General features: G+C 43.6%; 5 protein-coding genes and 2 long non-coding RNA genes across 13 annotated transcripts; 4 read left to right on the forward strand and 3 right to left on the reverse strand.

Moving 5' to 3' along the window:
* Positions 1-1,044: 1,044 nt before the first annotated feature.
* On the forward strand, positions 1,045-62,296 carry NT5DC2 (5'-nucleotidase domain containing 2). 2 transcript variants are annotated; one of them, XM_053297514.1, is made up of 14 exons: positions 1,046-1,751; positions 11,704-11,888; positions 12,752-12,826; positions 16,344-16,399; positions 18,261-18,354; positions 34,388-34,516; positions 42,827-42,887; positions 43,073-43,175; positions 43,933-44,034; positions 45,030-45,111; positions 52,884-52,970; positions 55,558-55,698; positions 56,288-56,352; positions 56,825-62,296. In XM_053297514.1, exons 1-14 carry the CDS (start codon positions 1,370-1,372, stop codon positions 57,084-57,086), a joined length of 1,824 nt encoding a protein of 607 aa, XP_053153489.1. In that variant the 5' UTR covers positions 1,046-1,369; the 3' UTR covers positions 57,087-62,296. The 2 variants fall into 2 exon arrangements, with proteins under 2 accessions (XP_053153490.1, XP_053153489.1); XM_053297515.1 differs by lacking the exon at positions 34,388-34,516 and having other exon boundaries at positions 1,045-1,751.
* Positions 62,297-67,430: 5,134 nt separating this feature from the next.
* Positions 67,431-232,787, reverse strand: STAB1 (stabilin 1). The gene is made up of 69 exons (XM_053300133.1): positions 232,502-232,787; positions 221,228-221,364; positions 216,889-217,004; positions 215,576-215,658; positions 210,818-210,887; positions 209,887-209,982; positions 203,983-204,099; positions 199,278-199,474; positions 197,650-197,783; positions 195,595-195,722; positions 193,314-193,399; positions 191,737-191,859; positions 184,233-184,376; positions 182,313-182,375; positions 179,296-179,409; positions 177,555-177,608; positions 171,936-172,016; positions 171,505-171,663; positions 169,568-169,630; positions 166,683-166,784; positions 164,905-164,991; positions 163,296-163,407; positions 161,135-161,318; positions 159,351-159,444; positions 157,577-157,735; positions 155,495-155,590; positions 152,380-152,472; positions 147,045-147,092; positions 145,882-146,012; positions 144,250-144,361; positions 143,882-143,959; positions 143,481-143,582; positions 141,674-141,781; positions 140,452-140,583; positions 139,521-139,649; positions 134,881-134,937; positions 133,455-133,550; positions 131,840-132,035; positions 131,315-131,410; positions 128,876-128,921; positions 127,893-127,972; positions 123,249-123,374; positions 120,230-120,303; positions 117,617-117,691; positions 116,050-116,166; positions 113,159-113,206; positions 112,752-112,838; positions 111,178-111,324; positions 109,221-109,355; positions 106,856-106,915; positions 105,175-105,351; positions 102,150-102,239; positions 100,217-100,363; positions 97,493-97,552; positions 93,595-93,817; positions 87,510-87,659; positions 86,893-86,997; positions 84,757-84,858; positions 81,836-82,029; positions 81,097-81,241; positions 79,367-79,500; positions 78,416-78,581; positions 77,767-77,873; positions 75,611-75,730; positions 72,628-72,774; positions 72,325-72,438; positions 71,158-71,301; positions 68,679-68,789; positions 67,431-68,343 (listed from the first exon to the last, which is right to left on the reverse strand). Exons 1-69 carry the CDS (start codon positions 232,583-232,585, stop codon positions 68,290-68,292), a joined length of 7,746 nt encoding a protein of 2,581 aa, XP_053156108.1. The 5' UTR covers positions 232,586-232,787; the 3' UTR covers positions 67,431-68,289.
* LOC128346640 (uncharacterized) lies at positions 96,078-117,267 on the forward strand. Its single transcript, XR_008317099.1, has 5 exons — positions 96,078-96,569; positions 97,354-97,397; positions 100,161-100,288; positions 102,169-102,271; positions 116,712-117,267. It is a non-coding gene; the product is annotated as an uncharacterized LOC128346640 (long non-coding RNA).
* A 7,968-nt stretch (positions 232,788-240,755) lies between the features above and the next one.
* On the reverse strand, positions 240,756-300,304 carry NISCH (nischarin). Of its 4 annotated transcripts, none has more exons than XM_053294303.1 (22): positions 299,846-300,260; positions 298,699-298,797; positions 290,836-290,919; positions 289,724-289,906; positions 276,572-276,620; positions 275,874-276,037; positions 273,511-273,606; positions 272,232-272,327; positions 270,398-270,550; positions 269,932-270,000; positions 268,699-268,884; positions 268,085-268,213; positions 266,602-266,715; positions 262,183-262,291; positions 258,911-259,029; positions 257,955-258,010; positions 256,100-257,425; positions 254,425-254,599; positions 251,121-251,274; positions 248,782-248,910; positions 244,520-244,681; positions 240,756-242,173 (listed from the first exon to the last, which is right to left on the reverse strand). In XM_053294303.1, exons 4-22 carry the CDS (start codon positions 289,856-289,858, stop codon positions 241,545-241,547), a joined length of 4,050 nt encoding a protein of 1,349 aa, XP_053150278.1. In that variant the 5' UTR covers positions 289,859-289,906; positions 290,836-290,919; positions 298,699-298,797; positions 299,846-300,260; the 3' UTR covers positions 240,756-241,544. The 4 variants fall into 4 exon arrangements, 2 of the variants coding, with proteins under 2 accessions (XP_053150278.1, XP_053150277.1); XR_008315809.1 differs by lacking the exon at positions 298,699-298,797 and adding an exon at positions 244,165-244,310 and having other exon boundaries at positions 242,035-242,173; positions 299,846-300,273; XM_053294302.1 differs by lacking the exon at positions 298,699-298,797 and having other exon boundaries at positions 299,846-300,261.
* A 4,529-nt stretch (positions 300,305-304,833) lies between these two features.
* TNNC1 (troponin C1, slow skeletal and cardiac type) lies at positions 304,834-338,103 on the forward strand. 2 transcript variants are annotated; one of them, XM_053298350.1, is made up of 6 exons: positions 304,843-304,986; positions 318,897-318,927; positions 322,226-322,372; positions 323,654-323,768; positions 334,601-334,737; positions 337,419-338,103. In XM_053298350.1, exons 1-6 carry the CDS (start codon positions 304,963-304,965, stop codon positions 337,448-337,450), a joined length of 486 nt encoding a protein of 161 aa, XP_053154325.1. In that variant the 5' UTR covers positions 304,843-304,962; the 3' UTR covers positions 337,451-338,103. The 2 variants fall into 2 exon arrangements, with proteins under 2 accessions (XP_053154326.1, XP_053154325.1); XM_053298351.1 differs by lacking the exons at positions 334,601-334,737; positions 337,419-338,103 and adding an exon at positions 324,518-325,524 and having other exon boundaries at positions 304,834-304,986.
* Positions 338,104-341,419: 3,316 nt separating this feature from the next.
* On the forward strand, positions 341,420-353,484 carry LOC128343989 (parapinopsin-like). Its single transcript, XM_053293431.1, has 4 exons — positions 341,420-341,555; positions 343,804-344,132; positions 350,919-351,161; positions 353,263-353,484. The coding sequence occupies exons 1-4, from the start codon at positions 341,420-341,422 to the stop codon at positions 353,482-353,484; spliced, it is 930 nt and encodes a 309-aa protein (XP_053149406.1).
* A 6,564-nt stretch (positions 353,485-360,048) lies between these two features.
* Positions 360,049-363,974, reverse strand: LOC128342195 (uncharacterized). Of its 2 annotated transcripts, none has more exons than XR_008314828.1 (3): positions 363,902-363,974; positions 360,752-360,885; positions 360,049-360,063 (listed from the first exon to the last, which is right to left on the reverse strand). It is a non-coding gene; the product is annotated as an uncharacterized LOC128342195 (long non-coding RNA). The 2 variants fall into 2 exon arrangements; XR_008314827.1 differs by lacking the exon at positions 363,902-363,974 and adding an exon at positions 363,033-363,349.
* Between the last annotated feature and the right edge of the window lie 212,742 nt (positions 363,975-576,716).

The raw sequence follows: 576,716 nt of genomic DNA on the forward strand, positions 1-576,716 counted from the left end.
TTCCCAATCTATAATGCACAGTTGCTCACTAAAGCCCCCAGAAAATGTAACCCTCTTATGTACACCTTATACACACACGTTTGCATCACTTACTTTAGAATTCCATACCACAGCGAGTGCATGGACTATGAATAAATAGTCTGTGTATCATTTTATTTTCTGAGAAGAAATGTTGGAGAGACAGTTCCAGTTTGCACCTTCTCTCTTAGCGACCACTAGGGGCATTAGGAAAAGAGATAGTGATGTATCTTTATTCCCCTTCTTGTTTCCTCTGGCTATTGTAGACGGATACTTTCAGAGATCCCTCGCTTCCTACCTGCATCCTACATTATCCATTCCTTTCGGCTTCTTTCTCTCCCTCTCTGCTCTGCACTATGAAGTTAGAAAGCTCAGGGACACAGGCTTTATTTGTAACTTCCCCAATAAACCTGGCTTGCTTTTGAACCTTGGACGCACGTCTTTTTCAAGATGCTCTTTTGCTCTTCCCCACACCGCACGCACACTTACTCTGCTATAATTGGGGCGAACGAAACTTCTCCCACCCAACCGAAGGCTGCAGTCATATGCACACTTAGCTGCGAGTAAGCCCTACTGTAATAGACATGCTTCCGAGTAATCGTGCATAGGATGGAGCTGCAATTCTTTTTACTCTTTTCTCTTGTTTGTCAGTTTCACCGAGAGGTCTTTTCTAGCCAACAGGCATTCGTTCTTTTCTGAAATACGACTTCTTGGGACAAATGGGGGGAAAGAACAATCAGCTGACACAGTGTAGCTGCGGTCCTTCTTTTACTCACTGTACCGTTTACTGCCAGTGCATGATTACTCGGAAGTAATTCCAGTTGTATTCAATAGGGCTTACTCCCAAGGAACTGTGCCTTTAATTGCAACCTTAGTTTCTGTCTGGGTAACAATAAAGTTCATCTTATGGCATGAACTCCAGCGCGCAAAGCCACCAGAACTGCAGTCTTTGGGTAGAAAACACCAGCACAGCGAACATTTAAAAAACCCTCCAGTGAGGCGGACGAAAAGATTCTTGGGAGTGGTAGTTCTTGGCTGAGACATAAACCGAGGTCGAAAATTTGGGCTTGACTACAAATCCCAGGACTACAGGCAGCATTGGCTGCCTCCTTGGAGGGAGACCCTCGCTAGAGCACCTCCGGGATTGGCGAGGTGGGCTGCTGCTCTTTCATTGGCTGGATTATTTTGTGCGGAGCTGGCCCCTGACGGAGTCAGTCTGCGTTCAAGTCTCCGCACCCGAGAACGGGAGGTGCCTTTGCTGCTGCGGCGGAGAGGGGCTTCGGCGCTGTCTGAAGATGACGGTCTTCTTGTGATCCTCTTGGAAGAGGCGCGCCCGCCTAGGGAGGAGGTCATGGCGGCAGTCGGGCTCAAGGCTGCGAGCAGCGGCATCTGGAAGGGCGGCGGAGCTAGCCTGCAACTCGTGGCAGCCGCCGCCTCCAGCCACAGCCGCTGTTCCAAAGCCAGTTACTGCGGTGAAGGCAGCGGCACCGGAGAAGGGCGCCTTGGCTGCGGCCAGCAAAAGGCCCATCAGCACCAGTCTGCAGGGCATTCCCAGCCTCCGTCGTCTTCTGTCAGCGGCAAAGCCAAGAGAGCCGCGGAGTCTGGTGGCCATGCTGCTGCTGCTGCTGCCGCCACAACAACTCACTTGGGCAATCAGCCCAGCCCCATCGAGGGGATCGATCCCAAGTCTTATCTATGGGCCAGATACCACGAGATGAAAAAGCTGGTTTACGGTAAGAACCACTGGGGTGTGAGCGAGTGCCTTTGATTCTGGTTGGTTGCATTTTCTCGAAACTTAAAATCTGACATGTGGCGCTGCAATAAAAATGTTTCAGTGTGTCCCCAGGCTGGATTCCCCAGATTCCCCAGAATCTGATGGCAATGAAATAAAATGCCCCTTTCCAACCTGTTTAGGAGATAATCCTGGGGGTGGGGAGTGGCCCACAACAAACTAAAACCATGCACTGCCCTCAGGTCGGTGTTGTGAAAGCACATGCAGTAATCATGGTCTAAGTTTACAAGGAGCCATGTGGCCACAATCCCATCTGATTGCTTTTGACTTACTCAGCAGGTTGGATCAGCTACACAAGATCTAGTAAATCCACAGAGGTTAGATTCGTTGGATGTTCTACAGGGGGAAATGACAGAAACCTATGTTGGCTCAAATTTTGATGCTAGACAGATACATCAGGTGTGCAAATGAGTGCATTGGATATAATATACTTCTGATCTAATGTAGTTCTGAAGCAAACTTTTCCAAGCATTAGTAGATTATTATGATGATGATGATGAGATTCCCATTGGCCCACTTAAGGGCCTTCTGTGTCCTTGATGACGTCCTGTTAATTTGCAGAACTGACATGAGTTCATTTGATAAACTTTTAGTGAGGAAGTGGCCAATTGGCAATGCCTTCACCATAACTAACGCTAACTAGTGAGCTGTTTTGCAAGTAATGTGTAACTCTGTTGTGGAAATTAGCTGAAAGAACCAGGCTGAGACAGCAGACAATGGATTCTTGGAATCTAAAAGCACAAATGTAAGGATCATTGCATTACTTTTACACTTCAATTCTTTTTTTGTTTTGCTTGAGGGTTAGAACTAGTCTCTTTGGTACATTAAACGTATTTTGATGATATTGGATTAAGCAACTTAACACTCCTTCAGGTACATTTCACAACTAACAATTCCAGCATTTAACTAACTACGTCCCCCATCACAGGGATCCAGAAACTGGTACTATCCCTTTATGGGGAGGAGAGAAAGTACAGGAACAGCATAGTAGACAGGAGCACTAGAAGGCCTATGGAGACAAGCAAAAGTTTCAGTTTCATCTAAGCCAGATCAGGTGGTAGATTCCTTGTACAGGTGTTTAGAGTTAATGATCAGTTTGATAAGGGCAAACAAACTGAAATTCAGTGTTACATATGTGACACTAATGGGTAATCTGACTGACTTAGGGGAAGGGTGCTTGCTTTTGTGGATGGGGTCATATTTCCATTAAGGAACATGTGTACAGCTTGGTGGTACTTCTGAATACCTAGTGTGGTAGCCGTAGCCAGGAACCTTTACACACATGGCTTTTAATTCACATCTCCTCTGGAATGGAGGGTGTGAGTCCACATATCAGCTGGATTTACTGTAAGGTTGCTGTGGGGCATCAGGGACCAGTTCAGACACGACTCTGTTTCCCCCCAAATTATGGCTGTGCATTCTGTTTTAGCCCAAATTCTGTCCAGGTTTAAAACATCCTCTAACTGTGGCATCTTTTTTTGGGGGGGGGGGATGAAGTTTATGGTATGCTTCTTTGTGATGTGTGGAGGGGTCATTGCTGATAATTCGGCTCCCCCCCCCGAAAAACTCGCACTTGCGTGATTTTTTTTTTTTTTTAATGTTAACTGGGTGGATTTCCGGAATGCCAAGTGTCAGCAGAGGCCACTGCTTGGCAATTTGTCTCTCCCATCTTCTGCAACAGGAGTTTGACAGAATCTTTGCCCTCACTAGCTACCTGCTCTTTTCATGGCTCTGTCTCTGAAGCTGGCTGGGACAACCAGCAGGCAGTGGAGACCAATCTCTTCATGGGGAAAGAGACAGAAAAAGGGTTAGCCAAAGCTTGATTTTGGAGGTCTGGCAAGTGTGACAATGCTGAGATGAATCACCTTATCTAAGAAATACTAAGAAATTAGTATTTCTTGCAAAGAGAATTATGTCCTGGATTGCATGGAAGGAAGTCAGGCTAGAAAGCACTTAAAAAGGGATCAGGACAGGTTGGGTGAAATTCTTAATAGATTTAAATAGGTCATGTCTGGGTCCCAGCTATGGTTCGTTCATGCAATGAGCCCCTCTCCCTTTCCCCTCCCTCCCTTTCTCTCTCACCTGCCTTCCCGCACCCTTTGAGGAATGCAAAATGCAGGCTTCTTCTGCTATTCTGAGCCTTCATGCTTTCCACTCCTCTGATTAAGGGGGTGGGGTGGGGGACATGAGCGGAAGGTTCTTCAGCGCAAACACCCCAACCCCGGACAATACTGAGAGGCTCTATCCAGCCTGAGGAGTGAGGTACTGGTATTGTTGGTAGAGGTATTGTTGGTAGAGGAGGCTGATGAAGCTATCTCTGCAAAACGGCTTATATCCGGAATAGCTGTACGACATATGAAGTTTTGGCATATGAACTTTGCATTCATCTGTTATGGCATGTGGGGGCATAGCCTGTGACTGATTATACCCACATTCTACTGTGGCTACACTGAAGCTACACTCGGCTGGACCTATTTTTGGAATCTGATACCTTCCAACTTCTGCACGGACTGTATTGAGAGCACATCATCCATGATTTCTTTTGGCAGCCGTATTTCAGACATCATCTTCCTGTGCCAGCTGAGAGTCCTACCTACTTCAACTAGGTCTTGAGCTAACCCCTTTTGCCTTGTTTCAGGAATATCTCCTCCAGATGTCTTGACCATCATTATTATTATTTATGTTGCAATTTGAATTATGTTTGGTTCAGTTATCAATTTTCTTACAACTGTAAGAAATAAGAAATTATCTTACTATTTTTCTACTATTTGTGAGCAGATCCCATGTCTGCAGTCCCAAGAAAGATGCATTTGATTGGACCGCTCTTGCAAAACTTCCATTCAGTTTAATGGAGCTTGAGGTGGAGAATTTCTCAGTAGATTGCACCCAAGGTCTAATATTTCTCTTTTTTCCAAGAGGGAGGGAGGGAGGGAAATTAGTATTTCTTGGAAAGAGAACAGAAACCCTTCTCTGGGATCCCGCTGCAATCAAGCCTTGTTGCACAGAGGTCTTACTCTATATTGGACTGATCTCCCCTAGACATGCTATACTGAGTCAAAGCACACACGAATGAGAATGAAAAATGTGGGCTTCCTCTGCTGTTCCGAGCCTAGTCAATCATGCAGAACACTGACTGTCAAACTGACCAAGAAGAAGAAAAATTATCCTGTCTCCTCTGGGATGTGATTGGTTATAGGAAAAAAAACAGAGCAAGCTGTGCACACAGGAGAAAGATCCACAAGGAATGCAGAGAGCAGTATGTGAACAGTTCATCTAATCACCCAAATGAGACAGCTGTGAACCTGCTGCGAAGCAGATTCGCTCTTTGGATACCCTGTGGCATGAAGCCAAGTCTGGATAACCTCCAGGTGTACTCTTTATTGACTGTCTTTGGTTTTCAAGCTGCAGGATCTTTGGGGAATGATGTCTTGGCCCTGTGACACAGACCTTGTAACTTACTCCGTGAGCATTTGGAAACTTAAATAGGCTTGGAATGCAGCCGCCAGATATTGACTGATGTCAGTTGCAAGGATCATGCAACATCTATTTCGAAATAGTGTCAATTAGGTTCTGGGTATTGTTCAAAGTATTGGTACTGATTTTTTTTAAAGCCCTGAATAATTTGGGACTGGGATGCCTTCAGGCAGGGGTGCCATTAGGCATGGACTTGGGAGCCCAAGACCATGTGCCTGCTCTTCTAGAGGGCGCCATGATGTTCTGCAAGGCAAAAGAGGACCCCTTTTATACTTCCAGAGTGGCTTGACCTAGAGTTCTGAAATTTGACACAGATGTAGGACAGATTAGCAGGACCAGTGTTCCTTCTAAGGCATGTGCACATGTGAGTATCACTTTTTAATTATCGGCTCAGTTAATTTTAGATCCCGCTCAGATTGAATCAGGAAGGCCCCACTCTGAATGCATGTGTGCACACACTGCCTTGATATTCCCACCCAGAACAAAACTCATTCCACACAGAGATGAAAACAATTAGAGAACACTGAGCAGGACTCTGTGTATTGATCTTGAAGCAGATTGGTCAATTTGTTGATTTTTTAATGATTTTTTGAATTTTTAAATAAAAATGTCAAAGAAGTCCTATAAGTGGCTTGTTTCATGGTATAGAATTACAAAAACTTCTGGAATTGAAGCCCCTCCCCCAGACCATCATTCCACTCCCATGTGAAGGACTCTGCCTTCGTTAACAAGTGCAGCATGCCCCCCCCCATTTGCCCAACCCTTTACATTTCCAGACTGGCCGGGCTTAGAGTTCTGAAATTGGTCGCACATGTAGCCCAAGGTGGCAGAACTCTGTGTATTTGTATTTCAAGGAAATCGCTCAATCCTGTGATTTTTAATAATTTTTCCCTACTGCAGTAAAGCTACCAGAAAGTTATCCCTATCCATAGAGTACTTCATAGCAAGTGAAAGTTGAACTAACTGTTACATCTGAATAAACAAACTTTTTTTTTACACATGCACTATGCTCAAATTGGTTTGTGATCTAAAAGCTCTGCATGAGAACCGTGAAGCAAAGGGTATATGTTGTGGTTTTAATTCTCCCTTTGCCTTACAAATGCATTATATGTCCAAGTTGGTTTTGTGTTTGAACTGTGGATCAAGAGACACATATTGTGTCACAGTTAGTTTGTGAATGATCAAGAAGCTGTGTGAATCCATTGGGGCTTGTGTATACTTTGGTGGTTCCCCCCCCCCTTTCATTTTTGTTTTTGTCGAATGCACTCTGACCCAGATCAGTGGGTTTGTGGTGGTGAATGATCAAGATGTATAGTTCCTTTGGGGGTTGTATAGTCTTCCCCTCTCTCAATGCACTCTGGCCTAGACCTCTAGGTTTGTGGTGAAATGTATATACAGGGAAAGGATGCTTATTTTGCTGGGAGGGAGCATACACTCATTAGGTCCAGGGTCCAAAATTATCTAGCTGCTCCTCTGCCTTCAGGATTGCCTAACCTTCTCCCATATGAATCTACTTGTATACTCAAGGTTTTCAGAGGGGACTCTGATTCTCCTGCATTTGAAAGTTAGACAGATTGTTTTAAGGAGCAGGGCCTTTGCAGCTGCAATGACTTCCTTATGAATTAAAAAGGCCCCCTTGCTCTCTCTTGCTGGCTTTAGGAGAGTGGTCAGAACCTTATTTTAAAAGGCCCTCAAGGTGCATGTGTTGGCTGTATTTCTGTTGTTTCTCTCTAATGAAGCAGTGGTGCTTTTATAAAATGGCTTTAAACTTTTTATTGTGACTTTAATGTCCTTTAAATCATTTAGAGGGCATCAGTGGGACTATAAGCAGAGATATATATCCAATAAATAAATAGGAAATTATATTTCAATAGATTATTATTATGTTAAGAATTTTGTTGTCTCTGACATGTGAACAAGATTACCCACTGCAGTAATATTATGTGAATAGAAATGTGATTTTATACAATAACCTAAGTCATCTGAGAAGAAAGGAAACAGTACCATGTGACAAAAACAAAGAAGGGTCTTGTCCTTTAAATCAGCTGAAGTTTGACACCTTTTTTTAGACCTTAAAATGACCTCGGCCTTTGTTTCTTGTTGCATCAGACTAACATGGCTACCCTTCTGGGATATCATGCAAACTTATTTATGCCTGCTGCTAATGGCCTAAGTGGCCTAAAAGCTTGGAAATGAGTCCTGAATTCACTAAACACAGATGCTAATTAATAAAATCTGGCAGTTAGCCATAGTTTTCCCTCAGTCTGTTCCAAAACAGAAATATGGAAAAGGATCATAATTCATGAACTATGCATGTCCAGCAGCAACACAGTACATGCTTGTGTTTACACAGTGAACTTCGGAAACAGAGTTTCCCAGTTGTGAACGTCTGAATAAGACAGTGGTGGTGTTCATTCTCCCGCAAATAGCTCGGTCATGCCTTTTGTGTGCAATTCAGATATTTATTTAAACTTTAATTTGCAATTCCAAGCTGTAAAACTATATACTGGTTCTTGTTGACCATCCATTGCCATGCACAACTAGCAATTAATTTTATTTCAGTGAAGATCTTTAGGCTTTCAAGAGCTATTATACAGCTGGTTTGGTCCATGCTGGTTAAATAATGTTTATGAATCTATCTTTTTGTTTTGTTCTTGTTATCTCTTGTTTAATCCTGGGTGTTATAGGTTTTGACATTATTTTGTAATGCCTTTCATGAAATCTGCCTCAAGTTCTTGTGGGGGAAAAACAAATATTTTAAAATCTTACAGAATATAGGAAGGAAAGTTAAGGTACTGTGCTCTAGAGACTAATTGCAAATAAGCAGCAAAGTATTTTGAGGGCTACTTGTTTGATTTTGGCTCCCTTTGGATTCTAGTGGTAGCAACCGCTTTGAAAGAATATTTGCCCTCTTTTAGGAGATATACTCATCAGAAGACTGCTTTAATCTTTGGGGATGAAGCAGTGTTGTTTCTAAATAACACTTGAAAGCAGAGGGTTTTTGAGAACTCTAGGAATGTGGAATTTGAATGTGAAGCTTCTAAAGTAAAGTGTGCCGTCAAGTCAATTTTGACTCCTGGCACCCACAGAGCCCTGTGGTTTTCTTAGGTAGAATGCAGGAGGAGTTTATCATTGCTTGCCTTTCAGCATCTACCTATATCGCTGCTGCCTGATATAGTACCTGCGGGGATTTGAACTGTCAACCTTCTGCTTGTTAGTTAAGCATTTCCTCGCTGCGCCAATTCAGGGGCTCCTGTTCCATGATGTGTGAGTTTTCTGCAGTCACTGATTATTTAGATAATATGGAGAAAGTGTAGCAAAAGTCATCGATCATTCCAACAACATCTGATGTTAGGATCAAAGGATCTCTTAATTACAGCATGTGTGTTACAGGCTGTTGCACTGCAAATTCAGATGTTCTTCTTTTATGGTCAGGCAGGTATTTTATATTCCATTATGGAAAGCTGAGACCCCAGGAAGTAGAAATGTGCTATTGAAACAAAATTGTTAGAAAATTCAATTGTGGAGTAAAGTTATTATGAGTATAAAGTTATCTCTACTATTATGTAGAGATCCTGCAAGCCGGTTCTCCCCCCCCCCCCCGCTTTTTGTTAACATAAAATGAAATCCAGTTTTATAGCAATATGTATAACGATATAATATGAAAGGAGTCTCAGACAATTCTAACAATAAATAAATTCAATAGAATGAAGCTTGCAGTTCCTCCAGCAGTCCTCGCCAATTTCAGCAGTCTCTTAAAGTCTTGAGTAATAATCCCATAACATAGGGCATGAATTAGATTTCCAGTGTTGTGCAGCCTCTGAAAGATTTTGCTGCAGTAGCTTAGTAGAACTATACACAAGCATCTTCAAGCATGTGCAAAACAACTGACATCAGGTTTTAGTCAATTTCCTGTCATCGGATGAATAGCAGATTTGTCTCAATATGCTTTTACTGAAGGGCATCCCCACCAACATAATAAAATTCTGCCTGTAGAGCATGATGGTACATTTGCAGCATCTAAGAGCTGTATAACTGTCTCTCTTTCCTGTAGGTCTGCTTCAGATATTTTTGAAATTTCTCTCTGTGGAGCCTGCCAGAGTCACTGAGAATGTAGTCATGTGGAGGAAGTAGTATTAGGCCACTGCATTCCCATTTCCTGATGGCAGCTACCACTTCCCAGGGCAAATCATGCTCATACAATGGCGTGCTTCTCGGCCATGGCATTCACACAGATCATTGCTGGGAAGTGACAGTTACAGTATGAATGTGCAGAGTCAGACATTCTTTCCTTCAGATGATTGTGTCCCAAGGGGCACTTAGACTCAGAGACATAACTATAATAGGGCAAGGGGAGACAGTTGTCTGGGGGCCCACTGCCTTGGACCCCCCCCCAGAGGCAAGTCACATGACTGACTCCCCCAGCCGCGCACCCGCCTGGGCTTCCTTTGGTGATATTCATCCTCCAAAACGGATGTGAGTGTTAAAGACCTGGAGCTACCAGAACAGCATGTCTTTCTCTAGTATCATTAAATGACTTGCATCATCCACAATTTACAAAACCTTTAAAAAAATAATTTAGGATGATTTTCTATTCCAGCACATAGGTGTGTGTCTGTGTGTGTGTCTGTGTGTGTTTCTTTACTTCATGAGCTGAGCTTCCGTGGAGGGGTGCATTTTAAAATATTGTCTCTGGGCCCACTCCAACCTTGCTAAGCCCCTGCTTAGACTGCTTGGTCTGGAGTCATTCTCAAGTGTCAGGACTTGGGACAATTTAGACTCTTCTTCTCAAGCAAAAACAAGCTAAGCTGTTCTTAGCTTGGAAACAAGCTAAGCTGACTAGTCAGAATTGAAAACGATTGTTGGCTGGTAGGTGAGTGCTGGAAACAGTGCCTCATTTTAGTGTTGCCTGTCTTCCTCTTTGGAAGCCATGAGACTACTGGATGCCGCCTCCTGAAATGGCTCTGTAGAGTGTTCTTAAGCCTGGACTGTAACACCCCCTCAGATTGCCAGCTGCCTTTATCGGAGAGGGGCAAAAGCAGCTGTGCCTATATCATGGTGTCGTAAATCCGTTAGCTTGGCTAACCCAACAGGATTTATAACCCCCTTCGGTACTCCCCCTGTGAGTTAACAGAAAGTAGCAGCGAAGCTACACGAAGGAAAATAAAAGGCTCACAAAGAAAATAGTAAATGAATTAAGTCCCCTGAACTGAACTAGGTACCCCCCTCTAACAATAAGTGAGTAATAACTGAAAAGAAAACACAGAGCAAGGAATGAAAAAAGAACGAAGTACACCATAAGAAGGAATTAATGGAACAAAGCAGGAAAGCACAAACAAGGGCAAACTGGAACTCAGAAAAGTTGGGAATTCAAAATAGCACATGGTCTACGGTCAGCGAAAGTTGCTAACAGCATCTGAGCAATTGATAGACTGCAAAATATATATGGCTCAAGAGAACCAGCAGCCAATCAGGCTTCCCTGAGTCAGCACTTCTGCTTCCTCTCTTGTGATCTCCATCTCCTGCGAGACTCCCACTGAGCTTTTCTCTTGAGACGTCTTCTCAAGACAGGTGAAATCCCAGCCTCCTCCTCATCAGAAATCATGTCTGGCAGCTGTTCCGTATCCTCAGCTCCAGAGTCTGGTCTCCCTGCCAAATCCTGTTGCTGTGCCTCTGATCCCTCACTAGCAGGCGAAACCGCCCATTCCTGCTCTGTCTCTTCTGAGTCAGAAGTCTGAGCCATGACACATGGCTGTGATATGTTGAGAAAACACTGAGCAGTGGGAAATAAGAATTTAAAGGGTTGAATTTAAGGACATGGGAGCATCTTTGAAAAATACAGTGACAAGCACTTTGTAACTCAAGACAGAATGTGTTTGGAATTACATTAGACATTACAGTATTTGATCTGTCTTTAGTTATGTTAAGGCTTTTGGCAAATGGAAGGTGAAATGCTTGTATTGTGTTAAAGATTTATCAGGCTTGAGTACAGAGTAAATATTTATCAGGCATGAGTACATCCATTCCAAAAGAAATATTGATTTCTGTTCACTATTATATGGCTTCTCTTTCACTGAAGGTGAATATTTCTTTTGCAAATGAACAGAATCCCCATCCATGTGGTATCAGATCAAAAACCAAAATGTTGATTTTATTCTTGACTCTTGGGGAAGAAGCTAACCTAACTAATCAGAATCAAGAACGGTTGTTGGCTGGTAGACGAGTGCTAAAAACAGTGTCCCATTTAGTGTCGCCTGTCTTCTTCTTTGGAAGCCATGAGACTACTAGATGCCACCTCCTGAAACAGTTCTGTAGAGTGTTTTTAAGCCTGGACTGTAACATCCCCTGAGTTACTTTAGATTTTATTTTATTTTATAAAATAAATTTGATTTGGTTTTTGGATTTTTTGTTTGTTCCAGATCTCCTTCCTCCAGGGGTCTGCAATCTTCTTAACCCAGCAGCTATCTACGCAAATAATGAGATCAGCCTGGGAGATGTGGAGATCTATGGCTTTGATTATGATTACACATTGGCACAGTATTCTAATCTGTTGCATTCTATGATATTCAACAAAGCCAGAGACATTCTAATTGAGCAGTACAAGGTAATGCGTTACAGTTCATTTTGCTGTTTTTATTTTCCTAATTATAAAATATTGCTTTACCTCTGAATGACACTTTGGCTGTGGCAGGGCAGGACAGCACATGGCAAGTGTGTACATCACTCTCCAAATGTGCCTGGGCTTAAACTACACCCTTTGCATGATGTTGACTCCTATTGTGAATCTGCAGCTTTGTGCAGGTACACTGTTCTTCCCCTTCTTCCATGCAGATTTGCTTTCTCATAGGGGAACTGTGGGTGCACATGAGGTTTGTGGGAATGTCCAGTGGGAATATCCAGTTTTATTTTAAGATGCACAACCTTTAGCTCTTGATTTAAGAAATCTGAAACAAAATTCAATTGGAATGTGTCCTGAAGACTCTAACCTAGCAGAGAGTATGAAATGTAAACTTGTGCTTTCAATAATGAAACCCATCCTGTCTCTGACTGCATGACACATTGTTCATGACCATTTCACATCAACTTCTTGTCCATTCAGAAATTCACTGATGGAGTTGCCATAATTGGCTGCTGTGACTTTAATTTTTACTTGGTTGCCTTTTATCCTGTCTTCCCAGCAAGGAGCTCAGGGTGATTTATGTTATTTCTCCCCACACTCATCTTAGTTGTGTGAGGTGGGCAGCTGAGATGGTAACTGCCCCAAGGTCACAGAGTGAGCTTCATGGCTCTTCACAAAAACTGATACTCTGTCCATCACACCACTCTACACTGGCTCTCTGGTCCTCTGTTAGTCTTCTGGGGTGTAACTAATCTTGGGATCAACTGAAATACAGTAGCAGCTTATAACATGAACACCTGTATGACAGGCTGTACTGATTTGCTTTCTGGTGGAATTATTTCTCTTAGTACCCGGAGGGACTCAGAAAATATGAATATATTCCTGGGTTTGCCATAAGAGGCCTTCACTATGATGTGCACAAGGTAAGCTATGGAGATCCAACTCATGTTCTTGTGATGTTTCACAGTAATTTGTGAGCTATATGTTTCTACTGGTATTATTTATGGGCCTGGTGAGTTTAGTTTCGCAGAAATTATGACTACTTTTGGAAGAAAAATGTAACTAGGATGCACTGTGGAAAGCTTTTCCATTACTGCTGCACATGCACAGCAGGGAAGAGCAAATATTGACTACTTGTATTGGTTCCGGAAGTGCCCTGTGTCACCCAAAAATGTGTCCCCGAGGGTTGTGCAGCCTCCAGGGACATATTTTTGAGTGGCATAAGGCACTTCCAAAGGGCATACAAATAGTTGAAATTCACTCTTCTCCCTCGCCCCTACTGACTGCATGCCTAGTATGATATAGCTAGAAAAGCTTCCTGCAGAGCAGATACATCTTCCTACTGCATCCACAGAGCACTGCTTTGGATGCCAGCCCATATTAGCATATTTCAATCATAAAGCATAGGTTTAGTATCGGGAGCTTCTTGCCTACAAGCTGCAGAGAAAGTCATCCTAGAAAGCAGATAACACCTCCAGAAGGCCAAAGCAGAAAGTGGCTTCAGATGGCCAAAGCAGAATGATATGCACAGCCTCCCTGGTACCGTGCTGAGGCACATAGAGTGGTTCTGTGCACTGAGAGTGGTTCTGTGCACTGAACTGGAAAAGTTGCAGCAGTGTCTGGGATGGTGCACATGGAGCACTAGGATGCATAATCCTTCCCAGCACTTTCCCAGAAGAGCTATGTATGTATTTTTTAAAATCTCAGCACTTTTGATTGAGGGAGGAGAGGCTAAAGAGGGCAGTGATACCCAAGCCACATAGGAGATGCAAAAACAAAAAAGGGAGTTGTGGAATAGATCACTTAAAATTACTTTGTGAGAAGTATGAAATAGGGATTCGGTTGTGTTAACAGAGATCTATAACTGTATTAAATTGCTAGCTAGATTTTTTTGCGTTGTACACAGCGCTGGTTGTTAGTATTATGTTGGGACACTACGGTGACTTAAGAAATCAACTTTAATATTTGCCTGCTGTATAAATATTCTCAAAGTAAGCTTCTGTTGAAGGTGGAAACAGGGTGGGGAGAAACAGGAGTGCAGATAAATGGAGCGCCAGTGCATATGTTACACTCATGTTGACCATGGGGAGGTGGTGTTTCTGGTGTAGGGGATGTAAACCTTCTATGGGTGGCAACAATTCACATGGTCAGAAAAAGCTGAATGTGTTACTAATCAGGGAAGTTTTTCTTTTCTTCCAAATGTAACCATTGTGTATAAATATCAATCATGTTAAAGTATCATTTAACAGAAGTATGTCACACTAAAGATGACAGTGAACAAACATGACTCTTTCAATAGGGCATCTGATAGCAACACATTGAGAATCCTCCCCGAAGATGTTTATGATGCAAAGAATAAATTTTTATCTTTAGTCTAGTGCGATGTGAAGCATGCATATATGTAAACAGTGAGAGACGAAAACTGTATTGTTAAACATATAGAAGAATAGGATTTGCTGAAGGAGATCCAGCATGGCTTCTTCAAGTCTTGCCTCACTAACCTTTTGGAGTTCTTTCAGAGTGTCAACAGGCATGTGGATAAAGGTGATCTGGTTGACATAGTATACTTGGACTTCCAAAAAGCTTTTGACAAAGTTCCCCACCAAAGGCTTATGAGTAAACTTATTAGACATGGGATAAGGGGACATGTTCATTTGTGGCTATAGGCCATCTCCTGCCTCAGAGGCAAGATGCCTCTCAATACCAGAAGTAAGGGAGCAACAGCAAGAGAGAGAACATGCCCTCACCTCTAGGAGTGTGCATGGTTCGGTCCGGCACAATTCAAAAGACCACCGGACCGGTCCGGATGGGCGGGGGACTGTTGCTTTAAGCGGGGTGGTGGTGGTAGTACTTACCCCCCTCTCTGCTCTTCTCCCTCCGGTGCTGTGTCATTTGAAAAATCTTCTTGGGGCGGCAGAGTTCCTCTGCCGCCCCTGCCCCCATCATTATTTGTAAAGCCTTCAAAGAGACGAGTGCTAGCGGTGCGCATGCACCCTGTGGTGCGCATGTGCCCTGCGCGGCGCGTGCGTGCTGTGACGTATGCGGCGCACGCGAGGCAGCGTCAGAGATGAGCGTGCACCACGCAGGGCGCATGCGTGCCACTAGCGCTCGTCTCTTTGAAGGCTTTACAAACAACAACGGGGGGCAGGGGCGGCAGAGAAACTCTGCTGCCCCAAGAAGATTTTTCAAATGACACAGCGCTGGAGGGGGAAGAGCGGCGCGGGGGGGGGGGAAGTACTACCACCCCCCCACTTAAAGCAACAGTCGTCCCCCCGTGCCAGACCGGGGGTGCACCAGACCATGCACACCCCTACTCACCTCTTGCCTGTGGGCTTCTCAGAGGCATCTGGCGGGCCACTATGTGAAACAGTATGCTGGACTAGGTAGGCCTTGGGCTAGTAGGGCTGTTTTTATGTTCTTAAATCAAGATTCAAAGAACAGGCCCACCCTAAAACATTCATATTTAGAACTGGTTGCCTACAATCCAGCAGTGCTGTCTTAGTTTTTCTCGCAGTGTATGATCACATATCCAGGGTGGGGGGCGATATTTACTTGTTCACACCTAACGAACCCTCCAATGTCCCGGAAACTTCAAAAAACAAAAAAACAAAAAAACACCTAAGTGATTAACAGGCCGACCCTGCAGTCTCACTGTGTTGGGTGACTGCCATACCAGAGCTAACACCAGTGTAACACAATTGCAATCCTCTACACTTTCTAAAGCAACATTTATATGAAATACTCTTTCCTATTTAATACCGGTAAATATAACGTAGCAATGGCAGAGATGCTATGGAAGTATCTGTTGGCATCTTCCGTCATTCATTGCAAGAGGGAGGGAGTGGAACAGTGTGAATAAGGAAGATATGAACTACAGCAGAAAGCCCATAGGAGGCAATAGTGTGGCCTGGTGACTCAGTGGGGAGGAGCAATGCAATCGGAAAGGGGAAATGTGGGCTTAAAGCTTTCCTTGGGGAGATGCACATGCTGCCTGCAGATCCGTTGGAAGGTAAGTTTTATCACAGTAATTATAGACCGAGGAATTTAGAGGCAGCAGGAGTAGAACCCTAAGCCTTCAACACTAGAGAGCAGCACTCCAACCATGTAGCCCCAGAAGAGAAAGTCACGATTGGGCCTTTGTTGTCTCTCAGGGGCCAAGCTGCTGACAATGCAAATATATTATATAAATGTAATAAATATTGCTATGAAGGTCTAATCTCCGCCCCCGCCAGCATAGGGCAGTTCTGTGCTAGTCCCGAAGTTTTTAGTGCAGTCCAATCTTGTTAGTTGGGTGCAATTTGTGGATAGGAGTGCTCCGTAAGTGTAATTTTAAAATATGTTCATGTGAAATTGAAGATTAGCACTGTGTTCTTCTAATGCTGTGTCTGAATAAATTAGCACATTGAGTGTTTTCACCTTAGAAGCATGCTTATCTTTCAGAGTCTTCTGATGAAGATTGATGCTTTCCATTATGTTCAGTTGGGTACGGCATACCAGTGAGTTGAAGCTCATCTCCTTGTTTATGGTTTATGTATTAATTTGATTGTGTTTCTCCCGCAGAGTAGGAGATCAATGAATGTTATGAATATATTGCAGTGAAGTGTTAAGCCCTTAGCTTCAGGAGATTGTCCTGTGCTTTGGGAAAGGCGGGGGGAAGTCTGTCAGCTTTGCAGTTCTTGAACCAGAGTCTAGTAGGGAGTCTTCTTTCTCTGAAGAAGCAATGAGGAGTGCAAATGCACTTATGTTCCTCTAACATACACACTTTATACTTCCTCCTTTCCCTGTTGAGTGGTATTCTATTAATTTACCTGCCTCAACCACACACCCGGCCTTTATCAATGTACACTTTTAAAAGAATAGATCAGAGAATACTGGCTGAACTGAGGGGAGTTCTTCATTCCCCTTTTATCTATAAGCCTTATATTGCCTTTAAACAGGAGTGCCTCCAAACGACTCTTTCACCCATAACCTTGAAGTTCATCCCTTTTCTGACTCTCCAAGCTTGGCAGCTCTCTTTACCTCAGCCTGGGCTTATCAATGTCAATTTGGATAGCACGTAATAAAGTTTTCCACTGAAAGGTTGCTATTGTACTTTCCTTCCGCCACTTGATAATCCTTAAAAGCTACGAGCTCAGTTTAAAGGGGCTTAGGTCAGTGGAACAAGACTGAAGCAGCTAAACTTAAATGAAAAAGGAGTACCTCAATAATTAATGTTACGATTAAGTCAAAATGAGTCATGTCAATCACTTGTCAATCTCTCCCAAAATATTATGGTGCATACCCATTATAATTTCCTTCCATACTTTCCAGTAGGCTTATGAGATCATTGGTCCACAATGCCTGCACCAATATGAACCAAATCGGGTACAGTTGTAGGGACATCTCAATGGCGTAGTTTGTCATCCACCCCTATTCAGGATGGTAGACATGTACACTTTTGAGGCGCAAGTGGGTTAACTTGTGAAACGCCTAACCGATTTGAACCAAATTTGCTAAAGCTGTAGGGACACATAGGGATGCCCCAATGGTGTAGTTTGTCATGTCATTCACCCCTATTCATTCATTCATTCATTCATTCATTCATTCATTCATTCATTCATTCGATTTCTATACTGCCCTTCCAAAAATGGCTTAGGGCGGTTTACACAGATAAGATGGATCCTTGTCCCCAAAGGGCTCACAATCTAAAAAGAAATGTAAGATAGACACCAGCAACAGTCACTGGAGGTACTGTGTTGGGGGTGGATAGGGCCAGTTACTCTTCCCCTGCTAAATAAAGAGAATCACCACGTTAAAAGGTGCCTCTTTGCCAAGTTGGCAGGGGCTAACTTCAATTCAAGATGGTGAATGTGTGAACATTTGAGGCACAAGTGTGCTAACTTGTGGACTGTCTAACCAATTTGAACCAAATGAGGTACAGTTGTAGTGAGTGACACACAGACACCTCAATGGCATAGTTTGATGTCATCTGCCCCAATTCAAGATGGTGGGTGCATTAACATTTGAGGCACAAGAGATCTAACTTGTGGACCTTGATTTGATTTGAACCAATTTAGTCCAGTTGTAGAGATTAGTTCTTACTAAAACAACTTGTTAATTTCATATGATCGCTTGCCAAAAATGATTCTTAGTGAAGTGAGCACAGCCAGCTACCCAATTACAAATGCTCTATGAAAAGTTTGATGTGTTTTCTTTAACAACTCAGAAAATGAAAGGCCATGCTGCATTAGAAATTGACTTGGCACAAGAGCCTTTTAAAAAAAACAACTTAGCTGTTTCCCACCATCTGTCCTTCTACGTCCATGCGATTATCACAGCTAGCATTTACTGAAACAGCTTTTGTAACTTGTTTCATAGAGGGTTGAAACCAGTGCCTGATGAAGAGGTTATCGAGATGTACGGTGGAACCCAACACATCCCATTATATCAGATGAGTGATTTCTATGGCAAGGTACAGTGAGCTGATGATGCTGTCAAAACTCATTATTGGCCAGTTTGTAACCCTGATCTATGGTATTCATATTTCCCATATCTGAGTCCTGACTTGGATGCACTGGAATTCTTACCATGTCTGTTATTAAAATGAGAGCTATTGTGCTTCCACAGGTGTGGTTGCAATGAGTCAGTGACTAGGCAGAGGAAAACTCTGGGAGTTCCACTTGGCACATGCTCAGATGTTGCTGATTTTACTCCTTTTGTTACACTGTGGAATTGAAATCTCTATCTGACTTGCTGAGTCTATGCCTGTTTGTTCAGACATAAATCACTGTCACACTTGTTCAATGTTCTTACTCCTAGGTAACTTTATAAAGGGTTTCAGCCTTCAATTACTTTTAACATCCAAAAATCCAAAGCAGCCCTCATGGGGAAGGAATCACCCTATACATGGAAAACTTAAATGTGTCTGCATAGTCATTTATTCTTTCCAAATCAGCTACAATTGTCCTGTGGGACTGGGAACCAATGTCTTAAAAATTTGTCAAACCAACTATTTTAAGAGTTTGAAGCAAAACTTAAAACAAGCACCAACTGTTGTTAACTTACTAATATTTGGATCTGCCTTAGTCATACCCTTTTTGTGGGCAACAAGCAAGTGAGTATCTGTTGTTCCTTCTCACTTGAATGGACTCTGTGGTGCTGGTGACTAGCGTCTGTTCATCATTAAGGAAGTGGAATGGATTATTGCATCTTGCTTTCCTATGCTGCTATTTAATCTGTTGCATTAATTTTCCTCTGCCTCTTGTTCATTTGGCATATGGTTGGCTTTCGGATGGAGGTAATTTATTCATGCGGGGTGTGTGTGTGTAGGAGTTCAGAGGGGCATACATGGTTGTTTTGCTGCCATTCATTATATTGTCACAACAACTCCTGTGAGATATGTTAGGCAGAATGAGAAACAGTGACTGGCGCAAGGTTACCCGGTGACTTTCATGGCTGGGTCAGGATTTGAATGTGGTTCTTTCCAGTCTTAGTCTGACACTTTAACCATTATGCCACACTGACTCTCACTATATTTGTAGGGCAGGAGAGCACCAGTTTGTTTGCCTTGATTGATTGATTGTTTGCTTACTTGCATGTGCATGTACATGTGCAATTGTGCATAGAGAAGGATATGAGAAGTTTAGAAATGCTTTAAGCAGTTTAGTATGCTTAAGTTTAGAAATGCTTTAAGCAGCAGCTCCTTTGTCTTATATATCTGTTGTGAAAGTCTGAGGCTCTTGAGAATAATTTGGAAGAATCCTTTGGATTTCCTAGAGGATTGAGCTCTTTGTGCTGCTGCAGGGAGGGGTGACTTGAGGAATTTCTATTTGAATTGAGCCACAGGGTGCTTCTTCCCAGCTGGCAGCTGGATTCAGTCCCAGGGTGTTGCTGCTTCTGCTGCCTCTACAACAGCTCTGTGTTTATGTTGGTTGTAAACAAAGGGAGATGCTGGCCAGTGGCTGGCTGATATTATGGGCTGGCAATGGCAGTTGTCACTCACCCATCTGATGCACTCTGGAGACAGGTGTGCACTGAAAACTGATTTGGAAGCTTGGCATACAGGAGAGTATTTTTGCTGTCTATACTCACAAACAACGCACGCTAACTGCAAGGGGGTAAATCTACCCATCACAATAAGTACTCTTATTGACTATCCAAAGAAATCAGGATGTTGGCTTTTTTTAACCAGCCAAGAAATTTAATATAAACTTAATCAAATGTCAGCAACTGCATCCAATTTTTTTTTTTTTTGTGGGGGGGAGTAGCACTTGCCAGTTTAAACATACTGTTTCTCCAGGAGTTTCAGAAAAGTTTATCAAGGAGACAGAGAGTCTGGACAAAGTGCTGTGAAAGACTCTTTAATAGACTGACTGAAGACTTCACTTCCTAGCTAACAGTTTAAATAACAAATCTCCTTAGAAGCATGAGTTATCAATCCATGTTGTTGAATAGTACTTGTTTATCCATTTCTTAATGCTCTCTAGGGATGATGGACTTCTGAATTCTCAGGGGCTGTGCTGTTCTCAGACAGCAGCTTGGGGCCTGGATGTCAGTTTTTCTGTATGATCCAATACCCACGTGGGTAGCTGGGTTCCATAATGTAGTCTCTGAGTAGTTGTTAAACTGGGAATTATACATCCCAAAAAGAAATGACATGAAAGTGTGAAACATTTTTCTCACAACTCTTTACAACTTTCTCTTCTTGGTCAAATTATGTACTCCCACGCCTCACCGCTGCGGAAACTAGAGGGGAACAGATAAGATTGTTTCACTGGTCACCCTTGTTCACTATAATGCATCCCTTGTTAGTCCTTTAACAATCCTTTGATAAAAGGATATATTATTTTCCATGTTGTCTTTTGATACTCTGCCACCCAGAGTAGGATGCTCAAAAATTAGAAAAGGCTTATTCAAAAATGATGTTCTCCTTGAAGCCTATACAGATGTCATTCCTCTCCTAAATATGTGCAGTGACAATATGAGCAGGAGTCATGTATGTTCTTCTTCAAAGTCAGGGAAAGTATTTGAAAACACAGATGCATAATGTTTTTCAATGGTTGCCTTCTCCACATTGACACTTGCTCCTGATCTCACCACTCAAATGTTCAGGCAAAGGAGAAACATCTGAAGTGGTCCCTAGAGCCAATTTATACATTACGTTTTTCCTCTGATCTGGAGACTTACAATACAAAGGTTAGAAAATTGGCAGTATGTGTGTGTGTGTGTGACCCACACATTTCAGTGGAGGCCACTTTTGGAGCAATTCTTTGACTGTAAAATGCAGCATTTGTGCGGACCTCAAGAATGGCTTGATTCACTCTTCTTTATAGTAGATTCTGAAATGCTAAGGGCTGACACCAGAACACCTGTCTTTAAAATGGTTCTGGCCTCTAGGACAAGGAATTATCCTGAGCAAGCATTACATTGATGAGAACTGTTGCCCTCTTTGTTCTTCTAACACTTAGCTGGACATCCCAGCCTCCTTGCTGTAGGATTCTGAAAGGAAGAGGGAGACAGAGCAGATCTGACAACTGAGAATGTGACAGATAAGTCTTCCTGCGAAGGTGTAGTAGATTGTGAGCCAGTGTTTCCTTCAGGTTGGTCTATGGAATTGCTGTTCTTCCTAGAGTAATCCTCCCCCCCCCCGAGCCCTGTTCATGTGTTTGAGGTCCTTTATCATGCTATCTTTTCCTAGACTTAATTCCTCTTGCCCTCATCAGTGGAACAGGGTAGACACAATGCAAGAGAACGTAGGAGAGATCTGCAAGCAATATGTGTCCCTAATTCATCCATTGTAGCCTTTTTCTGTAGGCTTGTGCAGATTAGGCCACAGTTCCATTTGGTTTTATTCCCATCTGTATAGGTGTAACTGAGCATCTGAGCAGGAGCTGCATATATTTTGTGTGATCATACTATAAAAGCAACAAAGGTTTCAAGTACAGAATTCAGCATCCTGTTAACAACACTTTTGTGTTCTGTGTTTCTTTCTGCCTTGGGGGATATGCTTAAAAATGGAGCTCCATAGCCAGAGAGCAGATGTATAGGAGTTTCTGTGTTCTGTATAGCTTTTCTTTCTTCTTCTGTAGTTAAACACTTCTTATTTGTCTTCCACAACACCCTCTGAGATAGGAAAGTTTGAGAAAGAATTACTTGCCCAAGGACTTTGCAGATTAGGACATGGGTTTGCCTGCATCCAAAGAAAACACTCTGGCTCTTACACCATGCAGGCACCGAGAATATTGTCCAAGAAATATAATAATGGAAAGAAAGAGGAACTCTGGCCCATGAGGCTTTTAACCCTTCAAGCTTTCATACTGCTAAACTATGCTGTTTTTTTAAAAGGTCTTTTAATGACACATCTTTTTCACATTTGGCTTGGAATATATAACTCTAAACCAATGTATTCTTTGCCTACGCAGGACATGGTTTGGATATTTTGTTCTAACATCTTTAGGTTTTGTACAAATAGTGCAGAAAATAAGACCAATCTCACTCATTATTTCTCCTTTTCTTATTGAAGATAATTTCAGATGTTTCTTGTAATTCAGCAAAGAGATTTTCGCTTTCATTGCTTCTGTTTCCAGACATCTCCACTTCCTGAAAGAGGAATTGTCTTATAGCAGACATACCTATGTTGCTTTGTACTTATAAATAACTTCAAGGCTGCAACTGTATTCTCTATTACACATATAATACAAGGCCATTTGCTCCTGTGGGACTAAGTGTGTACTTCTGCTCTAGTTAGCAATGCCAGGTTACTTCTGCTGTACAACACTATGCCACCAATTACATAATTCTTATTTCCTGATAGATTTTTTTCTTGCCTGTTTTATTTTTAGACTTTCATGGTCTTCTATGTATTCACACTGTTGGGAGCTGCTGACTACACAGGCACAGCTCCCAACAGTGTGAATGTACAAGGACCACTTGGAGATAATCCATTACAGGTAAGCAATTTGTTTTTCTCCTCCCTGATGGACTTCTCTAGAGTAAGTATTACCCATATAGCTTTCTCTAAAGGGCTGTGCACTGGCTCTGTGCAAGGGAAAAGCAAGAGACAACTGCAAGCATGGGGAAATGGACTGCAATGCCCTGCTTCCAGTTCAGAATTCATCTTCACAGTCTTGCCAGACAAGCCCTTTGTTCAAGAAAAAAACTTATCAGGCTTTACTTAGTTAAGAAATGGGTACCAATTTATTAGCAAGGAATCTAAGCTCATGGCGGGCCACTGCGTACTTTGACTCCTGTTGAAAACAATGATGTTTAAACCTTTAGGATAGGGCAGACTAGCTTAGATTGCTTCTGCTATCCTAGTGGTTTTTCAAGTATTTGATCTTCAGGAGTCCTTTCTGCATTGACTCTTCCTATGCTGAGGAGCCCTGTGGTGCATGACACAGGACTATGGGGAGTGTTCTACACTGCACACAGGCCTCTTGGGCCTCACTGTCAGCCCATGTGACCTGATAGGAGGTCCCAGAATATGTTGAGGGCTCACCTATAACCAGGGAAGCCTACAAGAGGAAACTGGTACTGGTGGGCCAGCTGCCTTTGGGGAAGACTAGCTGCCATTACAGATCTTTTCACTGAGGATTCCTTGATAAGCTTCTCAGGAATCCCAGAGTTCCCTAGAACATAGTTTGATGACCTGTGCTATCCTTCTAGGGGAAATAACATGATGTCAGGAACTTTTTCACACAGGGTTTTTAATTCATAGCTCCTTCAGAATATGAACAGAGGAAGCTGCCATATACCAACTCAGACCATTGGTCCATCTAGCTCAGTATTGTGTTCACAGACTGGCAGTGGCTGCTCCAGGGCTGCAGGCAAGAGTGTCTCTCAGCTAGGGATGTGCACGGAATCGGTCCGGAGGCCCTTTATGAACCTCTGAACCGGTGGTTCCGCCAGTCCGACTGGGGGGGGGCTCTTTAAGGGTGGGGGAGGGTGAACTTACTCCTCCAGCCGCTTTTCCCTACGGGCGCTCCGTTAATTTCCCAAAATCCATGGGGTGGCAGCGTACCTCCCTGCCGCCCTTTTCTCCGTTGTTGGCTGGAAATGAGGAAGTACCGTGTGCATCTGCTATCGTGTGCCCACCTCACATGTCACATGCGTGACATGTGACACGTGCAGCAGGCACACGCATACACGGTACTTCCTCGTTTCCAGCCAACAATGGGGGAAGGGGCGGCAGGGAGGTACGCTGCCACCCCATGGATTTTGAGAAATTAACAGAGCGCCCGTAAGGAAAAGCGGCTGGAGGAGTAAGTGCACCCTCCCCCGTCCTTAAAGAGCCACCCCCCACTGGTGTGACCACAGCTCCGTGGTTCAATGCACATCCCTACTCTCAGCTGTATCTGGAGATGCCAGGGAGGGAACTGGGAACCTTCTACATGCAAGCATGCAAATGCTCTGTTCATTCGCATATGGAGGATGTGCATTCATGTATCCGTCAGATTTACTCCAAAGTCCCTGCAAGCTATCGGGCAGCACTTCACACACGATTTGGTTTTTGCATTATGTGTTAAGAGTATAGCCTGATTTATATCCAGGGTAAAAAACTACACTTTTTGCATTGTTTTATTGGCCAACTTCGAATTCGCAGTAAAGCCTGAAAATGCTGCTGGGTGGGTGGGTTCGTTTGGTAGTATACAAAACTGATCTTTTCCCTGTTTTTTTACATTTTCTGTGCAGTAGGGTTTTCAAATAGTTATCCAGCTCTTGTTTGTACCATAGTACCTCCTGTTTTCCTTAAAAACTTCATATTGAGGAGAAGCTAATAATGCTTGCCCCTTGGTCATATAATAGGTCGTGGCATGCCTGAGCAGAATGGTAAAATGTTAGGAGAGCCAAAGAAAAGAGGACCACCAAGCCCTACTGAGCTTTGCCCCACAGTGAATGCTCTTAAGCAACTATTAGTATTATCTGGATTGTCTCTTGTGATACCAAATAAAATCATCGCTTGTAGCTGGTAAGAACTGGAGACTCCACAAATTCCCGTCCTCACACCAGGTAGGTCCAGAATGTTTAGCTCCCTCATTCAGTTTGAATGTCTCATAGATTTCCAAGCTAAAATGCTTAGTTGCCTTAGTTTGTTACTTTTCTTTCAAAGTTGTTAAAAATATGATGTCACACTGAGTTATTTGTTCTTTAGTACACACAATTTGATAGAGCAACACATGTTCCCCTAATGTCCTTGAGCTTCTTGCAGATACTTAACTTATGGTCGCTTGGTCTATGACCCTGAACTTGGATAGGGCCCAGTATCATCAAAATGACTCCATAGTTTCATTGACTCTCTCCTTTTCTCTCTCATACATAATATTTTAACCTGCCAAGGTTTAGGAGTGTGTGTGTGCGCACGCATGTGCACGATCTAACCTAAAGCCAAAAAACCACTTTATAAATTAAGGTGTTTAAAAAGTCAAACATTCTGGAGGATTAGGGCTGAAAGATCAAGGGAAACGAGTGCACAGTGGTCATATGAGAGAGATATGCAATGTTTACTGCTTACATGGTTTGAAAGTTTAAGCAGGCGGCTTGAATTAAAAGTTCCATGTGTTTTGATGTATTATGAACACCTAACTTGTAAACAGCTCTTAAACAACAACTCTTAAACTGAAGGGTTTGTTTAGCTTGCCTTATGCTCATTGCTAAAACTGGAGACCCACCTTCCCCCACAAATCCAAGTCTGAAAGGACAAGAGAACTTGTACAGCCTTAAATGCCACCCCATCCAGGACTTTGCTTAATCTTTCTGTGCTGGAATCCTTGCCTCATTTACAAGGGACAACTTGTGCCTCAAGCTTTGACAGAATGTAAAAATTCCCCATTAGCAGACTTTTAATGATCAGTGTGTCTGGGACCATATTTCTAGCTTCCTGGATGTTCTGGAAGCACCGTAATCATTTCAGGGTGTACCTGCCCTTTTGTTTTTAGCAACGTACAAATGTCTCCCTTTCAGATTTGCCTTTAGTAAGCAGGGTATCTTGGACTACATGTCTACCGATTTCTAGCTTCTTAGCTAGGATTATTAGAGTGTCTCCCATTTTGAAGGGGAGGTGTACAAATATCCTGTTTTTGGATTTTTCTAGTAATTGGAGTAACGCGGCTGATATGTGCACCAGATTTCAGGGCTCTGTGGCATGGGAAAGTTCACTAAGAATATTGATATCCTGTCAGCCAGTGAGTGAGCCAGAGTGACACACACCACAGTAAATTTAAGTTCGTGTTCTGAAAACACGCAATAAATGTTTCTGAATGCTAATAGACATTCCCTAAAGACATATTCACCACTCCCAAAGACTAATTCAAGTAGATGAAAAGGCGTCCGAATTCCCACAATCTAGCATTCTATTCTAGATGTGGCTTTCCTTGCTTTGGGTAGATGTAATGCCCTAAGAAGTAGTTCAGATGGACCCCTGCCTCCCCACCACACCACCACCTTCCCTCTCTGTGTCTTTGCTGAAAAACTGTGAGGACATGGTGAAAAATAAAACAATACTGGCATGTCCTTTCTCTTGCTCCTGTACAAATATCAGACATTCCTGTGTACTCTCCCTCACATGCACACATTCCCTTGGCTCAACATGTTAAAAAAAATATGCCTACTACAATCCCCTCCTATATTAATGTAGTGTCAACGGCGCTTCTATTTTGCTTGTTCACCCATCCGTGTTTGCTCGCATCCCCCACCAAAGTTTTCCATGAGAAACTTTGTCCCAGATTTTGCAGCAGGATAAAGGGATAAGCTGAAGCCAATTGCTAAGGAATATTGGGGGGTGGGGTGGGGAATAGCTGAGGAAAAGGGTATTATGTTTTATCTTTAAAAAAAAAAATGGGGGCAAGATTCAAAAAGGGTCCCTAATCAATCAAATATCTTTTAATCTCTGTCTCAGCTTCAGGAGGGGATGGGGAGGAGATTCAGGTGGCATCCCTCCCTTATTTCCTTGTGATTGCTCTGATGCTCAGTGACACTTCACTCACTGTTGAGCCTCAGTCAGCCCGAGAGAGGGGTGGGATGAAACAGAACACTAACCAGCCAATCATCATCAATTTTATTACAGCCGTTGGCCAGCAAGAATAGAGGTAGCAAATACGTCCAATGAAACTATCAATAATCAATGCTAAAACACAATAAAACAAAATACAATCATTCATAATAAGTTACTTAAAAACAATAAGCAGCTCCCACAATTAAGAGTTTAATTGAGACCTTAACCTAATGGCTATATAAAAAAAATCTAGCTACAGTTTTTGTAGTCTCAGAGCTTAAATCTGCGAGGCAATAATATGTGTAAAAAGACTCACACCTTCCAGAAAATTTAAGTAACAGAGGGAAAATAAGTTCTTCTCTGCCGTCCCGATACAGAGAACAATATAACAAAACATGGGTGACAGTTTACAAGATGCCAGCATCACAAGGGCAAAAAACCGTTACAGGATGATCTTTAGCAAATCTCTCTTCCCAAAGAGAAGAGGGCGGCAACACATCTAACTGGGTCCGAGCAAATGAAACCCGAAATTTAGAAAAATGCAGTGTTAAATAGTTAGCACCTTTATCTCCCGAAGGTGGCAGAATCCCAAAATGTAAAGGGGATCAAGTCCTATTGGCCGAAGACATCAGTTCCTGCCATTCAATATCATGCAACCGGAGAAATAATGTTTCCTTCACCTTATTATATTCCCAAGTAAGAAGTTCTGAAGGAGAAAGGCCCAGTTGCATAATTTTGTTGATAACATATGTTAGCCAAGGGTTAGGATAAGAATCCACCCATAAATATTGGAAAAAAGAAAATTCCTGAATCTCTGAACAAAGTTTACTCCATCTAGCAAAAGTAAGCTCCCAGGCTTTACAGGCTATAGAGACAGACCCAGATTCCAAACATAGAACAGAATAAGACATGCACCTAGGCACTGCAAAGATAGCTCTTTAAAAAATAGACTGTATTCTCTCCAGTTCAGCTGTTACTCCCTGGATCCATAGCGGGACTCCAAAAAGTAGTTGAGCCACAATCTTAGCACAAAATACCTGGAGTGCCATGGGAACAAACTGACCCCCTTTAGAATAATAAAATCACAAAAAGGCACTGAAGGTATTGCGGGCTATATGAATTGAAGACAGCCTATGGGTATTCCAGTTGAGATTATATTGAAATAATATGCCTAAATATTTATAGTTGTAAACCTGCTCAATGCGGTTCTGATTTATTACCCATTTATATAGTTTCCTGGATTTAGAAAAAACCAGGACCTTTGTTTTTTCCGTAATTAACTTTTAGTTTGTTATCACTACAATAGCCGGCAAAAGCGCGCAACAGTCTTTGCAGACCTAATCTGGACTGAGATAGCACAGCTGCGTCATCGGCATAGAGTAAAACGGGCACTCACCCTCTCCAGAAATGGAGCCAGATCATTAATAAAGAGATGAAACAGTGTTGGGGCCAAGACGCAGCCCTGTCTAACCCCTTGAGTAGAGGAGATTGAGTCAGTTAGGGACCCATTGGTAGCATATCTAACCCGTAATGAGGAATTAGAGTAAAGCTGCATCATCAGAAATAGCAAACTCTTATCTATTGTTGTCTTTCCAGGTTTGGTCCATAATAAATGTCTAACCAGCCAATCAGGAGCAGACTCTGCTCAGCAGAGGGGGAGGGAGGGATGCAGCCTAACAGTCTTCCCTTCCTGGAGAGGACTCATCTCTCTTAAAGCTGATTATGAGTCCTCTGATCAGGAGCCAACAGCATGCCAGGCCAGCTCATCTGAAAATTTCCTAACAATTTCAATATTCAGTTTGTGGGGCCCAGACAATGAATATATAAAATTATATTCCACTCCCACCAAAGGTTGACAAACCTGATTTAAAAACAATGTACGTATGTAAAACCAATTAAAGACGATGGGTTAAATCCCAACTACTACTCATACAAACTGAAGAAGTTCCATTCATACAAGGGGGAGTGATAGTTTTCACCAGTTTGTGCCTTGCTTCTGAAGCCCCCCTCCCCACCCAACGTCTCGAAACATCTGCTGCAGAGAGTATTTCCAATTCTCAAGGATATATTTTCAGGGACGGTGTGGGGGGCTATAGGGAGAAGGGGAGAAGTCTATGGAAATTTCCATTTCCCCCTTGCACAAACAAAACTTCTGTTTGTGGCAGTACTAATTAGGAACCATTAATGTTGGGCCCATTAAAAATGGAGAAAAATGCAATAGGAATAAAAATAGCAACATTTTTTTTAAAAACCCACAAGTTTAGGCAAAGCTGCTTTTGTGTCCTGGCTCTCCTTGAAAGAGACGCTCTGGACAATTTACATGCATTTCTGTATAACCTGTCCTTGAATGGTGGACTTTACATGCCATTTAAGAGCTCCTAGCCACCGAACAACTTCCTTGAAAACTACCAAATGTTATCTCCATATAGTGTAAGGAGCTTATATTGGTTTGTGCCTATGTAGGTGACAAAAGTGAGGTATGACTGAACATATATTTTGGTACAAGTTGGTCTAATTTAAAATCGGTGTGAGGGGAAAAATGCCAAACTATGACAAGTGCAATATAAAAAGAATGGGTGTCGTATCCAATTTTCCCCCCTGACAGTTGGGGCCTGTTCATACTGTAGGACCTTCTAGATCTATGGTAGTCTGTGATGAGCCAGTTATGCATATCCAGCTCCAGATACGTGACTTCCTAATTTGTGCTGAAGCCCATATGCTGATTGTGGTGGTAAATCTACCACAACATGCCAGGACACGTGTGTGTGTGTGTGTGTGTGTGTGTGTGTGTGTTTTCCTCTCAAAGTGCTTGATGCCTATGTGAAGAGGCCCTTCTTGGTTTAGGTTAGTTTGGTGGAGTTTAGTTTAGTTCCTCAGTTTGGTGAAGAGTTTTCTGGGCAAAATCAGTATTGCACTGACTAGTAACTGGTTAATTTATATTTTTGTTGGAGGGGGTTATAATCTGGATTTGACTATTTTGGGAGCATAACTTCTACATTGTTAGTCTAGCAGTATGTGCATTGGCAGTGCAAATAAATCCGTTTCGACTGACTGATCAGAAGTAATTTATTATGTGATTATTGCTGGAAGGTGAGTTGAAATGGGTTTTGACAGTTAGAGGTCACTCAAGATTACATGGCTGTCGTCACTAGTAAAGGTACCAATTTACTGCTCTGGCTATATGGCAATTTGTCTTCTGTGAATAAAAACATTACTTGCCATAATTTGCATTACAATGAATTGTTCCCCTATTCAGATGAAAAGAGAGATAACATTTTGGCGTACTAAGCTATTGCAGGCCGCTTTGTATTTTCAGATTGTTCCTAGTCTGCAGTCCAAGCTTGGTTTGTTTGTTTTTGATTTTCCTACTGCTTGGCTGTTCAAAGAAAATACACAGCTCTAATTATTCAGTGAGATTGTTGACTGTTCTAAGCAATCTCTGCAGACTCTTATTTCATTAAGATTTCTATAATGTTTGAGAAGCACTACTCCTACTATAAGGAAATATTTCTTGAAATCTGGACAATGTAAATGAAATGTAGATGGGCAAACATGGTTTGACAGCCTAAAAGCTGCATAACTTGTGCACAAGTGCACGTAAAACTAACACCTTAAAAATCAAGGGGCTAAAACAGTCCATACAACAATGCTTGTACAATAGATCATACAATAATGCATGAATCTGACCACTGTAGCTACATATGTTGAATAAAATGTATACTCCGTTGTGTTCATGTGGTTATAGTCCCCAAAGGGCTTAGGTCTTCTCATACTTTAAGTAATTCCCAGGATTACTCTGTTCTTTAATCTTTTCCTCATATCTGACTAAACTGAAGTGCTTCAGATGGATTTAGGTTGTAGGTCTTCGGGTGATTTTGAAGAAGGCTGAATTACATTGTGTGCTGTACCATTTAGTGTGTGGATAAATACATTCTTGACCACTTCTAAGCTTTTCCCACAATGTACTTTTATACACAGACCTAGCTAGTTCCCACACAAATCCAGGGCTAAATGACTCACCCAGCTGTAGCTCTCCACAGGGATGTAGCAACTTTCCCCCCCATGTCTGACTGCATTTCTTTCAGATGTCCATCTGTATTCCAACTCGGACATAACGCGGACATAAAGTTAAATGTACCTGAGGCTGGCATTACTTACCATTCAAATGTGGGATTTCTTCCCAACCAGTTAGTGCCTTAATTAGTGCCTTAATCGCCATTTGGACTCCTGGTTTGATGTTGGTTAGGTTGCTGAAACGATGGGTCTGCTGGCCCCATCGTGTTGTTTGAATTCAGTGCCCACTATAACCTGTGCTTAGGTTTAGAAAAAAGGCGACTGATGGGCAACATGATAGTGGTCTATGAAATTATGCATGGTGTGGAGAGAGAGAGACATTTTTCTTCCTCTTGCATAATACTAGAACTAGGGGTCATCCCATGAAACTGATTGCCAAGAAATTTAGCACCGACAAAAGGAAGAACTTAGGAGTAAAACCATATTACTCCTGTGCTGAAGGAACTACACTGGCTGCCAATATGTTTCCAGGCAAAGTACAAGGTGCTGGTTATTGCCTATAAAGCCCTAAACAGCTTAGGCCCTGGGCATTTAAGAGAACATCTTCACCATGAGCCCCACCACCTGTTAAGATCATCTGGAGAGGTTCATCTGTGTTTGCCGCCAACTTGTTTGGCGGCTACTTGGGAATGGGCCTTCTCCATTGCAGCCCCTGGACTTTGGAATGTGCTGCCTGTTGAAATGAGAGCTTCCCCTTCAATGCCTTTTTAAAAGTTGCATCTCTGGCAACTTTTAAAAAGGCGCTGAAGGCACATTTATTCACCCAGGCTTTTAATTAGATTTATAGTTTTAATGTTTTTAATATTATGTTTTAAATGATTTTAATTGTTAATTGATTTGATGTTTTAAATGATTTTAACTGTAAACCACTCATACACACAAGTTTGGGGTGGTATAGAAATATTTTAAATGATATGATTGAAGTTATTCGCACAATGCATAACTAACCTATAGAATTCTCTGCCAGAAGATGTGGTGACAGCCAACAGCCTGGATGGCTTTAAGAAGGGCTTCGATAAGTTCATGGAGGACAAGTCTATCAATGGCTATAGGCCACTTCCAGCCTAAGAGCCAAGATGCCTCTAAATACCAGTTTGAGGGGTGCAAAATCAGGAGGGAGGGCATGCCCTCAGCTCTTGCCTGTGGGCTTCCTAGAGGCATCTGGAATAGAGTTGCCAGATCTAGATGGTGAAAAAAGTTGATATCCACCATCAAAAAAGTGGAAATAGAGGATGCTTTTCACGAAAAATGTCACCATAACATCTCTATTTTACATAAAATTTGCATATGTTTGTTGGTATTATATATGCATATTTTGATAAAGATTGGATAATTTGAGAATAAATACAGCTCACCACTGTGAAGCTGATGACCAGGTGAGCTGTATGTCTGCTCAGTCTGCTCTCTAAGTGCAAAGTTCTCAAGGCCTCTGCTTCTTAATGGTAAATTCATCTGCTGGTTAGGTTTACCACACACACAGTCCTCTGTTGTCCTCCCCCCACCCCCCACTCCCATCACAGGTCACCCAGCCAGGTTGGCAACTTCACCTCTTGGCTAGAGGCAGGGCAGCCAGCTAGCTACTGAATTAATAATAATAATAATAGCCACAGAAATCACCATCAGCCAATTACAAAAAGCAACTTTACTGGGAACAGCCTATATTCTGCGACAATATCTATAACAACAGCAACAACATTGACAATAAAATTCAGCCATCCCAGGTCCTTGGGAAGGACTCGATGTCTGGATAAAACAAACCAGTCAATAACACCTGTCTGACTGTATAAACAAGAAATAATAAATAAATAAAACTTTATTAGCCACCCCATAACAAATTGTTCTCTGGGCAGTTTCTACTGAGCCAGCCTCTTTGCGTGCTGGCTTGCCTTTGAGCTGTTGGCTCGGGGGGTTCGGGTCAAACCAAACCAGGCCTGGTTTGGCTTGAATTGGCTCAAAACCTACTGGTAAAAGGGAATCTGCTAAGGATTCCCCTTTACCAGTAAAGTGGGGGACCGGGGCTTAGTTATAGCAAGTTGGGGCAGGAGGGCAGTGATTTAAAAAAAAAAAAACCCTTAAAGGTGCTTCCACTGGCAGCTGCAGTAGCCTCCCGAGTGGGTGAGGGTGGCAGCAGGGACACCCCACCGGGGCGGGCAGGGCCCATTTTAGGCCTCTGTGTGTGTCAATAAAATGGCCTCCATGCATGCATGGAGCTTGGTTTGAACTGAACCAGGCCTGATTTGAGTGTACACAAGACCAGGCCAGGCTGGTTTGGCTCAAATCCAGTTCTCGGGTTTTCCGATTTTGTACAGATCCCTATGGCACAGTGGTGCATGCCTGGTCTCCCACTTGCTTGCTCTTCTCTATGTCTACAAACATTTTTGATGGCTTTTCAGCAGAGGGTTTCACAGTGGTTTTCAAAGAAAAGTAACAAGATGCTCCCCCTGTCCTAAAGGGCTCACAGTCTAAAAAGAAACCCAAAGCAACATCAGCATCCGCAACAGAAAGAATGCTGTGTTGGGGTTGGATATTGTTGTTCTCTCCATAATAAGTGGAAGAGATGCACCACTTTAAAAGGTGCCACTGCCTTTTTACTCAGTTGCAAGGGTTATTGCTAAATGAGAAAGGCTAACTTCCTGCCACATGAAGGAGCAAGCTGCACCTGCTGGGCCCATCTGTCCTTGTTCCTGCATCACATGGTTCTGCAGCCTGTCACTGAAGCAGACCCTCCCTTCTGGCTTCCCCACTGTATGGATGGTCAGTAGGATGCTGGCAGAGGAAAGGGACAAAGGAAGAGAAGCTGCTCAAGAGAGCAAAGTGTTCTGAATGAACAAAATGTTCCAGCGGCTCCCCAGAACTTCGGACACCACAACAAATGCAAACAAAGTTGTGCAGTCCTCAAAATACTCTCTCTCTCTCTCTCTCTCTCCCCCTCCTAATGCAAAAAAGGTTATTTGGTCCCCAGAATAGTAGCATTTGCTCTCTAAAACTCCCTAGTTGGCAACCCTAATCTGGTGGGCTACTGTGTGAACTAGGATGCTGGACTAATTAGACCTTGGGCCTGATCTAGCAGGGCTGCTGTTATACAGAAGTGCTCAAATTGGCCTCTAAACTATGACTTTGAAGTCAGGACAGGGGAAAAAAAGTTGTGATCCAAACTTGATCTTTAGTATAATTTGTAGAACACAAGTTCATGACTGAGTGAAATCCCTTTTAAAGAGGTAAATAAATATCAAGGAATAAGTATTAAAAAGTCTTATTTCACAAAGATGAATGTTTCTCCATTTGAAACTGCTTTCAGATTTGTAAATCAGATGTTGGTATTATCTATTAAATAGATTCTAAGCCCTTAATGTTTAGAATATAAATGTTGAAAGAAGCAAGAAGTAGGCTCCATTAGTTCTACTTTTTTTGCAACATCTAATATATTTGTTTTTGGGGGCAGGGTCCAGCCATTAAACAGTTTATGGACATCTTCTCCCTTCCTGAAATGACTCTGTTGTCATCAGTGACTGACTATTTCATGACTCATAATATTGAGTATGACCAAGTCCATCTTTACAAGGATATAAGTGTGAGTATAACTATTTCAAGACATCGTTGAAAAGTGTGTATACAATGCAATTGGAATTTATGTCTGTATCCTACATTGAGCTTTGCAGTGAGGATATACAAAATCTAGCAGTCAGTTTCTATGAAAGATAGCATTGTCATTTTCAGTAATGCTCTAAAGCCTCTGTTTACCATCTACATAGTGATAGTGCCTACACAAACCACACTTTACTTGGGCTTTTCCAGATGGCAGTAAAAAGCACTCTGAAAAGAGCTTGCAAATAACCCTATCTTATTAAATCAATGGCGGGTTGTTTTGAAAGTAATGAAGCATGCCTTTTTAGATCTCAAAATGTGGCTAATAGAGCAGAAACATTTATTAGACACCTCCAAGAAGTTTTAATAAGGGAGGGTTACAGACTTCTAGATGTTGGAGATGCAATCTGTATGAGGGTACATTCACGCATATGGTTTGGTCCTGTCTGGTTATTGTGCCATTTGGCTTGAAATTTATAAGGTAGTTAATGACATTGCAGTTATCTTTGCCTGTCAAGTACATTCAAGTTTTGTTGGGGTACATCCCCAGCATATGAAATATAGCATTACATCAAGAATTGCAGACTCTTCACGCTTGGGGTGTTGCCAAAAGGATTGTAATACAACACTGGAAGGACAAATCCACTCCTACACTGCAACTTTGGATCCCTGATATGTGTTCCCTGTCAGCATTTGAACTGCTTTTTTCTGTCGGTGGGATATTTTCAGCTACCTGGTCCAGCTTTAATGAATTGTTTGTGCTTTGAAACACAAAATATATTCTTGAAGAAGGTGCCCCCCTGTTCCCCTTTTTCTTTTCTTTTTTCATTTATATTCACGTGTATCATTACTATCTTTGATCATGTTTATGCACTGTAATCTTATTGCAATAACGAAAAAACAAGTACAAGGCAATAGCTTAGAGAGTATCCAGACTGGATATCAAGGTCAAGTGGGCAGCAGGCTCCTTGGGTGATTTCTTCTGTGCCACCTGCTGGCCAACTCTTGCTTTCTGAGATTCACATGCATTCATCCAAAAAGTAGTTTGAAAAGCAGTGAGTCAATTTTAGAAAGCAAAATTTAGCCAGCAAGTGGCACAGCAGAAATCATGCAAGGAGCCTGCTGCACATGTGACCTCTTCATTAGACCCCAGGAGAAAAGACAAAGAATCTGCGGGAGTGTCTGGATACTTGCACTCTAGTTGTCTACCTCGCCGCTTCAGCTCCTGTAGTTCTTCTGAGTACCACAGGGCTAATTTTGAATCAGGTTGGAGAGGACACTTAGGAGCGATTGTGTCTACTTCTCTAGCGAATTTATTATTCCATGTTTGCACCAGAGCATCGACAGAATCACTAGCAGAGCCAGCTCTAAACTCTTCCAAGGTGTCTTGGAATCCTATTGGATCCAATAACCTTCTCCAATAGACCAGCCTAATAGGTCCACTCCTACAGAGGTGGGTTGTGGCTGCAAGTTCTACCTTGACCAGATGGTGGTCCCTCCATGACAGTAGGGAGATGACAGGAGTCCCCATCCATGAAACACCACCCTGATTGGAGCAAAATACCAAATCGAGTGTGTGACCAGCATCATGAATCGGTCCAGAGAACAATTGGAATAGGCCTATGATCGTCATGGCTGCTATGAACTTGGATGCTCCGGACAATTTGGTCTTGAAATGAACATTGAAGTCCCCCAGCACCAGCAACCTGGGCAACTCCAATAATAACTCTGCAACCAGATCCATAATCTGTTAGGGACCCTGTTGGGCAGTGGGTGATCTGTTGGACACCAACAGAAGTCTGAGTCTATACTTGGTTCCTAGGCTTAGAGACACACTCAGTATTTCTGACAGGGATCCTGGTAAGGGATATGATATTATTATAGACCACAGCTATACCACCTCTCCACCCACATCCTCTCACCTGTTCCACCACAGAATATCCCACCTGGAAAAGCTGGGAATCAGACCACTAGCCTCTTTCGACCAAGTCTCTATAATGCACACCAGGTTGGCTCCTTCATCCATAATTATTAGGAGAGGAGAGTGGGTCTTGTGGTAGCAAGCATGACATGTCCCCTTAGCTAAGCAGGGACTGCCCTGGTTGCATATGAATGGGAGACTTGATGTGTGAGCACCGTAAGATATTCCCCTTAGGGGATGGAGCTGCTGTGGGAAGAGCAGAAGGTTCCAAGTTCCCTTCCTGGCATCTCCAAGATAGGGCTGAGAGAGATTCCTGCCTGCAACCTTAGAGAAGTCTATGAAGACAATACTGAGTGAGATGGACCTATGTTCTGACTCAGTATATGGTAGCTTCCTATGTCATGGATGATCTCAGACTTCTTTTAGACTGACCTGGCATTACAGAATAATGTGGTGAATTTCTGTGGGTGATTGGCACTGTTCTCCAAGATCAAAGAGGTTGTAGGCCTGTTGGAAGGGAAAATGTAATTGTTTCTGAGTTCCCTTCCCTTGTAATGGCTTGCTGACCTACCAGCACCATATCTTTGTTGATTCCCCACCACCACTGGAATAGCCGCCCCAGAGTTGTCTCCCGCTTCCCCATCTCTGGACAACTCGAGACACATAGCTGTACCAGGCTCAACCAATTACTAGGCTACAACAACACTGTAGTCAGCAGGAGTCTTCTTTTTAGGATTACGAAACAATACGCTTGGTCGCCTTTTTATAAGGGCTGAAAATCAAAAAGCCAAACAGGGTGGGTGGGAGCCATGCCTATCAGGCAAACCCAGCCCAGGTGCAAGATGTTACAGCAATTAAAAGTGAGCAAAACAACACAGATAGCAGTCAAAGGGAGGACTGCATAGAAGCCACAGCCAGAGTAACAATCCAGAAGGCGGTAGTGGGGAATAAAATCAGATGAAATAAACTCCTACCCCACAATGTCTTGTCTTTGTAAATACACTGAGAAAACAGAGCAGATAAAATGCTATTGCAGTGATCTAATGATACGAAATGACAGAATGGATATTCATGACCAAGGAGGCAGGCTGATGGACTCTGGCAATCCACTTTGTCCCATGGGATGATGCAGCACTCACTAGCTTGTCAAGATGGGGAGAGGGGGGGAGAAGATCTCTTCTGTATCTTGATGCGATGGGTCCACTAGTCAGCATCTCTTCCCGAGCCTTAGGTTTGTTCTGTGAACCATGGCAAATAGAACTCATTTTTGCTTTTTTTAGTTAATGTTTAGAGCTGCTAACTTGAGCTGTTGGAAGGGAGTCTGTTTACTGGTTGATATTTATGCTGGTATTGCATTTTCTCCAGGGTACCCTCTATGGCATAGGTACCCTCCTCAGTTATAGGTACCTTTCATCTGTGAAATGTACTAGGTGCAGTTGACTCCTAATATTGGACCAGTATAGTAGCTCTTGCACCTAAGTCTGGTTTGTGGGGGAGGGGGGCAGTGCCAAGTGGTGCCTCCATCGTGAACCAAAGGTCCAGGCTTTTACTCTTCCAGAAACAAATGGAGCATTTTGATTGCAAATAGACTTGTGTTTGTTTTCAAAGCTTCTGAAGGTTGGAACTTTTTAAAAGAACTTTTGCAGTACAGAGTCAAATAATATGCCTCACTAGTGAAAGCAGGGAGATAAAGCTCAGATATGAAAATCTGTAATAGCTAACTTTGTTTTTAATCTGTGTTGTTTTATTGTAAACCGTCCAGAGTTGTGAGTTTTGGGTGGCACACAAATATGCCAAATAAATAAAATGAAAAGGACCCCTGAGAATGAATTGTCCCCCAGTAGGACAAGATGTGTTTTCTATCTGCGTATCCACTACTGTGCTTACTGTATCTGTGGTGTTCCTGGTGATTTACAGGCTGATGGAGCGTGTGTTTGTGTTTCTACTGCTTACATTGCTGCTAATCTCTGTAGCTTTCAGCTCTTCTTTGCTTCACTAGCCAATAACTTGTTTCTCACAGAATATCCTGGAGCAAAGTAGGGCAGAACCTGGGAAGGCTCAAATCATAATTAAATTTCTTTTCTCTGTCATACACTTGAAAATGTCTGATCCTATCTAATAGACCTCTCATGTTAGATGCTGATATCAGAAAACACTCTTTGAGATTTAAAGAGCAGTTTTCTATGATCACCACCTGTAGAGAGCCAATAGGCACAGTATATTTGTCTCAACTTATTGTTGAGACTTATTGTTATTGTTTATGCATGTAGTCAGTGGGCACCTACTGGCATTTAAAATGTTTGCAGCGATCCTAAGAGCATTTTATCTCCTTATGCGAGCTCTTTGGATGTGAAGGAGGAAATAGTGTACACTGTGTGCTTGCCAAAAGGTCAAGCAAGCCTAAGTGTTGGGATTTGAGACATGTGAATAAGCTACTTCCTGGGTTCAGTTTGATCAGCTGTCTTGGTGCCAGGGAATAAATTGTTGCATTTATTAGTTTTCTACCCTTCAGCGAGCTTTTTAAAAATGTCATTCAATGCTTTCTTAGGTTTTGGCTGTAGTTCAGCTGGACTGGTCAAAGTTGTGCAAAGTTGTTGACCAGTAAGCCTACCTTTTGACTGTCTACCTGTGGCCCTCGTTAGCCGCAGTCCCAGTACCCACAGTTTCATATATATATGGTCAAGCAATATAGACCTGACCTTATTATCCACAGTTTTTAAAATAGGCAACTTTTGCCTATTGCAAAATCCTTGGTGTCCGGAAATGACTTAGGATGTCATTTCCGGCCAAAATTTTGCATCACAGAGCGATTTTGTAGTGCGTGCTCTCTCTCTCTCTCTCTTTTAAAGCCCTCTTCAAGAAGTCTGGAAAAGATTTTCAGCTCTGCTGTCTCGACTTGTGGCCCTTTCCTTCCTGAATGCCTTCTTATCAACACCTGTGGGCACTAATTATTCCAGCCCTGCCTCGGTGTCTCTCCTGAGAGGAGAGATTCTGGGTGGGGTTTGGTGGGAGGGGTTATAAGCAAGGGGGCTGCGTTGGCAGCATGGCCGATGGTAAGCAGCTGGCCTGCAGGCGCTAGCTGAAGCTGGCTGCCAAAGGGGGCCAGCCTTTGGTGTGTGACTGAGGCACAGTATATTGCTTTGTGGCTGTTGTAGGAGTAGAAACTGCTGTCTAGCTAGTTTTTGTCACTAAGTCTTGGCTGAAGTCCATCTATAATGTGTCTGGGTTTGTCTGGAGATGGGGAGACAGGCAGCATGTGCTTGACTATGGGGTGGCTATTGTGGTGGTAATGGGGAATAGAATTAGAAGTAGTAATGTTGGCATGTCAGCAGACCATTACAGGGGAAGGAAAATCCGAAATATAATACCACCTTCCAGCTGTTCTGCCAGTTCTTTGACCTTGGGGAGTGCTGACAACTACCCACAGAGCCTCACCTTGCTCCTTTGTAATGTTAGGTCAGTCCAGAATAATCCATGGTTTGATTATGGATGAAGGGCTTACCTGGTGTGTATCACAGAGACTTGGCTAGGGGAGACTGATGGTCCAGTCTGATCCTAGCTTCTCCCTTCAGGGTACTCAGCAGGTGAGGGGACATGGGCGAGGAGGTGGTGTGCCTGTGGTCTAGAGTATCATCTTTCTTACCAGGATCCCTGTCAAAGTATCTGACCATATCAGTGTTGCAGGTCACACACTTGATCTGGTCTTTTACTCTGATCAGGGTGGTGTTCCACAGGTGAGGACTCCTGTGATTTCCCCATTGTCATGGATGGACCACCATCTGATTAAGGATGTTCTCACAATCACATCCCACCTCCTCAGGGGTGAGTGGCATAATAGAATGGTCTGGCCAAAAAGGTTATTGGATCCAAGAAGCCTTGGAAGGATTTAGTATTGGCTCTGCCGGTGATTCTGTTGATGCCCTGGTGGAGAACTCAAACAGCCAACTCACCAGGGCAGTAGACATGATCGCTCCTAAACGTCCTCTCTAACCCATTCCGAAGCTGGCCCCTTGGAACACGGAAGATCTATGGGAGATGAAGCAGCAAGGTAGATGACTGGAGCGCAAGTGGAGAAAGATTTTACTTGAATCCAACAGATTACAACATAGAGCACATTTAAAGACCTATGCTCTGGCAATACATGTGGCAAATAAGCAATTCTTTCCTGCTCATATTGCGTCCACAAGCTCACAGTGGAGTTGTTCAGGGTTGTGAGGGGCTAGTACATGCCCCTCCTCCTTTGAAACAGAATTTGGAATACCCACTGTGATGTTTTTAATGAGTTCTATGTGGACAAAATCTCTTGTATTCGGGTCGACTTAGACTCAGTATCTGAATTACAGGTGTCCAGCAACTCCTCTTATGTAGTTAGGCTGGATCAGTTCCATCCCTGAGGATGTGGACAAGCTGCTTGGAGGGGTGCGGCCTACCACTTTTTCTCTTGAGCCTTGTCCACCATGGCTTATACTAACGGAAAGGGAGGTTGTTGAAGGAGGCCTGGTAGAGATTATAAATGCTTCTCTAAGGGAGGGCAGGATGCCTTCCTCTCTTAAGGAGGCAATCATTTGACCTCTTCTGAAGAAGCTTGCATTGGATCCCTGAGAGTTAAGCAACTATAGGCTTGTCTCCAATCTTCCATGTTTGGGCAAGGTAATTGAGAGGGTGGTGGCCTCCTAGCTCCAAGCAGTCTTGGAGGAAACTGATTTATCTAGACCCATTTCAAATGGGTTTTCAGGCAAGCTTTGGGGTGGAGACTGCCTTGGTCGGCCTAATGGATGATTTCCAATTAGAAATTGACAGAGGAAGTGTGACTTGGTCTTTTTTAGATTTTTCTGTGGCTTTCAATACTATCAACCATAGTATCATTCTGGAACACCTCAGAGTATTGGGGTTTGGAGGCCACTGCTTTGCAGTGGTTCCGCTCCTACCTTTTTGGCAGATTCCAGATGGTGTCACTTGGAGATTGTTGCTCTTCAAAATGTGAGTTTTTGTATGGCATCCCCCAGGCCTCCATATTGTCTCCAATTTTTTTTTTTAACAACTACATGAAACCGCTGGGAGAGATCATCTGGAGATTTGGTGCAGGGTGTTATCAATATGCTGATGACACCCAAATCTATTTCTCCATGTCAGCATCATTAGGAGAAGGCATAACCTCCCTAAATGCCTGTCTGGAGGCAGAAAGGGACCTCTGTCTTATCTTGTTATCCCTCGATAACAAACTAAGAATGAACCCAGACAAGACAGAGGTGATACTTGTGCAGGGTCGGAACTCCAGAGACTATTTTGATCTGCCAGTTCTGGATGGGGTCACACTTCCTCAGAAGGAAAGGCAGTCTGGGAGTGCTTCTGGATCCACACCTCTCCCTGGTATCTCAGATTGAGGCGGTGGACGAAAGTGCTTTCTATCAGCTTCAGCTGATACGCCAGTTGTGTCCATTTCTTAAGATGAACAACCTCGGAACAGTGGTACGTTTGCTGGTAACCTCCAGGCTTGACTACTGCAATGTGCTCTATGTGGGGCTACCTTTGTAAATAGTCTGGAAACTGCTGTTGGTAAGAATGTGGTCTCTGGGTCATCTCGACCATATTACTCCTATACTAAAAAAGCTATGCTGGCTGCCAAATAAGTTTCCTGGCAAAATACAAAGTGCTGGTTATAATCCATAAAGCCCTAAACAGCTTAGGCTCTGGGTATTTAAGAGAACGTCTTCTTCATCATGAGGCCCATCACCTATTGAGATAATCCAGAGAGGTTTGTCTACAGTTGCCACCAGATCATCTGACAACTTTTTAAAAATACCCAAAGACTTTTCTCTTCACCCAAGCTCTTTTAATTTGACTGTGAGTTTAAATTGGTTTAAGGTTTTTATTTTCTGTTTTTAAACTTGTTTTATGTTGTAAACTGCCCAGAGACTAAAGTTTGGGGCAGTGTACAATTTAGATAGATAGATAAAATATTTCTGCTTTTTTGGACCATTTTAGGCTCGAGGAACCTACCCCACCAGATTCCCATAGGCTCTCGGTCTCATTATTCATAGTTTCATTATCTGCAATTATAGGCTGGAACAGAACCCCCACAAATAACTAGGGCCACCTGTACTTTGTTTAAATATGCCACTGTGGTGTATTTTAGTACTGTAAGCAAAAACAGCTCATTATTTGTGTTTTTCTTTTGCCTATAGTCCCCCAAGTATGCTGAACAGGTATTTTATGACCTAAGGGGGGAAATGCTGTTATAATACAGATACAAGATTTAATGACCGATCTCACACTGTCAGCTTCTGATGGACTTCTCTTTTTGGTTGTTGATGGTGCTATATAAATGCATAATACCAGATTTGAGACTGATATACAACTGCTTTCCCATTTTAGGATGCCATTAAAGATGTCCATGTGAAAGGAATGATGTACAAATGGATTGAAAAGGACATGGGTCAGTTAAATTCTAAACCTTAATTGAGAGTTTTGAATCGTAATGAACTCTCACATCTTGTAGCTTTAGAGAAATGGTTCAAAGCAGTCAGTTTGAACTTACCTAAGAGTTGTGCTGCTTTTTTTCTTAGTGTAACATTATTGGACATGGTTCTGTATCACACTTAGCTTCATTTATTTTTGCAGAAAAATATATTCTTCATGGAGATGAAACTTATGCTGTCTTAAATCGACTGGTTAATCACAACAAAAAACTCTTTCTTATCACAAACAGTCCCTTTAGTTTTGTGTAAGTATCATTTACTTACACATACTTTGACTAAATAGTTACTCCTGTACAAATATTAAGTGTAGATAAATGCGATAGTAAAATGTTTTTGTAGGTAGATCAACTTTATAGTGTATTTCTTATGTAAAATCCTTTTATTGTTCAAATTATGAGTTTGGGTAAAGCATAGCATTGTAAAGTGTTGTGTGCATGTTTCAAAGCTTTACTAGCAAACTATGTGATGTACTGAGAGGGTTTGATTTTTCTCTTTATCTGTAACTGGCCTGTATTTTGTTAGTGATGTTCTTGCCATTGAACCTGCAGTTCTGCTCAAGTTGGTTAGTTTAGTATAATTGTCTTGGCTATGTCTGGAATTGGGAATAAAAGGAGAGCAAACCACTTGGAAGATCCTACTCTGCAGAATACCAGCAAGCCCCCAAAACATTACATAATTCTTATTGTGCTTTTAGAAAAAAATGAACTGGAAACTGTACCAAACCTCTGCATATAGGTTTTATTTTGGTCCAGGGCCGGGCTGGGAGCACTGAGAGGGTGGTGGAATGTATGTGGGGAGGGTGCCGGGTTTTGAGCAGAATGGGTACTTAAGGGTGCTGAATGCGGCGGGGCGCAGGGGCGCCCTGCGGGTTGGGTGCACCGGGAATATGCCCTGTTGCCCTGTGGGCCAATCTGAGCCTGTTTTGGTCTTATGAAACCTTTTCTCTGGAGTGTCATAGACTGGATGTCTTGCAATAATTTTTTCTCTCTATTGTGCCTGCAGTGATAAAGGAATGAAGCACATGGTTGGCAAGAACTGGCGGGACCTCTTTGATATGGTCATTGTGCAAGCAGATAAGCCCAGTTTCTTCACTGACAGACGCAAGTATGTTTCTTTACTGTATTGCGGTGTTTAAGGCATACCTTATGTTATCTGCATATTGTATTAAACATGCAGCTGCCACTAAAAATGGTTCCTGCATGTTTTGCACTTCTCTGCCCCACAGAACTGGTTACTTCTAAAGGGTAGGGATGTGCTTGAAGCGTTTCCATGTGCCAAAATGCTTCAAGCTGCCTCATCCAAATCATTTTGGCTGGGGGGAAGTGGGCACTTTAAAAGGAGGAAGGCAGATCTTACCTGCCCCTCCGTTGCAGCTCTGCTGCCCCCTGCCACCCCAGGGTGGCGCTGTTTGTATGAACCAGCTGGGCTCTCTGTTAGCTGGCTGCATGTGCTTAGGAACAGGAAGTTCCCTCTTCCTAGCAGGAAATGGTGTTTGAGCATGTGCGGATGCTATCTTGTGTGGTCAGCAACACTGAGCACTCAAGATGGAACCACCTTTTTATTGTGCTGCTGTACCCAGTTTGCCATAAATGTACATAGGCATAGTTTAAGATCTATTTGGCCTTCACACTCTTCTTCCAAGGAGTTCAGAGAAGCATTTTAGCTTTCCAGTAAATTTGAGGATAGGCTAAAATGTGTCTTCATCATCCTAGACCATCAGTGAGCTTCATGGCTATGTGAGGATTTGAACTGAGTATTCCCACATTCAGTCTTCTAGACATGACACCAAATTTGTTAAACATTTTCCAGGGGGAAAACCAGGAGATTTATCTAGAATACTGAAGATAACCTACTGTTAGCAGATAAGGTAGACGTTTAAGCCTTGTGAGCAATCCCACCTTTTGAGAGACATTTACTTAATTGATATAGGACACATGGAATTGCGGAAGAAATTTTCTGGAGTTGAATATTTTCCATTGTATGGAAACATCTGGCATACAAAGATTAAATATGTTTTTTGAGATTAACTCTTGGTTTATATTTAACTTAATAGCTATGTCTGGATGTTGCCTGTAATCTTAGTTATGTGACTTTTGTAGACCTTTCAGAAAAATGGATGAAAAAGGTTCTCTTCACTGGGACAAAATAAGCAAACTGGAAAAAGGGAAAATCTATAAGCAGGTAAAACTATTTAGCAATATCTTATTACTTCACTATTTTAGGAGGCTTAATTTTTCTGGAGTTGCTATGAAGCATGTGAGCAAGCATGATATTAAATAGTCTTGGCTGTTCTCCTTCAATAGCTGTAACATAAGAACAGTCCTGCTGGATCAGGCCCAAGGCCCATCTAGTCCAGCATCCTGTTTCACATAGTGGACCACTAGATGCTGCAGGAAGCCTACAGGCAGGAGTTGAGGACATGCCCTCCCTCCTGCTGTTACTCCCCTGCAACTGATACTCAGAAGCATCCTGCCTTTGAGGCTAGAAGTGGCCTATCACCCTCTGACTAGTAGCCGTTGATAGACCCCTGTCTCCTCCATGAAGTTATCCAAACCCCTCTTAAAGCCATCCAGGCTGTGGGCTGTCACCACATCTTGTGGCAGAGAATTCCACAAGTGGATTATGCGTTTTGTGAAAAAGTACTTCCGTTTGTTGGTCCTAGATTTCCTGGCAATCAATTTCATGGGATAACTCGTGGTTCTAGTGTTATAGGAGAGGGAGAAGAATTTTTCTCTATCCAACGTTCCCCTTTGTCCCATGGGTTCTTTATTTCCAGTTTATTTCTCCCCTTAAAAAAAAAAAAATGTTGTCCCGTACATAAACTTGCTCCTAAAAGGTGTGGCTAGTCTTTCAGCTGAGGTGAATAGCTATCTTGCCTTGTTCTGGTGACATCTTGCCTTTTCTGCACGCACAAGTGAGGGGGAAGGGCCACTTTTGCTCATCTCTTTTCCCTTCTGCAGCTCCCTGCCAAATATGTCTCTGAGGGTTGGGAGACTCTTGGGAGCAAATCTTTGGGGAATGCAGAGGGAGGAAAAGAGTGGTGAAAGGTGTTGACCAGCCAAGCTAGCACTTTTTCTACAACCTGCTAACTCTTGGTCTAGAGGCATATGGGACAGACTCTACCATGACTACTTGTTAACCTAAGGGGAGCATAACAAGGGGCTAAAATCATTTCAAAAGGACAAACAATGAGCAGGTTTGGGGAGCGCATCCTGAGTTGGGCCTGGATTTGAGTGTGTTCAGTGTTTGGGGGTTTGGAGTTATGTTGATGGCAATGGAAGTCTAGTTCTGCTCTTGCCAATTGCTAAGCATCTAAGTGCTTTTGATTATTTTTCGTAATAAGCTCCCTGTGTGCAACAGAGCAGTAGTTCCCAACCTGGGTTCCTCCAGATGTTGCTCCAAGCATCCCCAGCTACAATTTATTGTGCCTGAGGATACTGAGAATTGTATTCAGCAACATCTGGAGGATCCCAGGTTGGGAACCCCTGTAATAGAACTTTTGGGCCTTCTCATTTCCAGAAAGAGTCCCCTGTGGTATCAGACATGCCCCCACCCCACCACAAAAATGTAACAGAATTTGAGAAGAGGGTTCTGGTGCTGGAGAAAGGCCCCCCCCCCATGAATGAATCGTTGGCACTCACCTGAATGGTCATTCTCCTCAGACGTATGGATTGTATCCGAGCATTATGGGTTGTCATGACCTACTGCTCCGAGACAGGGCCAATCAGAAGTTTTCTCTCTCAGCAGAAGGGAGAGACAGCCCCCTCAGCCTTCAGTTGCTAACAAGCACTTCGATGCTCTGGCTAATAAAAGGAAAACACTGCAGAACAGGTAAGATAACAAGAACAGAGAAAGACAGACTGCAGAGCGATCCCTGCGCTTAAAAAGTTAACTCTGAACTGCCCCTTCGAGACAAAAACCCCAGAATCAGAAAACACCACCCCACAGCAATATGGGGTACAGGAAGGAAGGCTAAGAAAAGTGGGGAGCAGAATCAGACACACAGAATGGGCGGGTCGGATACAATCCATATGTCTGAAGAGAATGACCATTCAGGTGAGTGCCAACTATTCATTCTCCCTCAGATGAAGATTGTATCCGAGCATTATGGGACATACCCAAGCTGCTGCAAATAATGGGCGGGATCAAATATAGTGTCGGGTCCTAAGAAGGAACTACCCGCTGCAGAACTCGCCGACCGAAATAAGCGTCAGCAGAGGCCCAATCATGTATTTTGTAATGCCTCAAAAAGGTTGAAAGAGAGGCCCATGTGGCGGCCCTACAGATGTCAGGCAAGGGAGCCATAGTGGCTAGAGCTGCAGAAGCTGCTGCACTCCGAGTTGAGTGAGCTGTAACACGCTCAGGTACGGCCTCCGCTGCCGTCACATAAGCGAGCTGAATGGTCTGGCAAATCCAACGTGCTAAGGAAGATGAGGAAACTTTCTTTCCCAACGAGCTGGCCTGAAAGGAAACAAAGAAGGACTCAGTAATTCTGAATGCCTTAGTGCACCGCAAGTCGATACGAATGGCACGGCGAACTTCCAGCTTGTGCCAATCCCTCTCCTTAGGAGAAGTGGGACTGGGACAGAAAGAGGGAAGCATAAGCTCCTGGGCCCTATGAAACACGGAGTTCACCTTAGGGAGGTACGTAGGGTCCGTGCAGAGCAACACATAGTCTGGAAAAACAAGACATAACTCCTTCCGGACCAACAACGCACCTAAATCAGAGACCCGTCGGGCCAAGGTAATGGCCACCAAAACCTTTAAAATAAGGATGCGCAAGGACACGGTCCGCAGAGGCTCAAAAGGTGTCTTCACCAGGACTCTCAGCACCAAATTCAGATCCCAAGTGGGAAAATGGTGGACTGGGGGAGGCTTCAGGACTGCGGCCCCCCAACCGTTGCACATGAGGATGCCCGGACAGCGACGGAACATCCGGTACCTGCAGCACGGATGCAATTGCAAACATTTGATGCCAGAGGGTATTGGGCCGGAGCCCGTTGTCTAACCCAGCCTGTAAGAAGCCTAAGATTTGCCCAACAGAAAGCGACATGGGGTCCGTCCCCCCATGACTCACACCATAAAGAATACGCCTGCCAGGTAGATTAATAAACACGGACCGTGGACAGTTGCCTGGAGGCCAGAATGGTATCTCGAACCGCGGAAGAGTAGCCACAGGCCACTAGGAGTCCTTTTCAACCTCCAGGCATAAAGGTTGAGCCACGCCGGGTCTGGATGGAAAACTGGACCCTGAAGAAGGAGGTGGGCCTGACTCCCTAGGGGAAAAGGCGGTTCTGTCGTCAGAGCGACCAGGTCTGAAAACCACGGCCGACGTGGCCAATGCGGGGCCACCAGAATGACCTCCACCCTTTGATGACGAATCCTCTGAACTGTCCTGGACAGGATGGCCACAGGCAGAAAGGCGTAAAGAAGGCCCTGAGGCCACGGGAACAGCAGGGCATCCACACCCTCTGCCCCTGGAGACAGGTACCTGGAGAAGAACCTGTCTGCCTTGGCATTGCCTGCCACTGCGAATAGATCCACCAGGGGAGTCCCGTACTGCCTTACGATTATCTGAAAAACCTGATTGTCCAGAGACCACTCCGCCTGGTCCAGCTGTGAGCAGCTCAACCAGTCTGCAACTGTGTTTTCCACCCCGCTGATATGATCAGCTTCCAAAGAGCACAGGTTCTGCTCCGCCCAGTGCAGCAGGACTTCAGCCTCGCACATCAGTGGCCACGACTTTGTCCCCCCCGATGACTGAGATGTGCCTTGGCCATGGCACTGTCAGTGCGGACCATGACGTGGGGTTACAAACCTCGGGGAGAAACTGGATGAGAGCTAGCCGAATGGCCTGGAGCTCCAGCCAATTTATCGTCTGGAGCTGTTCCTCCTCCGACCACTGGCCTTGGGCCACTCGCCGACCGCAATGACCTCCCCAACCTAGAAGACTGGCATCGGTTGTGACCACCATGCGATCGACCAGAAGGAAGCTTACCCCCCTGCATAATGCCTGGGACGTCCACCAATCCACGGACTGTCGAACCCGAAGATGGATCCTGAGATGAGACCTGGAGGTGACTAGGTCCTGGACAGGTAGGAGGAGCCACTGAAGGGGCTGAGAGTGAAAGCACGCCCAAGGCACAACCCCAATCACTGACACCATCAGGCCTTGTAGTTGGGCTAGACTGAGGACGTCCAAGTGAGTAAGACTCTGAAGCCTCTGACACGTGGAGCGCAGCTTCAACCTCCTCTCGGGAGTCAGTGAGACAGTCCCTTGCATTGAATCGATGACAGCCCCCAGGTGTTGAATCTTGTTCTGGGGGATGAGGGAGCTCTTCTTGAAGTTCACAAGGAAGCCATGGGCCTCCAACACGGCGAGGGTCTCCCTGACATCCTCCTGTGCCTTCAGATGGGATGGTGACCTTATCAAAAGGTCGTCCAAATAAGGATAAAGATGAATCCCCCTGGTCCTCAAATGTGCCACGAGTGCCACCATGATTTTGGTAAACACCTGCGGCGCAGTCGAGAGACCGAAGAGGAGTGCATGATACTGGTAATGTGCCCCGGCGTAGGCAAAGCGTAGGAACCTCCTGTCCAGAGGATGGATAGGGATATGGAGGTACGCCTCCTTGAGATCCATGGAGGACAGAAAATCCCCCCGCTGCAGGGCCATCAGGATGGAGCGAAGAGTCTCCATCCGAAAGTCTCCCCTTGAGGAACCGACTGACAAATTTTAGGTCCAGGATGGCCCTCCATTCCCCGTTCTTTTTTGGAACTAAAAAGAGAATAGAATAGACCCCATGGCCCCTCTCTTCTGAGGGGACCGGTTCGACTGCCCTGATGCTGAGCAGGTGTTGGATGGTCTTCAACATCAGGGCATGCTTGGTCTGCTTGTGGGACCGAGGGGAGAGAAGAAAACGATCTTGGGGACGTGAAAGAATCTCCAGACTGTACCCTTGGGAAACAGTCTGGCAAATCCAAGCGTCCGCACATGTCTCTGACCATACCTGTGCGAAGGCCCCCAGCCTGCCTCCCACCTGCATCCCCAGAAACGAGTCATTGGGAGGCGGGGAGCTTGAAACCTGGCTTGGTATACTGGCCGGACTGCTGAAACTTTGCTTGTGGCCAATCTCGAAAGGAACCCTGTGGCTTTGACCAAGTGGACTTGTCTTGTTTCCCCTGGCGGGGATGAAAACTAGACCGTAAACCCCTGGAGGCAAAGTTGCCGGAGGTCCTGACGTTAGGCCGTGGAGGGCATAGCCTTTTTTTCTATCCTTAGTCTCAACCAAAACTGGCTCTAGTGCCTCACCAAACAATTTACCCCATTTGAAGGAGGCATTGGCCAAATTACTCCTAGACTTTTGATCCACCTTCCAATTCTTGAGCCATAAATGGCGTCTCACTATGATATCAGAAGCTATAGTCCTGGCAGACAATTGCACCGTGTCCAGCAAGCTGTCAGCCATGAAAGCGGAAGCTTTATCCAATTTGTTAAGGCCCCGCCAAAGAGCTAACGGTTCCGGTAGGACCAGAGGGAGAAGCTCCTTGACCCAAAGCACTGGCGCACGTGCAGAAATGGAGTTGGCCACAGAGGCTTGCAAAGAAAGCACAGATGCCTCATGAGAACGACGTAGGGCGGCATCACATTTTTTGTCGTCTGTATTGCGCAGCACCTCATCACCATCCTTTGGGAGAACCGTACCCGTGACTAAGGCTGCCACCTCCTTATCCACTGGTGGGACCTTGAACTTGTCCATGACAGCCCTCGTGGTGGTATACAGGCGCCGGACACCAGTGGGAGGACCCTTACACTCCAAGGGATGATCCCACTCACCCTGAATAATATCTAGGAACAGCTGCGGGCAAGGCACCGCGACCTCTGATGCCTTGAGGGATGGCAGCACAGCCGGGTCACCTTCAGTAGTCTCCTGAGGTGTAGGAACAAGCCCCTCCTTGAGTAGTCTCCTGAGGTGTAGGAACAAGACTTGCGGGCCTTGTGCAAAAGCACAGGAAAATCTGGCTGACTGAACAGCCTATAGGGGGCCTGCACTGCTGGCAAGCTATCCCCCTCATCCCCTGACAACTCGCCCTCCTCTCTACCCGAATCAGAGTCAGTGTCTTCAGAGGGCTTCCCTCCCCCACCAGGCTGTAAATCGGGGGCCTGCAGGGGAATCTGAATGGAGGAACGAAGGAGAGCACAGAGAGATAGAGTGGGAAGCCCCAACTCCGCAGGAGCGGCTGTGGGGATGGACAGGTGAGGCAAAGCGGCATCATGCAAGACTTCCCCGCGCGTGCCCAAAATGGCGGCCGCAGGGGCTGTGGCGGGAAGCTGATGGGCGAGGGCGGGAACAAGCTTCCCGAACTCTTCCACCACAATCCTCCTCAAAAGGGGAGCAAAACTTGGGGGGTCTCCTCCTCAAGCCCTGCAGTGGGCGCCACTTCTGCTACCGCCCCAGATGAGTGGAAGCGCTTTGCAGGCGGCTCGGCGGGGGACGGGCCAGCGCGATCTTCCCCTACCTTAGCGGCTTTGCCCTCCTCCAGGTTGTCACTGGCCAACCATCCCTCTTGCAGTGGCAGCGTGAGAAGAACTGATCAGCTCGTCTCCCCCTTGGCTGTGGTGGTTGCTGGTGGCCGGGACTCCAGGGCCGCTTGCGAAATGCTGCGCTTTGCAGTGTGTGCCGCCGCCTTCTGCTCCTTTGTGAGCTTTTTAATCTTCTTTGCCTTGGGGGCCCGAGTTATGGGCTTGGGTGAAGTAGCCACAGCCCACGCAGCATGGCAAATAGCGGGAGCCACGGAGTCCTCAGAGAGGGAGGGAAGGCCTCCTTCTCACAGCGCATCTCCTGGCCTTCCATGGCCCTCAGAACAGAGCCACCGCTGGTTACCAGACGGGCTGCAGGCTATCCCAACAGTCTCCCTGAGACCCTGACTATCTCTCTCTTTTTTCTTATTTCGAAACCACCAAGAAAAAGGAGAAAGAACAAGAAATGAACAAGAAATCAGTGTTGAAATGGAGCAAAGCGAAAGAGCACCTGCTGGAGCGAGACAGGGCAAACAATTGAAGGCTGAGGGGGCTGTTCCTCCCTTCTGCTGAGAGAGAAAACTTCTGATTGGCCCTGTCTCGGAGCAGTAGGTCGTGACAACCCATAATGCTCGGATACAATCCTCGTCTGAGGGAGAATCTGATAATTTGTTGACTCCTCATCATTGGTGTCTGGTTCATTGGGAAGTACAAGTCCCCACAAGAAGTGGGTTCCTGGCACCACCAATAAAACAATAGTGAAGGCAACAATTGTCCTGTTGGGGAATCGTGAGAGGTTCACCTCCTGGTCCAGTGAAAACATTAACAAAAGTTGGGCCAAGAGAAGAGTTCAGGAACAGCCCATATTCTCCATACAAGACATCTGTTCTCACGCTCTCTGAGCTCAGAGGATAATATATTATGACTGAGTACCTGTAAGGTTTCAGTTCAGCCTAAAATTCAGTGTATGGCAAATGACAATCTTTGTTGTAGTTCTTCAGCTGTAAAAAGAGAATAGCAGTGGTCTATTTTTATAAGACTATGGTAAGAGTAAATCAGATGAGAACATAACCCCAAAGGCTTATTGTGGGTAAAGTTGATGTATAAGTCAATAAATCTAACCACAGTTTTTAGTATATACCCAGGAAAGTGTAAAATATGAACTTGTATAAATAATGTGATTATAGTTTGGTTTTCAAAGTTGACAAAGTTCCCATGAGAACTCTTTAAACTTCTCGAATGTCTTATAAGCAGCTTATGAAGAACAAATATTTTTCCTTTGTTCCTTTGGCTCTGTTAAAAAATAAATAAATCAAAGTACTGAGATGCTTATTTTTGATCTCCTCAAGACAGCCATGAAATGTTTTTCCTTGCAGAAAGAAATGAAGTATTTGGTTTATTCTTGTGTTCTTTTCTTCATCCTATGTTTCAGGGCAATCTGTTTGATTTTCTGCGGCTAACAGGTTGGCGTGGGTCCAAGGTCCTGTATTTTGGTGATCACTTGTACAGTGACCTTGCAGTAAGTATTGCAGAAAATTCCATGAGATGTTGCTTCTGTTGGATGAGTGCTGCTAAGGTCCATGGCCTGCTACCAGACTTCAAGGAGGGGTTCACTACTTCTGTTGAATTATTCAATAGATTGGATCTCAACACTTGATGGTGCCAAGTGCAAAGGATCTTCCCTACCCCCTCCCTTCCCTGCCTCAGCCCCTGAAAATCTGCTGCTGAGCATCGGGGACCCCTTGAACAGCTTGGTCGGAGTCCTTAGAAACTGGATGCTGATACTTTTCTTGAGTGTGAAACTGCTGGCAGAAGGTGCTAGTGACCAGTTCCCAAGAATCCTCCCACTCCCTGAAGCCGCCTACAATGTTCCCAAGGGTCTCTTGGCCCTCAGGAGTGGCTCTTCTGGGGGCTTCAGTGGGGAGGAGAGGGCAGGGGAAGCCTCCTGCCATTGTGTGCACACAATTATAGATCTAACCCAATATCTTTTGCCCTATTTTTCTACACACACTTGTGGGGACAGGCCTAGTCCTGTGCCTTTCGTTCTGCAGTCTCTGTGTGATCACATCCCATTGAATAGCCGCTCCTCTTAACTCCTGTTTTAAACCAAGACCAGTGTAGCTCCCTTGGTATGTTTTCCTACAAAAGAGGTCAGATGTTTTCCCATGGCCTGCTGCTTTGGGCACTTTCCCAGACTGGAGCCCACATCCCAGTGCAGAGAAGCAATTTTTAAGAATAAGTTTCCAATTAAAGTTTGGAATTTTTCTTAATGGCATGTTTGTTTTTCAATTCTTTCTGTAAATAAAAATCTCCTAAAATCTCCTTTTTCTAAGGAATATCTGCAAAATATTGAGACTTCCCTCCTCCCCTACTTCAGTGGAAAGCACTCTTGCATCCACACGGAGCGGGGGTGATCTTTCCTTCTGGCAGCACACCTTTGCCTTTTTCTGGGGGCCATTTTAGAGGGCTCCCAGACTGCGGGGGAGGGGTATAGCTAGCCAGGGGATCTGAGAATCCCCCACTTGCACCCCATGGTGTTTTGGATGCTGCCCCCTTTGTGTTCTGTTTTCATAAGTGTAACAGGGTCCTGCAGCACAGTGATTCTTTGGGACATGGAGCCCAATCCAGTGCAAGCTTACTTGGAAGCTAGTCTCATTACATTCTGTGGCATTGGTGCTTCTGCATGTCAGATTAACATCACTCTGCTGTTGCATGGGGTGTGTGTATGTGTGGTTTTCACTGATCTCTTCTGCCCCAAGAAGTGCTCTCTTGACCTGGAAGTGAGTCCCTGAGTGCTGCGTGGCCCTCAGTGACCCACTTCCAGGTTGCAGAGAACGCTTCTGGGGGCAGGGGAGATGAGTGAAAACGCTTCCCTCAACATGTTCCTGTGTGCTGCCTTAGTCTGGAAGGTGGCGGCAGCAGCAGCAATGTACACAAAGCACCAATCACTTCATTAAAAGCACTGGCACTTGGTTAGGATGTCAGCCAGTGGGACGTATCCCCTAGTCAGTAATGCAAAGAAGTGCAGTGTAGAAGGTGGTGTTGACCATGTCAAGCAAGAGTCTTGAGTCTTTCTCCTTGTAAGCAGATGACGGGCTCCGGCTTGCTGCTTGAGACTGCAGGCTGGTGTATTTTATACTCATGCAGCTGCAACAACATCTACTTGCCGTTATTGCTTGAGACTGTATGTACTGAAAAGGAAAGAGGCTGCTGGTGTGTGTGTGTGTGTGTGTGTGTGTGTGTGTGTTTGTGTTTAAATTGGATTTAATGGGTACTCTGTTACCATATCTGTTGCTACAAGTATGAGAATGAGTTTATCTTGCATCCTGTTGCTGTAAGCTGGCTTGAGATTTCAGTGGGGCAAGGTTCCCCTCTGCCCCGCTCTGAAAAAGCAAAACAGTTTGAGTTGGTCACTTGAGACAGCAGGTCAGGACCTGAGCAAACTCACAGAGGCAGGCTGGGAAGCTGCAGCATGGGCTGGGGTGGAAGGAGAATATTCCATATAACTCATGTCCAGTTATCGCAAGAAACATTGTGGGGATTCTAGCATCCCCGTCATGAGAGACTAACCAGACCTGAGGATGAAGCCCTAGTTAGGGCTACTGCCTGGAATAAAGTATCGTCTAGAGCAGGCACAGTCTTGTCCAATTTCACTATCCTCTTTCATTAAAGAGATTGCTAGTTTAAAACAATCAAACAGCCCTTGAGTTTCTCGCCCAGAGGGCAACAGGCAGCATCATTCAGAGGCAGAACATTCCATATGGTCATTTTTTTAAAAGTTGCTAGCCTGAAATGTAAAGTGGGCACAGCTACAGAATCTCAGCTGCATCACAGCAGGTGTGTAAATAGCTAGTTATTACTTGTTCACCTTCTGGTAATGAAAAATTGCTTTCAGGTGTGGAGGCAAGGGTTTTGGTAAACTGGATGAGAAGAGTATGTCTTTTGCTCAGCCTGTTCCTGTGCTACAGTGTGCTTACACTGGGATGCAAGGAAAGATCGGCTAGTCTAGTTGGTTATAACAACTGTAGGCTTTGTTAAGCACAAGGTTTTATTACAGTGTTCTCTACTAGTAAACCAAGTTGCTCCCCCCCCACCCGATTTCTTAGGATCTCATGCTTCGTCATGGTTGGAGAACAGGAGCCATTGTTCCAGAACTGGAAACAGAAATCCGGATCATTAATACAGAACAATACATGCACTCTTTGACTTGGCAGCAGGCCCTTACAGGGCTTCTGGAGAGAATGCAGGTAAAATAGACCTGTTGTTGCTCCTAGATCTCTTAGAATAAAGGTGACTCTCAATCTGCTTACTGAGGGATTAGGTGCAAACAAATGCATCACCTGTCATGATTTTGGTTATCACCCTTACATTAGATAACCGAATGTGCTGGTTATAACAATGATAGGAAATGTCAGGGATAGATGGCACTAGTCAAGCAGCAAACTCCATTTTGGGGAGAATTTTCAGACACAACTAAGTTGGGAAATAACATCATCACACACTCTAGTGGCTTGTTTGTCCAATACTGGTTGTGTGTGGAATGAAGTTAAATCATACTGCAATAAAAGTATGAAAGTCTGTGCAATCTAATTGGGCTAATTATATTCATCACTTTTTCTCATAAAGTACTATGCCAAACGCTGACACCAAAACTCCGAAGACAACCAATGTGATTTTTTCCAGTGCTTGGCCATCTTCAAGCATGTTGCTACCCATAAAAGAGTAATAAGGTCTTCGTGAAGTAATGTCCCCCACAACGATGTACTCATGCTGAAGAAAACTGATCTTTAGAATTATATTCAAAATTAAATCAACTTGACTTTAAATATATTTTAGATGTATCAAGATGCAGAATCTAAGCAGGTGCTGCTAGAGTGGATGAAAGAACGACAGGAAATCAGGTGAGACTTTGATCAGTTTGCTTTCCCTTTCCACTTAATATACAAAATACGTCAGTGCCAATCAAATTACAGAAACAATTTCTTAAACAGACACTTATACCAAGCACTCTCATTTGAAACTAATTTTGACTGGCAAAACATTTTTCATGTAGAAATCCCTTTCCCCACCTCCATATTGCAAACGCTCCCTTTTTGGAGGGGTGCAGTTGATGAAGCTGCCAGGCAAGCAATGTCAACATCTTTCATTGATTCCTCAAAGGGGACAAGACAAGCTCTAACAGGTTTGAGAGGATGCCAGTGACTCCCTTTAAAAATGAGTGAGCCTACTGTACAAACACAGCATAGAAGTTCTGAAAGGGTAAAACAAACCTAAGTTGACTGACTTTCCCCCTAGGATTTCACTTGTCCTTGCATAATATTTATACATCTTCCAGCCAAAACTCACAATTGAATAATACTCCGTTTGTTTCAGATCACTTACAAAGAACCTGTTTAATCCTCAATTTGGAAGCATCTTTCGAACCTTCCACAACCCAACCTACTTTTCTCGAAGACTGATCCGCTTTTCTGACCTCTACATGGCATCCATCAGCTGCCTGCTGAACTATGATGTGAACTTCACCTTTTACCCTCGGCGAACTCCTCTACAGCACGAAGCTCCCCTCTGGATGGATCAGCTTTGTACTGGTTGCATGAAGACACCATTCTTGGAGGAAATGGTACATATCCGGTAAAAAGAGGCAGGATATGCATGTGTGATGTGGTTGAAAACATCCGTGTGATACAGTTCTCATGTATGAGTTGACTGACTGACTGCCCAGCCATGGATTGCTACTTGGCTACTTTCTGAATTATCGTACTTGCCTCCTAGCACTTCCTAATAGATATGAGATGAATGAATAAGGCTATACAAGATATATCCTAGAGAAATCTTTAGCTGATAAGGAATAGCCAAGGCTGGATCAGGAAAGGCACCCACCCTACCCCAAAGGCATTTGTATTTGTTTCCATCAAGTAGTGTCACCTGTAGAGGGATTCTGCATAATTAGTTTCAGAACTGGTACATACTATTTAGCCATGTAAGCCTAGGGCCTATACACAGGTGAATATCAGCTGTGATAATAGTAACAAAATACAACACGTCTGTTCACAGACAATTTATATTTATACAATACCTCCAAAGCAATGAGCTACATTTTCATTGCTATGAAAATAACCGAAATTTCAAATAGTTGTTGTCAACACACAATGGGCTTGATATAAAAATTTAATCTAAATTTGAAGGTACTAACATTTAAAAAAAAATAAAAAAATCAAGTATGGTAAAGAAACAATAAAAACTATATTAGATAACAGACTGTGTGTAAAACTGTAAGCGGACATTAGATTCAGCTTGCTTGACCCTTCTGGGCAATACTGAGTCTTCCATCTTGTATATTTATGGCTGCTGCTCCAAAATTAAAGTGAGATCTCTCTAGGCAACATGCATTTCTGCTAGATTGCACGTCACTTGATTACTTGACGCCCGGTTACTCATAGCGGAATGTGTGGACTTACTTCACTGAAAAGCACTGTATTGTGCCCACGTTAGGGAAAGCTCTCAAACCCCTTATCTACAGGGAGGGAACCTGAGTAGTCTATCCTAAGCACATTTATTTACATGAAGGGTTCAGTTGAAAGAACAACTTTCTTCCCTATTATGAGGTAGCTTACGAAGCTGCTTGTAAGAGTGCTGCTAAAGTGATGCTGCACTAGGCTTTCGTTTAGTTAGAGCAGTTGTTCAGATTCACCCAGAAGAGCCACTTCACTTGATCACACCTGAAAGAAAGATTACTCTGACTACAGGGGAGGAATAGGGGATGGGGGATCCATCAGAGGGTGAGTTGACATTCCCTTGTCACCAAGGCTGACATTCTGTGTCTGCAGTAGGGGTCAGGGATACCTTTGGCAAATCCATGGTAGTTCCATTCTGTCGCATGCCTTCATGAGGCTAGATTACTGTAGTGGGCAAATAGGGGAGTTGCCTCTGGAAAAACTACTCAGAAACTGCAGCAAATACCAAAAAACCTGCCTCCAGAGGAGTGATGAGTCACCAAAACTACCTTAACCAGTGCTAGAGTATGAACTGGCTTCTTACTGTTTCTGGCCCCAACTGAAGATGCTAGTTCACAAAGCATGCAGTGGTAGAGGAGTGCTGTATTCCTGTGGGCACACAAAATTGCATGCCATGAGAGTAAGCCCATTACTTCAATAGGGCTTAGTCTTGCACAACACTCACAGTTGTGCAACTAGCATCCCTGCAAGAGTACTATGCTCCCATATGCCTGTGTGGTATGTGAGCTGCTAGATCTTACCCATATCTTAGGCCTAACGTGCCTTGGATTGCCCTCTTTGCTATGGGTTGACACTAGCTGGGCAGTCCTTGGTGCCTGGCAGACTTTCTGTAACTCCTCTCTCTTGGATACTCAACAAATGCTTGACAGAGCATTTCAGGTGGGCAGAGGGTTTTTATACTTTCAATTTGACTGAATTTTACAATGGGATATTTTTAATGCTGCTTTAGTTATTTATAGACATTAAATCATAAAGAAGGCTGCTCAAATTGATTTCAGCAGTATGAAAAATATTATCAAGCTCTTTCTTATGAATTGAAACAGTATGTCTATGCGGGAGATAGTAAATACATTAAGAAAAGTTTGAATATATTAATATAATGCCAAAGAAGTCATATTGCCAGATTCTATAATTTACTATGATACCAATTTATACTTTGTCAGGGGCACACCAATGCTGCTACTGTAGTAGAATACATGACATGATGCTGTTTAGGACTAAGGTGCCAGGCTCATCTACTATACTTTTATTTCTAATTTCCTAGACTAACTTCTCAGAGTTCTGCCTATTATTATATTCAAAACCACTGACTTAGATAAACTCATTTCCTGAAACAATTTTTAAACTAACTGAAGCAACATAGTGGCTGACCTACTGCACAACAATGTCACCCAAGTACTATTGCGTTTCTGCAATTTGCATAAGCACAAAATGTGCAGAGACTGTATTATACATGAGTAAACTCCTGACATTTCTGCAAGTTGCACAAACAATGTTACTAAGCTGCCGAAGCCTTGTGCAACAGCTCAGCTAGTAGTTCAGAAGTCATAAGACTATGCAGCAGCCACAACAAACACACGTCATTTTATCATTCCAATTCTGCAGATTAAGGCTATGCATATCAAACTGCTGCAGGGCCATTTTAAGTCTTCTATTGCTTAATGGCAGTCACAATAACATTGCCTTGTAGAATGCATGCAGACCATAAGTTCTGTAGGTTGCCAAAAAATGTTGTTTGCCTGCCAGCTAATCTGAGATGGGTACTGAGAAGCAGTGAGTACATGCATGCCTATTTCACAACTGTATGTGTTCCAGAAAGCTACAAGCAAGTGTAAAAATATGCTCATGGTACACAATGACTACATACAAGTGGCTTTCTTACATAAAGTGGTGTGTAGCCTTGGGTAACTTTTTAGGACTACAACTCCCATAATCTCTGGCCTTCAGTCATTCTGGTTGGGGATGATGGGAGATAAAGAGTGCAAAAACCAATTGCTCAAGACTGATATGTAGGATAAAGTCAAATATAGCTACCCTGAGTAGCAGTATGCCTCTGGAACCACTGATGAACACTGCTCTGCACACCCCACACCCTTGGGAGCAGGGTGTGCTCTCCAGTACAAACATCTGCCTTCTGTGGTCCACTTAAGGTATACATACCTGTGAAAGAAGCAGGGAAGCCAAAACCATGAAAGGTACAGCCCTATTACAAAGTTGATCTTGGAAGCAAGTGCTGTAGTGGGTTACAGTATACTACCTACCTGTTCCATGAGATGTGTAAACTGTCTATTGAGTATGATGTCATAAAGGGTCACACTAAGCACTTGGGAGAAGCAACAAGCAATGAAACTGTCCAGCAGTCTCTGCAAATGCTCCTTCTCCACTCCTGCTTTAGTTCTGAGACAGAGTTAGAATTTCACTGTTTAAAGAAAAGCATATTTTGGTGGTGTTTAAGTGCACTTAGCATTTCTGAAACAAGTTAAGGCGGCATGATGTTACATCACTCAATTTCCTTTTGAACTTGCCTCTTAGAATGATATGTCAACTTTATATTCAACAAATGAAATAAAATGTCTGAGCAACCAATATAGTTGTTCCTGTACTATAAAATCAGCCTCTGTTTGGGGGGCTGACGTTAGAACATCAGTTAAATGTTTTAATGTTTTAAGCAGGAAGGTTAGCCAAAGCTGATAGCAAGCCATGTACATGGAAGAACTAATTAATATTTGACCAAATAGTTGCAAGGATTAATTCATTGATTTTCAGTTCTTGTCTGAAATCCCTAGGACAGTGGTTCCCAACCAGGGTCACAATCCTTGGGGCTAATTTTAAGGCTTGGGAGGGGTACATGGAACCCTCCTGTCTCCTCCACTCACTGACTCATGATTAAGATGCAGCTCCGTGGCCAATAGGACTTGGCTATTACAGCCACTGGCTTATATCCAGATTAAGTTATTATGAGTTGTGCTATTGAAGTTAATGGGACAAGTTTACTTGTCCTCTTTCAAGGGGAGTACTCATGAGTAACTTAGTCTGGATGTATGGCAGTGACTAACAGCCTATCTCACAACACATAACATGTATGTGTGTATGTTCGCGCTCTCTTTAAATCCCTATAAGGTACCTGAGCTGAAGATTTCAGACAAAAGGGTTAAAAAAAATAAATTGAAACCCCATAGCCTAAGGGTATCAGTTCACTTGCTAACCTGTTCATTGGATTCCTTGGTTTAAACAGTGATGTTGACAAAAGTTACTACAACTAGTCCATGAGCCAGGCCCACAATCAGTACCATCTCAGGGGACAAAGGCTCATAGTGATTTTTTTTTTATGGCAAAGTCTATCCCCCTAGCGATGGAAAGTAGGTGATAGCATTGTTCTCCTTGCAGCCTTCTGTGCACTACCCCGCCTTCTTTATCCCTACCCCCCAAACAATTAGGGATAGGGATAAAGGGATACATCTCCTCTTTCCTGCAGAGGGAAGGGCTGGGGTAACAATGGACTAATTGTACTCTTTCTAATTTTCATTTCCATCCCTCTGACATCGGTAAAATTTTATAGCAGTTTTCGTGTTAAAAACGTTAAGTTTTAAAAACACGATTGCAAATTTGGCTGCTGCATGCCCGATGGTCAGGGCAATAGAGGTGTGATAGCATTGTAATGCTTTGTATGTTATCACCTATTTTCCATCTCTGGGGGGTGAAGACCTTCTCAAATTGCAGTGAGCATCCATCCCCTGGTGGTACCAACCACCCCAGCTGACTCGTGTACGAAACAGTTCTCTTAGAACATCTCTAAATCTGAAACTAACATTCTGGGTCATAAATTGCTTGGATTATATTAGCTTAGCTCTTCTTTAGGAGTAGGTTACTCTGCACAACTGGCTTGGAAACTGAAAAACCATTTGGATTTTTACAGAAATAGACACAACAGTTAAACCTGGTTCAAAAGTCTGTTCCCCAAACAAACCCTGTGTAGGTTTGCACAATGCCAAAAGTGAATGGATGCACTTTGTTTCCTGTATCCTGGACTAACATGAACATTAAACACACTGGCTTACAAACTGTACATGATGGTTATTTCCAATGGGCTTACTTTCATGTAACATCATTGCACAATTTTCACGTTGTCACAACAGCATCCTTGCAACAGTACTAGGTCCCATACTATTGTGTGGTTATGTGAGCCACTGTGCAGGATTTGTGGTGTTTTGTTCCAAGTGTCACTGAAAGTGTAGAATGTTGTGTCTATTGTTGTGGTTGCTACTGTAGATTACCACTTATTTTTTACAAAAATAAAGTCTCTCAAAATGGAATAATTCTTTCCTCTTAACAGTAATGGTTTGCAGTCTTTCCTTAAGTTCTGTGGGATGTAAACTCACCTAATCAGTAAGGCAGAGCACAGATTTCTAGCATAAGCATTAGGGATGTGCAAATTGATTTGGGTACAAATTGATTTGTACTACACCCCTAAGCTAGAGCTTAACTTTAAAAAGAAAAAAGAAAGCTGGGGATCTGTTTTAGGGTTAGGATATGGCAACTTTGAATCCCTATTGTTTCCTATGGTGGAAATGTTCAAAATCAGTAAAAACTAAAAAAAAAATCATTAAAAATCAACCAGGTGTCCCACTGCCTTGAAATTTGGTTGGTAGTTGGCACCAATGGGGACCTACCCACCACCCAAATTTGGTGCCCCAGGACCTTGTTAAGTGGTCCGAATCGGTCCAAATCTGAATTGAATCAAAGCAAAGCAAATACAAATCTACATAAGAGGTTTAGGGTTTAAGAGCATAGCGGACGGTGCATAGCCAACAGGAATAGCAAACAGGACATAGGAGTTTTGCAGGAGTTTAGTGGGAAGTGTGCAGGGGAGCCTGGAACAAGCCCCGGTGATCACAAGGAGACTGGTGGAGAAGAGAACGTAAGTACAAATCCCTTCCTCCTATTCTTGGGAAAGGCTGCTTGGACAGTAAATACCTGACCATTACAGCTGAGACCTATCCTTCTAATAAGCTATCTCTAAATACTGTAAACAGCCAACAAAAACAGTATGAAGATAGAAGGCCAGCAGGGGAGGGGGCACTTCCCATTGTATTGCACAGAGTGCCACATGTATGACTATTTGCCCCATGGGCAGAAGTCATGGGTGTGTGCTCAGTGCAAGGAGCACCTGGCTCTCCGGGAACAAGTTTGTTCCCTCGAGACCAAGGTGGCAGATCTGGAGAAGCTCAGAGATACAGAGAGGCATGTGGACGAGACCTTCAGGGAAGTGATAGAGACATCCCACTCCAGGGCTGATAGCTCCTCTGCTGTCAGGGAGAATGAAGGTCTCAGGCAAGGAGGACATCGGTCTGAGGAAGAGGGAAATGCTCCTTTAGAAGGGATCCCTTCCATGGATGATAAGCCCATATCCTCTCGGACAGGGGATACTCCTCTGGGGGGTGGGGGCCTCCTTGTAGTAGGTGATTCGGTCATTAGAGGTATAGAGAGATGGGTTTGTGACCTGCGTGTTGACCGCACGGTGACTTGCCTGCCTGGTGCGAAGGTTGCGGACATTACGCAGTGTCTAGACAGGCTCCTAGGCAGTGCTGGGGAGGAGACAGCTGTCGTGGTGCATGTCGGCACCAACGATTTGGGGAAATGTAGGTGGGAGGTCCTGGAAGCCAAATTTAGGCTGATAGGTAGCATATTGAAGTCCAGGACTCACAAGGTAGCATTCTCAGAAATGCTACCTGTTCCACGCACAGGTACAGTGAGACAGGCAGAGCTGAGGGGTTTCAATGCGTGGATGAGATGTTGGTGCCAGGAGGAAGGGTTTAGATTTGTTAGGCACTGGGATACATTTTGGGGCAAGCAAGGCCTGTTCAAAAGGGACGGGCTGCACTTGAACCAAGATGGAACCATACTGCTGGTACTTAAAATCAAAACGTTGCGGAGCAGCTTTTAAAATGACGCCTGGGGAACAGCCGATGGGAGCTAGGCAGTATCCCGTTCAGCAAAAGCCATCCTTTAAAGTGCGAGGGTGCAAAGGATTCAGATAAAACAGAAGGGGACAGAGCAGTACCACATAAAGAGCAGATGGGAGACTGTGCCAGCTGGTCAAAGAGTCAAAAGATAGATAGCGTGCATCAGGTGAGAGATTCAGCGTATAGGTGCTTATATGCCAATGCCAGAAGCCTCCGAGCCAAAATGGGTGAGCTGGAGTGCTTGGTGGCTAACGCAGAAATAGATATAGTGGGCATAACAGAAACATGATGGAACAGTGAGAACCAGTGGGGCACTGTTATCCCTGGGTATAAACTCTATAGAAAGGACAAGGAGGGGCGCCTTGGAGGTGGAGTAGCACTGTATGTTAAAGAAGGGATAGAATCTAACAAGCTAGAAAACCTAGGTGGACTGGAGTCCTCCACAGAAACCCTGTGGGTGACAATACAAGGCCTGAAAGGGAACGTGCTACTGGGGACGTGCTATCGCCCTCCTGATCAGAACGCTGACAGTGACTAGGAGTTGCAGCAAGAAATCAGGGAGGCGTCAAGGAGAGGTAGGGCTGTAATAATGGGTGACTTCAATTACCCACACATAGACTGGGTAAATTCACAGTCAGGTCATGACAAAGAGGTCAGATTTCTAGATACGCTAAATGACTGTGCCCTAGAACAGTTGGTCTTGGAACCGACCAGAGAGAAGGCAACCTTGGACTTAATTCTGAGTGGCACCCAGGACCTGGTGTGTGATGTCAGTGTCATCGACCCTTTAGGGAACAGTGACCATAGTGTGATCAAATTCAGCATACATGTGGGGAGAGAATCACCAAGGAAGTCTAACACAGACATTTTGAATTTCAGAAGAGGAAACTTCTCTAAAATGAGGAGTATCGTGAAAAGAAAGCTGAAAGGGAAAATCAGGAGAGTCACTTTGCTCCAGAGTGCATGGAGTTTACTCAAAACCAGAATATTAGAAGCTCAGTTAGACTGTATACCCAAAAAGAGGAAAGGTACCACTAGGTCCAGGAAGATGCCAGCATGGTTAACGGGTACTGTCAAGGAAGCCATAAAAGGGAAGAAGACTTCCTTCCAAAATTGGAAGGCCTGTCCAAATGAAGAGAACAGAAAGGAACACAAACTCTGGCAAAAGAAATGCAAGGCAACAATAAAAGGAGGCAAAAAGAGAGTTTGAGGAACATTTAGCTAAAAGCATCAAGGGGAATAACAAAAACTTCTTTAAATACATCAGAAGCAGGAAACCTGCCAGGGAGGCAGTTGGACCATTAGACAATGAGGGAGTGAAAACTAACAAATCACCAGGGCCGGATGGCATCCATCCAAGAGTCCTCAAAGAACTCAAATGTCAAATTGCCGACATCCTTGCTAAAACATATAACTTATCTCTGCAATCAGGTTCTGTACTAGAGGACTGGAGAGTAGCAAATGTAACACCGATTTTCAAGAAGGGATCCAGGGGTGATCCGGGAAATTACAGGCCGGTTAGCTTAACATCAGTTCCAGGCAAATTGATGGAAAGCATCCTCAAGAATAAAATTGTAAAGCACCTAGAAGAACAGGCCCTGCTGGGAGTGAACCAGCATGGGTTCCGCAAAGGTAAATCTTGCCTCACCAACCTTTTGGACTTCTTTGAGAGTGTCAACAAGTGTGTGGATCAAGGTGATCCCATTGACATCATATACCTGGACTTCCAAAAAGCTTTTGACAAAATTTCTCATCAAAAACTCCTGAGGAAACTTAGCAGTCATGGGATAAGGGGACAAGTACATGTGTGGATTGCTAACCGGTTGAAAGACAGGGAACAGTGGGTAGGGATAAATGGAGAGTTGTCACAATGGAGGAAAGCAAGAAGTGGGGTCCCCCAGGGATCTGTACTGGGACCAGTGCTTTTTAATTTATTCATAAATGATCTAGAAGTAGGGGTAAGCAGTGAGGTGGCCAAATTTGCAGATGATACCAAACTCTTTCAGGTAGTGAAATCCATAACTGATTGTGAAGAACTCCAAAAGGATCTCTCCAAACTGGGTGAGTGGGCGACAAAGTGGCAAATGCACTTCAATGCTGTCACGTGTAAAGTGATGCACATTGGGATGAAGAACCCCAACTTCAAGTATATGCTGCTGGGATCTGAGCTGTCAGTGACTGACCAAGAGAGGGATCTTGGGGTCATAGTGGACAGCTCGTTGAAAGTGTCGACTCAATGTGCGCCAGCTGTAAAAAAGGCCAATTCCATGCTAGGGATCTTTAGGAAGGGGATTGAAAATAAAACAGCTAATATTATAATGCCCTTATACAAAGCTATGGTGCGGCCACACTTGGAGTACTGCGTACAATTCTGGTCACCACATCTAAAAAAGGACATTGTAGACCTGGAAAGGGTGCAGAAGAGGGAAACCAAGATGATCAAGGGCCTAGAGCACCTTTCTTATGAGGCTAGGCTACAACACCTGGGGCTATTTAGTTTAGAAAAAAGACGACCGCGGGGAGACATGATAGAGATCTATAAAATCATGCATGGCGTGGAGAAAGTGGATAGAGAGAAATTCTTCTCCCTCTCCAATAAAACTAGAATCAGGGGTCATCCCATGAAACTGATTGCCAGGAAATCTAGGACCAGCAAACGTAAGTACTTTTTCACACAACGCATAATCAACTTGTGGAATTCTCTGCCACGAGATGTGGTAACAGCCAACAACATGGATGGCTTAAGAGGGGTTTGGATAACTTCATGGAGGAGAGGTCTATTGACGGCTACTAATCGGAGGGCTCTAGGTCACCTCCAGCCTTGGGGGCGGGGTGCCTCTGGGTACCAGTTGCGAGGGAGTAACAGCAGGAGGGAGGGCATGCCCTCAACTCCTGCCTGTGGCTTCCAGCGGCATCTGGTGGGGCACTGTGCAAAACGGGATGCTGGACTAGATGGGCCTTGGACCTGATCCAGCAGGGCTGTTCTTATGTTCTTAAATCGAATCTGGGGTGATTTGGAGGGGGTAGATTTGGATACAAAACAAATCAGGGGTGATTTGTTTGGGGCACAAATTGAATTTAAAAAAAAATCAATCTGTGCACATCCCTAGCATCTTCACTACTAGCCTCTTGAATGCAGCTGATGTATTTAGCAAACTAAGCATACCCTACTTCTGAGTAACCAGAAGTTTAACTGGGGTAGACAAGAATGATTTGCTCTTAATCATTTGCAGATGTTTGCAGTTCTCAAAATAGTGGCCCACATAATGCACAACATTACAACTCCATACAACTCTACCCTGGGGTTGCTGTGGATGCCGAAGCAGCAAAACAGTTGTGCAGGCAGCACTACCCCAGTTTTCCTGTATTCACCAAATTCAAAGCAGCTTCAGGGCTGCTTAGGTGTCCTCCAGAGCCCTAAGCAGAGCATTATGGAGCTGTAACACTACACATCATGTCAGTGAACACACATAGTTCAGGAGGATTATAAACAATGATTCATTTATAGTTTACAGGTAGTTTTTTATTTCAAACTGTCTTTCGAGTAACATATGGAAGAATATTGACAGTCAATAGTGCAGTTTCAGAGTAAAATTATCCACCTCTGAATTAAGATTTCATTAGACCACTGAACATCCTCCACTGACCAAAAACATTCATGTGTCATAGTATTCCTGAAGTATAAGCTTTAAGCTTTATTGGCAGGATCAAAAGAAACTTGCAGATGCAACAGGACTTTATGGAGGTGGGTGGGGAGGAGGGCCTTTCCACTGGCATCCTCATAGCATCCAAAAAGCTACTCCTGAAGGTTGGAGGACCCTCCAAAGTGGCATCCAACAAAGCATTCAGATGTGAAAACTGGCAAAATCCCCATGTGTGTACCAGTGGAAGGGGCGCTCTGGTTCCTCACATTTGAAACTGCCTGATACAGAGTCAGAGCATTGATCCATCTAAATCAGAATTTTCTGTGCTAGTAGGGACACTCTAGGGTTTGAGAAAAAGGCTCTTTCCTAGCCCTACCTGAAGATGCCAAGTTTTGAACCAGGATGTCTACCTGCAAAGCATGTGCTCTACCATTAAGCTACAGCTCCTTCCCTTGACCCCTGCCCATATCTTTTAGAAAAGGAACAGATGTCTTTAAGCTGATGAATTTTTTAAAATAACCCAAAATGACTTGCCAGTTGGCTTCCATTGGATGGGCATAGACTTCTTAGTAGTCTGGGCATAGACTTCTTAGTAGTCTGGGCATAGACTTCTTAGTAGTCTCTAACAACCAAGAAGGCATCCAGTTCCTCCTGAACAGCAAAGCTTCTGCTAAGTGCTTGTTCCCTGCTTATGTTGCACTTTAGCTCTGCATGTGCTAATCTCCAAGAATTCCATGGCTATCTGAAAAGTCTCCTCCATGGAGGGAATCCTGAAACCGAGACAGATACAAATACACATTAGGACAGTCAATCTGCCAGACTCCTCCAGATAACTAGCTCTACCATCCTACTGTAGTAGATAAGCCAGTGCTTATAATGTACTAATTGTACAAAGTCTGCAGACTAACGCAGCTGCCACCTGGCACGTACAGGACAAGAACATAACATTATGCTCAAAGAACTGGATTCAGGGTAAATAGCTCCTTAATGAGCTTTAATTACATATCAAACAACAAATTAACAAGAGCCCGAAACTGGAAATCTCCTGTAGCTTAATGGAAACCAGTCAAGCTTTTCACAGATGCATCAAGGGCAGATGCCTTACCTCAAACGGATCATACATAGAACTGTCTGCTCCATAGATGGGATTTGGAATGGACACAAAGTGTGGGCTCCTTTCCTCCCAGGAAGCCGGCTCATCATCCTCCAGCTCAGCCTACAGAACAAGTACAAATAGACCAAGCATTTATTTATTTGCCCATTCATTGGAACAGCTGATCAGTCAATCAAACATGGGGCAAATTACTGGCAACCATTCTACCTATCATTTTCATAACCTAATACTTACTTGGGGGTTGTTGGTTTGATGCACATTCTAACAGAGCCATAAGACTCCGTGCAGGGTTGCAGCAAAGCTGTAAAATAAACCCCAATGCTTTTAAAACCTGGGGGCTGTGGAAGCAACATTGCCTTTTTAACCCTTAGAGTCACACATACAGCAATTCCCCTTCCACAGTCATCAGGTTTTTAAAGTGTCGGGGCTTATCTTGTAGCTTCGCTGCAGTCTTATCGCTCTGTTTACAAGCTGAATCATGTCAGCCAGAATTTATACAGTGCTCTTTCCTAAATGGCCCAAGTGCTTCACACAAAATGTCTCAGGAACTTGTGTCCCCATGGGTTTGGGCAGTGGAGGTCTGAGAAAATGTGGCTTGCCCAAGGCCACCCAGTGAGTCTGGCTTATGCAACTGGCCAGTGTGCTATGACCACATACACTGTATGCTGTCCTACTCATGCTCAAGTATCATGTTTAAAGGAAACTGATTTTTTTTCCTTATAGCATTCTAAAAGAATTTAGTAGTTTGTCTCTAAATTCACACCCTAATTCTACTCCTCCCTGCACTTGGCTTGTAAAAAGCCCTGGGGGGAAGGAAGTACATAACCAAACAATGGACCACATAATAGTTGGTGGTAGGAGTGCAATGGGATGAAAATTGATGATCCAATAAAAACTAGGCTCTTGGGGAAAATATTTGCTACTCTGGAGCAATGAACACATGACGTTTCCTTATAGGAAGTCAGACCAGTGGCCCATTTAGATCAGTATTGCCTATGCTGACTGGAAGCAGTTCTCCCAGTTACAGGCCATAGGTTTCCCAGCCTCACCTAGAGAGGAAAGGGGACTGAACCTGCACATACCACTGATCTACAGCCCTTCCTCTGTGCTGGATGATGTCGAAGCATCCCCAGTGTAATTCTATTTTATTGGTTGGTGCAAGCCACCTTGGAGATCCTTCTAAACTGAAAGGCAGGATAGAAATCTAACGAATACGACAAGTATTTATATACTGCTTTTCAACAAAACGATTCCAAAGCGGTTTACATAGATATAAATAGATAAATAAAATGGCTCCCTGTCCCCAAAGGGCTCACAATCTAAAAAAGAAAAATAAGATAGACACCAGCAACAGCCACTGGAGGAATGCTGTGCTGGGGATGGATAGGGCCAGTTGCTCTCCCCCTGCTAAATAAAGAGAATCACAATTTTTAAAAGGTGTCTCTTTGCTCAGTTAGCAGGGGTGGTTAATCCTAACACAAATCATAAGAAATATGACCCAAGCTAGCATCAGTCTTGACTGCTCTTGCTCTCTTTCTAATTATGCAGAAATGCAAACACAAGTTGCTCAGCCATTCAAGCTTTCAAAGGCCTTCCTCTCTTGGATCTGTGTTTTTGATATCATCACCGAAGGAAATTACTAGTCTGTTGGCTGTGGGCCATCTCCAGCCTCAGAGTCACGATGCCTCTCAATACCAGTTGCAGGGGAGCAACAGCAGGAGAGAATGTATACCCATACTTCTTGCCTGTGGGTTTCCCAGAGGCATCTGGTGAGCCACTGTGGGAAATGGGATGCTGGACTAGATGGGCCTTGTGCCTGATCCAGCAGCTGTTCTTATGAAAGATATCAAACCTAAACCAGACTCCAGTACAACTTCCGAGTGTAATTCTTTCAAATGTAATCCCAGCTATGGATACCATGTTGCAAGTTTTATTAGAATATCAGCAATCCCTTGTGACCAAAATGAGATTACAAGACAGCAGACATTTTTCCATAATAACCACATCAAAAGAAGAGAGTCTGCAGGGGTTTGAGAGTAATGAATGAAGTGAGGAGAGGAGACACTTTACAGAAGCACACACAGAATACTGGTTGACATAGCATACAATGCCCCATGGGCAGATTCTGCATTGCCTGTGCTGCTGTGGGCATTTTTTTTTTAAATGGCAGAGTTGTGTAACAGCACATCAGTGTGGCCAGAACCTAAGGGATATACTCGTGAGTCAAATGGGCCGTAACCCAAAATTTGGCTTTTAAAAAGCCAAATCTGGCAACAGAACTGCACATGCCTAAAATTGCACACACAGAGTTGCGTAACACTATGGCGACTGGAAATATTGGCCTTAATGTTGCACAACTGCATTTGTGCACTGGGCTTGGCACAAATCCACCAATTTTCTTTAAATGCCCGCAAACACTGTTTGGTACGTGGGCCACTGTACTTGCCCTGTAAATATTTAATGCAGCTACCTTAAAGTATTGGAACTGGAATCCCTGGTTTCTCCTTTTGAGGTAGTAGAAGGACACTCCAGCAATAGCTATGCAAAGCAGCACTATGACAACCGTGCTCACACTGATGATCATAGAAGCAGATGATTTTACTGCACCAGTAACCTGCAAAAAGCAATGTTTTAAGAACATTCCAAAACATCAAACTAGAGAGCTGAGAGCATTTTAAACCATCTGTTGGCTTTTGACTTAAAGGGACCATTTCCAAGTGTTCAATCTACAATTTCTGTCAGAGTATAACTGTTCTGCCATTGCTTGCCCACTTGCTAGTTGCCTGCTCCTTAAAACAGCTGCCAGCGCAAGAGGAGAGATGGCTGTTCTCTGTCTCTCTTGCTCCACTGTGAGCAGGCCCTGTAACATTCTTTTAATTTTTGTTGTTCAGCCAACATTATGTTGCATCTTAAACACTCATATGGAACTGAGCAAGGGGGTGGGGATGGGCTTGAGACAAAAAATAAAATTAAATAATCAACCAGGATTTGAATTATCATCCCCTCTGATTATGGACTGTTTACTGAAAATAATAAAGTGGGAATAGTTAACCCCGCCCCACCCACCCCACCCCCCCCACCCACCCCCACCCCAAAAAAGGCATACACAAAGAAAGGATAAATCCTCTGTCATTCTGAGTAAGACACCACAGGAACCTGGCTAGGAGGAGACTGCCAATTTGCTTCCACCAGTGCAAGGATCGGTGCAGAAGAAGCCTTTGGATTTGGCTATGAGAAACCAAAAGCCTAAATAAGAAGGCCTTGTTTGGATTATGATCTGAGATTTAGTTTGTTCATTTTAAAATATTTATATAGCCCTTTCCCAAAAATGTTCAATGCAAAAAGCAAAATTTAAAAACAGACACAACAATATTAGTATAACATCCACAAACAAAATAGAAAGTGGTCACAAAAATCAGTCAAATGATGAAAGAGGTCGGCATTAATTAAAAAACGTGAGCTCCACATATCGAGATAACATAGAGCAATACATCTACCACTGATTATTTGCAAATCGCAGTCACTCTTCTCACAGAGCGAGGAATTCAGATCTGATTCCATAAAACAGAGAGGGAGGGGATGCAAAATTGATTCTTTTAGAGCAGGATACAGAAGAGGAATTAAACCGGCAACCAACCTGATCAAGATGCCGTAACGGTACCTTCAAAGGTGTCTCAATAGCATGAATTACCCCATTGGAGGCCAGAATATCCCATTCAACGATCATTGTATTATTAATCACCTTAGAACCCTGGTGCAGTCAAAGCAAAGAAAGCTATATTAAGAGATCATTCACTAAACATGAGTTATGATTCAAAGAATTGTTTATGAATTAAGAAGTGTTGCATACGATCACAAGGTCCAAACAACAGGTTTCATGGATATTAGAAGAATGGATTAAGATAAAACTGATTCTGCCCAATTAACTATAGTTACTTACATGGACCTGGGTGTTGTTCATGGAGTCTGCGATTGAAAGATTGTATCCTGCTTGGGAAGGTATAACTGTACCGGCTGTGAGATTGAAGCTCAGAAGGACCACATCGCTCACTGACACATGAAGCTTCAGGTCATTCAGTGTTAAAGACTGATAAAGCAAATAGATGTTTCAGTTCCAAAGTTATTTTATTGATGAGCAAAGAGGAGAGACAAAATGCCACAAATTACATGCAGCCTTCTGTTCAACCCACAACACTGACCCTGGGTTATACATGCAGAGAAGTGGGCAGGGGACACAGTAGGCCAAACAGATGCATAAAGCCTACCCATTCCACTGGTGGCAGTCTTAAGATCATATTTATGGGCAATAAGGAGTAGGGCTAAATAAGGAAACATTTAAATAAAGTCACCACCTTTAATAAAAAGTCTCATTCAACATCCAAATTTATCTTTGGTCATCGCTGCGGTAAACTTTATAAAGAAAACAAAATAGAAAGATGACAAAAAAACACCCACGCACATGGATGGCAAAACCACGAGTTCCATGGAGGACTGGATGGGTGGTCACAGAAGACCTGCCTAGTTTCTTTTTGCATCCTCCTATAAGTGGAACATGTGGGTTCCTACACAAGTGGGACCTGCCCAGCAGCATGAAGATAGGAACATAGGAAGTTGCCATATACTGAGTCAGACCATTGGTCTATCTAGCTCAGTATTGTCTTCACAGACTGGCAGCAGCTTCTCCAAGGTTGCAGGCAGGAATCTCTCTCAGCCCGATCTTGGAGAAGCCAGGGAGGGAACTTGGAACCTTCTGCTCTTCCCAGAGCGGCTCCATCCCCTGAGGGGAAGATCTCATAGTGCTCACACTTCTAGTCTCCCTTTCATATGCAACCAGGGCAGACCCTGCTTAGGTAAGGGGACAAGTCATGCTTGCTACCACAAGACCAGCTCTCCTCTCAGATGAAGATAAAGCTGACTACCAAGTCCTTTCAATGTATGGGCAATTCTCATGCAAGGCCGGGGTCTTCTTGTACAGTGTTGGCCAGTACTTGCTGAGGCAGTGGCAGTTGGGGTTGGGGGGTGTTGAGGAAGGGAGATTAAGCCTTTAGGAGCTGTCAAAATATCTGCCCGCTGCCACCCAACATCCTGCGCAGTCGTCTGGTCCCTGCCACTCAGTTTGCCAATAAACATGCACAGAAGCTACTTGAAGGAAGTGGAGGAGTAGCTGCTGAAGGTCAGCACTGCATGTGCAGTGGGGGTAGGGTGCGTGGTGGACTGTGGGGCAGGTGGCCGTGTGGTTTGCTAGGCAAACCTGGCAAGAGATGTTACCTACTTTTCAAAGCAGAATCTTCCTTCCTCACCACCCTAATGCCCTGGCAAGCACCAGCCAACCTTGTACTAGCTCAGTGTGTGAATTGAGCTATCAGTCTCCTCCTCTCTCACACACCATATGGAAGGTTTACATTCAATGTTTAAAAAAACAAAACAAAAAGCACTTCAGACCTTTTCTGTGCCTTCTTGAACACATTTTAGTGCTTCCCTTTTCGGATCAAAGGCTTTATTTTTATTTATAATTCTAACATACATGTCTCTAGGCAGTTTGCACTAAAAAAAACCCACACACACCCTAAAATGCAGCAGCAATTAAAAACAGGCAACAATTTAAAATTTAACAAAAAGCATGGGTAATCAGGTGTGTCTTTTTAAAGACAGAAGGCTATTTTACTTTAAAATAGCCTTCTGTAATATATGTACATCATGTAACATATCTTGTAATGTAATTTTTTCAGTGATCACTCAGAATCCTCTTTTGGAGCTCAACCAGGTGCCATTCCTAAGAATGAAGGTCTTCTGCAGCAGACCTAGGATATGGATGGTGCCAGGGTAGGGGACCAAGCTGGCACCACTGCCTAGAGATTTTTATATAAGGCGGTATATAACTTAATTAATTAATTAATTAATTAATTAAATCCTGACAGATGGCCCTGTAATTATACCAAGTTGCCCCTGAAATAGAACACCCACCTTGGAACTACTTTGACTCTACTATCAACACTTTTAGTTTCAAGGGTCATGGCTCCCCACAAAGAGTCCTGGAAATTATAATTTAATGACAGTACTAGGGTTCTGTGCCATAGAAATCTAGTCCTCTGAAATAAGATTTCCGGGATTATCTGGGGAAAGTTCTGTTCTGGAGTTTATTTGGAAAGGAAATTTCTATTATATTATTTCTTGTTTATACAGTCAGACAGCTGTTATTGACTGGTTTGTTTTATCCAGACATCGAGTCCTTCCCAAGGACCTGGGATGCCAGAATTTTATTGTCAATTGTTATAGATATCATCACAGAATATAGGCTGTTCCCAGTAAAGCTGCTTTTTGTAATTGGCTGATGGTGATTTCTGTGGCCCCTATGGTGTTGAGGTGCTCTTCAAGGTCTTTTGGAACTGCACCCAGGGCGCCAATTACCACTGGGATTGTTTTGGTCTTTTTCTGCCACAGCCTTTAAATCATCATCATCATCATCATCATCATCATCATTCCAGGAAATCATCAATTGGAAAGAAAATTTCTTGTTCTATAGCAGTAGCTGCAGCAGTAGCTGTATTTGACTTAAAAGAAGCCAGTTCTGCCTTTGCTGGCTGATGTACTGCACAACGGTACGTGCACACAGTTGTGCAAGAGCGCTCTTACACCAGTGCAAAAATGGCACAAATGGAGTTGTGCGCCATTACAGATACTGGAAATAATGGCCATACTACGTTTGCGTGGTTTTTGCGCTTGCACAAGAGTGCTCTTGCACAGTATGTCACAGCTGGATCAGTTCCCCATTTACATTTTAGTTATTCCTTGTTTTAAACTGAGATGACCACTGCCTATAAGCAATACATTGTTCATTCATGCAGTGAACCAATCGGCATTCAACCAGATTAAGGCTGTAGTGCAGTTACACTCCACTCCACTGTGCATTCCATAGTTCTTACTGTATTGTGCCCAAAGCCAGAGTTGAGAGGTACAAAAAGGGTTTTATAAATGGTGTCCGAGGAGAGAAAGTCAAGAAATTCCCATCCTTCTTGGGTGGCATTGGCATAATCCAGTACCATCTGAAACAGAAAAAGGAACCTGTCTATTAGCCTGAAAGCGGGGCTTTATCTAATGGAATCTGGATCCATCAAAGGGAACATTTCTATGTAATGTTTCAAGGAAAACAAAGCAATTTTTTCCACCAGCTTAAAACATGTATGACAGCCATCCTGCAGACAGAAAAAAGTAACTATTCAGCATTTGCACATGTTAATATACTTAAATGTATGCATACTGTCAAGTATTGAGGTTAAACAAATTCTGCAAACAAAAGACACCTCCCAACAATGGTGTGCAAAACCAGCAGCATTCTAAAAACTGTAGACAACCCTTATGAAATGCAAATTGCTTTCTCTTAATCATTGGTCCTAACATATTGGAAGGAACTGTTTGGTGTGGGGGTGGGGCAGTATCCTATCTCTGAAAGGAGGCGGCAAACTTGTCCAATTTGGACAAGTTTGACCAATTTGGTTAGAGATCCCCCCTTCCCTTTATATTCAGTGGGTTGTTCACTTTTGAAGCGATACAAAGCATTTGCAATGCATGACACTTCCCAGAAGACACAACCATTTGGTTTAATTCTGGAGTGACTGCCTCCCGCCGCCACCACCCACCCACTGATTTTAAGGCTGGGAGTCAGGACACTGTCCTGGAGCACGCAAAGGGATAATGGAGAGTACCTGGGGGCAGGAAAAAAACCCACAAGATTAGTCATGCCACAGCATGGAGAAACCATTTCAAGGAAGAGACCATTTCTAGGTCCCATTGCATGAGACAAAGTGTCTCTGTGTGCATGGGTGGGTGGTGGCGGCGGCGGGAGGCAGGTTTCACTGCCTACCTACCCCCACATGATGCTTTGCACCTGGGCGGTGCACAAGCCGCATGCCCACAATACCAGTGCTGCTGGGAGAAGTGTGGATGACTCTTTATTTTGCCCCCTGGCTGCACTGATAAATCGAGGCCAGGACTCATTGTCCCAGTCTCTGTGAATCCCACAGTGCCCTGCGTGCTGGGCACAGGTCACTGGGAGATTCCCCCAGCGGAAGGGCGCTCCAGGCACCCGTCTCTGTGTCAGCACACAATCCCAGAGCCAGGGGGTTAAGGCAGGGTGCATTTCTGCCTTTAGCCTTGGCTAAGTGCCAGGCACAAGCTTGGCTGCTCATGAGAACAGCCTCATAGACTGACTCAAAATCAATCAAATGACATGATGTATTAGAGGTTACAAAAAGCACAGACTTATTAACAGGGCCATCTGTTAATTTGGAAATAATGCTCTGGAAATTGTTGCCTGGAAACAGTAGGAAGGGCCAGCTGCAGTTCCTAGACCTGGCCTGTCAGAATTCTGTGCCTGCCATCTAATGACCAGAAAAAGGAAATCACTCTCCTTTCCCCAATCTTTTAAGAATAGAAGGACCCTTTCCCACATTTGTCTTTACAAACATTTTGAATAGGCAAGGGGAAGGGTAGGTTCCAGATAATTCAAATTTATGAAGACCCAATAGCAGAAATAATTCCAAAATACAACACTTGTCTATTTGCTTAATCACCGGTAGCATTAACATGGTTCTGCCCAAACAATCACCCTGCGTATTATGAGAGCTTACATCTTCTTGTTCAGACAGAAGCTGCTCCCTGCAAGAGATATCTAATGACTACAGATGGTATACAGAAAGTGTATTATACATTTACTACCGGATGTAGCCATATGCACAAAACCTTCAAACCCACTTGGCTGCCTCATATCCAAAACCTAAGGCAGTGAAGCCCATTTAAATGCTTTTCTTTCTGGAACTACATTTGGATCTAAAAAAATGTTCTTCCTGAAAAAGAACTCTATAGCTCCAAAATGTCTTGGAATTTTGTGACTTTGACAATGTTCAGGGCAGAGTCATATTTTCATCAGGTTTGGGTGGCATCGCCCTCCTCATAATCATCCAATAAAAACCCTCCACTTTCATTTTCTGAGATGCAAATACCAGCAAGGCTGCATGCCACATCCCAGTCTTTCCTGCTCTATACCAACCTGTAGAAGCATGAATGTGGTGCTAGCACTTACAGAATAGTAGATTGAGAAGTTTTCCTTCTGGCCCAGCACAGTTACAAGACTCCCTATGCAAGTATAGCCGTCGCCAATAAATCCATCCCTACAGTCACACTTTACATCTGAAAAGGAGAAATAAGAGTTAGACTTGGCAGCATTTAGGTGGGAGGCAAATCTCATTATTCCATGAGATGTTTCCATGCATTTTGAATTCAGGAAACAGCACATCCATGTATAAGCACCTTCCTTAGATTCACCTTGCTATTCCTCCACTTGTTCAGCTTGGATAATTCAGCTTGCTGACATACTGCACAGTGAAACATGGGCAGTTAGAGCACCACACATTAGTATGTAAACAAACACTGCCAACAGTATTGCAGAACAGGGCTGTTCTGCTCTGTCTTAAATTTGTGCAAATGCAGACAAATGACACAATGCCCATGATTTCTAATGGACATCGTGCAACTGTGCTTGTATAACTTTAAAACAGAGTAGGACCAGCCTGTTCTGCAACACCATTGGCCATGTTTACACATACACACAGAGCAACATGGGCAGTGCTCCGTGTCCACATTTCACTGCACAATATGTCTTTGGCAGTTTCCTTCTAGCAGACATGAAGGCAGCATAATCAATTCCCCTTTATGAAACAGTACTCTCTCACCTTTAGCTCTGTAGCAATAAGCATCCCACTTCTTACTGAGGTCATTCTGAAAGCCATAATTTACAATCCCAACATGGTTAGTGCCACATTTCCCACTTGGATATACAGTTGGGTAACCAGCTGTCCTGTTATAAAGCCAGCCTACTATGCACAGGTGGAAGCCCATCTGGGGAAAGAAAGAAAGACAGACAAGCTCCTCTTAACTCTGCATATTTCAGCCTGTCAGTATTTTGAACAGATTTTCTCTTTGTAATTTATCTTGCTCTCATAATTGTGAATTTACGTCACACAGACGTGGAGGGAGATGATTTTCGTTTGCATGTCATCTGCTATGATGCTCAGATGCCAAATTGTGTTGTCTGCATCATCTGACAGTATGGACATCACATGCTTATTCTCCTATGCAGATTTATTCACCATCTATTCATGGTTCTCATCTCAGAAACAGCTATGACCAACATCAATAGTGGGTTTGAACTTTGAAACAAGGTCCCTAAAGTGAGGCAACTGACCACTGAGCGGGTGCGGTGTCACCCAACTAGAACATTTAGGCACTCTTGAAGCAAAGGAGTGAAAAGTCAACCAATGGAAGCATTCTCTCCATTGGCACTAATGAGAGCTTCTACCCACTTTTGCAAATAGCAGCCACAGGTGTGCATATGTGACCTAGATCAAAATGGGGGGGGGGGGGCGGGAGGGCGGGGGTAGGGCAAAAGCTCCCCAAGCTTTGAGAAGGTCCCAATCTATACGTGGGCAGTGCAGCTGCTACTTACCAAGGAGAACTGAAGCACATTTAAGGTCAGGGATGCATTTAGCTTCATGTGCAGCTTGGTGCATAGCAAAGGCCAAAAGGGGGACCGGTTTTGATCAAGCTAAGCTCCCCCAGACCAACCATGAGGTACAGTGAACTCCAGTGACTGTCCACAAGCAAGGCACTAGCTGCATTGTTACCTGCTGCGCAGCAGAGAGCTGCTGAAGAGTAGCCAAAGTTGCTCCCTCAGCAGCACAGGCAGCTTTCGCATCTTGGTAAGTAAAGTTGTACTTTCCTTTGGGAGACTGGAGGTGGAAGACTCCCATTGTTTTGTCTAGGAGAACAGTTATACAATATTGTATCATTACACATGCATTTTGTAGCCTTTCACATGAAGGCACAAATAAGATTTGGAAGGGTAATGTTTGACACTGTCTGACCCAAACAACTGGGTTCATCTCCGAGGGAAGTGGCTTTGGAATCCTGTACAAATATCCCAACCATCTGCAAGCACACATCCTACACTCCAAATAAGTCATGTAACAGGGATGCAATGTTTGATTGATTTGCAAAAATTCTTCTAATTGTCTTACAAAAGATATTGTGAAACATGAATTACTGTGGCAGAAATGGTAATGGAAAAAGAAGACGTGTGATGGGTTATGTGGTGGGCAACAGGCTTAAGATCAGGGGACAAGTGATGTCCCTACCCTTGGGCTGATACTGTGAGTGGCTTCCTTCTTCTTCTTCTTCCTAGAATGCTTTTAGCTCTCTCGCTCTGAGCACCATGCTTCTATAGGTCGCTCTCTGACCAACATGTAACCAGCAGTTAGATACAGGTCTTTTCCTATTATCATGCACTTCTGAATTATCATGCACTTCTTTTCCTATTATCATGCACGTCTGGACTCAAACAGATGAAGGGAGAGAATTGTTGGGGGTAATTGCTTATATAGCAGATTATTTCAGGAGCTAACTCACTCCCATTACAGCAGAAGTTAACAGGGTCTCAGGGGCAACAACTTGTAAATGATAAGCATGGAGATTCATGTAAAGTTAAAACTAATCTATTTTATTCAGAAGTGCATGATAATAGGAAAATACCTATATCTAACTGCTGGTTACATGTTGCTGAGAGAGCAACCTACAGTGGTCCCTCGACTTACGAAGTTAATCCATTCCGAACGCACGTTTGTAGGTTGAAATTTTCGTAAGTCGAAAAGCGCACCCACGGAGGTCTGGAAACATTCGTAAGTCGAGGAAACCGCATCTAAAAATTCGTAAGTCGAGGAAGCCACATCTAAACCGGCAACGACTTCCGGTCATTTTTGTCGTTCGTAAGTCGAAAACTTCGGATGTCGAGTAGTTCGTAAGTCGAGGGACCACTGTATAGAAGCATGGTACTCAGAGCGAGAGAGCTAAAAGCATTCTAGGAAGAAGAAAAAGGAAGCCACTCCCAGGAAGTTCCCAAGTACTGTCTATCCATAGAGTGGTCATAGAGGCAGATATAAACAGGAAAGAGAAAGAGATCCTAACTATCTATCTCTACTCCCAGTGCCCCTAGTGGTCATTAGGATTACTGGTGCAAAAGGTCGATGCCATCAGGAGCTGGATCTCCAACAAGAATATCAACAGACAGACAAAGAAAGCCACCAGCAAATGTTGGGAGGAACAGAGGAAGAAAACCTATATCCAGGCAGAGGCATTGCACTACTAGAGCAAAAGAGGAAACCCCCACTTGCAGCTGAATGGGTAGGCCTTTCTGTTGCCACACAAGGAGTTCTATTTCTCTAGCTAGGCAATTTTAAGGGATATAGCTCTCCTGCCCCATGAGTAAGAAGCCCCCAAGGATTACTGAGGAGAGGATGTTGTTATAAGGACTGCTCCATGGAACAGCTGAAAGTCATAGGAAAGGAGCAAGCACTTGTACCATGGAAATGTAGGTCAGTGCAAATAGCTTCAAGATGGCATTGCCCATTTTCCTCTAAGCAACGGTCTGTGGGTGGGACAGCTTCCTCCAAGCACTGGACTCCATTTCCAGTGTAACCTCCTTTGCACTCACACCTCCGTGCATTCTGCAAGACAAAGGAACTCAGGCATCAAACAGAAGGGCTGCCCCACAGAACAAAAAGATGCAGAAGGCAGGAACCACTAAGCTCAAAACTGATGCAAAGCCAAGATGAAAAACACATCACATATCAGCAAAACCATCTTTTAACTCTTTAACATCTTAGCACATAATAGTAAGAGAAAATTAAGGAGATGCAGCCCCTTTGATCTTCAGAGATGTACATGCCACCAAAAGGTAACAGAAACCAGAATCACAGAGGTGGCACATAAGGAGAAGCCCCATATCTGCTCATGCATCTCTCTCTCCCCCCTCCCCACCTTCAATCCCACAGTGAACAAGTCCCACAAGAAGCCACTTTGGGGAGGCTTTTCAGGTGGCCGTGATGAGCCCAAATGGCCACCTTATTCTTTCCCCCCCATGTAAACTGCTTTGAGAGCTGTTTTTTTAATTGAAAAGTGGTAGATTATTCTTAATAACAATCTGAAGAAGCTCCAGGGTTTCTCCAGCAGTTGGCTCCCCACCCCCCGCCACACACACACTTCCCTTTACAACAAACTCTGTGTGGCATGGCTCTTTTGCCATGCAGGGCCATACTTACAGGGCCTGTGCTGATGCAAATGGCATGCTCACTGCAGTCTCCATTGTTGCCATCTGCACACCTGTCGATAGGGCTGCAGATGTAGCCATCCCCCTGATAGTCTGAGAAGCAGCTACAGAAAGCATCTGTCCCAGCCTGTGTGCAGTTGGCGTGCTCGCTGCAGCCTCCATTGTCTTCACCACACGGGTCAATCTCTACAGAGAGAAAGGGCATGGCAGTCAAGGGTCACCTATTGTTTTTATGTATTCTTGGTCTGACAAGTCGCTTTGTTCTGTTACACCGAAAACAGGATATAAATAATGGAGACGGAGAAACAAACAAACAAGCCTCTGACCCTGCAGCCAGCGCTTGTGGGAGCAAGGCCTGCTGCTTTGGTCCCAGGAGACTCTGGGTGACATGACGACATCAGCTCTGTCAAGGTTGCTGCCCATATTCAAAGGCAGCCCTGACAGGGTAAGGACAAGGCTGTGGTGAAAGCCTTAAAAGGTGCTCTCACGCAGCCGTAGAGGGCTCCTGCCATTGTTTCCAACAGAAGGCGCACTGCACTGCTGCCCAAAAGCACTCCAAGTCTTTGACTATGGGCAGCAGCCCTGGTGGGTCCCTGACCTCAGTGGAGTGCTGCACCTGATGTTGCCCAGGACTTGAGATGTCTCTGTTAGGTTTGAGTAACTTAAGGATATTGGCCTTTTTATTCTACATTCAATGCAGCCCCCTTGTCACAACACTGCGTTTTATTTATATTTACATAAATATAATGGGCTAAGACCATCCTGGGGTCTTGGGATGAAGGGCGGTATGTAGATATAAATAAAATGCAGAGTTGTGACAATGGGACTGTATTAAATGTGGAATAAAAAGGCCAATATCCATACTCAGTTACTCAACAGAAACCCTATTGAAATTAAGTAGTCTTTTAGAGCAAGTCATGAGGAGTAACTTAGTCTGCCAGTGAACCTCTGAATCCAAGCTTCCGGATTTCTAAAAAAGCACATCCCCACCCCTCAAAAATGCAGGCATTCTTTTGCATTGGGCAGATTTGGAAACATGGTCAGTGGTCTATCGATGGTTTAAATAATCAGGGAATGCACTGGGATATATTTCTTCATGCTCCGACTTGATTCTAGAGTATAACTTCATAAGCCCTCTCAGAAACCATTCCCAACATCAGTTCTCCAACTGTAATTTTGGAGCAATAATTATTTTCAGTGAAGCACGCTTTCCAAGAATGAGAGATTATTATTGGACAACATCCTGACTGATGGCGCATCGGTGTTGCATAAGATGCTCTGGTGCTGTGGATGCAGCTAAGGATGTGCACAAACTGCGGTTCGAGCACATTTCAGGAGCAGGGCCCAGGAGCTTTAAGAAAGAGAAGAGCAGCTGCCACCCCACGCAGCTACCTGCTGGGGCAGTGTGCGTCCCAACACCATGCTGACCACAGAAGTGGCGTGTGTGCATGTATGGATGACATGTGCATGCTGACACGGTGCAGGGCTTCTTGAGATATGCAGCAGGAAGCTGCATGGGGCAGCAGAAAGCAGGTGATAACCGGCTCTCCTCTTTCTTAAAAGCTCCCATGCCCCACTCTTGAAATGTGCTCGAACTGCGGTTCATACACATCCCTAGATGCAGTCGACTTACTTAGTACTGACACTCACAGAAGGGGTGGGTGGGTAAATTTCAGTGGTCTTCCCTCCCCCCAGAAGTGCTGTGTCATTAAAAAAGTGTGTCCCATGGGGCTCTACAGCCATAAGGGATATATTTTTGAGTGAAACAGAAGAATTAAGAATGTAAGAAAAGCCCTGCTGGATGAAGTCTGAGGCCTATCTAGTCCAACATCCTGTTTCACACAGTGTCCCACCAGATGCCCGAGAAGCCCACAAAAAGGAGATGATGAAGACATGCCCCCTCTCCTGCAGCTGCTCCCTTGCAACTGGGATTTAGAAGCATCTTGCCTCTGAGCCTGGAGGCAGTCTACAGCCTTCAAGACTTCTGGGGAAAGGGAAAGTTGCTGACTCCAATGAGCACCAGTGCCACAGAAGTCTGGAACTCATCCACAGAACCAGCATATTTCATTAAGCACTGGTGCTTCCTTAGTCAGGATGTCAGCCATTAGTAGTAGTGTTTATATACTACTTTGGCACAAAAAAGTTCTCAAAGCAGTTTACATAGAAAAAGAATAATAAGAAAATTGCTTCCCTGTCCCCAAAGGGCTTACAATCGAAAAAGAAACACAAGGTAGACACCAGCAACAGAGTGATACTGTGCTGTGACCAAGTAGAGATGGTTACTCTCTCCCAGCTAAATACCGAGTAGAATCACCATTTTGAAAGGTGCCTTTCTTTGACCAGTCAGCTTATGCTGGTCTCAGACTGTAATAAATTTGATTTGACCAGTTACCAAGGAGCCAGTAAGGCCCCATCTCACTACAAACTGGTTAACAGTTTGAGACCCTAGGAGATTTGAAAAGATGCTTATACTTTTATTTTTATTTTTATTATTATTATCATCTACATTTTATATCCCGCTCTTCCTCCAAGGAGCCCAGAGTGGTGTACTACATACTTGAGTTTCTCTTTCACAACAACCCTGTGAAGTAGGTTAGGCTGAGAGAGAAGTGACTGGCCCAGAGTCACCCAGCTAGTTTCATGGCTGAATGGGGATTTGAACTCGGGTCTCCCTGGTCCTAGTCGAGCACTCTAACCACTACACCACGCTGGCTCATATGCTTATGTATGTATGTGCTGGCAACACTTGGTTCCCTCCCAGAACTATAACACTGCAGTCTGTCTGTTATTAATGATCCCCCCGCCCCCGCTTGATGCTAAAGGGTTTTCAAAACCACCTGAACATATCAATTGCCCTAATGATTCAGCACAGCTTCCCAATGCTGGATGTATCCCATGCCGTTTCAGTCATACCTTTGCATGTGCGTCCATCTCCCTCAAAATGTAGTCTGCATTCACAAGTATTATTGATTCGGCAGACAGCGTTAGGATCACAGGCTGGTGAACACTTGGCCACTGCAGCAAGATACAAAACAACTCAGGCATATCAGCTAATTCAATTCCATTTTCAGACACATTCCAGGGATTATGTGAGAAATTGCTATATACAATTCTTCTACTAGAATGCATTTTGAAAAGCCGAACAAAAGAAAACATCCTTCTAGCCAAGAAAACGTTTCCTTAGTAAACTCTTGTTTCCTGCTAAATTTTCTCATGGCAACAAACATTCAGGTGACCACAAACATGAAGATAACACCTCATATAAGAGGATGGTACAGCCTTTACCCAAATCCTTATTTCTTCAAATAAGTTTCATTCATTTCCCCCTCCAACTTCTAATGACAATTCCAATGGATAACAATACATTTTCTTTCAAGGAAAAGCAACTCTCTCATTTAGAAAGAGAGATGGAAACACTTCTCTTCTCTTTCCAGTTTATGCAGGTCAAAGCTTGTTATATGACTACAATGGGGCCAGGATGGCACAGTGGCAGAGTTTCCTGTTGGTGTGGGAGAGGGAGGATTCTTTTGCACTCAGTCACAACACTTCCTGGGCTGCCTTTTTGGGACAAGGAACTTTCCCCTCAGGCTCACCCACTTTAGCCCACTGTCATCATGGGAAAGCTGGGGCAGTACGCAATATTCATCTCTAGTACTTGTGGAAAAAAGAAATGGGAAAGCAGAATTATTGTGGAACACTGTTTGGGATGTAAGTTGAGGAGGCAGAAGGATGGGAAGAGGTGACCTGCCTGGAAACATTTTCAGAGTTTCTGCATCTCAAGACTGGTTTATTACAAGTCATACAGTAAGATCAATTTACTCTCCTATCACCAAAGTCGCACACATGAGAATCTTCATATCTGCTTATTCTTTTTACCTCCCATGCTTGCAAAAGGAAAAGGAAAAATCTGATATTGGGGGCCATATTTCTAGACCGAGCTGAAGGTTGTATGAGATGTTCACTGTTACCTATGGCATAAGGGTGGGGAACCTTGGCACTCCAGCTGTTGTTGAACTACAACTCCCATCATCCCCAGCCACAATTGTGGCTGGGGATGATGGGAGTTGTAGTTCAACAACAGCTGGAGTGCCAAGGTTCCCCACCCCTGGCATATACCAATGCTCTTCATTGTAAGGCCCAGGGCCCAGTGGCAGCCCCCATCAACCCTAAGTGTGGCCCCCAACTCACTGTGTATATGAAATTAGAGTTTCCCTTTCTCGGAATGTTTTTAAGAAGGACCTGAAAACATACCTGTTTAATCTGGCTTTTAGTTTATAGTTTTAAAGCTTCGGTTTTTAGAGTTTTTATTGTATTTTTAAATTGTTTTAATCATGTTAATGTTTTAATGGTTTTTAGATTGTGAACTGCCCAGGTACTTTTTTGCATAGGGTGATATACAAATGTGCTATAAATAAATAAATAAATATAGGGCCTGTGTTAAGCTTTGGCCAAAAGGTGAATACTCTGCACAGTCCCCTGGCACTATGCGGAGATGACATATTTTCACCATGCAGTGTTGCACTTTGCCCAGAACCAGGGGGCTTCTTTATGGGCAGTAGAGCCCCTCTTGTGCTCCTGCACCATCTTGAAAGGCATGCACAGAATGCTGGGAAGTGTAGTCCTTGCCACTGCTCTCCCCACAGAGTTCTTAAGAGAGGACTCTGTCTCTTTTAAAGGGCCCTCCCAACACCGAGAAAAGCACAGTACTGTACTGTTTGAAGCTCAGCACAGTGAGGAATGGCTCTCATCTCATACTGAAGGTTTTTTGCCAAAGTGGCTCCCGCTTGAAAAATAACAAAGACCACTGGCATACACACTCATTTCTTTGGTCTTATTATCATCTCTGCTTAAATAGATTTTGCAAAAAACAAAAAAAACCTTGAAAAACCTGTAAACAGAAATATTAGTGGAAGGAGGACAGCACAAACATTGGGAAAACATACAGGATTATTTCAAAGAAGCCCAACTGTGCAATGTAATCCAGGGGTTCTTTTCCAAGGACACCCACTGAGAGAGTGCCAAGGATGCCACTAGCTGTGGTTTCGTTACCTAGTGGGATTTCACAGCGCTTTCCTGTCCATCCTTCACTGCAGAAGCAGAAGCCATCTCCATGCAACCCTTCATTGCATATTCCTTTCTCTGTGCAACTACACTCTACAGTACAAAGGAAAGAAACATCATCATCTTGAGCTAAATAAGAGGATGCTGATTACTATTAAAGAGCAATTTTGGCAAACACTGACTTGTGGATTATGTGTAGACCAGGGTTGTGTGTCAACTGATTTTGATAAGGTATCTTGTGTTTTACCTTTCATCACATAATTCACCAATTGCTATAAGTGTTTCAAAGGGTATGATGAAGATGTTTAATGAAAGAAACCATCTTTTTCAACAAAACCCATCATAAGGCTGCAGACATCCCCACTGAGAACAAGTGGAAAAATAAGTACCCGCGTATGAGAGATATAAAATACTGTAATGAACAATGATATTTTTGCATTTGTTGGCTACACTCATGTACACCTGTGCAGAAAAAGAAGGTGTAATGCAACCATCTGATACTACATATAGGAGCCCTGCTCATGGCAAATGAACCATGAATTGACTGTGATCAAGTTGGAGTAGGAAGACCCAGTGTTTTATTGTGGTTGAAGACATAGCCATACCTTTGCACTCGGGCCCATAGCGACCTGGGGTGCAGTGCTCGCAAGCTGTCCCAAAGAAAGCCGTGCTACAGTTGCATTGTCCTGAGCCTCTAAACCCATCGTTACATGTCCCACGATTACTGCATGGGGCCTCAAGTCCTCCAGGACACACTGAAATGGCAGAACCATAGCATGTTATCAACCAATCTCTTCAGAAGCACCCTCATTGGAACTGCAGTTGCTCTTGAATAGAAGCCTGATTGCCAAGAAGGTCAGATCAAATGAAGCTCAGAAGCTCTTGAAGAAGCCACCAGGCTAAACAGCTAATGATTATATTTTCTTTAATGTTTTAGAGTTAGAAACCACACTGCTAAGGAACCACATACAGCTGACTCTTCTTCCCTTTCCTTCCAAATGTGGGTGGGGCCTATCTTAATTTAAATGCACAGCAAGGCTAAGCACATGACCGCTGGGGTGGGCAGGTGGTGGGGAGAAGGCTGCACCAAACTTACCTTCTCCCTAGATGATCCCTTTATGGTGGTGGGATGCACAGATTGCACTCCCACATGATCCGCACCGTGGATTTCCGAAGGCCAGGACAATGGATATCCCACAATGCACTGCATGAGGAGCATGGTGCATTGGGGGAATCCCCCAGAAGTCAGGCGCTCAAGGCAGCCAGCTCTGTGCATGCTCAGGCTGCACACAGCCCGAGTACCCTTACAACGCTGGTGGTGGAGCAAGAGGTGAACTCGTGCTCTTAACCCTGGCTAAAGTACGATTAGGCAGGTGGGCAGCACTGAGATTGGCCCTGATCCCTGCGCTGCACATGAGCAGCCTAACCCAGGCAGGGCTTCCATAGACTGGGTTAGGCTGCTTGTGTGAATAGCCTTATCACGTAGCACTTTTAGGCCATTTATAAAGAACTAACAATAATAATTGTGGGTGAATATGAGGTTGTTGACACGACCAGGCGGCTGGGGCAGCAGGCAGGGCGGGGCAGGGGGGAGCTTGTGAAACTCACCTTCCCTCCCAGATGACCAATCCCATGTTTCTGAGAGTGCCAACTGCGCTCCCAGATGATCCATGCTGCATGCCTGCAGCACAGAATTCCCGAGATCCCACAATGTGACTCGCAATGCATCGGGGGGGGGGGGGTTCCCCAAGAGACAGGCACTCTAGGCACCCGTCTCTGTGTACTCTGGGGCCAGACACAGCCCCAGCAGACACATGATCCAGTACTTTTAGAACAAACCAAGGTTGACAGAATAAATTGCAGTTGGTGAACTGTAACAGGTTCAGACAGTAAAACTAATGACAGTTAGATGAAATAAACCATGGCTTCACATTACATCTGAACCCGCCCATCTGTAACCAGTCCTTTTTAATGCGTGACTCATGAGGCTTATAGTCCTGTACTCAGAGCTGTCTTTTGTGTTATTTTTCTTAGGTAACAATACAAACATTGATTTCAACCATTCATGTGGCACAATTCCAATTTTATATATAGTATTATAGAAATCAACCAGAAGCTGTATCTCTTCTTCTTCTTCTTCTATTAGCTTGAGGAGCTCAGCTGGTAACTCATCTGCTTTGCTTTTTTAAGCATTCTTCATTGCGTATTCTACTTCTTAGTATGCTATTTCCAGTTCCTGCTCATTACTACTCACTTGATTTTGTTAATTTATGTTGTCATTAAACAGTTCTTTAATGTATTCTTCCCACTTTTTAAGTACTCTTGGTAAGTCCAATTAAAAATTACCCCATCCTTATCTTTTCTCATACCACGTTGTGTCTTCTTTCCTCTGGTCATTTCCCTAGTTTTCTTGTGTACACCAATCATGCTTCCTTTCCAGATCTTCAATTTCCTTGCATCTTTCTGACATATTTTTTAATTTGGCTTCTCTTATTTTCTGCCTTATTAATTTATGAACTTTGCAATATTTATTCACATCTTTTCCTTTATATTTTCTCCTTTCTTCTATTAAATTGAAGATTTCAGAGGTCATCCACCTTTTCTTAGTACAACTTTATTGCTTCTCGATTTTTCCTTAGTTGCCTTTAATAAAGCTTCTTTTATCCCTTTCCATTTCTCATCTACATCAGGGCATACTCTATCAGTCTTCTTCACATTCTGAAAGTTTCATCTGATCTCTTTCTTGATCTCATCTTTGATTCTATCATTCTTGAAAATTTCAATTTTTCTATTCTGTTCCTTCCATTTCTTCATTATTTTCTTCAGCCTGAACACTCCTGCTAGTGGATTATGGTCAGAACCTGGATACATGTCAGCACCTAGACTGATAGCCCTACATTTCTATACCTTTTGTTTATGTAATCAGTTTGGTTTCTTATATTATCCACAGCAGAATTTACAAGAAGCTGGAGATGGATATAAGTGAGACCCAGTTTGGGTTCAGAAATGGAATGGGAACAAGAGAGGCATTATTTGGAATGAACATTCTCATACAAAGATGCCTTGATATGAACACAGACATCGATATGTTTCATAGATTATGAAAAGGCCTTTGATAAAGTGCACCACGAACAACTCATGGAAATACTGAAGAGCAAAAACATCAATGACACAGACCTTCATATAATAGGGAACCTATATTGGCATCAAAAGGCTGTAGTTGATGAAGAAATGATTGAAGAAATCCACATTCAAAGAGGAATGAGACAGGGATGTGTTCTATCACCTGCATTATTCAACATGTGTTCTGAAGCAATATTTACTGAAGCACTTTTTGAACAATGTAATATTATTATCAATGGCAAAATGGTAAATAATATTTGGCATGCAGACAATACTGTCGTGCTAGCAGACATCATAACCGATCTGCAAAATCTTTGGGAATGCATAAACAAAGTCAGTGTAGAATATGGGTTGAGAATGAATTTGAGAAAAACTAAGTACATGGTCATAGCAAAGGACCTCCCATTGCAACAAACCTAAAAATCAACAACACCCAAATTGAAAGAGTTTTACATTATAAATACTTGGGAACAAGGTTAAATGAACACAATTAAATAAACACCAGGATTGAAATGGCATACGTGGCTTATGTAAAAATAAAACATCTCTCTGTAATAGGGATTTCAGTATAGAACTGAAAATTTGTATGGTGAGGTGTTACATATGTTCAGTCTTGCTTTACGGGATGGAAGCTTGGACACTTAAAAAACAGAATATGAACAAACTAGAATCTTTACAGCTATGGATATATTGACGTATATTAAGAATATCATGGGTAGATAGAATTACCAGTGAGGAAGTTCTGAGAAGAATGGCAAAGGAGAAAGAGTTAATTAACACCATTAAGAGAAGAAAACTTGAATGTCTTCGCCATGTTATTAGAGGGGGAAAATATTCCTTACTGCAGTTAATGATGCAGGGAAAGATTAAAGGAGGAAGAAGTGTCAGAAGACAAAGAACATCCTGGCTGAAAAATTTGCAGGAATGGTTTGGATGCACATCCTTACAATCTTTTAGAGCAGCGGCAACCAAAGTCAGAATAGCGTTAATGATAATTAACCTCCAATAGGAGATAGCACCTGAAGAAGAGAAACCAGCCCTTACGAAACATTCTCTGAGGTGTCCAATAGATATTAAATAAAGGTTTATGTTGTATCAACCTCATTCTTAGATCAAACAAAGCATATTTCATGGCCTTCAAAGTTGTTCACAATTGATTTAAAAGAAAAGGATATTCAAGTCCATTCTTCCAAAGGTCTTAAATATAATTAATGTCATTCTTAATTGTTACTCTGGCCTATTTTTGGACTATGTTAGCTTGTACTGAAAAGGAACAATGTACCCGAAACGGAACCAAATGGAAAATCTAACATTTTGCTGTGTACTATGAAAGACTCGAGCAGAGGCCATACTTAGAAGAGAGGGCTTCTAAGTATGGATGTGTGCACAGCACTTCCAGTCAGTGAAACAATGGGGTGGCAAGGAGGTACACTGCCACCCCGCTAGACTATTTATACACAAAGCACCAGAGGAGGAAGTGCAGTGTGTGTGTGTGTGGGGGGGGTAAGTGCACTCTTCCCTATCCTTAAAGCTGCCCCGCCCCCGCATTCAAACTGTTTCGAACATGGACATTTCGAACCTGTTTGGGATTCTACAAATAGAACACCGAACAGGTTCGTGCACATCTCTAGCGGGTGGGGCAACAGGAGGACAGGGGGAAGGCTTCCCAATCCTTATCTTCCCCCCAGATGCTCTGCACTCCCACATGGTCAGCCCTGCTCTGTGCAGTGCAGAACAGGGCTGATTGCTCTGAGGCTGGGACTTGTCCCAGCTGCCAAGAATATTCACCTTGTTTAAGAGGTTTAAGGTTGTTTAAGCTGCTTTGGCAGGTTTGCCACTGAAGCTCCACCAGGAGCTGGATGGCTCCCATGGGTTCTCACAGGCAGCCAAGCCTGGGCTTAGATGCCCTAGCCCAGTCTTGGCTGCTTGTGAGAACAGCCTCATTCTCGGTGGACCAACTTGCCATAAGAAAAATATTAGTTTATATACAGCCAAAAATATGAAGAAGGTATAAGAATTGGCAGATCCCTTAAAAAGTAAGTCTTGATTTCAAATTAATCTTAATTACATTTATTTTACCCCCCAATACTCAAGGGAATCCTCGACCACCAATCTTCAATTGCATCAAAAACTTCACAAAATTTAAACTAATTGGGAAGGTTTTCTAGAGATTATCATGCAAAGTAAATAAAAGAATCCAGACATCATCTGAAGCACCAAACCCTGTAGTTAACCATGTTCCTAGAACTTAAAGGCATCAAATCATATTTACCCCAATTTACAGACTATCCAGATAAATTGCCAAACCTCTGAAATAATGAAATAAGATTAGGAATTCAAACCTCTGACTTATCAATAAAACATAAGGTGTCATCCACATATAGAACCAACTTATACCCAACTCTTCCTAGTGTAATACCCTTAATATCTTCTCATTTTCTAGTGGCACATGCAAAAGATTCAAGCACTAAATTAGGAGAGGGGAAGAGAGGAGATAAAGGGCATCTTTCACAGGTGCGCTAACCTAACTTGATTAAAGGAAACAATTCCATTAGTAAAGACATGTGAATATGAAGCCATATAGAACATACTAAACCAAAAATCTCTGAGGAAATCCAAACAAGACACACTGCAAGAACCCCAAATGAACTATATAAAACTAGCCGACCCTGCTCAGAACATCTGTGCGCTCTTTGGGGCCGGTGCTTACCTCTCCCCCTGCTTCTGCCCCAGTCTCTGCTTTCGGGCCCAGCCACCTCTCCTCCCCACTGCCACTTCTGCCCCCACCCCACTTTCTTTCCCCCTTCCTGGGCCTTGCCTCTGTGGCAGGCCAGGCCCGCCACCTCTGGCCTCCACGGCCAGGCTGCCACCGCGGCAACCAATCCTCCTGGGTGCGCCTCAGCCAATCAGGCGTGTCCACCGCCCACCCAATGAGCTGGGCTCCGGGACGAACATTCCAAGGCACACCCAGAAGAATTAATATAATAGATGCTTTCTCTGCATCCAAATACAGGTGTACCTTGCCATTCGCAGACCCAACACCTGCAATTCTATATATCCGCGGTTGGGTAATTGACACCCGACCTTGGCATACGTAAGGGAAAAAAGATTTAAAATGGTTAATTAATTAACCCCGTTAATTTCCGGGGTGGCCGGAAATGACCTCTGAGGTCATTTCTGGCCACTATTTTAAGGAAAGGAACCATTTTGTGGCTCATTTGTTTTTTAACCCCCGCCCCCATGAAAAATCATAGGAAAATGGCAGATTTCAGATTTTGGGGGAGCACTGCGGGACAGCTGCAGCCCCAAGAAGCATGATAGGGCAATTTATTTCAATGATTTCTGCCCTTTTTTGCCTTTTGCAGCCTCTAGGAACCTAACCCCCTGCCGCCACCATTCCCATTGACTTAATGCCCTGTTATCCACGGTTCAGTTATCCGTGGTGTAGTGGAGAATGGAACCTCCGCAGATAATGGGGTTCATCTGTAAAGAGATGGAACAATTTGATGTAAGAAGAGCAAAAAGTAGACCCCATCCCCCCACTACAGAGACATCAGGTTTCCTTACCCTGGCAGTCTCTTCCATAGTGATTTGAACAGCATTCAGGTATCCACTTGGTGCTAAGGCATGTTCTCTTGCATCCTTCAGAGGGCACCATAATAGGACCATAATAGGACCATCTGCTCCCCATGCGTGACTGCTGTGGCCAGGACAACCTTCTATCAAAAGAGTCATACCATGGATTTCTGGAAGGTCCATGTTCAAGATAAACACAATTCTGCTTTGCTCCCTATAGGAAAAGCAACAAACTTAGTATATGGGTTTCTAATTTTCTCTTTCCATTTCGAACCGGATGCTTAAGAGGGTACTCCTTGATCTGCCCAAAAGACAGATTAACAGACCTCTCTGGCTGCCTCTCTGCTATAGAACAACAGTAGGAGGGGCAATTTCCAGGGAAGTAGTAGTGCTAAACCCTCCCTGCTACTTCCCCCTTCTGGCTGCCCTTACCCAGTTAATGGGATCACTCGCATGAGCCAGAGGAAATGCAAAGAAGCATCATTGTGTTTCGATTTTTCTATTTAAAATAGCTGCTGAATAGTGGCCAGTCCAGATTGTCAAGGGTTGAGTGGTAAAGTGGTAACGAATGGCTGTGCTTGGGTCCAACAAACTGTGCTAAAATGTCTGTGCTCCCCCAACAAACACGAAGCTAGGCAGGAACCAGACTACAGGAGAACATCCAGGAGGTGGCTGGGTTACTGACATCTCCATTGTTAGAGTGATAGGCCCATTCTTGTGAGAAATCCTGGGACTGGAGGTTTGTGAGAGGAGAAGCAGTTGTGAGATGGAAGTTCCTTCTCCCAGCATAATTGCAGAGCCCTATTGAGTCCTGAGTCGGATTGCCAACTATGGACTTATAGAGGACTTTTGACTATTTTAGGGACCAAACACCATTTTTGCATGTGATGTGGTGTACGAAGTTCTGGGGAGCCGCTGGAATACTATGTTCACTCAGAACGCTTTGCTCTCATGAGCAGCTTCTCTTCCGCTGTCTCCTTCCCCTTCCTACTGACCACCCATCCAATGGGGAAGCCAGAGGGAAGAGTCTGCTACAGTGGCAGGTGGCAGAGCCACGTAATGCAGGAGCACAGATAGGTGGGCTCGGCGGGTGCAGCTTGCTGTTTTCATGGGGTGGCAGTGAGAAGTTAGCAGTTAGCTAACTAACTTTACTCAGTTAACAGCTACCCCTGCTAACTGAGTAAAAAGGCACCTTTTCATGAATCCATCATGCAGAGAACAACTGGCCCTACCCAACCTCAACACAGCATTCCTTCAGTCGCTGATGCTGGTGTTACCTTTTAGACTGTGAGCCCTTTGGGGACAGGGGAGCATCTTATTTCTTTTTCTTTGAAAACCACTGTGAAACCTCCTGTTGACAAGCAATATATAAAGGCTTGTATTTGCAGAGAACAGCAAGCAAGTGGGAGACCGTACATGCACCACTGTGCCAGCCTCCAAAGAGGCTGGCTCAGCAGCTAGCTGGCTGCTCTGCCTCGAGCCAAGATCGTTGGCCTGGCTGGGGAAAGTAGGCTGGGTGACCCGTGGGGGAGAAAGACTAGGTGGGGTTTTTCACACGGCCGCGTGTGTGACTGGGTGGGTGGAGGGGAAGGCAAGGTCCAACCTACCTTCCCCCAGAAAACCTCTCACAGCCTGGGCAGCGCACACACTGGACACCCACACAACCAGCACTGCCAAGAGTTGACCAGATGAACCTGCACACTCCTCCTGGCGGCGCTGGCAAACAGAGGCTGGGAAGTGTTGTCCTGGCCTCCATGAATCCCACAATGCACCACACAACATGCACAAGGCATTGGGGGAATCCCCCAAGAGACAGGTGCCCCCAAGAGACAGAGAGGTACCCATCTCTGTGTGTGGCCAGGCTAGTAGTAGCCCAGCTCACACACAAGCCCATAGCCTGGGTTAAGGGAGAAGTCGCTCCCTTCAGCTTAATTAACAGCCGGGCTAAGAAGTGGGGCTAGGCAGCACTACCCCGCAGAGATAGGGCCCGATCCCACCAGTTCTCATGTGCAGCCTCACCCAGGCTGGGCATCCCTAGCCTGGGTTATGCTGCGCATGAGAACAGCCTCTGAGTGTGGTAAACCTTACCAGGCGAGGAATTTACAGCTAAAAGGCAGGGGCCTTGAGAACTCAGCACCTAGACAGCAGACTGAGCAGACAGACAGCTCACCTGGTCATCAGCTTTACAGTGGTGAGCCGAATTTATTCTCAGATTATCCCATTTTTAATCAAAATATGCCCACAGTATATAATACCAATAAACATGTGCAAATTTTATGCAAAGTGACTTATAAAGTAAAAAGCGTCCTCCATTTCAACATTTTGGGTAATGGATATCGACATTTTTCACCAGCTGGAACTGGCAGCCCCAATCCTGAGGAGGCCATTGATGTGGGGGATGGAGGGCAGAGGCACCCAGAGAAGGGGGAAGCATAAGACCCCACCCCCATCCCACAAAGCAGCACAGAGACTTATACTACTGGCAGGTGGAAGAAGGAGGAAGATTAAGAAGGAAGAAGGCTCAAAAACTTGCCTGCAATCTCCTAGGAGGCACCAGAGGGAGCACAACAGAGAAGAGGGAGAGGTCTCACTCTGATCAAAACCATGGTGTGAGGAGGGCGGGGCGTGTAACAATTTTCTCCCTTGTTACAGTCCTGGCAAAAATCCCTCCTAAAACTGCTGTTTACCTTGGGAGGGGAACTTCCTACTGGAACCAACAGCATCCCCTAGCCCCCAACCCCAGCCAAATAGCAGAAGGGGATTTTTTTGGGAACTGCTACTTGGAGACAAATAACTAGAGCTCCCCTTCTTCCACACCATGGTCTCTATCCAAATTAGGCCCTCCTATGGCTGCAAAGCAAGATGGAAACACAATAACACTTTTAGTGTTGTGTAGTTTGACCTGAACCAACTTTGTCATCTTATTCACTTGTGCAATTTATTCTGCTTATGGGAGTGGAACAACCGTGAGTACATCTAACCTTATCTTGTGAAACTATCTTCCAAATGCACTTGTAAAGTGGTTTAAGATGTTGCTCAGGAAAATCCTAGATTTACCAATGAGATAATCACAGAGCCAGCATTTTTACCTTAAAACCTTGAAGTAAAAACCTTACAATTAGAAATATGGACATCTTTCCCCTTGATATTCATTTATTTTGTCTTAACATGAAGGAATTTAAATTATATGCAAGATGGTATTTACCACCATTAAAGCTACATTACAGTATATATCTAAACAATATTCGAAACTATGCTGAAAGAAATGTGGCAGAACAGCTGGAGAACCTGTCTCAAAATCCAAGGATACTGGCCCGAAATAAACAATACATAAATATCAGGATGTGGTACTCTAGTGGAATTAACCATAATCCTATCAAACAATTTAGACAAAGTGCATTTCTGCAGTGAGAAGAGACCGAATAATTGTATCGATTGCAGCTGCTAAATTCCAAATTACTCTATAATGGATTTAAAAAATAAAAATAAGTGATTAAAGGATGGTATGCAAAAGTATGGGATATTATAACAATGGACAAGATATCTATACAATTAAAAATGTAGATTGAAATATTCTGACAATTTTCTGGAAATATAGTTCCCTTTTAAAAATATGCATAGATATGGTGAAATAGTTTTTCAACAGACTACTAAAATTAAGCTCTGCTCTTCATTGCTGAAAACTCATGATACTCTATTGTTTAAATGTTGAATATCCAGTGGTTATGTGATGAAAACTATTGTTTCCAGGTACAGAACACATCATTTGTAAAAAGAGAAAACAGATTAAGATGGTAATAACCTTTCTCTATTATATTATACTTGTGATAATACAGAGAGAGAAGGGGGGAGGGAGAAGGAGAAGGAGAGGGAAAGGGATTCTAGTTACCGATTCATTTGATCCAAGAGGACAAGGTGGCTCAAAACCACATCTGCCACAGTCAGCATTCTAGGAACAGGAGAAAAAGCATACACAACATGTAACTGATATTGGTCCTGCCAATTCAGACCACAGTTGTATGGGTCTTGCATGCACTCTTGAACACAGTGGCTCTCTTACCCCTGGACTTCTGGAGAACTTCTGTGCCAAAGTCCAGGGCCTCCACACCCCCTGGGGGCCCCCAAATCCTTTTATTCTGTCCCAGGGTGGTGTGGTCATGTTATAAATACTGTGAGTGCGGGTGGGTAGGGGGCCTCCAAAAGTCTATTGGTCCAGGTTCCAAAATTACCTAGGTGCACCTCTGCTTGAACAACACAGAACACAATACAGTACGACTCTGAAAGTAGAACTACACATGGTCTCCGAAAGTATGTGTGCGTCAACCCATGTTTGCTGAGGTACCAAGAATAAAGAGAGGAGGGGCATTTGAAGGGGAACAGAGGAGAATTGGCAGATATCCTTAATCCATTGCATACCTGGCAGTTTTCCCTTCGCCCACAAGACTGTTTCTCCCACCCCACCTCCATCATGGCTTACTTCTGGGCTTGTAGCCCAGCTAAGGATAAATACAATAAAAATGACCAGCATGTCTGTTTTCAAGGGAGAATTAGAAGAAAGGGGAAGAGTGATGGCCCTGCTCCCCATGCACACACTAGTTACAATGAAAATTGTGCGTTGGAAATTCTCTCTTTGCCTTACAAGGTGTAATTCCTGCCTGAGGGCCAGGAGCATGGGGAGATTTATTTCAGTGGTGCTTAGTCAGGACTAAGTCTGGATTCTGCCCAATAAGTATGAAATTCAATGAGAGAAGTTAGTCGTGACTAACTGAAGTCTCACTGGCCAACATGATGTGCAATTTCTCGTTGATGTGGAGGACCCGCCGGGGCAGCTGCGCAACTTCAAAGGCAGCCCTGACAGTGTAGTGACCAGGTAGCTGTGGAAGGACTTTAAACTGTTTCTGGGCAGAAGTGCAATACACCTTCCCTTGGAAACAGTGGCAGGAGCACTGCCCAGCTGAGTTATTCCACAGCAGCCCCATCAGGAGGCTTTACAGACAGGGCTTCTACCCTGAATCTCCTTCAGGAGAGTGTGTGTACATTCACACACCAGCCAAACTTACTCCGAAGTAGGGATGTGCGCAGAACTAGGTGGGGGTGGCTCGAAGGGGTGGGGGTAGGACTTTTAAGGGTGAGGGAGGGTGCACTTACCCCTTCCCCCACTTTCCCCCCGCTGGCGCTGGAGTTAGGTAAAATCCCTCAGGGTGGCAGCGTACCTCCCTGCTGCCCCTTCTACTTCTTTGTCCAGAATTGACCGGAAGTACCGGGCACGCGTGCACACGCTGGCCACAGGCACACAAGCATGTCTGCAATGTGCACATGCAGCCAGCATGCGCATGTGCACCCTGTATTACCGGCCACTTCCGGCCGAAGAAGCAGAAGGGGTAGCAGGGAGGTACGCTGCCGCCCTGAGGGATTTTACCTAACTCCAGTGCCAGCGAAAGCAGGGGGAGGGGTAAGTAACCCTCCCCCACCCTTAAAATGAGACACCCCCCTGCCTTCACACCTCGAACCCACCCAGTGTTCGAACCTGTTTGGAGGCCCATAAAAGGGCCTCCGAACAGGTTCCTGCACATCCCTACCCCAAAGTCCCTTCATGATCCTTGGGTCCACTCCACACACAAGTCGGGATTTGTCTTGCGAATTCTAGCTTATCTCAAGGTATTTCCAGGTTTTTAAAATGCTGATTTTAAGCTACCTTTTCTAAAAAATGCTGGAGTAAATAGTGAGAAGCACTGATGTAGAATCATTAGCATGATAAGAGGGATACTCTCTTTGCAAATGCAGATATAGCTCTTTAGTAATATATCTCTCTCTCTCCCTCCCCCCACCATTGGCTAGAAGGAAAACACGGAGGCATGCCATGTGAACTTGTAAAAACAAAAACTGAGAGCAGAAGGGAGGGGCTGCTTCCCTCAATGCAGCAAGTGTGATTTGATGTGGCTTCGCTCAACATTTACCCTGCAGCATGAAGCAAATAACTCCCAGGACAGCGTCAGGGCTGCCTTTTAAGTTGTGTGGTAGCACCAGTGGGTCCTGAGTGTTGACAGGAGATTGAACATCATTTGGCCATTAATTTTAATGGAACTTAGTCTGGATCCTACCCATCCTATTCGTGCAATATGGTTTTCAACTATGCTATAGATTCTCGGGTGGTGGTTTTATTGTATGTATTTATTTACTTTTGTATTTACATGGATGAGGCTACTGTCTTTGTTATGCTCTGCTTGCTGTGCTCTCCACTGATTAATTGCTCAGGAGCTTATTATTTTAAAGCTGTATCCCTTTCTTTTTAATGCTGGTGAGTAAATTGCATTGAATAGATATTCTTTGCTACCTATAGAAATTATTTATTTGCTACTAGGCAGGGCACTGACGACATCCTTATTGTTTACAGTACAAGTTAGCTAACTATAAGAGTTGATACTTCCTCAGGATACACCTTTGAGGTTTTGTTAATTTCACTCTGTGCATAAATTCTACTCTGTCTGAATTCTAAACTAATCTGGTGGCTTGTGTGCGGGTTGAGTCTCTTAATGAAAGCTGCTTATTAATTAAAGGAGGAAAGTCACACAAAATCAACAAATGGCTGTATTCTAAAACTCTATGCACTCACCAAAACTTCAACATTGCGAAACTCATCACAACGGGATCCCAAGTCTGGAGGCTCAAGCAGCTGATCAATACCGTAAGCAATACCTACATTAAATTCCATATACCTCTGAACAACCTTTGCATTGCCATTGTCCACCAGGATGTCCCCCTGCAAGGCAACAAGGCAGGAGAAAGGTACTGAATCCTAATCAGCCAGTTCTTTGTCTTCAGCCTTCAAGACAAAGAGTTGGCTGGCTGGTTCAACTTCCAATCAGTATGTGAAATTCAGCCCCATCACTCACTGCTTGTTGAACTTTATTGGTCTTTTTGGCTTGTCTGATTAGCATGTGCCAGTGAGCAAAATTCCCTTAAAAAAAAATTAGAAGGTGGGGGCAGCAGCCCCATCTGGCCAAGACCCCCATCCCACTTGGCATGGGCTCACAGCAATCCAAACCTCTCTTGCCAGCTTACCTCTCTCCTGCCTATAACACACAGACCCTCTTGTCTTTGCACGCAAATTTGAGGGTTTGCCCACTTCCTCCCCTATTCCTTTCCTCATGCCCACATCGTTAGCCCCCTGCTTTTCAGCCCCCTGCTTTGCCTCACAACCTCTAGCCGCCCTGCCTTTTGGCCAGTTTCCCAAGCACCTCCATTTTCTTCTGTATAGCATGCAGCACTTTCTGAAGCACTGCAAGCCTCCTTCAGAGTCTCTTCCTCTCATTACTACCTTCTTTTGACAGCTGTAGCTGCTGATATTACTACAAGACTGAAAATGTTTTTTGTTTAAAACATAGCTATAAAAATCCTGAAAGTTCATCCCACCATTAACATGTAATTCATAGCTGAATTCCTTTCCTACATGTCTTTAAAAAATAATACTGAAAAACAGGCTTGGAGGCTGCCATCAAGAGTAGCAGGGTATGTTAAATAATAATAATAATCTCTTTATTTTGGCCAGCGACCAGCATGAGGTTCGTTAAATCTCTATCTGGCATTTATCCTATCAGAACTACTCCATGAAGCAGCTAGTGCACGTGATGGGTGATTCTGAGCAGGCAAAGGACAGATAGGAAGTGGTGAAACAACCTTTCGCCTCCCAATGGCAGCCCCCAAGTCTGATTTCGGTAAACCGAAACACTAGAGCGGAAAGAAACAGGCATCTGCACAACACCTTTGGCGCTACGACTTTTAAAGCCAAATCTTCTTAGCCTCTACGAGCCAAACCGGTGCTTCCTTACCTACTTTTTGAGGGTCTAACAAGATGTGATAGTAGCAGATGTGTGTTGTAGAACATGGATCATCATGAAAGATTTTTAAAGTGGGGGTGGAATGATTTCATGTACAGAAGTGATGGAGGGGTGCAAGAGGGAGAATCCTGCTCATGATCCTCGCCCCACAGCCCTTGTTCCAGATGTTTTTTTACTGGGCAGGCTCCAGAACCAAAAGCCAGCCTAGCTGTAAGAAATATGGCTGCCTGAACTGGAGACCATTTCGGAAGTGGGGAAATGTGGGCAGCACCAGTTTCCTGGCTGCCACCTCTGCTCTTTAACACCCGCCCCCTTGTTTTATACTCATCATTTGGCATGACTGCATTCTAATGCATACCTCCATCACATTTAACTAGATCCTGAGCATAATATTTCCTGGTTTTTGAGAACTGTCCGGGACAACCTTCAGCCCCATGATTAGGAAAGAGTATTGCTAGCCTTTGTTTTGCCGTAATAGCATTTAGGGAGGCTTAAACAGACCGTGTTATGTGTTCATTGTGACAAAATGAGAGATCACTCATTTAGAGGGATGTAGGACCCACCAAAACACTACGGGCACTACAAAGGAGAATCACTTTCCTTTACCAATACTATAAACAGGAACCACTTCCCAGAGAGTTAGCCATATTGAGTCCAACCCTCGCAGCAAAAACAATGTCCATTTGGTTTAGGAAACCTTTTACTTACAGCACTTGTTTTGCTGCAGCTAAAAGAGATGGTCGAGCCATGCAGAGTCCTTACAGAACCACCAAGCTCTGTCAGCTTGGAAGCTGTGACCTGAAAACAGAGAAAAATCAAGCAGCAAGCAGGTAGGCTATTACTGACACCCATAAGCATACCTTACAAGAATTACGTTAAGTGATTTTATGTATGTATGTATAATGAAACATAAATTTATTCTTTTTTTTAATAAAAAAGAGAGGACACGATGGACACATCCTCCTTGCTCCACAAAGGGAGGTTTGAAACTGGACAGTATTTATGCAATACAGTGGTGGTGGTGGTTGGAGGTAGGGGTATGTGATCCCTTCTTTTGCACATACCCAAAGTATCTTTTTACCTTAGAAAAATAGCCAGCCAAAAGCCTCCCAAACTGCACAGTCTCTGGGATCCATGCTGAAGACTGTGACCCTTTGCTCTTCCATCTCTGCACCCCATTTTCTGGGCAGAGAATCTGGCTTCCTCTCCTGCACATCTGACAGGTTGTACAGGGAGAACCTGTCCCCTCCCGCCCCGCCACTTTTAGATCTACCATTCACCAGTATAATCAAGGAGGGTGGTCAACTCCTCCCCTGATTAAAAAAGTAGCCCCCTGCAGGGACCACCGATCCTTTAGGATCTGCCCAAGACAAGTTCTCACTTCATTCAGATGGAAGCTGTAAGTCCCATGTGTGGACAGCACACTCTAAAGAATGCTGTCCCATGGAGGGCAAAGCCTAGAGAAGATAACTCCTAGCTGGGTTTTCCATCCAGGCCATCCAGTGAGTGTCCCATTCAATTCATGTTGACCCAGCTCCAACATCTCACTTCTTCCTTTACCCTCCCACTCAAACCTCAAACACTCTTAAATCCAGTGGCGGCTAGTGAGGGTAGTACTGGGGGAGGCAGTGAGAGGTACCTTCAAAGTCACTGTGACTGGCACCTGCAAGTCACTGTGAGCAGCAGTGCTCTGTGTGGGATCCCGCATGATGGCTGCCACAGCTCCGGCACTCACATGGCTTCTGTGCATGGGCGGAGGCCATTGGTGTGGTCAGTTGCAGCAACACCATGTGCCTACGCAGAGTCCAGGTGAGTGCCAGAGCAGCAGCTGTCATTTCAGGGGATACCATTCAGGGCACCACTGCTCGCGGCGGCTTGAAGATGCCAGTGGTACCACTGGTAATAACTTTTTAAAAGGTACCTCTCACCACATGCCGTCACCAGGAGAGGATACCTGGTCTTGTGGTAGCAAGCATGACTTGTCCCCACAGCTAAGCAGGGTCTGCCTTGGTTGCATATGAATGGGAGACTTGATGTGTGAGCACTGCAAGATATTCCCCTCAGGGGATGAAGCCGCTCTGGGAAGAGCAGAAGGTTTCAAGTTCCCTCCCTGGCTTCTCCAAGATAGAGCTGAGAGAGATTCCTGCCTGCAACCTTGGAGAAGCCACTGCCAGTCTGTGAAGACAATACTGAGCTCGATAGACCAATGGTCTGACTCAGTATATGGCAGTTTCCTATTTTCCTAGCTGCCACAGCCTAAACTGTTCACAATTTTCCTGAAAGTGCTCTTTGGTGGCATGGGGATCTGCTGCTCTCACATTCCACTTCCTGGTTCCCCCAAACCTCTCTGTGTTTGAATAGCTCAGTCCCTAGGTTTACCCTCTCTCCTGAAAGCTGACTACCACTGACCTCCCTCCATAGGAAAATAGCTATTTCCCTTTGACTCCTCTGTTTCTTTGTGCCCGATCTCCTCCAGTCTTCTTTCCTTTACCTCTTGGTCTCCTGCTGGTTCTCCTGACCAGCTCCCTTACCCAAACTCATTTGAGTTTCTTTCCCCCGCCCAATCTTCCACCAGTTTCCCAGATCAACGCCTCCTTCTCTCCTTACCTGAACTCATTTGGGTTCCTTTCTTCCCCCATCCCAGTCTCTTACCGGTTCTCCTGACCAGCTTTGCCTTCCTTCTCTCTGCAAACTCACTCAGCTCTTCTCACCACCCTCCATCTCTGGCTGGTTCTTCTGACCGACTGTCTTCCTTTCCTATGTGAACTCTTTAAGATTCTTTTCTTCTTGGTCTCTGGCCCTCCTACTTGTTTCTTGGCTGACCTTTTCTCTCTAGATTCTCCCTGGGTCCATTGACTGGGTTCTTCCACTACACAGACCACCTAGTACCACTTACCTTTCCCATCTACCTCAGTAAGAAACTCATATTAGTTACAGCAGAGGTAAAGCAATTAGCCCAGACACGTGTACCTCTTGCATGTCTGCATAGTATGGCAATCCTCTTGTTAACATCCTAGTCAACCTTCTTACTCTGTAGTCAATAAAACATACTTTTATTTGGACATTTAAGCCTCTGGTTGGGACTTCCTTGAGAAACTGCCTGTTTTATAACCGTGCTTAAAAGATCCCGCAAGGGGATAAAAGGTTCCCCTTGTACAGTGGGACCAAAGGAAGGCTTCTTCAGAAGAGGGCTAATCTAATGTTATTTTTAGACAAGATGGTACCATACCCCCCTGCTACTAATGTATTAGTCACCTTCTTGGCTATTCCCTCAACCCCGGCAGTTTTGATCAGCCAAGATGGCAACAAGTCAAGCATGCATGTAGACATACACAGTGATCCAAGGATCCTGTCCATATCATTGGTTTGAACAAGCTAAGAAGAATCCAAATAGAAGCCAATGCCATCTTGTTTGCTATGTACCAGATGAGTTTAAAGACCATTTGATGATGATGATAATGAGTACAGATATTCAGCTTTTCATCAACCACCCCCCCCCGAAGTGGTTTACAAAGGAGAATAAATAAGATGGTTCCCTGTCCTGCATGGTCTCACAATCTTAAAAGAGACAAACAACCACTGGAGGAATACTGTGCTGGGGGTTGGATAGGGACAGTTGCTGTCCCCCTGCTAAATATAAGTCATCACGTTTAAAGATGCCTCTTGGGTCAGTTAGCAGGGTTCATTTAGAAAGAATATCAGATGGCTTGTGTATTTTCATTGCTCAGTTTACCTGCATGTCCCTGATCATGTGCCCTTTAAGATAAGCAGCCAGCTTGCTGCGATGCTCTTTGTGATACAGCCACTTTTGCATATTCTCTGGAAGGGAGTTAAAAGCTGCATCCGTAGGCCACAACATGGTCAAGGGCTGATGAATGGTTTCATTAACCAGAGGAAGAAGTCCTGCCTCCTGCAAAAGAGACAGAAAACAAGGTGTTTGTATAGAGATATCTACATTGTAAAATGCCATAACGGTACTAAAGGTAAAGTGTGCCGTTGAGTCGGTGGCGACTCTTGGTGACCACAGAGCCCTGTGGTTGTCTTTGGCAGAATACAGGAGGGGTTTACCATTGCCATCTCCTGCGCAGTATGAGATGATGCCTTTCACCATCTTCCTATATCGCTGCTGCCCGATATAGGTGTTTCCCATCGTCTGGGAGACATACCAGCAGGGATTTGAACCGGCAACCTCAGGCTTGCTAATCAAGTCATTTCCCTGCTGTGCCATTAGGTGGCTGGATAACAGTACTACCCATGACACATTAGTTAAAAATCACATAGGCTCCACTCTAGGGAAATCAAACAAGCAAACACTCCTTATGTAAAAGAAAAGAAAGATAGGCCAAACTACACATGAAATTTAACCATCTTTAGAAGACAAAACTTAACCCAGAAGCGGTCCTTTCCTCTTAAAAAAAATAGCTGCAGGGGACACTGATTCAAACTGGGAGTGTAGTATATAGTCGTCTGTTTGTTTGTTCAAACTTCTTCTCTCCCTACTTCTCACCGTCCACCTCTCACCCCCGCCCCCCCAAAGAGGCAGCTTTTAGGTGTGTTGTGTAGATCCCCTCTTCCTCAGTAAGGCTGTTCACAAGCATAGCCTCGCCCAGGCCAGGAGAGACCAGTCTGGGCTAAGCTGTACATATGAAGCGCCAGGATTGATCCCGGAGCTGCCCCCATGCCAAGCCCGAGTTGCTAACCCATAGTTTAGCAAACCTAACCGATCACCGCCAGTTTAAATGGCTCCCCCTCCCCCCGCCCAGCCTGGCACTATTTCTGGCAGCGAGCTGAGGGGGGGGGGGGAGAAGCGGCCGTGCCAAGCATGGCAGCTGCTCTAACGAGAGCAACCACTGTGCTCGAGCTCCGGGGCACCTTGGGATGCTGGGGGGGGGGGCGTGGAGGGGAGAAGTCCTCCCGCTCTCAACTCCTGCAGTCACCACACCGCCACTCGTGTGGATGCACAGTGCAGCGGAGAGGAGGGTGGCCGCTGCTCATCTGCCAGGGGAGGCCGGCAAGTTCCTGTCTTCTCCCCGGTGCACCCTGCAGTGGCCTCAAGGTCATCTTTACCTTCACCTATAAAAGAAGATTCTGACTTCTTGACATCTGCTACTGCTTACCTGACTCTTGGGGAAGCAGGGACAACTATGAAGTTTGCAAAGCTAGTAAGCCACTGAATGAACTCAGATTTCTAGAACACTTTCCCCACTGTAAACGTAACGGTTGCTCACACTGATAACGTTTGAAGAGGGCTGTTGTAATAAATGTCTTGGTCTCTAGACTGTACAAGTATATGAATGCTGTTTATAGGTTAAGAGCAGCATGGGGCAAATTCTGCTACACTTCAAATTCTCAGCCCTTATCAGAGAGGAACCTTCCATTATAAGCATTGCCGTTGAAAAGGGCAGTTTATTTACCACTAGAAGCTTGCTGTAGATGTTGTACCCATAAGCCTTTGCAACCTCTGTGATGGATTTCTGGAAAGCAATGATAAAAGATGGCATGAGAAACAATTTCTCTGTATCACTAAGGAGAAGCCCAAGTGCATCATCAGTCAGCTGCCACATCCAGAAGGCTTTATGAACACTACAGTTACAAGACTGTACTGAGATGATCCGACACACTGACATTGATACTGCTTAAACAGCAGCATATTAAGCATTCTGCTAACTATCCATGATCATGATCATTTTACCTATTTAAAAGACACACAGGCACAAAACACCACATCCCAATATCTATAATATGAGACTTTCTCCCACCAGCTAAAAGATTTGGACTGTGATGCAAACAAGTGTTTCTGCACTGCAGTACATGGTAACACTAGGAAGAGTCATGAAGCAAGACTAAGGTATAGAAGTGCATGGACCATACAATTATGTGATAAAGAATTTATATTGTGAACTGCCCGAGGAGAGATCTTTATGATGTGGCAGAGATCCATGCTGAAAAGTTATCAGATGAGCTGCATGTCTCTGATGTATGCATGTAATTCAGTTATGCCAAGCCACATTGCACAAGAGAAAAATGTGTCCAAGTTGTTAGGGCTGTGCATCATGTCAGACCCAACACAGATGTCAGAACCAGCATGCCCTCTAATGGGTGTTGTCAGAGAGAGTTCTGCAATGAGAGCAGAGAGTCTCCAACATCAAACTGTTGAAAACCTCCCTGCAGAACTCTGCCAGGGCACTTTCCAGACTAGGTGCTCATTAGCAGCAAAATGCCTCCATTTGGGCAAGTCACATTCAGGCTGTAAACAGCAGGAGGAGCAGTCTCGCAGCAACAAACAACCTGAAAAAACAGCAACTTTTTCACGCCAGATATGCAGCATCCTTGCTCTGTATTGCAGCGATTAAATTCGCAACAAGGCATTGGAAATGTGAATGGTGCCCTGCTGTCCGCATAGGGACTGCGGTGTCATGACACAGGAAGTGTGGAAGCACACTTCCGAGATACGTCCTGACGTATCGAAAGTCTAGTCTCGAAAGTGCCCTGAAATCTGACATGTCTGTTGGACACCCCTCTTGCTACCCTCTCCTCCTCCTAACACTTTACTGGATGGGGGAAGGGAACAGGGCTGAACATTACTTGAATTTTGCTCTGATGGGACTCCATAGCTTCAGTTTAAAATGAGCATTTTTGTCCTTTCATTAAACTAGGTCCTTGAGTGGCATGGGAGTTATTCACACATGGCTTCATGCTTTGGGGTAAATGTTGAGCGAAGCCACTTCGAACTCCACTCGTGGCATTGAGGGAAGCAGCCCCTCCCCTCTGCTCTCGGGTTTTGTTTTGAAACAAGTTCACATGGCATGCTCTGTATTTCTCTTCTAGTCAATTGCAGGGGGAGGGGGCAGAGCTTCCTAAAGACCGATAACTCCATTTCTAAAGAGAACATCCCTCTTATAATGCTAATGATTCTATGCCAGTGCCTCTCCCTATTTGCTCCGGCATTTTCAGAAAAAGTAGCTTAAAAACAGCATTTTAAAAATCCGGAAATACGTCGAGATAAGCTAGAATTCGCATCACAAAGCCCAATTTGTGTGTGGAGTGGATCGAAGAATCTCGAAGGGACATCGGGGTAAGTTTGTCTCGCGTGTGAACGCACACACTCTCTTCTGAAGTAGATTCGGGGTAGAAGCCCTGTGTGTAATGCCTCATGGGGAGCTTCTAGGAAACTGAGTTTTTTTAAGGCTGCAGCAATGGTCAGTTTTAAATTCAAGCCTCAGAAGACATGTCTATGCTCTCTTTGAAGCAGCTCCCTTTCTGGAGCACCAGCTCTGTTCAAATGCTGGCATTCGAGCCGGCTCGACAGACAGCTGTGCAGGGTTCTTTCCTGCAGCCCCAATTGGTGTCAGCACACACATGGCCAGGGCGCAGGTGTGCCGGCCATTTACATGGTCAGCATTGTGTTGCTGACTATGCAAATGGCCGGAGTGCGGGTGCCCTGGCCATGTGTGTGCTGATGCCGATCAGGGCTGCAGGAAATAATGCTGCAGCCCTGCGTGGCTGTTTCTAAAATGAGCGCCAGTGGTGGGGAGGGGGCCAGCAGCTAAGGAGATCCTTGTCTGTTTTTTAAAGGCACCCCTCCCCGCCCCGGAAGGGAGTGCACGAACGGCTTGTGCACATCCCTACTCACAATCAAGTGAAAGGGACTCTATAACTTCATGTTTGTTGTCTGATAAGGTAGGACACTTGACAGGCTGTTACGGAGCCAAAACTTCAACACAGAGCTGACTATAAAAACGAATGAGTTAGTGGAAACATTTATTATTTTAGACATACCTCTGATAGGCTAGATGAAATGTTGCGATTCTGGAGGTCATATGGGACTAAGACCTTGTCAATGAAATGTATGACACCATTCAGTACAATGGCAGATTCAATTATCTTTGCCTCCTCATTTAAATACACACTGTCCTGAAAAAAACAAGTGACATCATACACATGTTCAGTGAGACATATCTTCCAAGAAGCATGTCATTACACATTATTTGCAAAGTGGCTCTATTACAACAATAAGGCTAGTTCCTGAGTAATCACCACTGGAAAAAAGACACAATTCCAAGGAAAGCAAGGAAATTTCATGCAAGAGTTGTACAAAGTAGGTGTCTTTCCTCCAGGAGCTTTCTCAGATGGGCGGCTTTACTGAGGCAGGAAGTGCCTGAAGTGAAGCCATTTTGAGCACTGTACCAAAGGGCTACTTATTTGGAATGCATATAAACTGCAGTAACTGAATTGTGAGGGGGAAAGCTGAATAATGCTATTGGCTGTATGGACAGCAACTTCTGTTGCTGTCCTGGCATTGCTGTAAATGGTTCCCACTCCCCCTGCCCATTCTAAGTATAGTGAAGCTGTGTTAAATCTGTTGGGGTTTGTGATTATTAATTAAAGCACCAAGGAAGCTACCACTCCAGTTACAGAGTGTAGAGTTTAGTTGTTGCAGCTATTTAAGTAACACGCATGGAGATCATTGCATGTTTAGTCTAAGCTAAATTATAGAAATAAAATAAATAAAAATAAAATAAATTGATTTATTTTTGAAGTACATTTGAGATAGGAAAGATCTATCCTATCTATCAGCTACATAATGAATAGGTAGGGGGAGAGAGAGAGAGAGAGATGTTTCCTCTCCAGGAGGAAAGGAAGAGGACTGACTCACTGCAGGAAGTACCTGAGGAGTCAAGGCAGGGATCATAGAGCAGAGCAAAGCAGGGACAGGTAAGGAAACCCTCACTAACTACCTCTGCTCCCAATGGAGCAGTGACTATGACTAGTGGTCATAGTTGGTGCAAAAGGTCGATGCATTGGAACTTCATCTCCAACAAAATCACCATTTGGAAAAGCTCCAGGTTGCATCTTAGTTGTGCTTTTCCCCTTTCAAGCTGTATATGGACAATAACTCTTCAGCAGCTTGGAGATGAGATTGTAGAGCAACCATAAGAACATAACAGCCTAGCTAGATGTGGTCAAAGATATTTAGTCCAGCATCTTGGTTCAGATGCCTCTGGGAAACCCACAAGCAAGATGAAGACATGCCTCCTGTCCTGCCGTTGCTCCCCTACAACTGGTATTCAGAGGCATACAGCTTCCGAACCTGGAAATAGCACAAAGCCATTCTGTCTAGTAGCCACTAATAGACTTGTCCTCCATGAATTTGTCTAACCCTCTTTTAAAGCCATCCCAGCTGGTGGCCATCACCACATCTTGTGGCAACAAATTCCATAGACTAATTATGTGCTGTGTGAAGAACTATTTCTTTTTGTCTCTTCTAAACATCCTGCCAATCATTTTCTTTGGCTGACCTCTGGTTCTAGTGTTGTGAGAGAGGGAGCAAAAAGTTATCTCTCTTCACATCATGTCCTCTTCATTATATTATACATAAAATGTTCTCTCTCTTCACATCATGTCCTCTTCATTATATTTGTTCTGTTAATCTACAGAAGCAGGATTAGGACTAATGTCACTGTAGACATAAGGGAGAGATCACATACACTGGTCCACAGCCTTGGGGGAGGGGTTTGTGGTGGGTTTTTTGTTTGTTTTGCTTTCCCTGACTCATCTTTCTATGAGTTAGAGACTGGTGAAAAGGTTCGCATAGAAGTCAACTGAAAAATATAGATTGGGGAAAGAGGTGGGGTGGGGTGGGGTGGGGTGGAGGCAGGCACTGAATGAAACACTAAAGCAGAAGTAGGTACTGAACACCAAAGAAATGGAAAAGGATCGTAGGAATGGCACGTACCTCTTTCACAGAAATCCTTATTGTGTGTCCAGATAAAGCTGTGATGGAATCAAGGGACTCCAGATCATCTGACTGCAGTGACAGACAGCTGACCATGTGATAGCGAAGCAAATCTTTGATAAGGCCCTTCTTTCTCCATTCTAAATACTACAGAAAACATGGTTGTACAAGTTAGATGTTGGACCAGTGCCTTACAAACTGGGCAAGGAGCATGAAAGGAGTGTACCCCATCACAAAAAAATTAATTAGGTACTCCATCTACTGAAATTGATTTTTTGTTCAAAGAATAGAAGGACTTATGGATCTATTTCTCATGAAACACCACCAAAAATGCCTCATTTAAAGCAAAGAAAAGGTAGCATGGGTACTAGGAAATCACATCAGCCAAATGCATCACAATAACCAGTATATGAAAAATAGTTGGCTGGCATTTTGACTAACAATGCATTTGCGGAAGGATGTTATGCTAGCGTAAAGCTATTATGCTAGTTAATTGCACTAAGTCTGGCACTTGCATTCCAAATTAGTGTTGCAGAACCATATGCATACTTGTGCAACAGTTGCATAACTCACAGTATACCTCATTTGTTTGAAAGGGAACATTTTGCAAAAGAGTGTCACAGTGTAAGAGTGCAAGTCCGCAAGTTCCCGTTTTCAGTGCAACTATGCAACCTTCTTGTACTATCACAACTTTGCTCATTTACTCAAGCACTTTGCCAGTCAGGATGTCAGCCAATACCAATAAATCATCAGTATACCAGATAAAACTGAGCCAAAGTTACACATTTTACAGAAATTCAGATTCATGCAAAACATGCTTAAATGGAACTGGAAGTTGCCTATATTTGAAAGCAAACTCAGGGAAGCTCATATCTATCTAAATAAAGTCTTTGCTTGGGATCTATTTCCCTCTAGAAAAGAGCTGACTTTAATAACCTCATAAAGAACTCTTCCTTTAGTTAAACAGAATCCAAAGAAACAAGAGCCCTATTCACACATTATGTGCAATGTGCATATGCTTCCTGTGTGTATCCTGAATTTGAGATGGGCTATACCCAGGTTTACTTTTATAATGAACACATGTATGATCAAAGGAGGTCTTCACTAGAGGAGTGGTATATGGTTGCCAGACATGCTTCGTCAGTAGAGTCTTCATCAGTAGCACCATTCTAAATTCTCCTTATAGATGTATCCTTGTAATTACCTGACTTAAATGCCAGAAAACAATCTAAGTAAAAATCTCCTTATAACTGTTTCTGTGTAGTAACTTGACTTAATTGTCAGTGGAGAATAAAGTACAGTTATCCTAAGCTCTGTGGAACTCCTGTCTCTGACTAATCACTTTGGACATTTTACAGTTGGTCTTTGGTCAACATCTTCTGACTACCTTATTTATCCTGGAAATGGCAATGCTTAGTATTTGAGATTCCATGTGTATGATCATTCACACAAAATATGGACATCTCTAAGTATATACAATGTAATGTCTGAATAGGGCTAAAATTCAGCTCAAAGAAGAACATCATACAAACTGACTGACATAGGTTTTCATATGAATCAGAGAAGCTGCTTACTGTGCTGGTATCGTTCTGCAGAGAATTGACATGTGGGACGAAAACAGTGTACGATCCAGATCCCTTGATCTCAATAACATTATGGGCCTACACCACAAAAGACATGTCCAGAGATTAGCACAAATACAAACATCAGAAGATTTATACTTTGAAAATAAAACACGTGGGATCTGGATCCAAGAAAGTGTGACTGAAACTCCCTTCATGCAGTGGGGACTTGATGCTCCTCCCTCCTGCTGTAGCCCCTCGCAACCTCCAAAAAGCCACACTTGGGGGCTGGAGGAACCTCTGAAACAGGAGAAATGGAAGAAATCAGGTCTCCCCTCGATGAGTGGAATTGCTTTCCACTCATGAAGAGAACCCCCAGCTTAATTTTTTTTTTAGCATGCAATAATTTTGATACCCACCTGTACATAATGAAAGAATGTGGATGCAGCGTCTTTTTCAGAGAGTTCCTAGAAGAACAATTTCCCCCCAAAATGTCATATTAATTATAAGTAATATTGGTCATATTCTGCTTCTTACATTATAAATTTAAACACAAGAATGACTGTGAAAATTCTTCTATTATATAATGTGTAATAGCCCCAGGTTCAGATTATATGACCATAGAGTGTTTAAAAGAAAACAGTGATTGGTGGATACCAGTCCTGGCAGCCCTTTTTTCTTTTGTTGATCGAACAGCCCAGATCCCTGAGAACTGAGGACTTGCCATCGTTATTCCCATTTATAAGAAGGGTCCCAAAGATCAACCAGCTAATTTTCGTCCTATTAGCCTACTGAGTGTCATCGGAAAGCTGTATGCCAGGCACCTACTGGGGCACTTCACGGAATGGCTTGATGTCAATCAAATCCTGGCAGATGAGCAAAATGGGTTCAGGGCAGGTAGATCCACCATGGACTCAATAATTGTCCTTCAACATCTCGCTGAAAAATATGCAAGGAAATCCCCAGGGGCACTCTATACTGTTTTTATTGACTTCAAACAAGCATTTGATCAGATTTCTAGGAGCAAATTATGGGAGAGGCTCACCCAAACAAATATCGACAGGAGACTTCTCCTGCTGATGGCTAAATTACACGAGAACACCACCCTCAAAGTCAGGCTAAACAGGAAAGGCCAGGCGACTAATCCAATTCCAACCAGGACTGGTGTCAGGCAAGGGTGTATTTTGGCCCCGGCATTATTTAATTTTTAGATTAACCCCCTCGTGGAACGTATGAGGAAATTGGACTTTCACCCACCCAAATTAGCTCAAAAACATATTAATGTGCTATTGTACGCTGATACTGCTGCATTGATTTCTAGGACAAGGGTTAAGTGAATTTTGAAAGAGCTGGCCAATTTTTGCAATGACCACAAACTGTCTTTGAATTATGATAAAACCAAAATCATGGTCTTTGTGGCTAGACCTAGGACGCTTACATGGTTACTTAATGGGCATACTTTAGAGCAGACCAGACAATTTAAATATCTTGGAGTTGTGTTACAGTCCAATAGAAGCACTACAGCACATAGGGATTATGTTATTGCCAATGCCCAGAAAGCCACCTCAGCAATTTAATCCTTGCACATAAAGAAACCAATTCACTCGTTGTAAGTACCTTTAGAGCAGGCCTGCACAACTCAAATGACCTGGCGGGCTGAAACCAATCGTGACTTGGTTCGTGGGGGCCGAGGTCAATTCTTAGGGTGCTGATTATTAGAGTAACACTTAATATCAATCAACCAACCAACCAAATTAAAGTGAAATGAATTAAAAATGAATTAAATCAATATTTAACTTTTGATGTTCTGGCAGGCCAAGATTGATTAAATTAATATGAAATAAGTTGAATTAAAATTCATTCTAATAATATAAATATTATACAATCTGTACAAAATACATAATAAAATGCATTGTTCTTCCTTTCCACCTCTGCCAAATCATCACACATAACATGGAACACTTTTAAGGGGGGGGGGGAATGAGAAGCTCTCATAATTTTGGGAAAGCAGGGAGAAGGGGAAAGAAAGATGGAAAGGATGCAGCAGGAGGCTTGGCAAGACAGAGAGAGAGAGAGCGAGAGAGAGAGAGAGAGAGAATGGAGCAGTCTTGGTGAGAGAGAGAGAGCGAGAGAGAGAATGGAGCAGTCTTGGCAAGAGAGAGAGAGAGAGAGAGAATGGAGCAGTCTTGGCGAGAGAGAGAGAGAGAGAGAGAGCGAGAGAGAGAGAGAATGGAGCAGTCTTGGCGAGAGAGAGAGAGAGAGAGAATGGAGCAGTCTTGGCGAGAGAGAATGGAGCAGTCTTGGAGAGAGAGAGAGAGAGAGAATGAGAATGGAGCAGTCTTGGTGAGAGAGAGAGAATGGAGCAGTCTTGGCGAGAGAGAGTGGGGGGAGAGAGGAGCAGTCTTGGTGGAGGGGGAGAGAGAGAATGGAGCAGTCTTGGTGGGAGAGAGAGAGAGGGAGAATGGAGCTGTCTTAGAGAGAGAGAGAGAGAGACAGAGACAGAGACAGAGACAGAGACTCATTTGTGTTTATTTCCCTTTCTCTCTCTCCAGCCAAATGCTGACTGCAAATGCGATCAGGAGGGCTGGGGTGGGCCCTCTGGCTATCAGGCCATGCCCCAATCATGCATCAGTGATTTGGTCACATCTCTCCTTGCACATGATGCGACGTGCACGGATGTCATGTGTAGAGGCCACCAGTGGAAGACTACAGGCCACCCTTCCACTGACGCCACTGGTGCTTTTATGCCCTGAAATAAACCTAGATTGTCTTTAGCGTGGGCTCAGACAAACAAACCAAGGTTGAGTAAAACTAGGCTCTGCATTGTGTTTGAACCGACTCACTGGTTAAAACAAGCCAGGATTTGCACACTACCTAGTCCTCTTCATGCAAGGGCAGGGGGTACTTGAAACTTCCCAAAGTTTAAAATGTCCTCCCCTTCTGCACAAGGGGAAGAGGGAAATGTGCAAATCCAAGGCTTGTGGATGTTGTGCAAAACCATTTCACATGATGTCTGAACCAGGCCATACAACCTATCATGTTTCCCAAACTGAAAGGCATGTGATCCATACTAGATAATATCTGCATTTTAACAGTGAACTCCCATGACAGCAATTCTGCAGAATTTAGTGATGCTTCATAGTTTGCTGCTTCAGAAAAGGAAGAGATTCTGCAGTATTCCCAGTTTGGGATTATAAATTATATTAATAGGGAAGGTATAGCTGGCTATTTCTAATTGATTGCCACACTGAGACTTTGGGACAAGCTGGGGTAAAATAAATTCTGACAGTTCCCGCAAAATGCCCTTTACCTCCCAAATTGATCTCTTGCATGTATAGCCGTCTCCAACACCCGTCACACAAAGACAGACTCGACTTCCAGAAGAACTGCCAATGCAGAGAGCGAGTGGACTGCAACCTCCATTGTCCTGGGGCGGGGGTGGGGGGGTGGATTAAGAGCAGTACTAGTTAACCAGTAATTTAAAATACTGCCTACTGGGATTTTTCAAATTGTTTTAATGATTTTGTTTCTGGAACTTTTACCCTGCCCTTCTGTATCAAAATACAATCTAACTGGTTTACCAGGGGAAAAAAAAGGAGATCAAATTAAAATATAAAATCAAAACCAGTAACTACTATAGTCTCACTTTAAACAGCAGCAGGTAAAACATTCATAGTATTGTGCTTGAATTTTGTGAAATGCTTGAATATTGTGAGACTCATAATTGACTAAACTCCTAATTGACTAAACGCCAGCGTGGTGTAGTGGTTAGAGTTCTGGACTAGGACTTCATCAGCCTCCGTGCCGGAAAGGACTGTAAGACTGTGTCAAGCTTAAGAAATGGGGTACCGGTACTAATGTTGTTTTGGAAGCTGATGAAGCTTTGTGGGCGAAACGGCACATATCCAGAAGAGCCGCTCGACTTTGATTCATGAATGACATTAATTCATGAAGTTTGTTTTTCTCCACAAGGACAAGCAGTGGGCTTTATCTCTGATCCAGGTCAGCTTATTTATGGAAGCATGCTCGACGGGTTCTCTGCTATCAGCACGTTTGTGATTTCACATCTTCACCTCTGTGCGGACAATATTGAGCATTTCGCCATTGAGGACGTCCACACCCCTTCTGAGACCACGTCTGACACAGTGCTTTTGTCACCTGCCACTTCCATTTTGATTTTGATACTTGACTTTGCCTGTTTCATCCTGCAGTCCAATTTTTGCCTGGCTCAGTTACACCTCCTTCCTTAACTTTTGACTGTCATTGCACATGCCTTTGTTTATGTATTCTGCATTATGAGAAGCCAATTTGTGTACTGTTTATTAATGTTATGGATCATTTATTACTGACTTATCATTTTTGAATATATATTTCCAGTGTTTGTTTATATTTTCATTGTTTGGTCATTATTATCTGCATTTTTTTGGTTTGTAGTCACGGTGGGATTTCCCCGTTCCCCTCTTCATTGTTTCATTCTGTGACTGCCCCTGTCTATTGCTTCAATAAAACAAAGCCAAACTTGAAAGCATAGGAAGACCCACATTTTTAATGTGCTTGCATTTAGCTCAGGAATTTCTCCCTCCCCTCCCCTTCTGGACTCCCTCCAATTCAGGAAGAATATTTCCAAGCTGAAAGCCAATCTAGGGTTGCTAGATAACTGCAATGCATAATTAACATTTCTAAGTCTTCTTTTCTTTCTTTAATCAAAAGCGGACTGAGGAGATCATCAAGGAAAAGCATTTCAGGCCTCCATGATAACATATCATTTGTACAGAAAGTGAATTAGCTAATTCCAAAATGCTTTTTCATTGGATAGAGAGGACATTAATAAAAGTTGTGAGTCCTTTGACTGCTGTATCAACTTTGGGAAAACAAACCTTCTTGCAAGGATCATAGAGCTCACACTCTTTAATACCATCCCCACTGAATGGGGGAAGGCAGACACAGGATGCCTGTGAAAGACAAAAGCAGAAAAATAACCATCATTTGCCATGCTAGCCTGCAAACAAAAGGACCAACAGGAACAGCAGTAGAACAGCGGTGTGCCAAGGTTGGAGACCCCTGCTAACTGGGCAAAGAGGCACCTTTTTAACATGGTGATTCTCTTTATTTAGCAGGGGGGGGAGTAATTGGCCCTATCTACCCCCAGCACAGTAACTCCAGGAACTATTGCTGGTGTCTGTCTTATGGTTTATTTTTAGATTGTGAGCCCTTTGGGGACAGGGAGCCATCTTATCTTATTTATTTATTATTTCTCTATGTAAACCACTTTGGAAACTTTTGATGAAAGCGGTATATAAATATTTGTTGCTATTGTTGTTGTTGGAGAAGGCTATGAGGCAAGATTTGAGAATGGGTTCTCCATCTCTGCCTGCCTGCCTTCAAAGCCCCATCACCATCCCTGCTGCCGGCCTCTTCAGCCCCTGCTCCCTTCACAGCCCCGACCACTGCCTGCCTTCACAGCCCCCTGCCTTTGCTGGAGAGCAGCTGAGCCCGTACAACCTGATGATGTCACAGAGCCAGGGCATCTTGGCTCAGTGACACAGGGCTGCTGAGGCCAAGAAAACAGGCTGCTGTAAAGGGGTTCTCCTGGCCCTGGGGTAGCTCCAGTGATTTTGGTGAGCAGCAGTTGGGGCAGGGGCAGTAGCAGCTGGCGGCCCATGAACACCCCCTGAATGCCCCATCTCCATGGTGGTTGTGCCCTGCAGAAGATTGTCTATTTTGAAAATATAAACCACAGATGCTTTCTCCAGATCTTACTGGCCTCACTCTCTCTCTGACTGTAGCTGTTCTGTGTCAGCATTTGTCCTCTGAAACAGGAGAAGGGAGAGTAAAGACATTGTGAGCACGACTACCACGGTGTACTGTTATGAAAGTATCTTAACAATTCTGATAGTCTTGCGTGTGATATAACAGGTGTGGCATCAGGGGTTAGCCAACCAGCGGGTACAGAGGTCCCAAGGCCACCTGCCTTGTGCTCACACCTTTAAAACAGCTACATGACTCTTGGCTGAAAGAGTCACTCCATCAATGAGGAAGATGGAGAAGGTGTCCTCCATTCTCCAGGGAGGTTCCTTCAGAAGCGTTGTGATGACAGAGAGGGGCCTCTGAAGTAAGCCCATTCACAGATAGAGAAAATGGGAGGAAATGATGGCAGAGCAACTTGTTAGGCTGAACAAGTCACTTTGTCATCACCTAATAGCCCCACTGACCCCTGAACCATGGTGTTGAAAGAGGAGCTGCTGGTCTTGCCTTTTGCTGCTCAGGAAGGCCCCCACATCAGGCCCTGTTAACTCTACTGGAGAGCAGAGAGAAGCAGCAGCAGCTCCTTCCTCAGGTGCCATTTCAGAATTCCCCAATGCCCCGCCCTCCTGAGATAGGCTAGAGGTTGGAGATATCTATGCAGTCCAAAATGGCTCTGCCACTTGACAGTAGTGCAGAAGAAACGTGCTGCTGTTGCTTCACTGCCTAGTAAGCTTTCACCTTACCGTCCACACAGCATTGGGAGAAGCATGTGGGTTGGGCCCCATTAGGGGCCCAGTGGAAAGCTTTGCCTAGGTGTCATCCATAATCTTCTAGCTGCCCATGTGTGAATGAGGCCCAAGCTCAGCTGGAGAAACACAGTAGCACATAAGCATCCTTCACACATTACATTAAATGCATGGTGGAACAATACTGCTTGAACCATCTCTGTTGGCTAACAAGTGTTCAGCTGACCGCCAAGCTGACGTCCACTTGGCAAACTAGTGCTGACCTCCAAGTGTTCAGCTTAATATAAGTATAGATACTATGTATGGAATAACTGAACATGCATAGTTCTCTTTCTCCACAATTGGGAACCCCACAAAGTTCTCAACTGGAGGGGAGGGGAAACCATGCTGACTGCACACCCCAGACATAATCACAGATGCTGAACAAGACACTGGTCTAACTCTGACCAACACTGAGCCAGTTCAAACAATACCAGCCCAGCAAAAATGAAGAAACGGGGGTAGTGCAGGGAGCGCACTACATACTTGTTTAAACAATTATTCGTAGTGCATGTTTAGGGGTAATTCAGATGAACAGGACCCATACACAATCAAGAGATGTACCGAGGGATTGTTGGGATGTTTCTCAAAAATTTAGATTCAGAAATGTGAGGTAAATTCTCACATTTCACCATCATCTTTGAAACTGGAAGTTTCAAATTCGTTACACTAAGCATATATTAAAAAAAAGAAAAAGAAGACCTCTCAACATACATCCACACAGTAAAAGCATGGATATAGGATAACTTCATTTACCAAAATGCGCAAGGAAATCTAATGTGTTCTGATTTTATGAAAAATTGAAGTTAAAAGTAATATTTTTATATAAAGTAAGATTGGTGATCAAACTCTGAATTTGGCTATCAAGAGACAAATATTTATGGGTTCAACTATTTTTCAACCAAAGAGAAATACAATGTTAACAAGTCTCAACAGATAATAAGAAAATGATTTTCTTACCAGACCTAGACCTATTTTAACGCACACTGCATTTTTATGGCATCCTCCATGGTTGTCTAAGCATCCATCAATTTCTGTATGTAGGAGTGGAAATGTACATTACCAAGATGGGACACACAAACATTCTTTCAAAATATCCCCCCTGAAAATTTCACTTAGCATCAAAAACCACCCAACTTGCTAAAAGACACAAAACAGTTGCTTTTGCAATTAGTTCATATATGTGAAGTAAGCTGCTAAGAGAAGCAGTGAACATGAAAGGTTTCTGTCTTTCGAAGGGCGACTAGACACCCACCCACCCCCGAAGCCTACTTTTTCAAGCTTAAAATTAGGGTTGTGTGTTTTGGTGGGTGTTTGTTTTTTTGGCCCGAATCCAAAACACCCCCATTTTGTTCTTCATTCGAAATCAGCCAATCCGAAACACCCCAAATTTGTTCAAAATTGCAAAATCTGAATCAGAAACATTTTGGATTTTTAAAAATGGCCCTGGGGCAAAACTAGTGGGTGGGGATGGTAGTGCCCAATGGGTGGAAGCTATGGCCCAAATTTCAGAGGAAAGGGCTGATTTTTTGTGAATTTTTGAAGTTTAAGGTTTTTCCCATAGGGAATAATGGAGGTTTCAGCAAAAGTATAGCTTCATGTCAGGGGGAAAGGGGTGGCCCAGAGCAGAGTAGGGTGGGTGGTAGTGCCCAGTGGGGGCAAGGAAGCTGCCAGAATTATTTCAAAGGAATTGGGCAGAGGACTGATTTTTAAAGATTTAATGGAGTTTATGCATCTTTAAAGTTCTTCCCCATAGGGAATAATGGAGATTTCAGCAGCCCCATAACTACACTTGCGGGGCACCAGGGTGGCCCAGAGCAAGTGGTGGTGTAGAGCACATAGGGTGCCAACCACCTCCATGGATTGCTAACCCATGGGGTACTGGTTTCTGAGATGTTTTGAGTGTAGATTCTCTGATAGCATATGAGAGTGGATTCATTGTTTGTTGTAGATAATATATGCTACCAGAGAATCTACACTCAGAACACCTCAGAAACAACAGAACCCAGCACCCTATGGGTTAGCAACCCATGTGGGTGGTTGGCACCCTATGTGCATTACACCACCACTCGCTCCTGGCCACCCCAGTACCCCCCAGGTGGAGTTATGGGTCTGCAGAAACCTCCATTATTCCCTATGTGGGAAAATCTTAAAGACGCATAAACTTCAACAATTCCTAAGAAATCAGCCCTTTGCCCTATTCCTTTGGAATCTGGGTTGTGGCAGGCACCCCGTGGGGCACTGCCACCAAACCCACTGTTTTGCCCCTCAGGCCCCCTTTCTGCCCTAAATCTGCCCCAAAGACATGTCAACTTCATAAATTCTTTAAAAATCAGTCCTTTTCCAAATTCCTTTGGAATCTGGGTGGCAGCAGGCACCCATTGGGGAACTACCACCTGACCCACTCTTCTGCCCCCAAAGCCCCCTTTCTGCCCCAAATCCACCAGAAACAACATCAACATCACACAGCAACAACAGCAGAGCTTTGCAAAGAACCAGGCAGATTTCCAAAGGTCATGCATATCCACATCCCACCCCCTCCAGAAATGCAATAGATCTACAGTGTAAAACAACAATAATGAAATGCACACTGCCCCGCTGGCCAATGAGGGTAAATTTTACCCTCAAATTTCCTTAAAAGGAATAAGGGGGCAATTGCCAGCAGATCAGCCCATGCTTTTGCTGGCCAATCTGCAGGCTGGAAGGGCCAGAAATTCAAACAGATGTCAAAACTCAAAATGGAGACCGAAGGAGAAAGACTTTTCCTGACTGCAAAATGGAGTTCCGAAACAGCCAAAACAACAAAACGTTTTGTATCCGAAACAGGGACGTTTTGTTTTGGCTACAAAATTTTCTGTTTCGAGCATTGGGTGTTTTGTTTTGGCTTCAAAACAGCTGAAATGGCCTGTTTTTTGCACAAAACATTTTGTATCCAAAATGAAATGCACATCCCTACCTAAAATGTTTCCAACGAATATTAGGCACAGGCCTGGCCCCGTGAAGGAATGGAAGAACTCTGAAGATTTTCTGAAGTGGAACACTCACACCTGTTACACAATGGGGCTGTTCACATGATCACATGCGCACAGTTGGGTGAACTGGGAGGAAGGCAAGATAGGAACATAGGAACATAGGAAACTGCCATATACTGAGTCAGACCATTGGTCTATCTAGCTCAGTATTGTCTTCACAGACTGGCAGCAGCTTCTCCAAGGTTGCAGGCAGGAATCTCTCTCAGCCCTATCTTGAAGAAGTTAAGGAGGGAACTTGAAACCTTCTGCTCTTCCCAGAGCGGCTTCATCCCCTGGTAGGTAGGTAGATTCAACCTACCTCCCCCCAGATGACCGTTCGCAGCCCTGAGGGCACACAAGCCATGCACCCACACAACCAGCGCTGCCAAGAGCAGCACAGATGAATCTCCCCACTGCTCCCAGCAGCACGGGTAAACCAAGGCCAGGACTCATTGTCCCAGTCTCCAGGAATTTCACAATGCACCCCGTGATATGTGCAATTCATTGGGGGATTCCCCCAAGAGACAGGAGCTGTAGCCGGCCCGCACCCAATCAAGTAGCCCGGGTTAAGGGAGCACTCGCTCCCATAACCTCAGCTAGTAGTTGGGCTATAAATCTGGGCTAGGCGGCATTGGGCTCGATCCCAGCAGTTCTCACACGCAACCTAACCCAAGTTTGGCATCCCTAGCCTGGGTTGGGCTCCGCATGAGAGCAGTCTAAATATTTAAAATAGGGGCCACCCACCTATGGTGGACTATTACAATTGGTTCAAAAAGCAAAGCCTTGTGGGTTGTCTTAGTACCAGGTGAATGAGTAAGCCTCCCCACTGCCCAACCACCACATGACTCTGCCTTTTCACTGCTTCCAAAATGTTCACATACACAACCTCTATAGTTACAGTCTGTTTTCTAAACCAGAGTTGTTCCGTATTTCATCTGCTTGAAACAGGTCATCAGCAAGATACTCACCCCGACAGATGGCCCCATCTCCAGTGTAGCCTTTTTTACAAGTGCAGATTCTCTGACCAGGTGCCTTTTTAGTACAATTGGCATATGTGGAGCAGCCACCGTTACCCACTGCACAGGGATCTATTTCTGGGTTGCAAAATAAAAGAGGTTAGGTCATAGAACATACATTTTACGAGCAGCTGAGCATGTGGTAAATACATGTTGCTTATTCACCATAAATTGCCAGAGGAGCATACAAACTATTCAGGCAAATAGATGTGCTATATATGCATGCTTCCACTGACATGAGCCAACACTGAGACAGGAAGCGGATTTAGATATAAGGAGTTTCCTAGCACCAAAGAACAGAGGCTGATTAATAAACACATTAGTACACAGGATCAGATATAGCTATTTCTTCTTAGACATGAAAATGTATCCTCAAGTGTTTGAGCTTGTTATTCTTGCCACAAAAGATACTTTCAGATTAAAAACGTATTATGAAATAGTATGAAACAAGTAACAAACTATTATGGATCTTCATATGTAAGAGATATGAATATTAGCACAATCATGGAATACGATCAAGGCATGCTTGATGTGTTACAAAACATTACAGCTACAACTATGTATCAATGCTTAAATCATTTTGATTGCAGTTTGTGTCAGCTGGGTCAGAAATCTGGAACTGAACATTATTAGACAAAGCTGGGTATCAGCCTTCATGGCATCTCTTGGATCTAACTTCATTAGCTTGAAGTTACCAACCCAACCAACCAATGTTTTTTGACTGATACCTTTGTTTTAACAGCACACAAAATCCTTATCTAATGTATGATTGCTAACTGTGTTTCTCTTCTATGTGCATCCAGATACTTAGCAAAACTCTACTTATCCTAAAGTTAGAATTCATTACCTGCATCTGATCAGCTTCTTGTTGATTGCTGTGAAATACTTGTTTTCTGATTAGTCGCACATTATACCAAAAAGCCTCAATGATGTCTGATTAAAATAGAACAGTTCTATTTACTGAGATCAATCATGCAGATTCCAAAGAGTTTGATAGCTGAAGAGGAGCTATTTAAGCTATTGTATATCAAGCTGGCATAATAATTTGATTAGCTTAGCACTTACTTGAAGTACTTGCTATCTGCATAATTACAAATCATGCCAGATGGGGGCTGGAAAGCAAATTAATGTTGCTATTTTCATTTGCTATTTGGTCCCTTTTAGCCCTTTTGTGCTTTATGAATTTGTCTCTGCAAGGCCCTGAATTTTCAACATCATTTTAAGTTTCTACATCCAAATGCATTTGGTGTGAAGGCAACAACATTAATAATCATTAATTGTGTGAAAGCTTCTCCAAAGGCACATATCAAAGGTATCACTCTTCCATATACCAGCCCCTCTCCAATAGATCAGGCCTTAACTTTACAGCATCTAGAAAGTACTCATCTAAGCCCAATACTTCCCTATACACTGCCTTTATTGACTTTAAATTTGCCTTCGACCTAATTTCAAGAAACGAATTGTAGGACAAGCTTTTAAATCCATCACTGCACTGCTCACTACTTCTCTTAATTTATAATAGATTGTACAGGAAGTCTCATCTGAAGGTCCGCTGTAGTGCAGCTGGCCATCATGCCAAAGAAAATGTAGCATATAGAGGAGTCAGACAAGGCTGCATTTTGGCTCCCTCATTGTTTAGTTTTAAATTAACCCCATAGTTTCCCACATGAATAATTTGGCTTTTCATTCACCCAAGCTAGCCAATAGACACCTTTATGTGGATGATGCAGTTATTCTATCACAGACCCTGGTGGGCCTTCAAAGAGCTTTTTATGTGCCCTGATGGCATTTTGCCAAGAACAAGCACTTGTGATCAATTTTACTAAAACAAATATACTTACATTTGCAAAGCACCCAGAAGTTCAGAATTGGTCATTGGAGAGCCACAAATTAGAGCAAGTCAAAACTTTTAAATATTTGGGCATTGTTTTTCACGCCTCAGGCAAGCGCAGTATGCACCTTCAATATGTGATCCAAAATGCCCCAAACTATGCATTAGACATTCAATCTTTTTTCTGCTTCAGTGGCACACAATTTCATCCTCGCAGTGGTAAAATTATTCCTGGCAAAATCCCACTCTCAACTCCTTTATGGAGCACAACTCAGTCCATCAGTAACCTCCCTGCACTAGAGGTGGTGCAAACAAAATTTTTGAGAAACATTCTTCAAGTTCCTAGATGTATACCCAATGTAGTCCTCTGCGTAGAAACAGCCACCCACAAGGTAGAATCCAGGGTATGCTTGAGTGTCTTTGATTGCTGGTGAAGGCTAAACTACCATCCTATGGCTTGGCTCCCCCGATACCAGCAGACAATTTTGAATTGCTCAATTTTCATCTTGAAAAAGAACAGTCTGCAAAAGTTAAATCTATATGGCTTCAGCCTGGAGTCTCTATTAAGTATGGGATATGCATAAGCTAAAGCAGCTCTTAAACACTGTGTCTCTGCTATGGATGCACAAATAGAACCTTTGATCCCCAGGGGTGTCTTTCTTAGAAGCCAGTCATTTAATCTCAATCCTGCTAGACATTTATCTCAAATCACAATTCCCAAATACCGCAGGATGTCTACCCTAGCCCATTTTAATGTATTACCTACTGCTGTGCTTGAAGAAAAGTTTAGGAAAATCCCATAGGCCCAAAGACTCTGCCCTTGTGTATCAGGCATGATTGAAATGACAGCACATGTTTTACTGTATTGTGGTCGATATAGTGGTTTTTTTGCCACCATTATATCTCCCTGCTTTTAATCAACTTCCCAAGCCATTCAGATCTCCTTTATGTTGTTGTTTTTTTTAACTTTCTGACCAGAACAATGAGATATCTCTAAATGTCATCAAGGTTTGCTGGACTGCTAGCAAAATCCGGCAACAAACATAAGCCCCCGCACAATGAAAGGGGCATAAATTTACTTTGCATAGGTGGACATCATTGGATACAGTATTGATTGTGCTACTGTACTATGCTTAATTACTCCCCTGCCATATGGAGTATTTGCTGGTCTGTGACCGTATCAATAAAGACTGACTGACCACATTACTCCTATTTTAAAAGAACTACACTGCTGCCAATTAGTTTCTGGGCAAAATACAAAGTGTGGGTTATAGCAATAGCACTTACATTTATATACCGCTCTATAGCTGGAAGCTCTCTAAGCGGTTTACAATGGTTTTAGCATATTGCCCCCCAACATTCTGGATACTCATTCTACCGACCTCGGAAGGATGGAAGGCTGAGTCAACCTTGAGCCCCTGGTCAGGATCGAACTTGTAACCTTCTGGTTACAGGGCGGCAGTTTTACCACTGCGCCTCCAGGGGCTCATTCCTCTATTATCTGTTATTACCTATAAAGCCTTGAATGGATTGGATATTTAAGAGAATGGTATTTAAGAGAATGCCTTCTTCTTCATGAACCCCGCCACCTATTAAGATCATTGGAGGAGGTCCGTTTGCGGTTGCCACTGGCACATTAAGCGATGACCCAAAAACATTGTCTAGGATTGCCCCAGGGTTCTGGAACACACCCCCAAATGAAATCAGAATCTCCCCATCTCTGGTTGTTTTTAAACAACTTTTGAAAACACATCTGTTTTTATCAGGCTTTTAGTTCATGCTATTTTAAAGTTTTATAGTGTTATTTATGGCAATTTCAATCTGTTTGATATAATCTTTAGGTTTCAGTAGCTGTTTGGTTAGATTGTAAACCACCCTGAGATTTTATATAGGGCAGTATATAAATGCGACAAATAAATAATATTCAACCAAAAACCTGTCTGAAGAGATGTGTCTTCAGTTGTTTCCCAAAAGGCATCAGGGATGGAGCAGCTTTAATCTCAACAGGATGAATGCAACTATAGAGGGGGCAACTATAGAGATGGCTAGTCCTTGAGTCACTCCTAGGCAAACTGGCAGCACCCTCAGACAAATCTCCTTTGATGATCTTAGTAGGCAAGAGTGTTCAAATGAAGGGGTTGGTCTCTTAAATACCCTGGGCACAAGCCATTAAGAGTTTTATAGGTAATATCCAGCACTTCATATTAGCAGCCAGTGTAGTTCTTTCAGAACAGGAGTAATATGGTATCTTCAGGACATCCTTGAGACCAACCTGGCAGCAGCATTCTGCACCAATTTGTGTGGCATCACACAATAGCACCCTGCACCAAATCTTCCCTTGATCTCCCCTAGAGGTTTCATGCAGATATTAAAAAGTACTGGAGACAACATGGAGCCCTGAGGAATTTCTCTACACTAATTCCTCTGACTGGTTGCAACTAAACATGTGAGCTGAGTCCACTGAAGAGCTTTACATTTGAGGTTACACTGAAATTGCGTCTGTGATGGCTGATTCTCTCTCTCTCTCTCTCTCTCTCTCTCTCTCACACACACACACACAGCGTCGTCGTCGTCGTCATCAGGTGCTGTTATCAAGTGATGAATGTGTGTGTGAACCAATTCAAACTGGGTGTTACATAACCTTTTAAGAATTGAACAGTGAAGATAATCTGGGAAGCAAGAAAATATAGAACCATTTATTTGTTCAGGTTGTGCTGTTATTTTACTACGTATTAATCAAGTATGGAATGTGTTTCCAGAAATACCTGTACAATGGGTTCCATTCCCAGTGTATCCCGCAGAACACAAGCAAGAAGGTTGAGAAATGTTAGAGCCACTGATGCAACTGAAATGGAACAGGAAAGGAATGACATGGTATGTATGAACCCAAGCAAATGTGTAAATTCAGTATAATATTCAGTACTAAAAGCAGGCCAGGCAGTCTCAACCAGAAGTTCCAGATGTTGTTGTACTACAATTTCCATCATCTCACAGCCAAAAGCCATTGTGGCTGGGGAAGACGGTAGTGAAATCAGTAGTTAGTAGAGATGATCATACTTTTCTTGCTAATTCACATGAAAGGGCATGGAATGACTTATTTCATTTGTTGATGAGAAATTTCCATTTTAAATTAAAGGGGATCTCCATGAGAAGAAGCCACTCTTTCACAGACTGAAGGGCCTTCTCTCACACACAAACTAGTTCTGTGTTGGCCAAGAAAGTTTCATTAAGTTGCAAGGCAACTTAGGGCCGAACTACACATTAGGTGGAATATGTCATTGGCCCTGTATGTTTCTTTTTATCTTTTTAGGTTAAACAGCAATAAGGGGAGAGCCAATCAGAATCAGACCATGGAAAGCAGGTAGGGGTATTTAATCCTTTCCTGCTATACTGCATTGCCAATGGAAGCCTCTCTCTCAGGGTTCATAGAGTAATTTCTCTTAGGACCTCAGCACAAAGGGAAAGAGCTGAGTACCCCTTTTCTGCACCCCATGGTCCTGATCCTGACTGGGTCTCCCACAGCTGCTCTTGAACATAAAATGCCACACAGACGCAGGTCAGAGACTCATTTCCATGTAACATGTACTTTGGCCCTAAAAGGACAAAACAATTAATGATGCTGGTGCTTTACTAAAAGCTTGGCTTTTGGATTTCCAGGCTGTTCTTCCATATTTCAGACAATCATAGGCAAGGCCATGTAAATACTGTCATAATCACGCTTTAAACTCTGCTCTGGAATGGTACTTACTTGGCCTCCACATGGCAAGTGCCATTACAGAAATCAATTCCAATTTCTGCAAGAGAACATTTTGTTAGAATACAAATCTTTCTCAAGCCATAGAAATAAGAATGGAATTAGGACTGAGGTAGTATTGACTGGAGCTTTTCATCAAACCTACTGTATATATAATGCATAACCAACAAACATTCAGGAAACAGGATGCTAATATTTTGCATAACAGTAATGATGATGATGATGAAGAAATAAACACAACAAAAATCCTAGATTGTGATCTACAGATTCACTAAGCAAGATCCATGTGGTCAGCAAGGTTTGTTTTTTACATTCTTAGTTTAACAGTAGCTCCTCTGTCCTGCATCAGAAGCTGCTTCTGAAATTTAGTGCTTCAAAGCAACAGAGTTCTTAAGGAAATGCAGCCATACACAAAAAAGCCACCCACCTACCGACACAGTATTACTTGCTGTGTAATACTTGCCATATCATTGAGTTTTTCCAATATACTGTTGCAATATACTAGAATACAAGTAGATCCCATAACAGGGAGAAATACATTAATATTAAGTTATGGAGGGAGTCATATTTGGTCCATGCACAACTACTTGACTATTCATTTGAGATCTCTCACCCTGGTAGTTCTTTGTGTGCAAAGACCATTGTTTTGTTCCCTATTGTTCTTAGACCATTGACTCCTCTTTATCAAGAGAAATTTACATCTAATTTTTCTGTAAACTATAAAAATAAAGCAAAACTCTGATATCTATGGAAGTGCAGAAAGCAGAAAAAGAACTATAACCTAGAAATTTTCAGCCAGGATGGTACTGAAACAGATGAAAAAAGGGCCACATGTGTGATAAACAACCAAATGCATATATCTATATCTATATCTACACACACATGAAACCTCAAAGCATGGTAAACTAAATATATAATGATGTATTTTTCAAATATAATAAATTATTATTCATATATCCAAACCCAAAAATGTGCTAAAAGTCATATAAACATTCTTATACAATATCCACTATGTAGATGAAATAGCAATTGCTGATCACAAAGGAATCTAGTCTCCTAGAGCCTGAAAATGTCCCCTCCTCCAACATGTGATGAGGTATGAGTATCTTCAACTTCATCTGAAGCTCTTGGAGATTATTCGCAAGTAGTCCTTACTAATAAGTCCTTAAAAAACTGTCTGGATTCCAGTAGTTTTCACAATAGCTTATGAATAATCTCCAAGAGCTTCAGATGAAGTTGAAGATACTCATACCTCATCACATGTTGGAGGAGGGGACATTTTCAGGCTCTAGGAGATTAGATTCCTTTGTGATCAGCAATTGCTATTTCATCTACATAGTGGATATTGTATAAGAATGTTTATGACTTTTGGCACATTTTTAGGTTTTAAGCATTGATATATGAATCATAATTTATTCTATTTGAAAAATACATCATTATATATTTAGTTTACTATGCTTTGAGGTTTTGTGTGTGTGTATAGATATAGATATATAACATTCACATGGTTTTTTTGGTAGGATGGTACTGAAGACAAACCACAAATGCCATTTTAATTTCATTTATTTATTCAACACATTTCGAATCCACCTTTCTAGCAAAATGTTTTATTTGGCACACACCTTACAACTCAACAAGAAGAACCCACCTAGAAAGAGAACTCTGCAGACTTGGAGTCACAACAAAGAAAGCTGTGTTTGAAGCCAATATGTATATACAATACATGTAATTTTTCATAACATACACAATTATATCCAATTTTATGTCAATTTCCTATATTTATCACGTTAATTAGCAGTTGATAGGCACTGTGAGCCTCAGAGTGACAAGAAGTTTCCTGCCCAATGCATCAACACGGACCATGACAATGCCATATTGTCTGTCCCCAAAGTGGACTTAACAGATTGGAAGCAGACTGTGGGAAAGTGTGCTCCCTCCCTCCAAGTCCCCTTTATTCTGGTTCAGCATTATGTCTGACAAACATTAACTCTGGTTAACCCTAACCCAAGTAGTTTTTGGAAGCCAGGCTTCATTTTAGACTACAGGCCATGCACCAGACAATACTTCCACAAATGTGTAGTGTTCATATCGAATATTTCAGCAAATGCTTAGTTCATGCTTATCATGTGGCATTCTAGTTATACTTTATTAGGTTGGCTTATTCTCTAGAATATCTCACTCTACGTGTGCATGACTCTAATATTTCCCACTCCATTTTGTGTGTCCGATTAAGTACATTGTTGGCTATAAACCCCTCAACAGCTAGCATATCACAAAGGTTCTTTTTGCTTTTTTCCAGCCACTAAGACTGATATAGCTGCTCTTCTAGAATTTACCTCTCTCTTTTTTAAACTGCTGGATTTGGCAACATTATAGCTTCCTATCTGAAAAGACTGTACTTGCACTGTACATCCATCTGCTTTATTCACATACCTTTGTCACAATTAGCCCCCTTCCAGCCTGGGTTACATTCGCAGTTTCCATTTCCCAGTAATCCGTCATTGCATATCCCATTCTTGCAACTGCATTCTGTAGATAAAACACAGAACGAGATTTGTGTTCCATTCCAAGCTCATAATGGAATGCAAATTCCCGGAACATTGCATCGGAAGAATCGGCTGTGCCGGTTGTTCCGATGGAATGAGATTGGAACGTTTCAAGTGTTCCAAGCACCATTTTGAAGGCCCGTTTTCCCCTTGTTGACTGGTTTTGGCACCAGCTTCCAATTGGTTTCCGATCTCCTTGCTTGGTTGGCTTATTATACAAATCGACTTGTTATCACCTGTTTTCCATCTCTCGGCGGGTGGGGGTTAGACATTGCCAAAAATAACTATGAGTGTTCATTCCCGGAGATGGTACTGATGGTCAAAATTTGTGGGCTTGGCTCATGGACTATGTCGTAGAATAAACAATCCTCCATCCCCAGAAGTACCATGAGGAACTCTTGCAATTAGTCACCTGATGTACAGTTGGCTCCATATCTCCCTGCCTGACACATTTCACAGGCGGTGCCATGGTAACCTTCATGGCATTGGCACTCTCCACTGCCATCAATGCCATCCTGACACACCCCATTTCCAGAACACCAATTGCCTGGCTTTCCTGGGCACATCTCACACATATTGCCATAGTAACCTTGACAGCAGACAGAGACCTTGGGAAAGAGATAATAGTAAGACGAAAAGTATGCAAAATATGATTTAATACACACATGATAAAAAAAAATTTGCACTTAAAATGCTTTGGATGGCTTCTATATTTAGTGTTTGAAATGGCAATATAAAACATTTCACCGCCTGACATCTCTGATGTAGCACCAGCATTTTGATATGTCTATTATATAGAGGAGACGTGGGTCATGTGTTCTGCACTAACCACCATTTACCAATCATATGCTGGGCCAGAGGTGCCCCTTTCAAATGTTGATACTGGCTCAGAAGACTGAAGGGACAGGAAGATGTCCTAAGACAACCTCTTTTTGTAACTTACAAAGGATTTTTGAATGTATCTAAAACCAAAAGCCTCAGATAGAAGCAGTCTTTAGTAATTGAATAAAACTGGGTTTTTTAACTTTTCTTTTTACAAGACTCTCAGAGTTAATTTTTAACTCAGGAAAGGGTGTGTGTGTGTAGAAAAGCGGATTTCTCTGGTGCAAAAGTATTCTCAAGCGCTCGGCAGCTATCAGTTTTTCTCATCCTGTGCAGGCATATACGTGTAAGGTTTTTTTTGTATTTGCCCAATACCCAGGTACAGAGGGACCTTGGAATAAAGCACCCAATCCACTGGTCCGGTTCTCTGCAAGCTTTAGGGTGCTTGGTGGCAGCATTTCAAATCTACTGGAAATATAGAAAGGTTTTATGAGAAGCTCACCCAGGCAGCTCAGTTGAGATGACTCGGCATTTTCTTTCTCTCACATGAGCTAGCTCTGAGACAAAGGCTTTAATTTGTTACAAGGCTGGTACAACACACACAGGGGTCCAGCTATAACTGAGCAGATGGGTTCAAAGAACCCGGTGCCCCCAGCTGCTGAGGGCCCCTCGGCTCCACTCCTTCCTATTTCCTTCATTATCTCCCTCACCCTGAGGGGCCTCTGGGAAGAGGGGTAAACACAGGCCCCCTCTCATCTAGCTACGCCCCTGAATACACACACACAAATATTATAAAAGCAGCACCAGACGACAGTAGTCTAAAACAATAGGTCTAGATGTGCACGTCTCTAACCTGTTGCTTTCAGCCTAGACAGCGTTCCTGAGCAACGATACAGAGGGCTCTGAGACATGTCATTTTAAACTGAGGGGGTGGTATTTTTCAGGTTCTGCAGCTTAGAACCATGGAATTGTAAAGCTGGACGGGGCCTTAACGGCTAAATAGTCCAGCCTCTGATTGGGTGGGAAGGGAACCACATTTCCTGCACAACTTGGCTGGAGAGACTCTCTACCCCAGTTGCCTTGTAGAAGTGGCTCACTGTTCTAAAAGCAAAGAATTTCACATGAGGAATAGAATGGAATAGTTCTTTATACTGTTGTCATGCTGTATACTGTTGTCATGTAGTTATACAGTAAATCTTGCTTACTAATGAAACTTTAACACAGGTGAAATAACAGCCGACCAATTTCAAATTTCCAGACTTATAAATACAGTGAGGGCGATTCCCTTTCCCTGGTGTTTCCTGTTGATTAAAAAAAAAACCACATATATACTCAATCAGATGATAAGCAGATACACACACACACACACACAATATATATATGCTGACATCACACAGAAGTGCAGGCTGCCAAGTGCAGGCTCCAGCCACATAAGTCTTCCCTGCCACTCATGTGTCCCTCACCTGGCAGATGGGAAGGCAAGTGGCCTGCTCAGCAGAGACCCAGGCAGTCGGCCTCACTCACAGAGGCATTCAAACACAGAGTGTGGTGTAGCTGCTGAAATTTGGCTCAGTGGGAAGACATTTTGCCAAGTGGGAGTTTTATCTGCTGGGATTTGGCCCAGCAGAGTGTGGGGTGGAACTTCTCCTCACTGACAGTAAAAACCCTCTTCCTTTTCCAGAGCAAGGGGGGATATCGTGACATCACCTGGTGCAGCAGTATTGCTGAAGGCCCAGCAGGAGAGGAGAAGCCTCTACAAAGGCTTTGGGCTCTAGCTTCTCTGTCTGAACTGGGAAAGCACTTCCATTTAGATTGAAGCAAGCACTTTTCCTTCAAGCCCCACAGCTATCCTTTTTGTGAATCCATTGTTCCTGCTCTCCACCCTCTCCTGCATTAAAGCAGCAGAGGACACACATCCTGTTGGAAGCCAGACAGTGTCTGGTTTCACAGGAGCACCCAGGGAAATCCCAATCTTGGCCTCTTCTTATTCATGGAGTATACCCAGGCCCCCAGGCAAGCAAGACACCCAGCACCACTGAGCTCTCTTCCCCAGCAACCTCATTTCCAATGCCGTTTTTTAGAACAGTAGAAATGGGCTTCCACTGTCTCTTACCCTCTTCATATCCCAGTGTAAATGAGAGAAGACATGCTTCTCTCTTAAGCCCTCTGCCTACATGCCCAAAGGATTTGAGGGAAGAGAGGGGTTTGGTGGCAAGCACAAATAATGGCTGGCAAGCTAATCCAAAATGTGTGGACCCCTGGGTCTGCACTCAAACCCGTCTGCTTCATGAGGTGCACCCTTGGGCCCTGGCACATGCACACACTTAGAAAGTGTAATCAAGAAACATCTTTTATTCTCAGTCACTGAGCTCCTTCAAAATACAGCACATTCTTGGCAAAACAACTTTGCTCCATTAAATAGTCAAGACAAGATTTATTAACTTCTTGTACGCACTTGGAGAAACTCATTGGTTGATATGCCTGGTGTTTCTCCTTTAGGGTGGATGGGAATTTTTTTCTTTTAACACAACAGTGCATCATTGAAAACAAACATGGGACAAATGAAGCAACCAGTTCCAATTGCCACTGTCTTGAGGAAAGAAAGCTGTGAAGCAGCAGCCCAAGACTTACTGCAAGTACTGATCCTTTTGGACACTTGATCCGTCTGTTACACTTGGCACATCTTGACTAAGAAAAAGCGGGGTGGGGGTGGGGGGGAAGAGAATAAATGAATGCTTTGGAGCATGTTAAAAAGTATCAGTCTGAACTACAGAAAATGTAATAGGGTAAGCATCGTAATTGGACAGAAGCCCAAATACCTCACCAACTAATTCCTACAAGGCTGTAATGACAGCGGGCATGTTCTGAATGGTACTGTCCAGATTTCTAAAATTCTGTCCCAGGCTGCAACCTCTTATATATTGCCCCGGTTCCTATCCCAAAATTCACCAATATCCCTGATATCACCCAGATATGCCAATACCAATTCACCAAGGGTTGTTTATTAATTTAATAATAATAACAACAACAATAATAATATCGCACAGACTGACTACAAACAAAGGCATGACAAGGTAGCAGGGATGATACACTGGAACATCTGCAAAAAATACAAGCTACCTGTAGCCAAAAATTGGTGGGACCATAAATTTGAAAAAGTTGAAGGAGAGCTAGTCTTGTGGTAGCAAGCATGACTTGTCCCCATAGCTAAGCAGGGTCTGCCCTGGTTACATCTGAATGGGAGACTTGATGTGTGAGCACTGCAAGATATTCCCCTCAGGGGATGAAGCCGCTCTGGGAAGAGCAGAAGGTCTCAAGTTCCCTCCCCGGCTTCTCCAAGATAGGGCTGAGAAAGATTCCTGCCTGCAACCTTGGAGAAGCCGCTGCCAGTCTGTGAAGACAATACTGAGCTAGATAGACCAATGGTCTGACTCAGTATATGGCAGTTTCCTATGTTCCTATGAAGATGTAAAAATATTATGGGACTTCCGACTACAAACAGACAAACATCTGCCACACAATACACCAGATATAACTGTAGTCGAGAAGAAAGAAAAACAAGTTAAAATAATCGACATAGCAATACCAGGGGATAGCAGAATAGGAGAAAAAGCAATAGAAAAAATCACAAAATACAAAGATCTACAAATTGAAATTGAAAGGCTGTGGCAGAAAAAGACCAAAATAATCCCAGTGGTAATTGGCGCCCTGGGTGCAGTTCCAAAAGACCTTGAAGAGCACCTCAACACCATGGGGGCCACAGAAATCACCATCAGCCAATTACAAAAAGCAGCTTTACTGGGAACAGCTATATTCTGCGACGATATCTATAACAGCAACAACATTGACAATAAAATTCAGCCATCCCAGGTCCTTGGGAAGGACTCGATGTCTGGATAAAACAAACCAGTCAATAACACCTGTCTGTCTGTGTAAACAAGAAAATAACAAATTATTCTAGTCAGCTTCTGCAATTTTTGAAGCATAGGCTTGAAGCTCTTTGTTGACTCGGACCCAGCTGTTTCCTTTATCATGTATCTACAGAATTCTGCACGCGTGCGCACACACACACTATTTTATCCAAAGAAATAATAGCAGCAGTTTAGGTACTCTTTGAAGTTTGCTCACTAGGCAGTATGCTGAGATCTAGCAACTGACTTGCAGGTCATTGCAAAGTGACCACCAAATATTAACTTCCCAGATATTATATGTAACTCAAGACTGGGGAAAGCAGCTAGCAAGTTGTGTTAAGATTCTTGGAGAAAGGACTATCCTTCACTTACTATCCATCAGGGCAAGTAAACTCAAATTGATTAGAAGGCCAGATTCCCCACTTGGCAGAAGTTGCTCAGGGACTATGCAACAAAATATTTTCACTGAAACATGTCAGTTCAAATGAATTCACCATCATCACCATTCCAGTGCATTCTATTCTTTCCTATACTTGACATATTTTATTTATATATTAAATTTTTATACTGCCTCACCTAGATGGCTCTAGGTGGTTCACAAATATAAAAACAGATTAAAAACATATAACTAACTCATTAAAACAAAATTAAAATTAGCTTAAAGTCATTAAAGGCCAGACTAAAAAGATATGTTTTTAGGGCTCTTTTAAACTCTTAAGCCTCTAATATCTATAGGGCAGGGGCGTAACTACCATTAGGCAAGGGGAGGCCGCTGCCTGGGGGCCCCCACGCCTCGAGGGGGCCCCCAGAGGCAAGTCACATGACTATATATTGTGTAGTGTGTGTGTGTTAACCCTTTCGTTAAGTCATTTAGAGCTTTAAAGGAAACCCAGTCCTAAGCCATTTAGGGCTTTAACCAGCACTTTGCATTTTGCCCAAAAACATATAGGCAGCCACTGCAGCAATTTTAAAACAGGCATAATATGATTTTTCCAAGAAACCCTGGAGACCAATCTGGCTGCTGCATTTTGAACATGTTTCTGAACATAGAAAGGCAGCCCCACATATAGTGCATTGCAGTAGTCAAGCCAAGAAGTTACCAGTGAGTGCACCACAGTTTTGAGATTGTTATCTTCAAGGAATGGACGCAGCTGTCATATCAACCAATATTGGTAAGAAGCACTCCTGGCCATAGCCTTCATCTGAGACACCAGGGTGAGGCCTGGGTCCCAAGCTTCATACCTGTTCCTTTAGGGGGGAGTGCAACCCCCATCCAGAACAGGAAGTTCTATCATATCCCTCAAATTATGACACCTCCCCATCAGTACCTCTGTTTTGTTTGGATTCATCTTCAATTTATTATCCCTCATCCATCCCATTACTGCCTGTAGGCAGGCTTTTAGGAGAGCTATGCCATTCTGGATTATGATGTCAAGGAGAAATAGATTTGGGTGGCATCAGCATATTGATAATACCCTGCTCTGAATCCCCTGATCTCATACAGCGCTTTCATGTAGATGTTAAAAAGCATTGGAGATAGGATGGAGCCCTCAGGGACACCATACAGTAGCTCTCGTTTCACAGAGCAACTATCCCCAAATGACACCATCTGAAATCTGCCTGAGAGAGAGGAACAGAACCACTGCAAAGTAGTACCCGCTATTTCCAAATCCCCAGACAATGCAGTAGGATACCATGGTCGATGGTATCAAGATCTGCAGAGAGATTCAAAAGAACCAAAAGAGTCACACTGCCTCTGTCAATTCCTTGGTACAGATCACCTATCAGGCGGACCAGGCCTGTCTCAACCCCATAGCCCACTCTAAAGCCATTTTGAAATGGGTCTAGATAATCAATTTCCTCCAAAACTGCATGGAGTTGATCAGCCACCCCCATCTCAATCACCTTACCCAACCAAGGGAGGTCGGAGACTGGCCTATAATTATCCATCACTGAGGGCTCTAGGTCAAGCTTCTTAAATAAAGGTCTCACAGTGGCCTCCTTATGGGGGCATCCTGCCCTCCTCCAGTGAGGCACTTGTAATGTTCACTAAGCCATCCTTAACAGCCTCCCACTAGATATGATACCCAGCGGCTAACTTAAAGGAAACAGGGAGTGGCTAAGGGCATCGGAGTCCTGGTCCTGAAGATGGTTCATTAATTTGTGTGGAGTGTGGGATGGGCACTGTAGGCCATGCTGGATACTCCAAAAAGGCTCTTGGACCTTTTGTTTGACATTCTTCTCTGAGGACAACAAAACGTTTGTTTAAAAGAAGAATTCTTTCATGGGCTGCAACCATTGTCAATCAATACAAAGGGTGGGAAGCACAAGGTATACACAATGAGATATGTCAGGAAGGAGCTTGTGCCTCCCAAAGGAATTGTCTGTGCATACCTAGGAAAACCTGCCTTATTGTTTGATAGTCAAAATTACTAAAGGCTCATGGTTTCTGTAAAATGTAGTCTTGCAATAATCAATAGATAAAAGGGGAAATTGCTCCTTTTAGCCTTGTCATTTTATTTTATTTTATTTTATTTTAACATATTTATATACTGCCCAAAACACAAGTTTCTGGTCAGTTTGCAACAAATAAATGTATATCAGATTTAAATTTGCCCAAACATACTAAACGAAAGCCAGTGTCAAAAGTTGGCATCTTGGACAACTGTGCAGGGTCCACAGCTGACACCTAACCCTCTGTGCCCACAGTCTTCCTTTGGTGATGGCAAGCAATACATCTCCTCCTACATCAGAGAGTGTTGTTCCATTGCTGCTGCCTGCATTTGTGCCCAGAGGGAATGTGGAAGGAAGGGACAGGGGAGGAAGGAAGGAAGGGGATATGGGGAAGTAACTTTGCTACTGCTTATAGTGCAAGAAGCCACACCAGCTCTCTCAGCAATGTCAAGGTAAACCCCCTTGAAACTCGGGAGGCCCATTCAAGTAGGAAGGGGCCCAAGAAGGACACTGCTGAAGGCCTCCTCAGACCTGGGGTCAGCCCTGAACTACACTACTAAAAGAGTCACAGCTGTGTCTTGGCATGACTCTAAGTGTTTATAGACCATACCCGCAAACGGAAGCTTATGTATATTAAATCTTGGGAACTGCAGGATAGTAGCCAATCTTCAATTAATGGCTCAAATATACAATATATTCAGGAGTACAAACTGAGATTTTGCCACACCTAAATTAATGGCAATGGTAAACCCCTCCTGTATTCTACCAAAGAAAACCACATGGCTCTGTGGTTGCCAAGAGTTGACACCAACTCAACGGCACAACTTTACCTTTAAATTAATTCTACAATAACCTCATTCTACAATGAGGAAACTTGACAGAAATGACAGATTTCTAATGTTTTACCTTTATCACTGTTGTGGTATTTGTAGTACAGCGATTTTTCTGAATTTGTAGAACTTGAGAAACCCCAATCAACATCCCATTTCTTGTTTCAAAGAATTCACCATTCAAGAGGATTTGGTTTACATATGCCTGTAATAGGATGGGTTGATAAGAGAAGAGCTCTAGGTAAGCACCAGAAAGGAAGAATGGCTCAAAGATTAATTCCTATCAGCATTAGAAAGGTAGGACATGCAAAGAGCAAGATTTCTCATCTTGTCTTGCCAAGGTTTTATAATACCTTGGCATGGAAGAACACTCTTCCATTATCAACAGGACAATTCAGCATGCATACAATCTACCTGGGAACTGCCAACTTGGCAGTCAATTTCTCTGATGATTTTGCATCTGTGGGACTGATATATTAAACACTGGTGTGAGATCCTCCAGTTTTCTTCATATGATCAACCTTTAGCAGAGGAAGTCATCTGGATTACTCAGGAATAAGAGGTCTCAAGAGCCTTAGTCACACATTATGTTCAACACACAGTCTGTGCACATGTACAAATATTTTATCCAAAGAAATAACTGCAGCAGTTTCGATACTTCTGAAACTTGCTCACCGGGCATTATGCTGAGATCTAGCAACTGACTTGCATAGGGTACACATGCAGTTATTCACATGTTATGTTCAACACCCATGTGGTAGTGCATTTCCTATTTGTACCCCCCATTTGAGGGGGCTTGTACTCAGGTTCACTTTTAAAGGCAACGCATGTAAAAACCAACATGTGTGTTCAGACACCTGAACACACATACAGTATAATGTCAAAACAGGGCTTTGGTTGCATCAATTATCTACGGGCAACCCCATCATTTGGAATATGAGAGTATTCTGTTCGTACTTTAAATCACATATTGTAGGATGGAAATGGAGTGGGTCACTCCTCTTCACCTGAGTAGTGTTCTTGTAAAATATCAGCCAGTAGGAGAAACCTAACATGGTGCTTTTGTGAACTCCACTTATCAGGTCCTTGGGAAACAGCTTCTCTCCAAGTATGACATGGTACCGAACAGTGCTGTCATCCTAGAAACCAAGACCCACAAGAAACAAAAGATGATGTTTGTTTTTAAAATGTGTCATCAAAATCAAGGAGGCAGCAGCTGGAGATATGCAAACAAAAAGCAGACAGCATAGTTGCAAGCAATAATTTTGTCTGATGACCAGAAATGCATCTAACCAAATAAGTCTTCAGTGGTTGCTTTGCCATGCTCATCCAACTCTTTTATAAGTGCCCTGTTTAATTAATTATAATGTGATAAATATTCTAACGTATAGTCACAATTCTCAAACTCAATATGCCCATTTAATAACAAGAAGACATGTCCACAATAAGGATGCCTCTGAGTACCAGTTGCAGGGGAGTAACAGCAGGAGAGAGGGCATGCCCTCAACTCCTGCCTGGAGGCTTCCAGTAGCATCTGGTGGGCCACTGGGTGAAACAGGATGCTGGACTAGATGGGTCTTGGGCCTGATCCCACAGGGCTGTTCTTATGTTCTAAGATTGTGGGACACAAACCAAGAGATGGCAATTTGTCAAATCCACTCTGAGTTCTTGGTGCAGGCAGGATTTGAGCCCAAGTTCATCACTTCCCACTGGACCATATTGAGGTCCACAGAATGCTAGCATACTGAAGGATAATAGCAAAGCTCTTCCCATGTTATACATAAAAGGAACGTTTACATGTAGTTAAAGAATAGGTAGATATTAATTTATACATTTACTGAAATATCTTGGAAGAATTTATATGATTTGTTCTGTCAACCCAACAGTTATCTACAGCTATAGCAGACACTTAGATGTTAGGCCAAATTGCCTCACATGTTACACAATTTCCTGATAGAAGACAGATCTATGCTAACATGTATAGTTTGTCATATCTGATGATCTTACATGCAAGTTTTTCACTTCACAGTAGCTTCTCGTTACACATTCATGTAGTGCAACAATCATATTTAAGAGCATTAGAGGCATTGTGCCTTCTACTTAGGAATTTTGTCATATGCAAAGCAGCCCTCACCATTAGTTCACAACATGACTTCAAAAGATTGACTCCAACATCTGATTCAGAGATGTGGCATCGAAGAGTGTTAAATGCACACACAAAACTCTTACCAGTTGTGTAATATTTGATGCTTGATAATATTCCTCAATTGAACTATTTCCTGGGACAAAAATGGTATATTGTTCAGATGACTCAATCTCTCCAATCAACTGGTATTGCTGAAAGTTTCAGAAGAATAAAAATAGCAAGCAAATGTGGTCAGTAAAGATTAGAGAGGAAACAAAAGAAAACTCAGGGGAGAAAACCCTGACTACTCGCTACATAAAAAGAAATGATAGAAATGTTCCAGGAAAATTGATTCAGACTGAAAGCAACTTCTGTATTGCCTCTTAGCAATAATCCTCAACTTCACAACAATTTCTCACTGTTTCCTTATATGGAAGGTTATAAATATTGTAGGTTTGCAGATGAATAGCAAAATGGTTTTCCTAAGCCTATAAGATGCCCTAGCAGAGATGGGTTTAGAACTCAAGGGGGCTTCCCACTGCCGAAGACCTGATTACACTGTAGTTGTTTCCATTTGCCTTTTCCCAAAGGGAGCTCTTTATTCTTTATTGAACTGATCATCCTCTACAAATCGTATTACAGCTGCTGATTGGCCATTTCTTTGGCTACTCAGATTTCTAGCTGACAGCATAGGATGCCTAGGTCATGTTAGTTAATGAGACGTAAGGGTGAGGAGATATCTGGAGATCTCACTCCAGGCATCAGAGTTTACCTGACCGTTAGGGGCAGGTGAAGGTAACCTAACCCTCAGGGCACGTTATGCTACTGCAGCAGGAGAGCAATATGCTGCCTCCCTCTGCGGTGGGCAAAGTGCGTCAGTCAAAATTTCTGCTCCTCCACAATATCCATTTTTAAAAAATAAAGTAGCAACTTCACCACCCTTAAGGGATTGGTCACCTCTGCTGCCTGTGGCTAAGGGAAGGGGCTTATGTAATATGTGTGAAGCGACAAAAGGCAGAGAGACAGGGGTGAGAGCTGAAACATCTTGGGACACACACAAAGGCCTCCTCCAAGAGAACTGAAGTGAGGTAGTTAGGACTGTATGTTCTGCTTGCCTCCCCTCTGTTCCATTTGTATATTTGTAAATGAAGTAAATATTACAAACACACTATAAATCTCCTGTGCTCTCTCCTCCAAAGGAGACCAAACCCGGACAGTGTTTCCCTGGAACTTCTCACCACTTGATGAAATGGACAAAGTGTGACACCATTTATGCTTTTGGGCAAAACTGGGCAAAAACTGTTCTCAGGGTCAACCTATCCACTAGGCAGGCTTAGGTGGTTGCCCAGGGCATCAATTCTTGGGGGACACATGGTGCGTGTGGGTACCCCAGCCATGGATAGCTGCCTTCTGTATGGCGGTTGGGACAGGGAGGCAGTGAGGAAGGCTATTCTACCTTTTAAAATCTGTAATACTACCGTTGCCACCACACACTCCTGCCCAGCTCCATGTGGAGACTTGTTAGGAAAAGGAACTTTTTCCTATTCCTTTTGCTATGTATATCACTTAGAGAATTTTTTAAATGTTGAAAAGCAGTATATACTTTAAAAAACAACAACTGCTGACATCTAAAGCAGCCATCTGGGGGTACAGCAGAGAGAAACTGCTCTTAATTCAGTCAGAGTCTTCCCAAGTAGAAGAGCACAAGGAGGATGTGCTCAGCGAAAATCACCCCCCTCTCCTCCCACATCTGTACTCTGTTGCTCGCTAAGTTAAGAGCAGCCTCTCTGTGCTGCTTTGTAGCCACACAAATAAATAAATAAATAAATAAAATGCAAAAAGTTTTCCTTTGACCAGACACTACAGTAGTTAATGGGTTCAAATTATTTAAAATTCACTTGAAATGCTTACCTCTAGCAGCTCTCTGAACCGACTGAAGGAGGGTGTCATGCTAAGTTGCTGCTCCAGACGTGGATGAATGGGTGGGATGACATCCAAGGGTGGTAACAAAACCTGAGCACAGAAGAAAGTAGAAGTGAGACTAGACTGCTTGAAGCAGTTCTGTTTTCTGGAATGGGCAATGGTAGAATTCACATGGGGCTGTCCCTAAGAAGAAGCAGTGACCTTTAGGAACTGGGAATTTGGCTTCTAATGGAGGGACTGGACCTAGCTGATGCTGCTTAGTGAGAGTGCTCTTGGAAGGGCTCAGCATCAAGGTCGCTTCCAGGCTGCTATGAAATTCTGTTCAGATCTTATAGAGCCCCTCAAGTTGAACAGAAAGAAAGTTAACACCAATGCAATAATCAATTTACCTTATCAATTATATAAATAGTACTGTTAATAGCAGGGATGTCGCCAAGTACAATACTTGCATTCTGAATGGTAATTGTCTGAAAATCAAACAGAATATGATGAGTCTGTATTAGGCTGACAAGAATTAAAGAAGAATGCATATATACAAAAATCCTCTCCCACATTTGTCTGAAATTACACATCATGGATCTTGGAACTGTCTTACATTATTCTATGATGTTCATTCTGTAACATATAGCTTTTCTCTAACCAAAGGATTTCAGCCACAAATGCAGTGGGCGAAATACACACAGAGATCCATGTGGTGGGAGTGCATTATATAAATAAAACAGGATTGTGTATTATCATTGTTTTTAAAAGCTCTTACCCCACTGCTGCTCTTTATTTCCCACCTGGCCCGGGGATTGAGGGTGGATAGTTGCTGACCCACACATTCCTTGAGTTGCTCAGTTGTGAAAGAACCCTGCAGAAAGTGGGCCCTGAAATTAGGTATGAAAATAAGATTTAAAACATTAATTGCAGAGTTAATTGCTAGGATAAATCTTTTCGTTAGACTGGGTTACCTTTGCTGTTTATGCATGTTGTTCTCAAAACACACAAACCTAGCCTCCTTTCAGTATGTCTACAATTACCTTTTTAGAGCTTCCCTTTCCTGGAACCACAAGTGCCAAGTTCTCATATGTATCTTTTAATGAACGTATCTGCTACTCAGGGGTGCTGACAAAGAGTGCCCCTTAGGTAGAACAGTGATTTTTGTAGAATACCTTGGTCTATCCATCTTCTCTTTTTAGGAAATGATGCTTCTACTGCTCCACACTTTTCACAGTAAATGTATGTCCCTGTTTCTCACAGCAAAAATATAGGCTGGGTGGCATATTCTTCCAATGATTCTGGCCAAATCATGATTTCCATGTGTACATGGATGCATGTTTTGGCCACATTATACACAGTTGTTGCAAAAAACCCAATGTGATACCTCATATTGTGGATGGATACAAGAACACACAAACGTGTACATACGTACATACATAAGTAAGCTCCCTGGTCTGCCACATCAGGCAACAACCTTGCTGGGAACCAAATTTCTCCTGTGATGTCTGTCCATACACTATCAAGAACATTGCTGAGCAAGTGTTCTTGCTCTCTTTAAATGAGATGTTCACTTTCCCCACCTAAAAGACATGAAATCTTGCCAGGATAAGGTGAGTATTACATCAATGCCTTAGGTGTGTGTGTACGCACACACGCACACACACCCCAGGAAAGAGAGCTGAGTGTAGACATACCTTTGGTGCATGCAATTAGGTTATGACGGTTCTCCAAAAGAATCATGGATTCTAAAGACTACCCTAGCCCATTGCAAAGCTTTAGCAGGCACTGAATTCATCTTTAAAAATATCTCTTCAACTACAAAGAAATTGAATCTTGTTCTTTTTAAAATGGCAAGCAAGGGTTCTTTGGAGTCAGATCAATGTATTAGACACTGTGTGGGTCATCTCATTAGGAAACTCTTGAAGCGACAACAGCCATATAACACATTAGTGTGCCTGACTGTGCTGTTTTCTAAGTATCATAGACCAAGAGAGCATTCATGTACATAGGAATGTAGGAAGCTGCCATATACCGAGTTAGACCATTGGTCTATCTAGCTAAGTATTGTCTTCACAGACTGGCAGCAGCTTCTCCAAGGCTGCAGGCAGGAGTCTCTCTGAGCCCTATCTTCGAGAAGCCAGGGAGGGAACTTGGAACCTCCTGCTCTTCCCAGAGCAGCTCCATCCCCTGAGGGGAATATCTTACAGTGCTCACACATCAAGTCTCCCATTCATATGCAGTCAAGGTGGACCCTGCTTAGCTCAGGGGACAAGTCATACTTGATACCACAAGACCAGCTTTCCTGTTTACATGCACACAGAAGTGGTTTCCCTTAAAAAAGAAAACTCCCAAAGAGCATACATTGCTAGATAGCAAGGCCAGAGAAAAACAACATAGCCCATAATACCTGACTAGAAATGGTAGCATGTTTGGCTTCAGCCAGAAATCTTCTTCAGCCTTGCTCAGGTTTTGGATGGCTGCCTTCAGTGGCACCAGCACAGTCACGTTGCCTTCTCTTGGGATGCTGGGGAGAGATTGCTGTTGTCCACAGCAAAACAATGCACACATGCACTATTGTTTATTAGCGGCCTTTGGCAACTTGGATGAAAAATAGGGAACAAAAACAACAGCAACAGCCGCAGCAGCAGCAGCGACGACGTAATCATCCAAGCCAACAGGATCTTTGGAAGTCCAGTACCACAAAGCATAGACCATTTTTAACATGCCTGTGCAAATGCTAGTGACCTGGACCCAAAGCTGCAGGAGCACCCTATTTGATTGAATGTATCTACACATCTACACGAAAATGTGGAGAAGACTACAAGGGTGTTTCTCTGCTGAGGGTTGATTTGAACAATGTTGTCTAACCAGCTTGCCCGCCACATGCTGAATATCTCTCTCCTCACCCAGCATTCTATCCCCGCCTAGTAATGGGGTGGGGGGTGCAATGTTTGAACTGCTCCAGTCCCACAGATGAAATACTTAACTGCTCAATTGAGGACAACATGTTGTGGATGTTCCACTCCCTCAAGTGACTATGCAGAGACAAAATAGTACACTAGGTAGAGGGTGGGGGAGGGGTGTGTGCTCTCTTGTTCTTTATTGCTCATTGACTGGCCAGTTGGACATTGTCCAAACCAACCCTGAATATAGGATAGTATAATATACTGAATTATAGTGCAGGTTAGCAACTAAAAGAGAAGTGCACAGAGATCCAAGACAAAGCCCATCTATAAAGTTGCCTTATGGGACATTCTAGCTGATGTATGGTAGGAACCCCGTTGATCATAAATATATTTAACAAAAAGGAAACCGGAAACCTAAGTTATATCCTTACCTACCCAGGATGCTGTGCTGCTAATTAGAACAGGGCCTTTAAAAACTATCAAGGTGCTTAGTTGCTACAAGCATCAGTCTCCCAATTAACAGACACAGACATCCAGTTCCCTCCCTTGAACATATTAATCCTTGATATGCAAATGTGATTTTCCCAACAGTTGAACCATGTGCTCAAACCCCATCTTACTGGGGGGCTGATTCACAATCTTCCTTCTGCCAAAAATGTCTCACCTTAATCCATTCAAAGAAGGCAGAAAATTGGTGGTTTCTTGCCAATTCCTTCAAAAAGAGAAGACAGATTTTTAGAAGCGTTCAGCACCCATTGCAGCTAAGAAGAAGCATACAGATGTAGTATATGAGAAGCATATAGGGGTAAGCAGATACAAAGGTGGTCTCAGATCTTGACGACTTTGATTAGGTAACCATCTACAAAAGAAGGTGTAGATGCATTCTAAAGGAATTTTGCATCTGACAAATTCTAAACATCCCAGTAGCATGCTGACAAATGTCAGATCCAATCTGACCCAACCAGGAAATTATATGGGATGGCCAACATGGCCCCCAAAACTGTCAGATCCAGTTGAGTCGAAACTCTGACATTTTTCTGATATTGTGCTGGACTCCCAATTTCCCCGCTCCCAATTTCCAGGATGCAGTCCATCAAAATCAGCCTTGCAGCCAAGAGAGATTTCTAGGAACATAGGAAGCTGCCTTATACTGAGTTGGACCATTGATCCATCTAGTTCAGTATTGTCTTCAGAGACTGGCAGCAGCTTCTCCAAGATTGCAGGCAGGAGTCTCTCTGAGCCTTATCTTGGAGATGCCAGGGAGGGAACTTGGAACCTTCCGCATGCAAGCATGTAGATACTTTCCCCAGAGTGGCCCCACCCGCTAAGGGAAAATATCTTGCAGTGCTCACACATGGAATCTCCCATTCAAATGCAAACTAAGCAGGATGGACCCTACTTAGCAAAGGGGACAATTTATACTTGCTACCACCACAAGACCACTCTCTTACTTAGCTGTGAGGATGGGAGCATATTGGAAACTGTGGGGAGGGGGAGAACGGCAACTCCCACAAGAAACCCTGTGAACCTGTGGGTTGCCCTTTCCCCACTACCCTTCACTCTTGGAGTAGAAGAGCGAGCAGAGAAGCCACTTGCCTTCAGCGTGGCTTGAGAGTTAAATGGAAATATTTATTTATTTAACATATTTTTTTACTGCCCAAAACTGACATCTGTGGGCGGTTTACAAGATAAAAACAACATTAATACATTAGTTAAAAACAAAAACAAGAAATTTAAAACACGACGACTTTAAAATTTTTAAAACAATATTCTAAAACAACATTAAAAACAGTCGAAACAGTATCAGTTAAAAGCCTGGGTGAACAGATGTTTCTTTAAAGACTTTTTAAAAATTGTCAGGGATGTGGAGGCTCTTATTTCACTAGGGAGCACATTCCAAAGCCTGGGGTCAGCAACAGAGAAGGCCTGTCCCTGAGTAGCCACCAGAAGGGCCGGTGGCAAATGCAGACGGACCTCTCCTGATGATCTCAATGGGTGGGGTTCATAATGAAGAAGGCATTCTCTTAAATACCCAAGGCCCAAGCTGTTTAGGGCTTTATAGGTTATAACTAACACCTTGTATTTTGCCTGGAAACATATCGGCAGCCAGTGTAACTCCTTCAATATAGGAGTTATATGGTCTCTCCTAGATGACCCAGAGACTAGCCTGGCTGCCGCATTCTGGACCAACTGTAGTTTCCGGACTATGTACAAGGGCAGTCCCAAATAGAGCACATTACAGTAATCCAGTCTGGAGGTTATCAGCAGATGTACCACTGTTTTGAGGTCATCTGTCTCAAGAAATGGACACAGCTGGCATATCAGCTGAAACTGATAGAAGGCACCTCTGGACACTGCCTCAACCTGGGACACCAGGGAGAGACTTGGATTTAGAAGCACCTCCAGACTGTGTACCTGTTCCTTCTGGGGAAGTGTGACCCCATCCAGAACAGGCAGATCAAAATCGTCTCCCGAGTTTCGACCCCGTACAATGAGTACCTCCGTCTTATCTGGATTCAGTCTCAGTTTGTTATCCCTCATCCAGCCCACTACTGACTCCAGACAGGCATTTAGGGAGGTTATGCCCTTTCCTGATGATGCTGACATGGAGAAATAGATTTGGGTGTCATCAGCATACTGATAACACCCTGCACCAAATCTCCTGATGATCTCTCCCAGAGGTTTCATGTAGATGTTAAACAACATCGGGGACAATACGGAGCCCTGAGGGACACCATACAAAAGTTCAGTTTTTGAAGAACAACAGTCTCCAAGGGACACCATCTGGAACCTACCTGAGAGGTAGGAGCGGAACCACTGCAGAGCAGTGCCACCCACCCCCAACCCCCTCAGACGCTCCAGAAGGATACTATGGTCGACAGTATCGAAAGCCGCCGAGAGGTCCAAAAGGACCAACAGAGTCACACTCCTTCTGTCAATTCCCAGTTGGAGATCATCCATCAGGCCGACCAAGGCAGTCTCCACCCCATAGCAAGCCTGGAAGCCAGTTTGAAATGGGTCTAGATAATCAGTTTCCTCCAAGACTGTCTGGAGCCATATGTCCCCCCACTTTTAAACTCAAACTGTGGTGAAAGGAAAACAGTCACTGGGGGAAGGTCTGACAGGCATGTCAGAACTCCAGCAGAATTTCACAATGACAGGAGGAAATTTTGTCTGAGTTCCGACTGCTGGGGGTCCCTCCTGCTGTTGCAGAACTCATTCTGAAAATACCTGACAGGGGGCATATTTTTTCTGACATGCCTGTTGGACCCGACACATGACACACAGCCCTACAGTCTAGCATTTGGTTTCCAACAGTGGCCAGCCAGAGGCTTTGGGGGAGCTTCCAAGCAGTTACAAGTCTATGCCTGCTGTCTGGCTCCAGCATTTGATATGCAGAGGTTTACTACCTCTGAAGTTAGTGGTTTCATTTAACTATCCTGGCCAATCCTCCATGAATGTGTCTAACCCCTTTTAAGCAATTTCTGCTAGTAGTAGTCATCACATCATCTTGTGGCAGTGAACTACATTATTGCAACTATGTATTACATTCCCAAATCAGCATCTGAATACATCTGAAGTCAACACCATTCCGATAATTTTAATTTTTAATTCTAAAATGCTTGTCTTTTTTCATATGATCTGGATATGTTCCTTAACATCACATCCAAACACCGCAAGAAACTGAACTTGGCAGAGCATTTTTGGGGGGGAGGGGGGAGTCACCCTCCTTCCCTACCACCATCCCCTTTCTTCTCTTCCATTTGTCCCCCTGCTGTCCTCTTCTTCTTTTTATTTATTTTTTATTTATTTTTACATTTCTATACCGCCTTTCATTAAAAGAAAACCCCAAGGCGGTTTACAAAAATTAAAACATACAATAAAAGCAATAAAAACATGAAGCAATAAAAACATATAAAACAGGCATAAAAACAAGACAACAGATAACAGATAAAAACACAAAGAAGTCGCAGTAAAAACAATTATGTAAAAGCCTGGGTAAAAAGCCAAGTCTTTAAAAGCTTTCTAAAGCTTTTGTCTTCCCTTCCCCGACTACCTTCCTTCTCTTCTTCCACACTATTATCCCACAGTTAGGCCACATCTATACAACAAGCCTAACACTGATCTATCTTGACTTCCTCTATGACCACTAGGTACTGTAACTATGTGAGAGGGACTTAAAGTCTCTTATAGGAAGTTATCAGGTCAACTCACAAAATGACAGCCACTCAGTGGTATAGCCAGCCCTGTGGCCGCCTGTTTTCTGCCCCATCACTCCCGTTATTCCTTCCTCTTCCGGCTCATGGTTCCCACCACTGCCATCATTAACCTGGATATTTGGTCACAAGAGGAGATGTGATGTTTCCTCTCGCAAAAGCAAGAGAGAAAACATCTCATACCCCTCTGCACAAGCCTGCCGGGTAATGGTGGTAGCTGCGCATATGCCCTGTCAACATTTCCCAATAGGCTCTTGGAGTGGCGAATGATGGGGTGAGATGCTTGTGCAAGAAAGGAAGTATCCTGTCCCCTCTCCTAGCACAGCAAGACCCAACTGAGTAATGGGGTGGCAGCAAGAGGAGGAAGGAGGAGGGGAGGTGGCGGAGGCAGGAAACAGGAGACAGTGACAAGGCAGGGGGCGAAGTGGAGGGGCAAGCACTGGCCCCACATGGAGCTATTCACACATGCCTACATACCGCAGGGTATCTGAAGAGCGAATCTGCTTTGCAGCAGATTCGCAAGATGTTTAAATCGGGGGATTAAATTGACAGTTCACAAACAGTAGCTGTCAGCACCTCCCTGCACTCCCTGGTAGATCTTTTTCCTGTGCGTTCCCACCTACTTGCTCTGGGGTTTTCCTCCAACCAATCACAAATCACACCACAGAGGAGGAGGCAAGAGAGCTTTTTTTTAGTTTGACAGCTAAGAGCAGAAGGAGCTGCGCTGCCAAGCTGGATCAAACAGCAGGATGCTTAACCCTTGCCTTTGTGAGTGACTGCCTTCATCACCTCATGTTCCCCCCACCACACACCCCTAATGGAATCAGCTCAGACAGAAAAGGGTACAGGTTACATCCATTCTGCATATCTAAAGTCCATGTAAAACATAGCAAGACACACATTTTGCAGTCTGTGCTGGTGTTTAACTCAGGAATTTCTCCCTCCCCCTCAACAGAGTATCACCCAATCTGCAACAACACCCCTTCCCAGTGCTTACAATTGCAAATCACTTAGAGCAGACCATACCCCAAACAGCTGTCAAACTCCCCTTCAGTGAATTTTGAAAAATGCCGATTTACTGGCATAACCACGCCACACATAACAGATAAACTGCAGAGCATAACAGAAGTCCTGGGTCCCCCGCCCCCTCAAAAAGCCTCTGAAACTAGAGGATTTTTTAAAGCAGGACATACTTCGGGCTAAGCCTGAATGTACAACTTCCATTCAGGGGGAAACAAAGTCCTGTCTGTCCTGGACCCTGATAGCCCACAGGGACTTCTAGGTAAATCCAGGTAATATGTGGACTGGCACACTCCAAACTGGAGTGGATTCGAAATAAAAGTGGAGGGGAGTCTGTGGAAGGGAGTAGTGGATGACAGTTGAGGGGCCCTCAGTGGCTCATGTTCTTTGGACATGTCCACACAATTACAGCTACGCCCCCGAGGCTGCTAGAGTTTCTGGATGGGATTGAGAAGACTAGCAGCTGGACTTCAGTCTTTTTATGCAGAAGTTATTGGCAGAATGCTACTCTTTCTGTACAATACTACTCCTTGCTAAATGTTATTTTTACTCTCTCTCTCTTTTACTGACAGAAATACCACAAAATATTTTCTAAAGCTTGCCTAAGAATTTGTGTTAAAAGATGCAGATAATTTTAAAATGTTAACCAAAGCAAGACATTTGAGAGTTGAGGTGCCAGCTCTTAGCATTTACTAGAGTATAAAATTCGTTCTCTCCTCCTGGAATACAATAGAAAAAAACATTACAAATATGTCTTCTTACCATTATTATATCTCCATAACATGTAATTCCATCTCCAATGTATCCTTCAGAGCAACGGCACGTCTTCTTACCACCAAGAGACTGACACACAGCCTATTGGGTTAAAAAGAAACAAAAACAGGAAGGGATATTTCCACTCTACTTTTCCCACCGTGAAACTGTGATCCTTTGGTTCACTCACTTTTTAATGGAGCATCCACATGTTTCCAGATCATTGATTTCCATTGCAGAACACCCCTCCCACCTTTTTTTCAAACCTGATTTTTATTGTAATAAAATGCTACTGCAGCTACAGCACATCCAGTGTGGACAGATAAAGGACTATTAATGCTTTTTAATGTTCCTGGACCTTTAACTGGATCTCTCTTTCTTTGCCGGTTCAGCCTCTTCCCTAGTCAGTGTGAACAGGTGATTACTGCTCAGTAGCCTCTGGTTTTGCTCCTTAAATTGCCTGGACATTTGTTTTATTTTTATTTTATTTATTGTTAAATTTATATACTGCCTTTCATTAAAACAATCCCAAGGCAGTTTACACAAAAATTAAAACAAGACTATTAAAAATACACAATTAAAATATAAGCTAAAATATCACAAGGATTTCCATCCTCTCAAGGAAAGCCTTTATTATTTCACGCCTCTCTTTTTAAAAATCCTCTTTAAAAATTAATAGAAGCAAAATAGCACTATTAGCAGTGGCTGATATGTTCCGTAGCATAATGTAGGCAGTACAGATTCACCTGCACTGCTGTTGAGCTCTAAATCACTTGGTGACAGTGCTGTATACTGCTGATCCTTGCATGATTGCAGATCATGCACTACTTCCAGTGGGAATAATGGAAGTAGCACATGCTGTGCGATTGCATAAGAGTCAGCAGGATCAATACTTCCCTCTTGTGCAGTGCTGTCACCAGGCGATTTAGAGTCCCACAGCAGCGGGAGCAGGTCTGTACCACTCACATGATGCTGCAGAACATGACAGCTGCAATGAAGTAAGCAATTAAACAGAGCTGAATCTGAAAGAGGAGGGTTTCAATTAGTATTGCTGAATGGAACTTACTACTGAGTAAACACAGAGGGATCTCAACTATAAGAACAGGTACTGTTGAATAATAAAGTGCTATATTAAGTGCTGTGGAACCTCTATTTTAATTCTACTTATAGATAATAACATTAATTCCATTTCCAGATAACTGTAGAAAACCAGTGCCTTGGCAATACTAAAAGGATCTAGTGTAGAAGCACCCCAGGATAATTATCTAATAAAATGGGCACAGCTCACAGTTGTCCCAAAGGAAACCTTTTGCTAAGCGGTGACCTAAGTCTTTGTTTCCCAAGAGTCAAACTAGGGTTTTGATTGCAATACCATCTGCAGGGATCCTGTGCTGGATTATGGGTGTGTGTGTGTGTGTGTGTGCGTGTGTGAACATGGTCCAACTGCTTCATAAGAGCAAAACATAAGTGCACCGACAAAAACTGCACGGTAAGCACTTGTTCCCATAAGACTTTGCAGGCACAGCACAATCCATTGTACATAATAAAAGGCAATGGAGGAAACAATGACCTACAAGGCCAGAGGAGGATGATAACCTGGAGCAGTTTATTGTTTGTCCCAATATTAACTGGAGACAGGCAATTAATTTTTATGAAGGTTGAAAAAGTTACAACAGTGGTTGAATAGTCCAAAATCTAGTTGCTTCTCTGTACATACATGCACTGACCTTTACAGATGAGAAAACCACTATATGTGTAGTTCAATATGATCATGGGGCAAGACCAAGTTGTTGGGAATTCTCTCTGGTAAGAGAAACCCTTTTTCATTATAGCAGAGTGCACAGAGGCACAACACAGTGGAATTTAGTTAGGTATGCATGTGTGCTGAGAGTAAAGTGACTTGGAGCCAGTTCATAGTTTCAAATCAATATAAATGGTATTTATTAGAGAACTCCATTCTAGATAGGAAAGTGAGGCGTTAGGATTGCTAATCTAGCTAGCTAGCTGGATGCAGACGGATTCTGCATCTCTGCACACATGGTGCAGGGGAGAGGAGCTTACATGTTGCAAGGTAGAAGGAAGGAAGAGAAAAAGGGAGAGAGGAAAGAAGGAAGTGTCCCTAAGAGTAGAAATCTACATTCCAAAGGGATAGTGTCAGAGCAGTAGAGAAGGGATGACCAATGTCTTGACCCTCTAGCCCTCTGACTCACTAGTCTGTCCTCCTATGTCATTGAGACAAGAGACAGCGCAAAGTCCTTCACTTCCAACACAGGTTACAGGGTTGTTGTTTTTTAGAGTTGAAGGTGGTCTGTACACTATTTTTACAGTTTGTGGTCTGTACACTCAATGCCACTTTCACCTCTTGTAAAATGGTTTGGATACAGTTGCAGAGGAGAAATGGCTTGACTACCAAGCCAGAGGTTGCCGGTTCAAATCCCCGCTGGTATGTTTCGCAGACAACGGGAAACACCTATATTGGACAGCAGCTATATAGGAAGATGCTGAAAGTCATCATCTCATACTGGGAGACGCAATGGTAAACCCCTCCTGTATTCTACCAAAGACAACCACAGAGTTCTTTGGTTGCCAGGAGTCGACACTGACTCGACAGCACACTTTACCTTACAGTTTTAAATACACCTGAAAAATCTGTTTCTTTAGAGTTTGTGTGTGTACATACCATAAAGAGTGATGCACTTTTGAACAACTTTCCATTCTTAGCAGCAATGGCCTGTTTCCAGCCTTCTGAAACACACAGGGCCAGAGAGGGGACAATTTCTTTCAATCTTTCAGCCCACTGCCAAAAAGACAGTCCGAGGTCCTACCCTTCCTGCTCAGCTGCTGTGCCTCCCTCACCTCTACTAGCCATGTGGAGACAGAATGTGTGAATACCACTTTTGTGTGTCAGCTAGAATCACATGGCCAGTTTCCTTCACTGGCTCCAGAAATCCTATGTGCCCTGAATTTTGTATGTATAGGAGGTTTGTGAGTGTGCTGGCCCTGTGTGGGCATATTTATTGATTGATTTTTTACATATATATCCCGCTCTTATCCTGGTTCAGTATCCCAAGCCCAATTTTTTTTTTTACAAGGCACCATTTCCTCGATGATTCCAGCTTCTTACCAATTCATGGCAGTCACCATTGTTCATCAAACAAAGATCAACCGGGTCACAGTTGTAGCCATCACCATCGTAACCTTCCTTGCACACACAACTGCTCTAAAAATAGTAGCGACAGAAGGAACCATTGTTACAGTTTGATATTAAAGTTCCTCCCACACACACCCAGTGGCACACCTAGGTAATTTTGGAGCCCAGACCTGAAGGGCTTTGGAGCGTGCCCTCCCCCATGCCGTGAGGCCCCCCCTTAATGTTTTTTAAAGAAAGGAAAAGCTGCATTTGCAAATGTCCTGGGGGGCCTCCCCAGAAACTGCTGCCGCCCTGCCACTGACCTGCTGATCTTTGCCATTTTCTTTATACTTTAAAGTTCTTCAGTTCTTTGCTGGGGGGGTGGGGGGAGAGCCGAGCAGACCTTCCCCGTGGTGGTGGTGGCGGCGGCAGCAGCGGTGCATGCAGTGGCTGGTGGGCCTGTCCGTCCATTGCAAACTCGTGATGTCACGGGCTTGTGATGCTCAATACTCGCACTGCGCAGGCACGCTGCAGCATCTCACTCAAGGTCCATCTCACAGAGAGAACCACCAGCCAGTGCACCCGCAGCCATTAAGGGGGAGGCCTGCTCAACTCACTCCTGGCAAGAACTAAAGAACTTTGAAGTATAAAGAAAATGGCAAAGATCGGTGGGACAGGTGTGGGGTGTCAGCAGGTTTCTGGAGAGCCCCCACTGGACATTTGGAGCCCCCCCCCCGAGACAAGAGGCCACGAGGGAAACAATACCTCTGCAAGCATCAAATTGAATTTTTAGAATAAATACCCAGTCACGTTTAGCCTACTTTGCTTAAGGAAAGTAAGCTTATGCGATCACCCTGCTTTCTCTGTGTGTCCATGTGCCTCTATCAATTTCACAATGTCTAGACCGATTTGAACCAAATTTGGTACAGTTGTAGGGATGCATAGGGACATCTCATCGGCATAGTTTGTGATGATGTCATCCATCCCAAATCAAAATGGTGGATGTTTAAGGCTGAAGTGGGCTAACTGGTGAAGATGGTAATTATTAATTAATATTATAGTGAAAGGAAAATAGACAGATTAGTTCTTACCAGAACTTCTTGTTTATAGTGGGTGACATCCATTCCAGACTAAACATTGTGCTTGCAGAAGAATGTTGTGACATGCAAAGAGAGTTGGGCTATTTTTAGCAATTCTCCCTGCTGACCCTAGTGGCCCCTCAAAACATGTCCTTAAAGGTTGGGAGCAGCAGAGGGAAGGAGGAATTGACAAACTGTCACCCTCCCCCAAACTTGCACAATGAAATGTTTTGATTGTTTTTAATGTTGTTTTAGAATATTGTTTTTAAAATTTTAAATTGTCATATTTTAAATTTCTTGTTTTTGTTTTTAACTAATGTTTTAATGTTGTTTTTATTTTGTTGTAAACCGCCCAGAGACATAAGTTTTTGGCGGTATAAAAATATGTTAAATAAAATAAATAAATAAATGTTCCTCCACAAGTGCAACTTAAGTCTTGAGGTCACCCACTATCTTCAATGGGTCCTTAAAAGTTGAACACAAAAATGTAATGTAAGACAGCTACTGGAATACTTTGCTCTCACAGCCTGAGCCTACCAAAACAAATGGGTTTAAGTACAATTTTCTTATGTGCAGTTATTAGCCCTTACTGATTTTAATGTGCATGCTGATAAACACATCGAACCATTATGTTCTTAAAAATTAATCCATCAATTCCAGTTTTTATTAAACTGATTGAAGCATAACTGTATCAATTTTGAAAACAGTAAGCACCAAACTAGATGTCAGAGTGTCTGAACACAGGCCATGCCATGTGTCTGAACACAGGTCCTAAGAAGTGCGGGCGAAAGTGAGAGGGAGAACAAGGCCAAACCTGGCTTTTCACCTGGAAGGGAGTCTCAAGTGGCTTTAACCTGTGTGCATTTCTACTGTGTGGTTAAAATAAATCCAAAACTATGTTGGCACTGCTTCATAGTATTGTGTACTGGGCATCCACCAAAATAAGTATAAATATATATTTATATTTATTTATTCCATCATAGAATGGTGAATATACCTGTCCTGGCCCAATGTAATTGCAGTCAGCATTGATGTGGCAGTTTCCTCTGGTCTCCATCCTGCATTGGTCTATTGCAATACAGGCCTCCCCATCCCCAGTCCAACCCTTGTTGCACTGGCAAGTTGCTAGGCCAGGGCCCGTGCTGTTGCACATTGCCTAGGAAGAAACAGGGAAAGAGCAAATGAGACAAGAATGACCAGAAGGTAGCGCTCTCTCTCGCTCTCTCTCGCTTGCGCGCGCTCTCTCTCTCTCACACACACACACACAGGGAACCTTTACAGCAGCATAATGCAGTGCCATGCATATTATTTGGAAACACTGAGGCTATTCTGACGATCAGGCAAAATCGGGCTAGGAGATTTTTAGTGCCTGACCGTGTGAGCCACTGGGCTTGCAGGCGAGCCCGGTAGCTTCCAGGTGGTTAACCCGCCTAACTACCCCTCCCCTTAAACCCATTTTTTAAAATCGTGAGTAGCTGCGGCTACTCCTGACCGGGAGACCTCCTGACCGGGAGGCTTAAAAGCAGCCTCCTGGCTTGGGGGTCTCTCCAGTATGCCCTGCACGCTCATGTAGGGCATACTGGAGCTTCCGGGAACAACACGGCCCCCGATCCTCCCGGCCCCCGCCGGCTCCGTCACGGAGCCAGCAGTTGTATGGGCAGCCGCTGCGGCTGCCCAGAGCAGACTGGCTGGTCATCTGCGAGGAGAGCGGGCTTAGCCCATTCTCCTCACAACCCCACCCTCTTCTCACCAATCGTGAGAAGAGCCTCACTATCATCTACTAACCAGAATCTGAACTGCTTAGTCAGGACTCCCTGCCTCTCTAGTTTACAGAGTGAATCTGCTTTGAATTGTCTAGAAAATGTCATTGTCAGGGGCACTGACAACCTTGGGTCACCTGGGCATGTGCCCTGGCTCATTTCTTTAGTGCTCTGGATGTCCTCTGCACTACCTGACAAGTCAGATATGCTATTACTTTAACAGCCCCCTGCTGCATGCACTGCATGGCATCGACATTTGCTGCAGACATCCCTTGCCCCATGGTGTGATGGGCAGCCGCCACCTTACTGCACAGTATGTGCATCCCCAGTCGACGCAGGAAGTTCCTGAAGCATCTGCATAGGATGCTGAATGGCAGGCAGTGGCGCTCTCCTTCTTCCATCCCCTCCCATCACAAGATAAATTGGGGAGAAAATCTCCCGAGTTTGTGGCAGCCCTTACAGGCAGAGGAGCAAGGCTGAGGCAGAGCAAAGGCGATGACTGAGTGAGGAGATCTGGCTGCTTTAAAAGATACTGGCCAGCATGCTGCGCAATGTCACTCGGGCACTTCTGACCCGCCCGGGCTGCTGCGAATGTAAAAGCCAGCCCCAGCAATGTTATACAAGAGGGCACTTGTGCAACTACTTAAAACAGCATGCAGGCACTTTCAGCACACAACTTCCATTGGGAACAATGGAAGGGAAAGAGTCTGCTTAACCTTTTCCTCGGGGCATTGAGCAAGCTGCTTTTCTTCCTGCTGGTAAAAAGATATGAGGACTAGTATCTTTTCCCCTACGGGAAGAAAAATACCTCGAGGGGTGCAATTTTGAGGGTGAAAATGGCCCAAGTAGAAAGGATTAAGCACCTACTCTCACTCACACACTCTCTGCCCCACCCCCTACAATTGTCAGGCTAAGGAACTAATCCCACCCCACCCCCCAAACTGTCTTTCTCAGGAGATACTAAGCAGACAAAAAATAAACAGTCAGATGAAAGCATCTTTACCCACATACATTTTCAGAGCAGCCTCCTCGTTCTGGCTTCAAACAGACATCAATAGGCTGGCAGGAAAAGCCATCTCCTTCATATCCATCAAGGCAAATGCACCTTGGAAAGTAGAGGGGAGAATTAATTCCCAATAGGCCTGTGCAGAGGATGTGACATCTACACATCAACCCTGGCCCCATGGGGAAGTGGCAACTCCCAGTGCTTAAAGTAAAGTTGTGCCATCAAGTCGATGTCGACTCCTAGCGCCCACAGAGCCCTGTGGTTTTCTTTTGGTAGAATACAGGAGGGGTTTACCATTGCCTCCTCCCGCTCAGCTATGAGATGATGCCTTTCAGCATCTTCCTCTATTGCTGCTGCCCAATATACCGTATTTTACGGATTATAAGACGCTACGGACTATAAGACGCACCTGAATTTTAATCCAGTTTTTCAGAGTTTTAACATATTAAACTGTTAAAACATATAAGACGCTCCTGAATTTTGGCGGATATTTTTCGAGGAAAAAAGTGAGTCTTATAGTCCATAAAATACGGTAAGTGTTTCCCATATTCTGGGAAACATATCCAGTGCTTACCTCCATGCAAATTAGTCCTGTGCATAGCACCAGGGAGGGTCATTCAAGAGATTCAGAATCACGGGAAGCCCCAGTGACATCTTGAAAGGTGTAGCAAAACACCAAGGATAGCTGAGAAGTGTGGTCCTTCCCAGCGCTCTTGCCCCCAAGAGCTCTTTGGGGAAAGCACGGGGAAGGACTACCTTTTCTAGTGCTCCCCACACACCTTGCTGTGTGCCTTCCAAGACATCACAGAGAATGCCCATGTCTCTGAATCTCTAATGGCTGCTCTCCCTGGTGCTGTGCACAAGATCACTCTGCACGAAGGTAAATGCTGGGAGCCACCATTCCCCGTGGGGCCATGTGCAGATTATTCGGCTTTGACGCTTCAAAGACAAATCTTTGCATTGGCCTAATTCCCCCAGTAGGGTGCTGTAGTGAAACATCAGATTTCTTCTAGTACTTGCCATCATTCAGTCTAAGCAGAGACTGACCAGCTAACTGGACAAAGAGGCACCTTTTAACATGGTGATGCTCTTTATTTAGCAGGGGAGAGCAACTGGCCCTATCCATCCCCAGCACAGTACCTCCAGTGTCTGTTGCAGGTGTCTATCTGATGTTTCAGTTTAGATTGTGAGCCCTTTGGGGACAGGGAGCCATCTTAATTATTTATTACTTCTCTGTGTAAACAGCCCTGAGCCATTTTTGGAAGGGCGGTATAGAAATCAAATCAAATCAAATCAAAATAAATAAAATAAAATAAAATAAAATAAAAGGTTGAAAGCTTCCTGGGTAAACAGGTGACAAAAATGGTGTCCTCCTTGGACATAGTAACAGTGCTTTTCTTCCCTCTCCTTGCCCCAAAAGGCATTCATACCATTCATGTGCTTCTCTCATGCACATGGGGTTGGGGGGTAGGGGAATAAGCCAGTGTGCGTGCATATATTGCTTCGGCCCTTGTTTTGCCAGCACTTGCAAAACTGCTTTTGTAAGAGCAGAAGGAAATGATTGCTTAATGTGTTTTCTGCTCAGTAAGTGTTCCCAACATCACAAAGCTTCCAGCAGCTTGTTTTTGGCAAGGAATGGGTTTAAGATAAGACAGTAGAGTGTTTCCCAAAGATGAAAGGAAGGACAGGAGAGATACATCTCCTACAGTTCAAACTGGGTAAGGGTTCTAGTCCCCAGGCTAGCTATGCTCACAGAAAACATCAACAACAACAATGCAGAAACAGCTACCTTGCAGTGTCATTCAGGTGGCAGACTGCATTCTGATGGCAGTTCAGAGAGGCACCAACAGGCCCACAGTTCTGGGAGATTTGATCACAGAATTCCCCAGTATATCCAGCCTTACACGACCCGGTCTGGCACACTCCCCTGCTTCCTGGTCTGTTGTCACAGATGCCATGAATGCAGCCACAATCTGTCAAATGGACAGAGAAGAAACCTTTAACTCAACAAACCCATATTCCCACAAAATACCCCCTTAATCCATCAAAGCTGTTCTCATGACCAGCCGTACCTGGGCAGGCAAGCTCAGATAGGGCTGGTCATCTACAGCCCTGGGATCACACCCAATCCCGCTGCTCCTCCCCCAAGTAGCCCTGATTGGCTACTCAGGCTTACAGTGAGATAAGAGGATAAGCACACGCCTCTTATATCACGCGATGCTTGTGTGGAGCTCTGCGCTGCTGGCAGCTGCTCCTGGTCTGCAGCCATCTTTATCATAGAGCTGTGGAGGGTGAGTGGCCAGGCAGCACGGAGCTTTCCCAATGCACCACACTGATCACATGGTGCATTGTGGGATACTGGCAGCCCCGGCTTGCTTCCCCCACCCTCCGGATCATTGCTACACCACTCATGTGGGCATACTGGCAGCAGAACCCAATGGGGGCTCTGATCATGTGGGAGGGAGCAGGCAGGTTACTGTCTTCCCTCCAGCTCTCCCCTGTTTGGTCATGAGAACGAACCCATCATGAATAATATCAGGCCACTTTGGTCACCTCAAGAACATGCTTAGTATTGGAAGTATGCACACAACTGGAGGGTGGGGTGGAGCATGGGCATGCAACAGTCTTGGGCCTGACAACTTGCACATGGGTTTCCAAAAAGGAAAAAAAAGGTTTTAACTCCTCCTATATGTACTGCTTTGTGCTGAACATGAAGGCCACCTCTTCTTACCGCTTCTTTCCACACAGTGCTTGCCTTTTTCATCCTCTTTCCTCCCGCCACACACATACTCACATTCTCCTCCTTTGTTTTCTCCACAGCTTTCTCCTCCTTGCTTTGACACATCCTTCATGGAGCCCACCTCTCTTTCCCCCTCGATTTTGTTCTCCTGGTTTTCACTCAGTATTTCTTTTCCATTCTTCCCCTCCTCATTCTGAGTCATTTCCCCTCCCCTATCCCATACCACCTCTTGGCTATGAGCATTTGAAGACTGGTGTTAGCTTTCCTCTCCATGCATGACTTTAAATGTGTCTTGGAAGGCCACTCCCCACCCTTTTTTTTTAACCCAAAAGCAGCCTCAGGGTCCCCACCCCCCACAGATCCCACGGGGGTGAGAGAAGTCAAGTCTTTCCTCCCACTCACTGTTTCTTACTGCTTATAATCACCTCCTGAAGCAGATTCTGCATGCAAACTCACCACTGACCTGTGATCTTTTCTCTGTGTTTTTCCTTTACCACACCTGCTTATGAAGGTGCCTTATACCAAGTCAGGCCATTGACCATCTCATTCAGTATTCTTTATACTGAACAGCTGTGGATTTCCAGGGCTTCAGACAGGAGATTTCTCCAGATTACCTGGAGAAACCAGTGAAACTGGTGCCTTCTGCATGCAAAACAGGTGCTCTGACAGAGCTACAGCTTCCTTCCCATAGCATCCCCATAGACAAGCATATAGCACAGCATATTGGAGCAAATCAACCAGATACAGATACATTTTTTGTCCCTGGTAGTTTGAAGTGAGCCAGCCACCTAAAGGCGCAGTGTGGACATGGCTTGACTAGCAAGCCAGAGGTTGCCGGTTCGAATCCCTACTGGTATGTCTCCCAGACTATGGGAAACATCTATATCGGGCAGCAGCGATATAGGAAGATACTGAAAGGCATCATCTCATACTGCGCGGGAGATGGCCATGGTAAACCCCTCCAAAAAAAACCAAAGGGCTCTGTGGTCTCCAGGAGTCAGTGCCGACTCAATGGCACACTTTACACCCTTACCTTTAGTCTGAAGTGACCATATTAGTAACATGTCTAGAAACTGTCTGCCTAGTGTTATTTTTAGGGGTGGTTGGGAGTCCTGAACATTTTCTTCCATTACGCCACCCTTGATTTACCCTGCCAGCAGTTTCCTGCTACCCTTCAGGGTTGCTTTCATGAAGATTCAGAGTCACACACCTTCATCACAGTTCTCTCCGTGTTTGTTTGGGTTCGAACAGATGTGGCAGGCAATTCCTTTGAATCTCTCAAAGCAGCGACACTGGCCATTCCCTAGAATCCCATCAGTGCACTGGATAAACAAAATTCAGCATGATCAAAGAAAGAAACTAAGTTCCAAGGCAAAACTCAAATACTTTAATAGAAGGACAGTGTAGAACCTTTTAGGAACTAGAAAAAAAGCTGACCCTCCTCAAGGATCTACAGCATTTACTCCATATGCTCCTTTCCCCCTGTTACTGCAAGGCGATTTTTGAAGTCTCCCAGCTCCATGTGCTGCCATAATATTGAGCTGCAAATGTTGGAGCTGGAGAAATAAAATAACTGCTGATCCCATTAATCACAGGATATGGCAACTCTGCATCTACCCTGCATGCATGGGTGAATGCCGAACACTCTCTTGAGGACAATACAGGGGCCAAACAACACATTCTATTTAGCACACAATCGGCCCTTGTGTGATTGGTGGTTGTTCTCTAAATAGCAGCTTTGGGAGGGGTATCAGGATTACAACTGTGTGATGGGGGAGAAGACGTTATTTGAATTCTTTGCCCCACAGTACTACTCTGAATCAGGCCCTCTTCCCTCATGGCTCCTATTTGCCCTGGGATGTGTGAACTGGCTTGAACTTGGCTGGCTCGAGGGTTTGCCCTTGAGATGAACCCCTCCCCACCACAGCCAATCAGGTGTTCTAACAACAACAACAACAACAACAACAACTCACCGCCTCCAGGGAGCGGTTTCATGGGGAAGTCTCCAGCAGTACTCCGTCCTCCCACCAGCCTCCCCCCGTTCTCCAACCAGACCGGTCCAGATGGTTTTCCAGTGGTTTTTGGCCCATTTGGCCCTCTTTATGTGGGTGGCGGCCATTTTGGAGGCTGCCATGCATGCACACTCATTGGCCATCTGCAAGACCAGGGCTAAAAACAGCTGGAAAACCACCTGAACCGGACTAATTGGAGACCAGTGGGGGGACTGATGGAGACCCCCTGCAGGCATGGCCATGCCCCCCGGACGCAGTAAGGGGTGGGTTTTTTTTTTTTTAGAACCCCTGCTCAAATTTGAGCCGAACAGTGGGGTCTGTTCAAGGCAGAGTGGGGGTGGGAAACAAACATGCCCGGTTCTGTTCGAGTCCAATTTGGACTTGAACCAAACTAGGCATATCGGTTTCATGCACACCCCTATAGGAGGGAAGCTGCCAATGGCAGTTTCCTTTGTTTTAAGTCTAGGAGTGGCCTTTATGCTTTTCTGGTCTTTGCAAGGTTCACATAATATATTTGTAACATCAGTTTCTGGTGACAATTCCTGACATTCTTGGTTAACACACTGGTCAAAATTCACTAAGTCATGGCTCAAGCAGAAGTCCCTTTGAAGCACATTGACCAGACTCATTAGCATAGGAACATAGGAAGCTGCCATAACTGAGTCAGACCATTGGTCTATCTAGTTCAATAATGTCTTCAGAGATTGGCATCTACCTTTTTATACTGTAAGGTCACTGCTGTTTTATTGCAATAGTCAAAGCCTTAAACATTTTCCCCAAATGCACAAGAAGTTCTTTGTCACTTACATTTCCTCTGCCATAGCATGGATTGGTAAACCCACCAGGACATGGGGTACAGGCAGGGCCAAAGAATCCTTTGCAACATCCAGGTGTCTAAAAAGAAAACAATCACATCACTTAGAACTACCCCATCAGCCTTTGTGCTTAAACAAACTGCCCATGTTTAATATAGGCTTCAATTTTTAATCCTTTGTGTCATTTGAATACCTGAAAACAATGAGCCACACTGCATGCAATGTTAAGCCTATTGTAAAGAAACTGGCTTAAAACTGGTGTGGACTCGGACAGCAGCACACAGAGGGGTGTTTTAACACTTTCCCCTTATGCCATTTTCCTACCACACATTACCTCTCAAGCTGGCCCTTTGCAGCAAACAGTTGTCTAGGGGGCATTTTAGTACAAAAATAGTACAGGAGGGGGATGTGTCAACCTCCCTGTTCCACAATGCACTGCAGCCCTATTCTGCATTGAGCCAACATGGTTGCTTTTTGTGGAAAAGAGAGACACTTCTGGTTTTAAATCAGTATCTTAATGATGGGGTATTTAAGAAAAGGCCTGTGTTTGTTGCATTATTCCCTGCCAAACAATTCTAACATTTACTAAGGGAAATCTTTGTCTGGGTCACTCCAAGGAACAGATACTGTTTGCTTCTGGAAGCACAACTAGCATGAAAACATTGTCTAAAGCCAACAGGAGAGAAGAGCTGGTCTTGTGGTAGCAAGCATGACTTGTCCCCTGAGCTAAGCAGGGTCCGCCCTGGTTGCATATGAATGGGAGACTTGATGTGTGAGCACTGCAAGATATTCCCCTCAGGGGATGGAGCCGCTCTGGGAAGAGCAGAAGGTTTCAAATTCCTTCCCTGGCTTCTCCAAGATAGGGCTGAGAGAGATTCCTACCTGCAACCCTGGAGAAGCTGCTGCCCGTCTGTGAAGACAATACTGAGCTAGATAGACCAATGGTCTGACCCAGTATATGGCAGCTTCCTACATTCCCATGTTTCTAAATATGATAAATAAATAAATAAAATAAGTCTGTGGTCCTTTTGAATCTGTGGGCTGGCAGGCATTATAGCATCTAGCAAGGCAGCTTTTTCTAGTTTCTCTGACAAAAAAAATCATAAAAGACTTGTGATTTTCCTGGAATGTGACCAACTATTTTATGTTATAGGTTTTGCTAATAAATTAGTCCATTATGTTTGTTCTAGAAATGTGTCGCATAACAGCACAGATGTCTAATAGACGAATTGTAACATTTCCTGCTCTAATCTAAACAGATTCCCCATTTGTCATAAGAATAGACCAAGTATAGCAAATTCATGGGAGTTCCTTTTGACTAGGCTCCTCAGCATGATTTCCCTCACATCTCTGTTACCACTGTTTTGAGCAGAAACCAATGAACCATATCAAAGAACAGCGAGTAGCATCACAGAGGTGGAGAGCTAGGTTAGATATTTTTGCCACAGGAACAATTAGAGTCACCATGGTGAATTTCCCAAACCCTTAGTTACAGCCACATCAGCTATATTTCCTGTGGGAAATTTGCCACAGGCTGGAAAGTTGATCCTCATAGCAAATGTAATGTCCAAACAAGCGGTACACATTTTACAGAAGTATGGTAGAGACTCACCAGGAGTGGACCACTAGGCTGCTTATCCAAGGGCATGGTTCACAAAGAGTTAACAAGGGAGGAGTCGGGGTTTGGGAAAGAGTCTGACAGATTTGTGCGAGCAATAACAAAGTTTCTTAACAAATATTTGGAGTTACTACTCTGTACCTTATACTTACCATAATGGTTTGGTTGCAGTGTCTATTGCAACCCCTCTTCATAATATTCAAGCCTGATGGATCATGGATGTAAACACATTCCCCTGGATATGTCCCATGCTCCTGTGGAAATAAAACAGATGATGAGTACAAACAGCACATTTTGCACATTTTTAATTTGCTTCCAATGATATCTCACTAGCCAGAGGAAGTTCACTGAGAAGTCAAGGTGACCTAGGATGTCAGCATATGTTTCAGGAAAAGTCACAGAATAGCTTGCCTCTAAGGATAACCTTTTGATTCACCTCATGATAAGACAGAACAATGAAGATGCAGCAGAGACCATGTCACGAACACAAGCTTTTTTGGTTGGGGGCCAGCAAATCACATGGCTGTTACACAATCCAGAAAGAGGGAAAAAAGGAAGTAAAAACAATTCTGCAAGCAACTTTAATGAAAATTGGAGAATTTTCCTCCAAGATGGCCAATGGCCTAGACGTCAACTATTGTGGTGAGTGAGATACAAAAGAGCCAGCATTGCAAGATCTGTTTGTTACATGATGCCTTAGTACCCGGTTTAAAAAAACCCTGGTTTGATGGTGGGGGGGAGATGTAAATCTCTCTCAGATTTTTCCGGGTGCAGCATCAGCCAAGGCAGGGTTGGCGGGGAGGTGGGGTTGCCCTGGTTCATTGGGAAACCATCCCCCTCACCAGATCCATTGTCTTCCATTCTGACCAGTTTGAGTGCCTGCATGCAGTGATAGGATCACAAGACAAAACTGGGAATCTGTTGGTATTCCTCCATCCCACTGTTTAACAGGCTCCCTTCCTGATCTGCTTGAAGTAGTCTTGGATGTGGTGTTGAGGACCCTGAGGCTGTTAAGAGCATACTGTGTATGCTAAGGAAGCCTTCTGGTGCAGCTCAGGACTTCATGTCCTCCACAACAACCATGAGCTTGTCTCAGTTGATTTGGGGTGCCACACTTGTGGCTGGCCATATGCTCGACTTGGTCTTTGAGTCAATGGTGGACAGTCATGCTCCATGAATAGTCCAGGAGCCATTAATACATTAATTTATATAACTTTTTACAATTTATTTTTGGGCAGCCCCCTGGAGGTGCATTTGAATCTAATCTGGCCCTCTGTCCACCTGATTGAATTTGAGCTTATACTAGTGTGACAACTATTGTGACAATGGTATAAATTGTCACAATTTATACTATTGTGACAACAAATGACCAAAAATAGGTCATTTTTGAATACAAGTTGTGAACAACCAGTGCTTTAATAATCTACTTTCCTGCTTCATCCTCCTTATATCTTGCAGTTATGAAGCAGGGGAAGGAGACTCTTGGAAATCAATGAGTCAATTGCTGCAGTAAATCTGCAATTCTACAAATTAACACAACTGATAAAGCAGCTCTCAAGAGAGTGGGGGTGCAGAAGGAAAACCCTAAAAGGGTTCTGATATATGACAACTGGCAAGCAATATCCATATCATCAACCAATCAAGTAGAAGCCACTTCGGAAATATTTTTAAATATTTTAAGCCACTTAAAATATTTTGGGAATATTTTAGAACTTTTGCTAATTTCTCAAAGTCAAATAGAATAGTTACATTCCTTGTAGAATCAAACAGGCTGATCACAAGAGTATAAGGGAAATCACCAAAAAGAGGAGGAAACAAGCACATAAACCCACATCCACTCAATCTCTAAACATAAGGAAAAGAATGTTAGGTAATTTTTACTCACTCCATTCAGTTAGGGCCAACGTGAAACCTATCTAAACCTAGCATAGAGAGAGCAGCTTCACCTGTCATCCCAGACTTCTGGTTCGCATGAGCATCCACCCACCCTGGGAGTCAGCGCGAGTTCTCCTTCCAGTATCAGTTCTGATATGCCAAGATTGAGCATGCTGTATGAACCCACCAGGCTCAGCATATTCTGCCCGCTTATGATACGGAACCTGACATACATAAATAAGATTTGAAGTGAGGGACAGATGTCAGGTTCCATACTGCAAGTAGACTAAAATATGCAGAGACAGATGTGTTTGTAAGATGTGCCCAATCTTGGCATATCGGAACAGACACTAGAAGTAGGACTTATGCTTGCTCTCAGGGTGGGTGGATGCTCATGCAACCAGAGGCTTGGATTGATGTGCAACTAATTATTGCATCCAGTCACAAATTATCCCCAATACAAGTGAGATGAACTAAAATTAGAGACAGGCAGGAGTGCCTGATTCTGCCCTGTAACAGGTCCAGCAGGCTTGGAATTTTCTTGCTGAATGTCCATGGACACAGATGTCTCTTGTGCTAATATAGTGTGATGATCTCCTCATACCATATTGCTGCAAGAGACATCTGTGAATGTATCGTGTGGCCTATAATGTCATTGAAGTCTTCCCTCCAGATTCTTGTGGGCCCTTGCTCCAGTTTGGTGCTGTTCTAACATGGGTATAACCCCAAATCTGCTCAGGAATTCTAGTTATTTAAGAAATCGCTAATGCTTTCCTCCTCCTGAGATAGATATCCGTGCACTCAGTGGAAGCCCCCCAAGCTTCCAAAGCACTGGTGCTCTTGTACAAAGTTGCAAATACTTTTGGAGCTCTCCTTGTGCTCCAGAGTCCAGAATGCTCTGTTGCAGCAGAAACAAGTCACAAATCCTCAGTGACACGTTTCCACTTTAGCAAAGCACTTCCAGAGTACAGGGAGAACTCCAGAAGTATTTGCAATAATGTGCAAGAGCACCTGCAGTTCAGAAAGATGGGGGTTATTGCTGCATGCACAGTGTTGTTAGAAGCATGCATGCAGCAGTAGTCAGGACGTCAACCACCGTCTAATGGTCTTAACCTCAGGATTATCTGACAACCACCACCACCAAGTTTTAATTATTATTTACCACAACTGTGCTTTGCAGTGGGCAAAAACTGGTATTCAGGGCATCACAGTCAACACAAGATCCCTGTAACAAAAACCAAGAACAGGAAATCTTACTTCATTTAAGAGTTTACTATATTCTCACAAATACACACACAAATATGAATGAGAGAGAGTTTTTTTTAGCTGTCTATACTGCCTAACGATTTATATATTAGGCAGTATAGACATTCAATAATTAATAAATAAATATTGCTTAATAGCCTCAAGGCAGTATACAGCATTAAAATACATAATAAGCAATAACATTTTTAAAAAAATTAAAAGAGTGTAACATGGAGTCTAAAATCACTATTCATGTCTTGCAGCATCTAAAAATATCACAAACTAGGTGACAAACCCCCCCCCATTTATTATCCAAAAGCCCAAGCAAAAGTACAGCCATAAGTTGTGTGTGAAAGGTTGGAAGCAGAGGGAGGAAGGAAATCTCCTTCACGAAATACAGACCCTGGATAAATGAGAAATGTCACATGCTCTCCTAAAACCATGCTCATTTGACAGTTATTCATTTAAACCAGATAACAAACCCATATAGCTTCCCTTTCACATTATCCCCAACTGCAAAACACTCAGGTTTCAGTTACAAAATGTCTTGCTCCATCTAGGGACAAGTCCTTGTGGGCTCAGCATTTGTGGGCTATCAGTATAAAATAATTATCACCATTCCTCAGCCACTTCCCACCACTTGGAGCAGCAAACATGCTTTTGGGAACCCCAGGTGGGGGATTAAGCACCTTTCACCTGTTTTCACTTCTACAGTACACATGTACATGCGCACGCACATACACTGTGTTTGCCACTAAAAGTACTGAAGTAAGTTCGGTGCAGTTACTTTCAGCCTTAAAGGTTATTATCAACCCAAATCATCTGAAAGCTTTGCAGTCTGGTATTCTGCATTTTATTCAGACCCCCTGCTCTGAATTGCTCCTCCAAGCCCAATTTAAGCTCTTGAATAACACTAAAATGAAAAGGGCTTGATGGGTTGACCAGGTCCATATAAGGAACAACTCAACCAAGCACCTACAGGTATTAGGCTGGCCACATTCCAGTAGAAATATAAGGGCTTATGCCCCTTTAAGGAGCATAGCGGGCAACACCCGACACAAAGCTACAATGATGGGGAAATACTACAACAGCTGAATATTTCTCTGCTCAAGAGTTTTTAAAGGGACAGATAGAACCCCTGACCCTACTATGAAAGCAATCTGTCTATGCTACTTCACAATCTCTCTATGCTGTTTGATATTCTGCATTCTAGCAAATGTCTTTGAAAGTCTACTTCCCTTTACAGATCCCTTACAAAGAGAACTTTCTAACAGGCTTTATTTTCAAATAAAGAAAATGCAGTTTTAAGGTGATATATCTGCTTGTGCAGCTGCTTTAACTAAAGCAGTGACTATGTCATATCCATGCCTAGAAGCCCTCTCTGCTTCTTCATCTAAGCTGTTAACAGGAAGCAGATGTTTCAAGCCAGGTGAGGAAACACAATCAGACCAACTGCCATTGGTTGTGTCAACAGGAAGAGACAACTCTCAGAGGAATTACAATATGAGCTGAATGGCTTTATGAGTCATGGATAATATGGATATAATTTGGAATGGAAAACACAGACACAACCAAAAATTCTACTTAGCCTCTGGTCAAAAGAAATTCCCTGGGGAAAACAGCTGACTTTATTGGAAAGCTGCATTGAAGAAATGCTTGCAGGATTATACTGGCCAGCAGCAAGCCATGGTCTAGTATTAGGGGATCAGTGAGAACCAACGGAGTTCATATTGTGAGGACACACAGTCAGTCTTTCCCCAGCAGCCTAAGATTTTCCTAGACCCAGAGCATATGAAAAAGTATGGCAGAGGGGAGAGAAAGAGAGAGAAGGAAGACTGAACAGACTCGACTTACTGCTACAACTTTGTACTGCTGTTCACTGCATCTGTGAGGCAGAATGGGGATTATTGATGGAGGAATGAAGATGCCATCCAAAGTATGAATGATACCATTTGATGCCAAAATATTCCTTTTGTTTATGGCAACTTCTGAGTCACCCAGAAAAATTCTTCCCTGCAGTAAAAGGGGGGGAAAAGTGTCTCTGGGTTGTGCTCACTGGAAGGAAATGGTGAAATAGAACCATTCAAGGCTGATTTTATCAAGCTTAAAACATCCACTTTTTATTTGAGGGAATCTTGGTGCCTAGTTAACTATTTGAAAGATATCTGCTTTAATGTCTCTACATTAAAGCTACATCAGAAACATTTATCTAAATTCCTCCCCCTGCCCAAAATGGACTAACATAGCTAGTTTCAACTTGTTGAACTACAGAATCAGGCACTTACATCCTCACCAACATGGACTGTCAGTATTTGATTTGCCATGGTCAGAATGTGTGGCATCATCATCAGTCTTTCTACTCGCACCTGGAAAATACAGAGCGCATTGAATTTTCACAATGAAGTCCTTAAATACTGAACCAAAGTTTTCTGATCATTAGTTATTTTTGTTCTGCCACCATAGTGCTTGGCTTTCTGGAATGGCATAGCCACTTCTGCTCCTCCCACTACTGTTTCTTAGGACGAAAGCAAGACAGGAAGAAGTTGCTGAGAGAAACAATGTACAGCCTTTAGTTAGGTGGCTAGCTAGCTCATTCTCTCTCTTGCTTCCTCCATGCTCCCCTCTTCCAGAAAGCACTAAACTTGGCTTTCTCTACTCTCAAAATGGAGCAGAGAAAGTGGACAAGTTTGTTGCTTGCTGGAAATGAGAGGTGAGGGAGAAAAAAGGTCAGCCTGCTACTACACTACAGCCAGTGCAGCAAGACAAAGAGAGGCCGCCGCCACCACCACTGCAAGAAAGCTCGATCCTCACTGCCCCGATCTACAAAACCAAACCGCAGCTGCAGGAGCAGAGATGTCTTGAAAGTTGAAGCCAGCTTGGCAGGAGAAAGAGGAATGGCACTGATGAGGGAGGGAAGTGTGGCCATCTCTGTACTCAAAGCCTAGTGCCCATGGTGGGTGCCAGAGTTGCCTAACTCCCAGACTGGCCCTGTCAGGGAGGGCAGCCAGGGAATCTTGCTACAAGTTTGTTCTGGGTTCAGAGAAATTGTGCTTGGGTATTCTGTCTGTTTCCAATTGCTCTTGCTGACCTTGTTCCCAGTAACTCTCCCTCTCGACACACAGGCTCTGGCAATTTATAGTCCCTGCTATCACACTCTGGTTGTCTTCTCCCTTAGTGTTCTCTTCTTCTTATGAAGTCAGCTCCAGAATTTCTTGCTTCTGGGCACGCTCATTAATGTCTGAAATCAAATACTGATAAATCTAAACTGTTCGCATTTTCCTGCCTCTGAGTGGACATTTTCTGCCCCAAAGTTGTTTTTCAGCAAACGTGTAACATGGGGCTTCATATCAAACTGGGGATGCGTGGGGTAAAAATACTTTTACTCAGAGGAAGAATTTTGGGCCAGTTTGGACAATACTTTGTCCCCTGGTCTGACTCCACACACAATAAGGACGTGTGTGTGTGTGTGCTGTGAATGTTCACATCCTTTCCACTACCAACACACCAGGGCACCATTTGTTAACCAAAGGTATGGGGTTCGGGGGACGGTTTGTCCAAACCATGCCTTTACAAACTAGGTGTGCTAGTTTAAATTAGTATTTGTAGCACATATAGAGGAGTGGTTGAGACAAACTGTCCCCACATGCAGCTAGGGAAAAGCACTGTGTGATGGGAGTGGGGAAAGACATGTGTGTTTACAGCACAAATATATTCTTAATGCATGTGGGTCAGAGCAGGGGAGGACGTATCATCCCAGCTGACTCCATAATAGCTGTCAAATCACTCATTGGCACATTACTTATAAATAGAGCTCTGATATGTACATATATAGTGCATGGATGCTTTTGGAAGGGAAATGGCTGGGAGAGGAGTGAGCGAGCATTTATCAGGCATTTCAAAATCACTATACAATAAGTACCTATTCTTTAAAAATGGCTTGAATGCTTTAAAATCTTTATGAAACACCTGCAGGTGTTCAGCTGAAAGGCAGTTCTAACTCTTAAAAACAAAACTCACATACTGTGACTAAATGCAAATTGTTGGAGATGGAGTTCCAGTGCATCAACCTTTTGCACCGACAATCCTAATGACCACTAGGGCCACTGGGGGTAGAGGTAGCTAGTGAGGGTCTCCTTACCTGTCCCTGCTTGCCTCTACTCTATGAACCCTGCCTTGACTCCTCGGGTACTTCCTGTGCTGAGTCAGTCCTTTTCCTTTCCTCTTAGAGAGTAGATGGAAGCATCTCTCTTACCCTATTCATTATGTAGCTGATAGTTAGGATAGGTCTTTCCTATCTCAAATGTAAAGTTGTAAAGTTGTGCCATCGAGTCGGTGTTGACTCCTGGCAACCACAGAGCCCTGTGGTTGTCATTGGTAGAATACGGGAGGGATTTACCATTGCCATCTCCCGCACAGTATGAGATGATGCCTTTCAGCATCTTCCTATGTCACTGCTGCCCAATACAGGTGTTTCCCATTGTCTGGGAAACATACAAGCAGGGATTTGAACCACAGCAACCTCTTGTTCCCTAGGCAAGTTACTTCCCCGTTGCACCATTAGGTGGCTTAACCAATAAACCTACTTAGTTAGATTGTACAACCATCTCCATGCATGTTCTCAAGATAACTGCAACAACTAAACTCAGCACTCTACTCTGTAATTGGAGTGGGCTGGGCAGCTTCTCTTTTTGGTGCTTTGCTAAATAATTAGAAACCCCAACACAAACAGCCTTAACAAATTCCTAACCATATAGAGCCAAATTATAGTTAATGTTTAGCTAAAAACTAAGGCCTAGGTCATACAAGCAGCAAATGAGGCAGCAAAACCATTCCTAGGCTGCACTGCTTCATTATCAGGTAAGGAATTGCATAGTTGAATAAACCCCATTCAGGTATTTTTAAAAAGAAACATATTCACCATTACAGCAGCTGTAAGCAGGTAGGAAGTCCTGCCTCACACAAGGAAGTCCCGCCTCTCACAAGGAAGATATGCCTCCCAGCTAGGAAGTCCCTCATTCCTGCCATTTCACCCTCAATGATCACAGTGTGTGAAGGGGGAAGCACCGCAACCATGATGCCTGGCGTGGTGTCCATGATCAGAAGCCTGGAGTGATCCAGGTTTTTGATCATGGAAGCCCCAGCCATTGTGGTTGTGGTGCTTCTCCCTTCACATTAACAGCTCTGTAATCATGAAGGGTGGTTCAGGTGGAGGGGGTGAGTGACAGCATGGGGCTTGCTATCTGCTTGCATCTGCTGTAACCGAGAGCACGGTTTAAGATCTGAATGGGCCTTATGTTCCTCTATGAACAGAATTAACTGAATATACAGAAAAAGCAGATCAGGGAGAAATATAGGCTAGAACTCTTCTTCCGACATTTCCTTTTCTATGACTATAGGGTTTCAAAGGTCAGTCATGAAATCCTTCCCTTGTTCCCCTCAGTATGAAGTGGTACAGCCCTCACTTTCTGTATAAACTATGCCAAGATCTCTCAAAGCAAATGTGTTATTATGTATGTTTTTAGCCTACTTTCCTTAAGAAAAGTAAGCTTATCAGATCACCCCATTTGGCACAGTTGTAGGGGACATACAGAGACACCTCAACAGCATAGTTTGTGATGATGTCATCCACCTCGATTTAAGATTGTGGTCGTGTAAACTTTTGAGGTATAAGTGGGCTAATTTGTGAACCTCTTAACTGATATGAACCAAAGTTGGAAGAGTTTGTAGAGAATGACACAAAGGGACACCTCTATGGCATAGTTTGTGATGATGTCAACCACCACAATTCAAGATGGCTGACATGTAAACTGCCGTAAGCCATTATGGAAGGGTGGTATATAAATTGAATGAATGAATGAATAATGTCTGAGGCAGAAGTTGGCTAACTTGTGAAGATGGTAATTATCAATTCTTCACACTGAAAGGGGAAGTCAAGTGACACTAGCATCATAAATATTGGGAAATAGTTATAATTTGGATACACTTGAGTTTCACTTCCCCTAATTTCTAACTGGAAAAAACAAAGCCAATAACTAAGCATGTTGTTAGCCTGCTTTCCTTAAGGAAAGTAAGTTTATGAGATCACCCAGCATTGTGTGTGGGTGTGTATCAACTTCACAATACCTGAACCAATATGAACCAAATTGGGTACAGTTGTAGGGACAAATAGGGACACCTTAATGGCATAGTTTGTGATGATGTCATCCACCCCAATTCAAGATGGCAAACCTGTGAATGTTTAGGGCTGAAGTGGGCTAACTTGTGAGAATGGTAATTGTCAATTAAGATTATAGTGAAAGGAAAGTAGGCAGATTAGCTCTTACCAGAATTTTGATTTCTAGTGTGTAATTACAAATTCTCATATCAGGCTCTGGAAGCAGATAGATATTAGCTAGATCTGTCCATCATCTCCAAAATCTGATAGCTCAGAAGCTTGGGTACTTATCAAGTGGTTAGTCGGGTTTTGGTTACACTGGCTTTCAGGGAACAACTGGGTTACTTAACAGCCAATCTGCACCCAATACTCAGCTTGGATGCCTGCAATCAAACTTGTGGGAGACTGGTAGGTGGCAGGTTTCTGAAGGGCTGACTATGTTTTGCAACTAGCTTTATGATTTGAATTTAAGAGTAAGGCAGTAGCTCACACTTCTTGGTGGACCTAAAAGGCAAGTTTAACAAGATGTTCTGGTAAGAACTAATCTGCCTTTCACTTTCTCTACAGCTAGACTAAATTTGGTCCAGATCGGTTAGACACTTGCACCTCAAGACATGCACACATCCATCATCTTGAACTGGGGTGGATGACATCATCACAAGCAATGCTGTTGAGGTGTCCCTTTGTGTCACTCAGTACAACTGCACCAAATTTGGTCCAAATTGGCTAGGTGGTCCACAACTTGCTCCTCAAATGTTCATGCGCCTGCCATCTTGAATTAGGGTGGATCACATCATCACAAACTACACCTTTGAGCCATCCCTGTGTGTCCCTATGGCTTTAGAAATTTGGTTCAAATCGGTTAGGCAGTTCATAAGTAAGCCCAGTTACACCTCAAACGTTCATGCATCCACCATCTTGAATAGGGTGGATGACATTATCACAAACTATGGTGTTGAGATGTCCCTATGTGTCACTCACTACAGCTGTAGCAAATTTGGTTCAAATCAGTTAGAGGGTCCACAAGTTAGCCCACTTGTGCATCAAATATTCACACGTCTGCCACCTTGAATTGGGGTGGATGACATCATCACAAACGACACCACTGAGGTGTCCCTACAACTGTACCAAATTTGATTCACATTGGTCCAGGCATTGTGAGGTTGATAGGGGGACACACATGGATGGACGCGCGCGCACGCACACACACACACACAGAGAATGCCGGCTGATCTCATAAGCTTACTTTCCTTAAGGAAAGTAGGGTAAAAATATTTATTTTAAAATATATAAAGCCCCCCCCCCCATATATACACACATATATATACCCTTTTATATAAAGGGTCGCTTTAAATGGAAGCTGCAGAACACAATTTCCAATGTGGGTGAGGTGCTCCCTTCATAGCAAAGAGGAAGTGGTGGAGCCTGTTCCCTGCTCCCACAGTCAAAAGGTAAAGGAGGGGGAAGAGAAGGAGCAGAGGGCAGGGGTCCGACAGGGCCAGCAGAAATGTCTGGTTCCAACAGAAATGTCCAATCTGACAGGCACAACATGGCAGTTTGGAGAGGTCAACATAGCCCCCTCCCATCACTGCCACTGCTAGACTGGGTTGGAATTTTACATTACAGGCCATGCACAGACCTCCCATCCTACTATTTATCCATCTGAATAGTCTTGACAAGACAGGGATTTCTTGCTAACGTGGCCCAATGAACCCAAAAGGATGGGAAAGGAAGGAATTTTACTGCTCACCGCTGCTGATGTGTAGATATGGTGTTTCACAAGTTCCTGGAGCTTGCTTATTCCCTAGAGCAGGAAAAGGCAATTAACAAACTTTCCCTAGTCACTTTACCTACCAATAGCATGTAAATACCCAATCCTTGTGCATACAAATCATGATTCAAACAACGCATTTAGAAATCAGTTTCTTTCCAGTATAGCAAACAAAGAACAACTTAGTTTGTATAGATATGCCAGGAATAGCTTAGCATCCTAAATATTTCAAAGGTTGCATAAAAGGAAACTGAAATGTTGCACATTTAGCAGATTTTTATGAATGCTCCAAGTAAACATTCTTATACTTGAGTTTTTGCAAAATCAAAATATTTGGCAGGACTAGGGTAGCAAAGGATAAGGAAGGAAGACAGATGTGGTCCAGAAAGGGCAAAAGGATGTTAAGAGCGCAAACCAGGAGCTAAGCAAATGTATTGGACAAAGAAGATTTATTCTTTGACCCCTAAAGATCCTGACTGGACTCTTAAAAACCTTCCTGCATAACAGATGTGTGTTGGAAAGAACCTGGCTTTTTTGTCCCATTTTTCTTTTAAATCCAGAAGGCCATATGCAGATTCTGTGCTTCATGGCACAAAAGTGGCTGCATGGCATATGAGCAGCGGTACTGCTACGTAGGTTGGACAGTTGGACAGGGAATGAAATATGGTTTTCAATATGTTCCTGCCCTAAGGGCCACTTCACATCTTAACAAAATTCCTTCCTTGATAACAATATATGATTGCCTAGCCAGACTGTATGTAGCAAAAAAAGAAACAAAAATCCATGCATTTAAGCATGAGTGCCCCAGGTCCCAAGTTCTCTCTTTGTGGCCCTGAATCTACATGTGGAGTTGCATATTCATTCCTAAAGAGGAGAGATTTTGTAGTGTGCGAAAGGCCTAGTCATTCTAGAACTACTCCATTTTGATTTTGATTTTGCAGTTTTCCTAAAAAGCATCTAACTGAGCAAAGAGGCACCTTTGAAAAGTGGTGATTCTCTTTATTGAGCAGGAGGAGAGCAACTGGCCCTATCCCTCCCCAGCACAGCACCCCTCCAGTGGCTGTTGCTGGTGACTATCTTATGTTTCTTTTTAGATTGAATGCCCTTTGGAGACAGACAGACATTTTGTTTGTTTATATCTATGTAAACTGCTTTGGGAACTTGTATTGAAAAGTGGCATATAAATATTTGTTGTATTCATATTCGTAACTTGGCAGAACAATAGATTAAACGGGCCATCCATGCAGAGGCGTAACTATAGGGGGGGCAGGGGGGGCACGTGCCCCGGGCGCCATCTTTTCTGGTCACGTGGGGGGCGCCACCATGACAAAAAATATTTTTTATTACTTTTTATTTTTTGTTAATACAAATGTTTCCTGCTCAGTGCAGCAGCGCTGCAGCAGTCAAGGGAGCGTGTCAGCGCCCCCTCCCCCACAAGCGGTCCCTTCTGCGCTGCCCACGCCCCCCCCCATTGCTTTGCTGGCGCCTGGTGGCCAGTCAGTGGCCTGGCTTGGCGGCGTCGGCGGGCGCTTGTGAGGAAAAACCTAAGTATAATGTAGTATGTTGTGGCACGGGGGGGGGGGGCGCGGGGGGGCGCCATTTCAGTGCTTGCCCCGGGCGCCGTTTTCCCTAGTTACGCCTCTGCATCCATGAGTCTCATTATGGTGGCAACTCAAAAGTAACTACATTCTTTCAACAAAAGTAGTGAAGATGGTCTCACCTCTGTGAAGAGATAAATAAGCCTTCCATCTCTTAATTTTTCAACAGCTTCGTTACTTGGTACAAATACAGTGAAAGGTCCAGGGCCATCCAGAATTGAAGGCAGACCACAGTTCTGCAAATAATAAGCACCACCAGCGTAGATCAATCGATAATCTTAAAGACCTCTGGGTTAGCAATTTAAAACATTTTAATTCTACATTCTGATACAATGCTTAATCATAAAAACTAAACAGTTTATGATCATTCCCTCCAGTATTTTGCTAGATGTAAAAATGCATATATAAATTATAACCTAGATCTTAATCCAAATAAAGTCAGTCAGAGTTAAGTTCCACTGAAATAAACAGTACAAGTAATTAACTTAATTCCTGTAGGTTTCATTCTGGCCTTGTGCAGCTAACTTTAGTTGGATCAAAGTCAACGAGCCCTTTCTACTACTAAAGGTAATGTGTGCTGTTGAGTCGGTGTCGACTCCTGGTGACCACAGAGCCCAGTGGTTGTCTTTGGTAGAATACAGGAGGGGTTTACCATTGCCTCCTCCCACGCAGTATGAGATGATGCCTTTCAGCATCTTCCTATATCGCTGCTGCCCGATATAGGTACGAGCGGGGATTCGAACCGGCAACCTCATGCTTGTTAGGCAAGTCATTTCCTGCTGCACCATTAGGTGGCTTCTACTATTAGTATTACTACTACTACTACTACTACTACTACTACTACTACTTCTCACAATCCCATGAGTGAGCTTGAGGGTGGGCGGCAGGGAAGGCTGCAGGAGCTTAACTTAGGGAGCAGCTAGCACTTGCACATGAGCAGCTAGCCCGAGTTAAGGGTGCAAGCATGCCCTTAACCTCAGCTAATTGTCAGGCTTCTTTGGCAGGTTTGCCGGCACCTCTGGGATCCGTCCCTAGCCCAGGTTAGGCTGCACATGAAAACAGCCTCAATGCATCTCCAAATATCTGAATGTGTAGATACATTTAGATGTTCAGAGACATGTTCAATAGGTTTTGCCAATAAAGAATTGATAGAATAGTCAATTGAAGAGAGAAAAATATATGACAATATTTCAGAAGCTCCCATACATAGGAACTGAACAGCTCTGAAGAACATTAAGGTGGAGTTTTGTCTCTTTGGGTTACAACAGAAACCCTAACTCGAGCAGAAAACCAACTGGAGAGAAGTTATTATGACCTGGTGGCTATTCATGTTTGTGGTCAATATGAATAAAGTGTGTGGCCCATACAGTCATGTGCATATATTATTCCTGTGTATTCCAATAATACACTCATGTCAGGTAGCTTTGATGGCCATTTTGCTCCAACGAGACAATAAATAAAGTGTATTGGGATCAGTGAGATCAAACCAACAGGAAACAATAAGATCCCCCACCAAACTATGTACTAACCATGTGAATATTCACTCAAAGAACCAAGTTCTTGTCAGATGAGTAGCATTGTACCTGACCAGAACTTGGTTCTTTGAGTGAATATTCCAGAAGTCGTAGAGGTAGCTGTAAAGACAAAGATTGGACTTTGGAGCATGTGAATTAGTGTTACTTTGTTAAGACCAATTTTCACTTGAGAAAGACCTAATTCAAAACAGAGGACACTGGGTCCCATCGTGGATGTGTGGATGTATTTGTTTACATATTACATGAGTCTCCACACTAGGGACTTCATTATTCCTTTTATTTGATATATTTGTTTCATTGATATCATTCCCAATAGTTTTGTCTTGTCTTAGATTGCATATATTTTCTATTCTAGATCAACGCTGGATTAAGTTGTTGCTTGCTTTTCATCACACTGATGGGGGATCTTATTGTTTCTTGTTCATTTTGCTCCAACCTCATGGTGGAAGGCCACACGGTCTTTGTAAAGCAAGTCACTGATCTTAGCCAAAATACTTCTGTGAAATCTCTCTGTCTCTATTAAACTATATATACACCCCTCAGAAATATTTTGTGAAATATCTGTTACCAAAAAAATCTGGTGGCTAAAAATATGTAGTGAAATTTTGAGGGCTTTTTTTTTTTAAGAGACGCTTTGTTTCATTTTCATCTAGCGATATTCTTCTAGAAAAACACACACACACTTTAAAAGCCTTCTAGAGAAAGATCTCAAAAATAGCACTGTACAAAGGGGGGGAAAAGATCAAATCCCAATGCCTGGGAAAAGGCTCCTAAGAGAATGTTGCAACAGTAGCTCAGTATTCTACTAGCCAGATCAGGCAGGGCCACCATCAGAGGTTAGACAATTTGAGCCCTGGCCGAGGGCCCACAGCTGGCTCCCAAGGTAACAGGACAATATGGTGGTGCTGGGAGGAAGAGCTGGGCTACAAGTCTCTTATACTACTTTCTTCCACATACCTAGAAATGTGAAGGCATGGGGAAAATTGGGGGGTGGGGGCAGGATTTTTTGTTTCTTGGGGGAAGTGGTTTTCCCCAAGGCCTCTCTACACATGCCTTCCCACACAGAAATGAATAAGTTCCATTTGCAAATGGTGAGCACGTTGTAGAAGGCAGCAGCAGCATGACAGACTTGTGGTGGCATGCAAGACTCAAGGCAGGATGGTTTCCTTTCACTCTCACCAACCCTCCGCAAAGGGGCTTCCGTCCATTGTCCCCTGAGCTAGCAAATTAGCTTTTCTCCCCGCGCTGTGTTGTGAAAGATGAGAAGTTGCCATCAAGAGACTTGGCATTAGCTTCTCTCTTCCGTCTCAGAGAATGGGGAAGAATTTGGCAGCGCCTCCTTCTCCCGCCCTTCAAGGGTGAAGAACAGCAGCTGCCACCACCTCACATCCCACCACCACCCTCATTTGCCAAGAAGAAGTTGGGAGAGGGACACCATACTTTCAGCTCACTGTCAACCCCACCTGCCACATTCAAGTAAATTGGGGCAAGGGGCAGAGTGTCCCAAGGAGACAGGATGCCATAAGGGGCTCAATATAGGGCTCTTCCCTGCGGCCCCTAGAAACTTGGCACCAGCCAAACCCAGGGAGGGGGAAAAAACTTACTTCCAATATAGTTTCAAATCGGCTGGCAATCTCCAGTGAAGCAATTATCTCCCCAATTGTTTTCTAAAGGGGGTGGGGGGAGAGAGAGAATAAGCAGATAATGCTATACAACAGAACATAAAAATTTGCAGTTGTATAAATTGGCATATACAAATGAATAGACTCTCCTTATTTGTTCAGTGATTTAATAACTTATTTCATACACTAGTTCTTTGGATTTCAAGTATTGGTTATTTTATTCATTCATTTAAAAACATCTATTTCCTCTTTTTAATTTTTTTTTTAAAATCAAGATAGCTTCCAAGTTACATGCACAAAGCATAATAAAGTCCGCCAGAGAAAGAAATGCAGACAGAACGAACACATCCCATCATATACTTTAAATGAGGGCTGGATCAAATTCCTTCTCCATTTGTACTATGTTTTTGTCATCACTGCTTTCATGGTGCACAAAGTGCACCCTGTTTCAAGAGTGGGGACTTATCTAAGGGTCATGGCGGTATATTTTTGTTTCTCAAACTAGCGCCTTCTTACATTATTAAACTAGGCCATCTTTGGGCAGTGGCAGGCACAGTGGTGCTTTAACACCAGTGTGCCTGCTGCTGCTTAGGTAAAACCCTCTCACTTCCTTTTGAGTGTCAAGAAAAATTTGTGGTCCGTGCCCCCTCCCCACAAATAAGAGGGGTTTCTAAACCCTACTAACTCCCCTCCCCATTGCCAGAATATTGACAAACTGGGGTGATGTCAAAAACTTCACTCATAGCCCCAACAAACATAGTATGCCAACAACATGGCATCCACATATTTGGATTCACATTTAGGCAAAATGAAGTTTTAGTGTTGTGTTGTTAAATAAGCAAGATTTAAAAGAAAATAGATACCAGCACTCTAACCTTTAAATGCTGTCGATCTCACCTATGCTTCATACAATGTGAGCTTGGAATCCCTAAGGGGATTCATCAAGACTAACATTAGGTGCTCCATTCCAAACCCATATATATATATATATATATATATATATATATAGATAGATAGATAGATAGATAGATAGATATAGATATAGATATAGATATAGATATAGATATAGATATAGATATAGATAGATATATATTTATCCAGTGGGGTGGGATGTGAGGTGAGGGGTGGGGGAGAAAAAGATATCAATTTCCCTAGGCAGAGTGCCAATGATTGAAACTGGGTTGAGGGCAGAATTATACTGTCAGTTTTTTGTTATTTTTATTGTTACTATTTGCTTCTAAGTATATCTCATGCCTCAAGCTACTCATGGGTATTTAGAAACTTCAATCTTCTTGGTGCAGTAGATAGCATGTCATTCTCATAATCTGAGGGTCTTGAGTTCAGTCTTCGAGAGGGTAGTTGGCCTCAGTGTTCCCTCTGACATGGATTCCCAGATGTTGTTGACTACAGCTCCCAGAATCCCCAGCTACAATGGCTTTCACTTAGGCACCATGGGAGTTGTAGTCTACAACATCTGGGAATTCCTGTTAGAGGGAATACTGGTTGGCCTGCACCCTCTTTAGGGGAAGGAACCATTGCTCATGACAGAGCACATGCTTTGCAGCCAGAAAGCCCTAGATTTGATCACTGGCATCTCCAGACAGGGCTGGAAAGGCTCGCTTCTGAAACCTTGGAGAGCCGCTACCAGTTAGAGAAGACAATACTGAGTTAGACAGGCCAATAATTTGAGTCAATATAAGACAGTGTCATATGATTGTATATGTTCATATGTAAGCAGTTTGGGGTTTCAATGGAGAGATCTGTTAACAGAGGAGTTCCCAGAACTATTCTGCAACAGAAGGGTGATCATGGCCAATGTCTGGAAGATACTCTGTTGAAGTATTCACTCTCATACCCTGCCCTGCTTCCCTTCTCTAGAACAAAAAAGAACACTCAACGTACCTGAGAGTTTCCGAGGTCTTCCAAGGTAGTTCCCCCCCTTAAATTGCCGACAATATGTATAATGCCATTAGAAGCTGGCAGGTTTGATTGGGTGATAAACGCATTTTGTGGGTCATCTGAAAACTTGAAGGAGCGGCTGGCTAACTGAGAAAATAACACAAGATTGTTCTGTGGTTAAAATTTCAATTTAGTCGAAACCCAGCTAATTCACACATTGGGACACTTGAGCTTATTAGCAGAGGCTATCTTGGGTTTTTTTGCACACTAGGACATGGACCATGGCTCCATGTAAACATAATGAAAAGTTTGCTGCCCTAAAAATATTTGTTTATTATTTATTTATTCAGTTTGTATACTGCCCAACTGTACAATGCCCTTGGGCCAGTTTTCAATCAAAAGAAGTTGACACTAAAACAATGATATAATAAACACTTATGACAAAACAATGACAAAAGCAACACTAAAACAATGATATAAATTGAAAAAATATGCACTAGAACCACCAATGGGGGAAAAAAACAAAACACTAAGATCCAGTATGAGCAGCAGATTACACATTGCATATTTTTTGGAACAGAGACTCTAGCCTGGTGCCTAAATGTATTCAAAAAGGACACTATAAAAACTTAATGTAAAATGAGCCATTGGGAGAAAATGCAGAATGGAGGACACTGTTGAATTGTACCAATTATTTATTTTAATACATTTATATGTTGGCACTCAAAAAATTATTGTGACAGTTTACAATAAAACAATACAGATAGTGGCCAAATGTGCATGTAACGTTAAACCAGAGATTGACGAACCCACGGTTTAAATTTTAAACCGTAAATCGCATTGCAGATGTTCATCCAACCACCATTCGGCAGCCTCTGGTTTCAGGGCAGGGTGGCCCCTCCCTGCTCTTGGCCACTGAGGCCGTATCCTAGCAAGCTCCATAGCCAGCACGTGGCCAAGATCTTGAAGAGGGCATGCAGAGTGCGATTGTGCCTTTTTGGAATGGTCTGTCCGCCCTCGGCATGGAAAAGGCATTTAAATCCCTTTAAATGCTATGCCCTGCCATGCCAGTGCTTCTTCTGAGAGCAATTGCACCACCCGTGTGTCTTGGGGGGGGGCACACTATTTCCTGTTACTCAGGAAAGGGAAGGGAACATGATGACTTCCTAGGAGGGGATATGTATATGAAGGAGAGCATAGGACCCAGTGGAGTCAGTCCTACTGTGACCTTGAATACTCTTGCCAGGGCTCACCCCAGCAAAGCAGTCCTTACAGACCGAACAACACTCCGGCTTCATTGGCATCTTGCTCCTGGTGGCCTAGCACTCTTGTGAGAGGGCCAGTCTAATAATGATGGGGACCATTGGGACAAGCACCCTAAAGACTTCTGCCGGACTGCATGCTCATGAGTTGAGCTAATGCAACAAAGGGAGCTCCACGTGTGGGGTCACCACTCTCTCTGGTTAAAGATATAACTTTTGCACTGCAACACCTCCTCCCATGGGAAGCCTTGCACAGACCCAAAGGAGATTGTGATGATCCATGTGTCAAAGACTGGCCACATGTGCAGACAGGGGGAACACCGGGTGCAGTGATGGATCTTTACTCCCTTTCAAAATTTGCGGGTGTGGGTTGTCATTGCACTTTATGAAGATCTGCCACCATGGGGAACCGCAGGAGAGGGGCCCCCCAATTTTCAGCAACCCCAGGAAAGTTGGGTCACCGTTTGGGGGCACAAGCAATGGTGTCCATGTCCACATGGGTGGACAGGCTGATGGAGGGAATGCTGTGACAGCTACTTAGTGGAAGTCACCAAGATAGGGAGAGTAGTTGCCAGAGTAACCTTCCCTGTGACTTTCTTGCATAGAGCAACCTGGATCAATATAGAGCTTCCATGGCCTAGCACTCTTTTGAGAGAGCTGTACAAGGGAGAAGGGTTTTTTTTGTCATCACACATTATTAGAGATTCTGCCCAACACCCCAGTCCCCACAGACAGTTCTCATGAGCTGCAAGGGGGTGTCTCATAGGAGAACGAGTCCCAGCCTCAGAAAGATCCACCCTGCTCCACACTGCATGGCGTTTCAAAAACTGGATTGCAGTTTCAAAAACCTCACAGAACCACAGTCATGATGCCACATTCAGATGTAACGCTTTGGTGGCCAAACCTCATATTTTGGTGGTGAACCTTACTGCAATTTGAAGGTTCAAACTGAAGTTTGTTTCCAGCTCAAAACCACAATTGCATGAATTCAAACATAAGGGATTTCCAACTTCTGCCCCACTTAACTCCGGTTTCACGTTATGTCCAAATCTGGCCAATTAAAATTAAAACTGTTGAAACTATTAACAATTTAAACAATTAAAATTTTCAGCTAAAAGCCTGCTGGAAATGACATGCTTTTAAGGTCTTCTTAAAGGCCATAAACAATGTTTACCATATAATATTATATGGAGCTGTAGATTTCTTTAATAATAGATGTGTGAATTGTGCCTTAGCACAGTGGTTCCAAACCTGGGTTAATCCTGATGTTACTGGGGCCTGGGTTCTTTGAACCCATCTGCTCATTTATAGCAACACCCCTGCTCCCTCCTCCATGTTACAGTCCCAGTCGCTCCCACCCAAGACTGGAAGGTGGACAGGGCCAAACTGTGCATTTAATGTAACATGTAGTTTTGCCCTTAAAGTTCTTCCCTCCCCACCAGTGTCCTCGGATAACTCGTTCTGGTTCTGATTTGTAATAGGAAAGGCAAGCATTTCCAAGGCAAATGTTTTACAGACAAAGAGAAAAACTATCCTTGAAAAGTGCAGCTTTAGTTTTAGCCTTCAGACACTGAGGTTCATTGGCCTTTTGCATATACTGTGATATCTGTACGTATCACAGTTCCAAGTGTAAAGGTCATCCTCAGGATATTCAGAGAGGATGTTCTACAGTGAGCTAAGTGAAGTCGTGTGTCAAAGGTGCAGGACAAAGAGAAGACAAGAGATGGTGGGAAAACTAGGCACAACAATCCAAACCACATTCTACTGCAGAATCATTAAAATCTATTTGTTGTCATAACAAATAGAAGAAAAATTGAGCATTTTAAAAATTCTTAAGCATTTACCCAAAAAGGCTGGTCACAAAAGCTCTTTTAAATATCAGGCTTGATGCCCTCATATACACTATAAATATATTATGATTTCATATCACTATAACTTGCTGGGGTTCCCTTTAAGAATTCTAGGAAATGTAAAATGGTGAGATGTTGGATAGGCAGGGATCACTTACAGAACTAAAATTCCCAGGGTTCCTGGGGAAAAAGAGAGAAGAGATTACTATTAAACCATTTGGGGTGAATGTACCCTACGTCAATGTTTCATACAGTGTTCCATACACTATGTCAGTGTTCTATACACAATGTTTCATACATTCTTTAACTCATAGAAGCATAACATTTTAGAGTAGGGACTTTGGAGTTCTTCCTGTCCAACCCGCTGCTGAGTGCAGGAAACTGCTACAGGGTCGCTAACAGAGATAACATTCTACTCTCTGTTTGATAACCTCTACAGCAGAGATATAGGGCCAGTTCGTACAATGCATCCAAACTGTCTCCACCCACATTCAGAACAGGACATAAGCACACACATCCCACTTTGTTTCTGGTTCACTGGCCTGAAGACCCATAATTGGGGGGTGGGGGTTTTCATCTGAAACACCCTTCAGTATCACATAATTTAAATACTAATGCAAGCAGTTTTTAAAAGAAAAGAAAAGAAAAATGCTCAATTTTTCTTCTATTTGTTTTTATAACAAATAGATTGCAATGGTTCTGCAGTAGAATGTGGTTTGAATTGTTGTGCCTAGTTAAATCAGGCGTGAGGGTCAGTTTGCATGAAGTGCTCTCCCACACAGTTGTGAATCTGTGGGACAGCATGCTGAGAGGCTGGCAGGACATATATACTCACATCCTTTATTGCGTGCGGGCGGAATTGATTTGGAGTTATCGTTTGACCCGAGCTGTGGTTTCTTTTAGGAGAGGAGTTTCTCAATATGGTATGTATGGGAAGGAGAGCACAGCACAAAGGCAATTGTGCTGAGGGAGAGCATGTGGTCTTCCCCCTTTCTTCTCTGGCTACTAGCCCAAGAACTAAATAAACCCTGCCCTGTCATGTTTTTGCTTGCTTGCTTGCAACCCTCTTTGCAGTTCTCCTTTCATATAGGGGGTGGAGAAGACGTTGCCTATTCATTGCATTGCTAAGTGTGAACATTTAGCAGCTAATAAGAACAAAGGCATTTATTGATTTTTAAAAATGTCAGGAATGATATATTTTAATGTTGGGACAGAATATAAAGACGCTGGCTTGCATCCTAACTAATGAGACATCTTCCCTTCAAGCAGCTGCAGGGATGCAGTGAGAGTCTGCACACTGCTCTGTTGCATTCTGACTTATAAGCATCTCCGTGCAAGATAGCTACTATTTCAGGGTGCTCTCCCACACTCCAGAAATGCTCTGCGGAAGTGCAAACATGTGCTTTAAGGCAGGGCCATGTTTCCACTTCCATAGAGCATTTCCGGAGCACAAGATATTGTGCTCAAAATATTAGCTCAAATTTTTTGGTCAAAGACCGTAAATAAAGTATGTATGTATTAGCTCAAAATATCATTATCATTCTTACACAAAATATCATTATCATTCTTACACAATTGTACTCATAATTCACAGTGCAATGGAGCTGTGTGCAGGTTCTCAATGCATCCCTGCAGATGTTTGAAGCATGGATGCTTCATTAGGATGCCAGATATCCAAAGATAGAAAAAGTTGAACTTATCCTGGTTAGGAAGAATATCAACAGTAAAAATGAATATTCTTCCGAGGATTATTTTTTTATTTCAAATGATACCAATAAGAATTGAAGAAAAAAACATTAAATGAATGGCAAAGACAAATAAGTACTTTTATTTGGTTAGATAAGTGACCAAGGATTAAACTTAAGATTTTGCAAGATGTAAAAGAACAGAGGACTAGCTGAACCAAACTTGAAGTTATATTATCAAGCTAGTTGTTTGACCTGGATTATGGATTGGATTTTAGCACCATATGGTTAGACTGCATCGATAGAAGGAACAGGCCTCTCACAGGGCTTACATAAATATTTATGGACTGACACAAAAGGAAGAGTTATGAACTTAGGAGCTCATTCCATTAGAAATAGTCTACTGAAGTTTTGGGACAAATACAAAAAAAAAAGAAAGAAAGAAAGAAAAGGATTAGTCCAGATTTATCTCCTCTGGCTTCAATATCAAACATACATTTTCATTAAATATTCCAGAAATATTGAGCAATGGAGAGAAAATGCATATACTCTGCAAAATCTAACTGTTAATAAAATGAAAATGAAATCATTTTCAGAGTGGCCAGAACCCACTTTGTGGTTTCAATATTTGCAATTGAGTAGTATAGTCCAGAAATAAATAAAAACAAGTTTAGAGATTTGACTGAATTTGAAAAAATAACAACACAAAATACAGAGCATTTATTAGGTCTTATATAAGTTATTACTGAAATATGACTCTGACTCCGAACAAGTTAAAGACAGAATGATTAAATGGATGTAAAATTTAAATGGAACTATTGATCTGCAGCAATGGGTGTATCAATGGAAGATAAATATTAAATTTACTCTGAATAGCACATTAAGAGAAAATTGGTATAAGATGTATTATCATTGGTATGTTACTCCAGTGATGATTGTAAAGATGGATAAGGCGTATTCAGGACTTTGTTGGAAATGTAAAAATCAAATTGGAACATTTTATCATATCTAGTGGCACTGTTGTAAAGCCCAACATTTCTGGAAAGGGATTCACCTCAGGATGCAACAAATCCTGAATTATAAATTCCCTTTTTACTAATCATTTTTATGTTAAGTATCACTAAACCTTATATACCTGTAAAAATATACTGAATTGACTTTGTATATGATAACTGCAGCCAGAATACTTTATGCTTCTTATTGGAAAACACATTTAATTCCTTCTCTAGAGGAATGACAAGTCAAATTATGGGATTATGCATCCATGTCCAAGCTAACTTCATATATAAAAAATAAGTCCAATGACCGTTTTAATATGGCAACCATTTATGCATTATAATACTGTACATGGTTTGTTACCGCATCCTAAATTTGGTTTTTTTCTTCAATAAGGTCTTGAACTTCTTATATTGGTTACTAATATTACTTGAGTTAATTATTATTTGATGGGATGTCGTGATTTAAATTTCGTATGAGATGAAATCCAAGTGGATGTAAAAGCAAATAGTGAGATTCCCCCCCCCCTTGTTTTGTATTTGTTAATTCTATATATGTTATCTTCTTTTTCTTGTTAAATAAAGATTTTTTTAAAGGATGCCAGGCTCTGCACATGCACACACTATATTGACATCTATATATTTATACTCTCATTATTAAAACCATGAATTATGTTCCCAGCTACAGTGGCCACTGAAGTGCTGCAGCAAACCCCACTGCTTAAACTTCCTTCACCCCCTCACTCTACAAACACACCCTGTTTGTCTGCAGAGGGGGGGGGGGGAATTGGAGGCCAGGTCATGGTATAGGACATTTCCATATCCCTAAATGCGTAGGCTGAGAGAGGTAGAAAAGCAACATGGTAGAAAAGCAACAAGAATGTATAGGGATCATTAATTTATAAGGAAAGATAACATGCATCTGAAAACAAGGGAATACTAAAATGCTTTGGACTAAATTCATAAGAACTAGCAACAATACTGAACCAAATATAAAGCTACAGTCTGATCACGTTAAAAGAAAGCAGTAGATGCCTCTTTCTTCAGATTTTAAACGAAGAGGCTGTTCTCGCACGCAGCCTAATCCAGACTAGTGAAGCCCAGCCTGGGTGAGAACTGCCAGGATCAGGCCCAATCCTGGTGGGGCAGCGCCACCTAGCCCTGCTTTGACATCTAAGCTGGGTTAGGCTATGCTTGAGAACCACCAGGATCGGACCTAATCCTGGTGGGGAGCATGGCCTATCTCTGCTTTGAAACCCGGCTCTTAGCCAGGGCTCAGGGCTCAAGTGAGCCCTTAACCCAGTCTCCAGGATTGTGTGTTCACTGGGGATATGTTCAGTCCCAAAGGACACAGAGACAGGCACCTAGAGCACCCATCTTCTGGGGGAATCCCGCAGTGCATCACACATGTCATGCGGTGCATTGTGGGATCTCTGGAGGCTGAGACACATTGTCCTGGTCTCTGGAGCTCTGTGCCACGCCACACAGTGCAGATCATCTGGGAGCGCACTCCACACTCCCAGCAAGGTCAAGGGCTTGTCTGGGAGGAAAGTGAGTTTTACCAGCCTTCCCCTGCCCACCTGCCACCTCGTCCACCCAGTTGTATGAACTAAGACTCTATTACAACACACTGCAAGAGGGTAGAATGAAGAGCAAGAAATCAAACCATATCAGGATCAAAACCTAGGCTGGAAATAACATTCCGATTATTTTACCTGATCACCAAATGTCACTTGATGTCCAGACAATGTCCACAGGACCTTGGTTTTTCGCAAATCCTCCAACAAATGCTGACCAGGAATTATGTACATTTTACATAAATTCTCGGCAACTGCGGCCTTTGTGGAGACAACATGCAATATCAAAAACCAGAACTGTCCATACAATCTCTTAATAACAGCATTTATAATTCCAGAACACATAAAATTACTAATACACACGTTACCTTGTGGCGAAGCAGGGTGAAACAACAAAAGTTGCCACAAAAACAGGAGTCTTTGGGTCTTACTTCATGAGGCTGTTCACACGATGGAGGAAAACTGGGCTAAGGGAGCCCAGCCCGGTTTCGCTCCATTGTGAGAATCACCGGGTAAGCCCGGTGGTTCAATGGTGGCCAGCCCGCCAAAGTGACCCTCCCCTTAAGCGAAGTTAGTGGAGTAAGTGCTCCGCTAACCCCAGTTTTTTATTGTGAGTGCGGTGCACTCACGCAGGGCATACTGGGACTTCTGAGGGCTGGGTGGCCCCCGATCCCCACCGCCCCTACCAGTTCTGTGATGGAGCCGGTAGTCATGTGGCCGGCCAATCCAGCTGCCCACTTGTGTGTGGGGATCGCAGGCTTGGCCCGCCAACCCCTCCTGGCTCTACACACCAATCGGGTGTAAAGCCTCCATATCATATACAAATTTTACTTTTTTCTATTTTCTGGGGTTTTAGGGGGGCACTAGTGCTCAGTCCCAGCTCCTGTTTCATCCTGTTGTGATTGTCTTGCGGAAGTATTCTTCACGTTAAGAAACTCCCCACTCTTTTTGTTTAGGTGCTCCATACCACTGAGTTCCATTAGCTGCATCCACCTGATCGTCAGTGAAGTGCCCTCAGAGTCTGCAAACATTCAGTGCCATTGAGTTACATTGGGGCAGTTTGCAGAGGGGTTGGCCTTGGCCCCCTTAGGATTTTCCCCTCCAGATTTGTGTGAAAATGATGCATCTGAAGGTTACCCCAAGTCTTCTGGTATCTTCGTCCCACCCGCAGGTGCTCTGGTTATGTGTCCATAAGGATCATAACATTTCCAGCTCTTTTAGATATAGATATATTACTTAACATATCAGGGCTAAACTCAATGTTACATTAAACATGTAGTTTCACTTTGCATGTTTGTTTTAATACTTCTCTCCAGACCGTTTTTTATTGCATAAATTAAAACACAGAAAAAGGGAATTACATCAAAGAACAGATGTTTTGTCTTATATACCTCAGCTTCAGTGTTCTATACCCCACTGTTTAAAATCCACACTTATATCCAAGACTCCCCCCAATCTAATTAAACACCTGGGTAATATGTAACAAACGGGGGAGGAGAGAGGAGCAGAAGGTTGATGACTCACAGCTATACCTGGTTATCGCTGACACCGAGGGGGAAAACAACAACTGGAAGAGGGAGGGTTTGACACAAAAATGTTTTTGAAATATTAAATCTGGGGACTGCTCCGCCTTCATCAAACTTCCCAAATACAAATTTCAAGAGTGGGGAATAATATTATTGTCTGAAAATTACCAAGAGATAATGAACACTTACATTAATGTCTAATCTGTCGTAGTGAAGATATGGCACAAAAACAGTAAAAGGTCCATATTTTTCCAGGAGTAGTGAGCAACCTAATTCTGTGAAAAGAACAAATAGATAGATAAGATAGACAGACAGACAGACAGACACACACCCCTTAAGTGGCACAGCAGAGAAATGGTTGACTAACAAGCAGAAGATTGCCGGTTCGAATCCCCGCTGGTACTATATCGGGCAGCAGAGATATAGGAAGATGCTGAAAGGCATCATCTCATACTGCGCGGGAAGAGGCTATGGTAAACCCCTCCTGTATTCTACCAAAGAAAACCACAGGGCTCTGTCAGAACCAGGAATCTTTCGAAACATGGGGAGATCTGACCATGGATCTCCTGTGTCTTGTCTAGTTTTACCCTAAGTCTCACTTTCATTCCCTACTTCTCTCAGTTGTAAAGGAATATTTGCATTCCTTTTTATCTATCTATCTATCTATCTATCTATCGTTGAATTTATATACCGCCTTTCATTAAAAACAACCCCAAGGTGGTTTACAAAAGTTTAAAAACATACAATAAAAATGACAATTAAAATATTAAGCTAAAAATATAAAACAAATCTAATTTAAAAACTATAAAATAGAAGCATAAAACATTCCTTTGTCAGACCAAGCATCTGATCTGACAAAGCACTACTTTGGGACAAAACCCTACCACTGGGCTCATTCGCAGTAATCAGACCTAAATCTTGGTACTTATAAGGCCAGTTCAGACAATACATCTGTGCTGGCTCACCTACCATGAAACTAAGCACTGCCCCCACAAAACCATGCTCTCACATGCTATGCAGTATTTAGATTGCATGGGGGGGGGGCACCTCCCATATGATTAGGAGAAGGGGAGAGCTGTGCCAGGAGGGTAAGTGAGGTATGCTTGTGCTCCTCCCCAGTTGCACAGTGGTCAGGCAAGCTCAGATGTATCATCTGAACTTCAGCAGCCCTCCAACCTCCTGGCCACATGCCTCTTTTCTTTCCCAAGGCAGCCACACTTGCTGAGTTTGGAGGGATCTTCTATAAATGAGGGAAGGGAAGATTTCTGTCTTTGAAGAAAATACTGCCACTGATTATGGACACATTCAGACACAACGTGGAATGCTGGTTGAACTGAGTGTTCCCATTTTGTTTTTTCATCCAAAGCACCTCTCAAATTCAACCAAGGTTCAGTTTGGCCCAACAAACCAACCTTTGCAACCAAGGTTTGTAGTTGGCTTGTTTGTTTTAACTGCACTTCAGTTCTCTATTTTATTGTCTCTGAACCCACTCTGGTGGTTTATTCTCAGCTTGTTGCAAGAGCTATGCCTCCGGTCTACAGAGATGCTGGCACAGAGCATCCAGCCAAGCAACACAACCTCTCTAGAAGCAGCTAAGTACTGCAACCACTCTAGGCAGCCAATGACTCTCCATGGTTTCTCCTCCACACATGCTCAGACACATTCAGGCAAAACATATCTAGTGACTACCACTACCATAACCCCTCCGCAACAGCCACTCTCATACAGCAACAGTCCCACATGTGTTGCATGCTGGGCAAAAATAGTGGGATCAAAAGGGCAACACAGGACTGAGTGGGGAGGGTGCAGGGAAGAGTAGAGGGGCTACTCGAGCTGAAAACAAGCCAAATACAACTATTACAAGATGCTCCAGGCTGTCCTCTTTGCATAGCTTTACCACAGCTATGTTCTGACCAGCTGAGAGCAGCCAAGTGCGGGGCAAAAAGAGCCAAACTGGCTCTTGTAGCTTTTCTACATCCATAGCAAGCTGGCGAGCAATGGTAAGGGAGGGGATGATGGGGGCAAAGCATAGCCAGGAGTCGGGCAGACTTGGAACTCTGGGATTGCATTCAGGAGGACTGGGCGAAGGCAGGGACAAAACAAACCATGTTGTTGTTTTTATTGTCTGCAGAGTGAACCTCTGCTTATTTTTAGAAGCCTGGTTAAATTCAAAGCTGGTTCTGTGTTGTGTCTGACACAGACCTATGTTTCAATTCTTCCATCAAAGATAGACTACCTTAGTCATCATGGTTGTCAAATAAGAGGAGCATAAGCAACTCTGATATAGGGGGTTTGTCATAATTTGGACCATTGTCATCCATACAATGGTCCTAAGTGAACCATCACTGCTCACATAACATATTTGGTGAAACAAACCTCAGATGACAAGAATATTTTAATTATGCTCTGGCATACAACAACCAACTCTTGACCCCAGATAGCTAATCAAATGCACTCTAAAGAACATTACCAAATATTCTTTTTGCGGCCCTCAGTTTCATGTTAAGATTTCCCCGCGAATTCAACCGAGAGATCTCATGCAGGACGGTTGTGTAGCAGCTCCGGCCATCTCCAATCTCTCCATCTTTGCAGACACAGCTGACCAATGAGAGAAGAATGAGAATTATTTTTGAAAAATGCTTGCTCAGTTACCAAGTCTGGTTGCAGTCAGCTGACACAGATTTGGTAGCTATTCCCACCTCTGACAGTGCCAGACATTCATATGAAATTTATGTATTTATTTGACATACTGCCATTCTGCCTTTCAGTCTTCTATTCTCAAGGAGGCTAACAACATCATTTAAAATAAAATAGCACACAACAATAAAAACAACAGATCCAAGAAAGCAGCAGTTTAAAAGAGTGATAAAATCAAGGTCTCTCTTGATTTTATCTCTCTCTTGAGACCTTTTTAGGTTTACTGACAGATGTGTGGGTTTGTAAATACTTTGATTCCAGATTCCCTAAATCTTTGGCACTCCAATATCAATGCATTGTGTTAAATCCCCATTGATACAATACAACCATTACGGTACAGTGCAGTGGCTAGACCGATGGGAAAACTACATTCTGGTTCCTCCTCAGTTATGGAGTTCCCTAGGTAGCAGGTACATAGGGATAATGGAGTGGGTGGGGGCAAATGTCCCTGGGCCATGGGACTCAGGGGGCCACCAAGGTGCCCACTCCAGTGCTCCACTTGTCCCCCTGCTCCATTGTATTAAATCCCCATTGATACAATACAACCATTACGGTACAGTGCGGTGGCTAGACCGATGGGGAAACTCCACACTACACTTCTTACGGCCCCCACTGCAGAGGCTGCTACCCCGTATTGGCCATGACCCTCCCCCCTTCAGCAACATGTTGATGCAAGGGGTGTGGTCAGCGCTAGGTGCCAACATGTGGCCTCTTGCCCTTTCCAGCCAGCAAGCACTTTGTTCTCCAGCTGGAGGCTTCCTTTTTCTCTTTTGCAAATGAGGGAGGAAAAGGAAGTAACAAGTTGGCCAAGGAAGGAAGCAAGCACTTTGCTGGCTGAGGACACCGAGGGGCTGCACATTTGTGTCCAGCACTGGCCACGCCCTCTGCATCAGTGTGCTGAGGTAGGAGGAAGGGGCGTGGCTGGCTTGTGTGCTCAGTGGCACTGGCCTCAGCAGCTTGTCCTAGAGCTGCCAGCTACCTTGCTACACCCCTGCTAGGCAGCCTTGGGAAAGTCAAGGAGATACCTTGAAGGAGATAGTTGGAGGAGGCACTGGTGGCTACAGAGGAAAAGGGAGATCACCAAAAGTCCCCACCCCCCACCCCCTGCACAACAGAAACCCCTAGAGTGGAGGGTGAATCTGGCTGTCGGCCACTGTAGTTTAATCTATTTCATGGGGTTGTTAAGAAGCTAATATGCCACTCTGATGGCTAGATTAGATCAAAATATTTTATGGACTTTACACACACACACACACACATACACACACACACACACACACACACACACACACACACACACACACACACACGCCTTAAGAAAACACCCTGTAAACTGTAAAGCAGTCACATTGGAGTGCTAAACTATAAAGCTCTAAATTGTAAAACAGTCACATAGAGGTAATAATATAATAGTGGCACTGATGGTGCTGGAAGAGGAGATGTTTAACCTTCTTCTTTCAAAGCTAAATTGTGCTCCCCTTGAAGTTACTATTAGCTCTGCAGAATTGGAGGAGGATACAACAGTTGCTGATCCTCAATAGGCAGCTCCCATGTCAAGTGTAGCTTGGTCTTGATCTCCTTAGAGGAAGAATGAGATAAAACTGTAACAGAGACAGATATATTCTAGCAAGAGGTTAAAAGATGCAGAAGCATTGGGATGAGGTACTGTAGGTCCCATTAGACCTATCATAGCAGCAGTATCAAGGAACCCAAATCCCTAAATCCAGGGGTCAGTTTACTTCCTTTGCCAATATTATGGGCAATCAATGTAGCTAGACAACAAGGATTTCCCTATATTTGATTCACAATGCCTTTCTGAGCAGCTTACCTGACAGTTCCATCAGCGTCAACTTCACAATGTGAAGAACTCTCACAACCGTGCATTCGACATTGGTGCTTACTAGGCGAGCACCCGCTTTGAGAAGGCGAGCCAACCATTCCCGATCTACAGAGGCACATTGACTAAAGAACCAAAAAGCAGATCATTGCGGGCGGGAGGTTGTGTCCACGTAACAGCTTTCAGGGAGCATCTGCACAAGGTTCCTTCAATGCATTTCATACTTGCTGTTCATTTTATTCAACCAATATTATGCAATATTATGTCAGCTGGTAGATGCTCCTAGGCAATGATGTTATGGTCACATGTTGGTGGGTAGTGCTGCTATTGAATGATTTTGAGCACCACAATATCTAAGGCTACAGCCCTAAACATATCAATTAGGAATTAAACCCCACTGAACACAGTGGGACTTCATTCCAAATAAACATATTTAGGATTACAATGGCCAGCTATTGTTTTCAAACAAGTGTTTATAACACTTGCAGACAAATGCCTGGGAAAATATCTTAAGAAATTATAATAATGGGGTTTATGTAGGATGGCTGTAGTCTCCTGAAGAAGAGCACTGTTAGATGCTCTTCCTTAGATCTCTCTCATTTCAATCCTTCCATATTCTGTACATTTTCTTTATCCCTGCTTTGATACTGGTTTTTGCTACCTGACAAAAAGGGGTTTATGAAAGCAATAAGCATGTATATATGTCTAGACATGCAAGACAGGGCAAGCTGAGTGCACTTTGTCCAAATAGTAATCACATTGATGGTTAGCCAGCCCTTTGTTGATAAACATGCCCAACCCAAACTCAACCATTGCCAGAGACAGCAGGACAACAACTCCCCACCCAAAAAACCCAACCCAAGCCCAGACCTTTCCCCTTCCACTTCCCCCACCAAATCCCCAATGCTTCCCTTCTCTCCAGCACACGTAAGGAGGAGGTTCCTACCCATTCATCTCCCTCCAATTAATCTCCTCCTTACCCAGTATGGAGGCGGCAGCAACTGCTACCGCCACTCAGAGCTCATACTCATCCCCATCACCAGCAGCTTCCAATTTCCTCACTCTCCCTGCCTGCAGGGAATGGGCAATGGAGCATCGAGAAAGATTAGTCCATGGAAAGTGAAAAGATTAGAAGCCATTGGCCAGGAAGTCCAGAATGAGCCCGAATGGCAGCAGTGATCTAGTCAGGCTCCAGTTCGCCACCTGATGAGATCACTAAAGGAACAGCCCTGTTGGTAAGTGTTTCAAGTTTAAAACTGTTCCTGCAACAGAACATTTTATTCCTCCCTTTTCCAGGAAGGGCCCTTTACAAGCACTTTTAAACGGGTTACTTATTTTAAGTAGTAAAAATCATGTCGTACTTTTCAGAAACATATAAGGTTGAGTCCACTATTCCCTGTAAAAGGGACTTCCAGGTGATGTTGACTACAACTCTCATAACCATTAGCCAAAGGCCACTGCAGCTGGGGATGCCAGGAGCTGTAGTCAATAATGTCTGGGAGTCTCTGTTACAGGGAACACTGGTGAGCCTATGAAGTGCAGATTTGGTCAATATATCCGATTGTCTGCTCTAAAACATGAACATTATAAGCAAAGTGCTCTGTAGTTCACTGGCTTACCTTTCCTGGAGTTAAGAATCTACAGATCGTAGAATTTTCAGGGCAGCCTCCATTATTTTCGAGACAAGCATTGATGGGTTGGCAAGTTCTTCCATTTCCATCATACCCCTCTTTGCAGGTACATTCATACTCAGTTAGCCCAACAGGATTGCAAACAGCAAATGAGGAGCATGGGGACGGACGGCAAGGATCCTGGGCTGGTAATAAAGCAAATAAGGAAGGTGAGATACATGTAGGCTAGTCCCATAGTTCCAGATAGGATTTAAAAGTTGTGCAGTAGGAACGATGCCCACCAATGGAAGAATAAAGGTAAAGGTAGAGTGTGCCGTCGAGTCGGTGTCGACTCCTGGAGATCACAGAGCCCTGTGGTTTTCTTTGGTAGAATACAGGAGGGGTTTACCATTGCAATCTCCTGCACAGTATGAGATGATGCCTTTCAGCATCTTTCCATATCGCTGCTGCCCAATATAGGTGTTTCCCATAGTCTAGGAAACATACCAGCAGGGGTTTAAAATGGCAACCTCTGGCTTACTAATCATTGATAAATGCTAATGCAGTTCAGTGGCCAATTTATGATGGTAACTTCCCAAGCATCTGTAGCACCACACAAGAAGTGGGAAAAGGGTAACTCAGCCATTACCAAGTCATTACCAAGCTGAGCATGTGCTCTTGGCACTTTGGCCCATGTCACGCACAATGATCACCACCATCCTCTGAGGCTCAATGTCTGACACCGCCATGTTCTGCCTGGTCCAAGTCTCTGCATGTTGCTGCCCTTTGTGGCAGCTTGTTGCCACAAGCTGAGTTTTGCCACTGAGTTTTGAGCCTTTAGGCCGAAGGTCTCAGATTTGTAGCCCATGGGCCATAAAACACAGTTCCACAGTCTGGTTGTTGGTGGTTGTTGTTCAATTCTGGTTCACAAAACGTGCTGCAAAAATTATTTAACCAGGAATGCATATGTCTGGTCAATTATACTGTTTAAATGTCATTCATTCCTTCTACTTTAAGGACTACTTTATAGTGCCAACCCTCCCACCTACCAGGCCAGAATCCACTAATATTGCCCCTTTTTCCTGCTTCCCTTCATTTTGCCTCCTGACATCTCCCCTCTTCTCCCCCTCTGGGGCTCTCCCCAATGCAAATGCATGCCACACACAGACCATGCATGCCACTCACCTCCCAATAGCTTCCAAGAAACTGAGCAAATCTACAGGTTGGAATCTGGAGACCTTAATTGTACTGAGCTAAAGTATATGATGCATTTAGTGCTGGAAATTGCAATGGCAGTTGGATTATTCCCTGCCAGAAAGTAAAGGGTTAATCTTAAATTGGGCCTGAAGATGGTGGGATTCATATGTAAATGGGATCTCTGTATACCAGCTTTGTGGCATGCAGGCACACATACTCACAGGCACAGACTTCTCTCTCCATCTAAAACAGACATGTAACCTAGCTAAGTTTTTTCTTATTTTAAGTAATGTTGCTTATCGTTATGAACTATGATTTTGAGTGGTTTCTTCAGAACCCAATTCTACTGACACTTAGCAATTTGAAATGCACAATAGAAATGATCAGATAAATATATCTATCAGATAGATAGATAGATAGATAGATAGATAAGTGCTAACCATTCTGGAGAATATAATTATCCATATCCTTAAGAGTACAACTTAAGGGATGTTTCTGCACCAGAAACTGCCTTTATTATCTGGATGGATAACCTACACCAAGAGAGAGGAAGTGTGGCCTCATTTATTATCTTGCACCCCTCCGTGCCTGTCAGTACTATTCTTTGGGGTCACTTAGTGGGACAAGCACCACATTATCACCACATTATGGTGGTTCTGCTCCTACTTGACCCAGAGGTGGTGCCGAGGGACTGCCACTTTGCCCTGTGCAACTTATCCTGTCATAAATCTTGTCTTTCATGCTTTTCAGTATCTTCATGGAATTACTGGAAGAGGTTGTCCAGATATATGAGGATACCCAACTCTACTTTTCCTTTTCAACAGAACCAGGTGAGGCTGTGGAAGTTCTAAAGAGGTTCTTGCAGTCTGTGATGGACTGGCAGAAATGGAAGCTCAGTCCAGACAAGAGTGAAATATTAATGGTGCAAGACTTAATGGTGCTGGGATTTGGTGGCTCTCTTACTCTAGATCAGGGCTGCTCAACTTTGGCCCTCCTCCAGATGTTGGCCTGGTTGATTGATTGATTGATTGATTGATTAAGTCCCATCAAGTCGGTGTTGACTCTTAGCGACCACATAAATAGATTCTCTCCAGGATGATCTGTCTTCAACTTGGTCTTTAAGGTCTCTCAGTGGTACATCCATTGCTATCGTAATCGAGTCCATCCACCTTGCTGCTGGTTGTCCTCTTCTGTTCCCTTCAACTTTCCCCAGCATTATGGACTTCTCAAGGGAGCTGGGTTTTCGCAGAATGTGTCCCAAGTATGATAGTTTGAGCCTGGTCATTTGTGCCTCGAGTGAAAATTCTGGATTCTTTTGTTCTATGATCCATTTATTTTGTTTTCCTGGCTGTCCATGGTATCCTCAGAAGTCTTCTCCAGCACCAAAGTACAAAAGTGTAAATACTTTTTAAATCTTGGTTCTTCAAAGTCCAGCTTTCACATCCATAGAGTGTCATGGGAGAAACCATTGTCCGAACGATTCTATGTTTGTAGGTGTAGACACGTCATGGCATCTAAACATCCTTTCCAAAGCCTTCATTACTACCCTACCAAGTGCCAGTCTGCGACGTATTTCTTGACTGCTGAATCCTTTACTGTTGATAGTCAATCCTAAAAGACAGAAGCTATCCACCACTTCAGTGTCTTCATTATCAATTCTGAGGCTGGTTGCTGTGACCATTGTCATTAGTTTAGTCTTCTTTACATTTAGTCATAGTCCCATTTTTTTCACTGTGCTCCTTGACTTGCATTACTAGAGTTTGCAGGTCATCTGCATTCCCAGCTATCAGAGTGGTGTCATTAGCATAGCACAAGTTATCGATGTTTCTTCCTCCAACTTTAATACCATGCTCATCTTCTTCCAATCCAGCTTCTCTCAGTATATGAACAGTATATAAGTTGACTAAATGAGAAAGTATGCAGCCTTGACTTACTTCTTTGCCAATCTGGAACCAGTCTGTTTTACCATGTTCCATCTGGACTGTTGCTTTATGTCCTGTGTATAGTTGCTCATGAGAACAATGAGATGTTCTGCGACACCCATTTTCCTAAGGATATTCCACAACTTGACATGGTTGACACAATCGAAGGCTTTTCTATAGTTAATAAAGCACATATTGACTTCTTTTTGGTTGGCTTTCTCAATTATCCAGTGTGCATCGTCAATGATGTCTCTTGTTCCTCAGCCTTTTCTGAAACCAGCTTGAACATCCGGTATTTCCCTTTCCACGTAGGGCTCTAATCTGCATTGGATGATCCTATTATTTTGCTAGCATGTGAAATTAAGGCTATTGTGCGATGGTTTGCACAATCTGTTATGTCTCCTTTCTTTGTATGGGTATGTACACTGACCTCTTCAATCTGTTGGCCACTGTGTCATTCTCCAAATTAGCTGGCATAGTTTGGTTAGAGCCGTGACAATTCTTCTTCTGTTGCCTGTCATACTTCTGTAGCTATTCCATCAATTCCTGTAGCCTTCTGACTTGGTAATGACCGAAGTGCTGATCTAACTTCATCTTCCTGTACTAAAGGTTCTTGCAAGTAGGGAATATCTTCTAGAGTATCTTGGATGTTGATGTCCCTGCTGTACAGATTTTCAGTATACTCCTTCCATCTCTGTTTGATCTTCTCTGAATCAGTCATGGCAATTATATTTAGTAGGGGGAGAGCAACTGGCCCGATCCAACACCAGCACAGCATACCTCTAGTGGCTGTTGCTGGTGTCTACCTTATGTTTCTTTTTAGATTGTGAGTCCTTTGTGGGCGGGGGGCCAGCTTATTTATGTATTATTTATTTTTCTATGTAAACTGTTTTGAGAATTTTGTTGAAGAATGGTATATAAATATTCATCGTCGTCGTAGTAGTAGTAGTTACTATCTGTCCTTTGGCATCCCTTAACATACCAATTCGAGGTTGGAACCTCCTTCTGAGTTCAGACCCAGGAAATCCCAACTTCAAATCTCACCTTTGCCAGGAATTCAGTTTTAGGCAACTAAGGAACAAACTACACATGCATGGATACACATACACATGCTCTAGAGGCATGCTTCCAACTCTTTTTTTTGGGGGGGGGGGGGCAAAATAGCAACATGGGAGGTGACCTGATTTGAATCAGAGCAAATGGAGAGGGGAGACCCACTCTTTCCTTGTGAGCCATTTTCCCGACAAAAATCACATCCTCACACACAAAGCAGCTATTTGCCCACAAAACAATTTTTCTGGAACAATTTGCCTCTAAAACGAGGGATTTTTACAGGAAAATGGAACACAGGAAAAGAGTGAACCTCCTCTCCACTGCATGCCCTTGATTCCAAGTATGGTCACTTTCCCCCTCAAAGCTCTTTTTGACAAACAGGAGGCTGTTCCAGTTGGAAGCAAACCTCTAAAGCACGCGTTTGCATGCATCTGAAGTTTGTCCTCCAATGTTTCTTCGCCTCTCATCTGCAATATGGGCATAAGAATACTGACCTATTTTACAGAGCTGATGTAAGGGTCATGATGTGTAATTCCTCTCACCTTGACAGGTGTTCCCAATTTTCTTGTAGCCCGGTAAACATTCACACCTTGCCTGCTGGTTCTTCATCACACAATGGGAGTTGGTGTCACAGACTACACCCCCACAGTGGGAAAGTTCTGCAATCATAAAACAAAAAGATTTTAAATGGAAAAGCCAGGAAAAATACAAGTGACTTTTCTCGGGGACAGAGGCTCAACAACTGAGTCAAATAGAGGTAACCAGAAATGACATTCTAAAGTGTCTTGAAAAATTGGCAGGGCCAGATGGCATCCACCCAAGTGTTTTTAAAGAACGCAAGTGTGAAATTGCTGATCTCTGAGCAAAAATAAGTAAGTTGTCCCTACAATCAGGCTCTGTACCAGAGGACTGGAAAATAGTCAATGTAACATAGATTATCAAAAAGGGGTCTGGGAGGGGGATCTGGGAAATTACAGGTCACCTGCGCTGGGCAAATTGATGGAAAGAATTCTCAAAGATAAAATTGTTAAGCGTATAGAAGAACAGGCCCTGCTGAAGGAGAACCAGCATGGCTTCTGATGCCATTGTCATCGATCCTTTAGGAAACAGTGCGATCAAATTCAGCATACATGTGGGGAGAGAATCACCAAGGAAGTCTAACACAGGCACTTTGAATTCCAGAAGAGGAATCTTCTCCAAAATGAGGAGTATGGTGAAAAGAAAGCTGAAAGGGAAAATCAGGAGAGACACTTTGATCCAGAATGCATGGAGTTTACTCAAAACCACAATATTAGAAGCCCAATTAGACTGTATACCCAAAAGGAGGAAAGGTACCACTAAGTCCAGGAGAATGCCAGCATGGCTAACAGGTAACGTCAGGGAAGCCATAAAAGGGAAGAAGACTTCCTTCCTTGGAAAATTGGAAGGCCTGTCCAAATGAAGAGAACAGAAAAGAACACAAACTATGGCAAAAGAAATGCAAGGTGACAATAAGGGAGGTGAAAAGCGAGTTTAACATTTAGCTAAAAGCATCAAGGGGAATAACAAAAACTTCTTTAAATACATCAGATGCAGGAAACCTGCCAGGGAAGTGGTTGGACCTTTAGACAATGAGGGAGTGAAAGGGATTATTAAGGAGGATATGTAGGTTGCTGAGAAGCTAAATAAGTTCTTTGCATCTGTCTTCACAGCAGAGGATACTGAGCATATACCTGTTCCTGAACCAGGCTTTTCGAGGATGGAGGCTAAAGAACTGAGACAGATAGAAATGACAAGAGATGATGTTCTAAACTGTCCGGAGGGGGGGGGGGAAACTAGCAAATCGCCAGGGCCGGATGGCATCCATCCTAGAGTCCTCAAAGAACTCAAATGTGACATTGCCGACCTCCTTGCTAAAATGTATGACTTATCCCTGCAATCAGGCTCTGTACCAGAGGACTGGAAAGTAGCAAATGTAAAACTGGTTTTCAAAAGGGGATCCTGGGGTGATCCGGGAAATTACAGGCCTGTTAGCTTAATGTCCATTCCAGGCAAATTGATGGACAGCATCCTCAAGGATAAAATTGTAAAGCATAGAAGAACAGGCCCTGCTGGGAGTGAACAAGCATGGCTTCTGCAAAGGGAAATCTTGCCTCACCAACCTTTTGGAGTTTTTTGAGAGTGTCAACAAGTGTGTGGATCAAGGTGATCCAGTTGACATAGTATACCTGGACTTCCAAAAAGTTTTCGACAAAGTTCCTCATCAAGGACTCTGAGAACACTTAGCAGTCATGGGATAAGGGGACAAGTACATGTGTGGATTGCTGACCGGTTGAAAGACAGGAATCAGAGGGTAGGTATAAACAGAGAGTTTTTACAATGGAGGGAAGTAAGAAGTGGGGTCCCCCAGGGAACTGTACTGGGACCAGTGCTTTTTAATTTATTCATCAATGATCTAGAAGCAGGGGTAAGCAGCGAGGTGGCCAATTTTGCAGATGATAGCAAACGCTTTTGGGTAGTGAAATCCAAAACAGATTGTGAGGAGCTCCAAAAGGATCTCTTCAAACTGGGGGAGTGGGTGACAAAATGGCAAATGCGTTTCAGTGTTGTCAAGTGTAAAGTGATGCACATTGGGACAAAAGCCCCCTACTTCAAGTATACGTTAATGAGATCTGAGCTGTTGGTGACTGACCAGGAGAGGGATCTTGGGGTCGTGATGGACAGCTTGTTGAAAGTGTCAACTCAATGTGCGGCAGCTGTGAAAAAGGCCAGTTCCATGCTAGGGATCATTAGGAAGGGGATTGAAAATAAAACGGCTAATATTATAATGCCCTTATACAAACTATGGTGTGGTCACACCTGGAGTACTGCATACAATTCTGGTCATCACATCTTAAAAATGACATTGTAAAACTGGAAAAGGTGCAGAAGAAGGCAACCAAGATGATCAGGGGCCTAGAGCACCTTTCTTATGAGGCAAGGCTACATTACCTGGGGCTTTTTAGTTTAGAAAAAAGACGAGTACAGGGGAACATGATAGAGATGTATAAAATGATGCATGGAGTAGAGAGAATGGGCAGAGAGAAATTCTTCTCCCTCTCACATAACACTAGAACCAGGGGTCATCCCATGAAACTGATTGCCACAATATTTAGGACCAACAAACAGGAGTACTTTTTCACACAACGTATAATCAACGTGGAATTCTCTATCACCACAAGATGTGGTGAGATGAGATGGCCATGTGATGGCCAGATTTGCAGATTTAGGGTATTGAAATCCAATACAAATTGCAAGGAACTTCAAAAGAATTTCTCCAAACTTGGGGAGTGTGCTTCAATGTTAGCAAGTGTAAAGTGATGCATATTGAGGCAAAAAACACCAACCACATATATGCTGATGGGGTCTGAACTGTCGGTGACTGACCAGGAGAGAGTTCTTGGGGTCATGGTGGACAGCTCATTGAAAATGTTGGCTCAGTGTGCGGCAGTTGTGAAAAAGGCAAATTCCATGCTAGGGATCATTAGGAATGGGACTGAAAATAAAACTGCTAATATAATAATGTCCTTATACAAATCTGTGGTGCAGCCACTCCATACAGTTCTGGTCACTGTATCTTAAGAAGGACATTGTAGAACTGGGAAAGGTGCAGAAGAGGGCAACCAACATGTTCAGGGGTCTAGAGCACCTACCTTATGAGGAAAGGCTACAGCATCTGGAGCTTTTTAGTTTGGAAATGAGGCGATTACGCGGAGACATGATAGGAGTGGATAAAATTATGCATGGAGAAGAGAGAGTGGATAGAGAGAAATTTCTCTCTCTCACACACAATACTAGAACCAGGGGTCATCCCATGAAACTGAAGGCCAGGAAATGTAGGATCAACCAAAGGAAGTACATTTCCACACAGCATGAAATTAATCTATGGAATTCTCTGCCATGGGATGTGGTGATGGCCACTAGCTTGGAAGGCTTTAAAAGGGGCTTAGACAAATTCATGGAGGACAGGTCTATTGACAGGTCTGTAGTTGGGTGACTATAGGCCACCTCTAGCCTCAAAGGCAGGATGCCTCTGAGTACCAGTTGCAGGGGAGCAACAGCAAGAGAGAAGGCATGCCCTCAGCTCTTGCCTGTGGGCTTCTCAGCAGCATCTGGTGGAGTGGATGGGCCTTGGTCCAGTTGTTCTTATGAACTTAGTCTCCTCAAATACAGAAAACATTCACTTTCAGAAGAGGAAAAAGGCAAGGTGGGCGGTGGTGGGGAAGACTTTTTGAATGCAATTTTGCTATATGAAATGCTAATCACATCTAGTGAGCTATCACTGTCAGTAGTTTCTGCTTCTTCTGATCCATCATTTTAATTATCTTAATGACATACAAAAACTGATTTGCCTGGATTGAGATGAGCTACCCTATCTTTTAATATGTTCATTAATTTCTTGATCTGGTATATTTTCAAACATAGACCAATTTCTTTTTCATGCTGCAAAAGACAGAGGACAGAACACCTTTTCTTAAATATTTTATCCATAATTCAAAAAATATTTTATAATCCACTTTTGTTTCCATTTTTCCAATTGTTTTTCCAATTGTTTGGAACAAAAACAAAAAAGAAAAACCCTCTTCGGGGGGGAAATGAGGAAAAACTGTTTTCCCTCAAACCTTTCTAGGCCTTCACATCTCTCCTTGGAGGTAAGGGTGTGCACAAACTGTTTGCTGCTGAACAGGTTCGTCTTCATCACAGACTGAGCTGTTCACTGCTGAACACGTTCATCTCGATCACGGACTTGCAGGGGCAGTGAGAGAGGGAGAAAGGTTCTTACTTGGCTGACGTGGGTGCTGGTGCCGCTGCTTGATCCCCTAGAGTGGTCCCAAGCGCACCCAATGGCTTCTTAGGAAGCCGCCTGCATGGTGGCAGCGTGGTTCCGGCCTCCATGGAGGCCATTTTCATGCTGTCTGCACATCTATGGAGGCTGAAACCATGCTACTGCCATGCGGGTGGCCTCCTAAGAAGGCATCACGCATGCTTGGGGCTGTGCCAGGGCAGGAGAGCCGCAGTGCTGACAGCTGCACCAGCTGGGTAGGAACCTTACCACCTTTCTCCTCCTCCCCCCGCCTAGCTGCCCCTTAGCATTCCTAGGACCCCTAGTTCCCACCATTTTACTTGTAAAGAGGAATACTGATCAGATTCCCCTTTAGAAGTATTAGCTGCCCAAACTGCTGAATCGGTTTGATCAAACAGATCGGACTGGCCGGTCAGTTAGGGTTTGGCAGCACATGGTTCAACTTGAAGTCAATTCGAATTTGAGTTGGACCATGATATTTGGTTTGTGCACACCCCTACCTGGAAGTGAGCACCATTTTGCCAGTTTGAGTGGCAAACCTGCAGAAGTTAATATTTTCCCCAATGCCTTTCTGAGATTATGAGAAACATTGTGAAGGAAGTGAATACATCTTTAATGAGGCACTCATTTCCCAACAAGAGAACCAGACATAGAACTCTATTCAGGAGTACTACACAGCAGAGTTGCCACCAGAACCTAAGGGGTATACTCGTGGGTCAAATGGGCCGTAAGCCAGAATTTGGCTTTTTAAAAGCCAAATCTGGCCACCTAGCTACACAGGAACATAGGAAGCTCCCTTAATGTTACACCACAATTCAAGGAGATTGTGGGGGGGAAAACCCACAAATCTTTATTGCTTCACAACTCAGCAGATACTTTTAAAACCTGCTTGCTCTCAGGCCAACTCTAAAACTATTCTAGGTTTCTCCCCGTCCCTTCCCCCAGAGTTCCACAAGGCTTTCCTTTCTAAAGTGACAGTACTGCATCAACAATCAATACCAGCAAAGCCTTAACCATTCCTTTGAAAGGAATTTCAATTCCTTTTACATTAAACTGAGTCAGGCCTTTGGTCCCTCTAGCTCAGTATTGTCTATACTGACTGGCAGTGGCTCTCCAAGGTTTCAGGCAGGAGTCCCTCCCAGCACCTGGAGATGCCAGGGGGTGAACCTGGCATGAAGATGCTCCTCCACGAGCTATGGCCTCATCTAAGAGGAATATCTTACAGAGCTCATGCAGTCACTCATCCAAATGCAAACCAAGGTAAAGTCTGCTTAGCCAAGTGTGCAACTCATGCTCACTACCACAAGACTCGGTCTCCTTATCAATTAACCCTGATGAAGCATACATTTCATGAGGGATGGGGACATGGCTCGCTCAGTGCTAGAGCACATATTTTCCATGTAGAAGTTTCCCAGTTCAATCCCTGGCCTCTCCAGACATGGCAAGGAAAGATCCCTGCCCACACGGTAATCTGCTGCCACTGTAGAACTAGATGAGCCCATGGTCTGACTCAGTATAAAGCAACTTCATATGTTCAAACTGCATCAGCTTCTCCAGAAACATATGTCCTGGAAACAGCACATTTTGGGAATTGTACAAGAGGGGAAATGTAAGAAGCATTTACCTTGGTCACACTTTGGGCCAGTGAAATGAGCATAGCAGGTACAACTTCCATCACCCAAGACCCCACTGTTGCAAATCCCATGCTGACACTCACATACTATGAGAAAGAGAGAGAAAAACAATATACATCACAAGTGAAATTGGATTTGCCACAAGCTAGTGCCCTAGTATGCTATAATCTCCGCAAATCCCCCCACCTCCTTCATCACAATAACAGTAGCCAGAAAAGTGGGCGGGGTAACTATCTGACCAACCTGCACAGCAGTGTCGTTTAGGCTGGCAAATGATGTTTCTATTAATCAAAGGTGAGAGCTCAAGATGTTGTGTGAGATAATACTTGCATGTTGTGTACCAGAGGGCCCTCTCCAACATCATGTTCCAACATCTAAATAACCATTTTAAGGGCAGAACATGATGATTAATCTCTGGATAAGAATGGAAGAGAGCCACAGTAGCTCAGAACTGCATGAGTGCCTAATGAGGACAAGTGTTGTTTATGTCTAAATCTCTAAAAGAAATGTGTGGCAGTTTGGGTGTATGTGTGTGTGTGGTATATTTCCCCCCAGATCTGCTTACGTTTATAAGAGAATAATGAAGCTCAAGTTACCTAAATCACTCTTTCAAAATGAAAACACTGGCAATTCTCTGCTGACTCTAGAGAGCACAATTATTAACTGCCTTCATTTCAGGTAGTGGCAGCTAATCTCAAAAGTTCCAGCTTATTGAACACTTTCCCATCTAGTAAAAATCATACATGCATAATCTGATTTTCACAGCTATCCAGTTTGGAAAGACGACTCTATAAAAATATAGTGCAATCCTGACGTGTCCATATATCTCCTTGTCTCATTCCAGATCTCCTATAGTTGAGAACTGAACAGCAGCATTACATTATTTCATTAACTCAGATAAGATCCTTTTGAGAAGCTCACCATATTGACAATTAGGGCCAAAACGATTCGCATCCCGGCAATCTTGGCAAGCATAGCCAGCATAGTTCTCCTAAAGGGATCAAAAACAATTGTTTACAATGCCAGCTTTGTGTTCCTTGTAATGAAATCAGCCTTGTCACGCAACATGAGTATGGGTTTGACATTGACTGGTACTGGGTTGACCGCACAATACCAGAAACACTGAATGTGAGAATCCAGCCACACCTATCTTCAATAATCTGTTTGCCCCCTTATTAGTGCCAAAATTGTGGCATATATAAGTAGAGTTTGCTTTTTCAAATAAGGTGCCTATAATCAGTAGGCTTTTAAAAAGTCTATACAGTTGACAATCACTAGTGGTAGGGAATATTGATTTAAATCAAGGCAATTTAAACCACTAAGAGAAGAGACCAGTTTAGATTTAGATAAAGCTTTTTCATTTGCAAGCCAATTGTCACATACAGAAATACATGATTGCTCAATCCAACCATTAAAATACATTGATCCAGAACTAACAGGCTTAAGAGGAAGTAAATCTGAAACTTAAGGGGAAGGGGGACTTGTAGAAAGGAAAAAGGGTGGTGAAGAAATATTTAATTGGTTGAAGTTTGTTTTCAGTTGTAATGGCCTATGTCAGTTGCTCAATATTAACCACACAGTTCTAGTCCCAATTCAGTTTACACAGTTCTGGTTTTGTGGCAGTATGCTCAAATGAAGCAGGATACTTTCTCATGCCTGTCCATCAGCCAGCGCTGGGTTCCCAGCTTGGCCGGGAACAAGTCTCCCGGCTTTACAAGTTCCTGACCAGGCTGAGAACCCAGCGCTGGCTGATGGACAGGGAGAGGAGCTTTTATAAGCAGGGAAAGGAGCTCCCCTCCACCGCTGCAAACGTGGGGCTGGATATTATTTACTCGCAAATGGGCTGCGCGACCCCATTTGCAAACCCGGCCATGCCCCCTTCGCATCTGATGTCATATGCAGGGGGCGTGGCTAGGCCACCAGGTCAACCCTGGGCTTTGCAGCCTGGGTTCTTGGTGGTGGTGGTGGTGGAAATCCCGCGCAATGGTGACTCCAATGTTCAGGAAAGTGAAGGGGAAATGAAGGGGGAACAACTGCAGAATGAAGGGGGGAAGACTGAAAACTACCCCTCATCACACTCTGCTCACACAATTTTTACTCTGGATGCTATCTATTGTACATAATCTATGCTGTCATATTTGTAATGCTTGACCTTATAAGGCAGGTTTTCTTTATGGTTCATTTTTTACATAGAAAAGCAACCTTTAATTCCTGGGTTAAAGGTTGCTCCTGGGTCACATGATATACTGTGGAGGGCTGTGGATTTAGTTCTAAGAAATTATAAACATTGACTTTAACATGTTTGTATTACATTTTGGTTTCATGTTAAACTAGGCTTGAAAAAAACTTTATAACTGAATTTTTCAAAAATAAAAATAGTAAATGACACTAAATGTTTGGAATAAACTTTTATCATCCAACTTGAAGCAATTATTTTATAAAATGGCTAGAGTGTCCTAAGCTTCAAGCTTTGCCATGCTCTTGGATATATTGGATTGGATTGTTTTTATTGCATTTTATATCTGTTATTTTTATGATGTTGAGAACTGTCTTGAAATGGCATGTTTTCAATAAACAAACAAATAAATATGTGCAATGGAAAAAGGGAAATTTTGTCTGTGAACCTCGAATGAGAGGACACGCAGAGTTAAGAATGCTCAGTGTTTCCTTTGAAGCAGGCAGAAATAAAGAACTAGTGCTTTTCTAGAAGGAAGTGTTCCCATACAATGGATGATTCATACAGTCTATTTTGTGTTTATCAGCATTTGATCAGAGCAGTTTATCCAGAAGACCAAATCACCAGTGTGTATATCTTAGGAGCATAGGAAGCTGCCATATGCTGGGTCAGACCATTGGTCTATCTAGCTCAGTATTGTCTACACAGACTGGCAATAGCTTATCAAGACAATCTTGGAAATGTTTGCTCACAGTGTGCCATATTAGAAAAGTTCGCCCCAGATAAATTCAAACTGTGTGTGTGAGGGGAAAACTCAATTCATTTTGAAGGGAAGCTATAAAACGTGGGTAATGTATAGTCATTTGCCTTTTGGCTATGAACACCTATGCACATGAGAATCATATCAAACACACATGATGCATATTAGAATAATACATGTGCATCTATGAAGGAAAAGTGGAAGTACTCTTCAAGTGTCACTGAATGTGCCATAAAGATGGAGGGAAACTATTTTCTTTTGCCATTGAGGGAGGGACAAATGTCAATTGGTTTAATTACCAATGTGTATGCTGGGATAAATTCCCTAGTTGTAAGAGTGCATATGCAATGCAATAAGATACCCAGAGCAGCGGCAAAATGGGATCACTGAACGGCTTCCAAATGAATGCTGCTCTGCATGTAACTATTTTCCCCAGTCCTCCTTTTCCTCTGCTCAGGGCCCCCCCAAAGATAGCACTTAGCAATAGCAATAGCACTTACATTTATATACTGCTCTATAGCCGAAGCTCTCTAAGCGGTTTACAATGATTTAGCATATTGCCCCCAACATTCTGGGTACTCATTTTACCGACCTCGGAAGGATGGAAGGCTGAGTCAACCTTGAGCCCCTGGTCAGGATCAAACTTGTAACCTTCTGGTTACAGGGCAGCAGTTTTACCAGTGCGCCACCAGGGGCTCAAAGATGCCTCTGAGAGTTGGCAGACCCTCCCTCAGGTATATAATTCAGGGGCTGCATGGGGAAGGGGGGACTGGGGAAAATCATTGCATGCAAGTAACATTCTAACATAAGGGCAGAATTAATCTGAATGTGGATCACAGTTTTAAAGACAATTTTAAGAGACCATGAGGCGGGTCTCACGATCAGTGAGACTCGCCTCCAGAGGGCTCCCTGCAGACAATTAGGGAAGCAGCCGCAGCAGCCGCCCACACAACTGCCAGCTCCGTTACAGAGCCAGCGAGGGCTGTAGGGATCGGGAGCCAAATGGCCCCTGGAAGCTCCAGCATGCCCTGCACAAGTGCTCAGGGTATACTGGAGAGACCCCCGAGCCAGGAGGCTGCTTTTTAGCCTCCTGGTCGGGGGTCTTCTCGTGAGTTGTCACGGCATGGAGACATGCCGCAGCAACACACAAGCATAAAGACAGGGTTAGCAGAGTGCTCACTCCACTAACCTCGGCTAAGGGCAGGGGCAATTAAGCGGGTTACCCGCTTGTAAACCACCAGGCTCGCCTGCAAGCCTGGTGGTTTACATGACCAGCAAAAATCAGGCTAGGCTCTCCTAGTCCGATTTTTGCTGGTTGTGAGAATAGCCTCCATATTTCTTTTAGGGTTGAACTCTAACAGCTGACATGAAGAACATTACTCAGAGTAGTCCCACTGAAATTAAAAGGGCATTAGGCAATGCCTAACTTGTCCTTTTGATTTAAATGGGGTTACTTTGAGTAATTTTCCTCATGTCAGTCAATGAATTTTGATATGTTGCAGGAACTGGAGCAAATGTTGATAATCTGCTCCAACTGTAAAGAGCTATAATTTTAACAGAGATACATTAAAGATGTGAATTCAAAAGAGCTCTCTGCAACATCAGTATAGCCCAGAGCACATAAATCAGAAGCAGATACTTTCCCCAGTCCAAAAGTCACACTACTTTGTAGCATTTCAGTTGGTTCTAAATAAAGGTATTACAATCCTCCAACTTTGGGATTTTTTTCCTAATGGACCAACATGGCTACCTGCAATTTTTGTGTGTTGTCTATGTTCAATGAGATCATCATATCACATTTTCATATATATATGTAGACAGTATATGCATTGGCTTATCTAAGATAAAAAAATAAATACCATGTTCCTCATATGTTAATATTTCTTTTTTTTAAGGGAGGAGGAAGGTAAGAGGGAAGGGATGCATACATTTTGATTTTTTGACATACCCCTATTTCTAATCTCCTCTTTTTAAAAAGAAAGCACTTCCATCCAAAAAAATCTCTCCCCCTCCCAAAATCATTTCCCACCAAAACAACAACATACATATTTGCAATTTCCCTTATTGGCACAGAATCAATCAAGCTGGTTAGGCAAATTATGAGCTGATTTGTCGTACTCGTAAACATGCAAAAATAAATAAATGAATGTATCAGTGAGACAGACACTTAATGGATAGACAATTCCTCAGCCAGAAGGAAAAGTTTCTTTTAGCTGAACAACAGGAAGGAAGCTTAGGCTGGCTGGGTCAAAAATTCAATAGTAAGAGACTATATGGAACTGCTGTGCTCTAAATAGATTATAAGGAGCTGAAATGTTGGATTATCCGCTATTTTGTATGGAACTATGATTATCTATAATAAAGGACAGCTCTTTAAAATCAGGAAAACCTGGCAATATTAAGGAGGTCTTTTGTTCTCCAAGATTTCCCAGGCAGCTTCACGTCTTTGTAGAAATGTTGTTAAGTTGCCCATCTGTCAGATGAAGCCCTCATGGGCTCCATCATTTTGGAGTCAGTCAGTTGATAAATGTATTGCAGTCAATCGACAAGAACACTTTGTAGACAGACATACATCCTTGGTAACTAGACTTGCTGTGTTCCATTCCAATGTCTTTCATTTTGCACAGTTAATAGTACAAGATTGCTGGCCAGAATAACGTCTTCCATGATTTTTCCTGACTAGGCTTATGACCATATCTCTAAAAACATGCAATCATCATTGATTGTAAATGCTTCTACTGACCTCACAGGTACAAGTTCCATTTCCTCTCAAACCATCCAGACAAATCCCATGGCCATTGCATGGGTTAGATCCACCGGGGCATTCTGGCAAAAATCAACAAAACCCAACAAAATATGTCACAGATTTTAGACAAATAAAGTGGGCGTTATCGCTGTCACCCTTAATATATTTATTATTATCCATTCCACATCCATTAATACAAATGGACCTTAAATCAATGCCACTTCATTCTTTAGGCATTCAGAGAACATCAGTTCTTCATAAGAAACAGGAAGTATTGGCAGGGGGCAGGATCCATTCATGTAGACTATTGGTTTTTTAAGACTCCAGACCATTGGCCGTTTTACTTGGGCTGTGTAAAGAAGCTGAAAACAGGAGGAAAGTGGAGCCTGTAATACTACAGACGTAGCACAGACAAAAGCAGAAACTGAGGCTCTCAGCATTTACACAAGGCTAAGTCAATCCAGAGGCTTCATACTACCTGCCAATAGTAGGGGCTGGTGCTTCACCCTTCTAATTACACTCTAGACCCTGAGCATGTACTGTTCTGAGTACTTCAACAAATTAGGTCCCATCCCCATATCGGGCGGGGGGGGGCTCCCTGTTAAGAACATAAGAACAGTGTCACGTCCTTGAGCTCAGATAGCGAGGAGAAAGGGGAAGCTGACAGCCTTTCAGCCGATGCAGGGGTGCCTGAGGGGCAGAGCCCGGCTGCCAGTTCCCAAGAGATGGCTGAGGAAGGTCCGGCTGGTGTTTCAGAGCAGGAACAGCAGTCTGAGGCAGCAGAGACAGCAATGGACAGACTAGAAGATGAGCTGTGCAGGCAACCCCCACTGACTCCACAGCAAAGGCGTGTCATAAGGGGAAGAGCACAGCTAGAAACTATCAGGAGGAGTGAACGCCTCTTTCAGAGGGCTGATAAGCCTTGAATCCCTGCCAGCTGAGAGTTATCAGCTTGGACTATAAAGCACATCAACAGCTTTCTGTTAGCCGCTGGAAGACAACATTTGTCAACCCTCGTGTCGCCAGCTTTCAGCCCAAGCATGATATAGAGAACTATTCTGAGCTGTGTTTTGTTTCTGCAGCCCAGTTTGTATTGTGGACTATCTTCCTGGACTTCCCTTCCAGGTGGCCAGATTGCTGACAAACAGCTCTGTTGGGTCAGGCCAAAGGCCCATCTAGTCCAGCATCCTGTTTCACACAGTGGCCCATCAAATGCCTCAGGATATCCCATAGGCAAGAGGTGAGAACATGCCCTTTCTCCTGCTGTCCCTGACTTTGGATTCTGATGAAATGAACTGAAAATGTCTTACCATAGCACTCAGAACCCCAGTATCCATCACAACAGCGTTTCTCCTCAATTGTCTTCTTACATGTGCGACTGCAACCTGATAGTAAGAGGGTATTCTCATCCAGCTTTACTGTATAGCTGCAATATATTTAAAAAAAACAAAATCAGACCAGTGATAATAAAGAACAGCAATCTCATCCACATGTCTACTCCATAGGAAGAATGAAAAATTAGCACCACCCGTCCCAAGGCCAAATTACAGATATCCTGTGATTTTGGTCCGCTTCTCAAATGTTCAAGATCTGAGGAGGGTTTAGGTAGCCCAATTCTAATGTTGATCACAAAGAACAAGGCTGTTCAATACAATCCAAATCAGCTGCACAGCATTTGGCCAAGGACAAACAGAATATCTTCCTTTCAGCACAGTCCCTTATGCCTACTTATGTGTATTTGCACAACAGAGATCAGAAGCCACAGATCAATTTTCTTCATGTGAACACGATAATGGCCCTTTGTATCACGAAGTGTTCACACAAAGAAAGTTGATGTGTGGCTTCTGATCTCTGTTGTGCAAATACACATAAGTAGGCATAAGGGACTATGGCCAAAGTTCAAATAGTCCAGCCTTTTGTCTCCAGCATCCAACAACAACAACAACTTATATACCATTTTGGTATAAAGAATTTATATTTTATATATCACTTTGGTATATATCACTTTGGAAACAAAAGATCCCTGTCCAGAAATTGTCAACAGATCCAGAGATTGATACAGTTCCCATTATAACAAGGAAATATTTAGTCCAAATAGATAACTGAAGTACACAAACAAGCAGGGGAGTCACAGCTTTACTCCGACAGAGGCGTATCCAGGGAAAATAGCGCCTAGGGCAAGCACTGAAATTGTGCCCCCTGTCCAAACATCTGACACCCATCTTTCAGATAACTTTATCATAATATCAGCTGAAAAACACAAGTCAGGCTCATTAATCTTTTAATATTTCAAGAACTATTTAGCAGTGGACATAGCCAGACCCCCCCCCCCCAAATGCTGGAAAACCACACATTTCAGTATGCTGGGGCTCATGAAATATCTAAATACTATGTGGAGGTGTACTTGGAAAACTAAACAGAAGTGCCTTTCTAATTCTCTACTATGCATTGTAGCATCACTATTACATAAGTTTTAAAAATAAATGGAGAATTTGGCTTTTCCCAGATACTCTGAAAATAATTAAAGGATATGCAGAGTAAACTGTGTCACTGCTTGGAAAATATTCTAGTATTTCAGAAAGACAGTTAAAATGAGAGAAAGAGAGCAAGAAACTCCCAGTGGGCCTTAATACTAAGGATTTCACACTGATTCAAAGACAAACTCACCATTAATAGCCATATTATTAAGACATCACATTTATCATCACTTATCACAAGAAGCAAAGTAAGAGCAAATGAATACAATCCTAGCTGATAAGCTTCAGCTCAGTATTCACAAGCCCTGATTCTCTGTACATAGTGCCAAACTAAATATGTGTACAGTGCCTTATATTATATTAATTTTTTAAAAAATATATTTACCTGTAGCCCTTTCAGGGGGCTTCCTAAAGGCTCTGGAGGAGTCTGCAAAGGTTCCCCTCCCCCTGCTGGCCGCTAGGGCCTTGCAGGGACCATTTGAGCATGTGCGGTGGCAATTTTTTTTTTAAAAAAAAATTTTAATGGTCGCTGAAAACAAAATGACCACTGCACATGCTCAAATGGCCTCTGTGAGGCCTGACATGGCCTAGGGCCTCACAGAGGCCATTTGAGTATGTGCGGTGGCCATTTTGTTTTCAGCAGCCTTTTAAAATAAATTAATTTTAAAAAATGGTGCCCCCCTTCAAGTGGCGCCCGGGGCACGTGCCCTGCCTGCCCCACCCTAGATATGCCCCTGACTCCGTGTACCTCCCAACAGGTATCCGGGAACATATCGATCATTTGAATAAATGAATGATTGTATTTAACTAAAACGTAAGAGATACTGGCTGAACAAATAAAGAGTAAGGGCTTGAATTCCCAAAATATTCAAGTTCAGCTTGAAAATAAGTTTGGGAATATAGCCAACTTTGTGGGTGCTCCCTTATACCTACTGAGAAAATTCCATGGAATTAATTGCTTTAAAGAAAGTGTGGAGAGATTCACTGGGACTGCCCTATTGACATATAATTAAAATCCCAGAGATTTCAATCCAAGTGCATGAGTTTTCCAATCAAAATGCAAAGGCTACTTCCAGTATCATAGATGTAAATTTCCTTATGTTACAGGGGGTCTAATATAGCAGCAGATTGGCCAAATCTGTACTGCAAGAAGGTAACTTTCCCTTGGTTCCACACCAGTTCTCTCAAAGTAGGCTGGTGGCTTCATTCAGATGGGGCTTTCTTTTCTGACACATGCCACAGCGGGGTACCACAATGGTATTAATGACATGCAAAGCCATTCACACAGAAGCACCCAAGTCTTTGGCTGCAGGTACAGAGGGCTACCCGTTAGAATGTATTACTTCCTAAACTCTGAGTGGGACTTTTCAAGAGAGGCATAGAAAGAATAATGTTGTCAGGCATGGCTTCCCCCATCACACTGATGTAGTGATAGAGATGTTTTCCTTTCCATGAAACACTTAATAGCACAGAAACCCTCTGAAGGTTGGACCTTGTTAACTCAGGAGCCTATCCCTCTCCAAGTCCAATATTTGTGTGCATGATTATTTTTTCCAGTTTCTCGCATGTCCCATGCTGAAGGCTCTGAGTAACTTATTTTAAATTGTTAAATTATATATAAATAATTCAATCAGATAAAAATATCATTAAACGTTCTTACCTCCCTACTAGACACACACATACACCCCAATCCACCCCAGACCAATAAGTCTCATAATGCCTTTGAAAGAGACTCCAGCTTGAACTTTAGTAGATTCCATAATCCTAGGACAGGCACCAGGAGTGTCTCTCTGTGCAATCTTGCTTTGTGAAGCTGTTGCAAAGGGAATCTCATTCGAGGCCATTCTCCATTAAAGTCAGAGACTGGAATGAGAGACAGAGGAGGCGGCCATTTCTAAGGTATGTCAAGTCTTCTTTGTTTAAGTCTTTGTAATCTATTAGTGCCCAGAATTAATATGATGAGTAGAGAAATTCGCAATCTTAATTCCTTTCCGAATTCGCAATCTTAATTCCTTCCTTAAGCAATTCGCAATCTTAATGCCTTACTGACTTTCAGGAGAGCCCTTAAAACCCATCTGTTTGGCCTGGCCTTTCAGGGTTTTTGATTCGTTTTAATTGTTTTAATGCTAACCTGGTTTTCAGGGTTTTAATTGTTCCGATAGTTTAATTGTTTTTTAAGATGTTTTTTAATTGGTGTTCATATTTATATTTCTGTTTTAATTGTTATTGGTTTTAATGGTTTCTGTTTTTAATTGTAAACTGCCCTCAGCCATTTCGGAAGGGCGGTACAAAAATTAATTAAATAAGTGAATGAATGAATGAATGAATGAATAAAGGATTTGTATACTGCAAGGGCCCAAGGGACAAAGAGCATCTCTGTGATTCTAACATGTTTTTATTTATGTATTTTTATTTTATTTTATGTATTCAATTTTTATACCGCCTTTCATAAGGCATCCCAAGGCGGTTTCTGTTCATACACCCCCAGCTACAGGATGACTATCTCAGTGGAGACTAGGCCATGCAGTGTAAGCACAGGCAGGTTCTTCTACCACGGCACCCACAAGTGCAGCACTTTACTCTTCCATATAGGCATGAATAACAACCATTGTCTTATACAGAGAAGAATGAAGGAATAACTAAAGAAATCCACTGGAATGGCAGCTAAATTTGCACTGTGCTCTGGTGAACCCAATCTCTGAAAATCAAAACTCCTCCTGACTGCATAACCCACTTCAGATTCTGCTTCTTGGGGCCAGTTTGGACAAGAGGGTCATCAGTACATGCGCGAGGCCAGGGTCACACCAAGAACATGCTCACCGGGACATCAGTGAAGGATATCCCAACATTCTCTCAGCACATCCCTTTATTACGTCAGAGGTCTGTTAATCTGAATCCTCTCTCCATTCTTTTAAAACAGGTATCAGGCATTGGGAGCATGTGTAGAGAGGCGATTCAGACAGCCACTCCACACAATAAAGAGCACATTGGGATGTCCTCCACCATTGTCACGGTGCTGCGCACTCTTGGTGCAACCCTGTCCTTATCATACATACTGGCAACTGTCTCATCCAAACTAACCCTAGGTCACATTAGAATGTGACAAACTGGCTCTGATATCAACAGAGAGCAGAGAGTTGGAGAATAAAACACGATTTAATTGAACACTTACCTGCAGCGTTTCTCCCCTAGTATCTGGGACTCTTTAATCCAGCCTTCTGGGCATCGCACTGTGTTGGATACAGCACAGGAAGTACAAGGTGTAGTCCGTGTATATGTAAGCTTCCTGTCACATTGCATAGAATTTACCTGGAAAGAAAGAATAGAATCAGTCTAACTATTGTTAGAACGGTTGGGGTTTGTGATTATTTAGCAAAGCACCAAGGAAGCTACCACTCCAGTTACAGAATGCAGAGTTTAGTTGTTGCAGCTGTTTAAGGAACACACATGGAGATAGCTGTAGAGTCTAAACTAAATTGATTTATCGGTAAAGTACATTTGAGATAGGAAAGACCTATCCTATCTATCAGCTACATAATGAAAAGATAGGGAGAGAGAGATGTTTCCATCTTCTCTCTAAGAGGAAAAGAAGAGGACTGATTCACTACAGGAAGTACCTGAGGAGTCAAGGTGGGGGTCATAGAGTAGAGGCAAGCAGGGACAGGAAAGGAGACCTCACTAGCTACCTCTACTACCCATGCCCCTCGTGGTCATTAGGATAGTTGGTGAAGAAGATCAATGCACTGGAACTCCATCTCCAACAAGAACAACTACATTCTTTGATTTCTTTGAAAAGGTGAGATTGAACCAGCTTTTAAAAGCATTTTATTTTATTTTATTTTATTTTATTTTATTTTATTTTTTCCTTCTAATTTTCCAAGCCCAGTCCACAAAAAAGCCAGATGCTAGATACAGTGATGTATCAGTGATCAGTGATGATCCAGATATTCTAAACAAACAAACAAACAAACAAACATTTCCTGCTTTAGAGATTAAAGTTTTTGTTTTGAATTCAGGCATACACAAAGAGGCAGTCATACAGAGGCAGACCTCTTTACCAGTCCCAACATCTCAGCTGAAATATACAACCCAGATGACCACTTTCTTTTTGTACTATGTAGACAACATGGCCACTGCTTCATTGTCAATGTAATCAGGCAATAAGCACCATATCTGGAAGTCTTTAAAATACTACTGCAGATAGCAGTACAGGCTCATTGTCTACATACAGGAGCATCCATTCATATAACTATGCTGTAGTCCAGGTGGCTAATTACATTTTATGCTCAAAATTGGGTAAGAACCCAATTGTTGGTTCTAAAGCAACCAACCTTTTGAATGGGGTATCAAGTGTAGAAACTGCAGGGGAGAACAGTGTGTTTAACTCTTTCCCTGCCCACTGTCTCTCTGAATCAAACGTCCCCCTCCCCAATGACTTTCCACCCATAATATTTAAAACATGTATTTGCCTGCACCAGGGGCGGAGCCACCATTTGGTGAATGGGTTCAAAGAACCTGGGCCGCCACCAATCAGGGGCCGTGAGCGTGGCCCCAGACACACACCCCACGACTGACATCAGACGCGGGGGTGTTATTTCAGTCCCAAACGGGGCTGTGTGGCCCAATTTGGAGCCGAAATCGGCCTGCGCTGCATTGGCAGCATGGCTGGAGTGACTAAGCCGCTCCTGGTCTCGCTGCCAATGCAGCGGAGCCGATCGATCTCCCTCCCAAATGGGGCCGTGCGGCCCCATTTAGGAGAGAGATCGGCCCATGATGCATTGGCAGCATGGCTGGAATGGCTCTCCCTGCCTTTAGGGCAAGGAGAGTCGCTCTGGCTCACGCTGGCCAATGCAGCACGGGCCAATCTCCTTTCCAAACGGGGCCACGCGGCCCTGTTTGGAAGGGAGACCACGCCCCCGCATCTGATGTCAGATGTGGGAGTGTGGCTAGCCAGGCCCCGCATCTGGCATCAGACGTGGGAGAGGGGCAAGGAGGCCACAGTGGCGGCCACACACGGCCCACCGCCATCCCCACTCCACTCCTGGCCTGCTCTGCTCCTGGCCTGCACAGAATGCAGATAAGATCTCTTACTGGGGTTATCTTACACAGCTTTGCATGTAATGTATGCTTAGCCCCTAGGACTCCACTACTTAGCCAAATGACCGATGCATTTATGCCTCTACTAAGGACTGTCATAATCAGAACCACCTTGTTCTGCCCCAATAGAACACTAGATTAGTTGGTATATTGCCCCAATCTTCTATTTTTAGAACTGTTTTCACTCTCTGAATCTTGTAGCAACTGATTAAGCCTTGCTGTTTTGTTATTAGGCTGCAAGGCAGTTCACACAATCCTCATTTGGGCAGGCAGGCAGAGGTCATTTGCCAAGTGGCAGCTGACTACAAGGGCACATTCCGTAGCTGGGTAGAGCTGCTGGTTAGGATGGAACCCTCGTACCCAACTGGTGTTTAGCAGACAATAGGTCATTCTCACAACCATTTTTCCGGGGTGAAGGAGGGTTGGCAGGAAGATGTGGCATCCCTCCTCTGAGGCTTTCATTCCCTTTAGGGGGCAGTGGGGATGAGAAGAGCCCAGGCTGGTTGGATTTCAGTGGGGTTGAGAGCACAAGGCAGGGAGAGCCGCAGGAAACAGCTCTAGGGAGACAGCTAGGTTGGGTGTGGCAGGAAACAGGAAGCTGCTTCTGAGTATGGGAGGCAGAAGTTCTCCAGGAGAGGTAACTGGCTGAATGCAGTAAGCCAGAAGGAGGACTCAGGTGACAAGCTAACCTCCTCCCCTGGCTGTTCCTGAGGCTGACCTTTTGTAGGGTGCTCCAGTCATTCTGAAGTTCAAGAAAGGCTAGGACTAGGAGCCCACCTCGTCCCCTGGGAGTCTGACCATAACTATTTTCTCTCGTCTGCCTCCAGCATCTCTAAACATAAGAAGCAGGCCTATCTAGTCCAGCATCCTGTTTCCCTCAGTGGCCGACCAGTTGCCTCTGGGAAGCTCACGAGGTGAAGGCATGTCCCTCTCTTGCTGTTGCTCCCCCTGCAACTGGTATTCATATTGCCTCTGAACCTGGAGGAAGCATTTAGCCTTCAACACTAGAGACCATTGATAGACTTTGTCCTTAGGTGACAGGTGCCTCTCTAAGGCACCTGTCACCTTCTTTCCTGGCAGCTGTACAAGCAGGCCAAAGAGGGGATTCAAACCAACAATCTCTCACACCCTAAGAGAGACTCTTGCTCCTTGACCGAGATGACTTAAAGGGACCAACAAGGATGGAACATGAACTTTCCACTGACATATCAGGGCTAAGAACCACAGAGAGAACTATCCTCCATGAATTCAGCTAATCTTTTTAAAAGGTCATCTGTGTTAGTAGCCATGACCACATCTTGTGATAGTGAATTTTGTCATGCATTATGTGAAGTGTTCTTTTTTCTAATTTTTCTGTCCTGAACCTCTGCCCAATCTACTTGATTGGCTGATGCCCAAGTTCTAGCATTATGAGAGATGGGGGAAAGTCTGTCTAGTCTCTTCACACATTTCATCACTTCACAAGTCTAATATCCCAGTTTAATATCTCCCTCCAAAATAAAAAAAAGAACACTATCAGACATTTGATCAGAGAGTGATAGTGTGTCCTAGTGCTACACTACAGTAATTTTTACTTGTTGTCAGTATAAATGCACTAGCCTTCCCAAAAACTTTGAAAAATGTTATATATACATGTATCCATTGGGCAAAAAAGCAACCTATGAATAGTGGACAACATCCAGACCAAGTTGGTCATGAGCCCCAATTAAATCAATGGGACAAGTTAGCGATGGCCTCGTTTGGACATAGCATGAAACCTCGGGTGGACAAAGCTGTGGTTAATCTGTGAAGCCAGGAATTATGCTGCAGACGATTGACTAACTGCAATTTGACAACCTCCAGTTCCTGGGCAGAGGAACTCCCCCTAGGGCATGGCAAGCAGGGTGACCGCCCCAGGCCCTGCTCTTTTGACCCCCATTAGAATTAACTGGGAGTGGGGCCTGCACTGGCTGGTTTGCCCTGGGCCCTGCAGCCCGCCAGGGCTCTCTAAGGACAGTCCTGTCCCTCTTCCTAATCCGCCCAGGCTGCATCCCAGCAGGCTAAGGCTACGTGATGCCTTTAGTGGGTTCTTTGCGGATAAAATCTCCTATATTCGGGCCGACTTGGACTCCACTATTTCTGCAGGGTCTGTGAGGAAGGTATCCCACGATCCCTCCTGCAGTGTTAGGTTGGATCCGTTTCAATCTGTGACTCCTGGTGACGTGGACAAGCTGCTTGCAGCGGTACGGCCTACCACTTGTTCTCTGGATCCTTGACCAACCTGGCTGCTTCAATCTAGCGGAGAGATCGTTGGAGATAGCCTAGTTAATATCATAAATGCATCACTGAGGGAGGATAGGGTGCCTCCATGCTTGAAGGAGGCAATAGTTAGACCTCTTCTTAAGAAGCCTTCCCTGGATCCCTCAGCGATGGATAGTTATAGGCCAATCTCTAATCTCCCCTGGCTGGGCAAGGTAATTGAGAGAGTGGTGGCTAACCAGCACCAGGCGGTTTTGGAGGAAACTGATTATCTAGACCCATTTCAAACTAGCTTTAGAACGGGCTATGGGGTTGAGACAGCCTTAGTTGGCCTGATGGATGTTAGATCTTCCTGTGCTGAATGGGGTTACACTCCCCCAGAAGGAGCAGGGGCGCAGTTTGGGAGTACTCCTGGACCAAAGCCCCTGGTTTCTCAGGTGGAGGCCATGGCCAGGAGTGCTTTCGACCAGCTTCGGCTGATATGACAGCTGTGCCCATTCCTTGAGGAGGATGACCTCAAAACAGTGGTGCAACAGCTGGTAACCTCCTGGCTTGACTATTGCAATGCGCTCTACGTGGGGCTGCCTTTGTACGCAGTTCGGAAACTTCAGTTAGTTCAGAATGCGGAAGCCAGATTGGTCTCTGGGGTAACCCAGAGAAACCATATTACGCCTATTTTGAAACAATTGCACTGGCTGCCAATATGTTTCCGGGCAAAATACAAAGTGCTGGTGATTACCTTTAAAGCCCTGAATGGCTTAGGCCCGAGTTACCTTAGAGAGCACCTTCTTCTGCATAATCCCCACCGCACATTAAGGCCATCTGATGAGGTTTGTCTCCAGTTACCACCAGCTCATCTGGTGGCGACTCAGAGGCGGGCCTTCTCTATAGCTGCTCCGGGGCTGTGGAATGCGCTCCCTGCGGAAATCTGCAATTTGAATTCTCTATTAGCCTTCAGGAGAGCCCTTAAAACGTATTTGTTTGGCCTGGCTTTCCAGGGTTTGTAAATGGGTTTTAATATTCTAACCTGATATTGGGGCTTTTAATCACTGTAATTGTTTAATTGTTGTTTTAAAATGTTTTTAGATTGTTAATTGTTGTTATATTGTTTTTAATTTGTGAGCCATTTTGGAAGGGTGGTATATAAATCAAATAAATAAATAAATAAATAAATAAATAATAAGGCCCACTCAGGTCACCAGACTGTGGGCAAGATGTCAGCATACTAGTGAAGCTGCAACCATTGGCCACAATTAGAGAGGGCATGCTCAGTGCAATAATGCCTTTTTGGCATTGTTCATCCACTCTTGGCCGGGCAAAGACATTTTAACCCTTTCCTCACACCACTTGTACCACTGTCTTCCACAGTTGGAGAGGAAGGGTCTTGTGCCCCCCCTCCCCTGGGAAGAGAGGATAGGGCCTCTCTCTTGCCACTTTTATTGGCTAAAGATAGACTGCACAAGCGTCTCCTCTACTTTTATTCCTATGTGTGCAGAATGAGTTTGTCACTGTCACTTGTGACAAACCTACATGAGCCATTTGTGATACGCCCACACTAGCCCATTCTTCAGCAGATACGTCAGGATATACACCACACACACCCCCACAATATCTCTAGGGATTTTTATTATGTTCCTCCCCCTGGACCCCTGTTCCTATCCTGTGCATAAGTGCTTATGTATGGATGGATAGGATGAGACTGCTAGGAATAGGTTGAGATTACTTAGGATTTGCCCCATTTATTTTTGGTAATTTCTCTTCTCTTCTCCCAGTTGGTCTCCCACCCAGCCACTTCCCCTGGGTGCAAGCATGCTTGGTCTCAGCTAAACCTCAAGAGAACAACCATCCATCAGGGTTAAGTTTTATTGTAAACAGCCAAGAGACATAAGTTTTGGGCAGTATACAAGTATGTCAAACAAAACAAACAAACAAATAGCATAAGAGATTCTTATTATACTACAAAGAAGGATCCTGCTCCAGAGCGGACCAATCCCTCATGAGAGTGCCATACCATAGAGACATGCATGCCGGCCTGGCTAGGTTGATAGTTCCACCAAAGCCCTGGGAGTGGTCTCTCAGCAACATCTCTCCCGGTCATGGTGACAGAGAATATAAGTGCCCCTTAAAAAGAATCTGTTCTCCCCGCAACACATCTCCATGCTTGGTTTAGCGGCTCACAGTCACCTGGCTAGCCATGTGACTAACCATTCTAATCCATGGGCGTCCCATCCCAGAGTGCCCAGCAGTGGCTAGTTTGCATCCACCACAAAGTGGGGCCTAGCTGGGTCCTAATTGGCCTGGAATGTAGGATTCATCCCCAGACTCTCCTTGTTGCCCACCAGGCTCGGACTGGCCCACAGGGCAACAGGGCATATTCCCAGTGCACCCCACCCACGGGGCACCCCTGCACCCTGCCGCACTCTGCAGCAGTGAATACTCCCACCCTTACTTACCCATTCTGCTCAAAATCTGGCACCCTCCCCACATACATTCCACCGCCCTCTCACTGCCCCCCATTTGGCCCTGCTGCCCACCTAACCTGAAACCACTTGGACACGGAAGCGGCCTGGACTACTTTGAAGTCTGGAAGTGTTGGGCAGAAGGAGGAAGATACAATGTTTGAATTCTATTGTTAACCAGGGGTTCAAACTGCAGTTAGAATCAACACCAGTGTGTTTCAACTCTCTGTTTGATTGCAGTCTCATGGGAGAAATCCTCCAACTATAGGGGACCCCGAACAGGGCCTCTGACTAATTTGTCTCACGGATTTCAGTGGTGCTTAGTCATGACTAACTAGTCTGGAGGCTAACTATAGACAGACAGACAGATAGATAGATAGATAAGAACATAAGAACAGCCCTGCTGGATCAGGCCCAAGGCCCATCTAGTCCAGCATCCTGTTTCGCACAGTGGCCCACCAGATGCTGCTGGAAGCCTCAGACAGGAGTTGAGGGCGTGCCCTCTCACCTGCCATTACTCCCCTGCAACTGGTACTCAGAGGCACCCCGCCCCTGAGGCTGGAGGTGGCCCACAGCCCTCCGACTAGTAGCCATTGATAGACCTCTCCTCCATGAAGTCATCCAAACCCCTCTTAAAGCCATCCAGGTTGTTGGCTGTCACCACATCCTGTGGCAGAGAGTTCCACAAGTGGATCATGCGTTGTGTGAAAAAGTACTTCCGTTTGTTGGTCCTTATAGACATGTCATGACACCTAAGCATCTCCCTGCTTTGGCTCGTGGGGCATTAAAATATCTCTAGCCCCAAGAGGTAGCAGGGAGTAGCACACTATCAAGGAAATTACCCTTCCATATCTACTAACATGACACCTCTGGCAGAAGAACACCAGGCTGCGGCCTCCTTTGGCTGCTGAGAGCAGCTGCCAACTAGTGATGGCTAAGGATGTGGACCCACTGGAGACATGAAACCACGTTTGGGAACAGGGTTTTGGAACGGACAAGACAATAGTGTGGATTTTCTTAACTGATCACAAAATAGCACAGGGGAGGGATCAGTTACAATAGAACTATTCCCTATAGTTAGGGCAAAGGTGGTACTGGGAATGGCAGCATGTTTGTTTGCATTTGAATGTGTGTAGAAGAAGAAGTTTACATTGTATTTTTAAATGTGGTAAGCCACTTTGGGAACTTGATGGTCAAAATGCAGAATATAAGTCTGATAAATGCATACAAACCAATAGATCAAGTATGTTTTAATGAGCACATCTTTTGTACTAAGCTGTTATGCTGTGGTGACTACATCGCTCAGTAAGTGCAAGGAGACATGGCAATCTGCATGTGTGAAACAGCCATCCCTGACCATGTGCCATTGACAAGGGATCCATATCACCAGATAATCCAGCACTGAACACAGTGCTTTTCAAGGATAATTCATACATTCAGCTCTAGCTGAGTTCCTCAGTTATCTCATGACATAGATGCATTTGTGAGTCAGCCCAATAACTTCCTTCTCCATTTGCCACTGAATTCTTTTTGGGTCTACCGGGGGCAACGTCCATTATGAATTGCACGTAAACAGAGATGAGATGCTGCTTTTCTGCTTTGTACAAGAGACATTATGCTTGAAAAGATGTGCACTGCTTTTGAATAGAAGTTGTTATGCTTCCAAGCTATTCTAAAACCTAAATAACGTGTGAGAACCAGCTCATATACTGGTAGAACAATCTCCAAACTGGATGGACCTGATGGAACAATCCGGAAACTTAGTAGCATCTATTCCCTACTTCTAGCATCACAAAACTGGCTCTTTGATGTATTGTTGGAAAGTGCAGCTTATCTCCCAATGTCTAAAAGTATGCACTGTTTGAGGAGCTGCATCTTTTACTTGCTTGCATTGGGAGCCTGGGCAAGACTTGGACTACTGTGCGGCATCTGCAATTGCTTGCCATAGAGCTCAAATCTCCACTCACTGATGGTCGTGCAACTCCCCAAATACTCTCACTACCAGAGAATTCCCAGAGGTGTAGATCTGGATCTCTGGGAACTGTGCAGGGTGGAAAATGGAGCTATGCCTATTAATCGTTTACCTAGCATACTACTTAACGACAGCAATGAATGCACCACTGAGAGACCTTAAAGGCCAAGCTGAAGACAGATCATCCTGGAAAGAATCTATCCATGTGGTCCCTAAGAGTCGACACCAACTTGATGGCACTTAATCAATCAATCAATCAGCATACTACTGCCTTTAAATGAGCACTGCTGCTGCTAAATCAGAGAACTGTAACACTGGGCAAGATATCAAGGCAACTTAGGGCAATCTGCTGCCTTCCATGCATCAACTATCACCTGAGACATGCAGTGAAAACTAGTGTAACCTAATGGCTAAGAGACTGAGCTCTGAATCAGGATCTACTGGTTGGAATCTCCATTCTGCCATGAATTCACTGGTGACTTTAGGCAAGCCACTTCCTCTCAGCCTCAGCGATCCTGCTGCAATATGGGGATCATAATAATACTTATCTTGCAGGATCGCTGTAAGGATTAGAATTCATGTGAAGTGCATTGAACACTTCAGATCACTACATGAATACAAAAATAACCACGCTAAAGCACAGCCAGGACCATTCATCACTACACAGCTCTTTATTGGTCACACATCAGCTGGGACTGACAGAAGGGGGGTTAAGGGGAAAACATAATATGCAGCACTTCTGAAAAATCCATCCAGGAAAATTGTGGAGAGTGGAAACAAAGCCATGAGTGAAGTAAACCATTATCAAAACTTGGGTGTCGTTTTTAGGAAAATGTTGAGGCCTCCTTTGACAAGTGTGCCTCCACACAGAAGTAAATAGCAAAGTACTGTATCTTTAATTGTTCCTAGGATCAATTTTGTCCCCTTTATTCAGTAATCATATCATTAGAGCAGAAATGGTGCCATTTTCTTTTACAGAGAGCGAGTTGCACTCTTTTAAAATTCCAGATATTCCAGTCCCACTTTTATGTAAAGCTCCATTTTGTACATAATATACTTAACATAATAGCAATTGTGTGATCCTAATCAACTCAAGAAAACTTTGTATGCGCATGTGCACGCATGCACACACGCACACATACATGCACACACACACACCCCAAGCATACTTGCACGGCCACTGGAAGAGATGACCACTTGTGAATCTAATCCAGTTTTGTGACTCTGGCAGTGGTGACCCAGATGAAATAGTAATATTTCCCTGTCATTGATTCACAATTTCTGCGAGCAAGGGAAAGTTACAGCTGGTCAACTGTGCTGCTTTTAAACATTGGAAATAAGCTCCACTCTCCAACCTGTCATAAAGCCATATTCCACTCCGTGTCATTGATTTACAATTTCTAGCAATAAGCAGACCAAAAAACCTGAATTTATGACATATTGGCTAAGAATCATTGATATACCTGTTTTTCTTGAATTTGTCTCTTTCTTTGAATCTAGCATGAATTAATTAATTAGTACATTTCTATGCCGCCCCATAAAAATAAGTCATAAAAATCTAAAAACAACCATTAAAACATTAATACAATTAAAACAATTTAAAATTCAAATAAAAACTCTAAAACCCAAAGCTTTAAAACTAGTATGTCATTATTATCGACCATTTCCTACATATTTGAACTAAAGGTGGATTTGGGTTCCAAATGCTTCCTTTTCTTTCTTTGCATTATGTGGCCTCATCTTTCTTTGCCATTCTGTTGCCAACCTCTTCGTATCTAGGTTGGTGCATATGTATTATTATAACCCCAATTTTTAAAGTGTGACATTAAACAAAGAATCACAGGGAATCCATTGATTTTATTTGTTAGTGTGCTGAAAGAGCTTATACTTCTCCATTATCATTCTTCTTGTAACTTTGTATGAACATACCTTATATGTTTTTTGCAGTACCGAGGCCAAAACAAATGAGGTGTGTGTGTGTGTGCGTGCGTGCTTGTCTAAGGGCCATCACCTGATTAAACAAATCTTAGTCTAGTCATTGTATGGGGTTTCATTTATATCATGTAACAACACATATAATCAAACAACAAAGGATGCTGTTTCTTCAAACTGATTAAATCTACATATCATTTGAAAAAACAGCATGTCTGCATTGCAGGCCCTGCTTTAGAAGAGGCATTCTCTGTCGTGTGCAAGAAAGAGGAAAGAGGAGACCTCTTAGAAGGCAGCACCTGTTATCATCTACAGTGCTTATAATAACTTTATACTAAAAAATAAATAGCATACCATAATGGGTTGCCCCATGACTTGGGGGGCATTATCTATCTATCTATCTATCTATCTAGTGTGTGTATAAACCGCTTTGAGAAATTTTGTTGCAACATGATATATAAATATTCATTGTATAAGGCCTTTGATTAATCTGATTGATAGAGTAAACATTGTAGGCTTATCTACATACAGAGAAGAAAAATAGGCTGCGGCTATAAAGTCCGATTACAGAGGAGATTTGAATGTCTCAAGACTGAAATAAAACTCTGCAGAGACATAGTCATGCAGGCCAAGCCTATGGATGTTTATTCATAATAAAGTAAATTTTCCCACTATAGTAAAGGGAGTTTACTTGCAAATAAGCGTACAGAAAAATGCCATTCAAACACTCAAAGAACTGCAGACTTACCCGATGGCTCTGTCCTTCGACTGTGGAAGTCAAGCATATTGCTAAGAAGAAAAAGAGTAAACCAGAAGCATTCATGTTCATCATGCCTTTATTGAAAAGACCTCTAAGCTTGAAGAGAAGGATGTGGATGGAGTTGTTTCAAGATGACACCGCCTACTAGGAATCAGATCCAAGAAACCAGAAGTTAAAAGTAAACAGGGAAAAAGCACTTGCATGCTGCAAATCTCTTATTCCAAACCATACAAAGGGAGCATTACTTTCATGCTAAGCATGAATTGTCAGCAGGTCTTTTAAAAGGAAAAGCACAGAAGTATAAATATAACCCTGGAAAAGAAAAGAAAAAAGTTTTCTTCTACGGATTTCCTCTCACATATCAGTTCAAAACAGATGGAAGGAAATCCTTCATTCTTCATTGGCATGAAATGGTAATGATATCTTTCACTAAAGTAAAACTGATGGATAAATTAGATGTGATATTGATTCAGATTGTAAATTGTGGCATGATTATTTGAATTAAAACAAACAAAACAGGCCTACTGTTTATTCAAAACACCAAAGAATGTACTGTATATCAGAAAGGATCACCTACGTTTTTTTGTTTTCAAATATATGGGGTAATCCTCATAAAAATATGATTAATACAACATTCCACTAAAATTCCTCTATTTTCAAGAAACGCTAATGACAACTAGATTAATTCCCAGAGTGTTTTTTCCCCCAGCATCCGGAGTAAAAAAGTAGTTACTCTTGGGCCAACTTTGCAGCTGTCTTTCTCTTGCCAAAAACCACAAATACAAACACACACACACTGAAAATATTTCTTTGTCAGGGTTGATAAAAAATGATAGCTTTAATTTTTTTAAAAAAATATATGATTTTTAAAATTTAAATCGGATTCTTTAAATTTAAATTGGATTCATAAAGAACCTAGCCAAAGATATCATCATGAATATTAATCATAAATATATTCTATGAATATGTTAACAGCAGTATATGGAGATGAGAGATAACAGACCTGATGAGTCTCACTCTCATCAGCACACACACAAACACAGGCTGGGTTCAGATGTAATATAAAACCAGTTAAATGGGGCAGAGGTTGGAACTCCAGTATGTTCAAATTCGTAAAAATGCGGTTTCAGACTGAAAGTGACCTGAAGTTTGCCTTGCGAAATTCCAGTTTGAACCTTTGGTTTGCACAAACGTTTGCTGCCACCTCCGGTTTGGCCACCCAAGAGTTACATCGGAACCCGGACGCCATGATCATGGTTTTGTGCCGATTACCACAATAATAAAGGCAGAGGTGCAGACTTGCCCGGGATCGCGCCCGCTCCATGCCTGCAGCACTTTTCACTAGCCACCTCTCCAAGTACCAGCCCTGCGCCTCCTGTCTCTGATCCAGCAAGGCAGTTGCCCAGTAACAGGGATGCCTCCACCTTCTTTATCCCAGGCTTGTCAGCCTGTCAAGTGGCACAGCAGGAGGCAAAGGGGACGGAATGACAGGACAGGCACTAAGTGCTCCACTAACCAAGAAGGAAGAGACAATGATGTATGTTCACAAGCACAAACGGTCCAGGCGGGAACATAAACAGGGCACCCCATCACATCACCAGGAGGGGATGTGTGTGCCCGGGATTGGGTTTTAAAGGCAGCCCGAAGCAGGGATTCTTAAGCAGCCAGGTTCAATTTTTTTCACAGAAAGGTTGGGGAAAGGGGACCTAGCCCCTTCCCCTTGTGGGTTTGTGCTCCCTAGACTTACACATGAGCAGAGCCAGTCACCAGGGTGAGTAGTGCTCCAGTCAGAGTGCGAAGGAACAGCAGCAGAACAGAAGGAGCATGCTGACCTAGGCTCAAGAGAGGGCCAGGCCATGGGGACACCCCCTTACAACTCATGAGAAGGGATTGAGCAGTGATCCCCTAGCACCACCTTTTGGAAACAGTCCTCAAGTTAGGAGCAGAACCATCAACAAACAGTTCCTCCCACACTCCACTCTGCCAACCTACTCAAAAGGTAAATCGTATCAAAAGCCACTGAGAGGTCCAAGAGAATTAACAGTGTTGCACTCCCCACCACTCCCCATCCCCACAAGTCATCCCACAACGTTTGAAATATATTTAGACAATCAGTTTCTTCCAAGAGTGTTTGGAACTGGTCAGCCATTACACACACAAGCACCTTGCCCAGGAAGGGAATATTGGCCACAGGCCTATAGTTGCTTACATCCTCTGGGTCCAGACTAGATTTCTTTCTTTCTTTCGGAGTGGTTGAATAATAGCTCCTTTCAACAAAGCTGGGACCATTCCCTTTCTCAGTGAAGCATTTAGCTGGACTGAGCCACAAATTCCCTCCCTACTAGATTTAATAAGCCATGAAGGGCAAGGGTCAAACATGCATGTGGTTGGCCGAACTTGACTGAATATGTTGTCCACATCCTCGGGCACCCTCAAAATAATTGAAACTCTTCCAGCAAAACTGTACCAGGTGGTAATCTGGACACCTCTCCCACTGACATTGCATGAGCTGTAGATTCCAGCTCCTGGTGAATGCGAGCGACTTTACCCTCAAAGTGCTGTGCAAAACATAGAAGAGTGCAAAGACAAATGGTATACCATAAAGTGTGCATTATTCTGTATGGGTTTTCTGAAGTCTACAAATTCCTTAGGTTAGTTTGAAAGTTTAAAACAAACAAACATAACCTTCATTTTAAGTCTCAGAAGACTATTTCTGTTCATTTCATAATATTCTCATTGCTCAAGTTAACTGAGGCAGGGAAAGAAAGGGGTATCATTAAGAAGGATTAGCCAACTAAATTATAGCTCCTGTAAAACAATATGTAGCAAGATCTTATATTGCATTTGTGTGAATGAATGCATATGACTTTCCTCAGGTGTGAGCTAGGGAGGGATAAGAGCATAAGAACAGCCCTGCTAGATCAGGCTCAAGGCCCATCTAGTTCAGCATCCTGTTTCACACAGTGGCTCACCATGTGTGGGAAGGCCACTGGGAAGGCCACAGGCAAGAGCTGAAGGCATGCCCTCTGTCCTGATGTTACTCCCCTGCAACTGGTACTCAGAGGCATCCTGCCTCTGAGGCTGGAGGTGGCCTATAGCCCTCCGAATAGTAGCCATTGATAGACCACTCCTCCATGAATTTATCCAAATCCTTCTTAAAGCCATCCAGGTTGTTGGCTGTCACCACATCTTGTGGCTGAGAATTCCACAAGTTGATTATGCATTGTGTGAAAAAGTACTTCCTTTTGCTGATCCTAAACTTCTTGGCAACCAGTTTCATGGGATAACCCCTGGTTCTAGTGTTATGCAAGAGGGAGAAAAATTTCTCTCTATCCACTTTCTCCACACCATGCATGATTTTATAGACCTCTATCATGGCTCACCTCAGTCTTGTTTTCTAAACTAAAAAGCCCCAGGTGTTGTAGCCTTGTCTCATAAGAAAGGTGCTCTACACCCCGATCATCTTGATTGCCCTCTTCTGCACCTTTTCCAGTTCTACAATGTCCTTAAGGTATGGTGACCAGAACTGTACACAGTACTCCATTTGAAAGGACACTATTTAGGGTAGCAAAATCCATGACAGATTGTGAGGAGCTCAAAAAGGATCTCTCCAAACTGAGTGATTGGGCAACAAAATGGCAAATGCAGTTCAGTGTAAGTGAGGGTAAAGTGTTGCACGATGGGGCAAAAAAATCCCCATCCACATATGCACTGATGTGGTCCAGATGAAAATTGTCCCCCACAAACTGATTAGTTCCAAAAAGGGAGCTTCCATAGATACTGATAGGAGCTTTCATCCTGGGGCCAACAGCAACTTCAGAAGATAATTTTTTTTGGTCAAGACCACAACACAGAAGGATGGGGAAATACCTCTTTCCTGTATGCTGCGGTTTCAATGTTGATTTTCCTCTCCCCATGCCTGCAATTTTAATAATAATTATTATAATTTTTATAAAGTTTGAGGAACTATGGACACTTCTAATATAGTGTGTGTTTTGATCCCAAGTTGCTGGAAGGGGCTGCTGTTTAATAAACATAGGTCCAAATCCTCTTTGGATGTGAGGAACTATCTGTGTGATTATTGGGTCCCAAGATAACTGTTCATTATGCATACATATCCTGACTGCTGCATAGTATACAAAATAGTCCTCACCCCTGGTTTTTTGCTTAGTGAGTATTCTCTATCCTATATGTATTACTGGGTAATTCTTATTCATTGGAGCAATATTAATTCTGTGTTAGACATCAACTATTGATAAGTGCAAAGAACTTCAATAGATTCAATAGATCCAAACCATGATTTTAATCACTTCATAGGAGGACTCAATTTTAATGATTTAAATACAAATACAACAAATATTTATATACCACTTAAAGAAAAAAAAGTTCCCAAAGCAGTTTACATATACAAGATAGATAGATACATAGATAAAAATAAAAAGTAAATAAATAATGTAAATTACTAGTTAGGAAGATTCTATTTAATCATCATTTTATATAAAACAACATTCTTGTAATCTAATATAACTTTAATACATATTTAGAAACAGATGTAGGTTTCATTTTTAGAAGGTAAGTACACACTATAATAGGTACACACCTCATAATGTTGTTGTTGTTTCATTTGGGCAACCAGGCCTTGCATTTCATTGTTGCACTATTTGCATTTTGTACACATGCCTTTTTTACCCATAGGTACAGGGACTTCTTTTCGTCCTTGCTCAGATCTACACCATCCCCCAAATCCTCTATTCATTCATTGACCTTCTTTGTCTTTGCACTTGGGGTGTGTGTGTGTGTGTGTCAAACAAGGGTTTGACTGTGTGGCCAGGTTCAAATGTAACACAAAAGCAGAGGTTGGAGAACCCAGGGTTTCAATTTTAAACTGTTAATCGCACTGAAGACATTCGTCAAACCACGGCCCACCAACCTCGAGTTTCAGGAGAGGGGAGCCTCTCCCTGCTGCTCAGCTGGTCCCAGCCAGCTCCACGGTCAGACTGTCGGCTGATTCATCAGCACGTCAGCAGAGTGGCTACGATTGGCTGCAATCTCGAAGGTGGGGGGGTGTTGAGTACTACCGTGTATTTTCCGCATGGATCTCCTGCCCTCAGGAGGGAAAGGGCATTTAAATCCCTTTAAATGCCATGCCAGCGCTTCTTCTGACAATGATGGCACCGCCCCCCCCCTTAAGAGCCCTGCACTCAAATAGTCCCATATAAGCACGATTGGCCATTGCAGCTGGGGATTCTGGGAGTTGTAGTCAACAACATATGAGAATCCTTGTTATAGGGAACACTGCTCTAACACTGCCCCCAAGGCAGTTGTGCTTTGGGGTTCTGTAGGTGTCATGCTCCCATCCTCAGATAGTGAAGAGGAGGGGAAGCTGGCAGTATGCCAGCAGCTGCAGTGGAACCTGAAGGGCAGAGCCCAGCTGTCAGCCCACAGCAAATATCTGAGGCAGGTCTAATTGAAGCTTCAGGACAACCGGGACCATCAGAGGTAGCAGAGACAAGAAATGGAGAGCAGGACACTGAAGTAAACAATGAAGCACCTTTGCATCCTTGCGAGAGAAGGCTGATGAGATGCAGACAACAAGTGGAAGAACTCAGGAGAAGCAGACGCCTGCTTTACAAACCAGATAAATCCTGAATCTGTGTCAGCAGGCCGAAGGTGGAGAGCAATTAAGCCCAGCTATAAATCAAGACCGAAGGCTGCAGCTAAATGCTAGAAGCAACAAGTCTCTTTGAGCCTGCTACAGCTGAGCCTCTGACTCAGAGGAAACCCCTGCTTTGTGTTAGCCTCTAGAGATCCAGGCTTTCCCTGTTGCTACTCTGCTAACCTGACCAAGTCCTGACAGCTGCCCTAGCTGCAACGCCTTGCACTCCTTTTGCTCTGGAACCGTGCTATCTGGTGAGTGGACTGAGTTTGCGGTGGAGACTGTCTGAACCTGATACTTCCAGTAAAGTGTCCTCTTGTGTTTTCTTAAAGACTGGGGAGGACTTTAAGGAGCTGCCTTTGTCCTTGACTTGGATGCTCCTGACAGTAGGATTACTCCTACTTACCCCTATGTTCTTTAACATCTACATGAAACCCTTGGAAGAGGTCAACAGTATGTGGATGACACTCAGTTGTATCTCTCTTTTTCATCAGATGCAGGTGAGGCAATGACTGTCTTGAAACATACAGCATTGTCACTACAGACTCAAGTGGTCTTTATGGCTCGGAGCACCTTTTATCAATTTCGGTTGATACACCGACTGTGATATTACCTGGCTAGAGATAGCTTGGCCACAGTTACACATGCTCTGATACCCACTTGCTTAGATTACCTCAGTGCATTGTACGTGGAGCTGCCTTTTGAAAGCAGTCCGGAAACTGCAGTTGGTACAAAATAGGGCTGCAAGATTATTAACTGGGAATGGGCTTCGTCAGCTGCACATTCTCCCAGTCAATTTCCAGCCCCAATTGAAAGTGCTGGTTTTAATCTTTAAATCCCTAAATGGCTTAGGACCAGCTTACCTGAGAGAACACCTTGCTTCATATGTCCGGACTTGGACCATAAGACCTTCTTTGGAGGCCCTGCTCCAAGTGCTCCTGCCAAACAATGTAAGCTGGGTGGCTACTAGGGAGAAGGCCTTTTTGGTAGTTGCACCCCATTTATGGAACAGTCTCCCCCAGTGAGGTTCACTGGATCCATAACTTGTCCTTTCAGATGCCAGGTTGAAACCTTTCTGTTCACTCAGGCTTTTTTAAATTGATTTTTTAAAAAAAAGTTTTTTAAATTTTTTGGTATTACATTTTATGTGTGCATGCGTGTTGTGATTTGATGTGTTTTAATTGGATGTTTTAATGTTGTGTTGTGAGCCACCCAGAGAACAACTTGTTATGGGGCAGCTAATAACTGAAGGCTAATAACTGAAGTTGTTTATTTATTATTATTATTATTATTATACACAAGATTTCAATTGCAGGAAACTGCCTGAGCTAAATGCAGATTTTAAAGGCTAAATAAAACAATAGACTTGTGACACAGCAATTTCTCCAAGTATGTACAAAGTAAAGGTCATTTTATGTTACTTCTGACATGGAGGAGTTCTGGCATGGAGGAATTATATGCACACATGGGGATAAATAACGTATGCAGCCAAAACTTTGCTTATTGTTTCTGTTGCAGCAGTTTCCACTACCACAGTAGCAACAGCAAGCAAAATTACAGGCAAATGTGTAATTTGAATCCTACATCGGTTGCAGTTCCTGCATATCTTCATCTCTTCCTGTGAAGCTCCTGCTCTGTTGGGTCAATGAATACAAGCTATATATTTTACCTTATATTAGAAAGTACTTAAAATGGATTAAAAGTTCACAGTGAAGGACTACGACTCAGTGAAGCACATACGTCTGGACCATGGCTTGTAATAATAGTGATACCTATTAGTATATTAGAATATAGGGGACTAGAGAGAGGGCCTTTTTCATTGTGGCCCCTCAACTTTGGAACACCTTTCAAGAAGAGCGTCAACAAGCCTCCTCCCTTAGTGTCTTTAAGAAACAACTGAAGACGTATCTTTTTAGAGAGGCTTTGTAATATCTTATCCTCTGCTTTTAACTGGTAGGTTTCTTAGTGTTTAGTTTTTAATTGATAACGTTTAATTCAGTTAAACTTATTTTACTTGTGGTTTTAGTCTGTTTTAAAAAAAACTTTAAAACCTTCTTTAAAATCTTCTGTTGAGTCTATTTTATTAATATTGTAAGCCACCCCAAGCAGTAGCACATTGAAGGGGTGGGATAATTAATAACAACACTAATAATAAAATAAATAATAATAATAATAATAATAAAATCACCATTAGCCAATTACAAAAAGCAACTTTACTGGGAACAGCCTATATTCTATAATATAGACGATAGCTATATAATATAATATATAATATAATATAGACAATATCTATAACAACAGCAACAACACTGATAATAAAATCCAGCCATCCCAGGTCCTTGGGAAGGACTCGATGACTGGATAAAACAAACCAGTCAATAACACCTGTCTGACTGTGTAAACAACAACAATAACAACAATATGTGATAATTATATATCCTGTGTTGCTGACTTTCTATGTAGCTCTATAGTGAATTATCATACAACTCAGTTTTGGTGCCTTCCTATACTATTAACTTACACTTTCTAAATGGAAAGAAATTAAACTATAAAACTGCATAGAAATAGAACCAGTCAGACAAACAATTGTGTCAAATTTCAGTTTATTTGTATTCAGAAAGTTAGCAAGAGAAACATTACAGTGCTCTGAAATACAAACACACCATTATTTTCTGGCAAGAGGATAGTTATTGTCAAAGATCTGTGATGGTGCAATGAAATTGGCAAGTTTTCCCATCTGTTAAAAGTATCCATCAGGTGTAGAAGCAGTGTTTGATTACAGGTGCCATTACATTCATGATTAGCAAACAAAATTAAATTTGACACATCTTAAAAAGACAAAAATGTAAAAGTTATCAGAAGGGTCATTAAATAATTGTTAGCAGCATAGGCAATAAAATACATCTTGTACAAAGAACATTGCACTTTGACATAGCACAAGCATCTTTTGTTTCTGTTATTTACACATTATTGTTTGTATAGCAAGATATATATATGTACAAAAAACACAGTGGAAACATAACAGCCCTAAATGAGAGTATGTCTAGTATTGACTCCTTTATTTCCATACAGTTGCCTCGGATGCTTAATTAGGAATCCTGAATATAGACTGTTACATAAAAATAGAGTTTTAAAAATTCCAGTTTGACATTTTAGCAGATTACATTACACTATTAAAAACTCTTCACTGAACAAGGGAACTGTAACGGTGATGCACAAGTAAGCTTCAATGCCACACTATGGTGCTGTGAAGAGAATCCTGACCCCCACTTATTTCAATCAATACTGTGCTTTTAATTCATCATCTACAGTCTGATTCACCCTCAGCTCTGCAATAACTAAAATATTTATTTAAAAATAAAAATGTAAATAGAACTACCCAGTGAGCTCCAAAGGCAGCTCGCGACCACATAAGATCTCCCACTGCCTAGCAAGCAGTGAGATTAGTTTCTCACGGCTTTCTGGACTTGGGATAAAAACACACCACAGGACCTCTCGACTGCCATCACCCTCTTGTGTTGTCTGTCCTTTAGGAAAGCTGAGAACATTGCCAAAGTGATCCAGGGTCAGGTTCTGCATGAGGTCTTGATTCTGAATATCATCAAACACAAACGTGAGAGCCTGAGGATATGTTTGGTATCCCATGAGCACTCGATCCAAATCACGGATCCGTCTTCCATCTGCAAGGTGATACTTGTCTGTCTTTGGTGGCTCCTTAGCAAATTCTGGTAACGGGTAACTGATGTAATCCTCATTGAAAAGAAACAAATCTGAGCTGGTTAAGATAAGTGTCTTGGGCTGAAGTGAGCTGTTGGGTTGAGCAGTTCCTTCTGCAGTATTCACTTGAAATGCCAACACATAGAGTAGAATATTCAGAGAGTGGAGATTAGCAACACACTTCATCTTCTCTGCTACTATAAAGGCAAGGTCCCCAATTTCTTCTTCATTGGGATATATAAACTTCACTTTGCTAGAATGAATCAGTTCATAATTCTCCATTTTTCCTGCAAGCATAAATACACATGACTTACACTTTGTATGCTTATTAAAGAGTTTTCTACCAAGGCAGCATATAAAAAGTTAGGTTTATTTACACTTTACAGTTAAAGGCAGGTTCTCCTATTGAGCATTCAACCAGACAAGAGCAGATTTGGTCAAGGGCTGGAATACAGAGCATAGCACAGGGCCTAAGGAACTGAGCTGAGAACCAGAAGTCCCAATTCAAATTTCATCTCTGCCATTTATTTATTCATTTGTTTGTTTTATTGTTAAATTTATATACCGCCTTTCAATAAAACAATCCCAAGGCGGTTTACAGCAAAATTGCCATGAACTCACCAGGCAACCTTAGGCACGCAATTCGATCTCAACCTCAGCAATTATGTGGCTAATACTGGCTTACCTTACAAGGATTACTAAAAATAATGTGTAAAGCAATTTAATAGTCTAAACAAGTGCTAACTATTAATATGTTGTAAGTTAATCTTTTCAGAAAACAAAGTAATTGCTGAGCAATTGTTTCTTAACTTCTCTCTTTCGTTCTTAGAATTTATTCCGATGAAAAGTCAGAATTGCAATTGCCAGCAAAATCTGCCACCCTCTGTGCTTTTCCAGTTATGTTCTGTTTTTATTTGGTAGGCCAGAAATTGCAAATGGCTGATCTACCCATCAGAAAAGTCACATGGTGCAGAGGACCTGGGACTGTACTACAGACATGTAGTTGGGGAAATTACATTTGAGAACTCTCCCATGCAAACTAAACAACTCTCCCCCCACAAAAAAACCCCACCACCACCCCACCTCTAGAGAAAAGTGACATGTTAGAAGGCTATGCCAGAGTCCTTTTGCCATGCTATTTTTCTATGTGCCACACTTTTTTTTTTACATGGGGAAAGGGAAAGATAACAGTCTTAATGGATACTGAATATAAATTTCAGCACTAAAACCCATATTGGGAAGAGGCAATTCACTTCAATTCCTTTATCTATTTCCAGATTCCCAGCAGGTCATATAACTCCCATCCCTAAATCCATAGAAGAGCAGGAAAGCTAGAAATCCCTTTCAGAAATGCTTTTCAGAGTTTAAAATCTGGCTATCCCTGGGTTCTCTCAGCAACTCATTGAGAGAGAACCTTGTATGCATGATATATCAATGGGCAGAATGTCTTTTGAAGCCTTAACATAAGGACAGTCACGGAGAGTTTAACTCTATTAAAATTGAATTCATACAAAAGGAAAGATAATTCAGTGCCCAATTAATACATCAGCTGCTCTTCTGTATCGATTTCTACTTCACTGACTACACAGCCCAAAGGATTATCAGCTGAATTTCAATGGCAGACTCTTTATTATAAAAGTGAGAATGATCTACCAAGCAGGATACATTGTGAATTGGTTCTACTTGATGGAGTTCTAAAAATGATTGCAGTGAGGACTGAATAATTTCATTCTATTCAAATCTGGACATTCAAAATCCAGGTTTTCATATTGAAATAATAGTTTTAAAAGTCAAAATACAAGAGGACCTTGTTAATTACAGATCTAGCACTTGCAGTTTCGCATATCTGCAGGCAGGTAATTGGCACTCAATCTCAGTACAGAGGAGAAAAGAATGGGAGGCAAGGGTTAAATCCATGTATCCATGGGTTAGGGTGGCCTACTTTGTTCTGAGGATCCCCCGCGTTCCATCAATGCCCCAAGAGGAAAAAGTAGCCAAAAATCAGGTCATTTTCAATTTTTTGGCCACCTTTTTCCTATTGGGGGGGCACTGATGGAACGTGGGGGGCCCGTGGAGCAAAGAAGGGCACTTTATTTGACATTTTTCATTGTTTTAAGCCATTTTGATCTTGTTTCCCCGCCCTTTGGAATCTAACCCTGGATTCTCATTGCCCCAGTGCCTCAGGATTCGTGGTTCCAGTATTCGTGGCACTAGCAGAGAACAGAACTCCCGTGAATACCGAGGTTTTCCTGTATGTGCACATTTTAAAGTATATTACATGAATGTTTATGTCTCTTGTCAAGTTGCTGCTGCATGGATATGCCACTGCCATATCAGGAATGCCCTGGCATGGTCAAGCCATTCATTTCAACTGGAGGTCTTCCTGTGCTGGAGGCCCTCTTTGCTCGGTTGGCAGTAAGTATTCTGGTACGAAAAGGATTTCAGTCTTAGTTTTAGCAATTTTAAAACAAGGAATACATACAATTTTTCTACCTAAATGTCTTCAGTATACTGCCATTTTACATTCTGAATTTCTGTTATTAGTCAAAAAATGTGCAAACACATCATATAGGATTCTTCAGAACAGTATGGCTAAAGATACTCCCATGACATAACATAGTCATAATTTTTACCTGTATTTTTCTTTCCAAATTCAGAATAAAAGTCTTTATCTACTGGCTCTGGAGATGGTGTCCTTGCCAGTAATGAGAGCACTGCCATGAGGTGCTGAATAAAGGCATGAGTACTGTAACTGTCTCTGGTCAGGCAAGTTAATATATGTTCTGCTGAATGTCCTGAATAGAAGACCAAGCCAAAATTGTTAATGACACTGTTACTATTTTTGACTTTTTCAGTAGATGCCCATTTTCAGGGGCAAAAACCCAATAACTTTACAAAATAAGCACACTTTTGCAGAAGAAAATCTAAACAACTGGCAACCCACTAGGGGTTGCATGCAACTTTATGCTGCGGTGGCACTTCGCTGAAGAACTCATGTGTGGTGCCAGCACATACATAGTGTCTGTGCATGTGTTAACGCCATGTGTGTGGTCAGAATGGTGTTTCTGATCATGCAAATGGCCCTGTGCATGCTGGCGTAGTTCTTGGGTCAAGTACCGCCGCAGCACGAAGCTGCATGCGGTGGCAGAGAGTAAGACCTCGTCTGAACCAGTTTGGTGCCAAACCTGTGCATGCACATCCCTGCAACCCACCCCCTACCCTAGAAAAACAGGCTGCTTACCTGTAAGGTGAAGTTTAGGTGATCTGAGATCATCCACAATGTGGATTCTGTGCCTGCACAGTAGTCCCCACAGAAGGATTTGATAGCTTCCCAGAGTGCACTATAGTTCTGCCCTTCTCATGCAATGCACACTCGGTATCTTTTGTGGCACAGCACCCTTTGGCTCAGTTCCTGGAAGACTTGATGTCTTGCAATGAATGATGAGATAAGTAAATGTATTTAGAAGTATCTGAATAGTGGGGAGGTTGGGTGGGTGTTAATGATCCCAGATTACCCAAAGACCACCTGTTACAGGTAAGCCACCTGTTTATCTTTGAGGTGATCCAGGATCCTTCACAACATGGGTGACTAGCGAGCTCACCAAGAAGGATGAGTCTGCATGAAGCTAGCCTTAGCCACTGTTCAGATATTTATAGCATAATGCTTGATGAAAGGTAAGTTGGAGGACCAAGTAGCCACTTTACAAATGTCTATAAAACTTATTCTAGACATATGAACTGCAGAAGTAGCCATTGCCTTGGTGGAAGGGGCTTTTGTTTGTAGCAGAGGAATATTAGTTTCACTAGCCAGTGTGGCAGTTGTGGTCTAAAGATAGGATGTCCTTTGTTTTGACTGTTGAAGTCCATGAGACTTCCAAAAGGACTTAGTTCTGTTCACATAGAACAAAGGTGACCTAACATCCAGAGAATGTAACTGCTCGAGAGTCATGTCAGGCTTCATAAAGAAGGAGGAAGCAATGTACTTGTTGATGTGAAAATTGGACACTATCTTGGGGGAAATGAAGGGTCAGTCCTCATTACAACCTTATCTACAAAGAATCTGGTATAAAGAGAGTCAGTTCTTAAGACAGTTAGCTCAATGACCCGCCTTGCAGAGGTGATAGCCACTAACAAGGCTGTGTTGAGGGTAAAGAGCTTAAGCAACGCTGAAGCCAATGATTCAAAAGCAGCTTCCAGCCGAGTGGAGAGAACCAAAGAGAGGCTCAAAGGCTCAACAGGTTTCCGTACTGGGGGAAACAAATTAGTAATGCTCTTAAGGAATATTTTGGAGTTCAGGTGAGAAAAAAAGGGTCTTAGCATCCCAGCCTGAGCGTACTGCTGAGGGAAAAGTCATATGTGCTTTAATAGATGACTCAGAAAGGCCTGATTACTTTAGATAGGTAAGCTGGAGCCTTACACATTGGCTTTGAGTGCTGATGGTCAGGTGAAATAGAAGTTGACAATGTCGACAGTAATGGGGATTGTAGTATCGGACTTGGAGGATGCAAAGCTTTTTTGTACAAGCCCTCAAACACAATTCTTACTCTTTCTGGTTTGCTTACAGAAAGACAGGCAATTTTTGCAACATCAGATGCAATGCAACAATGTGGCCTTCCCTAAGCAAAGCAAACATCAATCGTGTTTATGAGAAGACAGGAGCATCCCACCACAGGAAGGACACTTTTTAAAAGTTTTCCTAGCGTCAGGCCAAAATTAGAAGGAAATACAGTTTAAAATGTTAAGCAAAGAGTAAACTTCAACAAACCATGGTCAAAGTCTATGAAATCCAGCAAAAACAACTTTCTGTTTCTTTCTGGGAACTGAGTACAACCACGGAGTGAGTCCTAAGTGAGCACATGCAACAACAGTCAAGAAAAACTGAGCCAAAGGGCATTCCACCCCACAGATACGAAGCACACGTTGTGCATGAAGGGTGAAGCTACAGAGCGCTCTGGGGAGCTGGAGACTACTGTGCAGGTGTAGAACCCACTTTGTGAAAGATCCCGGATCACCTCAAAGATCAAATACTGCTCTCTTTAAACAAGTTCTAGAATAAGTTTTAAAAGCCTATGGTTCTCAAACTATTGACTAGATTCTAGATCCCCAGTCTTGGGCTACTTCTGTGCTACAGATCCATTCAACTATGCATTTTTAGTGCTTGCAACAGCAATGTTCAGGCATTCATGGATGTCTCCTCTAAGTTTGGTTCCTCCCCACCAAACATACACATTTTTCAATTACTCATAACCAAGATAAAATGTCTCAAGGAAACTCAGGCTCTAGATCTCTGGCAGATGTCAAAAACTCTGAAAACTACTGAGTCAAACAACTGAACTCAATGGACTCCATAGTTTTTGCTCCATGACCACTATGGCATACATATCACACTGGAAACGGATAATGCTACAAGAGATTTTGTAGTTAAGAGGGAGAATGCTTTTTCTTCCTTTTAAAAATTATTTTCTACTCTGGAACTCTCACACATGGCTTGTTTCAAACAGGCTGGGCGGGGTGGGGGAGAAAGAGACGAGGCCTAAAGGCACAGAGGGACATCAAAACATGGTGAAAACATAAATAAAATTTTATTTCATTTGCAGCATTTAGTAATCCAGAAGTATGATGCATGAGGACAATTTTCACCAATCTCCTTCCACAGACGCGCTTCCTGTAAACAGGAAGTAGGTCTCTGAGGGAAGCACCTTTTTCTAGGTTGCAGGGAGTGCTTCTGGCAGGAGGTGGGATCACTGATAATTGTACCCTCCATGTACACAGCACAAGTCTGGATTATAAATGCGGTGGAGGTGTTTTACATGAGGCAGCTCTGCACTGTTAGCAAGAATATCGGGGGGTGTGTGTGCACGTTTCAGAGTGCACCATAAAATAAAGTTTGAGTCTTGAGACTGAGTGCACTTCTACACTGTTAGTGAGGATGCCCTTTTGGGACAGAGCTCTAGTGTCTTTTTCAAGTAAACCATGTTGTGAACTTTTGTGGAAAAGTGGGCAATTTATATTAGTTATAATCATCACAAAAGTAAAAAGGCATAAAATGTAGTTACTACTACTACCACTAAATATTTATATACCATTTCCCAACAAAAGTACTCAAAGTGGTTTACACAGAAAATGAACAAAAGAATAAAACAGACAAACATGGTTCCCTGTCCCAAAAGAACTTGCAATCTAAAAGGAAATATTATAAGATAGACACAAGTAATAGCCACTGCAGGACTGCTGTGCTGGAGATGGATTGCAGTTATCACGATGACGATAGCTTGGAGAATATTAGCATTGAAACTGAGCTGCAACCGTGGCAAAGCATTATTTATTATTTACAAGCACCACAAAATTAGTGTAAAAGGATCTGAAACTAAGAATTCAAATCACAACCTAACAGATACAATGATACAATAGATACACTTAAACAACATCTAATCAAAAGAAAACTATATAGTCCATAACATATGCCAAAATGACAGCAGCCCGGTGATATGCTGTTTCGAACCACTTCATTAATGTATAATGTCCATGTATATGTTTGCATTGTCTCATGAACATCAACCATATCTTCACTGTGACTCCAGAACCATGTTGGGAAAAACTTTTGAAGTCATGGAATAAATCCTCTTCATGAGGAACTTCAAATCTTCTCTTATGATGCAACACATCCAAATTCTTTTGTAACCTTTTCCCAGAGACTTTTTAGGAGTCAGTGAAGATATGAATGTATCATTGGATTTGTTGTGTTGTGATTTGAATTATTTATTATTTATACAGCACTATAAATGTATAGGGTGCCTTACAATATAAGCAAAGACAACAGGAGTTGTACAATCTAAATTTTGACTGGGCTGGGGTGGAGGACCACAGGAGGAGGAAAAAGGAAACAGGTACCTACCAACAAGTCGAAAATATTGATCAAAAAGTCCAACATTCACCGAGTGCAGATCATTTAATTTGAGAATTAAGCAGCAAGAGAGGTGGAAAGAGGTAAATTCATAGTCCAAGAGACTTTTGTTCCAAAAATCTATTGAATAGACATAGTAATTAAGATAGTTAGACTTAGAAATAATTTTATGCAGAAGAACGAAGTACTGCCACCCATTTTGGACTCCATTCACCATTAGTTTATAGCCATGGAATCTATCTAGCACTTCGCTTGAGTTTATTAAAATCAGCTTTCCTGAAATCAAAATACATGTCTGACTATGTAGCTTTCCACAAAAATCAAGCATTTCAGCATTACAGAGTCACTGTCCCTCAATGTTCCCACTGTTTCAATCTCATTTCCCTGCTGTTTAGGATCAAGCCAATGATAGTCAATCCCTTTGTTCCTTCTCCCAACTTCTGAAAGAGGAAGTTGTTTGGAATTTGTAGACAATTAGATCCTTAGCTGAGTTGTCTCCCAACAGATAGGATAGTTGAAGTCCCTCATTACGATTCATTCTTGCTTCATGGAAACATCTCTGATCTGTAAAACACCACAGATCTCTTCCTTCCTGTCATCATCTCTCTTGGTATGGCAGTCTGTAGTAGACCAACTAAAATACTGTTTTTATTTCCTTCTCCATTTATCTTTACTGAGAAGCTTCCCACTGGACATCCATGTTCCATCTTACATTTCTGTGTAGGTGTACAGGTTTTTGACATAATGCTAATCCCCCTTCCTTTCTATCACATCTATTCTTTTTGAACAAATTATTTTTATTTATACATTTTTATACTGCCCTATATACAAATCTCTGGGCAGTTTACAGTTTCAAAACACAAATAAAACATTAAATAAACTAAAAGAGTTTAAAATAGAAATAAAAATAACTTTAAAATTTACAAAACTTTAAAAAGTATGGACTAAAAGCCTGATTAAACAAGCATGTTTTCAGATTTTGCTTAAAAACATCCAGAGATGGGGAAGCTATAAATTTGTTTGGGAGCAAGTTCCAAAGTTCTGGGGCAATCCTAGAAAATTGTGGCAACTGCAAATGGACCCCCCTCCCCCGATGTTCTTAACAGATGGCAGGGTTAATGGCAAAGGCATTCTTGGATCCAAGCCATTCAGGGCTTTACACGTAATAACCAACACTTCATTATTCACCCAGAAATGTATTGGCAGCAAATGTAATTCTTTTAGAATGGGAGTAATGTGGTTTCTTCAGGTAGTCCCAGAGACCAACCTGACTGCTACATTATATACCAACTGCAGTTTCTGGACTACATACAAAGGCAGTCCAATGCAGAGCACACTGCAGTAGTCAAGCCTGGATATTATCAGCTTGTGCACACTGTTTTAAGATAGTTTATCTCCAGAAATGGATGTAGCTGGCATATCAATTGAAGCTGATAACAAGCACTCCTGGTCACTGCCTCAACCTCAGAAACCAGGGAGGACTGGGTCCAGAAGTACTCCCAGATAAGGATGTGCACAGAACCAGCAGCTGCCAGTTTGAAGGGGGGGGGGTAGCTTTAAGGACTGGAGAGGGTGCTCTTACCACCACCAGCAGCAGCGTTTTCCCTGCTGGCACTGTGTGCAACATCGGTCCCGCAGGGCGGCAGCAGACCTCCTTGCTGCCCTGGTGCACTGTGAACCTGAACTGGCCAGAAGTGCCTGGTGCACATGCCAGGCTCTTCTGGTCCACAATGCACTGGGGCAGCAAGAAGGTATGCTGCCGCCCCGTGGGACCGATTTTGCACACAGCGCCAGTGGGGAAAACGTGTGTGTGGGGGGGAGCACTGTCCACCGCCCTTAAAGCTATCCTCCTCACGTTCAAATTGAACTAGTTCAGAGATCCGTAAAAGGGCCTCCAAACCGGTTCCGTGCACATCCCTTCTCCCAGGCTATGTGCCTACTCTTTCCAGGTGAGTGTAACCCTCTCCAGAATTTCACCAAGCTATACTCTTCAATTGCTATATTCCAATTCTAGGAGTTATTCCATTAAGCCTCAGTTATTCAGTCTTATTTACTTCCCTGCACCTGGAGCACAAACTCATCTTGTACCATACTCTATGCATTTGTGTACAGGTATCACAAGTCCAAGTTATCATGCTGCATATGAACCATCATACAATGAAAGTGAGGAACACAGACCATGGAGCTGGGAAGGCTACTGATCACCTCTTCTAATCTAAAGTGTTTTTATCAGTCGTCCTCACAAATTTTATGTTATCAAATATTTTTTAATTAAAAAATTAAATACTGTGTTTACTATTTAAATGCTGTATTTAAATTTTCTACCTTACCCAAATGGTGCTCATTAGTATGAGTCACAGAATCATCCAACAGAAAATAGATAGCTTTTGTTGAGAGTAGTACACAAGCGGTTAATTCCATATCAGGAACTTTATAAAACAGAACAGACGACCACATGAGATGCCTCAGCTCTTCATTTTCCACCTATAATATCAACAATGCAATTAATTAACTACTAAAGTATGGCCTTGCAGATTCTCCCTCAGATAGGAAAGAAAAGGCTTACCCCCCGTAGCTGAATTATAGTGAAGGTAGGAAGCTGCCATATACTAAGTAAGACCATTTGTCTGTCTAGCTCAGTATTGTCTACACAGACTGGCAGCAGCTTCTCCAAGGTTGCAGGCAGGAATCTCTTTGAGCCCTATCTTGGAGATGCCAGGGAGGGAACTTGAAACCTTCTGCTCTTCCCAGAGTAGCTTCCTAAGGGGAATATCTTACAGTGGTCACACATCAGGTCTCCCAATCATATGCAACCAGGGCAGACCCTGCTTAGCAAAGGGAACAAGTCATGCTTGCTACAGGACCAGCTCTTCTTCCATACATCAGGGGGCTGGTTCCTCTCCTTCCTCTCTCTCTCTTTCCCCTTCCTTTTCACTTATCTTTTTCTCCTTCTTTCCTTTCTTCCTCCTACTCATCCTTCTCTTTCCCTCCCTCCCTCCTCTTTCTTTTATTTTCTTTTTTCTCCCTCCTTTCTGCCACTTGCTCATCTTTCTCTCCTTCCTTCCTTCCTTCGATACAGGGAATAGTTATGGACACCCTAGAATAATTATATGGATGCTCTAAGATAATTTAGTTGCTCTACTACAAACAAAAATCAAGTTGAAGACAGATCATCCTGGAGAGAATCTATCTATGTGGTCGCTAAGAGTCGACACCGACTTGACGGCACTCAATCAATCAATCAACTACAAACAACATAGCTGCTTCTTCTTTTAAATAAAACTTGTATTTTGCAAAAACCTAGCTGTACCACTGGGGCTGGCTTGGGCTGAGTGGCTGGTGAAAGGCAGGTGCCCAAGGTAAGCAGGGAGTGGTGCTCAAAGGCGCAGAGTAAGAAGAGGAGTGATGGGGACCCACAGCCTTGCTTGTGCTTCCTCCTTTCCCTTGGGGTGTTGTATCTCCTTTTGTTTCTTTAACAGTAGATTAGAGGAGATGCTGCACATGTTGGATAACTGTGCATTTCTGGGGTGGGGTTTGTTTTTTTTGTAATGATATGTACATAATCAAGCAAGCAGAGCCTGTTGATGAGTATTTATTTATTACATTTATATCCCACTCTCCATCCAAGGAGCCCTGTGCATTGTTTTTTTAAAAAAGAGACTTATAACCACCTAGAGACTTCAGTAGTGGGTGGTAAAAAAAATGTGCTAAAAAAAAAAAAATGTGGCTCAGCCGCCAATGGTGTTCTCATGTGGCTTATCATTTTTATTTTGTTTCTCATATCATACATCACACTACAAATCTAGAGTTTGCAGGCTTCTTTTTGCTTATGGCAGTGGTTCTCAAAGTTGGGTCCCCAGATGTTGTTGGACCATCATCCCCAGCCACAAAGTTGTTGGTTTTTCCCCCTTCCAGGAGGAGGAAGGGGGGGGAAAGCAAAAATTAGTTGGCTTTGCTAGTTATAATCCTGTCTCTACCTCTAGTACCACCTACAAGTGGCTGCACCTCCAATGCTCCCACAATCAGCTCCGCCTCTTACTGCCTCTGGCCCTGCCCATCACCTTTCCTGCCTAGCGCCCACCCAGTCCCAAGAGCCAGCAGCCACCACTGGACACGCCACTGCACAGTGTATAGCACTTCCATCATCTTTGAATGTCATCAGCTTTTGTTTCAGTTTAATGATTGCGACTTCAACATTATAGAGGATGACTCTTCTTTATCACCACCATCTTCATCGTGGAACAGAAGAACTAAAGTTTCACAAAGTTACACTCCCCCTGCTGGCTTGAGCTATGGTTCTCAAGCTGGACTGCAGATAAGTAGGGATGTGCATGAAGCGTTTCGTGCACATCCGGGATGGCGGAGAGCAGTCAATTTAACAGGAGGAAGGCAGGTCTTACCTGCCCCTCTGCTGCAGCATGGCACTATTTGCTGGGCTGTCTGTTTGAAAAAGCCATGCTGCTCTGGCTGCATCAGTTCCCGGTTCCCTGCAGCCTATGGGCAGCGTCGGGAAGGAAATGGCATCTGAGCATGTGCGGATGCCATCTTGAGTGGTCAGCACGTGAAATTCACAAGTCCAACCCACAGAATCTTTCTCTGTGTGTGTGCATGTGTTTAGCAAAAATACATTTCCTTGTAGCCTTTCTAAAAACAGTGGCTATCTCGAGATGTAAGAGGGCACGACCCCTTCTGCATCCTGTAATTCAAGCACCGGACCCACCTTTGGAACTGCTTTGCTTAACATTTACATTCAGTTGCTAGTAAACACAGCTTCCATGCTGCAAACAAAGATATTCCAGCTTGCCATTGGAAATCCACCCACCCTCCCTCCCCTGGCTTACAAGGGAAGTGGGAAGTGCTTCCCAGCCCAGCTCCCCTTGGTCAAGTCTTTCTTCAAGAAATTTTGCCGCCTAGCAGATGGAAAGGAATGCAGTGAAGAGACCACTGGCTGGTGCCAAGCAGGGACCATGCACCTGCAATCCTGCCATTTGTGGCTTGATTTGCTCTGCATTGGTCAATATTCTGAGATATTCCCTGTATCCCCAGGTTTATAACCACCTGACATAAGCATGTCCCAATTGTAGGCTTTTCAAGCAACCAAGGGGGTATCTTGGATGGATACAGACATATATAGTTTAATATGCACTCACACACCACCCTAACAGTTTTGATGCTCCTAAGAGTCAGTGAGGTCAAACAGTCTTTCTATGCGGTGATAACGATGATGAAAAACACACCACTGCTGATGGTGCTTATAGGATGGAAAAAAAAAAACACTACAGCTTGTACAAATGAAGTAAATATTGATAGCAATGGGAAAATCTTTACTACTGCTTAGCTTTCCCTAATTAATTTCAGGACAATCTAAAAAACAAACAGTCTTTCTAAATCCACAAGTATAAGCACTATCAACAAGTTGCTCAAGATCAACAAGTATAAGCATGATCTCCCACATACACAAAAAGGCACACACAAGGTTAAACGAGAAAGAAAAAGACCTTGAACATATCTTGCCTAGGACACATCACGCCTTTAAAAGCTTCCACAGAGTCTGTGGGTTTTTTGCAACTGACTAGCATAGCCATTGTTCCAGAATCTCTGCCATCAGGGACATCTCTGCCATGTATACAGTACCTCGGCAATGCTACTGTGAAAGAATTCCATAATGGCCTTTCCCTTTAGCCCAGCCACATACTGCAGAGATGAAGAGACTGTAAGGTGCACAGGTATCTGGTTCTCTTCAGTAATTTTCTGCATCAGAAATTCAGATGGATACAGAGATGAGAATGGCAAATGAGGCTTGCAAAAACTAGAAAAGAGATTAATAATACACAGTCAGGAACAAACTCAAATAAATTAACATGTATTGTTCACATAAGCAGCATTGCATATTTATTCTTCAATATATCAACCTCTCAGAAAGTCCTTAAAGATCTCTCGATGTGCACGGACCAGTTTGAACCACTGGCTGTTCAGCCGGTTCGAAGTGTGGGGAGGGGGGTCCTACCCCTCCCTCCACTCCCCCTCCCACCGCCAGCATTCCTTTAGCAAAGGCTCCTTCGGGGCGGCAGCATACCTCCCTGCTGCCCTGTCTTCTCTTTTCCAGGAAGCACCCAGCACGCATGTCGGGCGTGCGTGAGTGTGGCATGTGTGTGCACTGGGTACTTCCTGGTAGTTCCAACAAAAGAAGAGGGAGGCATTCTGCTGCCCCGAAGGAGCCTTTGCTACAGGAGCACTGGTGAGGGGAAAGCGGAGGGAGACGTAACTTCGCCCTCTCCCACCATTAAAATCAAACACACACCCTGCCTTCAAACTTCCCCTGCCCGGTTCTGTGCATACCCCTACTCCTATCAGCTTACCTATCCTCACTCACGTATTCTAAGTTCTGATGGGCCTTTTCTAGAGCTTGTCAATGCTCTCCCCTCTGCATTTTTACAGGACAAATTCCATAAAATTCCAGTTTCCCAGTGATTATGTCCATGTGGCTCTAATGAGGTTGAGACTGTTCATGCCCTTTTATGATGCATATTCTACTCTGATTCCCAGTTAAAATGGATTCAGCTCTTACTACTACTACTACTACGAATATTAATATACTGCTCTTCAACATAATTCTCAAAGCGGTTTACATAGAAAAACACATACTTAAAATACATTATACATACATTAAACAAAATTTCCAGGCTATCCAGATGAATTTTATGTCACGTATCTTTTAGCTGATAAATATTCTGCTATGTATTAAGTAGCAAAATTTTGTTTCTTAGCCACAAGGGCTTACTGCACTCTGGTAGCTTCTCCATGACTATGACCATGGTTCTGGAATCTTAAAAGTAGTATTCTAGTATTTTAGAAGTAATTGTTTTAGTATTGTTATCTCTGTTATTGATTACCTTATTATTATCTCTGTTACTGATTATTTTGTAGATTCTATCATTGCTTGTTTTCTGGTCTATGACCATAACAAAGTATAAGTAAGTTTACTTTTCATTCAACCTTTGTTAACACATTTATAGCAGATTCTGATCTTGCGTATTTCCGGGCCTGAATGATGCCATTTTAACACCCCCATGGATTTTAAGAACTCTTAACTAAAAGATATAATTCCCTTGCAAAATGCTGTACAGTAAACAACCAAAAGATATCATGTTGACAATTCATAGACTTCTTGTTGCTAGATTCTCAGTTCACTAAAGGCCTCTCTCACTAACAAGAAATGTTTACTATCATTGCATGTTTTGAGAAATTAGTTTCAAGAGACACTGCCTCTTTTCCAGTGCATAATACATACATTAAAATTGATCATCACCTTGCAGTTTGGCCATGTTTCTTAGACTCCAAGAGAGATGTTCTTACAGATTCTACATTGTTTGAATGTTTGAAAATGATTACAGTTTTGATGTCTTGCAGAAGTGTCCTCAGAAGACTATAGACTCTTAAAAAATGGAATTTCTCATGAGGTAGGACAAATACTGCTTTGACAAATCTGTAGCCAATGAGTAACTCCAGCACATGCCCATCTGAAAATGAACCTTCTTGTTGGGTAGAACGACTGGTGGGGTACAAAAGGACAGAGGCCAGTGGAATCCTGCTCAGCTTGAACATGCTCCTTGCATCCTTGGAGTCTATATATTTACCTGGCAGTACATTAAAGTCAACTTGAACAATATGCAAGTGTTGAGGTGTTAGAAATATCCAACAGGGATGAAACATGTAGTGGCTCTCTTCAGCAGATTTATGAAATGTTGAATAAAGTGCAGAATAACCAATATGTTCAGAACACGTTTTGTCATCGCCGGCCAATTCTGTCTGACACGTGGTTTTCTGAGCATCAGCTTTATCACAGCAGAAAAGATATGCAGGGAAGCAACCTTTTATTTCTGTGTTTTCAGATGAAATGTGATAAAACCCCATCAGCTGGTAGACAAATTCTTGCAAACTTGCTTTGCCACAATACAGTACAGAAGTTGCTAAAGCAGGCATGCAGCACTGAGAGCAACACCTATGTAAACAGGAGTAGAAATCTTGCAGATTCTGAGGGTCCGAAACCACAAACAAACAGGAGTCGCCGTTATTTACTTTGAGTGTCAAGCATATTTCTGGTATTAAAAAGCCAAATTCCGTAAGGTCAGAATATGGAAAGCACAGTGCTAGTTTCAAGGCAGAAAGAATATGTTGGCAGTTTCCTTTGGAATCTTGAGGAATCTCAAAGACAGCTATGACACTGCTAGTCAAGACCAAGCAGGAAGCAAACTGCCTGAGTCCTTTATGAACCTGAATAGAAAAACTCCAGAGAACTTTGACTATGTCTCCCTCTTCTGCTTTTGTGCTATCAGAAGTTGTTGGAACAATATTTGAAGTAGGGGTGAACTCAAAACCATGGTCTCCCTCATGAAGTCCCATCTCAAAGTAGCCATCTTCAGAATCAGCAAGTCTGGAATTGCTTGTAAGGTTCCCTGTGTGCTGAGTTTCCACTGAGAAAGGGTGCACACTTTCCACAGCCTCTGCTATCAAGGAAGAGAGGTGTTGCACAAAGTCCTGATTTGTGGCAGTGTACGACATACAAGTGAAAGGCAAGATGACAGTACAAAAAGGGCCTGCAAAGGCATCAGATTCTTCCTCTGAATTATGCAAGCTTTGGGTGGCAGTGGGGAGCAGGGGAGAGAGAAAGAGAGAGAGAGAAACACATATTAATCCAATTTTTAAAGAATAGTAATCTCTATTTCAAATTTCTCATTCTGGCACCACTTTGCTTATAGACCATATAGCATATTTAAGAAGATGGCATCTACGAGAAACATAGGCACATTGGTGGTTTGTATTATTTTGGACCAACGCTTCAAACATCTAACCTAAGAGTAGTAATACCACTGGGGAATGCTTTCCTTCAACATTCCTTGCAAGCCATGCAGAATCTGTGCTCAATCTATCTTGATCTCTCCATTTGCCCTACCTTTCTATTTCAGGAACTGTTTCCTTCACTTTCTGTTCAATGCAAAAGTGATGAATAGGAAGTGCAGAAAGCTCCCATGGAGATGACCCAGTAATCTTTACAAAGACTACAAAAGGAATTTTGACAGTGTCTTTCTCCTCTGCCAGCTCCACGTTTTTAAAACACATATCACAGTTTAATAGGTAGAAGTGGAACATCGCATCTCACTTACCACATGTGATGTGAATTTTCATACTTTTTAGAAAAATTCAATCGTGAAGCAGGCACCTTTAAAAAAAGGTATTAGGATAAATAAATTACTCTTTTAACATAACTTTATAACTTCAAACCATTTATTCCAAGGGTTTGTAATTATTTACTACATATATAGGCCTAAGTGCAAAACAATGTTAATTTAGGTTTATAGGTACATTTAGAGCAGTCAGGCTCAGCTGAATATGGACTGGATGTTTATATAATTCACTTAAATAAAAAATACTTTATTATACATCTCATAATGCTCAGCAAGTATAACATAACCTACAGTCTACAGTGACAAATTCTTGCCATAAATGGTGAACATATGAAGCTGCCTTATATCGTCAGACCATTGGTCCATATAGGTCAGCATTGTGTATGCTGACTGGCAGCACTCTCTAGGATTTGAGATACAGGTCTCTTTCAGCCCTTTCTGGAGTGCTAGGGACTGAACCTGAGACCTTCTGCATGAAATGTATGTTTTACCACCGAGCTATGGCCCTTTCCCTGTGCTTTTGTACCTTTAACAGCTGAATGTCAAGTGCAGGCTTGGTAACCTGGGCTCCTCCATTGGACTCCAACAATATTTAAAGGAGAAGCTGAGCCCACTGGATTTCTCTCTACAACACAGCATGTACAACAGATTTCTTTGGATCAAGAACCAGCAATTATTTGGAAAGGGAAACATCTTCATTAGCCATGATACAGATTCCTTATGTGATCTTTGCTGGATGGTTAAAAATTCAATACAATAAGCAGCTTTCCATAGGCTGGATAACTGATTTGATTCCGCCCCTCGCTCCACCTCTCCATTTAGCAGAAACCTTGCTGCATTCTTTCTAGGCTGGAATTCAGATACGGCAGCAATTGGTTCATGATACTGTAAATAAAGGGCCACAATTCCATTCACTTGAAGAAAAACACCATTACCTGACTTCCGCTTCCCAAGTCTGGTGTTTCAGAGCATCTTTTGGTAACTGTATGGCTTTTAGGAGTCAAACTACTTGATGAGAAACTGCTGACTGGGGCTGTTTTTCTACAAGTTATTTCTAGAACAGGTAAAGACAGCTCTTAAACATCACTGATGTGATATCAAGAAAGAAACAGATTACATATTCTTCAACTGCACATACAGACTGACAATAATATGATTTATTATTATGATTATTTACATTTATTTCCCGCTTTTCCTCCAAGGAGCCCAGAGCCGTGTACTACATACTTAAGTTTCTCCTCACAACAACCCTGTGAAGTAGGTTAGGCTGAGAGAAAAGTGACTGGCCCAGAGTCACCCAGCAAGTCTCATGGCTGAATTTGGGGATTTGAACTCTGGTCTCCCCGGTCCTAGTCCAGCACTCTAACCATTACACCACACTGGCAAATATTTGACAAATATTTAAGAAAAAGTTGTGTTTATTTTATTCACACATTTATATCCTGCCTTGCCCAGTGCTTGAAATGGCTCATATTTAATACATAATAAATGACAACCAATACATCACTTAATCTCCGTTTATTTTTGCAGAGCAGTGTACTGAATTACATAAAATTATTCAGATGGTTTAATCTATAATAATCTGCACCATTTATTTTCAGTGGAAGGAGAAATTCCATAAAACAAAGGAAAATTGCAGTCCCCGCCAAAGCAAACCGAGACAGCCTGTCATTTGCAAATGTCCTCTGGAGTATGTGAAGGGTCTAGATTGGGGTGCAGGTGATTCCAGATTAAACCATCTGAAGGAATGTATGCAATACAGTGTATGTAACACTGCCCTGCTAAAACTTAGGGTATAATCCAATTGTCTACTGCATCCTCCCTACCTTCTGCTGAGTGTGCAGCTATACACATGGGAGTTTCCTGCCAGCAATTCCCCTCTCCGTTCCCCTCCGCATGAGCACCTTTCCCCAAAGGGGAGAGACAGAGACCAAAGTTCCTACCACCATATAAGGGACCAATTGGATTTGCATTGGTATTTAAACTGCATATGCCTTTTAGTTTGAAATTCTTTCGCTAAGAAACTGAAATCCCCCCCAAACATAACCCAGTAAACACAGAAATAATTGTTTTAAACAGGAGACAGGTTTAAGTATTTTCAGCTACCAAGCTATATATAGTTATGAACACCTAGCTAAAAATTATTATACATGACAATACTCAAAAACAGATTGAGTAAAACTGATTAGGGCTACAGTATTAAACACAATTCCCAGGGAGTAAGCTCCACTGAAAATAGTGAATCAGCCTGTTCCTAATACAGTTTACTCAGAAGAAAGACCAACTGATATAAAATGAGAGTTGGTATGCTTAGAAGTACATCTTTAGAGTATTCTATATTACTGCCAATACGATTCAGCTTCAGAGTCTGACATTCCTTGTTAATATGTGCAACTAATAGACATGTATTCAGTTTATGAGCTGTTTGAAAATGTATCATTGTAACATCATACACTGGTAAATTCATCAGCAGAAAATCTTGCAACACACACCACACACAGTAGTCAGAAAAGGAAAAAACAAATCTACCAAACTGTGCTCCTAGCTAAAGGCAACAATTTTGAGGAAGCTGAAGCATTACTTGTACTTTTCTATTTCCTGCAAAAATATTTAAATGGTGCCTTTCCCATAGAAACAGTGACATGTGATATGATTGATGCTTTATGGAAACAGATGGTGTCATAAAAAACTTCAGTGAGTATTTATTTTAAAAAATGCCAGAATGCATACAGTTCTTGGAAGTTTCAAGCCCCGAAAGACTGGTAAATAGATGCAGTTGAACCAGGCTTTACAAAGCTGATGGTTACAAAAATAACTGTTTTATGAGATCTCTTTTGATAATCATTTTAATTATATATTACCCTACCACTAAAAAAAAAGTGCACTTTTTTTACCACTTTAAAAAAAAAGTACATTTGGATATTTGGAAAGGCGCTTGAAAATACTACCCACATTGAACAGCAAAAGAAGATAAAAGTGGAAGACAATGGCCACTTTATTGGTAAAGGTAAGGTAAAGTGTGCCGTCAAGTCAATTTCGACTCCTGGCGCCCACAGAGCTCTGTGGTTTTCTTTGGTAGAATACAGGAGGGGTTTACCATTGCCTCCTCCCGCGCAGTGCGAGATGATGCCTTTCAGCATCTTCCTATATCGCTGCTGCCCGATATAGTACCAACAGGGATTCAAACCAGCAACCTTCTGCTTGTTAGTCAAGCATTTCCCCGCTGCGCCACTTAAGGTGACTTGAAGATGACAGAAAACAAAGATTGAAAAGTTAGAAATAGCATAGATTAAGAGCCAAGTCTTGAAATGCTTCTCCTAAATTAGCCTTTCACAAATAATCAACTGCATAATATCATAATCATTGCCTTCTCAAACAAAATAATGTTGTGACATTCTTGAGATTTGGCAGAGGAGATTGTAACCTCTTGTACTTTCCCGAATAAAGAGCACATATTCTGGATATTTCCAGCTTCATACTGCAATATTTTCAGTACTTAAAGAACAATAGTAAAAGGGTTTGTTTGTTTTTCACTCCAACTATTCTAATTGCTTGCAATATCCTAAGATCAATGCTCATTTTGCAGATGCCACATATGTAGCAAGTCTGAATTTTTTTGACAAGAGTTGGCACATCAGCCATGCAAATGTCACAATTTAACTCCATCTAATACCTACTGTGCTGCTCTATTGTAACTCTATCTGCTCTTTAGCTCATTTAACCTTTTTCCTGCAACTCTACTTCAAGCTTCTTCACTGAAATACATTTTGTGTTAAAACCAGAGACATAAAAATATTCAGTTTAAATCATAAACTGCAGAATGTAGTGGTAAATGTTAAATCTCAGGAAGGGGACGGGCTTCATGTCTACTTGGAAGGAGAAGGCTTGCTCTGAGAAGTGCCAGTTCTGCAACTTCCTCTGTAGGAAGTGCCAGTTCTGCACCTTCCTTTTCTAGCTTTTGGAAGTGTGAATAAATGATGTTTTTTTTAATTACAGGAATGGGGTTGAATATAACAATATGTTGCTTGTACAGTTATCACCAATGACGAGCTATGGCTGATACAGACAGCATTTAAACACTTGCTTTGGTGCTTCCAACGATACTGCCAAACCCCATTTCTATGTAGAGAAACTCATGTATATCAATGCAGCCTAGAAAGGCAGAACCAAGTGGCCCAGCCCAGCAGCATGATACATACATGATTACCTTGACTGGAGCTGACAGGACGAGGCAGAGAAGGAGAGGAAGGATGTACAGTAAGAGAAGAACAGTTTGATTTTGAACTGGCAGCAGAAAGCTTGGGCTCTTCAGTGATCTAAGAAACAAAAAGGAAGGGCTAGGAGCAAAGGTTACAAAGCATCCCTATCCTGAAGGCAAGTTCACTAGCAAAAAGCCTATTTTGTGCACACAGATGCAGGGCTGTGACAAAACAACCTAATAACCAAACAGCTTCTTTTGCAAGAGATGGGAAACTGGGAACACTGAGCTGTCAGAGCTTTAACAAGCCAGGCACTATCTTTCAATGGATAAATCAACTTCAGTACCCAAAGAAAACTCTGATATAACGCATTTTTAAAAATTTTTAAATAAGAATTCCTAGAGTAAGTGGCCCCTAACCAATATTTTCCAGAAGTTAACAATTGCATAATTGTTTCTTTCTATACATTCAAGTTTGATTTCTTTTTGCCCAATGATAAGAACATAACATGGATGTATGTCAACAAAAACTGGCTATCAGAAACAACTTCTAGTTACATAAAAGATAATTTGTTGCCAGTGATCCCTTTTGTATAGAATTTAAAAAATATATTTATTTTATGGTTCAATTTTTATACCACCTTTCATAAGGCATACAGACAGGTTCCTTACCTGTAACTGGTGATCTGGAAGTGATCTGTTGTAGTCATAAGGAAATGGGTTCTGCGCCTGCGCAGGGACCTCACGGGCTGATTGAATAGCTCCTCATGACACTCCACCTGCATGTGCTGTGCTGAGATTGTTAAAAGTGGAGATTGGGGCGTCTCTCCCTCAGTTTCTTGCAGACTGCTCATGGTGACAATCTGCAACTTCAATCGAGGTTCCTTTCCGCTTTCAAGGACTGCAGCGGGTGGTGCTTATGACTACAACAGATCACTTCCAGATCATAAGTTACAGATAAGCAACCTGTTTCTGGATCGTGATCCGTTGTAATCATAAGGAAATGGGTGATTAGCTAGCTCCTTCCTTTGGATGTGGGTGCAGTCGACCCTAAGTTTACGCTAACACCATCTTCAAAACATTTCTTCTGAAATTTGCCTCCTGAGCCATCCTCAAATCTATTGCATAATGCCTGATGAACGGCTGTTGTGAGGATCATGTGGCTGCCATGCAGATATCTGACATCTTGATGCCCAATAGGTGGGCCGCCGCCGCTGCATATGCCCTGGTTGAGTGTGCACGAACTGTCTTGGGAGGTGCAACCCCCTGACACTCATATGCCAGGAATATCAGCTCCACTAACCAATGCGCTAGGCGTTGGCGAGAAATTGGGCGGCCCTTGCACTTGCCCTTGTATCCCACTGTGACCATTGTGCGTGACTCTCTCTCAGCCAGGTGTTTAAAGGCGCTTAACTGCTGCTGCGTCACCACCGTAGTTTTCTCAAAGATCTCATTGAATTTCCACTGGAACTCCTCAGGCGTCATGGATGCAGAATCCAGTAAGAGGGAATCCCATAACAGGTGATTATAGCGCACCATGCACACCGCTTAATTAGCAATTTTTATTGCCAGGCTAGCAGTGCTATAGATCTTACTTCCCATCACGCCTATTTTCCGTCCCTCCTTATCTCCAGGTGTCATGTGGCGGTGATCACCTCGTGATGTCACGCAGTCCACGACCAACAAATTGGGAACTGGATGATGCAAGAGGTAAGCATTTTCTTCCTCACGGATCCTATATAAGTTTTCAAGCCACTTAGAAGTGGGGGTTGACACATGGAGGACATCCCATGCCTTCTGGGCAGCTTTGCTAATCACTGGGATCATTGCGAGAGCCACGGGATGGGAAGTTTTAGACTTGCGCATCATGTTGTACACCGAGTCCACAACATCTGCATCTGGGGATTTGAGATCCATACCCAAAGCCTCTGTGATATCTCTTATCAGGGCATGGTAAGCTTTCAATTCTTCTGTTGGCCAAGTTGAAAGTTGAGGGGGCACACAGAGGATTGTACCTCCGGCTGACATCATCATCTGAATCCCCATCATCGGACACCTCCTCCTCCGCTGAACTGTCATCCGGTGAGGAGGGCTCATCTGGAGGCGGAGGACTAGATTTTTTCTTCCTCTTCCCAGCTGGTTTTTCCTGTGGCTGGGGAGTAGTAGGCATCGCATCCTGCGTAAAAGACTGAGGTGGCTGATCCTGAGCTGGCTGCTCCTGAGGAACCACAACAGGGAGTTCTGCAGGTCGCTGGCGCTACTCCCTACACGCAGCAGGCAGGACTTGCTGTGCCTTCCAACGAAGGTAGTCTGCATAATCGTCTGGTACCGCATGGAGAAAACCTCAAGAGTGAGCTGGTACTGATGGAGGTAAGCAGACACCCTGACTTTCCAACTGCCCCAGCGCCACTGAAATCGGCATTCTCACTTCAGGCTGGGCCGGAATGTGCTGCACTCTGAATGGTGAAATAGCCAGCATTCTTGGCCAGGGCATGGGCGCATCAACCTCCTGTTCAATGTTGAGTCTGTGCTCAGAAAATCATGAAACGTCAACCCTGACAGAGTGCTCGTTGCCGAGTCCAAGAGATCTTGCAAAGTAGGCTGCTCTTCCTGATGTCTCCCACTAGTGACCGCAGGCTCAGCCACCCACCTATGGGTCTCAGGTTTTGCAGGGTCGATGGCGACTGAATTGGAATGTGTGCCAGGGAAAGCAAAATGGTAGATTCTCGTTGCCAACGCCTGAACAGGCGTCCTTCGCAATGTCGAAGCAGCCGCAGCTGATGTTGAAGCAGCTGCAGTCGTTTTCGAAGCTAGAGTCACTATTAGCTGTCTTGACATCCATGTCAGAGCCGTCCATGTCAGAGCCGGTGGCTTCACCATCGAAGTTGAGGAGACAGCAGCTGTAGATGCTGGCAAAACTGATGTCAGTGCCAATGTTGATGTCATGGGCTGGCCGTGGTGGTCAGATGTCGATGCCTCCCATGATCTCGACCTCGATACCGACTCATCTGAGTCGCCTTCGAAAATCTGCACCAAAGCTGGCGAGGGGGTTCGATGTTTACTGGCCGGTAACATAGCGCCCTCATCGGAATCGCTCTCCGATTCCCGTCGGCGCTTATGTTCTCCATGTCTATGTTTTTTCTTCGAGACATCGGACGGCATCTTAAACACTCCCGACTTGGAGTGAGCTGCTACCGCGGTTTTAGATTGTTGGAGCACAGTTCCGCGGGCTCCCAGGCTAACCTTCAACATCGATTTTTTCATCCCCTCCCCCCCTTCATCTGATGAAGACAAACTGGGCCGCGGAGTTGGCAAGCGAAGCGCGTCATCGTATAACGCCGCCCGAAGACGGAGTGCTCAATTCTGCCACGTCTGCTTTGAAAAAGAGCAGCAAATCTTACAATCAGAAGTATTATGCTCCTCCCCAAGGCACATTAAGCAAGCGTCATGGAGGTCTGTGGAAGGGAGCTTAGCCTGGCACTTAACACAGAGCTTGAATGTCTTTTTCGCCTCCATAGCACTGATCAGTTTTATTATTTAAGTCTAGTCAGAAAGCAAAGCGAGTCCGTTTTCCAATCCACAGTCAAGTCACAGAACAACAAGAAAGTCCCGAACAATGCCAAAAACGTTATCCAAATCCAATCCGTATACGAAGTCCAAGGACAAAACCAGAGAATTAACTTTATACCGAGGAGCTATCACAACGAGGTCTGAATGCTTAGGCAGTCAAAGAGAAACTGAGGGAGAGATGCCCCAACCGCCACTTTTAACAATCTCAGCATAGCACGTGTGGGCGGGGCGGGGCAAGATGAGGAGCTATTCAATCAGCCCACGAGGTCCCTGCACAGGCGCAGAACCCATTTCCTTATGATTACAACGGATCACGATCCAGATCAAGGCGGTTTTTTAAAGTTTATACAATAGAACTGCATAAAAATCACATTTAAAACCTTAGAATAAGTTAAACAGTAAAAACCATAAAACACCAAAATACAACAACCAAAAGAGACAAGACGGAAGCAGGAGAGCTGAGAGAAAATAAAACAAATATCATGGTCACATTAAATCTTTGAGTTCTGAAGTATTTACTACTATTAAGGCTACATGAACATGCAAAAGCAAGCCTAAGCTTTAGATTCACATCCCCTTGGTACATTATCACACTAAAATATTTTGGTGCCCAAAATTCATTAAAAGTTCCTGCTCACATTCTCCAGTTGGATTTTTACTGAAGGTCCACAAAGGGAGAAAATGACCATGACTAAACCCAAATTCCATAATAATCTATGAACAAATGTCTTCAAATGAATTCAGTGCTTCCAATACATTAACTTGCCTTCTGGCTACATAAAGCTAATTAAAAAAAATTGTACTGAACTGATTTTATAGTTTTATTGCATTTTGGATAGCCTTGACTCAGATTCTCACCTTTTTATCAGAGTTATTCATTCGGTACTTTACGTCTTTGGCTTTTTGGATAGCCTTTAACACTTCTACAGTATCAAGTTCCTTTTCAGTGGTTGCAGTACTATCCAAACAGACCTGAAGAGCACCAAGAAACCAATCATAATTAATCCTCAACAGATAATGTGAGACTGACAGACAAACTGCCGTATCTATCTATATATTAACCACCCCCGCTGCAGCCACGACCAAGGAAAATGTGGGCCAGCAGCAGCTGGAGGTGCCTGGAGGAGAAGACACAGAAAGGAAGCCGCCCTGGTGGTGTCAGCGAGATTGGGGCCGGTCAACTGCCACTGCTGCTCCTGCAGGGAGGAGGCGGCAAGGGCAGAGTAAGCTTTTAACCATTCCGGTTCGAGGGCTTGGGATGGGGGCGAGTTAAAACTTATTTATTTAACCTTTAGAAACTGCCATTATGGGATAGAATGGCAGTGGCAGGGATGAGTCCGGCAGGTCACAGCACTCCAGCAGCGCTGGCGGCAGAGAGGGGAGACCGAGGTTGGGATGGTGGCAAAAGCTCCTTCCGTGGGCCTGCCTGCTGCCCAAATGACAAGTCAGGCTGGTTTAGGCCCATTTTGGGGCACTCTGCATGTGCAGGGAGAGCCCAAATGGGCCAAAAAAGGCCTGACTGACATTTGTGCAGCAGGCAGGTCCACAGCAGAAGCTTGAACTTCATTGAACTCGGGCCCTGCGAGGAGGGGGAGGAGTGGGACTCAGGAGAGGGGGGAGGTCTCTGGAGTGAGGGGGCTATAGCAGGGGGTTGAGAAGAGCAATCTACTAGCGTGCAGATGCTCTGCGCTGCTCAAACTAGTTTACTTGAATCCAAAATTTTTTTCAAGTTCTTTCATTTTAGAAATCAGGGGGTCATCTTAAATTGGGAGTCCTCTTCCTTCTGGGTAAATAAGGGTATAACCTATATTTAACCTCTGTTTTTCAAAGGGGCTCATCTTAAATTCAGAGTCATCTTGTATTTGGGTAAATATGGTAAACCAAACTAACTCCCAGAAAATATCTATCAATGCAAGAATTAAAGCAACTCAATACTAAAATAATTAAGACTAAACAAGTCAGTAGAATACTAAACGTATAGCCAGTCATCTGAACTTGAAGATGACATTTATCATGTGAACATGTTCAAATGGGCAAAGTACCAATCTAGCTTATATTGAGTCAAACCATTGAATCCAATACTGTAAACTGTCTGGCTTTTCTGGGTCTCAGGCAGATCTCTTTCCCCAGCCTTACTATCAGAGACCTTTATTTAAGTGAAAATGCTGGGGACTAAACCTAGGACCCTCTGTATGCAAAATACCACAAAGGGCCCTCCTCCTTTTTAAAAGAAGTGTCATACAGCCTTGTTACTCAATGAAAGCTGTCATTTTTTTTTGCTTCATACATTATACATTGAAATGAAATATGGAGATAATCCATGAAACATGAGAAGATTTACCTCTGAGGCTCTGTCCCCAAATTGAGCTAGCACCTTGGTCCTGTAATCGGGAATAATACTCAAAGGATTGTTGGATAAGGCAACCTTTTCCAAGCATGGAAGGCCTCCTAAGTTCCTTATTTCATCAATCTGAAAAGCATAAGCATACACTTGTATTTAAAATAGCTAATGAAGATTATCAACTATAGCTTTCAAGTGTACACAAAAAAAATCTATTTTTTTATTATTCTGTGGCCAGGAACCCCAAATTATGTAAGAAGAACAAATTAGTAGAAGTCTGGTTATTCTGTATATCTTATTCCAGATTGATTTTTTTGCATGTTCAGAATAGGATTATTATCAGGGGCTAGCTAGAATGATGTGTCTGAAGGCAAATAGGCTCAAGAACGCATCCAGAGATGCTGAGTTTTTAGAAACCACAGCTTTCATATTTTGAAAATTTTTGCTGTACCACAAGGATTAGAATCTTGCTCTTATTCAAAAAAGGGAAACTGCGTTGTCAGAAACAGGAACCAGATCACATGAATTTGAAGGCTATTCAAATTCCTAGACTTTTGAGCATAATTGACCATATTGGTTAAAAGTGCTTTTTTCACCAAGAATGCTAAAAATACCTGTTCTACTTTGTTGTTGCTAAGATCCAGGTTGACCAAGGAATAGAGTTTGTTGAGGCCACAAAGCCTTTCCAGATGATTCCCTGCTAAATTAAGAGTTTTGATGTTCCCAATTTTTGTGTGAATGCCTTCTAATGTTTCAAGTTTATTATAAGACAGATCCAGATGAATGAGGTTGTAGAGGTGCTGCAAACAGAAGGCAAAAGCAAATCCTATCACACATCAATTGATATCCTGAGGGTTAAGTAAATCTTCTATCTATATAATTAATTATGTATCCGGCGCTAATCCCATGTGTGGCAGCTCTTGCGAGAGTTCGGAGAGCTGCTGGATAGCCATGGGGGCAGGGGGAGAGAAAATGGTGGCAGCCAGCTAGCAGGTCAGGAGTTAATGGTGGCAGCCAGTCAATGGCCGGCTGGCCGGGGAAATGACGGCACTGGCAGGCGGAGTAGGCGGGGCGGTCAGTGGGAGGTTGGGCGGCCGGTGGCTGGGCAGCTGAGAAGCAACCGGCCAGAAAGCAGAAAGTTCAGTCAGCCAGGTGGAGGGGGGGCGGGGGGAGAGAAGAAGCCAGAAAGCGGGGGTGGGGGGTGGGAATAAGCGGCCAGCCAGAAAGCGGCAGAGGGTGGAGAAAATGGCAGTGTTGGGTGGGTGGGCTGGGAGCAGGTGGCGGCAGGCTGGCCCGGCCGCCGGGAATTGCCGGACAGGCGGGGGGAGGGAGCAGGCCGGCTGTCTGGCCAGCCCACCAGCCAGAAAATGTGGGTGGGTTGTGGGGGAGAGAAGCGGGCCGGGAGGCGGAGGCACAGATGCGCGGCACCCGGCCCAGCTAGTTCTTAATATTTGTGTAAGACTCTTGAGCATTACTGGTATAAAAAGTCACTAAACATGATTCAAGAAGAGACTCTATGGTTTCCTGAGTCACTTTAATGGTCAGTTCGGACCAACGGACCTTCTATTGACAAAAACTAATTAAAAATTGACAATGAAAGAAGATTATAATGCCTCCAGGTCTCAAACATTAAAAGAAAAATGCAGACAATTGAAGCAAACTACAATTTACGTTCTGAGTGCATTGTTGCAATTAATCTTAACAGTAGTCTTGGTAATCATGACAGTTACGCCATTTCCCAAAAGAAAGGTAACCAAAAAAGCATCAATATTAAATCATAAAGAAGAATCTTACATTCCACCCTTCTCCAACAAAGAGAACTCAACCACCAAAGATTCAAAACTAACCTGTAAATTCTCCACTAGTGGTACATCATTGTGGCTCAAATCCAGGAACTCTATCTTCGGCATCAGTTTCTAGAACAAAAGAAAGAGTGGCTTTTTGCCTAAATACTGAGAAACACCTCATTTGAATCCATGCCAGATTCAAACAACTATGCATTTTTTGTACTGTACATACAAGAGAGTTGTGGACTTGTCTCTCTCAAACAACAGGCAAAAGGACGCAAGGAAAACCTCTTTTGAAACATAGTGAAATTTCAAAAGCAGTTTAAGATATGGCATGTCAAAATTTGAAAAGCAAACAAAATCTGTGCATTTTAGGTATGCCTAAAATTGCACTTTGTATCCTAGCTAACACTCAAAAGCCTCAATATTTCATAGTATGCCACTGTCAATAGGCAAAATATACACTCCCACCCTGCTCCGTGTAAATCACTGCAGTTAATCACCAAATTTTCTCATGAGGTCTTACCACAGAATCATCAATTTGAGTGATGCTATTGTGACTCATATCTAAGGTGGTTAAAGTTCTCCATGTTGGAATAACTGCTGTTACCGGGCAACTTGAAGGTGCGCCCTCTGGCTCCCACTCATCAAATTCATAGGCCTCAGGTACTAGAACCTCCTATACAACACACACATGGAGAAATGGTTAATGGAACTTTCTAATTATCTTTCTAGCATACCCCAAACCCCTAAAGAACTCCTTAACAATTATTACAACCAGAAGGAAACTTCTTAAAATGTGGTATAACCTGTGCTCTTTGACAGATTAAAAGTGCAAACCTATACATACTGTGGAATGGTGAGGCTGGGCCCAAGTGGCAGTGGACTGTTGTGGAAGAATCAAGTGGGACCCAGGGAGTCATCAGCCTAGCCTGCTGCACCCAAGGAGTAATGATGGGACTTAGTGCAGGCGCATCTCCAGATCTGCCAAACACACATCTGACGATGCTTCCTGAGAAATTGAGCCAAGTCGGAAGAGCAACCAATCAGGCTACGGAGCCGCAATTCAAAAGGAAGTAATGTATGCCAGAGGGATGGTGCACGGGCTGGTCCCTGATGAAATTGAAAAGGTGGGAGAATTTCAGAGAGGGATCAAATTCACCCTCTGCCTTCCAGGTTGAGCTTCCTCGGGAGGAAGGATGCTGACCAGAAGACAATCCTTCTATAAACCCCTTCCCATAAGATGCTATTGTTGGGGGGAAGCTGGTTTGAGGTAACATTGGTGTGGGGTCTCAAAGAACTTGCCACCTTCTGAAAGCAAAGAGGGAGGGTGAGTGCCTTAAATAAACCTGTTGCTGAACATTCTGTCATTGGTCTGGTTTATGACTCCAGTCTCATGCAACCCAGTGGGCTTCCCAATCCCTTAGATGTTGAACAGTGATGTCACACACACTTACTAAGAAGTAAAATCCCATTGACCTCAGTAAGACTGACTTAACAAGTAAAAATATTTAGGACAGCTGCAGAACTCTCTTACCAAGTCATCACCCCATGTTCTGCTGGACACAGAATCATTTATGAGAGGTTATTGAGAGATATTAAAAACAGATAAATCTGACTGAATTTGACCCATCTTCTCACTAAGTTAAACAATAAACAATCCAAAGTATATGCAAAGTTTGTATACAAAACTGTACAGTGGTGACTTCTGTTTGGTACTCCCCACTTGTATAAGTGGGAGTATAACTGTATACAGTATAACTGTATAAAGCACTCATTTCATTTCAAATGTTGAATCTAGTTAAATTACTATTGCTTAAAGTAAGAATGAAATAACACAAACATTAAAGGTCTGAATGTGCAATGAGTCTTGTTTATAACCTTCATATTAATGCAGTTTTTATAGAATTGCTTGATGTACATGTTTTTATTATATACTTCATTACACAGAACTTTAAAACTCGTTTTCATGGAACGGGGGGTGTGAGTGGAAGAAGATGATGAGCCTTTAGACTCCCCCTGCACCAAACAACAGCCTCTCCTGCTCCATGGCAAACTGCTTTTGAAACTTCAACAGCAGTTGCGATTTTGTGTATGCACGTGTGTGAGATGTCTACATTTCTAAAAGTGAACTAGCCTGACCAGCCTCTTACATGAGCCTAACCAGCTCTTTGGATCCTAGCCACTGCCTTCATCCTCTACCAGTTACCTGCATTGTGTTCGCTGTTCACATTTGAGCATGACAAACAGAAGGAACTCAAGGAGCGGGCTTCACTTTATGATGTGGGCAAAACCTATACACAACGTACATGATCAGCATGTAATACACTTACAAATGTACATGCAAATCTGGGTCTTACCATCATTGAGGTTGCTGAAAACTGAACACTCAGCGTTGCTAAAGTGTGCTTTGAGGACGTCAGTCCTTTAATAAGTTTTGCACCACAGTGATTTATCTGTTGAAAACATACAACATAAAAGGAAAATAAAACAGCTGTACTGGAATACAAAATTCCTATTCAATATGGAAGGAGGAAACAGGGATGGTAGCATAGAACTCTCTTGGTTGTAGGAAGTTTAACAATAAAGTTGTTTTGTAGTACTTCACTCAAGTCCTTTTTCAGAAATATGACAACTAGAAAGGTTAAGCAACGGATCCCGTTCCAATCACTAACAGCTTAGAAGCAAAAGAAGAAACCACCAACAAACACTGTTCCCTCTAAGGCGTTTGTGTGTGCGCACGCTCACAGGTTTTCTGATGTACGCTCAGTTAATTTTAGGTCCTGCTCAGGTTGAATTAGGAAGGCCCCACTCTGAATGCATGTGTGCACACAGTGCCTTGCTACTGCTGCCCAGAACAAAACTCATTCTGCCCAGAGATGAAAAAACTAGAGGGACCACTGCCACTAAACGCTATATAATTCAAAGAAAAAATAACCCTCAAAATACAGCTAGCTAAAAAGATAGCTTATGTAGGCATGGCAGTTCCATTTTAGAAAAAAGATGGACTGGGATCCAAAGCTCAGTGGTAGGGTACATGCATAAAGACTCAAGTTCAATACCTGGCAACTCAAGACAAAGGGATAATAAGTGGCAGGGTGGACAAAAATACTGTCAGGGCCATGGAGAGCTTTGCCAGTCACAGCAGATCATCTATTTATTTATTATTTAATTTAATTTATATTCCACATGACTCCAAAGGTTCTAGGCGGTTCACAAAAACAAACACAAGAAAAACAAAATAGCCAGCGTAGCATAGAGGTTAGAATGTTTGACTAGAATCGGGAAGACCCGAGTTTGAATCCCCATTCAACCATGAAACTCACTGCGTGATTCTGGGCCAATCATGTATATCTCAGCCTAACCTACCTCACAAGGTTGTTATGAATATAAACATACGCATGAGCTCTCAGCTCCCTGGAGGAAAAGTGGGATAGAAATGTAATGTAATGTAATAAATAATAGAAAATAATAAAACAAACTATTAAAAACAGCAGTTTAAAAATTTAAAATAATGCTGGCTTAGATGGAGAAATAGTCTAACAGTGTAAGCATAAGTTCACAAAACCAAAACATTTGGATGACCTGCTCTTAAGTAATTTCTAGAAATCTACATATTAAAACTAATTTTAAGCATACCTGTATTTGATGAAGAGATTTAAATATTGATAAGTCAAATGGCAAAAGATGTTCCTGAATATTACTGGTTCCAAAAGGTCCACCTGTGCCAGTTATCTAACAACAAAAATAGTATTAAATATACAGTAGAAGGTACCTCTTCAGCAAACAGAGTACCCATCAAGCTTTGAGGAATAAATGATCCATCAAGCTATGCAGAATAAATGATCCACAAATCTTTAAAACCATCATAACTGGCAAATATAAAAAAGCAGACTATTACTATTTATGATATTTATACACAATGTAATATTGAGCATTCCACAGCAGAGTCTACAGCTACAGCACACATAAACAGCTAAGCTAAGGCTGCCACCTTGTGCTTATATATTATAGCACATGGAGTTAAAATAAAAATGCTGAGATTTAGAGATCCCTTTTTTGGATCAAAGATTGGTAGTTTCCATTTTATAAAGAAAGCTGAAGATGGTTTTTTTAAATAAAGATTTTTTTAAAAAAACCTAATCTGAATTATGCCAAGGTCTAAAAATAACAGTGGACAATTATTCTATAGTTATTATTCTATTAATTAATAGATAAGTCCAATACGGAAGCCCTGCTCAGGTTTTAGTCGGTAACAAGTAAGAAAAATATTTGTGTTCCCTCAAGAGCTTGGAATGGAACATAAATACCTGGAACTTTCGGTTGGAACAACCAGTTGGGCCAATTGTTCTGACGGAATGAACTTTCTCTGAGTTGGAACATTCCAAGCGCCATTTTAGACTCCAAAATGGTGCTCCTCTGGCCTCTGTGCATATGCGGCAGCTATTTGCACGGTGGCGCTGACTGCGCAAATGTCTGCTGTGCATGCACAGAGGCCAGAAGAGCATCATTTTGGAGTCTAAAATGGCACTAGGAACATTCCGACTCAGAAGAGGGTCGTTCTGTTCCAAGCTTGGAACAGGCCTTACATTTGAAGGGCATTTTGTTCCGAGCTCAGAATACCCAAAACAGCCTGTTTCGTGTAGGAACGTTCTGTTGCCAGAATATTCTGCACATCCCTATTATTTCTAAGTAAAACAAATGAAATCTACTTTCAGCTTCTTTTAACATGGTGGTTCTTACCTAGGTCCCCCTTCCCATGTGCTGTGAATTTAGTATGTATCCAGCTGTCTACACATGCAAAGGGGTGATGCCTATACTTTGAGTGATCACCATCTTGAAAAAAGATGGTAAATCAACAAAACAAAAACACAGCGAGGTTATTCACACATGTTTTCAGAACTGGGCTAAGGGAACCCAGCCCAGTTCTGCATGTGTGTGTGAACCACTGGGATCGGGTCGATCCTGGTGGCTCCCCAGCGGCAAACCCGCCTATTCAGCCACCCTACTAAATGAGGTTAAGGGAGCAAGTGCTCACTTAACTCCATTTAGTTGCTCATGTGCTAGCTATGCCTTATTGCAGCCGTGGCTGCCACACTTGGGGAAGGGAGGGGGGATCCCAACAATGCACTGCACACTTGCTCAGTGCATTCTCGGAGCTCCGAGGGGCGGGGTGAAGTACAGCGGCGCGTCCCAGCACCCCGACCCTCGGAGCAGCCTTTGGTTGCCTGTAACCTGTTCTCCCACAGACCACCCCGGAGCCCTTCTCACAAATCGCGAGAAGAAGCTCAGGATCTCCTAGGACCTCATCCCATATGCTCTGAATTTGATTTGTAAACACAAATAATTCCACAGAATTATTAGCAGTAATTACTACCTCTTTTCCCACCATCTATAGAAAAAACAAGCAGAATACACCACAGAGAAAGATAAGGCCAGTTGGGACACCAATATATTGCCTTGAAAAAACAGGCTATGAAAAAATAAAGTAGTGAGGTACTTTATTCAACCCAGCAGTCATTTTAAGGAGCAGATAAGATTCAGCCAGTTTACTGAGAAACAACTAGAACTGAAAAGCCAAGGAAGCAAAGACAGTAGCTTAAGAATAGGAGAGAGAAGACCTTAAAAGTGCACTATGAGCACTATATTAAGGAACAGTGTTTGAGTGTTAAGACTTTTTTTTCACAGGCAGCTGATTCAATCAGCTCAAGGGATAGTTAAAACAATCTTGTATGCTAACTGACAGTGTGCTGAGCAGTGTTCCCTCTAACAGGGGTTCGGGTTCCCAGATGTTATTGACTACAATTCGCAGAATCCCCAGCTGCAATGGCTTTTGCTTGGGGAGTATGGGAGTTGTAGTCAACAACATCTGAGAATCTCTGTTAGAGGGAACACTGGTGCTGAGCCTTAATATACTGCTCTGAGTGCACTCTTGTAATCTCCTCTCTCCTTCGTTCCTAGTGCTAAAAAAGCAACTAAAAATGTATACTATAACATGTTACCTTTAAATATTTGAGTCTACATGTGAAATCCAGGATGTGACCTAGATCCGTTTTGGCATCTCCATTTGCACACGTAGGTTTTCCCTGACACAGCTGTTGAGTAACAGCATATAACTGCAAAGGTCTAATGTTAAAGACCTCACCAGCCATAAGCAACTGCTCTCCTGAAAAACAACACACACGATTTGGTCATGTATTCACCAATATAAATGAGAGAATAATAAAATAGAAATACTGTGAACTGTTGGGTGGCTTATAAGTGGATGAAATCTTAAGCAAAATGTATTCTTGCCAATTCTAACAAGGATTTGAAAAGTTTAACCAGGATTTCTACATATGAGAATGCTTAATATCAATTTAGATACATAACCACTTAATGAAGTCGAACACAAAAGGGTGACAATTTTAGCGGGGGAAACCTTCAAAAAGGATTTTAAACATCTCCTTGAACAATAATTTTGAATCTCTCTAACTTGTTTAAGCAAAAACTTCACCATCTCACATCACAGGTGCTACCACATACCAATCAGTATTAGGTAGAAGGAAGATGCAACAAATAATTGTAAAATGAAAATCACCTCCCACCAAAGAACACATCTCATTGGGTCATTTAACCACATCTCTAAATAGGTTATATAGATGCACCAAAAAGCCAGCTATAGGTGCTAACAATTCTATAAAATCTAGAATTAGAATACCTTTGTGAAAGAGTTCTTCAGCTAATGCAGCTGTGATCCCGATGATTTCCTATAAAGAACAAGGCATTGAAACAAAAATGTTTGCTAACTTAGTTCTATGCCAACAGCTCCTAAGACATTCCTTCATTTCTCCTTAAAAATGAATAAAATAGGGATTACTAACTTGGTTAAATTAAGAATCCAGTCAGAATATATTGCACATAATTAAGTTTTAAAGAATCTAAAATACTGAAAGTACAGCTATGCCAGGGCAATTCAAAAGCTGACGTCCTGACTAAAGAAATGTGTGTGTAAGTAAGGTGTGCAGGCACACAGCATCACCCCCACACAACTTGTCCTGTTCTCCTGCGCTGCTGCACAAGGAGGCTAAGAGTCCTGAGTGCTCCCTGGAAGTGCTTGGTGAGATCAGAAACACATTGTTTAAACATCCCAACTATGTTTTTGAGCTTACTATGCTTCTGGAGCGCAGGGAGCACTCCAGACTGTTCGCACTTACACACAACAGTGTGAATATTAAAGGGTGGAGGAGTTGTGCAAGACATGCTGCTATCCACATGCCCCACTTACTTGCATGTTTTGTTAATCAGAATGTAAGCCAATGAAAACAGGGACACGGAGGTGAAAAATAAAAACAACAACCATAAGAACAGCCCTGCTGGATTAGGCCCAAGGCCTATCTAGTGCAGCATCCTGTTTCACACAGTGGCCCACCAGATGCCACTGGAAGCCTACAGGAAAGAGGTGAGGGCATGCCCTCTCCCCTGCTGTTGCTTCTCTGCAACTGGTATTGAGAGGCATCTTGCCTCTGAGGCTGAAGGTGGCCTATAGCCAATGGTCCCTCTAATTTTTTTAATCTCTGTGCGGAATGTGTTTTCTTCTGAGCGGCAGTATCAAGGCACTGCGTGCGCACCTGCATTCAGAATGAGGTTTCTTGATTCAACATGAGCGGGATCTAAATTGAACTGAGCGTAGCCAAAAACTTGTGAGCGCGCACATGCGCACGCCTTAGAGGGAACAGTGCCTATAGACACCAACTAGTAGCCACTGATAAGACTACTAGTTTTGAAGCCTTCCAAAATAGTGGCCATCACCACATCCCATGGAAGAGAAATCCATAGAGCACTGTGTGAAAAAGTACTTCCTTTTGTTGGTCCTAAATTTCCTGGCCATCAGTTTCATGGGATGACCCCTGGTTCTAATGTTGTGAGAGAGGGAGAAATTTTTCCCCTCTGTTCACTCTCTCTACTGCATGCATAACTTTATATACCTTCATTATGTCTACCAGTGTGTGTGGACTGAGGGTTTGCAGTTTGGTCTGAGTCCAGACCTAACTGTGGGTCTGCGAACTGCTTTGGTCCAGCTCGGGCCAACCATAAACAGGTTTGGTGGTTCGAGGGCAGTGCTGGGGGGCAGTGGGTGAGAGGCACCTTTACAAGTAAATAAGCAGGACTGTACTGGAGGTAATGCTGCTCCAGGAAGCTTCCTGTTGCAGTGGCATTTCCCCCAGCAGCCCATGTGCTGCGTGGCTCCAGCACTCACCTGGCCTCTGCATATGTCACTGTGCAGGCTGCTGGGGTGGGGTGGGGGAGTGTTGCCACACCAGGAAGCTTCCTGGAGCGGCGTCATCTCCAATAAAAATCTGCTTATTTACTTTTAAAGGTGCCTCTTGCTGCCACCTCCCTCACCCTCGAACCAGTTTTTGGATGGCCTGAGCTGGACTAAACTGATTCACGGAACCCAGACCGAACCACAAACCCTCAGTCTGCACATATCCCCAATCATGTCTCTCCATAGTTGTCTCTTTTCCAAACTAGAAAGCTCCAGTTGTGTAGCCTTGCCTCCAGGCCCATAATCATCTTGGTTGCCTGCTCTGCACCTTTTCCACTTCTACAATGTCCTTCCAAAGAGATGGTGACCAGAATTCCACGCAGTACTCCAAATGTGGCCACATCATAAGATTTGTATAAGGGCATTATAATATTAGCATTTTTATTTTTAATCCCCTTCCTGGTGATCCCCAAAATGGCATTTGCCTTTTTCACAGCTCTTGTGCACTGAGTCAACACTTTCAATGACCTGTCCACCACGACCCCAAGATCCCTCTCCTGGAGCATTTTCAGAAAGCAGGTTTACTACAAGTCCAAATTTGCCCCCAAAAAACCTGATGCAAAAAATGGATTTTTTTTTAACCCCAGACATAAATTGGGCTTTGCTCTAACAGGCAATGAAAAACTCTAATCGTGTGTGAAGTCCCTGATAGCTTGCAGGGACTTTGGGGTAAATCTGGCCAATATGTGAACGCACACCTTCCATTCTGAAGGAGAAGTGAGCTAAAAGCCCCATCTGGAAATTCTCCTGGTCGATCACCGACAGCACATTAGTGTATATGGGAAGTTGGGGTTTTTTGCCCCAATATGCATCACTTTACACTTGCATACACTGAAGTGCATTTGCCATTTTGTCGGCCACTCACCCTGTTTGGAGAGATCCTTCTGGAACTCCTCACAATGTGTTCTAGATTTCACTAACCCTAAATAGCTCAGTGTCATCTGCAAATTTGACCACTTTGTTGCTTACCCCAACTTCTAGATCATTTATGACTAAGCTAAAGAGCATTGGTGCCAGTATAGATCTCTGGGGAACCCCACTTCTTAATTAAATCCATTGTGAAAGCTATCCATTTATTCCTGCCCTCTGTTTCCTGTCCTTCAACCAGTTACCAATCCACACTTATCCCATGACTACTAAGTTTACCCAAGAGCCTTTGATGAGGAACTTTGATGGGGAACTAGAAATGGGAAAACGTATCAACAGAAAGCGCCTATGAAGCGCCTATGTTGCCCACTCACCCTGTTTGGAGAGATCCTTCTGGAACTCCTCACAATGTGAGGATAAATACAATAAAACAAATGACTAGAAATCAAGTAATGCATTCAAGGTGACTCATTTAAACAATTAGGTATATCATATTGAGGAAACAGCTTATGGTAGTGGTTTTCCATGTTTTCTATCTTCAGGGGGCTCTCTCTCTCTCAGCTGGAGAGAGGTACTGAGGGACCTCTGAATGTTGCAGAGATTTCTGACAATAGGAGAGAGCTCCAAGGCACAAACTTAGATCATATGGCCTATTAAGCCTCACTATCAACCCATTCAAATTAAGGGCATGCTCTAGAAGACTTCTATCCTGTGGGCAGCACACTTCAGAGGAATATTGGTGCTGGTGGACAAGGTATATCTCAGGAAACCCTGTCTTTTATTACTGATCTTCTCATTGAGGAACTCTGAGGAATTGAGAACTGAGAACCATTCTATGGAACAGATTGAAAGCCACTGCCTTAGTATATTATCCTAGGACAGAATTAATTGCTTCCTCCTTGCTTTCAAGGATTAATATAACGAACTCAATGCCTATTTTAATTGCCCTATAACACACACAAAAAGAAACCTAATGCATGCAAATAAACCAGAAGGGAATAGAGTAGAGCCAGGAATAAAGCAGATGGAAACACATGACAGCTGGTCAAAAGACACTAAGGGAGATAGCATACACCAACGCAGGTAAGAGACTTACATAAGAAGATAAGAACATCCCTGCTGGATCAGGCCCAAGGCCTATCTAGTTCAGCATCCTGTTTCACACAGTGGCCCATCAGATTCCTCTGGGGAGTCCACAGGCAAGAGGTATGTGCATGCCCTCTGTCCTGCAGTTGCTCGCCTGCAACTGGTATTGAGAGGCATCATACCTCTGAGGCTGGAGGTGGCCCACAGCCTCCAGAATAGTAGCCATTGATAGACCTGTCCTCCATGAATTTGTTTAACCCTCTTTTAAAGCCATCCAAGCTGGTGGCCATCACCACATCCCATGGCAAAGAATTCCATAGATTAATTAGGCACTGTGTGAAAAAGTACTTTCCTCTTGTTGGTCCTAAATTTCCCAACCTTCAGTTTCATAGGATGACCCCCACCCCCGGTTCTAGTGTTATGTGAAAGGGAGAAGAATTTCTCTCTATCCACTTTCTCCACACCATGCATGATTTTAGAGACCTCTATCAACTCTCCCCGATGATGATAAATCATCTTTTTTCTAAACTAAAAAGCCCCAGGTGTTGTAGCCTAGCCTCATAAGGAAGCTGCTCCAGGCTGCCCTCTTCTGCACCTTTTCCAGTTCTACAATATCTTTCTTAAGATACAGTTACCAATGCAGTACTCCAGATGTGGCCGCATCATAGATTTGTGTAAGGGCCTTATATTAGCATTTTTATTTTCAATCCCCTTCCTAATGATTCCTAGCATGTAATCAGCCTTTTTCATAGCTGCCATGCAAAGTCGACCGTTTTTATTAATTTATTAATTTATTTTTACACTTATATCCTCTCAATATAGTTCCAATATAGTTTCAATGAGCTGTCCACCACAACCCCAAGAGCTCTCTCCTGGTCAGTCACCGACAGCGCAGATCCCATCAGCGTATATGTGAAGTTGGGGACTTGGCATATAGATGTTTATATAACGATGCCAGAAGCCTCCGAGCCAAGATTGGTGAGCTCGAGTGCTTGGTTGCTAATGAAAACATATAGTTGGCATAAGAGACACCTGGTGGAATGGTGAGAACCAGTAGGACACTGTTATTCCCAGATACAAACTCTACAGAAAGGACAGGGAGGGACGGATTAGGGGTGGTATAGCACTATATATTAAAGAAGAGACAGAATTCAACAAGCTAGAAAACCCAGGAGGACTGGAGTCCTCCACAGAAGAATTATGTGTGACAATACGAGGATTGAAGGGCAATATGTTACTAGGGATGTGTTATCACCCTCCAGATCAAAATGCTGAGAGTGATATGGAGTTGGAGAAGCAAGTTAGAGAGGTGTCAAAGAGAAATAGAGCTGTAATATAATAAATGTTATATAATATATATTCATATGTCTATTAATATATGTAATGCAATATAAACTTGAGCTTTTATATGGGGTCCCTCAGGGCTCCATATTGTCTCCAATGCTTTTGAACATCTACATGAAGCCGCTGGGAGAGATCATCCGGGGATTTGGTGCTGGGTGCTATCAGTACGCCGATGACACCCAAATCTATTTCTCCATGTCAACTTCATCAGGAGAAGGCATATCCTCCCTGAATGCCTGCCTGGAGGTGGTAATGGGCTGGATGAGGGATAACAAACTGAAACTGAATCCAGACAAGATGGAAGTACTTGTGTGCCGTTGTTACTCAGGAAACGATATTGACTTGCCTGTTCTAGATGGGTCACACTTCCTCAGAAGGAACAGGTACGCAGTCTGGGAATGCTTCTGGATTCATGCCTCTCCCTGGTTTCTCAGGTTGAGGCAGTGGCCACAAGTGCTCTTTATCAGCTTCGGTTGATACACCAGCTGCATCCGTTTCTTGAGATTCATGACCTCAGAACAGTAGTACATTTGCTGATAACGGCCAGACTTGATTACTGCAATGCGCTCTATGTGGGGCTGCCTTTGTACGTAGTCCGGAAACTACAATTAGTACAGAACGCAGTAGTCAGGTTGGTCTCCGGGTCATCTCGAAGAGAACATATTACTCCTATATTACAGGAGTTACACTGGCTGCCAATAGGTTTCCGGGAAAAATACAAAGTGCTGGTTATAACCTATAAAGCCCTAAACAGCTTAGGCCCATGGTATTTAAGAGAGCGACTTCTTCTGCATGATCCCCATTGTCCACTGCATTTGTCAGGGGAGGCCCATCTGTGGCTACCTTCAAGTTGTTTGGTGGCCACTCAGGGATGGGCCTTCTCAGTTGTCACTCCAAGACTTTGCAATGCACTTCCCGCTGACATAGGACTCTCCCCAGCTCTAGCTTTTTAAAAAGATCTTTGAAGACTCATCTTTTTAACCAGGCCTTCTAGCTTTTGTAATTTTAAATACTGAAAATTGTTTTTGTTTTTAGGCAGCTTTTTGGAGTTTTAATTGATTTTAATGTTTTGTGTTTTTGTATTGTTTTATGATTGTGAACTGCCCCAAGACTTTGGTTTGGGGCAGTATAGAAATGTATTAAATAAATAATAAATAATAATAATGGGTGACTTCAATTACTCTCTCACAGACTGGGCAAATTCGTGTGTGTGTATTGACAGAGAGGCCAAATTTCTAGACATGTTAAATGACTGTCCTTAGAACAGTTGGTCACAGAACCAATCAGAGAGAAGGCAACCTTGGACTTAATCCTAAGTGATGTCCGGGTCCTGGTGCAAGATGGCAGAGTTGCAGAACCACTGGAGAACTGAGATCCTAGTATGATCCAATTCAGTTTATATGCACTTTGAACATTGCCAAGAAGTCCAACACAGATGTGTTGCACTTCAGAAGAGGAAAAAATGAAGGGACTGGTATAAAGGAAGCTGAAAGGGAATGTCTGGAGGGTCAAATCACTCCAGAAAGCATGGAACTTATTCAAAACCACAATAATAGTAATAACTGAACCACAAGCTCAGTTGGAATGCATACCAAGAAGGAGGAAAGATACCACCAAGTTCAGGATGATACCAGCATGGCTAACAAGTAGAGTCAGGGAAGCTATAAAAGGGAAGAAGACTTCCTTCAGAAAATTGAAGTCCTGCCCAAATGAAGAAAACAGAAAGGAACATAAACTCTGGCAAAAGAAATGCAAGGAGACAACAAGGGATGCAAAAAGAGTTTGAGGAGCATATAGGTAGAAGTGTCATGGGGAATAACAAACATTTCTTTAAATATTCTAAAATTAGGGCAGAGTCTGTTATCCAGCAACTCCTCTTATGTGGTCAGACTGGATCACCTTCAGTTTGTGAGTCCAGAATATGTAGACAAGCTGTTTCAGATGGTGCATCCTACCACCTGCTCTCTTGACCCTTGCCCAACTTGACTTATTTTATCTAAAAATCAGATTATTGGAGAGGGTCTGGTAAACATAATAAATGCTCCTTGAGAAAGGGTAGGATGCCTCCTTGTCTTAAATTATGGTTTACATAGAAAGAAATGAAAATAAGATGATGCCCTGTCCTAGAATCTTCAAACACAGCAGCCACTGGAAAAACACTGTGCTGGGGTTAGATAGGGACAGTTACTCTTCCCTTGCAACTTATAAGCGAGTCACCACTTTAAAAGGTACCTGTCTGCTCAGTTAGCAGGGGCCAGTTTGATATCTCTCAAGGACTTTCTGGTGTCACTCACAAGGCAGCATTCATCAAAAGCTGTTCTTTATTCTATCTTCCTCCTCCCTCTGCTTTTTCACTCACATTCCAAAACCCTCCAACTGTTAGGCTATCCAAGCCTCCACTCCTTCCCTCTCCCTCTCTTTTCCTGGAAGTTGCCTTCATTCCCTGTGCAACCAAGATTACACTGAAGTTAGCAAATACCTTGTTTTCACATTGAGCCTCTGCCTTGTACAAAAATCAGAATACCCCAACATTGTCTTGCCACCATCTGGACTGTGATCCGTTCGTTATTCAACTGGTTATTAAAACCAATAAAATTTGGTTTTAGTAATTTCTCATTTTGGTACATGTAAGTAGCAAGCATGGTAACAAGGAACAGGCTTAAACTACAATCCATCACAGAGTTATGCATACTTAAGCCTCACTGATTTTAACACAAATCAACTGTGCATATCTGCACGAGACTGTGGCCTTGGTTTCCCAAGTATATCATAATGAATATTCCAATTTTTAATGCTGCAAAACTACTTGGATGTGGAGAGCCCACATCTTTTCACATTCCCTTAATGCTTTAAAAATAGGATGCTGCATTGCTTTTGGTTATTGATGTTGGAAGGCTACTCTGTGAAGAGCAGACACAGCTGAGAAGGTGAGCAAGCTTTTCTAAACATCTAGCCTTTTCCCCTTCAGACAAACTAACAGGAAGAGGGAAGATATTCAGGGGCTGTTTCTCTTTAAGGGGTAGGTCTTAGTCTGTGTGCATGTGTGTGTGTGTGATTTGCTAGGGTTAGAGTTTCCCAGCACTAGGATTTGCTAGGGCTACCAAACTCCAGTGTTTTACTTTGTCCCTGCCTGGAGGGGGTGGAGTCAGCTGGGGCTGGGAGAGGCCCCACATTCCTTTGACTCACATCCTGTGTCTCAGCTGGAAGGCCACTCTACATAACAGGTGAAGGCCTGAGAGCATAGCGAACGGGGATAGCAAACAGGACGTAGGAGTTTTGCAGGAGCTTAGCGGGAAGTGTGTGGGGAAGCCTGGAACAAGCCCCTGTGATCACAAGGAGCCTGGTGGAGAAGAGAACATAAGTACAAATCCCTCCCTCGTATCCCTCATATTCTTGGGAAAGGCTGTTTGGACAGATAAATAGCTGACCATTACAGCTGAGACCTATCCTTCTAATAAGCTATCTCTAAATACTGTAAACAGCCAACAAAAACAGTATGAAGACAGAAGGCCAGCAGGGGAAGGGGCACTTCCCAGTGTATTGCACAGAGTGCTACATGTATGACTATTTGCCTCATGGGCAGAAGCCATGGGTGTGTGCTCGGTGCAAGGAGCTCCTGGCTCTCAGGGAACAAATCTGTTCCCTTGAGACCAAGGTGGCAGATCTGGAAATGCTCAGAGAGACAGAGGCATGTGGACAAGACCTTCAGGGATGTAATAGAGGCATCCCACTCCAGGGCTGGTAGCTCCTCTGCTGTCAGGGAGAATGAAGGTCTTGGGCAAGGAGGACATCGGTCTGAGGAAGAGGGAAATGCTCCTTTAGAAGGGACCCCTTCCATGGATGATGAGCCCATATCCTCTAGTACAGGGAATACTCCTCTGGGGGGTGGGGGCCTCCTTGAAGTGGGTGATTCGATCATTAGACGTACAGAGAGATGGGTTTGTGACCTACGTGTTGACTGCACGGTGACTTGCCTGCCTGGTGCGAAGGTTGCAGACATTAAACAGCGTCTAGATAGGCTGTTAGGCAGTGCTGGGGAGGAGACAGCTGTTGTGGTGCACATCGGCACCAACGATGTGGGGAAATGAAGTCGGGAGGTCCTGGAAGCCAAATTTAGGCTGATAGGTAGCATTTTGAAGTCCAGGACCCACAAGGTAGAATTCTCAGAAATACTACCTGTTCCATGGGCAGGTACAGTGAGACAGGCAGAGCTGAGGGGTTTCAATGCGTGGATGAGACGTTGGTGCCGGGAGGAGGGGTTAGATTTGTTAGGCACTGGGATACACTTTTGGGCAAGCAAGGCCTGTACAAAAGGGATGGGCTGAACTTGAACCAAGATGGAACCAGACTGCTGGCGCTTAAAATCAAAAAGGTTGCAGAGCAGCTTTTAAAATGACGCTTGAGGAACAGCCGATGGGAGCTGGGCAGTATGCCGTTTGGCAAAAGCCAAGTGTGAGGGTGCAAAGCATTCAGATAAAACAGAAGGGGACAGAGCAGTACCGCATAAAGAAGAGACGGGAGCCTGTGCCAGCAGGCCAAAGAATCAAAAGAATAGCATACATCAGGTGAGAGATTCAGTGTATAGGTGCTCATATATAGGTGCTCAACCCAAGGGTTGCTTCCCGCTTGACAAGGACATCTGAGGGGGCCCTGCTCCGGGTGCCGACAATGAGGGAGGCCCGGCTGTCGTGCACTCGGGACAGGGCCTTCTCTGTTGCTGCCCCCAGACTCTGGAATGCTCTCCCAGTGGCCATTCGTTCCTCGGACTCCATCACGGCTTTTAGAAAGCTTTTAAAGACTTGGCTTTTTACCCAGGCTTTTACATGATCATTTTCTACTGTGGCTTCTCTGTGTTTTTATTTGTTGTATTGTTTTTATGCCTGTTTTTATATGTTTTTATACTTTTAACATGATGTTTTTATTGTCTTTTTATTGTATGTTTTTAACTTTTGTAAACCACCTTGGGGTTATCTTTTTAACGAAAGGTGGTATATAAATGCAAAAATAAAAATAAATAAATAAATAAATAAGCCAATGCCAGAAGCCTCCGAGCCAAGATGGGTGAGCTGGAGTGCTTGGTTGCTAACGCAGAAATAGATATAGTGGGTATAACAGAATCATGGTGGAACAGTGAGAACAAGTGGGACACTGTTATCCCTGGGTATAAACACTATAGAAAGGCCAGGGAGGGGCACCTTGGAGGAGGGGTAGCACTGTATGTTAAAGAAGGGATAGAATCTAACAAGCTAGAAAACCTAAGTGGACTGGAGTCCTCCACAGAAACCCTGTGGGTGACAAGGCCTGAAAGGGCACGTGCAACTGGGGATGTGCTATCGCCTCCGGATCAAAACGCTGACAGTGACTGGGAGTTGCAGGAGGAAATCAGGGAGGCGTCAAGGAGAGGTAGGGCTGTAATTATGGGTGACTTCAATTACCCACACATAGACTGGGTAAATTCACAATACGGTCAGGACAAAGAGGTCAAATTTCTAGATACGCTAAATGACTGTGCCTTAGAACAGTTGGTCTTGGAACCAACCAGAGAGAAAGCGACCTTGGACTTAATTCTGAGTGGCACCCAGGACCTGGTGTGTGATGTCAGTGTCATCGACCCTTTAGGGAACAGTGACCATAGTGCCATCAAATTCAGCATACATGTGGGGAGAGAATCACCAATGATGTCTAACACAGACATTTTGAATTTCAGAAGAGGAAACTTCTCCAAAATGAGGAGTATGGACAAAGAGGAGTCAGGACAAAGTGAAAAGAAAGCTGAGGGGGAAAATCAGGAGAGTCACTTTGCTCCAGAGAGCATGGAGTTTACTCAAAACCACAATACTAGAAGCCCAGTTAGATTGTATACCCAAAAGGAGGAAAGGTACTGCTAAGTCCAGGAAGATGCCAGCATGGCTAACAGGTACTGTCAAGGAAGCCATAAAAGGGAAGAAGACTTCCTTCCGAAATTGGAAGGCCTGTCCAAATGAAGAGAACAGAAAGGAACACAAACTCTGGCAAGAGAAATGCAAGGTGACCATAAGGGAGGCAAAGAGAGAGTCTGAGGAACATTTAGCCAAAAGTATCAAGGGGAATAACAAAAACTTATTTAAATACATCAGAAGCAGCAAACCTGCCAGGGAGGCGGTTGGACCATTAGACAATGAGGGAGTGAAAGGGATTATTAAGGAGGATATGGAGGTTGCAGAGAAGCTTAATGAGTTCTTTGCGTCCGTCTTCACGGCAGAGGATACTGAGCATATACCTGTTCCTGAACCAGGCTTATCTAGGATGGAGGCTAGAGAGCTGAGTCAGATAGAAGTGACAAGAGATGATGTTCTAAACTGTCTGGAAAAACTGAAAGCTAACAAATCACCAGGGCCGGCTGGCATCCATCCAAGAGTCCTCAAATAACCCAAATGTGAAATTGCCGACCTCCTTGCTAAAATATTTAACTTATCCCTGAAATTGGGCTCTGTACCAGAGGACTGGAGAGTAGCAAATGTGACACCGATTTTCAAAAAGGGATCCAGAGGCGATCCAGGAATTTACAGGCTGGTTAGCCTAACGTTCGTTCCAGGCAAATTACTGGAAAGCATCCTCAAGGAAAAAACTGTAAAGCACAAGGAAGAACAGGCCCTGCTGGGAGTGAGCCAGCATGGCTTCCAAAAAGGTAAATCTTGCCTCACCAACCTTTTGGAGTTCCTTGAGAGTGTCAGCAAGTGTGTGGATCAAGCTAATCCAGTTGACATAGTATACCTGGACTTCCAAAAAGCGTTCGACAAAGTTCCTCATCAAAGACTCCTGAGGAAACTTAGCAGTCATGGGATAAGGGGACAAGTACATGTGTGGATTGCTAACTGGTTGAAAGACAGGAAACAGAGGGTAGGTATAAATGGAGACTTTTCACAATGGAGGGAAGTAAGAAGTGGGGTCCCCCAGGGATCTGTACTGGGACCGGTGCTTTTTAATTTATTCATAAATGATCTAGAAGCAGGGGTAAGCAGTGAGGTGGCTAAATTTGCAGATGATATCAAACTCTTCCGCGTAGTAAAATCCATAACTGATTGTGAGGAGCTCAAAAAGGATCTCTCCAGACTGTGGGAGTGGGCGACAAAATGGCAAATGCGATTCAATGTTAGCAAGTGTAAAGTGATGCACATTGGGACGAAAAACCCCAACTTCAAGTATATGCTGATGGGATCCGACCTGTCAGTGACAGACCAGGAGAGGGATCTTGGGGTCATGGTGGACAGCTCATTGAAAGTGTCGACTCAATGTGCGGCAGCTGTGAAAGGCCAATTCCATACTAGGGTTCATTAGGAAGGGGATTGAAAATAAAATAGATAATATTATAATGCCCTTATACAAAACTATGGTGCGACCACACTTGGAGTACTGCGTACAATTCTGGTTACATCTTAAAAAGGACATTCTAGAAGTGGAAAAGGTATAGAAGAGGGCAACCAAGATGATCAGGGGTCTAGAGCACCTTTCTTATGAGGCAAGACTACAACACCTGGGGCTTTTTAATTTAAAAAAAAGACGACTGTGGGGAGACATGATAGAAGTCTATAAAATCATGCATGGTGTGGAGAAAGTGGAGAGAGAGAAATTCTTCTCCCTCTCACACAACACTAGAACCAGGGGTCACTCCATGAAATTGATTGCCAGGAGGTCTAGGACCATCACACAACGCGTGATCCACTTGTGGAACTCTCTGCCACAGGATGTGGTGACAGCCAACAACCTGGATGGCTTTAAGAGGGGTTTGGATAACTTCATGGAGGAGAGGACAATCAATGGCTACCAGTCGGAGGGCTGTGGGCCACCTCTAGCCTCAAAGGCAGGATGCTTCTGAGTACCAGTTGCAGGGGAGTAATGGCAGGAGAGAGGGCACTCCCTCAACTCCTGCCTGTGGCTTCCAGCGGCATCTGGTGGGCCACTGTGCGAAACAGGATGCTGGACTAGATGGGCCTTGGCCCTGATCCAACAGGGCTCTTATTATGTTCTTATGTAACCAACATGTTCGGCTTTTACTTTTACCATAAACTGAAGAATGTTTTATGATTTTCTGAAAATATTATAAATTAGAAACATCTTTCTGCCACAAGGCTGATCATAACCTGCAAACCTTCTTGGCATTCAAAAGACACCAAGCTACCAAAGATTAGCATTCAGAACTGCAGTGGATTCGAATGTTTGACAGTGAGCCACACAAACTATAGTAAAGAATGGTAGGATGCAACTTACGTATAAGTGAAAATGTAAGAAGTGTGACAATACTTTGGGTGCAGCTAAAGGAAATTTGCCAATAAGAGTTTGTAAATAGACTTCTAGTTCTTTTTGTCTTTTTTCTACCAAGCTTTTGGAATTCTTGCCAATCATCTTCTTAGGAGGCAGCAGATTCTTATCAATCTTCTTCTCTGAAACAAGCTGAAAAAACTAAATAACGTTAGTTTGCGAGTTTAAATCAAGAGTTTTGAGAAATATGGGGGCTGTCCACATGACCAGTTGGGTGAGCTGTGGGGGGTGGGGGTAGGAGGAGGCTGGGCTCAACCTACCTTTCCCCAGACAACCACTCACAGTCTGAGCAGTGTGCAAGCCACACACTCACATGACCAGCGCTGCCAGGAGCAGTGTGGATGACTCTCCTTGCTGTTTCCGGCAGCACTGGTAAACAGAAGCTAGGACTCATTGTCCTCTGGGAATCCCACAATGCTCCGTGCAACACACACAATACACTGGGGGATTCCCCTAAGAAACGGGTGCTCTAGGAAGCAGCCTGGCTTGCACATGAGCAGCAGGCCCGGGTTGAGGGAATGCTCGCTCCCTTAACCTTGGCTAGCAGACAGGCTAAAAAGCTGAGCTAGATGGTGCTGGCCCATCAAGATCGGGCCTGTTCCAGTGGTTCTCATGTGCAGCCTAATGTAGGCTGGACATCCCTAGCCTGGGTTAGGCTGCATGTGAGGACTGCTTCATTTAATTTCCACACTAATAAACCAAATTGAAATAAAATCTTTTCTTCCTTCAGTCATGCCCAGTATATTTTGTAAACACTCAGGAACATCATTTTGAACACAACAGAGTGAATGCCTTTCTCCGCTTCAGAACTCACTGTTTTTGGTCTACAGTCCAGTTAAAATAATTCTCAACTCCCAGGTCAACAAGCAAGTGATCTTCAACACCTGATTACAAACCAGCTCAAGAAATAATATTTCACATCTTACTGATAAGGTTACATTGCCACTATGAACCTGGAATTACGATAGGGACCAGAAGTTATCAAGCAAGGGTTTACTGCTTACTACCACCATGTAAAGCATTGATCTGTATTTTTAAGAGTATAGCTTCAGGATATTTACCTTTTCGTGCAGGTCATGAAAGTCACTGTATCGATGTTTGACTACCCAGTGATGGCTCCCAACACTCACTTGAATGATATATGCCTAAATGAAACAAAACTCTTTGACTGAAAAGGAAAACAGTGATGGCAATACATGCATATTCTTATGACGACATAAGATGCCCCCGCCCAGGGTATGTGTGCATTTGTGATGTGAATTTAACCAAAACTACTAATTAAGCATTGTGCTACCGTGCATGCACAGGATAACTAGCCTCTCACTTCAGAGGCTGATACAAGCACATGGTGGCTAAGTGACAGGGTGGATTTGATTTAAATCAAACTGATTTAAACCACGATTTAAATCACGATTTAAATCACTAGCAGGGTGGATAAAAATAAAAAAAATCCGATTTAAATTAAAAAAAATTGATTTAAATAAAAAAAATCAGATTTTTTTTATTTAAATCAGATTTTTTTTAATTTAAATCAGATTTTTTTTATTTTTATCCACCCTGCTAGTGATTTAAATCGTGATTTAAATCAGTTTGATTTAAATCAAATCCACCCTGCTAAGTGACAAGTACAGACAATACAGAGCAGCCAGTTTCCAGTCAAACTCATCTATCATTTCATTCTTATGACACTGGCTCAGTTCAGTTATCACACAGAAGTATTAGTTTAATCCTTGCAGTATTTGCCTTGTGCTCACATGCTCTCCTTCCCCTCTGCAATCAAGGGGAGACTATTTTTACTTCTGTTCTCTACTGATATCCTCACTTGTTCAGAAATTCTGGTTAGAACAAAGTGAGCTTTGCTGGGATCAAACATCACAACAACTTTTGCTTTAGCTGCGGTGTTTACACTGATGAGGCGCTTATCATGTGATTGTTTAAAATTTCAGCCATTTTTCAATGGTGTGGCTTTTATGCCGATGTGGCCTTTCTACCATATAATATGGTACTGAGAAAATTGACTAGATCACACATACTGCAAACCAAAGCAAATCCTTTGTGATACAAGAACAGCCTGAAAGGACTGGTTGTTGGCCAACTGTCCCGTTAATGTGATTTCCCTGACTGGTCACCTGGAGCAAATAATTGCTACAAGCAAGCAGCTGGCTACAAACTTGCATTACAACAATATTTACGAACAGGGAAATACTTGTTTTGCAGCATAACCATTTTTAAAATGAACTCTGACCAAAGTTTAATGGTAATTACATTTTATGACACAATCTCTCAGTTCTAAGGAACTTCAGACTTTATCATCCAAGGAATAACAGGCAAAGTGCATCAGCAAGAGAGCTGTTTCCTCCACACAACTCAAGTTTCTTTTCCACAGTTCAGAAGTATTATGAAACACACGTCACCCTCTTGGCACAGTCATGTTGGGGGTTTTCTTAAGAGCAGGATAATTTATAAAAGTAAAGAACTGATAGAACTTAAAGAAGACTCAGTATGTTTCCAGAGCATAAATTTCAATTACAGTATAGGAATACAATCATACATTGCATTAACAGCTAAGGAAGTGGGTTGTGAATCACCAATTCTTCAAGCATGCAGTCTGGCATTTGCCCCACATCAGTGTTCATAATATTGAGATCAGGGTGGATTTGATTTAAATCAAACTGATTTAAATCACGATTTAAATCACGATTTAAATCACGATTTAAATCACTAGCAGGGTGGATAAAAATTAAAAAAATCAGATTTAAATCAAAAAATCTGATTTAAATAAAAAAATTGATTTTTTTGATTTAAATCAGATTTTTTTTATTTTTATCCACCCTGCTAGTGATTTAAATCAGTTTGATTTAAATCAAATCCACCCTGTTGGACTTCAACTCCCATAATCCCCAGCTCCAGTGGCCTTTGGCTGGGAATTATGGGAGTTGAAGTCCAATTACATCTGGGGACCCACACGTTGAGAAACCCTGTTCTAGAGAAACCAGACCCTCATTCTAGTCCGATTATCGGATTCACTTTGAAAACTGGCTGATCTGGACTAACAAAGCAGACATGTAACAGATAGCTGTGTGCCTGCTTCAGCAGTATTTCGCACTAAGGCTGTGCCTAGCACACACTGGGGAGGACAAAATTTGGGGTTCTTACCTTTCAGAGCATCCTATAACATCAAAGCATCCGATAACTTGTAAAGATATGCCTGAGAGTTCTGCAGCCCTCAGGGACATACTTGTATGTGACAGAGCACTTCTGTGAGTGCGAGCAAAGGAAGAACTCTATCCTTTCCCCAGATGCACTCTGCAACACAGAGCAGTATGTCCCCAAAGACTGCATGGCCCCCAGTGCCATATTTCTACCAGCTACAGGGTGCTTTGAAGAAAAGGAAGGAACCTTTAAATCTACCTTCCCACTGTACCCTGGTTGCAACTAGTTCCAGTCCCCCAAAGCAGGTGCACAGTTCATGTTACATGCCTGCTTTGATAGTTTGCATCTCAGCTACTTTGCTTGGTTCTGGGCACATTTTCAAGAAGGACATTGATAAACTGGAACAGCTTCAGAGAAGGGCAACATAGATAGTGAGGGGTCTGGAAACCAAGTCCTATGAGGAATGGTTGAAGGAGCTGTATAACTTTAGTCTGGAGAAGACAAGATTAAGGAGAGATAGGATAGTAGTCTTTAAATATCTGAATGGCTCTCACATAGAAGAATAATTGGACATTCTGTTTCCTCTGAGGGAGGACTAGAACCAATGGATTGAACTTACACAGAAGCAGATTCAGAGGCTGTTCTCACATGCAGCCTAACTCAGGCTAGGGTGGCTTTTTAACCTGGCCATTAGCCAAGGTTAAGGAAGTGAGCACTGCCTTAAACCGGGCTTGCTGCTTGTAAGTGAGCCAGGCTGCTTCCAGCCTGGCTGCACACAGAGACAGGCACATAGAGTGCCTGCCTCCTGGGGAAATCCCCCAATGCACTGTGCTTGGTGAACTGTGGGATTCCCAGAGGCTGGGATGTTTGGGAACACGGTCTGTGCTCCCAGAAACAACCAGCACTTGTCTGGGGGTGGGGGAGGCGAGTACAACCAGCCTCCCTGCACCCTGCCCACCCACTCAGTCATGTGAACAGCCTCTCAGGCTAAATATTAGGACTGGGTTTCTTAACCTTTTTACACCTATGGACCCCCCAAGTTCCCAAGTATTACCTATGGACACTCCTCCACCCCCATTTATAAATATATTTTCTATAAGCCTCAGGTTAAAAAAAAATCAGAGGAGGAAAAAAGTACTCAGGATGATTTTTTTCAAGAACTTTATTCTGGTTCATCAAGAAGCAAATTAAATTCAGTGCAGCAGAGGTTGTCCATGGGCCACCTGGACCTACCCTCTGGATCTCAGGGTAAGAACCCCTATGTTAGGAGGCATTCTCTAACGTTAAGAGCTATTGAACAGTGGAATAGTCTGCCTTGCATAGTTGTAGACTCTCCTTTGCTAAAGGTTTTCAGAGCCTGGGTGGCTATTTCTCAGGGATGCTGTAGCAGTTTCCTGCTCTAAGTAGGGCAGGAATGTCAAATTTCTGTTGTAAACCGCCCAGAGATGTAAATTTTGGGCGATATAAAAATGTTTTAATAAAAAATAATAATAATAAATTCCTGGCCCATGGGATAGATCAGGCCTGTGGAGGAGCTCCACTGACTGGCCCACGTAAAACCAGGACAAGCCACCACATTTCTTCCCCCACTGCCTGCTGAAGAAGCAGCATGTCCCAGCCAGTAGGGACCAACATGGACAGGGAGCAGCCTGCAGGGGTGGGCAAGGTGGGGCCAGTCAGTGGAGATCAGCACTTCCTTCCGGCTCTGCTGCCGCCAATCTCCTTCTCCTCTCTCATGGTAGGCTTAAAGCACAGAGCACTATCTAGAGGAGAGGTAAAGAGGGAGGAGGAGAAGACAAGGAAAGGATGACAAAATCAGAAGAGAGTGTGGGAGCTTTTTCTCTGGGCAAGGGAGGGAGGAGGAAGAGGAGAGGAGGAGGAAGAGAATGACAGAAAGGGGGAAGGAGGCGGAAAGGAGCTCTGCTTGGGCATAATGCTTCTTTGATTATTGATCTGATGATTGAGTGTTAAAAATCTGTTGAGAACAATGTTAAAATATGATGGTTATGTTCAGAATTTCTTCTAAAATTATAGATAGATAGGTAATTTTCCCTGAGCATATTCTGTTGTAAAAAGTAGTACATTCAGCTAATTTCAGTGGTAGGATTGTGTATGCAGAATTCGATATCTGTAGGTCATCAGGGACAGTGTTCCCTCTAATTTTTTTCATCTGTGTGCGAAATGAGTTTTGTTCTGGGCGGCAGTATCAAGGGCAGAGTGCGTGCACAGGCATTCAGAATGGGGCTTTCCAAATTCAAACTGAGCAGGATCTAAAATTAACTGAGTGGACATAAAAAAACTTGTGTGTGTGTGTGTGCGCGCACACGCGTGTGCGCACATATGCATGCCTTAGAGGGAACACTGATCAGGGAGAGTATGATATTCAGAATTTCCTCAAAAAATGCCAGAAAATTACTTAATTTTTCTCAAGCATATTCTGGTGTAAAAGCAGTGCATTCAGCTAATTTAAGTGGCAGGGCAAGGGAGGGAGGAAGAAAGGGAGTGAGAGAAAGAGGGAGGAGGAGTAAGGCACGAGGTGGGCATGAGGTGATGGAAGGCAGTGCAGGGTTATGTGTGTCCCCCCAGAGGTGGGAATCAAATCTGGCCCACCACCTGATTGAATTGACACCCTTTAAGTAGGGGGTTCGATGAGAAGATCTCCAAAGTCCCATCCAACTCGACAATCTTATAACAATATTTTGTTCATTGGTCTTCCTGCCTCTCAGCTTAAACCTACAAAGACAGTTCTAACATCTTGTGTTCAGTTTCTCTCTCCATATTTCACCCAGATCACACCTCTATATGTTTCTCTTCACTGGCTTCTTCTCTCATTTCTTATTAATTTAAACTTTAAAAACAAAAACAAAGAACTATTCAGTCTCCATAGCCTTATTCCTTCATATCTGCCTTTTTTGTTCCCTCCCTCCCTCCAAGGCCCCTCTATTCATCAAACACTAATCTTCATATTAAACCTTCAGTCGTCATGTGTTATTTCTAGTCTCCATGCCTTCTCCTGCAGGCCCTTGTGTGTGTGAATCTTCCTTTAAATATTCAGCTGGTCTCCTTTCTGCCTCATTTTAAGAAGTTATTACACTCATTTTCTCTTTTGCATTTCCCCCCAATATTCAATTTGAATTCCCCCCATTGTGCTCTGAAGCTAATCGCTGCATTCTTCGGCACTTTTCTTCTTTTTTCCTTCCAACTCCCCTCCACTTTAGTCTCATATCTTTTATGATAAGCCTGCAGCAGGCAGCAACTGACATTCTTCTAGTTTTCATAGCAGCTAGTGCACATTGGATGTTTTTAGAAATGATCTTGTCCTTGCAAAACATCAATTATCCAGAGGTTCCATTTTACTAAATGCTTTCAATAAATAGGCAAAGACAAAAACATTGTGCATGCACCCTTTAAAATGTTAAATTGACATAGCACATATCTTTCAGCATTTTCCTCTTCATTCTCAACATTATTCAAGAGAGTATGATTTAACACTCTGAAGCACCCACAATACATTGTAGTGCATTCTGGCATCAAAAGGAGTATCTTCAAATATTCAGTTGTACTTTAGTACTTTTTTAAGTACTAAAATTAGTTCTAATTTATTTGCAAGAAAATTATGTAACATCCAAGCCCCAGCAGGTGAATCCACTATAGGACAGTGCGCTAAAAATTGTTTGGAATAACAGATACAAAGTTTCTCCCATGCAAGCAAAAAGAAAGTAGACAAATAATTAAGCAATCTGCACTAGGTTATGCAATTGCATACTGTTCTCAACCTAGAAAAACTGTTTTTTTCCATTAGATAATCAATTTGTGGCAATCTGATATAATGATTGGGGGAAATTAAAGTTGGAAAAATCCAGGGTTACTCTTATTTAACCCCCCCCCTTCTCTCTCTCCACTGTTTGGATTACAGAAAAATATCAATCCTGTTAATGAATTCATACACACATGGCATGAGAAATCACAAATGGAAGTAAACCAGGGTACCTGGTTGGTGTTTCCTTAATGGGAGCTAATGATGTGAGATATCTGAAGATCCCTCTCAAGTCTTAGCCAGACTTGATGAGCAGGTCATCCAAGAAGCTAAGGGCTGACATAGGAACTGAATGTGAAACACACACACCAATTTGCCATTCTGGGTATAGACAGCATTAGAAAGGGCGCACTCTGGGGATCTGATGTGAGGTGGTGGATCTGCTGCCTTGGAGGAGTGTGCATGCTGATTGTCTATGTTCTACTTATTTATAAATAAACTGAATATTACACCATAAGTCTCTTGTCATCTCTCTTCTAAAGGAAGCCAAACTGAGACAGCACTACCCCTGTACATAAGGCGTTGCATGGTGTAATATGGCCAGTCACTTCTCTTTCAGCCTAATCTACTTCACAGGGTTGTTGTGAGGAGAAACTTAAGTATGCAGTACACCGCTCTGGGCTCCTTGGAGGAAGAGTGGGATATAAATGTAATAAATAATAAAATAAAATAAAATATTGTGAGCATATAGTGCAATGTTTTGTGTGGAGCTGCTCTCCTACCCATTTATCTGATCGTGTGTCAGCCGCAGCTGCTTGCCATGGCTAACAGACTCGGGAAGGGGAGGAGGATCCCCATGCACTTGCGCAGTCCATTATTAGAGCTCCTGTGTGTGTGTGTGGGGGGGGCAATGTGCCCTCGCACCCCAACTCTTGGAACTACCAGCAGGAGCCAGTGCTTGTCTGAGCGGGCGGGCGATCCACTCACCCAAGGAAGGAAAACTGCTCTACTGCAGGGAAGGTACGTTTAATCAGCCTTCCCCGCAGCTCACCCAATAGCCCTTCTTACTGCTCGTGAGAAGAGGCTCAATGTCCCTCATCTCTGCAAGTCTACCTTCTGCATCCTAATAACTGTGATAAAAGGGAAGGTAATACTACAACCCCCTTCATGCTCATTTCCCCATGGAACTACATTATTTATTACATTTATATCCAGCACTTCATCTAGGGAGCCCAGAGCAGTGTACATGGTTATAGGTAGAACAGCACTATTTTCTGCTGCTTGAGGAAGACCCCAGTGTAATACAAAAACAATCCCCCTCCTCAACTCAGACTCATTAGCTATTTCAGTTTTATTTCTTCTTATGTTGCTTCTAGCAAACCCACCAGTTTCTCTGTTTTGTGTTGACTGGACTAGTTATACTATTAGTCACCAACTTGCCTTTAAAGCCCTTAATAGGCTAGGATCAAGTTACTTCAACCACTGACTTCCATACAAACCTGCCTAGCCTTTGAGATCCGTATTGGAGGTTCTGCTTTTATTATGACATAAGATCAGACCGACAGGTACAAGAGACAGAGCCTTTTTAGTGGTGCTACCAAAACAGTGGAATGCACTCCCTGTGGAGGTTTGCTAGGTTCCCGCCCCCACCTTTAGGCATCTATTGAAACAAAAAGATATTCAACAGGCTTTTCATGTTCAATCTGCTTTTTAATGGGTTTTTTTAAAAAAATGGACTGATTTTTAATTGATATGTTTTCAGCGATATTTTAGAATTATGTATCCTCTTTATAAGTTGCTGTAGATCTTTTTAACAGAAATACAGGATATAATTGTCAGGATATTGCATTTCCCCCTTATTTTGACCACATCAAAATACTATAATTCCCCAAGGGGGCAAAATATCTATTTTCCCAAAGGATCTTTATAAAAAAGTTTGAATATATGTATTAAAAAAGATTTCCAGAAACACCACTCTCAAAACATTCTCAAAACATTATATGCAAATTCTCACTTAAGTCAATGAGGCCCATTTCTTTGCAGTGTCTTTTGGACTGGGGTATAATTGCCACAATTAAGCTGATGTGATGCAAACGTCTCTTATCACTTCATCCTGTAAACAAATTTAGTATGAGTGGAAGAGAATAGTCACAAAGGAGTAACAAAAGAATGGTTTAAGCTAACCAAAAGAACTGAGAAAGGGACCCATTTTCGGTTATGTAATATAGTGGCTTAAAATATTTCAACTGTAAAATACTTGGTATGCTCACTCCCAAAACTGTGTACCAATTAACCGCAACTATACAGCTCAATGTAGACAACTGTATATGGAACAACAATTAATTATAAAATATTACTACAAAATAAGATCAAAGCACCTCATTTTCCTTCATGCCACAGTTCATGAAAAAGACGAGGTATTTGAGGGGGTTTCCACAGTTCCTTAAGTCACTTATATACGGTATTTCATTTGATCCAGCCTCATAAAGACAACAACCTACAGACACATTCCTCCCACGTTTTCCTTTCTTCAAAGAACGTATTGTGTTGCACTTTCAGCCCAGTTCCAAAAGCGGATTGCGTTTGAACGCTTTACCAAGCAGGGAGAGTGCAGAACAAGACGGCGACGTTTTAGAACAAGACTCCTACCAGGAGCCGGCCTTCTGAGAGCTGAAATGCTCGTTTCACAGAAATTTCGGAAAGCAACAACAATCTCTTCCCTGGATGAGGCGACCCCACCCGTCGTGCCCTGGACGAAGGGCACTCCGTCCCCTCCAAGCTGTTCAAAGCTCCAGACTTAGGAAGACTTACGAGTCCACTCGAGAGCTTCAGCCAGCCCCTAATCCAGGCATCATTTCAGCGATCCTTCTTCCATCCTGGGCATTACTCTTTCATAAACTGAGCCACAACAACAACAACAACAACACTAGTACCGAGAGTGAAAGTTCGCCCTGCCAACCAGCTCCCGTTTCAGCCCCAGCGCATCCACCCCGCGGGGGCTCGGTGGTGGGTCCCCGCGTTACCCACCCAGTCACGCGTAGGACGGCGTGGCGAAGGGCCGGGATGACTTCCCCGAGGAGGGTCTCTGCGCACAGGAGAGAGAGAGAGACGCCCCTGCAGGGAAGCCCCATCATCATCGCTGCCGCCTTCCTTTCGCTCACCGTGTAGGTCTCCACCAGCTCCGAGCCGAGAATCCGGACTGTCTTCGGGGGCTCTTCGCCCTCCTCCCCGGCTCCCACCGCCTCCATCACGACCAGGGCAGGCAGGAAGGGTCGCTGGGGCTGGGGGCGAGGCGGAGATGCCGCTGGGCGCGCCGCTGCGCTCACTCGGCCGCTCTCCTCAAGCCCGCTGCGGCTGTTGAGGAGGCGGCGGCGGCTGCGCTGCCGCCCTCTCTACCGGCCACTGCCAGCGCAACCGCCACCGTCACTGCCGCCATGTTTGCTTTGCTTCGCCTGCCCGCCCGCCTGCCTGTGGGGAGGGGGAAGGGAGGGGCCCGCAGCGGCGGCACAACAACTTTATTCGCAGCTTGTGACAGAGACAAAAGAGACACTCGCCAGGCAGGCGGGAGGAGGAGCCAAAGCCTGGAAGGCCACCGTAGAGATTCCTGGTCGTAGAGCTAGAACTAGTTGGACGTAGAGTTTAAGGTAATAGACTGAGCATGCCGTTGTCTAGAGACGGGATGGCGACGACGGCGCTCCTTTTGAAGATCTGGCATAAATGGGACAGCTGCTCAGAGGAGGCTATAGAGAAATTCAGGACTTTAGCCAGCTAAGATTGGAAGCAGCCTGTCTCACCCCTTCTCCCACCCCACCAAAAATTGGTAAGAGGAAAGGCAGGGATTACTGCTTTTTCTGACTAAGGTCTTATTTCGTGTGAAAACTTGACTTTAAAAAAGGCATTATTTAGTATTAAAATATCATTCTGCAAATGTTAGGGGTCTGGGTCCCAGATCTGACAGTGCAAACGCACACCCTGTTTCGTTACCACCCCTACTGGAGTCTTTGGCGTGGTTGACCTGTCTATGAGCAAATAGTCCAGGAATAAGCAGTGTTTTAGCACCGGAATTTGGAAAAACCTAGGAAACCCTAAAGAGGGAGAATCATGGCATATGTATTTTACTTCCAGGAGAGTCGAATACAGACTCTCTGATCCATTAAAATCAGGCTGACCACACGGTTCATTATTCCCAGCCTGAGACTTCCCTCAGGTGCTGTCTCCATTGCCCTCCAGAGCACAACATTCCTGCATTCAAGTACAGTATCTAAATGGCTCAGTCTCCTCTTGGATCTCTTCTGTTGCCCCAGGGAGATTGTCTCTTTTGTCAGTCTCCACCTCCTGTATGGATTTTCTCGTACCTCCTGAAAGTTCTTTTTACCCATATCTGGGCCTCATTGTTTTGCTACTGGGATTGTCCATTAACCATGATAGCTAAATGTGGTGATGTGATTTTTAAGGTGCTGTCCCTTTAATTCCATTAAAAAACCACCTGAAAGGGATCAGTGTTTATCTAATGTATAAAAGAGAACAGAGAGCAATGGGAGTTAGTCTTGCTCTGATTTGACTGACTGCTTTCTCTGCTCTTATGCTGTTTGTACTGTCTTGAGAAGACTGCTTACAATAAAGAACTTTTATGGACCTTATTGCTTGTGTGTACTGGATATAACACTAAGCCATATGATTTGCCCATTCTTAGAAGATAACTGCCCAATAAGAGTATTTTGCATTTTTGGCCACCAATATTAGCTTGTTTTCTGTCTGGCAACTTGTAATCCCATTCTTTCGGTTCCCTGACAGAATATTAATAATAATAATAATAATAATAATAAATTTGATTTCTATACCTTCCTTCCAAAAATGGCTCAGGGTGGTTTATACAGAGAAGTAATAAATACATAAGATGGCTCCCTGTCCCCAAAGGGCTCACAATCTAAAAAGAGACATAAGATAGTCACCAGCGACAGTCACTGGAGATACTGTGCTGGAGATGGAGAGAATCCCATCTAAATAAAGAGAATCACCATATTATATTGAGCCAGGTGTTCAGTGACTCACATGGGACCTCACTTGGACCCTATTAGAAAAGGGACTTCCGAGCCCCTCCCTCTCACTCTCTGATCCTAGCGGCATGCCCCATTTTTACTCTACTGAACACCTGGATAGGTAACTATGAGTTTTTAAATTTCCCCTTTCCCTCCCAAGCACACCTGAAGATGTATGGATGCATACATGTTTGTCTGTGAGTGAGTGTTTAAGGACTGGACAGCCTAGCAGCTTTTAGACTAGAATAATGGGGGAAGCCCTTGTCCTTTGGGGAAGATAGCCAACTCTTCTCAAAGACAAGAGGATAGTCTCCATGGGAACTCTCAACCCAAAATACTGCCCCAGGAGGCAGTTTAAAGGTTTTTGGGCTTTCACTACCCAAAAGGGTTCGAAGGCAGAGGGGATAACTTTAAGGGTGGGGGAGGGTACACTCCCCCCGCCAGGTTTTCCCACCGGTCCTGCGGGGCAGCAGTGTACCTCCCTGCTGCCCTGTCCACTCCTCGGACCAGAAGTGACTGGAAGTAGCGAATGCTGGGCACATCGCGCTCATTCATGTGCACCTGCACAAGCTACTTCCAGTCCAAGGAGCACCCGTAAGTGCACCCTCCCCCACCCTTAAGGTTATCCCCCCACCTTTGAACTGGCCCCCGCCGGTTCCATGTACATCCGTGCACATCCCTACTTCATTGCCCTCTGTGCCCATAGGAGCCATCCATTGCCTGAAAGCACATACTGCAGGATGAACATTGCTGGTTACTTAGTTGCCACCAGCTCTTGATTGGCTGGTTGCCACAAGCACCTGATTTTTGTGTGCAGTATTTAATCACACCACAAGCAAGTGACTCCTGATGCTGTTATCTAGGAAAAAACGGATTCAGATTGGGCTAATGTTGCTACTTTACTGTAACACCATGCTGCTGCCATGCTTCTTCTCTGCTTTCTTTTGAGCTCCCCTGAGATTGAGAATGGACTGGAGAATTAAATGGAGTTGGGATTTTTAAAAAGAAGTGTGGAGAAAGAAAGAAAAAGAAATTAGAATGCCACTTCCACTCATGTTTGCATTGAAAGAGTAGGAAAAAACTTTCCTTTGACCCAAAAGATAATCGTTTGTTAAGGGATGATAAATCCACACTGAGTGATTTTGACTATGTAGCTGTGCATATCTAAAGATAAAGAAAAGAAAAAGACACATGCAGAGTGCCATTTTGGATTAGTTTGTAAATTTTTGGCTAGCCTTGCTTGCTTGTGTGCAACACAGTTGAACAGAGGGGGGAGCTCTGAATCAATGGAGAGAGAGAGAGAGAGAGAGAGAGAGAGAGAGAGAGAGATTCTTACAGCTTACATGATGGAGAAATTTCCCCCACAAGGATCAGCAATACATGTTTAAAAATGTAACCCACTCACGCAGATGCTTACATTGAGCAGTGCAAGAGCCAGTGAAAACATTCATACAGTCCCCCACATGAAGATGCCTCCTAAGAATGTACTTGGGGAATTGCTTGTTCAAAGGCACCCAGGGCCATCACTCCTAGCTTTCTCCCTGAGGAATTAGCTCTCTAGTGACATTTTCATGTGCAGGTTTCTTAACAAGCAACCCCATAAAGGCATTCTGAGGTGGTTACATTGGGTGGAAGGCTGCAACAATAAGGTCATTCACACAATCAAAAAAAGTGTTGTGTTCTACCTGGGTTTGGGAACTGTGTGTGCTCCCAATGTTTGATAGTGTGGAAGCAAGGTAGGAAGAAAACCTGGGTAGAAGTGATTGTGTGGAAACAAGGTTGGAGGAAAATCTGGATAGCTTTTCCTCCTACCTTGCTTCCACACAATCACTTCTACCCAGGTTTTCCTCTTACCCTGCTTCCACGCAACCAAACATTGTGAGCACACACAGCTCCCAAACCCAGGTAGAACACAATTTTTGATTGTGTGAATGACCTCATAGTCTAATATATTTTAATTGGCTCTGATTTGTCCCTAAGTGTGGGTCTGTAGGCTGTTAGACCATGCGCCTGTCTTTGGCACGATAGTGCACACAGGGCCAGCCCTAGGATAAATAGCGTCCTGGCAAGGAATGCCTTTGCCCCCCCTGCCCATAGTAATTCATTAAGTTCATTTTTGCAGACAGTTAGTACCTAAACAACCTGCAGAACTTTGGATAAATGGTTAAAGGCATTGGCTGACATGCTGACTAAATTATGCAATGGCAGTCTTACTGAAATTAAGTTGTTCTCTAGAGTAACTCTTGAGTAGTACTTGGTGAGTAACTTAGTCTGGTTGTCAGCCCTTGGGTTTTTTCTCCCTAGCTCACTGCAGAGCTTTTTCTCCTTAGCTCACTACACATAGGAACATAGGAAGCTGCCATATATCCGGTCAGAACATTGGCACATCTAACTCAGTATTGTCTACACTGACTAGCAGTGGCTCGCCAAGGTTTCAAGCAGGAGTCCTTCCTAGCCCTACCCGGGCCTGGGACCAAACCTAAGACCTTCTGCATGCAAAGCAGATGCTTTACCACTGAGATACGGCCAGCCATCAAACTCAGCTCAGCGCCACCTTCAGGTAGGCACCCTAAGCTACTACCCAGCTTGCCCACCCCTACCCAGCTTGCCCACCCCCTGAGTTCATGTGTGAAATCTTGGGAAATGTACTTTGAAAAGGGACACTTCTTTCAGTTGGACATCGATTGGTGGAACATCAGCTGTACCTACCACACGATCCACATTGGTCTTGCTATCATCCCTCTCAGTGGTGGGAAGGAATGTGAGATGAGCATCTCCTTCCTCTGTCAATCTATATTGTACACAATAAGTCAAGCTAGCCAAAAACTAACAAACTGTGGCAAATGTGGGTTATGGGACCCAAAATTATGTAAATGTGACTTCTTATGCTGTAAACAAGCATAAAGTGTAGTAAGGAGCAGGTGCTACTTTGGTTCTGTGTCCCCTGAAGCCAAAGGCAAAGCATCACTGGAATTAGCATCAGGCTTTAGAAATGTCAGCTGTAACAAACTTTGCATACCTCTCCTTAAGACAGTGAAGCATTTTGCTTTGAGTGTGTATGGCCTTTCACGGGTATATATATGCTAGGCTGTGTCTGTGATCAGCAGTTTCTGACTGACACATTGAGGGCTGACAGCAGACTATATAAGCCGAGTGTTAAAGGAGGGAGTGCTGACAGAGACCTGAAGTTTGTCTCTGTACAGCTCAGCCCAGCTCCTGACCACCAACAATAACTAGCCATGGATGATATTTACAAGGCAGCAGTAAGTAAGATTTTCATATTTGCTCATATATATCTGAGACTGGATTTATGACATTAAAAATCTGTCTCAGAGAACTTTTTCCTGATTTCTTGGGGCACAATCCAGTTCCCAGTGGATGTGCCCCTAGGAATCTGTACCATACCTTAAGACTGCAATGCACACACTGATTCGGGAGTAAGTCCCATTGAACTCGGGGGATTTATTTCTGAGAAGGCATGCTTAGACTTGTGCTGTACATGCCTTAGCCAAGCACAAGAAGTATTAATATTCAGCTGACATTTCTGGTGCTATTAATGTTAATTATGATGTTCACGTAGTTTTGATTATGAGTGTTAAATAATGTAGAGCCCTTGATTTACGTTTTTTTCTTATGTGCAGACATTTTTGTACAGCTTAAGTTTCTCTTCCAAGCAATTTCTTGTTCAAATATATTGCAAGATTACTTTAGTAAAATCCTACCTGATTGTGCTTTATGTGAAAATCTAAGCTTATGTGTGAAAACAACTGGCTTAATTAAGAATATCTAATTCTGCATAGTATTAGAATGCAAAACATAATTCAAAATCTACTTTGCATTTTAGCCAATAAACTATATAGGAAAAACAGTACTATGCAACCATTTATTTCTTTATTTCATTTATTCATTTATTGTATTTTAAAATATTAATTTTCTGGAATTCCTTTCACAAGATGAAAACAGTATTTTATTCCAAAGAATTTATTTTGGAATCAGTCTTTAAACTTTCCTTCTTCTGCCTCCTAATTACCTATAATAACGTTGCCCAAGAAGCAGTTTTTATACTTTTTGTCTTTATGGTTTTGGCCACTATTTTAGAAAAGAAATTAGGAAATAAAATATTCTGTATATTTAATGAGGAAGAGGACCCAGAATTCCAATTGCTTACACTTCTGGAGAGTTAGGCAAGTTATTGTTTTATTAGTAGTAGAAAGTAGGTCAGAGAAGAAGAAATTAACTGAAGAAGTTAACTGCAAAAATATAAATACCTTAACTAACCCAGTTAAAGGTTGAAGTACAGTTCTTGCTTTATTCGTAGACTAATTGGGTCATCTTTTATGGTAGAGGGTGCAGTCTGTATACACTTACCTGGGAATAAGCCCCACTGAACATAGTCGGACTTATTTCTGAGAAAACTTGCAGATTAGTCTGTATGAGTGTTATTAAGAATCTGTAATAAGACAGATGGAGGAAGGATGATTCCTGGCTTCCCTTGAGCGCATATATACTAGTGAGTGCTAAGCTCCCATAAGTAGGTTAAAACAGCTGCTTTGTGCTGTAAATAATCCACAGAGGCAAAACAATGTTTGGGTTGCAGACACATTTTAGTTTAAAATGCAGAAAATGCTTTCTAATAAAGGAGGGACAACACCAGCTCTGTCATCTCTTGATTCTGCATGTTCTGCATTTGCACACTGAGAAAAAGGAGCTGGAGCTCACAAACCATTGAAACTCAGCTGTTGGTTCTTGGACTGCAACATCAGTCCTACAAGACAAGCATAACAGTAAAGTAAAGTAAAGTGTGCCGTCGAGTCAGTGTCAACTCCTGGCGACCCGAGAGCCACGTGATTTTCTTTGGTAGAATACAGGAGGGGTTTGCCATTGCCATCTCCCATGCAGTATGAGATGATGCCTTTCAGCATCTTCTGTATCGCTGCTGCCCAGTATAGGTGTTTCCCATAGTCTGGGGAACATACCAGTGGGGATTTGAACCAGCAATCTCTGGCTTGCTAGTCAAGTCATTTCCCCGCTGTGCCATTAGGTGAGAATAGGCTGATATATACATTGAGGAAAATGCATGTTTTTATTATTAATATATTAATAACAAAGTTTGCATTAGTTTTAGTACAGCAGTGCATTTACATCCCTAATCTTGTTCCTTATCTTATTTATCTTCATAGCAATTGTGAGGTAAGCCTACCTATGTTACAAACTGGGGATTTAAGCCACTTAGTAAGTTCTTCATTAGTGAACCTAAATTTAATCCTGACCCAGGAAGCAGAAGAAGTTCTCTTGAATAGAGTGATCTCCTGGGGGACATAAAAAAAACCCCTGCTGCTTTATTTCTTGCCTTAGCTTATGCGGTGAAGCCTTACATATATTTATTTTATAATATTGATATACCACTCTTCCTCCAAGGAGCTCAGGGCACCTTCACAATAGTCCTGTAAGGTTGGTTAGTCTGAGAAATGTGACTTGTGAAAAGCCACCCAGTGAAGCTCCTAGCTGAGTGAGGATTTGAACAAAGACCTCTCCTGCCCGAGTGTAACACTCTAGTCATGATTCCAGATAAAAAGGCTACAATCAGAAACAAACAGTTGGAAAGGAAATAACTTAATGTTATACATTAGTTTACTGTAAAGCTGACAGCACATTTAAATATGTACTGAATGATACAGCTAATAATTTTTAAACACAGCTGCTCGTGCCTTGTAGACCAGAGGAACCCAATGGATTTATCACCTTGCCCACTCACATCTCTATGCAGAGCTAATTTGGGAATGGTTCCAGATACCGGTGAACTGTACAGAGAACATTGCCAGGGACATGTGTCTAGATAAAAGTCTCCAGTGATAAACACCAGTGCCAATCAGCTTTTGTGAACAATCAGAAGTGTTATCTTTCTTACCAGCACCTCAGTCACTAGGGCATAAAAATAGCCAGCATGCCAAAATAGTCAAGTTATGTGGGACACACAAAAGTGACAAGAGGCATTTGTTTGCTGTCTTCAGAGTCTTCAGCTATGTTGGGTTGTTGGCTTTTTATTTATTTTATTTTTAATACCATGACAATGAAAGAGCGGGTCACAGCTGTGCAACTTCCATCACTCTGGCTTAGATAAATGGGTTCAGATTTCACTATGAAATGCTGAACAGAATTCTTGCTACTATTGTTATCTATGTCCAATATAGGCAGCCGCCTCCGCTTCATCTGTCATTCTGGAACCTTCCAGTTCCTGTTTTAATAGAATACTAGCTTAGTAGATTATTTTAATAGATCATCAGTACTTTTATAGGTCAGTTCTGCAGAGGCGCTCTTACCCCTGGACTTTGGGGCAAAAGTCCAGGGCCTTCACACACCCTGTGGGCCCCCAAATCCTCTTCGTCTGTCCTGGGTGGTGTGATTTGTGCCCTCAAGAACCTACATGTTAAAAAAAAAAAGCTTAACTTGCAGAATGGGTGCCTCCAAAGGCTTTTAGATCCAGGCTCCAAAATTGCCTAGGCGCACCTCTGCAGTTCTGTCTCACAATAAATGCTGCAGTTCTACAAGATTTTCCCTGTTCTTCTTCAAGTGTCAGTGGACAGGGTCTCATGATCCGTTAGACCCGGTTTGGGGCTCTGAGTGGGAAGAGAGCTCTGGGCGGCTGGATCGGCCGCCCACACAATTGCTGGCTCCAAGATGGAGCCAGCGGGGGCTGGAGAGCTCGGGGCCACACGGCCCCCGGAAGCCCCAGTATGCCCTGCACGAGCGCACAAGGCATACTGGGGAGACCCCCGGAGCTGGGAGGTGGCTTTTCGCCTCCCGGTCGGGGGTCTACTTGTGAGTAGAATATCTGCAGGACAACAGTCATTGGCCATGATCTTCAAGGGGTGTGTGCCAAGCGTGATCGTGCCTTTTCAGAATGAACCATCCACCCTTGGCACGGCAAGGGCATTTAAATCCCTTAAGTGGCATTTAAGCCCTTCTCCTGACAGCAGTTGCACCACCAACCTTGTAAGAGCCCCATAGCAAAACAGTCTTGCACAAGCACAATTACTGGCAATGGGGGGATGGAGAGGGGCATTGAAAGTGTCGACTCAATGTGCGGCAGCTGTGAAAAAGGCAAATTCAGTGCTAGGGATCATTAGGAAGGGGATTGAAAATAAAATGGCTAACATTATAATGCCCTTATACAAAACTATGGTGCAACCACACTTGGAGTACTGCATACAATTCTGGTCACTGCATCTTAAAAAGGACATTGCTGAACTGGAAAAGGTGCAGAAGAGGGCAACCAAGATGATCAGGGGCCTAGAGCACCTTTCTTATGAGGCAAGACTACAACACCTGGGGCTTTTTAATTTAAAAAAAGACGACTGTGGGGAGACATGATAGAGGTCTATAAAATCATGCACGGTTTGGAGAAAGTGGAGAGAGAGAAATTCTTTTCCCTCTCACACAACACTAGAACCAGGGGTCACTCCATGAAATTGATTGCCAGGAGGTCTGGGACCAACAAATGGAAGTACTTTTTCACACAACGCGTGATCCACTTGTGGAACTCTCTGCCACAGGATGTGGTGACAGCCAACAACCTGGATGGCTTTAAGAGGGGTTTGGATAACTTCACGGAGGAGAGTTCGATCAGTGGCTACTAGTCAGAGGGCTGTGGGCCACCTCCGGTCTCAAAGGCAGGATGACTCTGAGAACCAGTTGCAGGGGAGTTACGGCAGGAGAGAAGGCATGCCCTCTACTCATGCCTGTGGCTTCCTGAAGCATCTGGTGGGCCACTGTGCGAAACAGGTTGCTGGACTAGATGGGCCTTGGGCCTGATCCAGCAGGGCTGTTCTTACATTCTTATGTACTATTTTTCTGTTACTCATGATGACATCCTAGGAGGAAATATGTATATGAGGGAGGGCAACGAATCCTGTCCACTGTGTCAAAGGATGCTCTTATGATGGCAGCCTTGTGCAAAGCAGCCCAGGAACACACAAGCACATTTCTGCCCCTGTGTTGGCTTGCTGCCCAGGGATTAGCCCTCTCATGAGAGGGACAGTCCATTGGGGAAGACCAGAGGCTCAGTGAGCTTCGGGCCTCCTTTGGACAGCATTCTCATGAGGTAGGTGATCTGAATCAATGGGGCCCTGCTTGTAGGGCCCCCTCGTTCTATCTCGTAAATAGTACACTGAGACACCCTCCTCTCCAGGCAACACTTTTAGGTTCCCAAGGAGTAGTGGCTACTCCATATGTCCGGGCGGCCCCAGGTGGGCAGACTAGGGGAACACTGGGATCTTTATTCTCATTCAGATTTTCTGGGCTTGGACCAGTGTTGTGGCATATGCAGGTTGGCCGCTGTGGTAAATTGCGGGTGAGGGGAGCCCCGATTATCAGTGATCCCAGGAAAGTAGGGTGGCCATACTGTGCAAAAGCAAACATGGATACATGTCAATGGATTACCGGACTGGCAGACGGACTGCTTGGGCTTCTTCTTTGCGGCAGTCAGTAGGACAGGGAAAGGTGTTGCTGGGGTACCTGTACCTGTGGCTTGCTTGCGTCGAGCAACCATGCTGAGTGGCAGTTACCATCCAGCTCACATACATGTCTTCATGGCCTTTCACTCATGAGAGAGTGGTCCTTGGGAGAAGAGGCTCCCTCGCACCTTATTTTCTGCCCCATCCGTGTGTACCCCAGGATGGTCCTTCTCATGAGTAGTGCATGGGTCTCTCCATGGCCTTTCATTCTCATGAGAGAGTGGTCCACTATGGATCAGCATCCATCATCATCACACAGGAGAAATCTCTCCTGTGACTGGAGGCAACACTGCTCAAGTTGGAATGTTCATCTCATAAGAAGAACACCAGAGACTGCATGCTTTTACCCAAGGGGAAGGGGCTGGGCCCCCTTTCCAACTTTATTGCACAAAAAATAGAGCAGAGTCATTTAAGAATTCCTGGGTGGGGCTGCCTGTTAAACCCAATCCTGGGTATATCTGCCCTGCCATATGTTATCTTTGCAGCGATTTCATCGGGTTGCCCAGTTTATGGTGCCACCGCGACTGCATGTGCTTGTGAATATACTTCTTTATTGATTAATTTTTGGAGACCCAAACACAGTGCCCATCTTGCCATCCTGTCCCCTTTCTCTTCTGTTTACCAAAGGGGGAACAAAAGACACAGTAGAAAGCGAGCATCCCCCCATGTGACTTTCCCTTTTGACAGTCGTAGAAGCTTGGGATGGGACAATGTAGCATCCCTGTTGCTGGGTAACTGCTTGAGGAGTGCAGTGATGGGGGAGGGGCAAGTGCTTAGAGCGGCGGCCAGTGGGAACCATGGCAAGCATGGAGCAGACGTGTTCCAGGCCGGGTCTTGGCCACCCTTTCTATGATTTTGGTTCCAGACAGGGTGGATCCAGGAGGAAATTATAGGGGGTGCATCAGGAATTTTATTTAAATAAAAGATATATATTTTTATAAAATATATATATATATATATATATATATATATATATATATATATATATATATATTACAATAAATGAAAAATTAAGCATCATATATATTTTTCCATATATAAATATATAATGATTTTAATGCTTAAATGATTTTAATTGTAAACTGCCCAGAGACAGGTGGTATAGAAATATGTAGAAATTTTGGGCAGTATAGAAATATGTTAAATAAAAATAAGATAAATAATAAATATATTTTAAATATGAATTTTTTTATTAAAAAGAAGACAGCAGAAAAAAAGGATTCTCATTAAAAAGGTTCTTTTTAATTGTAGAAGCATAATTACAATGATTTTTAAATGCAACTTTCTCTTGTGCTTCATCACAAATGCCTTTAATACCTCTTCCAGTTCTGCAGTGATGTCATGGTGGATATAAAGCAAACTTAGGCCATTAAGACGCTCCTCCAACATAGTGACAGATTTATTCATTTTTAGGGAAGAGAATGATCTTTCAACAGTACATGTTGTTACAAGAGATACACAAAGAATATGAAACAGTCGGTTCAAATTTGGGTAGAAACCATTTGACGACACAACAAAAGCTTTGATTGCAATTGAAGGAGCATTCTGCCCATCAGCTTTGTTCCAAAATTCTGTCCATAGTAGAATTTCACCTTTGCGTTCTAATATGGTATCCAGCAGATCAGCTTCATACTTCTTCACTGCTTGGAGGATCTCATCTCAATTTTGAGACTCGAGAAGAAAGCTCTGTCGACAGGTAGTCCAGGAATGGCAAAAATGTGTTCAATCCGTAATATGTTTCTGGATCTTGTGCTGGAGCATTGGCGTGATTAATTTGCCTGTTGGGGATACACGGCATTGTGACATCAATGTGCCAGCGTGGTGTAGTGGTTAGAGTGCTGGACTAGGACCGGGGAGACCCGAGTTCAAATCTACATTCAGCCATGGAACTAGCTGGGTGACTCTGGGCCAGTCACTTCTCTCTCAGCCTAACCTACTTCACAGGGTTGTTGTGAGAAGAAACTCAAGTATGCAGTACACCGCTCTGGGCTCCTTGGAGAAAGAGTGGGATATAAATGTAATAATAATAATAATAATAATAATAATAATAATAATAATAATAATAATAATAAAAATGTTGCATTTCTCAGCCATTTCTACAGCTCTTTGGAAAATATTGTGGTAAATATTGTGGAAAATATTGTGGTATTGTCTGGTTAATTCTGATATTGTGGTAAGCGTCTTCAGTTTGTAGTGATTGAACAACTGCTTCAAGACTTTCCACCATTTTTGCACAGGAATTCAAGTCAGTATATTTGAACTCTGCAGCTGCCTTGACAAGGATATTGTCAAGGAAAGTGCAGCAGAAATTATGTGCAGAGTGACAACAAACTAAAATTTTGTTATGGAGTAGTGAAAGTTTAAATGTGGCTCATCTTCAAAAAATTCCAAGAATTCAACAATTGCTTTGAAAATGGTCACAAATTGTAAAACTGAGTCATAACGTTTAGTCCATTGGGTCTCGCAAAGCTGTTTCAGGCAAGTGACGCAGAATTTGCTCTGTCTTTGCCTCCATCCATCCTCTGACTTGATTCTCTGACAAAGTCTGATATATCCTTGATTACAGTCAGAGTGTTCTGAACATTTTGTAATGAACATGCCTTGCAGAAGATTGCAAGATTCAGTTGGTGAGAGGCACAATGTATGTAAATAGCAATTGGTTGCTACTTTTTAATAATTGCTTGGACTCCTTTAAGCTTTCCTGCCATATTTGATCTGCCATCATACCCCTGACCATGGAGGTTTTTAAGTGACAAGCCTTTCTCTCTCAAAAATGTGATTATAGCATCCGCAAGGCTTTCTCCAGTTAGGTGTTTAACTTGAATGAAGCACAGGAAATCTTCTTGAATTTTTCCAGCTTCAGTGTCCACATACTTTACACAAATAGCCAGCTGCTCCGCCTTGCTAACATCAGTTGTTTCATCAGCCAGGATTGTTTCAACCAGGCTGTTTGAAATTTCCTGTGAGTTCCGTTGGATGATTGGATATATGTGAATTCAAAATCAAAGTTGTCCAGAGGAATCCATCCATTCATGAGAAAATGGTTATGTTTCTCATTGGAAATGCTCTTAACGCTCACAAAATCAAAGATGTCTTCCTCGGTGGTGTTGGTGGTTGATGCAACTAACATAGCCGATTATGCTGTACCCAATATGGTAACTGTTATTACCAGTTGGTAACTGAAAAGCAGCTGTGTGTGAAGAAGCCATTTCTGCAAATTCTGTGGTCATGATAGAGGTTGAGGGGTGATCCATTGTTGATTCCTGGTTTCTGGAATCATCAGTGGAAAACTTGTTCACTTGTACTTTTTTTTGCAAATGCAAATATCGACATTTGCCAACCCCGTTTCATGTTAGTTCTGATCTGAAATAAAATTAAGATTTAAAAGCAATCTAATTTTCTGATCTGAACTTGTTGAACAATTGTTGGGAAATGAACAGATTGAATGTGTTTTAAAATGATGTTTAAAATTTTTTTTAAAACATGACAATATTTAGCTGCAGGAGAGCAACTGTCCCAGTCCAATCAAACCTCTGCACAGCATCCCTCCAGTGGTTGTCGCTGCTGGTGTCTACCTTATATTTCCTTTTAGACTGTGAACCCATTTGGGACAATGAAGGAACCATCTTATTCTTATTATTTGTTCACTTATTTTTCTATGTAAAACCACTTTGAGCACTTTTGTTGTAAAGTGGTATATAAATATTAGGAGGAGGAGGAATCAGCTAGATTTGGTGACTCACCAGAAGCTTAATCAATCTCTTGGTTTTTCTGTCTGCCTGATAGAAAAAATTCTTATCTTTTGATAAAGATTAAGCCTTCTGAGCAACAATGGGCTTTAAAAACTCTTGGATACCCAGTGCTTTTAGATCCTGCAAAATGGATATGCTCCAGACCAGAACAAAATAACAACATACATTTGCCATTCAGTGCAAAATTTGATCAGACTTGTCGTCCACAATTGTAAAGAAAATGAGCAACTCCATCCTGTGCACATATACTTGAGCTCAGTGAGGTTTATTCTCAAGTAATGCATGCAGGATTGTGCTGTTACACTTTTAAAGTTGGTAACTCTTACGTTTAAAGGAAAGGAGCTAAACTACAGATTAGGGTTCTCCTTTAAACAGGTGATTTTTTTTTTTTAAAAGAGCACTACTACTAGATAAATGAGGGGAATCCTGAGGAACAATGCTTATCTCTGGATCAAATTGTACAGATATGCAAAAGATAATCCAGATGGGGATAGGCAGGAGTCCCCATAAATTAAATAGTGTGTGTGTGTGTGTGTGTGTGTGTGATGTTTGTGAAATAGGTTATTGAGACAGCTGAATAATGATAATGATTTGGCGGTTTGAAGTTGGAAAGATTTTTTTTTTGTCATGGCAGGTGATGAACCTGTGGGTTTTGTTTCTATTTTTGTTAACTGAATTTGGATTGCTTTTGCTCTGACTACATTATCGACTTTGCCTTTGAAAATCCAACAACAAAAATAATTATGATTATTGTTGTTGCTGGAAGAATGTCCAATTAAAAAAACATTCTTAGTGTGTGGATTTGAAGAGAACCAAGTAATTCCAAAATTACAAATGAAAAAAAGAAGCCTCTACATTTTATAATGAGTAAAATGTTTGAGAGACAATGACACACACTACCTTACGTTCTGTACTCCAGCCAGTCACCATCCTGGATGGGGATGAAAAATGTGTGGTGTCTGTTGTCCTCCTTTCTAACTTGGAGGAGGCACTAACTTCATGCCTTTTCTGCAGCTGCCGCTGCCGCCCTTTACCTGTAGGCACCGGGCAGCTGTGGGGGAGGAGCAAATGGAGAACCGGGAGCCAGGGAAAGCGCAGCCACAGGCTGGTAGTAAGTGTCACATGTTGTCTGTACCCAGCATGTGTGCAATGTGCGCTGTGGCCATCACGTTGGTGGAGGAGAGCTGAAATACTCCTTACAAGTAGTTAGCCCAGCCCCCGCTCTCCCTCTCTCCCTCCCAGCCCCGTCAGTTTGAGAGCAAGACTCAGAGCAATCAGTGACAGCAGCCCAGCCCCCTCACTCCCTTCTGAGCCAATTTGAGAGCGACGAGTAGTGAGCAGTTGCAGGGAAAGTGAGAGCGGTGTTTTTATCTCTCTTCTCAACTCTTTAGTGGCCAGGCTGAGGCAGCGATGGTGATGGTATGCAGCTTGCCCTGTGGGTCAACTCCATTCAAATTTACAGGGGGTGCTACTGCACCCTTGCACCCCTCCCCCGGGTCCACCACTGGGTCCAAAAACAGCATGGAAGTGTGTTTATGGTGGCGTCTGCATTTGGAAGTAACACTGCTGCCTTCAAACGCCAGGCTGGAGCAGCGAAATTCACTACAAACCAAAGGTTCAAATTGGAGTTTGGTGAGGGTACCCACAGGTCACGTTTTATGCATGCGGATATACACAAATTCTAACCTCTGCCCCATTCAACTCTGGCTTGGCATTATGTGTGAATGTAGCCACTGGTTCAGTTCAGATGTCACATGGAGACATGGTCTAATTCTGGTTCTATACAATGTGCTCTAGCTTCAGGCTCACTCACTCCCCCTCCCCATCACATACAAGGGGAAGAAGGATTCTACTTCTGATTCTGGATTAGAACAAAAAGTAGAATCCTTCCTCTCCTCAGATTTGAAGGGATGATGGAGGGTGTGTGCTCAAGGCTAAGGGACATCGCATAGAATTATGATTAAACCAGGGTTTCATATGAGATCCGAATCAGGCCATAATCAAAGGGAAAAGGTGGAGAACTCTGAGCAGAAGGTGATAAGCAGCTACTGCAAAGGGTCAGAAATGTGTTTTCAGCAGATGTTCTGACCTTACTGGAGAAGAAAAGGCCAGTGAGGAAGAGATGGCAATACTCTACGGCATGATGAATGACTAGACAGAGCAGAAGTGTGAAAGATGCTGGAGGTGACATTTGGCAACTGCTTGGATGTAGGAGGAGAAAAATAGGGAGGAGTCAAAGGATGAGTTTAAAGTATACATCAGGGCCAAGGGCGTAGCAAGGTTGGAGTGGGCCCAGAGACAAGATTTTAAAATGGGCCCCCCTCACTGAATCTATCTATCTATCTATCTATCTATCTATCTATCTATCTATCTATCTATCTATCTATCTATCTATCTATCTCCTATGTGCCGCAATAGATCATCCTAAATTATTTTTTAAAAGGTTTTGTAAATTGTGGATGATGCATGTCATTTAAGACATGCTGTTCTGGTAGCTCTAGGTCTTAACACTCACATCAGTTTCAGAGGATGAATACAACTGAAGGAAGCCCGGGTGGGTGTGCAGCTGGGGGAGTCCGTCATGTGACTTGCCTCTGGGAGGCCCCCCAAGGCACTGGGCCCCCAGACAACTGTCTCCCCTTGCTCTATTATAGTTACACCCCTGATCATGTTACATTGGAGCTCAGTGATTAGAACTCCCAATGAAATGTTCTGCTTGAAAAATGTGAGGGACCCTGATCCAAATTGCCATCACCAAAGCTGTGAAAACTTTCTGGCACAAATTGTGAGCATACGTTTTGCTCTCCATGGTTAACAGTAGCTTTGGGAGTTGATTTAACTTGAGGATTAGTGTAGAGCAGTGGTTCCCAACCTGGGGGCCTCCAGACATTGCTGAACTACAACTCCCATCATCCCCAGACACAAGAAATTGTAGCTGAGGCTGATGGGAGTTGTAGTTGAGCAACATCTGGAGGCCCTCAGGTTGGGAACCACTGCTGTAGAGGAAAAGGATGTGACTCCCCTGAACTGTGGCCCTGATTCAAATCCTCCCCCTCACACACATAATAGCTTTTACAAGAAGGTAATCGGATTGGATGTTCCATCATGGAGGTCCACCAGAATGTACGGTTGAGCCCTGAGGGGGAAGAGATGATAAAATATCCAACAGCAGCATAAAAATATGGGCAGAATGATATTTTTATGGAAAGATTTAGGCTGCTACATGGTGGTGGTTATTTTTTCATGGAAGCAGCCATTGTTACTCACAGCATGCTAGGATGCAAAATGGTATTCAAGACGCCACCCACTAAGAGGTGGCTATGCAGTCGGGCTGCTGCAACTGATAACACACATGGTAGTGAAAACTACTTGCAAAAATATTCCCCCCCCCGCTTTAAATTTTTTAAAAAAATTAATTTTGAGAATGAATCAGGATCCTCAGAATAGTTTCCAAAATGAATAGAGAAGGGCCCAAAGGGACCCAAAATGAATAAAGCAGGGTTTCTCAACGTGTGGGTCCCCAGATGTTATTGGACTTCAGTTCCCATAATCCCCAGCCCCAGTGGCCTTTGGTTAGGAATTATGGGAGTTGAAGTCCAGTTACATCTGGGGACCCACACGTTGAGAATCCCTGGAATAAAGGAAGCCCTGGAAATGAATGAGGCTCTGAAATGAAAAGTGTTAGAGTGTATATCCCTTGTGTGTGGAAACATCCACAAGACTAATTTTTAAGTTACAAAATCTACCTAAGATTTTGTAAGTATATTGACTTCAACACAGCAAATTGTTGTGTGGATCTGCATTTACATACCATATTTACCCCAATACAAGTCAACTCTGAATTTAAGATGGCCCCCTGAATTCTAACATGAAAGAACTTGGAAAAAACCTAGTCTTGGATTCAGGTAAATACAGTAAGATGTTGGCTAAATTCATAAGGATTCATAAGAGTCACAGGAACAGAGGAAGCTGCCTTATACAGAGTCAGACCATTGGTCCATCTAGCTCAGTATTGTCTACACAGACTGGCAGTGGCTTCTCCAAGGTTGCAGGTAGGAGTCCGGCTGGATCAGGCCAAGGCCTATCCAGTCCAGCATCCTGTTTCCCAACTAGTAAACCAGATATCTCTGGGAAGTCCACAAGCAGAAGATGAAGGCATGCCTTCTCTGCTGCCATTACTCCCTTGCTACTGGTATTCAGAGGCACACTGCCTCTGAACATGGAGACAGCATATAGCCATCAAGACTAGTAGTAGCCCCTGATAGGCTACTAGTGAATTTGTTTAATTCACTTTTAAAGCTGTTTAAGCTGGTGGCTATTGTTATATCTTTTGGTATTAAAATCCATAGATTACTGTAATGATGTACTCTGTGTATTTCCTTTGGTCTGCCCAAAATATCTTGCCATTCAGAGTCATTGGATGACCTCTGCTTCTGGTGTTGTGAGAGAGGGAGCTCTCTATCCACTTTCCTAATACCATGCATAATTTCATGGTGTTAATTATGGCCTCACTTAGTCACTTTTTTCCTAAACTAAAGAAGCCCCGAACTCTCTAGCTTTTCCTTTCAAGGAAGGTGCTCTAGCCCCCTGATCATTTTGGTTGCCTTCTTCTGCACCTTTTCTAGCTCTATGATTCCATGCAAAAACAATCAGAAGAATGATATATTGTTTTCACTGGGTTTTTCATTTAAAGATATTATGATCTCTATTAAGCACAATACTGGGAATGAGAAAGAATCAAGAAAGGAAAATTATGTGTTTCTCAGTCAAGCAACACCTATGTGATATATGCACTTACATACAACTCTTGTGACAATGAGAGTATGCTTACTTACCAAGATATTAGTATAAATGCAGAAATGTATGCTATTAATTAATGATAAATTGGATTTTTAATTTTAATTACAGGTTGAGCAGTTGACTGAAGAACAGAAAAATGGTAAGTATTTGCCATTAATTCTCTCTGCATGTAAGATATTCTCACATGCAGATAATTTACCTCATTATCAGCCTGTAATTGGAGTGAAAATCTTAAGAATCTCTAATTTAAACACCAACAATGTAAATCAGTCCATATACAAACTTGAATAAATGCCACCTTATAACTGGTATGTAGAGGAAGAGCCAGCATCATAATGAGGGGAACTGAGATGGTTGTTTCAGGAGGCAGATTAGAGGGCTGGTAGCAAATTGTGGAGGGTGAGGTGTTTGGGAGAAGGCAGCAACACTCCCCTCTGCATTTAGTCCCAGAGTTGCCATTCACCAAGAGGGGGAAGGAAGAGCTACACTAGGGCTGCCAACTCTCCCTCATTACGCAGGATGTCCCTCATTCCAGGGATGAAATGTTGGTTCCTATAGGGATAGCATCTGACCCTCATTTATTCAATAGCATAGAATTCAATTATATATACGTCAATGATACGGAGGCTCTTGATTACCACTACATACACCTCCCAGCCCACCCAGCCAGCCCCCACAAAATTGTCTCCCTCATTCAGGAACTTGTGTCCCTCATTCTGGCAATGAAATGTTGGCAACTCTAAGCTATACTGAGAGGCCGGGCAGCTTCTTCCCACTCCCCTTGGTGAATGGGGGAGGGATGGGGCAGCTCCTTTCCCCCCAATCTCTGAGGAGGAGGAAGATCTGCTGCCATCACTCTGTACCCTGCCACCTGTTTGCCAAGGTGGAGGGTGAGGGAAAGTAGCCAGCCTGTTGCCATGCCCTGCTGGCCCATCACCAAAAGCCACCTGTTATGTCCCATGCAAGCTGGGTGAAGGGGAGGTGTGGACACACAGTAGCACCATGGGGGGAAGGGATAGGGAATTGGCAGAGCTGCCTCAGGCAACAAAGTGTCTTGAACTGGCTCTGAAAGAAAAGGTTGTGTGTAGAATTCATATAGTGATTTAGTCAGAATGCCTGGTCACCATGCTTCTTCTTTAGGGCCAATATACTGTTTTGAGATTTGTAAACACAGCACCAAATGTCTACGCCAAATGGGGGGTATATAGTAGTTCAGCAGGCAGAGGAGAAGAAAGCATCTTGACATCTCTCACTGTTTGGTCCTTTCAAGCACCCCACCAGAATGATCCATTTAAAGTATCTGGGGATACTCTTCTGCTTTTCCTTCAGAGCTAAGCTGGGGAACTGAGCTTGGTTTACATTAAATTAAAAAAAAAACACCTCTAAAAGAGCACTCTGTAATCCAATGATTCACTGGAACTACTAGACCCTCTTCCTCATGCCTTGGCAAAGCAGCTGGACTTTCTGTAGGTACAATTATTTTTTGGTGCAGGAGAGTAAGGTGAGAATAAGTTCTAGAATGAGACAGCTAGCTTTTGGACACATGTTACTACTTGGCTGTAGCAATGGCATTGACTAATGGTCAATTTCCAAGTGCAATTCAAGGTGCCGACTATCACCTTTAAAGTCCTTCATGGCTTAGGATCAGGATCCCTAAAGGACCCCATCCTCTCATATGAGCCTGCCCATTCTCTAAGGTCATCATCTGAAGCTCTTTCACAGACCCCTTTGCCTTCTGAGATACAGTTGATGGGGATGCATGAGATGGTCCTTTATGTTGTGCAACCAGAATGTGAAACACCCTGCTTTAGGAGGCTCAGTTGTCTCCTATTTTGCCAGTGTTCCACTGCCATCTGAATATCTTTCCTTCCTAGCAAGCTTTTTAAAGTGTCTGCTGTGTAGGACAATTTTATTTTTACTGTTGGTTCACTAGATTTTAATGCTGCTTTTCTTATTATGTATGCCTGCATGTTATTGTTTCATTTTAGTTTATCATTGCCCTTACTGCTTTATGGTTTTTGATTTGCTAGCCACAATGAGCACCTCCAATATGGAGGTGGGAAGGTAGGATATAAGTGGTCTTATCAATGCATAAACACTGCAGTCTTCCACCTCACTTTGGATCCCACTTTTATTGGTCAATTTCAAATACTCTTAATTGCCAAAGTTGTTTAAACAACTGATAACTAGCGTTTCTCTTCCTCTGTTGTATTTTGTACCCACACCCACTTACTTCCTTTACTTTACATGTCTGTCTTTCTAGATACTGCAAGCTTGCAGGCAGAGTCTTGTCATTAATGTTATGTTTGTACAGTTGCAAATGTTGTGTAGTCTCTTGCACAAGCCCATATATATGCAAATAGGGAACTCCTTCAGCAACATGAATTTGGGTGGTCCGCTAATGGTGGCACAACTTTGCAGAGCACCACAATCACAAAAGGTCCTTCTGCCAGAGTCACTATGGGGGCTACCCAATAAATATTATTATGTGAGCCAATGAAACTGCCTTATACTGAGCACCTTGCCCAGTGCAGTCTACTCTATTAGGCAGTGGCTCTCTAGGCCTTTGAGCAGTCTCAGAAGAACAGCCCTGCTGGCCCAAGGACTATCTAGTCCAGCATCCTATTATTAATGGTGACCCACCAGAAGCCTCTGGGAAGCCCACAGGCAAGAGATGAAGGCATGCCCCCTCTCTTGTTGTTGCTCCTCTGCAACTGGTATTTAGAGGCATCCTTTCCCTGTTCTGCTATATATATAGTAGGTATAACTCAGAATCACTGCAATAATTGAAAGTGTTGCTACTGCCTTTAGTGGGATGTGGATGGATTGTATCAAAAATTTGGAGAAAATCTTGTAAACAGTCTTGAAAAAAAGTTCAAACAACTCTTTTTAAAAAGCCAAACAACTAAGGCAGTTACAGGAATGAAGCGATTGATTGATTGATTGATTGATTAAGTGCTGTCAAGTGTCAACTCTTAGCGACCTCATAGATTCTCTCCAGGATGATCTGTCTTCAACTTGGCCTTTAAGGTCTCATAATATACTAAATTAAGAGCACACAGATAAATGCTTGGTTGTTGAATTATTTCATCCATAGGTACAGTGATGGAAAGCATAAATATTTGCTTAATGCCCTCATGATAAATGAGAAATTAAGCCACTTAGCCTTAACCTAGCCTAAGATTCAGTGCAATCCTCTGCAGGATAAGTTCAGACGTAAATCACCCTGAGTTAAATGAGACTTACTCTCAGTTAAGAGTGTTTTGGATTGCAGCCCGAGTTTAACTGGACCTGTTTATACTAGAAGGGTAATCAGTTTGACATTACTTGAGAAAAGGAGTAGAACGCTGCTGAACATTTTCTGTCAGTCATGGTTGACTTTGAAGCCTTCTCATTGCTAAATTAATAATGAACACTGATTTCATTTCTCTCTCCAGAATTTAAAGCTGCCTTTGACATCTTTGTCCTGGGTGCAGAGGATGGGTGTATCAGCACAAAGGAGCTGGGGAAGGTGATGAGAATGCTGGGGCAGAATCCTACCCCTGAAGAGCTACAAGAGATGATTGATGAAGTCGATGAAGATGGTGAGCTATTTCTTCTAGTGGGTTATGCATCTGGGAATAATGGTTAAACACACTTTTTGTGGCAAGGAAATGGGGTGAAGGAGTGAGGAGAAGTTGTTGAACCAGAGGATCTTTGACATGCCAGTAACTTCACAGTTATTTGAATGTATGTCCAAGGGGTAGATAAAAGTTCTCTACTTCAGAAGGAAGAAACTGGGAGGAAACTTCCCATCCACCTTTCATTGGGAATGTGCAAACAGGTTTGGAACCAGTTCGAAGGCTCAGGGTCGGGCGGAACCACACTTGACCCTGGACCAACCCCCCCCCCAGCCCATTCGGGGGGGGGGGTTGAGGACCTTTTACTAAAAAATAAAATAACATTTATTTTAAAAAAACCTTACTCCCTCCAGGGGGCTTCTCTGAGGTGGCGGGATGGTGGTGTCCACAGAAGTTCCCCCTCCGCCACCAGCCTTCATCCTCTCAAAAACGGCCCTGTTTGGGTGTACTTTGGCCTGTTTGGGCCTTTCCCCCGGTTCAGTGGCCATTTTGGAGGCCGCCGCACCTGTGCAATGAGCCTCTGCATGGCCTGGGCATGACCATACAGAGGCCCATTGTGCAGGCATGGCAGCCTCCAAAATGGCCACCGCGCTGGGGGAAAGGCTTGAACAGGGTGAAGATCACCCCAACTGGGCTGTTTTTGAGAGGAGGAAGGTCGGCAGAGGAGATGGAACCTCCATGGAACCCCGCTGCTGCCTCAGAGAAGCCCCCCCCCCCGAGTAAATTTAAAATTTAATTAATAATAATATATTTTTAGTAAAAGGTCTGTGAACCCCGCTGAACCAAACCGGGGGGGGGGGTTCAAGGGGGTGCCGGACCGAACTGGCCTGGGGTCTGGACTCGAACCAAACTGGGCCAGCCGGTTCCGTGCACACCCCTACCTTTTATATGTGTTTTTCAGTGTCAGGTGCTAGCATGAATTATAACAATTTTCATTCTTTGTTTTACTTATTTATATCCCACCTTTATGCAAATGTATACAGGGCAACTTACAAAACATCAAAATGCAATAAATATATTCTAAAAATCAAATTTGGAACAGAATCAGCAACAGTCAAAAAGAGCAGCAGATACATAATGAATGCTTAATAACGGTCAATTCAGGCAAAAGCTAACCTCTATCAGCTGCTCCAGCATCTTACATTATTTTTATATGCTCTTATTTTACCATATTAATTGAAATCAAAACATGGGTAATTATCAAAGCTGATAGATAGGTTACCTTGTTTTCTTTTTCACTGACAGGAAGTGGCACTGTGGATTTTGATGAGTTCTTAGTTATGATGGTCAGGTGTATGAAAGATGACAGCAAAGGAAAATCAGAAGAGGAGCTTTCAGATCTCTTCAGAATGTTTGATAAGTATGTACCTAGGCTAGCATTTGTCATAGACCTTGTGACTGATTATGTTGAACTAGTTTGCATATTCCAACCATACCTAACCATGGGGTAACTAGTGGGACACAAGAACAGGAGCAGACAGTGGCGGACTGGCCAGGGTGTCAGCTTGCCCGATGGCAAGTGGGCCCTGTGGGCCCCTGATGAAGTGGGCCTCTTAAACATTAGACAATATGTTAAAAATGTTAATGACCTTTTAGTTGTTTGAAAATATAATAGAAGTTCCAATATTATTACTGTATGCAACTAAAATTTATGTCGTATTACTATTTTTTAAAAATAATTTTTTAAAAAATCATTTTTTGAGGATACTTTATATTTAAGAATATTATGCCCAGCCAGCCGGGGGCGCCTGGCAGAGGGCAGCGAGTGCTGGCGAGCCTCCCCACCTGCCTCTGCCGCCTCCTGCGGCAGTTGCTTCCACTGCTGCTGCCATCCCACTGGCCATCATGGGCCTGATGCAGGCTGAGCGACACCATGCAGCTGGCCCTTGAGCAGATCCTCCGCGAGTCACTGCTCAGCCCCTATGCCCCAGACCTGCGAGCTATTGCCCATGCCCACATTGCACAGACAGCAAATATTTTTCATTGCGTCAGCCTCCTCAGTTTGAGTTTGCTTTGTCAGCTCTTCACCTTGTGCTTGCTGTGTTTTATGTGTGTTATAAAAGGTATGTATTTAATTAATATTTTTTATATACTGTGTGGCCCTAATATACTGTGGAGACAAAGGGAGCCAACCCATTGTAGATTCAGCTACAACAAAGTTGAAGGAACAGACAAGAACATTTGACAACATTCACAGCAAGGCATTGGAATTTGGAAACAAATGTAATGACAACATTTCACAGTTGGATGAAAATCAAACATTGGAAATTGACTCTTTGGAAACAACATTGCCAGTTAAGAGGCAGAGGAAGAAGAAAAGAATGGCAGATGAGCTTATAGATGATGAAGGAAATTCCTCAGATTCTCTAGTTGATTTTCAAGTAAATGTGTTTAACCTAATAATGGACCGCATTGTCCAGTCACTAGATTCATGCTTTGTACAACACAAAAAGTTGTATAAAGATTTATCCTGCTTGGACCCAGCAAAGTTTAAAACTATTGCAGAGAAGGGGCCTTGAAGATGAAGCCTTGGAAGGTATTATTAAGCTGTCTCCACAAATCAGCAAAGATCAAGTAATGTTGGAATTGTTTTCTTTTGCTTCGAACTTTGATGTATTAAAGCTATTGCTTAATGATGGAGAGAATATGGATTCCAGTTGCAACAAGTGTAAAATTTGTAGTACTTGCCCATCGTGTGTACTAAAAATTCTGGCATCCAACAGACTTCATGACAAGGCATATGCTAACCTTTATGAACTTTATAAAGTCATCTGCAACTATCAGTTACTCAAGTCCAATGTGAGAGGACATTTTCAAAGCTAAAGAACATAAAGACAAGGCTAAGAAATTCACTGTCTGAGGAGAACTTGGAATCATACATGTTGCTATCCATTGAAAAGGAATTGTTAGATGAATTGGATGCAGAAGCAATTATTGACAGATTCGCACAATCATCTAGTGAACTCAAATGATTGCTCTTAATATAGTGGACTGTATGAAATATGCTTTTGAACTACCTGTTAATGTGTAAAATGTTCAGTACAAGCAAACTATTTAAAAATATCCACCATTTATTTTTTAAAAATTAAAAAATTAAAAATTCAGTTATAACAATCTGTACTGTATACTGCCAGTAATATGTACAATATAGATACACTGTAATTACTAAAAAATATGCATTTATTTCACAAAAAAATTAATTGTACATTTTTTCCACTTATGTATTTTTTAAAAATTAGTTATTTCTTTTAAAAAGTAAATGATAGCCCTATAGTTGTGGGTGGGCCCCCTTTTTGTCTCCTGGCAACCAATATTTTTAGACCCAGTCTGCCACTGGGAGCAGACTAATCTGTTTTCTCTTCCTTGTAGCAGACAGTGGCCACTAGGGATGTGTGCGAACTGGTTCGGCAGTCCTTTTATGGACCACTAAACTGGTTCAGAGGTCTGGCGGTTTGGATGGTCTGGCGTCAGGGAGGGTAATACCTTTAAGGAGCAGAGAGGGTGCTCTCCCCCACCGCCATGTTTCCCCCACTAGGGCTGTGCCCAAAATCTCTGCTCAGGGCAGCAGCGTACTTACTTGCTGCCCCGGTCAGCGTCAGACCAGAAGTGGCCAGTGCACATGCACACATTCTTATGGTGCATGGTGCACATGCACACACATCACGCACAAGCCACTTCCGGTCTGACTTGACTGGGGCGGCAAGAGGGTTCGCTGCTGCCCCATGCAGCAATTTTGGGAACAGCCTCAGCAGGGGAAACATGGCAGGCGTGTGTGTGAGAGAGAGCAATCTCCCTGATCCTTATAGGTAACCCCCTACAGGGGCGTATCTAGGGTAGGGCAGGCAGGGCACATGCCCTGGGCGCCACTTGAAGGGGGGGTGCAAAAATGGCCACGAAAAACAAAATTTCCACCAAAAACAAAATGGCCACTGCACATGCTCAAATGGACTCTGTGAGGCCCTAGGCCATGCCAGGCCTCACAGAGGCCATTTGAGTATGCACGGTGGCCATTTTGTTTTCAGCGGCCATTAAAATAAATATTTTAAAAAATGGCCACTGCACAGGCTCAAATGGTCTCTGCGAGGCCCTAGAGGCCATCGGTGGGAGGGGTAACCTTTGCAGATGCCCCCCTCCTACAGCCCATAGGAAGCGCCCCAAAGGGGCTAAAGGTAAAAAATATATAATTTAATATAATATAAGTCACTGTACACATATTCAGTTTAGCACTATGTACAGAGAATCAGGGCTTGTGAATACTGAGCTGAAGCTTATGAGCTAAGATTGTATTAATTTGCTCTTACTTTGCTTCTTATGATAAGTGAGTTAAATGTGGTGTCTTAATAATATGGCTATTAATGGTGAGTTTGTCTTTGAATCAGTGTGAAATCCTTAGTATTAAGGCCCACTGGGAATTTCTTGCTCTCTTTCTCTCTTTTTAACTATCTTTATGAAATACTAGAATATATTGCAAGCAGTGACACAGTTTACTCTACATATCCTTTAATTATTTTCAGAGTATCTGGGAAAAGCCAAATTCTCCATTTATTTTTAAAACTTATGTAATAGTGATGCTGCAATGCATAGTAAAGAATTAGATAGGCACTTCTGTTTAGTTTTCCAAGTACACCTCCACATAGTATTTGGGTATTTCATGAGCCCCAGCATACTGAAATTTGTAGTTTTCCAGCATTTTTTGGTCTGGCTACATCCACTGCTAAATAGTTTTTGAAATTTTAAAAGATTAATGAGCTTGACATATTTTTCAGCAGATATTATAGTAAAGTTATCTGAAAGATGGGTGTCAGATGTTTGGACAGGGGGCGCAATTTCAGTGCTTGCCCTAGGTGCTATTTTCCCTAGATACGCCTCTGCCCCCCTACCACCGAACCATCCTCCCACCGGACCCTTGCACATCCGTAGTGGCCACCACTTAATATATATTTAAATCCAGGTGGGAAAAGGTACCTGTTTAACACAAATATGAGCTATAGTAACATAAAGTCTATACTGTATGCCCTTTCCTATTTTATATAGGGCTTTCTAGCTTTACCATCCCACTTCTAAAGAATATTCTGTATGGGCTAGTTCATATAAGATCCAATTCCCTATGGCATTTTCTGTTGCTGATCCAGTAATGCATGAATGAAGAAACCATCATGGCATTGCCTTGGGGAAATCCACACGTTTACCAGTATGCTTTGACCTAGCCTATGCTGTCCTCAAGGGCCTCAAACGAAAGGGGGTTGCAATACCCTGGCTCCTCTTCCTCTCTCCTCGAAGTTCTCTCTGGGCTCCCTGAGAATGGAAGTTCCCTTTCCCAGACTTGCTATCTTTTAAATGCCTGTTAGGGGGCTTGTCAATTGCTCCTCCTTGTCCCAGCTCTTAATAATATTTCCTGGTTCTGCTGTAAAAGGGGAAGCATCTGTGGCACCTGAGTGACAGAGTGGCTCCCCCACTCCACTTCAGTCTGGAGGCTGCTTCTTCCTGTTGCTGGGTCAGAGCTGCTGTACTACATCACAAGATGCACTTCCTTTTTGGTATGGGCTAATAGCAGCACAAGCCCACGGCAAGTTGGTCCTGGACACGGCCCTGCCCATGTCTTTCCATTCACACATAACCAGAGCAGCATAAGTAGAAGTCACAGGAAAGAGGGCTCCATGTTGTTGCCATCATAAGATATTAAGTAGTCCTAGTCAGGGTAGAATCAAGTGGGTTGAGACTTATCTAGGCAGCTTTTCTGAATTTCTGAAGGAGCTCTCAGAAAAATGCCCATTTAAAAATAATAGGACATAGATCCAGTCATATAAAAACATACATTTCTTATTAATGCACTGTCCAAGTTTATATGCTGCAATTTAAAAAGAAAGGGCAGGATGCAGTATTTAGGTTACAAAGCACCTACAGTATTTTACCTGGTGAGAAAAGAGTTTTTCTCTTTTCACTCGCTACCGTTTTCATTTCAAGCTAACTGGGCTATGTTCATGGTAACAGAGATCTAGATAAATACAACTAATCACATCCCCTGATGGCAAGCCCCCTTATTTTATAGGAATTGATTCTTTTGATTCAGAGTCATGCCAAAGCCCTATGTGGGGTGGTAGCTAATTATAAATATTCTTTTGAAGTATCCCAGGTCAAAATGTGCTTCATCTCTCTGCAGATTATACATATGGGTATGTAAATCTGATTAGGGAAATCACTCCTGTTCTCCAGGAAATATTTGCATAGCTGTTGGATAGGATAGAACACCATGATCAAAGAGAAGTGATACAATGGATGTGGTTTGAATCTAAATTTTAGACCAGCTGTCTAGACTCCTTAACATCCTTGCCTGATGCAAGCTGAGTAGTCAATATGGAAACATGTCATTTGGCTAATAAAATATAGATCAAGCAGATTTTAATATTTAATAAAAGTATATTTCTGGATCTCTGACAAATCTATTAAAACAAGGCAGGAGATTTTCAATATGATGTACAAAAATTAGGAATATATGAATTAATGGAACATTGATTTGGAGAAGTGTTTCTAGCATCATATTGTGTGTGTGTGTGTGTGTGTGTGTGTGTATGTATGTGTGTGTGTAGTTTGTGCGCAGCGGGGAAATGCTTGACTAACAAGCAGAAGCTTGCTGGTTTGAATCCCTGCTGGTATGTTTCCCAGACTATAGGAAACACCTATATTGGGCAGCAGCGATATAGGAAGATGCTGAAAGGCATCATCTCATACTGTGCAGGAGTACTGTGCGGGAGGAGGCAATGGTAAAACCCCTCCTGTATTCTTCTTTTAAGCACTGTATAGAAGTGGCAGTTATGTGAAACAGGATGCTGGACTAGATGGGCCTTGGGCCTGATCCAGCAGGGCTGTTCTGATGTTCGATGAGGTGGTAGTGATGGTGAGAAACAAAACTACAAATCCTACTTTATGTTCAAAATTGCATTCTAATACCTGCACTAAATAGTTTGCAGACATTGTTACTTTATTCCTTCTCTGTCAAGCCCTTTCGGCAAGGTAGCATAGAAACTATATGTAGAGTAATGTGGAGACATAACGAAATAGAAGCATAACTCTGCTCCAGATAAGATCCTTTATTTCATAGTATAGCAGATAAGGATGGGGGCATAACTCAGTGGCAGAACATCCTTTTAGCATGAAGAATGTCCCAGGTTCTGTCCCTGATGTCTCCAGGTAGGGCTCGGAAAGACATCTGCCTGAAACCTTGGAGAGCCGCTGCCAGTCAGTGGAAACAAGACTAAGTTAGATGAACTAATAGTCTGACTCAGTGTAAGGTAGCTTCTTATGTTCTTTCTTGTAGGTCTGCTTTGTTTCATTGGTGTTGAATAGTTTCTTGTTATTGACCATTTGAAGTGCATCTTCTTCACTGTCCTTGATATATTCTTCAAGGCCTCTTTTCTCCTGCTCTACTGTTTGATGACTTGCAGCATTCCTCTTCCACCTGATCTGCGAGGGAGGTATAGCCTATCTACATCACTGCGGGGGTACAGAGCATGATTGATGGTCATGATTTTCCTGGTCTTACGATCTAGCGTCTCTAGCTCTGCCTGGGTCCCATCTATTATCCCTGTAGTGTATCTGATAACAGGTATAGCCCAGGTGTTTATGGCTTGTATGGTGTTCTCACCATTGAGTTTGAACTTTAGGATTTTTCTAACTCTCCTGATGTATTCACTTCCAAATTTTCTTTTAACTTCAGCGTGTGCAATGTTATCAGCCTGGAGAATGCTCAAGTACTTGTAATGTTCTTTCTCTTCCAGGTTCTTGATGTTGCTTCCACTGGGCAGTTCTTTTCCTTCTGTTTTTGTTATTTTTCCTCTGTTCATTATTAATGAAGCACACTTGTCTAGTCCAAACTCCATTGCTATATCACTACTGAATATATGAATGGTGTTTAGCAGTGATTCGATTTCTGACTGGGACTTTCCATACAACTTCAGATCGTCCATGTACAGCAGATGGTTGGTTTTACTTGATGTTTTAGATGTTTGGTATCCGAGGCCTGTTTTGCTGAGTATTTGTGAAAGTGGAGTCATGGAGATTACAAACAACAGAGGGGATAGTGAGTCACCTTGGAAAATACATCTTCTAATGCTAACCTGTCCAAGTGTCTTGCCATTGATTGTTAACTGTGTACTCCACATGCTCATTGCTTTTTTAATGAATATCTGAATGTTTTTGCTGACACCAGTTGTTTCTAAACAGTTTAGTATCCATGTGTGAGGCAAGGAGTTGAAGGTTTTCTTGTAGTCAATCCATGCAACACTTAGATTGGTTTTTCTTCTCTTGCAATTTTCTAAAATCATTTTGTCAATCAGCAGCTGGTCTTTTGTGCCTCTGGTGTTTGGACAATTTCCTTTCTGTTCAAATGGAAGCTGCTTATTAGTTAGTAAGTGTTGCATTACTTCATCTGCTATCATTCCAGTTAATAATATGAACATGGTTGGCAGGCAGGTTATCGGTCTATAATTACTTGGAACTGCACCTTTTGCTGGGTCTTTCATTATGAGATGAGTTTTCCCAGTTGTTAGCCATTGTTCAATATCATCTCCTTGCAAAATGTGATTGAACTGTTTTGATAGTTGTTTATGAAGGCTTGTTAGGTGTTTAAGCCAAAAGCCATGCAGTTCATCGTCGCCTGGTGCAGTCTAATTTTTAATTTTCTTTGCTCCTTCACTTATTTATTCTGGTGTTATGATTAGATCTTGCATTTGTTGATTACATTTTTTGACCTCTTTTACCCAGCCTGCTTTTTTATTATAATCTATTGGATTGTCCCATAATTTCCCTCAGAATTGCACTGTTTCTTCTTTATTTGGTGTTTCTATGTTTCTTGCAGTTTCTCCTTCTATGCTTTGGTAGAAACATCTCTGATTCGACTGGAATTGGAGATTCTGCCTGTGTTGTGCGATTCTGGCTTCGTATCTGTTAATCTTCTTTGACACTGCTGTTATTTGCTGCTTTATTATTTCCAGGACTTCTCTAATTTTCCTTGAATCTAGGTGGTATTTTTGGATCAAATACTGTTTGGTGTGTTCATTCTTCAGCTTCTTGTCTTTCATATCTTTCAATTTACTAGCATCTGATCTAAGCCTGGAGATTTTATTTTCTAATCTAATCTTCCATTTAGGTGATGTACTGCTTTCTTTTTTGACAGGTCCACTGATCTTATATCCGAGCTCTTGTGTTGTTATTGTTGCTGCACTGTACATTAGTTGGTTTGTTTCTTGCAAATTATTGGTTGTTATTTCTGCAAGTGCAGCGTTGACATCTTTCAATACCTGAGCAAGTTGTTTTTTGGCAACTGTTTTTAGAGCTGGAAGTCGAACCCTGGTGGTTGTTTGGTTCATGTGCTCAGTTATTTTTTTGCTTTAGTTCTTGTTGCTTTTCTGTTAAATGGTATTCAGGTTTTTGAGGTGAAGGCAAAGAGGAGGTTGCCTGGTTTTGATTTTAAAACAGTTCAGCAACAGTGGCATCCTCTATTTCCAACACCTCCTCCACCTGCACCTGAGCAACTGCTTCAGTTGGTGGTAATTCTTCTTCCATATCTTGAGCCTGTGTTGCTCTTTGCAGTTCTTCCAGCTCAACTCCTGTGAATACTTTATTTCTTATTATGAATCTTCTCTGGTCTGCTAGCCTTTGTTCTGTGATTTCTGTATCTGGATGCTTCTCTTTCCAAACTTGGTACATTCTTTTTAAATAACCTCTTCTAGTTGGACTAGACTTGTAATAGCAGATCATTATGAGCCCCTGGTGGCGCAGTAGTAAAACTGCTGCCCTGTAACCAGAAGGTTACAAGTTCGATTCTGACCAGGGGCTCAAGGTTGACTGAGCCTTCCATCCTTCCGAGATCGGTAAAATGAGTACCCAGAATGTTGTAAACCGCTTAGAGAGCTCCGGCTATAAAGCGGTATATAAATGTAAGTGCTATTGCTATTGCTATTATTTCCTTGTTGGCATTTTCCATATTTTTTTCCGGTTAAGCGACGTTTCTTCCAGTAACCCTGCAGTCTCCAGCCCTGGTTGCTCAACTGAAGATCCTGAGTCCTATAGCCCACTTGCCACCAGATATCCAGGGACTCCAGCACCTGGCACGGTCCTTGTTGACCCGGGTGATGACCGATCTGGTATAGATTTATTAAAGTTACATCTCACCATATTGTTGATGGGAAAGGCACTCTTCGTCTGGCTCCTCTGGTGAGAACTGTCCAGTATGGTTGGACCTCTGGCATAGCTCTCAGGTTCCTCAGAGCACACAAGCCCCACAACCAAGCCAAGGTAGTGCCTCACTGGGGGATTTTATATATATATATATATATATATATATATATATATATATATATGAAATAATAATAATAATAATAATAATAATAATAATAATAATTATTATTATTATTATTTCTATTTCTATACTGCCCTTCCAAAAATGGCTTAGGGCAGTTTACACAGAGAAATAACAAATAAATAAGATGGATCCCTGTCCCCAAAGGGCTCACAATCTAAAAAAGAAACATTAGACAGGCACCAGCAACAGTCACTGGAGGTACTGTGCTGGGGGTGGATTAGGGCCAGTTACTCTCCCCCTGCTAAATAAAGACAATTACCATGTTAAAAGGTGCCTCTTTGCCAAGTTAGTAGGGGTCTGCTAATTAGCATAGGTTATTTAGAACCAGACAGAGAGCACAGAAGCAATTATATTTAAGTAGTAGTCTCAACCCACTCAAGGGAGTGGAATGCAGGAAATGGCCTCAGCAAAGAAGTAATCATGTGCAAGTGACAGATGACACAGTCAATGGAAAATGCAGTTTATCCATGGTACATAGTCTGTATATATTAGCCTTTATGTGTAGAAATCTCTTTTATTTGGTTTATCACCCTGTCTTACCCCAAGGACAATTGGCATATTACAACATTTAAAAGACCAAAGTATAAAATATATACTGTTCATTTAGCTTTTTTTAAAAAAAAACACCATTTATTTTTATTCTGTCCTTGCTGGGGCCTAAAGACTTATAAAAATATTACATATACAGGCTCACATTAAGGCTAATGTTGTACATGCTTGCATTTCATGTGAGCAATGGAGGGGGCAGTTTTTTCTGAGACGGCCCTATACGCTAAAGTGGATGAGATATTATCTCTGACAACTCTTTAAAAGTCCTTAATGATTTAATTTTTCACTCAAGCTTTTAAACTGGATTGTGGTTTTAAATTGTTTTTAAGGTTTTCATTTTTAATCTGTTTTATGTTGTAAGCAGCCCAGAGATGGAAGTTTGGGGCAGTCTACAAATTCAAAAAACATACAAACAAATGGATTTTTATGCACTATGTGATCTGTGATATGATGTGATGTTCTGTTTTAAATAAAGAATTCTTTTAAAAAGAAGAAGAAGAAGAAGAGAAGGCCCTATATCCCATCACAACCCACCTAATCTAAGCAGGCAGGAGCAAAGAGTAAAATGCATATTTGCAATGAGGCCCAGGCTCTGGTGAGTCTTCAGCGGGAGGGAATTCGATGATTCTAGATAGGTTTTCCTCCACTGTGCAAGGCAGACTGCTCCACTGTCAACCAGCTCTTACAGTTTGGAAATTCCTCCTAATGCCTAGCTAAATCTGCTTCCTTGTCATTTCAACCCACTGATTCTAATCCTGCCCTCAGGAGAAGAATTCTGCTTAGTCTGCTGTCTGCTTCTGGGAGGAGGAGGAGGAGGAGGAGGAAGAAGAGGAGGAGATGTAGTGACAGCCTTCCAGATATTTAAAGACAGCTACCCTATCTCCCCTTAGTTTCCTCTACTCGAAGCTCAACAATACCTAGCTCCTTCAATTGTTCCTCATAGGACTTGTTTTCTGACTCCTCACCATCTTTGTTGCCCTCCTCTGAACCCGTTCTAGGTTATATTACTGTGTAATGTGTATATGTTTTTAATGGTGCCACTAAATTATTGTTTCTTTGTTTGCAACTCCTTTCTCTCAGGACTCACACATACTTCGCATAATCATATCTGTTCAAATGTAAAGATTAATGATAAGTAATGCTACCTCATTTTCATGATATATTGGGGGGGGGGAATACAATATTTAAAGAGGCAATGATGTGTAATTAGTGTGAACTACCCAACCCCCGATAAATACATGAACAGAATTCTTCCCTTTCTGAGCTCTTTTGTCATTTCACAGAAACGCAGATGGATACATAGATCTGGACGAACTAAAGCTCATGTTGCAGGCTACTGGGGAAACTATCACTGAAGATGACATTGAGGAACTGATGAAGGATGGAGACAAAAATAATGATGGCAAGATTGACTATGATGGTGAGAGGGTTTTTTTGGCCTATTATTTTACATAAAAAGAATTTGAGTAGTACTATCAAACTAGTAGGGTGGACTTGTATTTGAGAAATCTATTAATTTCAAAACTCAAAGGCTTATTTTAATGACTAAAGGTTCCTCTTTCAGTTAAATGAAGAGGAAAGTCTCATTGTGCATTGCAGCAAATATGGGACTCTGGGTCAGAACAAATATTTTTGTGCAGTATGCCTTTTCCTTGAAAGTTTCAAATAGCTCACATTTAATCTGTTGGTATAACTTTCCATTTACTGAAATAGCTGTTGATGGTATATACCAAGTAAGAAACACAAAACAATAACCCATTTGAATAGTCAGTGAGTTAAACATGCTTAGATCAATTGAAATCAGTGAACTTACACATGTATAAGTTTGTCTTGGTTTGTTCTCTTGTAAAGAAGGATAATAGGTTGATTTTGACTTAGGGTATTTAACAAAACAGTCTGAGAGGACACTCAAGTCTGTGCTCTCCCACATGGCAAAGAATACATCTTTGCTTGAGAAGGTGATACGATATGTGCTTTATTCAGTCACTGACCAAAACAAAACAAAACAACAAAATATCAAAAAACATCAAACCATAACAAATTAAATCCAACAACTACAAAAAGGTTAAGAGGCTGTAGAAGATATTATAGCTTGCCTAATCCTATTAACAGTCAAAAAAAAATTGGCCACATTGTATGTAACCTCAGCATCTTGATCTGACAGTAAATAACTAATACAGGATTCATCTGAATGGCCAAAACAATTTTTAAAAAACATGGAGCAATAAGAGCAACCCAAAAATCATTATAAAAATTATAAAAACAAAATATGAGTAATTGACTCAACCATTTTATCACTACATGGACAAAAATACACGGAATAAGGGACTTCTTTTTTTTTTGTACCCGCCCTCCAGTATCACAGATGGGCGTTAATTGAAGCAAGCCAAAGAGAATATTCTCCTATATTTAGGAACTACAAGCAAATTTAAATATCTGGCAGGCAAAATCTCAAATAATTGCAGATTCTAAACAAATCTATCAGACAAATGAGTATGTTCTTCTTGATAAGCCACATCCAGTATCCTTGCCTAAGAGCAAGCTAGTCTCGATAGAGGATCTCCCACTAGAGTGGAAACTATTTGGTAATAACAGGGGGTTTAGGCCTTTGCAGATTAAGATTCACCTTGTGCATACCTGACTCCAAACGTATAGCAGCATTAGATACACACCAGGGAACCTGGAACAAATTCCTCAAAAATTTTGATTGAATAAAAGATGCCAGGTCCAGATGGGGAAAAAATTTTTTGAATTCCATAGAGCAACTGAGCAAGAGCCTTAGCTTCATATAGTCTAACCACGGCAGGGATAAATTGTTCCCCTTTTGATCTCTAAAAAGACAAATGGCTGAGGAGCTTTTTTGCCCATTCTGTTTCATGTATTATTTTGCCTTGAAGCTTGAGATTGGTGCTCTCCTGGAGTGGCCTTCTGCCACTATTTCTGAAGTGACCTTTCTGATAAGACAACTAAAATCAGGAAAAGCTTCCAGCAGTGCCCTAATTCTTCTTGAACTATTTATTTATTTATATATTTATTTATATATATATTTATTTATTTGATTTGAATTGATTTGATTTATATACCGCCCTTCCAAAATAGCTCAGAGCGGTTTAATTAAAATAAGTTAGACTGGTGGGCTCCTGTACTGGCTTCATTATTTACTTTTATTGTTCAGACTGCCCGTATACCTGATGAATGGGGTTTGGCTATAATAATTCCTATATTTAAAAGGGGCAGTTTAGATGAACCTGGTAATTATCGCCTCATAAGCTTGTTGAACATCGTTAGCAAGATCTATGCATGCCACCTGTATGAGACATTGTTTTTTATTGGCTTAAGTCAGAGGAAATTATTGTGATAGAACAAGCTGGTTTTAGCGCTGGTTGTTCTTTAGAGCAGTGCTTGATACTTAAGCATTTGGTGGAAAAATACACCTGGAATCCACATTCAGCTTTATATGCTGCTTTTGTTGACTTCTGTTTTGTTACTTCTGTTTTGCATTTCATTCAATTTCCCAAGAGATTCTATGGAGTAGATTTAGCACATCTACTATTTACAAGAGACTGCTCTTTCTTATCTATATGATATTATTGAGGAGTTAAGCAGGGGTGCATTTTAGCTTCCCTCTTGTTTAAATTTTATATAAATACTATTGTTGAATGTTTAAACAAACTAGAATTTAACCCTCTGAAATGATCCTCAAAGCATACTTCTGTCCTTTTGTACATGGACGATGCAGTGATTCTTTTCCAGTCTTTGGCTGGGTTAAAAAGAGCAGCTTTGGTCAGTTTTTGTAGAGAAAATGCCTTATCTATTAATTATCATAAGACCAAAATTGTGCGGTTTGCTAAAACTAATTAAAAAATCTATTGGACAATTGATGGTCATGTGATCGTGCAAGTAGATCATTTTAAATATTTGGGTGTAATTTTTCATTTTAAAGGTAGCATGAGAAGGCATATGTTGGAGGGAATTGGTGGTAGGGAAACTCACACATGGAACAATGTTGGAGGAGAAAAGAAAAGAAGCAGCAAGGAATTGTATCATCTCCTAACTCTTCAGTCTAATTATACACACATTTTTATTTCCTTTCTTTGTCAGAATTCCTGGAGTTTATGAAAGGCGTTGAGTAAACCTGAGATATTTGGAGAGCAGTCTCATCTTTTGAACACCTGCAGTTTTGTCTTGTGTCATTTCATCAGTTCTGTTTCCCTTGCTACTTGCATGAAGGCATGTATGGAACATGGTGAATGTCTAGAAAACATCAACCATTTCACTTGGTATATCAAATGGTCATCCTATAGATATTTATTGGGCCAGGTTTTTGTGGCCTTTTTATTGCTATTGGTTTCAATAATCAAAGCATGTTCTTTACAGCAGAATGTATACTTGCAAATAAGTGCCACTGGCTGACATCTTGACTCAATTACTTGGCAGAGTTCCCATTAAAATTAATTTCACTGGGCCATCCACCAAAAAATTTAGTCAGGATGTCAGCTACTGTGCAATCGGGCTTACTCCTGGGTAAGCATGCATATCATTTCAGCCTTAATGAATTAATAGGATGTGCAAGTTACAATGAACAAATTGTCATATCACATCAGATAAGGCTTGAATGACACTTAAGAATTCACACACACACACAAAGTGATTTAGTAGTGGTTATATGTCATTTCTTTATTCCTGTACCTCATCCCCAGCCAGTGTCAATTGATATGTAAAAATACTGTGTGTACAAAAATAATATTTCTTTTTGAAATGCTAATAAAATAATTTTAAAACCAGAGTGAGCTTGTTTTGTAGAAGTCATCTGTACTCAACTGCTACACATGCTTAACAATAGATGTTCAGTTCAAGCTTGGGTTTATAGCATTTTAGTATTCTCATTATGGTGTAATGCAACATATCATGCATCCCCAAAGCACAATCTGTTCAAGATCCCACTGTTTGATTCTAAATAGACCAAGCAGGTATATCCAGGCTGCATTAGAAATCCACAAATGTACAGAAGGGAGAGAGATGAAGAAAGATGATCAGGTCAGGTCCCAAACTCATGAGACAGGATATGAAAAAGAATACACAGAGTATGAATGCTATAGATAGGGCGATGTTCTATACTAAAAATGTTGTGCCATTTGTACAATCCGTACAAAGTTGGATTGTGCCATAGCAAATGTGTGCATTTGTGCTTCTTTCTTTCTTTCTTTCTTTCTTCCTTCCTTCCTTCCTTCCTTCCTTCCTTCCTTCCTTCCTTCCTTCCTTCCTTCCTTCCTTTCTTTCTTTCGTTTGCTTGTGTGCTTACTTATTTTCAGGCATTTTATTCTGCCTGTCCAGTTTAAAATCTCCCATGACAGCTTATGAAACCATCAAAGCTCATATTACATACCAAAAATTAAGAACAAGCTAAAAAAAAATCAACATACAAGCAGATAAAGATAAGATGGAGCCAAAAGATTTAAATGCTATTAAAATCTCAGACTGACAGCATATGCTTAGCCTATCACTTGAAAGATAATGATGTTGAAACAAAATGAATTTGCCTAGGGAGGAAATTCCACAACTGGGGAGCTATCAATGAAGAAGCCCTCTGCATCACCATTGACTTAACTTCCAAAAGCTGCGGCACTGAGAGAAGCACTTCTGTTGGAGGTGTTAAAGATCAAGCAGACACATATGGAGAAGTCTGTCAAATATTATGCTTCTGCTAGACATGGCAAGGTGATACACAGGCAAGGTGTTATACAGCACTGATGCCTGAGTCAACATCCAGACTAATGAAGTGCACATGAATACACAGCACGAGGGATGATTTTTGTCAATCTCGCCTTCCTTCTGTAGCCAACAGTGACTTTCAAAAAAATGTCCCTGAAGGTCGTGTAGCCCTCAGGGACATATTTTCAGGAGTCACAGTGAGCTGCAGAAGGAAGAGAAGATTGATAAAAAGTACCCCATTGTGTGTAGTGCAAGTTCACTGTACCAGCACTTCATTATTCTGGATGTTGATCCCTGTCTACCGGAAATCTTACAAAACCCACCTTCTGATGTCAAGGGTGCAAACTCCCACAATAAATCAAAGCATTAGCTGGAATATGTGGGATTTGAGTTTTTACTAGCAGCAAAGCAAAAGCAAGTGTACATGTGACAAAGTCAATGGAAATTACAACATTTGAACCGTCAGTCCATAAATCATAGCTGATTGCCAAGTCCAATATGGGTCAATGCCAGGAGAGGGTTCGGTTGCCAGTTCCATAGTCCATGGGGTTCTGAAGAGTCACAAGTCAATAGCCAGGCACAGCAGATCACAGGAGCAAACAGGAACAAGGTGCTCATAAGCAGGGAGCTGGAACTGCACGCCAAAGCGATCACTTGAAACCAGTGCGGTGCAGAGTGAGCAGTCTGAATGTATACCTCTTCAAGGTTAAATGCCAGGTGAAGCCAATTAAGGCCCCGCCTATCTTCAGAGCTACAGATTCAGACACCTCGCTGGTCAAACTTTGCAGTCAACGCTGCTCTTTTCTGCAGTCACACCGACACTCCACGTAGCTCACCAGTCTGCTGCTTGGTCCTGGCTCCTCCCTATCCACAGCCAGCAATGGCTCCCTGGCAGCCTTCTGCTGTTCCACAGTAGGTAAGCTCTCCATCCGTGGGGCTTCCTCCTCAGTGTCCTGCAGCAGGACCATGTCAGGGGACTGTGGATCAGGCAGTTCCTCCTCAGAATCTTCTGAATTGGACCACTGCCTGACATCTGAGATGGTTCCAGTCAGGTTCAAAGGGCTAAAAATGGCTCCATAGCCTAAGAATGTTGGCTCTTTGAAAAAATAAAACCATTTTTTAAAAAACCAACATTTTCAGGATGTGGAATTCTGCGCTATTGGAGTCCAGCAGATTTGCTAAATGCTCAAGGCAAGCATTTTCCTACTTCTCATATTTCCCAGCACTATTTCTCACTGGAAACACAGATCTTTGTGTTGATTATATGTGCTTCACATAAGGCATGTTCAGACAGCCACCTGTAAGTACTTACCAAGTAGGTATGAGAGGAACAGGAGATCATGGGGAGTGTGTGCTCCCATTGGGTGTGACATCCCACCCAAGTGCAGTTCCTGATCCTGGTTACCCACTTCCATTGTAGTTTTTACTGACTTCAAGACAACTTCTGTAACCAGGATTTGAAGTCGGCTTGACAAAGTCCATAAAAAACTAAGGCGGAAGTGGGTAACCAGGATCTTAAACTGGAACTTGGGTGGATTCAGACATCACACACCTGATAGAAGCATGCGTTCCCTACAGTCTCTGGTTCCTCTTGTACCTACTTGGTAAGTACTTACAGAGGGTTGTATGAGAGCCCACTCATATATTTGAAGGTTGTTCCTTGCCTCTCAGCCCTGCCAAATACAGCATAGTAACTAGGCAATTATATTTTAGAATGAGTACTGAGATTCTGATGACACAGACACAAAGCCTGCTGGGCAGCATCTATTTCCAAGTCCTAGAGCATGTAGCAAGCCATCATTATAAGCACTGCAGTAGCACTCTCTTTGATGTGAAAAGAACAGGTATTTATTCATCCATCCTAGAAACCTGATCCTAAATAACAATAAAGATTAGATTCCTATTTACACCACACTGCCAAGAGGTATGAAATATAAAGACAAATCTGTTTCCACAGTCATAGCAAATGTGTCTTTCTTATAGCTCAGCCTTGGGGCTTTTAAATTTATTATACAACCCTCCTCCAGTCATAAAAAAGGAGATGCAAAAGAAAAGGATAATGTATTATTGCATCCATTAGGTAGAGTCTTTTGTGAGAGACATAACAGGATTATGAGAGATCATTATGCTTTGCATAGTCAGAGATCACCTCTCACAAGCAAAATGGAAGGATGAATCATTCTCTGTTTTCTTCCAATGCTTCAACATTCCTTGGACTCAACTCATCATGCCATTCCAATACCTGCTTCGATTGGGCCAGTGAAAGGAAATACAAGTTTGGTCTTGGGGTACTAATGGTTCTTGGCGTGCTCCTGGGCATCTGGTTCAACAGCATCATCATTATACTAACGATCAGGCACAAATTTCTCAGGGTTCCTATTAATTACGCTATGGTAAACCTGTCAGTTGCAGACCTCTTCAGCATTGTCATTGGACTCTGTCCCACCATGGATGCTAATCTTCAAGGATATTACTTCCAAAGCAAGTCATTCTGCATTTTCCAGGGCTTCTGTGTTGCCCTGTTTGGTAAGTATTTGCTTTTCATCCATCTAGATAGCTACAAACTATTGTTTAAAAATATATATTCCCAATGCATAGATTCTATATATGACATAGTACAGATAACAGGGTAATCTGTATGTTCATCTGTACTTATATATGCAACCTCCCATATTTCATTTTCAATTGAGGGGAATTCACTGAACCAAGACTGTCTGTGTTAAGCATTAGCCTAATTCACATTTAATATAATGAGGAGGAGTTCTACCTGGAAGCCCCTCTATGAATCCACTCTTCAGGGTACTTTGTATGAATTCTTTATTCAAAACTTCCTCTGGGATAAATAATTTGAATGGATGGATAAGATTTTATTCATTGTCAAAAAGATAGAGAGGAGACACAGCAGAAAAAGGTTCACAGCTTGCTTGCTTGCTTGCTTCCTGTGTCCTGAACACATTTGCTGTTTTATGGATTCAAGTTAGGTCAGAAGGAAAAAGTCCTTCTGTTGTGAAAGGAGTGAGTCTAACCAGTTGGGCAAGTGGAAAATCCAGTGCAAGAGAGCTTTCTGAAGTCAGGGACCCAAGAGCAAACAAATGAAGAAGGCCCAAACTCTCTTATGGTCTCTTTTCTCCTGATGGGATGCCTAGAATTTGACACTTCCCTCAACTTTGACCACACCTAACCTTTGCTTTCCCCCCACTTAAGTGAAAATGTTAAGTCACCTCCTCCTCATCACCTCATTAGCCATATCCTCTGCCTTACACCCCAGTCAAAAATCTGTCACATAAATTGGCTACCTGGCCTGTTAGCTCTGATGATCTTTCTAGATGGCCTTGGGAAAACCATTCCCTCTTAGCCTTACCCTGGGACCTGCAAGGCAAGAATCTGGCACAAGCATGACTTGGAGTTTGCTACTTGAATAGGAGTCGCCGGGTGGGGGGGGAGAGCTGGCAAGGCAGCCTCTACACCCCTTTGGCACCATCATGGGAACTTCACAGCTGTCTGGGTTTGTGGATGAGTTTTCATTGTAATTTGTGATTGTTTAGCAAAGCACCAAGAGGAAGTGGCCCACTCCAGTTACGAAGTAGGGCAGAGCCTTATTGTTGCAGTTAGTCAAGAACAAGCATGGAGATTGTAGTGCAGTATAAAGCAAATAAGATTTATTTGGTTAAGTACATTTAATACAGTAATCCCTCGACCTACGAACTACTCAACTTACTTTTTTTTGGAGTTATGAGTGACAAAAAAGACCGGAAGTAGTTGCCGGTTTAGAATCAGCTTACTCGACCTACGAATGTTTAGATGCGGCTTCCTCGAATTACGAGTGTTTTGAGACTTCCGTGGTGCGCTCCTCGACTTACGAAAATTCCGACCTCCGAACGTGCGTTCGGAATGGATTATTTACGTAAGTCGAGGGACCACTGTATAGGAAAGACCTATCCTATCTATGAGCTACATAGTGAATAGAAGGGGAGAGAGAGAGATGCTCCCATCTGCTCTCCAAGGAGAAAGGAAGTAGAACTGACTCTCTACAGGAAATACCTGAAGAGTCAAGGCAGGGGTCATAGAGTAGAGGCAAAGCAGGCACAGGTAAGGGGACCCTCACTAACTACCTCTACTCTCATTGCCCCTAGAGGTCATTAGAATAGTTGGTGTGAAAGGTCAATGCACTGGAACGCCATCTCCAACAGTTTTACCATGAGATTACTATGCATTCAGCCACTTAATGGCTCTGCAGAGAAATGGCTTGACTATCAAGCCAGAGGTTGTTGGTTCGAATTCCTGCTGGTATGTTTCCCAGACTATGGGAAACACCTATATTGGGCAGCAGCAATAAAGGAAGACGCTGAAAGGCATCATCTCATACTGCACGGGAGGAGGCAATGGTAAACCCCGCCTGTATTCTACCAAAGACAACAACAGTGCTCTGTGGTCGCCAGGAGTCGACACCGACTCGACGGCACACTTTATCTTTACCATGCATTACTGAAAGATAAAAGTCAGGCACAAATGCAGTCATCATCATATGTCCTCCCTGCTTATATTGTTACTCACATACCTGCAGCATCAAAACAGCAGCACCCTGATTTCTTCAAGTAGCAATATGAAACCCCTTCAAACCACCACCACCAACTAAAAAATAAATAAAAGATTGTAACCTTTCGGGACAGGGCTTTTAACATTTAGGGGGGGATTGCTGTAAGCTGTTCTGAGCCTGTGGGATAGAGCATGATATCAAACAATTACATAAATAAATTTCTTCTCCCTGTTGTAGGGTTGGTGGCCCTTTGGTCAGTAGTGGTATGTGCTGTGGAGAGGTACCTGGTGGTTTGCAGGCCATTCAAAGCCATCCAATTTAGTAAGAAACATGCCATATTGGCCCTCCTATTTGTCTGGCTCTGGTCAATGATATGGACTGTCCCACCACTTCTTGGCTGGAGTAGCTATGATATGGAAGGTATTGCCTCAAACTGTGCCCCAGCCTGGCACAGAGAAGATTGGAAGAGTCGCAGCTACCACTTATCTCTCTTCGTTTGCTGCTTCCTGGTTCCTTTCGCCCTTATTCTTTTATCCTATGGCAAGCTCATTTGTGCCTTGAGAAAGGTGAGTCGGTCACTCTGTTTTACATTACAAATAATATTTCACGTTGTGTTCCATAGCACTAAGGGGTTAGGATGCATTTTCCATTTTCCAAAAGGACTTTTCCACTCAGGTAAACTGAGGCCTAGGAGAAAACAAGGGAACTACTTAAGATAAATGAAGTCCATGGAAATCACAAAGTACAATTCTGCCAGTCCCTGAGAATTCTCACTTTGAATTCTCTGCATTTCACATAATATATATGCCCATCCCTGCTAAATTAAAAATGCAAAAAAAGTGGATTTAGGGCTCTTCCAGTAATCCAGAAGTCCCCATCCATGCTGAGGAGAAAGCCAATTAAACAAAACTATTTATTTATTTATTATTAAAAAATTTATGCCGTCCTTCCAAAAGGCTCAGGGCAGTTTACATTAAAACACCATTAAAATCAATTAACAATTAAAACAGAAATTATAAAACTGCATAAAATAATAATTAACAATTAAAACATCATAAAACACCAGTTAAATAGCAAAACAATTTAAAAACAAGTTTTAAAAGCTGAGAAAGCTTGGTTGAAGAGATGTGTTTTCAGAAGTTTCTTAAAAATTGCCAGAGATGGGGAGGCTCGTATCTTAGTAGGGAGCACATTCCACAATCTTGGGGCAGCAGCTGAGAAGGCCCATCTCTGTGTAGCCACCAAACAAGTTGGCGGCAACTGGAGACGGACCTCCTCAAGTGACCTCAACGGGTGGTGGGGCACATAGCGAAGAAGATGTTCTCTTAAATACCAAGGGCCTAAGCCGTTTAGGGCTATATAAGTTATAACTAGTACTTTGTATTTTGCCCAGAAACCTATTGGCAGCCAGTGTAGCTCCATCAACAGAGGAGTAATGTGATCTCTCCGAGATGACCCAGAGACCAACCTGGCTGCCGCATTCTGAACCAACTGAAGTTTCCAGACTACATACAAAGGCAGCCCCACATAGAGAGCATTACAGAAGTCAAGTCTGGAAATTACCAACAAATGTACCACTGTTCTGAGGTCATTGATCTCGAGAAACGGGTGCAGCTGGCGTATCAGCCAAAGCTGATAGAAAGCACCCCTGGCCACAGCCTCAACCTGAAAAACCAGGGAGAGGTGTGAATCCAGAAGTACTCCCAGACTGCAAACCTGTTCCTTTTGGGGAAGTGTGACCCCATCTAGAACAGGGAGATCAAAATAGTCTCTAGAGTTCTGACCCCACACAATAAGTACCTCTGTCTTATCTGGATTCAGCTTCAGTTTATTCTCCCTCATCCAGCCCATTACTGCTTCCAGGCAGGCATTTAGGGAGGATATGCCAGCTCCTGAAGAAGTTGACATGGAGAAGTAGATCTGGGTGTCATCAGCATACTGGTAACATCCAGCTCCAAATCCCCTGATGATCTCTCCCAGCGGTTTCATGTAGATGTTAAAAAGCATTGGAGAAAGTACGGAGCCTTGAGTGACACCATACTTAAGCTCAGATTTTGAAGAGCAACAATCTCCAATTGACACCATCTGAAATCTGTCCGAGAGGTAGGAGTGGAACCACTGTAAAATAGTGCCTCCCACCCCCAACACTCTCAGATGTTCCAGAAGGATATATGGTTGATAGTATTGAAAGCCGCTGAGAGATCCAAAAGGACCAACAGTCACACTTCCTCTGTCAATTCCCAATTGGAGATCATCCATCAGGCTGACCAAGGCAGTCTCCACAGCATAGCCCACCTGAAAACCAGTTTGAAATGGGTCTAGATAATCAGTTTCCTCCAAGACCGACTGGAGCTGAGAGGCCAGCACCCTCTCAATTACCTTGCCCAACCATGGGAGATTGGAAACAGGCCTATAATTGTTCAACTCTAAGGGATCTAATGCAGGCTTCTTTAGAAGAGGTCTAATAATTGTCTCCTTAAGACAAGGAGGCATCCTGCCCTCCCTCAGAGAAGCATTTATGATTTCCACCAGGCCGCCTACAACAGCCTCCCTGCTAGACTGAACAAGCCATGTTGGACAAGGCTCAAGAGCACAAGTGGTAGGCCTCAAGGCCCCAAGCAGCTTGTCCACATCCTCAGGAGTCACAAACTGAAACTGATCCAGTCGAATCACATAAGAGGAATATTTGGACACCTCCAGTTCAGACATCAAATTAATTGTGGAGTCTCCATCTAAGTCGGCCTGAATCCGAGAGATTTTATCTGCGAAAAATTCTTTAAACACATCACAGAGGGTAACTGATGACTCCAAATTCTGGTTCGGGGGGGGGGGGGCAGATACTAGTCCCCTCACAACCCTGAACAACCCCGCTGGACATGAACTCGCAGAGGCAATACGGGCAGAAAAGAACCGCTTCTTTGCCGCACATATTGCCTGAACATAGATCTTTAGATGTGCTCCTTTGTCGTAATCTGTCAGATTCGAGTTGAGTCTTTCTCCACTTGCACTCCAGTCGCCTACCTTACCACTTCAGCCCCCGTAGATCTTCTGTATACCAAGGAGCCAATTTTGAAGCGGGTCAGAGGGTACGCTTAGGAGCAATCGTGTCTACTGCCCAGGTGAGCAAGTTGTTCCAATTCTCAACCAGGACATCAACAGGATCACCAGCAGAGCCAACACTGAATCCCTCCAAGGCTTCTTGGAATCCTACCGGATCCAATAACCTCTTCAGGTGGACCATTTTAATAGGCCCCTCAAATATTAGGTATTTGAATATTTGGATTTATTCCATTAACTAATTTGTAGCCTATGAAAGTGTATGCAGTATTTAAACTAGCCTAATAGGTGCTATTGGCAGATACTTGGTCACTGCATCTATTCAGTTTCTTAAAGGTTCATTAGAAGCAAAACACTGAGGACCAGTTCACACTATACTTTGTACATGGGAGCAGTTCCAACTTTTCTTGGGTACATGTTGCCCTGGGACTCTTTTTGTGTGGAGGTGCAGGATATAAATCTTTTAAAACAAATGAGTCAATCAATGAACGAATCTTGCCTGGACAAACATCTTCTGTAAACCAGATGATCGTGGCTATCTCCAACAGCAGTTCCTTGACTGTGAAGGACTTTCCCCAAATGCCATAATGTGATGAATTGACAATACAGGAAGTGCATGTGTGGCTGTGCTCTTCCCAGCCCTTCTATGGGCTGATAACTTCCTAGCCCTTCTGTTACACCCAAGCGGGTCCTTAGCCTGGTGTGCCCGAAAGTTCGAATAAGACACTACCAGAGTGGAGAGCGTTCAGAGCTTTATTCTGTGCAGAATAATGGCTGAAGGGCCTTCTCAAAGCATCAGCCCTGAGCTTCGTCCTATATATATAGTTTAAACGTTGCCTTCATGACCATAGGCTCAGTCATCTATTACAAAAATTACAAATCCTATTACAAAAATTTACAAATTAACATCAAACCTCGGAGCTGTTACTCTTACTCATTCGCACATGTCCTCTCTATCTCTTGCTTCCTCCTAAGCTGTTGAGATATCCTAATCTGTTGAGACAACAAGTTTTGAAACTAGTTTTCTTGCAAACTATCAGTACTCATATAGGGAGGGGGAGTGGGTTAACTATCAATCCAGCAGACATACAAAATGGCATAGGTTATGCCAAGCTGTGCCCATCACTTCTATGGGCCATACTGTGGGATTATTGCTCAAAGTCTGTGGGCTCCCCTGCTTGAGGCTTTCAACGATCAAGCCGGAGAAGTCCTAGTTATATCATGAAGATAAATCCTACTCCAACAAACAAACAAACAAACAAACAAACAAACAAACTTGGAAGTGAGTTTCACAAAAATCAATCAACTCTACTTTCTGTTAAACATTTTTAGGCAGATTCCCCTACCTCCTTTCCCCATCTCATGATGCAAAGGCAACAGCATTTTTAAAAACAAACAAAAATTGCTGCAGTCGAGAGAGTCCTTATTCACTGATGCTCACTCCCATAATTCAGATAGTTGCGTGTGCTCACTGGATTGCGAGTACAAACCTATGAGGCTGTTCATATGCCCAGCAAAGATCAGGCTTGCCTTAGTTCGGTCTTCGCTGCGTGCGTGTGAACCCATTGGGAACCATGCGGCTCTCGGCGGCAAATCTGCTTCAGGAGCCCGCCTCCAAAATGAGGTTAAGAGAGCGTGTGGTTTCTTAGTCCCATTTTGTTGGCTATCTGCCAGCCCCGGCTGCTTGCAGCCGAGACTGGGAGACTGTGGGGCTCCTGGCTGGCGTCTGGGAGATCCCCATTATGCGCCACATACTCACGCAGTGCATAATGGGATTTCCAGAGGTGGGTGGGTGGGTGGGGGTGAGGTGACACATCCCAGCCCTGACCCTCTGTTGCTGCTGGGGAGAGCTGGAGTCTGTGTGAGGGCGTGATCTGCGTATTCAGCATAGACAGGGCAATCATCTGCAGGGCGGTGGTGGTGTGACAGGGGGGAGGTTTTACAGCCTTCTTCCCCACACACCCCAAGTCCTTTCTCAGGGATCATGAGAAAAGGTTTTTCTCATGGATTGTGAGAAAGGGATCAATACGTTTAGGATCGGGCTGATATTGACACAATCTAGGTGACGTTCCATGATTTTCCACTGCTGTTTAGAGGAGAAAAGGTAAAAAGAATGGAAAAGGCGGGGGTGGGGGAACCAGGAAAGAAGAACATGCTGTCTCAGAGTGCGCACATGTTTTAGTAGGCTCCAGTAACTGCCTGACCTTAATTAAAACATTCAGGTTAGGTATGTCCTCTACACTGTTATGACTTGGAGCTATTTATAGTCATATTATTCCAGAGTGTGCAGGCATTGTCAAGCAGCTGTCACAATCTTCCATCCTTTAATGTTGTCCCTGGAGTCCCTCTTCTTTGACTCATCTCCATCCATGGATCACTGTCATCATTTTTGTCAAAGCGTTTGAGAGATGGGGAAGGTCCATGCTGTTAGAGCTGCTGCAAAAGGCAAGATGGTAATGAGTTGGCTTTGGAGCTATGTCTCTTGCGCTACAAAGGCTGAAATTATTTCCTACAGGCTAAAAAGGAGGAAACACACTGAGGCCCAAACGGTGGCCCTAAATATATTTGTGTTAATCCCCAATTTATATTGTTTCCTATATAAATTTCTTGGAAAAACTGTTGTATTACGAAGAGACAGGACCCTGACAGCATCACTGTCAAGCTACATGATGGTAGTAGACCTGTGTCTTCAAATGGGAGTTTGCCCCCTACCATGTGATAAGGAGGAATTTAAAAAGTCAAGGATGTGTGTGTGTGTGTGTGTGTGTGTGTGTTGCCAGTTCATGGCTCTTACTCTGGCAGTATATCCCCCAATGTCCTTTTTCTCTCTTGACTGGGCTCTGATAGCAATAGGGGACCCTTCTGGGGAAATATGTGGGGAAGGATGGACTATGGAGGGGGAAATGGCAACAAGGGAGAACTAGTGCATCCATTTGGCTCTTTCAATCCCCTTGCCCCACTCTAGAGGTGATTAGGGCAGACATGTGTTTGAAAACATGCGACTCCAAGTCCGTGTCTGGGCTTGAATAAAATGAATAGCATTAATATTTTCATGTTTCAACTAGCAGCTTCACCTAATCAGGAGAAAATGTTTATGGCTCCAACAATATGCAGATGGCGCTTTCCCAATATTCCCTGCTTTTAAGGTTAAATAGAGACTGTTTTTAATGTTAGCCAGATTGAGGTCTAGTTTAGTGGATCAAGGCCACAATGAGAGGAGGGGGAGCTTTAACCCTACCTCTGCTGTAATCCTCATCTGGATCCCTCCCCCACCCAACCAACGTGGCATAAAACTCTTTGACAAGGTGGGGTGTGGGGGAGCACCTCCATTGGCACCAATGAGAGCTTTTTCCCAGTGCAAAGTGTTGAGGGGGTTAGGCCACCAATCTGGACCATGGCCAGAGTAGTGTTAAACCCTGCCCCATCAATCCTCCTGATCACTGTGTGTATGGGAGGGTGCGTGTGTAGGAGGGAAAGAAATCCACCTGCTAATTAGCATTTAAATAATGGCCATGCTTTTGTAAAGTAATGTGTACCAGGGAATGGTCACCTTAAGTGGCACAGTGGGGAAATGCTTGACTAACAAGCAGAAGGTTGCCAGTTCGAATCCCCACTGGTAGATATAGGAAGGTGCTGAAAGGCATCATCTCATACTGCATGGGAGGAGGCAATGGTAAACCACTCCCGTATTCTATCAAAGACAACCACAGGGCTTTGTGGGCACCAGGAATTGAAATCGACTTGATGGCACACTTTACATTTACCAGGGAATTAGTTAAGCCACCTAATGGCACAGTGGAGAAATGACTTGCCTAGTAAGCAAGAGGTTGCTGGTTTGAATCCCCACTGGTGTGTTTTCCAGACTATGGAAAACACCTATATATAGCAGTGATATAGGAAGGTGCTGAAAGGCATCATCTCACACTGTGTGGGAGATGGCAATGGTAAACCCATCCTGCACCCCTCCACATGGCTCTGTGGTCGCCAGGAGTCGACACCAACTTGAGGGCTCAACTTTACTTAACTTTACCAGTGAATGAACTCAATACCCGAGGGAATGAAACCAAGACCTTTCGCTTGCAGAGTGTATACTGCTCTACCACTGAGCTACAGCCTCTACTAAGCAAGTTGCCAATCATATGTGAATAAAAAAGCATCAACTTCTACATCAGTGTGGCTCCTTCCCGGTGGACTTCAGCAGGCTTTGGCCCAAGGTCAAAGTTACTACCTTTGACATTTGCAGAGCAGAAAAAAATATAGTGTTTTGCAATATCTGTTTTGCTCTCTCTCCTTAGGTGGCAAAAAGTGGCTTGGTCCAAAGCAATTCAACCCAGCAGGCTGAGTCACAGGTGACTAAGACAGTGGTAGTGATGATCCTGGCCTTTCTTCTCAGCTGGATGCCTTATGCAGCCTTTGCTCTGACCAAAGTGGTGAAACCAAAGGTGATAATGGACCCCAAAATTCAGAGCATCCCTATGTACATGGCTAAAACAGGCACCATATACAATCCAGTAGTTTACATATGCTTGAACAAGCAGGTAAATCCTCCTTAAACCTTCCTTGCTGTATAGTAGTCCAACTCTACACTTTCAGTATGGGGGATTTGTCATTTACCTGGGAAGAGCAAAATGCAGCCTACTGATGTTCAGACATGGCAAGATGTTCTAAACTTCTTCTAATGATGGCACTGATTCCATTTGCCAAGTTCAGGGGCAGTGTGAGGGGGTGGCCAGGCTGAGTACTAGCCAAGGGCCCGCATCCATCAGAGGACCTCCTGGCTAACCACTGAACCCCAGTTTCCTCCCCATTACCTGGTGGCAGTGGTGGTGCAAGTTGGCTAATGCATTCACATCATTGTTGTCTTTGCCCAGCATTTTCCATTGGTCAATGGGAGCATCTCCTATAGGTTATTGCATCTTTGCAGGGCCTTTAGGGACACCACCACTGGCTGAAAGAGAGGGTGGAAGTCTCTTGGTTCCCTCCTCATCCCATCCACCCGTGTCTTCATTGACCAGTGGGGCAGAGGAATGGATGCAATAATGACTCTTCTTCCATGCACTCTGAGAATGAAGAGAGAGGAGCTGATGATAATATGACCCCTCTCCCCATCCTCTGGTAAGCTGGAGAGGTTGGAGGTCCCAATGAGCCATAACGGCTCAGTGCAGGACTTTGCCCCAGAGTTCTTCAGAACCTGGTGCTTCCAATTGATTGCCAATATCCTACTTTTTCAAACTGTAGAATGAAGATCATATCTCACTGGATGACTTGTGAACTGACATGTATCAGGAAAGTTAATATTTTTAGCAGGGCTCTGGACTGATTTGGTTGATTAATCTGCTAGCCTATTCTAAACATTTAGGTGAGAAGCATGGACATGCATCTCTCTCTCTCTCTCTCTCTCTCTCTCTCAGCTGTCATACTGTCCTACTGCCATCTAATCACACAGAGGTGGTTCATCCAATCTTCCCCCTGCATTATTAGATGACAGCAGGATGGTCTACTGTGCTGTGTTGGGGTGGAGACATGCACACCTACATATACTCCTCCCCCATGCATTTAAATGGACAAGTCATTGGTCCAACTGGCCCAATGGTGAGTCCTCACCCAAACGTGTTGCTAAAATGACAGCAAGAAGAAGCCGTAGGGTGCTAGTGTGGCACCACAGTCTATGACTTTACAGCTAGGAAAGGGGAGCACGCGGGTTCCCAAGCAGTCAGATGCTAGGTTAGCCTGCAATAGGGATGTGCACCAACTGGCGTTTGGGCTAGTTTGGTGGCAAGAGGGTTACCTTTAAGGAGTGGGGTCCCTCACCCCCCCATTTCCCCCACTGGCACTGTTGCCAAAATTTCCCCCACTGGCACTGTTGCTAGCACCGGGTGACAGCAATCCTTTTGCTGTGCCAGGAACTCCGGCTTCATTAAGAAAGAATACACAGGATTCAGCAGAGATGTGCCACCTTTTTAGTAGGCAGCTCTTGCACTGGTGCAGTCTTTGCATGACACTGCTACTTGACCCCAACAGAGGCCAATTTCTTCTTGTAATCAAGTGTCTGGCTATGCTCTGTTTCTATTGCTTTCTGCAGAAAGCTGGGGGCAGGGGAAGAGGCTGTCTGCTAACAGTATCGTTGCTATGAGGAGCTGAATGACTTCAAGGTTATTTATTTGCTTCACTATTTGTGTCCTTTGCAAGGTGGACCCTGCTGTCATCATCATTTTGTGCTGTCACCAGACCCTCTTATAGATCAGTCTTTGAGGTGAGGAATTCAGTCAGGTTGTATGCCTGGATGCACATTAGGAAGGGACAAAGAAGGAACAAGGTTGCCAACTTGCCACTAAACTAGCCCTAACGGTATATCTGCCAATGGGTTGTTTAAAAACAACAAATCTGTTGTCAGTGTTTAAAATATGGTCGGTTGTTCATCTGCACAGGATTAAATAAGTTAGCCTATACAAATGAACAATAGCTCGGCTATGTTTCTCACTACTGAAAGAGATGGCAGCTCCAAGTCTGGTTGTCCAGACTAGGTAAAGTGTGTTGATTGGAACTTTATGCTCCCAGGTCACCAGCAGTGTAAAAACAGCTCCTAGTGCTGCAGCACAAGTCTCTAAGGTTCTGCTTGCTTCTTCTCTCCCCCTTCAGTATCGCGAGAGAGTCACAGCCTCCTTGCCCTGCCTGCAGAAATGTTTAGTCAAGCCCAGTAAGTACAGTAGACCAAATGCTCTGACTGCAGCCCTGAAGAAGAGACTGCAGGGGAACCAGCTCAGCAGCAATACAAACCGGATAGCTCCTGAAATGAACATTAGCAGGAACCTGCTCTTGCCAAATATGAACTACTGTGATGACGAGTCCTTCTCTCAATAGATCCATCCAGACTGTGCTGTGTGTGCTCCTCCAAATATCTGGCACAACAAACAGCTCCCTGTCTTCACTGACACACATTAAGATGTGCAAATCACACTCCTGTACAGGGTGGAGTTCAGCTTCATTGTCAATGCAATTAATAACCACCAAGAGGAAAGCGGCCAAATCATGCCGAAGTGCATATTAAGAACAGGAAGCGGCTGCCATTAAGTACTTAATTGCTCTGCACTTGTTTAGGAGTATGCCACACAAAACCATTGGCTGGATACTCAGTTTGGAAGGCAGTCATGGAGACACACAAAAATGCATTCCATTCATTACTAGTATAGTAAAGGGGTTTTTTGTGGGGAGGGGGCAGGTGCTTGTATAGCATATGTGCCAGAGTAACAGGCATGACACCTTTGACTTCAAGTGATTTAGGATATTGCCATGCCAAGGATATTCTACGAGGCAGAAGTGTCCCAATGACAAGTGGGCAGAAGCAAACCTGATACCTTTGCATTGCAAAAGCTAACAAACCCTTGTCTGTCCTCACACAATGAAGCTCTGGCTTTAGAGTGCATTATTCCATTCTGCATTGTGTCGCATGTAGCTATTTTCGGCTGGAAGCTGTTGAGACCATATTTGGGAAACTCTTGCATGACAGGGCAGTGCTGAAGGTCAGTGGTGACAAAAGGTTTCCCACAGAGTTTCCGAATACTTTTTAGCCCTAATTTCAGAAAAGTTGTTCAGATTTGCTACTCACTTTTTAGGAAACTTTTAACTCCTTGAATAACCTCTTGTGGTTTAATGGAAAATCCTGCTTTAGAAAATGTTCAACTAACTGGGGAGAAACTAAGAGTCTAGTCTTTATGTATACCTTGCTCAGGCCAATAGCAGATTTCTCTGTCTCATTTGACAGGAATCCTAGCAAACTCCATTATCATCTTTATGACACAAGGTACATCTTTTTAGTCACAGAATGTAAATAGCTCAGGTCACTTCCGACGAAAGTAAATGAGAGTAGGAAGAACAGAGGAGAAAGCAAAGCATTTTCATTGAAGATTAAGGGGCGCTCAGCAAAATATTACTACTGGTGAAGTGTAATACAAGAGTAGAAAAAGAAAAAATGTATGACACAATGCACTGTTAACAGAAAAAAATCATGAAATGAAAAAGGATGCAAACAATTAACATTACTTAGTTATCACTAAACCATGTTTTGGCATTACACAAGCAAACTTTGTTTGGCATGACATCTCAATCAAGCCAGAACCTCAATCTTGTTGCATTTGTGTATATTAGCATGGGCTACATGCAAATTAACTCAGTGCCAGAAATAAGAAGCATAAGATTTGGGTAAGAGGCAAAAAACAACATCTCCCTTAGAGCCAGTTCTAAATAATCAATACTTGTGCAGTTAGAGCTCCACAATGCTCCCTGAACAAGCAGTTGCACAAGCACCACAACTGCAGTTTTCCCTATTCACCACAATGGAGAAAGCTACAGTGTTGCTGCTTGTGCAACCACTAGTTCACGGCAGCATCAGGACTGCTTTGGACTAAGCAGTACCAGGGTAGTCCTGGGGCGGAGATGCAAAACTGACACCGTGTATTGTGCGGCCCCTTTATTCCTTCATCATTTTTGCTTGTAAATCATGTGGACATAGTACCTGACAATGGGACCTCACGGGGCAAAGGGTTTCCCGGGCATTGTTTTCCCATTGCTCCCGTTATTTGCCACCAAGCAGTTGTCTGCAGCAAATCATCATCATCACAAGGACCCATAATTATTGCAGGGGCCAATGTTCAGCAGAAAACCTATTCACAGCAAAAAGGGTCAACTTCCCTGCTCACCCCACCCCTTCCTGTGCAACAGTCTCTATGTGGATCACCCCTCCCACAGCTGCTTGTTAAAGAGAAGTTGCCGGTCTTAACCACACCTCAACTATTTTACGAACACATGCATCTGGTTCTTAACTCTTTACTGAAAGGTGCTTAGTGTGGCTAATTCGTGTCTCCAGGAAGGACTCCTCTGCTTCCCTGATGTGTCCTCTAATAAATGTCTACATAAAAATTGTTCCAGTGGGCTGATTTCTTTCAGATTTATCCCTTCCATGCCTAAGCATCAATAGAATACCATCACACCAAATTTTGAAGTCCTATACTATTACCAATCATGATGCTTTCATATCAATGCCTAGTGCAACCACATTTGGAATAGTGTGCACTGTTTTGGTTGCTCCATCTCTAAAAGGATACCACAGAGCAGAAAGGATGCAGAAAAGGGCAGCCAAAATGCTCAAGGGGTAGCTGGAAAATCTGCCCTACAAGAAAAGCTTATTAATTAATTAATTAATTAATTAAAACATTTTAATATTGCCTAAAACTTGCGTCTCTGGGCGGTTTACAACAGAATAAAAACAAAGTAAAACATTCGTTAAGACAAAAATGGGGGGGGCACGCACACAACAATTTAAAATATTTTAAAACAGCATTAAAACCATTAAAACAACATTAATTAAAAGCCTGGGTGAAGAGATGTTTTTAAAGACTTTTTAAAAGCTGTCAGAGATGGGGAGGCTCTTATTTCACTAGAGAGAACATTCCAAAGCCTCGGGGCAGCAGCGAAGGCCCGTCCCTGAGTGGCCACCAGACGAGCCGGTGGCAGCTGCAGACGGACCTCTCCAGCAAATCTCAGTGGGCAGTGGGGTTCATGCCGAAGAAGGCGTTTCCTTAAGTACCCAGGGCCCAAACTGTTTAGGGCTTTATAGGTTATAACCAGCACCTTGTATTTTGCCCGGAAACATATCAGCAGCCAGTGTAGCTCCTTCAATACAGGAGTTATATGGTCTCTCCGAGATGACCCAGAGACCAGCCTGGCTGCTGCATTCTGGACCAGCTGTAGTTTCCAGACTACATACAAGGGCAGCCCCACATAGAGCACATTGCAGTAATCCAGTCTGGAGGTTACCAGCAGATGTACCATTGCTTATGGTGTTTGGGGTTTTAGTTTAGAGGAGAAAGACACATTAAATTGATCGCTAAGAGATTCAGGACAAAATGAAGTACTTCATTCAAACAATGCACAACTTATGAAATTCATTACAAATTGTGATTGCCACTAGCTGCACAATTTTGGCCCTCTAGCTGTGTTAAGACCACAACTCCCATATTTCTTAATGGCCACAGGGGCTGGAGATGATGGGAGTTGTAGTCCAACAAATGGAAAGCGTTATGCAGCCCTAGATCATGGAAAACAGACCTATCAACATCTACTAGATGCAAAAAACTGAAATATCCATGCTCAGGGGCAGTATAATTCCAAGTAAAATATGCTGAAGACTAACAAGGCAATACTTTAGCGGTTGTATTTGACAGAGTCATATGGCTGGTCACTCTGGACACAGAATACTGATTTAGATGTACCCTTGGGTTAGATCCAGCACAGCTTTTTTATATGTTCAATACTTACGAGTTACGTAGCAGATTCACAACTGAAGGCTCCTTCTTCATATATATCAAATGACTAATCTAGTTATCTTAAAAGAATTCTTAATTTTCTCTTCAGAAAATCTGTTCTCACAATATTTAGTTTGACAGTATTGCTACTGTGCTGAAAATTGACACCATCTAGTGGACAAGTGGGAAAACTGATTAGCTTACATATCTCTGGAAAAACAGGATGAATGTTCAAACGTTGAAAACGGCTAATAATTCCTGTAACAAAGTTTAATTCAGACTTCTTGGCCTTGCTAGCATGTTGTTTCAGATTGCATGGTAACACTGGAGACTGAACTGACATTGCATCCTCAGTTAGTGTTTCATAGCTTGCGGAATACTAGGCACTGTGTGAAAGAAAATTATATGGCACAAGAGAGTATTAACTGAGAATTCCAGTCACCATCGGTTAATTACAAAAAGCTTACTAGAGTACCAAATCCCAAAAATATGGGCAATGACTCTGACCTGGATGTAAAATTCAGCATCTTTACTTCTCCACACCAGTCACGCTGACAGTGGAATCTCTGAGAATACTATCAGCTGTTTTCTTTGGCTCCCCACTCTCAACAGTTTAGTTCTACTTCCCCATTCACTAGCTTCCTGACCCCAAGCCTTGCCTGAGGATGTCCCCCTTCCTGCCTGCTTTGCCCCCACTATGGTGCCAACTGCCATGCTTTCCAAGTCTACCTTCTTCAGAGACACACCCAGTGTGGAACAACTCCCGTACCACTCACTATGCAGTCTCAGAAATCACATTACCAAGGGGAGAGGGAGAGAGAGACTACATCACTGGAGTAAAGTATTTCCCCAGAGGAGGCACATGACATCCCTCTTTCAGAAGGCGCAACCTCATGCACAGTCAAGAGCACAACATCGGCATCTGCATGTTACACCCAATTTTATTTATACAAAATGTCTTGAGTGGAAACAAACAACAAGAGGAAAAACTGCTGATCAAGTGCCAAGCAAGTCAGTCCCATTTGCCATACAAAGGCAAGCTGGTCATTTGGCATTGTTGGCCCGCATTTTTTTCAGTCCTTTCTTGTTGTGTTTCTTTGCAAAGCGCATATTCCTCAGGAACTTGGGATCAACCTATAAAAAGGGGAAAAATAGAAGTGGTTTAGCAACTGTTAGCTTATGACAGTGAAAGGACAGGTGAGTGAGGCCTTCACATTCTATCACATATAGCCCTATGAGCAGCCCATCAGGCTCAGCAAGCCTCTTGGACTGACCTACCAAATTTGTCTCTTTTTCCCATTACTGTTGCTTCTGGTGTGGCTGTCAGCAATCCACTCCCTGCCATCATATTTTAATAAGGTGCTGCAACAATGGCCATAATGGTGGCTACTGCTAATACTAAGCACAAGAAAACAGATGGCAATCCAAGGGTAGTAGGATTACATCGTGTGTGTGTGTGTGTGTATATATATATATATAAAAACCGCTTTGAGAATTTTGTTGAAGAGCGGTATATAAATATCAGTAGTAGTAGTAGGTCAGCAGCCTATCCAACAATCCTATCTATACACACATACATATGCATAGTTGTTTTTTTAACCACACTGAGTAAAAGATATTCACTGAGATTAGAAACAACCTAGACAAAGGAGAAGCAACAAAATATTGCTTACAGGTATGCATTTGCAAGCCCACAACTACAGACAGGAATTGCTTCCAAAAAAAAAAAAAAAGCATTAAAAATGAGCTGCTTAGCTCTAAAAACTGTCAACTACAAGTGCTCTTGGAACTAAATCAGTAGCTTAGAGCAAAGGGGAGGGGGAACAGAAGATGGGGAATGCTATCAGAGTTCTTCTTTCACTTTGAGACCTCCTTCACTGCAATGTATCAGCTGAATCAATCCACAATGAATTTAAAGTGGATTCTGGTTGCATAGGAAGAGGTTCTTCAACAGAAAAATAAAAGCAGCAGCATTAAAAGATGAAAGAAACAAAATGCAAGATGACAACCGCATGCAATGCTGAAGTGGGGCTCTTGGGAAGCTGACTGCAGGGGTACACAGGGATGCCCAGGGATGAGGGGCATCTGTTCTCAAGTGGTCAACCAGACTGAGCTGTTGTGGCTGCCGGTAGTCAGCAGGACAGGCCAAGAGCTCTTCACAGCTCCTGCTGTTGCTATAGGATATTCCTACTTGTGGGTCGGCAAAAAAAGCCTCTGTGGGCCGGATCTGGCCCCTGGGCCATATACTGTGCAGGCCTGGATTAATGTTATGCCCTGTGATTAAACATGCACTTTTTTACAAGGTCTGAGCTCTTGTATGTTGATGTAACAAGCATGCATGATCTCTACCAGCAAGCTCCAGCACATGAAAGCAGCTGTCAATCAGGTGAGGAAAAATGCACTCACCCCCTTCAGAGATTCATATCTATTCGACCTGGGTTTTTTAATGCCATTTCTGTGCCACTTGCGAGCTGTTGAGAGATAACACCATAAAAATATTTAAAATAAAGACTGTCAGTACTGTACATTTATGTGTCTTGTGGTTCAAATCTTGTCTGTCAGGAACTTACAATCTTACTTAGCAAGTCTCTTTCCCCACTGTTTCCCGCAAGTCTGTTCCCCACTCCAATGGTAATAAATAAGGTAAAGAACCCTGAACACTCTAAAGCACTATACAAATGATAACAACAGTTACTGAAGAAACACAATTTCCCGCTCAAGCACAACAGAACAAGTGAAGATTGTCAACCGGTAGAGATTGTTGTGCTCAATATTTGCGGGTTCCCCTCTGCAATTTCACCTATTCACAGGACATCTCCCTGTATACTAATTCAGTTATTGTGGGCGATTGTTTCGGTTATTTGCAGGTCTATCCCCCTAAACGAATTGGTATTCACTAATGGTGGTTTAATCAACATATATGTTCATTAACAGGCCCGTGACTACATATAACTGTAGTTATAACTTAATCAGTTCTGCATATTTATGCAGAATGTTGGCTACTAGCAGAGCAGCTGGTAATGTGTGTCTCCAACTACATCTTACAAAAGAAAGCACTGCTGACCACAATGCATTCTTCCCACAGAAACTTACACTGGTTGTGAGTGGTGTGGTTCTTGGACTTGGCCATGGCTCAAACCTGTTGAAAAGGAACAAAAATCAGGAATTCAAGCAAAAATCCAAATTTCTACATAGAAATCACTGTTGAAGACAGGAAGCGTTACATTCATTATTTTTAAAAATAATGCTAAAACACTCAGATCAGACCAAAGGGTGACCTAGTTCTGAATTATGTAACCAAGGAGCCTAATGTCACTGAGAAATTTATAAATACAGCATCAAGACAACAGTTCTTGCCTGACTGTCCTGAGGAAGTGCTACTCAGAAGTATAATGCCTCTGAAAGTTGATGCTCCTTTAGCTAAGGTGGCTAACCCCTGTTGATAAGCCTAACCTACACACATTCACCTAACCTGTTCTACAAATTATCTAAGGTAATGGCCATCACTGCAGGTAGTGCCACTAAAAGTTAATTGCAAACAAGTCCTGGTAGGAGGATTTGATATCCAAACCGACCAGACGAATTTTAATTCCACAGACCCCCATCACTCCTCCCCAGCAGTCTCCGCTCCAGCCCGCGCTTCTTCTCTCCACTGCCTCCCCTCGCCACAGGGATACCACACTGCTCTCATTCACAGCTACCTCCCCTCGAGCGGAGAACGAGCAATGGCCGTCCAGGATGGCCTCTTATCCCTCCTTCACCGCCCACTTGTCGCGCTAGAGCTTCCCTTGGAAAGGATGAAGCTCGATTGGACAAGAATGCCTTACCTTCGCCTCCGCCACCGCTTGGGACAAAACCGGAAGAGAAGCAACCCTCGCAAAGCACCCTGGGAAATCAAAACCAACACAGGGTGCAGCGCGGACAGCTCGGAGTCGGAAGTACGCTTTTATTGTATGCTCGGCTAGAAACACAAGCCACCCCCGAAAAGGTTCCGTTGGAGACAAAGAGACACAAAACAATAGAGCGTTAGGAGGCAAGAGGGAAATTGCGGTTGAACCTTAAAGCGGTGTCTTTTTTGGCGCTTAGCCCCGTCCTCCCCACATTTCTCTATATTTCTGTGTATTCAGATTAAAGCCTCGCTGTTCCAAAGCTCTCTGCTTCAGCTCCACGAATTTCAGACAGCCTAGTATTTTAAGAAATGAATGAGTGTGTTCTTAACAAACTGGACATCCCATTAAAACGTATTGTTGACAGCTTTACAAGTGTTCCCCCCGCACCATATTCCGGCATCTCATCTTATTATTCCGAAGTGTGCTGTAGGACACTATCGTACACTGCCAGATCAGGCACTACATAAAAAGCAGACTATTCACTAAAGTAACCATTAGACCCTCTATTTCCACCCCGAGTTTTAAAAACCATGTTTGATTCTGAAATAAAGGCGAAATGAATGTATCCTTTTCTCTGACACGGTTTTTGTCTTTTAAATTAAAATGTTTTTAAAACACTCATGGCTTGTTTTTAAGTGTGCCCCCATGATTGGGAAGGTGGTACTAAAACAGACTTTTGCAGATTTTGTCTCCAGGAGCTGAGGATTTAGAAAAGCCAACAGTGTAGTGTAGTGGTTAGAGGCTGGACTAGGACCGGGAAACCTGAGTTCAAATCCCCATTCAGCCATGATACTTGCTGGGTGACTCTGAGTCTGGGCCTGTCACTTCTCTCAGCCTAACCTACTTCACAGGGTTGTTGTGAGGAGAAACCTAAGTATGTAGTACATCGCTCTGGGCTCCTTGGAGGAAGAGCGGGATATAAAATGTTAAAATAATAAAAAATGATAAATATATGTTAGCACCAAAACTATGAATAACTGTGGGAAATGTAGTTTGATAGCTGATTTCATGTTGCAAGTTTTCCCTAGAGTTATCTGTTTTTGTTTGCAGACAAGGGGAAAGCCATATCCACTGATTATGTTTAACACATAATGTATGGTTGCCAACAACATGTTGCACGAATATAGGATACACATTGGTGGGGGTTGGGGGCGTCTGGGGCAAGGCGATCCATAATTTCTGCACGTGCTGGTTTGGCCCCATTTGGGAACTCTGTGTGGGAACTCCCTGAGACCCATGCACTCTGGCTCTGTCTGTGGTCACCAGGGAGTTATTTGCACTTGGCTTCATGCTTTGGAGTAATAAATGTTGAGCGAAGCCACTTTGAACTACACACACAGCATTAAGAGAAGCAGCCCCTCCCCTCTGATCTCGATTTTCTTTTGAAACAAGCCCATGTGCAGGTGTCCATGTTTTCCTTCTAGCCAATCGGCAGGGGTGTGTGCTCCCTAGCTCCCTACAGAGATCTGAATTACTAAAGAGAATATCCCTCTTATCATGCTAATGCTTCTATGTCAGTGCCTCTCCTTGTTTGCTCTGGTGTTTTCAGAAAAAGTAGCTTAAAACCAGCATTTTAAAAATCCGGAAATACCTCTAGATAAGCTAGAATTTGCAAGGCAAAGCCCAACTTGTGTGTAAAGTGGGTCCAAGAATCTCTACGGGACTTCAGGGTAGGTTTGGCTGGTGTGTGAACACACACTCTCTCTCCCGAAAGAGATTCAGGGCGGAAGCCCTGTGTGTAAAGTCTCCAGGAGTCAACACCGACTGGACGGCACACTTTACCTTTAGCCGTAGTAGAGAGATTGCTCTGATCCCAATCTAGGAGCATGCAGCTCCTTCAAGGTGGACTGCCACCAGTTGAAGACTGATCTAAAGCCACTGATTCAACAACCTAGAACTGCCTGGCTTGGGTCTTACAGGCACTGTACAGCCAGAGTCCACACAACCCAGCCATAGACAACAATAAATTATTATTAAAAAGAATTCAATGGTAGCGAATAACCTTACAAGGCACATGGGGAAGAGTTTTTTAGGTAACCCTCCAGAACCATTCAAGTTGGACTAAAGTCACTTCTAAGTATATGGACTTTATTAAGAAACAAGGGTTGCACCCAGAATAAGGACTTGGGTGGCGGGGGGATAGGTTGAAACTGGAAGCCCACAGGAATTCAAAAGAAAATACAAATTTATTAACTAACTGACTAGTACTGAGTTTTACCTTAGTCTATCAGTAGGTAGGTCCTTGGTTGAGAGAGCCTTAATTTCTACTGCTCCTTCCCTGGAACCCCCATCTGCAGATGGAAAAAGGTGTACACTAGCCAGGCCTTGGCCCTCTAACTTTAAAGCCATATTGGAGGGGATGAGCTGGGTCCAGGTGACTGTCCTTATCTTCTGTGTCAGATAAGATTTGGGAATTGGTGAAGGGCAGGTCTGTTAAATGTTTGTGAAGTGATGCTCTCGCTACAAGAAGATGGTCTGAGTTTTGTCACACTGCCACAGTCCCACTGCCGGGCCCTGCCTTCTTGCTTGCTCACTGCCCCCAGCCTCCCTACTGCTAGTCCTATCCCAGCCTGCTCAGGCCTGATTCATCACCAGCGACCCACTAAGCACAGGCGGCAACGACTCCCATCTCTCTCCTGAGGCAACCAGGAAGACTAAGGCTTCGGCGTGGAGCCTTGTGTGACAGACAGACAGTATTACAGTCATTGACCAGTACAAAAGCATGAAGTACACACACATGAAGTACACACACACACACACACACACTGTCAGGTCCGTACAACAATATAGCATTTACAATATAAAGTGACATAGTAAATTACTCCACCACATTAATCATTAGATACCATCGTATATTCATTGCTATTAAACAGAACTTAGCCACGTTATAAGTAACATTGACTTGATGGTCTGGCAAGAGAAATGAAATATATACTTCATCTCCTCTGTCTGGTATGTCCTCAGTCAGGGGTAAAATTAACAACTCACTCAAGTCCCTATAAAAATTACAGTATAATAAAACATGACCAACATCCTGTGTATTACATGGGCAGTAGCATTCAGAATAAGAAATCCCACCATATCTACCATATGTCAAAGTGGGCCAGCTCAAATGCTCTACAATATTTAGGAGTTATTAGGGCTTGGCCAGAGGCCAAGCTATCATTGGGCGAGCGGGTTCAAAGAGCCCGGGACGTGCCCAATCAGGGGCTGCGCTTTGCGGCCCCGACACGCCCCGCGTCTGATCTCAGACGCGGGGGTGCTAGTTTAGCTCCTGAGCGGCCCCTTCAGGAGCTAAACTAAGTGCCAGCCAGGAGCGGCTCTTCCCTGCTAAGGCAGGGAAGAGCTGCTTCTGGTTGCGCTGAGAATGCAGCGCCAGTCTAAGTATCTCCTGAAGGGGCCGCATGGCCCCTTCAGGAGTTAAAAGGCTGCCACTGCATTCGCAGCACAGCCAGGAAGAGCGAAAGCAGCGGCAGCGAAAGCAACGGCAGCCTTAGTTTAAGTCCCGAAGGGGCCATTGGAGTTAAACTCCAACTCCCAAAAGGAGCCTCAAGGCTCCATTCAGGAGCCAGACCCCGCCCCCCGGGTCTGACGTCAGACGTGGGGGGCGTGGCTAGCCTTGCGTCTGACATCAAATGCAGGGGGTGGGGTTCGCAGGACGGTCGTCGCAGCTGCACACGGGCCGCCGGTAGTCCCGCTCCGCTGCTGGGCTTGGCAATAATCAGCTGGCTTTGTGCTAAAGGCAAGTCTCCATCTTTTAACCCATTTGGGGGCCCTACTTATCTCCTGTTGCCATTCCATTTCTAATACTCTTTGCTTTACAACCTTTTTGGGCTTGTTGATAGCCCATAGATCGCAGCACTTCAGGAGAAAAGCTGTAAAGAACAAGCTTTTCTTTAACAGCTGACTTCCACTGTGATTTGAAGCTATCTTCAAGCATCAGTGGGGTTAGCTCCTTCGGAAAGAATACCACCTTCAGCCAATAGCTAAGGATGGTTATCCACATCCGGGTTTCTACTCTTATGACTCCCAACTCCAGTTTTAACACTGTATTAGAGATGCATCTAGGGACTTGCATAATTGATCTTAAAAACTTAGATTGTACCATCTCTATCAGGGCAAAGTGAAAGCAAGGGCCCAGCTGTGCACCGTATAGTAGCTGTGCCACTACTTTTGCCTCAAATATTTTCAGGACCACTGGGACATATTGTCCTCCCTTGGTATGATAGAATAGCCAAGGCACTCCTCTGTGCTACTTGTGAAGCATAATCTAAACGTGCATCTCTCCGACCAGATAAATGGAAGGTTATGTCTAGATAGTTAAAAGAGTGTACCCAGTCTATTTTATTGCCATTAATAAGCCAACGATTCTCCTTAACTCTCCTGGCAAAGGTCATAACTTTCATCTTTTTGTAATTTATCAGCAACTTTTCACCCTCACAAAATTCTGCAAAGGATCTTAGAGCTCTTCTTAGCCTTACAATAGACTGTGAAAGGATAACCATATCATTGGCGTACAAAAGCAGTAAAACATACCTATCAGCTAATTTGGGTGGGTGGAACTCTTTTTTATCATGTACTACTGAGTTGATATAGTAATTAAATAATAACGGGGCAAGCGCACACCCTTATTTGACTCCTCGTATTGTAGGGATTGGATCAGTTAATTGACCTTGAATGCCACATCTGACTCTCAATTTGGTATTACTATCCAGCTTGTATATCAATTTAACAATAAATAAATAAAATAAAAATCAGCAATAGAAGTCTTTTACCAGTGTTAGTTGCCAATAGTTTTTTCAAAAGCCTCTCTCTAGGGATAGAATCGAAAGCAGACTTTAGAGCTACAAAGGCCGTGTGAAGTGGGATCTTAAAACCATATGCATACTTCTCCACTAGATATTGCAAAATCATCGCTTGATCTATGGTAGATCTTCCTAGCCTGAATCCTGCCTGTTCTTCAGTTAGAATATTGTTATCTTCTATCCAATCATAAAACTTCCTAAATAGATGTTTTGTGTAAAGCTTGCTGGCCACATTCAAAAGGCTGATCGGGTGATAGTTGGCAAGATCTTTCCTTTGCCCTTTCTTATAGATTGGGACATAAATTCCATGCCCCAATCTTCCAGGATATGGTAGCCTTGTGCTTATGGGAGGCACAGCCCTGCGCCCACTGCACTCCGGCTTCAGTTTTTTGTTTTAAGGGCCTGTTGTGGGCAAGGAATGCAATCCCTCTGTCCTTTGAGCATGCTGATGATGATGGTGCATGCTGCCCCATCAGAAGCAGGCTGCGTGTGCAGCAGAGCCAAAATGTGGGGGAAATGGTGTCCTGAATGGGACAACCACTTCCCCCGGAAATATGGGATGTCCTGGCTAATACGGGAAGTCCTGGCTAATATGGGACTGTTAGCAATGCTACATGTACAATCTGTGTACAATGTTGTCATGATTCCTACCAGAGCCAAAGGAAAAGTGGGGAGTTCACCTGTTGCAAGAGATTCACAGTAGGCTGCCATTACCCACTTTGTTTTAATGTGGGACAACAAACCACTCTTTCCACATATGATTCCTGGGGGAGGTTAAAGCGGCAAAACCTTTCCTAGAAGGGCTGAGCAGTTCTAAGCCACCAAAGGCATGTAACTAAGGCAGACTCAAAATGAAGAGTAGCACACTTCTCCAACAAGGGTTTATTATTAGATTAAAAGAAAAACAAGGGTATGCAATAAGGACAATTGTCTCTTCATAAAGCAGATTGTGTGTGTGTGTGTGTTTGTGTGTGTGTGTGTGAGAGAGAGAGAGAGAGAGTTAGTTTTCATTAACCGGGCAGCAGTATTCCCTCTAAGGCATGTGCACGTGTGCATGCTCACCAGTTTTTTGCTTTCTGCTCAATTAATTTTAGATCCCACTCAGGTTGAATCAGGAAGGCCCCATTCTGAATGCACGTGTGCACACACTGCCTTGACACTCCTGCTCAGAACAAAACTCATTCCGCACACAGATGAAAAAAATTAGAGAGAACACTGCTGGGCAACTCCGATTTCAAGTCACACAATTAAACAACAACAACAACAACAACAACAACAACAACAAAAACCCCTTCCCTCATCTGTCTAACTGAACTGGTCCCTAACTTAATACTCACAGGCTGTAGCCTTCCCATTTCCCCAGCAGCTCTCAGCCAGCTGCTTCCTCAGGGCACTCTTGAGACAGAACTAACAGAACAAAGCTTTCTCTTCTTCATTCAGTGGTAGTATGTGCAGTGGTGCACCTAGGTAATTTGGGTTCCCGGACCGCCCCTGCTGTGAGGCACCCCCACTGTTGTGAGCCCCCCCCTGCTGCTGTGAGTCACTGCCACCATGAGCTCCCCCCACTGCCCCTGCTGCCGCAAGGCCAAACCGCTGATCTTTGCAAGTATTCTAGCTGCCATGTGCGGGGCCAGGGGGTGGGGGGTGAGTCTGAGCAGGTCTCCCCCATGTGGCAGCAGTGGGGGGCAGAACAGGAGCAGCCACTGGGCTGACCGTCCGCCTCAGCAACCCTGTCCTTTGGATTTGTCCTTCTCTTTTGAATTTCCTGGGATTTCCCCCTTATTCAGAAAGGCCCTCCCTCCCATCAGTTGCTCTAAGTGAGGTCAAGTCCTCCCTCAAATCTTTCCCATCACTACAAATGTACACATGCACAGATCTGTACACACATACAGTAATTCACACATTATGTTGAACACATATACATTAGTATACTTTCTATCTGTACTCTGCATTTGATGTGGCCTGTACTCAGGTCCACCTTTAAAACAAATGCAGGTACAGTCATTCACACAAAGAGCAGTTTAGACGATACAGCCCCTGGCACATGCAATTTTGAAGGGGATGTACCAAAAGTGTGCCCATCGGGATGTCCTTCATGGATGTCCCAACATCCTCCTGGCACATCCCTTTCTCATAAGGGGGACTGTTAATTCAAATGGCCTCTATACACATGCTACAAGTACTTAGACTAGAGCATACGTATAGGGGCCATTCAGATGAACAGCCCCTTCCCCACAGCCACATGAGAAAGGGATGTGCTGGGATGGTACTATCAGGATGTCCACAGAGGATGTTCCAAAAGGCACTCTCTTGGTGCATCCCCTTCATAATTGTGTGTGCTGGAGGCAGCATTGTCTGAACTGGACCCCAAACATGTACATATGTACAGGCAGCTGAACACCAGGGGTGTGCACAAAACCTGCCGGGCCAGTTCAGTTTGAATCCAGTTTTGGCACCTGTCAAACCTTGTCCTTCAAACCAGACTTGGTCCAGTTTGACCAGTGAACCAGCTTGAAGCTCTACTGGTAACTTACTGGTTCAGTAAGCCCTGGTTCTACTGGTTCAGTAAGCCCTACTGAACACACATACAACATCATGTTGGAATAGGGCTAAGGTCTGCTGGTACTGTGGTGTTTTTAGCCTTGCAATAATCCTGTGAGGTAGTGTGAAGGACCCAGTATCTCATTAACTTCCCTGCAATGTTCCATGTGAAGCCTATCAAGACCACATGAGAGTTTTGGGCGGTATAGAAATTTGTAAAATAAATAAAACAGATGAAGAATATCATATTTTGCAAACTTGCCATTTCAGGTGCATGTGGTGTAACAGCTAGGATGCTGGATTTGGATGCAGGAAATCCAGGTTCATATTCCTGCTCTGTTGTGAAGCTTACTGTAAACTTGAGTCCCAAGAATGCTCTCACTTGGGGGCAGTGTTTGATCACTGTTAAGTCAAAGGAAGCTGTCTGTAAGTTTTGTTCCTAGTTGCACACATGGTATGTAAGTGTTTATAATGTTCTCTTTTAGAGCATTGATTAGTTGCTTTGAGAGATCAGTTATTTTGTAACCGTTTTCTTGATATTCTTTACTTTGCCATACATATATAGAAAGAATAAGCAACAAATCAGAAAGTCCCTGGTCTGAATCTCCCTCCTGCAATGAACTCAGTAAGTGGCTATAGGCAACCTGCTCTCTCTCAACCTGCCCCCTCCCCCAGCATCTGCAATATGGAGCTAAGAGTCATCATTAAGGATATCATAAAATGGATATCATAACAAATCATGAGGGGGCAGAAAAGGGAAATTAGGATGGTCAGGGTGTGATCATCCCTATGAACATAGGTTTGATTGTGGAGGAAATGATACAGTTATGAATTATGTGAACATTTTTCTCCCTTACACACAATATTAAGTCATATTTATTCAGTGAAATTGTTTGACTCTTACATTCAGGACAAACCAAATACGCCCCCCCCCGCCCCCTCATGCAATGCAATATTTAATTTGTAGAATTTATTGCCATAATATGTGGTAACAGCCATCAGTTTAAATTGCTTTAAAAAGGATTAGAGAAATTCATAGAGGAGAGGTTTGATAGTGAAAGACAGAATCTCCATACCTTTGATTTCTGAGTGAAAACTGTCATTAATGTCTTGTTCGTGAACCTTCTGGGACATCTTGCTGGCCACTAATATGACAAACATGACAAATATACTGCTTTTCAACAAAAGTTCCCAAAGCAGTTTACATAGAAATACGTAAGTAAAATTTCTCCCTGTCCCCAAAGGGCTCACAATCTAAAAAAGCAACATAAGATAGACACCAGCAACAGCCACTGGAGGGATGCTGTGCTTGGGATGGATAGCAGCTCTCTCCCTGCTAAATAAAAAGAATCACCACTTAAAAATTGCCTCTTTTGTTCAGTTAGCTGGGGACTAATAGCAACAGAATGCTGGCCTGGATATACCGTTTGCTCTCTGATCCAATAAGGCAGGAGTGCTCAAACTTGGGTCCCCAGATGATGCTGGACTACAACTCCCATAATCCCCAGCCACATTGACCTTTGGCCATTGTGGCTGGGGATAATGGGAGTTGTAGTCCAACAACATCTGGGGACTCAAGTTTGAGAGCCGCTGCAGTAAGGCAATTCTTATATTCTGATTAGCTCCCCTTAAAATGTAACTCTGTCATTAAGGAACAGCTTAAAGCAAAGACCCTTTAACTATGTCTAGTTTGCCTTTCAGCCCACAGATGTACTGAAAGTTTAATAAAGCAGGACTGTGCACACAGTTGTGTGTGGTAATATTTGCAGAATTGAGGAGAGTTTAAGGAAAGTGCTTGCTAATATCATTTACAAACTACCTTGTAGATGAGCATGAGCTGGACACACAGTTTTGTGAGGATGGCTGGGAAGTCATGACATGACATACGCTAATAAGTATAGATCTTAGGGTCAGTCTACTGGTTCACTCTGCATGTGATGCCCAAGCATTTCTTTTTCTCCCAGACTGCACCATGTTCATAGCAAATGAGTTGTCTGAATCATTTGTCACATGCACAAGCTGCAATTTTTCATGCTGCCACAAAACCTTCCCAGCGTGGGCTGCTGTGTTTGTGCTTATGAGGAATGATTCAGACAATCTGTTTGCCATGAGTACAGTACAATCTGGATAGAAATAAAAGTGTCTGCCTGTGTGCAGAGTTATCAGTCAGCTCTCAAAAAAGCGCAACTGTTTTTACTAGTTTGTGGACAACTTGATTTTACTCATTTGTGGGCAACTAGTCTGTGGACTAATGGCTCCTGGTCTAAGTGATGCCTTTGTTAGGGAGATTGCTGTTAATAGTCCAGGATGCCTTTGTAGATGTCCCATAATGGTTAGCTGATGCCTCTAAAATGGGAATGGTTGGGAGATAAACAGAGGTCTCTGAAATGCAGGAAAGACACTGGAGTTTGCGGAAAATGGCATATCCCATCCATAAAGGGAGGGTTTGATGTAAGAAGTGAATATGAAGAAACAGAAAAATTCTAGTTTCTGAGTGTGACAGAAACAGACTTAAGGAAAAGCTGGAAGAGGGTGCAGGCAGAGGCTGGAAGGCGCTTTGGAATGAAGGACTTCTCTTTGGGGATCTGATGATCTGTTGCTGCCTATTAAGAGTGCATGCTTTTGCCTCTACCCCTTGCTAATTTCATAAATAAATGAAATATTGCAAAGATACCATAAGTCTCAGGTGATCTGTTCTCCAAAGGAAGTCAAAAGCCTGGCAAGCGCTATCCTGAAACTTCCCACAATTCAGGGCCCGTTCAGATGAACATTAGCTTGCCACCCCTTTTACATGTGATAAGGCTTGAGCAAGCCCTGTCATGAATGCACTTGCCCCAATGTCACTCAAGGATGTGCCAACACATTCTTGGCACATCCTTTAATCGTTTGCGAGGGGGTGATCATTCGAATTGCCCCTCTACATGTGCTTTGCAGCGCATGTCGAGGGGCGATTTGGATGATGATCACCCCCTCACATGCAAAGGACATGAAAAGAATGCATTGGTACATCTTTGAATGATGTGGGACTGGGTAGGCTGGGCACATTCGAGATGAGGCCTTAATACATGTAAAATGGCGGCAGGCTAACATTCATCTGAACAGGCGACAACCTGTTTACTGAGTACAATGCAGTCTGGATAGAAAAAAAAGATGGCTGATCATGTGGAGTTATCAGCTGGCTCTCAAAAGAATTTGGCAATTTTTCTTGTTTGTGTGAACAACATTATCTAGTTGGTGTGAACACAACATTGTGAACTTCTTCTTTACCATGAGCCCTAACGCCTCTTAAGATCATCTGGAGAAGACCATCTGTGGTTGCCGCCAACTAGTTTGGTGGCTACTCGGGGATGGGCCTTCTCTCTTGCTGCCCCTGGACTTTTGAATGTGCTCCCTGTTGAAACAAGGGCCTCCTCATCTCTGTCAACTTTTTAAAAGGCACTGAAGACACATTTATTCACCCATGGTTTTAATTAGATTTATGGTTTTAATTTTTAGTGTTGGTTTTAAATGATTTTATTTTATGTTAATAAAAATAAAATGATTTATTTTATTAATGATTTTATGGTTTAAATAATTTTAATTGTTTGATTGATTTAATGTTTTAAATTATTTTAGTTGTAAACCACTCAGAGATGCAAGTTTTGGGCAGTATAAAATACGTTAAATAAATAATAATTAATAAATTATTAAATAAATAAGTCTCTGTCTTCAAGGTTAAAATGATTTTGAGAAAACACAGTGGGACCTTGGTCTCAAAAAGTACAATCACATGACCTCACAAAGATAATGATACTTTATACAGCAAATGCAAATGCCAATAGTCAGTTTTGTGGGCAATCCAGTCTTTTCTCCTCTGCTAGCTTATCCAGGGAATGGGGCAGGAAATATAAATATATTTAACATGTTGGCTGTTAATGGCATTTCCTGTGTTGAGAAAGTGTGAGTCCAAGGGCTGCTACAGGTTTTTACCAGCCCTATTCCTGGCATGGAGATGTGGCAGAAAAAAGTTTTATTGTCTGTGAACCAAACTAGACATGAGAGATGATGAGAGAGGACTGCAACTGGCTCTTTTGACATCTTTTCCAAAAAGCTACCAGGGGAGGGGATTGGGAATGGGGCTGCAGTGTGGGGTAAGTGGGGATTTAGCCCTTTATCCTTGCACTGATTCCCCCAAGCAAATCACCACCCAAAGCTGCTGTTAGTCATACCGGTCAAAACATACAGGCACAATTAATCTCTCCTCCCACATAATGTGTAGTTTGGCCTTGTGGGTGAGGCTGATTTTAACAGTACAGAAGCAGAAGGGGTGTGTGTGTATTATTTATTTATTTATCTATCTATTGATTTGATTTGATTTGATTTGATTTGATTTGTATACCACCCTTCCAAAATGGCTCAGGGCGGGCTATAGCAATTCTAGTGATCCCCGCTAACATATTAGCCATGATTCAGGTTCCTCAAGCAGCATTTTCATTACAAAACATGCCCCACCAGCATCTATTGGCCAGTTCCCCTGACATCACAACTCTAAAAACTTTTTTATTTTTTGTATTTCTTATAAGCTCTCTGTATCACTCCAACATAAGTCAATTTCTAGCTTTTTAAAATGTGTGTGTGGGAGGATGGGTGAGGTTACTATCATCCCAGCTTCAACATTGCCTTGCTATTTTGTGAACCTTGATTGATTAGTGTAGCGGATTAAAGCCTTTGTCTCAGAGCAGGCTCACATGAGAGAAATAAATGCTGAATCATTCTGGCTTGAGCTGCCAGGCTCGGCTTCTCATAAAACTATTCTGTATTATCGGTAGGTTCAAAATGCTGCCACCACCACCCCTCTTATCAACAGAGCTTGAACCTCCCTTGGCTTGGGATGGAATCCCAGGGAAAATTCTCTTTATTTTGCTATTGGATAAGTACAAAAATCTTCCATGTGCAAGCCTGCATGTGGTGAGAAAACTGGTAGCTAATGAACGTTTGAGGACGTGTTTGCACCAGAGAAATCCCTCTTTGCCCCCACCCTTTTCCTGAGTTAAAAACCAACTTGGAGGGGCTTATAAAAAGAAAAGAACTAGAAAGCATTTTTATTCAATTACTACAGTCTGCTTCCGTCTGAAGCTTTCTCAGCTTTTAAATACAGTTAAAAATACTTAGTAGGTTACACAAATAGGTTGTCTTAATGCAAGCTTAAATGTTTATAGAGTCTTTTGTAATGCCCTAGGTAGGATGGGCATAGGCTAGTGTTCCTTATTTTAATCATGTTACAGGTAAACAATAATAGAACAGTATCAGGAATATGCAAAAGCACACACACCAAAGAAAGAGAAATTCTAATGCAAACTAAACTTCTGAAGCCACTAGCCTTGGCTTCCTTTCCCCCCCTTGAGCTCACCAAACTCTGGTTGAGAATCAAGCACCTGCAGTTCTATCTTCCAAGAGCTGCAGTCATCCTCCTTCAGCCACCTCTATGGCCACATATTCTCCTATTCATCTCCCACCTAGCTTCTTCCTAACAAATAACCTTCTGCCTGGCAACAGCTTTCTAGGTTCCACCCACCTGGTATGCTGATTGGCTGAGCCCTGGAGTTCACCAGCCAGTCAGTCAAGACAGGGTTCACTTCCAGTTAATGGGGAGGGGATGCTGGTCACTACAATTAGTTTATTGCTATTCTGGGTACTCCAATTCCACTGACAAATCTCCTAAGCAAAACAGACTATGAGAACAAGTTATAGTGCTGTGGGGTTTGTAACGAGATTGCACAGTGGAAGGAAAAAACAACATAGTGGACTTGTACTTTTTAGGATGATGTGGATACTATCCCTCTCATGCTTTCTTCTGCAGTCTGCCTCCCTATTACTCTATATACAGCTGGTACGTGAAAAAGGCCTAAATCAATCATGAGACATATCATTCTCTCGTATATGTTGTCTTCTCCTCCCTCTTTGGAGAAGTATTCTGGGTTCTAGTTCTTCACCACAACAAGGAGAGAAGAGAGGCACAGCAACAAACAAACAGAAACAAGCACAGCAGCCCTGTGGTGGGAGTAGAGGAACTGAAGCTGCCGAGTTCCCTGGTATAACAGAATCTAATATAGATCAGAATGACATAGTAACCTTCCTCAGAGGTGCCCAATAACAACATATTTGCCACAGCTTCAGGTAGTGATACACTAGGTCCCCATACCATCCCGGTTGGGGTAATTACTTATATCGCATAGTATTTCAGGAGCTAACTGCTCCCATTACAACAGAAGTTAACAGGGTCTCAGGGGCAACAGCTTGTAAATGATAAGCATGGGGATTCATGTAAGGTTAAACTAATCTACTTTATTCAGAAGTACATGATGATAGGAAAAGACCTATATCTAACTGCTGGCTTCACGTTGGTCAGAGAGAGGCCTATGAAATCATGGTGCTCAAAGAGAGAGCTAGAAGCATTCTGGGAAGAAGAAGAAGGAGGAGGAGGAAGAGGAGAGGAGGAGGAGGAAGTCACTTCCAGGAAGTTTCTGAGTACATTCTATCAATTGAGGGGTCATAGAGGCAGAGGTACAGGAAAGAAAAGGAGACCCTGACTATCTCTACTCCCAATGCCCTTAGTGGTCATTAGGGTTACTGGTGCAAAAGATCGATGCCATCTGGAAATGGATCTCCAACGCTCTCTCCTAAGCACTTTTATGTTGAGGGATGATTCAATGATTTCAATACCATTTTTTGCAAGTGTATTAACTGTACAGTTTTGTCGCGGGCATAAGCCCTTGATTAAGGTTTATTTCCACCCACATCAAACACACTGGCCATGATTTGGAGTCCTATGCACATCACATTTTGTTTCTAACCACTGAGAGGCACCATTTGGATCTTCTACCTGGGGCATCGACATGTCTCATACCATTTGTGGGACGAGTTGTATAAATAAAGGTACTTGTGTGTGTCCATTTTGCTGTTTTCCTGGATCAGATTATTATGTGTGTGGACAGAAGTAATACTCAGTGATTTCAATGGGACTCCTTTCATGTGATGCATTTAGGATTGGAGCATAAGTCCAGTTGACATCAATAAAGACACCATCAACACAGCAGATAATACCTGCCAACTTCAAATTCACCTCTTCTAGAATAATCTTCCTAGAAGTAAAGATAAGGCTTGAAGTAAGTAGCTGAAGGCTTATCATCTGCAGTAATAATAGCCTGCTTGTTCTTGTATAACATATTTCACACAAGACTCCCCACCATGCTGTACAGATGTATTTATAGAATCAGCATCAATTTTAAACACAGAAGCTTTAGGGACTACATCAGCCATATCCATTTTCTGCTTTTCAAAACCATATACTCCTAAATCTTTTCCTCCCCTTTGTTGTTTGGTCAGAGATGTGTGCACGCACCCACCCACAGTGAGCAGCATTCCCCAGTTTTTTCAATCTTGCAGTACTCTTATGCGCCCAACTAAGACACAGATTTATTTATTTCAAGACAGCTAAAAAAACGGGGCATTAAAACTCCCTACTTTTGGAACTGACTCGGAGTGAGTCCGCTTAGCCCACCTACTGGGAAACACTGGTCTAGAGCACTGGTCTAGAGCAATGTTTCACAGCATGCTTAAATTTAAAAAAAACAAAAAAACAACCCATTGGGGCACACAGCCCTCCCCCAAACAAGGACATAGATGTCTTTCCTTCCTTTCTGAGCCAACTCCAAAAGCGAGGCATTTAAACTCTCTGCTTTTGGAGACTATACACCACATTATGCACCAGGAAGCATGTCCCTTTCGGTGGCCAGCTTTTTGAGCTGACAGAGCGAGGCAGCACAGTGCACTAGTTGGGAAACACTGATCTAGAGGAGCAGTGAATATGTCAGTCAGCCTAAAGATGCTAAATGCACAGTCTCAACATTTTGATCTGCAGATGCATTTCCCCCTTTTAATCTCTTTCAATTATAGTAATTTAAGGTGTTATTTGTAACTGTGGGAGGCAGGAACTTTCTGGAGACCAATTTTATCCTGTTGATGCCTTCTCTTTGAAGTCCAGACCTCAGGAATCCGCTCCAGACAGGGTCTAATGCTGTTTTCACAAGTGATGCTTAAACTGGTTTTTGCATTTCTCACATCTGTAATTTGAATGTAAAGCCTACAGTGCTTAGAATGTATATTAGCTTTAAAATGATCAATTTTCAGCTTGTTGCCCTTTATTACCAATGTCAAGGCATGACATATACCAGATTAAAAGGTATTTTGGGGATCAAATCCCTCTCTCAAACAGACTGTCTACTCAGAAGTACAATTTATTTTCATGGGACGTGTATCCAGGTAAGTTTGTTTAGAATTGCAGCTGGAATCTCATGAGCCCTGCCCTCATGACATCTTGTCAGTGTTGCTCATGGGAAAATGGGAGACAGAGAGAAATGGAGTGCCTGCCATTTTAGAGGCTATACTGAAATGTCATTGTGATTGTGGCAACTGAGCTGTAAGTAATGAGAAATAATGCCTCCCCCCACCAAATGTAAGGAGCTGTGTCAGACCATAAAATTTAAATCCATTTAGCCCAGTACTGCTACCATACTATCAACAGTAGATGTCCAAAGTCTCAGGCAGGTCACTTTCTGACTTTTCCTATCTGACTCTTTAACCAGAAATTGAACTTGGGACCTCTGGCATTCTATAGACCCTTGAAATAAACTAATCTACAGTAGGCCCTCACATTACTATTGTTCAGCAGGAGTGCAGATCCCCATTGCAGCTGGGGATTATGGGAGCTATAGTCAACTACATCTGGGAATCCCTATTACAGGGGACACAAGTACAGATCCCCCTAAGCACTGCAGTTCCCCCCTCATTTTACTGAACTCACCCCCCCACCAGATCTAATACCCTATACCTTCCCCACAAAGTGTCTTTCCTCTCTCCACCCCAAATTTAAGTGAGGAGTTGCCCCTCAAGCTTTCCCTCTGTCTGCACCTCTGCTATTCAGAGTTGAACCGAAAGTTATTCTTAGCCAATATTCTGCAGAAGTGCAATATAGTCAGAGGCCTGCAAAGGATCAGAAAAGACTGTTTACTTCTAAATAAATCTGTATGTTTCTAAATACTGAAGCTGAATTGTACTGTCTTGACTGACAAATGTCTCAGTGACATGGAACACGTGAAAAGCAAGCAGTGGCTTAGCAATGCCTCACATTTTTCTTCACGGTGTGCATTAGGTACAGCTTCATTAGTGCTGGGTGAGCCCTTGGACATGTGAAGGAAATGATTTCCTCAATTCCAGTGCAATGCTGAAGACAAATGAGGCCTATAGCAAGATCAGCAGCAGTAGTGACTGGTAGGAATCCAGCAATTTCCTTGTGAGGTTCTTGTTTTGGCAAGGCTCCTATACCTTTAAAAATTCCTTGATGGAACAAGTATGCTATGCAACAGGTGTCGCAGGGCTCTCGCCACAACTGGGCATGCATGTCCTAAGAACACAAGCCATTGGGGCCTGGAGGGCCGCCCTTGCTGCCTCTCCTGCCTCCTATAAGGCTCACCCTCATTGCCATGCTTGCCCCAGTTCTGTGCTGAGGCGGGCTCTGGTGGGAAACAAACAACCATTGAGCAATGAGTGAGCAAGGGAAGAAGTGATGAGTGAAGGAAGAGGGACGTGATGAGCAAAGAAAGCGGTGGGGGGGGTAAGAAGAACCTGGGGTGGGGGGAAGAAGCAGCAGAGAGTGGACACAATAAAAAGGTTGATAACAATCTTTGCCATCAGTATTATTTGCAAAACTAATGCCATCGCTGATGCTGTTCAAAGCTTTGTTTCAATTCTTTCTCTGTGGTAATAAGAGTCAGAAATAGGAATCCTTTCTCATAGGGGTGTAGGAAGATTGGAGTAGTCCCTGGGACTACAGATGAAGAAGGGACCCTGCCCACTTCTTCAGAGGGAGAGAGCAAAGAGCAAGCTGCCAACCAGCTGACTGGGGCCCCTCCCTCAGGGGCCCAGGGACATTTGTCCACCACCACTCAATTGTAGTTATGCCCCTGTCTCTCGCTCCTACCTGTTTCTCATCTCAGGTGTCTTCAGCATGGAGTAGAGACCTTTAAAAAGTTGTCAGAGATGGGGAGACTCTTTTTTTTCAACAGGGACCTCATTCCAGAGTCTTGGGGAGGCCCGTCCCTGTGTAGCCATGAGATGAGCTGGTGGCAACTGCAGACAAATCTCTCCCAATGATCTCAATGGGCAATGGGGCTCATAGAGATGTTCTCTTAATCATGAATCCTCTAAATTGCTATAATCTCACGTGTTTACAAACTGCTGAGTAAAAGTCTAAAAGAAGGCTAGCTGCGTGTCGTTCGAACAGAAATGTAGACCAGGGAGATTATTGTGAAATCAAGTATATATCAGATAATTGGTTGTGATCATCCTTAAGTAGCAAAAACCCTGATGACTCAAGCAAGCAAATCAAGTTACATCCAAAAGCCAGGCAAGAAAGAACTGCATGGCCCTAAGCTTTTAAACTAGACTTGTTGTTTTAAATTGTTTTAAGGTTTTAATTTGTTGTATGTTGATGTAAACTGCCCAGAGATGGAAGTTTGGGGCATGTACAAATACAATAAATAAAATAAAATAAAATAAAATAATGATTATACTAAAGGCCATCCCATAAAAAAAGAAGAAAGAAAAAAAGGGGGGGGAAGGCCTCTCCATATTCAGAAGCATCAGTGGTTACAATAATGTGCCTGTTGGTGTCAAAATAAGTGAGATCAGGGCTTTCAGCAGTGGCCAATTTGATAGTCTGAAAACTTACAGGATGCATCTCAGTTACATGATACATTCTTTTAAAAGAAGAAGATACAATGGAGCAATGTTTGATGCAAATTGTCTAACAAATTTAGAGTAATACTCATAGAATCCTAAAAATGAGTGAAGTGCATCCTTGTTGTGTGGTTCTGGTGCTTCGTGAATAGCTTTCATCATGTCTGTTTTGGGATGCACGCCACTCTGAGATATTGTGTGTCCCATGTATGTTGCTGAATGTGTGCAAAACTGATATTTCTCTGCCAAGATAGTAAGTCTGTATAGTTGGAGTTTTGGCAGTTTAGCATCATGCTCCGCAATAGTTTTGCCATACACTAAAATGTCATCCTGAAAGTAAGTGATTCCATCCGTAGTCCCAAAAATTGCATGCATCATTCTTTAAAATTCCGAAGCTGCAGAGGCTAATCCAAAGGCCAGTCTTTTGAATTGAAAAAGACCCTCTGGGGTAATGAAGGCTGTGTATTTTCAAGAACATTTGAGCAGAGGAATTTGATGATAGTCCAAAGACAATTCCAAAATTGTGAACATCAAGACCTCTTTCAGAGTCAGCAGCATTTCATTGATATTGTGTAATGGATGACAATCCACTACCATGTTGGAATTCACATCTCTTAAATCTATGCACATACGAAGTGTACCATTTGATTTCTGCACTATAACAATGGGGGAGACTCATTCTGATGAATCAACAGGCCCTACGATGTCAACATGCTATAGTCTTGAGAGCCGAAGTGGTTGGTGCAATCTATGGGTACGTTCCTCACTTCGTGTTGTACATGTATTGCATTTGCCTTCATCTGAATTTTATGTCTGAAATGTATGTCAGTGCCAGGAGTATCAGCAAAAACGTCTGAGAAATTAGCAAGATGCTCCATCATCTGTAATATGGGTTCTGTGCTATTTGGGTCCAACACTATCCATAAATGTTTCCAGCCCAATACTGAGACTCCTTTTTGTGACACATACACTTTCCCTTCTGCAGGATGTCCTTTGTATTCCAGCAGTGAAGTATACATCTATGGCAATTGGGGAATTGCCATGTCCCCATGGTGAATATCTGAAGGGTGATGTGATGGAGTAAGGAATTTCTTGTAAAGTAGATGGGAAATGATAGTACACGGAGAACCAGAATCAGCCATCATCCACATTTCATGGCCATTACATTTTACTTGACAATGTAGAGAAACAGGCTTTGAATCTGTCACACTTAAAACGCTTCCAGGAAGTGGTCCATCTGCCTCATCCTTATCATATAGTGAATCAGCAAAAGAGTGGATAGTAGACTTTCAAACCTTAGCAAAGTGTCCCCATTTTTTTGCACCTGTTGCAAGTGACCTTCCATGCAGGACAGTGAGCAAAATTGACTTCATGGGCAGAGTTTCCACATCAGTAGCATTGGTAGCTCCTCCTTTATTGTGATGCCACTTTCTGGGGCAGTGCCATTTGAAAGACTGGACCTTGAAATATTTAGATTGAACAGCCTGGATATCAGGAGGTGGGTTTGGGGGTACCAAAAAGAGTGTTTTGGCACAGTGAAGAGCATTTCCCACCCTCCTAACCATCTCTATAACTTTATCCAAGGAAAGTTTTCCTTCCAGTAGCAGTTTTTGACAGTTTGGAGCAGTTTGTTTGCATACCTGATCAGCTCATCAGTAAAGTTGTCAAACTCACATGTTCCAGTTAAGGCACACAGTGCTGTGACGTATTGATCAATAGATACACCAGGCAGCTGGGATCTAGAATAGAACTTGTAATATTCAGTAATTTTGCTGGTCAATGACCAAATAAACTTATAACTTTTTTATTCAGTAATCACATTCAAAGTAGGGTTGAAATGATCATCTAAGGCTTGAAGAGCAGCTTCATAAGAATTGGCATCCCCTTCCAATTAGGCAGGAAAAGGCAAATGATTATATATTATTTGGCTTTCAGGGCCCAGGCAGTGAAGCAATATAGCCTCCTGCTCTGATGGAGCAAAACCAGGGGTCTCTATAGCTAATTGCAGAAATAGGACCTCAATTGTTTCCAGGGAAGAGTAGGTTCTCCTTGGCTGGACAAGAAAAAAGGTGGTGGTGGGATCTAAGCCATGCAGCAGTGGGCATCCAGTGTACAACAGAGTTCAGAACTAAGAAGGAAAAAAGTACCTTCAGGAGTTGTGCAGATCAGGAAGCTGGAGAAACAAGCAGCAGCAGAAATAGCACAATGCAGCCGTTCAGGGATGTAGGCCTAGTAATGCAATGAAAGAAAGATGCAAGAAATCTCACAAGCTTTGCAAGCTCACACGCATAGCTGGTTCAAAATCTCATTGCCAAATGTTTTATAGCTGCTTCCCTTATAAACACAAAGTAGTCTTGGTTTAACTAAGACTTTATTCAGAAACAACTCCATTTCTCTCTCTCTCCTTTCCCTCCCTTTTCTTCTGACTCCACCCCCCCACCTTCTAAAAGCAGAAAACATAAAAGATGGAATACAACCCTGTGGTTATTGTACAGTCATATGGCTATGAATATATCTATATCTAGATATATAAAGCAGTGTAGAGAAGGTCCATTACTCAGTGGCAGATACAACATATACAAATATGTTTATTATTATTATTATTTCTTGTTTACACAGTCAGACAGGTGCTATTGACTGGTTTGTTTTATCCAGACATCGAGTCCTTCCCAAGGACCTGGGATGGGTAAATTTTATTATCAATATTTTTGTTGTTGTTATTATAGATATCATCGTAGAATATAGGCTGTTCCCAGTAAAGTTGCTTTTTGTAATTGGCTGCTGGTGATTTCTGTGGCCCCTATGGTGTTGAGGTGCTCTTCAAGGTCTTTTGGAATCGCACCTAGGGCACCAATTACTACTGGGATTATTTTGGTCTTCTTCTGCCACAGCCTTTCAATTTCAATTTGTAGATCTTTGTATTTTGTTATATAATTATTATTATTATTATTATTACACCGTTAACAAAATGTAATTGGAAATCCCCATTCAAAAAGTGAGATCAAATGCATGAAGCAAAAAGAATGTTTAGGAGTACTACTGCCACTAGAAGGAGCTCTTGCACAGTCGATAAGAAAATCCTGAGCAGTGGCATTTCAGGCACCTTTTTCTTTATAGTGAAGAGGCAATTCATAAATAAGATAAATATTTCCAAGGAGGTCACTAATATAGATATCCCGTGTGTGTGTGTGTGTGTGTGTGTGTGTGTGTGTGTGTGTGTGTAAAAGTCAGATGCTTTATAGGAACTGCTGCTGAAATATAAATGTATTGTTTACTATTTGTTTATGTATATCCTGTTTTATCAGGAAAACTCATTTCATCACTACTGATAGTGGCTTTCCTCTACATTGGTAATGGTTAAGGTCACAAGGTACTGTACCTTATTTTGAAAGTCCCTCATTCTGGAAGACCACACAGCCTCAAAAGATATAATGGCTGGTGCACGACTCTGAATACCAAACGCTCACGTGAATCCCACAGAAGAGATGTTGCAGCCTTACAGTGCCTATTGTTTTTGAGAATTTGATCCTGCAGTTTAGGGATGCCTGAAATTTGCTGCAATCTCTGGATGCATGAGTGCTGAATGTTCAGTGCCCCATCTCCATTTACTCTTTAAGACTACTTGTCTTGCTACAATGAAAAAAGATAGGAATCCCAAATAGGAGGGCTGGGAACAACTGGTGCTTGAGGCCCTGGAGAGCCTTTACCCATTAAAGGAGGCAGCACTGGGCTACATGAATCAGGATCAATTCATGGATGTCTGTTTTCTCAGACATTTAATGGCATCTAATTGCCCTCTATATATCTATCCCACCCACCTCCTTAAATGAGTTACCCCTTTAATGGGTCTCAGGTTTTTGTTGTGGCTCCCTTTATCCGACCTGTTGTTCTTTTGTTCTTACTATGCTGATTATTTTTGTAAATCTCATTGATAGATTTACAAAGAGGTGATTCTCTTTATTTAGCAGAGAATCACTGCTAAATTTAGCAGGGGAGAGTAACTGGCCCTATCCACCCCCAGCACAGTACCTCCAGTGACTGTTGCTGGTGTCTATCTTATGTTTCTTTTTAGATTTTGAGCCCTTTGGGGACAGGGATCCATCTTATTTATTTATTATTTCTCTGTGTAAACCAAGAAATTTATTATTTCTCTGTGTAAATTGTGGCAGATTGGTAAAATTCTGTGGAGGAAGTCCAGAAGGGGAGGGGGAGGGAGAAATTCCTGAATTAAATGCAAGCACATGCAAAATGTCAGCTTCGTCTTTCTGAAGCCTGGTCACCGCAGGAACCTAGGCTTTATGTATGCAGATGTTGTTGGAAGCTTAACAATAGAGACTATAGGTTCCAATGTAACCTGAGCCCTTTGGGTCTGAGCTGATTGAAGCTGCATTTTTCTTCATGACAGAGAGAAAGCAATGGTTTCTACTTTAAACTTCCTTGCCTCTTATAAATGGTCTGGGGTAGGGGGTCGGGGAAACATGAGGTGATGAAGGCAGTCACAAAGGATAGTTCATTGTAAAAATCAGCAAAGATTTGGATCAGATTCAGCAGGTTTGGGTTAAGCATTCTGTTGTTTTGGCTAGTCAATTTTGCGGAAATCCTCTTGGCTGTCAAACTAAAAAAAAGAAAGAAGAAGTAATAATGAAGGGAGGCGTCTCACAACTCTTCTTCTGGGATGTGATTGGTTGGAGAAAAATCCCGGAGAAAGCTGTGGGGATGCACACACAGAAAGATACAGAGAGGAGCTGAGGAAATGTGAATGGTCCATTTATTGCCATGAATTAAACAGCTCAAAATCTGCTGCGAAGCAGATTCACCCTTACAATAACCTGCAGCATGAAGCCATGTCTGAATAACTCCCATCTGCTTTAAACTGGTCTGAATAGGGCAGTTGCATCACCTGCTGAGCTGCTTACCCATATAATGTGCAAGTTTCTCCATACCTTCACAGATCTTTTGTGGTGGTGTGGAGAAAACTGCCTGGTCGATGCTACAAACTGCTGCATTCAAACCATTCACTGGGTAGTAACAGTTTGCTGTAACATGGAGCATATTACAGCAAACTCAACATTGGCACTAAAATTCACAAACTGGCCCTCATGTGCCTAGATTGGTTCCAAGACACTCTCATGAACCCCAGGACCAAAATATTGCTTTAGTACTTTGGATTGGAGGTCTTTGTCTCAGAATTATTAAAATGTAACCATCTACAGCAGGGACGGCCAAATGCGATATTTCCCACTCTTTCCCAAGATTTTGGTCTGGAGTCTGGAATTACAGAATATTTTGTACACACACAATTGTTAAAGTTCATAATAAAGCTGGCACCATCCAGCAGTAATGGCATTACATACAAATAATTTCATTTAAATATTACATATGAATCCTATTACATACAAATATTTTCATTACAGGCATTACATACAAATATTTTCATTTAAATATTACATATGAAACCTATGTGCACTGCCTTCCCTGATGAAAGAAAGAGGGGATAAATATCATCAAGTAAATTATATTGAAACGTGATGCAGTATTGGCGAGGAGAGCTGGTCTAAGAGAGGAGAGCTGGTCTTATGGTAGCAAGCATTACTTGTCCCCTTAGCTAACTAAATTGAAATTGAATAAGTAAGTAGGGTCTGCCCTGGTTGCATATGAATGGAATACTTGATGTGTGATCACAGTAAGATATTCCCCTCAGGGGATGGAGCTGCTCTGGGAAGAGCAGAAGGTTCCGAGTTCCCTCCCTGGCATTTCCAAGATAGGTCTGAGAGAGATTCCTGCTTGCAACCCTGGAGAAGCCGCTGCCAGTCTGTGTAGACAATACGGAGCTAGATGGACCAAGGGTCTGACTCAGTATATGGAAGCTTCCAATGTTTCTATTTTATTATCTATGATACTTTGATTTCTTCTTTCAAGAACTTCAAGGTAGCAGTGGTGTAGAGAGGTTGGAGGAGGCCCATATTCAATACTTCTTTTAACATTGCTTTTTGGCTACCACCACCATCGCCAAGCCTTTGCTTTGCCCTCAGTGACCCTCAGAGACTGTCTTGTCAGTCAGAGCAGTAGCACCTACCCCTACAGGGCACTCATTGAAGTGATGATGAATTACAGTGAGACCACTCTATCTACACAATTCTTCTTCTAACCATATGCAGAGGATCACCCAGCTCTTCCGCCAGTAATATGAGCTGCACATCGTCATCTGGACCTATTCTTATATTCACATGATCCAATAATTGTTGAATGGCTGAATACGTTGCGGATCTTGCTTCAGAAAAGGATCTTATTCTCTCTAAATTTGCAAAACAGAATTCATAATAGATTGCCCGGGCCCTGTGGCATGGGGAACTCCCTTTCCCACTCCCTGTCTAGAGCTAGGTACACAGCACTGACCTCCTGAGATTCTTCAGAGCTGTCCTGCTGTGACCCCTTTGCTTTGCCCTTGCCTTGGCTGCCTCCTGCTCCTCCTCCTCCTGCTCCACCACCAACGCTGCCTACTCCTCCTCCTGCCCCTGGCCTTTGTTCCTCCACTGCTTTGCTGCCACCACCAGAGCAGTAGCTGGTGGGGAGGCTAGCCAGAGGAGAAAAGGAGGCACAGTGGTAGGTGGTGGGCAGTGGGTGCTGGGAGCTGGAAGCAGGAAGAGCAGGCGAGTGGCCAAAGTAGCTGGTGGGTCAGAGGACAAGAGGCAGCGGCAGAGGGCCAGACAAGTGGGCAGATGCTGGTGCTGAGCAATAGGAGGAGCCACAAACCAGTGGGCTGGAGGGGGAGGAGGGAGAAGAGAATGGGCTCTGGGATGGAGTGGGCCCATGCTCCTGCGGGGCAGCATACAATTTATCCTCATAATAACCCTATAAGGTAGCTTAGGTTGAGAGAGAGTGACTTGGTCAACTTCATGACCCAAGGTCAACTTCATGGCTTTAATATGTTCATATTAAAGAATTGATTATGTCTGTTCTTGACCAGGGGTGTAGCCAGGGAGGGGAGAGAGAGGGGTGTAGCCTTGACCAGGGTTGTAGCCAGGGAGGGGTGGAGCTGGGGGCCCCCCAGGAGCTGAGGGCCCAGGTTTTTTGAGCTCATCCGCTCAATTATAGCTGTTCTTGACCATTCAGAACATTTTGCTTTTCTTTAAACAGTAATTTTAAAAAACTATATCTTGATTAGAATTTGCTTGTGTCACCAAGGGGCTGGATAAAAATTGTTTTGGGGGATGAATCCAGTCTATGGGCCAGTAGTTGGCCATCCCTGAACCCAACAATCAACAATTTTCATCTAGGAGAGCTGAACATCACAAGACAAAAACATCCCTTTCAGAGGCCTCCCCTCACCTATGCCTCCCCTCACCCATATTCACTACTAGAATCACCCAGGAAGATCACCTGGTAAAGCAGCTGCTGTGTATAGATGAGAAATGTCATGTTGCATGTAGCATGTTGCATGCAGTTCTTTACACAGAGATGTTTAAAAAAACCTAGGCGCTCATGGCACTATGAAGAACACCTACAAAGGAGAAAAACAGAAAGGAAGTCTCATTGCTTTTGCAAGCAGTTCCTTTGAAGACAAAGAAATCTGGAAATATGAAATGTGTGGAGCCAAATCTATAGCTGGTACAGATCAAAGTTGCTCTGTGGATATAACTGGAGCTCCGCTGGCTTAACCCATCTGAGAATTTTTCTTGGGTGCTTTCCAGATTACCTTCTATTATGGTAAAATGCGTTGGCTTGGCAGGATCATATTCACAATGGTCCCCGGAATCAAAAAATCCTACAACAGGAAAATACAGCAACCTTTTTGCGATGCAATCACAATGTAATAGCACTATATTGCAGAAATTAAATCTGAAACAAGGCATCAGAAATGTAAACGGCACCCTGCTGTCAGCATAGGGACTATGGTGTCACAACACAGGAAGTGTGGAAGCACACTTAGCAAATACGCCGTGACTCTGTTGTAGGGTCTAATCTGGAAAGTGCCCTGGAATTACTCTTGAAGGCCCACCGGGGTACTGAAGAATCTGAACAGGAAACATTTCTTTCCAGTTGGAGCATTTCGCCATTGACCATTTGTATGTGCTGCAGATTCTTATTTCACAAAGGAGATTTTGTGACAAGCCTCTTATGTGTCTCCAAATCAAATGTATTGACTTGAGGCACTTCTGTGCACTTTTCAGAAACTTGTTAGGATTCTAAGACGTTTATCTTCCAACATACAAAAACCAGGATATATTTCTAGCCCCATGTAGCTGACACCCCTCTGTAAGAAGTCAGTTTTCTCATTGCTGGTAGGAAAAAGAAACGTTTTGCTCCTAGAAAAAAGAGTAAATCGAGATTTCCTATAACTGCAGGCATCAGATTTGCCAGGCTTTAAGCAAGCAGGGAGCAGAAGCCTGAGAGAGGGTACTTTTGAAATAATGTCACTAGTCTATACAGGTCAGCATGTCCACAGGCTAAGGTGATGATTGTTTGTCCAGTTTGTGTTCTTTATGACAGAAAAGGAGAAGGAGAAGGAGAAGGAGAAGGAGAAGGAGAAGAAAGCACATTTTAGAACTCCTTTGGAATCTCTCCTGATACCCCTGTACCTCTCATTCTCATGTCTTCTCCCTTGCAACATCCTCCTCAGTCTTTTGATCTTTTTGTTTTCCTGACCTTCCTTGATGCCACTGGCTGATCAGCGCAGATGTCACAGGAGACCTGAACAGGTAGAAATGTCATGGTCTCTCTGAGTGCCATAGAGCTGATATGATGTCACAGCAAGGCAAGACAGCTTAGGGCAGCAAACTGCTAAGGGTGGGGGGCGGGGGACAAAAGATCTTAGAATTTGATTTCCAAGGTTCATAATTTAACGTTTGTTAAATTAAATGACATTATTATTGCCTACATACTGTTAAATGACCATGGTGCAGGCCAATTGTACAGTTTTGAACTCTTCTGGTGAATAGATCAACACTTGTTGCTTATGTACGTGGTCTTCCAATATCCCTAGCTTACACTAATTTATGTCATCTTCAACACTCCTGGAATGAATTTATTTAATATGTCTTCAATTTTAGCATACAACATGTTTCTGGGCCTCCCCTAATGGCCCAAACTCTGTGGTTTATGACAGAATGCAAAGCTCAGCCCCCCACCCCTCACCTTTTTGTAAACCAAAAGATTGCAGCTTTCCTGGTTCCTGAGCCAAGCATGGAAATATGCTTGTTATCTGAGCTAGAGTCTTGGACATCTCTAAAGACAAATATTAGAACTTCCTACATACCCAAACTTTTGATTTCGAAGAACAATTTGGGGTTAACTCAAATTATTTAACTTGGGGTTAAATATAGTCAGAGGGTCTATATTTGCACATACTAATACTCAGCATTTATATAGCACTTTAGAATGTCCAAAATGCTTCACCTACATTATCTCAGTGAGAACAATTCTGGAAGGTAGGTAGCATTATTATTGTTTATTATTGTGCTTAAAATTCTACTACGAATCAGAATAGCGAGGTCTCTGGCAGAATGGCTTACAAACAGCAGACAGGGCAGAAAAGAAGTGTGAGATAGTAGAGGGAAGAGAGGAACACATGTAAATCCCATGGTGAGGTACAATAACTTACAGATGACTTTGTACAATGGCTTCTGATGTGTGTGCTCTGGGAAGGGAGTAGCTCAGAGGCAGTACATCCCAGACCCACTGATGAATGTCATCCTTATGTTGCAGAGGAAAGGAACTAAGTCTGAGAGACAATGGGTTGCCTTAGGCCACCCTAGTGGAAGGCCAAAAAAAGGCTTCCTGATTCTTATAAGCTCAAACTCTTAGTCACTTCATTGTACTGGTTCTCTCACAGTAAGTCCCTCCTCCATTTCAATGGCAAATGTGGTCTTCGTCAAAGCAAAGGGACATAACATGCAGATGCCTGCAGGTTCCATTCCCTTTCCCAAGTCCTATTCGGCTGTATGGTAGTCCTATAGGAGCATTTTCAGACAGCAGGCTTTACTGTGAGTTTACTGTGAGGCTTTACTGTGAGTTAGAAGCTGCCCCCCCAAACTGACACAAAAAGTGGGTTTTTGAACCCTGGATATAAATCAGGCTACACTGTAACACTCAACAAAAAACCCGATTCGTGTGTGAAGTGCTCCTTGATAGCTCGCAGGGATTTTGGGGTAAATCTGGCCACTATGTGAACACATACCCTCCATTCCAGAGGAGATGAGAACTAAATGCCCTGTGTGAAAAAGCTTTAGGGATTCTTTTCCTCCTGTCACTTTTAAAGTTATTTTCTTTCCTCAGCAAGCAGTTCAGTACTGGGGGCACATATATAAGTGACTCATGAACTGAGGTTTGTGGGTGGTAGCTAAACTGCTGAACCTAGTAATCTAGGATTTTTCTTTTGCCTCTTTTCTGGACATTGCTAGCTGTGGTATGTTTCTCTTCTGGAATCCCTTCTGCAGCTGTTTCAGGGATCCGCAAAGGGCTGGAAAGGGACTAATTAAATAATTGTTCTTAGAAGTCTCAGCAAACAAAGGTCCAGTTTGAGAGCGAGTACCCTTTGATGCTGATACATTCTTTTGCAATGAATTTCTTCCAGATTTCACTGAGATCAACAAACCACAATTTGTCTGGGGCCTCAAAGAGGGGCCTTGAGTGAGGAAGCATTTGTAAGTAAAAGTGGGGGAAGAATGCCCTTGTAGATTAAGACAAAGAGTTCGGAGGGAAGAGATCATGCTTCTGCATTTCTATTATACATCTCTCCATGGGCCCCCTCTTACCTTGGTAGGCTCTGAGACAGGCAGCCTTTCACGACACAAAGGCACAGTGGGGGCCTCAGTGATCAGCAGTGGGACCTTCAATGGGCTCAGAGCCCTCAGCAGCTACCTGACAATGCCACCTTCTCATGCCAGCCTTGGGCATACTTATTTGTAAGTATCAAGGGCGCACCATTGATGAAACAAGGTGAGATAGTTGTCAAGTATCACATTAATGGAGGTGGCTGCCTCTGGGGACCCACTGCCACCATTGGCTGCTTTGCACAGCCTGGACCTGCTGCCACTCCCAAAGCCATTTTTTCTTGTGGCACACCAGGTGCTGCCACTGCCCTCCCTCCCTCCTTACTTCCTGCCACACTGGGCACTTTGCTTGTTCAAAAGGCAGAGAGTAGGGAAGTTGGAGTGGCTGGAAGTGATGAAACACACTCCTTGCCCCACCAGCTGCCAACCTTTTGCTTTTTGAACAGGGAGAGGACAAAATGTGCTGAGGAAGCGGAACAGCAGTGGCTGCTGCTGCCACTACCACGGCTGCCGCCTCCGCCACCGCCACCACTACCACCACCAGGTAGAGGGAAGCGGGGTTCAAGGGTTTCCAAAGGTTGGATTGGGAGCTCCCAATTTGACCCAAGGCTCAAAGGAAGGCCTCACTCTTTGCATGAAGCCCTTGCAAAACCTTGCAAGGATTAGATTGGGAGCTCCCTGTGAGGCTTTGTTAAGGAGAAGAAGCTAGTTTTTAAATGTTTCATTTGGGCATATATGTCTGAGTGCCTTTCACCAGAAGAAGAGGACAGGTAAAGGAGAAGGTAGCAGTGGCAGCTGCTACTTCTCCTTGCTCTCACTGGTGGCACCAGGGGAAAAAAGCGGTGTGGGGCAGGGGGAGACCAGAAAGGGTAAAGTGCATTTATGGGTGGACAAGCTGTATGCCACATATTAGATTCCCTGTTTGTTTGTTTGTTTGTTTGTTATTTTTGTACACTGCCCAAACTTGCATCTCTGGAGAGTTCACAACAACATAAATAAATGTTGTGAACTCTGGACAGCTCACAACAACATATCCCCTGCTAACTGGGCAAAGAGGCACATTTTACTGTGGTGATTCTCTTTATTTAGCAGGGGGAGAGTAACTGGCCCTATCCACCCCCAGCACAGTACCTCCAGGGACTGTTGCTGGTGTCTATCTTGTGTTTCTTTTTAGAATGTGAGCCCTTTGGGAACAGGGAGCCGTCATATTTATTTATTATTTTTCTGTGTAAACCGCCCTGAGCCATTTTTGGAAGGGTGGTATAGAAATCAAATTATTATTATTATTATTATTATTATTATTATTATTATTATTATTAAATAAAATTCAGCCATCCTAGGTCCTTGGGAAGGACTCGATGTCTGGATAAAACAAACCAGTCAATAACACCTGTCTGACTGTGTAAACCAATAATAATAATAATACAAGAATTAAAATACTCAAACAGTTTAAACTGCAATTCTAGTTACAAGCTTGGGTGAATACATGTGACTTTAAAGACATTTATTTAAAGCTGTCAGAGATGGGGAGGCTCTTATTCCAGCAGGGAATGCATTCCAAAATCTTGGGGCAGCAACAGAGTAGGCCCACTCCAGAGTGGCCACCACGCTATGTACTTGTTCCTTCTGGTTGAGTGTAACCCCATCCAGTTTGGCAGATCAAAACTGTCTCTGGAGTTCTCTACAATAAGCACCTCTGTCTTATTTGGATTCAGTTAGTTATCCCTCATTCAGTCAATCACTCCCCACAGACAGGCCTTTAGGGAGGTTATGCCTTTTCCCGATAGCTCTAACATGGTGTAGCAGATTAAAGCCTTTGTCTCAGAGCAAGCTCATGAGAGGGAAAGAAATGCTGAATCATTCCTGCTGATATGCCTGGCTATGCCTCTCCTAAAGCTATTCTGTATTATTGGTAGGTTCAAAATGCTGCCACCACCACCCCTCTTATCAACAGAGCTTGAACCTCCCTGGGCTTGGGGTGGAATCCCAGGGAAAGTTCTCTTTATTTTGCCATTGGATAAGTACAAAAATCTTCCATGTGCAAGCCTGCATGTGGTGAGAAAACTGATAGCTGCTGAATGTTTGAGGATGAGTTTGCACCAGAGAAATCCCCCTTCGGCCCCCCGATTTTCCTGAGTTAAAAACGAACTTGGAGAAGATTGTAAAAAGAAAAGAACTTTAAAACCCCTAGTTATATTCAATTACTACAGACTGCTTCCATCTGAAGCTTTCTCACCTTTTAGGTACAGTTAAGAATATTTAGTAGGTTACAAAAATTGTTTTTATTTTATTTATTTATGGTTAAATTTATTTACCATCTTTCATTAAAACAACCCCAAGGCAGCTCACAGAAAAATTAAAACAAGACTATAAAAATACACAATTAAAATACTGAGCTAAAATATAAAAACATGAATCTGACTAAAGATTAAAATACAAGCATCAAATAACCATACAAAATATAATAAACAAAGAAGCAGCATTAGAGACAGTTATATAAAAGCCTGGGTAAAAAGCCAAGATTTAACACGCTTTCTAAAAACTGTGATGGAGACAGAGGAGTGAATAGCATTGAGAGCATTCCATTCTAGAGTCTGGGAGCAACATGCTCTGGAGAGCATTCCAGAGTCTGGGGGCAGCAACAGAGAAGACCCTGTCTGGCATGCACGACAGCTGTGCCTCCCTCATTGTCGTCACCCAGAGCAGAGCCCCCTCAGATGACCTTGCCAAGTGGGCAGCAACCCTTGGGAGCAGGCGGTCTCTTAGGTTTCCAGGGCCCAAACCATTACCATTGTCTTAATGCATGCTTAAATATTTCTAGAGTCTTTTGCAACACTGTAGGTAGGATGGGCATAGGCTAGTGTTTCTTATTTTAATTACGTTACAGGAAAACAATAATAGAACAGTATCAGGAATATGCAAAAGCACACACACCAAAGAAATATAACAACCTCTAATGCAAAGTCTGACTAAACAAACTTTTCCCTAGACTAAACTTCCTGATGCCATAAGCCCTGGCTCCTTGCCTTGCTCACCAAACTCCTGTTAAGAATTCAAGCTTCCTGCCCTCATTTCAAGGATCTGCATAGCTATTCTCCTGCAGCCAACCTCCATGGCCACATGTCCTTTTGTGCACCTCCAGCTTAGCTTCTTCTAACAAAGAACTTCCTTCTTCCCAGCAACAGCTCTCTCTATGTCTCACCCACCTGGTGTGCTGATTGACTGAGCCCTGGAGTTCACCAGCCTGTCAGTCAAGACAGGGTTCACTTCTGGTTAAGTCTTGGTGGTGGGGGCGGTGGGTGATCACTACATATGGAGAAGTGTAATAACACCCTGCACCAAATCTCCTGATGATCTCTCCCAGCAGTTTCATGTAGATGTTAAAGAGCACTGGAGACAGTATGGAATCCTGGGAGACCCCATATAAAAGTGTTTGTTTTTTTTTTAGAACAGCAGTCTCCAAGCAACACCACCTGGAATCTGCCCAAGAGGTAGGAGTGGAACCACTGCAAAGCAGTGTCTCCCACTCCCAACCTCCTCAGGTGGTCCAGAAAGATACTATGGTCAATAGTATCAAAAGCTGCCAAAAAATCCAAAAGGACTTAAAGGACAAAAAATCCAAAAGTGTTACACTCCCTCTGTCAATTCCCCATTGGAGATCATCCATCAGGCTGAACAAGACAGTCTCTCTACCACATACCCCACCACAAAACCAGTTCAGAATAGGTCTAGATAATCCAAGACAGCCTGGAGTTGGGAGGCCACCACCCTCTCAGTTACCTTGCCCAGCCATGGAAGGTTGGAGACAGGCCTATAATTGCTTAACTCTGAGGTATCCAAGGCAGGCTTCTTCAGAAGTGGTTCAATATTTGCCTCCTTAAGACAGGAAGGCATCCTGCCCTCCCTCAGTGAAGCATTTATGATCTCTACCAGAACTTCTACAATAACCCCTCTGAAACAGAATTGGGGGTGGGTTGGGGGGAATGCTTATCTGCAGGGGGCACATGCCCCCTTTGCTCCACCTGGAGCTGCTCATGCTTGTTTTTACTGCCACTTGCTCAGAAAGGGCAAATGAGGGAGTGGCAAGGGCAAGAGGAAAGGAAGGAGTAGGGCTAGCAGACTCTGGTGGTTAGTAGTGGCCCCATGCTGAGGGATGGTGATTATGATGATCCCTGACACCAAGCCTACCATTTACCCTTTGATAAATACTAGATGGAACCAGTTAAAGTGTTCTTAGGATTGCAGTTTAATAGAACTCTAGCCAACCGAGACCTACCTACCTACCTACCTTCAGACCTACCTACATGAATAAATAAGATCATTTGCCCAACAAAACTTTATGAATCCACAGCTGATTAGGCATTTAAATTCATTACGGATTTCCGGGTTTAAATCCAACATCTCTGAACTCTTTATTATTAGCATTATTTTATATCACATAATACCTCACCAAAAATAAAGAACCAGCAGGCTTCCAGAATCTCTACACAGGTGCACTGGAAGATCGAGGCCTGAGTTCATGGGGACAGTCTTCTGTTTAGCAATGTAGTCAATGTAGTCATTGAATTTCAGAGAAGAATTTCAAAGATAATGTCCTGGGACATTATGATGATCTAATGCATCTGGCAGGCAAGCCTGTTTTCAGAATTTTGGCAGTCCATAGATAGGGATGGAAACTGTTTCCCCAGATTTGCATTTAGATCACACTTCTCTGTGGTGTCTAAATCTGGCATCTACATTGTGTTCTGTTAGCAGCAGGTCTGATCGCTGGCGGTTTAATTTATAGCGAGGAGCTATGCTAAAGACAGATCTTCACTTTACCCTTAGGACGGATGGTATCTCCCACTTTGACTGTGTGTATTTGCTCGCACGGGTGCATCAGCTGTCTGGTGATGGGATCTGAGAGCTTGTGCTGCAGTACTGCATGTGGCAGACTTTTATTAATTCCTCTTGGGCAGGTGCCAAATGCAGATTGAAGCTCTGCAGTACAGGTTTTTCAAGGATAAACCTCATGTGTGCCTCTGCTTACAGGCAGGCTCCTTTGATTCTCTGCGGTTCTGTGGCTGGCATAAAACCAAGCCTCGTGTACATTGTTTGTTAGGAATTTATCAGGGCCTAGCAACAGTTTTTGAGCTTTTGAGAATGATACCATTTTATCCATCTTCACCTAAGTTCTGCGTACATTGGTGTTTGACACATATGCTTCATTTCTGTGCATATGGCATGAACACATCCCTGTATTAGCTGATCTGATTGGCTTAAGCACATTATTGGGGTCATCTGTCAGAATTCCCGGGTCTGACCATTACTCCCCCCACTGACCACATCTACTTGATTGTGTTTGCCTTACAGGTTTAAGGGAGGAGAGCTGGTCTTGTGGAAGCAAGCATAAATTGTCCCCTTTGCTAAACAGGGTCTACCCTGGTTTGCATTTGAATGGGGGACTACATGTGTGAGCACTGTAAGCTCTTCTCCTTAGGGCAGGGATGTCAAACTGGGGCCCTTCTGCAGATGTTGGCCTACAACTCCTATCTTCTCTGGCTATTGGCCACTGTGGCTGGGGATTATGGGAGTTGTAGTCCGAAAACAGCTGGAGGGCCACAGTTCGACATCCCTGTCTTAGGGGATGGGGTCACTCTGGGAAGAGCATCTGCATGCTTGCATGCAAGGTTACAAAGTCCCTCTCTGGCATCTCCCGATAGGGCTGAGTGAGACTCCTGCCTGCATTGTTGGATACGCTGCTGCCAGTCTGTGTAGACAGTATAGAGCTAGATAGACCAATGATAGCTTCCTATGTTCCTGTATTCCTAAATATGCTGAATTATCTTTCTAAAACTTGCAGGGGAAGTTAGTGTATGATGTTCTTAACTGCAGGTTCCCTTTCAGCCCGATTTCTGCAATAGCCAAATCCCTGAATGTCACCCAACAGATTTTCTATCCTATCAATATTGCAGCCCTCCTCAAAATCTGAAGTTCCCAAATATTTCTCCCCATCTCCCAGCCCCAGTGATACTATTGTGTCAAGAACAAAAACATTGCAGAATAAAATGCAAGCCTTCAGTGCTATTCAACGATTTCAGCAACAGCCCTGTGAAGTAGGGAGTACTGTAATTGATGTCTCGTTTTAAAGCAAAGAAGGTGAAGAGTTCTGATCTGCCAACAACAAAGAGACATTTGGAGAAGCTCACTATATCTTTCTAGGAATGAGGGTAGAATAGTTCTTGTGGGAAGTTCATGAGCACATACCCAACCAGGGGCGTAGCAAGTTTGGAGTGGGCCCTGGGACAAAAAGTGAAGATGGGCTACTGCTCCTCCACCTTCTCCTCTGGGAGGGGAGAGGAAAGAGCCAGCTGTCACCCAGCTGGTGGGGGCCCCTCTCCCTCAGGGGCTGAGGAAGATTTGTCTCCCTTTGTTTAATGTAGCTACTCCCCTGCACCAGAGTTCTCTTTAATTGTTTTCATCTGTGTGCGGAATGAGTTTTGTTCTGGGTGGGAATATCAAGGCAGTGTATGCATTCATGCATTCTGAATGGGGCCTTCCTCATTCGACCTGAGCAGGATCTAAAATTAACTGAGCAGATATAAAAAAACTTGTGAGCGCAGGCACGTGCTCACGTCTTAGAGGGAACACTACCCCTGCACCCAACCCTCCCACCCAGGAAAAAGGACAAATCTAATACATGTGATTGTGATTATCACCCAGAGATCCAGTCCTACTCTAGGAAGGAAACCAACTAACTCTTACTGTATCTGTTCATTTACATTTCATCCTCCCATCCCCCTACACAAGTAGAAAAGCAGCCAGTTTGTTTGTTTGTTTGTTTATTGTTAAATATATATACCACCTTTCATTAAAACAACCCCAAGGCGGTTTACAGCAAAAATTTAAACACAAGATGGTAAAAAAGACACAATTAAAATATTAAGTGAAAAATATTAAACAAATCTGATTAAAAATTTAAAACAAAAGCATAAATTCATTCATTCACAATACCGGGGCAGCCTCCAGTTGTATAGCTGAGACCCACACAGGAGTCATGCTCCAGCCAGTGGTTGTACTATCAGTTACTCTTGCTGCTTTGTTTTTCAGAATTTTGCTGTAAAACTTAGGTGAGGAAGAGAGATAATGAGAAAGACAGAGAGGATTAAAAAAATAGTAAAAGCAGGGGGGAAGGGGATAAATATGCCACGAAATTAAAAATGTGTCCAGTGCTGATTATTTATTTATTCATATCAATATCTAAAATATTATGTGCCTTCAGTTCGACAACTTCCTGGGTGGCTCTGTCAATACTTAAAAACAAATGAAAAAATGAAAAATGGGGCAAAAAATACCAAAACACAATAAAACAGCAGAACAATGGAGCAAGTGATGAGGATAAAACGAATTGTAATATAGAACTTTCCAGTTTTAGACAGATTGCAGTAAACATTGCTAACCAACCATGTAGCTGTCTGGTTTTTTTTAGTTGGTATACTGATAAATATTGCTGAGAGTCATCAAACAATTTTTTAAAAATGTACAGCATAGAATGGTTCAATTCTCAGAAGTACCTGAAATCAGTGGGAAAAGCACTTAGATCTGGGTCTGGCCAGAGGCATATAAAATGCTCAGATGGCCTGCATTAGCATGGAGAGTTTAAGAACATAAATACTCTCCATCTGCTCTTCCTGTCAGAGTATGCTGAAGGACTGGCTCTTGGGAAGGCAAATAGAATTCTACAAAAGACTGAGGCTGTTCTTCCCATCAGCCAAAACCGGGCTAAGAAAGCCAAGCCTGGTCTTGACAGATCATAAGAACCGCTGGGATAGTAAGAACTGCCGTGCAGCTCCTGGTGGTGGCGCAGTGGCAAATCTTCTTCTTCTTCTTGTGAGAGATAATGGCATACCAGGACCGTGAGGTCCCACTAATGCCACCTACTGGAAGTCCAAAAAAAGTTCAAACGTCCAAGGAAAGAATGGACTTATAAATGTTCAAATAGGCGAGATGACTTGAGAAAACTCCACAAAAGAGAGGTAGCAGTCTTCCAATTCCGACGATCCGAAAACAATGCTTGAAGAGACCTGCCGCAAAAATTAGCAGATTGAAGGGAGAGAAAAAAACACTCATGAGCGTCACTGAATCAAATACAATCCCACAAAAGGTGATCCACAGTCTCAGACACTCCACAGAGCAAGCACAAGTCATCCTCAGATTTCCCAAGGAGAGACAACTTGTCTCTAGTCGAGCAATGACCCGACAACACCCTGAATAGAGAGACCTGTCGGGACCTACCCGAAACACTGAAAAGACGAAAATCACTCAATTTCGGGCAGAACGCATAAACCCTCCGACCTGTAGGATCCGCGTCCCATTCCTTTTGCCAGACCTTCCTCAGCTCTGACCCTACCCAGGACCTAACTTCCAAACCATTAAAGGGGATCTTGCAATCCACAACCAAACGATCCAAAGATTGCTTCGCTATTGTGTCCGCGAGCTCATTTCCAAAGATCCCAACGTGAGAATGAACCCAGCGGAACCGAACGCGAAAACCCCTCGAATGAAGAGAATCATTCAGATTCCAGATGGCAGTGACAACAGGGGATTTATTAAAAAAACTACCCCCTTGGATAGCCTGCAAACCTGACATAGAGTCCTACAATACCACAAAACTCCCAGGGGGCATGTCTTGGATCCATTCCAGAGCTAGGAGTATCGCAGTCAATTCAGCGGTCATAATGCTAACGCCCCCAGTCAGCCTAAAACCCCTTTTTATTCCCAAACTGGGTACAACGAAGGCAGCAGACACCCTATCACCCTGGACAGTCCTGGAACCATCCGTAAAAATGCTGCAGAAGTCAGAGTCAGCAGACAACCTTTCCAAACCAAGGACTTCAACGCTACTTCAGACCTATTAAAAAGTCCGAACTCCAAACCTTCCAGCAGAACCACAGGGGGACAATAAAGCCAGATAGGATAGATCAGAGGCACAATCCTCTCCTGCTGCAACCACCCAGGGAGGCCAGACTCAAGCCACATAGACAGCCTAACCGCATGAGGGCAACGGCCTCCGGAAAACTTTTCAGGGTCACTAAACTCCCAACATTGATAATATACCTTACCCCAATTCCCAAATGATAAATCACGGAGTCGGTTCCAAAGCACAAGGTCCAAATAATTCCGACGCAACCCCCCCGGCAATTCGCTGGCCACACCCCAAAGCACGCTGCAAGGAGTGGTAGGAAAAGCCCCGCAAATAGTCCGAAGGGCCGTAGACTGAATCACATCCAACCTTTGCAGAGTGGATCTGGGAGTAGAAGAAAAAACCTGACAACCATAGTCCAAAACCGACCGGACCTTCTGTAAACCAACAGAAGAGATCCCTGGTCCGCTCCCAGCGGCAAATCTGCCAAAGAGGCCAGCCTCTTAAACAGGGTTAAGGGAGGAAGCACTTCCTTAGCCCTCCCCCTTTTTTAATCACCTGCCAGCACTGACTGCTTGCAGCCAACGCTGGTGTGTGTGTGTCCCACAATGCACTGTGCACTCATGCAGTGCATGATGGGAAATGGATTTCCAGGTGCTGGGGTAACTTGTCCAGGCCCCCAACTCTCCATACTGCTGGGGAAAGTGGGTGTCCATGTTGGTGCATGATCTGCACACCTGGCACCGACGGGGTAAGTTTTTATAGCCTTCCTTCCTGTGCAGAGGAGTATCTAGGGAAAACAGAGCCTAGGGCAAACACTGAAATTGCGCCCCCTGTCCAAGCATCTGACACCCATCTTTCAGATAACTTTACCATAATATCAGCTGAAAAATACAAGTCCAGCTCGTTAATCTTTTAATATTTCAAAAACTATTTAGCAGTGGACTTAGCCAGACCAAAAAATGCTGGAAAACTACAAATTTCAGAACGCTGGGGCTCATGAAATACCCAACTACTATGTGGAGATGTACTTGGAAAACTAAACAGAAGTGCCTGTCTAATTCTCTACTATGCATTGTAGCTTCACCATTACATAAGTTTTAAAAATCAATGGAGAATTTGACTTTTCCCAGATACTCTGTAAATAATTAAAGGATATGCAGAGTAAACTGTGTCACTGCTTGGAATATATTCTAGTCTTTCAGAAAGACAGTTAAAATGAGAGAAAGAGAGCAAGAAACTCCCAGTGGGCCTTAATATTAAGGGTTTCACACTGATTCAAAGACAAACTCACCATTAATAGCCATATTAGCAAGACATCACATTTAACTCACTTATTACAAGAAGCAAAGTAAGAGCAAATGAATACAATCCTAGCTCTTAAGTGTCAGCTCAGTATTCACAAGCCCTGATTCTCTGTACATAGTGCCAATATGAATATGTGTACAGTGTCATATTATATTTTTATTATTATTATTTTTACCTGTAGCCCCTTTGGGGGGCTTCCTAAAGGCTGGGGGTGTTTTTTGGGGGGCAAAGATTCCCCCTCACCCCGTTGGCCTCTAGGGCCTCACAAGGACCATTTGAGCATGTGCAGTGGCTGTTTTTAAAAATAATCTTTTTTTTTTTAAAGGCCACTGAAAACAAAATGGCCACCACGCATGCTCAAATGGCCTCTGCAAAGCCTGGCATGACCTAGAGCCTCACAGAGGCCATTTGAGCATGCATGGTGGCCATTTTGTTTTTGGCAGCCATTTTTTTAAAAAAAAATAATTTTACAAAATGGCGCCCCCCTTTCAAGTGGCACCTGGGGCATGTGCCCTGCCTGCCCTACCCCTAGATACGCCCCTGTTCCTGTGTGCTCCAAGCCCTTTTTCACTGACCATGAGAAAGTGCTCACTGTATTTTTCCAGTTTCCTGCTACCTGTATCTTTTCCACAACTGTCCTTTACTTTAGCTGACTTGGCAAAGACTTGTTTTCTCTTTGAGGAAATCTCTGTTCCATTGCTGTTGTACAGCACATATCTTTTCTGCAGACTGCCTGCCTGTTCACTCACTGTCAGCTTCCTGTTCAGTTTTCCCCATTCATTTGCCTTTGCCTCACTGATTCCAACCATGATGGGGATATTTATGAAGTGCAGGGTCTAGTTAACTAGAGTAGACTTACTTTTTGCAACATTTCTACTACATCTTTTTCTCTGCCTCCCTTTAAAACTATCAACAGCTCAGAAAACAGGGAGGCGAGTCTCATGATCCGTGAGACCCACTTTGGCCGGGTTTGCAGGGAGAATGGGCTAAGCCCGCTCTCCCAGCATATGAGCAGGGCGGGAGCCCTGGGCGGTCAGATTGGCCGCCCACATGACTTCTGGCTCCGTGATGGAGACGGCAGGGGCTGGGGAGTTCGGAAGCTCCAGTATGCCCTGTGCGAGTGTGCAGGGCATACTGGAGAGACCCCCGGAGCCAGGAGGTGGCTTTTCGCCTCCCCTCTGGGGGGCTACTCACAATTTTGAAAACCGGGTTTGCGGAGTGCTCGCTCTGCATACCTGGTTGAAGGGGAGGGGTACTTAGGCGGATTAACTGCCTGGGAGCCACCAGGCCCGCCTGCGAGACCGGTGGCTCACATGGTCAGCCGAAATCAGGCTACGCTCCCGTAGCCCGATTTCGGCTGATTGTCAGAATAGCCTCAGGGTGTTTCTCCCTACCTTCTGACTGATTCTTTAGTAAAAAAAAACTTCACTTGCATCTGGAGCTCTGTATCTTATTATGATAGCAGAGCACTGGCCAAAATCTGAAAAGTGGAGATATGTGAAATATATACAGGTTGCTTGTCCAGTTCAAGAAGCCTTCCTGTCATGAAAGAAGTCAAATGTGAATTTAGTGCACAGGAAGTAGAAGGCATCTAGCTTTGTGTGAATGCAGAATGAAGGCAAGGTCTGGCATATCAGTCTGAAAAGTATGGGTGCCAAAATATGGTTCAGCATAGGGCCCATGCCCTTTAATCTGACCCCAGTGAGAGTGTTCAAGTATATACATGGCAGATTGGCAGTCTTTTGTTACAAAATGTTTAGCAAAACGACTGTTTGCTGGCACATACACTCCTGATGCAGCCTTGAAGATGTAATTATGTTTTAATTTTAAGTACATGCACCGTCTGTTCCAGGATTTTGCCTGGGCTGACTGTGTAAAAGATAGTGGCAGTGGAGTGTTTAAAAATTATGTCCTTAATATGGAAGGGTTTGTGGAATTTCCTATAATTGGGAGCCAGGATATTAACCAGGCTTCCAAGAGAGACAGTCTTAATTTACAGTCAGTTTTACAGTACTTATAATGTATACAGACATCTAGTTGCATTAGTGGTTTTGAGGAGAGTATGATCTCTGAAAAGTTTCTAATGGAAGAAATGTATTAAAATCAAGCAGTAGACTGTGTACTGTTTGTGTAAACTCAGAGAAATAAATGTGATGTGCTTCAACCTTTTTTTAAACCAAATGTTCCAGCACAAGGCCTATTGTCGTGCATATAGACTAAGAGATTAGACAATAAGAGAGATTAGTATGTGAAGTTTTCAGTCTCCTTTCCAATAACTTGCTAGTCCGTCACAGCTGAGTTGGACAAGAGGATGAATGGCAACAAGGAAGACCCCATCTTGACTAGTGAGATAAAATAACACAAGAACTGGGGAAACAAGCAGAAGAAGAAAAACTCCAGTCCCTTGAGTTGTGCAAAGGTGAAATCTTTCAATACTGGCCAAGGGTTTCTTTGAAGCACAGGAAGGGGAAACACCATGAGAAAGAGGTGGAATTTTTTCAGTAGAGTAATTTGGCATTCCATGGCCACATTCACACGTAATGTGGATGTGGCCCTCTCCCCCTCTTCTGCTGTCCAAATTCAGACATAACGGAGAGTTCCCTCTCTGCAGTCAGTGAGACTTCTAAGGGGGAACTGGCTGCCTGGGCTTCCATCTTAACTGAAGGATAGCCCTGGCAGCCAATAGCAGTTGGAGCGAGGGAGGAGCTTCCTCCCTCAACTTTAGTTGCTGAACAGTGAGACTGCAGTGCCGTGTTCGGATGCACCACAGGCACTGCTAAACTGTAGGTACAGGTGGCGAAATCCACTACAAGCCGAAGGTACAAATCAGTCTGGGGAGGGAAACTGCGGGTCCATTTTCAGTTGGAACTGCGGTTGCACTCATTCAGATGTATACAAATTTTAACCAGAGGCCCTTTCAACTACATTTTTGTATTACATCCAAATGTGACCCATGTAAAGCAGATCAGGGCTGCATAAACTCTCTACATGGCTTGTTAGTCATGGACTCAGTTGGATTATTACTTAGGCCAACTTTTTATTGCTCTTTCACCAGTGCTTGCCCTCAGTCTTGATTGGTCACTGGTTCTTTGCCTTCTCCAACAAGGCTATTCCGGAGTCATACTTGATTCTCCTTTCGTATTGGTCATGTAGTATAATTTCTGTGAAATGGTTCTTTGAGTATGTAATTCTACCACTGAGCTAAAACCATCTCACAGAAATTGTGCTGACACCATATGCAGTATGAAGTAAAAGTCAAATATCCTTTGGAAATAGGCCCTTTTTGGAGAAGGGGGTGGATGTAATGGAGGCAATTCTTGGGCCTTATATGTGGAGGGGGTCACATAGACAAACGGTGCACTCCAAAGAAGAAGAAAAGGAAGGGGAGTGGGCTTCAAATGAACATTCAGAATACATCTGGTTCTTCTTCTTCTTCTTCCTTTTTTTAAATTCCTGGAATGTAAAGAGCCTGTAGCATATGAATCACAGACACCCCTCCTTGACTTGGAGTATCCCTTTGCACTTGAAATATGCTTCTTGATCTCTGACCTCTTTGCTTGCCTCACATCTTTCGATACCACTGTCTGATCTGCTCTGATGTCACATGGGGCATGGCAAGCACAGTCATCATAATCCTTCTGAGCTACCCTTACTTCATGATGCTACAGAGCGTCTGGTGAACTTTGGCTGTCAAGGCAGCTGAAATGCTACAGTGAGGAGTCCTTAGAATTTGAATTCTATTTTCAGTGAGCAATGTTTGTTAAAGGCAGCTGCATAAGCATGACCTATACACCACTGGCTTCCTAATGGCACCCTGTGGATGAAAACCGAGTCATTCAGGAGTCTTTTAATGAAAATACACCAGCAGAGACAATACTTCTTGTTTCTTAAAAGACAGTTACTGTTGGGTGTCACTGGCACAAGTTAAGTCCAGACAGTCCTACAGACAGAGACCCAACATGGTTGCTTTGGCATAGTAAAGCTAAAGTCATGTCATGGTTTTCCTTTCCTCTGCATGATACTGACTGATTTCACCCACAGTGCTGGCACCCTAAAGTTTACATCTGCTATAGATAGGGTGAATTGCTTTGTTTTCAGCTTGAGACAAAGCTGATGCTTGTGAGCATGTGGTGTAGTGAAACATGGGACTGGTGCAAACATTACTACAGCTGGCTAGCTCATAAGAGTTGTCTACTCGCACCAGCAGCGTAGTGTTAGCAGACCAAACTGACACAAGATTGCTTTTCTACTCACATTATTACAAAAACGTGCACTGTTCCTGTTTGCAGAAGGTAAAGAAAGATATTGAGGCTGTTCTCAAGGGCAGCCAAGCCCAGGCTTGGCTGGGAACTGCCGGGATCAGCACAGTTCCTGGCAGTGCTGCAGCGCTAAACCCAGCACTGAAGCCCAGCTTGCAAATGCGCCCTTAACCTTGGTTCCAGGATCATGTCAGTGTGAGCTGCTTGAAGCTCACACTGACACAGAGACCGGCACCTCGAGCATCCATCCCCTGGGGGAATCCCCCCGGCGCACTGCACTTGGCATGCGCTGCACTGTGGGATTCTTGGAGGCTGGGATGAGGAGTCCCGGTCTTTGTTTACCCATATAGCTGGGAGCAGCACAGATAGTTATCCATGCTGGTCATGTGGGTGAGTGGCCTGTGCATCACCCAGGCTCAGAGTGGTCATCTGAGGGAAGGTAGTTTGAACCCTGACTTCCCTCTCCACCTGCCCGACCACATGCGCGCGCGGTTGTGTGAATAGCCCATCTTCTTGAAACTAATCTTAAGTCTTCCACCATTACTTTGCTTGCTTGCCCGTGGAATAGTCTGAGCAGCTGTTCTTAAGAGTTACCTGGCTATAAGAACAGTTGCACCAGCTCCCAGAGAAGGCAAGAGAAAGGGGAAGTGGTTGAAATGGCTTTCCTTAGAACACAAAGAAGCCAGATATTACTTACCATGTAGGGAGGGAGCTAACAGAAAGTGGCCTCTTGATTATGTCGTGTAACCTTGGAGATGAGCAGGGCACCACTGTCATGGCAACAAGGTACCTATTTACATACCTGTCTCAGAACTGTTTACAGAGGAGACAATAAGCAAAGCTTGCTTCCACCCAAATATAAAAACTAGTCAGCCATATTATTTTCAGGGAAGGTCAGTCTCAGACAGCTAAACAAATTAGCTCGTTTTGCAATGAGAGTGCTAAAGGAAAATACATCCTTCAAGCAGGGCTCCACATGGCTGTAAGAGTTCTATTTCAGAGAGTGCAAACCTGTATAAAGACTATACATCCTAGTCTGCCTTAATTTCTATGGTAAGAAGAATTATACCAGCTCTGTCTAAGCAGCATATGTATTTATGCTCTGCATTTACTGGAATCTGGGTGACATCAGATTATCATTATTTTAATGGAAATTTCTCAATGTTCCAGAGCTTATAGTGTGACAGAAGAGCCCTCCTCAATGGTGCTCTTGCTTCTAGTACTGTATTTATGACTGGGGAGCCACTTCAAGTGTTAATCCTGAACCTTCTACACTACAGCTTTATAAGGCAGCATTTCTACTCATCGAGCCTCTTCTCACGACCAGAGAAGGGCTAGAGGGCAGGCTGTGGGGAAGGCTGGTTAAACCTACCTTCCCCGCAGACAAGCAGTCCTTCCTTGGGTGGGCGGATCGCCTGCCCAGACAAGCACCAGCTCCTGCCAGTAGCCCTGAGGGTCGGAGTGTTGGAATGCTCCACCCCACGTGGGTGGGTGAAGGGGGGTCTTGGTGGGTGGGGGGAGAGAGGGCTGGTTTCTGGTACTGGGTGGGTGGGTGGGTGGGGGAGAGAGGGCTGGTATGGGGTTATGGGTGGGTGGGTGGAGAGAGGGATGGTTTGGGGTCTTTGGTGGCAGGGAGAGAAGGCTGGTTTAAGGTCTTGGGTGGGTGGGGAAAGAGAGGGATTTTGAAAAAGATTCCAAATCTTTTTGGATCAGTTAAAAATTGGACTCCTTGGGGACAGAGGTGGGAGTGGGGAAAGAAATGTGGGATGGGAATATTTTAAGTTGCATCATGTTGAAACGTTTCTGCTAATGCATATTTGCATAAATATACCTGTTTATATTCTTACATTCTGTGAGTTCAGTTGCTATTTGTGCCATCAAGAATTCACATGCTTAGAAATAACGCTTGTGTCATGGTGTATGTGTATGTATGTGTATGTGTGGGATGAAAATGCAGTGAGGGTGGAGTGGGGGGGCTCCAGAGACCTTTAGGCAATGATTGTTAACTTGTAGGGGGGCCTCCAAAGGCCTTTAGGTCCAGGCTCCAAAGTCACCTAGGTGTGCCCCTATGTCCTTCTGAGCACCTCCAGCCTAGCTTCTTCTCTAACAAAGAACTCCTTTCTTCCTGGCAACAGGTCTCTAGGTTCCACCCACCTGATGTGCTGATTGGCTGAGCCCTGGAGCTCACCAGCCTGTCAGTCAAGACAATGGTTCACTTCCGGTTCACTCTTTAGAGGGAGGGGAGGCTGATCACTACAGATTAGTATGGCCATTCTTAATATCTGGAAAATTGTTTTGGTACTATCTAGTGGTGACCAATGGGAAGTTGGAAAACCCAAAGAAAGAAGGGATTAATGACAGTCCAGGAGGGAGTGTGAGCTGAGAGAAAACAAAAAGGGCTTGGAATAAAGTCTAAGGGACAAAGTCTATCCTGACTGATATGACAAAGGAGTTATTTTAAATTCAGTTGTATGACATCTTCTCCAGGTGGCAAACCATTCATGTGGAGCCATCTTGAACCTTTATTGTTCAATACTCCATTGTAAATATATATATTTTTTTTCATTTTCTGATTATCTGATAGAAAATGCAGCATCTACCTACTCAGTTGATCCTTGCACAGAGCAGACACCATATGGTTTGATTTTGACTGGGTACTACATAGCCATGGATGACTATTTAAGTTTAAGTGACTCTAGACTGTGAAAAGTGCACTTGACTCAGAGAGGTCCCTCCACTGCCCTTCACAGTATGGATAATGAGTTCATTACTAGAAGGCCTGTAAGATTAGGGTAACTGCTGCTGCTGCTGCTGAAAATGACACCAATTGGAGCCAGGATGCTGTCAGCCTAGGATTGGATGGGATATGAAATTGTAAGAACATATCAGTGGGATGCCATGTTTATGGTCTTCTTTGGTAAAACAGGAATGAGAAACACAAACTAGGAAGGTTCACCAAATCACAACTTTACCCAAAGAAAAACCCTACCTGCACTAGAGAACCAAATACATTAGGAAATACTCATTTAATACTTCAAATACAGAATCATTATCATAAAGTATAATGTAGTGAGATTCTAAAATGGAATGTAACAATTGCTCCACATAGAAATACTCTCTTATGTAAAATTTTAAAATGAAACCTTAACAGCCCCAAATAGTGAAAGTCTTTCACAGTTCTTGTAGAACTGAAATAGTAAAATCTTCCACAATTCTTATAGAGGTCCAATGATCCAGTTGTTCAGCGTACAAGACAGCTGTGTGATGTAGTCCTCATATGTAGAGAAGAAGATTCAGTGTATGATTCTAATTTTCAGATACCAGTTCTTTTGTGGTTCCTATCGGCAATATGAATTTCGACTCTCCTGGGTCTTCCTCAGTGGCACACTATGTAGACTTCAAATTTTTGTAGATAGTCTACAATAATATAATATCTTAGGAGTCTATATATAACCTGTAGAACCACATCCAATCCAACAATAGCTGCCCATATCTGAAGTAAAATTGCATGCAGCAAATGCATTCCCAGGCATCTTCACCAGTATTGCCTTCTCTCCAAATAAGTAGGTAAGGTTATCAAGAGGGTGGTGGCATCTCAGCTCCAGGCTGTCTTGGAGGAGGCAGATTATCTGGACCCATTTCAAACTGGCTTTTGGGCAGGCTATGGTTTTGAGATGGCCTTGGTTGGCCTGTGGGATGATCTCCAATTAGGAACTGACAGGGGGAATGTGACTCTGTTGATCCTTTTGGATCTCTTGGCGGCTTTTGATACCATCAACCATGGTATCCTTCTGGGGAGCCTGAAGGGATTGGGAATGGGAGGCACAGCTTTACAGTGGCTCCGCTCCTACCTCTCAGGTAGGTTCCTGGTGGTGTCGCTTGGAGTCTGTTGCTCTTCAGAACAAGAGCTTCAGTATGGAGTCCTGCAAGGCTCCATACTGTCTCCAAAGCTTCTTAACATCTACATGAAATCGCTGGGAGAGATCATCAGGGGATTTGGTGTAGGTGTTATCAGTATGCTGATGATGCCCAAATCTATTTCTCTATGTCGACTTCATCAGGAAATGGCCTAACTTCCCTAAATGCCTGCCTGGAGGTGGTAATGGGCTGGATGAAGGAGAACAAACTGAGCAGAATCCAAGTAAGATGGAGGTATTCATTGTGGGAGGTCGAGACTTAGGAAGTGGTTTAGATCTAGAAGGGGTTGCACTCCCCCGGAAAGAGCAGGTCTGGGAGTACTTCTGGACCCCAATCTCTCCATGATTTCTCAGGTTGAGGCATTGGCCAGCAGTGCTTTCTATCAGCTTCGGCTGATTCACCAGCTACATCCATTTCTGGAGATAAATGAACTTAAAACAGTAGTGCCTATGCTGGTAACATCCAGGCTTGACTACTGCAATGCACTCTACATTGGGCTGCCCTTGTATGCAGTTTGGAAACTGCAGTTAGTACAGAATGCAGCAGCCAGGTTGGTCTCTTGGGTTGCCCGAAGAGATCATATTACACCCATTTTAAAAGAACTACACTGACTGCCAATAAGTTTCCGGGCAAAATACAAAGTGCTGGTTATTACCTATAAAGCCCTAAATGGCTTGGGTACATGGTACTTAAGAGAGCACCTTCTGCGCCTTCTTCTTCATCAATCCCACCTCCTGTTAAGATAATCTGGGGAAGTCTGGTTGTGGTTGCCTCTGGATTGGTTGGTGGCCACTCGAAACCAGGCCTTTTGTAGAGTTGCCCCAGGACTCTGGGACGCATTTAGAGTATCCCCTTCTCTGAATATTTTAAAGAAGAACCTAAAAACATACCTGTTTAATCTGGCTTTTAGTTTACAGTTTTAAAGTTTTGGTTTTAGAGTTTTTATTGTATTTTAAATTGTTTTAATTATGTTAGTGTTTTAATGGTTTGATATTGTGAACTGCCCAGGGACATTTTTTTTGTATGGGGCAGTATATAAATGTACTAAATAAATAAATAAGTAGGGGTGTGTATGTGATTAAAATGGGGTGGGGGGAGTTGCAGAATGGGGGCATATACTATGAAAGGCTTTTAGATCCATTCAGAGAGTGAATGCTTATTGCAGTGCATGGAATTTAAAACATACCTGAGTCTCTCCAGATAAGAATACGGGATACCATGCCCACCCCTGGTAATCTGGTTAGCTTTAGTAAGAGACAAATGTCTCTCATATCAGATGGGCTATTTCTTCCCTAAGAAGAACAACAGATTGCTTTGCCCTGCTTCTCCTGTTTCTTCGTCTACAAAAACATAGTGTGTCTAAGCCATCAGTTAGAATGAAATCAGGTTTGTAGAATGATAGAGAACTGAACCTTTAGTCTAGGATGCTAACAATGTGGGTTTTAGTCACTGTTCCAATATAGCCTCTCTGCCAGCTTATTTGTAATGTATAGGTCCAGCAGCTTCCAATTATAAAGATCTTGATGAAAGGAAATACATGAGGAAGTATTACTATCAGCCTTGTACATTGCAGTGTTTGGAGTGGCGACCTCATGACCATGCCTTTACTCAGAGAAAATTGCTCAGGTCTCTCTATGTTTCTTTGTTATTTCTTTCAGTTTTAGTCCATCTCTAGGGCAAAGGTGGCTCCAGAGAGGAGGCAAGCACCTCCCAGACAAGTAGTTTGCCTCCCCACCTGGCTCCCAATTCTGTTTCAGAAAACAGCTTGCCCACCCATAAATGCAGTTTGCCCCTTCTGTGCCCCCCCTTCCATTCCCCCCCCCGCTGCCATCACTGCTCTTGACCTTTGGGTGATTGTGGAGTTAAAAATGTCATTTAATGTATATCATTAAATGTATGTCATTTAATACAAAGTGCTGGTCATTACCTTTAAAGCCCTGAATGGCTTAGGTCAGAGTTATCTTAGAGAGCGCCTTCTTCTGCATGATCTCCACCGCATGTTAAGGTCATCTGAGGAGGTCCATCTGCAGCTACCACCGGTTCGCCTGGTGGTGACTCAGAGGCGGGCCTTCTCTGTAGCTGCTCCTGGGTTGTGGAATGCACTCCCGGCAGAATTCCACAATTTGAGTTGATTATTGGCCTTCAGGAGAGCCCTTAAGACCCATCTGTTTGTCCTGGCCTTCCAGGATTTTTAAATAGTTGTAATTGGTTTTAATGTTAAAACCTGGTTTTCAGGGTTTTTTAAAATTGTTGTGATTGTTTAGTTGCTGTTTTATGAAGTTTTAATTGTTAATTGTTGTTTTATACTGTTTTATAATTTGTGTTTTAATTGTTAACTGATTTTAATGGTTTTGTTTCAATTGTAAACCGCCCTGAGCCATTTTGGAAGGGCGGTATAAAAATATAAATAAATAAATAAATAAATAAATAAATAAATATCCCAATAGACTCAAACTGATAAACAAAATACTGCTACCTCAGCAGGGCCTTCAACTGCACCACTCTCTGAGCCCAGAGTTCTGTGGCCTCTGTGATGGGAGCCGGGGAAGCCAGGTCTCACAAGCTGCTGGCTGCCATGGTGAATTACGCAATGAGTTGTGGAGAAGAGTGAGGGGGTGAGAAGGAGGGCTGTGGGCCACCTCCAGCCTCAAGGGCAGGGTGTCTCTGAGTACCAGTTGCAGGGGAGTAATGGCAGGAGAGAGGGCACGAGGGCAGGAGAGGTCAGGAGAGAGGGCACACCCTCAACTCCTGCCTGTGGCTTCCAGCGGCATCTGGTGGGCCACTGTGTGAAACAGGATGCTGGACTAGATGGGCCTTGGGCCTGATCCAGCAGGGCTGTTCTTATGTTTGTATGTTCTTATGACTACTGGATGACCAGGCAACCAAGCAAGTGAGCATAGGGTTTGTGGCTAGATGGGATGGCTTAACTAGTCTATAGGCCAGACATGTACATTTATTTAAGTCTGGCAATGTCTCTCTTCTTTTAAAACGAAAAACTTCCTCTTGGCCCCAAACAAGACCAGAGACCCCTGTGGCTACTTTTTCATTAAAAAAATTAAGAGCGATGTTGCCAAACACAAGTACATCTCTTCATGACTCATTCCATGTGAGAAGGTTTGGCTCTGCACTGTCTAGAAGCCAGGTTCTGTGCCTGGAATCAGGTTAGTTCCCAGTTCTTTAAGAATAGCCCTTGCTGAAGGCTTTGGTTTTAGAAAGCATAACATTTCTTGTACTACTGCTCCTGTTTGGGTTTTCCCCAGGCCTTCTCACATTGGTATTGTATATGACACACATGTACGCTTTTTCCCCTTTGAAAGTTCCTGTGTATGTATTTTGTGCAGGACATGATGAACCTGTGCATGTCTTGCTTTTTGCCATCTCTGAAGGGGAATGCAAGGGAATCGGCTGCAGCATTTCTGGAAATATGTCTCTGCTCCTTTCCAGATTACAAGCTGTTGAGCAGTAGTTTACTTTGGCTTGGCAGGAACGTCTTGAAGTCGTAAATAAAGGGTGTTGTGCAAAGCCACCAGCAGGGGGAGCAGTCTTTTTTAGCTTGCTTGAACCTCCTACAATGGGAAAATACAGCCATTTTTTTTACAACGTTGTAGTACTGTAACACAAAGATAAAACCTGAAAGAAGGCATCGGAAATGTGAACAGCACCTTGCTGACAGTGCAGGGACTGCGATGTTGAAACACAGGCAGTTCGGAAGCACAGTTAATGGATACACAGTGACACTGTTGTAGGGTGTAATCTGTAAAGTGGTTCTGTCTGACAGTCTGTGCTTAGCATAAAGACACTGAGGAAAATGTTTTATTTTGACTGAGATGGAAATGATGAAGTGACAGGTGTTTGTAAAACCACACTTAACTCCTGCCTTTGCTCCTTCGTGCTCCACCTGGTGCCAATCTGGTAATCTTTAAATATGTCTGACAGCTCATGCACTGGCCCCATTGGGTGTACAAGTGCTGGGAATCCAAAATGACATGGTGCTCCTGCAGATACCTGTGGGGAAGATTATGACAGGCAGGGGGAGAGCTGAAGAGCTTTATGGAGTGAATGAAGTCATATTGACCTGGAAACTGAAGGCTTGTCACTACCTATCAGAGTTGAGAATTTGCCTAGGTCAGTGACCACGGTTCTCCTCCACAGCTATATGGAGAATGTATCATCCTTGAGCTTGCTGGAGCATAAGCAGCAGTCAGTGGTGTGTGGCAGGAGGGAGAGAGAAGGAAATGAGAAGGTGAATGAAGTAGGGAAAGAATGAGAGAGAGGAAGAGAGCGAGATCAGGCAGAAAGGCTGCCTTGCTTCTCATGTTCTCTCTCTCTCTCTCTCTCTCTCTCTCTCTCTCTCTCTCTCTATATATCTCCTTTCATGAGTTTTCTTACAGGTTGTCATAGCAACAGCTGTGTGTGCCTGTGAGCCTCACGTTTTTCTGACTACAGGCAGCGTGAGCACAGACATAACAAATGCTCAGGGATTTCTGTCATGTCCTCGAAATCTGAGCCTTCTAAGTTTGGAAGAAGAAGAGACGGACAGGGGAGTTCGCTTGGCAAAGACTCCAGAGATCCCCACTCTGCTTGAACCTGCTGCACAAGTGGAATGCTAGAGCCAGAGCCAGAGCCAAGAGCTCCTTCATGGCCGAAGGATGTTGCTCTCCCCGCTTTCCTCTGATTCAGAGGAAAGTCAGAGAGAAAAGATCCTGCAACTGAGTCAGAGTCCACCCACCGCACACCATCAAAGTCAATGCCTGCAAAATTGGGCGAGGGACCTTTAAGGCACAGAACGTTTCTGAGGGGTGGGGAGGGCAAAGGCAGGACAACCATTGTAAGTAATTCACAGCCTGTATCAACCCCCAGGGAGCGCCAGACCTTTGGGCCTGCTTGGAAACTCATATTCAGCAGGAACCTTCTTACCTCCACCTGGTTCTGTCTGAAGTTCTGATTCTCCTGCTGGGGGTTCTTGCCTCTGCCTCATTCCCTGCTAAGTGGCTAGAATGCTGGCTTGACCAATGACCCTGTCTGGAACAGGATAATTTCAGGGAGGAGAATGTCCTGAATGCAGAAAACATGGCTATATCCATTTGAATACCCAAGTTTTGTGCCCTCTAATCTACCTTTCTCTGACAACTTTCTTTCTGCCAATGAGTTTAACTGGATGACTCTGAGTTCTCCAGTGAAACTGACTAGTGGTTCAGGTAAGAAAAAGGGAAGTAATTTTTCACACATTGCATCATGAATTTATAAAGTCTTTACCATAAGATATGGTGATGGCTTCTATTTTACAGGGCTTTAAAAAGGGTTATAATTAAACCTGGCTCTCCACATGAAGGGTTAGTGTTCTGGTGAGAGTGTAAGGAACAATAATTCTTTGTATAGGTCTGCCTTCTGTATCTGCTCCCTAAATACTCAAATGGGGGGGGGGCAGGCACTCTGCTTGTATTTCATTAATGCACAATGTACAGTTTTAGTACTATATAAAAGTTAAATTATTAAATAATTTCTTGTTGTTCTTTTGTCAACCTTTATCTGCATCTAAGGGTTTTTTAGGGTGGAACCGCACATTGTACATATTGGTTGATTGATTAAGTGCCATCAAGTCAGTGATGACTCTTAGTGATCACATAAATAGATGCTCTTCAGGATGATCTGTCTTCAACTTAGCCTTTATTAACTTCAACTTAGCCTTTACAGGTAAGAAAAAACCTTCCCTAGGGAAAAGCAGCTTTGAAAATTGTGCTAATTCAGCCTTATTCAAAAGACCTCATTCTGCATTACAAAGCTCTTCTAATTCCAAAAAGTAGATTCAAGGGATGGTTGCAAGCAACAGTCCTATTTTAATGTAGCTACTGTTCATCCAGTTTTATTATTGTTTTAAATGGTTATATTTCTCCAAGTGCTAAACTGTATAAAGAAAAATGTATACAACATCTCCCTGAAGCGAAGTGCAATTCATTGAGGCTGTTCACGCACGTGGAGGAAACCGGGGAGCCCAGCCCGGTTTCCTCCAGGCACGTCAACTGCTGGAAGCTGTATGGCTCCTGGCGGCTAGCCCACCTAATTGCCCCCCACCCTGTTAAATGGGGTCAAGCCCACTCTTCCCGCTGAACCCTCCTTGGCTCTCCGCACTGCTCATGTGGAGAGCCTCATTCTGTAGGATATAGCCCTACTCACACATTGAGGCTGTTCCCACAACCAGGGACTTTGAAGATCTTGTCATCCAACCTCCGGCTCAGTGCAGGAAACTGCTACAGCATCCCTGATAGATGGCCAGCCAACCTCTGTTGGGAACCCTCTAACAGAGCCTGCCAATCTGTGAGATACACTCTTACATTTAGGAAATTCCTCCCAATGTCTAGCCTCAATCTGCTTCCTTGTAATTTCAACCCACTGGTTCTAGACCTGTCCTCCGGAGCAAGAGAGAACAAGTCTGCTCCGTCCTCCTTCTATGTGAAGAAATATTTCCTGTCTGCAGATATTTGAGGACAGCTGTCTTATCTTCCCTTAGTCTGCTGTTCTCCAAGCTAAACATACCCAACTCTTTTCACTGTTACTCATAGGATTTGGACACTTCCCTCACCATCTTTGTTGCCCTCTTCTCAATCAATTCCAGTTTAACAGCAGAGCATAATGGACAGGGATAGCAAACAGGACGTAGGAGTTTTGCAGGAGTTTAGCGGGAAGTGTGTGGGGGAGCCTGGAACAAGCCCCTGTGATCATAAGGAGCCTGGTGGAGAAGAGAACGTAAGTACAAATCCTTCCCTCATAGCCCTAATATTCTTGGGAAAGGCTATTTGGACAGTTAAATAGCTGAACATTACAGCTGAGACCTATCCTTCTAATAAACTAACTAATAAACAGATAATAAACTACTTCTAATAAACTATCTCTAAATACTGTAAACAGCCAACAAAAACAGTATGAAGATAGAAAGTCAGCAGGGAAAGGGGCACTTCCCAGTGTATTGCACAGAGTGCCACATGTATGACTATTTGCCCCATGGGCAGAAGTCATGGGAGTGTGCTCGGTGCAAGGAGCTCCTGGCTCTCCGGGAACAAATTCATTCCCTTGAGACCAAGGTGGCAGATCTGGAGAAGCTCAGAGAGACAGAGAGGCATGTGGACAAGACCTTCAGGGACGTGATAGAGGCATCCCACTTGAGGGTTGGTAGCTCCTCTGCTGTCAGGAAGAATGAAGGTCTCGGGCAAGGAGGACATCGGTCTGAGGAAGCCGGAAATGCTCCTTTAGAAGGGACCCCTTCCATGGATGATGAGCCCATATCCTCTCGGACAGGGGATACTCCTCTGGGGGTTGGGGGCCTCCTTGTAGTGGGTGATTCGATCATTAGAGGTATAGAGAGATGGGTTTGTGACCCGTGTGTTGACCACACGGTGACTTGCTTGCCTGGTGTGAAGGTTGTGGACATCACGCAGAGTCTAGATAGACTCTTAGGCAGTGCTGGGGAGGAGACAGCTGTTGTGGTGCACGTCGGCTCTAACAATGTGGGGAAATGTAGTCGGGAGGTCCTGGAAGCCAAATTTAGCCCGATAGGTAGTGTATTGAAGTCCAGGACCCCCAAGGTAGCATTCTCAGAAATGCTACCTGTTCCACTTGCAGGTACAGTGAGACAGGCAGAGCTGAGGGGTTTCAATGCGTGAATGAGATGTTGGTGCTGGGAGGAGGGGTTTAGATTTGTTAGGCACTGGGATACATTTTTGGGCAAGCAAGGCCTGTACAAAAGGGATGGGCTGCACTTGAACCAAGATGGAACCAGACTGCTGGCACTTAAAATCAAATAGGTTGCAGAGCAGCTTTTAAAATGACGCCTGGGGAACAGCCGATGGGAGCTGGGCAGTATCCTGTTTGGCAAAAGCCATCCTTTAAAGTGCGAGGGTGCAAAGGATTCAGATGAAACAGAAGGGGACAGAGCAGAACCGCATAAAGAGCAGACAGAAGGCTGTGCCAGCTGGTCAAAGAGTCAAAAGAAAGATAGCACACATCAGGTGAGAGAATCAGCATATAGGTGCTTATATGCCAATGCCAGAAGCCTCCGAGCCAAGATGGGTGAGCTGGAGTGCTTGGTTGCTAATGCAGAAATAGATATAGTGGGCATAACAGAAACATGGTGGAACAGTGAGAACTAGCTGGACACTGTTATCCCTGGATATAAACTCTATAGAAAGGACAGGGAGGGGCGCCTTGGAGGTGGAGTAGCACTGTATGTTAAGAGATAGAATCTAACAAGCTAGAAAACCTAGGTGGACTGGAGTCCTCCACAGAAACCCTGTGGGTGACAATACAAGGCCTGAAAGGGAACGTGCTACTGGGGACGTGATATTGCCCTCCGGATAAAAACGCTGACAGTGACTGGGAGTTGCAGGAGGAAATCAGGAAGGCGTCAAGGAGAGGCAGGGCTGTAATAATGGGTGACTTCAATTACCCTGACATAGACTGGGTAAATTTACAGTCAGTTCATGAGAAAGAGGTCAGATTTCTAGATACGCTAAATGACTGTGCCCTAGAACAGTTGGTCTTGGAACCAACTAGAGAGGAGGCAACCTTGGACTTAATTCTGAGTGGCACCCAGGACCTGGTGCATGATGTCAGTGTCATCGACCCTTTAGGGAACAGTGACCATAGTGCCATCAAATTCTGGAGAGAATCACCAAGGATGTCTAACACAGACATTTTGAATTTCAGAAGAGGAAACTTCTCCAAAATGAGGAGTATGGTGAAAAGAAAGCTGAAAGGGAAAATCAGGAGAGTCACTTTGCTCCAGAGTGCATGGAATTTACCCAAAACCACAGTACTAGAAGCCCAGTTAGATTGTATACCCAAAAGGAGGAAAGGTACCACTAAGTCCAGGAGGATGCCAGCATGGCTAATGGGTACCGTCAAGGAAGCCATAAAAGGGAAGAAGACTTCCTTCCGAAATTGGAAGGCCTGTCCAAATGAAGAGAACAGAAAGGAACACAAACTCTGGCAAGAGAAATGCAAGGTGACAATAAGGGAGGCAAAAGGAGAGTTTGAGGAACATTTAGCCAAAAGTATCAAGGGGAATAACAAAAACTTCTTCAAATACATCAGAAGCAGCAAACCTGCCAGGGAGGTGGTTGGACCATTAGGCAATGAGGGAGTGAAAGGGATTATTAAGGAAGATATGGAGGCTGCAGAGAAGCTTAATGAGTTCTTTGCGTCTGTCTTCATGGCAGAGGATACTGAGCATATACCTGTTCCTGAACCAGGCTTTTTAGGGATGGAGGCTAAAGAACTGAGTCAGATAGAAGTGACAAGAGATGATGTTCTAAACTGTCTGGAAAAACTGAAAACTAACAAATCACCAGGGCTGGATGGCATCCATCTAAGAGTCCTCAAAGAACTCAAATGTGAAATTGCTGACTAACTTGCTAAAATATATAACTTGTCCCTGCAATCAGTCTCTGTACCAGAGGACTGGAGAGTAGCAAATGTAACACCAATTTTCAAAAAGGGATCCAGAGGCGACTTGGGAAATTACAGGCTGGTTAGCTTAGCGTCTGTTCCAGGCAAGTTGATGGAAAGCATCCTCAAAGATAAAATTGTAAAGCACACAGAAGAACAGGCCCTTCTGGGAGTGAGCCAGCATAGCTCCACAAAGGTAAATCTTGCCTCACCAACCTTTTGGAGTTCTTTGAGAGTGTCAACGAGTGTGTGGATCAGGGTGATCCAGTTAACATAGTATACCTGGACCTCCAAAAAGCTTTTGACAAAGTTCCTCCTCAAAGACTCCTGAGGAAACTTAGCGGTCATGGGATAAGGGGACAAGTGCATGTGTGGATTGCTAACTGGTTGAAGGACAGAAAACAGAGGGTAGGTATAAATGAAGAGTTTTCACAATGGAGGGAAGTAAGAAGTGTGGTCCCCCAGGGATCTGTACTGGGACCAGTGCTTTTTATAAATGAGCGAGAAGCAGGGGTAAGCAGTGAGGTGGCCAGATTTGCAGATGATACCAAACTCCTCCGGGTAGTGAAATCCAAAACGGATTGTGAGGAGCTCCAAAAGGATATCTCCAAACTGGGTGAATGGGCATCAAAGTGGCAAATGCAGTTCAGTGTTGGCAAGTGTAAAGTGATGCACATTGGGACAAAAACCCCAACTTCAAGTATAAGCTGATGGGATCTGAGCTGTCGGTGACTGACCAGGAGAGGGATCTTGGGGTTGTGGTTGACAGCTCGTTGAAAGTGTCGACTCAATGTGCGGCAGCTGTGAAAAAGGCCAATTCCATACTAGGGATCATTAGGAAGGGATTGAAAATAAAACAGCTAACATTATAATGCCCTAATACAAAACTATGTTGCGACCACACTTGGTACAATTCTGGTCACCACATCTAAAAAAGGACATGGTTGAACTGAAGAAGGTACAGAAGAGGGCAACCAAGATGATCAGGGGCCGAGAGCACCTTTCTTATGAGGCAAGGCTACAACAATTGGGGCTTTTAAGTTTAGAAGAAAGATGACAGTGGGGAGACATGATAGAGGTCTATAAAATCATGCATGGTGTGGAGAAAGTAGATAGAGAGAAATTCTTCTTTCTCTCACATAACTCTAGAACCAGGGGTCATCCCATGAAATTGATTAACAGGAAATCTAGGACCAATGAACGGAAGTACTTTTTCACACAATGCATGATCCACTTGTGGAATTCTCTGCCACAAGATGTGGTGACAACCAACAACCTGGATGGCTTTAAGAAGGGTTTAGATAACTTCATGGAGGAGAGGTCTATCAACGGCTACTAGTCGGAGGTAGGGGTGTGGATGGACCTGGCTGGCCCAGTTCGGTTCGAGGCCAGACCAGCCTCAAATCAAACCGGGCCAGTTTGGTCCGGCCCCCCATCGAACCCCCCCCCCAGTCTGGTCCGAATTTTCTTCTTCTTCTTCTTTTTTAAAAATTAAAGTATATTTAAAATACCTTTAGCCCCTCTGTGAGGGCTTGCTGAGGCCACGGGGAGGGGATCTGTGCGGGCTCCCTCTCCCACCGCCAGCCGTCCTTATCACCGCCATGGCCTCGCAGAGGGCTTTGGCGCATGCGAGTTGGACACCAAAATGGTGGCTGCGCGCTCATACGGAGGCCCGAAAGGGCCGAAAATGGTCAATTACCCAGCTGTAGCAGGCTGCGGCGGGCCACGGCGGTGATAAGGACGGCCAGTGGGGGGGAGAGGGAACCTGCGCAGACCCCCTCCATGGCTTCAGCAAGCCCCCCGAAGGGGCTAAAGGTATTTTAAATAGACTTTAATTTTTTTTAAAAAAATAAAGAAAATTAGTGGACCAGCCGGACTGGACCTGGCGGTCTGGTTCCGGTGTGATGGAACCGGGTGTGTGTGTGTGTGGTTCCGTTCAACCCCAAACCCCCGGACCAGACCGCAGGACCACCGGACAGGTCCGCACATCCCTAGTCGGAGGGCTATAGGCTACCTCCAGCTCAAAGGCAGTTGCAGGGGAGTAACAGCAGGAGAAGGCGCAGCTTGTGAACTCTCCTCCGGGGGGGTGGCGGCAGGCGGCTTCATTAAGTGTAAATGGAGCCAGTGCTCCGTGCCGCCCAGCAGCCCCCGTGGTGGGGAATCGCCTCCGCCACTCATCTGGCCGTTGGCGGGGGCTCTCCTCCGTGGGAGCCAGGTGAGTGGCGGAGGCGATTCCCCGCCACGGGGGTTGCTGGCCGGCACGGAGCACCGGCTCCATTTACCCTTAATGAAGCCGCCTGCCGCCGCCCCCCCGGAGGAGAGTTCACCAGCCGCGCCTGAGCAGGAGAGAGAGCATGCCCTGAACTCCTGCCTGTGGCTTCCAGCGGCATCTGGTGGGCCACTGTGCGAAACAGGATGCTGGACTAGATGGGCCTTCTTGGGCCTGATCCGGCAGGGCGGTTCTCATGTTCTTATGTAAAAATATCCATCTTAAAATGCATGCCCAGAACTTGATACTGTATTCCAAGTGAGGTCAGACAAGAGCAGAATCGAGTGGAACTAGTATGATTCTGTTCCACGCAGTATCATACTTACTGTGCATGAAGAAGATTATTGTGTAAACTGAAAGAACATGAAGTTTTAGACTCGTGCGAATAAGCACAGTTTCCCAGGAAATCTATCTACTTCTGCAACATACCAAGCAATGCAGCTAGACATGTTCCCTTTCCAGTGGTGTTGGTGAACCCTGGGGCAGGTGAAGTGGTGAGAAAGGGGATGGAGGACCTTACAATTAGAGTTTCCCCTTCTCTGAATGTTTTTGTGAAGGAACTAAAAACGTACCTGTTTAGTCAGGCTTTTAGTTTATAGTTTTAAAGTGTTGTTTTTCGGGTTTTTATTGTATTTTAAATTGTTTTAATTATGTTAGTGTTTTAATGGTCTTTATATTGTGAACCGCCCAGGGACCTTTTGTATAGGGTGGTATATAAATGCACTAAACAAACAAACAAACAAACAAACAGCAAACTCATTGCCGCTGCCGACGGGTGGGCCCGGCACCTGACCCAGCATCCTATGTGCTTGCCCGAGCCCCTTGCTCTCCTGTGCACCCAGCTGTCTGATGGGCATGTGTGGTGGCCATTTGTGGGCTCAGCACAACCATGAGTTTGCTAATTTCAAAGTCCTCCGCTCCATTTCTCACTGCCCACCTGCCCAGGGCTCATTGGCTCATCAGCTGCCACTGTTCCTCATACTTTATGCACTTAACTGGAGGCAGGCTTTTCAGTGTAAGAAGTCAGCTGTAGTCAAGTCAGAGCTGCTGTAGAGTAAGAGCTGGCAAACATCAAAACAAGATCTGCTCCAGAGCGAATTCCTCTTCAGATTTCACAAAGTAGCACCTAGTTGCAAGCACTCTCTCACATCTGTGTTCCTTTTTGAGCAAGCGCCTTTGATTAAAACATTTTTGCCTATAATCGCACTAAGCTGAGAAAGGAACTGTATCTCTTGGATCTGTACAGCAGAGTTGGAAACCTTGTCAAGGGGGAAATTTCCATATCAAGGCGGCAATAAATTGTATAAAGGAGACAGTGATAGATCTCTTTTTCATTTCAGGCAGTGTTCTGCTGAGGTGGTACCATAGCTTTGATCAGATAAACAGACGCTCAGGAAACAGGGTATTAGAGGAAATGATGGCATTGCAATGCATGGAAGGTCAGGGCAAGGTTTCCCAACCAATGTGCCATAGCACACTAGTGTGCTGTGGCACACTGGTCAGTGTGCTGCACTGACTCACTCTAAGTCAGCTCTAAAAGTGGAGAGTTTAATTTCCCACACTTGAAGCTGACTCATTCCCTTGTGCACCAGGAAGGACACATCATTCCTAATGCATTATGGAGTGAACCAGCTCCAGGAAGAATGCAAGGGAAGGTTATGAATAAGAATAAAAACTACATAAGAATTTGCAGGAAGAAAGCATGCATGCATGCATAAATAAATAAATAAATAAATATTGCATGGCGGCTTTCCTACACCACATGCACAAATGGTATGTGTGTCTGAGGGTGGGGGGAGTGTGCCTCAATATATGTGTATTTTAATGTAAGTGTGTCTTGGCATGAAAAGGGTGTTGGGAATTCTCTCTGGTAAGAGATACCCTTCTATTACAGCAGAGTGCACTGAGGCACAACACAGCGGAGTCTGCCTAGGCATGCGTGTATGCTGAGAGTAAAAGAAACTTAGAGCCAGTTCATAGTTTCAAATCAATATAAGGAGTCTTTATTGGTGAACTCCATTCTAGATAGTAAAGTGGAGAGATAGGATCTCTAATCTATCTATCTAGCTGGATGCAGTGGGATGGTTTCTGCATCTCTGCACACATGGTGCAGGGAGAGAGGCGCATTTTATTGATTGATTGATTGATTGATTGATAAATTTATATACCGCCTTTCATTAAAGAAATCCCAAGGCGGCTTACAGCAAAAAATTTAAAACAAGATGGGAAAAAAGACACAATTAAAATATTAAGTGAAAAATATTAATCTGATCAAAAATTTAAAACAAAAGCATAAAAGCAATACAGACTATAAAGAGCAGCAGCAGAGAATCAAATAAATGCCTGAGCAAAAAGCCAAGATTTTACACTTTTTCTAAAAGCTGTGATGGAGATTGAGGAGCGAATAGCCACCGGGAGAGCATTCCAGAGTCTGGGGGCAGCAACAGAGAAGGCCCTGTCCAGCGTGCATGAGAGGAGAAGGAAGGGAAGAGGAAGTGGTTGGCAGGAAGGAAGTCCCTGAGAGTAGCAATCTACATATCAAAGGGATAGTGTCAGAGCAGTAGAGAAGGGATGACCAATGTCTTGATCCCTCTGACTCACTAATTTGTCCCCCTCTGTCATTGGGACATGAGACAGCGCAGAGTCCTTCACTTCCAACAAAGGGTTGGGAATCTCTGGACTTGGGGACCTGATAACGGAGTAGGGTGTGGCATAAACCTCCTTGATTTGGATGACGCAACCTCCAACATTCCATAGATGAAAACAGGAACACTTTTTGTGTAGTTGTGCAATATCCCTCTTCCCACACTAAGTAAGGAACTGTTTTCGCGATCACACATTGCTGAAGGCCATATACTGCTGCATGCTGTATTTATTTATTCTGCAGTAGCTTCTCCTATACTAGCTTCTGAAGCAGAACCTTTTTAGCCTACTTTCCTTAAGGAAAGTAAGCCTATGAGCTCACCCAGCTCTGTGTGTGTATGTGTGTGTGTGCGCGCGTGCCAATCAACCAGTTGAGTGTGTGTGTGTCCCCCATCAACTTCGCAATGCCTGAACCAATATGAACCAAATTTGGTAGAATTTGAGGCGTAAATAGACTAACTTATGGACTGCCTAACCGATTTGGACCAAATTTGGTGCAGCTGTAATGAATGACACAAAGGGACACCTCAATGGCATAGTTTGTGATGGTGTCATCCATCCCGATTCAAGATGGCGGACATGTGAATTTTGGAGGTGCAAGTGGGAACCAATTTGGACCAAATTTGGTACAGTTGTAGGGATACCTAAAAGCCATAGTTTGTCATGATGTCATCCACCCTGATTCAAGATGGCAGACATGTGAATGTTTGAAGCACAAGTGGGCTAACATGTGAACTGCCTAACCAATATGGACCAGTTGTAGGAATAGTGAAAGGAAAGTAGGCAGATTGGTTCTCACCAGGAGAACCTGTAAAACTTAAGAACGTTTGTACAGTTACAGTCTGGCTGCACTGATTAGAGTAGCTACAACTTGAGCAAATTCAGCTTCATTTATTATCAGAACAAGCATTTATGAGGGGAAGCTAAATGTGTTCCAATTAGGGCTGCAGCCTTTACTCTATTAATTGCTTAGAATAATCTATTAAAACCCATTTCAATGAACTAAAAGGTCTCCTCAGTCAACACAACATTCTGAATGATGTTATTTTTAATGTAAGTACTTATAAAAACAGCAGACAGCAGGGTACTATTTTATGTGGAGAATCCCTACTTCACTCTCACACAGGAGGCAATGCACCTTCTAAAATGGTGCCTACTTCAACATATTGCATGCATCATTTAAAAACAAAGACATTTTCCTTCAAAACCTTTGTGTTGCTTATATGCAAACCTATGAAGATTTAGACAATGAATTACTTAAATATTTGGTTAGCCAACTATATTTTCTTGAATGAGGTGACAACTTGAATTCTAATGCACATATTTTGAAAAGCACTAACAAATATTTTTAAAAGCATCAGCAAAAGGCAAAACTGGAGATGGGACTGTAGTTTAGTGGTTGAGCTTCTGCTTGCTTGCAGAACGTCCCAGGTTCAGCAACTGGGTGTTCTCCACACAGCAGCCTTTACTGCGAATTTACTGCAAATCCGAAGTTGTCAAAAAAAACCAAAAAGTGGATTTTTTTAAAACTCCAGATATAAATTGAGTTCTAATGCACAGTGAAAAAGCTGAATTGTGTATGAAGTGCTCCCTGATAGCTCGCAGGGATTTCAGGGGAAATCTGCCCGATATGTGAACACACACCCTCCCAGGGGCATAGCTAGGGGAGAGGGGGTGGGAGAAGGGGCCCACGTTCACCCCTCTCTCTGGCAGCCTCTCTGAGTGAGGGAGAAAATGAAGAAAATAGGGAGAGATGGAGCTGGGGGCCCTTCTGGAGCTTGGGGGCCCGGGTTCTTGAACCCATCCGCTCAATTATAGCTATGACCCTGCACCCCCCATTCCGGAGGGGATGCAAGTAAAAGGCTTTAAAATCCCTGTGTGGAGACTGCTCTGGCATCTCCAAAAGGGAGTCTTTCCCAGCTCTAACTTGAAGAGGCTCTGCTAATCAGTGTGGACAATACTGAGCTAGATGGACTAACTCAGCATAAGGCAGCCTCCTATGTAACTTATGTTCCTATGTCAGCAATTTACCTGCGATAGCTACCAGAAAAATAGAGATGGTCCCTGGTAAAGAGGGACAGTTGGAGCATATGCTGTGACAAGGGACACTGTGGTATGAAAAATAAGAAGGGCATGGATACATTTCTGAAGCTTTGCAAGAATAAGATAAAGTGCTTAAGTAAAACAAGGAATATCAGTTGAACGAATTGCACATTATACATCCTTTTGAGAGGGTGGGGGGAAACCTGGGCAAGCACCTTATTCAGTACACCACTACTCTTTCAAATTCAATACACATTCAGCACACAAAATTGTATGAAGGGAAACCTCACATTAGGTGGGAGAGAGTGAAATAGAATAAATTAATTTAGGAATGGAAAATAAATGTAAAAATAAATGTTAACAAAACAAATAGTACATCAAAAGGGAAACAGTAGAGTGGAACCATAAGAGGAAGAAGCCTGCCAAATACCCCCATTTTGGGGGGGTCTGCATCAGATGAACAAAATGAGAACAAAATAACAAAATGAGAGATTTTATTAGCCTCATATCAATTGTGTTTTCACAATAGCATAATCTTGTTGAAGCAAAGTATATTTGTACTATAAACCTACGCTAGATTTTAGCTAGTACAAGGGTCAATTGCTGCTCGTGCAGCCACGGCTTCTGAACAGCTTTGGGGCTGCTGCCTTGGGAGTCTGCAGCAGCCCCTGGGCTCAGGGTTTCCATTTCCTCAAGGAAAGTAGGCTAATAGGATTCTGCTAATAGGCTACTGCTTGCTGTCCTGTATGAACTGCATTCAAATAGTGCAAAGCACTATTCAAATTCCATTCATTCATTTTTACATTTATATCTTGCTCTTCCTCCAAGGAACCCAGAGTGGTGCACATGGTTATGCTGAGCCACTCGACAACTCTGTGGGTTATGCTGAATGATTTGTTACTGGCCCAGAGTCATCCACTGAGTTTCATGGCTGAGTGAGGATTTGAACTTGTGTCTCCCCAGTCCTGGTCCAACTCTCTAACCACTAAACCACATTGGCTGTCATGACCAAGTATACAGTGAGGCTATTCTCATGATGGGGGGAAACCAGGCTAAAGGAGCCCAACCTGGTTTCCCCCCATTGTGAGAACCACCGGGCTCTCAGGCAAGCCCGGTGGTTCTTTGGTGGCTAGCCCACCAAAGTAGCCCTCCTCTTAACCCAGGTTAGTGAAGTGAGTGCTCCGCTAACCCAGATTTTCTGATCGTGTGCTGCTGCGGCGTGACTCCGAGCCGTGGCAACACACAAGGAGACCCCCGCCAGGAGGCTCAAACAAGCCTCCTGATCTGGGGGGTTTCCTCAGGATCCTGTGCCTTCCAGGGGCCAGGTGGCCTCCGATCCCCGCTGCCCCAACAGGCTTCATGACGGAGCTGGCAATCATGTGGGAGGCAAATCAGCCACCCAAGGATGGCTCAGAGATCCTCTGTGGGGAGGGGCCAGTTAACCCGCTCTCCACGCAGACCCACCAGAAGCTCCTCTCGATTGTGAGAAGAGCTTCAGTGAATGCTTGGGGAGAGGTATCTCTCCTCCACTCTGCATCCATATCTGCAATTGGTTGTGTGAACTGAATCCTAAGATCCTAAACCTAAGCTTGTACAAAGTGGAGTGCAGAGTTTCTTAATCTTGGGTCTCTAGACATTGTTGGTCTACAACTCCCCTCACCCCCAGCCACAAAGGCCATGGCTGGGGATAATGGGTTGTAGTCTAACAACATCTGGGACCCAGGGTTAAGAAACTCTGGTGTAGTTTGTCTGTAAACCTGTCAATGTGATAGGGGATCCTGCTTTTTTCAGGATTCCCAACCATGTATACAGTTTATACACATGTCGGGTGTATTTATATGACCACCTGAATGTTGGAAGTGAAGGACTTTGCATTGTCTCTTGTCTCAAAGACAGTGGAGGACAGACTAGTGAGTCAGAGGGCTAGAAGGTAAAGACATTGGTCATCCCTTCTCTGCTGCTCTGACACTATCTCTTTGGAATGTAGATTGCTACTCTTAGGGACTAACTTCTTTCCTTCCTGCTTTGCACTTCCTCTTCCCTTTCTCTCCATTCTCTTTCTGTTCCTTCTACCTTGCAACATGCAAGCTCCTCTCCCCTGCACCATGTGTGCAGAGATGCAGGATCCATCTGCATCCAGCTAGCTAGCTAGATTAGAGATCCTAACTCCTCACTTTCCTATCCAGAATGGAGTTCTCTAATAAATACCATTTATATTGATTTGAAACTATGAACTGGCTCCAAGTTACTTTACTCTCAGCATACACGCATGCCTAACTAAATTCCACTGTGTTGTGCCTCTGTGCACTCTGCTATAATGAAAAAGGGTTTTCCCCTACCAGAGAGAATTCCCAACATTGAATATATATAGGTGAGGGTGAGGACTGTTGCCACAATCTTCCAACCACCACCACCCCTGCAATCACATTCATTGTTCACAGATGGCTGCATGAACAGGGCTATGGCCATGGCTACCTGCCCTCTTGAATCCTTGGAACTATAGTTCTGTAAGGCAGCTAAATAACACAGGAACATAAGAAACTGCCAAATACTGAGTCAGACCATTGTCTATCTAGCTCAGTATTGTCTTCACAGACTGGCAGAGGCTTCTTCAGTGTTGCAGGCAGGAATCTCTCTCAGCCCTATCTTGGAGAAGCCAGAGAGGGAACTTGGAACTTGGAACATTCTCTCAGGATCATCACAGTCCTACAAATCCCAGTATTCTATTGGGAAACTATAACTGTTAACATTGGTTTAAACTGCTGGTAGCCACATGTATGCTTACTGAGTTTCTCGTTATTTTTGATTTGCCAGGCAAAAGTGAGAGGAGAATGGTAGGTTTGGCTCCCATTATTTGACTCTAGGCATATGCAACCTGAAGTTACCCCTTTGAAATATTTCTCGCATCACTTGGAAAGATCTCATGTAGGTTAGGGTACACTATGCTACTGAACCACCAATGCTGTTTACAGGAAGTTCCATCTGAAAGCATAGAATTAGAAAGACCACAAGGAAGTGAGAGATTATTTACTGGAGATTAAAGGACTGAGAAAAACCACAAGATAAATCAGTCAGGTCAAGAGAAGAGTAGTTGTTATTTTTGATTTGCAGCTGCTGGCACTCTCAGCCCTTGTGTCGCAACAGAAAAAGAATTTGACAGGAATTGGACTCCCCAGAGGTTTTGCCAACATATCCAGTGCTGCTCTGAAGACAACATTCCTCTAACAATGTCCTTTTAGAGATATTTAGCAGGATATTTCACTGGCTGTTTAGCAGCGGGAGAGTAACTGGCCCTATCCATCCCCAACCCCAGCACAGTACTTCCAGTGACTGTTGCTAGTGTCTATCTTATGTTTCTTTTTTAGATTGTGAGCCCTTTGGGGGCAGGGAGCCATCATATGTATTTATTATTTCTCTATGTAATTCGCTTTAGAAACTTTTGTTGAAACGCTGCATATAAATATTTGTTGTTGTTAGAGGGATGTTTTTACCTTCTCACTTTGAGATACCAGCTGGATAGAAATAAAACTTTTTAAAAAGTCTAGTCATGGAGCATTGTGTTCCACTCCCTGTGTCATTTCAGGGGTTTCTAACCCTTCTCTCCAAAATTCTTGAGGCAGCTTATAAAACCATAACCATTGCCCATAAAGCCATTAGCAATAACCGTTACTCATGCTGCAATACAAGTTGACTCTGCTCTTACCCCATTAGGCTCATTTAGACATCCATGGGCGCTGCTGAGCTCATGGTTACAGCACCCAGATTGGGCAGGAAGTCCCGCTCCAGAGCTGTAACTCACCCCTCAAGCTGGCCATTTGTCTGAGGGAGAGAGGGCTGTAGCCAGAGGCGCTCTTAGTCCTGGACTTCGGGGCTGAAGTCCAGGGCCTCCACACACCCTGGGGGCTTCCAAAACCTCTGTAGTCTGTCCTGAGTGGTGTGTTTGTGCCCTCAAGAACCTATGTGTAAAAAAAAAAAAGATGCTTAACTTGCAGTTGGTGTCGGGGGGGGGGGCGGGCGGCGGGGGGCTCCAGGCTCCAAAATTACCTAGGTGCACCTCTGGCTGTAGCCGCGATGACCAGTGCTTGCATGAGAAGCAACCTGGATTCAGAGGTGCGCTTAGGTAATTTTGGAGCCTGGACCTAAAAGCCTTTGGAGCGCCCCCTCCTAGAGGCCCCCCTCCCGCTTCAAGTTAAAGATCACACACACACACACACACACACACACACACACACACAGTATTTTTAATACATGGGGTATATTTATGCAAATATGCAGTAGCAGAAACATTTCAACATGTAACTTAACATATTCCCATCCGACATTTTTCTTTCCCCATCCCCTCTGTCTCTAAAGCACCTGGCATAGGTCATAATCACACTCGGCCACCCAGCGCAGTGCAGGCCAGCAGCGATCACACCACCCGGGACAGTCTAAAGAGGATTTGTAGGCCCCCAGGGGGTGTGGGGTCACTAGACTGTCCCCGAAGTCCAGGGGTAAGAGCGCCATTACCTGGATTGCCTGAAGTTGCCACTCACAGAAGTGCCGGCCATCATGGTTACAGTGCTTCGCCTTTCAGACAAACAGAGCTGTAACTGTGAGTGATTGGGGTGAGACGTCCTCCCTGTTTCTAGAGCTGTAACCATGAATGCAGTGGTGCTCACAAACATCTGAAGAGGACTATTGTATTCAACAAATGCAGATTTGACATCATGACTAATTGTATTGTTACAAAAACACTATTCTAATCTATCAAGGAAGAATTGGCTAACTTTTGTTTAAGTGGGTTGCTTGTGAATGATCGGGATGATCATTTGATATTCTATGAGACCATAAATGGAAGGAATGTTCAATCTGCATGCAGGGTGGGGTCTGAGGTGGCCTTTGGGAGTGGGGAGGGAAGAAGAGGATGTTGTTAATAGTAGGCCTGTATGCACAGCTCTACTGACACTGCATGGAGGTGACATTCTCAACATGGATGACTCCAAGGTGTCATTCCCCCACTTAGTGTCAGACAATACAGTCATAGTATGTTATGGTCCTATAGCGTGAATTGATTATTATTAAAGGCCTTTGTTATTTAAAGAAGCCTCATTCACTCACTCCTCTACCCCAGAACAAGCTACAGAAGCCAGTGCAGCCAAGTAGGCAGGAGAACTCATTAATTACATTAATTACCATACCTCTATAAGCAGATTATAAATTCGTTCACACAACCATCAAGCTGGTGGGGGTGAGGGAGGGAGAGGCAGGATTGTACCTACCTTCACTCTAGATGATCTCTCCTGTTCTGGCTGTGCGGCTCACATGTCCACACAAGTGGCTCTCCCAGGAGCTGTGCGGCCATTTGGAGGCTGGGAAAACACAGCCTGGCCTCCAGATATCCCTCAGTGCACTGCATGAGGAGCATGGTGCATTGAGGTGGGTGCTCTAGGTACCTAGCTCTGTGTCTGCTTGAGCTGCCTGCAGCCTGAGCAGACACATGACTGGGGACCTGGGCACAAGGGCACGCTTGTAAAATCCTTGCTAATAATGTTCTTTCCCACCCCTGTGCTCCCCTAAGTTCTCGAGTTGCCCCTAATTCCCAACTTGGATCTCCACATGGGATCTGACTGTATGACTCCTTGCTGCTTCTGATGGCCCTTTAAAGAATATGGAGCTCTGCTGCCAAGCACCATCTTGGAAGGTGTGTGGGGAGTGCTGGGAAATCCTTTTGTGCATTTTCCTCATGGGGAAATTTTGTGCATTACCCACAGTTCTTTTGTGCATTACCCACAGTTCCCATGAACCTTCCAAGATGGTGATAGAATGCAGTAGGATTCCATGCTCTTTAAAGGGCCGTTGGAAGTAATAAAGAGTTGGTCTTTCCACAGAACCAGAACTTGGATGGAAATATGTGTTGAGAACACATGCCTCCATCCAGTGCCATTAGAACTGTGCACATTATTCAATTTCAAAGGTCAACCATCTAAATATGTAAAGGGAAGAAAAAGTTGAATAAAGAGCAGGGAGTTTAGCTAGAGGTAGCTGAAAGTGGGAGACAACTTTTTTTTTTGCAGGGGGAGGAGTTTGATGCAGAATTAGCATTTATACTGCCTGCTTCATTAGCCTTTTTCTTCCAGTATGCTCTGAGTCTATGGCCGCCTTCAGATGTAATGTGAAACTGCAGGTCTAATGGACCTGCGGTTCTGCTTCCTCCCCCCACTCTCCCATCTGAATTTGGCTAAAATGGAGAGCTCCCTCTTTGAAGTCAAGAAGACTGCAGAGAGGAGGGGGAACTGGCTGCCTGGGCTTCCTTCTTTACTGAAGGACAGCCCCAACAGCCAATAGCAGCCGAAGCAAGGGAAGAGCTGCCTCCCTCAACTCCAGTTGCAAAGAATCCAGACTGTGATGCCAGCGTTAGGATGTAACATGCGGAACCAGAGGTCCAGGCAGCAGACCTCACTACAAACTGAAGGTACAGTCTAGGGAGGGAAACCAAGGGTCCATTTTTAAAAAATGAAACTGCGGTTGCCCACATTCGGATGTACAGTTTTGAAACCAGAGGTCCCTTCACCTCCATTTTCATGTTATGTGCAAATGGGGTCGATATCTGTAAATAAACAGATACCCTACATTATGTCTCCATTGTCATTTCATTACAAGAAAACAAGGAAACAGATCCTTGGAAAAGGCATACTTCTGGAGTGACCTATGGCTTAGGAATGCACCCCCCCCACACACACAAATACCTTTTTTGTATGAGTGCAGAGATTAGATCAAATTCAGTGAGAAACCATGCTCCAACAAACATGGGAACAACTAACAGGAAACATCAGATTGTCATTTGAGCTAGTCTATAAAATATGCCCATTACCATAGTCTAGGCCAGGGTTTCTCAACGTGTGGGTCCCCAGATGTAATTGGACTTCAGCTCCCATAATTCCCAACCAAAGACCACTGGGGCTGGGGATTATGGGAGTTGAAGTCCAATAACATCTGGGGACCCTCACGTTGAGAAACCCTGGTCTAGGCCCTTTACCAAAGCCTGTGGTAATAGTGGGTCACATGATGCATAGTGCTGTGTTCTTAATACTGTGCTGTGGGGCTTCTGTACCCTTCAAAGGCAGCAGTGGTGCTGCACAAAATAGGTGGTTGTGCGAGCAGCATTTCTTCAGGTTTCTCCAGGTTGTCCCAAATGGGGAAGCCTGTGGAAGTGCTGCTTGTGCAACAGCTCTTTCATGTAGCTCTGAAGCTGACTTTGAAGGGTACAGTGGCCATTCAGTACAGCCTTATAGACACATAACACTGTGCATCTTGTCAGCCACTGATCCACTTCAGACTGCAAGTGTGTTATGGGGGCTGCATATTTGAATGCTCCTCCTCATATTAAAAAAACAACCCTCCTTGCATATAGAAAACTAATGTTGGGGGAGGAGAGGTCTGACTTTCTGCCTGCTATGTAAGTTTTCTGGTCTGCAGGGATTGTCTATCTTTGGGGAGACACCCACCATTTTGAACAGTCCAGGGCAATCCCGAATGGCTAGCACAGCCAAGGTAATCCTATCCAAGGTGAACGATAAGTAATTTCCTTTAAGCCTGGGGTCAAACTACATGCTACTTTTAAATGTATAGTTTCAGCCTTTTGTGTTTGAATTAAAAATGGAGTATTCGCGCCCCTACCCCCACAATCTGGATCAGGAACACAGTACAGGGGGCTTTAGCTCTTTCCCCTGCCGTGGCACCAGCCTGGATTGGGCTCCCCTGCATGCTGCTTACTCTACTCCCATTGATGCCAATGTAACAAAGAATGGCAAAAGATGGTACTTGCAACTTTCCTATTCAGTCCAAAGTTAGTAAGCTACTTTTAATTTTTAAAATGTTGAAACAAAAGCAGGCAATATGATCAGGTGATTTACTGTTGTTAAGGGAATAATATAGTTCATAGCATTCTTGGATTTAGCCTAGTTGTTTTTGTAAAAAAAAAACACACCCCACATATATATTATTTTGTATTGTTAATGACATGGAAAGTTTAAGAAACTTGGCTTCTATTTGGCACAGCCAGGGTTTATTTATAGACATAAAGATGATCTGCTGTATCATAAGGCGGAATAAAAAAGGAATTCCCCATTGTGTTTGGAAGTCTTTTTAATCTACTGGCCAAATATTCTCAGCTATATTTTGCAACACAATAATATGGTATTTTCATCTTGCTTTCTGTATTTCTGGTGTAGTGGTGTTGATGATAGAAGGGTTACTAGTGTTTCCTCCATTCAGTTGTTTTGAAAAGGAGAGAGAGAGAGAGATTCTACAGGGGACAGAGGGCCTGACCTGAATTGCATTCATTATTTCATTGATTCCTACATAATGAATGGGGCAAGTTAAGAGAGGTCACATGACTCCCTGAAGCAAGGAAGCTCTTGGAGCTGTTCCTAACCTCATTATCAAAGCAAGCAAGCTCCTAGATTTGTGACAGCAAGGTTGTTCAGCTGCAGATATAATAGAAACAACAGAAACTGAATTAAACCAGTCCAGCCTTGAAGAATCTTTCATTTAAATTGCAGTTTAGAGCTGTGACTAAAAACAAGGAGATTTTTATTACTGCGTTCAAATTGGAACAGGATAATGCTCAATTTATGCCTTCCTTAATTATTTCCTCATGTAAAATGAGGTTCCATTCAGGTAACAGAATGAAGGTAGTGATTAAAGTAATTTTAAAAGAAACTTATGAGAGCTAGTCTATTATACTGGGATATGTTTGATAACCTGTTAGTTCTCTGCTGCGTGTATCTGCATTTGATTTCAGAGTGGGCCCCAAAAGTGGTGGATAAGTCCTGAGTGCACTCTGGAAATGCTTCTGTCCTACTGAAATCAATGGTCCCAGATTCTGGTTGGAGAGGGAGGAGGAGCAATTTGCTTCATCCTTCTCTTCTCCTTACTACATTGTACCTTGGTTATCCTGATGAATTTCCTGTGTCTGCAAAATCTCCTCTTTGAGATGAATCACGATACCATGATTATAAATCCATTAGCTGCTATTATTGTAACTGGACTTTTGCTAAAGGAAATGAATAAACAACACCCCCCTCCCCCCACCCTTTACTACAGCCTAGTTCCGACTTGGTAATCCTGAGTGTGGCCTTGACTGGTAAATCTGAGTTTGGCTTACAAGTGGGCATTCAAATCGTACTGCTGCTCTGTTTAAAAAGAACAAAACCACCACCACCAAAAACACCTGCACATAGAAAGCTAGCATGTCAGGGAAACAATTATGAGAGCCCCAATCTGCAATCTGAAGTGGTACAGCCACATCACCTTATGAGGACTAAGTGAATGATATTATTGTCATCTGCTGGGATGTGTCCTGCTGGAGTTGAAGGGCTGTGACAGGTCTCCTTAGACTTGACTCCACGGAGGCAGCTCTAGGGACAACTGCCAGCTCAGTTGCTGCTCTGCTGGGCCTGGGATATGGGGTCCTTTGTGCATGAGTGCATGTAGGGTCTGGAGTCTGTGCATAAAAGGATCCAGGCAGTAGCTGCATCCCAGAAGCTTGGAATATAGTGGCTCCTTGGCTTGAATAGTGACTGACTGTCTTTCCTTGTAGCTCTGTGGAGAAGACCCTACAGGGCAGTGCTGTTAGAGGCTAAATGGCCTGGATTTGCTTAGCCTCGGCCAATTCCCTCCCCACCCATCCCTTAAGCTGCAATGAGGCAATCTTACTCACAGTTTAATAGGAACTTAGTTGTGTGTGTGTGTGTGTGGTGAGGGGGAAGAAGTTTAGCTTAGATGATATACATCCTTTCCCCATTTGGGCCTTAGAGTGAAGGGAAGCAAGTGGCAAGCAGAGGCGTACTTATCCTTAGACTTCTGGGCTGAAGTCCAGGACCTCCGCAGCCCTGGCCCCCCCCCCAATCTTTTTTAGTCTGTCCCAGGTGGTGTAGTCCCCCAGCCAAGCATGAGGATGCTTAATTTTCAGGGGAAGGGGGGGAGCCTCCAAAGGCCTTTAGGTCCAGGCTCCAAAACTACCTAGGTGCACCTCTGGTGGCAAGCTGCTTGTTCTCTTTCAGTCTTGTGGCTGGCGATGGGCTTATGCCTTTGACCGCACTGTTTTTTAGTCCAAAAAACATTGTTTTCTTGTATATCTTGAGGTTCTCCCAGTATTCAGGAGCCCAGTTCTGCCGTCTCCCTGCATGTCTTCGTACCCAGCATACTCATATGGTTAGCTTCCACTTGCTAATCAGGGGAGTGATATATTATTTTATTTATTTATTATTCAATTTCTATTCCACTTTTCATTAAAATAATTCCAAAGCAGTTTACAGTATAATTTTTAAAAATGCACAGTTAAAATACAAATTAAAAGTACAAATATTAAATATAAATCTCTCTCTCTCTATTTAAAAGTTTAATAACAGATATAAAACAAAACAGTAACACAAAAAGCACCAACAGTTAAAAAAACCATTTCTCTCATATAAAAGCTTGGGTGAAGAGCCACGTTTTTACTTGTTTTCTAAAAACTGTGATGGAGATTGAGGAGCAGATGCCAGTTGGGAGACCATTCCAAAGCCTGGCGGCAAGAGCTAAGAAGGCCCTGTCCCCCATGGCAGCCAAGCCTCCCTCCAAAGACCTTGTGAAGTGGGCAGAAACCCTTGGGAGGAGGCAGGGTTCCTGCTCCCTTCAGATATCCAGGGCCCAAACGGTTAAGGGCTTTAAAAGTCAAAACCAGCACCTTGAATTGGACCTAGGGGAAAATTGGTAGCCAGTGCAGCTCTTTCAGAATGGGTGTAATATGATCCCAAAAGGCAGCTCTGGATAAAATCCTAGCTGCCGCATTTTGCATTAGCTGCAGTTTCCGAATATTATAGTATTCAAGGGCAGCCTCACATAGAGCACATTGCAATAATCCAGCTGTGATGTGACTAAGCTATGGGTAACTGTGGTCGGATCTGCCTTCTGGAGAAAGGGGCACAGTGGCGCACTGGCCAAAGCTGTGCCAAGGCACCTGTGGCCACCACCTCCACCTGAGCATCCAAAAGCAGGGCCAATTACAGCAGTACTCCCAAGCTATGCATTTGCTCTTTCAAGGGGAGTGCAACCGCACCCAGACCTGGAAAAATCTCTTCATCCCAACTGGCTCTCCTGCCGACCAACAGTACCTCCATCTTGTCTGGTTTCAATCAGTTTACTAGCCCACATCCAGCCCATCACGCCTCCGGCCTATGATTCAGGACATCCACCGTCTCCCTAGGATCAGGTGTTAGGACTGGTACCCTCCCCAGTCCTTCGCTCTCCCAGACACATCCTTCAGACCCCCTATCTCAGCTCCTCTATGTCCTCAATTCCAAGCCAAGACTCCCTTGATCATACACAGAACCACAGCCATGCAGCAAGCTGCCCCCAAAATGCTCACACCAATCCTGGGCCTAGTGAACCCCTGCAATTGACAGCCCAAATACCACTCCCAGAGTTGAAAGAGGGGGAGATAATTAAAACAAGGCTTTCTAAATGAGGCAAGCCCAGAGCAAGAACCCCTCTCACCAATCCACATCCTCAGGGACATAGCTATAATTGAGTGGATGGGTTCAAAGAACCCAGGCCCTCCAGTTCCTGAGGGCCCCCCAGCTCCACCCCTCCCTATTTTCTCCAATATCCCCCTCACCCGGAGGGGCTGCCAGGGAGAGGGGTGAACACAGGCCCCCTCTCCCTTGGCTACATCCCTGCACATACTGGCCTCTCTCTACCCTGAAGCAATTATAGATGCCCCCAGAGTCAACCAAGAGGAGATAGCCCCACAGACCCTAGAAAAGCCACTGCCAATGATTTCTTTGCTTCCATACTGAAACTTGGCACACAGGGTGAGTGAGGTTGCAATGGTCTTGGGGACTGGGTGTGTCAGCTCTCCAAAGTGGCATAGCCTGGGTCAGTCAGAGGAGGAGTAATTCAAGAGACAAATGTGTGTACAGTATATATACAATCTACCTGCCCCTTATGCAGGTGTCAGATCTCTGTAGCATAGCCAAACAATAGCTTGTGTGTCAAGAAAGGATAGGCATTGTAAAGTTTCCCTGGTTGTCATCAGAATGAACTCTCATCCACTGCAGGAGTAATTGCCTGTGACGCTGCCCCAGAGCCAAAGCATCTCTAGGAAGCAAGTTGGTACCTGCATATCTGATAATACATGTTGAAACAGGGCCTTCATTCCAAGCAACTCCACAGACTGAATCCAGCATAGGAGGACATTGGCGGGGAAAGGAATATATAGATCCTTGATAACATCATGATTGCGAGGCTGTTTTATGTATACCTATTACATTAAATATCCACTGCACAGAATCTGACTGTGGCAGAGAGAAAGGGTTAAAACAAACTTCAAACATGTGTGGCAAAATGATGTGATTAATGTTACATCTAATTTGGCCACTGGATGACATGTCATCTTGTTAGAGGCACAGCTTCTGAAACAGGAGGTGATATGTTATTTTGACAACTCCATCCTTGAAATAACCGTACAGTGAGTCTAATGTGGAAATGTGCCCCCTACTAATTGGCTCAAGAGGTTCTGGGTCATAGCTCTTTGGTGAAGCATTTGCTTATTATGAAGAAGTTGACCCCTATTGTTTCCCAATATTTTTCTAAGTAGTACTTTATTTAATACTTGGTTAAGGCCAGATGCATTGCTTAGGTAACTTTCAAACCTCCACCAACTTAACATACTTATTCTGCCCATAGTAAATATCTTCCACAGTTATTTATGACTTTTGACCTAGGTAATTGTTGCCCTAAGTTTGTTTGTTCATTCATTTGTTTATTACATTTATATTCCACCTTTTGTCTGAAGCCCTCAAGGCAGTTTACAGTCATAATATGAACCATACATATAAATATATGCAAATAAAATGCAATAATAGTTCCATCTTGAAAAGCAGCAGGTGGAGGTGCTGATGGTGAGTGACGTCTTTCTGGCTTTTCTTCTTCCTCCTCCTCCTCACAGGAAATTGGTAGGACGATGGCTTCTGTGAGGAGGAGGAGAGCAGGAGGAGGAGATGGAAAGAGAAAGAAAGTTATGTTTCTTTGCTAAATTGTAAGACCAATGCTGGAATACTAATATGGCATGATTTGTACAGGATATTAGCGACTGATATCTGAAGGAGCATGTGATGGCATAAAAGCTACAACTTAATTTGTTTCATATGCTACTTAAAAGTTCAGCATTGTATGAAAATAAAAATATTAAATCTTCCTAATCCTCAGTTTGTTAAGTGGTGAGGAAAAATATGTTTCATGCTGACTTAATGGAAGCTTTAACATGTCACACATTGGTACTTATATCCATTAGCAACTGACACCCCCCCCCCAAATGAGTGTGTTTTCCTGGACATTCCCACCAGAACGGTCCAAGTGGGGGGAGGAGTGGAGAGACAGATAAACTGCTTTAGCCACAGTTCAGTACAAACTTATGCTGCTATGCCCATTGAAATTAATGGGCTTAAGCTTACTTAAATCTGCACTGGACTGTAACCTTTATCTATAAACTTCTTACATAATGCTACCAACCTTTAAAAAAAAGTCTGTGGTCTTGCATCAAACAATACTCAGTTTACAAAATTTCTTACTAAGAACAATTAGCCTTTTGTAGGAAGTAAATCAACTCTTTGGTTCCAAATTTGGTAGATTATGTTTTGTTTTCTACATCTGCCCACTGTTATTACTTCCTGGATCAACTCTGGATGGCAGCAGTGACTGAGTTTACCATTTATCCTATTTATGATGCAGGAAAGAATCTTAGGCTATGATCTGTGCTGTCTGCACCAATTTCAGTTGTGTGTTGGGATTGTTCTTTAACAGCTGCATGTAATCCATAAGATTTGGCTGCTGGAATAATTAAATTTCTTCTTTCTCGCATAGTCATACATGCAATCAGAATTCACTGGACACATAACAGATAGCTGGCACCACTAATCATTAATAAAGTAGAAGTCCATTTTAGGGGCAAAAACTGTATAGATTCAGCTCAAAAACCTATGGGAGTTTGCTATATCTGTGTAACAGGTGAAATTCAGGTGATAAGCAGGTCTGTATTACACTGAATATACCAATATTCAATACTTCTTTTCATTGAACTGATCCAGTCCATTTAGGTATAAATAGGGATCTAATTTGGTGGGAGAAATCAAAATATTCTTTACTATGGTCCTGGCACATTCTATAAGACAGAGAGGTCATTCACACAATCAAAAACTGTGTTCTACCTGGGTTTGGGAGCTGTGTGCGCTCTCAATTTTTGCTTGTGTAGAAGAGCAAGGTAAGATGCAAATCTGGGTAGAAGTGACTGTGTGGAAACAAGGTAGGAGGCAAATCTACCCATGTTTTCCTCCTACCTTGCTTCCACACAATCATTTCTACTCAGGTTTTCCTCCTATATTGTTTCCACACAACTGAAAATTGGGAGCACCCACAGCTCCCAAACTCGGGCAGAACAAAGTTTTTTATTGTATGAATGACCTCGGAGATTGGTATGCTTAAACCGTATTGTCCTCAATAAGCTGGAAAACAGGAGGAACAAAGACTCTGTATAATCAAAGAACATTGTTATCTTGTTCTTATTACAAACTCTATTTTTGCTAGCTTGTAAGGAAGCATGGCTGGGAGTCAAGTCATATTTAGCTATACAATGAAGTAACAGGAAATATGAACTAAATGATCTGACATGTGTGAATACATAAAACCAAAGCTGAATCTCATGTTCTCAATTTGTTCACACTGATATGAATGACACCATAGCCCTATTCATATGTTATGCTCCGTGCATGTACAATAAGAACATAACTGAAGAACAACCTTGCTGGATCAGCCCCAAGGTCTATATAGTTCAGCACCCTGTTTCCTACAGTGGCCTATCAGGATGTTTCTGAGGAGCTCACAAGCAGGAGATGAAGGCATGCCCCCTCTCCTGTTGTTGCTCCCCTGCAACTGGTATTCAGTGTACACAGTCTGCGTACAGTGTGCACAGATACAGATCCATGCAGTTCTTCACTTAATATGCTGAACACAGGTACAGCTGGCTACTTACTTTCTGCACCCTGAGTTTGAGGGGCCTAAATCCATGTTCATTTTTAATGAACACATGCACAGTCAGTCATATACAAACATATACATTTGTACAGACACTTGAATACACATAGAACACAATGCGTGAACAGGGCTCATAAGTTTGGAACTTATTACATTTCCCAAACCATGTAATAAAAACTATCCAGCTCTGAAATGAACAGGGATTTCAGGTCCTCTTTCTGTTGCAGTCCTCTTTTGCACTCAAAAGATGACCAAACTGAGACTTCACGGCCGCTCTTTGTGCCTCAGATCTCACAGGGGCATCAGCTGCCCACTCCTAATTAACTTGACAGGTAAATCAGCAAGTATGGCTCACCTCAGTTTACCTTGACTACAGACCACACTGCATACTTCCACAACACATGATCAAGGCAGAAATGATCAAACCTATAATTGCTGAGAGTAAAGAATACATCAGCATAGCTGGTGAAAGCAGCCATTCAAAGATAATAACTGAGTGAGCAGAAACAATGGGACAGGATGTTGTATAAAAGGCTTGGAACATATTCAAGACTGTCCCCATTAGGAAAGGGAGACTGTCTCTTTTCCTTGTGCTTGAGAAATTCTAGGACTGAAAACTGATTGAAGTTTTTAAACAGGCTTTTAAATAACTAAACTAAAATATATCTGCATATCACTAAAACTTTACTCTGAGTGCAATTTTGAAGAAAAGCATAGTTCCCCTTAAGTATGAGGTAACTTACTATTTCATATCCCATTGTTTAAATAATAACAACATATAGCATTTGTATGGCATGCTAAGTGTCCAAAGTGCTTCATGGGTGTTATCTTCCTGCAGTCCTCATAACAACTCTTGTGAGTCTGCAGGGGCGGGTGGGCGGGTGGGGGCAGGTGACAGGACTTCAACACCTACTTACCTGGGTGTTAGCTCCATGGAATTAAATGAGACTAGTTCAATCTGAAAGGGGCAACTACCCGCCTCCAGGTGCCTACATCCAATGTGAGGTAAGTAATAGTATTACCTCCATATTGCAGAGGGTAGGGGGCTGAGGCTGAAAGGGAAGAGCTTCTCTAAGCGAACCTGCTGAAATTCAAACCAAGGACTTCCTGAGCATGGCTCAAGTCTCTTAGTTACTACTCTGCACCAGTATACTACACCAAGAAGGACTTTTGAGGGGAAGTCTAGCCATTTCTTTTTCATCTATATGGGGATTTGGAATATAGGCTATTCTCGCAGTAAGATGCTGAGGACAAAATAATGTTTTAAACGTGAAGAAATCATATATCTTTCCATTGTTCAAATCACTTCACATATATTATTTCAATAACCCTTACAACAATCCTGTAAGGCAGGCCAGTTGAATTAGTCGCATGGTGCAGATGACTGAGGCTGCGGGAGTGGTTTGCCTAAACCTGCCTCAGTGAGTTTGTGTAAGAGGCACATTCTGAATTTCAAACTGACTGATGCATAGCCCAGCCTAGGCTCTTAGTTACTAATCTACAAGACCTCTTATCCTGGGGCATGCTTTGGGATTTGGGGTAATTATATTCATATGACACAATTTTGCAATCCTGTGGCAACTCACTGAGTGTGTGTGGCCCTTTAAGGCAACTGCTGCGTCTCACTCAGCTCAGGAGAAATGATCATGAAGCAGAAAACTAAGCACTGTTCATTAATCCATGGAGAAAATATGAATGGAAAGGTCAACTGAATGAATGGAAGAAGAAAGCAATGAATGAAAGAATAAATCAATGAATATTATATTGATTCAGTACTTTTCAACTCGGGAGCTCATGTCAGACTTCTGTGAAACAGCGGAAGGGGAAATTACAGATAGAAATAAATGGTTAGGGCTTATTGGACTATATGCTATGTGGTCTACTGGTTCCCTCTTTGAAGGGGGTAGGGATTTTATAAAAGGCTTTCAGCTAAAAACAAAACGCCCCCACAAACATCTCATTAATCAAATTCCTATTTCAGAGGCCTGTTGCAGTGCCAGCTACCTTTTAATTTCCATGGCAACTATAGCTCTCATCCATCACCAGACTTTGCTTAACCTCTTTGCCACTTAACCTGTCACATCAATTCATCATACATGAGCCAGACAGTGGGATCCCTCGAGGGGCCTTTGGGGTTAAATGCTTACCAACGAAAAGTGCTTTTTATAGACTTAGGGCTTGATTTAAAGAGACCCTCTGAATTCAGTAGGAGTCTTTCCAGATGTTGGGGGTGGAAAATGACAATGGCAAACAGGAACGAGTGTTCCTTTCACAGCCACCTGCAGAAGGAGCATGGGCTCTGCAAACATATTTTTCTTTGAAGACATATCCACGCAGCTCTAATTTAGGGATTGGATGGGCTGTTTATGTGCAGCTGATCCCTGCAGCCCATGCTGGTTTCCTAACTGTTCACATGGACCAAGTCTGCACAACTTATGATGCAGTGAGTTGAATGTAGCCCTCCAGTCACATGTATTGTTCCTATCATATGTGTGGCATCCTCCCCTCTTTGGGGGAACAAACATCTTCCTTTTACCAGGGATGTTTTTGAAACTTCTTCTTGTCCACTAAACATGTTTTCTATGCTCCCTGTTTTCTATGCTCAATCAAGAATTCGGGAAGCTGTCCCATGGGTGTGCAGAAAATCTTTCTTTCTTTGTAACTTGAGGCTAGAGCACACATTATAGTTGCCACAAGGATACCATTAAAATCAACTTCCTGTGGTAAACTTGGTCATCATGTTATGAGTCACCACACCCCTCCATTAGTGTGCATAAAGGCTCTCGGCATGATAATTGAGCTGGGCCCACTAAATGCTTTTAAATATTACAGGGTGGGTGGGTATCACTCATGACAGGGAGGCCATTTTTAGTGACATCACCATGGCAACAGTAATGTTTCCTCTGGCCCTGAAAATGGTCTCAAGTCATAAAGTGCATATGTGCATTTTCTGGACTATGAGATTTGCAATTGGTAAAGCGCTGCAAAGTGTGATGGAATACTGCAATGGTTTAAAAGCAAGAGTAAAGTGTTATTCAATACTTTGTTGTAGGCTGGTGGCCATTCATATTTTCTGTCCATTGCAATGTGTTTTCAAGGCAGGACTGTCCATATTCTCCTTGAAACATGTTTATCTGACCCACTTCCTGCTCCATTTGGTGAAAATCTTTTTGGTAACTTCTCAGCTGCCTTGCGCAAATCCGCCAGCAAGGCAAAGCGCCGTTCCAAAACAAAAATCTAACTTTGCCTTGCATCATTTCAGCTTTGCGCAAGCAATAACTGGGATTTTTTTTTTAAAGAGGAGGAGTGGGGTGCATGAGGAGATCCTTTGCAGTGACAAAACAAGGGAACTGCTTATCAGGGGAGGGGGAGTGAAAGGGAATCCTGTGGTGAGCCAGGAAGGGGGAAAGACAGGAACTGACATCCTTTCAGAGAAATGAATGAATGAATGAATAATGAATGAATAGGAGGGAAAAGGCAGAGGGGAGGCAGGTGCTCCTCCAATGAGGGCTGTGGGGTTGCACAGAAGTAAATGAATCACAATTCAGTTCAATGGGCTTCCTTTTAAGTAAGTGACTGTTCTCTCTCCCTGCCCTTTGCCTTGTAGTAAGCAAGTGGGATTGCACAGAAGTAAATGATTTAGTTCAATAGGCTTCCTCTTGAATAAAGGTGCACAAACAAGAGTTGGATTCAGAAATCTGCTCAGCTGCACTAGTATGAGTGTCTGGCCAAAGTAGCAACTTAAAAGAATGCACAAAAGAACCCCGGTGAAAAAACAACAACAATAAAACCCTTCCCATCTTCCCCCCTCCCATCCCATCTTCTCCCCCCTCTCCCCTCCCCTTCTGTGTTGACAAACTCAAGTTATATTGGAAGCAAGCAGAGGAGGAGGGAGGTGTGGGGTTTGGGATCTGTGGGAACAGAGGGAAAGCCAAGATTTCTCCCTGCTTGTTTCTCTCCCTGCAGTGAGGGGGCGGAGGCAGCAAGCATGGGCGGGGGGCGGGAGGCGGGAGAACTGTCCATACTGCAGCACGTTGCAAGCCTCCCTACTAGGGAAAAAATAAAGCTACTTTCCTGCAGTGCTATTACCACGTTATAGGGCCATAATGCATCATTAAAATTCAAAGCAAGGCATCGGAAATATGGACGGCTCCCTGCTGACAGCACAGCAAGTGTGATGTCAAAACACTGGCAATACGGAGGGGCACTTATGGGACATGTGGCAGGGTGTAATCTAAAACGCCATGGAGTAAACTGTTTTTTGTTTTGTTTTTAAAAAATGTGATTGTATGAAGCTGTCTTATCTCTGGTGAAACTATTGGGCATCTGGCCCAGTATTGTCTAACTTGACTGGCAACAGCACTCCAGACCCTTGTGAAGATGCTTTTCTCATCCTTGCTACTTGAGGTTACTGGAGGTGCAAGAGACTGAACCTGAGATCCACTGAACTATGAGTCTACTCCATCTTATAGGAGAGGAAATGGCTAATATTCCTACTTCTTCTGACAGGTATCTTTAGACAAGGGAAAGAAGGGCAGGGGGGTGGAGATCAGTACCTGAATTCCTAGTTTATCTATGTCGGCAAACTGCCTTCCTTTGACCATTGTTAAATCCTATTCACATCAAAGGCATCCATACAGGGCCATTTCTGCTATATTTGATAAAGATCAGCTATGTAAATGATTGAACCTACTTAGGTTTGACAGCAAGTGGATTGTATATATTTTTACTTATATGACTGGAAAACAGTGGTTTCGAAAGGCTGCAGCCACGCTCCTGGTATAGGGAGTGAGCACCCCACATAGCATCCCTTCTTTCTCATTTGCATATAGGCCCATTGAGATAACAGTGGGGACAGAGATAAGGAGTAGAACCCATTGGGATTCTCCTGATGTAGCCCAAACGAAAGCTAATGAGCACAGCAGAGGTGAATCATGAAGGTGCCAATGCTTTGATGATGTAGCCAGCCCCCCTTGAACTTCAAATGAGAACATAAGAAAAAGCCTGACCCTCTGTAGCTGCAGGGAAAGTACCAGTCTGAGAAGCTGTCAACTGGATCTTCTGTTGACACTATTGAAATGGGGCAGTTTTGCACCTGCCCTGCTCGCAAGCTCAGTTGCCTGAGGATTACTGTGGACCTCATTACCAGCATTACGGTCTCAGGTAGCAGGCACTAAAGATTCCAGATTGCCAGCTGCAGTCCGCTATCTTGGCCCTTTGGTGTGATGGCAATCTTTTGTACTGGACCTAGAGCTACTGCACCCTTTGCTTCTACACTTATTCATGTTGTGTTGAATGCAGATACAGCTGTAAACTTCCTCTCTGTGTCCTGCATTTTAGGGGGCCTGTACCCAGGTTCACTTTTAAAATGAACACAGGTACAGTCATTCATGCACAAGCATGGCTGTATGTACAGTCACCTGAACGTAGGTACAACATGTCTGAGTTGGGCTGGCAGAGGGTGGGGGGAGGGTGGCCAGATGCAAAGAGGATGGAACTCCTTTCCCTATACATTTATTATTTAATGGATTTGTATCCAAGGTGATTTTAAGGAAAGGGAACTTCAGCAGGGACAGCATTCCCCTAATAGTATCTGATCATCTTAGAAAGAACAGTGAGACAGGCTTAATTGTTCTACTGTAAATAAGTGGGTCATTGGGTTAAGTGTGGGTCCAGGATCTGAGAAGATGAGGACTTCACAACATTCTGAAACTCAAAGGTGAATGCATACACATTAGACCTCTTCTCACGATCAGTGAGAAGAGTTCTAGGCCTGTCTGCAGGGAGAGGGCGTTTTGCTTACCCTCCCTGCAGACGATCTCCTGTCCATTCCTGGGTGGGCAGATCACCTGCTCAGATGAGCGGCAGCTTGCCTGCAACTCACCTGGCCGCTCCGGGGGTCGGGTGATGTGCTGCCACATGTCGCCCCGCCCAAATGAGGGCTGCGCGGTACATTACTGGGATCCCCCCCCCGCCCCCAGTGTGCCAGCTGTGGTTGCAAGCAGTCGTGGCTGACACACTATTAAAAAAAAAAAAAACAAGGTCAAGGGAACTCTCACTCCCTTAACCTCCTTTACCTAGGTGGCTGGTTAGGTGGGTTTGCTGCTGTGTAGCCACCGGGATTAGGTGCGATCCCCAAGGTTCACATGAGCATGTAAAACTGGGCTGGGCTCCCTTAGCCCACACTCGGGTGAATAGCCTCAGATGATCAGCGGTGTAGTGGTTAGACTGAGTGTTGGACTACAATTTGGGTTTGAACCCCCATTCAGCCATGAAACTCACTGGATGACCCTGGGCCAGTAACTGAAGCTATTCTCATGATCACTGAAAAGTGGGCTAAGGAAGCTTAGCCTGCTTTCCAGGGATCGGGCTCACAGGTGAGCCTGGTGCTCCCAAGGCGGCTGGCCCACCTAATTACCCCTTCCCTTAGATGAGGTTAATGGAACGAGCAACGAGGTTAACAGAGCGAGTGAGCGGGGCAGTGACACACAAGTAGACCCTGACTGATAGGCTGCTTGTAGCCTCCCAGGCTTGGGGGTCTCTCCAGGATGCCCCATGTGCTCACATGGGGGATCCTGCATCTTCTGGGGGCTGCGCGTCCTCCGATCACCACAGTCGACGGTGACGGAGCCGGCAGTCGTGTGGGTGGCTAATTCGGCCGCCCAGGGCTGCCTCTTGATCGTCTGTGGGAAGATCGGGCTAAGCCCGCTCTCCCCGCAGAACCCCCTCCAGCGCTTCACACTGATCGTGTGAAGCGCCTCACTCTCTCTCAGACTAACTTACGTAAAGGGATGTTAGGGTAAAATGAGGGGGTGGCGGAGGAAAACCCTGAATATCTGCTTGCACTCCTTTGAAGGAAAGGGCAGGATAAATGATTAAATAATGATCATTTATTTAATCAATTTATAACAATGATTAAATAATGATTCCTGGACAGAAGCAAAGGCAAGCACCTCCTCATTAGTGTTGGCCTAGTTATGCAGGAGTGACTTCCATATTTGTGCTCTTCCTTTGCAGGCTCACTGTAGAGTAAGGAGGGAGAAATTTGAACCCTCTGTACTCTCTGCCTTGCATCTTAGCAGCTTGCCTTTATGACAGGAATAGGATACGAAACTTTCAGGCATAAGGCTCGGGTAGGTGTCTTCCTATGCATTGCCCACAAATGTTGTGTCATCATCTTCACTTCCCATTCCCAGTGACTCACGCGGTGCCAGCCCTCATACTTCTCTCTGTGGTTTTGCTTTTTTGGAAACTGGGTCTCAGCTTCTTCAGCCCACACAAGTGCTATTTGAAAAAGCAAAACACAATTGGGTTCTGCAGCAATTTATTCCTGACCCCAGCACACAGCTTCCCTCTTTCGTTTCCATTGTGTTCTTCCGCCCAATCAGCCAAGAGAGGTTGGGAGGGGAGCAGCTCCCAGACATGAAGCAGTAAAGCACTTAATTACTGTCATTGGGGAAGGATTCTCTGGTAGGCTTGCCTCCAGGGCTTGCCTTTTCATGGTGCTTGTGAGGCAGAACACTAAGAGCAAACACCCCCGCTTTGTCATCTGTTAGCCTTTTTTCCTACTGCTTGCCACACTTTCTTGCTGACTATTAATAGGTATCATTGCTTCAAATTCTGGCCCTTTGCAGAAGTAGCTCTCTGAAGTAAAGGCAGCTCTGGGGATGGTTGCTCCTTTGGTGTTACCACCTGGAGCCCTGCTAGGTGGTGATTTTACTTTGAAAGGGTAGGCATGTGTTCACATATGTCCAGATTTATGCCGAAGTCCCTGTGAGCTATTGGGGAGCACTCCAGTCATGATTTGGATTTTTCATTGCACACTGGAGCTTTGCCCGATTTACGTCCAAGGTAAAAAAATCCACTTTTTGCATTGGTATTTGTCACAAAAAGATGTGACATGTAGTTGTGTGCAGGGGGGGGGGGAGAATGGGCATTGTTCTCTTTAAAAACAACAACTTCTCCCTTTAAAATTAATATAGCAGGCACTGATTTCAGGCCAATTTAATAATAAAAGTCAATAAGCAAGGATCACAGGGTTGTCCCCTCCTTCCTTGTAAATATGTCAAAGAAAGTGAGGCTAAACAGGACGGTGAAGAAAATCAGAGTTCAAATAAAAAAATAAAAATAAAAAGGGTTTTACATGGTTACAGAGATATTTGGAAACGCATCTTAAAAAACACATTTCTGTTTCCCCTGGAGCTTTCCCACACAGGGCTGTTACTTCAAATCCCCACTGAAAGGGAGTGAGTGCATTCACACATCAACCAGATTTAGCCCCAAGTCCATGCGAGATCTTTGGAAGCACCCCACACACAAATTGGGCTTTTCCTTCTGAATTTCAACTCATTGTGATTTATGCCCAAGTTTTAAAAATCCTGTATTTTACCAAGGTTTCCTGGAAAATCTGAAGCAAGGCATTGAGGTCAGTCTCTACATTTACATTATAAGAGCAAGTTGCACTTATGGAATGCAAAAACAAAGCTGCCTAGCTGCCTTGCATTAGAATCTGAGGCAGAGTGGAAAAACCAGTTTTCAAGCTTTTTGCTCTTTGAAAGGTTTTTTTTTGCGGGGGGGGGGAGAGATGTGGACGGAAGGTTTGCAGTCTTTTGCAGAAAACGATCATTTCCCTGCAGAAAATGAGCATGCAATCCAAGCTGGGATGGGGGCTGCAAAAGCAGAGGTGATGCTGCAGGAGGGCTGACACATGTATTTCTTTATCATATTTTTATACCACCTGATATTTACATCTCTAGGGGACATGTGCTGGGAACGTGTGTGTGTGTGTGTGTGTGTGTGTGTGTGTGTTGGGGTTGTGGCGGAGGGGATAGAAAGCTAAGGCTGATGGCTAACAGGCAGTCCGATCCACATACCAATTAAGCAGAAGTAAGTGTGTGTGTGTGTGTGTGTGTGTGTGTGTGTGTGTTTTTGTGTGGACTTCAACAGAGCCAGATCACAGAGGGTGCTTTAATTACTAAACCCTGGAAAAAAGGGAGGTGTGCTGTGCTGTCTCGCCTCATCTAGGAAGCCATTGGCCACAAGGAAAACACAGAAGTGAGCTGTGTGAGAATCTACACAAAAGAAAACTTGCAGTAGAGTGGTGAGGGAATGCTTCCCTAATGCTGCAAATTTCATTCAAAGTGGCCTTCAGCTGGACGTCCTGTGTGGGAAAGCTCCTGGGGAGTGAAGTGGCCTTGTGCACACACACAGAGACAGAAAGATGCACACATTCATTTCTGGATCAGAAGAAGCAACATGCAAGTTTTGAGGCAAAGTCATGGAAAAGAATTGTGGATTGGTAACTGGCTGAAGGACAGGAAACAGAGGGTAGGGATAAATGGACAGTTTCCACAATGCAGGGAAGTGGGGTCCCGCAGGGATCTGTACTGGGACTAGTGCTCTTTAACTTGTTCATAAATGATCTAGAGGTTGGGGTAAGTGGCCAATTTTTCAGATGATACTAAACTATTTAGGGTAGTGAAATCCACAACAGATTGTGAGGAGCTCCAAAAGGATCTCTCCAAACTGAGGAAGTTGGTGACGAAATGGCTAATGTAGTTCAATGTAAGCAAGTGTCAAGCATACTGGGGCAACCCCCCCCCTCCAACTTCACATATACACTGATGGGGTCTGAGTTGTCAGTGACTGACCAGGAGAGTGGGGTCGTGCTGAACAACTCTTTGAAAGTGTTGACTCAGTTGTGAAAAAGGCCAATTCTATGCTAGGGATCATTAGGAAGGGGATTTAAAATAAAAATGCTAATATTATAATCCCCTTATACAAATCTGTGGTGCTGCCACATTTGGAATACTGCATACAGTTTGGGTCACCAGATCTTAAGAACGATATTGTTGAACTGGAAAAGGTGCAGAAGAGGGCAGCCAAGATGATCAGGGCCCTGGAGCACCTTCCTAGGTTGGGGCTCTTTACTTTGGAAAAGAGGCAAATGAAGGCAGACATGATCAAGGTGTATAGAATTATGCATGGAGTGGAAAGAGATATTTTTTTTCCTCCCTTTTGTACAACACTAGAACCAGGGGTCAGCCCATGAAACTGAAGGTCAGGAAATTCAGGACCGACAAGAAGAAGTACTTTTTCACACAGCACATAATTAATCTATGAAACTCTTTGCCATGGGATGTGGTTATGGCCACCAGATTGGATGGCTTTAAAAGGGGATTAGAGAAATTCATGGAGGACAGGTCTATCAATGGCTACTAGATTGGTGGCTGTGGGCTATCTCCAGCCTCAGAGGCATGATGCTTCTCAATACCAGTTGCAGGGGAGCAACAGCAGGAGAGAGGAAATGCCCTCACCTCTTGCCTGTGGGCTCCCCAGAGGCATCCAGTGGGCCACTGTGTGAAACAGGATGCTGGATTAGATAGGCCTTGGGCCTGATCCAGCAGGGCTGTTCTTATGGTAACTAGAGGGTGGACTTAGTCTTAATATCCCACAGCCTCTGCTCTTGCTTCCTTACAAAGAATTTAGCCAGGCTTCTAAGACATTCCTTTTAAGTGCAGTAATTCTATTAATTTACAGTTAATTTGGCAGCTGTTGTCTGATCATCATTCACCATGTTTCTCAGAAAACTATCTTCATTCTGATTCTGAGCTCAGATTATGAGGTGACTCCTGCTCAGTTCCTTACTAGAGTCTATTATGGGCAGGGCTCAGGAAATTTACTCATCTGTGACAAGTAGAAAAATCATCCCTGATGTGTGTGTGTGTGTAATCCTGAAGAGTAATGTACCAACATAGCTCGAGGAACCATCTGATGAGTAAAATATTTTGTCTGGCTGGTAAACTGAGCCAACATTTCTTGGCCCCCATTTATGGAGAATAGAAAATGGTCTCTTTTCAGCAAACTGAGCTCTCTGTTTGCTCCGCCCACCATTAGTCCCACCTATTACTCTTGACTCTGCCCACCATTAGGTGCCATTGCCTTCTGCTCCCCCACCCCACAGAAACCGACCATCCCTGCATAATAGGGAGGCTCAATCCAGGCCTGGACATGTGAGAAATTGAGAAACTGAGGCAGGAGAAGCGGTCAATGAAAGGCCAGATTGGGATACAAGGTCAAGCAAAGGGCCAGAAGCAGAAGATGCACTCAGGCCAAGCTGGGGTCAAACATCCAGGGAGTCAAAGTAGAGCTAGGGCTGGATGAGGCAAATCTGCTTTGCCGCAGGCAAGGGCTTTATAGAGCCAAGGGTTCAGCTGACCTCATCCTGGAATTGTTGACACTGTTCAGCCTGGCACTGAACCTCAGAGGATGCCCTTGGTCAAAGAGATTTTATTACTTCTGTTTTGCTAATGGGCCATGTCATGGGTGGAGCAGGAGGTATGGTACAGGAGATTGGCTACTTGGAGACCTGGTCTGAGCTGGGGCGTAACTATAATAGGGCAAGGGGAGACAGTTGTCTGAGGGCCCACTGCCTTGGGGGGGCCCCAATGCCTTGGGGTCCCCCCAGAGGCAAGTCACATGACTGACTCTCCCAGCTGCGCCCCCACCCGGGCTTCCTTCAGTTGTATTCATCCTCTGAAATTGATGTGAGTGTTAAGACCTGGAGCTAGCAGAACAGCATGTCTTTCTCTAGTACAGTGATTCTCAAACTTGGGTCCTCAGGTGTTATTGGACTTCAACTCCCATAATCCCCAACCAAAGGCCACTGAGGCTGGGGATTATGGGAGTTGAAGTCCAATAACACCTGAGGACACAAGTTTGAGAATCCCTGCTCTAGTACCATTAAATGACTTGCATCGTCCACAATTTACAAAACCTTTAAAAAAATAATTTAGGATGATTTTCTATTGTGGCACACATATATGCTTTTTGTTACCACTATTCAGCCTCATTTAAGATTTCTTAACTTCATGAGCCGAGCTTTGGGGGGGAGCATTTTAAAATCTTGTCTCTGGGCCCACTCCAACCTTGCTTCACCCCTGGTCTGAGCCCCGCCCCCCCAGCACTGCAAACCTTACATCATGATCCTCTGATCCTTGGGGGTGGGGGTAAGTAAGTAAGTAATCTTCATTTCGATTGTAGACCAGAAAATATAAAACCATTACATAGATTCAGAGCGAATTTTGCTATTTACGATATATCAAAACCTTGCCATTCTACGGATAACCCCTTGTTGGAGTTAGTCAACAAAAGGTTTAAGTAAAATTCATCGGGATGTCCAGGAAATTTTTCCAGAAGAAGAGAAATTAATCTTGAGTGAGCATCCCTGTAAAAATCACAATATAAACTGACATGTGGGGTAGTTTCTATAGCGCCAGAACATGGACGAAGTCAAGAGCTAAACGGTGACCCAATAAATCTTCCTTTCAGTACAGCCGTGGGAAGTGCATTAAGGCAAGCAAGCAAAAGGGCACGCCTACGTTTGGGTACAAGTACATTACCCAAATACTCTGCCAATTAAAAATTGAGAAATTGATTCCCTATATAAATGTCAGACATAAAGCTAGCCACTTCCTCTTGTAATTCCATATCCAAGATGCGTTGACTAATAACCCTCAATGCCTGATCAGGCCCTAATCTGGAAGTTCATCTTGAGAAAAGCCAAATTGGTGGAGTTTGTTTTTAACCAGGGTCTTCCACTTGCAATTGAAGCCATCAGTCATTGTTAAGGAGGCCAAACCTAATTGGGTAAAGGCTAGTTTTAACCAAAACTTTATAATGCATCTCCAGTAGCATGACTCCAACCTAATAAGACCTACTTCACGTCTAATGAGAGCGTTGGGCACACAGCAGGAGACCTGCAGGATAGCTCTGATAAATTTGGATTGGATGACTTCTAACGGTGCAAAGTTATTAATGGGCCCCAATTGAGCTCCATATAAAAGTTGAGGGTATACTTTAGCAACAAAAAGTCTAATCACAGCTGGGATAAATGAGACCCCCCATGTGAAATGATATGATTTGGTTTGTTGAGAGTTGGCAATTCTGTATAATAGAGTTTATATGAGCATTCCGGGAACTGGATGTAAGGAAAACTACTCCTAAGTAGTTAACTTGTTCAATTATATGTCCATGCATGACCCATTTAAAGTGTCTTGGACGTTTAGCGAATACCAATACTTTCATTTTATGGTAACTGACTTTGATGGACTCATCAACACAAAACTCATTGAGTAAGCCAAAAGTACATTTTAATCCTATAGGGGTCTGGGACACAATAGCCATGTCATCCACACAGAGGAGAATAGAGACATGCCTGTGCGCTAATTTTTTTTGGGGGGGGGGTTGTGAATAGAGAGTCACCACGGAATTAATATAGATATTGAACAGGATGGGCGCTAAGATGCAGCCCTGTTTCACTCCTCTTGAAGTGGGGATCTCTGACGATAAATGGCCTCTAGGGTTACAACGGAACTTCAGATGAGAGTTCGCGTGTAGGTTGGAAATTAAAAGCAAGAGCAGATTAAAAGCAAGATGGGGATTATTATTCCAACACCCCAATCCTTCAGGATTTTGGCCATGTTGTCAATATAGGTAAATAGAGAAGCTAACATTGGAACCCACCAATCCAGGTTAGCCAGCAAAACTTCGATAGAGATAAAGTCAATTCCAGGGGCTTTACCCTTTTTAAATTGCTTAATAAGGTTTTCGACTTCTGAGCAGGACACAGGCTTCCAATTTGGTAAACCATTAGTACTCAGATCAATAGTACACACCACAACATCCCACTTCTTATACAGGGCAAGGAAATGACGCTCCCAAATCTCTGCTGATATGATAAATGGAGGGGTTGAAGGGGCTCTCTCCAAGGAGGATGAAACAAGCCACCAAAATGTGGCAGAATTTTTCAGTTTGGCCACCTCTATTAATTCAGCCCAATTGTTCTTAATTGACTGGAATTTCTTATACTTTAACAGTTGCTTATATTGTAATTTCATAATATGTACTACCTGGGCACTAATCTTGGTTGAGCCTTCCACATAGATTTTAAGTGCACCTAGTAAGTTTCTTTTCGCAACCTGACAATCCCGATCAAACCATGGGTGGGAGGGGAATTTTGGGTGGTTTCTAGATGAGGAAGGAAAGTTAACAAGCACAGGAAACAGTAAGGACTGGATACTATAATAACAATCAAGCACGGAGCTCTCCAAGAAATTGGAAGACCCAGCCATAATTTCCTCACACAAGCAGCAAGCTTTGGGTGAGTTAAGTGCAGCAGTGATACGCAAGGATTGGGCCTCAGACCGTATTATTCTTTGAGGAGCACAACCCATCTCAGGGCAAGGTACCTGGGGGAAACTGACTAAAACTTACCTATTTCTGAGTGCTCAGAGAGTCCTTTTGCTAGCTTCCTCTTTTCCAGCTATGATGCCAGTACTTTTCACAAACTATAACCAACAGGGTGGCATTGCTAACTAATAACAGTAGAAAGAGGTCTAGCTAGTGGGGTAAGGCTATTTTTTTGTGGCTAGGGAAAACTGGCTCTTGTATGTTGTGCTATTTACCTCAAGAAAACACAAGGGTTCCATTTAGTAATGAAATGTGGTACATCAGTATCAGGATTTCATCTAATGGTGAGGAAAGGGCTGTGATGAAGGGGCCTGGCTTCTGCAGGGATATTGTAGTCATGCAGCAAAAAAGGTGGCAGAGGACAAACAGCCTTCTATGAACCCATAACTTGCTTGGTTGACTTATACAATGGCCTCAAAGGGGCCCAAGTGATGACTGATTAGAAACAAAAACTAAACTCTGTCTCACAGGCCCTGGTGATTAGTAATAAGATTAGCATGAGCTTTTATAAGCTCCCTGCTTCCTCTTTCCCACCTATGATGCCAACACTTTTCACAACGAAGAACAATAACTGAAAGCCGCTCAAGAATTCAACAGTCATCAACCTTCTGATTAGGTTTCACCCTTTAGACTCCAAGGAAATAGTTGTCAACTGAAGTCGCAGGCTGGTTCTGACACTCTTCTTTCCTTGGCCAGGAGTGGGCAAAGAAAGAGCAAAGTTGGTTCTGTATTACATCAATGCCAAGATGTTGTCCGAGAAACGGTCATGTGCCAGCAAAACTTGAGGAAGGAAGAGGGAGAAGTGATTGTGTGCTAGCCATGATCTAGGTATAATGGCAGCCAGCCCACAAGGTGTACCCAGCACTGTATCAAGGGTGAAGGGAAAGCGCATCGTGCCCCATCCTACCCAGATCATGGCTAGCACACAATCACATCCTCCTCTTCTACTTTGGTTTTTGCTGCAACACAGCCATTTCTTGGGACTGCAAATGGAACTTGGAGCCTGATTGGACGCTGCTCCTACCCCAGCTTCTGGTCATGAATACTAATACGCAAAATATGTATATACAGCTTTTCAACAAACGTTCCCAAAGCAGCTTGCATAGATATAAATAAATAAAATAGCTCCTTGTCCCCAAAGGGCTCACAATCTAAAAAAGAAATATAAGAGAGACATTGGAGGGATGCTGTGCTGGGGATGGAAAGGCCCAGTTGCAAGGGAGCAAGGGAAGACCTAAGAGTTGCTTGCTATTCACTGAGGTGTTTTACACGATCCGTGTGAAGCACCAGACAGGGTTTGGCGGGGAGAGTGGGCTTAGCCCACTCTCCCCGCAGACGATCACCTGCAAGCCCTTGGTGGCTGAATAAGCCACCCACATGACTACCGGCTCCATCACAGAGCCGGTAGGGGTTGCGGGGATTGGAGGCCACCCGGCCCCTGCAAGTCCCAGGATCCCCCACGTAAGTGTGCGGGGCATCCAGGGGAGACCCCCGAGACCAGGAGGCTTGTTTTAGCCTCCCAACGGGGGCCTCCTCATGAGTTGCCACAGCGCGGAGCCGTGTTGTGGCGACTCACGATTGCCAAAATGGGGTTAGGGGAGCACTCGCTCCACTAACCTTATAGAAAGGGAGGGCTACTTTGGTGGGCTAGCCGCCAGAGAAATTGTGTTACATCCAGGAGCCCGGTGGTTCTCACGATGGGGGGAAAACATGGCTGGGCTCCTTTAGCCTGGTTTCCCCCCCTCGTGAGAATAGCCTCACTGACCTTCTTTCTGAAAATCGGAGCTCGTTGTAGCTTAGTGGAAGAACATCTGCTTTGCATGCAGAAGGTCCTGCCTGAAACCCTGGAGAGCTGCTCCCGGTGAGTGTAGGCAATACTGAGCTAGATGGACCAATAGCCTGATTCTGTCTAAGGCAGCTTCCTAGGTTCCTGGGAGAAGCTGTACTATATACAAAACAACAGGCACAAGCACTTACAACTGCTGTATGTTTTTAAGCAATATGAGGACAGTCATATAACAGTTATGCACACCCATTTGTTTCTTTTTGGTTTCACAAATGTTCAGTGGATACAGTGTTTTATGAGGAGAACCTTTAAGAGGTGTTAAGTAATTGAGACAAACTGTGGATTCAGTTCAAGTCCAGGTTCATTACTCCCTTTTGATTCCCTGGTTCAGTTCTAGCTCAGACACTTATTCGTAAAAGCAACTTGGTAACCAGTGCAGATGCCCTGAATCAGTTTAGAGATGTTAACTCCAAATAATATCAAACTCTCTTGTTTCTAATGCAACTCTATAAAATGAATAAAATGATTACAACGATTAAATAGATATATCTAATGTGAGAGCAATGTTTATGATTTTAGAGCTTTAATTTTAAATAAACAAAATCTTTCCCTTTAAAGAAGGGAGAATACTCTGTTTAGGATAAGTGGCAATTGCAGTGCCAAGAAAACAAAGGCTTCCTGCCCCAGGAAGTGTGCCTAGCCTACTCCACGCGGAAGCCCTCACTCTGAATGGCAGCCTGGGGGTGGACAGACCTTGAGCTGAGCACCAGGACCAGTCCTAAAGCAGCACTGGCCTACTGATCTCTCTGCCCCCCATCCCGCCACCAGAGGCTCATTAGGAAACATAGTATCTCCAAATACAGCTGGAGCAGAAAGGAGCCTTCATCACTCCTCAGAGAAGAAGCTCACAAAAAGTGGTAACTGGTTCAAACCTTTGAGTTTAGGGGTTTAGTTCTGGTTCAGGTTTAAGGCAACTGAGAAATTTTAGACTCTGGTTCAGTTCCGATTTACTAACCCCCTCTCTGAATCAAGTTTTGGGCTCAGGTTTGGACCTTAAAGTTTGGAGGATCAAAAGATTGAGTTTGTTTTATGGCTCCTTTTAAAAGCTCAAAGAAATACTGTGGTAGCATCATTCACTTCTCCATCTGGAAGCATGTCATCCTGTTCTGCTCCAGCTAAAGAATCATCAAGGACAGTCACATATAGATAAGACTAGTAATTACTTTATTTACCTGAATCCAAGACTAAGTTTTTTCCAAGTTTTTTCATATTAGAAATCAGGAAGTCATCTTAAATTCAAAGTCCTATTTCTTTTGAGGAGATGCAGGTATAACGTGTATTTCTCTATTTTCTAAGGTGGTTGTCTTAAATTTAGAGTTGTCTTCGATTTGGGTAAATATGGTATCAAAAGTAAGGGATGGAAAATGCAAGGAGAGGGAGAATCTAACAACAATTTTGCTGTTGACTAAGAACCACTTCACAGACCTTCCTAGCCACGTGTAACTGTTTCCCTGTGGTGTAATCCTGTATAGGATATGTTTGCATACTACAAATGGGGGTACTGACTAGGCTCAATCATATGAATGTCTCCCACTGACCTGTTCCCATTGTAAGTGGGTAGGAAAGACCCACACAATGAGCCTCATCCATGTGTGACAGGAACATGGGAAAGTGGTTCCCATGAGACTGGGTGAGTGTGTGAAGGAGTTCCACTGAAAGCAGTAAAGCTTAAAAGTTGGTTGTGATTCAAGCTGTAGTCCCAAGCACACTTACTAGAAGTTGGTCCCATTGAACAGAGAGGAACTTGCTTCTGAATAAAAGTACATAGAATACAATGAGGTTATTCTCATGACTAGCCCTATCGAGGCAGGGCAGTGCTAACCTGGGTGATGAGAACGGCTGGCATTGCTCCCGATTCTGGTGCTCTTCTGCTGGGAAGCCTGGGTTTGAAACCTGGGCTAAAGGTGAGGTAGGAGGATGTGCACATGCCTCCTACCTCACTGCTTGGTCATGTGCACCACCGGAACTCAAAAAATGGCTGCCGCAAGTGGCGGCAATAGAGCCCCAACTGCAGTGTGGCCAGGGAGAGGAGTCCTGCTGCATTGCAGTAGGCTGCCTCTTCATTGCCTGTGTGATGCACTATGGGATGCAAGAGGACTTCCTCCTTCCAATCCCACATTGGGCGACCACTGCTACTCCAGTCGTATGGATGTGTTTGAGCCCATCGTATGAGCTGAGGCACCCCAAAGAGGTCAAGATCATGAGGGGGAAGGTAGGTATAAACCAGCCTTTTCCAGCTCCAGTAGTCATGTGATTGACCTAAATGTGTTCCTAATAGGTTGTGTGGCCTCATGTAATGTAAGTTTACTCAGACGTAAATCCAATTGTGTTCAGTGGGGATTACGCCTAGATAGGTATACATAGGACTGTGACCATCATTACAGTTAGCATTTTGTTGGATTGTTCCCCTATGTTTTGCACTTTCCTGTTTAATGGGAAAGAATGGAAATGTGAATGAAAAAGCATTGCCTGATGTTCTGTTCTTCTGAATAGTAAATTTAAAAAAAATCTTGCTGACTTTACTAGGGACATAGTTTCATTCCCAAAAAATAATGTAAATGAGAAGGGGAACTCATCCATGCATGCAATAGTGAATTTCCAACATTTCCTTTCCTTAAAATATGGGGCTATTCTTATGATCACAAAAACTGGGCTAGGAAAATCCTAGCCTTATTTTTGTGATCGTCAGAACCACTGGGCTCGCAGTCGAGCCCGGTGGTTCTGGAGCGGCTAACCCGCTCCTGTAGCCCGCCCATTAGCCCGGGTTTGCGGAGCGAGTGCTCTGCAAACCCAGGCTATCTGCTCGTGAGTAGCCGCGCCGCGGCTCTGCGCCGTGGCTACTTGTGAGTAGATGCCCGGCCAGGAGGCTTAAAAGCAGCCTCCCGGCTTGGGGGTCTCCCCAGTATGCCCTGCGCACTTGCGCAGGGCATACTGGGGCTCCCAGGGGCCGCGTGGCCCCTGAGCTCCCCAGCCCCCGATGGCTCCATCTCGGGGCCAGCCATCGTGTGGGCGGCCAATCCGGCCGCCCAGGGCTCCCTGCCCACTCGTGAGCGGGGAGAGCGGGCTTAGCCCGCTCTTCCCACTCACTGCTAGAAACCGGGTCTCACTGATCATGAGACCCAGTCCTATATGTATTATAACAATCAAAGTAAATATATTATTATAGTTCTATAAAACAATTAGCACAACCCCTAGAATTAATGTTAATTATACTGGATTTCCTCACCAAGATCACTTCTTATGCTGTAATGTTTCCAATAATAAACAAATCCAGTTCTCAATGTTCACAAGGTAAGAGAGAATCAAGCTCTTGACCATTTGGAGGGTCCTGTACAGGCCTTCAAAGCAATTTACCTTTTTTTAAAACAAGGAAGATAAAGCTCCTAGTAAAATCTCCTAGGTCTCTTTGAACAAAGTAGCAAGCCTAAGATTTATGCACGTCAGCACCCATACTTCTGTTGAATGGGCGAGAAGGAGCAGAAATTAAGCAAACTTTTTTTAAAAAATCCCTATTTATTTAAGTCACCAAAGCTTTGTTTAAATTCCAGTTCACAATATGAATACAATACTCTGCAGGCAAAAAGGAGGAATGTATAATTTGGGCAGCAATTTACAGAATAGTAATCCTATTAAAGCTATTGTAACAGCTCTCAAATTAATGTGTTGTGAACATACCAACTGGGTGGATACAGCAGGATACTCTAAAACAGTGTTTCTCAACCTTTTTGGAGTCAAGGACCACTAAATTCTTCGTGCAGAGTTTCAAGGACCGCTACATTCTTCATACGCAGTTTCCCGGATCAGCAGTTAGTAAAGGGGTTTCAAGTTTAAGTCTATCTATCTATCTATCTATCTATCTATCTATCTATCTATCTATCTATCTATCTATCTATCAATCAGACTTCTATACTGCCCTAAACTTGCATCTCTGGGCAGTTTACAATTAAAATAATATAAGCATTAAAATCATTAAATTTGGAATCTTTTGCAAACATGGAATATTAGGGGTTCTCAACCTTGGGTCTCCAGATGTTGGTGGACTTAAACTCCCATAACCCCCAACCACAATGGCATTTGGCCATTATGGCTGGGGATTATGGGTGTTGGTCCACCAACATCTGGGGACCCAAGGTTGAGAAACCCTGAATCTAAAAGCCTGGGTGAACAAATATGTCTCCAGTATGTCTTCAGTATGTGTGGGGGTGCTTATGATTACTCAGTGGAGAGGGGATGTTGGGCCATTAGAAAAATTCAAAAGCTACATGGGGCCAATGAAAACAACACACAAGCAAGCTTTTGAATTCCGCAAAACTCTTCATCAGGCTGGATGTCAAGCAAAGCAAAAAGGAAGTGAGGAAAGGATTGCTGGGCAAGTTGTCAGTAGAGCCCAAAGTCTACAGTTTAACCCTCTCTTGATGGAGGTGGAGTTTTAGCAGTAGTTGTGTAGTCGCAGGGCCAGATCCAGGCGAAGTTAGTCAAGACCACCCACTGAATTTAATTTAGTCATCTTTCATTTGTGTCAATGCTACTTGGTCATGATCACCTGGCTTGATCTGGATCCTGCTCTTAGATGTGCACTTTGTGAGGCAGACCTAATGAAACCCACGCAGCTCCTCCAAAACTCCTTAAAAACGGTTACATGGCAGGTGCTGGGAATGGGTTTTTTTAAAATGGTGAAAGAAAATGTGAAGAAGAACAGTGGGGACCTGGCATTAAAGGGAAGGGGGAGATTCTGAGATGGTAGGGGCATGGGATGTTGTAGTGGTGGATGCCTCATCTTCCTCACTGGGGAGGCGAGGCACTGTTCAGGGTGGGCGAGGCAATGGTGCACCGGACCACGCTCGGAAGGTCGCCTGGGTCCAAGAACTGCCGCCGCTGTGCTTGCGCACCAGAGTGTAGCAGGTGTCCCCCCATTCTCTCTTGCAGCGCACGCTTCTGTGCCCCCTCCCAACTCCCCTGCATGCACCAATCACACCAGCCTGCCTTTGGAGGCACACAGCTCACGTGGTCCCACATGCCGCCCGTGCGTCACTGCGAGGCAAGCCAAGGCAGCCCTCTTCCCTCCCTCCACTTCTTAGCCCTCACTGCGGCATGATCCCGGCCAGAAGTTGTCCCCCCCGCCCGGTGAGGTCGTAAAGGGGGCTGCTGTCTTCCACCGGTGGTGCAGACCAGGGGGTTATAGGGGGGCCGAGAGACCACAATGCCCCACCAATGCAAGAGGGAAACAGCGTTCCCTCTCTAGGTGCCTTGGCTGCAACAGGCAGCTGGTTTTAAATCGGTTGGGATCGGACATGAACCGCCCTGGGCATCAAATCCCCAGGACCACTTCATTCCAGTGCCATTCATCCAATCACCCTTTTGCATGAATGCACAAAATGGTATCTCGCCTCTACCCCACACCATGCCACCTCCCTCCTCCACTTAGCCCTCCTTGGTACTCATACTTGCTCCCCCTCTTCTGAGGAAGGTCCACCTGCACTCCCTTTCTGCAAAGTCCAAGCCAAGGCGGCCCTCCTCCCTCCCTCCGCTGCTTAGCCTTCACCACGGCATGATCCCAGCCAGAGGTTCCACCCCCTGGCGAGGTCACAAAGGGGACTGCCGTCTTCCACCGGCGGTGCAGACCAGGGGGTTACAGGGGGCTGAGGGATGACAACGCCCCACTGATGCAAGAGGGAAACAGTGTTCCCTCTCAAGGCGCCTTGGCCGCAACAGGCAGCTGGGTTTCAATCAGTCAACCTTTGGCTGCAAACAATGAGCATGGAAGAACCAGCAGCCCTTCAAGTGGCGCCCACTGCTATACCTTTTCCTTGATGCCCCTGTGCCACATACAGTTTGAAGCTGTAAAGATAGGGAATAAGATAGCTATAGGAAGATCTCAGCAGCACGTGGAGGCAAGGCGGAAGCATACTCCTCCTCTTCCTCTTCTGTGCCATGTGCAAAATTGAGGAAGTGAGTGCCTTGATTGCAGTTATTTGGGGGGGGGGTGCGCGGTTGACTCCCAGTCACGGACCAGCACTCAACCCTTTGCGACTGGCGGTTGAGAAACTGTGCTCTAAAATGTACAGTATTGCTAACCACCATACTGTTGTAGTTCCAAATGCATTTGTAAAATATTGAGAAAATCTATGTAAAAGAAGTTTTAAAAAACACATATTCCCATATTCCTTACTATAATTATTTCTTGGTATTTGTATGCTACGCTGGTTAGTTTAGATATATGACTACATTCTATAAATCTACTGAGGTGTTCTTGTTTTGTTTTACAAATTCATATACAGTACTGGCCATTACTATTCCTCATTCCATAGATCAGCAATAAGAGGGGCAGCTCTCAGTCTTCAAGATTGCTAACTTCCTGCCTGTCACCTGAACATTAGTTAATTCTCTTCTTAGATGAAATCCACAAGGAGAGCATACAGCACATAAACAACAGGAAAACATCCTGTTTAGAATGGTAACAACATCTTGGCGTTCTAAACCATAGGAAAGAGAAACACAACATGAGCCTAGTACAAAATACTGCATGCCCTATTTGATAACGGTCCCATCCTCCCATCTGAGGGATAGAGGCAGCAGGGAGAGCCCATTTTGTCACATTCCCTGATCACTTGCCATGTTTTATTAAGCAGATTAAGCTTTCCTCATCCTGCATCTCTGTGTGAGGGAAAGCTGCACCTGTGACATTTCTGCCTGCCATATATTAGCTAAAGGCACAGGAATCCTGTCAGATTAAAAAGTGTCACTCTTCATTGGGCCAAAAAGCAAGATTTACTGTCCAGAATGAGTGCATTATTGGAAATAATGGCTGCACTGTCACACAATGGTGTTTCCATAATGTTTGCACTTGCGCAATAGCAAACTGTTCGAATGTTACACTGAAATGCACACGAAGGCTGCACAATATGTCAGCCACAGAACTTAATTTGACTGGTTTCAATTTGTCTCAGCAGGATCTGGGAGATTTTCTTATGAAGTATTATAACATTTCAGTGAATTGTCTAACTCTGATAATTGCCATGAAGTTTCTTGCCGGCTAACCATGTTGCCAGAGTTGAGCTGAACAAATTGAATTCACTTTAGAAATCAAGGCTGATTCAACTTCAGGCTGCCTCTCAACCTCCACTTTTCCAGCCCAGGCAAGCTGCTCAGATAATGAAAGCAAGTGTTTCAATAACAGAGTGCATTTGAGCACCAAGGATTATTTTCAACAGAAAGGAATAAGTGAAGTTTACAGAAATGTATCCCCCACCCCAACACTCCCTCTTCAGATGAAGGTTCTCTCTTCAGATGAAGGATGCCGGATTCTGCAACCAGGGTTGATATCACAGGCTACTAATTCACCCAATGAGGCTATTTCCATGATCAGGCGAAATCGGGCTAGGGGAGCCTAGTCTGATTTCGCCTGACCGTGAGAACCACTGGGCAGTTAACCCGCCAAACTCCCCCTCCCCCTAAACCTGTTTTTTAAAATTGTGAGATATCATGGTGCGGCTGTGCGCTGCAGCTACTCATGAGGATACCCCCCAACCAGGAGGCTGAAAAGCAGCTTCCCAGCTCGGGGGTCTCTGCAGCATGCCCTGCGCACTCGGACAGGGCATGCTGGAGCTTCTGGGGTGCCACACAGCCCCTGAACTCCTCAGCCCCCGCCAGCTCTGTGACGGAGCTGGCAGTTGTGTCGGTGGCCGCTGCGGCTGCCCAGAGCAGACTGCTGCTCGTCTGTGGGGAGAGCGGGCTTAGCCTGCTCTCCTTGCAAACCCTCCCCAGGCTCTTCTCACAGATTGTGAGAAGAGCCTCTTTTGTGTGTTACCTGCCGCTCGAGTCCCCACACACAACTGAGTCTAGTTTTAAGGCTCTGCTACTTAAATGAGAGGAGAGCTGGTCTTGTGGTAGCAAGCATGACTTGTCCCCTTAACTAAGCAGGGTCCACCCTGGTTGCATATGAAAGGGAGACTAGAAGTGTGAGCACTGTAAGATATTCCCCACAGGGGATGGAGCCGCTCTGGGAAGAGCATCTAGGTTCCAAGTTCCCTCCCTGGCATCTCCAAGATAGGGCTGAGAGAGATTCCTGCCTGCAACCTTGGAGAAGCCACTGCCGGTCTGTGAAGACAATACTGAGCTAGATGGGCCAATGGTCTGACTCAGTATATGGCAGCTTCCTATGTTCCTATGTATTCATGTGGCACATGAGCCTCACCATAGTGCGCAGCAGAGTAGGGAGCTAGAGGAGGGAGTCCTCTGGCATCCCTCAATGCACCATGCCAGGAGTGTGGGTCATTGAGGGATTTCCGCTAGTACAGCGGGGAGATGCTTGACTAACAAGCAGAAGGTTGCCATTTCAAATCCCCGCTGGTACACCTATATCGGGCAGTAGCAATATAGGAAGATGCTGAAAGGTACCATGTCATACTGTGCAGGAGGAGGCAATGGTAAACCCCTTCTGTATTCTACCAAAGAAAACCACAGGGCTTTGTGGGTTCCAGGAGTCAAAATCAACTTGACGGCACACTTCACCTTACCTTTACAAGCAGTGTTCCCTCTAACAGGGATTCCCAGATGTTGTTGACTACAGCTCCCAGAAACCCAAGCTGCAATGGCTTTTCCTTGGGGATTATGGGAGTTGTAGGCAAAAACATCTGGGAATCCCTGTTAGAGGGAACACTGACTACAAGCAAGGCTACTGACCAATAAATCTAAAATGTTTCTTTCAGTATGTGTTTTGTGATTTGCTGGAAAACCTACTGTCCCCTCTACCTGCAACCAATCATATTCAAATAGTTTGGATGGGATCTGGGCGCTTTCCAGACTAGCTGCTGGAACAGCAGCAAAGTGCCTCCATTTGGGCAAGTTGCATTTGGAACGTAAACAGCAGGGGGAGCAGTCTCGCAGCAACTAACAACCCGAAAAAACAGCAAATTTTTCACACTGGATGCACGACGTCCTTGCTCTATATCACAGTGATTAAATTTGCAACAAGACATTGGAAATGTGATCAGCACCCTGCGATCCGCGTAGGGACTGCAGTGTCACGGCGCAGGAAGTGTGGAAGCACACTTCCGAGATACATCCTGACCCCGTTGTAGGGTCTAGTCTGGAAAGCCCCCTGGTTAGCCAACCAGAAGCAAAAAAAAAAAAAAAAAAGTGGTAGCCCCCTGAAATTAATGGCTATAGTATGTCCATGCTAATAAGATGGGAGCCCTGTGTGCGGAGCTGAGAGCCCCGTAGGCAGCCCAAGCGCACACATGATTGGGATGGAAGGGCACACTTGCATCCTTCTATACCGGGAACAGCTCAGAGGAAATTCCTGGGCTACCCAGCAGGGCAGCGTTGGGATTGGCCTCGATCCCGGCACTTCACATGAGGAGTCGTACCCTGGTAGGGCTTCACAAGCCTGGACAGGGCTGCTCGTGTGAATAGTCTCGTTGTCTGCTCAGTGAATGCCTCGATCTGTAGTTCCACACACATTACTCTCCCTGCACAGAAGGAAAATCATCATACTAAAACAGAATGGTGTTCTACATGTAAACGTTTGATTTGTTCCTAAATACTGAGCTTCTGCTTTTGCCTGGTTCCTCTGAGAAGAGAAACATGGACCCAACAGGTTATTTCAGGGAATGTAGTGGCTTGTCATGGTGATAAAAAACAAAGACAACCCAGCTCTTCTTGGCTGATGATGCAACACAGAGCCAGCCAATGCATGTAGACTGGAGCAACACCTCCTGGCAGCCATTTAGAATATGCCTCAGCCTAGTGATCTAATCTGGCAACATTTGTTTTTCATGTTATGAGGTCATTCACAGCTTTTAAAGAAACACAGAGGCACATTCTGTTAAACAGGATCCCTTCCACCCCACCATCAACCTTCACTTAGGTTGCTTTCCGATGGCATAACATAATCCCAACTGAACTAATCCAGAACTGATCTGGTATGGGCTTGTGCAGGCTGATAAATACTCACACCAACACATCAAGTATCTGCTGCATGTTTGTACTCTCATATGTCCTAGTAGGACATATTCAAGATCACTTGAAGATCACTCTCATATGGTTGAAATTTAGCCCAGATAACTTCCATGTGCTAGCTCATTCTACAGTCCAAAAATATCCTTAGAAGGAGTGACTTAAAGGGTCCACCATTAGTGTCTCGAGAGAGCCACTCTTTATTAGGTACACTTTAGTACCTGGTGGCAAGGTTATCACTGAGGCAGAGCAAGCACATCATGTTGTCTTTCCTTATGTATGGAGTCTTATGAGCATGAACATATTAGAGCAATTAATTTCAGAGGGCTACAGCTTGTGAGATGTTTTTCTGGTAGGCTAACCAAGTCCCATCCAAAATATCTGAATATGATTGGTTGCAGGGAGAAGGAGCAGTAGGTTTTCCAGCAAATCTCAAAACACTCACTGAAAGAAACATTTTAGAGTTATTGGCCAGCAGCCTTGCTTGTAGTGCCAAGCATGAGGCAACCAGGAGGCCAAGGGTGCCTCTCCCCTCCATTAATAGATACTTCCAACAGACGGCAAAGTCATTTTGTATCTTTGAATTTATTTTGTGGCTTTGCACTCATTTTTCTCCCAGACTTTAATTGCTTTAACAGATCTGTCTCCTCTGCCTTGTTTCTCCTGTCTTGTGTGCCCAGATCTTGAGATCTGGAATTGAAGAACATGATCTTATTTATTTGATTGATTGATTGATTTCTATACTACCCATCATATCTATCTATCTATCTATCTATCTATCTATCTATCTATCTATCTATCTATCTATCTATCTATCTATCTGGCTCAGGGTGGTTTACATTAAAACAGCAGCAACAACAAAATTAAAATAAATTAGCAATTAAAACCAGAAACTATAAAACACCATAGTTAAAACATTCAAAACAGTTTAAAAACCCTGGAAAATCAGGTTACAGCAAGTTAAAAACATTTACAAGGAATTAGACATCCTGGAAGGCCAGTCCAAACAGATAGATTTTGAGGGCTCTCCTGAAGGCCAATAATGAATTCAAATTATAGATTTCTACTGGGAGTGCATTCCACAGACCAGGAGCAGCTACAGAGAAGGCCTACCTCTGATTCTCCACCATACATACCGGTGGTAACTGGAGACGGACCTCCTCAGATGTCCTTAACGTGCGGTGGGGATCGTATAGTCCCTAGTCGGACATATTCAAGATCACTTGCCATAAATTTGGTCATGGGAAGCAGCTCCATACCTTGGATAAAGTCCCACTGAACTGTGCAGCACTGATGCCCCTGTGTATCAGGACAGTTGCAATGTGCAAGACAGTTGCCTCTGCTAACTGGGCAAAAAAGTACCTCTTTAAAGTGGTGATTATCTTTATTTAGCAGGGGGAGAGCAACTGGCCCTATCCACCTCCAGAACAGTACCCCTCCAGTGACTGTTGCTGGTGTCTATCTTGGGTTTCTTTTAGATTGTGAGCCCTTTGGGGACAGGGATCCATCTTATGTATTTATTAGTTCTCTGTGTAAACCACTTTGACTTTGGAAACTTTTGTTGAAAAGCAGTATAGAAATATTTGTCATGGAATGCAAACCCATACCCACCCACATGTCACAGACGAAAACAGAGATTCAGGTGTGCTCACCAAGCAACAACTCCCTGAGGTCGTTCACACGACTGGGCTGGAGGGGCAGTGGGTGAGTGGGAAGGCTTGTTTTATTCACCTTCCCCCCAGATGAGCGAGTTCTTGTTTTGGAAGCACAGACCATGCTCCCATATGAGCAGCACAGTGTGCAGCTCCAGAGGCCGGGATGATGTGCCTTGTCCTCCGGGAATTCCAGAATGCACCGCGTGACATGTGCAATGGATTGAGGGATCCCTCCAAGAGATGGGTGCTCTACATGACCAGGCTGTATGCTCGGGAACCCCGGAACACAGGAAACAGCCTATGCTCTCACAGAAGCCGGTTTCCTGGTTTAAGGCTGTGCTCACACCCTTAACCTCGGCCAGGCTAAAAATATAGCTAGGCAGCACTGCTCCACTGGGATTGAGTACAATCTTGGCGGTTCTCACATGCAGCCTAACGCAAGCTGGACTTCCCTAGCCTGGGTTACGCTGTGCGTGAGAGCAGCCTCCCCAAGTTCCCTTGTAGATTGTGGAAGCCCCTTCTCCACCTGCTCTATGTTGTATTCATATATTGCCCTAGCCTATATTGCATCAGCTTCCAAAGCAGAGTAAACTTGCCTTTAGTAAATTCACCAAAAATTTTTACTTTCAAACAAACAAACAAACAAACAAACAAACATACATATCCAGGTTTAATCGAATGCTTAATTTCACAATGAATCAGGCTGCATTTGTGGGAAAGCTGTCTTTTACACACATTCAGCAACATGTATTTCTTGGTGTATGTGCGTATGTAAAATCAGCAGAGCCCTGGCTGGCATTTTGTGCCCATGTGCATGCAATTACATGCATGTGCACTAGAATCAAGTTGCATTCCTCCCACCTGAGGATTTAATTTCTAGAGACTTGGGGAAGGAAGCTGAAACCTGAAGAGCCCTAGTGCATGTGTATATACATATGAAACAAGGATTGTAAAAGGCATCCCCAACATCTTCTCAAAAGGCAAATTAGGGACTAAACAGGGATATTGATTTACCAGGTACCAGCAGCAGAAAATAGGGACTGTCACCGGTAATTGTACACACAGAAGGACAGTTGGGATGTATGTAAACATGCTTAGGATTGGGCTGTGTCAACGAAGTACCAGTATTTTGTTTGATGTTTGTTGAAGATGGGCTTTGAAATCTCTATTAGATACTTTGCTGAGCACTCCGCGAACCCTGTTTTGTTTTGTTTTTTGTATCTGAGTTGGTGCAGTGTGGCAACTCATGAGGAGATCCCTGACTGGGAGGTTCCCCAGAATGTACGGGGCATTCTGGAACTTCCAGGGGCCAGGTGGCCCTCGATCCCCGCTGCCCCTACCGGCTCCATGATGGAGCCGGTAATTGTGTGGGCAACTGATCTGGCCACCCAGGGCATGACCCACTCTCCTCGCCAAACCCCTTCCGGCTTTACACACTGATCGTGTATAGAGCCTCAGAGTTTTCTTCTTCTATCCATCAATGGCATCTCTCTCTCTTTCTCTCTCATTCAGAAAATCTCAAATACACCTTATTCAGAAACCCCGGAGAGTTTGATGAATTGAGTAGGATGCCAAAACAAAGGTAGCATAGGCCTTTGTTTTTTGTTTGCAGAAAGGACAGTGTCCTAGGCTTCACTTAATTGGATAATATACAAATTCCTGTTATTCTCATTTGCAGAGACAAAGCAGCCATTGGATCCTGATGGATATTTATTGAAAATAACTGTGGGAAATGGATAAACCAATTAATTGCTGACCCAGCAAAGCCACACACACACACCCCAATCTCACCCTGCCAATAAAAATGTGTTACTTTAGCAGATTTGGGTGGCTGCAAAGATTTCCCATTAGAGCTAACAAGATAATCAGTTTGAGGCTATGCCCTTGTGGAAGCTGAAAGCTTTTAAGAGCCATTAACACTTTAATTCACAATTCATCCTTCTCCTCCATATAAGTGTTGATTAATTACACAATCCACCTTGATCCTCCTGGGAAAAGGCACTTCAGCCGAGCTAGCTAGCTTTACCTTAATGGGCCTTTCATCAGGAAACTGGCTTCTCAGAGGAAACAGGCTAGGGTGGGCTGGCACTACTTGTAACCCACTAAGCCAAGCAAGCATGCCCACCAGCCACATACGGATGCCTGGGATTGCAAAATGAGGGCTGTTCAGCCCTGAGACGTCTCTTTGTGCAGGGTGAAAAGATGGGCAGGGTTCTTGTACCTTTCTGAGAGTGGTGTGAAAGCAGTCATTCAAGCGGTGGCAACCTCTTGCATCCTTTAATGATAAGTTGCATATGCCAACATCTGTTTGTCTACACCCCTGTTAAAGGTACAGAAATTCTCTTCTCCTTACAAACAGGCTTTCTCATCCTGTGTATCTTCTGGCCCTGAGATAAGCAACGACAAAGTGGGTATAGTACAGAACATCCTCTAGGATTTAATTGCTTCATCTAACTCCTTCACAGTTTAAAAGAAGGGAGGGGATGGAAGTTGACTAGGGGGCTATGCTAGTTCTTCCCTGTGTGTTACTGTGGCAACTACTGGGAAGCCTGTGTCTGAAAGGTTACAGCTAAAAATAAAGCCTGTCAGTTTTCGTTTTGATTACTTCCTCTCCCTTTGCTTTCACTCTTCCTTTATTTTCCCAGAATGTTCTTTCCTTGTGCCACCCCTAGCAACATTAACTATTAAGAGAGATATGATTTAGAGTCAGGGGACCGGCCTCATCTGTGTGATGTGCTACTCTTTTAAAAGAGGCTTCAGACACACAATTGTAGGGTTCTGCACACAGGTTCCTCCTCAGATGAGATAGATCTTTGACTAGGGTTACCACCACTTTTCTGGCCAGGATCCTGCAAAGTTAAATGTCAAAGCTTTCCCATCACTGCCTCTCAGTCTTGGTGTGGGGGAGCTTTACCTGTTGAATTATTTTTTCTCGCTGAGTGTTAAATGATCCTTAACATTTCTAATGGATACTGATGATATTCTACTTATGATAACTGTGTGCCACCAGGGCGTTTTCCAGGCTATGAGATCTGCAGCAGTTAATGCGTTGCAAACTGAAGGAACAGAGTGCAATGGTTTAGAAATGAGAGTAAAGGGTTGTTTAATGCTTCATTCTAAGCTGGTGGCCATTCATATTTCTCGTTCGCTGCAACATATTTTCCAAGCGGGAGTGTCAATATTCCCATTGAAACGCATTTATCTGCCCCTCCTCCTGCTCCATTTGGGCCAGTGGAGTTATGGAATGTGTGTGATGTGAAGACCTTTTTTATTTAATATATAATTTCTCGGCTGCCTTGTGCTAATCCGCCAGCAGGGGGAAGTGCCGTCCCAAAACAAAACCTTTCGTCATTGCATTCTTGTGCAAGTGAGTCAAGGAATATATTGTTTTAAGAAATATTTTCTAAATGGGGGAGTGAAAGGGGATCCTTGGCGAGCTGGAAGGAGGGAAGAGAGGGAATGGCATGCCCGGGTGGGCACTCTCTTCCATGGTGGCGGTGGCCAGCAGCTCCTCAGATCCCCTGCCAGGGCTGCTGGGGGTGGCCGTAGCAGCAGCAGCAGCCTTCACCACTCCTCTTCAGTCGCTGCCCCAGGCAGAGCCTCGCTAGGGCCAGGGAGCCTTGAGGTGGCAGGGGTGGGGCGCCTTTCTCCTCTCTGCTGCCGCCCTCGCTGCTTCCCTCCTGCCGGGCCTTCTTCTGAGGAGGGAGGATGGTGGCAGTGTGCCTCCAGAGAAATAAATAAATAAATAAATTAAATAAATAGGAGAGACGAGGCGGACGGTAGGGATGTGCAAATGCGTTGGAAACTGAACCAGCTCAAACCACCCCGGACCGGACCCCCTGGCCCATTTCCCCCCCCCCCCGTTCGTGAACCCCTCCAGGACCAGACTGGGGGTGGGCGAGGGAGTGCCGGACTGAACTGGCCCAGTCTGTTTTGAGTCCGGTTCAGACTCGAACTGAACCAGACCATCAGGTTACGTGCACACCCCTAGCAGAGGGGAGTCAAGCACTCCTCCAGTGAGGGCTGTGGGATTTCACAGAAGTAAATGAATCATGATTCAGTTCAATGGGCTTCCTTTTAAGTAAGTGACTGTTCTCTCTCCCTGCCCTTTGCCTTGTAGTAAGCAAGTGGGATTGCACAGAAGTAAATGATTTAGTCCAATGAGCTTCCCCTCCAGTAAAAAGTGCACGAGAAAGGGTTGGAGTCAGAAATCTGCTCAGCTGCTCTCCCCTCCCCTTCTGTGTTGACAAGCTCAAGTTATGTTGGAAGCAAGCGGAGGAGGAGGGAGGTGTGTGGTTTGGGATCTGTCCGGAGGAAAGGAGGGGGAGGGGAAAGCTGAGATGTCTCCCTGCCTGTTTCTCTCCCCGTGGCAAGGAGATGGAGGAAGCAAACACAGGTAGGGGGTGGGGAGGGGAGAGAACTGTCCATACTGCAACACGCTACCATGCATAACATGTGGAGCAAGGCTCCCTACAACGGAAAAATATAGCTACTTTCCTGCAGCACATTTACAACGTTGTAGGTCAAAAACACATCATTAAAATTCAAATCAAGGCATGGGAAATATGAATGGCACCTGCTGACAATGCAGCGACACCAATGTGGAAACATGGGCAATATGGAGGGGCACTTAGCAGATACCTTGTGAGTACATTGCAGTGTGTAATCTGGAAAATGCCTTGGAGTGTTAAAATCTTTTCATATGTTATTGTGGAAGGATGTATTTCATAAATACAAAAAATTCAGTGTCTGAAATTGTAAATCACCAGAGATTTATATTTGGGGTGGTATAAAAATACGCTGAAATAAATAAACAAGTGCATGAAATAAAATACTCCTGGTTCTATTCTTTTATTGCTGGTGATATTTGCTCATGTATGAGGGGCGAAATTAGACTAGACATCAGACATGTCATCCTTTCCCTACCTATGTGTTTTCTCCTTTAAAACAACCGCTGCTGATGTAAGAGGTGACCTGACAGCAGTATAGGTGGAAGGGGGCTTAACCCTTTTGCCTCTGCAGCATTTCCCACTGAAACTTGCCTCTCTGGCACTAGTTACCCTTGAAAGTGAATCTATCCTGCTCAGTTTTTCTCCTCTTGTCCTTGCCCCCATCTTGAACATGGCGACATTCCTATATCAATCACACCAGATATATCACAGGGGGAGCAAGTTCCCAGCTGTAGAGAAACTTCAAATACTCACAGTCTGCCCATCACAAAGGGCCAAGTGACAGGTCTATTGATGTTCTAGGACAGATTTCAACTGTGGGGTTATCAAAACCCAGTAGTTGCCTGCCAGGCTGATCAGATGTGGAGGAGAACAGGAGGACCTCTCTCCATTGTGTAAAGAAGGAATTGTTTCATTCCTGCAAGTCAATCTTCCCCTGCCAACAAGGCTTCAAGGCCCAGAAGTTCTGTCCTCCTTTGCATCAGGTGGCCACCACAGACCCCCCCCCCCCCCGCTTTTAAGGCAAGCCAAGTGGATGAGAGAATTAAAAATGTGTGGGAGTCCAGAGTGCTACTCAGCCACCCATGCCTACTGCAACATGTGTTTACTGTTCGCTTGTCTCCTTGAAGAGGTGGAGGCTGCCGCACAGAAGTAATCTTACCCCCCTACTACCATCTCAGGAATTTCTTAGAATTGAGACCAATGTGTCATATACATAATGTGTTCAATTCAAAGCACATACCACTCACACAAAGTTGCCTAGAATTGAAATAAGGATCTTATTTTCTGATTTGCTGGTGAATGAACTCACAGCAGTCGTCTATTTCAAAATGATGAAAATGGATTATATAAGTCTTATTTTAAACTGAAGCTCTCATAATATTTGGCTATGCATATCCCTTCCAACTCACTTTCACAAGAGCTTTCTCTTTCTTAAGTAACATCATGTGGATTCTAAAGAAGCCTTCAGAGCTTGTAGCACAACCTATTGTCTGTGTGAAGGATGGATCTGTCTTGTATTTTGAAGGATGTCTTCTGAAGGATGGATTTGTCTTTTGTGTTGTTGTACATGGCCAATTTAAAGTTTCTGATATTCACCATGCCCATTTCAAAGAGTTCAGTTAAGAAGAGGATGTTCTTAATCACCCCCACCCTAAAATGGATCATTTCAGAAACAGCAAGTTCTCTAGGCTCACTGCCTTTCTGTGATTCACTGGGAGCATGATATGGCCCACTTCCTGTAACCTCAAAGCTTAAAAGAGGCCTTCCTTGTTAACCCCCTCCCCTAATACTTACCAATATAATATTTAGTATCACGTACTAGGGATGGTGGCATCAGATAAGGTCTGATCCAGGTAAGGAGGGATGCAGGCTGCAGGAAAGCCTTATGCACCTACCATGTATTTGTCCCAGCATCCAAAGTTGTAGGGATCAGCCACCCCTCCCTCTAAAGAGTTAACAAGGAGTGAACTCTTGTCTTGACTGACATGCTGGCGAACTCCAGGGCAGCCAATCAGTACACCAGGTGGGTGGGACCTAGAGAGTGCTTGCAAGGAATTCTGGGAACAAGAAAGGCAGTCTTTGTTGAAGAGAGGTGCATGCGGAAAGGCTTAGTAAAAGGGCAATGGAGTTTGCTCCCTCATGGTCGAGGCCAGCATGGAGGTTTCTCTTATGGGATAACTCTGTAGATCCTTAAAAGAAAGGATTGCAGGAAGCTTAAATTCTCTTCCGGAGTTTTATGAGTTGAAGGAAAAGGAAAGTTTAGTCTAGGGGAAAGTTTGTTTAGTCAGAATTTGTGTTAGATTTTCTATTTCTTTGGTGTGTGTGTTTTGCAGATTTCTGACACTGTTCTATTATTGTTTACCTGTAACATAACTGAAATAAGAAACACTAGCCTATGCCCAATACACCTTGCAAAAGTCTCTGTAAACATTTAAGCGTGCATTAAGGCAACCTATTTTTGTAATCCCATTAATTCTTAATTCTTAAGAATTAAGAATTCTTAGCTGTATTTAAGGCTGAGAAAGCCTCAGATGGAAGCTGTCTGCAGTAATTGTATAAAACTGGGGGTTTTAAAGTTCTTTTTTGTTTGCAAGCCTCTCTGAGTTGGTTTTTAACTCAGGAAAAGGGGGGCACAAAGGGGAATTCTCTGATGCAAGCACGTCCTCAGACATCCAGCAGCTATCAGTTTTCTCAGCCCGTGTAAGCTTACATGTGGAAGGGTTTTGGTTTTTGTTTTAATTTGCCCAAAGGGACCTTGGATTACAGCACCCAACCCACTGGTCTGTATCTCTGCAAGATCTACAGTAGTGTGCTTGGTGGCAGCCTTTTGAACCTACCAATAATTACAAAATAGTTTTAGGAGAAGCCTAGCCAGAAAGCTCAGCAGAGATGATTCATCATTTCTTTCCCTCACATGAGCTTGCTCTGAGACAAAGGCTTTAATCTGCTACAGAAGTGTCCAGGATTCATGAGAGCATCTGAGTCCTTTCTGCTACCTGTGCCTCTCCCCAGGGCCATCCCTAGTAGGGTGTGGGGCAAGGGGCAAATCAGCATGTGTGTGGCCTCCTTAACATTTCATATCATTACAGAATCATACTGATTGATGACATACAGTGTAAATAGTGTGTGTGAGGTTTTTGGACATGTCCAACCAGCTTGGACATATAATGCATTTCTAAAGGAATAAAAATAAAAAGCACAACACATGCTTCACAGTTCTCAGACTTTCTGGGTTGCAAATCAACTTGAACATAGTACATTCATAAATAAATAAATAAGTAAATATTATATATTGTTTGTTCCAAAAGATTTTGTAACTTTCTGCCATGAAATAAGCCCCTTATAGGACATTTTGGATGGGTTTAAAAAACAACAACCCACCAACAATTTCCAATCCATTTAAATTTAAATATACATATTCCTCCCACCCCGCCCTACATCTCTGCTCAGTACCAAAACCCTATGTCAAGTCATTCCAGGACAGGTAATCTAATAGCTGGGGCAGGAAGGGTGGAGTTTTACCCTTTTTATGAAGGCAAAGGGCAAAATTTTCCATACGGGTGGAATGATGGTCTAAGGGTGGAGGCTTCAGTTCCAGACATTTTTGTAATTTTCTGCCATGAAGCAAGCCACTTATAGGACTTTTTGGAAGGGTTTTTTAAAAGAAAAAAAATTAAAAACCAACAATTTGACCAATCCACTTCAGTTTAAAGATACATATTCCTCCCACCCTGCCCTACAACTCTGCTCAATACTAAAGCCCTATGGCAAGCCAATCCCTAAATATTCAAGTGCGGGTGGGGGGATAACTACAAAAAGGAAATCACATCATACCTTCATTACTAAGGCTGGGCTGGGCAGAGGGTCTGCAGAGAGCTCTGGTGCTAGACACTTGCTGCCTGCCTGCCTCTTTCCTTTCTTCCTCAGCTTCAGGCTTCAGGGAGGCCTGCCTGGAGGCCTCTCTGGAAGCCCCGCCCACCCACCGAACAGCTGCGAGGTAGGGAGAGAGGGAGCTCTAGCAGCTTGCCTGGGAGCCTTTCAAGCTATGCACAGACACAAAAGATAGACTGCAGGGAAAGATCAGTGGCTGGGACTGGGGGAGAGAGGAGGGCAGGCTGTACTGCAGGGGCAAGTGCCCCAGTTGCCCCGCCCTAAGGACGGACCTGCCTCTCCCAATATAGATGGGACCAATGTTCCTGCTGTCTTGGGTAAATAATATAACATAGGGAGTGGTGTGACTTGGTGTGCCCCCACCAAGTCAGTGGATTGATAGCAGCCAGTCATGCACCCAAGCATCTTGTAAACTTGCCTTAAGTGTCCCTGTTTAGTGACAAATATTATCTCCCTGGATAAATTGGCACTAGTCTTCACAGCTGCAGAAAGGAGATTCACTGAGTAAACAACAAAGAGTGTATCAGAGCACACAACTGATTTTCTTAAGAAGATGACACTGTGGCATAATATACTGGAAACCTAGAAAAAGTCCTAGGCAAGAAATCTGATTTACTGCTGGGATACTTCCACAGGGGATCATTATATCTCCTTGTTTTGTCATAGCAATTTAAACCTGTTATTGCTGGCAGTGTTGCTTTGTAGAAGCTTTGGTACATATGCCCAGCTGCACATGTATGGATACATGCAGTTATTGTTCTAAAAATGGAAGTTAGGAAAAAATGGTTTATGACCCTCTAACAAACTGAGTTCTTCTGGAACGAATGGTATTCTGTTGTCCTTCCAGAGCATCTGACATTCATGGATTTTAAAGAGTGTTAAAAACATTGCAGGAAAAAAGCCCACGAAAAGGAACAAAGTGGATAATAACAACAACCAGTAGTTGGGAGGGGGAAAGTTCAAAGAGCATGTGGAAGGTTTAGATGAGCAGAGTGGCCATCTCATCTCATCTCGAGATACTGGGGGGTGGGGGGAGAGGTTGAATGAGGTGGTTGAGGAGTGTGGAACTCAGATAAAGAGCCAGGTCTCACGATCAGTGAGACCCAGTTTGGTGAGCTGAGCGGGGAGAGCAGGCTAAGCCCGCTCTCCCCACACATGAGCAAGTGGGAACCCTGGGCGGCTGGATTGGCCGCCCACATGATTGCCGGCTCTCTGACGGAGCCGGCGGAGCCTGGGGGGAGTGGGGGCCGATCGGCATGCCCTGCTTGAGTGTGCAGGGCATGCTGGCGAGACCCCCGGAGCCGGAAGGTGGATTTTCACCTCCCCTTCAGGGGTCTCCTCATGAGTAGCCATGGTGCGGAGCCGCGCCACAGCTACTCACGATTTAAAAAGTGGGTTTGCAGAGTGCTCGCTCTGCAACCCCTGGTTTTAGGGGAGGGGTACTTGAGCGGGTTACCCACTCTAGAACTACCGGGCTTGCAGCCGAGCCCGGTGGTTCACATGACTGCAGAAAATTGGGCTAGCAGAGGCTAGCCCGATTTTCTGCAGTCGTGTGAATAGCTTCATAGAGTGGGTGAGGGAAATAAGGAAACTGCAGCAGATGGCATCAGTTTTGTCACTGAAAGAGGCAAGTCTCTTGGCAGAAAGACAGGTGAGGCAGAGGGGTAGGCCTCAGGAGAGCACTGAAGGTAAAGGAGAGGATTCAGGGTGGAAAATGATGGGAGCAGCAGAAGGGAAGCCCTCCATAAGGCATCAAAGGTTGAGAAAAGGTTCTATGGACGAAGAATGGATGTGGATTAAGCAGTTGTCATACAGAAAGTTATGTGCAAAATAAATGGTGAGGGTAATACATTACATCATCCTATCCTGGTTTTAGTGAGAAAATCTAGTGTGGTCATTTGCAGAATCAGGCTGTAGAATAAGTGGATCAAGAATCAGCTCCAGGAACACAAACGAGCGCTGGGAAGATGGAGACACACTGTAGGTGGTTTTTGGAGTTGGAGGCCTAGGCAGGAGGCATTCCAATATCTGGTGCAGAGTAAGAGAATTGGCAGAAATGGTGGTACCCCAGCAGCTTAAAGGTAACCCAGGAAACCTGAGCAGCAACAATTTAAAAAGTGGTTTGCTGAAGTGAACAGAGAGAAAACCCTGAATGCATGTGCCAACTTGGCTCATGAACACTACTGATCTGGAAATAAGCAATGAAATATTTCAGTGGGTTAGATGCTATGGAGATTAGAAGCATATTTGGCACTAAGGAATAACTATAAACAAAATAAAAAAATTTTTTTTATTGTTACCAGATGTTAGGCACATACATGGGTAGCATAACCAGATGAAAAATTGGGTCAGGGCTCATGTACCATTGTGTGGAAATGGGAGTTCTTGCTGATACAATGTGTTGAAAGGTAGCCCTGTCACTGGTTCTATGGACAGACCAGCATCTTGGCTGTATGCAGAATTATTTTCCTTTTCATTCAGTGTTTTTACATTTCTAGCTCTACTGAACATCTGTGTTCAAAACCTTTGTTAAAATTAGAGATAGATTATACAATGAAGATTTGACCCATAAGTCAATAATACCAGGGTATCCATATGGTTAAGAGAGAAGATGCTATAGGTGTTTGAGCATGTTATTATGGAAACGTCTGCGTAACAAATTACTCTTCTGGTTTCCTATTAAAGCCCTAATTAGGTTGGCTGTTGCTCCACACATTCAGAATTTAATGTGGCTGATTAAGAATGGCAGTGTGTTGTACAGTATGAACTTCACTAAGTGACTTTTGGTCATACTGAACAAAAACTGTCAGGTTCAGTTTCATAAAGCCAACACATCATTTGGAATTTTATTCTTCATGGCATTTCAGTTAAATGGAATTTTTAAATTCCATGGAATTTCCACACAGGATCAGAGCCAGGAGGCTTTACACACAGGGCTTCTACCCCGAATCTCCTTCAAAAGAGAGTGTGTCATTCACACACCAGCCAAACTTACCCTGAAGTCCCTTCAAGATTCTTGGACCCACTCCACAAAGAAATTGGGCTTTCTGATGAGAATTCTAGCTTATCTCAACATATTTCTGGATTTTTAAAATGCTGTTTTTAAGCTACTTTTTCTGAAAATGCTGGAGCAAATAGGGAGAGGCACTGAGTAGAATCATTAGCATGATAAGAGAGATGCTCTCTTTAGAAACGCAGATATCGCTCTTTAGGAAGCTCCCTCCCCTGCATTGGCTAGAAGGAAAACACAGAGGCGTGCCATCTGAACTTGTTTCAAAACAAAACCTGAGAGCAGAGGGGAGGGGCTGCTTCCCTCGATGCCACGAGTGTAGTTCGAAGTGGCTTCTCTCAACATTTACCCCAAAGCATGAAGTCATATGCAAAGAACTCCCTAGTGGTTTGTTTAGTGATGTACTGAATAGCTCTGGCTTGCGTGGTTTGTTTTTGGCTATTTCTGAAAATAGTGTTTCTTTTTCAGTGGCTTCTGGACATTCGCAGATGTGCTTTCCCATTGCCTAAGTATGGCCAGAAGTGATGGCTGGTGTACAGTGAAATGATCTCCATTTACCAGCGTCGGCCCAAATCTTGGGATGAATACAAGAAAAGCATAACAAAGCCACTTTATTTGAGCATAGATGGAAAATGGGCAGTGGGGTACATTCTGAGTTACTTTTAAAAAGAGACTCCCCATCTCCATAACACGTATTCATGCTTGTTTGTCAGTTGTCCACTACACAGGAGCCCTGCCAAGAGAAAGGAGGCAGCCCTAACAACCAGTTGATTGTGGAAAGAGAAGCTTGGGTGGGAAGGGGTGGATATGTATTCTTGATAAGATTTTCATGAACAGTTTGGGAGTTGGGTGTATGAACATTTTACAAAGTTTGCACTTCTTCAATCCAATTTCTCTTTCAGTGTTAAACAGAATAGGAGTTATAGCATGCATCAGTATAAAAAAAGCAATGCAGGATTTGGTTGAACACTTTGATGGGATATGTTCCCACAAGCGGTTAATTTGGTTTAATAGCTTGTAGAAAATTATATCAAAGTATTCCTTTAAATATAAGCCATCTAATGGCACAGTGGGGAGATGGCTTGACTACCAAGCCAGAGGTTGCTGGTTAGAATCCCTGCTGGTATGTTTCCCAGACTATGGGAAACACCTATATCAGGCAGCAGTGATGTAGGAAAATGCTGAAAAGCATAATCTCATACTGTGTGGGAGGAGGCAATGGTAAACCCCTCCTGTATTCTACCAAAGACAACCACAGGGCTCTGTGGTTGCCAGGAGTCGACACTGACTCAACGGCACACTTTACTTTTATTCCTTTAAATATTATATTACCATATTTATTTAATTAAATATGGATGCCCCCACCTTAGTATCCACAATTAAAGCCCCCAGGGTGGCTTAAAAACACAATTATAACAATATAAAACACCACCATTACTAATAGTGGCAACAATTAATACAAAATTAAACAATAATTTTAAAAAGCAGTACAAACACACATAAAAGGCCATGGCAGCCATTGACCTTTATAGCTCAAAAGCTCAGGCAAATGGGGCAGACACGGCCTGTTTTCTAAAACATACCAGTGATGATGATGATGATGATGATGATGATGATGCCAGGGACAGAATCCCACAAGAAGGGACTACAAAGCTGCTCTCCCTGCCTTCCGGAGCAGGTGAAGAACTACAAAAAGTGGAGATTCAGACTTCCTGAGCCTTCATTGCCTACCTCCTGCAGGCAGGGAATGCGGGGAAATTAAAAACCATTAGGAAGGGCAGAAAGGAATGTGGGCAGGAAACTGGTGCACTTTGCATGCTGGGGCAAAGGGGAAATAGTAAGGTTGGGGGATGGGAGGAGAAGCGGCTCCTTTGAATAACTTGTGCACCAAGGAGAAGATGAAGGTTGGTGGGCCTGGGGGTGGAGAATGCTGCTGTGAGGAGAGCTAGTCTTGTGGTAGCAAGCACAAATTGTCCCCTTTGCTAAGCAGGGTCCGTCCTGGTTTGATTTATTATCTATTTATTTATTCATTCATTCGATTTTTATATCGCCCTTCCGAAATGGCTCAGGGTAGTTTACAATTAAAAACAGAAACCATTAAAACTAATAACAATTAAAACAGAAATATGAATATGAACACCAATTAAAAAGCATCTTTAAAACAATTAAACTATTAGAACAATTAAAACCCTGAAAACCAAGTTAGTATTAAAACAATTAAAACTAATTAAAAACGCTTAAAGGCCAGGCCAAAGAAGGGCTCTCTTGAAGGTCAGTAAGGAATTAAGGTTGCGAATTTCTGCTGGGAGTGCATTCCACAGCCTGGGAGCAGCTACAGAGAAGGCCTGCCTCTGAGTCGCCACCAAATGAACCGGTGGTAACTGGAGACGGACCGCCTCAGATGACCTTAATGTGTGGTGGGGATCATGTAAAAGAAGGCACTCTCTAAGATATCTCAGACCCAAGCCGTTCAGGGCTTTAAAGGTAATAACCAGCACTTTGTATTTTGCCCGGAAACATATTGGCAGCCAGTGTAACTGTTTCAAAACAAGCATAATATGGTCTCTCCGGGTTGCCCCAGAGACCAATCTGGCTGCCACATTCTGAACTAACTGAAGTTTCTGGACTACATACAAAGGCAGCCCCATGTAGAGCGCATTGCAATAGTCAAGCCGGGAGGTTACCAGCTGGTGCACCACTGTTTTGAGGTCATCCTCTTCAAGGAATGGGCACAACTGTCGAATCAGCCGAAGCTGATAGAAAGCACTCCTGGCCATGGCCTCCACCTGAGATACCAGGGTGAGGCCTGGGTCCAGGATTAATCCCACACTGTGCACCTGCTCCTTCTGGGGGAGTGTAACCCCATCCAACACAGGAAGCTCTAACTCACCCCTCAGATTCTGAGCCCTCACAATGAGTACCTCTGTCTTGCTTGGATTCAGCTTCAATTTATTATCCATCATCCAGCTGCTGCCTGTAGGCAGGCATTTAGAGAATGAGTGCCATTTCCTGAAGATGAAAAGGAGAGGTATATTTGGGTGTCATCAGCATACTGATAACACCCAGCACCAAATCTCCTGATGACCTCACCCAGTGGTTTCATGTAAATATTGAAAAGCATTGGTGACAGAATGGAGCCCTAAGGGACTCCATATAACAGCTCCTGTTTTGAGGAGCAACTGTCACCAAGCTCCACCATCTGGAATCTACCCAAGAGATAGGAATGGAACCACTGCAAGGCAGTGCCCCCTATCCCCAACTTCCCCAGGCGATCCAGATGGATGCCATGGTCAATGGTATTGAACGCTGCTGAGAGATCCAGAAGAACCAGCAGAGTCACACTCCCTCTGTCGATTCCCAGGTAAAGGTAATCAGGCCAACCAAGGCTGTCTCAACCTCATAGCCAGCAATAAAGCCAGTTTGAAATGGGTCTAGATAATCAGTTTCCTCCAAGACTGCTTGGAGCTGGTCGGACACCACCTTCTTGATCACCTTGCCCAACCAAGGGAGATTGGAGATTGGCCTGTAATTGTCCATTGCTAAGGGGTCCAGGGAAGGCTTCTTTAAGAGTAGTCTAACCATTGCCTCCTTCAGCAAGGGGGAACCCTACCCTCCCTCAGTGATGCATTTATGATATTAACTAGGCCACCTCCAACCATCTCCCTGCTAGATAGAAGCAGCCAAGTCAGGCAAGGATCCAGAGAACAGGTGGTAGGCCGCACCATCCCAAGCAGCTTGTCCACATCCTCAGGAGTCACAGATTGAAATGGATCCAATCTAATACTGCAAGTGGGTTTGCTGGATACTTCCTCCATAGACCTTGCAGAAATAGTAGAGTCCAAGTCGGCCCGAATACAGGAGATCTAATTCACAAAGAACCCATTAAAGGCATCACAGCAGAGCAACTCTGGGGACTGATTGGAAGTAGAAGGAGCAGAAACCAAACTCCTCACAACCCGGGATAGCTCCGCCGAGCGTGAACCTGCAGCTGCAATGTGTGCAGACCAGAATCTCTTTTTCACTGTGCGCACTGCCACTGCATAAGCCCTCAAATGGGTCACATGCTGAATCCTATCAGATTCGAACTGAGTTCTCCTCCACTTGCTCTCTAGTCGCCTACCCAACCGCTTCATCCCCTGCAGCTCCTCAGTATACCAAGGGGTCATTTTTGCAGCAGGTTTGAAGGGACGCTTAGAAGCAATCATGTCTACTGCCCTGTTGAGTTCCCTGTTCCAGGTTCCCACCAGGGCATTGACAGAATCACCAGCAGCACCAACATCAAAATCCTCCAAGGCCTTTTAAAATCCCACTGGGTCCAGCAGCCTTTATGGACGGACCATCCTAATAGGTCCACCACCCCTGCAGGGGTGGATTGCAGCTGTGAGACCAACCTTAACCAGGTAGTGTTCCGTCCATGACAATGGGGAAACCACTGGATCCCCCACCCACGGAACACCCCCCTGATCCGAACAAAAGACCAAATCGAGTGCATGGCCAGCAACGTGAGTCGGTTCAGAAACTAATTGGGATAGGCCCATAGTTGTCATGGCTGCTATGAACTCCTGAGCCTCACCAGACAAGCCAGTCCCAAAGTGGATATTGAAGTCCCTCAGCACCAAAAGTCTCGGAGACTCCAACACCAACTAAGACCAACTCCGTCAGCTCAGTTAGGGAGTCAGTTGGGCAGTGGGATGGACGGTACACCACAGAATCCCCAATCTATCCCTAGTTCCCAGCCTCAAAAATATGCACTCAAAATAAGTCAACTGTCTCACAGGGGCCCTGGTAAGGGAGATGGTATTCTTATGGACCACAGCCACTCCACCCCCACCCCCCACCCCCGCTTCCCCTGGCCTGCTCCATGACAGAATAACCTGGTGGGAGAAGCTGAGCCCACACTGGACTACTCACCTTCCCCAACCAGGTCTCACTTATACATGCCAGGTCAGCTCCCTCGTCCACGATCAAATGATGGACAATTTTGGTCCTATTCTGAACTGACCTGGCATTGCAGTTCAGAAGGCCAGACTCTGTGGGTCGTTGGAGCTGCTCCCTGAGGCTGAAGAGTTGACAGAGCAGTTGGAAGTGGAAACAGTTACTAAATTACTTAGTTCCCTTCCCCTGTAACGGCCAGCTGCTCTGCCAGCACCGATTCTTCTATTCCCCACCACTACAGTAATAGCTGCCCCATAACTGCCAGGCACACCCCCAGCACCATCCCACTCAAGAGAGCCCAAACACATATCTTCAAAAGACCTGGCCCAACCCCTCAGCCCCAGCCCTCAGCCCCACCCCTGAGACACCGGCTTCAGCGGCAGCCTTTAGGCAGCCTGATGGCTACGCCTTTGGCGAACCTCCTTGCTTTTAAGCTTGCAAGCCCCAGAAGCCACTCCTCTCACAAGCAGCTCCCAGGACAGGCAACAGGTGGTAGAACTTCAGCAATCTGGGAGGCTGGCAACTAGCCAGCTAGAACTCGGCAGCCGGCTGTACTCTGTCTGGGCTGGAATGTCCACAGGAGGCAGAGGGGCTAGATGTTAAGCCCCAGCAAGGCAGATAGAATGGCCCTGCTCCCCCTGTTACCTTTTGAATGGGAGACATATGTGAGCATTGTAAGATAGTTCCCTCAGGGGATGGGGCTGCTAAGGGAAGAGCACCTGCATGCAGTGGCGTACCGGGGGGAAACGGCGCCCAGGGCAAGCTCTGGCCCTGAAATGGTGCCCCCCGCCCCCACATACCTGGACCGGCGCGGCGGCCGGCAATTCGGCGGTGGTGGGGCGGCGGCGATTCAGTGGTGGCGATTCGGCGGCGGCAGGTCGCCCGCTGAGTGGCGGCGGCAGCGGGGGTCGCCCGCCAAGTGGCAGCGGCGGCGGGTCACCCGCTGAGTGCGGTGGTGGCTAGTGTGGTGGCTGGCGGCGATGGGATGCCCTCAGCCTGTGTAGCGGCTGAGCGGCGGCGCGGAGTGCAGGCAGTGACACCGAGCCGAGCCTGCCTTCTGGCCCGGCGTCGGCGTCCCAACTGCGCAGCTGCCGAATTGCCGCCCCATGCCCGCCGCCACACTCGGCGGGCGATCCAGGGGGGCGGCGGGGGGAAAGCCACTTTTTGGCGCCCCCAACGTGACCCACTGGGGTGGCACCCAGGGCACGTGCCCCCCCTGCCCCCTATAGTTACGCCACTGCCTGCATACTTCCGTGCAGAAGGTTCCAAGTTCCCTCTCTGGCACCTTCAAGATAGGGCTGGGAGAGACTCTTGCCTATATTATTGGAGAAGCTGCTGCCAGTCTGTGTAGACCAGGGATGCTCAATGTTGGGTCCCGAGATCTTATTGGACTTCAACTCCCATAATCCCCAACCAAAGGCCACTGGGGCTGAGGATTATGGGCGTTGAAGTCCAATAACGTCTGGGGACCCAACGTTGAGAATCCCTGGTGTAGACAATACTGAGCTAGATGGACCAATGGTCTGACTCGGTATAAGCCAGCTTCCTATGTTTCTGTGATGTGAGGGATCTGCTTGGCCCGTTGCCTCAGGCATCAGTTAGACTTGGACTGGGTCCCTAGTTATGTTAAACTTAAAAAAAAAAAAAAAAGGCCAGGAGAAAAGTTGGAAATCTGACGATGTCAACTCTTTATGTCTGCTTTGGCTGACAGTGTATAGGCATGTAAATGTTGTTTGTAAAGGACATTGCACAATTTAACAGAAAAGAAAAGAATAAAATACAATTATATATCCATTCCATTTCTTTATAGAATGGGATACACGTGTGAATTTTTCATTGCAATTTATATGCCAGAGTACCTGGAAAAAGACCCCGCCCCCCAGACATTCGCTCTTTTCAGCACACCTGTTTTATATATGCCTCTAGCAAGAAGCTTTGTGTTAATTGGATTGGATTGTGCTATTTGTTCTGCATCTGCTAAATTTAAATGATCAGTGCGTTGATTAGCTACACTCTGCTTTGCCGTTCAAAGCAGGGTTTTTATATGTGGTATTACAAATATTGCACATGGCCTGTGCGTTTTGATAACCAGCAGCTTTTTATTCAAGAAATGCACTCAGCATGCAGACACCTGTCATTTTAGAAAAGCAGTGGGGTGGAATCCTGAAAAACTAATGCACATGTGCACAACTGGCACCATTTCAGCAAGGGGGGGAAAATGGGCTCGGTGCTAGCGCACAGGAAAGGTTTGCAGGGTTTGCTCCCATCCTGCCCTTATTGATCCCTACTGGGCACTACGTGGGCACTCCCAGCAAGTCAGACGTATCAGTGGCTGCTTGGAGAGGGAAAGGGGGGCATGAAGTACCCCCAAGAACTGGTGTCCTAGGTGACCTCCTAGGCCTGCCTGGTGGATATGTTGGCCCTGCTGAGGCCGGGTAGCTATCAGGACCTGGGGCAGAGTGCTCTGCTGATTGGTGAGCAGCTGCCTATTTTAAACTTTGCACTATTTTATCCTGCTAGGAGACGGAGGCATTAGGATCAGGCTGCATGCATGGGAGAAGGTACCAGTATTAGGAGCAAAGTTATACCGAGGAGGGGGAGCACAGCTTATTCCCTGAATGAGATTAACTGTCTCTGCTCTTGCCATGACATCCTGCATTCATCACATGAATTGGGGTTGTCCATCCATAGGCATTGTGTGTTCGGTGGGCTCAGGGATGTTGAATGAATACACATAAGGCCAGGAAAAAGTCTATAGTTGCAAAAAATAGAAGGGAAAGTATTTAGAAGTAACATACAATTGTTTTCTGCAGGAGTTTTCAACTTTCTCAAAACTTCAATTTCACATCAATCACATCTGTAGTAATGTTACTACCTGTCAACTAGTCACTTCTTCCGCTTCTGTCATACTCATTTCCAGGTTTGTCATGAAAGCTGGTGAGAAATGTCTGTGAGAGGGGGAGGCTGTGGCTCTGTATGGAGACTACAGAGAACTGTTCCCCTGTCTGATCCTTTCACTTAGGGCAGCCATATGGAAAAGACGACAGGTCTCCTGCACCTCTATTAGAGGCACAAAAGAGAGGAATTCCCACAGGTGTAGCTTTTCTTGCCCCTGCATGACAAGCTGCACCTGCTGAAATGATCTTATAAAGGTACAGGAGACCTGCCCTCTTTTCCATATGGCTGCCTGACTTTCACTGCTTTCCCGGGTCAAACGGGGCTTCTTTCAGGATTAAATTAGCCCTGTTGCATTTAGGATTTTAAACAAGTTAAATAGCAGCCATTGGGAGGATCTGAACTGGGACCATGGTGTGCAGGGAGGTGGTACATTCCCTTGGTGTGCAGGGAGGAGAGCTGGTCTTGTGGTAGCAAGCATGACTTGTCCTCTTAGTTAAGCAGGGTCTACCCTGGTTGCATATGAATGGGAGACTTGATGTGTGAGCACTGTAAGATATTCCCCTCAGGGGATGGAGCCACTCTGGGAAGAGCAGAAGGTTCCAAGTTCCCTCCCTGGCTTCTCCAAGACAGGGCTGAGAGAGATTTCTGCCTGCAACCTTGGAGAAGCTGCTGCCAGTCTGTGTAGACAATACTGAGCTAGATGGACCTATGGCCTGACTCCATATATGGCACCTTCCTTCTGTGCTGCAGTCCTGATGCCTCTGAAGTTGCTATTAGCCCTGAAAGGGCAACTTCCTTTAGCACCAAAGGAAGCTTCCCTCCTAATGGTAACTTTGGCACAATTTTTGTTGGGACTGCAGCTCGAGAAGAAAGTGTTAAATGTCCTATCCCCACATGCCAAAGATCTGGTTCCCTCTTCCTTCCACCTGTTAGGGTTGGCAGGTCCAGGTGGTGAAAAAAGTCAATATCCATCACCAAAAAAGCAAAAATAGAGGATGCTTTTCTAGGTGCCACATTCTCAAGACCCCTGCTTCTTAAATGTAAATTCCTTTTCTGGGACTTTTACACACATGGCTTTTAGTTTGCATCTCCTCTGGAATGGAGGGTGCAAGTCCACATATCAGCTGGATTTATCCTGAAGTCGCAGCAGGCTATCAGGGAACACAGTTCACACACGATTCTGCTTTTCCTGAATCACTTCTGTGCATTCTAGCGTAGCTCGAATTATGTTGGGGTAAAAAAAAAAATCCTCTATTTGCGGTGATTGGTTTTGTTTTTTTAGTGGGGTAGGGGAAACAAGCTTTCTGGTATGCCCTGGAGCTTCTCCCACAATGTGTGGAGGGGCCATTGCAAATAATTTGGCTTCTTTCAAAACTCACAATTTTGTGGATTTTTTTTTAAACTTCAAGAAAGAGCCTGAAGCTCAGGAGGGGCTGTCGCTTAGGAGCAGAAAAGGGGGCGTTAAGCCTTGCTTGCCTGCCCCAAACCCAGCTTCCCTCCATTTTCAGTCCATAAACAAACTTCAGCAGCACAAATCCTGTCACAAGTTGTATCAATCTGGCCCTTCCTTACCCTAAAGATTTAACTGGAAGTGAACCCTGTCCTGTCAATCAGGCAGTGACCTCTAGGGATCAGCCACTCAGCACATGGTGACCAGGACCTAGAAAGGCCTTGAGGCAGGAAGTGAAGAGGTTTTTTGTTCTCATGCAGTTGGAGCCGGGCAGGAGAAGCAACAGGTTGGCTGGCTAAGCCATGGCAGCAACTAGGAACTCTGCAGGGCCCAAAGTCTCTACCATGGTTTTGGTGAGTTCAGAGAATAAGCCAGGGCTTGGCTTCGGAGAAGGGTTTAGCCAGGGAACCGTGTGTTGGGTAGCTGGCATCAGATTTCTTTATTTTAGTGCTTTGCAAGTCCTTACAATTGGTCTATTGTGTTTTATTCTGTAACATGACCTTCTCAGAAACCCTAGCCTGAGCCCTTTTATCCACTCAGGGCTTTGTAGAAGTCTCTGTACCCTATAAGGTCCTTTTAAAGGTTCCTGGCAACTGGGGGTGCTTTTTGAATTATCTTTGCAACTGGGTAACCAAGATTTTAAAATGTACCACTCCAACTATCAACTGGAGTGCTCTTTTTGGAAGTAATCTTGTATAAGTAATGAGTGTTTGCTGTTACTTGTAACTGAAGCTGAGAGAGAGAGAGCCTCAGACTGAAGCAATCTGTAGTACTTTGAATAAAGGTTATTTTTCTTTTTGGTCCTTTACAATTTTAACCAGCCTCTTTGAGTGGATTTTCAACTCAGGAAAGAGGGGGGCTGGAAAGAGGTCTTACTCTGGTGCAAACATGCCTTAAGTTTGATTGCTCAGCAGCACACTACCAAGTTTTTCTCCTCACTCATAGGCTACACGTAGGAGGGGTTTTTTTATTTTTCCATTAGGTAAAAGAAAGAGTTTTCCTGGAATTTTGCCCACACCAGGGAGGGATTAAACTCTGTTAAAAAGTGGGCTTGGTGGCAGCAATTACCAGAGGGACAGCCTTTGTTGGGAATATACCCACAAATAGGGGAGTTAGACAGGGTTGCATCTTAGCTCCCTTCCTATTCAATTTTTATGTGAACAGTTTAATCCAGCAGTTGCAAGGTTCAGACATACATGCACCTAAACTGGCAGACAAACGTCTGCCTATACTCATATATGCCGATGACGCTGTAATCCTATCACAAACTAGAATAGGTTTTAAAAGAGCTTTGGGTGTTTTGGCAAGCCACTGCAAGAAGGAACAATTAGTAATAAACTATTTTAAGACAAAAATTCTCCATTTTAGTTCCAAACATCGGTCTTTTAACTGGTCAATTGAAGATCACAAAGTAGACCAAGTAAAGCAAATCAAATACCTTGGCATAGTGTTTCAATTCAATGGCTACAAAACAGCCATATTAGATCGGTAGTTGATACGGCCAAATGTAGTATTATAGCCATTCTGAAATTCTTCTGGTCCCAGGGAGGGAACTACATTCTCACTGCCATTAAACTTTATAAGGCTAAAGTGATTCCCCAACTCCTTTATGGGACACAATTGGGACCGTATACCAACTTTAAAGATTTTGAAAAAATTCAAACTGGTTTCTTAAGAACTGTATTTGGTGTACCCAACTGCGTTTCCAATTCAGTGTACACATGGAGGCGGGCATACTTAAATTGGAAACCAGGGCTTGGTCCTAAGGATATTTTATTGGATTAAACTTCATCTGCATCTGTTAGGGCTAATTCCAAAGCTTCTTGCAGCTGAGCCTCAGGCTTCTTGGTCTTGCAAAATGATAGATAAACTTTGCCAATGCGGCCTATCACCCACTCTTACTAGAGAGCGGTGAGAATACAGCCCGCAGTTTATACGACAGAGATTGGTTGACATAGACATTCAGGAAGAGAAGGCTTGTTTACCACCTTTTAATAAACAAGTATATGCTAAGACGGGTCTTGCCCCAGCAATGTATTTGTTTACGATCACCTTGAGTAAATTCAGATGGGCCTTCTCCAGGGCCAGGTTCAATGCTTTCCCATCTGCAATGCTTTATGGGAAATATTTGAAACTATTATATGAAGAACGGAAATGCCCCTGTGGAAAGGTGATCAAAACCATGGCCCACATACTTTTAAATTGTTCAATATATCAAAACTTGAGATCTCAATTAATCAGCCCACTGATAAATGATATGAGGGGACAACCTGGGGATCTTGTTGTAGCATATTTATTAGTAGATAAAGATGCAATTACTTCATATGTTGTAGCTAAATTTTGTTATGTGGTCACCAGATTAAGAACTTCAAAAGAATAGAATACAGTTTTGGGTTCCTTAGTGTTAATTTTAAATTATGTATTATGCCTTTCCAATGCTGTTGTTTTATTTTATTTTTATGTGTAATTATTATTATTTTAAAGCTGTTATCCATTTAAGTGTAATTGACTTTCTATTAATATTTTTCTTTTTAACTATGTAAAGATTTTTATTTCTCTTTTGGCCAAAGACCGTAAATAAAGTATGATGATGATGATGATGATGATGACATGGTTGAAGCAACTGAAGGCTTTTCTGTAGTCAATAAAGCACATATTTATTATTTATTTATGTATTATTAAATTTTTATACTGCCCTTCCAAAAGGCTCAGGGAGGTTTACATTAAAACAACACCATTAAAATCAATTAACAATTAAAACAGAAGTTATAAAACAGCATAAAGCAACAATAATTAACAATTATAACGTCTTAAAACAATTAAATAGCCAGAACAATTTAAAAACAAGTTTTAAAAAGCTGAGAAAGCTTGGTTGAAGAGATGTGTTTTCAGAAGTTTTTTTAAAAAATTCCCAGAGATGGGGAGGCTCGTATCTTAGTAGGGAGCACATTCCACAATCTCAGGGCAGCAACCAAGAAGGCCTGTCTCTGTTTAGCCACCAAACGAGTTGGCGGCAACTGGAGACAGACCTCCTCAAGTGACCGCAATGGGCACTGGGGCTCATTGAGTATTGACTTCTTTCATGAATCATATTGACTTTTTTCTGGTATTCCTTGGCTTCCTCAATTATCCAGTGTGCATCAGCAATTATGTCTCTTGTTCCTCGGCCTTTTCTGAAACCAGCTTGAACATCTGGCAGTTCTCTTTCCATGCAGGGCTCTAATCTGTGTTGGATGATCCTGAGCATTATTTTGCTAGCATGTGAAATTAAGGATATTGTGCGATGGTTTGAACAATCTGTTAAGTCTCCTTTCTTTGGTATGGGTATGTACACTGACCTCCTCCAATCTGTTGGCCACTGTGTCATTCTCCAAATTTGCTGGCATAGTTTGGTTAGAGCCTTGACTGATTGTTCTTCTGTTGCTTGCCATATTTCTGTAGCTATTCCATGAATTCCTGTAGCCTTCTGACTTAGTAATGACCTTCTGTACTAGAGGTTCTTGCAAGTAGGGAATATCTTCTAGAGTGTCTTGGATGCTGACGTCCCTGCTGTACAGATTTTCAGCATACTCCTTCCATCTCTGTTTGATCTACTATCCGTCCTTTGGCATCCTTTAACATACCAATTTGAGGTTGGAACCTCCACTCCTTTTGAGTTCAGAGATCTTTTTGAAAACATGCCTTGTTTTTTCTTGTCTATTTCTATCCTCAAGGTCTTTACAGATGTCATTGTAGTACTGCTCCTTGTCTCTTCTAACTGCTTTCTGAAATTCCCTGTTAAGTTCCTTCCTGAAGTCTTTATCTTTCTTGACTTTGGCTTCTCTCCTCTTCTTGGCAATTTCCACCATCTGTTCTGACATCTATTTTGCTTTCTTCTCTTTCTTGGGCTTTGGCAGTCTCTTGTCACATTCATCCCTAACAACTTATTTGATTTCATTTCACAGTTCCTCTGGTTCCCTATCAATGAGATTCAGAACTTTGAAACAGTTCCTGATGTTCTCCTTGAAAATGATGGGTACATTCTCAAGATCATATTGTGGAAGCTGGATAGCTCGGTTTTTCTGCTTTAGCTTGACTCAGAATTTGCACATGAGCAGTTTATGATCTGTTCCACAATTGGCCCCTGGCCATGTCTTTGCTGTTATAACTGAGCTCTTCCACCTCCTTGCACCAATAATGTAATCATTTTGATTTCTGTGTACTCCATCTGGTGATGTCCATGAGTATAGGTGCCACTTTGGTTGTTTGCAGAATGTGTTAGCAATGAAGAGATCACTGGTTACTTGGTTACAATGAAGAATCCTTGGTTACTGTTTGGTTATCAGTAAACCTTTATTGTATTGGAGAGGGGGAGATTCTGCTTTCTGTGTCACTCGTCTCAGTAGAGAATTCCATGGGCATGGATGCAAGGGAAAGCTAACCCTGCTATGCACACCTGTTTCTTGATGCAAGAAAAGTTTGTTACCTTTTGGAAACATTCATTCCCCTTTACCAGGCTGTACATATGCAGATGTTGTTGGAGGATGTGGGGAAGCTTAACAATGAAGACTACAGGTTTGATGCCCTCTGTGTCTGAGCTGATTCCATAAGGCTGCATTTTTGTTCGTCACAGAGAGAAAGCAATGTTTTCTACTTTAAACTTCCATGGCCTCTTAAATGGTCTGGGGTGAGGGAGGGGACATGAGGTGATGAAGGCAGTCACAAAGGCGAGCTCATTATAAAAACCAGCAAAGATTTGGGTCACGTTTGGACGGTTCGGGTTATGTGTTCTGTTGTTTTGACTAGTCAATCTTGTGGAATGCTGGCTGTCAAACTAATAATAATAATAACAATAATGACGACGATGATGATAATGAAGGGAGGCATCTCTCGCCTCCTCCTGGAATGTGATTGGTTGGAGAAAAAACTTGGAGCAAGCTGTGGGAACGCACACAGGAAAAGAATGGGGAGAGGTGTAAACAGCCCATCTAATCACCTGAATTAAACAGATGTGAATCTTCTGTGAAGCAAATTTGCTCTTTGGATACCCTGCAGCATGAAGCCATGTCTGGATAACTCTCTGGTTAGGTTCACCACACTGTTCTCCTCCCCTGAAGTGTTTCCACACAGGGCTGTTACCACGAATCTCCTTCGGAAGAGAGTGGGTGCGTTCACACACCAGCCAGACTTACCCCGAAGTCTATTCGATATCTTTGGAAGCATCCCACACACAAATCGGGCTTTGTCTTCCAAATTCTAGCTTGTCTTGATGTTAGGGATGGGTCTGGACCGGTCCGGAGGCCATTGTAAAGGCCTCCGGACCGTCCGGACCAGTTCGGACCTGTCCGGTCTGGGTGGAGGGGGTTCCTTTAAGGGCGGGGAGGGTTTACTTACCCCTCCCGCCGCTTTCCCCCTCCAGCGCTCATATTTACTGTAGAAATTGGGGCGGCAGGATACCTCCCTGCCGCCCCTTGCCCCTCCGCAATGCAAAAGGCTCCGGCAAGCCTTTTGCGCACGCGCACGTCTCGCACGAGTTTTACGTCTCCCCGATGCTGGAGGCCCGGTCTACCCGGCCTCGGCCCCCCCTTCAGATGTGAAGAGTGGAAAAACCAGTTTTCAGGAAACAAACTCTTTGAAAGTTATAGTTACAAAACCTCTGTGTATGCTCAAGTTGACTTTTTGAACAATATCAGTCTGCTTGCTTAAGGTTTTCATTGGTTAAAAAAGAGGTTTTAAAACTGATGTAAAGCATGCCATGCATGTGTTAGAAAAAAGGGAAGAAATCTTTTAGTGTATACAAATGCTCCCAGTCTAGGACATGATATTTTAAAGGCAACATTGTGTTCCTCCCCATGGAGCTCACAAAAACACACTCCCCCCCCCAACCCCCAGCTAGAAGGAAAACCCGTAGGCATGCAATGTGAACATGCAGCAAAAGAAAAGCCGAGAGCAGAGAGTAGGGGCTGCCTCATGCTGCGAGTGTGATTCAAAATGGCTTCGCTCAACATTTACCCTGAGAGCTGGAAGCTATGTGTAGGAAAGCTCCAGGAGTCACCCAGCCTGCTCTCCCCAGCCAAGCCAGCAGCTTCATCTCTTGGCTCGAGGCAGGGCAGCCAGCTAGTTAATGAGCCAGCCTCTTTGTACGTTGGTGCAGCGGTGCATGCAGGAGCGTAGCAAGGTTGGAATGGGCTCAGAGACAAGATTTTAAAATGCCCCCACCCCACTGAAGCTCAGCTCATGAAGTAAAGAAATTGTAAATGAGGCTGAATAGTGGTAACAAAAAGCATATCTATCTATCTATCTATCTATCTATCTATCTATCTATCCCCGATGTGCCACAATAGTGTTGGGAATTCTCTCTGGTAAGAGAAACCCTTTTTCATTATAGCAGAGTGCACAGAGGCACAACACAGCAGAATTTAGTTAGGCATGCGTGTATGCTGAGAGTAAAGTAACTTGGAGCCAGTTCATAGTTTCAAATCAATATAAGGAGTATTTATTACAGAACTCCATTCTAGATAGTAAAGTGAAGAGACAGGATCTCTAATCTATATATCTAGCTAGATGCAGATGGATTCTGCATCTCTGCACACATGGTGCAGGGGAGAGGAGCTTGCATGTTGCAAGATAGAAGGAAGGGAAGAAGACATGAAAGAGGAAGTGACAAGGCAGGAAGGAAGTTTCCCTGAGAATAGCAATCAACATTCCAAAGAGATAGTGTCAGAGCAGTAGAGAAGGGATGACCAATGTCTTGACCCTCTAGCCCTCTGACTCACTAGTCTGTCCTCCTATGTCATTGAGACAAGAGACAGCACATAGTCCTTCACTTCCAACAAATAGAACATCATCCTAAATTATTTTTTAAAGGTTTTGTAAATTGTGGATGATGCAATAATTTAATGGTGCTAGAGAAAGACATGCTGTTCTGGTAGCTCCAGGTCTTAACACTCACATCAGTTTCGGAGGATGAATACAACTGAAGGAAGCCCGGGCGGGTGCGCAGCTGGGGGAGTCAGTCATGTGACTTGCTTCTAGGGGGCCCCCAAGACAGCCCTCCAAGGCAGTGGGCCCCCAGACAACTGTCTCCCCTTGCCCTGTTATAGTTACGCCCCTGGGTGCATGCGTAGTCTCCCACTCGCTGGCTGTTCTCTGTGACTACAAACATTTATATACTTTTCAACAGAAGGTTTCACGGTGGTTTTCAAGGAAAAATAAATAAGATCTCCTCTATTCCTAAAGGGCTCACAATCACCAGCATCAGCCACTGACAGAACGCTCTGCTAGGGCTGGATAGGACCAGTTGCTCTCTGCATGACAAATAGCAGACGCCTTTTTGTTCATAGCAGGGGTAGCTGCTAATTGAGTAAAGTTAGTTAGCAAATTGCTAACTTCTCACTGCTGCCACCACATGCAGGAAGCAAGTTGGACCGACCAAGCCCATCTATCCGTGCTCCTGCATCACATGGCTCTGCAACTTGCCACTGAAGCAGACTCTTCTCTCTGGCTTCCCCATTGGATGGATGGTCAGTAGGAAGGAGAAGGGGTCAGAGGAGGAGAAGCTGTTCATGAGAGCAAAGTGTTCTAAACAAACAAAATGTTCCCCCAGAACTTTGGACACCACAACACTTGCAAAAAACATTGTTTGGTCCCCAAAATAGTCTCTATTCCTATTCCTCTATTCCTGCTAATGCAAAAAAGAAAAGAAAAAAAGAAAAAGTCATTTGGTTGCCATGTCCTCTCTAAAAGTCCTTAGTTGGCAACCCTGCTGCTTGTGCTCCTATTTAACTTATTCGGAGAGCTAATTCAAATATTTAGGAAAAGTGGGGTACAGTTTTTTTTTAAGGATTGTACCTCTTTAGAATGCAGGTACAATGGGCCACATATTTTATTGTTTCCCTGCACCAAAAATTTCCTACATTTGGAAAGCTGTCCCATTAGGGGGAAAGGTTCTTGTTTTTGTGTGTGTCAACACTCACGCAGCCCTCACCTTATATATTGAAAACCGGTGAAATTGGATTATCTGAATCACAAAACAGAACAAGATGCTTAATGCAGCCAGTAGGAGCAACACTTCTTTAGTGGTGGCCCTTTTTGCTAGAGGCCTACCTATGGCACCTTCCCTAAACTCCTTCAGACATCAAGTTAAGACTTTTTTTCTTTTTTCTTTTTGCAAGGCCTTTGATACTGGGCTATTTTTGGTTGTGCTGAATTCGGCAATGTGGCAGAAAGCCTATTTTGCTATTACTGTTCTGCTTTTTAAATTTCGTATTGTTTTTTACTGGTTGTGGTGGTGATTACTATTGTTTTGTTTTATTATATGCTGCTTTGTGTTGCAGGCTGCAGAGAAACTGCCAAGATGCAGTTTCCAGACATGTTCAGAACCACAACAGAATCCAGAGGGAAAGCATGTGGCAATCATTTCTGAATTCTTCATTAGCTTTGCACTAGCTTTACTTTGATGGTTGCCACGACCAACCTGTTAATTACCAAAGCATCAAGGAAGCTGCTAGAGTTTCCTAGTAATGAATAGTATCTTCAGTTCAAAAAGATGAACGTTCATTAATTCAAAGTGGCTTTTAAAAATTTCTATTACTCTGCAGCTATTTTATTTGCTATGTATTCCTATCTCTCATGCCTCTGTTTCAGGCTACCTGCTGGGACAATCTGCTGGGGTGAACCTAATTTTCCTTCAATTATTGTGTTATATAAGAAAGTGGTTAAGATTATTCCACTGTGTAGATACTTACTGGAATCATGAATGCACTGGTGCATTCCTGATTCTGTGGAAATTCCCATTACTATGGAATTTTATGCAATCCTTATTCTGTCAGTGAGCAACTTTGCTTCTAGCCAATGAAAGTCAACTTTGCCGTGTCTGCCAGCAATAAATTATTCCTACTGAAATTCTATCCGCTGCAGCTGGAAGAGTCCTATCATGTATACTTCACTATTTTCAAATTGACTCAAGGTTGCTAAGCACTAAAATATTCTAAAAATTATAGTGAATATTTTTGATGGTATCCAGAAAACAAATATAGTTGCGATCAGAGACAGCTGATTGCAATGAAAATGTATGTGGACATCTTTTAAAAAAACTCACTTCTCAGCCATTTCTGTACATTGAGTTATGTTTCCATATATGCCTACAAGCATGATATTTAGAAATATTACTTTTTAAAAATATGGTTCTCAAAATGGTAGTAGAGCTTCAGTAGTGAGAACACAAGCAGCTGAATGAAAATGACTTCCACAACAACATATGAATTGAGTTAAAGATGCATTTATGCATGCATCAGGCACTTCTGGTTTTATGCTGACTGGGCTGCAAGGAGGTACACAGCAGCCCCACAGCAGCAGTTTTGGCAGCAGTGCTGGTGGGGGGAAGCGGTGGGGGCGGGAGGGCACCCTCCCTGTTCCTTACAGGTAACCCCCCACTGCTGAACTGGTCTGAACGCTGGGTGTCCAAACCGGTTCGGCGGTCTGGAAAAGGACTGCCAAACTGGTTCATTAATATGCCTAGCCGCAACTGGTTCTTCCCACAGTGCATCATGTGAGAACCCACGCTGTGCTGGCAATTGTAGTCCCACCACCATGGTTAACTAGTATAAAACTATGATCAGCAGCTACGATCTGATTGCGGTTGCCAATTGTAGTTTAATCCTGCTTAACCACGGCAGTGGAGTATGAGCGCCTGTACAACACGCTCCGTGGGAGCACTTCCAGCTTGACTATCATAGTTAACCCTTTAACTTCGATTGTGCAGGTTGTAAGAACAGACCCGTCATCTTTGAGTCTGAAAATTGAGTAGTCTATAATAAATGAAGGAATGGTTCAAACATTAAATATTCAAACTTCATTAAGAACCCCCAGTAGCTGAGCAGAGACCAAAAGTAGAATAATTTGACTAAGTGGGTATGGGAGGGCAAATCTGAATTAACCCCAGGCACAAAATTATAATCATCAAAAAGTAAAATTGTATTGATTTAAGGAGACTAGTGTTTGCATGGCATTCAAAAAGCAGCAAGGAAGGAAAAGTTCGAAAATATATAGTAATTAATGTGGAGTTATGATTGTATGCTAGCTGGCCAGCTCTCCCATTGATTAAAAAAAAGTGTTTTGTTTAAATGAAAAGCATGTTGCTAATGTTGTAAACCTCTCAAAATAATACAAAGCAATATATGCCACTCCCCACCCACAATGACACATAGCAAATACACAAAGAAGTACACATATTTATGTATGTATGTATGTATTTATTACATTTATATACCGCCCTATCCAAACGGCTCTGGGTGGTGCACAGCTGCAAAAATAAAACTCGTGAATCAGTCCTTTCAAAACAATCATTACAAAACAATTTTTAAACAGTAGAAAACCATTAACAATTAAAACATTTAAAGCAGTTTAAAAACCCTGGAAGTCCTGGGCGCTTTCCAGATTGCAAGCCTTACACCACAAAAAGCGATGTAAACTGCAACGTTCTGTGGCGCTGAATTCGAACCACATTAAAGATCCATTGTAAGGGGGCAAGCCTCCTACAATGGGCAAATACAGCTAATTTTCTGCAACGCAGATGCACAGTTATAGGGCTGTGACTCAGCAATAAATTCCGAAAGAAGGCGTTGGAAATATGAACAGCACCTTTCTTACAATGCAGGGGCTGCAATGTCAAAACACAAGCAATACAGAAGCACACTTAAGGGATCCGTTGTGATCTGGAAAGTGCCCTGGCCAAACATATAGGTTTTAAGGGCTCTCCTGAAGGCCAACAATGAACTCAAACTATGGAACGTAAAGGCTGTTCTCATGACGCAGCTGGCTGGGAGCCATCTGGAGTGCCAGGAGCAGAGGGCTCCTGGCTGCTAGGGATGGGCCCAGACCGGTCCAGACCTGGGCGGTCCAGTTCAGGTTGGGGGGTCCCCTTAAGAGCGGCGGGAGGGTTTACTTACCCCTCCCACAGCTTTCCTGATGTTGCGCCGTAAAGTTTAGAGTAATTGGGGCAGCAGGACACCTCCGATGTTGCTTCAAAAGACTCCCAGGAGTCCTTTGTGCACGTGTGCGCGTCACAGAGACGAGCGCACACATCTCTGTGATGTGCGCATGTGTGCAAAGGACTCCTGGGAGTCTTTTGAAGCAACGTCGGGGAAGTGGCGGCAGGGAGGTGTCCTGCCACCCCAATTACTCTAAACTTTACGGCGCAACATCGGGAAAGCGGCGGGAGGGGTAAGTAAACCCTCCCGCCGCTCTTAAAGGGACCCCCCCACCCCAGTGCCGGACCGCAGTTGGCGGTTCCGTGCACACCCCTACTGGCTGCTTCAAAGGAGAGTAGCCCAACTTTTAAGCCTGCTGTCCATTTAAGCTTGGGAAACGATCATCTGGGTGATTGCCTCCAGGTTTAGAGGCTTCCCCTGGCCCGCTGCCATTTCCAGCAGTGAGCTGGGGCAAGGTGCAGCTGCACCAAGCACATCAGCTGCTCTAAAGAAAGCAGCCACCATGCTTGGAATATGGGGTATCCTGGGATGCAGGAAGGGGAAGTTCTCCCAGCTCTTGCCATTGCCATGCCACCACTCGTGTGGGTGTCCAGTGTGGCAGAGAGAAGTATGGCGACCGCTTGTCTGCTGAGGAAGACTGCCTTCCCTGCAGACCTTGGAAGTAGCCGCCAGAGGTTGTGTGTACGACCTCATAGTATCCTTCTCAATGTTACTATAAAAACAGCAGAGTGGTCTCCCTGTCAAAAGGCCAAGTACTTTGTGAGCTCACCCAAGTGGAGAGCTCATGTGTTCAAGCAGTTATATAAAGCTGGTTCACAACTCAATCCATGTTAAAAACATTGAAGTCCCAGTGATTATTTCTTAACCTGGTTTTTAAACATTTAAATGACTTCAGTGTCTCCCTGCATTTATGGTAGTTAGCTAACTTCAAGATGTGGTTTGCCTCTGTTGTTGGCTTAATGGCTTTGTTCTGTTGCAGTAATTTTACTTAAAGCAAGGGAAGGGATGATGCAAGTTTTAGAAAATAAGTTAGATATTAATCTTTTTTATATAACTTTAATTTGAGAGCTTATCTTGAAACACATTAGCTGAGCATTCTCTTCTCCTTCTCCCCAATCACTTAAAACTGTGTCAATCAAGTTGGTAATCTGAAAATTCCAACACTGAGACAAATATGTTGAGGCCATTCACACAATCAAAAACTGTATTCTACACAGGTTTGGGAGCTGTGTGTACTCCCAATTTTTGATTGTGTGGAAGCCAAGTTAGAGGAAAACCTGGGTAGAAGTGATTGTGTGGAAGCAAGGTTAGAGGAAAACCTGGGTAGTTTTTTCTCCTACCTTGCTTCCACACAATCAAAAATTAGGAGTACACACAGTTCCCAAACCCGGGTAGAACACAGTTTTTGATTGTGTGAATGACCTCGTTGAATCTTATGTGAACAAAAATGAAAGGTCCCAAAGCAGGCTATATTCAGATACAGGGGAAAAAATATATCTGAGAATACCTAAATAAACTTAGGAAATACCAAACTGCAAAAAAGTAATTTGAAAGAAATAATGTTTAGTTTCACATTTCATACACCTGATAACCCCTGCTAACTGAGCAAAGAGGCACCTCTTAAAGTGGTGATTCTCTTATATTTGGCAGGGGGAGAGCAACTGGCCCTATGCAACCCCAGCACAGCATCCCTCCTGTGGCTGCTGTTGGTGTCTGCCTTACGTTTCTTTTTAGACTATGAGGCCTTTTGGGGACAGAGCTCTTCTCTCTCTCTCTCTCTCTCTCTCTAACTGCTATGTAAACTTACAGTGAAAAGCGGTATGGTATATAAATAGTAGTGGTAGTAGTAGTAGTACATACCACTGTTTTAATAAATAAACCTGTCAGTTTTTCAGTGTTCAAACAAAGGAGCAGAAGGAAGACACATTCCAGTCGTGCTGGCACCTGGGGAAATGAAGCAACCTCTTTAATGTTTAGAGGCCTAATTATGAAGCGTTTGGAAATGGTTCTTTGCTAGGAACTAGATGAACTATTAACTCAGGAGGTCACTTTGAAGCCTAGCTAAAGCAATATTTAAAACAAAGTATCACATATGTTTTTGAAAGAATGAACGGTTTAAAAATGTGAAGGTTTGAATGAGACAGAGTTAACTCTTTCCAGCTTTTCAGAGGCCAATTGCTGGAGTTGCCTGTTGATCTTAAGATGTCGAAAAATCTATTCAAGCTCACCACCCTTATAAAAGATGGCATAAATATTTCTTTGAAGTACCTGAAGCAGTAACTTACTGGGATTGTGTATGGTCACCCCACATTTTCCTAGAGCAACTGCCTGGGAATGCATACATCTCTCTCTCCATGTTGATCAAGTACTTTCCATTAGGCATCACAGAACTAGTCTAAAGTAGTTCCATGTTTAGCATGATTCCTTTTACTTCCTGTTCCGTTTGTTGGACATGTTTGAGGATATGTTGGCTGCTCACAACTGCTGGCTACTAAGAATGGCCCATTTAGTGATCCCACATGTTCACAAAGGATGTGGGAATCACTGTACATTGGATGGTAAGATGGACTGATTGTTGGGTGTGATTGTGTGGCTGGAATTTCTTTCTTTCTTTCTTTCTTTCTTTCTTTCTTTCTTTCTTTCTTTTGGAAGGCTAGGAAAATGGTGGAAAGGATAAGAAAAAAGTAGTTGCTTTTGGATAGGAAAGTGGTGGTTTTTTATATGCTACATAGAAAAGGGGAAATGATGAAAGAATTTTATCATTAATCCTTTGCCATGTTTTATAAATTGTTTCATCATGTCTGAAAAAAATTAATGGGGGGAAAAAGACTGACATTTTCAACATGAGAAGAAAAGTTGGCTTTTTGCACTTCTAATGTTGCATTAATTCACTTAACTGGCAATTTGGGAAGCTGCCATGCAAACATATCCTAAATATGTAGTATTCTAGATGCAATACTAAACTTACTTATTAGAGTGTAGGTTCCACCTAAAGGCAGCACAATTTATTTCTCAGTAAACAGAATTGTGCTGTACAAGAAGCAGACACAAGAAAATTAGCATTTTTATTGTTGTTGCAAAGGAATGAAAAAGAAGTTATGAATATTAGTTTCATGTATAGTATAATTATTAGTAGAAGGCACAAATTATCTAATATGTTGGGGTCTAGTAACATGCATGTGATTGACCACATAAGAAATTAGTGAAGTTAATTATGACTAGCTCACATTCTGTTATTTTCAGTGGGACATTCAGTGCTGCATAAGGCACCAACTGGTGTCCAGGATGCATGTGGGCTGGAAGCAGGGAATCTGGGTCCTACTCTCCTCCATCACCAGATGAGCTTTCAGGAGGAGAGACTGACTCATCGGAGGCTGGCTTCTCTACAGTGCCCTCCTAACAGTGGCAGGAAAGGGAAGTCAAGCCTAGAAGATTCAGGTGACCTGGAGAGCCTGTAAGGGTCCTGTTGGCCCTATATAAGAACTCTCCAAGGCTTGTTTGCCAGTATGATGAGTTGCGAGACTACATAAACTGCCTGGCCTGGCTTGGCACTCACTGGCCTATCTTTACTCTGTCCCCCTTTTGATCCTTTCCTGCCTACCCTGGAGTCTGACCCCCACCCCCAGCCCTTCTCAACTCATCCTTTGCTTCTGGTCTCCATGGGCCCTGACACTGTGCAACTGCAGTCCTATGTACATTGCCTTGGATGGACTGGACTCTTCATTGTGATTAATTTCTGTTGGGTTATATCTGACGTTCTTTGTACCAAGGGTGTAGCTATAATTGAGTGGATGGATTCAAAGAACTGGGCTCCCAAGTTCCAGCGGGGCCCCAGCTCCAGCCATCCCTACTTTCTTCATTATCTCCCTCACTCCGAGGGGCCAATGGAGAGAGGAGTGAACACGGGGTCCCTCTCCCCTAGCTATGCCCCTGCTTTGTACTTAACTGCTGCTGCCACTACCTAAAAAATCTCATTGGCCTGCAGAGCAGGAAGGGGGCGGTAAATGAGCTGCAGGTGCAGCTCATTCCTGCTCTCCTCTCCCTGCCTTTCTGTACCTTGTTTGGCCAGCTGTTGTGTTAACTCCAGGCATGTGGGCTGCTTATTTGTCTGGTTGAGGAACTGGACAAATAACCAGGCTGTGCACCTGCGGTTAGTGCGGTGGTAGGTGGGGGGGGGGAAGGCCCAGAGAGGCAGCCAGAGTAGGAAGAGGAGAGCGGGTATGAGCAGAACCTGCCACTCATTTACTGCCCCGCCCCCCACCACCTGCTTTTCCTGTATGGGCTGCTTCTGAGTCATCTGTATTCACATATATTGTAAAGTCGGAACAGGGCTGGTGTAAATGGCTGTAGATTCTTTCAGGACAGGGAACCATTTTATTTCTTTTTCTATGTAAACCACTTTAAGAATATACATATAAATATTCTCCGTAGTAGTACATACAGTCACTTCAAAAGTGAATGTGGTTCAGGCCTCCTCAAATGCAGGGTACAGATAGGAAGCAGATTACTGTACACGTGTTGAACATAGTCAGTGGATATCCCATTGAAATTAACAGGACAAGCTAATCAGGACTAACTTGTCCTATTAATTTCAATGGGACATCCGCTGAGTAATTTAGTCAGGATTTTAGCCAACATGTGAATAATTCTCTGAGTGCCTACAGATCAGTATGTGCATACGGACTGTTTGTGAATTGCACATAACATGTGAATAGGACTCTGCTTATATATCATGTCCAATACTGTATTTGTTGTAGTAGCAGTAGGAGACAGTTGCCAGTACTGGGTGTTTAAGAGACAAAATAGAAGAAACTGAAAGTAATAAGCTTTGATATATTCAATATTGGTTTTTGATACTCCCACACTTGAAATGAAAAGTCAAAACAATGCTCTGACATTCTGAACTGATTTCTTTTTTAAATGATCCAAAAACAGGGAGAAAGAAAGGAAATTACTCCCTCTCTAGATTCTGATGACAGAGTGGCTACACTAGGGTAAAGTAATGTAAAGTGTGCCGTCAAGTCAGTTTCGACTCCTGGTGCCCACAGAGCCCTGTGGTTGTCTTTGGTAGAATACAGGAGGGGTTTACCATTGCCTCCTCCTGCGCAGTATGAGATGATGCCTTTCAGCATCTTCCTATATCACTGCTGCTTGATATAGGTGGGAAACATACCAGTGGGGATTCAAACTGGCAACCTTTGACTTGCTAGTCAAGTCATTTCCATGCTGCGTACTGCACAGTAAAGTTGGTTGTGGACATAACCTACTGTTGTTAAGTAGTATTCCAGTCTCTTAGTAAATATAGGAACCAGCCTTTCTGTAGGGAACAACAGATGGTTGTTGACTAAGATGGTCACCTACTACAGATGATAGTGACTAAGTTCTGTCAAAAGCAGTTGAAAATAAGTTGTGTGACTACTGCATCTTATTCCATTAGTTTCAGAAGGACTTACTTGAGACTCACTTCTGCTGGACTGAGGCATTTGTTGTTGTTGTTGTTGTTGTTGTTACATTTATATCCCGCTGTTCCTCCAAGGAGCCCAGAGAGGTATACTACATACTTGAGTTTCTCTTTCACAACAACCCTGTAAAGTAGGCTAGGCTGAGAGAGAAGTGACTGGCCCAAAGTCACCCAGCTACTTTCATGGCTGAATGGGGATTTGAACTGGGGTCGCTCCGGTCCTAGTCCAGCACTCTAACCACTACACCACGCTGGCTCTCATTTATATCACTTCCTGCAGAACAGGCAGCGATTTTACTACTCCTATGGATGCCAATCGCGGGGGGTAGGGGGTGGGAGGTAGGCTGGGGCAGGGGAATAGATCAACCAAACAACAAGTTAGTGATTTGTACCAGATGAACAAGATTATTTAAAGAGCTTCAGTATAGCAACCTGAATTGCTGCCGATGCCACAGACAAGGAAATAAATATCTGAAGTTGCTGGGCTGTTCACATGCCTGTAAAGCTGATTCTGAAACAAGATTCATAACCTAATCATAAAAAAGCACTCTGCCAACATAAGCTTCTATTCTCAGGCTGTCAATGCTAATATATTACTGAATGCTGAGACATCAAGCATGAGAGGTGCTTTAACATCTCCTGCTATCAGTCTGCACTGGGGAAAATCATCACTGCCTCAGCAGGGTGTCAAAACTGCTGCTTGGATTACACTGCTCAAATGTTCTCAGGCAGCCAGTGTGGAGTGGTGTTTTGCCGTATCTACAGGACACCAATTAGAATAAAAGCAATGGAGGGTGCCTTGGAGGCCATCTAGTCTAACCCCCGAGTTTGATACAGGAAATCCAGAGCTAGAGAGCACCCCCAACTGCCTAGCTTCTGTTTGGAGGCCTCCAGCAAAGGAGAGCCTGCCATCTCTTCGCCTAATTGGTTCCATTGTTGAGCTGCTCTTTCCAGGGGTGACCAAAGGTATTTAGGTGCCCGAGGCAAGTCATAAAATGCCCTGCCCCAGTGCTTCCTTAGGCATTTGAACATATTGAGGAGAGGATGCTGTTTGCTGGCAGCTTCTTTTGGCCACCCTGGCCCTCTTTCAAGGATTGCAAGGGGCTGCAGCACTGAGAAGAAGCTGCCCAGCAAGCAGCTCCCTTCTCTTTAGCCCGTGTTCCAAAGCTATTCATCTGGGGGTGGCAACAGGCCCAAGTGGAGTGACACAGTGGGAAGCAGGCCCATGGAGGCAGCCAGTCTGCTATATCGGCCAAGCTGCCACTTGAGGCAACCTCCTCCCCTCGTGTCTTCAGTGAGATTCCCCTGGCTCTTACTGTTAAGGAATTTCTCCTGATGTTCAGCTGAAATCTACCACCATTCGATCTGCTCCTGGCCTCTGGAATGGAAGAAGAGTGCACTGTCATGTCCCCTGTCACTCTTTCTTTCTTCAGGAGAAACATACCCAGTTCCTTCAGCTTTTCTGCATAGGGTTTATTTTCCAGAACCCGGGCCATCTTCATTGCCCTCTTCTGAACTCATTGCAGTTCATCTACATTCTAAACTGTGGTGCCCGGGACTGGAAAACTATTCCAGATGAGTACATTCGGAATAACGTAGAACTGTTCAGTGTGGAATAAAGTGTAAGGATTTCTTCTTGTGACTTGGAAACCATGGAACTTCTGCCCATGCAGCCTAAAATCACAGCAGCCTTTTTTGCGGCTGCATCAAGATGCTGACTCATGTTCTTCTTGTAATTGACTGCATTCCCAAGATCCTTTTCACACGTACAACTACCAAGCCAGGAATTCCCCATCCTATACCTCTGCATTTGATGATGATGATGATTATTTTTGCCTAAGTGCAGAACTTTGTGTCAGTTCTCAACTGAATTTCATTTTGATAGTTTCAGCCCAGTTTCCATTCCCATTCCACTGAGGTCATTTTGAATGTTATACCTGTCTTCTGAGATGTTAACTGTCTCAGGCTTGTGGTCCTTCCCGGGCTTGTGGAATTTGCACATTGTAATGAAGATTCCCTCCATCCCTTCATCCAAGTAATTGGGGGGGGGGAGGAATGTAGCTCAGTACAAGAGCATCTGCTTTGCATGCAGAAGGTCTCTGGTTCAATCCCAAGCATCTCCAAGTAGGGCTGGAAAATATGGTATCCATCTGAAACCCTGGAGGACTGCTGCCAATCAGCATAGCCAATACTGAGTTCAATGGAACAGTAGTCTGAGGCAGCTTCCTATGTAACTGATTAAAAAAAAACATTTAAGAGTGCCAGCCCAGGACTGAGCCCTGCAGCACCCCATTTGAAATCTCCCCCCACTTTAAGGAAGAACCATTGATGAGCACTCTTTAATTATGGTTTACGAACTAGTTGTGGATCTGCTCTACAGTATTATCATCTAGCCCACAGCTGCCCAGTTTGCTACCCAAATATCATGGGAACTGTTCAAATGCTTTGCTGAGCTCAAGATAAATTACATCCGACAGCATTTTTTCTGTTGTGTCTGTTGAATTTCATTTTGTTAGTTTCAGCTCAGTTTTTCCTTCTCTTAAGGACATTTTGAATTCTATTCCATGTGCACAAGTATGAAGGGACTGGGATAATGATCAGTACGTACAATGATTCTTGGAAACCTATCCATCACATTCTGGATTCATGCACTGGGGAGACAGCAGACTTTACAAATTAACAGAATTGTGTTGGGACTATACGCTGTCTCTTGTCTCAATGACATAGGAGGACAGACTAGTGAGACAGAGGGCTAGAGGGTCAAGACATTGGTCATCCCTTCTCTACTGCTATGACACTATCCCTTTGATATGTAGATTGCTAATCTTAGGGAGTTCCTTCCTTCCAGCCACTTCCTTCCTCTCTCCCTTCTCTTCCCTCCCTTCTACCTTGCAACATGCAAGCTCCTCTCCCCTGCACCATGTGTGCAGAGATGCAGAATCCATCTGCATCCAGCTAGATAGATAGATTAGAGATCCTAACTCCTCACTTTCCTATCTAGAATGGAGTACTCTAATAAATACCATTTATATTGATTTGAAACTATGGACTGGCTCCAAGTTACTTTACTCTCAGCATACACGCGTGGCTAACTAAATTCCACTGTGTTGTGCCTCTGTGCACTCTGCTATAATGAAAAAGGGTTTCTCCTACCAGAGAGAATTCCCAACAAACTGCTTGGAACACAGTTGCCTCTGCACCTTTCAGTAGGGAGTTACCAGTTACCACCAGTTACCAGTTCTCCTCCTATTCCTGCAGTTGGTGATTGAGTCACCTTTATCATTAAAGGGTTGGGAGTCTTTTACACCTTAATGCTGCTGTCACTGTCCAGATAATCTTGTTGGAAAGGTACTGAAAACAATTTCTTTACTGCAGTGGTTCAGAATGCCTTCTGATTCTCCTGCTTCTTATAGTCACCCTCTTCCACAAAGTTTCACCTCTGTTACAGATTTCACCTTCCTCCTTCACGGTTTCCTTCTGGTGTGCTGTTGCCCTTGCTGCAGTATCCCCTGTGCCTTGCGCAAGAACTCCTCATCCTCTCATACTTGCTGCAGGTATAGTCTATACTCTCAGGCATATAAAACAAACACACATTGCAAGTCAGCACCATAGAGCCTTTGCCATTCATCTTCTTACATCCTACATTCTGTCTCCACTGCTGAAAGGTCTTTGATTCCTCCCACCCTGCCAACACGCTTCCTTCTTACTTGTTTGCAAGTTGCCTGAGATCCTGATTCCTGTGGTATGGTGCTGTTTAGGAGATGATTTGGTCTTTTGGACTGCAGGTGGACAAAGTGTGGGGTGACAAAAAGCCCCAGCAACCTCCTGGTGATCAATAGCATCCTCAGTAGAGGATGCCGGGAAACTATTTAGATGAGCTGCCCCTCCCCAGACCTCAGTCTGCTGATAGAGAGAGTGGGGGGTAGCAAGAAGCCCAGTTCCCGGTGAGCTCATGGAAATCTTTGGAATCTTCAGCGGAAAGAGAATGTGCAGATAGACTTCTACCTCTCTAGACCTCATTATTACTTTCACATTATTACTTTCATGTTGGAGTGGACTCTGGGACAAAACGTGAAGGTGGGCCCCTACTCTCCCATATTTTTCAGACCAGGGTGGGGGGAGTGCAATTAGCAGGCTGTCACCCAGCCAGCAGCCCCCACCCCCTGCCAGGGGGCCAGAGACATTCTCCATCCTTCAGTTGTTAAAGAAGAGTTAAAGAGTGCTCATCAGCCCAGTTTGGGATAATTTTGGTCTTTTATTCACCCATATTCACAGCCTCATACATTTATACTGTTTGAGCAAAAGATTATGAGAGACAAGGAGCCCTGTTTTCTTTCCTGTTGTGCTTGTATTTCCCCCCTATCCAGAGTCAGAACTATATTGCTCCTTGTAATTACATCAGCATTAAACCAGGTAGTTCACGATGCCAAAGTATATTATAAAGGATTCATAAGGGGGGAAAGTTATAGGAAGCAGAACAAAAATCAAGACGTTTGCTCCTAGGAGATGCTAACTGAGACATTTTGCAAACAAATATGTTAAATATACCCAATTATTCTTACATTGTCCTGCTGTGAGTTACTAAAAATTTAATGAAGTTTAACAGTATGGTCCCATGCAAATGACAGAGTGTATGCAGCCGGATTGTGTATGAAGCCTAGAGGGAAGATAATGGTCCAAAAGGGGGTGGGGGCAACCTATACCTGATAGGGCTATATTTAAAAATTTCAGATCAAGTTGATATCTGGAACACCAAGTAAAAATATATCTTAGATGTTATAAGTGTTGGAAGTTAAGGACTTTGCGCTGACTCTTGTCTCAAAGACAGTGGAGGACAGACTAGTGAGTCAGAGGGCTAGAGGGTCAAGACATTGGTCATCCCTTCTCTACTGCTCTGACACTATCCCTTTGGAATGTAGATTGCTACTCTCAGGGAACTTCCTCCCTCCCTTCTCTTCCTGTCCCTTCTACCTTGCAACATGCAAGCCAGTTCCTCTCCCTGCACCATGTGTGCAGAGAAGATGCAGAATCCATCTACATCCAGCTAGATAGATAGATTAGAGATCCTAACTCCTCACTTTCCTATCTAGAATGGAGTTCCTTAATAAATGCCTTATATATTGATTTGAAACTATGAACTGGCTCCAAGTTACTTTACTCTCAGCATACACACATGCCTTAACTAAATCCGCTGTGTTGTGCCTCTGTGCACTCTGCTATAATTGAAAAAGGGTTTCTCTACCAGAGAGAATTCCCAACAATAAGTACCCAGGCATAAAGCTATACTGAAAGATGCAAGGATGTTCATGCATGAAACCTGCTTTACTGATGATTTGAGTCAGAGGCCTGGGTGGGTCACACACCCGGCAGGCCTCACATGCAGGGGTGGCTCCTCCATTAGGTGAAGTAAGATGATGGCCTCAGGTGGCAATTGCACCACAAGTGCAGAGCCCGCTCCCCACCCCTGCAGGTGTCATCTGCATGCTGCTGCGGCCACCCTATACCCACGGCAACACTTGCCCGCCCTCCCCCTGCTAGCCCTGCCTTTAATCACCCAGCTTACTGGAAGCCCAAAGCTGATAAACATCACCTCTCTTTTTCTTGGCTGCATGCAGCACCATTCTCCAGCCTGGCAGTGCATAATGCCACCAGTTTCTCTCTCTCACCCTCTCACTCCTTCTCTCCTCCAGCAAAGTTGCCTGCTTTGTCTTCTCCATTTTGGGAGCAGACAAAGCACACAGCTTTGTTGATAGAGTGACGGGGGCGGCGAGAGAGAGAGAGAAGGAACAAGAGAGATCGGCTGCTGGTCATGTCTGCTGCTCGGCTCCAGCTGGTGTAGCTAGCAGACAGTGGGCATCCCGCATCAGCTGGTGCAATGAGAGAGACCACCACTAGGGGTGTGCATGAACCCCCCAAAACGTGATTTGGTTCAAATTCTAATCAATTTGAACTGAACTGTGTTGCTCCAAACTGATTGAACCAGTTTGGTGGTTTGGAGAACCAATATACTTGTAAAGGGGAGGAATCCAGTGAGGATTCCCCTTTACAAGTACAGGAGTGGGGGACTTTGCTAAAGGTAAGTGGCGGCTGGGCAGGGGCAGCAAGAGAGGTAAAAACCGCTCCTTCCCCGCTTTCCCCAAGCCACTGGCTCAGCGGTGGCTTGGTTCCAGCCTCCATGCATGCACGGAGCTTGTACCTCTTTCACCACTCCTGCCCAGCTTTCCTTCACCATTGCAGAACTGAATCACCTGAACCGGGCCTGGTTTGGTTTGGTCACAGATGAAACCACCCCCAGTTTGTCTGCTATTGAACCTACGAACCAGCCAGGTTCAAAGTGAATTAGTTCCACTAAGAACCGTTAGTGCACACTCCTAACCAGCACCACTGATGCTAAATGCCTCAGGATACTGCCTGCGACAGCAAGTAGAGACACTGGCTGGAGGCAGACAGAAAGCATTACCAGCAGCCAGTCTCTCTCTTTCTCTCTCTCCCTTCTAGAAACAAAGCTGTGTGCTTTGTCTGCTCCCAAAATGGAGAGACGAAAGTTTGGGGCGGTATACAAATTTGATAGATAGATAGATAGATAGATAGAATAATGGAGGAGACAAGGCTGACAACTTTGCTGGATGAGAGAAGGAGCAAGAGAGACTGGTAGCGTTGTGCATTGCTGGACTGGGAAACAGTGCTGTATGCACTGGAAATCAGCACTGGATGTCCAGTCCTGAAGTGATTAATTGGGCAACTGGGAGCAGAGTCAGTGTTGGTGGGGGGGGGGCAGTGTCAGCACCCAGCTCACACAGTGGACAGTAGATGTCTGCACTGCCACCTCAAGGAAAAGTGCAGCAGGCTTGCTACCTCATCAGGATCGCCAGGGGGTGCCAGATATATGAGCCAGTTTTGCCGTGTAGTTCAATGCATGCAATTGCCATGATCTGCATGATCATAGCAACCTGAAGGAAAGCCACTACAACTGTATTACTCACATTGCCTATATGCAATGCAAGATTCATGTGGGGGCTAGTTGATACAGCTGGCACTTCCATACAACCCCATGAAATTGCAAGCCTGGCCGCGAATTGTGCATTCCCCTGGGCAATTGCATGGCAACCGCTATCAGCCTGAACCAGGCAAAAGTCAACACTGACCTCCTTGATCCTTCTGAGATTTCTGGGATGGCTCTTTGGATTACCAGATATTACTTAGGCTTGGATCATACACCCACTTGGAAGTAAATTCAGTTGTAAATATGGACCATTCTGCCAAGTACATTTGTTTAAGTGCAGGATCTAGTGCTGGAAGTTCATTATGTTCTCAGGTGTGACAGCTGGCTCAGCCATGCACTCATGACAGAACAGAAGCAGGTCCATGCACTGCAATGAGAAAGTAATCTGTCTTCATGATTATTAGGGCAGGAACAAATAATGGTTTACAAGCAGTTATGGAGTAGGCAGGGGTGAATTTTGCTGTTTTCTCTTACCTCAATCCCCACCTCACACACTGAAGCGGTTATTAATTCCATGGGGTTAATAATGGTACCTCTGTTCCCCTGCCCCCAACAGATCTAAGAGCAGCTTGAGGAGGAGATTTAGATCATGGAGGCAGGGGTGAGCTTCTCCTTCTCGCAGTACCTCTTCTGCAATCTTTAAAACAGTCACATGAAGCTGCTAATTCTTCTCTAAAAAACAACAACCAGGAGCAGAGCCAGGCTGGCGGCAGTCCGTGTGCAGCTGCCACCGCAGTCCCCTGGCTCCGTCCCTCGCGTCTGCTGTCAGATGCGCCCGGCTAGCCATGCCCCCACGTCTGACGTCAGACGCGGGGGCGTGGTCTCCATTCCAAATGGGGCCGCGTGGCCCCATTTGGAAAGGAGATCGGCCACACTGCTTTAAGCAGAGCAGGCAGGAACCATTCTCCCTGCCTTTAAGGGAGAGAGCCATTCTGGTCATGCTGCCAATGCAGCGCGGGCTGATCTCTCTCCTAAATGGGACTGGGTGGCCCAGTTTGGGAGGGAGATCGATTGGCCCTCGTGGCCCCATTTGGGACTGAAATGACGCCCCCACGTCTGACGTCAGACACGGGGGGGGCATGTCTGGGGCTGCGCCTGCAGCCCCTGATTGCACGTGGCCTGGGTTCTTTGAATCCATTTGCCCAATGGTGGCTCCGCCCCTGAAAACAACTCACCCAAATGGGAGATGATGGATCTCTCACATCATGTCTTGTTTGCCTCATATTTCAATTTCATTTTCAAGTTAATCTCCATTCCTTTCAGTGAAATGTAGAGACTAACAAAACTGATTCCACTTCAGTAGGCAAACAGCTTTTTTTTTTTTTTAAAGGCAGTTTCTAACATGAAACTCCTTTCTTGTGGCTCATCAGGCTGATCTTTGGAAAAGGGATCCAAAGGATATGGGTTCATATGGGGCTCAAGTGAGGATATGGGTTCATATGAGGCTCAAGTGAAGCAAAACAAATTTGCTTTCAGCTTTTACAAGTTGCTTTTTAAATAGCTTGCCCTACTCCCAGTTGTTGGGAGTGGGGAGGCACTTTTACTTTACTTTCCTTTTACCTAAAGTATAGATATTTTAGATTTAATAATGTATAGATGTTTCAAATCTGAAGCACCTGTAAGCAACTGGAGGATTCAGATGATAGCCTTTTTGTATTTGAAGTTGCTGAGCATTAGTGAAAAGGGAAGGTACATTAAACACAGCATGGTGTCAGTTTAGCACATTTGCAAAGACATTGCACAATGCCAGGTTCCTTCTTTTGTGACAAAAGGATGCATTTTCCTCTCTGACGCAACCCTCTGATTGTATCCACTTATACCAGTTCATCTGAGCCAGACTATAAACATGCAGTTCTTCAGCATGCATTGTTCACCTGTCAGAGTGTGCACAGCAGGACCAGCATGTGCTGTGTTAGCACACAATACGAGGTGTAAATTGGGGGCAGTGATGAGGGGAGGGGCGCAGGGGATGGCAAGAGCCGGGCTTCTGCCACTATGGGTGCTGTCCTGCCATCCGCTGCTACTGCTCTTCCTCATCCTGCTGGGGCGTGCTGTTCATTTTTCTCATTCTTGCCCCACTGGAGCACACCTTTTTTCTCCCCCACCCCATCTGAGCTAGGGACACCCCTACCATCACTGCCTGGTTTGGTGTCATAATCTGAGAATGGTTATGAGGCACTGCTGCTGGCTTGGTGGCATGACCGGAGAATGCAGATCACCCACTTGCCAGAGGTATCATATTGTTCTTCGCCTGAGGCAGCAAAATGACTTGGACCACCCTCTGCAGGGTTGGGAAGGGTTAGGGTAGCAAGGTTAGGAAGAACCTGCTTGACACCTTAAAGCTATTGCTGGTTGGAGTAACCGGTACTGGGTTAGATGGACCAGCTTACTATCCTCATGAGAAAGATAGTTTCCATTCATGCAAATAGACATATTCCTTTACTGGGTTTAGGGTTCTGTATGTGTGGCATTTGACCTTTGTGAAATTGAAAAGAATAACACTAATGACTTTTAATAACCATCAGATGTGGATAATTTATATGTGGTGGAGTTATTCAAAGATTGGACCCCATAGGATAGAATTGTTAAAATCATTAGTGACAGTATATCCCATAGGGAGGAGATTGGTCTTGTGATGGCAAGAACAACTTGTCCCCTTTGCTAAACAGGCTCCACCCTGGTTGCATTTGAATGGAAGACTACATGCATGAGCACTGTAAGATATTCCCCTCAGGGGATGGAGCCACTCTGGGAAGAGCAGAAGGTTCCAAGTTCCCTTCCCTAGAATCTCCAAGATAGGGCTGAGAGAGATTACTGCCTGCAACCTTGGAGAAGCCGCTGTCAGTCTGTGTAGACAAGACTGAGCTAGATGGACCAAGACTCGGTATATGGCAGCTTCCTATCTTCCTATCTATCTTACCTTTATATCCTATGATATTATTATTAGGGTCCAAAGACAACTCTGGATTAAAAAAAGAATAAGTAATTTGTTATTAATGTTACAATCAAACTTATAATAGAAGCCAGCAAATAAAGAGCAATTGATAACTCTTTGGAGACTGGCTAAAAAGAATTTGGAACATCTTGATTATAATTAAACAAACTCTTCTGATAGCCTTTAGGGGCCGGAGGGGAGGACAGAGATGGTCATGTTATGCTGAGAGTTGGAATTCATTTATTATATACTGAAATGGTGGAACACTAGCTTTGCATACAAGCTTTGCATACATACGTTCAAAGGTTCATTCCTTGGTAACTCAAAGTAGGGCTTGGGAAATCTCCTGCCTGAAATCTTTTAGCGTTGTTGCCAGTCACTGTAGACAATACTGACCTAGATGGACCAGTGGTCTGATTCAGCTGAAGGTCGCTTCATATGGTCAATGTGTGAGCTGCATTGTAATTCAGTGACGTGTGAAAAGTTGTTTATCCCAAATGTAAAGTCTCCGGCAGATGATTACGTGGGTAGGAAGGGTGGAGGGAGAGAAGAAGCTTTAGCCCAGGATTGTGCTCTGTTACAGTTTGGCTGCCATTTCATAGTTGCATTTAATACAGCTAAGAATATGTTGAGGCTGTTCACATGAGTGTGTCCTTCTACCTGAGAACCTGGTTGTGTGTCTGCTCGGGCTGCTTGCAGCCTGAGCAGACACAGAGCTGGATGCCTAGAGTGCCCAGCTTGCAGGGAAATCCCCCAATGGCCCCGTGCCTCTTGAACAGTTCATTGTGGGATTTCTAGAGACCGGGCTGTGTTTCCCTGGCCTCAAGAACACTGTGCCACTAGCTGCAGCACCAATTGAGTGGTGTGGTGTGAGGATCATGGAGATCATGTGGAGGAAGATAAATATGCTCCTGCCTTCCCCCCCAGCCCTCCTTAGCTACTAGGGTCATGTGAACGACCTTATCATCTCTCTTCTCTCTTTTTTGCTCTAGATTATTTCCACCAGATCTTCATTTCTGAATGAAAACCTACACCTTCAGTATTATTTGGCACTTTATAACCATAGTATAATTCTTCCTTCCTCTGAAGTAAGATGTGAAAGTGCTTCCCTGCAATGTCATGGAGTTAGTTCCATGCATTTTAACTCCCTACATCTTGAATTAGACACACTGTGCCCCACACTAGCTGCGGAAACAATGTCTGCTTGCTCTTTTATTCATTCATTCATTCGATTTTTATACCGCCCTTCCGAGCAGGCTCAGGGTGGTTTACAATTAAAAGACAAAAATCATTAAAAACAATTAAAACAGAAATACAAATATAAACACCAATTTAAAAACATCTTAAAAAATCTTTTCAAACCATTTGTTAGCATTTGAGTTCTGCCCTTCTCATTTCCCATCATCTTTAGCCTCTTAGCAATGACAGATGAGGCACCAGTCCTCCTACTGTTGGAATCAATCCTATTTTCATATATTTTAGCCAATGAATGTATTAAGAAAATAAAACTGTTGATATTTATTCTTGGATGGTCTGGCACACTTTCACATTGCTGCTATTTTCAGCTTGCATGGCACTTGTAAACAATATTTGATTTTGCTGGCACCTATAATGTTCTTCTCTTAGTGGCTTTTTGTTTAGCAGTTGGGCTGTTAAGTGCATCAATGATTATATTGGTTTATTTGCATTATAAGCACAGCTACATCATAAACTTAAGTCAGAGTGCTCACTGATATATTTTTAAACATAATTCAAAATTGCTTTATTTGCCACAGACTGAGCTCCCCATAATCCCCACCTTTGCAGTGCATTTGACAGATGGATTTATCAGTGATATAAGTGCTGATCTCAATCATCTGTCTTGCTTCTCCCTCTCAATCTTCAGATAGCCAGCCTGGCTGCCTTTTTAATTTTCTTAAGCACAGCACAAATGTTTATTCATTTACACATTCATGTCTTGCATTATTATTATTATTTCCTATAAAAAAAGAATCTGTTTAAGAAGAGCTGTAAAAGTGATCCAGGGATGGAAGCAAGAGAAATGAGTCTGTCACATCATATGTACAAGCCAATCAGCACTATGTACAATGAGTTTCTGTGGAAAAGTGGAAGAACTGGTTTCCCCTGAGCTTGATTATGCATAGCTAAATGAATATATATACACAATATAATGAGTATAGTTCCACAGCAGTTTGACAGCTCAAACAGTGCACATCTGTAATGCACTCTTAGTTTTAATGCAGCTTAACTACCCCGCCAAGGATGCCTGGTAGTTGATGCTTTATGAGGGCATAGAAGGGCACCTAAGCATCTAAGAATACTGTTATATTCCAAGTTGAGTGCTGTGACATTAGGAGCACAGAAAGCAGGAGCACTAGTTCAGCTTTCGGGGAGGGGAGAGTATTTGGGCAAAGTTTAAAGACCACTCTTAATTATATTGAAGACTGAATTGCTGCAAAACAAAGAAAACCACCAAGAAGCTTTTTATCTTTAATAATAACTATAATAATAGTATCAAAACAGGCCAGATGGGCAATATTCCATTTTGAAGCAAAAGGCTACTGAGGTGGATAGGAAAATAGGGATATGTTGGAAGGTATGGGTTTGTGCCTTTGGCATGCTTGCCTAGCACACAGGTCCATTTTACACAAGAATAGTGCCTTGATTGTGCAGAACCAGTGAGATGGCTAGAAATATAGTTGCTCCTGAGAAATAACCAGATTCATAGTTCAAAACAAGCAGAAGAAGGCATGCTCATGTTAAATGGTGCACTTGGCAAGTGGAAATGCAGGTAGTCTTTTCCTGGGAACCCCATCTGATCTTCTGTTTGCTGTCAGAGAGAGGAACAAACATTTTCTGAAACATCCTGGACATCTGGATAGCATGGACAGAAATCATTACACCAAATCCCTGAAATTAGACATCTGGGCATAGTCTGGGCATAGATCCATGGCCTTTATGAAGAACAATTAACTGTGGGGTTTTTTTTTGGAAGGTTGTGACATGTAATGCAGGGTGACAATATGATGAACAGAATATTGATGGCTGTTTACAAAACTGTAACTTACAATGCTGGACCTGTACCGGGGAACAGGTGCTCTATTTCTTCCATTCCTGGTCAGGAGGTGACTCATGTTTTTCCTTGGATTTCTGATTGGGTATAGAATTGTGATAAATTATTCTTGTCATGTGGAAAGATACTACTGTCAGTCAACTCTTCACCAACTCCCCCCCCCCATTAAATTGCAAACCCATTTGTATTCCTCTATGCAAGTAAAATCTGAATGGTTTTGCTCATATGGTACTACTTGTCACTTTCTGCAAAACAATGCTTGAGTGTATTACATATTCTATCATGTCAATCTGTGATAATGAGAAGATGGGAACAAGCTGTTTCTTAACAGTGATCATTATCTAAAAAATGAAATGAAATATTCAGAACACCCAGCTAGCAATAATCAGAGGATGCTTCCTAGGCTGCAGTCCTGAGCACACCTACTTGAAAGTAAATTTCACTGAAATCAGTGTGATTCAGATACAGCTGTCAATCCATCAATTTGATTATTTTATCAGTCAGGAATGGGGAATGAAGAAGCCCAAGACACCATAATCTGGTATTCCTCCTACTCTTTACAGCCCTTTGCATCCCTGTGGAAGATAATGAGTGGGGCAAGGACCAGAATGAGAGGTGTTCCAAAATGCTGTCTTCCCCTGCAACACCTTACTCGTACCAGAGCATCATTCCAAACTCTTTCCAAGTGCTAATGGATGCAGTGGTAGGGTTCGTTCCTATTTTTGAGCTACCAATTGTTCATTTTTGTGGAGTTTTTTAAATGCAAGTAGACTAGAGTACAAATGTAACAGAATATGAGGGGAGGGACCCCAATTTATGGTAAACAATGGACTTTAAAAATATAGGAATATTGACTGGTGTGAATATTCCCCTGGGGTAGAAATAGTAGATTCCATTGAAATACTCAAGAGTAAGGCTATCCAATTATGACAGCAATGAATGCACCACTGAGAGACCTTAAGGGCCAAGTTGAAGACAGATCATTCTGGAGAGAATCTATTTATGTGGTCGCTAAGAGAGGGCATGACCTCAACTCCTGCCTGTGGCTTCTAGCAGCATCTGGTGGGCCACTGTGTGAAAAAGGATGCTGGACTAGATGGGCCTTGGGCCTGATCCAGCAGGGCTGTTCTTATGTTCTTATGACGCCGACAAAGACACTCAATCAATCAATCAATCAATCAATCAATCAAGGCTACCCAGCTGTGAAGCTGGTTACAAACTCAGGAGAAAACAACTAAGAAGTTTATAACATTGCTATGAGATGGTTGTACTTTGCTATCTCACCATGATTTCTGCATTAATTACAAATTTGTTACTTAGCTTCCCCCACATCCATAGCATTACATTCATTTTAATTACCTCTGCTTGCCTAATTAAGACTTGAGAAGAGCAGTACAGCTCCTTGGGATTATCACAATTTCTTTCTCCTCTGTCTTCTGGTGAAAGATAATTTAATTTTTGGGATCCGTTGATTGCAGTGATTGTGTGGATATTTCAGTGAGCGCTTCATTACCCTCTAGCATTTGTTCTGTCACATTGCATTGATGGGCTTCTGTTTATAACTGGAGCAGAGTGACAAGGACAAATTTAATAGCCATTATGTGGCACTGAAGTTAACAAATAGCTCATTACTCTGGTAGTCAAATTACTAGGCTCTCAAAAGATTAACCTTATTTACTTAAGAGACACATCCATAGGAGCCAACATAACCTAATGAGACATGAAATGGACTGGTAGTAGGTCACGTCGTTTTGGCCACTCATCTAGTGTTCCAATATAGTCAGGTCACTGACAAGTGCTTCCTTTTTAGTGCAAGTTCAAGCTTGCCCAGAAGCCTTGACAGTGAGGTTGTAGCTCATGGGTAGAGCGCAAGATTTGCATGCTAAAGATGCCAAGTTCAACCCCTGGCATTTCCAAATTGGGCTTAGAAAGCCTCCTACCTGAAATCTTGGAAAGCTGCTGCCAGTCAGTGTAGACAATACTGCTCTAGAGGGACCAATGATCTGGATGGATATAAGGCAGCTTCCTATAAGTCCTTCCCTTTAAATACTGATGTGTGCAGTTTGGTTGTTGTTGCTAAGAAGTGGCACTTACTTTCAAAGCAAGTAAAATGTAAGCTTAAATTTTGATTTAAATTACAAATCCTTAATTTTTTTTAATCCACCCATTTCTCCATACCTCCTGTTTCAGGGACATAGTAGACAGATCTTGCCCATTTTGATTCATCTTGTTTCTGTTTTATTCTGTTGTCTGAGCCTCTGTGTGTGTGTGTGTGTGTGTGTGTGTGTGTGTGTGTGTGTGTGTGTGTGAGAGAGAGAGAGAGAGAGAGAGAGAGAGAGAGAGAGAGAGAGAGAGAGAGAACAAACATATAGTGGCACTAACTGCATTTCACACATGGAGACATTGTGCAGTTGCACTGCTATTCCCAAAGTTTCCTTTTATCAGTTCATAAATGTGACAATTTAAGCATGGAGAAAGTACAAGTTGCAAGTGGATGGATGGTGACACCATAAGAACACAAGAACAGCCCTGCCAGATCAGGCACAAGGACTATCTACTTCAGCATCCTGTTTCACATAGTGGCCCACTAGATGCCTCTGAGATGTTCACAGGCAAGAGTTGAGGGCATGCCCTCTCTCCTGCTGTTGCTCTCCTGCAACTGGTATTTAGAGGCATCTTGCCTCTTAGGCTGGAAGTGGCCTATAGCCCTCAGACTAGTAGCCATTGATAGACCTTTCCTCCATGAAGTTATTTAAACTCTTCTTAATGCCATCCAGGCTCTTGGCTGTCACCACATCTTGTGGCAGAGAATTCCATAGGTTAATTATGTGTAGTGTGAAAAAGCATTTCCTTTTGTCGGTCCTTAATTTCTTGGCCTTCACAGGATGATCCCTGTTTCTAGTGCTTTGCGAGAGGAAGAAAAATTTCTCTCTATCCACTTTCTCTACACCATGCATGATTCTATAGATCTCTATCATGTCTCCTCACAGTCATCTTTTTTCTAAACTAAAAAGCCCCTGGGACTTTTACACACATGGCTTTTAGCCCATATCACCTCCAGAATGGATGGTGTGAGTGTACATATCAGCTGGATTTACCCCAAAGTCCCTCCGAGCTTGTGTTGTTTGATTCGGAAGCTTGGCAACTTGTTCTGATGGTCTTCCGCAACTAGCTGTCAAACTAACAAAACATAACAAAAAAAAGGTCTGTTGCCTCCTCCTCTGGGATGTGATTGGTTGGAGAAAAACCCGGAGCAAGCTGTGGGAACGCACACAGGAAAAAGATTCACAGGGAACGCTGACAAGAACCAACCCTATGTGAACGGCCTATCTAATCACTCGAATAAAACATCTGTGAATGTACTTTAAAGCAGAGTTGCTCTTTGGATAGCCTGAAGCATGACGCCATGTCTGAATATCTCCCAGATGTTGTAGCGTTGCCTTGTAAGGAAGGTGCTCCAGTCCACTAATCATCTTGGTTGCCCTCTTCTGTATCTTCTCCAATTCTATAATGTCCTTTCTGAGGCATGGTGTCCAGAACTGTACACAGTACTCAAAATATGGCCACACCATAGTTTTGTATAAGGACATTATATTAGCAGTTTAATTTTCAACCCCCTTCCTAATGATTCCAAGCATGGAATTGGCCTTTTTAGCAACTGCCACACATTGAATTGACACGTTCAACAAGCTGTCCACCAAGACCCCAAGATCCCTCTCTTGGTCAGTCGCCAACAACTTAGACCCCATCAATGTATATGTGAAGTTGGGGTTTTTTTTTGCCCCAATATGCATTAATGTACACTTGCTTACATTGAACCACATCTGCCATTTTGTTGCCCAACCACTCAGTTTGGAGAGATCCTTTTGGAGCTCCTCATGATCCATTTGGGATTTCACTACACTAAAGAGTTTGGTGTCATATGTAAATTTTGCCACCTCTTTGCTTACCCCCACTTCTAGATCATTTATGAATACATTAAAAAGCACTTGTCCCAGTACAGAGACCTGGGGGACCCCACTTCTTACTTGCCTCCATTTACAGAACTGTCCTTCAACCAATTACCATTTCACACATGAACCTGTCCGCTTATCCCATGACTGCTAGGTTTTCTCAAAAGTATTTGATGACAAACTTTGTCTAAAGCTTTTTGAAAGTCCAAGTATACTATGTCAACTGGATCACCGTTATCTACTCGTCTGTTGACACTTTCAAAGAACTCCAAAAGGTTGGTGAGGCAAGATTTACCTTTGCAGAAGCATGCTGCTGGTTCTCCTATATGCTTAACAATTTTATCCTTGAGAATGATTTTCCTCAATTTGCCTGGAACAGACGTTTAGCTAACTGGATCCCTTTTTAAAAATCTGTGTTACATAGACTAATTTCCAGTCCTCTGGTACAGAGTCTGATTGTAGGGATAAGTTATACATTTTTGCAAGGAGGTTGGCACTTTCACATTTGAGTTCGTTAAAGACTCTTGGATGCATGCCATCGGGCCCTGGCAATTTGTTTATTTTTAATTTTTCAGGACAGTTTAGAATGTCATCTCTCATCACATCTATTTTATGTATGTATGTATGCATGCATGCATTTATTTATTTATTTGTCATATTTTTATACTGCCTAATATGTACATCTCTAAGTAGTGTACCAAAATTTAAAATATTTAAAAGTCACAAATGACGATAAAAACAATAGAATAAAATAATTATTAAAACTTTTTTTACAATTATTAAAATTAATTCAAATTAAAAGCCTGAGAAAACTGGAGAGTCTTGAGGTTCTTCCTGAAAACAAACAGAGAAGGAGATGCTCTTATTTCAGCGGTGAGCATATTCCAAAGCCCTGGGGTAGCCACAGAGAAAGCCCGGATACTGGGTCTCCACCAAATGAGCCAGTGGCAACTGTAACTGGACCTCTCCAGAAGATCATTAACAGGCGGCAGGGATTATGACAAAGGAGGCGCTCTCTCAAATAGCTTGGACCCAAGCTGTTAAGGGCTTTATAGGCAATAACCAGCACCTTGTATTTCACCCAGAAACATATTGGCAGCCAGTGCAGTTCTTTTAAAAGTGCATTACAGTAGTCAAGCCTGGAGATTACCAGCATATGTACCACTGTTTAAAGGTCATTCAACAATAGAAATGGATGTAGCTGACATATCAGCTGAAGCTGATAAAAAGCGCTCCTGGCCACTGCCTCAACCTGAGAAACCAGGGAGAGCTTTGGGTCCAAGAGCATTCCCAAGCTACGTACCTGATCTTTCAGGGGGAGTGTAACCCCATCTAGAACAGCCAAATCTAAACCATCTCTCTGGTCTGCCCCCCCCCCCCAGTTCGTACCTCCATCTTATTTGGATTCAATTTCAGATTTTTCTCTCTCATCCAGCCCATTACTGCCTCCAGGTAGGCATTTAGGGAAGATACGCCATTTCCTGATGAGGTCAGCATGGAGAAGTAGATCTGGGTGTTATAAGCATATTAATAACACCCAGCCTTAAATCTTCTGATGATCTCTCCCACCGGTTTCATGTAGATGTTAAAAAGCATTGGAGACAGTATGGAGACTTGTGGGACTCCACACTTCAGTTCTTGCTTAGCAGAACAACAGTCTCCAAGCAACACCATCTGGAATCTGCAGGAGAGGTAGGAGCAGAACCACTGTAAAACAGTGCCACCCTCACTCAGATGGTCCAGAAGGATACTAGGGCCGATGTTATCATATTGAAAGTTGCAGAGAGATCCAAAAGGATCAGCAGAGTCTCACCCCCTCTGTTGATAGCCAGACTCAGTTCTTTAGCATCTCACTGAGAAGCTATGTTCAGGCACAGGTATATGCCCAGTTTCCTCTGCCGTGAAGATGGATGCAAAGAACCCATTTAGCTTCTCTTCAGTGTCCATATCCTTCTTAATAATCCCTTTCACTCCTTCATTCCTAATGTTCCAACCACTTCCCTGGCAAGTTTCCTGATTCTGATGTATTTAAAGAGGTTTTTGTTATTCCCCTTGATGCTTTTAGCTAAATGTTCCTCAAACTCTCTTTTTGCCCCCCTTATTGTCTCCTTGCATTTCTTCTGCCAGAGTTTGTGTTCCTTCCTTTCCTAGTTCTCTTCATTTGGGCAGGTCTTCCAATTTCTGCAGGAAGTCTTCTTCCTCTTTATAGCTTCCTTGACTTTACTTGTTAGCTATGCTATCATCCTCCTGGACTTGGTGGTACCTTTCATCTTTTTTGCTATATGTTTTAACTGGGTTTCTATTATTGTGGTTTTAAATAAACTCCATGCATTCTGGAGTGAATTGATTTTTTTCTGCCCCCACCCTGATTCTTTCCCGAGTTTCACTTTCAGTTTCTCTTCATGAAACTCTTCATTTTAGAGAAGTTTCCTCTTCTGAAGTGGGTCTGTGTTTGACTTCCTTGGCAATTTTCTCCTTGCATATATGCTGAATTTGATGGCACTTTGGTCACTGTCCCCTAAAGGGTTGATGACACTGACATCATGCACCAAGTCCTGGGCACTACTCAGGATTAAGTCCAAGGTCACCTTCTCTCTGGTTGGTTCCATGACCAACTGTTCTAGGGCACAATCATTCAATGTATCTAGAAATTCGGCCTCTTTGTCATTACTTGAATGTGAATTTATGCAGTCTATGTGTGGGTAATTGAAATCACCATTATTACAGCTCTGTCTCCGACACCCCCCTGATTTCCTTCTGTAACTCCCAGTCACTGTCAGCATTTGGGTCAGGAGGTTGATAGCACGTCCCTAGTGGCACATTTCCTTTCAGGCCTTTTATTGTCACCCACAGAGATTCTGTGGAGGACTCTGGTCTTCCTAGGTTTTCTAGCTTGTTAGATTCTATCCCTTCTTTAACATGCAGTGCTACTCCACACCCAATTTGCGCCTCCCTGCCCTTTCTATAGAGTTTATATCCAGGAATAACCATGAGCTTTCCCACACATAGCTTCCAGCTCTCAGTGTAAATGTTGAGTGGAGCCACTTCGCATTACACTCACGGCATGAGGGAAGCAGCCCTTCCCCTCTCCTCTCAGGTTTTCTTTTGGTGCAGGTTCACATTGCATGCCTCCATGTTTTCCCTCTAGCCAATGGGGGAGGGGAGAGTGAACTCCTTGGATAGGAGCACAATGTTGCCTTTAAAACCTTGTGCCCTAGATTAAGGTAAAGTGTGCCGTCGAGTTGATTTTGATTCATGGCGCCTACAGAGCCCTGTGGTTTTCTTTGGTAGAATACAGGAAGGGTTTACCATTGCTTCCTCCTGTGCAGTACGAGATGATGCCTTTCAACATCTTCCCATATCACTGCTGCCCAATATAGTACCAGCGGGGATTTGAACCGGCAACCTTCTGCTTGTTAGTCAAGCATTTCTCCACTGACTGGGTGCATTTGTATACACTTACACATTTCTTCTCTTTCCCCCAATACATGCATGGTGTTCTAACCAGCAAAAACTTTAAGCAAACAGATTAATATAGTTCAAAAAAGTCAACTTGAGCAAACACAGAGGTTTTAATTTTGTACCTAGAACTTGAAGAGTTTGCTTCCTGAAAACTGGTTTTTCCACTCTTGGCTGCTAGGCAAGCCAACTCGATCTGTATTTCTAAAGAGCTATATCTGCATTCCTAAAGAGGGTTTCTCTCTTATCATGTTAATGATTCTACTTAAGTGCCTCTCCCTATTTGCTCTGGCATTTTCCAGAAAAACTCACTTAAAACCACATTTTAAAAACCCGGAAATACATCGGGACAGGTTAGAAATTGGAAGACAAAGCCTGATGTATGTGTGTGTGTGTGTGTGTGTGTGTGTGTGCGCGCGCTTCCAAAGATCTCAAATGGACTTTGGAGTAAGTCTGACCAGTGTGTGAATGCACACACTTTCTTCTGTAGGAGATTTGGGGTAACAGCCCTGTCTGTAAAGGCTCTGTGTCCCACTGGTTCTCACTGTTCCACATGTTTCCATTATGCCCACTATATGTATGTTTTCATTAGCAACCAAGCACTCCAGCTCACCCATCTTGGCTCGGACACTTCTGGCATTGGCATATAAGCACGTATATGCTGAATCTTTTACCTGGTGTGTGCTATTTTTCTTTTGGCCATTTGATCTCTTTGACCAGCTAGCATGTCCTTCTGTCTGCTTTTTATCTGGTTCTGCTCTGTCCCCTTCTGATTTTTCTGAAGCATTTACATCCTAGCACCTTAAGGGATTGCATTTGCTGAACCGGATACTGCCCAGCTGCTGTTGGCTATCCCCAGGCATCATTTTAAAAGCTGCTCGGCAACCTTTTTCTATTTTAAATGCCAGCAGTCTGATTCCATCTTGGTTCACGTGGAGTCCGTCCCTTTTTTCCCCATGCTTCACCTGCCCCAAAATGTATCCCAGTGCCTAAAAAATCTAACCCCCTCCTCTCACTACCACTGCCTCATCCACACATTGAGACCCCTCAGCTCTGCTCATCTTACTGGCCCTGCTCATGGAACAGGTAGCATTTCTGAGAATGTTACCCTGGGGGTCCTGAACGTGAATATGCTATCTAGCAGCCTAAATTGGGCTTCATGGACCTCCCAATTGCATTTTTCAACGTCATTGGTGCCAATGTGCAACATGACAGCTGACTCCTCCCCACCACTGCCTAACAGCTTATCTAGATGCTATGTGATGTCAGTAACCTTCGCACCAGGCAAGCAAGTCACTGTGTGGTCTACTCGCAGGTCACAGACCCATCTCTCTATACCCCAAATAATTGAATCGGCTACCCAAGTCCCCAATACCTGGAGCAGCATCCCCTGTGCAAAAGGATATCGGTGGAAAGGGCTAGAGAAATACTCTTAGGTAGTGTTTCCCTCTTCCTCAGATTGATGTCCTCCTTCCCCGACACCTTCATTCTCTACAACAGCAGAGGAGTCATCAGCCTGGGAGTGGGATGCCTCTATCACACCCCTGAAGGTCTTGTCCATGTACCTCTCTGACTCTCTGAGCTTCTCCAGATCAGCTACCTTGACTTAGACGGAATGAACATATCCCCTGGGAGCCAGGAACATCTTGTACCAAGCACATACCCACAACTTCTGCCCATTGAGTAGATAGTTATACATGCAGCATTCTGTGCAATACACTGGGCGGGGGGGGGGGCTGCCCTGCTGGCATTCTGTCTTAATGTCTGGTTTTGTTGGCTGTTTAGAGTATTTGGAGATTGTTGATTTGAACATCAGGTCTTAGCTGAAGTTGTCAGCTATTCAACAATTCAAATTTTATTTTCCAGGAGTATGAAAGAGGGAGTAGTACTTACCTTCTCCACCCACTGGGCTCCTTGTGATCAAGGGGGATCCTTTCAAGCTCCCCGCCCCCACACTTCCCTGCTAAACTCTATGCAAAACTTCTATGATAAATTTTTGCTAATTCCTGTTTGCTAATCTCTGGTTGCTAACTTTCCTGGCCTGCCATGGGAGCTGTCTGGCAGCAGCACTGCAGAAAGGGGTTTCCATCTTAGACATCTGCAAGGCTGTGACCTGGTTCCCTCCTCTGAAATTACTGATGCTATGAAAGAAGTGGGCATTAACAGAGTGGTGATACAGAAGTATCTTTGTACCTTCCAGATAAGGCCACACCTTGTTCACCCAATGTGTTTTATCTGCGTTCCCTTCCTATTTTCAACACATTAGTATTCTCTTCTGCCATGGGAACTTTTCTGTAGAAAGGTGCAGTTGGTAAACACATGTGCTTGCATGTATTTAGCATCAAAAGGGTATTTGGTGCAATAAAGTGCACAGAAACAATGAGGCGATTCACACGATGGGAGAAAATCGGGCTAGCAGAGGCTAGTCCGATTTTCTCCCATTGTGTGAACTTCCGGGCTCAGCTGCAAGGTCAGTGGTTCACAAGCAGGTCACCTGCTTCTGTAGCCCGGTGCTTAAACTGGGTTTGTGGAGCAAGCGCTCCGCAAACCCAGTTTAAGCAATTGTGAGTAGCCGTGGCACGCCTCCACGTTGTGGCTACTCATGAGTAGACCCTCGGCAGGAGGCTAAAAAGAAGCCTCCCGGCTCGAGGGTCTCCCCAGTATGCCCTGCGCTCTCGCGCAAGGCATACTGGGGCTTCTGAGGCCATGCAGCCCCCGATCCTCCTAGCCTCCGCCAGCTCTGTCACAGAGCCTGCAGTCATGTGAGCAGCCAATCTGGCTGCCCAGGGCTCCCGCCCTGCTTTTCTGTGGGGAGAGCGGGCTTAGCCTGCTCTCTCCACATACCTTTACAAACTGGGTTTCACTGATCGTGAGACCTGGCTCAATATTTCCCTTGCCTGGTTGTCTGGTTTCATGAATGAGGAAAAAGGATGGGCAAAGCATGATATTGTGTAGCAACATTCAGTAACAGATTAGTCTGAGTGGCCCCAGAAAGGCAAGAATTAGCTTTTAAGACCATAAAGAGAGGCATGACAAGCATATAGTAGCAAAAAAGAAACACAAAGTTGATGGTGAGATTTTGAATTGACTGATAATAAGAGGATATGTTGCACCAGTCACTTCAACTCAAGATTGTCACACATTCCACAAAACCATTCCAATCTCTACCCAGGAAGTCCATTATGAAACCTGTCTTGGACTGTTTTCACTTAGAGTTAATTATATAGGCCATCCCTTGACCAAGGCTGAAGTGAGCACCCTGAATCTTTTTGGATGGGTGATATATAAATGATATGATACAAATAGGTGGTAAGAGAGCTGATCACTAATAAAGAGGCTGAGGTTTCATATCTTGTCCTTACCTCACAAAAATGAGTTTACTCTGCAACAAATTTGCCGAGAATGTTGATGCCTAATATCATCCAAATAACCTCTGGTTGTGCAAATATTCAGCAAATGTCTGTTGGGGGGAAAATCAGCACTTGCTAGCCAAAGATTTTGCAGTAGCAGTCAGAATGTGACAGATATCTGATATGTAGCACTCAGTATTTAACAATATTTAACAAGAATTGGAGCACAACCTCAGAAGTGCACATGTAAGTTGGCCGACACATTTCAATACTCTTCCTCAGTGGCACTGTAAATAATAACATATATGATAATGAAATAGACATTGAATGAATGCAAAATGTCAAAACATATGCATAAACCGAAAATCTTACCAGTCCTGTTGATTACCACATTTTTCAGAGCTCTGCCACAGAGAAAAGAAACATTCCACTTTTCAGGAAGCAGCTACATTTGTGTTTGCTTTTCTCCTCCTCCTCCTCCTCCTCCTCGTTTTTCTCCCATCATAGTTATCTGTAGAAGCTAAAGCTGAAACATCACAAAGTTCCACCTGTCTTGTGCTATCACTAAGCTCATATTTCTGGGCTAGAAAATGTCAGTTTCAGGAAGCTCATAAACTTGTCTCAACTATGAAGCAAGCAAACTGTGGCTACCGTATTGTTCTCCAGCTTGGATTTTAATTAAAGCTAGAGAAGCCTGATTGCAGAGGCCATGAAGTAATAGGGCATGTGGAAGGTCTGCAAGCATACAGCTGTATGCAAGTAGAAATCCCATTCTCACCTTACACTGAAGACTTGTGGGTGTGTGGCCATCAGGGTAGATCTGGCAGATGTGACTATCCTCTCTTCTTACATGTTCAGTGGGGAGGATTATATGTATGACCCTACATTCGCTGACATTCCACATAGCAGTATGCCGGTGTTAAGGACCCACTGGGGCTGTTATGCAACATGAAGGGCAGCCCCAATTCAGTTTCAGAACAGAAAAGTTGGGCAATGACCTAAAACAGCACCCATGCAGTTGTGCAGTGCTACTTCTATTATTTCCAACACTGGCATACTGCTGCATGGAATGTCGACCACTGGTTTTATTGTAATAATTTTGTTAGCTGCCTGACAGTCATGACCATGAGACAGGATATAAATATGAAAAGACAAACACACACCTTTTTACCACATAGTGAGTCTTCTCCATAAGATATCCTTCACACTATCACATCAGTTATATTCTGATATTGCCTTTGCCTGATAATGCCTTTGTTCTAAATCAAAGCACAAAAGTAGCCTGGGTTTCCAGTATGAAAATCCTTGGCTTGTTTCAAGGGGATAACATTGTTACCACCATTTACATAAAAGAGGGGATCTTCTTCTTCTTCTTCTTCTTCTTCTTCTTCTTCTTCTTCTTCTTCTTCTTCTTCTTCTTTCTTGTTTACACAGTCAGACAGGTGTTATTGGCTGGTTTGTTTTATCCAGACATCGAGTCCTTCCCAAGGACCTGGGATGGCTGAATTTTGTTGTCAATGTTGTTGTTGTTATAGATATCGCCGCAGAATATAGGCTGTTCCCAGTAAAGCTGCTTTTTGTAATTGGCTGATGGTGATTTCTGTGGCCCCTGTGGTGTTGAGGTGCTCTTCAAGGTCTTTTGGAACTGCACCCAGGGTGCCAGTTACCACTGGGATTATTTTGGTCTTTTTCTGCCACAGCCTTTCAATTTCAATTTGTAGATCTTTGTATTTGGTGATTTTTTCTATTTCTTTTTCTTCTATTCTGCTATCCCCTGGTATTGCTATGTCGATTATTTTGACTTATTTTTCTTTCTTCTCGACTACAGTTATATCTGGTGTATTGTGTGGCAGATGATTGTCTGTTTGTAGTCGGAAGTCCCATAATATTTTTACATCTTCATTTTCTTCAACTTTTTCAATTTTATGGTCCCACCAATTTTTGGCTACAGGTAGTTTGTATTTTTTGCAGATGTTCCAGTGTATCATCCCTGTTACCTTGTCATGCCTTTGTTTGTAGTCAGTCTGTGTGATCTTTTTACAACAGCTGATTAGGTGGTCCACGGTTTCATCTGCTTCTTTACAAAGGCGGCACTTGCTGTTTGTGGTGGATTTTTCGACTTTTGCTCTTATTGCATTTGTTCTTAGTGCCTGTTCTTGCGCAGCCAGTATTAAACCCTCTGTTTCTTTCTTCAAGTTACCATTCTTAAGCCATTGCCAGGTCTTGGTGATGTCTGATTTTCCATTTATATTGTGCAAATATTGACCATGCAGTGGCTTCTTTTTCCATTTTTCTGCTCGGTTCTTGACTTGTTCTTTCTTGTAGACCTGCTTTGTTTCATTGGTGTTGAAAAGTTTCTCGTTATTGACCATTTGAAGTGCATCTTCTTCATTGTCCTTGATATATTCTTCAAGGCCTCTTTTCTCCTCCTCTACTGTTTGATGGACTTGCAGCATTCCTCTTCCACCTGAGCTGCGAGGGAGGTATAGCCTATCTACATCACTGCGGGGGTGCAGAGCATGATTGATGGTTATGATTTTCCTGGTCTTACGATCTAGCGTCTCTAGCTCTGCCTGGGTCCAGTCTATTATTCCTGCAGTGTATCTGATAATAGGTATAGCCCAAGTGTCGATGGCTTGTATGGTGTTCCTGCCATTGAGTTTGGACTTCAGGATCTTTCTAACTCTCCTGATGTATTCACTTCCTATTTTTCTTTTAACTTCAGTGTGTGCAATGTTATCAGCCTGGAGAATGCCCAAGTATTTGTAAGGTTCTTTCTCTTCCAGGTTCTTGATCTTGCTTCCATTGGGTAGTTCTATTCCTTCTGTTTTTGTTATTTTTCCTCTTTTCATTATTAATGCAGCACACTTGTCTAGTCCAAACTCCATTGCTATATCGCTACTAAATATACGGACGGTGTTTAGCAGTGATTCGATTTCTGACTGGGACTTTCCATACAACTTCAGATTCTCCATGTACAGCAGATGGTTGATTTTACTTGATGTTTTAGATCAGTGTTTCTCAACCTTTTTTGAGTCAAGGACCGCTAAATTCTTTGTGCAGAGTTTCAAGGACTGCTACATTCTTCATGTGCAGTTTCCTGGCCCTGCAGTTAAGTAAAGGGGTTCCAAGTTTAAGTTTTTCTTTCTTTCTATCTATCTATCTATCTATCTATTAATTAAAGCCTGGCTGAACAAATATGTCTCCAGTATGTCTTCACCATGATATTCTACCCAAAAAGAGAGCTGATATACCCAAAGCTGATATAATTTTTGCTGACTGTTAAAGAATCCTGATATGGAAAAAGCCAAAGTGTACATGTGCTATTGTTGTGATTTGATTTGGGTAAATTGCATGCACACTATGGTTTCCAAATAGTGGGAGATAGTGGTGAATGAAATGAAAGGCATTAAGAGAAGGAAAAAGTAAGTAATCTGGCAAATAAATACATCTGACAAAGGGTTAAGCAACATCCATGGAATCTGGAAGACGGAGAGTAGGCATGATCCACATGAACATTTTGTCATACAGTGGAAGCAGCAGCAGAAGGAGCAGAGCAGCTGCAGACGCCAAAAAGCAGAGCTGGAGCAGTCGCCAGTGCCACCAGGAGCAGGTGGGGGTGGGGAGACAGAAAGGCAAGAAAGCCAGACCCACAAGCAATAGAGTGCTGGAGCAGTGAGAGCAACCCCCAAGGACACTGAGAGGTGCCCCAGCCCAGCAGCACGCCCCCTTTCACGCGTGTGGGGTGTGAGTGTGGGGTCTGCTGGGTCCCCCCTTTTTTCTTTGCCCTCTTCCTCCTTCTCCCCAGTTATGTGTACAGCGTTGCCCAACTCAAAGCGGGGGATCCCAGCCATGCAGCCGCAGCGAGAGCAACCTAACTCCCCAGCACTGGGCAAAGCGTGGAATTCTGCTTGCCTCCTCGCCTGTCGCCGCTGCCATGCATCCCAGCAGCTGCGAGCCTCCCCCCCTCACTCTTTGCATGGCTTTTCTGCATCTGGCCCCCAGACAGCAGCCACTCTTTCTGCAACACCAAGCCTCTCCAGGAGAGAGAGAGGGGGAGACTTTTGATGAGAATCTCTTCTCTCTCCCCCACCCCTCTTTTGTCTTTTTATCGTCAAAGGGAGACCTTTGACGAGAATCCCCCCCTCTCCCCCCCCGCCACCACCCTTCTTTTGTATTTTTACTTTCCTACCAGACAATCGCTTGGGACTTACACAAGGGCACCTCTCCTCCACGAGCCTTCCAAGTGGGAACCGGTAGCCTCGAGTACACGCGATAGGACAGCAGCAGAGCATAGACAAGGCGGAAGGCAGGTGCTTGCCTGATACTCTCTTCTGCTTGCTTTGTGCGGCTGCAAAGTTGAAGGATTTTACCGGGTATGATCGGAGTCGTTTTGTTTTGCAGGGCGGGGAGGGGCTCCAAGCGGACGCTCCTTCCGGGCAGCCCCCCGCCCCGGGCCGGAGGGACACTGGAACCCCGTGCAGGGCTCGGCTCTCCAGGAAGGAGGAGGCGCCACTGCCGCCGCGTCCTGCCGCTCCTCTCGTGGGCGCTGGCTCTCGCTCGCTGTGGGGCCAGAGCCACGCTGGGCGGCGGCTTGAGCAGGAGGCGCGGCGTCCTGCTCTCGGTCTCGGGCTGGCTGGGCTTTGAGGCAGCAGCAGCAGCAGCAGCAGCCGCCTCTTGCTCGCCGTCGCCGCCTCCTGCAGGCTTTCTTGCTGCTGCTGCTGCAGTTCCTGGTACCCCAAGGAGCTTCCAAGCTGAAGTCCGCCGCGGGAGACGCCAGCAGGCAGGAAGGGTGGGCAGGCAGGAAGGGTGGGTTCCTGCCTCGGCACAAGCCCGCCCCGATTCCTCCACTCACTGGGCCATCTTCCCGCCTTGGCACAAGCCCCGCCCCTGCTCCACCCCTATTGGCCAAGCTTATACCTGGGAGAGGAAAACAAGTGGAAACGATTCAGCTCTGATTGCTGCTGCTGCCTACTCTTCAGAGCCCTGCCTTCCTAGCAGCTAGGTCGCGGACCGGCACTCAACCCTCTGTGGACCGGCAGCATTCCGCGGACCGGCGGTTGAGAAACACTGTTTTAGATGTTTGGTATCCGAGGCCTGTTTTGTTTAGTATTTGTGAAAGTGGGGTCATGGCGATTACAAACAACAGAGGGGATAGTGAGTCCCCTTGGAAAATGCCTCTTCTTATGCTAACCTGTCCAAGTGCCTCGCCATTGATTGTTAACTGTGTACTCCACATGCTCATTGCTTTTTTAATGAATATCTGAATGTTTTTGCTGACACCAGTTGTTTCTAAACATTTTAGTATCCATGTGTGAGGCAATGAATCGAAGGCTTTCTTGTAGTCAATCCATGCAACACTTAGATTGGTTTTTCTTCTCTTGCAGTTTTCTAAAATCATTTTGTCAATCAGCAGCTGGTCTTTTGTGCCTCTAGTGTTTGGGCAATTTCCTTTCTGTTCAACTGGAAGCTGTTTGTTAGTTAATAAGTGTTGCATCACTTCATCTGCTATTATTCCAGTTAATAATTTGAACATGGTTGGTAGGCAGGTTATCGGTCTATGAGTTTTCCCAGTTGTTAGCCATTGTTCAATATCACCTCCTTGCAACATGTGATTGAACTGTTTTGATAATTGTTTATGAAGGCTTGTTAGGTGTTTAAGCCAAAAGCCATGCAGTTGATCGTTGCCTGGCGCAGTCCAATTTTTAATTTTCTTTGCTCTTTCACTTATTAATCCTGGTGTTATTATTTGATCTTACATTTGTTGGTTACATTTTTGACCTCTTTCATCCAGCCTGCTTTTTTATTATAATCTATTGGATTGTCCCATAGTTTCCCCCAGAATTGCACTGTTTCTTCTTTATTTGGTGTTTCTACGTTTCTTGCAGTTTCTCCTTCTATGCTTTGGTAGAAACGTCTCTGATTCGACTGGAATTGGAGATTCTGCCTGTGTTGTGTAATTCTGGCTTCATATCTGCTAATCTTCTTTGACACTGCAGTTATTTGCTGCTTTATTATTTCCAGGACTTCTCTAATTTTCCTTGAATCTAGTTTGGTATTTTTGGATCAGATACTGTTTGGTGTTTTTATTCTTCAGCTTCTTGTCTTTCATATCTTTCAATTTACTAGCATCTGATCTAAGCCTGGAGATTTTATTTTCTAATCTAATCTTCCATTTAGGTGATGTACTGCTTTCTTTTTTTACAGGTCCAGTGATCTTATATGCGAGCTCTTGTGTTGTTATTGTTGCTGCACTGTACATTAGTTGGTTTGTTTCTTGCAAATTATTGGTTGTTATTTCTGCAAGTGCAGCATTGACATCTTTTAATGCCTGAGCAAGTTGTTTTTTGTCAACTGTTTTTAGAGGTGGAAGTCGAACCCTGGTGGTTGTTTGCTTCATGTGCTCAGTTATTTTTTGCTTTAGTTCTTGTTGCTTTTCTGTTAAACGGCATTCAGGTTTTTGAGGTGACGGCAAAGGGGAGGTTGCCTGGTTTTGATTTTGAAACAGTTCAGCAACAGTGGCATCCTCTATTTCAACATCTCCTCCACGTGCGCCTGAGCAACTTCTTCAGCTGGTGGTAATTCTTCTTCCATATCTTGAGCCTGTGTTGCTCTTTGCAGTTCTTCCAGCTCAACTTCTGTGAATACTTTATTTCTTGTTATGAATCTTCTCTGGTCTGCTAGCCTTTGTTCTGTTATTTCTGTATCTGGATGCTTCTCTTTCCAAATTTGGTACATTCTTTTTAAATAACCTCTTCTAGTTGGACTAGACTTGTAACAGCAGATCATTATTTCCTTGTTGGCATTTTTCATATATTTTTTCCGGTTAAGCAACGTTTCTTCCAGTAACCTTGCAGTCTCCAGCCCTGGTTGCTCAACTGAAGATCCTGAGTCTTGTTGCCCACTTACCACCAGATGTCCAGGGACTCCAGCATCTGGCGCGCGGGCGACAAGCGATCCGGTATCGATTTATTAAAGTTACGTCTCACCATATTGTTGATGGGAGAGGCACTCTTTGTCTGGCTCCTCTGGTGAGACCTGTCCAATATGGTTGGACCTCTGGCATAGCTCTCACCTTCCTCAGAGCACGCAAGCCCCACAACCATGCCAAGGTAGTGCCTCACTGGGAGTTGTTGTTGTTGTTGTTGTTATTATTAAATTCGATTTCTATATTGCCCTTCCAAAAATGGCTCAGGGTGGTTTACACAGAGAAATAATAAACAAATAAGATGGATCCCTGTCCCCAAAGGGCTCACATTCTAAAAAGAAACATAAGATAGACACCAGCAACAGTCACTGGAGGTACTGTGCTGGGGGTGAATAGGGCCAGTTACTCTTCCCCTGCTAAATAAAGAGAATCACCACATTAAAAGATGCCTCTTTGCCAAGTTAGCAGGGGTTATGGGTGATATGAATGCTCTAGACAGGAGACATCCTCTCTGTGATTCTTGGATTAGACTTGCAACTATCTCACCAACAGTATATTAAAATAGATACCAGGAACTTCAAAGGAAGGAAGACTTAATGGGCCCGTAGGCTGTTCTGTGAATAATGAATGATGCTGAATTTCATAGTGAAGTTTTAACTCAGGTCTTAACAGAGAGTCCTTCTTCAGTAGGAACTGGCTCTTTCGAGCTGTTTGCCTTTCTATCAAAGAAACCCATGTCAATTAGTATAAATCAAGACTAATATAAATCTAGAGAGAAAAATACTTGGGTAAATTAATGTAGACTATATGATAAAAGGAGAATTTGTACTTCATTTTAGAAGTCTCTGCACTGTGTTAAAAATGCAGTCTTTTAAAGAAGACTCTTAAAAACTACATGCTCAGGCCATGGCAGATGCAGCACCCATGCATAGAGGGGGGATCCCCATAGGGCTTCAAACATGAAATGAGAGGAAGCTTCCAGGAAGACGTTTTGTTTATGTATTTATTTATTTATTTATTGGAAATATTTATACCCCGCCCCTTCAGCTCGGGGTGGCTTAAAATAAAAACATAAAATCTGTGATAAAAGAATAAAAACGTAAGACAATAAAATACACTGAACCATCCTGAAACAAATAAAAGAGCAGATAATAGAAGACAAGTAGAACATCAGCCAGGGTTAAAACTAGATGACAATCACAGCCAGTCTTTAAAAGCTTCCCTAAGAAGGAAGGTTTTTAAGTTCTTTTAAAAACTAAGGAAAGAGGTAGACTGAGGAAGCCTTTCTGAGAGGGCATTCCAAAGATGGGGGAGCCTCTACTGAGAAAGCCCTATCCCTGGTTCTCACCAGTCAGATTTGTGTCAATGGTGGGGCCGAGAGAAAGGCTCGATTGGCTGAGAGAAAGGCTCAATTGGCTGACCTGGAAGGTTCATATGGGCGAATGGGGTTTAAAAGGTGCCCTGGTCCCAAGCCATGTTGGGTTTTAATGGTAAAAATGAGCACTTTGAATCTGGTCTGGAAGCAAACTGAAGACCAATGAAGCTGCTACAGGATAAGTATAATACCTGAGTAGTGACTAGTGCCCACAAGCATCTCTGCAGCAACATTCTGGACTAGCTGAAGCTTCTGAACAGTCTTCAAAGGCAGCTTCACACAGAGCACATTGCAGTTGTCCAAGCTGGATGTTACCAATGAATGAGTGATAGAATGAGTGACATTAAAACAAAACATTTGCAGCTATTCTACAATAAGTACAAAAAGAGCCATTTGGACGAGAGAGCCACCAGTATGCATAATCAAGAAAGGGATATGCCAAGAGCACACTTTTCAGGAGATCTTCTATGGATGTCCTGACACTTTTCTGGTTTGTGCCTTTATCATGTGAGGGAAGGGGTCTCTTCACCAAGTGGCCCACGTATTTGGAGTGTGTGTATGAGGGCCATTTGGATGAACAGCTAAAGGGACCAGAAGGGGAACAGGTCACCCACAAAGGATATCCCTCTGTGTGCTTTCAGTGCATCCCTTTCCAGATCGTGTGTGCCGCAGGCTGTCTTGTCTGAACCAGCTCAGATCAAACTTTCTATTGAACATTCCCAAATTAAACTACCCAAGGAAGGGGAAACATAGTGTAGGTTTTTCCTGAGTTCTAATTCATTGCTTAGAGGGTTTCCTAACAAACACGTTTTAAAACATTTACCATATCAATTTTACACAACTGTGATGACTTGTAATAAAAAGGGATTATGGACCAAACTGTCTGGGATCCAGCTCCAAACTTGCACCGCCACCAGAACCCAGGGAAGTCGGCCTCCTGCTTGCTCCAGCAATGGGGCAACCAGAAGGGACGGGGAAGGCAGCTTCTAGACTAAGATAGATGGGAGGAGAAGTTCCATTGTTTAATGGGGCACATCCCTTTTTACAGAGGAACCAAGATATCTTGTGAGAGTCAGGGGAAGATGGAGCAATTGCCAATGCTGCTGGCAGTCATTCAAAGGTCTGTCTGCTAGGCTAGGAACCAGGAGCAGGTCCCTCTGTTTGCTTTCAGGGGGTTGCTGCCACGGTCATGGGGGGGTGTCTCCTGTGGTTCTCCCACCCCCCTCGGCCCCCCAGTCATAAAAGTGCTGTTTTGGACCATTTGGGGGGCTTTTCAGTCCTTTCTGCGCTGGCAGTGGCCATTTGGGAAGCAGCCGCTCATGCACACTGACTATTTGCATGGCTGGGTCATGACGGTCACAAAAATGGCCACTGCACATGCACGGTGGCTTCCAAAATGGCCACCAACAGTGCAGAAAGGGACAGAAAGTCACCGAAATGGGCCAAAATGGCTCTTTTAAGACCGGGGGGAGGCCAGTGGGGGGAGGGGGAACTGTTGGAGACCCCCCCATGGCCACACACCCTGAGGGTGCTGGAGATGATAAGTTCTAAATAAAATTCCCCCATATAGAACCCCCCCCACAATGAGCCCTGAGCCGGTCCAGCTGGGGGTGGGGCGGTTTTGGCATGACCTCAGCCAGAGCTGACAGAAAGCCCTCCTGGCCACTGCCTCAACCTGAGAAACCAGGGAGAGGTTTGGGTCCAGAAGTACTCCCAGACTATGTACCTGCTCTTTCTGGGGGAATGAAACCCCATCCAGAACAGACAGATCTTAGCCACTTTCTAAGTTCCAATCTCCTATAATGAGTCTCTCCATCTTGCTTGGATTCAGCCTCAGTTTGTTCTCCCTCATCTAGCCCATTACCACCTCTTGGCAAGCATTTAGGGAAGTTAGGCTATTTCCTGATGAAGTTGACATGGAGAAAGAGATCTAGGTGTCGTTAGCATATTGATAACACCTACACCAAATCCCCTGATGATCTCTTCCAGCAGTTTTATGTAGATTTTAAAAAGCATTGGAGATAGAATGGATCCCTGTGGAACTCCATACTTTAGTTCTTGCTTTGCAGAGTAGAAGTCTCCATGTGACACCATTTGGAATAGACCTGAGAGGTAGCAGCAGAACTACTGCAAAGCAGTGAGGCGATTCTCACGATCTGCCAAAATTGGGCTAAGGGAGCCTAGCCTAATTTCGGCTGAGCGTGAGCGATCCCAGTTTCTCCAAAGGAGGTAACCCGCTTGAATACCCCTCCCTTTAAATGTGGTTAGCGGAGTGACCACTCCACTAACCCTGTGTTTTTGATCATGTATTGCCATGGCGTGGCTCTGCGGTGCGGCAACACACAAGGAGACCCCCGGCCGGGCTCTCCAGCATGCCCCATGCACTCGCACGGGGCATCTTGGAAGTTCTGTGGGGGCACAGAGCCCCCAATCCCCACAGCCCTTGCTGGCTCTGTGATGGCTCCCCGCAGAACTCATTTTGACAAGTCTCACTGATCATGAGACTCACCTCAGTGCCTTCTACTCCTAAGCTCCTCAGGCAGTCCAGGAGGATTCCATTGTAGATGGTTTCGAAAGCTGCTGAAAGATCCAAGAGGACCAACAGGGTCACACTCCCCCTGTTGATTCCCATTTGGAGATCATCCAATGGGCCAACCAAGGTAGTCTCCACCCCATAGCCCATCCAAAAGCCTGTGGGTCCAGATAATCTGCTTCTTCCAAGACTGATGGGAGTTGAGAAGCCATCACCCTCTCAATCACCTTACCCAACCATGGAAGTTTGGAGACAGGCCTATAATTGCTTAGCACTGAGGGATCCGATTCAGGTTTCTTCAAAAGTGATCTAACAATTGCTGCCTTAAGTCAAAGAGTCATCCTGCCCTCCCTCAGAGAGGCATTGATGATACTAGCAAGACCTTCTCAAATGTTTCCCATTCAAGATTGTTTGAGCCATGTAGGGCTAGGGTCAAGAGAACAGGTGGTAAGGCAAACTTCTCCAAGCAGCTTGTCCATGTCCTCAGGAGTGACAAACTGCAACTGATCCAATCTAAACATACAAGAGGAGTTGCTGGACACCCAGGGGCAGGGGTGTAGCAAGGTTGTAGTGGGCCCAGAGACAAGATTTTAAAATGCAGCCCCCCCACCACTGAAGCTCAGCTCAAAAAGTAAAGAAATCTTAAATAAGGCTGAATAGTGGTAAGAAAAAGCATACACACACACACACACACACACACACACCCCTATGTGCCACAATAGAACATCATCCTAAATTATTTTTAAAAAGATTTTGTAAATTGTGGACGATGCAAGTCATTTAATGGTGCTAGAGAAAAACATGCTGTTCTGGTAGCTCCAGGTCTTCACACTCACATCAATTTCGGAGGATGAATACAACTGAAGGAAGCCCAGGAGGGTGCGCGGCTGGGGGAGTCAGCCATGTGACTTGCCTCTGGGGGGCCCCCAAGGCAGTGGGCCCCCAGACAACTGTCTCCCCTTGCCCTATTATAGTTACACCCCTGCCCAATTGGTTCAAATACGCCCCCCCCCCAGCTCCTGAGGGCCCTCCAGATCCACCTCCCGATTTTCTTCATTATCTCCCTCACTCTGAGGGGCCGCCAGGGAGAGGGGTGAGCACAGGCCCCCTCTCCCTTAGCTATGCCCCTGTGGGCATCTTCATCATAGGCTCTAAGTAAGGCCTCTTTTACTGATCTCAAGAGAACCTGTGTGGGCTGATATAAGCAGTGAGTGTTCTGTAAAGTATGCTGGGCCCAAAGACCTTTCTCTCTTTGACAATGAAATGTAGTAGTTGGAGGAGCTTAGAAACAAGGTGTGAATGGTAATTCAAGAATCCCAGGGCTGGAGACCATACATGACATTTATGAGCTCATTTCCTCATCTCTATACAAATGTCTGGCCCACAGCCCAGTTGCTGTGACCGAGCTTTGTTCACCACTGATTTTAATTAACAGGAATAGTCTTGTGCTGTTCTCCCAATAAATTAATGACAAAATATTGGTCTTTGGCAGATTCTCTATCCTGCCAGAGGGTCCTTTCCTTCAGTCTCTTGATCTGTGTTTCCAGGAATTTTTTTTTAATGGAATGGAGGTAGACCATACTCCTGAGTGAGAAACAAATGTTTCATTCAATGGGAGTTCTTTATTCAACTTGTATTACTTTTGTGAAGGTTAAAGAGGAGGAGAATGAAATCTGAACAGCTGATATTTTTCAATATCTTTTATAAGGAAAAGCTGCTGTTCTGTTTTAAAATATATTCTGCCGCTCTCCTGGGGCTTCAAATATACTCTTTCTCTTTCTCTCTCTCTATATATGAAAAAAGTAAAGTAATCGTTTTCTGGGCTCTGGAGTATGCAGACTTTCTCATCACACATAACTCTTCACTTCACACAATGATTACTAATTGCATAAAGATTGAATATTCATGTATCCTAACAATGAACCTTGTAACAGGCCTATGCTGACCACATATATGCCCCACAGGGAACTGTAATTGACCCCAGTCCCCCAGGATCAGTACATGATGTTTGCAGATGTTTTTAGCCTACTTTCCTTAAGAACCACCTAACTGATTTGAAACAAATTTGCTACAGCTGTAGGGACACCTCAACGACATAGTTTGTGACAATGTCATCCACCCCAATTCAAGATGGTGGACTCATGAGTGTTTGAGGCACAAGTGGGCTAACTTGTGAACCACATAACTAATTTGAACCAAATTTGGAACAGTTGTAGGGACACATAGGGACACTTCAAAGGCATAGTTTGTGATGAGGTAATCCAATCTAATTCTAGGTGGTGGGTCCGTAAATGTTTGAGGCACAAGTGGGCTAACTTGTGGACTGCCTAACCAATTTAGACCAAATTTAGTCCAGTTGTAGGGATAGTAAAAATAAAGGAGAGCTGGTCTTGCAAGCATGACTTGTCCCCTTAGCTAAGCAGGGTCCACCCTGGTTGCATATGAATGGGAGACAAGATGAGTGAGCACTGTAAGATATTCCCCTTGTGGGATGGAGCTGCTCTGGGAAGAGCATCTAGGTTCCAAGTTTCTTCCCTGGAATCTCCAAGATAGGGCTGAGAGAGATTCCTGCCTGCTACCTTGGAGAAGTCACTGCCAGTCTGTGTAGACAAGCCAGAGCTAGATGGACCTATAGTCTGACTCAGTATATGGCAGCTTCCTATGTTCTTATGTAAGTAGGTGGATCAAAGAAGTTCTGGTAAGAACTATAGTTATTTCCACTCATAAAGCTTTTAAAATTCAAAGAGAAAATACAGTTAGTCAGCAAGGAATTAGAGGCTATTTTATTAATTCCAATAATAATTATAACAATTATAAGAATAATAACAGGGTTTTCACGCAAATTCTCACTAATGAGGAGAGAAGTAAATATCACACAGAGACAATTATGATATACAGAACAATTTCCCCAGTATGAATTTTGGTTATACACATATCTACATCTACTTGTATTGCTTTTGGTACCTCATGTCAGCTCAGTTGTAATTAAGAGAGCTTATACCTGATGGGTCAGGATAGGAACATCTTAAATTCTCATGTGCCTGGCACACAGGAATTTAAGATGATTCTATCCTGACCATCTTATCCATACCTTGTTGTGTTGCCAGTAGGCTAGCGCTGGCAGAAGAACACTTGCATAAAGGGGAATGCTAGGTAGAGTTGTGAGGCAAGTCAGGAAGAGTGGGGCTTAGTCCAGATCCTATGCTTGCTTGAGAGGTATCCTGCCCCTGTGACAGCATCACATTACACTTCAAAAGTAGCGTACTTAAAACATTTCCACTGGAGTCAGTGGAGACCCCCAGACAATTTTACCACTACCTTCCCTACCTCACAGCTATAATAGAAGATAGGATTCAGACCAAGCAAGCAGTCACAAGCCTCAGCAAGGGGGAACACACAGATCATATATCAACTAAATAGGTGCACATATGGGAATTTTGTAGATAAGGAATTCCAGTGAAAGGGAGCAAGCAAACAAACATTCAAGGCCAACAACAAAGCAAGGACATAGGAGTAACACTCATTTTCTTTGAATTCTTACAGGTATTCTGCCTTAGGACCCTACACTGAAAACAGCACTCACCAGGAACCTCAACCACCCTCCATCTACTGCGGCTCCAGAGATAAGGCACCCCATACAGAAAAGTAAGAGAGACACTCATCAAGGAAGGGAAGAACACACCTCAAAAACTATGATTCCTGGACTGCCTCCATCCCACCCTCCCCAGAGCACTCAGATACCCTTCGTGTCTCCCCCTTTGCCCTGCAATATGGGGACTCTGTATAGTGGCTGAACAATCTTGAGACTATAAAGTTCTGATGACACAAAAGGAGCACAATGGCTGAATTTATGAGACAGGATATACTTTATCTGGGAATTGTTTTATCCTGTTTTATTTTGCTGGTCTTATGCTGATCGATTTTGGACTGGTTTTAGGTGATTGTGTGCAGTTTCCTTGTTACTCTATGTAGACTGGTGACTAAATGATTGCATGCTTTGGAAATTGTAAGCTGCCCTGACTGAGACACATGGCAGGGTTTAACTTTTAAAAATGAATGAATGGATTCAACACAGTGAACAGGAGTGACAACCCAGCCTGTGAGATGTATTTGTGCTAATTGTTTTCTTTCTAGAGGAGTGCCTGGAAGCCTGAGTTCACTAATTCTTTTCAGCCATCAGCACACTAATTTCTTGGGCTGTGTTGCCCCCAATTAAGTCAATCAGTCTAAACATCCATTTAGCCTTAATGTGACAAACTGCTGACTGGCTTTAGGCTTGGTTCTTGGCATTATTTCTGCTGATTCTGCCTGGAGTGGATTCTTACATTATTTTAGTGGCATGAGAGTTACTACAGCACTGCTGCGCCTGCTTTCTTCAAAAATGAAACTGCCTTATACAGAGTCAGAGAATTAGTCCATCTAGCCCAGGATAGGGCTCTGACTGATAGCAGTTGGCATCACCTAAGATCATAGAATTTTAGAGCTGGAAGGAACCTTGTGGAGGTCTTCTAGTCAACACACCCTACTCAGCACAGGCAACCTTTCAAATGGAGATGCCAGAAATCGAACATAAGAACAGCCCTGCTGGATCAGACCCAAGGCCAATCTAGCCCAGCATCCTGTTTCATACAGTGGCCCACCAGATGCCTCTGGGGAGCCCACAGGCAGGAGTTGAGGGCATGCCCTCTCTCCTGCTGTTACTCCCCTGCAACTGGTATTCAGAGGCATCCTGCCTTTTGGCCCTTACTGGGCCCTTACCTGGGCCCTTACTCATGCAACACATGTGCTCTGCCACTGAGCTAGGGGACACTGTCGCTATCAAACTCTACTGTACCCACCAAGGAAATGTGAGATCTTCTGGACCACATGGGAAGAGCTCCTGCCGTCATTTCTCCCCATGCCAGCATTGCCTGAGTTTCTGGAGGACTGATGCTATGGAGGGGAGCGGTTGCAGTCTGGGCTCCTCCCATAGGACCCACCTAGGAACTTGCCTCTCTCCACCTTGTTTCAAGGAAAATTGAAATAATTTTATGTTTAATTCACCCACTTAAAACACACAAGGCACACGTTTACCTACCTTTGAAGTAGTTGAAAAACTGCACTGGAGAAGTTAAGTGGTTTTATGATGTCATCACTAGTTCCTCCAATCAGAACTGTGCCCAGACAGCTCCTGCTGCAAACATGTGGGATCAATTTCCCCTGAGCTCAGTCTAGGAGAGAATATGACAATGTGATCAAATGTAATGAGTGCATTTCCACAGAGGGCTCATCACTCAAATTATTTTTATTTTATTTTACATTTTATATCCCGCTCTTCCACCCAAGAGCCCAGAGTGGTGTACTACATACTTGGGTTTCTCCTCACAACAACCCTGTGAAGTAGGCTAGGCTGAGAGAGAAGTGACTGGCCCAGAGTCACCCAGCTAGTATCATGGCTGAATGGGGATTTGAACTCAGGTCTCCCCGGTCCGAGTCCAGCACTCTAACCACCACACTCAAATTATGTATGTCCGCAGAGGTGCACCTAGGTAATTTTGAAGCCTGGACCTAAAAGCTTTTGGAGGCCAACAACCTGGATGGCTTTAAGAGGGGTTTCGATAACTTCATGGAGGAGAGGTCTATCATCGGCTACCAGCTGAAGGGCTATAGGCCACCTCCAGCCTCAAAGGCAAGATGCCTCTGAGTACTAGTTGCAGGGAAGTAATAGCAGGAGAGAGGGCATGCCCTCAACTCCTGCCTGTAGGCTTCCAGTTGCATCTGGTGGGCCACTGTGTGAAACAGGATGCTGGACTAGATGGGCCTTGAGTCTGATCCAGCAGGGCTGTTCTTATGTTCTTATGAGGCCTCCCCCCAACAGCCCCCCCAGTATTTTTAACAAATTTAAACATGGCCGCACTTCTCAGGACAGACTAAAAGGGACTCAGGGCCCCCCAGAGAGTGTGGAGGCCCTGTACTTTAGCCTGGAAGTCCAGGGATAAGAGTGCCTCCATATGCAGAGCGCCTTTCCAGTAGGCTTATGAGATCACCCAGCATTCTGTTTGTGTGTCCGTGTGTCTGTGTGTTCCCCGCTATCAACTTTGCAACGCCTGGACCAATATGAACCAAATCAGGTACAGTTGTAGGGACACATAGGGACACCTCAATGGCATAGTTTGTGATGATGTCATCCACCCCGATCCAAGATGGTGGACATGTAAACTTTTGAGGGGCAAGTGGGCTAACTTGTGAACCGCTTAACCAATTTGAACCAAATTTGCTACAGCTGCAGAGACACATAGGGATGCCCAAATGGCACAGTGAGTGATGATGTTATCCACTCCAGTTTAAGATGGCGGCCATATGAACATCTGAGGAGCAAGTGAGCTAATTTGTGGATTGTCTAACCAACTTAAACCAAATTATGTACAGTGGCCATGAGTGACACACAAGGACACCTCAAAGGCATAATTTGTGATGGTGTCACCCCCCATCCAAGATGGAGAACGCATAAACTTTTGAGGTGCCAGTGGGCTAACTTGTGAACTGCTTAACCGATTTGAACCAAATTCACTACAGCTGCTGGGACACATAGGGATGCCTAAATGGCATGGTGTGTGATGATGTCACCCATTCCAATTCAAGATGGCAGCCACATGAACATCTGAGGTGTGTGGGCTAATTTGTGGACTGCCTAACCGATTTAAACCAAATAACATATAGTTGTAGTGAGTGACACACAGGGACACCTCAACGGCATAGTTTGTGATGATGACTAGTTGGAGGGCTAAAGGCCACCTCCAGCCTCAAAGCAGGATGCCTCTGATTACCAGTTGAGGCATGCCCTCAACTCCTACCTGTGGCTTCCAGCGGCATCTGGTGGGCCACTGTGTGAAACAGGATGCTGGACTAGATGGGCCTTGGACCTGATCCAGCAGGGCTGTTCTTATGTTTTTATGTCATCCACCCCAATCCAAGATGGTGGACACATAAACTTTTGAAGCGCAAGTGGGCAAACTTGTGAACCACTTAACCAACTTGAACCAGATTTGCTACAGCTGCAGGGACACGTAAGGATGCCCAAATGGCATGGTGTTTGATGATGCATCCACTCCAATTCGAGATGGCAGCCCCGTGAACATCTGAGGCGCAAGAGGACAGAGGATTTGTGGACTGCCTAATCAATTTAAACCAAATTACATACAGTGGCAGTGAGTGACACACAGGGACACCTCAATGGCATAGTTTGTAATGATGTAATCCACCCTGATCCAAGATGGTGGATGCATGAGCATTTGAGGTACAAGAGATCTAACTTGTGGACCTTGATCTGAACCAAATTTAGTCCAGTTGTAGAGACAGTGAAAGGAAAGTAGGCTGATTACTTCTTACTAGAACAACTTGTTTGTCCTGTAATGGCTTCATGCTATGCCTGTAACCCTAGAATTGAAGTTAGATTTTTTGCTACACTGAATCAAGCCACCATCCTCTCTCATTTAAGAGGCATGAAGAATGAAGCAGATGGAAATTACAGCTATTTAGCAAATGTGTGTGTGGGGGGGGGAGGGAGAGAGAGACCAGGAGGAGGCATTCATCAAAATATGGCCCCATACTTCATTTTGATGAGTGACCATTGGACTACTTTGTGTATTACCTTTTTAGTAAATATATGTTAAAACTGGTTATTTGCTTGAGTATTTCCCTTGATAGTGTCAATGGATCCAAATGAAGTGAGGCGTTTGTGCAAGCAGCACCCACAGAATCCAGGTGCTCTAACTGCTCAATATGTTTACACATATAAAGGTAGCCTATACAGCATCAGAGCAATGCTTCATCTAGCTCAGTGCTATGTAACTGGCAGCAGTTCTCAAAGATTTCATGCAGAAATTTCCCTCTCGCAGACCACTACCTCAGATCCTTTGAAATTGAACATGGGACCTTACAGAACATGTATGCTGTATTGCTCTGTGGGAACCCCAGAAACTACTCTACAAAGGTATCAGAGGCTGGATTAATTACACACAACAATTTAACATCCAATGTTCTCTGTGTTGTTGTTTTTTAAATAAACACCTGGCACATAATATTCCTAGCCCTTATTACACTTGAACATATATGCATTTCTATACATCCATGGGCAGTTCTTTGTGATGTTTAATACCCTCCCTGTGTCGGATGGCAGGAACCTTGACAAGAGAACAAGTGCCTCAGCATGCAAAACCAGGCTCCAGTTCAGGTTAAAAATGCTTTCATTAACATCTGTCAAATTTTTGGAGACACAACATATCCTTTGGGAAGCATATTTCCCCCGTAAACTTGAAACAATAACAGAGCTTCCAGCAGACACTGATTTATCTTTGGATTCTCCTTAAGCTGCGACTGTGATTAAGATCATGACTGTACCAGGGAAAGCAATTGCATGAAAGAACACTGGAGGCTCCAGTGCACCAGCCTTAGATTACAGATGCTTTATTAGCACAGACATTAGCCAGGCACAGTTTTTCACCTGCATTAACTGCACTCCTTTTAGATATGCCACAGCAATAACAACCAGGGATCTCCAGAAGTATGCTGTGTGAGCGTACTCACTGATGGGGCCATAGAACCAGGGATCTCCAGAAGAACCAGGGATCTCCAGAAGTACACTGTGTGAGCGTACTCACTGAGATGAGTAATAGTAATGGGTAATAATGCAAAAGGAGGCCTGAGCAGACTTTCCACTTTCCAGTGGTAGAGGCAAATTATGTAAATATTGACAAACCTTGCTCAGTCTGCACTATCATTATACAGGCTGCCAATGAAGTTTTTCTGGGCACAGAATTCAGGATCTAGAAACACCTCAAGAATCTTTGAACATCCTTACTTCCCCCCCCCCCACCCCTGCCCCTCCCACCCGGTTTGCCACATCTGAATTTTTAAAATATACATCTATTCTTAGTATCAACTTATTTGCCATGTCAAGCAGCTGGCTGACCATTCCTTTGTTAGGTTAATAGGCGAGGATGATCGGCTGATGTCTCTACATGGGAGCTAATTGCTAGAGGTTGTCCCTGAATACCTGGAAGATGATGTGCTATGATATGGAGGAGATGTTAAGATTATGGTATTGTCACCAGTTATTGCTGTTTTGAATTGTGCTTGTCTTAAATACATTGAAACTGCTTTATAGCTGCTTCCCTCAAAGCAATCTTATATAGATTTAACTAAGAGTTTGTTCAGAAACAACTCCATTTTCTCCTTTCTCTTTCCCTATCTTTTTATTTTCTCACTCCCCCACCCCCCACAGCAGGGAATCTCAGCATTGGGTCCCCAGATGTTATTGGACTTCAACTCCAATAATCTCCAACCAAAGGCCACTGGGGCTGGGGATTATGGGAGTTGAAGTCCAATAACATCTGGGGACCCAACACTGAGAATCCCTGCTCAACAGGATCCCCTCTGGGACAAACTTCTAAACAAGAAAACATAAAAGATACTGGAAAGATTACAACAGAAGCTTTGCATAGAACTGCCACAGACTAGAGCCCTGTTCAAGCACCATGTAACCATGTGTAGCATACATTATGGCACCCCTGGCTAGCCCTGACCTCTGCACTGATGCATGAAGTAATCCTGCTCCCCGCTGACCACGAGTATGCCAGCATTCCTGATCATGGGGAGACTCTGTTCCCCAGCATAGCATTTGTCTCTTTAAATGCTGTACCTGGGGGCAGTGGCAGTGGGGTTGGTAGTAGTCATTACATAGCACATTGGCATGGAGGGACAGGGCTTGGCAGGTGGCATTTTAACCATGTGCACAGTTACATAATGCCTGAGTAGGGATTAGGCCACCTGCATTTCCTGGTCATTTGACTCCATTGTTTACAATGTATTTCCCTATACTTGAATACACCTACATATTGAGGATCTAGCACTTCATGCGTATGTTGAAGAGTGTCTGTGTGTGTATGAAGAAATGGTATTCGCAGTAGGGAAACAGACTGAGCTGTGAGTTGCCTGAAGGGCCTCTTTCTGAAGATCTCCTGTGGGGTGAGGATCTGCTACCTTGTGGGAGTGCCTGCGATTTGCTTCCACCACTTGTGCTCTGCTTGTGTATTTGTAAATAAAGCAAATATTTTAAAATATGCCATAAATCTCTAGTGCTTTTTCACCCCAAGGAAAGGAAACCAAGTAACGCTTCCCCTAGAACTTCTCATTGCTGAAGGAAGTAGAGATTGTTAACGGTTAACTGTTGTCATGTTGTTTTTAATTTTTGTTTTTGCTCTTTATTGTTTTAGTGGTTTGTTTTTAATTGTAAACTGCCCTGAGTCATTTTGGAAGGGTGGTATACAAATCAAATCAAATCAAATCAAATCAATCAATAAATAGAGAATATGTGACAATTGACAAGAATTTGTGTCTTTTGGTGATGATTCTGTTATGATGTCAGTGCTTCATCAACTCACATACTAAGTAACTTTTGAGAATAGTTTTATATTTTATCTGCATTTTCCCCTGGAAGATTATCATCTAGTGGAACAGTAATGCCAAATAATGGAAGAATTGTGCTGTACCAAATATTATATTAAACCAGTCATCCTCATATGCTGCCATTCTAAGTTCTACTCCAAATGCTATTATAAAGTACAAATTGCTCTGTTCCTTAAGGATTATAGTCTCAGAGACTTGGTTGGCAGTAAACCATTATTAATATGTATTTCAGATTGTGATGTGATGCCTCCTTATTTCATAATTATGCCACAATCTGCCTGTGAGTAGAAGCTATCAACTTCCCTGTGCATACTCAGTTTCCACTTGTTGAGGGCCTCTCCCAGGGCAAAATTTTTCTCCACAGGAGTGCATTTGGATGAGTTCCCATGTAGGGTAACACAATAAGAATGTTAACACCAGATTTAGTCAAGCATGGGCATAAAATACTATGTATGAACAGAAACCCATAGCAAATTAGCATCCTGTTTGCAGCCATTTCCTTTAAAAAATCCATCTGGATGATTGATTTTGATGTAACATTTTCTAAATATACCCCCAGCCCCCACCCCAGAAATTATTCCATAATCACTACCACATTGCATGGAATTGGTTTCAAGAGCTGTGTGCAAACCACTGTGCAGTTGCTTGAGCATTGTGCTTCCCTGTGAGCAGCAACCAAGGGGAAGCATGCCTTCCAACATTTCACTAATGAAAATAGGGATGCCTGTAAATGTGTAGGGGGTGTGGCCAAGTGATTTGGAAGGTATGGTGTATAATTATGACTATAAGCATGCCACAAATGGAAAGCAGGTGACAAAGTGCATGGAGGGCACATTGTTCCAGATGACAAAAGCAAATGACCCTCCACATTTTGCTACACTTGAGGCAACCCACTCTCATACCAAGGATTACTGCCAATGTTCTTCATCCACTCTTGCACAGTGTTGAACACTAGATTCCAACCACTATACACTGTGCACTGCCCAGTGCCATAGTGTTATGCAACTATTTTCACACACTAGATACTCAATGCAGATTTGGAGATTTGATTTCTAGGGACTTTGGTGCAGGAGCTGATCCAGAAGAATATCTGTAGCAACTCAGGTGGAAAAAAACTGAACATGGCATCCTCCCCATGAAGCAAAAAAATAAGGACATAAGAGCATACGAACAATGTTGTATCCTATCCAGTCATCTTTTACAGCTTGTTTGTTTGGACATTTGTCCCAAGGGGGATCCTGTAGAGAGTGTGGGGAAAGTGTCAAAAGTTCTTTGGTACCCCAAAATCCTGCTCTGCTCCTGAAATCCAGGCTGTTCAGTCTAAATCCTTCCATATCTAATCTTCTCACGTGGCACTGCCCCAAACAGTGGCAGCACATGAAAGGAGGAGCTACCAATGCTACTGATGTGGGGACTCTGCCCACAAAGCCAGTTTTGTTCACTGCCCTGCATCATGGAAGGTCGGAACATAGGAAGCTGCCATATACTGAGTCAGACCATTGGTCTATCTAGCTCAATATTGTCTACACAGACTGGCAGTGGCTTCTCCAAGGTTGCAGGCAGGAGTCTCTCTCAGACCTATCTTGGAGATGCCAGGGAGGGAACATCGAACCTTCTGCTCTTCCCAGAATGGCTCCATCCCACAAGGGGAATATCTTACGGTGCTTACATTTCTAGTCTCCCATCCATATGCAACCAGGGTGGACCCTGCTTAGCTAAGAGGACAAGTCATGCTTCCTACCACAAGACCAGTTTTCCTTTCTTTTTACGATCCCTACAACTGGATTAAATTTGGTCTACATCAGTTAGGCAGTCCACAAGTTAGCCCACTTGTGCCTCAAACATTTATGGATCCACCATCTAGTCCATGGACTGGCACTATCATGGTGCCTTCAGCCTGGGTTGCCCACTGTTTTTGCTCCCTGGCTATGTACACCTGTGTACATAGACTCAGCTCCAAGCCTTGCTTGATAAGTGCTTCCTGCATCCCTAAACTTGGCTTAGCACTAATTAAAGCCTCATGCTGTTCCACTCTCTTCCATGCTTACTGACTGCAGCTAAAGAGTAATGTCATCCTCATGAGAAGAGGTCTCACGCTGATGCATTTCCTTTCTACTTTCTTACTGTATGGACCCTGATTTGAAGCCTCTCAATTTCTATGGGGAGGGGGCATTCACAATTGAACATCCATTTTCATTGTAATTTAGTTTGTGTTTTTGTTCAGGAGACATTCCGCCATCACATGTTCTTCATTCTACCCTATGGTTCTGTCTTCCATGCCTTCCACTGAGGCATAGCATCTTTTGATGACCTTATCACATCCAACTAACTGTTCCATTATTAATTCCAGGTTAGGCTGGAGTTTCTCAGAAGCCTTTTCAGATCTCATAATCAGAGATTTGTAGGGAGCCATGTGCTTAGAGCCTATAATGGAAGGCTTGTGGTTTACCCATAAGTACCTACAAATCAACATATACAATTCCAAAAGTTATAAGAATATCAAAACTGCCATATTCAGGGGCAGTTTGCTAACGAGCCAAGGTGAGGCAGTCACTTCAGGTGCCAGCTTGGCAATCCAATCCAATCATCTTTATTCGGTCCACTGACCAGCAAAACAAATAAATACAACATAGCATGAACAAATCACAGAATACATTCAAATAATCCCACAAGACTCACCCTACATCAATATACTCCGGATTCTGTGAGCAATGTAGCAAAACTTTGCCACTGGGTGAAAAATATCAGCATCCTTATCTTCAAGAAGAAAATTCACTAACAGATCATTAGGAATACTGCTTTCTTTCTTTCTTTCTTTCTTTCTTTCTTTCTTTCTTTCTTTCTTTCTTTCTTTCTTAGATTTATATACCACCCTTCCAAAAATGGCTCAGGGCAGTTCACAACATGATAAAAACAATTAAAACAAATTAACAATTAAAACCAAACTATTAAAACACAGTAAAACCAACAAAACAGCTAAAAGCCCTACAACAGTATAAAATTAAAACTACACATTTAAAAAGCTGAAAAAGCTTGGGTGAAGAGGTGGGTCTTCAGATGTTTTTTAAAAATAGTCGGGGATGGGGAGGATCGCCATGACAGCAACCACCAGCTTGGCAAGGATGGCTTGCCCCACCTGACCTTCCATTGGTGCCCCTGCCCCAAACAGGTGTAATTGAATTACTTTACTATGCAAGTCAATAATGCAAGTCAATAATTTATGTTTCAATATGTATGTGCATTGTTTAAATTTGGGGCCCCTTCATAACATATGCTACAGGCCCTGCACTAGCTTAATCCGGCCCTGTTGCAAAGGTGTCTCATGAGGAGGTGTGTTGGCAGTCCCCCCTCCTCATGAGGTGCCTTTGCAAAAGGTTTTTGCCAGACTTGGATAGGGAGCTGAGCTAGGCAGAGTACTGGGATGGGGGGTGGGTGGGGGAGAGGCACTGTGTGGGAAGAGAAAACGATAGGTAGCTTGCTCTCCTCCTGTTGCAGGCACCCTTCCAGGGCATTGCAAAGGTCTAGGGGGATGAAAAATCCCCACCAGAATTTTGCAAGGCATTGGGGAGAGGTGTCATGGGAGCCTACAGGCAGCTTTCCCCCCTCACATGGCCAGGCACACTTCCTGAGCCTTGCAACACTCAGGTGGGGATGCTTCCACCTGACCCTTAAAAGGCCTTGAAATGCTGCTTGCAGGCAGCTTCCTCTCATCGCACAGCCTCCTTGCCAGCCCTGGAAGCTGGCAAAAGTGACGAGAAGTGGCTGCCAGGAAGCAGTGTCCTCTCCTCAACCTCTGCCCCTTTAAATGCTGGGGAGGGGTGCAAGGAAGCATTTTGAGGCTTACCTCAGGTGAGCAGAAGCCTGGGGCCACCTCTGGCCATACTGGATCAGACTAAAGGTCCTGCTAATTTGTCCCCAGAAAGCATAGCTAGTTGACCTCTGAAATGGAGACTCCCTTTATGGTGATCATGGCTAATAGTCCAAGTTACTAGTGCTTTGCAATTTTTGTATAGAAATTTGGAGAATGCAATCATGCTATTTCTGATCACCTTCAACATAAAGGAAAGGTAAGGTTGTGCCATCAAGTCGGTGTCGACTCCTGGAGACCACAAAGCCATGTGGTTTTCTTGGTAGAATACAAGAGAGGTTTACCATTGCCATCTCCCATGCAGTATGAGATGATGCCTTTCAGCATCTTCCTATATCTCTGCTGCCCGATACAGGAGTCTCCCATAGTCTGGGAAGCATACCAGCGGGGATTTGAACCAACAGCCTCCTGCTCTCTAGGCAGGCCGCTTCCCCGCTGTGCCATTAGGTGGCCTACCTTCAACACAGAGACTGTTTATTTAAGATATTTGTTTACGACTTTTCCTAAGCTTAAAGCAGTTCACATAAAAGATACCATCAAAATCACATAAAATATGAACACACAGTTTCAACAAAGTGATCTGAGAGTGGCAACAAAGCCAAGTGGGTCCATCCCAGGTGGAATGGCTCACCATTAAGTCCACAGATAAGCCCCATCCTCTTGCCTCTGCTAGAATATGGAAGATCTTAGAGAACCACTCACACACTCCTCAGCAACCTCTATAATTATTCATAATTTCAAAAAATCTTCACAAAATGAGATCTTTCTTATAAGGTCACCCACATAACCTGGTATTAAGCAATTTGAAGCAGATAGCCCTTAGACCTTCAGTATTATCAAACTTCTAGATATATAAAGTTGCCTTATACTGTCAGGCCACTGGCCAGGGGCGTAACTATAATAGGGCAAGGGGAGACAGTTGTCTGGGGGCCCACTGCCTTGGGGGCCCCCCAGAGGCAAGTCACATGACTGACTCCCCCAGCCCCACACCCACCCGGGCTTCATTCAGTTGTATTCATCCTCCGAAATTGATGTGAATGTTAAGACCTGGAGCTAGCAGAACAGCATGTCTTTCTCTAGGACCATTTAAATGACTTGCATCGTCCACAATTTACAAAGCCCTTTAAAAATAGGATGTGTGTGTGTGTGCGTGCGTGTGCGTGTGTGTGTGTATGTGTAGACTTTCACTATGCTTTTTGTTACCACTATTCAGCCTCATTTAAGATTTCTTTACTTCATGAGCTGAGCTTCGGGGGGGGGGGCATTTTAAAATCTTGTCTCTGGGCCCACTCCAACCTTGCTACGCCCGTGCCACTGGCCCATCTATCCCAGGACCATCTGTACTGACTGGTATTGGCTCTCCAAGGCATTGGTCTTTCTCAGCCTGACTACTTAAGGTCCTTTTGTTTGGAGACATTGGTGACTGAATTTCAAGAGACTTGTCACATTCAGATCTGTGGCATCTGTAATGATGTGTGGTATTGTGGCATGAGATGATGAAGCAAAGTCTTTCTCCAGAAGCACTAAGAATGGGTTATTGCATTACCTTGGAGACATGGAAGTTGATGCAGTGCCTCTCCTTTCTGCATGATGAGGTGGCTGAATCAGCATTCGATTTCTTGATTAGAACATTTGTCATTGGCATTCTGAATACAGAAGGAGCCTGGGCTGACCCAGAGCTGGGGGGGGGGGGATACACTGTTTCTCATGCTTTTTTTGGTACGTTTACACCCCAAAATGTCACCAAGGGGTAAAACAAACACCCTACAGCCTAAAATGTCAGTACCTTTGATGTCACCTGAAATTAATGACCAGCCCAAGGGAAATAGATCTCTGTTCATTAATCCTGTTTTTGAGAGACACGAAGTGCTGCCATACTTTTGCATTCTGCATTATTTATTTCCAAAAGTTTGTGTGTACAATCTCACAGAAACCACAGAGGGCATCAAGAAGAGATAGTGACATTTCACAAGATTTCATATCTCCTCTAGGAGCAGCTAGTGACAAAGAGGGATTTAAAAAAAGAAATCCATAATGCAGGTGGATCTACAAACATTATAAGCAAGTGGAGAAATGAGGAAATGTAACAGCATAAGAGCCTCTCTGCTGCAAATGCCATATTTGATGTTTTGTCAGAAGAAGAAAAATTTAAACCTAGAATAATGTTGACAAGAAGTGTTTAATGACTGGATATAAGAGACATGCCTGTCAGATCATCTCACAGGAGCTTCAACAATTCCACACAGCAGCAGTTCACCTAGGCAGCCGTAGTTCACCTACGTACAGGTGAGTGGTACTCACAAGTGCAGTGGCAGCCCAAGACTTCTGTGCACCTGAGGCAAGGTGACAAATGCTCTCTCTCTCTCTCTCTCTCTCTCTCTCTCTCTCTCTCTCTCTCACACACACACACACACACACACACACACACACACACACACACACACCCTTTCCCTTGTTTTAAATTGGGAGATGGCAGGAGGGCCTCTTTCTGTCTCGCTGGCACCCCCACTAATCTGCTGCCTGAGTTGGCCACCTTACCATGTCCCATGGAATGGCTGCCCCTGTACAAGTGGACAATCTGGGTGGCCACCCATCTTTCGCTGAGCTCTGGGAAATCAATACACAGGGTCCTGATAACCTGTCTTACATATGTGCCAAATTTTGGAACTCCAGGCATCTTGTGGCAGAGAATTCCGCAAGTTGATTATGTATTGTGTGAAAAAGTAATTCCGTTTGTTGGTCCTTGGTTTCCTGGCAATCAATTTCATGGGATGACCCCTGGTTCTAGTGTTATGGGAGAGGGAGAAGAATTTCTCTCTATCCACAATTGAGTTAATGATACAATTGGACCTCATCTGGCCACCTGGCAAAAAGTAACTGCCCCAGAAGGCTGACTGGGTTCTGTGGGCTTACAGAAGCCTTTATTTTCGTTATTTTTTTAAAATGGCAGACTAATAGTTCTTTCATGGAACATAAGCATACCCCAGCAAACGGTTAGGAATTATTGCTCTGGCATGAGCCCCTGGGTGCCCAGGACATTTTCAGTCAGACATGGACTTTGAGGGATGCTGGGCTCCTTTCTAACCTCTCTGTAGTGGATTAAAACTTTTGTCTCAGAGCAAGATCATGTGAGGGAAAGAAATGCTGAATCATCTCTGCTGTGGGCTAGGCTTCTCCTAAAACTATTCCATATCCCTGGTAGGTTTAAAAGGCTGCCACCAGGCACCCTAAAACTTGCTGAGGACTGGACCTGTGGATTGGGCGCTGTAATTCCAAGGTCCCTCTGTAACTGGCTATTGGGCAAATACAAAAACCTTCTACATGTAAGCTTACACGGGATGAAAAAAACTGATAGCTGCTGAATGTCTGAGGATGTGTATGCACCAGAGAAAAAGCCCCCCTTCATCCTCCCCCTTTTCCTGAGTTAAAACCCAACTGGAGAGGCTTGTAAAAAGAAAATACTTTTAAAAACCAGTTTTATTCCATTACTGCAGTACAGACTGCTTCTGTTTGAGGCTTTGTAGCTTTCTTAGATACAGTTAAGTATCTTAGTAGGATTATAAAAATAAGTTGGCTTAATGCACATTTAAATGTTTATAGAGTCTTTTGCAATGCCCTAGGTAGAATGGGTGTAGGCTTGTGTTTCTAATTTTAATTACATTGCAGGTAATCAATACTAGAACAATATCAGGAATAATCAAAGGACACACCAAAGAAACAGAAATTCTAACACAGTCTGACTAAACTAACTTTCCCCTAGACTAAGCTTCCCAAAGCCAAAACCCAGACTTCCTTTTCCCTTGAACTCAGCAAACTCTGGTTAAGATTCAAGCCCCTACAGTTCTATCTTCCAAGAGCTGCAGTCATCCTCCATGGCCACATGTGTCCTCTCTCCTCTAACAAAGACCTGCCCTTCTTGTTCCCAGAATTCCCCGCAACCGCTCTCTAGGCTCTCCTTGGCCTTACAATGGGTTTGGGGGGTACTTAGAAGCCTCTCATTGCCTGTGCAGTTCAAGACAACTTCAGAGATGATACCTCATTCCTGCCCTAAATTAGAAAATGTGGCTGTATGCTTTTTGTGGCATACCAGAAAATGGTATGGTAAAAAATGTGGCAACCAGAAAATGTGGCTGGAGCTTTTCAGAATGACTCTAATGGCCCAACGAATCTAACGGGCCCCTTTGGGTCTTGGGGACCCAAAGGGACCCAAATAAACACATTTGAGCCACTCTTGAACTTTTTGTTTCACAGATTAATGCTGGCTGCCATATCGCACAAGGGTATGTCAGCCCAGGGTATGTCAGCCCAGTAACAATGCATTCATGCAAGTTGTGCAAGTTACACAAATTATGCAAACTGAAAAATTTTGCATAATTTTTAATGAAACATTTTATGCAAAATTTTGCATAATTCAGGGTATGTCAGCCCAGTAACAATGCATTCATGCAAGTTGTGCAAGTTACACAAATTATGCAAACTGAAAAATTGCATAATGTAAGCCCACATAAGTTGCACAACTTGCGTGCACACAATGTTACTGGGTTGATGTAACCTTGTGCGGTATGTCAGTAAGGGAGGGAATTAGGCGGGGGTGGCAATTGAATACACATCCCAGCCAATACAAGTTTTATATGTTAGCAGCCAACTGAAAATAATGCCAGCCCAAGTCTCGTGTATGAAGATGGGCTAAAACAGAGGCTCGGGAAAAACAAGAAAATCAACAACATGGATATCCAATTCCAAAATGGTCTAGTAGGACCCAAATGGGAGTCTTCTGGGTTGGATACAGGGCTGTAAACAATATGGATAAGTGGACATAGGTGTCAGCACTGGGATTAATCTCTCCAGTGCACACAGCTGCGCTCATGAAATCAGAGCCTTATTGATTTTTTTTTACAGATAATTGCCAGTATACACATGATCTACTGGTTCTTTATGAATTCCAAGAAAAGAATGTTTCCATCTGTGCTATTTCCACAGTGGCTAAGATTTTGTTGAAGGCTTTACCAACCAACCACCAACCCACCAACCAACCAACCTAAGTAGCCACATTGCACTTGATAAACTTGTAAATAGGTTAAGCTTAAAGAAACATGGCTGTGCACTCCCTGTCCGGGCAAAAGCTTCCCTGTTTCTAACAGCTTTTAGAAGAGCTTAGAAGATTTGTTTAATCAAGCCTTTGACTACCTGTTAGTTGGTTTTACTACTGCTATTGTTGCTTTAATTGTTTCATTTCATTTTGTTGTTTTATACTTTTGATGTGATTTTATTGTTTTAATTTTTGTATATTTATTTTTGCACCATGAGATGCAAGTTTTGGCAGTATAAAAACTGCTAAACCAACAAATGAACAAACCTAGGAGGTTGCCTAGCTCTTTGATTTATTTTATTTTATTTTATTTTACTTTATTTTATTTTATTTTCTGCATAACAACAGGAGAAGATGTTTGCAGGGCTCCAGGGGTAAAACATTAAATGACATTTAACTCGGGGCTCTAAGGCTCTATTGCGAAGGCACAAGCCAGAAAGTGTATTGAGAAGAGGAAGTGCTTGATCAAAGGACTCAGCTTTCCCACTTGCATATCCATGTCAAAGCTCATGAGAAAAGGAAACAACAGCAACTTAAACAAGAGGAATGGAAAGAGGTAAGAAACCTGTCATCAGGACAGCTGGGTTGCTTGCTGACTCCTTGACTGACCAAGAACAAAAATCTGATACTCCAGATTTTTGAGCAGCAAGAAACGGTAATGATAACTGCGCTGATTTGGTCCAATGTGATGACACATGGGCAAAAACCACAATGCAGATATATAACTGTGTGGGAGAGAAACTTCCAGTGAGAGATTATTATTATTGTTTTGTTTGTTTTGTTTTGCATTACATTGAAATACCATCCATGGAAATCTGTGATTCACTGATAATGCTGCTTTGCAAGGATGTCAATAAGTGCTTCAGGCGACTTCCTGCTTCTCACACTGTGAAGGAATTATGTCATAGACTCCTTCCTTGTACTGTCCATATTTCAGTCATCACTGCCTATTGATATGATCTGTTTGGAACTGAAATGACAACCCTCTAGGACGTGAGAAATATCAGCCAAGTCACCTCAGTGGAGGTTCAGTCAGCACACACAGATTGACAGTATAAGAAATGCGGCCTCCCTGTACCTCTGTTTCCCTGCTATTAGTCCTGGGAGGAAAGCTTTCATGGGCACCAATTGGCACCAACAGAAGCTTCCCTCCTGGGACTTATAGAAACTTTGGGGAAACCATTTTTGTCAGGGCTGCGGAAGAAAGTCTCCCCCTCATATTCAAATGCCTCTCCCTGCATACTATGTTCTCAATCCTGATTGCTTTGCCTCCATAGCTGCTATTTTTATGAATGCTATAAGAAAAAAAGAAGTAGATATGACATATTTATCATCCTATCAGTTTTGATTCCTGCACAGCAGACAAATTAAACGCTCACAGGAAAACAAGGGTCCTCAGTCAGCTAAGTAGGGGATGATCAGACCGACTGGGAGTTCCACAGTCTGGATGCCGCAACAGAAAAGGCTGCTTCCCTGCCATCCAATCCCAAACATACCCAAAGACATAAGCAGCACCATTTCATCTACGAGAGGGCTTCACATTTCTCCCAAATTTCACTTCTCTACTTACCATTACTTGAGGTCGCAGGGATAGAACTCCTTCCTCATTTGAAGTAGCCCTTGCTGATGCCAAGGAGAGTGAGAGACATGTTCATCTCTGTATAGTGCCAAGTTTTTCAGGTTGCCGTCATCGTCATTGTCATCAGCTCCTTGGGGCAGGGATGTGCCCCCTCCTTCTTTGTACAGTGCTATGTATATGCAATAGCAACAACAAACAGAGAAAACCGTTTTCTGTGTGTTCCCTCCATGGTGATTTGCGTCCTGTGCTCTGTTTTGCAAAGGTTCTTTTTTTAGTCAGACCTGGACTTTGAGGGATGCACCTGGGCTGGGCTGCCTGACTGGTGTGGGTGAGAGCCATACTGGTTGGCGCAGGGCATGCTGGAAAGATCCCCAGAGCCGGGAGGCAGCTTTTCACCTCCCCCCCAGGGGTCTCCTTGTGAGTTGCTGAGGCACGGAGCCGCTCCGCGGCAACTCATGATTGCTTAAAACGGGCTGCTTAAGCGGGTGACCCACTTAAAAACCACTGGGCTTGCAGCCGAGCCAAATGGTTCTCACGGTTGTAGAAAATCGGGCTAGCCTCTGCTAGCCCGATTTTCTACAATCGTGTGAATCGCCTCATTGTTTTTAACTCATGGGTTCTTGAGGGCACAAACAGCAACTGAACTCACAAGAATGTAAGAATATAAAACAGGTATATTTATGCAAATATGCATTAGCAGAAACATCTCAAGGCACAACTTAACACCCCACCCCACATGTCTATTTCTCCCCTCCCCCCCCCTTGTCTCTAAAGCAGAGGTTATACTTGGTGCCCAGTGCAGGTTATAGCAATGCTTGGCCATCCGGCTCAGTGTGGGCCGATGGAATGGTGCAGTGACCACACCACCTGGGACAGACTAAAGAGGCTTTGATGGTCCCCAGGGGGTGTGGAGGCCCTCGAACTCAGCCCATCTAATATGTGTTCTCTAAACTGTGATAAATTGTAGGGATGTGCATGTAACTGGTCTGTGTACTCCCAGGAGGGCGGCGGGGGGTTGCTTTTAGGGATGTGCACAAAACCATCTGTCCCAGTTCGGTTCAAGTTTGAACCAGACCCAGACTGGGCCAGTTTGGTTTTGCCCCCCATCAACCCCCCCCCATTTGGTTCTGTTTGGGGAGGTTAATCAAACATTTTAAAAACATTTTTCCTTTTTAAAAATACTTATTTCCTGTGGGGGGCTTCCGCGCGGTGGCAGGGGGAGGTCCACAGAGGTCCCCCCACCCCTTCAGCGCCATTGTGCTGCTGTACTAACAGCAACACTGTTACCCCTGCTAACTGAGCAAAGAGGCACCTTTTCAAGTGGTGATTCTTTTATATTTAGCAGGGAGAGAGCAACTGTCCCTATCCAATCCCAGCACAGCATCCCTCCAGTGGCTATTGGTATCTACTTCTTTTTAGATTGTGAGCCTTTTGGGGACAGGGAACTTCTTATTTATGTATATACATAAACTGCTTTGGAAACTTTTATTGAGAAGTGGTTTATAAGTAGTATTAGTGGTGTTGCTGGTTCCAACCGGTGGTTGAGCAAGCAGCATTCTTCTGTTCGCTACAATGGGAGAAACCACAGGGATGCTGTTTGTGCAACCACCAGTCAGAAACAGCAGCGCAATTGCTTCCGTGTTCACAGCAGCAGCGACACTGATATCTTCCATCTCCTTTAGACTTGCGCATCATGTCAGGCACTATTTTTATATTGATCTTAAATGAATTTTGTCTTGTAACTTGATTGCTCATTGTTGTAGGGGTATGAAAACCAATTCAAGCTTGAACCAGGTTTGAACTGAACTGGTCCAGTTCAACTGGTTTAAGCTCAAACTGGACTGGCCCTGCAAAAAGAGGGACCAGTCTGAGCTCAAGCCAAACTGGGCCCAGTTTGGATTGAATCAGTTCAGCCTGGTTCGACTGGTTCTAGTGCTTGCAAAGGGGAACCCAGTAATGGTTCCCCTTTACAAGCACTGGAAGAACCCTATGGTGTTGGAAAAGGGTGGGCGGGGATGGGTGAAAGATTACCTCATGTGCCACAGCGGTGGTGTGGCTCCTTGGGGCAGCAGCAGGCTGGTGGTGGCTCCCCTAGGCCAAGGTAGCGCTCCCCCCATTAGCTCAGGTCAGCAGGGGATAATGGGGAGGTAGCTGCTGTCGGTCCACCCCACCCCCTGAGCTGTTGCCATGTGAGGTAACCTCCTTCCCACCCCTTGCCTCCCCTTTTCCAGCCCTGTAGAGTTCCCCTGGTGCTTGTAAAGGGGGATCTCTACTGGATTCCCCTTTGCAAGCAGTAGTATCGGGGCCAACCTGGTTCATTCCTGATTCTAGGCATGAACCAAAATGCTGCCTGGTTCATTTTAACTGGATTGGGTGGTTTGGTTTGAGTTCAGTTCAAACTCGAACCGAACTGCCTGGAGTGTTTCCATGCACACCCCTACATTGTTTCTTTGCCTCTTATTCTATGCTTCTCTCAATATCTTAATGCTGCACATGTGCAGCCAAAAGAAGCTGTGACAGAGTATGTAATCACATATACTGGAAGAGAATCCAAGATGGCATATAGGCAGTGTTGAATAGAATGGTCTTCCTTTGACCCTTATGTTTGCCTTTAGTAATGCATTCTCTCTGCCTCCTCCCTTGCTCCCAAGCTTAAACAGGAGAAAGTTCCTGCCTACCCATCTTGATCAAATGAATTTATTAATTCAATTCAACACATTACTATTCAACACAGAGGGAACATTAAACACTTTTTGCAGATGGGAAAAATGAAGCATAGGGTCGACTCAGGCAACACATTTATTTGTGGGCAGAGGTGGAAATGGAATCTTGATCAATAGTTTCCGAGGTAAGTACAACACTCATTACACCACATTGCTGACTTAAAGCAAAATATGAGGTAAAGGTCTAAGGAGTCAAATAGTGTGAATTCAGAATTGCTTAAAATGGATGGTGCATGGCAGGTGAATCAACTTAGGCAATGAACTTCATGTGATGCTCTACTACTTTTGGAGGGAGAAAGTAACTTCCAAACTTACACTGGATTATAACATCCTTGGAAAAGTATTTGTGGATCATATCAAAGTATGTGGGCTTAGGATCTAGGGCTGCAGATTGCTGATAATCTAGCTCTCTCTCTTGCTGTCAAAGTGAAATTAGACAGAGCAAATGCTTTGCTTTTTTCACCCTAGTTCATTTTAGACAGCACACTCAACAAACAGAGAGCCATCAACCTCAACTCAGCAACACAGTCAGGTAGGCACCTTGGAGGACTGCCCAGATCATTCTCCCCTAAGGCTGGCCCTGACTAGGATAAATAATTTGTTGATTGTGAACCTTTTTAATGCAGAAAATAAATCGCACTACATCATTATTGAAAAGAAAACTTTCTCATTAAACTTAAGAAATTGCTTTTGGAAATACTTGAAATGGCACATATGGGCAAGCCGACAGATTTAGGCCATCAGAGAAATGGGCAGATAGAATGGACTCTGTTTTCTGAAATTTTATCCTTTTATTATATTTTGGGAGCAATATTTGGGAGCAATGTGACAAACAGACTGAGCCCTTCTGTAGTTAATGTTAGAAGTGAGAATTCTAAAGCATGGCTCTTAGCACCGTAGTAACCTCTTCTGGCCACTAGAGGCATGATGAGATGTTACTATGTCTGTCTTGGTCAGTTAGAGTCAGTTAGAGAACTGTTCCGTTGTTGAAGGCTAGTGACTGTTGGGTATGCTGTTCAAACTCTCTCTCTCTCAGTATGTGATGTTTTAGTTTCTTGATAAATCTTTATTTATTGAAATCAACCTAATATCTCCAGATAATCTCTTGGGCTAAATACCTTTATCAGCAGAGCATACTCTGTTCTGTGAGGATTTTAATGTTTCTCCTCACACCCTCAACAGTTAAGTGGTCAACATGATGCACAGTGTTACATCAACGTAACCAGGGGCATATCTAGGGTAGGGCAGGCAAGGCATGTGCCCCAGGTGCCACTTGAAGGGGGGCGCCATTTTGTAAAATTAAATATTTTTTTAAAATGGCTGCTGAAAACAAAATGGCCACCGCGCATGCTCAAATGGCCTCTGTGAAGCCCTAGGCCATGCCAAGCTTTGCAGAGGCCATTTGAGCATGCATGGTGGCCATTTTGTTTTCAGCAGCCATTTTTTTTAAAAAAAAGATTATTTTAAAAAATGGCCACTGCACATGCTCAAATGGTCCCTGCAAGGCCCTAGAGGCCAGCGGGGGGAGGGAGAACCTTTGCAGACCCCCCCCGGCCTTTAGGAAGCCCTCCAAAGGGGCTACAGGTTAAAATAATAATAATAATAATAATATAATATAAGACACTGTACACATATTCAGATTGGCACTATGTACAGAGAATCAGGGCTTGTGAATACTGAGCTGAAGCTTATCAGCTAGGATTGTATTCATTTGCTCTTACTTTGCTTCTTGTGATAAGTGAGTTAAATGTGATGTCTTAATAATATGGCTATTAATGGTGAATTTGTCTTTGAATCAGTGTGAAAGCCTTAGTATTAAGGCCCGGTGGAAGTTTCTTGCTCTCTTTCTCTCATTTTAACTGTCTTTCTGAAATACTAGAATATATTCCAAGCAGTGACACAGTTTACTCTGCATATCCTTTAATTATTTTCAGAGTATCTGGGAAAAGTCAAATTCTCCATTTATTTTTAAAACTTATGTAATGGTGAAGCTACAATGCATAGTAGAGAATTAGACAGGCAATTTTAGTTTTCCAAGTACACCTCCACATAGTATTTGGGTATTTCATGAGCCCCAGCATACTGAAATTTGTAAGTTTTCCAGCATTTTTTTGGTCTGGCTGCGTCCACTGCTAAATAGTTTTTGAAATATTAAAAGATTAATGAGCTTGACTTGTATTTTTCAGCTGATATTATGGTAAAGTTATCTGAAAGATGGACGCGGGATGTTTGGACAGGGGGCGCACTTTCAGTGCTTGCCCTAGGTGCTATTTTCCCTAGATACGCCTCTGAACATAACACTCTGCCCCAGGGCTGCTGCAGTCTCATAACCAGCCCCAAGGCTCTTCAGAAGCCAGTGGTTGCCCAAGCAGTACTACCACAATTTCCCCCATTGTAGCAAATGGGGAAAACAGTGATAGTGCTGCTTGGGCAACTACTGGCTTCTAAACAGCACTGAGGCTGTATGCGAGTCTGCAGCAGCCCTGGGGCAAAACATTATGGTGATGTGATGCTGAGCATCATGTCGGTCATTATTATGATTATTTGATGCGATACACATTATCTGATGTGATACACGCTAACAATGTACTGTGGTGTATTCTGTGGACACAGAAACAGTGGCGCTGCTGGTGAGGATGCCAGTTGTGCTACCAGCGTTACCATAGTTTCTCCTATTTGCCATAATGGGAGAAACTATATTAATGCTGGTAGCACAACCAGCATCCTCTCCAGAACAGCAGTGCCATGATACCCTACTGTTTCATTCATTCATTCATTCATTCATTCATTCATTTATTGTTTGCTTTATATACCGCCCTTCCTAAAGTGGCTCAGGGTAGTTTACACTAAAATAAAAAATACATAACAATTAAAATTTAAAAAACCAAAATTAAAAACAGATTAAAATTACAATTAAAACTAGATAACATTAAAACTAGATTTCATTAAAAGCCTGGCTAAAAAGATGGGTCTTTAAGGATCTCTTGAAGGCCTCTAAGGAAGACAATCCTCTTATATCCACAGGGATAGTATTCCACAACCTAGGGATGACAACAGAGAAGGCCCTTTCCCCGGTTTCCACCAGACGAACTGCTGGCACCTGAAGATGGACCCTTCCTGATGATCTCAGTGAGTGGTGGGGATCCTGTAGAGAAAGACACTCCCTCAGGTAACCTGGGCCTAAGCCATTCAGCAATTTAAAGGTAATAACTAGCACTTTGTACTTTGCCCAGAAATATATTGGCAGCCAGTGCAACCATAGGCATAACGATAGGGGGGGCAGGGGGGGCACGTGCCCCAGGCGCCACCCTGGCTGATCACGTGGGGGGGGGTCAAAGTGCCCCCGTGCCGTTCCCCTGGCTTTCCTTTAAAAAAAAAAAGCGTCCGCGCCGGGTTTTTTTAAGCGTGGGCGTGGTGGCGCCCCCCCTCCCCTGGTCCCGGAGGCCCCCCCCCACTGCTTGGCTCTGGCGCACCGCACGCAGTGCAAAGAACTCATTGGAGCTATTCTGACAATCGCAAAAACTGGGCTAGGAAAACCTAGCCCGATTTTTGTCGATCGTCAGAACCACTGGGCTCGGCTGCAAGCCCGGTGGTTCTAAAGCGGATAACCCGCTTGAGAACCCCTGCCCTTAGCCTGGGTTTGCGGAGCAAGCGCTCCGCAACCCCAGGCTATCTGCTCGTGAGTAGCCCCCCGCCAGCTCCATCTCAGAGCCGGCAATCATGTGGGTAGCCGATCCGGCCACCCAGGGCTCCCTTCCTGCTCGTGAGCAGGGAGACCGAGACCGGGTTTAGCCCGCTCTTCCCACTCACTGCCCCAAACCGGGTCTCACAGATTGTGAGACCCGGTCTATTGAATGTGTCACAGTGAGACATTGTTTCCAGAAGCAAATCTGAAACACAAGGGGCTTGAGTTAAACCCCTAACAATCCGGTACAGCTATGCTGGATGACAACTTGCAGATGCAATATGCACAGAATAAAATTGCTTCCTTACTGCAGGTAATGCCACAGTATATGCCTTTAGATGGGCTTTATGCTGATATGCATTAGCACTGCATATCATAGTTTAGATAGATAGATAGATAGATAGATAGATAGATAGATAGATAGATAGATAGCATGCGATTGCACTTCCTCTCCCTGCCCACAAACAGCTTCGTTAATTGAAAGCGTCTAGCACCTTCAGATATGGACTTGCTTTAAACGTATGTTCAGGGCTGACAATAACCTCCAAGGGACAACTACCTGGAAAGCAAATTTGTAAATGTGCATTCCATTACCACAAGGATAGCCTTAAGTCCCTAGATGTTGTTGGACTACAACCTTCATCATCCCCAGCCACAGTGGCCTTGACTTGGGATGATGGGAGTTGTAGTCCAACATCTGAGTACCCAAAACTAGGAACCCTTGCACTAACACTATATATCCAACAGCTATGAGGTTTGGGGTTTTTTGGGGGGGGGGTTGTGTCCCCCCCCACAGTTTGCTAGGTGCACAGAGATAGATAAAGTACAATGGAAAGTAGTTGACAAAACTACTTGCCATATGGATCTCATTAGGAGTCATTACATTACCTTGTAGAAGAGAAAAATCACTTGTGTGAATTAGCACTCATTTTAATAGTGTTCTCTGAACCCAAGTTTCCATTTCTTTCCTGCATAATGGTAATTGTATGCAGGTGACAAACTTTGCACCCTTCCATCTATATTCTCATGTTGATGAAGTTATGTCAGGCAGACAAGCAGTCTGCAATCACATCAGATGAGCTGTTCCGCCGTGCCCCACCCCCCACTCCCATTGGCATGGCAGCATGTGCAAGAAATTCTCATGGGGCAAAACATATGGAATGCATTATTTTCTTAATGTGAGGGAATGTTGTTGTTCTTGTGGAGGGTTCCAGTATGCTTCTTGCAAAGATCTAAAACAAATTAAAGTGGCAATCAATGACAACATAGGAACTTCTCTAATTAAAAAAAAATTATTTCTGTCTTGTGAACAAAACTGAAGAACTTAGTTCAGGCTAGCAAGCTATTAGCTCACAAGCGTGTTTACTAGTGTGTTTATACTTGTCTGTGAGTCATTCATGGTTTTTGTTTTTGCTTTTAATCCATCAGTTTTTGTAACATTTCTCTGCCTGATCACTAGAAGGAGGTTCTTACTTGGCCCAGGTGAATGATATTTACAATCCTGGCTTAATTTGCGGCGTAAGTATGTAGGAATGCCATAAGTGTCTATTTATAATCCAGCATTGCACATGAAAGAAGACTGCTAGGTGGCAGAGAGACTGGATGCATATGTATGGAAAGAAATTAAAACATGACCATTATAATGAGAATATAGTGTGCCCGGTCCCCATCTCCAACTAAAAGAAACACACACATGTTTCTTATCTTGATTTTGAACACCGCACACAACTTTTGGTGAAGGGAATTACTGTCACTGAGGCATTATCACCATCCATTTATATTTTTACCTCAGTGCTGGGCCAGTATCAGGATTTGACAGTCTTGGGCAGCTGCAGAGACCCAGAAACCTAGAGAGGCCTACAGCCAACAGAACCCCTCTTTTGTTGCTGTTCCTCACTGCTGCTGCACACTCATTCAGGTAGGCCATGGTGCCTGCTCACTTGCACTCTACCTCCTGGCAGCCCTGAGGATTCGGCAACTTTCTTGAGAGGCCTCCAAACCTGGGACTTGTATGGCCTCAGAGTGTCTGCTTCTTGAAAAAAAAATCTATCAGTCACATGTATCTCTTGGGACTGAACAACGGTATGTTACTTCAGCCCAGATTTTGCTGAGTGGAATAGTGTGCTGGAGGAGAAGTGGGATGTGTGTGTCCTATCCCATGTGGTGGGTGAGGTCAGTTGGGCTTATTGTCCAAATTGGCTCATTATCACTATTGTCCAAACTGGCTCATTATCATTGTTATCACTGCAACAATTTTGTGTTCTTATAACTTGGGGCTGCCTGACAGTCTCCATGGGTTGCCTAGTGATTCAGTCAAGTTGCGCTCTCACAGTCTCTGCTGCTCTGTCAATTCTCTAGCCTCCAAGCTGATTTTCTCATTCTTTTGAGGCCGATCCAAAGCATCACTTTGCCTCCCACTTCCACATCTGGAGCTTTTTGGCACCAGCTGATGATGATGCCACACCTGGATGCTATCTGGCCAATCACATCGGCAATGTGAGCTCCAGGTACAGAAAGTCAGGTTATTGATCTTTGACCACAGGTGCCCATCAGATTGTGAATTACCAAGCTGCAGCCCACCAGCAGCTCAATACACCTTTTGGTTTTACTTCATACCTGGGACTGCAAAAACAAGGAGGTTGTCAAGTATCTGGCAGGACAAGATACATGGCTGGTGTGCTGAATTCAGTTTAGTGGGCCATGCATTGGAGACAAGTTAGGAGATTATTCAGACTTTGGCCTCACTCAGACAATAACTGAGTAGTATGAGAGCCACTGGAGCATAGCTGTATCCTATGCCATTCTAGTAACATGTGTAGCATCTAGTTACATGGTGATGGAGGCTATAACAGAGGTGGTAGTTATTCCCATGCCAGCACTACCTCCTGCTGCTTAGGTATGAGTTGAATCAGCCCTTTTCAAATCTGTTAAGATCTCAAATGTTGACATCTAGTGTAGTCCGACACCTAGTCTAACAGCTGACTTACAGATTCTTGAGTCAAAAGTAGGCTATAAATAAAATCTCATTGATTTTTGGTGAAATTTCATAAGCTCTGAGCAATTCTAAACAATGTATATGAAGAAGTACTAGTGAAGGTATTCCATAGTTTACTTACATGAGAAATAGTGGCAGCCAAATATTAAAATAGTACAGTTTTAAAATTTCAGTAATATAGTATTTTGAACTGTGGAGTTACACTTGCATCTGTTTTACTCAACCCACTCCAATTTATTATGGTTCTTTTAATGCTTGCCAGATTATTCCTTGCTTTTGACTGTGCTCAGAGCAAAATGTGCATGAGTTGTAATTGATTGATTAAGTGCCATCAAGTCGGTGTCAACTCTTAGCAACCACATAGATAGATTCTCTCCAGGATGATATGTCTTCAACTTGGCTTTTAAGGTCTCTCAGTGGTTCATTCATTGCTGTCGTAATCAAGTACATCCACCTTGCTGCTGGTCATCCTCTTCTTCTCTTTCCTTCAACTTTCCCCAGCATTATGGACTTCTCAAGGGAGCTGGGTTTTTGCATAATGTGTCCGAAGTATGATAGTTTGAGCCTGGTCATTTGTGCCTTGAGTGAAAATTGTGCCTTGATTTGTTCTATAATCCATTTGTTTGTTTTCCTGGCTGTCCATGGTATCCTCAAACATCTTTTCCAGTTCAAAAGTGTCAATACCTTTTCTATCTAGCTTCTTCAAAGTCCAATCTGGAAGCAGATGTTTCACCATGTTCTGTCTTTTCATCTATACCAAGGTCAGGTGTCAATTACCCGACCACGGATACGTGAAACCATGGATGCTGAATCTGCGAGTAAAGAGGTCCTCCTTGTCAACACTTTTGAAGGTGGAAGCAGCAGAGCGCTAGGTGAAGCTAGGAGTTCTCTCCTATACTCTGTGCAGGTGTCTCCACTGCTGCAATTCCTTTCTGGAAGAGGTCACGGAGGAGGGAAGAGGCTGCCATGATCTGAGGCTCTGAGCAATGCACTGGAGGCCTGTGTCCCATGGGCCACCTCCTAATGATGCTCCTGGCAGAACTTACTGCAAAGTAAATATTTTCAAGAATAGGATCAGAGAGAGAAACAGATGATTGTGGTATGAATGAAAGTTTATATGGGAAAACCAGATATGCATTGAACAGACACATATGATCTCTAGCCAGAACCATAAAACAAAGTAAGGGGAGGATTAGTACTTTCCCACACTCCCACGTTACTTGACTGGAACTCAACAGGAGAGAAAACCACAGGCTCCAAAATCACTCAGACTGAGATGACTTCACAACCACACAAAACGTGCTAAAGCAGGGATGTGTGGTTCTGTAGGCTGGCAGTCATAGGTTACCAAGCATTTAGACAAATAAGAATGTGCAGCTCAGATGCAACCTCAATCTCTATAAACCTTATGGGGATCAAGAGCAAAAGACGAAGATAGGGAATCATGCTTTTAAAGTAAAGTGTGCCGTTGAGTCAGTGTCGACTCCTGCGACCACATAGCCCTGTGGTTATCTTTGGTAAAATACAGGAGGGGTTTTCCGTTGCCTCCTCCTGTGCAGTATGAGATGATGCCTTTCAGCATCTTCCTATATCACTGCTGCCCGATATAGGTGTTTCCCATGGTCTGGGATTCGAACTGGCAACCTCTGGCTTTCTAGTCAAGTCATCCCCCCACTGTGCCATTAGGTTACACTGTAATTATTCAGAGAAGAGTCACTTCCACCAGGCTGGTTTGAACCTGTGAGTGCAGGAATTTCCCGTTAATCTCTTCACTTTCTCTGCTCCTATTATCATATAATGGCTCTTACCCAAAAGTATATTTGCTCTGAACAGCAAATGGTATTGTGCAACTTCTACCTGGAGTGTTCCAGGGTGGTGTAAAATGCTGGTCTTGCATTCTTGCCACCTGCCTTTGGATATTACAGCTTGTAGGAATAGCAGGAAGCATCTCTCACTTCCTAGTTTCACACTGCTTTGAACAGCAGGATGTTTCAGGGGCAGCCTTTAAAAGTTTGGTTTTATTGTGATGGAAAAGTACTGGAGACTTTGGATGAACTGCTTATTTACGAATCTAAGAGTTGAGTGAAGAGAGGAGGAAGCATCCAAACAGTCTTGAAAAAGCTCCATCCCCTAAAAACTGTTTTTTGCCACCCAGGGTGGTGCGTTCCAGATTAACCCCTACAACGTATCTGCTAAGTGTGCTTCCGTACTTCCTGTGTTGTGACACTGCAGTCCCTATGCTGTCAAGCAGGGTGCCATTCACATTTCGGATGCCTTGTTTTGGATTTTGTCGCTGTGATTTAATGCTATAATGTTGTATGTCCATTGCAAAAAAAAAATTGCTGTATTTTCCACTGTAGATTCTGGGGGTCATTTTCAATTTGATCCACTCTGTAACTGGAGTTGGTAGCTTATCTTGTTGGCACTCTGCTAAATAATCACAAATCCCAACAGGCTTACGGGCCCAGCAGCCCAACAGTCTGCAGCAGAGGCCCCACCCCCACAAAGTGCAGCTGAGTGAGTGAGTTAGTCCAGCATCTCATACTGCACGGCAGGAGGCAATGGTAAACCCCTCCTGTATTCTACCAAAGAAAACCACAGGGCTCTGTGGTCACCAGGAGTTGACACCGACTCGATGTTAACTACTTTACTTTACCAAAGAATTATTGATTCAAGGTACCAGTGCTTCAGGGAACCCCAAAGCCCTGCTAACTGGGCAAAGAGGCACCTTTTAAAATGGTAGTTCTCTTATATTCAGCAGCAGAACAGCAACTGTCCCAATTCAGCCCAGCACACCATGACGCGATTCTCACAAGTAGCCTAACCCAGGCTAGGGCAGCACCGGGATCGCTCCTGATCCTGGTGCTTCCGCCTCCCCTAACCCTGCTTTTTACACTGGTGTTTAGCCAGGGTTAAGGGTGTGAGTGTGCTCCTAACCCTGGCACCAGAGTGTGTGAGCGTGGGCTGCACGCAACCTGAGTGCACACAGAGTCGGGTGCCTATAGCATTTTGCACTGTGGGATGCAACCTGGAGGTTGGGACTCATTTCCCTGGCCACCAGTGATGGCACGCCAAAAAGGAGGCTGCAGATAGACTTGGGGGAAGGTAGGTCCAACCCTGCCTCCCCCCTTCCACCCTCCCCGCCACTGCCATGGTTGTATGAACAACCTTCATTTCTCCAGTGGCTGTTTGTTGGTGTTTCCCTTGTACCTTGGTTTGGATTGCAAGTCTCTTTGGGAAAGGGAAACATTTTTTCATTCCTTTTGCTATATAAAGCACTATGAGAACTTTTTCCATTAAAAAGTGGAATTCTGCCGCTGCTACCACCATCACCACCACCGCCACCGCCACTAATAATATTCACTCCCGCACAGCATCTCTTCAGTGGCTGCTGCTAGTGTCGTGTGTGTGTGTTAGAGAGAAAGAGAGAGAAAACAAACAAACAAACAAATGATTGTATTTATATGCCCCTTTGGGATTTTTTGCAATACCTTTTGCTATGTAAAGCACTTTGAGATTTCTGTTTTGTTGGAAAGTGATATATATTTTACAACTACAACAACATAATATAATAAGAAGCACGAATACTACGATGCTATCTTTAATTTTTCTTTAGTTATCCCTTGGAAAGGGCCAATAATTAAAGTACCAAATCCAGTCAATAACATCTGGTAGACTGTGTGTAAATAGCATAACAATAATAAATAAACAGCCACAATAAGTTTAATCTCATCTCTCTCTGGTTACTTCCAAAGGATCCAGCAACACTATGTTATATTTCCTTTAACCACTGCAGTGCTTCCGATTCCCACAAGCAACTTTGAAAAGATTTTGTACCACGGACTCCCCTGTTTCCCCTTCTTTCATGATCTTGGTGAACACAGCCTATTTTTGCTACATTCCCCCTTATTCCTCCCTTCTGAAAGGGGGTTTGCAGCACTCCTTGTTATTGCTGTGTAGGCACTGTTGTGAAATGAGCCCTCCTTCTGACCTCTGCTCTGCTCCAGGCCTTTTGTGTGTGCCTGCCAAGCATTTATGCTCTGCTCCTGTGGAGTCTCTGATTGAGGGAAAGGCGGCTGGAGGCTGGAGTTTCTGCTGCTTACAGCTGTGAATGGCAGAGTCCCCTGGTGCCATCATTGTCTCAAGGTGTTTTGAGTGCAAAACTCTTCTACAATAGTGAGTTTCCAGAGATGCCGAGTACAAAAAACCCTTTTGCTATTTGCCAGCCCTGCATGGAGTAGGAAACCTTCAGGTGTCCATGCTTATCTTCCAACTGAATGTATTCATTTCAAACCAATCCCAGATTACGCCTTGTAGTCCAAAGAAAAGCACCAAGAATAAAGGCACAGTTGCCTGTGTTCTGAGCCATTCACCAGCCCCCCCCCACCCCCCCGCATGCCTTTAGTAGGTGGCTCAGATTTCCACTCTCTTTGTAAGAAGTAGACTAAGACATCATTTCTTTAAAGCTAAAAGGAAAGGAAAGGAAAGGAAAGGAAAAGAAAGAGATGGTCTTGCATAATTTTCATCATTGGGAGGCAAAATAACATTTGTTAGTTATATGGTAAGATTGTTATAAATGTTGCTGGACTTTCCCCACAAACACTGAATTCAAACACATTTGTGTATTTGCTTTCTTTTGTTTTCCCCACACACTGTGTGTGAACCTCCCACAAGCACCCCACAAAAGAGATTTACAACAGTGGGTATTGTCATTTTGAGAACGTAGGGCAGGAATCTGGCTTATTAAGTAAGGAACAAAGTGAATATAGTGTTGCTCATGTGCTGCATCCCGATAAAAATGTAGGCTCGATTCAGGGTGTCAAGTAGAAGGGTGAACGGAATGAATGGATATGCAGTATATATAAAGAAATACACTTGAAAAGGTGAAAAACCACACACAGGCAAACTCAGTATTATTTTTAAATTAAGGATCACATTTCATTCAATCAATGTGATCAAATACATTGATTTTTAATATAACCCATGTACAGGAAGCTTTATGGAGTTTCATAAGCAAAAAGAGAATTCTCTCCCTCTGTACCTTTCACAAAGAATTAAAGCTGCCTTTGTTTTCTGAGGTATTTGCAAACCATTGCTGACCTTTTTTTTAAAGTCCATGTTTGATGAGTAGAACATTGGTCCCTCTCTCTGCTGTCTTATTCTTTCTTTTGTTTTTTTAATTAAACTGCATTTTTGTTGTAGTGATTTAGTATTGTTATAGCTGCTTTGGATTGGAAATGAAACTCAAAAGTAAATAAATATAAATAATTGTTGACAGTGGGAGAGACAACAAGGGAGGGGAGGGGAGGGAAAGGCACTGATAGGAAAAGACACAAGGGGAGAATGGGAGAGGTAAATGTAATAAAACTATGGAACACTGTACAAATGTATGTGTGATCCTTGTGCAGAGCTGTGTTAATCTTCTTTATAGTAGCTTGCCAGATTCAACAAGAAGGATGTGTGTGTGTGACCGTGATCATTACATTGTGAAGATGCCTCCAGCTCTAGTGACTCCATAAAAATGCCAGTGGCTTTGTTCCATTCAGTGTCCAAAATGCAAGTCTGTTGACAATCACAAAGGAATTTTGACAATCTCTCATGCATCTGGTGAATGTCAACATGAAGGGCTTTAAAGAGCTGCTAGTGAGGCCAGAAAATGCCTCTATTTAGCCAAAGGCTTTAGGACTCCTTAACATGTGACAAAACAGAAGGCACTTCCATGGGAATTTAATAGGGATGTGCACGGACCGATTTTTGTGGTCCGGTTCGAATTCAGACCAAATTAAATTAAAACCGAACCACCAGTCCGCAAACTGGCTCAGTTGAACCAACCAGATGGTCCGGTCTGTTCAATTGAACCTGCTCAAACCTATCCGACCCGGTCCAATGGTCTGAGGGGCCCTTTACAAGCAAAGGGGAATTCTGCCTTTAAAAGGCTTCTATGGATGGTCGGGGAGAGGGGGCAGTGAGATGGCACCTTTAAAAGTAGGTGTTTATTCATCCAGTGGTGGCAGCTCCTGGAAACCCCAGTGTTCACCCGAGCAGCCTGTCCATGCAGTGGTGGTGCAGTTCCAGCCTCCATGGATGCGTGGAGGCCATTTGTGCCACATAATTTGCACCATGGAAACGGCTTCTGTGCATGCATGGAGGTCATGCAAATGGTCTCTGTGTATCCATGGAGACTGGAATTGCACCACTGCTGCATGGGCAGGCTGCAGAGGGTAGTTTCCAGGAACTGCTACCACTGGATCAATAAGCACCTGCCTCTAAAGGTGCCCTCTTGCCACCCCAAAGCCACACTAAGAAGCCTTTGAAAGGCAGGATTCCACTTTGCTTGTAAAGGGCAATCCTCACCAGGTCTCCCTTTACAAGTACAGACCCTTGTCCCCCCTTTACAAGCATTGAACTGGTTATAATGGACCAAGCTCAGTCTGTTTTGATTGCGGACCAAACCACCACTCCTGGAGGTCAGTTCAGTTCACAACAAAAAAATGAAACTGACCCGGTTCATTGCAGACTGGTTTGTGCACACTCCTAGAATTAAAGCACAAGTTCTATATAAATGAGTTGTTGTGGTGATCACACATGTAGATATTTTAGTTCATCTATACAAACTGGTGTGCTAGAAATCAGGAACTTAGGCTGCATGAAACCAGTGGGCTGAATGTTAATTTAAAACATCCTCTTAATTCCCATCTTAAACTCAAGGTTTTGGGATTACTGAATATGTGCCTTTAGAAGGTCCCAGGTCCAACCCCTAGTCTCTCCAGGTAAGGCTGGGAAAGATATCTGGCTGAAACCCTGGAAAGCTGTTACAGGTCAGTACATACAGATCATGCTGATGGGCCAATGACTCCAACTAAGGCAGTTTCCTCTGCAGTTCAGCATTAGAACGCATGCAGAAAGTTCCAGGTTCAATTCCTGGGGAGGGTCAAGTCAAGTTCAATCTCTGCCTTTTTTGGACATATTGTAAATGCTGATACATTATTGTCCTTCATGTGCCAGGGCAGAAATATCTTTATTCCCCAGTTCTGTTAGAAACAACTGTTGGTGTTAACTGCTGTTTTTAGGACTGTGGTGATTTCCCTGTTATTTTAATGTTGGTGTTTGCACCCTGCTCTGTGTAAATACAGTGGGTATAGGAAAGAATCACCCCCTTTGATAGACCTTAAATTCTGGTTCCCTTCCATCCTGAAAAGAAAACACAAAGAAAATTCCCTTCACCAGCTGTACTTATCCAATGCAACCTATAACATCCAACTGAAAAACATCACAATTACAGTCCAGAAAAAGTGTCAGAAATAAAAAACAAGAATTACTGAGATTGAAAAAGGATCACCCCCCCAATGTCAATATTTTGTTGAACCACCTTTTGCTTTAATAACAGCCTTGAGTCTGTTGGG

This window comes from Hemicordylus capensis, chromosome 2 (genome assembly GCF_027244095.1).
Source record: "Hemicordylus capensis ecotype Gifberg chromosome 2, rHemCap1.1.pri, whole genome shotgun sequence".
NCBI lineage: Eukaryota > Metazoa > Chordata > Lepidosauria > Squamata > Cordylidae > Hemicordylus > Hemicordylus capensis.

Coding starts and splice junctions, on each gene's coding strand:
- LOC128343989 (XM_053293431.1), top strand. CDS start 341,420: ATGGTAAACCTGTCAGTTGCAGACCTCTTCAGCATTGTCATTGGACTC. Junction 341,556..343,803: donor CTTCTGTGTTGCCCTGTTTG/GTAAGTATTTGC, acceptor TCCCTGTTGTAG/GGTTGGTGGCCCTTTGGTCA. Junction 351,162..353,262: donor ACATATGCTTGAACAAGCAG/GTAAATCCTCCT, acceptor CTCCCCCTTCAG/TATCGCGAGAGAGTCACAGC.
- NISCH (XM_053294302.1), bottom strand. CDS start 299,932: ATGGAGGCGGTGGGAGCCGGGGAGGAGGGCGAAGAGCCCCCGAAGACA. Junction 289,907..290,835: donor TTCATGACCTGCACGAAAAG/GTAAATATCCTG, acceptor TAGTTTTTTCAG/CTTGTTTCAGAGAAGAAGAT. Junction 242,174..244,519: donor ATTTGGAAAGAAAAATACAG/GTAAAAATTATG, acceptor TTATGCTTGCAG/GAAAAATGGAGAATTATGAA.
- TNNC1 (XM_053298350.1), top strand. CDS start 304,963: ATGGATGATATTTACAAGGCAGCA. Junction 304,987..318,896: donor ATGATATTTACAAGGCAGCA/GTAAGTAAGATT, acceptor TTTTAATTACAG/GTTGAGCAGTTGACTGAAGA. Junction 323,769..334,600: donor CTCTTCAGAATGTTTGATAA/GTATGTACCTAG, acceptor GTCATTTCACAG/AAACGCAGATGGATACATAG.
- STAB1 (XM_053300133.1), bottom strand. CDS start 232,585: ATGATGAACATGAATGCTTCTGGTTTACTCTTTTTCTTCTTAGCAATA. Junction 155,591..157,576: donor ATTACATTGGGCCAGGACAG/GTATATTCACCA, acceptor TACTATTTTTAG/AGCAGTTGTGTGTGCAAGGA. Junction 68,344..68,678: donor CTATGTATGATCCGTTTGAG/GTAAGGCATCTG, acceptor TCTCGGTTTCAG/GATTCCCTCCATGGAGGAGA.
- NT5DC2 (XM_053297514.1), top strand. CDS start 1,370: ATGGCGGCAGTCGGGCTCAAGGCTGCGAGCAGCGGCATCTGGAAGGGC. Junction 11,889..12,751: donor TTCTAATTGAGCAGTACAAG/GTAATGCGTTAC, acceptor TATTTCTCTTAG/TACCCGGAGGGACTCAGAAA. Junction 16,400..18,260: donor CAGTTGGGTACGGCATACCA/GTGAGTTGAAGC, acceptor CTTGTTTCATAG/AGGGTTGAAACCAGTGCCTG.